Below are 456,747 nucleotides of genomic sequence, written 5' to 3'. Positions count from 1 at the left end.
CCTCGCACCCTATTTTGTGTAAAGACTCCATTCCATTCTCCCAGTTCCTCCATCTCTGTCACATATGAGACCACTTTCAACAAGGGAGCCTCCAAAATGTCCACCTTCTTCCTCAACCGAGGATTCCCCAGTACCATATTCAATAGGGCCCTCAGCTGGGTCTGACCCATCTGCTGCACTTCCACTCTCATCCCCCCTTCCCTCCCGCAGCAGCAATCGGGTTCCCCTTGTCCTTACCTACCATCCCAGCAGCATCTAGGGGCAGCACGGTGGCACAGGGGCGGCACGGTGGCACGGTGGTTAGCACTGCTGCCTCACAGCGCCAGGGATCTGGGTTCAATTCCCGCCTCAGGCGACTGACTGTGTGGAGTTTGCACGTTCTCCCCGTGTCTGCGTGGGTTTCCTCTGGGTGCTCCGGTTTCCTCCCACAGTCCAAAGATGTGCGGGTCAGGTGAATTGGCCATGCTAAAATTGCCCGTTGTGTTAGGTAAGGGGTATATGTAGGGGTGTGGGTGGGTTGCGCTTCGTCGGGTCGGTGTGGACTTGTTGGGCCGAAGGGCCTCTTTCCACACTGTAAGTAATCTAATCTAATCCACATCCAGAATTTCCTCCCCCTCCAGCGAGATCCCATCTCCAGATACATTCCCCTCCCCTCTCTTATCCGTCTTCTGCAAGGACCATTCCCTCTAGGATACCTTGATCCACTCTTCCTTCACTCCCAATATCTCCCCAAAGCACCATTGCACCTTCCTCTGCAACTGCCAAAGGTGTAACACCTGCCCATTTACCTCCTCCATGCTCAGTATCCAAGGACCCAAACACACCTTCCAGGTGAAGTAGCACTTTACCTGCACTTCTCACAATCTAGTCTACTGCATTCGCTGCTCACGATGTGATCTCCTCTGTACTGGAGAAATGAAGCGTAGACTGGTGATGGCTACACAGAACATCTATGTTCTGCCGACAAAAAAGACCCTGAGCTTCCCTGAACACCCTACTCTGTTCCCTGGCCAACCTCTCTGTCTCAGGCTTGCTGCAGTGTCCAGTGAAGCTCACACAAGCTGGAAGAACAGCACCTCATTTTCCACTTGGGGACCCTGCAGCCCTCCAGGCTCAATATCAAGTTCAATAATTTTAGGGCCTGAACTCCTCCAAGGCCTAGCTCCCTACCACACACACTATCCTTGTTAGCTCATAGTTGAGAGTGTTGTGCTGGAAAAGCACAGCAGGTCAGGCAGCATCCAAGGAGCAGAAGAATAAGCCCTTCATTAGGAATAGCTCATTGTCTGTCATTACCCACCACTTATTGTTATCCACTAATAGTCCCTAGACTGTTCAGTCTCCCGGCCAGATCATTATCGACTCCTTTGTATGTCCAACTGTTCTTCTCTTTCTTTGGTTCTATTCCTACTTGTCATTACTCTTTACCCCCTCCCTTCTACCCTACCTTCTGCATATAAATTCACATTTCATAGCTACCATCTGTTCTGAGGAAGGGTCATCAGACCCAAAACATTAACTTTAATGTCTCTTCACAGATGCTGCCAGATCTGCTGAACTTTACCAGCCACTTCTGTTTGAGCTTCTGCTTTAAGCATACAGTTCTTTTGGTTTTTATATGGTAGGTTTGCGCTGATACTGTCAGGTTTGTGGGGGTGGGGGTGGGGGGTGGGGTTAAGGCACAGACATGGGGCTTGGGTGAGGTTGGGCTGGGTGGGATGGAGTTACTTGGGATTTGGGATGAGGAGAGTTGGTTTCAGACAGGGAATGGAACTGCTGGAATTGAAGTGGGAATCAGGAGAGGGTACAGTGGGGTTGGGACAACAAAGCAGGAAGTTTGGGTAGAGTTTGGGGTGGGAGGAGTTGAGATGGGGGATGGATAATTCAATTGGGCAGGATTTGGGGCAGTTGCTTGGTAATGAGCATTGAACAAGTGGACAGACAGTTTTGTGTCACTGAGTTTACTGTCCTTTGCTCACACCCAAACTGAAGGCACTCAGATTCTGCCTCCAACATTCAGACCTCAGCTGGGAGAAAGGACTGCATTGACATGGGCACTGCCATTGCCTCAATAGTCAAGATGAAAAATCAATGAACTTTTTTCATGAGGCAAATGTTTTTAGCTGAGAGGCTTTCAAACTCATATCCTATGCAATTTGTTTTTTAAATACACAAATATTCTGAGAATAGGAATACAGAATCAGAAAGAGACCATTCCAAAGAACAAAGAAAAATAGCACAAAAACAGGCCCTTCGGCCCTCCAAGCTTGCAGGAACACATTCTGTCCTTCCATACTAAAACTGTCTTCACTTACAGTATCTGTATCCCTCGATTCCCTTCCTATTCATGTATTCCTCCAGGTGCTTCTTGAGTGATGCTATTCCATCTGCTTCCAACATCTCTTTTGGCAATATGTTCCAGCTACTCACCACATCTTATGCAAAAAATGTGGCTCGCACATCTCCTTTAAACCTCCCTCCTCACACCTAGAATCTGTTTCCACTCCCCGCCCCCCCCCCACCGAGTAATTGACCACTCCACCCTGGGAAAAAGCCTCATACTTTCCACTCTATCCATGCCATTCACAATCTTATAAACTTCTATTTGTTCACCCTGAACCTCCTGCACTCCAGTGAAAACAAATCCAGCCTATCCCACCTTTCTTCATAGCTAAAACCACCCAAACCAGGCAACATCCTGGTAAACCTTTTGTGTACCCTTCCCAAAGCATCCACATCCTTCTGGTAGTGTAGTAACCAGAACTGCATGCAATATTCCAAGTGTGGCCTAACTAAAGTTCTATAAAACTGCAGCATAACTTGACTATCATTGTACTCAATGCCCTTTCCAACGAAGGCAAGCATGCCATAGGCCTTTTTATACTCCCATATTGACCTGTAATGCCACCTCCAGTGATCTGCAGGCCTGCACACCCAGATCCCCCTGCATATCAATACTCTCAAGAGCTCTGCCAATTACTGTATAATCTCCAACCATATTTGACCTTCCAAAATGCATCTCCTCACATTTGTCTGCATTAAACTGCTTTTGCTATTTTTCTGCCCATGCCTCCAACTGATTCTTGGTAGTGTAGATGAGCAGAGAGATTTTGGTGTCCAAGTACATAGGTTCTTGAAAGTTGCCACCCAGGTTGATAGGGTTGTTGAGAAGGCATATAATGTGTTAGTTCTTATTGGTAGATGGATTGAGTTTCAGAGCCATGAAGTCATGCTGCAGCTGTACAAAACTCTGGTGCGGCCATATTTGGAGTATTGTGGACAGTTCTGGTCACCACATTATAAAAAGGATGTGGAAGCTTTGGAAAGAGTTCAGAGGAGATTTACTAGGATGTTGCCTAATATGGAAGGAAGGAAGGTCTTACGAGGAAAGGCTGAGGGACTTGAGGCAGTTTCATTAGAGAGAAGAAGGTTGAGAGGTGACTTAGGAGGGCATGGTGACTCAGTGGTTAGCACTGCTAGCTTACAGCACCAGGGACCCGGGTTTGATTCCTGCCTCGGTCAATTGTCTGTGTGGAGTTTGCTCGTTCTCCTCATGCCTGTGTGAGCTTTCTCTGGGTGCTCAGGTTTCTTCCCACAATCCAAGGATGTGCAGGTCAGGTGAATTGGTCATGCTAAATTGCTTATAGTGTTAGGTGTGTTAGTCAGGGGTAAATATAGCATTCGGGAATGGGTCTGGGTGTGCTACTCTTGGGAGGGTCAGTGCGGACTTGTTGGGCCGAAGGATCTGTTTTCAGACTGTAGGGAATCTACTCTTAATTGATAGGGTAGACAGTGGGAGCCTTTTTCCTTGGATGGAGGTGGCTAGTATGAGGGAACATAGCTTTAAATTGACAGGCAATAGATATAGGACAGATGGCAGAAGTAGTTTTTTTACTCAGAGAGTAGTAGGGGCATGAAATGCATTGCTCGCAACAGTAGTAGACTCGCCAACTTTAAGGGCATTTAAATGGTCGTTGATAAGCATATGGATGAGATTAGAATAGTGTAGGTTAGATCAGTTTCAGATTGGTTTCACAGGTCAGCGCAACATCAAGGTGTATACTGCATTGTAATGTTCTATGTTTTATGATCTATTACTGCTGTATGCTTTGGCAATCATCCTCACGATCTGGAACTCCAACAATTTTTTGTATTGTCTGCAAGCTTACTAATTGGACCAGTTTTGTTTTCCTCCAAATCATTTATGTAGAACACAAACAGCAGAGGTCCCAGCACTGATCCCTGTGGAACACCACGAGTCACAATCCTCCATCCTTCCACCACTACCTCTTGTGACGAAGCCAGTTCTGTACCCATCTTGCCAGCTCACCCTGATACCACGTGACTTCACCTTTTGTACCAGTCTGCCATGAGGGTCCTTGTCAAAGGCTTTACTGTAAACATGTAAACAACATCAGCCACTTTTCCCTCATCAATCATCTTCATCACCTTCACCAGAGCTGTTCTATCGTTCAGTTGATTTGATCTTGGTGCGATTTGCACTAACAAATTCCACTTAGTAGCAATTGACCCCTTTGCAAAGGAATGGCACAGCAATAACAATCTGGGAAAGTGTAATGATTAGATTAGATTCCCTACAGTGTGGAAACAGGCCCTTCGGCCCAACCAGTCCATACCGACCCTCCGAAGAGTAACCCATCCAGTCCCATTTCCCTCTGACTAATGCACCTATCACTATGGGCAAGTTAGCATGGCCAATTCACCTGACCTGCACATCTTTGTACTGTGGGAGGAAACCGGAACACAGACACGGGGAGAATGTGCAATCTCCACACAGACAGTCGCCCAAGCTGGAATTGAACCTGGGACCGTGAGGCAGCAGTGCTAACCTGCCACTCACAGTGGTCAGCCAGGAGGCAAGAGTCTTCAGTACCCACTCCCAGTCTGTTGCCTTGATTGCAGAAAGTGGACAAAGAGCTAAAGTTTGTACGAGGAGGATAAAGAAGAGAGGAAATTTTATTTAACTGTCAGAGAACCTTATCAGAGGGACATACGTGGATCAGGAAGGATATTACACAGCACAGATCAGAGCCTGGAAGAAGGAAATGAGCTTTTCCAACAGCAGCTTGTTTCAGTGTTTTCTCCCAGTGAGTGCTGAGGCAGTTCCATTGGAAAGGAAACTGATGAGTGGTTGTGGAAGCAGGTGGAAGCTGGCTCAGAGATAATCCTGGAAAAGGAAAGGGGCTTCTTGAAGGGCCAGTGACTCACACAGATCTGTCCCTCATTGGCTGGATAATAATGACATCATCCATAATGACTGCCTCAAACACACTGCCCCCATCATTTCTATTCACTTTTCAACCTCCTACTTCTTGATGGGTATGGCCATATAGTAGAGAAGATTAGAGTAATACAGCATGGAAACAGGCTCTTCAACCCAAACTGATCTGTGCCAACCATAATGTCCACTCAGCTAGTTGCAATTGCCTGCAATTGGTCCATATCCCTCTAAACCCGTTCCATCCATGTACCTGTCTGAATGTTTTTTAAATGTTGCTATTGTACCTGCCTGAACCACTTTCTTTGGCAGCCCATTCCACATAAACATCATTCCCTGCATGAAGAAGTTGCCCCTCAGGTCCTTCTTAAATCACTCCCCTGTCACCTTACAGCTATGCCCTCTCGTTTTCAATTCCCCATTCCTAGGAAAAAGACATGTGCTGGTTAGGTGGGATCCTGAGGTTGGAAACTCCACAGCACCATGGATATGTTTGCACTGGAGACAGCACAGAGGAGATTCACTGGGATGGAAAGTCTCAGTTATGAGGACAGCTTGGATAGACTGTGTTTGTTTTCCTTGGAACAAAGGAGGCTGAGGGTGATCTGATTGAGGTTTACAAAATAATGAGAGGTATAGACAGAGTAGATTGTGGGGTCCCTTCCCCAAGGCAGACATGTTAAAAACCAGAGGGCATAAGTTTATGGGAAGTTAAGGTAAATGTAACTTGGTGTTTGTTGATCAGCGTAGACATGGTGGACTGAAGGTTCTGTTTGAATGCTGTATGACTCTGTGAATCTATGACCATGGTTCAAAGCTCAGCTGAGTAGATATCAAGAAAAGTGTCTGTGAAGCTGTTAGATTACTATCCAACACCACCTTTCTTTATCCAGTCTGGGTCTCTATGCGACTCCAGTCCCACCACAATGCACTGGCCTGACCTGACCCTCTGCTGTAACCGAATGAGACATTTGTTTTCTGTGAAGCTGCCAGAGAGGATTCACTATCTCAGAGCAACGAGTGAAGGGCACCAATGTTCTGTACATCCAGTGATGCCCATATCCTGAGATAACAGTAGAATGAACAGAGGCCAGTCTGTGCAGTGACCTCTTCCCCATTCTCCCCCCGCTGCCCAGTGAATGAGAAGAGACAATTCTCAGGTGGAACAGACCTCCCCCATGCCCTTTTTCCAATGGCCTCTGTCTCATCCTCTCCAACCCAAATGATTCCATTCTAGACCAGATCTGCACAACGCCAGGCTCAGGTTAGGACTAGGGTTAGGGTTAGCATTAAGGTTGGAGTTAGCGTCAGGGTTAGGGTTAGGGCTAGGACTAGGTTTAGGGTTAGGGTTAGGGTTACCATTAGCGTCAGGGTTAGGATTAGGGTTAGGGTTAGGGCTAGGACTAGGGTTAGGGTTAGTGACTGCCACATGGTCCATCCATCTCTTCTCTCCCCCAGTTTCCTGGTGAATAATAAGTTGGGGCTCTGGAATTTTACTCTATATCTGTTTTACGTAAGGGAATAAATTCAAATCACTTCAGGTTTACAGTAACATAGAATTGTTAAAGCAAAACAAAAGGTACTTTCAATCCATCATGCCTGTGCGAGGTCTGAATCAGTATTTCAATACATTGTCTTGCCTCTCACCCTAACATCGCTCATGGTTCCTTTTCAAATACAGTCAACAGCTTTCAAGAAGGAATTGGATATAGTTCTTGGGAGTAAAGGGATAAAAGGGAATGGGGAAAAGCTGGAACTGGATATTCAGTTAGATGAACAGCCACATCATATTGAATATTGGAGCAGGCTGGAAGGGCTGAATGGCCTACTCCTGTTCTGATTTCCTATGTTTCTATCTTTCTAATACCTTGTTTGATTGCCTCAATTGAACTGGTCTCCCCCTGCAGTATTTGGCAGTGCATTTCAAACTCTAACCACTTACTGCATGGAAAAGGTTTTCCTCATGTTGTTTTTATCAATGTCTTTAAATTTTTGCCCTTTCAATCTTGGTCCTTTCATAAGTGTTAGAAATCACATGACACCAGGTTATACCGTCCAACAGTCCTGCCCCACTGTATTCAGCCTTACAGTTTCCCAACCCCACACCACCCTTTTCTATATCCTACCCAAAGTTCATAAACCTGACTGCCCCTGCTTCTGCCTGCTCCTGCCCCACAGAACTCATCTCCTCTCATCGTGACTCTGTCTCTCCCCTTTGATCCAGGAAGACCCTATCTATGTTCGGGACACAACTTGTGCCCTCCACCTTCTCCATGACTTATGATTCCCTGGCCCGCAACTCCTCATCTTCACCATGGACATCCAGTCTCTCTACACCTGTACCCCCATGAGGAGGGCCTCAAGGCTCCCTGTTTCTTCCTCTCCTACAGACCCAGCCAGACTCCCTCCACCCAACACTCTCATCCACTTGGTGGAACTGGTCCTCACCCTTAATAACTTTTCCTTTCAATTCTCCCATTTCTTACAGACCAGTGGCTATGGGAACCCATGTGGATCTGAGCTATGCCTGCTTCTTCAGAGGAGATGTGGAACAGTTCCTCCCCTGCAGTCACACCCGCATCATCCTTCACCTAGCCAGGGAACGAAACGTTTGCAGCAAAAACTTCCAGCTCGGCGAGCAGAACCACAACAACGGATACCCGAGCTACAAATCTTCAATCAGATTTTAAACACTTACGGGCGAGAAACGCTGAAACAAGCCAGGAGATGGGAATCCTGCGCTAACCGCCTCAGCGCAACATATGAACAACTCCGGTTCCTCCACGAATGCAGAAAAAATCAAATCCTTCCACAATGTGTCAAGTACAGACCTCCAGTAAATAACCCACAAGCCAGGGAAACAGCCAAGAAGAACGGATTCAGGATGGTCCAGGTAATGATCACAGACGCTCACAACCGACTGCACAGATACAAGCAAGAAATTGCGCGCCAAAAGTCGTTAATTTCAAAAACCACTAATCAGGAATGGACCCGGACCATAGAACAGGCTATCACTATAGGACAGAACAGGACAACACTCCACAAAAAAACAGCACTAAGAGAAAAAATGGACAAACTAACACACAAAAAGGAGGACACTACAACACACAACTGGATTAAAAACCTCTCCCACAGACAGCTCACAGACATGGAAAGAACTATACTGGCCAAGGGACTCAAATACAACCACAGGGATGCCAACACAGCAGACTTCCTAGCAGCACTAGAAAGCACACTCAGGAACAATGGACTGACAGAAGAGACACAACAAACAGTGAGACAAACGGTAGTACCCATGATGATAAGAAAACGACAAACACATAACCTCAACACCAAGGAGAGGGAAGCACTGAAAGCACTGAAAAATGACAAAAACATAATCATACTACCGGCAGATAAAGGCAGAATGACGGTCATCCTAGATAAATCAGACTACATCAATAAAGCACAACAACTACTCGCAGACACCAACACCTACCAAATGAAGGATTCTGACCCCACACCACAACTCACCAATAGAATAAACAACACACTAAGGAATCTACAGAAAAACGGACAGATAACCAAAGCGGACCAGCAAAGAATGAAACCTGAAAGCAACAACATCCCCAGATTCTATGGACTACCCAAAGTACACAAACCAGACATCCCACTCAGACCCATAGTATCACTACCAGGGACACCAGCATACAAACTGGCCAAAGAACTACAACAAAAACTGAAACACCTAGTCAGCGGATCCAAACACTCCATACAATCAACACAGGAATTCTTGGACGTCATCAGGAATACACACATAGACAAAGAAGAAACCATGGTATCATTTGACGTGACGGCACTGTTCACTTCAATTGACAAAACCCTAGCCAGAGAAACAATAGCCAACCTACTGGACATACATAACAGAACACAGGAGGCCGAACCTATCAACAAGGACGGCATACTTAAACTACTGGACCTGTGCCTCACCACACACTTTACGTTCAACAATCAGATATACGAACAAATCAACGGAACACCCATGGGATCACCAATCTCGGGACTCATAGCAGAGGCAGTTATGCAAAGGTTAGAACATACAGCCATACCACAAATCCAACCCAAACTCGGGATCAGATATGTTGATGACACCTTTGTAATCATCAAAAACACAGATATAGAAAAAACACACCGGATCATCAACGCCACACTCACAGGAATCCGATTCACACGAGAAGAGGAAAAGGATAGCCAACTCCCATTCCTAGACGTGTTAGTAGAGAGAACACCCAACGGAGAATTCACCACAAGGGTACACAGGAAACCAACACACACAGACCAAGTCTTAAACTATGAAAGTAACCACCCCAACACACACAAACGAAGCTGCATCAGGACACTATTCAAAAGGGCCACAACACACTGCAGTACACCAGAACTGCGAAAAGAGGAAGAGGAACATCTATACAAGGTATTCGCCAAAAACGGATACCCACGCAACTTTATCACCAGATGCCTAAGAGATAGACCGAGGAACGAGGACATGCCACAACCAAAAGGACTAGCCACTCTACCATACGTCAGGAGCGTCTCAGAACTGACAGCCAGACTACTGCGACCCTTAGGACTCATAACAGCACACAAGCCAACATCCACGCTCAGACAACAACTCACTAGAACAAAGGACCCAATACCCAGCATGAGCCAAACTAACGTAGTTTACAAAATACCATGCAAGGACTGCACAAAACACTATATAGGACAAACAGGAAGACAGCTAACAATCCGCATCCATGAACATCAGCTAGCCACAAAACGACACGACCAGCTATCTCTAGTAGCCATACACTCAGACAACCAGCAACATGAATTTGACTGGGAAAACACCACTATCATAGGACAAGCCAGACAGAGAACAGCCAGAGAATTCCTAGAAGCATGGCATTCATCCCCAAACTCCATCAACAGACACATTGACCTGGACACCATATACAAACCACTACAGCTGAAACTGACACCCGGAAACGGCAAGAACATCCATCAACAGACGCATCGACCTGGACCCCACATACAAATCACTGCAGCTGAAACTGACACCCGGAAGCGGCAAGAACAAACCAATACAAATACCGGAAGAAACATCAAAGCAGCGCTTCACACGAGGCTCCAACAGCACTGATGATGTTCCCTAGCCAGGGAACGAAACGTTTGCAGCAAAAACTTCCAGCTCGGCGAGCAGAACCACAACAACGGATACCCGAGCTACAAATCTTCAATCAGATTTTAAATCCTTCACCTTTTCCTCCATTACATCGATGACTGTATAGGCACTGCCTCATGCTCCCATGAGGAGCTCAAACATTTCATCAACTTCACCCACACCTTTCACCCTGACCTTAAGTTCACCTGGACCATCTTTGACCTTTCGCCCCTTCCTGGACCTGCTCGTTTCTATCTCTGTCAACTGACTCAGCACTGACATCTATTTCAAACTCACCAACTCCCACAGCTGTCTCAACTACACTTCCTCCCACCACCTCCCTCCTGCAAAGATGCAATCCCATACTCCCAATTCCTCCGCCTCTGCCGAATCTGCTCCCAAGATGAGTGATTTCACTCCAGGATATCCCAGATGTCCTCCTACTTCAAGGACTGTAATTTTCTCTTCCCCATGATTAACAATGCCCTCAACAGCTTCTCCTCCATTTTCCATACCTCTGCCCTCCAACCCCATTCCCCCCAACCACAACAAGGATAGAGGCCGTCATCCTCACATTACAACCAAATAATCCCACCACTACAATGATATTTACCTCCCCACTCCTATCCGCTTTCAGCAGAGTCTGTTCCCTCTGCGACTCCCTCGTCAGGTCCACACTCCCCACCAACCTCTCCTCCACAGCTGGTACCTTTCCCGGCAGTCATAGATGTTGCAACACCTGCCCCACACCTCCCCGAGACCTCTGTCCAAGGCTCCAAAGAATCATCCCAAATTCAGCAGGGATTCACCTTCATTTCCTTTAACCTGGTATATTGCATCTGTTGATGTCAGTGTAGTCTCCTCTACATCGGGGAGACTGAATGAAAACTTGGGGACTGGTTCAGGGAACATCTGTGGTCTGTACGTTCCAATCAACCTCACTTTCCAGTTGCCAGACATTTCAGCTCCCTCTCCCATTCCCCTGATGTCATGTCTATCCTGCGCCTCCACCACATGCAAACTGGAGGAAGAACACCTCATCTTCCCTTCAGGAGTTTACAACCATTAGGCCTTAACATAGAATTCATCAGCTTTCAAATTTCCCCAACTCCCGCCTCATTCCTCACCACCCCCTTGACCTGACCCAACCTGTCCACCTTCCTTCCCACCTATCTTGCTCCACCCTTCCCACTGATCCCCAATCACAATCATCACCTATCACCATCTCACCTACCCTTCCCCGGCCCCACCCCCTCCCTATTTATTTCTCAGCCCCCTTCCCCCTCCCCAGTCCTGATGAAAGGTTCTGACCTGAAATGTCAACTCTCCTGCTCCTCTGATGCTGCTTGACCTGCTGTGCTTTTTCCAGTTCCATACTTTATCGAAACCAACAGGACTTTCACAAGTGGGAAGAGATTTTACCCTGTCCATCACATCATGATCTTTAACACCTCAATTAATCTGATTTTAACCCTCTAATCTCCAAGGAAAACAATCCCAGTTTCTCCAACCTCCCTCACAGTGGGAAGGGAGAGAGCTTAACTCAAAAAGCTCCAAACTTTACAGGAAAAACACAAACTCCGGAAATAGCTGACTCAGACAATGTCAGAACAGACAGGAAAAGTACACTGTGAGATATAAAAGCTGAACCAGGCCATATAGCACCATCAGGTCTTCCAGCCATACAATGAGATCTTAGCTGCTCTGTTAAACCTCAACTCTCCCCTCCTGCCTTTTCCCCATAACCTTTGATTCCCTTACAGATTAAAAATTGATCTCAGCCTTGAATATATTTAATGACCCAACATTGACAGCCCTCTGTGATAAAGAATTCTACAAATTTACTCCCCTTGAGAGAAGAGATTCTTTCCCATCTATGCCTTAAACGAGGTGACCCTCATTCGGACATGTTGCCCTCTGGTCCTAGACTCCCCGACAAGGGGAAGCAACCTTTCCACATCAAGTCCACTAAGGATCTCTCATTCTTCTAAACTCCAATGAGTACAGGCCCAACCTACTCAAATCTCCTCCTAACACAGTCTATCTACACCCAGAATCAGCTTAACAAACTTTCTCTGGACTGCCTCCAATGTCAGTATACCTTTCCTTAGATAAAGGACCCAAAACAGTTCACTGTATTCCAGCTGTGGTCTGACTAGTGCCTTGCATATTAAGGCCTCCTAATTTTGAACTAAATAACAACATTCCATTTGCCTTCTCTATTACCCATTGAACTCCCAAATTGTCCAGTGCTGCAGCTTGCTGCAATCTTTCTCCTTTTAAATATTCGGTTCTTCAATTCTTCCTGTCAAAGTACATGACCTCATATTTTCCCACATTGTATCCATCTGTCGTGTTTTTGCCCACTTGCTTAACCTGTCTATGTCCCTCTGCAGACTCTCTGGGTGATCCTCATCAATTACCTTCCCACTGGTTTTGTGCCATTTGCAAACTTGTCTACATTCATTTACCACATCCAAGTCATTAATATATATTTTCAATCGTTTTAGCCCCAGCTCTGATCCTTGTGGCTCACCACTAGTTACAGGTTACCATTTTGAAATAACCCCCATGAGCTTAGCCATTAATTAGCCAACATTCTATCCATATGGATATATTACCCCCAACACTAGGGGCTCCTGACTTACTAATTCATAACATCAATCCTACTTGTTACCTCATCAAAGAATTCTAATAAATTTGTCAGGAATGATATTTCCTTCATGGAAAATGCTCTGCTGATGCATCATTTGTAACAGACTATTTCACATTTTCTCAATAGCACACGTTAAGCTAACTGGCCTAAAGTCACCTGTTCTTTGTCTCCTCCTATTTTGAATAGTGGTGTTACACAACCGCACTTTTCCAATCTTCTCAGACTTTTCCAGAATCTAAGGATTCTTGAAAAATTACTACTGAGAGAATGTCTGTACTGAAGGAGTGCTGCACTGTCAGAAGGTCAGTGCTGAGTGAGTGTTGCACTGTCGGAGGATCAGTACTGAGGGAGTGCCGCACAATCAGAGGATCAGTACTGACGGAGCACCACACTGTTTGATGGTCAGCACTGATGGAGTGTGATTACTGTGAGCTAAAGCAAAAGAGACTCCTTTAGGATTTTGTAATGTATTCATGCCTTTTGCACAAACTTATTCTTCAGCTAAGTAGAAAAGCTGGTTATCAACTAATCTGCTATGCACAATTAAACTATAGACCATTAATCCCAAACACACATTGTTACACAGATGTGATAACAAAGGCAACATTGTGCAGATATCATCGATTTGAAAAAAATATATGTGAATGAGGACCATTGCCCTTGTGTCAAGAGTTCGAATTTTCGGTTTCTTCAAATTCCTGTCAATAAGATCTGATTGTTGAAATTTACAGAGTGATGAAAAATCTTCAGACTAGTTTTCATATTCAGATTGGAACGAGTTAGGAGTCCTGATATTTGGAACTTCATCAGGTTTGCAAACAAATTCATTAAGAGAAAAGTGAGACTTTATCTTGTTTTTCTTTAAGGGTTATTTTGTACTGAGAAAGGGATGGTTTGTGTTACCCTATTACAAGTTAACCCGATATGTTGTTGCTTGGCAAAAAACAGCATAGGAGTCTTCCAAGTTTGTTTGTCCAGTAATTAAAGGCTGTAACATACCAATATCAAAGCTTTCCCTGTTTAAAGCTTTTATTGGAGCTTTTCTCCCTAAAAACACTTGCTTTCCCAGTAAACTGTTAATACTTCACAATTCTCTTTGAGCTTTTGATTTTTTTCCAGAATGTCATTGAAGTCTCTTCAACCTAGAAATGGCCAAATTGTTCAAAGTTCCAATTTCTTATAGTCCACGAATATATATAGATTTCTAACATAACTCCACTCTTGGGAAATGAAACATCATTTCCAAATGTGTTTATTACAATATGCACAGCATATATAACAAAACTCCAGAAAATTACATCTTTACAATAAGATGTATGCAATATTTTACAAACTTTTCTTTACTGTCCAAACTATTCCATCATCATCATATTCTTAATTGTACACCTATTATTGTTTAATCTTTCCTAGACATATGAAGAATTCTTGTCATATAAAGTTGAATTTTCTTCCCAAGTGTTGCTGTATATTAATACATTATCTAAGTAAACCATATTATTCTGTATAGTCAGTGTGATACAGTTCATAAATCTTTATAATGTAGTTAGAACATTGTTAATTCTGAATGGCATGATTCGATATTGATCCAACCCAGTTGGTGTGACAAGATCTGATATGTTTTTAGCTCTTGTCAATAGTACTTGCCAGTACCCCTTCAATAATCAATCTTAGCAAGGAAAGAACACTGTCAATCAACACAATCCTCAAATTGTGGAATTTTTATGAAATTATTTTATTGATTGAATTTACTTTTCTGCATTATGCAGAATCAGTTTGACCTGTCAGGTTTAGGAACTAATTGTACTGGAGAATTCCAACTGCTTTGTCTCGTTTCAGTCATGTGATTTAATAGCATGGATTGATTCTTTATTCTAACCTGAGCTTGTTTCTCTGGGCTTCAGCTATGAGAATGATATTATTGTGCTGATTCCCATATATTCACATCACATCTGGCTAAGGTTGAACACCTTGTTTATCTCTGCAGGTAATCTTTTATTGAATTCCACAAGGAACCTTACTCGATATTTCCTTTGTGCTTCCCCTAAATATGAAAATGTAGTGTCAAGCTGATACAGTTCTTCAATATTAGCTACTTGGATAGTGGGAGGTTCACTTTGTGAATCATACACATCACCAACCTCATTCCAAACTGTCTTCATCCTCCTGCAACTGGAGAATCTATCAAATAATTCACTTTACCAAACCTTTTAATTACCTTGTCTGGACCACTCTATCTCATTTTCGGAGTTTCACCCTGTAATGACATTAACATATTAAGAACCTATTTGTAATATCCTAGTTATAATGTGCTTGTCTACTCATACCTTTACCTCTACCTGTACAGTTTTTAAAAATGTTCCTGTACTACTTAGCATGTTTCTGTGAATGTCTAGAAATGTTAAAGATCAATTTTCCTGCCTTCAAAACTTTTTCTTGATCAATTTTAATAGTTCTTGTATCTCATGACTTGTCTCAAGTATCTGTCTTACAGGTAGAATGTAAGGAATTTATATTCCCATCCCTTGCCATTTAGAAGCATTTGCATGACCATTTCCTAGTTATTAAGAATGAATATACAGTCTTCACTTGCCATTCAGAGACATTTGCATCATCATCACCTATTCAGAATCAATTAGAACATTGCGAATAAAATTCTGACTGCACCCTATAGTTACAAAAAAAAATGATTTGCAACAGATCAGGTCATTAAGGGCTAGAACATAGAACATACAGCACAGAACAGGCCCTTCGGCCCTCAATGTTGCGCCGACCTGTGAACTATTCTCAGCTTGTGCCCCTACATTATCCCATCATCATCCATGTGCTTATCCAAAGATTATTTAAATCTCCCTAATGTGGCTGAGTTAACTACACACCCTTACCACTCTCTGAGTAAAGAACCTGCCTGGCATCTGTCTTAAATCTATCACCCCTCAATTTGTAGCTATGCCCCCTCATACAAACTGATGTCATCATCCTATGAAAAAACTTTCACTGTCTACCCTATCTAATCCTCTGATCATCTTGTATGGCTCTATCAAATCCCCTCTTAGCCTTCTTCTTTCCAATGAGAACAGACCCAAGTCTCTCAGCTTTTTCTCATAAAACCTTCCCTCCAGGCCAGGCAACATCCTGGTAAATCTCCTCTGCACCTTTTCCAATGTTTCCACATCCTTCCCGAAATATGACGACCAGAACTGTACACAATATTCCAAGTGTGGTCGCACTAGCGTTTTGTATAGTAGCAGCAAGATATTGCGGCTCTGAAACTTAATCCCTGTTCCAATGAAACCTAACACACCATATGCCTTTTTAACTGCACTGTCAACGTGGGTGACAACTTTCAGGGATCTATGTACATGGACTCCAAGATCCCTCTGCACATCCACACTACCATTGACCCAGTCTTTCCATTGACCCAGGACTCTGCCTTCCTGTTATTCTTCCCAAAGTGAATCATGTCATAATTTGGTTGCATTGATCTCCATTTGCCACCCCTCAGCCCAATTCTGCAGTTTATCCAAGTCCCCCTGCAATCTGTAACATTCTTCCAAACTGTCCACTACTCCACTGACTTTAGTGTTATCTGCAAATTTACTAACCCATCCACCTAAGTTATTTATAAAAATGACAAACAGCAGTGGTCCCAAAACAGATCTTTGTGGTACACCACTAGTAACCCGACTCCAGGCTGAGTATTTTCCATCAACCACCACTTGCTGCCTTCTTTCAGAAAGCCAGTTTCTAATCCAAACTACTAAATCACCCTTCATCCCATGCCTCTGCATTTTCTCCGACAACTTATCATGTGAAACCTTATCAAAGGCTTTACTAAAGTCCATGTATACCATGTCAATTGCCCTACCTTCATCTACATGTTAGGTCACCTTCTCAAAAAACTCAATGAAGTTTATGAAACACGACCTGCTCTTGGCAAAACCATGTTGACTATCTGAAATAAAATTGTTGCTTGCGAGGTGATTATAAATCTTATCTCTCATAATCCTTTCCAAAACCTTTCCCACAACAGAAGTAAGGCTCATTGGTCTATAATTACCTGGGTCAACTCTACTGTCCTTCTTGAACAAGGGCACAACATTTGCAATCCTCCAGTCCCTGGTACCAAACCTTTGGGCAATAACGACTCAAAGATCAAGGCCAAAGGCTCTGCTATCTCCTCCCTAGCTTCCTAGAGAATCCTCAGATAAATCCCATCCGGCCCAGGGGACTTGTCTACTTTCACTCCTCCTTGAATTAATACCACCTGTTCGATCCTTTCTAGGCTAATATCTCGTATCTCATTCGTTTCCTTTACAATATTCTCCTTTTCCTGGGTGAAAACCGATGAGAAATATTCATTTAGCACCTCTCCGACATCCACAGAGCCCACACTCAACTTCTGACTTCCATCTTTGACTGGCCCTATTCCTTCCTGATGAAGAGCTTATGCCCAAAACGTCGAATTTCCATTCCTTGGATGCTGCCTGACCTGCTGCGCTTTAACCAGCAACACATTTTCAGCCCTATTCCTACCCTCATTATCCTTTTATTCCTCACATACCTATAGAAAGCTTTAGGGTTCTCCTTTATTCTATTTGCTAAAGACTGCTCATGTCCTCTCTTTGCTCTTCGTAACTCTCTCTTTAAATCCTTCCTAGCTGATCTGTAACTCTCCATTGTCTCATCTGTACCATCTTGCCTCATCAACACGTAAGCCGCCTCCTTCTTCTGCTTAACAAGAGATGCAATTTCTGTTGTAAACAGTGGTTCCCTTACCTTTAGGTGGCACGGTGGCTCAGTGGTTAGCACTGCTGCCTCACAGCGCCAGGGACCCAGGTTCAATTCCTGCCTCAGGCAACTGTCTGTGTGAAGTTTGCACATTCTCCCCGTGTCTGCGTGGGTTTCCTCTGGGTGAATTGGCTATGCTAGCTTGCCTGTAGTGTTAGGTGTCGGGGAATGGGTCTGGATGGGTTACTCTTCAGAGGTTCATTATTGACTTGTTGGGCCAAAGGACCTGTTTCCAGACTGTAGAGAATCTAATCTAATTGTATCACTTCCTCCCTGCCTGACAGGGACATACCTATCAAGGACACACAATATTTGTTCCTTAAACCAGCTCCACATTTCCATTGTCTGCATCCCCTGCATTTTGCTTCCTCATTCTATGCATCCTAATTCTTACCTAATCACATTATAATTGCCCTTGCCCCATCGATAACTCTTGACCTGTGGCATGTACCTATCCCTTTCCATCGCTAAACTAAAATGTAACTGAATTATGGTCACTCTGTCCAAAGTGTTCACCTACAACTAAATCAAACACCTGGCCTGGTTCATTACCAAGCACCAGATCCAGTGTGGCCTCCCCTCTTGTCGGCCCTTCGACATACTGTGTCAGGAAACCCTCCTGTACACACGGACAAAAACTGATCCATCCGACGTACTAGAGTTATAGCATTTTCAGTCGATGTTGGGCATGTTAAAGACCCCATAATGACCACCCTATTCCTTTCACTCCTACCCAGAATAATTTTGCCAATCCTCTCTTCCACCTCCCTGGAACTCTGCAGAAGCCTTTCAAAAACTCTAAGCAGTGTGACCTCTCCTCTCCTGTTTCTAACCTCAGCCAACATTACCTCAGTAGATGAGTCCTCGTCAAAAATTCTTTCAGTCACTGTTATACTATCCCTGACAAACAAGGTCACACCTCCCCCTCTTTTACCACCTTGTCTGATCTTAATGAAAGATCTAAATCCCGGAACTTGCAACATTCATTCCTCACCCTGTTCTATTCATGTCTCCGAAATGGCCACAACATCGAAGTCCCAGGTACCTATCCGTGCTGCAAGCTCACCTGCCTTATTTCGGATACTTCTGGCGTTGAAGTAGACACACTTCAAACCAGCTTGCTGTCTGCCAGCACATTCCTGTGACCGTGAAATCCTGTCACAGTCCTTCTACTCTCATTCTCCTGTGCACTGCAACGACACCTCAGGTTCCCAACCCCCTGCTGAGCTGGTTTAAACCCACCCGAATAGGACCAGCAAATTTCCCACCCAGGATATTAGTACCCCTCTAGTTCAAGTGAAGACCGTCCTGTTTGTACAGGTCCCACCTTCCCCAGAATGAGCCCCAATTATCCAAGTACCTGAAACCCCCCCTCCTGCACCATCCTTGCAGCCATGTGTTCAGCTGATATCTCTCCCTATTCCTTGCCTCGCTATCACGTTGGCATGGGTAACAAACCAGAGATAACAACTGTTTCTTCTAGCTCTCAGCTTCCACCCTCGCTCCCCGAAATCCTGCCTTACATCCCTATCCCTCTTTCTGTGTCTTTGGTACCTACATGGACAATGACTTGAGGCTGGTCACCCTCTCCCTTCAGGACCCCAAAGACACGATCCGAGACATCACGGACCCTGGCACCTGGGAGGGAACACACCAACCATGAGTCTCATTCATTCCTAACAAATCTCCTATCTGACCCTCTAAGTCCTCAGTGACTAACACTCTCCTCCTTTCCCTCCTTCCCTTCTGTGCAACAGGGACAGGCTCTGTGCCAGAGACCTGGGCCCAATTACATACCCCTGGTAAGTTGTCCCCTCCAATAGTATCCAAAATGGTACATATGTTTTTGCAAGGTTTGCAATGGTATATGTGTTTTTCAGAGGAACGACCACAGGGGATCCCTGCACTGACTGTTTTATCCCCCTTCTAACAGTCACCCAGCTTTCTTCGTGCTAGGAGTAACTACTTCCCTGTAACTCTTATCTATCACAGCCTCTGCCTCCTGAATGATCTGAAGTTCATCCAGCTCCCGCTCCAGTTCCAGTTCCCTCACACGGTCTTGCTGGAGCGAGAGTTGGGTGCACTTCCTGCAGATATATTGGATGGGACTCTAATGACAGCCCTGACCTCAAACATCATGCAGGAGAAACATTGCTCTCCCTACACTGCTATCCCTGCTAGTCCCCTTATCACACAAAAAAAGAGGATGATTTACATTATATTGTTTCTGGAGATGATCAGGTCACTGCATTGTGTCTTCAGTGGCATGTGACTGTGAGGGAGTGGCTTGGGGGTTGTCTTGTGGGCATTACTGACTGTGGTGTAAAGATTGTAAAGCATTGTGAAGAGTGTTAAGAGTTTCTCCACAGCTTGTACTGCACTTGCTTAATAAAATTTGTTTGTTCCTCACGGAAGTTGGCGTATTGCAGTTGCATCAATTGTATAAGAATCTCAAGAAAAAAGAACCTAACACTATGTTCTATGTAAAAGTTAAAGGTTTTATCAAAGTACACAAAGTCCCCATTTACCTGTCTGATAGACTCAGGCGAACAGAAAACATAGACTAGGTTTATGTACTTAACAAAAACCACTGTTTATTACAAATAGATTTTAGTTATAAGTAAACAATTTTGAACTATTGATGTATAATTCAATTACATAAAACTCTAATCTCCCCTACACACGCACACACACACACACACATGAACACCACATGGGTGCTATGGCAAAGGGACAGACTGGGAAAGCAGGTCACTGGTCCCTGATCCCAGTGCAGCTGTAGCACAGGCTATTACCTGACAATGTTGAAAATTGACTAAGTATGTCCTATACACAAAAAGTATTTCAAGTCTAACTTGGCCACTTACCACTCCATTCATCATGTGGAAGATGATGGAAGGTGTCATTAACAGTGCTATCAAGCAGCACATGCTCAGCAATAAGGTCTGAACTGGGGATATTTGCTGAAGATTGCACAATATTCAACACTTCAGATGAAGTGGTCATATCCCAAAGGATTATAAATTTGCTGTCTCATCAGAGATGATTGGTGATGATTAGCTGGTGCAGGAATTGAGTCCATGCTGTTGGCATTACTCTGTATCACAAACAGCCATCCAGCCAACTGAGCTCAGGCAAAGCCCTCCTCAGATACTGAAGCAGTCCATGTTCCAGTTCAGCAATGTCCAGACTTGGGCTGACAAGTGGCAAGTAACATTTGCACCACACAAATGTCAGATAATGACCATCTCCAATAAGACAATCCAACCACCACACTTGCCATTCAATGGCATTACCATCACTGAAACCCCTACTATCAACATCCATGGGTTACTGTTGACCAGAAACTCAAGTGGACTTGCCACATAAACACAGGGGCTACACGAGCACATCAGAGGATATGAAAACTGCAATGAGTAACTCACTGTGATTCCTCAAAACTTGTCCACCATCTACAGGTCACAAGTCAGCAGTTGATGGAATACTCCCCATGTGTCTGGATAAGTTCAGCTCCAACAACTCAAGAAGCTTGACACCATTCAGGACAAACCATCCTGCTTGATTGACATCACATCCACAAACATTTACTCCCTACACCAACAACACAGAGTAACAGAAATGTGCTCTGTCTACAAGATTCACTGCAGAAATTCACCAAAGCACCTTAGACTGCACCTTCCAACATGACCATTTCCATCTAGAAGGACAAGAGCAGCAGATACACAGGAACACTACGCACTGCAAGTTCTCCTCCAAGCCAAAAATCACACAACACCAGGTTATAGTCCAACAGGTTTAATTGGAAGTATACTAGCCATCGGAGCGACGCTCCTTCATCAGGTGATAGTGGAGGGCTCAATCGTAACACAGAATTTATAGCAAAAATTTGCAGTGTGATGTAACTGAAATTATACATTGAAAAATTGATTGTCTGTTAAGCCTTTCACCTGTTAGAATACAGTGATAGTTTTTCTTCTTTTATGTGTAAATCACAAAACCTTTTTTTTTAAAAAAGTTGCATTCTCAGGTTAGCAGTTAACAATGGTGATAGCAAGACAATATGTTGAAGGTGTTGGCCCCCTGTGTTCTGTCTGTGCCATGGTGTTTAGATTGATTCTAATCTAAAAAGTGAGATAACAGAGTTTTACATAACTTCATGCAGTTTTTGAGCTCAGAGTTCTACATGAATATATGTAGTTTTTGAGCAAAGTGCAATGTAACTCTGCAAGTACAAATTCACCCCACACAATATATGTGTGTATGTGGGTCTTTGTCTGTTTGTCTGTATGTATGTGTGTGTCTGTCTGGGTTGGGGGTTGTGAGTGTGAGAAAGTGTATGTGTGTGTGCGTAGTGAGTGCAGAGTGTCTTAAGTCTGTGAGGGGGTGCATGTGAGAGTGTGGTAGTGTGTGTGTCTGTAAGGGTGTGTGTGGGTGTCTGTGTGTCCCCACGCGTAATGGTGGTATCTATGTCCACATTCTGACACATTTGCAGCGCTTACCGTGACAGGGTTGCAAGACGTGTCAGAGTGTGGACATAGTGACCACCATTATGCATGGGAACACTCCCACCTTGTACATGGCAGGTACTCATGTGACTCAGCCAACGTTGTCTTACTTATATGTTACAGGCAAGGATGCCCGGAGGCATGGTACATTGGGGAAACCGAGCAAAGGCTATGACAACGGATGAATGGGCACAGCACAATGATCAACAGACAGGAGGGTTCCCTCCCAGTTGGGGAACACTTCAGTGGTCAAAGACATTCAGCCTCGGACCTTCGGGTGACCATCCTCCAAGGTGGACTTCGGGACAGGCAGCAGAGGAAAGTGGCCGAGCAGAGGCTGATAGCTAAGTTCGGTACCCATAGGGAGGGCCTCAACCGGGACCCTGGGCTCATGTCACATTACACGTGACCACCGTTGCACTGTATACACACACAGATACTCCTTCACTCACTCACACACACACACACACACACCCCACCCCAGACAGACACACACACAGACAGACAAAGACCCACATGTACACATGTATTTTGTGGGGTGAATTTGTACTTGCAGAGTTACATTGAACTTTGCTCAAAAACTGCATGAATTTATGTAAAACTCCATTATCTCACTTTTTAGATTAGAATCAATCTAAACATCATGGCATAGACAGAACACAGGGGGCCAACACCTTCAACATATTCTGGATCAGTTGGAAGAGCACAGCAGTTCAGGCAGCATCCTGGGGCTTTTGCCCGAAACGTCAATTTCACTGCTCGTTGGATGCTGCATGAACTGCTGTGCTCTTCCAGCACCACTGATCCAGAATCTGGTTTCCTGCATCTGCAGTCATTGTTTTTACCTTCAACATATTGTCTAGCTATCACCATTGTTAACAGCTAACCCGAGAATGCAACTTTTTAAAAAAAAGGTTTTGTGATTTACACATGAAAGAAGTGAAACTATCACTGTATTCTAACAGATGAAAGGCTTAACAGACAATCAATTTTTCACTGTATAATTTCAGTTACATCACACTGCAAATTTTTGCTATAAATTCTGTGTTACGATTGAGCCCTCCACTATCACCTGATGAAGGAGTGTCGCTCCGAAAGCTAGTGTGCTTCCAATTAAACCTGTTGGACTATAACCTGGTGTTGTGTAATTTTTAACTTTGTACACCCCAGTCCGACACCGGCATCTCCAAGCCCTCAAAGCCACACTAACTTGGAGATATATCATCATTCCTTTCATCTAACTGAGTCAAAATGCTGGAATTCCCTCTCTAAGGACATTGTGACTCTATCTACAGCAGATGGATTGCAGTGGTTCAGGAAGGTAGCTCACCACCACCTTCTCCAGGGCAATTAAGGATGGGCAGGAAATGCTGCCTCAGCTGGTGATGCTCACATCCCAATAATGAGTAAAAAAACCTCTAGGACAGGTACAGCACAGGGTTCCCTCCACCAGTGTCTCCATGAGACGCTCCCAGGGCAGGGCGAGTAGTGCCCAACCCTCACTGTATCCATGATCTCTGATTTCAGGGTCTGTTCTCCCCACCCACCCTGCCCTCTGGATTTGGGAGATATTGTTAGGCAGAGTGGGAGGTCTTGTTTTGACCAACCTCTTTTGGTCAGTAACTCAGTGCCATGAAAGATTCTTGGATCAGATCTCTGCTTGAACAGAGGGAATAAAGTTCCAAAGGAGGAGGTGAAGAGAACTTTTGTTTAAGTAGGATTGATTCTGATTTGTTCAGGATTGTGTCAGAGATACTAGAGATTAAACACACATTGAAACCTCTCCAGTAGTGACGTATCTAACTTCAATATTTCCTGACTCTATAAGACCCTGCCTAAAGGATTTAAATGTTGCTGCACTAACACTTTACAGATACCATAGTGGTAGCTACCAGTGTCAGAGCTCAGATGCTGTGGAATCTATCAAGGAGTTATTCCTCCACAGTAGCTGTCACTATCCTGTCCTCAACTGCCAAGCTGCAGACTCAGACTGGGGACCACCAGCAGCTGGACTCCTCTTGTCCCATCCAGCACAGTCTCTCTCATTCCTAAACTGATCATCTAGTTCTAGTTCTTCCCCACAAGGAGAAGTTTCTGCCCTGTCCACCCTTTCCAGTTCCCTTCAGGATTTTAGATGTTTCAATGTCATTACATCACATTCTTCTGAATTCCAATGATTTACAGACCCAGCCTGTCTGACATTTCCCTTCATCCCAGGAATAAGTCAAGGGAACCTACTCTGAACAATTTCTAAAACAAGGGGACCAATGTTCTCCAGATGTTGGCTTCTCTTTAGGAGAGTACAGCCACAATGGGCTGAACAGCCTCCCTCTTTGGTGGGGTCTCACTAACCCTCCTGTACAGCTGCAATGAAACGTTCCAGTTTTTATATTCCATTCTCCTTTGAATACTCAGCGACATTATCTTTGCCTTCCCAAAAGCCACTCCTCATTAAATGTATTTCAAGGTCAGTTTATGTTGTTCTCCTTGGTCATGTTCATGACTCTTACCATTGACTTGTGAGCTCATTCATAATTTAACTGATGTGACATTCGATGTGACTTGCAATGGTTAATAATGCTACAATGCTTTATCTGATCCACATTGTACACCAACTGGTAATTTTGGATGTAGGTTTGCTCACTGAGCTGGAAGGTTCATTTTCAGATGTTTCATCACCATTCTAGGTAACATCTTCAGTGACGGAGTACTGCTGGTGTTTCCTGCTTTCTTGCATGGTATTTTGTAAATGACATTAGTTTTGCTTGTTGTCTGTATAGGGTCTTTCAAGTTCATTACCTGCTGTTTTAGTGTGTTGGTGGGTTTCTGGGCTACCATGATGTCAAGGGATCTGAGTAGTCTGGCAGTCATTGTTACAAGAACTGTAACAAACACTACATTGGACAAACAGACAGAAAACTAGCAACCAGGATACATGAACATCAACTAGCCACAAAACAACATGACCCTCTCTCACTACTATCCTTACATCCAGATAAGGAAGGACACCACTTCAACTGGGACAACACATCCACCCTAGGGCAAGCCAAATAGAGACATGCATGAAAATTCCTAGAAGCATGGCAGTCCACCTGGAACTCTATCAACAAACACATTGACTTGGACCCCATTTACCACCCCTGAGAAAAAGAACAGGGAATGACATCACTATAGGAAATGATGTCATCACAGGAAATGACATCACAAACCCAAGGAAAACCAAACATATAAATAGAAAGCAGGAAACACCAACAGTGATCTGTCTGGCAGCTCACTGAAGGTGTTACCTAGTATGGTGACGAAACATCTGAAAATGAACCTTCCAGCTCAGCGAGCAAACTTACATCCAAAACCTCAACCTGAGCTAGAAATCTTCTCAAAATTTGCCAACTGGTAACTCTGTAACTAACTGCCAATCACCAACTGATCTCTACAATTTATTGACAATTTTTATCCTGGAATTCATCCCAGGTCACAGGTCTATCTATTACTTTGTCCAAACTTTAAACTTTTTTTTCAAAAAAACATACACAGCCTTAATAATTGCTGTCAACACCCAGCAATTTAAAGACAGATTCTGAAAGTGTGGCACTGGAAAAGCATAGTTGGTTAGGCAGCACCTGAGGACCAGGAGAGTCAATGTTTCAGGCATTAATCCTTCATCAGGTAGGGCTTATGCCGAAAACGTCAACTCTCCTGCTCCTCGGATGCTGCCTGACCTGCTGTGATTTTCCAGCGCCACATGTTTCATCTCTGAACTCGAGTATCTGCAGTCCTCACTTTCTCTTCAAAGACAGATTTTGTCAATTTGCTTTCTAATCCATTTCATCAGGTAAAGAGCCAAAACCCGCAGCAGTTTATAACCTGATGTGGTCATAACGCCACATTTGCAGGATATAGCAATCACCTTCAATTGGCCACTTGTTGTGTGTGAGTGTGTGAGAGAGGGACAACATGAGTGTGAGTGCGTGGGCCTGATTATGCATCTGAATGAATGATTGCGAATGGATGGTTGAGAGAGAGTCGGAATGAATTTGTATGAGTGAATTTGCATGTGAGAGTGTATTCTGGGTAATGAGTGTGGACATGTGTATGACTGAGACAGAGTCTGCGTTCCAGTGTGTGCATTAATGAGTGTGAGAATGTGCTGACACACACAGATACGCACTGTCCACCATTCCATGTGAGTTTTACAATCAGGAAGTTGAACTTCATTGTATAAGGATAGACATATCAGGAGAGGAACCATATGATCAGTGATGACAGAGCAGCGATGAAAAGGGGGCTGTCTAACCGACAATCTGATCCAGTGCTTTTTGACTGATTGCAGTATTTCCCACTCCAGCCCTTGTAGCATTGACAGACAAATTTTGATTTCAGTCGGCGCTTGTCCATGAAACTTAATCTGCCTTTGGTGTAGACCCTGAACGTGCCACGATCAGTCCTTGCGATAATCTTAAAGGATCTTTTATTCAGATGGAGGTAACTGTTTTCCTGAGGATGCTTGCGGTAACATCGGCCATGTTTGCTGCATAGATACTGGCTGCAGGTCTGGGCAGCGATAGTGACATTTACAACATACGGTCCCAGGGTACTCTTGATGTAATCCTTCACATGCTGGCAATTTACCTGCACAGGCACAGAGAGAGAGGGAGAGGCAGAGAAATTGGAAGGTTTAATAGGTGAAGCCAAGGCACCAGTAACCATAGTAATATTAGCATAAGGAGGAGACCACTGAGCCCCTCAAACAAGATCCACTTTGGGCAAGTTGAAGTTATTCCTAGTTCATAACCCGATTTCAATAGCTCCCTGTACTAAAACATTCATGGTTTTAATAAATCACAGAATCATTAGGAGACTACATGGACAATCCTGACTGCACTGGCTTGCCATTTCACTGAGTGCTAAAGCTCCACCTCCTCCTGGTATTCCTGAACATTGCTCATTTATGTAACACCCTCATTCCTGTTTGAAAGTTTCAATTGTATCTGTCTTTACCACACTTTGCTTTCTTAACTGCCAACTGAACCTGTCTGTTAACCTGAAGAGAATCTTGAACTAGAACTCTGAAGTCTCTTCATGTTTTGGATTTCAAAGCCTTTCCACGTTTAAAAAATAGTTTATACCTCTATTCTTCCCACTGAACTGCATAATCTCATTCTTTCTCACATTGTAGTCCATCTGCCACTTCTTTGCCAATTCTCTTAGCCTGTCCAAATCCTTCTGCAGACTCACCTCTTCCTCAACACTACCTGTCCCTCCATTTATCTTTGTGTTACTGCTAACTTAGCAACAATGCCCTCAATTCCGTCATCCAGATCGTTAACGTGAATAGTTATGGCCCCAACACTGACCCCTACAGAACTTTATTAGGGTCCTGCTACCATCCTGAAAAAGACCCCTTTGTGCCCACTCTCTGCCAGTCAGCCAATCCTGTATCCATGGCAGTATCTTGCACTTAATACACGGAGTCATACTTTTGTAGCAGCCTCTTATGTCATATCTTGTTAAAGGCTTTCTGGAATCCAAATAAATCATGTCCATCGTCTCTCCCTTGTCTAAATTGCTTGTTACACCCTCAAAAAACTCTAACAGATTTGTCAGGCATTATGTTCCTTTGACAAAGCAGTGTTGAGAAAGTGCAGCAGGCCAGGCAGGATCTGCTCCTTGGATGCTGCCTGGTCTGCTGGACTTTTCCAGCACCATATGTTTCAACTCTGGTCTCCAGCATCTGCAGTCCTCACTTTCTCCAAAGCAGTGTTGACTCCACGCTTTTTAGCTAGGAAGACCTAAAAAAAAGAGTTACGAAGAGCCAGGAGGGGACATGAGAAGTCCTTGACAGATAGAGTCAAGGAAAACCCTAAAGATTTCTATAAATTTATCAGGAATGAAAGAATGGCAAGAGTAAGATTAGGGTCAATCAAGGACAGTAGTGGGACATTGTGAGTGTAGTCAGTGGAGAGTGGGGAAGCACTAAATGAATATTTTGCGTCAGTATTCACACTAGAAAAAGACAATGTTGTTGAGGAGAACACTGAGATGCAGGCTACTAGATTAAGATGGAGGTTCACAAGGAGGAGGTGTGAGCAATTCTGGAAAATGTGAAAATAGATAAGTCCCCTCGACTGGGTGGGATTTATCCTAGGATTCTTTAGAAGCCAAGGAGGAGATTGCAGAGCCTTTGGCTTTGATCTTTATATTGTTATTGTCTACAGGAATAGTGCCAGAAGACTGGAGGATAGCAAATGTTGTCCCTTTGTTCAAGAAGGGGAGTAAAGACAACCCTGGTAATTATAGACATTGAGTCTTACTTCGGTTGTGGGTAAAGTGTTGGAAAAGGTTACAAGAGATAGGATTTATAATCATCTAGAAAGGAATAAGTTGATGAGGGATAGTCAACATGGTTTTGTGAAGGGTAGGTCATGCCCCACAAACCTTATTAGTTCTTTGAGAAGGTGACCAAACAGGTAGATGAGGGTAAAGCAGTTGATGTGTTGAATATGGATTTCAGTAATGCAATTGATAAAGTTCCCCATGGTAGGCTATTGTACAAAATACAGAGTCATGGGATTGAGGGTTGACTTAGTGGTTTGGATCAGAAATTGGCTAGCTGAAAGAAGGCAGAGGGTTGTGGTTGATGGGAAATTTTCATTCTAGAGTTCAGTTATGAGTGGTGTATCACAAGGATCTGTTTTGCATCCACTGCTGTTTGTCATTTTTATAAACGTTCCTGATGAAGGGCTTATGCTCGAAACGTCGAATTCCCTATTCCTGAGATGCTGCCTGGCCTGCTGTGCTTTGACCAGCAACACATTTTCAGCTGTGATCTCCAGCATCGGCAGACCTCATTTTTTACTCGAACATTTTTATAAACGACCTGGATGAGGGTACAGAAGCGTGGGTTAGTAAATTTGCGAATGGCACTGAGGTTGGTGGAGTTGTGGATAGTTCAGAAGGATGTTGTAGGTTGTAAAGGGACATTGATAAGCTGCAGAGCTGGGCTGAGAGATGGTAAATGGAGTTTAATGCGGAAAAGTGTGAAGAAGTGTGAAGAATACAGAGTACTGGGCTAATGGTAAGATTCTTGGTACTGGAGATAAGCAGAGAGATCTCAGTGTCCATGTACGGTATATAGATCCTTGAAAGTTGCCACCCAGGTTGATATAGTTGTTAAGGCATACGGTGTGTTAGCTTTTAATTGTAGAGGGATTGAGTTTCAGAACCATGAGGTCAGCTATAGCTGTACAGAACTCTGGTGCAGCCACACTTGGAGTATTGTGTACAGTTCTGTTCACTGCATTATAAGGAAGGATGTGGAAGCTTTGGAAAGGGTTCAGAGGAGATTTACTAGAAAGTTGTCTGGTCTGGAGGGAAGGTTTACGAAGAAAGGCTGAGGGACTTGAGGCTGTTTTTGTTGGGAAGAAAATGTTTGAGAGGTGACTTAATTGAGGCACATAAGATATTCAGAGGATTAGATAGGGTGGACAGTAAGAGCCTTTTTCCTCAGATGGAGATGGCTAGCACGAGGGAACATAGCTTTAAATTGAGGAGTAATAGAAATAGGATAGATGTCAGAGGTAGTTTCTTTACTCAGAGGGTGGTAGGGGCATGGAATGCCCTGCCTGCAACAGTAGTAGATGCTGCAAGTTTAAGGGCTTTTAAATGGTCATTGGATAAACATATGGAATAGTGTAGGTTCGATAGGCTTCTGATTGTTTTCACAGGTCAGCGTAACATCGAGAACCGAAGGGCCTAAACAGCACTGTAATGTTCTATGCACTATGTTAATTGGGGGTGTTAAATTAGCCATTTTGCAGTCGTTGGGAACCGTCCCTGACTCCAGAGATTCATGAAAGATCAACACTAATACCTCTGCAATCTCCTCAGCTATCTACATCAGAATGCTGGGATAGAGTCCATCTGGTCCAGGAGCTTTATCCACCTTCAGACATTTAAACTTCCCCAATAATAGTCATTGTGTCATAGAGGTCTACAGCATAGTAAGAATGCCTTTTGACCCATCATCTCCATACTGATCAAAAACAATCACCAAACTATTCTAACCCCATTTTCTAAAACTTGGCCCATAGTGTTCTTTGCCTTGGCATCACAAGTGTTCAACTAAACACTTCATCAATGTTCTGAGGGATTCTGCCTCTCCCACCCTTACAGGCAGTGAGTTCCATATTCCCACAATCCTCTGGGTGAAAAGGTTTTTCCTCACACTCCACTAAATCTCTTGCTCCTTACTTTCTCAGCTTTCCAGATCTATCCTCAGATCTGAAGTGTCTCATCCCTGAAGTATTCTCGTCAGCCTCTCCTCCACTTCCTTCCAAAAGAGCAACACCTTGAACTGGATAAAACTCCAGCTGAGTCTAAGATGCTTTCCCAATCAGCCAGTTCAGAGATTTTATTACATACCTCTGGAGCAGATGAGACTTGACATGGAGCCTCCTGGCTCAGAGGTAGGAACTGTATCACTACATCACTCTGTACTTGTGTCTTATACAAGTTCAAAATAACCTCCTTGCTCCTGTACTTTGTACAGCTATTAATGAAGCTTACAATATTCTCTCAACCTCTCCTTTCACCTGTAATAAATAGTGCATACATACTCCTAGATCCTTCTGTTCCCGCACTTCCTTTAATGCTGTTCCTATTTTTTAATACTCTTTTTCCATGTACTAAAATGAATCCTACAGCAAGTAACTGACTTCCTGACTCCCCATAGCCCGTCCACCATTGACAAGGCACAAGTCGGGAGTGTGCCTGGATGGCTGCAGCTCCAATAACACTCAAAAAGCTCAACACCATCTCGGATAAAGGAACTGGTTTGATTGACACCACATCCAGAAGCAATCATTTCCTCCACCACTGACATTCAGTAGCAGTAGTATTTATACAATACACTGCAGAGATTCACCAAAGCTCCTGAGACAGCACCTTCCAAGTCCTTGACCACTTCCAACTAGAAGGACAAGGGCAGTAGACAGATGGGAACACCGCCCCCTGCAAGTTTCTCTCCAAGCCAGTCATCATCTTGACTTGGAAATATATCACCATTCCTTCAGTGTCAAAGTGTCAATACTGAGGGAGTGTTACACTATCAAAGGGTTCAGTTCTGAGGGAGTGCCACATAGTCAAAGGGTCAGTACTGAGGGACTGTGGTACTGTCAATGGTTCTGGAACAGTTAATGTTGGAGATTATGTAGAGGATTAGGTTATTCTGGGTGGTTAATCAAAACTTTTAACGTAAGAGCCCAATGGAGACAAATTTGTCATGCCTGACCCCTGGTAGTCTTAGTAATTATGTTTAGCAGCCAATACAAATTCTACCTATTGCTATCATGCAATATACTCTACCTTTTATTTGAAACAAGTGTTTCTTCTTGTTAAGCTCACTGGTGGCTCATTCATTTCCATTGATAACCAAACAGGCCCGTTAGATCCAGTCTGGAGAAGATGATGGGTGGTTAGCTGGTCACATTTGGCTCCATGAAGTGAAAGGTGATTAATATATTATATGTCTGGGTTTAGATTTTAATTAGAGGCTAATGGATGTGGGTCAGTTCTGTGGAGGTACTTCTTAAGCAGATCAGGAAGTCATTAGGACAATGACCTAAGTGCATTATTTCCAAGAAACTGTGTGACTGCATTCAAGTGCTGTATAACACTTTAGTTCGACCACACTTAGAGTATTCTGTGCAGTTCTGGTTGTCACTCTATTGGAAGGGTGTGAAGGCTTTGGCAAGGGTGAAGAGGTTTATCAGGATGTTGTATGGATTGGAGTGTATTGGAGTGTATAAGGAGAGATTGGACAAACTTGGATTGTTTTCACTAGAGCATGGAGGCTGACAGGTGACCTGATAAAATGAGGGACATGGATAGGGTGAACAGTCAGTCTTTTTTCCCCAGGTGGAAATGTCAACTACTAGAGGGTATCAGTTTTAAGGTGAGATGGGAAAAGTTTAAAGGAGATGTGTGATGCAAGTGTTTTTACACAAAGTGTAATGGACACCTGGAATGTGCTGTTGGGAGGTAGTAGAAGCAGATACAATCACAATGTTTAAAACATTTAGACCCAGACATGAATAGGTGGGGAACAGAGGGATACATGTGAGGTGGGGTAGTTTAGACTGACATCATGGTCAGCACAGACATGGTGGTCTGAAGGGCCTGTTCCTGTGCTGTACTATTTAATGTTCTATGTTCCAAGTGTCTGTGACAATCCTGTTGTCTAAGGCGACTAATTGAGTCTACAGAAAGCCATTAAATTTTACTTTGATTTCAGAGCAAAATGTTCAATGTCACTTTAGAAGAACCAGGAGTTCAGTTCAGAAGAGAGGATAGTTTCTGCTCATGGGAGTATTGTATTTCAGTTCAGTGGAACCATTTGCCCTTTTGCCAAAGTGTCAAAAGAAAAGAAGCTGCAAAGAATCAGGTCAGTAATAATTGAAGGAGTTGAGATAAGGAGGAGTAAAATTTCTCTGGATTGAGCTTCTGTGAAAAGGTAGTAATGGGAAACAGGTTGAAGCTTTGTACTGCTTTTTTTTGCAGAAAAAAGACGTCTTTTCAAAGGTATTTGTTTGAAATCATTAGGATATTTTGCAAAAAAAATGTTTTTCTTGTGAAAAGTCCTGATGAATGTAAGATATTTTCAGCAATATTCAAGTTTTGCTGTTTGCATTCAGAACTCACTGATTAGTTTGCACTTATAGAGCTTGTTTTTTTAAGATTTTATTTCTTAAAGTACATCTACCTCATATGAACATGCTGCAATGGCTAACTACCATGCTAACCAACTGTAAACATTACATATTTGATCTGGCAAGCCAGATTTCTTTCTCCGATCTGACCCATTCAGTATGACAATCAATAAATCATAGAATCCCCACAATGTGGGAAGGAGTCATTCAGCCCATCTGGTTTGTACTGACTGTCCAAAATGTATCCCTCCAGGACTACCCATATCCTATCCAATGGGACGGCACGGTGGCTCAGTGGTTAGCATTGCTGCCTCACAGCGCCAGGGACCTGGGTTCAATTCCCACCTCAGGTAACTGTCAGTGTGGAGTTTGCACATTCTCCCTGTGTCTGTGTGGGTTTCTTATGAGTGCTCCGGTTTCCTCCCACAGTCCAAAGATGTGCAGTTTAGGTGAATTGGCCATGCTAAATTGCCCGTAGTGTTAGGTGCATTAGTCAGGGATTGGGTCTGGGTGGGTTGCTGTTCGGATGGTTGGTATGGACTGGTTGGGCCGAAAGGCCTATTTCCACACTGTAGTGAATCTAATTTATCCTTGTAACCCTGCATTTTCCATTGCTAATACACCTAGCCTGCACATCTTTTGACTATGGGAGTAAACTAGAACACCTGGCAGAAACTCTCAGACACAGGGAAAACATGCAAACTCCACACAGAAAGTCATCTGAGGGCGAAATCAAACCTGGGTCCCTGGCCTGGTCGGGCAGCAGTACTAACAGGATTGGGACACAGAGCATATGTGAGACAGCATTACATCCCAATGTTGGCCTCCTGTTGCTTCAACATAATTCACAGACTTATTCCTCTTTCACTAACCAATGGGAACAAGCTTTCATCATTTACCTTTCAAAACCTTTCACAATCCTGGAGAAGTTTTACTGATTGCAACAAACAGCAGGTGTCCCTCTCCCAGCTCCTGTCACTGGTGGGTTTCACACTGGCAAATAGATTTTTACAGCTCAATGTTGGTGAATGTTAACATGAAACAGCATGGTTCTGCCTTACCTTGGTGCGAGAAAATTCAATACTTCCCCACAGAATGACTCCACTTGCTCCCAGGGCTGCACTTTCCCCAATGCTGTACATTAAATCTATCTGAAACACAAAGGGAGGCAATGAATATGTATTTGATTCTAGCTACCTCACTTCAGAGGGAGGGACTTGTGAGGTAACAGCCATTTCTGTGCCTCCTACTGGACTGGTTTAATGATTTTATACACACGGATTTACAAACATGCCCTTCCTCAGCTTGGGCTTTATTAATCAACAAACTTTGCTATGGACAAAACCTCGAGATACCCATTGAAGGAGAGCAGTGCAAATCACCCAAATTAAAGCAAGACCTTTGGTAAATGCAGGTGGTGGTTCAAAAAAAATACTACATTTGATGCCCTTTGTGAGGCTGGGAGTTCACTGTGCTGTGATTCAAATTTTCAATTGTTTTCTGTCTTAGTGAAGGATGACACAGCACAGGAGTGAGAACGGCTCTTAGTTCAGAAAGTTAAGGAGTAGAAAAGTAAAATCACCAGGAATAGAGATTAGGAATAAAAAGTGTTAGAGATTCTGGTAGGAGCCTCTAACATTATTTATATATTATTGACCAAAATACTATTAAACAAAATGGATTGGAACTTGTAATAAAGGCAATGTAATGATTTGGAGAGTCATCTGGACTGTTCGAAAATTCCTTCATAGGATGTGGCCATCACTGGCAAATCTTGGCTGTCCTTAATTGCACATGAACTGTGTGCCTCACTCAGCCATCTTAAGGGGCAATTAGGAGTCACCCACGTAGCTGAGAGTCTGGATGGGTTGGACTGAAGGGTCTGTTTCCATGCTAGGAGAAAGTGAGGACTGCAGATGCTGGAGATCAGAGCTTAAAAATGTGTTGCTAGAAAAGCGCAGCAGGTCAGGCAGCATCAAAGGAACAGGAGAATTGATGTTTCGGGCATAAGCCCTTCTTCTGTTTCCATGCTGTACATCTCTATGACTAGGTCAGACTGGGTAAAGATGGCAGATTTTCTTCCCTGAAAGATATTAGTGATCCAGATGGGTTTTTCCGACAATTGAAGACATTTTTATGGTCATCATCACTGAGAACAATAACAGTAACAGCAAAATGGATTAATATTTAAATGGTGAAAAATTGCAGAATGCTGCTGTGCAGAGGGATCTGGGTGTCCTTGTGCATGAGTCACAAAAGGTTGGTTTGCAGGTGTAGTTGGTAGCTGAAAATGTGTTGCTGGTTAAAGCACAGCAGGCTAGGCAGCATCCAAGGAACAGGAAATTCGACGTTTCGGGACAGAGAAAGGCTCTGGCCCGAAACATCGAATTTCCTGTTCCTTGGATGCTGCCTAACCTGCTGTGCTTTAACCAGCAACACATTTTCAGCTCTGATCTCCAGCACCTGCAGACCTCACTTTTTACTAGGTGTAGTTGATAATTAAGAAGGCAAATGGAATATTGTCCTTCATTGCTAGATGGCTGGAATTTAAAACAGGAAGGTTATGCTGCAGCTGTATAAGGTGCTAGTGAGTTCCCATATAGAGTACTATGTACAGTGTGGTCTTCTTACTTGAGAAAGGATATACTGGCACTAGAGGTAGTGCAGGGGAGGTTCACCAAGTTAATTCTGGAGTTGAGAGGGTTGGCTTATGAGGAGAGATTAAGGGGACTGGGACAACACTCATTGGAATTTACAAAAATTGAGCATATTATAGAAACATATAAAATTATGAAGGAAATAGTTAAAATAGAAGCAGGGCGGTTGTTTCCACTAGTGGGTGAAACTAGAACTAGGGGACATAGCCTCAAAATAAGGGGGAGCAGATTTAGGGTTGAGCTGAGGAGGAACTTCTTCACCTAAAGGATTGTGAATCTGTGGAATACCCTGCCCAGTGAAGCAGTTGAGGCTACCTCAGTAAATACTTTTAAGACAAAGATAAATTTTTGAACAGTGAAGGAATGAGCAGTTATGATGAGAGGATGGGTAAGTGGAGCTGAGCCCACGAAAAGATCAGCCATAATGTTATTGAATAATGCAGCATGCTTGATGGGCTGGATGGCCTACTTTCCTCCTATTTCCTATGTTCACAGCAGGTAACGGCTGTCTGGTGGTGTTTTTTGAAGTCGCGGGTATAGTCCAGTTAGTGTTTTTTAACAGTTAAAATTTAAAGTTTTTTTAAGCGCCTAGCGGACCCGGAAGCTGGTGTCGCGCTAGGTTACCTGGGAAGGGTTTTTTTCTTATATAAGCGCGCAGGTGAGGAACCCGAGGCACTACAGGGGTAGAGCCTCCCGCCCGCCCTCCTCCTCTAACCTAATAATAAGACCCGTTGTGGTAAGCAGGTAAGTGCTGCATTTTGCTTGTTTGTTTCTTTAGATCTAGTTTTTAAAAGTTGACCTTTTAGAGGGATGGCAGCGAAGGCAGTGCAATGTTCCTCTTGCAACATGTATGAGGTGAGGGAAGCCATTAGCGTCCCTGCTGATTACACTTGCAAGAAGTGCACCCATCTCCAGCTCCTCCAAGACCGTGTTAGGGAACTGGAGCTGGAGTTGGATGAACTCCGGATCATTCGGGAGGCAGAGGTGGTCATAGATCAGAGCTTTAGGGAAGTAGTTACTCCAAAAGTTATAGAGAGATGGGTGACAGGGAGGGGGAGTGGGAGGAAGCAGCCAGTGCAGGGACCTCCTGCGGTCATTCCCCTCAAGAACAAGTATACCGTTTTGGATACTTGTGGGGGGGATGACTTACCATGGGTAAGCAACGAGGTTCAGGCCTCTGGCACGGAGCCTGGCCCCATTGCTCAGAAGGGAAGGGTGGAGACAGGTAGAGCAATAGTTCTTGGGGACTCAATAGTGAGGGGCACAGATAGGCGGTTTTGTGGGGGCGACAGAGACTCACAATTGGTATGTTGCCTCCCAGGTGCAAGGGTACGTGATGTCTCTGATCGTGTTTTCCGGGTCCTTAAGGGGGAGGGAGAGCAGCCCCAGATCGTGGTCCACGTTGGCACCAACGACATAGGTAGGAAGAGGGGTGAGGATGTCAGGCAGGCTTTCAGGGAGCTAGGTTGGAAGCTCAGAGCTAGAACGAACAGAGTTGTTATCTCTGGTTTGTTACCCGTGCCACGTGATAGAGAGTCGAGGAATAGGGAGAGAGAGCAGTTAAATGCGTGGCTACAGGGATGGTGCAGGAGGGAGAGATTCCGGTTTCTGGACAACTGGGGCTCTTTCTGGGGAAGGTGGGACCTCTATAAACAGGATGGTCTACACCTGAACCTGAGGGGCACCAGTATCCTTGGGGGGAGGTTTGCTAGTGCTCTTTGGGGGGGGGGGTTTAAACTAACTCTGCAGGGGCATGGGAACCTGGACTGTAGCTTTATGGTACAGGACCTTGAGTGTAGGGAGGTTAGGAACAAGGCATTGATCTCGAAGGAGGGTGCCTGTAAACAGAAAGGTGGCTTGAAGTGTGTATACTTCAATGCCAGAAGTATATGAAATAAGGTAGGTGAACTTGCAGCGTGAGTTGGTACCTGGGACTTCGATGTTGTGGCTATTACGGAGACATGGGTAGAACAGGGGCAGGAATGGCTGTTGCAGGTTCCAGGGTTTAAATGTTTTAGCAGGGTCAGAGATGGGGGTAAAAGAGGGGGTGGTGTGGCATTGCTTGTCAAGGATAGTATTACAGCAGTGGAAAGGACGATGGAGGAAGATTTGCCATATGAGGTAGTTTGGGCTGAGGTTAGAAATAGGAAAGGTGAGGTCACCCTGTTAGGAGTTTTATACAGGCCTCCTAATAGTCCTAGAGAAGTAGAGGAAAGTATTGCGAGGATGATTCAGGAGAAGAGTGAAAGTAGCAGGGTGGTTGTTATGGGGGACTTTAACTTCCCAGATATTGACTGGGAAAGCTATAGCTCAAGTTCGTTAGATGGGTCGGTGTTTGTCCAATGTGTGCAGGAGGGTTTCCTGACACAATATGTAGACAGGCCAACAAGAGGTGAGGCCATACTGGATTTGGTTCTAGGTAATGAACCAGGCCAGGTGTTAGACTTGGAGGTAGGTGAGCACTTCGGGGACAGTGACCACAACTCGGTGACTTTTACTTTAGTGATGGAGAGGGATAAGTGTACACTGCAGGGCAAGAGTTATAGCTGGGGGCAGGGAAATTATGATGCTGTGTGGCATGACTTAGGATGCGTGGATTGGAAAAATAGGCTTCAAGGGAAGAACACAAATGATATGTGGAGCTTGTTCAAGGAACAGCTATTGGGTGTCCTTGATAAGTATGTACCAGTCAGGCAGGGAGTAAAGGGTCTTGTGAGGGAGCCGTGGTTTAATAAGGAATTGGAATCCCTTGTGAAAGGGAAGAGGGCGGCCTATGTAAAGATGAGGTGTGAAGGTTCAGTTGGGGCGATTGAGAGTTATAAGGTAGCCAGGAAGGATCTAAAGAGAGAGCTAAGAGCAGCGAGAAGGGGACATGAAAAGTCCTTAGTTGGTAGGATTAGGGAAAACCCAAAGGCTTTCTATAGGTATGTCAGGAATAAAAGGATGACTAGGGTAGGTATCGGTCCAGTCAAGGATAGTAGTGGGAAGTTGTGCGTGGAGGCGGAGGAGATTGGAGAGACACTAAATCAATACTTTTCGTCAGTATTCACTCAGGAACAGGACACTATTGCTGATGTGAATATTGAGTCACAAGTGATTAGAATGGATGGCCTTGAGGTAAGTAGGGAAGAGGTCTGGGGAATACTGGAAAGGATGAAAATAGATAAGTCCCCTGGGTCTGATGGCATTTATCCTAGGATCCTCTGGGAAGCTAGGGAGGAGATAGCTGAGCCATTGGCCTTGATTTTTATGTCGTCATTGTCTACAGGAATAGTGCCAGAAGACTGGAGGATAGCGAATGTGGTCCCCTTGTTCAAGGAGGGGAGTAGGGATAGCCCGAGTAACTATAGGCCAGTGAGTCTCACTTCTGTTGTGGGCAAAGTCATAGAGAGAATTGTAAGGGATAGGATTTATGAACATCTGGATAGGAATAATGTGATCAAGGATAGTCAGCATGGTTTTGTGAAGGGCAGGTCGTGCCTCACAAACCTTATTGAGTTCTTTGAGAAGGTGACTAAGGAGGTGGATGAGGGTAAAGCAGTAGATGTGGTGTATATGGATTTTAGCAAGGCGTTCGATAAGGTACCCCATGGTAGGCTAATGCAAAAACTACGGAGGTATGGCATTGAGGGTGCATTAGAGGTTTGGATTAGGAATTGGCTGGCTGGAAGAAGACAGAGGGTAGTAGTTGATGGAATAGGTTCATCCTGGAGTGCAGTTACTAGCGGTGTTCCACAAGGGTCTGTTTTGGGACCATTGCTGTTTGTCATCTTTATAAATGATCTAGAGGAGGGGCTTAAAAGCTGGGTGAGCAAGTTTGCGGATGACATGAAAGTCGGTGGAGTTGTGGACAGCAAAGAAGGATGTGGCAGGTTACAGCGGGATATAGATAAGTTGCAGAGCTGGGCAGAAAGGTGGCAAATGGAGTTCAATGTAGCTAAGTGTGAAGTCATTCACTTTGGTAGGAGTAACAAGAAGATGGATTACTGGGCTAATGGTAGGCTACTTGGTAGTGTGCATGAGCAGAGGGATCTTGGTGTCCATGTACACAGATCTCTGAAAGTTGCCACCCAGGTAAATAGTGCTGTGAAGAAGGCATATGGTGTACTGGGCTTTATTGGTAGAGGAATTGAGTTCCAGAATCCTGAGGTCATGTTGCAGTTGTATAAGACTCTGGTGTGGCCTCATCTGGAGTATTGTGTGCAGTTTTGGTCGCCATACTATAGGAAGGATGTGGAGGCATTGGAACGAGTGCAGAGGAGGTTTACCAGGATGTTGCCTGGCATGGTAGGAAGATCTTATGAGGAAAGGCTGAGGCACTTGGGGCTGTTCTCATTGGAGAAAAGAAGGTTTAGTGGAGATTTGATGGAGGTGTACAAGATGACTAGGGGTTTAGATAGGGTAGACACTGAGAACCTTTTTCTGTTAATGGAGTCAGCTGTTACTAGGGGACACAGCTTTAAATTAAGGGGTGGTAGGTATAGGACGGATGTTAGGGGTAGATTCTTTACTCAGCGGGTTGTGATTTCATGGAATGCCCTGCCAGTAACAGCGGTGAACTCTCCTTCTTTATGGGCATTTAAGCGGGCATTGGATAAGCATATAGAGGTTATTGGGCTAGTGTAGGTTAGGTAGACTTTGGTCGGCGCAACATCGAGGGCCGAAGGGCCTGTATGCGCTGTATTTTTCTATGTTCTATGTTCTTATGTTCTTATTCCAGGTTTAATTCAATTTAGATTCCATCGTCTGCTGTGATGGGTGCACCAATCAAACTGACCAAAGTGGCGTGGAAGAACGAGAGAAAAAGGGCTATTGTGGCACAGTGGTATTGTCCCAACCTCTAGGCTAGTGGCCCAGGAGACCTGAGGGTGGGAGTGAGGGGGCCAAGTGTCATAACACATCTGAATAGCTTGTTTAAAAGTATCTACAACTGAACAGTGACATACAGCAGCCATTAGCAGGAATCTCACATGAAACAGCTACATGGGGATGAGGAGAGATCACTGGTTGATTGGGTAAATAGCTATTAAAGAAACAGTGGGAAACATTAAAGAAACAACAGAATCACAACAACGAGCACCCGAGCTACAAATCTTCTCACAAACCATTAAAGAAACAATTCAAGATTATTATCAAAAATACATTCCATTTAAAAAAGTCAAAACTCAATGCGAAAATCCCATTCATGGCTTGCTTGAACAATTAAAAATATTTATGGATTAAAAGAAGAGATTTATAATGTTGCAAAGAACAGGAGACAGCCTGAAGATCGGGAGGGGTTCAGAGTTGGCAAATGGCCAATATAAACTGATAAAAATAGAATGAAAGCAAATTATTCAGAAGTATGGAAACAGACTATAGGAGCTTTTCTTTAAATATATAGAAAGATAGTCAGTAATTAGCATGAACATTGGTCTTTTAGAAAGAGAGATGGGCTGTCCTGGGAGCTGGGTAAAAACAATGACTGCAGATGCTGGAAATCAGATTTTGGAGTAGAGTGGTGCTGGAAAAGCGCAGCAGTTCAGGCAGCATCTGAGAAGCAGTAAAATCGACGTTTTGGGCAAAAGCCCTTCATCAGGAATACAGGCAGAGTGCCTGAAGGGTGGAGAGATAAATCCTGATGTCCTGGGAGCTGGGATAATAACAGAAATATTGAACAGAGATGAATCTTATATTTTCAAAAGGGGGATGTTATGGAGTTATGTTATGTGTTAACACAAATAGAGGAATGGCTAATTAATAGACAGCAGAGAGTTGGGATAAAGGAGACATTTTCAAGATAGTAACCTGTGCCAGAAGGATCAGAGCTGGGGCCACATTTATTTACAATATATATTAATGAGGAAAGTGAATGTCCTGCAGCCAAGTTTGCTGATCAATAAATGGGAAGGCTGATGATGAGGATGACAGAGTCTGCAGAGGGATATAGACAGATTAAATGAGTAGGTTATACACTTTGAAAGGAAGAAGAGGAGCAGAATATTATTTAAATGAGGAAGATGGCAGAAATCTATAAACAGGGAATTGGGAGCCTTCATCCATAGATGGCAAAGAGCTAACATTCACGCTCAGTGAGTAATAGGGAAGACAAATGGAATGTCGGCCTTTATGTGAAAGGAAATGGAATATAAAAGTAGAGAGCACTTGTTCACATTAGACAAGATACCAGTCAGATCATAGCTGGAATACTGTGAGCTGTTTTGGGCACCTTATCTAGGGAAAGAGATACTGGTATTGGAGTACAGTCCAGAGAAGGTTAACTCAGCTGATCCCAGGTATGGAAGGACTCTTTGATGAGAGGCTGAGTAGATTAGAAGAATGAATGACAAAATCATTGAAGTATACAAGATTCTTAGAGGAATTAACAGGGTAGATGTGGAGAGGTTGCTTCCATTGTGGGAGAGTCTAGACCCAGAAGACATCATCTCAGAATAAAGAGCTGTATATTGAAGACAGAGATGAAGAGGAATTTCTTCTCTCAGAGGGGAATGAATCTGAGGAATTCTTTATGACAGAGGGTATTGAGGCTGGATCATTAAGAATACTTAATGCTGAAATAGGCAGATTTTTAATCAGTAAAGGAATCAAGGGTTATGAGTAATAGACAGGAGAGTAGAGTTGAGGATGATCAGATCAACCTTGATTTCATTGAATGGTAGTGCAGACTTGATGGGCTGAATGGCCTATTTAAACTTCTATTTTTAGAGGGTTTTTTATTTGGCTAAATGTAAGTTGTCAGGTTTTCACCATGAGGTTTAACAAGATTTCTCAGCCTTTTTTACCAAAATTATCTCAGTAATTACCCATCCTGACCTGCCTGCATCCCCAAAGTTCATTTCCAGCACCAACTTTACCACTTGTTGTTTCCGAAACTACTATTCTGAAACTGCCTTGCTTGGGCAAAGACATTTCCAGAAGTTGTAGGAGAAGGGAAGGATTCTGCTGTGATTGTCTGACAGGGACCTGAAGGTTCTGGTGGACAGAGCGTGAAAAGGAAAGGAGCCCTCTCCTCTCCTGGAGGACTAGCAGAAGAGGCCATGCCATCTCACCCTGCATCCTAGTCCAAGGCAACCTCCTGGGTCAGTGTGGTCTTCATGATGTGGAGGAATGGTCAGCAATGCTACCCAGCCCGAGTTCTGCCAGAACCACTCAGCTCCTGATCTTGTTATAGTCTTTGTTCAAATATGAATTCCAGAGGTGAAGTGAGGTGTTGACTTTCAGTTCCTTAAGTTTCTCAATACTTTTACATCTGATATTAATTACTTCAGATTCCTGACTCTCATTAGCCCCTCGGTTACTCTCCCTTTCCAAGTCTAACTTGTCCCTTCCACTATGAAGATGGACACACTGGATGGAAGCTTATCAGGCTCTGACCGATATGGATGATGGTGAGACTTGTGACAGAATAGGACAAGACATCCAGCAAGACTCACCTCGACACTGTTTGGGTGGTGTAAAGGAACAAAGAGATACAAACACACTGACCACTAAAGCATTGGATGCTGCATCCAGAAGGACAGAATAGAAATTTTGAGAAGTTATATAAAACCTGTACTGACCCCAGTTAGAGCACATCTATGAGCACTTCAGGCAGTCTGGTCACCATCTTATTAAAAAGAATCTAGAGGCACTGATGAGGCTCAGGGAAGGTTTATGAGGATGATGCCAGAAAGATCAAGGAAGGATTGACCAGCTGGGTCTGTTTTCTCATGGGAAAAGGCTGAGGGTAATCTAATGGAGATCTTTAAAATGATGAAAGGTTTTGATTGTGTGGATACAGAGTGGATGTTTCCTCTTGTGGGGAAGAACAGAACAAAGGGCCACTAGTAACAGAGAGTCACAGAGATCAGTAATTCAGGAGAAATGCCATTAACCGGACAGCAGTAAGAATGTGGAATTCCCCCTGACAGAGAATGGGAAAGCAATGAGTGTTTTAATGTTCCTCTGCGTCTCTGTCATTATCTGATGTAATTGAGAAAGACTTATCATTGCATTTTGAAAATTATGGCATGATCAGTCAGAGTTAGCATGGTTTTCAGAAAGGAAAATTATATTTGACAAATGTATCCAGTGTTTTTTCAGTATTAAACTATATGTATTTAAAGGAAACCAGCAGATGCAATATACTTGGATTTTTGAGAGGCATTTGATATAGTTAATGAACAAGGTAAACACCTCCTCCCTCACCTCTATCCAAGGCCCTAAAGGAGCCTTCCACATACATCAAAGTTTTACCTGCACATCCACTAATATCATTTATTGTATCCGTTGCTCCCGATGCGGTCTCCTCTACATTGGGGAGACTGGAGCCTCCTAGCAGAGCGCTTTAGGGAACATCTCCGAGATACTCACACCAATCAACCACACCGCCCCGTCGCCCAATATTTCAACTCCCCCTCCCACTCTGCCGAGGACATGGAGGTCTTGGGCCTCCTTCACTGCCGCTCCCTCACCACCAGACACCTGGAGGAAGAACGCCTCATCTTCCGCCTCGTAACACTCCAACCCCAGGGCATCAACGTGGACTTCAACAATTTCCTTATTTCCCCTTCCCCCACCTCATCCTAGTTCCAAACTTCCAGCTCAGCACTGTCCCCATGACTTGTCCGGACTTGTCTGACCTGCTAAACTCCTTTTCCACCTATCCACTCCACCTTCTCCTCCCTGACCTATCACCTTCACCTCCTCACCCATTGTACTCTATGCTACTCTCTCCCCACCCCACCCTCCTCTAGCTTATCTCTCCACGCTTCAGTCTCTCTGCCTTTATTCCTGATGAAGGGCTTCTGCCCGAAACATCGATTTCGCTGCTCGTTGGATGCTGCCTGAACTGCTGTGCTCTTCCAGCACCACTGATCCAGAATCTGGTTAATGAACAAGACAAGTGCTCTTGTTTCATAATAGATTATGATGGATTAGTAAATGGACAAGAAGCAGATAGGAGGGATAAATAGGTAGGTTGTGATTAGTGAGTGTTTGAGGATCGGTGTTGAGACCTCCGTTATTTTCAATCCGTATGTCTGGTTTAGACAGAGACAAAGAGTACTGTATCCAGGTTTTCTGATGATACAAAGCTAGGTGGCAGTGCAAGCTGTAAAGAGACAAAAAGGCAGCAAAGAGACATTGACAGGTTAAATGAGTAAACTGTAACGAGAAGAACTGTGAGTTGTTCACTTTGTTTGTAAGATGAGAAAAATAGAGTATATTTTTAAAAACTCATTAATATTGATGTTCAAGGATAGTTGGGTGTGCTGTTACAAGCACAAAGTCCTTTATAGCAAGGGGTTTGTTGTACAAGGATAAAAAAAAAGTTCTTCTACAATTGTATAGTGTTTTGATGAGACTACACTCAGGTGCAGTTTTGGTCTCCACCTTTAAGAAAGGATGTAGGTCTATATTTACAGAACTTAGGAACAGGAATAGACCAATCAGCTTGTTAGGCTGCTCTGCCATTCAAAAATGTCATGGCATCAATGCCTTTTACCGACCCCATCCCCATACCCCTGTACACCACTGTCAGAAATCTATTCATCTCTACTTTAAATAAACTTAGACTCAGCTTCCATAGCCATCTGTGGTAGAGAATTCCAAAAATTCACAACACCCTGAGTAAAATAATTCCCTCTCTTCTCAATCCTAAATTACTACCCTATTTTTAAATTGTGTCCCTGAACTGGACTCCCCATCCAGGGGAAATATCTGACCTGCATCTTCCCTGCTCTATCTCTTTAAATAAGCTATAGATTTTATTGAAATCCCCTGTCATTCTTCAAAACTCAAGACAATACAACCCCACTTTGCCTTATCTTGCCTGCAACAATCCCGCTATCCCAGGAACAAATCTGGGGAACTTACATTGCACTCTCTCTTTGGCAATAGTATTTTTCCTGAGATAAGGACCCAAGCTGCATGCATTACTCCAGGTGCTGTCTGAACAAACTCCTGTAAAAATGAAGCAAGACTTCACTATTCCTATACTAAAATCCTCCTGTGATAAAGGCAAACATTCCATTAGCCTTCTTAATAGCTTACTGCAACTGTACGTTCGCCTTCAGTGATTGATTGACAAGGACACTCAGGTTCCTTTCTACACTTTCTAACCTCTTACTATTTAAGAAATACGGTGCCCATCTGTTTGTCCTGCCAGAGTGGAGATATCTTTCACATTATAATATATCTGACATGTTTTTGCCCACTGACTGCTCTCCAAATTGTCCTGAAAATGTTTCACATCTCCCCCACAACATACATTTCCACTTGGCTTTGTATCATTCACAAATTTGGACACATTACATTTGGTTCCCACTTCCAAATCATTGATAAATTTTGTCAACAGCTGGGGCCGAAGTACTGATCCTGTGGTATCCCACTAGTCTCAGTCTGCCAAACTGAAAATAGCTCATCTATTACTCTTCTCTGTTTTCTGACTCTTAGTCAATCATTAATCCATGCCTGTAGATTGCCTCCTAAACTACATGCTTCTATTTTATTAACCATCCTCCTGTGAGGGATATTATCAAAGGTTTATGAAAATCCAACATACTACATCTATTGACCATCTTTATTGGTTAGTTTTTGTGAGTAACACCGTAAAACATAACTCCCACACGTTTGTCAAATAACAGTTCCATTCACATATTCATGCTGAGTATTTGGCAACTTCTCTCTGTTTATGCCTTTAGATTATTGAGCTTGATGTGAATGCTGAACACACTAACATAAGGTGTCCTTGACTTTGTTTTTTGATGTTATTTTGCATTTGAGATGTTATTTGATGCTCAGATTTGTTTTTTCCTGCTTCCTAGGCTCCTTCACAACTTTTCTATTGACTGTTGCCATCTTAACTCCTGTCCAATTTGGGTTACCCCATTAGGTTTCCATCCACTTAAACTTATTTAAACCAACCCCAACATCATTAGTATCTGGGAGCACACCAGTCCCAGTCCTGTTAGCCTGTCACCTGTTCACCTTGTATAGGTCCCACCTGCACCAGACCTGTACCCAATGCCTCAGAAATCTCATGCCCACTCTCCAGCTCTCCAGCCATGTGCTCAATTGATCAATCCCCTTGTTCTTAAAGTGCTGTCAGTGATCCTCAGATTATTGCTCTTGATATCTTGCTTTTAAATTTCCTTCCTACCTCCCTGACTTCTACATATGGGACCTCATCTCTCTTCTTATCTACCAATGTGGACCATAACTCCAAGCTGCTCCCCCTTACACAGCAGGGTGCCCTGCAGCCTCCCCATGACATCCTTGGCCCTGGCACTGTGTTGGGGAAGGGTATGTTTACTGCCACAGAAAAGCCTGTCTGATGTAAGACTCTGTTCTTTTTGAAGCAATGAGGGGAATACTTTGAGACAGAGTGGCACCAAGAGCCTTTAAGTTAAAGAACATCTTAAACAAAGTATTGGTTTGGCTATGGTATGTTACAAAGTTGGAAGTGCAGGACAGTGGAAATATCCAGAACCTGTGAAATTACCATATCTACTTCCCCCCTGGTATATCTCTCACACACTGTCTCCCTTCCATTCTATCCCTTTCCCCTCACCCCAGCCCCCGTGGGCTAAAAGATAGAAAATCCAAGAAAGCTTAAAAGAAAGAATTCTAATAAGAACTATGTCCACCATTCAAACTATCAAACTGAATAACAACATTACTGTCTAGACAGCTGTGTGACATGGTTTTCAAAATCAAAAAAATCTGAAAGAGACTCTTTAACCCCTAATCACCCCCTGACTTGATCTTCAGAATGTTGTCTATTTTTTCCGCCATAATATGTGCCAAACTGTCTGTCTTTTGTCGATCATATTTGTGGTTGAGTGTGTGTCATTGTGGTTTTAAAGGGGTATACTTTAATCTGTACAGTAGTAGATTAAAATTCTTTAATCTGTGTAGTAGTAGATTAAAATTCTTTGTTTCATTGCCATTTGTTAAGTGGTATGTTATAATAAATATAATTGTTTTGTGTAAAATGATGAAACCTGGTGTGAATTGCATTAGTCCTGAACAGTCAGGGAACTGGATCACCTTGACACATCTTTCGGATTTCCGTGGTGGTCCGGGAACAGTAATGCCAATAATTGGTCTGGAAAAGAGAATAGTGGCAGGTAGGGAAATTACTGTCGGAAACATGAAGTCAGTGCAACAGCAAAGTGGCACAAAACAATAAAAGACTTTAATCCCAAAGCCATGCGTCAGGAAGTATCTGGGAAGCAAAAACTTTAAAGCAGAAGATTTTGAGTAAAGGAAGGAAAATAAATGGAAATACTCCCCAGATCAGTCGAGTGGAGCAGCCAATCAAGATGGTAGCTCCAGGAATGAGTTTGCCATTACCACAGGCATTCAGAGAACTGAGGGTCCCCAACAAAGCGAGTTCTGGAAGTGGAACAAATCTCAGCAATTTACAACAACAGCAAACTTGCAGGCAAAAGAGCGACATGTTTTCATGTAATGTCGGTCTAATAGCTGCTGTTCTTATCAGGCAAATGTGAAACAAAGTATTATAAAATGCGAGACTTTAATCAAAGCATCCAACATTTACTTTAAACCAAAAATAAATTTAATCATAGATGAGGTAATGTGTCATCAATGATCTCAGCATTGGGAGAATTAATTGAGATGTTTTAAACAGATCTATTAACAAGATATTGTAGGTGTGAAGATTAGAAGGATGAATTATTGTGAGATCACACTGCATTTGGTAAAAGAAATTAAAAATTGCCATATTTCCATCAATGGACTTAACATTGAACAAGAAATCCATGATGAATAGAGATTAAGGCCCAAGTTGAGACAATTCTTTGAGGAAACACTAGAGCTCCTTCTCAGAGATCTGGACGTACAGACCCCAGGATGGTGCCATCATCTTCTCAAAAGCTGACCAAAATAGCAAAAGGATAAGAATAGATGAGATTGACCAGATAAGGTTGTTCATGATGGGGGTCAAAGCAGAGCCACAAGTGCAGTGAGTTCCCAGCAAGGAGGAACTGAGTGCTATCAATGTGGGAGATGGGGACTCTACACGAATTACTACAAAGCAGCAACACCTTTTATCACCACAGAAACAGGAAAGTCAATACCATCAGAAAGTGTCCAGATAATTTGAAACCATACCGAAGAGAAAGTCCAAGCAAATAGAATAAATAACAAAATCCATCTTCCTGGTTAAGATTAAAGAGAGTTAATGGAAATTATGGACCATCAACTTAAAGGTACAAGGGTTTGAAACAGAATTTAAACTTAATGCAGAGTAGCTGTAATGATAATGGCTAGCATTTACAGTGGGTGAAGTGTGTGAATGTGAATATAAATGTTGGTACATGGGATATCGATGTTGTGGCCATTTTGGAGACATGGATAGAGCAGGGACAGAATGGTTGTTGCAGGTTCCGGGATTTAGATGTTTCAGTAAGAACAGTGAAGATGATTAAAAAAGGGGAGGTGTGGCATTGTTAGTCAAGGACAGTATTATGGTGGCAGAAAGGACATTTGAGGACTCGTCTACTGAGGTAGTTTGGGCTGAGGTTAGAAACAAGAAAGGAGAGGTCGTCCTGTTGGGAGTTTTCTGTAGGCCTCCGAACAGTTTCAGAGATGTAGAGGAAAGGATTGCAAAGATAATTCTGGATGCGAATGAGAGAGAGATCACAGTGTCCATGTACATAGATCCCTGAAGATTTCCACCTAGGTTGACAGAGTTGTTAAGAAGGCATACAGTATGTTAGCTTTTATTGGTAGAGGGATTGAGTTTCAGAACCATGAGATCATGGTGCAGCTGTACAAAACTCTGGTGTGGCCACATTTGGAGTATTGTGTACAGTTCTGGTCACCATGTTATAGAAAGGATGTGGAAGCTTTGGAAATGGTTCAGAGGAGATTTACTAGGATGTTGCCTAATATGAAGGGAAGGTCTTATGAGGAAAGACTGAGGGACTTGAGGCTGTGTTCGTTAGAGAGAAGAAGATTGGGATGTCACTTAATTGAGACATAAGATAATCAGAGTGTGAGATAGTGTAGACAGTAAGAGCCTTTTTCCTCGGATAGTGATGGCTAGCATGAGGGGACATGGCTTTAAACTGAAGGGTGATAGATATAGGACAGATGTCAGAGGTAGTTTCGTTACTCAGAGTAGTAGGGGCATGGAATGCTCTGGCTGCAACAGTAGTAGGCTCACCAACTTTAAGGATATTTAAATGGTCATTGGATAAACATCTGGATGAAAATGGATAGTGTAGGTCAAATGGGCTTCAGGTAGATTCGAGTAAAAAGTGAGGTCTGCAAATGCTGGAGATCAGAGCTGAAAATGTGTTGCTGGTTAAAGCGCAGCAGGTCAGGCAGCATCCAAGGAACAGGAAATTCGACGTTTCAGGCACAAGGGCTTTAGCCGAAATGTCGAATTTCCTGTTCCTTGGATGCTGCCTGACCTGCTGCGCTTTAATCAGCAACACATTTTCAGTTCAGATAGATTCCACAGGTTGGTACAACATGGAGTGCTGAAGGGCCTGTACTGCGCTGTAATGTTCTATGTTCTAAGATTCCAAATTCTTTATTGAATTATGCTCAGGAGATTTTGTCAGACATCCCCTTAACTATTCAGGCAGTATTATTTTAATCATCTACCATTTGGAATCTCCTTTGGCACCATGGATATTTAGGAGATTGATGTCAAGACTTTGAAACAAAAACAAGGAACTATTTTTCACCTGGACAATATCTAGTGACTGTACAGACAGAACGGAAACATGACAGTGGGTCAGGGAAAGTTAAGGGAACTATAAATACTTATAATTATAATTAGATGCTAATTCAAGAACAATTACATTTTAAGAACACATGTTTATGAAGAGAAGGAACCAGTGTGTGTATCCAAGGAAGACAAGACCCATGAGTAAATTTCCATCACCGCAGCACCTTCCAAACCCACATCCAGTACCGTTGCTTGTTGTTTTTTTTAAACTCTATCTGTCCATCTACCCAATCATTTAATACCCTCTTGTAACCTAAGATCTTCCTCTTCACCTTAGACTGAAAGAATCTATCAATCTTCGTCTGGAACATACTGAATGAATACACCTTTACTTCCCTCTTGGGCACAGATCCCAAAGCCTCCACACTCTCTGAGTGAAGGAATTCCTCTTCCTCTTGGTTCTAAAGGGCTTCCCTTACTCTGAATCCCCTACCTCCCCAGCAAGAGGAAACATTCTTCCTGCATTTGCCCAGTCACACCTTATTTTTATTTTTCAATAAAATCACCTCTCAATCTTCTAAATACCAGAGAATATAGGCAGCTTCCTCAACCTCTCTCCATACGATAGTCCTGCATTCCAGGGATCCGTTTGGTGAAACTTCACTGCACTCCTTCTATGGAAAGCTAATCTTTCCTTAGGTAGAGAGATCAAAGCTGTACAAAAGGTATGGTCTCACTCAGGCTGTATATAACCGCAATCAGATAGCCTTACGCTGATCCTCAAACTCTTCTCTAATAAAGGTCACATACCATTCGCTTTATTCACTTGCTATAGCTGCACGTTAAATTTCATTGGCACATCAAGTTCCTTTGAAGTTTAACACTTTCCAGCCTATCACTGTCAGACAGCCTTATGTTTCTTCAACTCTGTTAATTATTAATTGAGAAATTGAACCATTTTCATAGAATCATACAGCCCTTTGTACCATCAAGTCTATATCAACATTTGTTGTATTTTCCAGCATCCACCTACCTGTGTCATTGGGTTGAAGGTGTAAGCATAGTGTGATCGAGAGTACACAAACACAGGTGGGGCATACGCTGAGTCCACTGTCAATGACACACGCATGGCCTCTTGCACCCGTGCTCTCACAAACTGCCTTCCTTGTTCCGAAGATTTTAAGATTTCCTCCATGTAGATAGAGGGATATAAAGCATTGCTTTTGGACCAGAGCCACTGCAGCTGATCATTGCGTCCAAACTCAATATTAGGGCAGCGCCCATTGTAACTGGAGAAGTTGTCATTGTAATGGTAATTGTAACAGTCCGGGAACAGGTAGTAACCCCATAATGCCTGGGGCCTCATTGACTGACCCACCCTCAGAGTTTGAGTCATGAACTTGTTTGCTGCTGTGTCAAACTCCGACTGCGCCTGTTTCAGAACTCGAGCAGGAGACCAGTCAGGGTGCCTGGCTCGAACCAGCTCCTCCGACTTCTCACGGTAGATGGCTTTACTGCCCCAGTTGCGGACCCACTGGGGTCTCCACTCCTCCCAGTCAATGACTGCCAGACCCTTGTATTGTTTGGAGGGCAAATACTTCTCAATGTCAGCCTGCATCTTTCTCATGTGTTCATTTAGGCTAGTGTTCTGGGGACAGCCTCCATTCACCACGTGACTGTTTTTATAGTAAGGATATTTGCCCAACTGATAGGTATAAAATATTGTGATAGTCCCGCCCATAAAAACTTCATTCTCATTGGTCACTATATTAAAGTCATTCAGGTGGAGATCAACACCACGATGAGTCCTGCATTTTTCTGTCGGAATGTTCCAAATGACCAGAAAGGGCTTGTTCTCCATAATAGGGGGCATGGTTTGTTTGATGGGGTGACCCTGGGCTCCACGCAGGATCAGGAGCAGGTAGAGTGCTGTGCTGAAGGTAAGGAGACTGGCAGCAGTCGAAGACGGGCTGCCCTGGCGACAATGATAACCTGCTTCATACCAGCTAATGTCCATCGGTCACTTGTCCAACCTGTGACAACCATCAAAGTTGTTAGTTTGTATCTAGGCAACAAGCAACTGGTGACTAGTAATGAAGTAATAAACTGTGATTCACAAATCTTATGTTACCATGGTTACATATTGTGGAGCTCTGAACAGCAGCATTTTCACTGCACAAGGTCTTAAGAGATTTCATCATTACAATGAAAATTAAAAATTTAAACATTAGAAGGATTGAATGTTAGAGAGAAACATTGACCAATCAGCTCCAAGACAAGCATTACTCTAGCAACATCAACCAATAGGCCTCGAGTTCCCAAACCTTTGAAAAATTCTTCAAGATGACCATTTGTCTTGACTTATTTTTCTTGAGTAAGTTTCCCAAAAGCTTTACAGGAGCAGAAATGGAACAGCGATGGGGTCAGAGCAGAGATGGAGCAAGGACAGAATGGAGATGGAGTGAAGACAGCTCAGTGACAGAGCAGTGATCCAGTGGAGACAGAGTAGGGATGAAACAGAGACAAAGAGGGTTGGGGAGTCTGATTGAAGAAACAATGCAGAAAGAGGAGAGCAGAGGAGCAATGGAGCAGTGATGGAGTCTACGTGGAGATAAAACAGGTGGACCAGAGCCAGGTCAAAGACAATAAAAAATCCAACAGCAACAGATCAGAGATGGAGTGGAGTCAGATTGGAGACATTTTAGAGACAGAGCACAGACAGATTGGGGATGGGATGCAGACAAAACCAAGATGCAATGGTGACAGAATTGAGATAAATTGAACACAATGAAAACAGAATGGAGTTGGAGTTTGCAATGGAGTCAGAGTGCAGAATGAGCAAAGACAGAATAAACATTTTGGGCAGAGGGTGGTGCATGTATAGAATGAGCTGCCAGAGGAAGTGATAGAGGCTGGAACAATTACAACATTTAAAAGGCACCTGGATAGGTACATGAATTAGAAGGGTTTGGAGGGATATGGGACAAAGTTTGGGAGAAGATTTGTAGCTCGGGTGCTCGTTGTTGTGGTTCTGTTCGCCGAGCTGGGAGTTTGTGTTGCAAACGTTTCGTCCCCTGTCTAGGTGACATCCTCAGTGCTTGGGAGTCTCCTGTGAAGCGCTTCTGTGATCTTTCCTCTGGCATTTATAGTGGTTTGTCTCTGCTGCTTCCGGTTGTCAGTTCCAGCTGTCCGCTGCAGTGGCCGGTATATTGGGTCCAGGTCGATGTGCTTATCGATTGAATCTGTGGATGAGTGCTATGCCTCTAGGAATTCCCTGGCTGTTCTCTGTTTGGCTTGTCCTATAATAGTAGTGTTGTCCCAGTTGAACTCATGTTGCTTGTCATCTGCGTGTGTGGCCACTAAGGATAGCTGGTCGTGTCGTTTCGTGGCTAGTTGGTGTTCATGGATGCACACAAACCAACAGCCATTCTCAGACAACAACTCACCAGAACGAAGGACCCGATACCCAGCATGAGCAAAACCAATGTAGTGTACAAACTCCCATGCAAGGACTGCACAAAACACTACACAGGACAAACAAGAAGACAGCTAACGATCCACATCCATGAACACCAACTAGCCACGAAATGACACGACCAGCTATCCTTAGTAGCCACACATGCAGATGACAAGCACCATGAATTCGATTGGGACAACACTACTATTATAGGACAAGCCAAACAGAGAACAGCCAGGGAATTCCTAGAGGCATGGCACTCATCCACAGATTCAATCAATAAGCACATCGACCTGGACCCAATATACCGGCCACTGCAACGGACAGCTGGAACTGACAACCGGAAGTGGCAGGTACAAATCACTATAAATGCCGGAGGAAACATCACAGAAGCGCTTCACAGGAGACTCCCAAGCACTGAGAATGTCACCTAGACAGGGGACAAAATGTCTGCAACATAAATTCCCAGCTTGGCGAACAGAACCATACTGTTTAAATTTTACAATGGGTTCTTTTCAGGCAGTGAGTTCCAGACGCCTGCCATTCTCCGACTGAAACATATTTCTCTTCAACCTTCTCTTTGCCTTCTACCTCTTCCTTAAATCTATACCCCCTGGTTACTGACCTCTCTACAAATGGAAAAAGTGCCTTCCTATCCACTCTGTCCACGCCCAGCACAATCACATACACCTCTATCAGATCCTTACTCGTCACTGCTCAAAGGAAAACAACCCCAACCTATCCATCTTTCCTCATAACTCAAAGCCTCCAGCTCAGGCAACATCCACTGCATCCTCTCCAGTGCAATTTTACATCCTTCCTGTAATGTAGTGACCAGAAATGCACCCCGTTCACACTAAGACAGATCAGAGACAGAGCTGACATTTCAGTCTGGTGGAAGGCAGAGATTTTCTGAGAACATTAAATACCCAGATCTACTTGGCCTGGAAACTGAATGGGAAATATGCAGATCCATGGAAAACAATACAGATACAGGGAATATTAATAATATACAACTGGTCTTTCTCCCTCCAAAAACAGACCAGACAGATTACAATAATCGAAGTGCATCTCTTCATCCCATTGAGAAGCTCTAGCCCCAATCTGAGGTGGATCACAACTTCCTTTAAACCCAACCTCAGGCAGACCAATCTTTGTATGAAACGATAAATTCCACTGCCCTGTTCATACCTTCATTCCCAGTAAAATTCCTGAAACACCAACATCTTCAATATTGGCTGCGATGAGTTTAAAGGCCCAATTTCCTATCAGGAAGAATTCAGCTCCCCCCTCCCCCTGCTGCCCTGCTCAACACCAGCATGAGATCCAGGCAAAGTCCCTGCATCCTCTGTCTCACCGCCAGCTGCAAACATGTGGCTCATTTTTCGGAGAATGTCCTTCAGGACAAATGACAGCCTCAATTTTCCATCACTATCCCTCAGTCCATCACACCTAGTGTCAGACTTGAGCCTGCTGAGGTGGTGGAGCTGATACATAGATTGTTAACACTGGGGGGGGGGAACCAACACCAGCTAAACACTCAGACCCAGCAACAACCTGAACCTGTCTGCATTCCTAAACAAGAAAAGCAACAACTTTGATAGGGAATGAAATACAGCTGCTTCCACCCCCACCCTCCCCACAGCCGCCCCCCTCCACCCCAATTCATTGAGCGGGGGAGGGGGAGGGTAAAATAGGTGAGGCAAGGATCTGTGGCAGGGATTGGTGAGAGGTAGGTGAGTGACGGGTGAGGATCCATAGGAGGGTGGGAGTGGGTCAAATGTTGGGGGGGAGGCGGTGGAGGCAATAATATTTGAGAGGAGAACCTGGGAAATGGACATAAAATGGAACTGCTTCAGTTTGCTGAATTGTTTAACAACTGCATTCAATTTTCAAACTTTCCTTATTTATGTCCATCCCAGATTGGAATCATTTCCTGTCCCGAGCTCTGCTGCAAATCTCCAGGTCATTGTCCTTTCACTGTCCACCCACTGACCACCCATTGACTGCTCACTGACCGCTCACTGTCTACCCACTGACCACTCACTGTCTAACTACTCACTGACCACCCACTGTTTACCCACTAACCACCCACTGTCTACCGACTGATCACTCACTGACCACCCACTGTCCACCCACTGACCACCCACTGTCTACCACTGACCACCCACTGACCACCCACCTTCTTCTCACCGACCACCCACTTACTATTCATTGACCACCTACTGACCACCCACTGTCTACCCATTGGCCATCCACTTACTACTCACTGACCACCCATTGACCATCCATTGACTAGGTAAAAACAATGACTGCAGATGCTGGAAACCAGATTCTGGATCAGTGGTGCTGGAAGAGCACAGCAGTTCAGGCAGCATCCAAAGTGCAGCGAAATCGACGTTTCGGGCAAAAGCCCTTCATCAGGAATAAAGGCAGAGAGCCTGAAGTATGGAGAGATAAGCTAGAGGAGGGTGAGGTGGGGAGAAAGTAGCATAGAGTATAATAGGTGAGTGGGGGAGGGGATGAAGGTGATAGGTCAGGGAGGAGAGGGTGGAGTGGATAGATGGAAAAGAAGATAGGCAGGTAGGACAAGTCCGGACAAGTCATGGGGACAGTGCTGAGCTGGAAGTTTGGAACTAGGGTGAGGTGGGGGAAGGGGAAATGAGGAAACTGTTGAAGTCCACATTGATGCCCCGGGGTTGAAGTGTTCTGAGGCGGAAGATGAGGCGTTCTTCCTCCAGGCGTCTGGTAGTGAAGGAGCGGTGGTGAAGGAGGCCCAGGATCTCCATGTCCTCGGCAGAGTGGGAGGGGGTGTTGAAATGTTGGGCCACGGGGCGGTGTGGTTGATTGGTGCGGGTGTCCCGGAGATGTTCCCTAAAGCGCTCTGCTAGGAATCGCCCAGTCTCCCCAATGTAGAGGAGACCGCATCGGGAGCAACAGATACAATAAATGATTTTAGTAGATGTGCAGGTAAAACTTTCATGAATGTGGAAGGCTCCTTTAGGGCCTTGCATAGAGGTGAGGGAGGAGGTGTGGGCACAGGTTTTACAGTTCCTGCGGTGGCAGGGGAAGGTGCCAGGATGGGAGGGTGGGTTGTAGGGGGGCGTGGACCTGACCAGATAGTCACAGAGGGAACGGTCTTTGCAGGAGATGGAAACGGATGGGGAGGGAAATATATCCCTGGTGGTGGGGTCTGTTTGGACGTGGCGGAAATGTCAGCGGATGATTTGGTTTATGCGAAGGTTTGTAGGGTGGAAGGTGAGCACCAGGGGCATTCTGTCCTTGTTACGGTTGGAGGGGTGGGGTCTGAGGGCGGGGGTGCGGGATGTGGATGAGATGTGTTGGAGGGCATCTTTAACCACGTGGGAAGGGAAATTGTGGTCTCTAAAGAAGGAGGCCATCTGGTGTGTTCTATGGTGGAACTGGTCCTCCTGGGAGTAGATACGGCGGAGGCGGAGAAATTGGGAATACGGGATGGCATTTTTGCAAGAGATAGGGTGGGAAGAGGTGTAATCCAGGTAGCTGTGGGAGTCGGTGGGTTTGTAAAAAATGTCAGTGTCAAGTCGGTCGTCATTGATGGAGATTGAGAGGTCCAGGAAGGGGAGGGAGGTGTCAGAAATGGTCCAGATAAATTTAAGATCAGGGTGGAATCTGTTGGTGAAGTTGATGAATTGCTCAACATCCTCGCGGGAGCACGAGGTGGCGCCAATGCAGTCATCAATCTAGCGGAGGAAGAGGTGGGGAGTGGTGCCAGTGTAATTACAGAAGATCAAACTGTTCTACGTAGCCAACAAAGAGGCAGGCATAGCTGGGGCCCATACGTGTGCCCATGGCTACCCCTTTGGTCTGGAGGAAGTGGGAGAATTCGAAGGAGAAATTGTTAAGGGCGAAGATCAGTTCGGCCAAACGAATGAGAGCATCGGTGGAAGGGGTTTGTTAGGGACAACTGGAGAGGAAAAAACGGAGGGCTTGGAGGCCCTGGTCATAGCGGATGGAGGTGTAGAGGGATTGGATATCCATGGTGAAGATGAGGCGTTGGAGGCCGGGGAAACGGAAGTCTTGGAGGAGGTGGAGGGCGTGGGTGGTGTCTCGAATGTATGTGGGGAGCTCCTGGACTAGGGAGGATAGGACAGTGTCGAGGTAGGTAGAGATGAGTTCAATGGGGCAGGAGCATGCTGAGACAATGGGTTGGCTGGAGTGGTCAGGCTTGTGGATCTTGGGAAGGAGGTAGAACCTGGCAGTGTGGTGTTCCCGGACTATGAGGTTGGAAGCTGTGGGTGGGAGATCGCCTGAGGTGATGAGGTTCTGTTTGGTCTGGGAGATGATGGTTTGGTGTTGGGGGGGTAGGGTCATGGTCAGGGGGCAAATAGGAAGAGGTGTCCTCGAGTTGGCGTCTAGCTTCAGCAGTGTAGAGGTCAGTGCGCCAGACTACCACTGCTTCCCCTTTATCTGCTGGCTTAATGGTAAGGTTGGGATTGGAGCAGAGGGATTGGAGGGCTGCGCGTTGTGAGGGTGAGAGGTTGGAGTGGGGGAGATGGGTAGACAGGTTGAGGCGGTTAATTTCCTGGCGGCTGTTGGAAATGAAGAGGTATCCCCAGCCACCCACCGACCATTCACTGAGCACCCCCTAGCTACTCCCCAGCTCCTAAACACCCAACTACGCACCCACCCACACACCCATTATCCAGCCACCCACTGACCACCACCACCTTACCCAGCCAACTATTCACCCACCTAGAAATATGAAAAGAGCCTCTTGACAGTCCAAATGGAAAACAATCGAAATGAAACAATTATTTAGTTCTTGCTTGAGGTCTCTGAATGAAGGGACAGCCTCGTGTCTCTAAGCCAGCAGCGGTGAAATCCACTCACAGAGAGTGATTGTGAGATGGAGTTTCTGTGTATGGCACACTCTCAGGATTAATGGATTACAGTCCAATACCGGAAACAAGACCAACTTTGGTTCTCTACAACACACGACTCTGACATTTAGAAATTAAAGTTAGGAAAGTTGGTAAATGATCGGATAAAAGCTCTTTGTTCTCACATGCCCAGATATTTCCCCGTCAGCTTCAAATCCAGTTTTAATCTTTGCAAAGACTGTTTAAAATGGCAATGTCCAAGCACGAGGCTGTCAGAGCCCAGAGCCCAGATTAGATGGATGACACCAGCCCAGGGACAAGAGTGTGGCCTTGTCCTCAGTATCTTTGGCTTAGGAAGAAGTTTTTAAAGATCTCAATCAGGAGTCCAACGGAGAGGCTATTATGAAGTACAAACTTTTCAAACAATGAAAAGAATAGGAGAACTCAGACTGGAAGGAACAATGTGCAGGGTTACAAGGAAAAAGCAGGAGAATGGCACAAAGTCAGGATGCTCTTTCAGAGAGGGTGCAGCAGAATGATGGACTAAATAGCCTATCAGCTGCATTGTAACAATTCTGTATGCAACATTTCAGCCCTTCAACTTGCTCCACCTTTCTATACGATCACTGGAGTATCTCCTCCCACAACCCCTGCCCTCTCCTCATACCCTTTGGTGACAGGATGGGCCCCATATAGATTAACTCCCTAAACTCACTACATCAGCATATAGTTAGGGCAAGAGTAAGGAATAGCAATGTCTGAGGGGAGCTAGGACAAAGAAAATGTAATAAAGTCTAATTTAGATTTAGAAAGCATTTATGTGAATGCACAAAGTGTGGTAAATAAAGTCGGTGAGTTCCTAGTACAGATTGCTACATGATAAATCTATAACAGAAATGTGGCTCAAAGAAAAGCAGGACTGGGTGTTAGATATTCCTGGACATAAGGAAAGTTTTGAAGCTGAGGAAAATTGTCTTTTGTTCATTTATGGATGTGGGTTTGCTGGCTGGGACACAATTAATTGTTCATCCCTTGAGAAGGCAGTGGGAGGGATGACAATATATTTCCAAGTCAGGTTGGTGAGTGGCTTGGACAGGAATTTGCAGGTGATGGTGTTCCATGTATCTGCTGCCATTTCTTCAAGACGGAAGTGATTGTGGGTTTGGAAAGTGCTGTCAGACACGAGAGAAATTTATTCATCCAGAGAGTGGTGAGCCTGTGGAGTTCTTTGTCATAGAAAGCAGTTGAGGACAAAACATTGAATGTTTTCAAGAAGGTTTTAGATATAGGACAAAAGGGACCAAAGGGAATGGGAGAAAATGGGAAAAGAGTACTGAGTTGGATAATCAGCCAATTAATTGAATGGCAGAGCAGGCTTGAAGGGATGAATGGCCTACTTCTGCTTCTATTTTCTAGATTTCTATCTAAGCCTTTATGAGTTACTGCAGTGCATTTTGTAGATAGTACAAACTGCTGCTGCTGATGTATTGATGGTGGAGGGAGTGTATTGATGGTGGAGGGAGTGTAAGCTTATAGTTATGGTACCAAACAAGTGGCTGCTTTGTCCTAAAAGGTGTCAAGCTTCTTGAGTGTCATTGGAGCTGCACCCATCCAGGCAAATGAGGAATATTCCATCACACTCCTGAGTCAAGCTTTGTAGATGGTGGATAGGCTTTGGGGAGTCAGGGGGTGAGTTACTGACCCTGCAGTATTCCTAGCCTCTGACCTGCTCTTGTAGCCGCTGTGTTTACATGATGGCCCAATTTACAAGGATGTTGCCTGGTATGGAAGGTGCTAGCTATGAAGAGAGGTTGAGTAGGTTAGGATTGTTTTCATTAGAAAAAAAGGAGATTGAGGGGGGACCTGATTGAGGTTTACAAAATCATGAAGGGTATAGACAGGGTGGGTAGAGATAAGCGTTTTCCCAGGGTGAGGGATTCAATAATGAGAGGTCACACGTTCAAGGTGAGAGGTGAAAAGTTTAAAGGGGGATACATGTGGGAAGTACTTTACACAGAGGGTGTTAGGTGCCTGAAAAACGTTACCAGCAGAGGTAGTAGAGGCAGGCACGGTAGATTCATTTAAGATGCATCTGGACAGATGCATGAGTAGGTGGGCAGCAGAGGGATACAGATGCTTAGGAATTGGGCAATAGGTTTAGACAGCTGGGAGGGCCGGAGGCCTGTTCCTGGGCTGTACATTTTCTTTGTTCTTTCTCCTTTGTTCTAATTCAGTTCATGGTCAATAATAATCCCCAGGATGTTGAAATTGGGGAATTTAGTGATGGCAATGTGATTGTATGTCAAGAGATGATGGTTAAATTGTCATTTGAGATGATCATTACCTGGCACTTGATAGCATGTTCAATAACTCCTTCCATTTCTTTGCTGATGATACAGAGTAGATTGAGTGGATAATTGGTTGAATTGAATCTGTTGCACCTAATGTGGTCTTCTCTGCATTGGGGAGACAGGATGCCAACTTGCAGATCATTTAAGAGAACATCACTGGGATGCCCACACCAATCAACCCCATCGCCCATAGCTGAGCACTTCAACTCCCCCTCCCATTCCACCAAGGACTTATGGGTCCTGGATCTCCACCATTGCCAAAACCTAACCATCCAACATCTGGGGGAAGAATGCCTCATCTTCTGCCTTGGGACCCTGCAACCAGATAGGATTAATGTGTAATTTCACCAGTTTCCTCATTTCCCTCCCCCCAGCTTATCTCAGTCCCAGGCCTCCAACTCAGCACTGCCCTCTTGATCTTTCCCATCTATCACTCCACCCTCCTCTCCAACCTATCACTTCTCCCCCACCTTCATCTACCTATTGCATTCTGAGCTACCTTCCCCCCAGACCTACTGTCCTCCCATTTATCTCTCAGCCCCTCAGTCCACAAGCCTCATTCTGATGAAGGGCTTAAACCCGAAAGGTTGATTCTCCTGTTCCTCAGATGTGCTTTTCCAACACCACACTCTTGACTCTGAGTTGGATGTGTACTGGCCTTTTGAGGACAGGACATATTTGGGCAATTGTCAGGTAGTTTCTAGTGCTGTAGCTACAATAAGAAAGAATGTGAAGTGGCAGTATTGATTAAGGTGTTGAGTACGAGAGAGAGAGAGAGGATGTCACACACACGTCAAAGACAGGATCTACTTCATTCAAGCTCAGATACAATTGATATACCATTAAACTAACTAATGGGAAAGATCAAGAGAAGCATTGGCAGGGAACTTACAGAGATATGGATAACATGGAGAGTAGTTTGCTAGTAATTTGTTAGCATGGCTGGGGTATTGAATGAATACTTTGTATCAGTCTTCACCGAGGAAGAAGGGGTTATCAAAGTCATAATTAAAGAGAAGGAATTGAGAAGCTGCATCATTGCAAAATCGATAAACCCGTTATTGGAAAGACTGGCTGTGCTTAAATTTGGAAATCACTAGGATGAGTGGAGATGAATCCAAGGATACGAAGAGACCGATGCAAGGAAAATATAGAAAATCTGGTTGTAATCTGCCAATCCTTTTTATGCTCAGGATTTGTAAACAGGAAACTTTCGGCTGGTTAGTTGGGTATCTGTTTTGGAAAAGGTGTTAGAATCAATCATTAAGAAAGTTATAAGCTGGGCATTTAGAAAAACTCAAGATAATTGGGAGGAGTCAGCATGATTTTGCATAAAGGTAATGTTTAAACAATTTTGGAATTCTTTGAAGGAGTAGCATGCATAATGGATAAAGAGGAGACTTACATGTACTGTTCTAGGACTTTCTGAGGGTGTTTGACTTAGTGTCACATAAAATTATGCTGTGCAAAGCTAATGATTAATGCCATATTAGTTTAGGTAGTAAAGTCACTGTGGTCCCAGTGTACCAGAGGGCTGCTCTCTCATTACAGAGATTGAGAGAAAAAGGCAACTGGTGGTGGTTTAACCTGAGGGTTGCCATGCCTCAGGTGAGGGGAGAAGTTAGGAAGGATTAGTGTCATGTAGCCCCAGCCAGTGTGGGAATTGAACCTGTGCTGTTGGCATCATTCTGCATCACTGGTAGAAAACAAAGATAAATGGGTCTTTGTCAGATTATATAGATGCAGTTTGTGGATTTCTACAGGGGTCAGTTCCGAGACCTCAGCTTTTTGTAACTTAGATCAATGACTTAGATGAAGAGAACAAAGGCATGGTCACTAACATTCATGATGGTAGGATAGGAAAGAATGTTATAAATAGATAGGTAGGAAAGAATGTTATAAAGAAGACATAAAGCAGTTGCAGATAGATATAAATAAGTATAATATAGTGAAACATAAATTTGTTTACTTTGACAGGAAGAATAAAAGAGCAGAATATTACTTAAATGGAGATCGACAGCTATGGCAACAAACTAAGAAAGACTTGAATTAAGGAGGAATGAAAGCAAAATACTGCAGAGGCTGGAAATATGAAACAACCATAAAAATGCTGGAGAAACTCAGCAGGTCTGGCAGCATCTGTGGAAACAGAAACAAGGTTAATGTTTGGAGACCAGAATAAAAGTAAAGATGCTGTGCTTCAGTTATAATATGCACTGGTGAAAGGATTAGTGAAATCCTGAGTGCAGTTTTGGTCTTTTTTAGGGAAGTTTGTAAATTAATTGAAGATGTTCAGAAACATGTTTACTAGATTCAAAAACAGAGATTCCTGGAAATGCTCAGCAGGTCTGGCAGCATCTGTGGAGAGAAATCAGAGTTAATGTTTCGGGTGCAGAACCCAGAGGAAGAATCACTGGAGCTGAAACGTTAATTCTGATTTCCCTCTGCAGATGCTGCTAGACCTGCTGAGCTTTTCTAGCAACTTCTGTATTTCGTTCAGATTTTGAACATCCAAAGTATCTCACTTTTGTAGAGCACATTAATATCTGGAATCGGCAGATTGGTTAATAAGTATCAGGCTTGTTTACACAGGAGAACAGGTTGCACTCACTCTCACTGAGGGACGGGCCACACACACACTGACTCTCAATGTGGCACAGTATAGAGCAAGCTTCCATGTATCTAACCCTGTGCTGTCCCTGTCCTGGGAGTGTTTGATGGGGGACAGTGTAGAGGGAACTTTACTCTGTATCTAACCCCGTGCTATCCCTGTCCCTGGGAGTGTTTGATGGGGAAGGTGTAATTTCTTAGTTTTAAATAGGAGAGGAATTTCCTGTGACCCAGCACAAACAGAACTGGGCGATAGTGAGGACTGCAGATGCTGGAGGAGTCCGAGTTTTTCACTTCATGGACTGAGTTTGTTCGAATTGTTTTTGAATCTTAATCACGAACAAGCTCTGAGCTGCTTCTTTTCGGGGAAGAATGTCTCACTCAATCAGTGGTGCTACCTCTTGCTGGGAGTTATCCAATATTTCAAAAACCCGATGTCTAAATTCCCAAACTCTCCATCTCCCGGTCTCCCTGTTACCTGGCACTCGGTATCAGCTTCTGCTGTGGCTCATGTCTCAGTGCAAACCCCTCCCCACACTCCTGTCTGACTCTGTACCACTCTTTATCAATTATCACCCAGCTTCTTTCTCTCTCCGTCCCAGTGTTTTTCTCGTTTTCAGTGCTTCCCCCCTCATTCACTCTTTCCCAGTCTCTCTCTCTCTCTCTCTCCCACAAAACCTCTGTTCCACTCTCTGTGTCTGTGTCTGGTGTATATTTTCAGCCTCTCTCCTCTCCAGTCCCCGGTCCCCACACACTCCTCTCTGTAGTCACTTTCTGATGGTGAAATCATTCTGTCCTGATTCCCAAAGGATACCCTCCCTCACCTCTCCCCACCCCGGTTTTCCCTGTTCCATTGCCACATTTCCTCAGGAACAGCTTCCTGACTCCTATCTCCCCCAGGAGAGGTTTCCATAAAGCCAAAAGACATTGAGTCCACCCAGAAAATGGTCCAATCCAGTTTCATATTAAAATGAGGAGGCAGTGACCCCTGGGATTGGGGGGTGGGGCTCACAGGATGACTGGACCATCCTTAGGGGTAGGAGGATAAAGGAACGGGTAACATAGTCAGGGGTCAGAGTTGTGTTTAAAGGGTTAAGGTTGGAGGCAGGAGTAATTGTTTCTCAATAAACTGCATTGATTCCACAGCCTAATACACCAGCCCCTCCCTATCCGGTTAGGAAATTTCCAAAAAACAGTCAGGTCCAGTTACACCCACTTATTAATTTGTCTGAAAATAATTTCAGTCTGGATTTAAATAGATTTAAAATCTCTCTGTGTCTTTGAACATGGGTCTGCCAATAAACTATTCTCAGTCAAAGATAATACTTGGCACCAGAGCCACCAAAGGTCGGACAGGTTGGACCGAAGGGTCTGTTTCGGACCTGTACATCTCTATGATTCTCTAATTAGCAGCACAATTTCAGATTTACTAACCATCATCGAGGATTTAATATTGACCATAGACAATCGGGAGAATATCCCAATCTTCAAAGCACTGTTTTGGGATCTTTCCTTTTTTTTCTTGGGATGTGGGCATTTGCAGGTCCAGCCAATCCCTAATTACCTTTGAGAAGATGGTGATAAGCTACTTTCTTAAACACTACAGACCCTGGATTGAAACTGGACAATACCATGAGGGAGGGAATTCCAGGAGTTTGACGCAGTGCCACTAAAGGAATGGCAATATATTTCCAAGTCAGGATGGTGAGTGACTCGGAGGGGAACTTACAGGGAGTGGTGTTCCCATGTATCTGTTGCCTTGGTCCTTCTAGAAGGTAGTGGTCATGGGTTTAGAAGTGCTGTATAAGGATCTTTGGTGAATTTCTGTAGTGCATCTTGTAGATGGTACACACTGCTGCTAATTAGTGTTGGTGGTGGAGGAAGTGGATGCTTGTGGGTGCGGTGCCAATCAAGCAGCTGCTTTGTCCTGGATGATATCATTCTTCTCGAGTGTTGTTGGAGCTGCCCCCACCCAGGGCAAGTGGACAGTATCCCATTACACTCCTGACTTGTGCCTAGCTGTTGATGGGCGGGCTTTTTCAGGGAGTCAGGAGGTGAGTTTGTACAGTTTCCTAGCCTCTGGCCTGTTCTTGTAGCCACAATGTTTATTTTGCTATGTCTGTTCAGTTCCTGCTCATCAAAAGGCTGATGGCAGGAGAAAGTGAGGACTGCAGATGCTGGAGGTCAGATTCGAGAGTGTGGTGCTGGAAAAGCACAGCAGGTCAGGCAGGATCTGAGGAGCAGGAGAATCAACGTTTTGGGCATAAGCCATTCATCAGGAATGAGGCTTGTGGGTCAGAGCTGAGAGATAAATCAGGATGATGGCAGTGAAGGGATTGATCAATGATATTTCCATTGTATGTCAAGGGGAGATAGATCATCTTTATCTGATACATATGTTGATTCTTCATATCCATTGTCATTTACCAGCCCGAGCCTGGATATTGTCCAGAGTTTATTGCATTTGGACATGGACTACTTCAATATCTGAGGAGTCAAGAATGATTCTGAACATTGCAATCATTAGTGAACTTTACCCCTTCTGGCCTTATAATGGAGGAAAGGTCATTGATGAAGCACCTGAAAATGGCTGAGTGTAGGACACTAGCCTGAGGAATTTTGGGGGCTCATGTGGACACTGGTTATGTCATTACCTCTGAGCATGGAGACTGGGTTCAAGTCCCACCTGCTTCAGAGGAGTGTAATAACTTCGCTGAACAGGTCAATTAGAAAATATCTACCCTGAGAAATTCTTGTAAGAATTGACCTGGAGTCAGTTTCACACACAGTCAGAAAGACAGGTTATCTGATAAAGCAGCACTCTTCAGGTACACAACTGAGAGTGTCAGTTCAGAGATATTCTTTGGAGTGATCTTTGAAATCATGATGTTGTGAGAGAAAGGTAAGTAACATTGACAATGTAATGAGGTAGAGGATAAGTACTGATGGAGTGCTGCACTGTAGGAGAGGCAGTACTGGGGGAGTGCCATACTGCTAGAGGGTCATTACCAAGGGAGTACCACACTGTCAGAGGGTCAGTACTGAGGGAGTGCAGCACTGTCAGAGGGTCAGTACCGAGGGAGTGCAGCACTGTCAGAGGGTCAGTACTGAAAGAATGCCACATCATCAGAGGGTCAGTACTGAGGGAGTTCTGTGCTGTTGGAGGGTCAGTACTGAGGGTGTGCTACACTGTCGGAGGGTCAGTGCTGAGGCAGTGCCGCACTGTCGGAGGGTTGGTGCTGAGGGAGATTTAAGAAATGTATTCATTTTTGTGGCTTGTGGGTGTCGCTGGCTGTCCAGCATTTATTACCCTTGAGAAGGTGGGGGAGAGATGCCTTCTTAAACCACTGCAGTCCACCTACTGTGGGTTGACCCACAATGCCCTTAGGAAGGAATTCCAGGATTTTGACCCTGCAATAGTGAAGGAATGGTGATATATTTCCAAGGAGAAAGTGAGGTCTGCAGATGCTGGAGATCAGAGCTGAAAACGTGTTGCTGGATAAGCGCAGCAGGTCAGGCAGCATCCAAGGAACAGGAGATTCGACATTTCGGGCATAAGCCCTTCTTCAGGTCTTCATTCCTGATGAAGGGCTTATGCCCGAAACATCGAATCTCCTGTTCCTTGGATGCTGCCTGACCTACTGCGCTTTTCCAGCAACACATTTTCAGCTCTGATATATTTCCAAGCCAGGACAGTGAGTGACTTGGAGGGGAAACTCACAGGTGGTAGTGTTCCCATATATCTGCTGCCATTGTTCTTCTAGATGGAAGTGGTCATGGGTTTGGAAGGTGCTGTCTAAGAATCTTTGGTGAATTTCTTCATTGCATCTTGTAGATAGTACATGCTGCTGCTACTGAGGTGTTGGAGGGAGTAGATGCTTGTGGATGTAGTGCTAATCAAGCAGGCTGCTTTGTCCTGGATGGTGTCGAGCTTCTTGAGTATTATTGGGAGCTGTAATCATCCAGGCAAATGGGGAGTATTCCATCACACTCCTGACTTGTGCCTTGTAGATGGTGGACAGGAGGAGGTTAGTTACTCACTGCAGTATTCCTAGCCTCTAACTTGCTCTTGTAGCCACTGTGTTTATGTGGTGAGTACAGTTAAATTTCTGATCAATGATGACTTCCAGGATGTTGATACTAGAGGATTCAGTGATGGTAACACAATTGAATGTCAAGGGGTGGTGGTTAGATTGTCTCTTGTTGGCGTTGGTCGTAACATGGCATTTGTGTGAAGCAAATGTTATTTGCCACCTGTCAGCCCAAACCCGGATATTGTCCAGATCTCGTTGCATTTGAACATGTCTTGCTTCAGTGTCTGAAGAGTTGCAAATAGTGCTGAACATTATGCAATCATCAGTGATCATCCCCACTTCTGACCTTATGGAGGGAAGGTCATTGATGAAGTAGCCGAAAATGATTGGGCTGAGGACACTAACCTGAAGAACTCCTGCAAAGATGTCCTGGAGCTGAGATAACTTACCTCTAACAACCACAACCATCTTCCTATGTGTCAGGTATGACTCCAACCACTGGAGAGTTTGGCCCTGATACCCATTGATTCCAGTTTTGCCTGGGCTCCTTGATGCCACATTCGTTTGAATGCAGTCAAAGGCTGTCACTCTCACCTCCCCTGGAATTCAGCTCTTTTGTCCATGTTTGAACCGAGGCTGTATTGACCCTGGTGAAACTCAGACTGGACATCACTGCCATGTTATTGCTGAGCAGGTGCTGCTTGATAGCCCTGTTGATGACAACTTTCATCACCTTACTGATGATTGAGAGTGAACTGATGGGGCAGTAATTGGTCAGGTTAGATTTAGATTGGATTCCCTCCAGTATGGGGCCCAACAAGTCTACACTGACCCTCTGAAGAGTAACCCACCCAGACCATTCCCCTACCCTATATTTACTCCTGACTAATGCACCTAACACTATGGTCAATTTAGTATGGCCAATTCACCTGGACCGTGAGAGGAAACCAGAGCACCTGGAGGAAATCCACACAGACGTGGGGAGAATGTGCAAACTCCACAAAGACAGTTACCTGAGGCTGAACTTGAATCCAGGTCCCTGGTGCTGTGAGGCAGCAGTGCTAACCACTGAGCCACCGTGCTGCTCTGTCCTGCATTTTTATGTACAGTACATCCTTGGGCAGATGCTAGTGTTGTAACTGTACTGGAACAGTTTGGTGAAGGGAGTGGCAAGTTTTGGAGAACAAGTCTTTAGTATTAATGCAGCAATGTTTTCAGGGTCCATAGCTTTTGCAGTATCCAGTGCCTCCGAGCATTTCTTGATATCACCTGAATGTGGAGTTGACTGAAGACTGGTATCTGTAATGCTGGAGGCCACTGGATGATGCCAGTGCTGAGGGAGTGCTGCACTGTCCGAGGGTCAGTATTGAGGGAGTGCTGCACTGTCCGAAGGTCAGTGCTGAGGGAGTACTGCACTGTCCGAAGGTCAGTACTGAGGGAGTGCTGCACTGTCCGAGGGTCAGTACTGAGGGAGTGCTGCACTGTCAGAGGGTCAGTGCTGAGGGAGTACTGCACTGTCCGAAGGTCAGTACTGAGGGAGTGCTGCACTGTCCGAGGGTCAGTACTGAGGGAGTGCCGCACTGTCCGAGGGTCAGTACTGAGGGAGTGCTGAAATGTCCAAGGGTCAGTACTGAGGGAGTGCTGAAATGTCCAAGGGTCAGTGCTGAGGGAGTACTGCACTGTCCGAAGGTCAGTACTGAGGGAGTGCTGCACTGTCCGAGGGTCAGTGCTGAGGGAGTACTGCACTGTCCGAAGGTCAGTACTGAGGGAGTGCTGCACTGTCCGAGGGTCAGTACTGAGGGAGTGCTGCACTGTCCGAGGGTCAGTACTGAGGAAGTGCTGAAATGTCCAAGGGTCAGTGCTGAGGGAGTACTGCACTGTCCGAGGGTCAGTACTGAAGGAGTGCTGCACTGTCAGAGGGTCAGTGCTGAGGGAGTGCTGCACTGTCAGACGGTCAGTGGTAAGGGCGTGCTGCCCTGTCCGAGGGTCAGTACTGAAGGGAGTGCTGCACTGTCCGAGAGTCAGTGCTGAGGGAGTACTGCACTGTCCAAGGGTCAATTCTGAGGGAGTGCTGCACTGTCGGAGGGTCAGTGCTGAGGGAGTGCTGCACTGTCAGAGGATCATAGGGTCAGTGCTGAGGGAGTGCACACTGTCATAGGGTCAGTGCTGAGGGAGTGCCACACTGCCAGAGGGTCAGTGCTGAGGGAGTGCCGCACTGTCAGAGGGTCAGTGCTGAGGGAGTGCCGCACTGTCAGAGGGTCAGTGCTGAGGGAGTGCTGCACTGTCAGACGGTCAGTGGTAAGGGCGTGCTGCCCTGTCCGAGGGTCAATACTGAGGGAGTGTCGCACTGTCCGAGGGTCAGTACTAAGGGAGTGCTGCACTGTCCGAGGGTCAGTGCTGAGGGAGTGCTGCACTGTCGGAGGGTCAGTGCTGAGGGAGTGCTGCACTGTCAGAGGATCATAGGGTCAGTGCTGAGGGAGTGCACACTGTCATAGGGTCAGTGCTGAGGGAGTGCCACACTGCCAGAGGGTCAGTGCTGAGGGAGTGCCGCACTGTCAGAGGGTCAGTGCTGAGGGAGTGCCGCACTGTCGGAGGGTCAGTGCTGAGGGAGTGCCGCACTGTCAGAGGGTGAGTGAGTTTTGAATGTGATCTGTGATGTCTCTCTCTGTGGGTCTAGGTTGTCAGATTCCCTGAGCGCAGTGGATTACGAGGCGATCTCCGGGATCCGGTAATTGAGCGATGATCTTACCTGGTCCCGAGCATCTTGTTGCTGCTCTCGGGCCGCTCTCTCTCTGGGACATAGGGGTTCTCTCTGGTCCCTCACAGAGCTGTGTCGCCTTTGGCCAGGTTGTCCCGGGTGGGAGGTGGTGGGGTGTTTCCTGGTCCCGGGACTCAGGACTCCCCGTGTGGGACTCACATCCGCACGGAGCCGGTTCGAGGGGCGGCAGAAACTCGGAGTTGCCCCAAATACAGAGAAAGAGAAACAGACAGAGCGAAGGGATGAGAGAGGGAGGGAGGAGAGAAAGAGAGAGAGGGAATGAGAGAGACAGAGAGGGAGGGAGAGAGAGCGCACGAGAGAGAATGAGTGAGTGAGACAGACAGAGGTGTAGAGGGGGAGTGAGAGTCAGAGAGAGTTCCCGGCTCCAGGCGCTGCTGAGTCCCGGCAGTAACTCCCGAAGCAGAGAGTTCCCAAATCTCCGCTCCGCTCCAGGATGGTCGCCCCCACTCCCGGAACTTGGCAGCCCCCTCGGGGGCAGTGACTATCCTGGGAATTCAGCCCGTCCGCAGTTCCCCTACTAGCCACCTGTCTGTCAGTCAGAGCCGCTCTGAGAGCGGCAGCAGCTGTTCCACCATCTGCCTGTGGGAGAAGGGCTTTGTGTGGAAATGAGTGACTGAAATGTGAGCTGGCTGCTTCTCCCAGAGACCCTGGAGAATGAGGAGGGAGCCGGCGGAATAAAGAAACTGCATCATAATTCCCTTCTGCACAGGAACCCTCTGAACACAGGAGCCACTCTGAGGGACATGCCCCCAACCAGCCCCCAGCTCCGCCCTGACACCCCTCCTCCCCCAACCCCAGTACAACAATCCTGGGGGCTTCTGCTGGAGCCTGGGTGTGGGATTATCTTGGCGACCATCACTGCAGGAGGACTCCTGCTTTGTGTGGGTCACACTATAAGTAGTCTCAAAATGCAGTTCATGTGTATTCTGGGAATCTGTCTGCGTGACCCAGCACAACAGTGAGAGTCAGTGTGTGTGAGACTGTATCCCAGTGAGAGTTAGTGTGTGGGGGACTGTATCCCAGTGAGAGTCAGTGTGTGTGACACTGTACCTCAGTGAGAGTCAGTGTGTGTGTGGGACTGTACCCTGGTGAGACTTGGTGTATATGGGACTGTAGGGTAAAAATTGAGGTCTGCAGATGCTGGAGATCACAGCTGAAAATGTGTTGCTGGTTAAAGCACAGCAGGTTAGGCAGCATCCAAGGACCAGGACATTCGACATTTCGGGCATAAGCCCTTCATCAGGGCTGTATGGGACTGTATCCCAGTGAGAGACAGTGTGTGTGTGGGACTGTATCCCAGTGAGAGTCAGTGTTTGTGGGACTGTACCCCAGTGAAAGTCAGTGTGTGTGTGGGACTGTACACCACGGAGTCAGTGTGTGTGGGACTGTATCCCAGTGAGAGTTAGTGTTTGTGGGAATGTACCCAGTCAGAGTTTGTGTGTGTGTGGGACTGTACCCCAGTGAGAGTCAGTGTGTGTTTGGGAATGTACCACAGTGAGAGTCAGTGTGTGTGTGGGACTGTACCCCACTGAGAGTCAGTGTATGTGGGACTATACCCCAGTGAGAGTCAGTGTGTGTGTCGTACTGTACCCCAGTGAGAGTCAGTATATGTGGACTGTACCCCAGTGAGAGTCAGAGTGTGTTGGACTTATCCCAGTTAGAGTCAGTGTGTGTGTGGGACTGTACCCCACTGAGAGTCAGTGTATGTGGGACTATACCCCAGTGAGAGTCAGCATGTGTGAGACTGCACCCCGGTGAGGGTTAGTCTGTGTGGGACTGTCCCCCAGTGAGAGTCAGTGTGTGTGTGTGTTTGTGTGTGTGTTGCCGGGTGGGGGGAGGTGTCTGTACACCCAGTGAGAATCAGTGTGTGTGGGATTGTACTCCAGTGAAAGTCCATGTGTGTGTGAGACTGTATCCCAATGAGAGTCAGTGTGTATGGGACTGCACCTGGTGAGAGTTAGTCTGTATGGAACTATATCCCAGTGAGAGTCAGTGTGTGTATGTGGGGGTCTGTACACCCAGTGATAGTCTGTGTTTGTGGGACTGTACCCTGGTGAGAGTTAGTGTGTGTGGGACTGTGCACCAGTGAGAGTCAGTGTGTGTGTGGGACTGTACCCTGGTGAGAGTTAGTATGTGTGGGACTGTACCCTGATGAGAATTAGTGTGTGTGGGACTGTATCCCTGTAAGAGTCAGTGTGTGTGGGAGTCTGTACACCCAGTGAGAGTCAGTGTTTGTGGGACTGTACCCTAGTGAGAGTTAGTGTGTGCGGGACTGTATCCCAGTGAGCGTCAGTGTGTGTGAGACTGTACCCTGGTGAGAGTTGGTGTATGTGGGACTATATCCCAGTGAGAGTCAGTGTGTGTTGGTCTGTTCTCAAAAGTTGCTCTGCAAATCACAAATTTATTTTATTTCTTCCAAGAGAAGATACTTTATTCAAAACACAAATTTATAATATCATTGTTTGGACATATGTAAATGTTTTTGGAATATAATCAGTTAGGCTAATAGAATGTTGGCCCTTAATTCAAGCAAGTATAAGTGTAGGGAAGTCTTACTCCAACTGTGCAAGGTGCTGGGAAAACCATATCGGAGTATTGTATGCCCTTATTTAAGGAAAGTTATTATTTCATTGGAGGCAGTTCATAGAGAAGGTTCACTGGGATGATCCTATGATGGAGGGATTATCTTATGAGTAAAAGGTTAAACAGGTTGGGACTCCACTCCCTGGACCTTAGAAGAATGAGAGGTGATCTCATTGAAACATTTTGGATTCTTAAGCAGCTTGGCAGAGTAAGTGCTGAGAGGATGGTTCCCTTCATGGAACGGTCAAGAACCAAAGAGCGTGGTCTCAGAATAAAGGGACACAAATTTAAGGGTGAGATGAGGAGGAATTTCTTCTTTCAGAGGGTTGTATGCCTTTGGAACACCCTGCTACAGAGAATTGTGGGGTCAGAGTCCTTGTGTGTATTTAAGGCTAAGAACAATAGATTCTTGATCAGTTTTTTAAAAAATTCACTCACAGGATGAGAGCGATGCTAGCTAGACCTACATTTATTGCCCATCCCTAATTGCCCAGAGGGTAGTTAAGAGTCAACCACATTGCTGTGGGTCTAGAGTCACATATAGACGGGACTGCGTTCGGACAGCAGTTTCCTTCCCCAAAGGACATTAATGAACCAGATGAGTTTTTCCAACAATGGTCATCATCAGACTCTTAATTTCAGATTTTATTGAATTCAAATTCCACCATCTGCCAGGACAGGATTTGAACCCAGGTCCTCAGAACATTACCTGGGCCTCTGGATTAATAGTCTAATGATAATATCTCTCAGCCATTGCTTCCCTTTAAGTCCTCTTGGGGAATCAAGAATTATGGGGAAAAGCAGGAAAGTTGATGTGGGGAATGTTGGATCAGCCATGAAGAAGGGTTACATTGACTTCTCCACCTCCTGATGCTGCCTGGCTCGCTATGTTCTTCCAGCTTCCTGCTTGTCTACCTTGGATTCCAGCATCTGCAGTTTTTTTGGCTCCAAATGATCCTATTGAATGGCAGAGCAGGCTCGAGGGGCCGAATGGCCTTCTCCTGTTCCTATTTATTATGGTCTTACGATGTCTCTGTACTATGTTCCCAGCTCCAAGTTGTACATAACCTGAGAATCAATCACATAGACTGGCAGATAAAAGAGCTCTGTCATTGTAACTAGTCACTAATCCAGAGATCAAACACATTATTGCCAGCAAAAGCAACACCTGTACATCCCCTCAGCTCCAAAGCATCTGTAACTCTGTAATTACTGCTTGTTCAAACAGTTGTTCAGATGATGCCTGGTGTTGGTATCAAATTTTCAATACTGTAACCACTTTTTCAAACACTGATTTTTAAAATCAGTTATATCTCATTTCAGTCCCAAGTTTTAAAAACACGAAATAAAAATAAACAGTCTTTACACCAGATTAATACTTTTTAATTTACAAGGAACAAGGCACTTGGCTGGTGTCACTGAATCTTCAACACTTTCAGAGGAAGGTTACATTACCTGGTGTTGTAGCTGCAAACAATGGTTTTGAACACAGACAGGACAATAGCTACAGGGACCTCAATGCCACCCATGTTTGTGAATTGAAATCCCACTTGAAGGCCTCATCATCACAAGTGGAGGGTTTTAAAAGGGAAGTCTGAATCCACACCACTGTTTACAACAAAAGAGAATTCAGCCTGTCATAACTGATTCACAAAGAAATCCTGGCGTGGCAAGTGACTGGCTGCATACCAATAAAAAACGTAACTGTTACTTGGCTAAAATAACCTTAACTTGTACTCTGCAGTTTTTTGTTCCCAATCTAGACTTATTTGTGTGCTATTTTCTAGAAGGAGAAGGATAGATTGCCATTGATGCATTTTTAAAATAATCTTTGATCTCTGATTATGTAAGTTTTTTTGCTGTAAGCTAATTCTTTATTTGTTACCTGAGGTATTTGGCTTCTTATTTTTGGTATTGAGCTAATTACAGTCTAATATATTCACTTACATATAAAATCAGTAATATCATCTCCGTTTTTTAAATGATAACTCTGCTGTGAACAGTGGAGGAGGGAAAGAAGGAAATAAGTCAGCTCACCCTCTAACAGTAAGGTCACATCTAGCCCTTGCTGTATGTAGTCATAGAGTCAATGAGTAATCCAGCAGGGAAACAGGCCTTCAGCTCAAACTGTTCCATGCTGACCATAGTGCCCACTCAGCTAGTTCCAATTACCAGCATTTGGTCCATATCCCTCGAAACCCTTCCCATCCATGTACCTATCCAAATGTTTTTTAAATGTTGCTATTGTACCCGCCTCAAACACTTTCTCTGCCAGCCCATTCCATATACGCACCACTCTGCATGAAGAAGTTGCCCCTCAGGTCCTTCTTAAATCTTTCATTATCACCTTAAACCTATGTTCTCTAGTTTTCAATTCCCCATCCTTGGGAAAAAGGATATATGCATTCATCCCATCTATGCCCCTCACGATTTTATACACCTCAATAAAACCACCTCTCATTCTCCTACGTTCCAAGAAATAAATTCCTATCCTGGCCAATCTTTTCCTGTAACTCAGGCATACTAGTCCTGGCAACATCCTTGTAAATCTTCTTTGCACCCTTTCCAGTTTAATCATATCTTTCCTATAACAGGGTGACCCAAACTATACACAATACTCGAAGTGCGGTCTCATCAATGACTTATACAACCATAACAGAACATTCCAACTCCTATACTCAGTGCCTTGACCAATGAAGGCCAGCATGCCAAATACCTCCTTCACTCTGTCTATCTGTGACACTGCTTTCAAAGAACTATGTACCTGTACTCCTAGGTCCCTCTGTTCCACATCATTCCTCAGGACTTTACCATTTACTGTATAGGTCCTAGTTTGGTTTGATTTTCCAAAGTTCCATACCTCATATTTATTCATATTTAATTGTATTTACCAATCCTCAGCTGATTAAGATATCTCTGTAATTTTTGATAACCTTCCTCGCTATCAATGATACCTCTTAATTTTGTATCATCTGCAAACTTGCTAATCACACGTTGTACCTTCACATCCAGATCATTTATGTAAAGAACAACAACAAAAGTTCCAGCACTGACCCGTGTGGCACACCATAGTCACAGGTCTCCAGTCTGAGAAACAGCCTACCATAGTCACAGGTCTCCAGTCTGAGAAACAGCCTGCCATAGTCACAGGCCTCCAGTCTGAGAAACAGCCTTCCATAGTCACAGGCCTCCAGTCTGAGAAACAGCCTACCATAGTCACAGGCCTCCAGTCTGAGAAACAGCCTTCCATAGTCACAGGTCTCCAGTCTGAGAAACAGCCTACCATAGTCACAGGCCTCCAGTCTGAGAAACAGCCTACCATAGTCACAGGCCTCCAGTCTGAGAAACAGCCTACCATAGTCACAGGCCTCCAGTCTGAGAAACAGCCTACCATAGTCACAGGCCTCCAGTCTGAGAAACAGCCTACCATAGTCACAGGCCTCCAGTCTGAGAAACAGCCTACCATAGTCACAGGTCTCCAGTCTGAGAAACAGCCTACCATAGTCACAGGCCTCCAGTCTGAGAAACAGCCTACCATAGTCACAGGCCTCCAGTCTGAGAAACAGCCTACCATAGTCACAGGCCTCCAGTCTGAGAAACAGCCTTCCATAGTCACAGGCCTCCAGTCTGAGAAACAGCCTTCAACCACCACCTTCTGCTTCCTACCATTGAGCCAATTTTGAAACCATTTAGCTAGCTCTCCCTGGATCCAATGCAAGCTAATCATCATGATTCCTGACCTTCCCCTCTCTGAGACTGAGCGTACTGTCCTTGGCAAAGAACTCAGCTTCATACCCTTACTCCCCCCACCTTCATGAATTTCGGGCTCATCATGAAATTGGACTGTTTTTCTGCAGCCTCCCTCACTGCGCACACTTTTCCAGCAGGAATCCCCCTCCCTGTTCCACTGATCCCTTCGTCCACCTCCAGTACTCACCATCCACTTGGACCCCTTCCTCTAGCCTCTTACTTGGCCTTGATCTTTTCATGAAAACTGCTCCTCTCACCCACTCTAACCTGTCACCTTCTGAAATTGCTGCCCTTCGTGCTCTCAGGTCCAACCTGAACTTTGTTATCACACCCACTGACAAAGGTGGTACTGTTGTGATCTGGTGCACTGATCTTTACCTTGCAGGGACTCAACACCAACTCTTGGACACTTCTTCCTTCCAATTTCCTGGACCATGATCCCACATCTGAATTTTGAGCCATTGTTGCCAGGACTGTCACTGACCTCAATACCTCTGGAGATCTTCTCTCCCACTGTCTCCAACCTTATAGTCTCTCAACCCCAGACAGTCCACTTCTATCTCCTTTGCAAAATCCACAAACCAGACTGTCAGAGTAGACACATCGTATCAGCCTGCAGCTGCCCCTCCGAGCTCATTTCCTCCTCCATTGACTCCTTTATCTCTCCACTTGTCAATTAATTGATTGATTGATTTATTGTCACATGTAACAAAGTATGAGCAGTACAGGCAGATCATAGTAAGCAAGCATTAATATATTAAAAGACTCAAACAGAGGCATGCAGGTTACAGCATGAGCAGGTTCAGCATTATTTGAGGATAGAGTAACCATTTAGGGTGAAGGGCTTATGCCCGAAACATTGACTCTCCTTCTCCTCTGATGCTGCCTAGCCTGCTGTGTTTTTCCAGGGCCACACTTTTCAACACTGACTCTCCAGCATCTGCAGTCCTCACTTTCCCCCAGACCATTCACCAGTCTAATAATGGCTGGGAAGAAGCTGTTCCTCCAACCCGTTGGTGCATGTATTCAGGCTCCAGTATCTTCTGCCTGTTGGAAGAGATTGTAGGAGATCATTACTGGAGTGCAATGGGTCCTTGATGATGTTGGCAGTCTTTCCACGGCAGCGAGCTGTGTAAATGGAATCTATGGATGGAAGATAAAAACAAGGACAGCACAGGCTGGAAACCAGAGTCTAGATTAGAGTGGTGCTCGGAAACGCACAGCAGGTCGGGCAGCATCCGAGGAGCAGGAGAATTGTATCGAGGTAGGTAGAAATGAGTTCGGTGGGGTAGGAGCAGGCTGAGACAATGTGTCGGCCAGGGTGGTCAGGCTTGTGGATCTTGGGAAGGAGGTAGAACCGGGCAGTGCGGGGTTCCCGGACTATGAGGTTGGAAGCTGTGGGTGGGAGATCTCCTGAGGTGATGAGGTTCTGTATGGTCTGGGAGATGATGGTTTGGTGATGGGGGATGGGATCATGGTCGAGGGGGCGGTAGGAGGAGGTGTCTTCGAGTTGGCGCCTGGCTTCAGTGTTGTAGAGGTCAGTGCGCCAGACTACCACTGCACCCCCTTTGTCCGCTGGTTTGATGGTGAGGTCGGGATTGGACCAGAGGGATTGGAGGGCAGTGCGTTCTGAGGGTGAGAGGTTGGAGTGGGGGTGGGGGTGGGGGTGGTGTAGACAGGTTGAGGTGGTTAATGTCCCGGCGGCAGTTGGAAATGAAGAGGTCAAAGGCAGGTAATAGGCCAACATGGGGCGTCCCGGTGGATGGAGTGTGTTGGAGGCAGGTAAAGGGGTCCTCGGAAGGTGGGCCGGAATCCTGATTGTGAAAGTAAGCTCGGAGGCGGAGGGGGCGGAAGAAGTGTTCGATGTCACAATGCGTATTAAATTCATTGATGTGTGGACGGAGGGGGATAAAGGCAAGGCCTTTGCTGAGGACTGATCGTTCATCCTCAGTGAGAGGATCCACTTGCGTCCACATGGGTGCAAGTTATGCCTGCCTCTTTATGGAATATGTGGAACAATCCTTGGTTCTGTCCTACTCTGGTCCCTGCCCACAACTCTTTCTTTCAGTACATTAACAACTGTTTCAGTGCCACTTCATGCTCCCAACTGGATCTTGAAAAAAATGTTAATTTTGCCTCCAATTTCCACCCCTCTATAACTTTTACATGGTCCATTTCCAACAGTTCCCTTCCTTTACTTGACCTCTCCATCTCCATTTTTAGGAATAAACTGTCCAATGCCATCTATTTCAAATCCACTGACTCCTATAGCTCCCTTCACTACAGCTCATCATACCCCATGTCCTGGAAGGACTCCATTCCATTCTCCCAGTTCCTTCATCTATGTCATACGTGTTTGGATAATGCCATCTTCCAAAACAGCGCTGCTGCTAAGACTTGCTTCTTCCATGAGCATGGTTTCTCATCCACTGTAATTGATAGGGCCCTTAACTGCATCTGACCTATCACCCATGCTTCTGTGTTTGCTAATTTCCCTCACTCACAACAGTGTGATTGGGTGCCCCTTGTTCTCACTTTTTATCCCACCAGCCACTGCATTCAAAGGATCATCCTCCACTGTTTCAGACAACTCCAGCAGAATGTCACCATGAAACACGTCTTCCCCTCACTCCTCTGTTTGCATTTCACAGGGATCATTCACTCCTGGACACCTAATCCATGTCTCAATGAGCACCAACACCTCTCTCCCCTTCCCATGTAACTGCAGAAGGTGCAACAACTGCCCCTTCACTGCTCCCCACCCAAAATTCTAAGCAGTCTTTCCAGGTGAAGCAGCATTTCACCTGTACCACCTCCAATCTGGTCTATTGCTTTCGTTGCACCCAATGTGGCCTACTCTACACTGGAAAGCCAAATGCAGCACACCTCTGGTACATGACCCCAACCTTGCCATAGCTGGTCATTTTATAAACAGCATGCCCACTTGTCTGTCCTTGGCATGTGGCAATGCTCTAGCAAATCTCATCTTCAGACTAGGCACTTTAAACCTTCTGGACATAAAATTTAGTTCAACACCTTCAGTTTGTGAACTCACTGCCATTTCTTCTCTTTCTTTTAGCTTTACTTGCTGTATTCTCTGTCACCATGTCCTCTTTCCCCTCCCCCACTCCAATGAGACCATCTGTTCTTTCTAGTTTGACTGTTGTACACACCATTGTTCTGTCATTCCTACATTCCAATCATCAAATCTGAACTATCAATACCCTTTCTCCCCAATGCTCCACACCCACCTTCCTCTCCCACTATTGCATGTTAGCTCTGAAGAAGAGTCATCTAGACTCAAAACGTTAGCTTGCTCTCTCTCCACTGTTGCTGCCTGATCCACTGTGATCGCTGGCATTTTTTATTTTCAGGTTTAGCACTTTCCTGATATTCACCTTTGTGATATTCTTTCAACAGAAGATCTTTAGTTACTAATACTGATGACTGAATAATTCAGACACATACAGTATACATTAAAATTCCTTTTAAACAAAAGCACAAAGAACAGGAGTAGAAATAGACCATTCAACTTTGTTATTCAATACAGTCATGTCTTCAACTCCACTTTCCCACTCACTCCCACTAGCCATTGATTCCCCGTGAGACCAAAGTTTTGTCTAACCAAACATGAAAAATATATAACGGTGAAGTTTCCATATTCCTCTCTGGCAAAGAATTCCAAAGAACTACCACCCTCTGAGCAAAGAAATGCCTGGGATTAGATTAGATTCCCTACAGTGTGGAAACAGGCCCTTTGGCCCAACCAGTAACCCACCCAGACCCATTCCACCATATTTACCCCTGTCTAACGTACCTAACACTATGGGCAGTTTAATATGGCCAATTCATCTAACTTGCACATCTTTGGACTGTGGGAGGAAACTGGACCACCCGGAGGAAACCTATGCAGACACAGGGAGAATGTGCAAACTCCACACAGATAGTTGCCCAAGGCAGGAATCAAACCCAGGTTCCTGGCATTGTGAGGCAGCAGTGCTAACCACTGAGCCACTGTGTGTGTCCTCAACTAATTCTTAAATTACCTGCCTCTGACTCTGAGACTGTGCACTGTGTTCTAGATTCCCTGGCAGGAGGATCAACCTTGCAGTATTGAATCTGTCAAGCCCCTACAGAATCTTACGTTTTAAAGAGATTATCTTTTATTCTTCTAAACTTGAGAGATATTTAGTAATAACATAGGCAAGGGGTCATTTTGGGAGTTTGGGACACTGTGTAGTTGGGATACCAGATAAATGCTAGCCCAACACCAATTTATTCAGCAGCTTACCTTATCTTGTCCCTTCACCCTTCACTACATTGGCTGATGCTACATAACACATAATAAGATTAGCCAAGATCTTCAAAAGCAATTCCTCCAATTTACAAAATCAGAAAAGGGATGGACCTGGAAGTGTTTGATGGGGACAATGTAGAGGAAGCTTCACTTTCAATATATCTTCAGCTTAAAAGAGTAGATGGAACTTTACATCTAACCTTTTAGTATACATGTCCTGGAGTGTTTGATGGGGACTGTATCAAAGGAGCTTTACTTCCTGTTTAAAAGAGTAGAGGGAGTATTACTTTATGTTTATAAGAGTAAGAAACATTTTTGTTGCTCAGTGTAACTCTAACTGAATACAAATTGAACCTTCTGAGGTTTTAGTTTTGGAAGATAGAAATTGTTGATATGAGTTCAGAAATCTTATTCACTATTAAACTTTGAACTATCTTTTGTCCTGAAAAAGTGTCACTTACTTTGATGGTGCTGTGTATTGCTAGCATTTATCTGGTATCCCAACTACCCAGTGTCCTAAACTCCCATTAACCCAGTGTTCCTAAATTCTCAATCATTTAATAATCTTATTTCTCAAAATCCCAAACAGCTAATAATGCAGTATCCCTTACTTACGGTGGCCCTGCCCTTGACACTCAATACCTGTTTTTGGAGCCTGGGCTGCAAGACTGTGTCTTATTTGTGTTTCTTCCTCTGTTCCACTGTATCTTGTTGTCTCTGCATCTCTCTCTCAATCCTTCAGTGGCTGTCATTGTTCCCATCTTTATCCCATCTTTATTTCATTTCCAATCTCTTTCTTTCTGCCAGTATCTCTCTTTTTCTCTGTTCCAGTCACTCCCCCTCTTCTTGTCTCAGGAGCTCCCTAGGCCTTGAGCTCTATCTGTTCCAGTGCCCATCTCTGTTCTAGTTTCTCTCCCTTGCTCTCGGTCGCTGTGCTTCTCTGTGCCTTTGTGTCTCCCTTGCTCTTCTAGGGGACCTCTCTTTCATTATATTCCAATGACTCCCTCTCTGTTCCAATTTCCTTCTCTGTGCTACTTGATTCTTTTTCTCTCTCACTATCCCAGCAGCATCGCCCTCTTTGTTCCAATGTCCCTTTTCCATCCAGTTTCTCTCTCAAATTTAGTCTTTCACTGACTTGCTCACTCTATCCCACTGCCGATCTCTGTCTCTGTTTAGTGCCTCCCCTCGCTCTCTCTCTCTATTTTTCTGCCTCTCTACTCTTCTCTTCCAGGCCCCACACACTCCTTCTCTCTGTAGTCACTTTCTGATGGTGAACCATTCTGTCCTGATTCCTAAAGGATGCCCTCCCTCACATTTCCTGATCCACCCCGGTTTTCCCTGTTCCATTGCCACATTTCCTCAGGGGCAGCTTCCTGACTCCTATCTCCCCCAGGAGAGATTTCCATAAAGCCAAGACATTGAGTTCACCCAGAAAATGGTCCAATCCAGTTTCATATTAAAATGAGGAGGCAGTGACCCCTGGGTTTTGGGGTCACAGGATGACAGGGCCAGGAGGATAAAGGAACGGGCAGGGGGCAGAGTTGTGTTTAAAGGGTTAAGGTTGGAGGCAGGAGCAATTGTTTCTAAATAAACTGCATTGATTCCACAGCCTAATACACCAGCCCCTCCCTATCCGATTAGGAAATTTTCAAAACAGTCAGGTCCAGTTACACCCACTTATTAATTTGTCTGAAAATAATTTCAGTCTGGATTTAAATAGATTTGAAATCTCTCTATATCTTTGAACATGTGTCTGCCAATAAATTATTCTCAGTCAAGGATAAGACTGGGAATGGGAACCATCAAACAGCACACAGCACAATTAAGAGCACAATTTCAGATTTATTGATCTTCAGTAAGGGTATACTATTGACCACAAGAACATCCCAGTCTTCAAGGCACTGCTTTGGGGTCTTTCCTTTTAATTAGATTAGATTACTTACAGTGTGTGGAAACAGGCCCTTCGGCACAACAAGTACACACCGACCCGCCAAAGCGCAACCCACCCATAGCCCTACATTTACCCCTTCATCTAACAGTATGGGCAATTTAGCATGGCCAATTCACCTGACCTGCACATCTTTGGACTGTGGGAGGAAACTCCACACAGTCAGTCGCCTGAGGCGGGAATTGAACACGGGTCCCTGACGCTGTGAGGCGGCAATGCTCACCACTGTGCTACCGTACTGCCATTCTTTCTTGGGATGTGGGCTTCAGCTGGTTCAGCAATTAGATTAGATTACTTACAGTGTGGAAACAGGCCCTTCGGCCCAACAAGTCCACACTGACCCGCCGAAGCACACCAACCCAGACCCATTCCCCTACGTTTAGCCCTTCACCTAATACTAAAGGAAATTTAGCATGGCCAATTCACCGAACCTGCACATACTTGGACTGTGAAGGAAACCGGAGCACCCAGAGGAAACCCTCGCAGACACGGGGAGAACGTGCAAACTCCACACAGTCAGTCGCCTGAGTCGGGAATTGAACCCGGGTCTCTGGCGCTGTGAGGCACCAGTGCTAACCACTGTGCCACTCACACCTAAATGCCCTGGAGAAGGTGGTAGCCATTTTGAATTTCTGCAGTTCATTTGGTGTAGGTACAACTACAATGACCTTAGGGTGAGAGTTCCAGGATTTTGACCCAGCGGCAGTGAAGGAACGGCGGTATATTTCCAAATCTGGATAGTGAGGGGCTTGGAGGGGAACTTGCAGAGGGTGGTGTTCCCATGTATCTGCTGCAGCAAACACAGAGGATGGTGGAGAAATTCAGCATGTCTGGCATCAACTGTTAGGAGATAAGCATAATTAACGTTTTAACTCAGGTCTATCTATCTATCTGCTGCCCTTGTTAATATTTTATAGAATCAGTCCAGTCCTGTTCAGCTCTTCACTGGGCATCTCCCTAACTTTAGGGTAGGGAAAACTGGAGGTGAAATAAACTTAATTCTGGAGCGCAGAAGCATTTAAAATATTAAGTGCCGATTCGATGGGCAGAAGAGCCTTTTGCACAGTGAAATTTGCAGTTTCTGATTTGTCACTTGTACTTTTCCAAGTTTGAATGGAACAGATTAAGCAATGAGTATTATGAACTGTTTGAAATGTGCCTGTTCCTCTGGCTTGTTCCACATTCCTGATTTATGCTCAGCCTCAAGATTCCCTTGAGCTCCATCAGCAGCTGCTTCGCGAATGGCCGCAGTGCTGTTTTTAAAGTAGGGGCCTTTCCCTGGCGCGAGGCCTGCCGGGATAGCGCCGCCGCCATTGCCCCTCTCGCAAACCGTACGTCGGGAAGGTCAGGCGGCCAGGGGGAGATCTTATTGCCGGCCTGGCAGTCGGTGGGAGCGGAGTGAGCGCAGACCCGAGTCTGGGGGAGTCTCGGACGGACCCCGGCATTCTGCTCTGACACGACTCCTGGGAAAAGCAAAAGTCTCCCGGGTTCCAGCACCGCCTTAGAAACACCGGAATGAGATCGATTCGAATCGGAGAACACACGGGCCCATGTCGACATTGATGTCGGGGAACTATTCTATGGAATCACTGAATTGTTATCGTATAGAAGGAGGCAATGAAGTCCATCGTTTTTTCTGGAGGGTCGATTCACCAAATATCTCTCGGGGCAAACTCCTAGTGTCCTTTTTCTGAAAATCTCATTGAACTTTCACCACCTCCCCCTCCCCCATCCCCCGCCACCTGCGACGCTTTCACAGGATTTTCCTGACGTCACCATTGCTTGTTTGGCGAATTGGCTTAGAGTTCTGTACTTGGTTTTTGGATTCCAGATTGGCTTTCGGCCTGTCCACCATGTCCAGATCCCCAGTGATTTTGTGCAGCTCTGTCAAATCTCATCTCAACCTTCCTTTCTCTGAAGAGAACTGTCTCATGCTTCTCCGATCTTTCTCCATAACTAGCATTATTGAGAGTCATCTTTAATGTGTCCGTTGGTTACAATCCATTCAGTCATTGCCTTTCTGCTCTGTCATGACTCGCCAGCATCTGTGATAGTTTTTGCATTATTGCTTTTACAAGTTAATGTTTATTTTGTCTTATCCTTTTAGTTTTCCATGCCATTTGCTTTTGGAAAGAATAGCTCTTGCAGTTTAGAATTAATAATTTTTGTTTAACTCCTTCCACTGACCTTGTTATTTTATTCATTCGAGGTCCCCAGCATCACAGTCTTTAACCAATCCAATTCACTCCATGTGATACCAACCTGACAACATTCTGGAAGTAGTGTTGAAGACTTGATCTCCAGAACTAGCTCTGCCCCTAGCAAAGCAGACACTGACATTTATCCAACAATGTTAAAACTGTCCAGATACATCAGGCATGCAAAAAGCAAAATTTAATCCAGCCAACTACCACCCTCATCAGCCTGAAATAATTCCACAGAGGCCAGTGTCCATCACCAAGTCACTCTTTATTTACACAAGAACAGTCCTTGACTTTAGTATTGCCTCAGTCTGGGTCAGCTATCAGAGTGTCAGTATCTTTGACACTCCCCTTTTTACCTGTCAGCCAGAGCTCCCTGATGATAAACAGCCCCACTCAGGGAACTCATATTCTTTGATGTCTAGATGGCTGACCTCATTATAATCACTACATCCCTCCCCCTGAATCTGAGGACACAGGCAGGTCCTTTTTCTTGGAGAGCCTGGGGTCTTTTAGCACTGGGTCAGGCTCCTTTGACTCAGTATCTGATATGGGTGGTGTGTCATGCCCAAGAGCTTGTCTCTTGCATCAGGAGTGCCTCAGGACAATTTCACTCTTCTTCCTGTTGCTACATCCATCATGTCTATCTCTGACTCTGACTCTGAAGACTCATTAATACTTGCTGGAGGGAGAGCCCATTGGTTCTGACAATGTCAAATTTTACTCATGCTAATATTTTGCTAACCATTTGTGAATTTGCAGCTTTCATATAGTCCATGTGCTTGTTCAGGCCCATTGCATCTACCTGAACTTTTTATGTCACTGATGCTGACCTTATATTGACCATGCCTTTCACCATGAGTCTTACACCAAACTTCAGCCCCTGTAACAAATTGTCTCCCTCACTTGGTGGAATCTTGAGGTTAGCATTGGCATTTGTGATGCAATTTCACCATCCACTCCATGGTCCAGGAAGATCAGATTTAACCTGGTGCAAAGTCTTCTACCCACTAGCAACTCTGGCAGTTGCATGTGGGGTGATCCTATAATCAAATAGGCACCTTGCAGCTTAGTATCTAGTGAGGCTGGACTATTCCTTCAAGCCATTATCTGTGACTAACACTTTCAGGACTCCACATGTTGAAAAAGATGCATGCAGTTTCTCAATCATTGTATATGTGTTTGAGGAATGGACCCTATGCAGATCCAACCACTTTGATTGGATATCTGCAATGACTCAAAACATTAAACCCATTAAAGAACATGCACAGTCAATGTGTTTACCCAATGATTTCCATGAATGTGGGAAGCTGCTGGAGGGCATTTGTGTCTTTGTTAGTGGGCACTGTCCCACTAATTCAGCTTTGTCTACATCAAACCCTGGCCTCAAACGTAACTTCTCATCAACATTTTCATTTTGGAAACCCCTGGATGGCCTGGTGGAGCTCAGCCAGTATTTGGCAGTGACCTTTCCTCAAGACAATCACTCTTGCTCACCATAAAAAATATATTGTCCTCTATTGTGAGCTGGTCTCTCCAGGTCCAAAAAAGGTTTCAGTTATAGCTGTGACGGCCATTTGTTTTCCTGCATCAATTGTTTAATCTTGACAGGACTGGATCAATGCATGTCCAAAGTCTGATATTGTCAGCTGTGACTGGGAGCATGTCCAGAAAATTTAATATCATTGCAGACACTTCCTTTGGGGGTATCATGAGTGATGTACCTGCTAATGGGGAGCAGCTCAATGCATCCGCATTCACTACTCCGCCTGCAGGACAATGTTCTAGCTTGTAATTATAAGCACTTAGTATTACAGCCCACTGCTGAATGTGGCCCCAAAGCTATGGGTGGCACTGCTTTGTCTTCTTTCAGCAGACCAAGCAGGAGTTTGTGGTCTGTGATTATCACAAATTTTCATTCTTAAAGGTATTAATGAAACTTCCTGACTCCAAATATCCTTCTTTCTCTATTTGGGCGTCTTTACACTCTACATCAGCCTAAGTCCTAATGCATATGCTATTGGGCGTTCCTCTCCATTGGGCCATCTATGAGCTAATACCACCCAAATGACAGTCTTGTTAATTGGTATAAGCCTATGGGTATTAAATTGTAGCAAACTTCTGGGAAACCTCACCTAAATACAATTGGAAGTAAGCATAGCTCATATCCAGCTTTGTGAAGGTCATGCTGCAGTTGTACAAAACTCTGGTGTGACCACATTTGGAGTATTGTGTACAGTTCTGGTCACTGCGTTATAGGAAAGATGTGGAAGCTTTGGAAAAGGTTCAGAAGGGCTTATGAGGAAAGGCTGAGGGACTTGAGGCTGTTTTTGTTAGAGAGAAGAAGGTTGAGAGGTGACTTAATTGAGACATATAAGACAATCAGAGGGTTAGATAGGGTGGAAAGTGAGAGCCTTTTCCCTGGGTGGTGATGGCTAGCATGAGGGGACAAAGCTATAAATTGAGGGGTGATAGATATAGGACAGATGTCAAGGTAGTTTCATTACTCAGAGAGTAGTAGGGATGTGGAATGCACTGCCTGCAACAATAGTAGACTCACCAACTTAAGGGAATTTAAATGGTCATTCGATAAACATATGGATGAAAATGGAATAGTGTAGGATAGATAGGCTTCAGATTCGTTCCACAGGTTGGCACAACATCGAGGGCCGAAGGGCCTGTACTGTGCTGTAATATTCTATGTTCTGTGTTCTAAAATTGGTTCCATCGATGCTGCCCTTTCTGCAAACTGGACTGTTTTGATGATTCCTTCATATTGTCATAGAATCACTTTCCAGCCTTCTAATTTCTGCCTCTGCCTTTGTCCGTGCGGCAAACGGCACTGGGCAGGCCTTACAGAATCAAGAAATTCCTGCCTGGTCAACATGCAAGGTGGCCTTGGCTCCTCTGATAGTGCCTAGACCTTCCTGGAGGATTTCTGGGTATTTAATTAGGACTTCACTCAGGCAGCCATTTTCTGAGATAAATATGTTGAGCTAATCAATATGATTCTTTCTCAACCAATTTTGCCCCATCAAGCTTGAGCCCAAGTCTTTTACAACAATCACTGGTAACTGAATCAGTTGCTTTTCATAGGAGACTGGATCTGAAGTTGTACCCTGAATCTGTAGAGTTAATGTTATAATGGTTCTCCATCTAGTTGAGGTCTTCCGCAAACATAGGGCATGGAGTTCAGAATGAATTTTGATAAAAACTGGTTCTACATTCACTGAAACAGCTGCGTTAATATTGATGTCCATCAGAACATGACGACCATCTAAGCAGACCTTTATTTTGATTGATTTTGATGTTGTTAAGCAATTTAAGTGTTCCAAACCCGAGGAAGGTGGCCTTTCCAGAGCATGAACTCTCCTGGATTCCAGCCTATGAGTTATCTTAGTCTGCATATCAGCAGCAACTACAATGGCTTGTGTTGATGGGGTTGATGTGAGGGGAACTTTATTTTCAATTCAAATTAATAGGAGTTTTCCTGAATTTTGACCCCTCATTGTCCCAGTCCTGGAAGTCTTTGATTGGGATGGAGCTGATGGGGTTTTACCTTAAGTTTGAACAAGTAGAGGATGCTTTACTCCATATTTAGACTTCCTGTTATCCCAATTCCAGAAGTGTATAATGGTGATGGAGTTGAGAATTTTATTTTTATTTTAAGGAGTTGAAGGAACTTTTCGAGTTCAAAAGAGTGAAGGGACCTTTTCTTGGGACATTGTGTTGAGGTTGTACAGGATTTGGTGAGGCCTGTGTACTTTTGGAGTTCTGTGTAGTTCTGGTCACCCTGTTTTAGGAAGGATATTATTAAATTGGAGAGGGTTTAGAAAAGATTTACAAGGATGTTGCTGGGACTGGAGGATTTGAGTTATAAGGATAGGCTGGGACTTTTTTCCCTGGAGTATAGGAGGTTGAGGGGTGATCTTATAGAGGATTATAAAAATCATGAAGGGCATAGACACATAAGAAGAGGAAGATTTAAAAAGGACCTAAGGGACAACCTGTTTTACACAGAGGGTGGTTTGTATGTGGAATGTACTGCCGAGGAAGTAGTAGATGCAGATTCAGTTACAACATTTAAAATACATTTGGATAGGTACATAAATAGGCTTAAAGGGATATGGGCCAAATGCAGGCAAGAGGCACCAGTTTAATTTGGGAAATTTGGTCAGCATGGACTAGTTGGACTGAAGGGTCTGTTTCCATGCTCTAAGACTCTATGACTCACTGGCCAGGATCCTTAAAATTGTTTTAACTGTTTGGCCAAGTCTTGGCCTTGTTTTGGGGTTTTGCTGTGGATCATCCTAGAGTCCCTAGATCATCCTAGATCAGGGTATGTCCTGAGTGAGGCTATGTAATTGCCTGCAATCAAATGGTGTTTCCCAAGCTCAGTCAGACTGGCTAGTGTGTCCATTGCCATTGGAATACCCTGTAACCCAAATGCTCCACTTGTTGCTTCTGTTTGAAGTTCAGTTGGCATAGATACAGCGAGAAGAGAAAGATTTAAAAAGGACCTGAGGGACAACTTGTTTTGTTGGTGTTTTTGTGTAGTTACATTAATTCAACATTGATTCCACATACCAAATGGCTTCTAAACACCTCATTAAGGGTTAAACCAAAGTCACAGGCTTCTGCCAGTCGTCTTAACCTAATCAAAAATCCTGATATGGATTCCCGGTTCTCAAGTTGCTGAGTAAGAACTGTAGCAGCTCAGAATTAGAGGAGGCTTGGGGTTGTAATATTTCTTAACCGTGTCTGTCAATTCTTGATAGGATTTAGCATGTGGTACCTCTGGGAAAATTAGACTCCTTATAACAGAAAAAGTTGTGGCTCCACAGGCTGTCAGGGGAATTGCCTATTGATTTTCATCTGCCATAATGTCATTTGCCTGGGGAAAAAAAAAGCATTCTCTCCACAAGCTGGGCCCAGTTCTTGGTGGAAGGAATGAATGAGTCAAGCTTCCCAAACAAAGGCATGAATGCTTACCCCACCTCAAAATGATTCTTGCTAGCAGGTTTCTTCAGGATCGTGCTTTACTCTTGTTACCACTGAAATGACTCCACAGAGGCCAGTGTCCTGTCAACAAGTCACCCTTTATTTACACATGAACTGTCCTTGACTGTAGTATTGCCTCAGTCCAAGTCAGCTCTCAGAGTGGCAGTGTCTCTGATACTCTTTTTTTTAGGAAGAAAGGAAACACCAGAGTGGCCAGTGACAAACAGTGCCCTTCTCATCAAAGGGCAATGCTGTGTGATCAAACAGTGAAGGGGAGGGACACCTTTTTTTGTAACCAAACAGACAATCTATACATCCTGAGGACCAGCATTGACAAGTAACTGAACTGAGATTAGAGTGGTACTGGAAAAGTACAGCAGATCAGGCAGCATCTGAGGAGCAGGAAAATCGACGTTTCGGGCAGGAGCCCTTCATCAGGAATGAAGCTGGGAAGCTCTGGGATGGAGAGATAAATGGGATGGGAACTGCTCAGCCGCCATTAACTACGAGGCCAGTAGCGCCACCATCCCCACGGTGACCAATGACATCACTTCCACTCCCATAGCGGTTGCTTCCACAGCCATGTCTGCCCCTAATGATTTCACATGCACCACACGTGATGTCACTTCCACCCCTCACATCATTGCTGACGTCACATGTTCTGCAACTTCCGTGCCCCCTACTGCCATCGTTGTCATCACTTCCGGCCCCACCAATGCCACTCACCTGCATACTGCCGACACACTCCCCATAGGTCCCACTGTCACCATCCTCCCGCACCCCCAAACTCTGAGGGGAACATCACCCCTGCTAATGACTCCACCCCCATTCCCCCTACCTCTACTCTCACTCCAGTTACAGGCTCTGCCCCCACTCCTAGCTCCATACCGATACCAGGTCCTAGCTCCCAGCCCTGCCGAGTTTTCACCGTTCCCCCTGACCTCCCCCTCACTGAGGACAAACGATCAGTCCTCAGCTAAGGCCTTACTTTCATCCCCCTCCTTCCACCCATCAATGAATTTAATACGCACCATGACATCGAACACTTCTTCCGCTGCCTCCACCTCTGAGCTTACTTTCACAATCAGGATTCCCGCCCACCTTCCAAGGACCCTTCCCCTCACCTCTAACACACTCCATCCACCTGGACACCCCGTGCTGGCCTATTACCTGCCCTCGATCTCTTCATTCCCAACTGCTGCCGGGACATTAACCGCCTCAACCTCTCTACCCCCTCCCCCACTCCAACCTCTCACCCTCACAACGCACTGCCCTCCACTCCCTCTGCTCCAATCCCAACCTCACCATCAAACCAGCGGACAAAGGGGGTGCAGCGATAATTTGGCACACTGACCTCTACACTGCTGAATCCAGGCGCCAACTCGAAGGCACCTCCTCTACCGCCCCCTTGGCTACCCACCCCCATCACTAAACCATCATTTCCCAGACCATACAGAACCTCATCACCTCAGGAGATCTCCCATCCACAGCTTCCAACCTCGTAGTCCAGGAACCCCGCGCTGCCCGGTTCTACCTCCTTCCCAAGATCCACAAGCCTGACCACCCCGGCCGATCCAATGTCTCAGCCTGCTCCTGCCCCATCAAACTCACCTCCACCTACCTCAATACTGTCATATTCCCTCTAGTCCAGGAAATCCCCGCATACATTCAAGACACCATCCATGCACTCCATCTCCTCCAAGACTTCTGTTTCCCTGGCCCCCAATGCCTCATCTTTACCATGGACACCCAATCCCTCTACACCTCCATCTGCCTTGACCAGGGCCTCCAAGCCCTGTTTCTTCTTCTCCCAACATCCCCAAAAGTACCCTTCCACTGACAATCTCATTTTCTTGGCTGAACTGGTCCTCACCCTTAACAATTTCTCCTTTGAATCCTCCCACTTTCTCCAAATAGGGGTAGCCGTGGGCACCTGTATGTGCCCCAGCTATGCCTGTCTCTTTGTTGGCTACGTAGAACAGTTGATCTTCTGTAGTTACACAGGCACCACTCTCCACCTCTTCCTCCGCTACATTGATGACTCCATCAGCGCCACTTCGTGCTCCCGTGCGGAGGTTGTGCAGTTCATCAACTTCACCAAAACGTTCCACCTCGACCTTAAATTCACCTGGACCATCTCTGACACCTCCCTCCCCTTCCTGGACCTCTCCATCTCCATCAATGACAACAGTCCCCTCCCATTTATCTCTCCACACTGGAGGGTCCCAGCCTCATTCCTGATGAAGGGCTCCTGCCCGAAACATCGATTTTCCTGCTCCTCCGATGCTGCCTGACCTGCTGTGCTTTTCTGGCACCACTCTAATCTTGACTCTGATCTCTAGCATCTGCAGTACCCACTTTTGCCTAAGTAACTGAACTGAACTAGCCAAATAAATATGGTCGCAACAACAGTAAGTCAAAGGCTAGGAATGCTGCAGCAAGCAACTCACTTTCAGGCTGCACAAAACTTTTCTGCCATCTACAAACAGAGGTCAGGAGTGTGATGGAATACTCCCAACATGCCTGGATGGGGGTATTTCCAACAACACTCAAGAAGCTCGACACCATCCAGGACAAAGTAACCCACTTCATTGGCACTACTTTCAAAACATCCACTTCCTCGAACACCGATGCTCAGTAACAGCAATGTTTTTTGAGATTGGTCAGCGGGTGCAGAGAGTGGATGAAGCAGAGCCTGCTGGGAAGGTAAGTGATTGCTTTTGAAGTGGGTGAGATCTAAACCCAAGACCCTACACCATAGGGCAGGCTTCACACCCACCTCCTCCAACTTTAATAACAGTCTGTAAACTTGTTATGTTTTTCAGGTTTTCTCTTTTTTCTTCTCTTCCTTGTTTAGCCCGGTGTTGGCTTTCAGATTAGCGGGGTAGGAATGTTAGGGCATTTGCATGTTCCTCCTGCATAATGTGGCAGGTGAGGGACACGGCACATATCTCTGCCGACCACATCTATGGGAAGTGCATCCAACCCCAGCTCCTCGAAAACCGAGTTAGGGAACTGGAGCTGGAGCTGGATGAACTGTGGATCATCCGGGAGGCTGAGGGGGAAATTGAGAGGATGTACAGGGAGGTGGTCACTCCCCAGACACAGGGTAAGGACAGCTGGGTTACAGTCAGGGGGAGGAAAAGGCATCAACAGACAGAGCAGGGATCCCCTGTGGCAGTTCCCTTCAGCAATAAGTATACCATTCTGGACACTGCTGGTGGGGACAGCCTACCGGGGAAAGCCATAGTTGTCAGGTCTCTGGCACTGAGGCTCAGAAGGGAAGGGGGGAGAATAGAAAAGCGCTAGTGGTAGGGGTCTCAATAGCTAGATGAATTGACAGGAGTTATTGTGGAGACAGTGAGGTCTGCAGATGCTGGAGATCAGAGTTGAGAGTGTGGTGCTGGCAAAGCACAGCAGGTCAGGCAGCATCCAAGGAGCAGGAAAATCAATGTTTTGGGCTGGAGCCCTTCATCAGGAATGAGGCTGGGAGCCTCGGGGGGGAGAGATAAATGGGAGAGGGGATGTGGCTGGGGAAAAGGTACCTGAGAGTGTAATAGGTGGATGGAGGTGGGGATAAAGGTGATAGGTCAGAGAGGAGGGTGGAGTGGATAGGTGGGAAGGAAGGTTGACAGGCCATGAGGACATGTCACAAGGGCGGTGCTGAGGTGGCAGGTTGGAACTGGGGTAAGGTGGGGGGAGGGGAAATGAGGAACCTGTGAAATCCACATTGATGCCCTGGGGTTGAAGTGTTCCGAGGTGGAAGATGAGGCGTTCTTCCTCCAGGCATTGGGTGGTGAGGGAGCGGCGGTGAAGGAGGCCCAGAACCTGCATGTCCTCGGCAGAGTGGGAAGGGGAGTTGAAATGTTCAACCATGGAGCGATGGGGTTGGTTGGTACGGGTGTCCCGGAGATGTTCTCTAAAGCACTCTGCGAGAAAGCGTCCAGTCTCCCCAATGTAGAGGAGACCACATTGGAAGAAACAGATTTAATATTGACATGTGTGGATGTGCAGATGAAACTTTGATGGATATGGAAGGCTTCTTTGGGTCCTTGTATGGAGGTGAGGGAGGAGGTGTGGGCACAAGTTTTGCAATTCCTACGTTGGCAAGGCAATGTGCCAGGAGGGGAGGGTGGCTTGTTAGGGAGTGTGGACCTGATCAGGTGGTCGCGAAGGGAACGGACTTTGCAGAAAGCAGATAGGATGGGGAGGAAAATATATCCCGTGTGGTGGGGTCCATTTGTAGGTGGCGGAAATGTCAATGGATGATGTGATTTATGCAGAGTTGGGTGGAAGGTGAGGACCGGTGGCTTCTGTCCTTGTTGCGGTTGGAGGGGCACAAATGTCCTGGATGGGAGATGTGCTCGAGTGGTTTGGAAGGGTTTAAACTAGTTTGTGATGGGGGTGGGAATCAGAGCTACACACCTGAGGGTGGGAGATTAGTTGTAGATGGAGCAGAGACAGGATATAATGAATCTATCGGGAAAGTTTTTCATATGATGGAACTAAGGTCAAAGTGTGTCTCATTTAACGCAAAGAGTGTCAGAAATAAGAGTGATGAACTTAGAGCATGGATCAGTACTTGGGGCTATGATGTTGTGGCCATAACGGAGACATGAGTTTCACAGGGGCAGGAATGGTTGCTAGATGTTCCAGGGTTTAGAACATTTAAAAAGAACAGGGAGATGGGAGAAAAAGAGGAGGGGGTGTAACATTGTTAATCAGCGAGTGCATCACAGCTACAGGAACGAAGGTTGTTGAGGAAGGTTTGTCGGCTGAGTCAGTATGGGTGGGAGTTAGGTACAGTAAGGGAACAGCCATCGCATTGGGGGTTTTCTACAGACCACCTAATAGTAGTAGGGAGACTGAAGAACTCATAGGCTGGCAGATTTTGGAAAAATGCAAATATAGCAGGGTTATTGTTATGGGTGATTTCAACTTGCCCAATATTGACTGGAACCTGCTTAGTGCAGGTGGTTTGGATGGAGCTGTTTTTGTCAGGTGTGTTCAGGAGGGTTTCCTTACTCAGTATGGAGACAGGCCGATAAGGGGAGAGGCCATTTTGGATTTGGTGCTCGGCAACGAGCCAGGACAGGTGTCAGATCTCGCGGTGGGAGAACACTTTGGTGAAAGTGACCACAACTGCCTCACATTTACCATAGCCTTGGAGAGGGAAAGGAGCGGTTACCGAGGGAAGATATTTAATTGGGGAAAAGGAAATTATGACGCTATCAGACAGAAGTTGGGAAGTACAGACTGGGAGCAATTGTTCCACAGAAAGGGCACAGCAGACATGTGGAGTTTGTTTAAGGAGCAGTTGTTGCGAGTGATGCATAAATTTGTTCTTCTGAGACAGACAAGAAGGGATAAGATTAAGGAACCTTGGATGATGAGAACAGATGAGTTTCTCATCAAAGAAATCAAGAAGCTTATGTAAGGTGGAGGAAGCAAGGATCAAGCACAGCTTTAGAGGATTACAGGCTTACTAGGAAGGAGCTCAGAAATGGACTGAGGAGAGCCAGGAGGGGACACAAGAAAAGCTTGGCAGGAAGGATTAGGTAGAGCCCAAAGGCATTTTACTCATACGTGAGGAATAAGAGAATGATCAGAGAGAAGGTAGGGCTGATCAGGGATAATGTAGGGAACTTGTGCGTGGAGTCTGAGTAAATAGGCAAAGCCCTAAATGAGTTTTTTCTTCAATTTTCACTAAGGAAAGGGACCTTGTTGTGAATGAGAACTTTGAAGAGCTGGAAAACAGGCTTGAACAAATCGAGGTTGAGGAAGTTGATGTGCTGGAAATTTTGGTACACATTAAGATTGATCTTTGTGAATAGTGACCACAATTCTGTAAGTTTTAGAATACTTGTAGACAAAGATGAGAGTGGTCCTAAGGGACGAGTGCTAAACTGGGCCAAGGCGAATTATATCAAAATTAGGCAGGAGCTGGGAAATGTGGATTGGATACAGCTATTTGAAGGGAAGTCCACATTTGATACATGGGAGGCTTTCAAAGATAGGATGAAGATTGTGCAGGATAGGTATGTCTCTTTGAAAACAAGGGACAGGAAAGTCAAGATTTGTGAACTGTGAATGACAGGAGAAACCGTGTGACAAGCCAAGAGGGAAAAGTACATACGGTTCAGGCAGCTAAGAACAGAACGGGCCCTGGAGGAATATTGGGGGAGTAGGATCAATTGTAAACGAGGAATAAAACGGGCTAAAAAGGGTCATGAAATAACTTTAGTGAGCAGAATTAAGGAGAATCCCAAGGTCTTTTATTCTTATATAAGAAGCAAAAGGGTAACTAGAGAAAGGGTTGGTCCACTAAAGGATAATGAAGGAAGGCTGTGTGTCGAACCTGAGAAAATGGGTGAGGAACAGAAGGTGAAGAATGCTGAGATTAGAGATAGACATTTATTTACTCTTGATCACATTGACATAAGGAGGGAGGATGTGTTGGGTAGGCTAAAGATGGCCAAATCCCCAGGACTGGATGAGATCTATCCCAAGTTGCTGAGGGAGCCAAGAGAGGAAATAGCTGGAGCCCTGACAGATATCTTTGTGGAAACTTAAGCACAGGTAACTACAGACCAGTGAGCCTGATGTCAGTGGTGGGAAAGTTGCTGGAGAAGGTACTGAGAAATAAAATCTATTTATATTTGGAAAAGAATGGGCTTATCAGTCTTGGGTAGTGCGGGGGAGATTGTGCCTTACCAACTTAATAGAGTTCTTTGAGGAAGTGACCAAGTTGATAGATGAAGGAAGGGCTGTAGTTATCACATACATGGTCTTTACATATAGGGTGGTAGGTGCCTGGAATGCATTGCCATTAGAAGTAGTAGAGGCAGGCACGGCAGATTCATTTAAGTTACATTTGGACAGATGCATGAGTAGGTGGGGAACAGAGGGATACAGATGCTTAGGAATTGAACGATAGGTTTAGACAGTGGATTTGGATCGGCTCAGGCTTGGAGGGCTGAAGGGCCTGTTCCTGGGCTGTAAATTGTCCTTGTTCTTTGTCATTTGATAAGTTCCCAGGGCCAGCCCAGATTTATCCTAGTTTGCTCTGGGAAGCGAGAAAGGAGGTTGCTTAGCCACTGGTGAAGATCTTTGCCTCCTCACTCTCCACGGGAGTCGTACCGGAGGATTAGAGGAAGGCAAATGCTGTTCCTCTTTTCAAGAAGGGGAATATGGAAATCCCTGGCAATTACAGACCAGTCAGTCTTACATCTGTGGTCAGCAAGGTTTTGGAAAGAATTCTGAGGAATAGGATTTATGACTATTTGGAAAAGCACAGTGTGATTAAAGGCAGTCAGCATGGCTTTGTGAGGGGCAGGTCATGCCTCACAAATCTTATTGAGTTCTTTGAGGAGGTGACGAGCCAGGTTGACGACGGTAGAGCAGTGGATGTGGTGTATATGGATTTCAGCAAGGCATTTGATAAGGTTCCCCATGGTAGGCTCATTCATAAAGTCAGGAAGTATGGGATACAAGGAGATTTGGTTATCTGGATTCAGAATTGGTTGGCTGACAGAAGGCAGAGAGTGGTTGTAGATGGAAAGTATTCTGCCTGGAGGTCAGTGTTGAGTGGGGTCCTGCAGGGCTCTTTTCTTGGGCCTCTGCTCTTTGTAGCTTTTATAAATGACTGGATGAGGAGGTTGAGGGGTGGGTTAGTAAATTTGCAGTCGGCACAAAGATTGGAGGTACCACTGATAGTATCGTGGGCTATTGCAGGCTGCAGTGCGACACAGGATGCAGAGCTGGGCTGAGAAATGGCAGATGGAGTTCAACCTGGATAAATGTGAAGTAATGCATTTTGGAAGGTCAAACTCGAATGCTGAATATAGGATTAAAGACAGGATTCTTGGCAGTGTGGAGGAACAGAGGGATCTGGGTGTTCAAGAGCATAGATCCCTCAAAGTTGCCACCCAAGTGGATAGGATTGTTAAGAAAGCATATGGTGTTTTGGCTTTCATTAACAGGGGGATCGAGTTTAAGAGCCGCAAGGTTTTGCTGCAGTTCTACAAGTCCCTGGTGAGACCACACTTGGAATATTGTATCCAGCCCTGGTCGCCCTACTATAGGAAAGATACAGAGGCTTTGGAGAGGGTGCAAAGAAGGTTTACCAGGATGCTGCCTGGACTGGAGGGCTTGTCTTATGAAAAGAGGTTTACTGAGCTTGGACGTTTCTCTCTGGAGAGGAGGAAAAGAGGTGACCTGATCGGGGCATACAAGGTAATGAGGGGCATGGATAGAGTTGATAGCCAGAGACATTTCCCTGGGTCAGGATTGACTGGTATGAGGGGTCATAGTTTTAAGATATTAGGAGGAAGGTATAAAGGAGACATCAGAGGTAGGTTCTTTATGCAGAGAGTTGTGAATGTATGGAATGGGTTGCTAGCGGTGGTGGTGGAACCAGAATCATTAGAGACATTTTAGCGACTGCTGGACATGAACATGGTTAGCAGTGAGTTGAGGGGAGCGTAGGTTAAGTTATTTTATTTTAGATTAGGATTGATCCTCGGCACAACATCGAGGGCTGAAGGGCCTGTACTGTGCTGTACATTTCTATGTTCTATATTCTATGCACCATCTATGGGATGCACCGCAGGAATTTTGATTTCTTAAACAGTGCCTTCCAAAGTTACAATCACTTCTAAACAGAAGGACAAGGGTAGCAGGTATATGGGAACACCAGCAAGTTATCCTCCAAGCCACTCACTATCCTGATTTGGAAATATATCACCATTCCTTCAGTGTTACTGGGTAAACAGCCTGGAGCTCACCCACTAATGGCATTGTGTGTCAACCGACAGCATATGGACCACAACGGTTCAAGAAGGCAGCTCACAGGGCAATCAGGGATGGGTGATAAATGCTGAGCCAGCCAGCGATGCCCATGTCCCGTGAATAACTTTTTAAAAATTCATTTATTGGATGAGGGTGTCACTGGATAGGCCAACATTTATTGTCCATTCCTTATTGGCTAGATGCGGTTAAGTGTCAAACACGTTGCTGTGGGTCTAGAGTCAGGTATAGGCCAGACCAGGTAAGGCTGGCAGCTTCCTTCCCGAAAGGATGTCAGTGAGCCAGATGGGTTTTACACAATTGATAATGGATTCATAGTCATCATTCATCTCTCAATTCCAGAATTTTATTGAATTCAAATTCCACCGTCTGCCATGGCAGGATTCAAACCCAGGTCCCCAGATTCTGCATTAACAGTCCCCTTCGCCCTTGGAGTTGAATCCTGGAGGAAAGGCAGACATGAGCAGCATGTGAGAAGCAAGCCTTGGAACAGTGCCCCAGCAGTGAGTCTCAGGGCAGTGTGAGGACAGTGAGTCTTGGGGCAGTGTGAGGGCAGTCAGTCTCGGGGCAGTGTGAGGACAGTGAGTCTGGGGGCAGTGTGAGGACAGTGAGTCTCGGGGCAGTGTGAGGGCAGTGAGTCTCGGGGCAGTGTGAGGGCAGTCAGTCTCGGGGCAGTGTGAGGACAGTGAGTCTGGGGGCAGTGTGAGGACAGTGAGTCTCGGGGCAGTGTGAGGGCAGTGAGTCTCGGGGCAGTGTGAGGGCAGTGAGTCTCGGGGCAGTGTGAGGACAGTGAGTCTGGGGGCAGTGCGAGGACATTGAGTCTTGGGGCAGTGTGAGGGCAGTGAGTCTCGGGGCAGTGTGAGGGCAGTGAGTCTCGGGGCAGTGTGAGGACATTGAGTCTCGGGGCAGTGTGAGGGCAATGAGTCTTGGGGCAGTGAGTCTCGGGGCAGTGTGGGGTCATTGAGTCTCGGGGCAGTGTGAGGGCAGTGAGTCTCGGGGCAGTGTGAGGGCAGTGAGTCTCGGGGCAGTGTGGGGACAGTGAGTCTCGGGGCAGTGTGGGGACAGTGAGTCTCGGGGCAGTGTGGGGACAGTCAGTCTCGGGGCAGTGTGAGGGCAGTGAGTCTCGGGGCAGTGTGGGGACAGTGAGTCTCGGGGCAGTGTGGGGACAGTCAGTCTCGGGGCAGTGTGGGGACAGTCAGTCTCGGAGCAGTGTGAGGACATTGAGTCTCGGGGCAGTGAGTCTCGGGGCAGTCAGTCTCGGGGCAGTATGAGGACAGTGAGTCTCGGGGCAGTGTGAGGACATTGAGTCTCGGGGCAGTGAGTCTCGGGGCAGTGTGAGGGCAATGAGTCTCGGGGCAGTGAGTCTCGGGGCAGTGAGTCTCGGGGCAGTGAGTCTTGGGGCAGTGTGAGGACAGTGAGTCTCGGGTCAGTGTGAGGGCAATGAGTCTCGGGGCAGTGTGAGGACAGTGAGTCTTGGGGCAGTGTGAGGGCAGTGAGTCTTGGGGCAGTGAGTCTCAGGGCAGTGTGAGGACAGTGAGTCTCGGGGCAGTGAGTCTTGGGGCAGTGTGAGGACAGTGAGTCTCGGGGCAGTGTGAGGGCAGTGAGTCTCGGGTCAATGTGAGGACAGTGAGTCTCGGGGCAGTGTGAGTACAGTGAGTCTCGGGACAGTGTGAGGGCAGTGAGTCTGGGGGCAGTGTGGGGACAGTGAGTCTGGGGGCAGTGTGAGGGCAGTGAGTCTCGGGGCAGTGTGAGGACAGGGAGTCTCGGGGCAGTGTGGGGACAGTGAGTCTGGGGGCAGTGTGAGGGCAGTGAGTCTGGGGGCAGTGTGGGGACAATGAGTCTCGGGGCAGTGTGAGGACAGTGAGTCTCGGGGCAGTGTGAGGACAGTGAGTCTCGGGGCAGTGTGGGGACAGTGAGTCTGGGGGCAGTGTGAGGGCAGTGAGTCTGGGGGCAGTGTGGGGACAATGAGTCTCGGGGCAGTGTGAGGACAGTGAGTCTCGGGGCAGTGTGGGGACAATGAGTCTCGGGGCAGTGTGAGGGCAGTGAGTCTCGGGGCAGTGTGAGGACAGTGAGTCTCGGGGCAGTGTGGGGACAATGAGTCTCGGGGCAGTGTGGGGACAGTGAGTCTGGGGGCAGTGTGAGGGCAGTGAGTCTGGGGGCAGTGTGGGGACAATGATTCTCGGGGCAGTGTGAGGACAGTGAGTCTCGGGGCAGTGTGAGGACAGTGAGTCTCGGGGCAGTGAGTCTCGGGGCAGTGTGAGGACAGTGAGTCTCGGGGCAGTGTGAGGACAGTGAGTCTCGGGGCAGTGTGGGGACAATGAGTCTCGGGGCAGTGTGAGGACAGTGAGTCTCGGGGCAGTGTGGGGACAGTGAGTCTCGGGCAGTGTGGGGACAGTGAGTCTCGGGGCAGTGAGTCTCGGGGCAGTGTGGGGACAGTGAGTCTCGGGGCAGTGTGAGGACAGTGAGTCTCGGGGCAGTGTGAGGACAGTGAGTCTCGGGGCAGTGTGGGGACAATGAGTCTCGGGGCAGTGTGAGGACAGTGAGTCTCGGGGCAGTGGGTCTCGGGGCAGTGTGGGGACAATGAGTCTCGGGGCAGTGTGAGGACAGTGAGTCTCGGGGCAGTGGGTCTCGGGGCAGTGTGAGGGCAGTGGTCTCGGGGCAGTGTGAGGACAATGAGTCTCGGGGCAGTGTGGGGACAGTGAGTCTCGGGGCAGTGTGAGGGCAGTGAGTCTCGGGGCAGTGTGGGGACAATGAGTCTCGGGGCAGTGTGAGGACAGTGAGTCTCGGGGCAGTGAGTCTCGGGGCAGTGTGAGGACAGTGAGTCTCGGGGCAGTGAGTCTCGGGGCAGTGAGTCTCGGGGCACTGTGAGGGCAGTGAGTCTCGGGGCAGTGTGGGGACAATGAGTCTCGGGGCAGTGTGGGGACAGTGAGTCTGGGGGCAGTGTGAGGACAGTGAGTCTCGGGGCAGTGTGAGGACAGTGAGTCTCGGGGCAGTGTGGGGACAGTGAGTCTTGGGGCAGTGAGTCTCGGGGCAGTGTGGGGACAGTGAGTCTCGGGGCAGTGAGTCTCGGGGCAGTGTGGGGACAGTGAGTCTCGGGGCAGTGTGAGGGCAGTGAGTCTCGGGGCAGTGTGAGGACAGTGAGTTTCGGGGCAGTGTGGGGACAGTGAGTCTTGGGGCAGTGAGTCTCGGGGCATTGTGGGGACAGTGAGTCTCGGGGCAGTGTGAGGGCAGTGAGTCTCGGGGAAGTGTGGGGACAGTGATTCTCGGGGCAGTGAGTCTTGGGGCAGTGTGAGGACAGTGTGTCTCGGGGCATTGTGAGGACAGTGAGTCTGGGGGCAGTGTGAGGACAGTGAGTCTGGGGGCAGTGTGAGGACAGTGAGTCTCGGGGCAGTGTGAGGGCAGTGAGTCTCGGGGCAGTGTGGGGACAGTGAGTCTCGGGGTAGTGTGAGGACAGTGAGTCTCGGGGTAGTGTGAGGACAGTGAGTCTCGGGGCAGTGTGAGGACAGTGAGTCTCGGGTCAGTGTGAGGGCAGTGAGTCTCGGGGCAGTGTGGGGACAGTGAGTCTCGGGGCAGTGAGTCTCGGGGCAGTGTGAGGACAGGAAGTTCTTGGGGCATATGTGCAAGAAGAGAGACCTGGCAGAGATCTGCACGAGGGAGGAAGTCCTAGAACTTACCATGGAGCAGCTGAGTGTTGGTACGGATGGACTGGAAGCTTGGATCGCAGCGGGGACAGTTACTGGACTGAGGTCTGGCACAGGTGGTCAGAGTATATGTGGAAACCTGGCACAAAGCTGCTGCAATGTAATGTTTATTTGAAATTATTTTATCTTACTGTAATGACAATCTTTTAACAATGTCTTATTTCGAACTTATTTGTTAAACTCTGTAAAGTAATGCAACTACTTTTTATTACTCCTCTGTATGAAAGATTTGTACCTAGGTACTTATACCTAAGATGTTGCCATATGAGGCAACATTGTAAAAGCTTTTCACTGTGCTTCTACAGTGGAGTACATGTGACAATAATAGTCATTCTAATAATGGCACCAGGCCATCACCACCCTGATTAACAGATTTCTTCATTTCTGACTTTATGATGAGGGGAGCTCATCAATGAAGCAGCTGAAGATGGCTGTGCCAAGGAAATTGTTGTAAATATTGTATCTATTTAATTTTCTGTATTTTTGATTGTGTACTGAAATGTGAAAAGAATTAATTTTAAAATCCAAGGGTTATTGAAGGACTTGCTGCACAACGAATGCCATTCTGAAGGGATTGACGATGGCCTGTATTCCCTCTGCAGATTAGAGTCATTAGGTGGTTGTTTATGACTAGAGCACACAATGGGCTAAAGGAAGCTTTCCTGTGTTGTAAATCACTATGAGCATATTACCATTAAAAAGCAAGTTAACAAACTCATTGTGTGTGGTGTTTACACTGTTGCTTTATTCAAACAATGGGAGAAGCTGTTTGAGGTGGGCCAGCACCAGGTGATGCGTACAAAGTGAGATTTGGCTGTGAACATGTTGCTGAATGGTTTGTGGAGTTGTCGATGACAAAGACCGTTAGCCTGACAACAACATTTTGTTTATTGCGGAAATGGGCAGCACGGTGGCTCAGTGGTTAGCACTGCTGTCTCACAGCACCAGGGTCCCAGGTTTGATTCCAGCCTCGGGTGACTGTCTGTGTGATGTTTGCACATTCTCCCCATGTCTGTGTTGGTTTCCTCCCACAGTCCAAAGATGTGCAGGTCAGATGAATTGGCTCTGCTAAATTGTCCCATAGTTTTCGGTGCATTTGGCAGAAGGAAAAGGGTCAATGTGGGCCAAAGGGCCTGTTTCTACATTGTAGGAAATCTAATCTAATTTAATTTAAACTGTCTGATTGGTTCCTGAATAGTTGAACAGCTTGTGAAATTGAATGATTTTGACAGAAATCTGTGGACTTGGCAGATGATGTGTCTTTCTCCAGTAAAATATCTAAAGCTTAGATAAAGCCAATTTATCTTCGCTCACCAGTTGGTAAACTGTAACTTTGAATGAGTAACTAAGAGACTTTGCAGTGAATGGATCAACTGTTTATGCTTTCTGTAGAGAAGTGAAAAGAATCTGGAGAAGACAGACTGATAAACTGAAACTCCTGGCAGGTAAAAAGATTAGTATTTCAGTGTACCCTGTGAACTGGGGCCATTGAACTGCTTCCCAGATTTTATTTTCCCTCAACGCATAACATCGATGTCTGTCGTTGTTTGTATGTACGTGCGCAGTGATAGATTTAGAAAAGAGTTAGAGTTTTAACTAGTATGGTTTTAAGTCGACAGTTCATAATTATTAACCTGTGGTGCAATGGTACTGAACCGACATTAGCTCTAAGGCCTTATTTAGAAGTGGAATGTGAGGATGACCCTATACCACTCCAAGAAAGATAAAGAAATGGGGTTTAGTCGAGGGTGGAAATGAAGCACAGATTGTGGAATGGAGATAGTTTGACACCTCAGAAGATAGGAAGTTGTGAGAGCAGGAGTAACAGGTGCCTTGCCACTTTTGGAATGTGTGAAAAACAAGGTGTTTGTCTAAAACGGACCATTTTGAAATTCGGGTAATGTACTGCCTCCGAGACTTACAATGTGTAAATATCTGATGAATCCTCTTTGAGTTAGAGTGTAACCTTGGAATATTTACTGGGCTAGACTCTTCCAAACCTGGTTCAGTAAATAATCATTGACCCGTACCTTGGGGATCCTGAGTTTATTTTGTTAAATAGTCTAATACAACTGTTGTAAGTTTGGACTTGTGTCAGAATGAACAGTTGAATGTGTTTCGTGTTTGGAAGTTCACGGTATCCCTTTTGCTTCAATTCCCCCCTTCCTCCTTGTCCCATCTATTGAGTTATTCCCTGATATCTCTGCTCCACCCCATCACCAATAGAGCAGTCCCAAATCTTTCCTGCTGCTCATCCTCGCACCTTGTACATGGTCCTGTCGCCCCTCCCCTAAATCTGCTCTTCCCAGTCTCCCCATCAGTTCCCTCTGGCTACAGATTGTAAAATTGCCTCAAACCGAAAAGCTGAACTTTCTAAATTGCTCAATTGAATCTGAATTAAACTCTGTGCTCTTCCTGCCCTCTGCTGGCAGAACTATTAGACAGCACCTTTAGCCATTACAGACATTTCACACATCAGCAGGAATATCACAAATGTATCATTCTGGATTAGTGGTGTTGGAAGAGCACAGCAGTTCAGGCAGCATCCAACGAGCAGTGAAATCGACGTTTCAGGCAAAAGCCCTTCATCAGGAATAAAGGCAGTGAGCTGGAAGCGTGGAGAGATAAGCTAGAGGAGGGTGAGGTGGGGTCCGACACCCCTACTGCCGTGTCTGCCACCACTTCCGCCCCCACCAGCGCCACACACCTGCAGTCTGCTGACACGCCCCCCCCACAGACCCCACTGTCACTATCCCCACCCCCCAGATCCCTGAGGGGCACATTACCCCTGCTCATGACTCCACCCCCATTCCCCCCCACCATCACACCCACTCCAGGTACTGGCTCCGCCCCCGCTCCCAGCTCACACACCAGATCCCAGCTCCCAGCCCTGCCGAGTTTTCACCATCCCTCCAGACCTCCCCCTCACTGAGGATGAACGATCAGTCCTCAGCAAAGGACTCACCTTCATCCCCCTCTGCCCACGCATCAATGAATTTAATACACGCCGTGACGTCGAACAATTCTTCCGTCGCCTCCGCCTCCGAGCTTACTTTCACAATCAGGATTCCCGCCCACCTTCCGAGGACCCCTTCGCCCACCTCCAACACACTGCATCCACCTGGACACCTCGCGCTGGCCTATTACCTGCCCTTGTCCTCTTCATTTCCAACTGCCGCCGGGACATTAACCGCCTCAACCTGTCTACCCACCTCCCCCACTCTAACCTCTCACCCTCACAACGCACGGCTCTCCAATCCCTCTGCTCCAATCCCAACCTCACCATTAAGCCAGCGGATAAAGGGGGCGCAGTGGTAGTCTGGTGCACTGACCTCTACACCGCTGAAGCAAACGCCAACTCGAGGACACCTCTTCCTACTACCCCCTCGACTATGACCCCACCCCCCATCACCAAACCATCATCTCCCAGACCATACAGAACCTCATCACCTCAGGAGATCTCCCACCCACAGCTTCCAACCTCATAGTCCGGGAACACCACACTGCCCGTTTCTACCTCCTTCCCAAGATCCACAAGCCTGACCACCCTGGCCGACCCATTGTCTAAGCATGCTCCTGCCCCACTGAACTCATCTCTACCTACCTCGACACTGTCCTATCCTCCCTAGTCCAGGAACTCCCCACATACGTTCGAGACACCACCCACGCCCTCCACCTCCTCCAAGACTTCCGTTTCCCCGGCCCACAACGCCTCATCTTCATCAAGGATATCCAATCCCTCTACACCTCCATCCGCCATGACCAGGGCCTCCAAGCCCTCCGTTTTTTCCTCTCCAGACGTCCCCAACAGTACCCTTCCACTGACACTCTCATTCGTTTGGCCGAACTGGTCCTCACCCTTAACAATTTCTCCTTTGAATCCTCCCACTTTCTCCAGACCATAGGTGTAGCCATGGGCACACGTATGGGCCCCAGCTATGCCTGTCTCTTTGTTGGCTACATAGAACAGTTGATCTTCCATAATTACACCGGCACCACTCCCCACCTCTTCCTCCGCTACATTGATGACTGCATTGGCGCCACCTCGTGCTCCCACGAGGAGGTTGAGCAATTCATCAACTTCACCAACACATTCCACCCTGACCTTAAATTTACCTGGACCATCTCTGACCCCTCCCTCCCCTTCCTGGACCTCTCCATCTCCATTAATGATGACCGACTTGACACTGACATTTTTTACAAAGCAACCAACTCCCACAGCTACCTGGATTACACCTCTTCCCACCCTATCTCTTGCAAAAATGCCATCCCGTATTCCCAATTCCTCCGCCTCCACCATATCAGCTCCCAGGAGGACCAGTTCCACCATAGAACACACCAGATGGCCTCCTTCTTTAGAGACCGCAATTTCCCTTCCCACATGGTTAAAGATGCCCTCCAACACATCTCGTCCACATCCCGCACCTCCGCCCTCAGACCACACCCCTCCAACCGTAACAAGGACAGAACGCCCCTGGTGCTCACCTTCCACCCTACCAACCTTCACGTAAACCAAATCATCCGCCGACATTTCCGCCACCTCCAAAAAGACCCCACCACCAGGGATATATTTCCCTCCCCACCCCTTTCCGCCTTCCGCAAAGACCGTTCCCTCCGTGACTACCTGGTCAGGTCCACGCCCCCCTACGACCCACCCTCCCATCCCTGGCACTTTCCCCTGCCACCGCAGGAACTGTAAAACCTGTGCCCATACCTCCTCCCTCACCTCTATCCAAGGCCCTAAAGGAGCCTTCCACATCCATCAAAGTTTTACCTGCACATCCACTAATATCATTTATTGTATCCATTGCTCCTGATGCGGTCTCCTCTACATTGGGGAGACTGGGCGCCTCCTAGCAGAGCGCTTTAGGAAACATCTCCGAGTTACCCGCACCAATCAGCCACACTGCCCCGTGGCCCAACATTTCAACTCCCCCTCCCACTCTGCCGAGGACATGGAGGTCCTGGGCCTCCTTCACCGCTGCTCCCTCACCACCCGACACCTGGAGGAAGAACGTCTCAGCTTCCGCCTCGGAACACTTCAACCCCAGGGCATCGATGTGGACTTCAACAGTTTCCTCATTTCCTCTTCCCCCACCTCATTCTAGTTTCAAACTTCCAGTTCAGCACTGTCCCCATGACTTGTCCGGACTTGTCCGACCTGCCTATCTTCTCTTCCACCTATCCACTCCACCCTCTCCTCCCTGACCTATCTCCTTCATCTCCTCCCCCACTCACCCATTGTACTCTATGCTACTCTCTCCCCACCCCCACCCTCCTCTAGCTTATCTCTCCATGCTTCCAGCTCACTGCCTTTATTCCTGATGAAGGGCTTTTGCCCGAAACGCCGATTTTGCTGCTCGTTGGATGCTGCCTGAACTGCTATGCTCTTCCAGCACCACTAATCCAGAATCTGGTTTCCAGCATCTGCAATCAGTGTTTTTAACAAATGCATCATGGCCCAGCAAGAATATACCCAAGCTGACCATCAACCCGTCAAGATCATGTGGACAAAATGGCTCTAGTACATCTCATATTTAACATCAATACAAAGTTTGGCCTGTTTTCCAACACCATTGATGAAAGACACATTATCCCGGAAAAATGCCGATCATACTTTTTCAACATTTTTACTTAGTTAATGGTTTCCATTTCTTTTCCTTCTCCTTCTAAGAGAAAACTGAAACTTACTTCCGAATTCAAATCCTGATTCTTTTGAACTAAAACTTTAAGCCCCAGAACAAAAACAAAATACTGTGGATACTGGAGATCTGAAATTAAGAATAAACACAAAGTACTGGTGAAACAGTATCATCTGTTGAGAGAGAAACAGATAAAACACTTTAAGTTCAATTTGGGGACATAAGAAGCCATTGGCGGGTAGGATCAAGGAAAACTCTAAAGATTAGGGCCAATCAAGGACAGGAGTGGGAAGTTGTCCATAGAGTCAAGGGAGAGAGAGGAAGCGCTAAATGAATATTTTTGTCAGTATTCACACTGGAAACAGACAATGTTGTCAAGAAAAATACTGAGGTACAGGCTAATAGACTAGATGGGATTGTGTTTCAGAAGGAGGTGGGTATTGGCAATTCTGAAAAATGTGAAAATAGATAAGTCCCCTGGGCTGGATGGGAATTATCCTAGGGTTCTCTGAGAAGGCCAGGGAGGAGATTGCAGAATCTTTGATTTTGATTTTTATGTCATTATTGTCTATAGGAATAGTGCCAGAAGACTGGAGGTAGCAAATGTTGTCCCCTTGTTCAAGAAAGGGATTAGAGACAACCCTGGTAATTATAAGCCAGTGAATCTTACTTTGATTGTGGGTAAAGTGTTGGAAAGGTTATAAGAGATAGGATTTATAATAATTTAGAGAAGAATAAGTTGATTAGGGATAGTCAACACAGTTCCGTGAAGGGTAGGTCATGCCTCACAAACCTTATTAAGTTCTTTGAGAAGGTAACCAAGCAAGTGGATGAGAGTAAAGTGGTTGATGTGGTGTAAATGGCTTTCTGTAAGGCGTTTGATAAGGTTCCCCACGGTAGGCTATTGCACAAACTACGGACACATGGGATTGCGGGTGATTTGTCGGTTTGGATCGGAAATTGGCTAGCTGAAAGAAGAGAGGGTAATGGTTGATGGGAAATGTTCATTCTGGAGTTCGGTTACTAGTGGTGTACTGCAAGGATCTGCTTTTGGGCTACTGCTGTTTGTCATTTTTATAAATGACCTAAATGAGGGCATAGAAGGATGGATTCATAAATTTGCTGATGACACTAAGGTAGGCATAGTTGTGGATAGTGCTGAAGGATGTTGCAGGCTACAGAGAGAGATAGATAGACTGCAGAACTGGGCTGAGAGGTGACAAATGGAGTTTAATGTGGAAAAGTGTAAAGTGATTCATTTTGGAAGAACGGACAGGAACACAGTCTACTGGGCTAATGGTAAGATTCTTGGTAGTGTAGATGAGCAGAGAGATCTTGGTGTCCATGTACATAGATCCCTGAAAGTTGCCTCACAGGTTGATAGGGTTGTTAAGAAGGTGTACGGTGTGTTAGCTTTTATTGGTAGAGGGATTGAGTTTCAGAACCAAGAGGTTCTGCTGCAGTATAGAAACTCTGGTGTGGCCACACTTTGAGTATTGCATATAGTTCTGGTCACTCCATTATAGGAAGGATGTGGAAGCCTTGAAAAGGGTTCAGAAGAGATTAACTGGAATGTTGCCTAGTATGGAGGGAAAGTTTTATGAGGAAAGGCTGAGAGACTTGAGGCTGTTTTTATTTGAGAGAAGAAGGTTGAGAGATGACTTAATTGAGACATATAAGATAATCAGAGGTTTGGATAGGTAGACAGTGAGAGTTTTTTTCCTCAGATGATGATGGCTAGTACAAGGCAACATAGCTTTAAATTGAAATGTGATAGATGCAGGAGGATTTGCACAGGATAGGAGAGTGGGTTTAAAAAAAAACAGATGGAATACAATGTTGGAAAGTGTGTCATGCACTTTGGTAAGAAGAGTAGAAGCATAGACTATTTCATGAATGGGGAGAAAGTTCAGAAATCTGAAGTGCATAGACTTGGGAGTTATTCTTCAGGATTGTCTCAGGGTAAATTTGCAGGTTGGGTCAGTCGTTAGGAAACCAAATGCAATAATGGAAGTTATTTTGAGAGGACTTGAATATAAAAACAAGAATGTACTTCTGAGGCATTATAAGTCTCTGTTCAGGCCACATTTGGAGTATTGTGTGCAGTATTGGGCTCCAAATCTCAGAAACAATGCCCTGGCCCTGGAGAAATTCAGAGAAGGTTCACGAGAATGGTCTCAGAAATGAAAAGCTTTACATATGAAGAATGTTTGAGGACTCTGAGTTATACCCAATGGAGTTTAGAAGATGCGGGGGTCTTTAATTGAAACTTACAGAATACTGGCTTGCCTGTACAGAATAGATGTTGGGAAGATGTTTCCATTGGTTGGAGAGATTGGGACCCGAGAAACTTCTTCAGTCATAGAGCAATGAGTTTATGGATTTCACAGCCACAGAAGGCTGTGGAGGCTAGATCATTGAGTACGTTTAAGGTGGAGATAGATAAGTTCTTAATTGTCAATGGCTGAGGATCTTGGGATTGTATTCATTAGAGTTTAGAAGGTTGAGGGGAGATCTAATAGAAACTTAGAAGATATAAAAGAGACCTGAGGGGCAACTTTTTCACACAGAGGGTGATACGTGTATGGAATGGGCTGCCAGAGGAAGCTGGTACAATTGCAACATTTAAAAGGCATCTGGATGTTATATGAATAGGATTTGGAGGGATATGGGCCAGGTGCTGGCAGGTGGGACTAGGTTGGTTTGGGATATCTGGTCGGCATGGACGAGTTGGACCGAAGGGTCTGTTTCTGTGTTGTACACCTCTATGACTCTATGCATGGCTTAGAAAGGGTGGACGCTGGGAAGTTGTTTCTGTTAGATGGGGAGACTAGGACCCATGGGCACAGCCTTAGAATTAGAGGGAGTAAATTTAGAATGAAAATGAGGAGACATTTCTTCAGCCAGAGGGTGGTGGGCCTGTGGAATTCATTGCCATGGAGTGCAGTGGAGGCTGGGACGCTAAATGTCTTCAAGGCCGAGACTGATAAATTCTTAATCTCGCAAGGAATTAAGAGATATGGGGAAATTGCAGGTAAGTGAAGTTGAAATGCCCATCAGCCATGATTAAATGGCAGAGTGGACTCAATTTGCTGAGTGGCCTTACTTCCACTCCTATGTCTATTGGTCTGAGGGAATCAAGGGTTACAAGGAGAAAGCGGGAGAATGGTATGAGAAACTTATCAGCCACGATTGAATGGCAGAACAGACTTGATGGGTTGAATGTTCTAATTTCTGCTCCTTTGTCTTCTGGTCTAAAACACTATTTAACATACCACTCTCCAAAAAAAAAACAAATTAAAAGTATTCTTAAGAGGCATTTTTATTTTCTATCAAAAGTTTCTTCTTAATGCTTTTTGATAGTATGTCAACAAGAAAGATAGATTTATTTTAAATATGCATTGATTTTTATAACAACAATATCTTAGACAAGTCAGTTTTGACCACTCCCTTTCTTTTTGTTTGCTCTTGTCACTACAGTACTGTCCTTGCTAGCCAAACAAATGATTTTTACATTTTGTGGCTGTAATATTAAACTCCAATGAAAGAATCTTAATTTTTCATCACAAAAATCTCTCCAAAATGTTAAAAGAACAGTCTCTTCAGAGTTGTTGGATCTGTAAATTTCAGACTTTTACATAGAACATAGAACATAGAAGGATACAGCGCAGTACAGGCCCTTCGGCCCTCGATGTTGCGCCGACCGAGTCCTACCTAACCTATACTAGCCCAATAACTTCCAAATGCCTATCCAATGCCCGCTTAAATGAACATAAAGAAGGAGAGTTCACCACTGATACGGGCAGGGCATTCCATGAACTCACAACCCGCTGTGTGAAGAATCTACCCCTAACATCTGTCCTATACCTACCACCCCTTAATTTAAAGCTATGTCCCCTAGTAACACCTGACTCCATTAGCGGTAAAAGGTTCTTAGTATCTACCCTATCTAAACCCTTAATCATCTTATACACTTCTATCAGATCTCCCCTAAACCTTCTCTTCTCCAATGAGAACAGCCCCAAGTGCCTCAGCCTTTCCTCATAAGATTTTCCTACCATTCCAGGCAACATCCTGGTAAACCTCCTCTGCACTCGTTCTAAAGCTTCCACATCCTTCCTATAGTATGGCGACCAAAACTGCACACAATACTCCAGATGAGGCCTCACCAGAGTCTTATACAACTGCAACATGACCTCAGGACTCCGGAACTCAATTCCTCTGCCAATAAAGCCCAGTACACCATATGCCTTCCTCACAGCACTATTTACCTGGGTGGCAACTTTCAGAGATCTGTGTACATAGACACCAAGATCCCTCTGCTCATCCACACTACCAAGTAGCCTACCATTAGCCCAGTAATCCATCATCTTGTTATTCCTACCAAAGTGAACGACTTCGCACTTAGCTACATTGAATTCCATTTGCCACATTTCCGCCCAGCTCTGCAACTTATCTATATCCCGCTGTAACCTACCACTTCCTTCCTCACTATCCACAACTCCACCGACTTTCGTGTCATCCGCAAACTTGCTTACCCAGCTTTCAAGTCCTTCCTCTAGATCATTTATAAAGATAACAAAAAGCAATGGTCCCAAAACAGATCCTTGTGGTACACCGCTAGTAACTGCGCTCCAAGATGAACATAATCCATCAACTACTACCCTCTGTCTCCTTCCAGCCAGCCAATTCCTAATCCAAACCTCTAATGTATCCTCAATGCCATACCTCCGAAGTTTTAGCATTAGCCTACCATGGGGAACCTTATCGAACGCCTTACTAAAATCCATATACACAACATCTACTGCTTTACCCTCATCCACTTCCATAGTCACCTTCTCAAAGAACTCAATAAGGTTTGTGAGGCACGACCTGCCCTTCACAAAACCATGCTGGCTATCCCTGATCACGTTATTCCTACCCAGATGTTCATAAATCTTATCCCTTACCATTCTCTCTAAGACTTTGCCCACCACTGAAGTCAGACTCACTGGCCTATAGTTACTAGGGCTATCCCTACTCCCTTTCTTGAACAATGGGACCACATTCGCTATCCTCCAGTCCTCTGGTACTATTCCCGTTGACAATGACGACATAAAAATCCAGGCCAATGGCTCTGCTATCTCCTCCCTAGCTTCCCATAGGATCCTGGGGTAAATGCCATCAGGCCCAGGAGACTTATCTATATTCATCCTTTCCAATATTCCCAAAACCTCTTCCCTGCAGAGTCAACACTAGACTCAATGTCTCTGATTCCACTGTCAAATATTTCTGACCAGTATTCAGTTTCAAAGAAAAGTAATTGACTGGCTGTTCAATCCCTATCATTTCAACTTGCAGTAAAACAGCCCATAAAAGTCTAGTTGGCATCAACAGCCAGTTTGAATAATTTCTCATAATTTAATGCAGCTAAAACCATTGTGATTGTCAGCAAAACTTTCAACTTATTAACAGTATTCTGACATTCTTTTGTACATTTATATTTCTTGCCTTGCTTCAACATATTTGTCAAAACAACCACTACAGCACTGAAATTTAGAATAACTTTCAGAAAAAATCCATTCATGCCACCCTCCAATGATCCTGTACAACTCCAGTGGACAGTGCAGATGCAAAGATCATCACCAAAAGTGCAGCAATCTCTTCCCTTGCTTCCTCTAATACCCTTGTGTATATGCCATCCGGCCCAGGGGCTTTATCTATCCTTACGTTTTTCAAACTTTTCAGCACATCCTCCTTCCTAATATGTTCTACTGTATCAATCTGTTTCACGCTGTCCTCAGAAACGTCATGGTCCTTCTCAGTAATGAATACTGAAGCAAAGTATTCATGAAGGACCTACCCCACTTCCTCTGACTCCAGGCGCAAGTTCCCTCCACTATTCCTGATCAGCTCTACCCTCACTATGGCCTTCTTCTTGCTCCTCACGTAAGGGTAGAACACCTTGGGGTTTTCTTTAATCCTACCCGCTAAAGCTTTTTCTTTCCCTTCTAGCACTCCTTAGTCCATTCTTCAGTTCCTTCCTGGCTACCTTGTAACCCTCTAGAGCCCTGTCTGATCCTTGTCTCTTCAATCTTAAGTAAGTTTCCTTCTTCCTCTTGACTAGATGTTCCACATCCCTTGTCACACAAGGTTCTTTCAACCTACCATCCCTTCCTTGCCTCAGTGGGACTAACCTGTCCAGAGGTTGTCCAATTTGATTGTAGTTTTTGGTAAAAAAAACTAGAAACAGAGAAACTAGGAGAAGTAGGCCATTCAGTCCTTTAATCTTGCTTCACCATTCAATATGGTCATAGCTGACTCTCTGTCTGCCATATTCCCACTTTACCCCTTTACCCTTGATGCCTTTAAAATCTGAAAATGTATCCATCTCCTTCTTGAATACATTCATAGACTTGTCCTCCACAGCCTTCTGTGGCAGGGAGTTCTACAGGTTTACTATTAGTGGGCGGCACGGTGGCACAGTGGTTAGCACTGCTGCCTCATAGCGCCTGTAGACCCGGGTTCAATTCCCGACTCAGGCGACTGACTGTGTGGAGTTTGCACGTTCTCCCCGTGTCTGCGTGGGTTTCCTCCGGGTGCTCCGGTTTCCTCCCACAGTCACAAAGATGTGCGGGTCAGGTGAATTGGCCATGCTAAATTGCCCGTCGTGTTAGGTAAGGGGTAAATGTAGGGGTATGGGTGGGTTGCGCTTCGGCGGGTCGGTGTGGACTTGTTGGGCCGAAGGGCCTGTTTCCACACTGTAAGTCTAATCTAATCTAATCTATTCTTTGAGTATGTCCAGCCCTGTTAGAAGTTTGTTGTGGTTCTGCTCGCCGAGCTGGAAGTTTTTGCTGCAAACATTTCGTTCCCTGGCTAGGGAACATCATCAGTGCTGTTGGAGCTTCGTGTGAAGCGCTGCTTTGATGTTTCTTCCGGTATTTAATACCGGAAGAAACATCAAAGCAGCGCTTCAGACGAGGCTCCAACAGCACTGATGATGTTCCCTAGCCAGGGAACGAAACGTTTGCAGCAAAAACTTCCAGCTCGGCGAGCAGAACCACAACAACGGATACCCGAGCTACAAATCTTCAATCAGATTTTAAACTGTTAGAAGTTTATATGTTTCATTCAGATCCCCTCTCACCCTTCTAAACTCTGCCATGTGTGTGGGACCCATACCCCAGTGAGAGTCTGTGTGTGTGGGACTGTACCCCAGTGAGAGTCAGCATGTACAGAGCTATACCCCAGAGAGAGTCAGTGTGTGGGTGTGTGTGTGTGTGCGCGCGTCCGCGTGTGTGTTGGGAGCCATACCCCAGTGAGAGTCAGTGTGTGGGACTATAGTGAACACAGGCCTAGTCAAACCAATCTCTTCTCACACAACAGCTCTACCATCTCCAGTATCAGCAAAGGAACCTCTGATGCACTCCCTCTATGGCAAGTATATCCTTTCTTTGGTAGAGAGACCAAAACTGCACACAATACTGCAGGTTTGGTCATTTAGTTGAGGCAACTGAGAGAGATGTATCCAAATTTTCAAAGTTAGCAGAAAATGTGAGATGTGAGGAGGACAGAAACAGATTGCAAAGAGGTATAGACAGAGTAAGCAAGTGGGCAACAAGGTGTCAGATGGAATACATTGTGAGCAATGAAAAAGGAGTCTTACAGACTCTGAGAAATATGAATATTCAGGGGAATCAGAGTGTTTTTGTCCAGGAATTATTGAAAATTTATTGCAGATTCAGTAAAGAATTAAAACAACAAACCGAAAGTGTGCGAGAGAGAGAAACAGAGTTAATACAACTGGGTGAAGATTTGAGGGGCCAAGTAAACTTCTAATCTTCCTATTTATGAGATATGAGGAAATTCAATCAGATCAGAAATGAGATTAAGTCTGAACCATTCTCTCTGTTATGGCTATTTGAATTACCAACATCCTTGAACTTCGACTACAAATTATTTCATTAAAGGATTGTGATGTGATGTGACCTGGGGATTGGTTCTTTAAGGTTGATGGTTGGGCCATTCTAGGGTCTGCAGTGATTGGTTGATTCTCAATTATTTTCAGTTGTTCATTGTGAGGGTATTTGATAAATGAATTGAGGGCACAGCTGTGGTTGAGTTTGCAAAGATGAAAATTGCACTTGTGAAAACATTGTGTCGTTATGGTACATAGATTTTTAATTTCTGTAGTTTAGTTATTTATGTGGGCTACAGAAAAAAGTTCTTCCTATGATCTAGTGAATGAATTAAAACTTTTCTCCACTACTTATTTTCCAATGTGAGACCTGGTCCTTGTTCTGTAGTTTAGGGTGTATTTCTGAGGTTTGGGAAGAGGGAGGCTGGGGACTGTTGCCAAAAGAGGATTTGGCATTGGGGCTGATGGTGTTTGAAGGTGCTGTGGTAGTAGTTACCTAGGGCTGGATTTGTAAAGCTTTTGGTTCTGATTGATTGTTTGTTTGATGTTTCTCTTGCAGTGGCTAGTTGGACTGATTCGACAAACCCTTCACAGCCTGATGACATTCTGAATCCTGAAACTCCAAATCGAAATATCCTGAGCCCTATCACCCCAAAGCGTAACATCACTGATCGCTGCTACTATGTCATTGATTCTACCCCCAGATCAGCTCAGGAGAGGAGGAAAGGAAGATCCCATCGGAGCAAAATCTCAAAATCTGACATTGGAACTCCTTGTAACTTCCAGTGAGATTCTCAAACACTCTATCTTAACATAACTTGGAGGTGCTGGTGTTGGACTGGGGTGGGCAATGTTAAAAATAACACAATAATAGGTTATAGGCCAACAGGTTCATTTAGAAGCAGTAGCTTTTGAAGTGCTGCTTCATCATCAAATTAGAGCACAACTACCTGATGAAGGAGCAGCACTCTGAAAGCTAGCACTTCCAAATAAACCTGTTGGACTATAACCTGGTGTTGTGATTTTTAACGATCTAACATAACTCAACAGGTGGAGTGGGGGAGGGAATTTAGAGGAAGGGGGTTTAACAATGTGTTTAAAGTCTGAGGTAAGGTGGCCTGCAGGAGGTGAGATGGGGTAGTGCTGGTTCTGGTGCTCATGAAATGAGTCATGGGTGAGGGAGGAGATATGGGTGGGTGTTTAGAGTTGGAGATGTGGTGGCTGTAAGGTGCAAATCAGTGGACTGTTGCTTTTAGCTGAGATTGTCAGAGAGCACAGAAACAGACTCTTTGGTCCAAGCTGAACATAATTGAATTGAATTTATTGTTGTGTACTGAGTCACAGTGAAAAGCTTTATCTTGTGAGCAATACAAGCAGATCACTTATCTAAGTAGATTAAATATGTAAATAATAAGTAAATAGTAGCAAAAACAAACTCAGGGATAGGCTAATGTTAAGAATTTGAGTCCATTCAGTATTCTAATAAAATGGTAGAGTAGAAACAGTTGTGAAACCAGCAGGTGCATGTTCAGGCTTCTGTACCTTCTCCCTGATGGTAGAGGTTGTTTGAAAAATATTGCTGGGATGGGATGGATCTTTGAGAACGCTGGCGACCCCCTCCTTGACAACGGGCCTTGTAGGTAGATTGTGTAAATGTGAGGTTGGCTTTTGATTGTCTGGGCCAAATTCACCACTCTCTGTAACTATCTCTGACCTTGGATGGTACAGTTGCCATAGCAGGTCGTGATAAATCCAGACAGAATGTTGTTGATAACTCATAAAAGTTGGTAAGGGTATTCACCGTCATGCCAAACTTCCTCTTCTGCCTGAGGAAGAGACATTGGTTACAAAGGTCCAACAACGTGCCCACATGAGTCCAAGAAAGCTTGTTACGGATGACCACTCCCAGGAGCTTGACACACTCCACTCTGGTGTTAATATGTAGGGGAGGCATGAATAATATCCTGCTGAAAGTCAATAATGAGTTACTTGGTTTTGCTGGTATTGAGTGAGGTTGTTCTCAGTACATCATTTTTCCACGGCTTCCATCTCCCATCTGTAGTTTTTCATCGTCACCTGAGAATTGACGGACTATGGTAGTGTCATCAGGGCACTTGTAAATGGCATTAGTCTGGTATTTGACAAGGCAGTCATGGGTATACAATCAGTATGGGGCTGTGTACATAACCTGGGGAGCCTCCAGTATTGAGTGTCAGTGACTATGAAATATTGTCCCCAACCTTCAATGTGGCCTGTGGGTCAGGAAACTGAGGATCCAGTTGCAGAGAATGGGCCTTAGTCAGAGATGACTAAGTTTAATCAGTCTCAAGGGGATAATAGTTTTGACTACAGTTCAGCCTTCAATGAGTAGGATTCTTGTGTAGCTGTTTCTTGGTGTCAAGATGTTCTAGGCAGGAGTAAAGGGCAAGTGATATGGCATCTGTTGGTCCGATAGGCAAATTGGAGTGTGTCAAGAGTAGTGGGGAGGCTGGAGTTGATTAATGCCATGACCAGCCTTTCAAAGCACTTCATGACCACTGAAGTTAGGGTCACTGGGCGGCAGTCGGTGAAACATGCAGCATGAGCCACCTTAGGCACAGGGATGATGTTGGCCCTCTAGAAACTGGCAGGGAGATATTGAAGATGTCAGAAGACCTCTGCCAGTTGATCTGTGCATGTTGAGTGCACAGCGTGGTTCTGTCTGGTCCCACTGCTTTCCTTGGAGTTACACGAAGGAAAACTTGATCTGACCTCAAGTGACTGTTGGGATAGGTTCATCAGACTTCGTCATAGAGATGTACAGCATGGAAACAGACCCTTTGGTCCAACCTGTCCATGCCGACCGGATATCTCAACCCAATCTAGTCTCACCTACCAGCACCCAGCCCATATCCCTCAACTCTTCCTATTCATATACCCATCCAAATCCCACTTAAATGTTGCAATTGTACCAGCCTCCATCACATCCTCTGGCAGCTCATTCCATACACGTACCACCCTCTATGGAAAAAGTTGTCTGTTGGGTCTCTCTTATATTCTCTTCTCCCTCCCTTCCCCCACCACCCTAAACCTATGTTCTAGCTCTGGACTCGCTGACCCCAGGGAAAAGACTTTGTCTATTTACCCTATCCATAAGTGTTGCCTCTCAGCTGAAATTCTGCTCAAAGTGAGCACAGAAGACATTGAAATTCTCTGGGAAGGATATGTCATCGTCTGTTATCTTGCACTGTCTCTAGTTGCTAACTGCTATCTTGCAAGCTAAACTAGTCCCACCTGTCTGCTTCTGGCCCATATGCCTCCTAACCTTTCCTATTCATGTACCTGTCCAAATGTTTTTAATCATAAGTGTACCTGCATCCATCACTTCCTCAGGATATTCATTCCATACTTGAACCACTTTCTCTATAAAACAAACGAGTCTCTGTCATTGTTGAATGTGGCTATGGTGTCAGTGGGATTGTTTTGTGGTAGAAGGGGGTAATGGATAGGATGAATGAGAGATTGGCGAACACTTTCAGAACAGAAGAATCTGGATGACTTGGCACGTGAATTTTGTGTAGTCAGCAGGTGCAACATGTAATTAGGAAGACAAATAAAGTTGTCTTATGTATTGAAAAGAGAATGAATAAATAAGGCTGGGGGAGGGGGGGAGAATTTCCTGCTAAGGGAGAAACTACAGTTAGAGCCCATCTCCAAATGCGACATCACCCATTTTAAGATGGAGAATTTTTGAGTGAATTATCTCCCGAAACCAGTAGAAATGAGTCACTAAAATAGCAGACAAAAGTGAGGACTGCAGATGCTGGAAAAGCACAGCAGGTCAGGCAGCATCAGAGGAGCAGGAAAATTGATGTTTCAGGCAAATGCCCTTCACCAGGAATACAGCTCCTTTCCTGATGAAGGACTTTTGCCTGAAATGACTATTTTCCTGCTCCTAATGCTGTCTGACCTGCTGTGCTTTTCCAGCACCACTCATTAAAATATAATCCAGGTTGGTTTGATTTTTTTTATTATTGACAAGGAAGTAGAGTTATGGGGCGGGTAGAAGTGTGCAGTTGAAGCCTCCATCATATAAGACTCAAGGAGCAGAATGGCTGTCTTGCTCCTCCTGTTCTTGTCTGATGGGGAGTATTGGTGGGTGAGGGGAGGGGGGTAGTAGTGGGTGATGAAGCTGCTGGGGTTCAGGGTTGCAGGTTGATCATGTTTCCACTGCTGATGAATTTATCTCTGCCCTCTTCAGGCATGTTGGCCATGTGGCGTGGAACCCTGAAACGGGACTTGATGTAAGTGCAGTCTCTCCTTGAAATTGTTGCCATTTGGGGATGTGGGAGGTTTGGAAAGTGGAGCAGCCATGGGAGGGGGCAGTCTGGCTGGGAATGATTGCAGGTAGGGCATGTGTTGTGGGATGGGATGGAAGTGTTTTTACTGGGTTGGAGGGGGAGAAGTGGCTGAAAGAAGGTGTGGAGGGAAGGGTTTGGTGGTGGGAGTGGGGAATATTGGGTGGGGGGATTTGGGATGGAGTGGGAGAGGCTGGATAGGGGTGGGGTGTGGGAGTTGGGATAGAGTGGGTGGGGGGATTTTGGATTGACTGAGGTTGGGGATGGACCAGGAGAAATTGGTTGATCACTATTGCCTTCGTGTGAAGGTGTCTGGCCCAGGTTTGGAGGTGTTCCGAGAGGTGGGAATAAGTGACACCCATCTGGAGGGTGATGAAACCCCAAGGCGGAAACTCACTGTTCCAAGGGACAAAGGAATTCCTCCTGTGAGGGATGAAACAAACCAGAAAGGTACTGGACTTGGTTTGGGGAGGGAGAGGGGTTGGATTAGCATCAGGTTGGAAGTGGGGTGGGGTGGAGGAGGAATGACCGGGCTTCAGCAGGGTTTCTTTATAGTAAGGTAACCCCTAATTGGCCTAATTGCTGTTGACTTGGCTGCCCACCAAACTTGCTGACATTGTAGAGTCATAATCAAACATCATGGAAACAGACCCTTTGGTCCAACGAGTCCATGCTCACCATAATCCCAATTTAAACTAGTCCCACCTGCCAGCATTTGGCCCTAACCTTTCCTATTCACACTTGTTCGGTTGTCTTTTAAATTTTGGAACTGTACCTATGTCGCTCATTCCACATTGAACAAACCTCTGGAAAACATAGTCCCTTTAAATCTTTCTCCTCATGTTAAAAATCTGCCCCCTTGTTTTAAAGTCCTCCTACCCCATGGAAAAGACCTAAGCTATTCACCTTATACTCTTTTTGATTTTATAAACCTCTATAAGGTCACTCCTCTGCCTCTTTCACTCCAGTGGAGAAAGTCCCAGCCCATCCTTAAACTCAAACCCTCCATTCCCAGCAACATCATGGTAAATATTTTTTCTAAACACTTTCCAATTCAATAATGCCCTCCCTATCCAGAAAATGGTTTCCCATGACCTCTAAAAATGGGATGTCAGAGTCCTCTTCCACCAACCACAAACCCAATGTAACTGACAGCGTGGGGCCTCTGTGAATATGATGATCTCCCTCCAGGTCTTGAGGCTGGAAGCAACTGGGTGGACTTTTGACAAATTGAGTATGTTATGGGTGGGAGGTGAGTGAAAGTGGACAGTTACAGATGGTGGGTTTGTAAGAGGCAGAACACTGACTCTTTTTCTCTCTCATCCCCCAGCAGATCCTTCACAACCTACTTTCAGAGCTAGCTGTATGCTGATCCCTCCTGGAGATGGAACAGATCCTCTTACCCTTCCTGCTCAAACAAGAGGCCAACAAGCCTGCACTCCATCTAGGGAACTCAGTCCCTCTCCACCGCAGCCTGGAGCTCCTGTTGAACTCCATCAGGATGTTGGAGGCTCTTCTCCTTTACCCCTAGCATTAACCTTCACCTACTCATTCTGTGCCCCAGTTGCCCCACCCCCTCCACCTCCTGTATTTCACTGTGCTGCCTCGCTCCCTTTCTCTCCACCTCCATCAAACAATCCTCTGCCTGAAGATAACATACAGAGCTCTCTCCTAAATCCAATGGAAACAGAGCAGTCTCAGGGAGCTGTCAATGATTGGAGCCTGTTGCTGAATCAGATACGACAAGGATGTGTTTTAAAGCCGGTAAGTCCAGGAATGAGGAGTCTGCCAAATCTAGATATTTTTCACTCATGGGTTCTGTTGGCTGGGCCAGCATTTATTGCCTAGTTACTCCTTGAGAAGGTGGGGGTGAGCTGCTGCCTTGACCTGCAGCAGTCCATGTGGTGTAGGTAGACCATAAGGTCCTTGGGGAGGGAATTCCAGGATTTTGATCCAGCAACACTGAAGGAGTAGCGATATATTTCCAAGTCAGGATGAGTGGCTTGAAGGGGAACTTGTAGTGGGTGGTGTTCCCATGTATCTGTTGCTCTTGTCTTTCTAGATGGAAGTGATTGTAGGCTTGGAAGGTACTGTCTGAGGATATTTGAATTTCTGCATTGCATCTTGTAGATAGCAGCAGTGTACTAAACCTCAGTGGTTGAGGAAATGGATTGTTTTCTCCTGTTTGGTGTCAAGCTGCTTGTGTTGGGGCTGTACCCATCCAGGCAAGTGAGGAATATTCCATCATATTCACCTAACTTGTTCCTTGTAGATGGTGGACAGACTTTGGGGAGGTAAGTGAGTAACTCTATGCTGAGTTTGCTGCCAATGATGGGACTTGATATTGATGAGACTTTTTCTGGGATTCTCACTCAGATCAGAAGAAAGAAGTGTAATAAATATAGTTTTGTAGTGGTGAACAGAAGAGCTTTATTGCCACTTGCCCAGAGGCTTCCTGCTCCTTACTGTGAACTTCTTGAGCTATAGACTCAACAGCATTTCTCCCTGGAAGTAGCAGAAAGTACTGGTGTATCCCAGCTCATTCAAGTACCAACAAATAAAGGTGTACAAAGGCAGTTGGCTAAAATGAACTGGGGAAGCTAGGTGAAATGGTGCATAGTAGAAATTTCATACTTGCAACAAAAATGGCTCCCATTGACTATAACCTAGAAGGATGCTGTACTTGTAATGAAAGTATGACAAATTGAAAGGAAAGTACAATGTTGCAAAGATTTCTCCAGAAGAGAAACCAGTGAAAGAATGATTTTAAAAATCAAGGAGTAAACCAGCATGTGTACAATCTGACCAGTGTTTCTCAAGTGTATTGAGGAAGAGTAGCTGAAGTATGCATTCATTTCTGGAATTTGTTTCATAAGGAATTCTATTGGAAAATAAATAGACTTGAAAATTCAAATGGAAGCAAAAGCAAGTGACAGGGTAGTTGCTGAAAAAATACTTTCTGTTCCAGGACGACTCGTGTAGGAAGCAGGTTTTAAACCCAAGATGCTCCATTCACAGTTCAGATTTTTTTCTGAAGCTTAATATTTGTGGAGGTGCTGGTGTTGGACTGGGGTGGACAAAGACAAAAATCACAATCACAAACCTGTTGGACTATAACCTGGTGTTCAGATTTTAACTTGGTTAATAGTTGGAATTCTCTTTTATCAAGAAAAATGGAGACTGGGCCATTGTTCAACTCAGTTTTGAATGTGGAGTTTTGATCTACAGAACAGCTGAAGTTACTGGGACTAAGACAGCACTGATGCTGAAGACTGAAAATATTTAAAGGCATCAGTTGCTGGGATTTGGGAATTGGGCAGAGCAGCAGGAATAATTTGGGGATTGAGATGTGAGGGAGCAAAGATTGGAGTCAACTATCTAACATTGTTTGTTTGAGAGTTTCTGAAGAGGAAGATCCTGGAGTAGTCCTCTCCTGTAATAGTGGTACCTTCTGTTGGAGTTGAATTTGGGATAAATGTTCACTTTCTTAACCACCACCAAACCCAGTCTATCACCTGCCTGATTTTAATTACACTTAGCATTGGAATTATTGACAAATGATCATGTAGAAACAGAACCAGTAAATTCGAACTGAGTTGGTGAATTTTGATTTGACTTTATTATAATATGTACTGTGATAGTGAAAAGTGTAGTTTTGTGCTATCCACATGAATCTATACCATAAACCAGTACATCTGAGTAATGGAGCAAAATGCAAAAATAGTGTGCAGAGAAAGATAAACTCTAATGAGGTCTGTTCAAAAGTCTAAGTGGGGTAGAAGCTAGTTTTGAATCTGTTGGTATGTTTTCAAACTTCTACCTTCTGTCCAGTGAAAGAGTATAACTGGGGTGGGAGGGGTCTTGATGATCTTAGCTGCTTTCCTGAAGCAGCAGGGAGTATAAATGGAGTCAATGGAAGGTAAGCAGGTTTTCCTGAGGGACTGGGCAGTGTTCACAACTCTCCATAACTTCTTGTCTTGGGCAGAGCAGTTGTTGTACCAAGCTGTGATGTATCCAGATTGCTTTCTGTAGTACATCTATACAAATTGGTAAGAGTCATTGTGGACATGACTAAGGAAGTAAAGCATTTGTGTACTTTCTACTGTATGTTGATGTGGGTGGACCAGGATAGATTGATGATAATTACTCCAGGAACTTGACATTTTTGACCCTCTCCACCTCTCTCAATTGATACATATGGGTCTGTCCTTCATTCCACTTCTGGAAGTGCATGACCAGCTCCTTCATTTTGCTGACATTGAGGGAGAGCTTATCTTTACACTATGCCATGAAGCTCTCCCTTTCCTCTATACTCTCTTCATTGTATTTAAGATCTGACCCATTATAGTGATATCTTCAGCAAATTTCTAAATTGAGCTAGAGCAGAATTTGGCCACAGTCATGTGTATAAGAGTATAGTATGGGATGGAGTATGCAACCTCGTGGAGCACTGGTGTTGAGTATTGTGGAGGTGGTGTTGCAAATCCTCAAATTGTGGTCTGTGGATCTATTGTAGAGTGGGGAGGTGCTAGGTCTGAGTTTGGAAATTTTAATTTGTTTGGAATTATGGTGTTGAAGGCCAGGCCAAAGTTAATTAATAGGAGTCTGTACATGTCCTTGTTATCCAGATGTTTCGGGAATGTATAGGGCCAATGAGATCATCTGTCATGAAGCTATTGTGACAGGTGAATTGTAGTGGATCAAAGCATTCTGGGAGGTTTGAGTTGGTGTACATGACTAACCTCTCAAACCACTCCATAATGACAAATTTGAGCTAGATGTCGGCTGGTAGTCACTGAGGCATGCTGCCTGATTTTTCTTTGCAGTGGGATGATAGTGGTCAGGAAGCAGATGGGAACCTCTGGACAGAGGAAGGAGAGGTTAGAGATGTCTGAATACTCCTGCCAGAATTTGGTCTGCACAGAATTTGATCTGATAACTATTCAATGTAGGAATGATGAAACAATCTGAACTTGAACTATCTTCCAGGTAACTGACTGTGTGGATCCCAAACCCATCCCTGCTGCTGAGCCTGATGGGATTGCCAGCGCCCTTATGAAAGTCTTGCAGAAGAGAAATCGTGTCATTCATTCTTCAAGTGAGCCACAATTTCTCAATGTTCACTCTGCTGCTCACAGCCACAGCCCCCCTCCCAAACTGTTAAACATTAGGGAAACTTAACATTTTCAGACAATTTTTTATTTGCTCCACCATTTCATCCTGCCAACTATCGGTTGTTCCCAGGAGGTGGTATAATGGGTTTAGAGGAGCTGTGATAGTGAGCACCATCAAAACTGCATTCCCTCTTTGGAGCAGCAGTGTTGAAGATTGAACTTCCATTGAGGTCTGGTTAAAAGTCAATACATTCAGTTTAAATGAACTTTCTGCAGGTGGTAATTTTTTTGCTCTCCTTTCAGGAGAATTGAAGGAAATTATAATATTCTTGGGATAGGCAACATCTATCTTTATGTACAATGCAGTAACCTAGAGCCAGAGTACAGTTAGCAAGAGAACTGATCTATCTTGGGATGCCAACAAAAGTTTGGTTTGGGGGCATTGTGGGGTTGAGAAGAGCAGTAAAGGAGTATTGGTGCCAGGGATGGGGAACAAATTCTTGCTATTAAATGCCCTGGAGAAGATGGTGGTGAGCTGTTGCAGAGTTGAAGTGTAGGGGCACAGTACTATTCAGGAAAGTCAAGATATTTGACCCAGTGACACTGAAGGAAGAGTGATATAACTTTCTATGGTGTAACAATATCTGCATCAAGAACCAGACAGTGAGGTTGGAAGGGATGTGTGTTTTGGGAAGGTGCACATGTAGATGGAAATTTGATATTGTTTTTTCCAGATGATTTTGAAGATGAAGATGATGATGAATGGGATGATTAAATTCTTCACCTCCAAGTTGAGATCATTTTGGAATCAGCACCATCCTAGAAGTGTCGTCATTTCTTAATTGGTCCAATTTTATTTGTGGGTTTTATGCATTTCCTAATGGTTGTTTTGTTTCATATTTCTAATAAACCTCTCTTGATCTGCCCTATGCCAAGACTGAAGAACATGTTTGAATGGATATATTCAAAACTTGAGGGTTGGTTTTTTTTAAAAACAAGAAATTTCTCATCTGAATTGTGAAACTTTAATCTGTCACTGAACATCCTTATAGCAAATTGTGCTCACCTTGGAGCACTCCTCTATACTTGATCAAATACCGTGTATTGGGCTCGTTTTGGAGACATTTCTGGATTTTTGAACTGATCTTGTGACCTTGAATGCACTTTAATTTGTTCCTGGTCTTAAGAGAGGAACTTTTTTGTTTGAATGTATTTTTGTAAATAAAGTCCTTATGAATCTGAACTGACCAACTGATTGTTATCTGTAGCCAGTAATAAGCCAGTGTACAAAGCTACATACTGGTGGGAATGGATTCCACTAGACTAGCCCTTGCCTTGTGTATGGATAGAGAGCTTTGCATTTCTGAATCTCCATCGCTGTAAGATTTGTTTGGATTCATGGGGGAGAGAATGACCTCTATTAATGCTAGACTTAATCCAGAGAAAGTGAGGACTGCAGATGATGGAGATTGAGTCAAAAAGTGTGGTGCTAGAAAAGCACAGCAAGCCAGCAGCATCTGAGGAGCAGAAGTCAATGATTTTGTCCAATGACTAGCTTATGCCCAAAATGTTGATGCTGCCTGACCTGCTGTACCTTTCCAGTGCCATACTATTTGACTATCGATCCAGGTAATGTTCTAGCATTCTAATGTTCAATCATCACTAGATGCTTAATTCCAGATTTTTACTAATTTTAAAATGTCATCTGTGATGGTCTGATTTGAATCCAGGTCCCCAGAACATTAATGTAGATCTCTGGATGACTAGTCCAGTGATCACCACTACAGCACAAATAAAGTTTCAAAATCCTTAATTGTTCAGAGTATTTGGTGTTGACAGACATCAGTGATTTTAATGCCTATTTTCTGACAAAGTTCACTTGGAGAATTTTCATGTGCTCTAGCTGTTAGACTTGGTTAAGACAAACTTCTGGAGAAACATTGCAGGTTCAGCATAATCTGTGCAGAATAACATGATTTGGAGATGCCAGGGTACAGTGCCAGTACAATGTTAAAAATCACAACACCAGGTTATGTTCCAATAGGTTTCTTTGGAAGCACTAGCTCCTTCATCAGGTCATCAACCACCTGATGAAGGAACAGCACTCTGAAAGCTAGTGCTTTCAAATAAACCTGTTGGACTATAATGTGGTTTTGTGATTTTTCTGTTTGCAGAAAATAGTTTATTTTTAGAGTCCAGTATTTCTTCAATGTTAAGGCTATTTCTCTGGATCCTACCACAGCTGCTGAATGTCTCCAGCATTTTGTTTTTGTCTTGGATCTCTAGCACCGGCAATAATTTGGTTTATTTCATGGGACTGAGGTGTTTTATCAGCCTTGCTTTTTACTCTTAATCATCCAAATTCTACTACTTGGCCAGACTAGTATTGACTTAATAGAGAAAAGCCTTTTGCCCTAAACTTACCTCGGTGTGCCTGAAGAGGTTCTCTAATAACAACTTAAACTATTTTTGTTCAGGTATGTTATTGTACACTGGTGAAGCAGGTGCAACCTGAACCCAGGTCTCCTCGACTAAGGGTAGGATGCAACTTCTGCACCACAATAGGGTCTCCACAAACGGAACTTAAGTAATTCACTAAATTGCTTCAGTTTCATCAATGTGTTAATTAAAATATTTGCATAATTCAGAATTGAGGATTGCTACAGGTGATCTTCAGCATGAGGGTTTGCAGGATACTTTTTGATTAGCTATGGAGTAAGGTTAGGTACCATCTTCCTTAATAATATGATAGGGTTAAATATCTGGTAACTTTTAAAGTTTGAAAATAAAAATCTAATGGGTAAAAGTTTTAGACAACTTTTGGTTTGGTATTTGGCATTTTACAGGATGCAGGATGCTGGATTTAGAATGGGACGTTGTGTATAGGTTTCTGACCAGGTGGTGGTTTTTGGGTGTATGTTTCTAGACACTGGTGTAGGCCCATATTAGGGGCTGTAGGACGCACTTGGGTAATGTTCTTGATTATGGAGGCTGGTTCAGTATGTTGACTATTCGAGTAAATCTTACCTAGTGCTAAGCTGTGTACGATGGGTCTGGGTTGGAGTCTGTGGTGGCAAAGTTGATTGATTGCCTGATGTGTTTTTCACATTAGGATCCACCTTTTAGCTGAAGGTTCTAATTCAACGCAGTTTTTCAGCTTCGTTTTTACTACTGCTAGGAAGGATGGAAGTGAGAATTAATAAACTTTAGTTCCGAATCTGCAAATTTACAAAATGTAAACAGATCTGCTCCCAGTCTGAGGAACCGAGCTGTTGCACTGGGATAGACTTGAGGCAGAATGAAGCCTGGACAGGGTGGACTATACAAAACCAGAGGCTGGGCACTGGCCGGAGGGAGCCGGGCTAAGGGCTGAATGGCCATGGGACAGAGTGGGGTATTGCCGGGTTGGCTGGGATGGTCTGGGGCGGGACAAGGGGCGGAGCGGGTTCCCGGGATGGGGCGGGTTCCCGCTGCCGTCACTTGTTTTCCGCCGCTCGGCACCGCCCGGGCTCGGGGAGTGGGAGTCGGAGCCGCCGTTACGGCCCCAGGTAAGAGGCTGGGACCCAGGCTTCGTGGGTGGGGGCAAGCTCCCATCCCGTGAGCAGGAGCAAGGGGAGAGAGTGTGAGAGTATCCACGGTCGAGGAGACTCTAGTGAACCGACCCCAAGAACACACCGCCTCTCCCCAGCCCCCAACACACACACTCTCACAGGGGTAAGGGTCTCAGAGACACACACACACACACACACACACTCTCTCTCACTGGGGTAAGGGTCTCAGACACACACACACACACACTCTCACAGGGGTAAGGGTCTCAGACACAAACACACACACACTCTCTCTCTCTCACTGGAGTAAGGGTCTCAGACACACACATGTATACACACACACACATTCACTGGGGTAAGGGTCTCACTCACACAAACATGCGCACTGTCACTGGGGTAAGGGTCTCAGACACACTCACTCTTTGGGGTAAGGGTCTCTCACATGCACCGACTCCCACTGGGTTAAGGGTCTCTCTCACACACACACACACACTCTATCTCTCTCGCACTCTCATTGGGTTAAGGGTCTCTCTCACACACACAGATTCACTGGGATAAGGTCTCTCACACACTGACTCTCACTGGGGTAAGGGTCACATGCGCACACGCACTCACTGGGTTAAAAATCTCACAACACCAGGTTATAGTCCAACAGGTTTAATTGGAAGCACGAGCTTTTGGAGCGCCGCTCCTTCATCAGGTGGTCTCTCACCCACACACTGACTCACTGGGCTATGGGTCTCACACACACTGACTCTCACTGGGATAAGGGACTCTCACACTGACTCTCACTGGGGTAAGGGGGACACACACACACACACACACACACACACACACACACACTAACTCTCACTGGGATAAGTGTCTCACGCACACAGGCACTGACTCTCATTGGGTAAGGGTCACACATACAGGCACTGACTCTCACTGGGATAAAGGTCGGTCACACACACACGGGCACTGACTCTCACTGGGGTAAGGGACTGTCAGACGCACACTCATTGGGGTAAGGGACACACATTGACTCTCGCTAAGATACGGGTCTCTCTCTCTCTCTCACACACACACACACACACACACACACACACACACACACACACACACACTCTGAGGTAAGGGTCTTTCTCTTTTGCACACATTGACTCACTGGCGTATGGACCCTCACCCCCACCCCCACCCCTGATTCTCAGGGGTATCGGTCCTATTTGTATTGACTCTCACTGGGATACAGTTTAGTTTGGTTTTGGCTGCAAGGTCTGGTTTTCTGGGGATTGTTTTCAGCATATGTCAGTGATCTGTCTGAGGGCAGTGAATGTCAGACTTCGCTTTGTTTTCAACTGAAGAACTGTAATAAGTTGTGGTTGTTCAGTGACTAATTTTAATACTGCAGTAACCTTTCAGTGGTTCTGTTGATTATGAATTTTGTCAAATAGAAACAAAAAGTGCTGGCGACACTTATTTCTGGCTGCATCTTTGGTGAAGGAAAATTGGGTATATTTGAGTCTGATGTTACTCTTCTTTACAACACTTTTAATGTAGTTCTGAAGAAGTAATTGAATTCATTGTTAACTCTGTTTTTTTTGGTGCTGAGGTCCTCCAACACTGTTTTATTTCAGACTTCCAACATCTGCAGTATTCCACCTTTGATTGAATTGTCTCAGTCTGTGTTTATGTAAATCGATTTGTGACATGGTCATCCAATTATGAGCCTGTTTGGGATGTCCTTTGAGTTTCATGGAAGTGAATTGGAAGTTGTTCAATTGATTGGAAGCAGTATGTTTCCAGGGGACATTGGTGTTGCTGGCAGGCTGCCCTGTAGGTGTGAGTGAGCTGCTGCCTTGAACCACTGCCATTCATTAGGTGCAAGGGGACCCACAATGCCCTCAGGGAAAACTTCCGGGATTTTGATCCAGCAATCGTAAAGGAACTGCAATATATTTCTGAGTCAGGGTGGTGAGTGGCTTGACAGGGAACTTGAATATGATGCTGTTCCCATCTGCTGCCCTTATCCTTCTAGTTGGAAGTGGTCGTGGGTTTGGAAACTGCACTCTGAGGATCTTTGGTGCATTTCTGCAGTGCATCTTGTAGATAGTACACACTGCTGCTACTGGGTGGCAATAGTGCTTGCGAATGTGATGCCACTCAAATTGGCTGCTTTGCCCTGGGTGATGTCAAGCATCTTGAGTGTTGTTTGAGCTGCACTCATCCAGACAAGTGGGGAGTATTCCATCACACCTCTGCCTTGTGTCTTATAGATGGTAGACAGGCTTTTGACAGTCTGGAGGTGAGTTACTTCCTGCAGGATTCTTAGCCTCTGACCTGCTCTGCAGCCACTGTGTTCTTGTGGATAGTCTAGTTGAGTTTGTGGTCAGTTGTCACCACCACCTACCCCCCACCTGAAGTTTGTTGATAATGGAGGGGGGGGGGGGGGGGGAAGATTCAGTCATGGTAATGCCACTAAGTGTCAATAAGAGATGTTTTCATGCTCACATGTAGATGATGGTCATTGACTGTCACTTTTGTGTGATTTGAATATTAGTTGCCATTTAACTGAAGCATGAATGTTGATGTTGGGAGACAGCTCACCTGGGTTCTTACTCAGTGGTGGTGAAGACTCAAGCAGGCAAATGACCTTCTCCTGTTGCTGGGTGTGTACATTAAACTGATTTGTCTTTGGGATTTGATTTGATTGTCAGCTGGGTCCTATCATGTGGTCAGTTTTGAAACCTTAAATAAAAGTTTATTTGTCAAAAAATCCCATGAGCAAATTTTGTTAGAACTGAATACCCACACTACAACAGGTGGCTTATACCAGTGCAAGTTAAACTGCCAGGAACTGTTTTGAGCTGAGTCACTCTAGAGATTTGGGTGTTTGCAAACAGTGGGATTTGTTGTTGTTCCTGGTCCCTCTGAGTATGTTCATTACTGTTCTGAAGCTGCCTGATTATTGGGGAGATTTCAGACTCTTCCTCATTAGTTGGTTTGTGTTGTCCTGTTATTACTGACCTTTTACAACCTCCTAGATTTGATAAAATGGGTCAAAAGGCTTCTGTGTGGTTCTGGCAACATAAAATGTCCACAGCAATTGCTACAACAGAAGCAAACACAACTTTTGATCTGTTTCTTTTTGTTCCTTATGGTTTCTGTGTTTAATGACAGTAAAAATGTGTTGGAGAACTGAGAATTCACTTGGATGCGTCAGTCCATTTGATCTGTTAAGAAAGTAAAAAATGCTTATCTTTCAACAAAGCCATGGTTAACATTGTATGATATTTATCTGAAAGAATACTACAGATGCTGGGAATCTGAAATAAAAACAAAATGCAGGAATTGCAGAGGGTCAGATAGCTTCAGTAAGAGAAATGAAGAATCAGTTCATGTTTAATCAAATTTCAGATGGATGAGCCATAAATGCATGGTATAGCTTCCTTTTTGCTGATGACCTGTCACCAAGGATTGTTGCCATTGGTTCCCTTCCTTTTTATAGAACATAGAACATTACAACACAGTACAGGCCCTTCGGCCCTCGATGTTGTGCCGACCTGTGAAACCAATCTGAAGCCCATCTAACCTACGCTATTCTATTCTCCTCCATATCCTCTCCTTGAACCGGCTCTTCCTTTAAAGCTCAGCTATTGTTCTGTTACAGTTCCTCCTGTTCTCATCCCTTCCCGTTCCCACTAAATTTTACTTGCCTCTGTTTTGGAATCTGTAGCGTCAGCTCTCCTTCGCTCTTTCGACGATGATAAAATGCAAAGTGGGAATCTGTTGTGAGGATGATGTGAAGAGGCTTCAGGAGGAGTGGGACATGGGCAGATGTAATATAATGTGGAAAACTGTGCGGCTGTCCTCTTTGGTTGGAGGTACAGATGCACAGAGTATTTTTTAAATGGTGAGAGGTTGGAAAGTGTACAAAAGGTGTCCTTGTGGATAAGTCACTGAAGGCTAACGTACAGGTGCAGCAATCTATTAGGAGGGGTAATAGAATGTTCGCCTTTATCCCATGAGGATTTGAGTACAGGAGTAGTGAATTCTTGCTTCAATTGGGAATGGTTGGACAAGCCAGGACTTTTTCCTCTAGCGTGTAGGAGACTGAGGGAGGATGTTATAGAAGCAGATAAGATCATGAGAGGCATAGATAGTGTGAATGCACTCAGTCTTTTTCCCAGGGTTGGGGAATTGAGGACAAGAGGGCCTGGGTTTAAGGTTCGAGGGGAAAGAAATAAAAGGGAACTGGAGGGGCACTTTTTCACACAGACGGTGGTACGCATATGGAATGAACTGCCAGCGGTACATTTAAAAGGCATTTGGACAAATACATGGATAGGAAAGGTTTAGAACGATATGGACCAAGTGCAGGGAAATGGGGTTGGTGTGGATGGACATTTTGGTCAGCACGGACCACATTGGGCCAAAGGGCCTGTCTCTCTGCTGTAGGACTCTGTGACTCTAAGTGTACAGGAGCTTGGTTAGACTGCACCTGGAGTACTGTGTGCAGTTTTGGGTCCTTTCCTCAGGAAAGATGACATTGCCATAGAGAGACTGCAATAAAGATTCAACTGACTGGTTCCTGGGATGGTAGGGGTGTCCTCTGGAGAGAGGTTGGGGCAAGCAGGGTCTGGATTCTCTCGAATTTTGAAGAGTGAGAGATGATCTCATTGAAACATAAAAGATATTTTAAGGGAACGACAGGGTGGATGCAGCTAGGAGGGTTCTCTGGTTGGGGAATTCAAAATAAAAATAAGACAGAAGACTCTTGGGTTTGCAAAAAGGAGTTTTTATTTATACAGATGGTTGTGAATCTTTTGGAATTCTGTGCCACAGAGCGCTGTGCAAACTCAGTCTTTGAACATGTGTACTACAGAGGCTGATAAATATGTGATTTCCAGTGACGTACAGACTGACGGGCATGGGATGGGAAAAAGGCATTAAAGCCTTCAATCAGCCATGATAGTATTGAATGCCAGACAGGCATGATGGGCTGAATGGCCCACTGTTTCTATTTTCTTTTTTTCCCCTTCCTACCTCCACTTCATCCTTTCCCTGGCCTACACTCAGATGTGGTGCCACACACCCAGCATGTGGAACTGAAACCAAGGAGACACAGATTGGAAACACAAGCCCTCATTTCTCCATGAAATGTGTCACTGAGCTACTTCTTGTGCCAGTGCTGGGATTGCAGAGAAGGTGTGTTCAATATGGGAGGGACATGGGTTGGGGATTCAAAGAATTATTGTTGCAAGGAAGCTGTTGGATTCACTGTGTACATGTTTTGTCGGTCCCTGCTTGTTTTGAACAGGAGCTCGGGAATCCTCCATCTTGTCTGTCCCATGCTTGTTTTTTCAATGTTACAAAATCAGTAAGCTATGCTGTTGCTATTTGTGGGAGCGTGCTGTGCAGGTTCATTGTTGTACTTCCTACTTTACAGCAGTAACGGCACCACACAGATACTTCATGTGCTGTACAACACTCTAGGATGTGCGGTCGTCCTGAAAGGCTAGAGGAATGCAAATTCTTCGTGACTAGTCAAAAGCTTCTAATATGATGAGCATCTGCACTACCCCCCCCCCCCCCCCCCCCCCCAACCAAAAGGGTCTTTAAAGTGATGAAAGGGGTTGGAAAGGATAGGCATCAAAAATCAACTGTATTCATATGCCACCTTTAACCTAGTAAAGCATCAAGTCTGTTTCAGAAATTGCATTTTATAGAAATGTTTCAAACATAACCTTCCCCTTTGCTGTATAAAGATGGTGTTAGAGCAGGTTGCTGCGAGCTTGACCTCTGAGGTAGATTTGGAGGGGATTGTTGTAGGGTCAGTGAGATGCTTTGGAGGAGTAGGTGGGGGAGGGAATGGATTCCTGGGATTATGGGCCAGGCAGATGAAGGTATGTCTGCCAAGTCTGAGGGAGTTAAACTCGAGAATGTTAAGTGTCCAGAATTAGAATGCAGATGCATCAGTGTGAGGGGTGACGATGGAGGAGAAACAGATCACAACAGTCGAAAGGTTACCAATCTCTTTGCTTTTATTATTATCTTACTTTAATATTAAATTGCTTGATGCTTTTCCACCACCATCTCCTTAGGATCTCAGTTGCTTCTCTTTCAAACTTTTATATTTGCGTGAGGGGTCAGACAAAGACCTCTGTTTAATAGCTTTTCTGGCGATAATGCACTCCCTCACCGCTGACCCTCCGACAATACGGTGCTGTCTCAGTGCTGACCCTCTGATAATGTGGCACGTTCATATCCAATGAAGGATGGGCTGGTGTTTGAGGTGGCCCACAGGAGATTTCCAAGGATGGTCCTAAGGATGAAGGGCTTATCATATGAGGAGTGGTTGAGGACTCTGGGTCTGTATTTAATGGAGTTGAGAAGGATGAGAGGGGAACCTGATTGAAACTTAGAGTACTGAGATTCCTGGATTGAGTGAATGTGGAGAAGATGCTTCCACTAGTTGGGGAGACTTGGACCTAAGGGCATATCCTCAGACTGAAGGGATGACTCTTTAGAACTGAGATGAGGAATTTCTTTAGCCAGAGGTTGGTGACTCTGGGGAACTCATTGCTACGGAGTGTATTTAAGACTGTGATTGATAGGTTCTTGATTAGTAATGGGTATGGGGAGAAGGCAGGAGAACGACTTTGAAAAACATGTCAGCCATGATCAAATGGTGGAGCAAGAGTGATGGGCCGAATGGCCTAATTCTGCATTTGCGTTTTATGGTCTGTCAGTACTGACCTACTGATGGTACTGACCTTCTGACTGTACTGAGGAGCACCATTGTGTCATCCTTGATAATTCTGGATTTACATTTTGACTGAAAAATCTGTCTGGTGCTTTGTTTTCTTTTGGAGATATTTGAAACTCTGGTTGATATGTCTGTATTTCTATATTGAAATAAAGCAAACTGCTGTGAGTTATGATTGAAATTTCTTTATCATTCATCAGAAAGGACACTGATATTAATGGCATTATGTTCACTGTTTCCTCTTGGTGTTATGGGTTTAAGTTTGTCTCCTTTTTGTTAAAACAATATTATTTCCTGACTCTGATAGGTCTGCAAGAGATTTCATGTTCATCTGTTGTATTAGGTTACAGAGGAGATCAAATATCTTAAGTATACAGATAAGAAACAAGAGTAGGCCAATTGGCCCCTCGAATCTAGTCCCCCATTCAATAATATCATGGCTGACCTGAATTGAACATAAACTCTCCATTGCTGTACTGTATATGCCCAATAATCTTTAATCACTGTAGTAATCGAGAATCTAAAAATATTTAAAGACTCTGTATCTAATGTCTTTTGAGGAAGGGAATTCTAAAGACATGAACAATGTTCCTGAGAGGAAAAAAATGTTTCCTCACCCCTTTTTAAATGGATCCTCCCTTACTTTAAACTATGACATTCCCCTCCGTCCCATTCGAGATTGTCCCTCAAGAGGAACTGTCCTTTCCGCATCCACCTGGTCAAGCCCCCTCAGGATCTTGAGTTTCAGTTGAGTCACCTCTACCTGATTTTAACTTCAGAAGAATACAGAGCCAGCCTGTCTCACCTTTCATCATAAGGTAATCTACTCATTCTAGGCATTAGCCTGGTAAACCTTCTCTGAATTGCTTACAATGTATTAACATCCTTCTGTAAATGCAGTGACCAGCACTGTACATTGTGCTTCAGAATTGAATAGGATTTATTGTCACATGTATCAAGGCACAGTGAAAAGCTTTGTCTTGCAAACAATACAGGCAGATCACATAGTTAGGTAGCATAGATCTGTAAATAATAGGTAAACAGCGGCAAAAACAAAAACACAGGTACAGGCGAATGTTAGGAGTTTGTGAGTCCATTCAGTATTCTAACAACAGTAGGGTAGAAACAGTTATGAAACCGGCTGGTGCGTGTGTTCAGGCTTCTGTACCTTCTCCCCGATGGTAGAGGTTGTAGAAAAGCATTGCCAGGGTGGGATGGATCTTTGAGAATGCTGGCGGCCTTTCCTTGATGGATTCTATAGATGGGAGGTTGGCCTTTGTGATTGTCTGGGCCGAGTTCCCCACTCTTTGTAACAGTGTCCGATCTTGAATGGTACAGTTGCCACCGTACCAGGTAGTGATACATCTTGGCTGCCTGATGAAGGAGACATTGTTGGGTCTTTGTACCAGTGTATCCACATGAAGAGTCCAAGAAAGCTTGTTGTGGATGACCACTCCCAGGTGCTTGACTCTCTCCACTCTTTCCACCGCTGTTAATGCGCAGGGGGGCATGAGTAACATTCGACTAAAAGTCAGTAATGAATTCCTTGGTTTTGCCAGCATTGAGAGCTTGGTTGTTCTCGGTGCACCATTTTTCCAGGTCTTCCACCTCCCATCTGTAGTCTGTTTCTTCGCCATCTGAGATTCAACTGACTATGATGGTGTCATCAGCGAGCTTGTAAATGGCATTAGTTTGGTATTTGGCGACATAGTCATGGGTATAAAGTGAGTACAGTATGGGGTTGAGTGAGGGGATCCAATGTTGAGTATTAGTGAGGATAAAATCCTTCCCCCAATCTTCACTGATTGCGGGCTGTGGGTCAGGAAACTGAAGATCCATTTGCAGAGACTAGGGCTAAGTCTGAGATCACTAAGTTTAATAACCAGTCTTGAGGGGATAATACTGTTGAAGGTTGAACTGTAATCAATGAGTATGATTCTTACGTAGCTAATTCTTGGTGTCAATATGTTCTAAGGAGTAGTGAAGGGCAAGTGATATTGCATCTGACATGGTCTATTGGTCTGAGAGACAGTGATGTGTGTCATATACAGTAATGTCAGACAGCATAGAAGGTTAAATCAAAGAACAAGCTTAAAGTCTAATGCCTTAATACGCAGAACATTCGCAATAAAGTAGATGAACTATAGACAGATGTAAACAAGTACGATATAATTGGGATTATGGAGACATAGCTGCAGGGTGACCAAGGATGGGAACTGAATGTCCCAATGTATTTAGGAAGGACAGGTAAAAGATGATGGAGTGGCATTGCTGGTTAAAGAGAAAATTAACATAATAATGAGAAAGGATATTAGCTCTGACAATGTGGAGTCTGTATGGATAAAGTTGAGAAATACCAAGGGGCAAAAAACATGAGTGAGTGTCATATATAGACCCTCAAACTGCAGTGGTAATGTTGGGAATGGCATTGAACAGGAAATTGGAGATGCATGTGATAAGAGAATATCGGCAATCCAGGATGATTAGAAGCTTCACAAAGATTGATCAAATCAAATTAGCCACAGTGCCAGAGAAGAGGAATTCCTGGAGTGTAAAGGGGATGGTTTTCTTGACCAATATGTCTTGACCAACCACAGAGCAGGCCATCTTAGACTGGGTACTGTGAAATGAGAAGGGAATCATTGCCAATCTAGCTGCGCAAGACCCCTTGGGGATGAGCGACCATAACATGATGGAATTTTTATCAAGATGGAGAGTGAGGAAGTTGATTTGGAGACTAGGGTGCTAAATCTTAATAAAGGAAGCTATGAAGACATGAGGCATGAGTTAGCTTTGATGGATTAGGGAAAGTTATTTTAAGGAATGACAGCAAACATTCGAGGAACGCATGGGGGAACTACAACAACTGCTTATTCCTGTCCGGCAAAATGGGTAAGAGGGTCAATCCATGGATTACAAAGGAAGTTGGAGAGAGTATCTGATTCAAGGAAGAAGCATACAGATTGGCCAAGAAAAATAATTGTTCTGAGGATTGGGAGCAGTTTAGAATTCAGCAAAGAGGGACTATGGGATTGATTAAGAAGATGAAAATGCATTATGAAAGTAAGCTTGCAGGGAACATAAAGACACATGAGGAGAAGATGGTAAAAAGGGGGAGGTGTGGTATTCTTAGTCAAGGACAGTATTATGTTGGTAGAAAGGACGTTTGAGGACTTGTCTACTGAGGTGGTACGGACTGAGGTTAGAAACAGGAAAGAAGAGGTCACCCCATTGAGTGTTTTCTATAGGCCTCCGAATTGTTACAGAGCTTTAAAGGAAAGGATAGCAAAGATAATTCTGGATAGGAGTGAGAGTGACTTTTAACTTTCCAAATATTGACTGGGAATACTATAGTTTGAGTACTTAAGATGGATCTGCTTTGCCCAATGTATGTGGATGGTTTCCTTGGGAAGTATGTAATCAAGCCAACAAGAGGCAAGGCCACATTGGATTTGATACTAGGTAATGAACCTGGCCAGGTCTTAGATTGGAAGGTAGGTGAGAACTTTGGTAATAATGACTACAATTTGGTTATATTTACTTTAGCGATAGAAAGGGATAGATATATAAGGCAGGCAAGAGTTATTGATGGGGGAAAGGCAATGATGATGCAATTAGGCAAGATTTAAGATGCATAGGATGGGGATGGAAACTGCAGGGGATGGGCACAATTTAAATGTGGACCTTATTCAAGGACATGCAGTAGTTGTTCCTTGATAAGTATGTACCTGTCAGGCAGGGAGGAAGTGGTCGAGCGAGGGAGCTGTAGGTTACTAAAGAAGTTGAATCTCTTGTCAAGAGGAAGAAGAAGGCTAATGTTAGGATGAGATGTGAACGCTCAGTTAGGACGCTTGACAGTCACAAGTTAACCAGGAAAGACCTAAAGAGAGAGCTAAGAAGAGCCAGGAGGGGGCATGAGAAATTGTTGGCAGATAGAATAAGGAAAACCCTAAAGCTTTCTATAGGTATATCAGGAATAAGAGAATAACTAGAGAAAGATTAGGGCCAATTGAGGATCATTGTGGGAAGTTGTGCGTGGAGTCCGTGGAGATGGGGAAGCGCTAAATGAATATTTAGTATTCGCACTGGAATAAGTCAATGTTGTCGAGAATACTGAGATACAGGCTGCTAGACTAGACGGGATTGAGGTTCACAAGGAGGAGATGTTAGCAATTCTGGAAAATGTGAAAATAGATAAGTCCCCTGGGCCGGATGGGATTTATCCTAGGATTCTCTGGGAAGCCAGGAAGAAGATTGCTGAGCCCTTAGCTTTTATCTTTATATCATCATGGTCTCCAGGAATAATGCCAGAAGAGTGGAGGATAGCAAATGTATTTCCCTTGTTCAAGAACCATTGGCGACAACCCTGGTAATTATAGAGCAGTGAGCCTTACTTCGGTTATGAGCAAAGTGTTGGAAAAGGTTATAAGAAATAGGATATATAATCATCTAGAGAGGAATATGTTGATTAGTGATAATAAACACAGTTTTGTAAAGGGTACATCATGCCTCACAAACCTTATTGAGTTCTTTGAGATAGTAACCAAACAGTTGGATGAGGGTAACATGGTTGATGTGGTTTATATGGATTTCAGTAAGGCATTTGATAAGGTTCCCCACGGTTGGCTATTGCACAAAATACAGAGGAGAAAGTGAGGACTGCAGATGCTGGAGATCAGAGCTGAAAATGTGTTGCTGGAAAAGCGCAGCAGGTCTGGCAGCATCCAAGGAGCAGGAGAATTGATGTTTCGGGCATTAGCCCTTCTTCAGGAATGAGGAGGGCTTATGCCCGAAACGTCGATTCTCCTGCTCCTTGGATGCTGCCAGACCTGCTGCGCTTTAACCAGCAATACATTTTCAGTACAAAATACAGAGGCATGGGATGAAGGGTGGTTTGTCAGTTTGGATCAGAAATTGGCTAGCTGAAAGAAGACAGAGGGTGGTGGTTGATGGAAAATGTTCATCCTGGAGTTCAGTTACGAGTGGTGTACTAATTAACAAACAACTATTTACAACTCCTTTCTGTAACCTATCTTTTACTTTCCCTTCTACAATACTAGTCCAATAAAACCCCAATTAAGATTTACCAAAAAAATTCAAATTTCAAAACCAGGCTGCTGTTGAATCTTCTTTTTGTATCTTGCTCTGTCGTCTTTTCTTCTTAGGGATTCTGTTTCACAAGTCATTGATAGATAAAGGTACCTTTAAGAGAGCTATTCTGCGGGCAGTCTGCATATGTTGGTAACTTGGTAGTTCTCCCCCAACTGTTCAATTTGTTTAATATTTATACCCCAAAGCATCAGATCGTTTCATTGATTTCAATATTGTCAAAATACCAAATTCAAACTTGATTGGAATTTAGTATCTTGGGGCTTAATTTAAACTGTTTGGCTGAATTTGAATGTGTTTTTGTCTCATAGAAACCCAGGTGCTGCTAGCTGCTGGATCAAATGTTACAATGTAAATTCTCCTGTACTCTATGAGCTCCTTTAAGCCCTTCAACTCTCTTAAAGGTACAGTACCCCTACACGGGCGGCACGGTGGCACAGTGGTTAGCACTGCTGCCTCACAGCGCCAGGGACCTGGGTTCAATTCCCGCCTCAGGCGACTGACTGTGTGGAGTTTGCACGTTCTCCCCGTGTCTGCGTGGGTTTCCTCCGGGTGCTCCGGTTTCCTCCCACAGTCAAAAGATGTGCAGGTCAGGTGAATTGGCTATGCTAAAGTGCCCGTAGTGTTAGGTAAGGGGTATATGTAAGGGTATGGGTGGGTTGCGCTTCGGCGGGTCGGTGTGGACTTGTTGGGCCGAAGGGCCTGTTTCCACACTGTAAGTAATCTAATCTAATCTAATCTAATCTACATCTTCATAACAAGCGGGACACGGATAATCTGCAGAGCTGGGCTGAGAGGTGGCAAATGGAGTTTAGTGTGGAAAAGTATGAGGTGATTCACTTTGGAAGGAGCAACAGGAGTAAAGAATACTGGGCTAATGGTAAGATTCCTGGTAGTGTAGATGAGCAGAAAGATTTCAGTGTCCAGGTACATAGATCCCTGAACGCTACCACCCAGATTGATAGGGTTGTGAAGAAGGCATATGGTGTGTTCACATTTATTGATAGAGGGATTGCGTTTTAGAGCCACAAAGAAATGCTGCAGCTGTACAAAACTCTGGTGCAGCTGCACTTGGAGTATTGCGAACGGTTCTGGTCACCATGTTATAGGAAAGATGTGGAAGCATTGGAAAGGGTTCAGAGGTGATTTACTAGGATGTTGCCTGGTATGATGGAAGGCCTTATGAGGAAAAGCTGAGGGACTTGAGGTTGTTTTCATTCAAGAGAAGAAGGTTGAGAGGTGACTTAATTGAGACATCTAAGATAATCAGAGGAATAGATAGTGTGGACAGCGAGAGCCTTTTTCCTTGCATGGTGGTGGCTAAACTGAGGGGGCATAGTTATAAATTGAGGGATGATAGATATGGGACAGATATCAGAGAGTAGTAGGGGCATGGAATGCCCTGCTTGCAACAGTAGTAGACTTGCCGAATGTAAGGCCATTTAATTGGTCATTGGACAAATATATGGATGAAAATGGAATATTGTAGGATAGATAGGCTTCAGATTGGTTCCACAGGTCGGTGCAATATCGAGGGTGGAAAGGCCAGTAGTGCACTGTAATGTTCTATGTTCTATAAGAGTTCCTCTAGGTATGTAACGAGAAAGAGACGAGTGAAGGCAAATGTAGGTTTCCTACAGACAGAAATGGGGGAATGTATAATAGGGGCAAAGAAATGGCCGAGCAACTGAATCCATATTTTGATTCTGTCTCCACAAAAGAGGACATAAATCCAATACCAGAAATGTTGGAGAATGCAAAATTTAGTGAGAGAGAAAAACTGAGGGAGATCAATGTTAGTAGAGAAATGGTGCTGGGAAAATTAAGGGGATTGAATGCAGATAATTCCCCAGAGTCTGATAATCTACATTCCAGAGTACCTAAAGAAGTAGCTCTCGAAATAGTTAATGCATTGATGGTCATCTTCCAGGATTCTGTAGACTCTCGAACATTCCCTGCAGATTGGAGAGTAGTGAATGGCGTTCCAATATTCAAAAAGGGAGGTTGAGAGAAACTATTAAACGTAACATCGGCAGTGGGGAATATTCTTGAATCTGTTATCAAGGACTTTATAGCAAAGCATTTAGAAAGCATTGGTGGGATCAGACTGAGTCAGCATGGACTTATGAAGGGGAAATCATGCTTGACAAATCTGTTGGAATTCTATGAAAATGTAACTAGTTGAGTTGGCAAGGGAGTACCAGTCGATGTGGTATATTTGGACTTTCAGCAAGCATTTACAAGAGATTATTGTGCAAGATTAAAGCACATGGGATTGGGGGAAGTGTATTGAGATGGATAGAAAACTGGCTGGTAGAGAGGAAACCGAGCAGGCATTAATCACCTTTTTCAAATTGGCAGGCAGTAATTAGTGGGGCTCTGTGGGGATCGGTACTGGGACCCCAGCTATTCACAACATGTATTAATGATTTGCATAAGAGAATAAAACGTAGCATCTCAATGTTTGCAGATGATACAAGTTGGGAGTGAGGGTGAACTGTGATGAGGATACAGAGATCCTTCAGTGTGATCTGAACAGGTGGGATGAATGGGTTTATCAATGGCAGATGCAGAATAATTTGAATAAATGTGAGGTTATTTACTTTGGAAGCTAAAGCAAGAAGGCAGATTCCTACCTGAACGGCTGTAAATTGGGACAGGGGATAGTTTTCAGTTTCACCTGGAGCAATGTATAAGATGTTTGTTTTTCCTAAATTCCACTCTTTATGATTATAGATAAAGGTCTTAAATTTAAATATGAACTGGAACCCCTTCATCTTTTTAATATTAGTATTTAAGCCTGTATTATTACAAAACTTTTGTTCTGTTTTCAGATTCCCAACAATACCTTAAGAACCACTTAAGAAAAGCCAATGAAGCACAGTGGTGTTTAATTCTCCTAATTCTAACTGTATACCCCAATTGTTATCCTTGAGTGTGCTAATAAGGGGATTCATTGCAATATTGAATAGAGTGGGTGATAATGAGTCTCCCTGTTTTATTCTTCTCACTACCTTAATTTTACTTGTCCTACACTTGTAACCCTCTGTGTGCGTGCGGTTATTAGAAAATGAATTTATTATTAATTTGACAAACTCCAGTGGGAGGGATAACCCAGTGGGACATGGGTGTTCTTGTGTACCAGTTGTTGAAGGTAAGAATGCAGGTGTAGCAGGCGATAAAGAAGATAAGTGGTCTGTTGGCCTTCATTGCAAGAGGTTTCGAGTACAGGAGCAGGGATGTGTTGTTGTTATACAGGGCCTTGGTGTAGAATATTGTGTGTAGTTTTGGTCTCCTTTTCTGAGGAAGGATGCTCTTGCTCTTGTAGGAGTGCAGCAAAGGTTTACCCAGCTGATTCCAGGGATGATATATGCGATGACATTCCTGATGAAGGGCCTTTGCCTGAAACGTCGATTTTACTGCTCCTCGGATGCTGCCTGAACTGCTCTTCCAGCACCACTAATCCAGAATATGAGAAGAGATTGACTGACTAGGTTAGGATTGTTTTCGCTGGAGTTCAGATGAACGAGGGACACCTCATAGAGACTTATGGAAGAAACCCAACAGATCATCAGACAGACAGTAGCACCAACATGAAGCAGGAAGAAAGAAAGGAACACCCTCAACACACAGGAAAGGGAAGCCCTAGAAGGACTCAGAAAAGACAGAAATATTGTAATCCTACTGTCAGACAAAGGGCGCATGACCTTCATCCTAAACAGAAGACAGTACATTGAAAAGGCGAACTCACTACCTACAGGAGGCAATGGACCCAACTGCACAGCTAGAAAACCGCATCACAGCAGCACTGACAAAACTCTACAAATCAAGCGAAATTAACTAGACAGATCTCCAAAGAATGAATCCTGATGGATCCAATACATCCTGTTTCTACGGATTACCCAAGGTACACAACCCAGGGGCCCTCCTCAGACCCATAGTCTCACTCCGACATACAGACTAGCAAAGGAACTCTATCGAAAACTGAAACACCGAGTGGAAGACTCATGCCACTCCATCCACTCCATTGAAGAGTTCTTGAACATCATCAAAAACACCAAGAAAGAGGATGAAGTCATGGTCTCCTTCGACGTAACAGTCCTATTCACATCAATTAATGTCAGCCTGGCCAAAGAAACACTGACTGCACTATGAGATGAACCAAGGACACTAACATCAGAGAGCGCTAACTCCAGCAGCAAAGACAACATCCTCAAGCTGGTAGACCACTGCCTCACTACCCACTTCACCTTCAATGACAAAACCTACAAATAAATCAACGGGACACCCATGGGATCATCAATATCAGGATTCTTAGCAGAAGCAGTCATGCAGAGACTAGAGCGAACAGACCTCCCACGTTCTAACCCAAGCTTTGAGTCTACTATGTGGATGACACCTTTGAATCATGAAATGGAACAAATTAGAGGAAACCTACAATATCATTAACAATATCCTTACTGGCATAAATTTCACCAGAGTGGAAGAGAACAACAACAGACTCCCCTTCCTAGATGTCACATTGGAACGAACAGTCAATGGAGAACTGCAGACCAGCATCTACAGGAAAGCAGCGTACACAGAGTAGATACTTACCTACAGGACCAATCATCCCAACGCACACAAACAGAGCTACATCAGGACATTATTTAAATGGCTAAAACATACTGCAGCACCCAGGAGCTAAAAGCTGCTGAAGAAAAATACCTATACAGTTTTTGGAAGTAGGTTTGCTCGCTGAGCTGGAAGATTCATTTCCAGATGTCTTGTCACCCTACTAGGTAACATGTTCAGTGGGCCTCAGGCGAAGCACTGCTGAAAAGTCCTGCTTTCTATTTATATTTTTGGGTTTCTTTGGGTTGGTGATGTCATTTCCTGTGGTGATGTTATTTCCTGTGGTGAAGTCGCCTCCAGTTTCTTTTCTCAGGGGTGGTAGATGGGGTCTAACTTGATGTGTTTGTTGATAGAGTTCCGGTTGGAATGCCATACTTCTAGGAATTCTTGTGCCCACAAACCCACCAACACACTAAAACAATAGCTTGAAAGACCCTATGCAGACAACAAGCAAAACTAATGTCATTTACAAAATACCGTGCAAGGACTGTAACAAACACTACATTGGACAAACAGGCAGAAAACTAGCCACCAGGATACATGAACACCAACTAACCACAAAAAGACATAACCCTCTCTCACCAGTATCCTTACATACTGATGAGGAAGGACAACATATCCATCCTAGGACAAGCCAAACAGAGACATGCGCGAGAATTCTGACTGCACAAAACACTACATAGGACAAACAGGAAGACAGCTAACAACCCGCATCCATGAATACCAACTAGCCACGAAACGACATGACCAGCTATCCCTAGTAGCCATACACTCAGATGACAAACAACACGAATTCGATTGGGACAACACCACTATTATAGGGCAGGTCAAACAGAGAACAGCCAGGGAATTCCTAGAGGCATGGCACTCATCCACAAATTCTATCAACAGACACATCGACCTAGACCCTATATACCGGCCACTGCAGCGGACAGCAACTGACAACCGGAAGCGGCAGATTCAAACCAGTATAAATGCTGGAGGAATCAGCACAGAAGCGCTTCACAGGAGGCTCCCAAGCACTGAGGATGTCACCTAGAAAGGGGACGAAACGTCTGCAACACAAATTCCCAGCTCGGCGAACAGAACCACAACAACGAGCACCCGAGCTACAAATCTTCTCAAAAACTTTTTATCACTAGTGTCCTTACACACAGATGAAGAAGGACACCACTTTGACTGGGACAACACATCCATCCTGGGACAGGCTAAACAGAGACATGCACAGGAATTCCTAGAGGTCTGGCATTTAAACCAGAACTCTATCAATAAACACATCGATTTGGACCCCATTTACCAACCTCTGAGAAAAAGAATTGGAAATGATATCATCCACCTTAACAGACCAAGACACACAAATAGAAAGCAGGACAGAACACCAATGCTTCATCGGAGGCTCATTGATGATGTTAGGAGAAAGTGAGGACTGCAGATGCTGGAGATCAGAGCAGAAAAGTGCATTGCTGGAAAAGCGCAGCAGGTCAGGCAGCGTCAAAGGAGCAGGAGAATTGACGTTTTGGGCATAAGCCCTCCTCATTCCTGAAGAAGGGGTTATGCCTGAAACGTCGATTTTCCTGCTCCTTTGATGCTGCCTGACCTCACTGATGATGTTACCTAGCATGGTGACAAAACATCTGAGAACATACCTACCAGCTCAGTGAGCAAACTTATGCCTGAAACTTAACCTGAGCTACAGATCTTCTCAAAAATCTCAAACTTATAAAATTCTAACAGGACTAGACAGTGTAGATGCACAGTCTGAAGATTCAGGGTGGACCATTTAGGATGGAGATGAGACATTTCTTCACCCAAAGTGTGGGGAGCCTGTGGAATTCATTACCACAGGAAGTAGTTGATATCGAAACATTGAATGTATTCAAGAGGTGGCTAGATATAGCACTTGGGGTGAAAGGGATCAAAGATTATGGGGAGAAAACAGGTTTAGGCTATTGAGTTGGATGATCAGCCACGATTGTGATGAATGACGGAGCAGGCTTGAAGGGCTGAATGGCCTCCTCTTGATCCTCCCTTGTATGTTTCTATGTTTAACCCAAACTGATTAGTTACATGTGCTAACATATAAAAAACCACAACCCGCTCAGAGATGGCCAGTTCAGGGATGATATTGTTGAATATCTAGTCAGATAATTCAATTAAATATGCATTAGAATCCAAAATTGGAGCAGGGAGGAAATTAATGGAGACATCAACTGCCTCTGATTTGTCAGAGAATTAAATTTCGTAATGACTGAAGGCATTTTCTCTCTCCGGCATAAACCTGGCTCCTGAACCGCAACAGTTTCAGCCAGAAACTGCTCACAGCCGGGGTTCAGGTGTGATGAAGCTGAACTCCGGATGTGAAATCCTCCACATCACCAAGACCTTCTGCTTTCACCTCTCAATGTAATTTGTACAAAATCTGCTGCACATCTTCGAATTGATTGATATAGAAACATTAAAAAAAACCTGGAGTAGGCCACTCGGCCCTTTGAGTCTGCTTCATCCTTCATCATGTAACCACGGCTGGTGATCGACCTCCATCCCCTGTCCCTGCTTTCTCCCATAACCTTTGATCTCATTGGCTCTGAAAACTAGATCAATCTCCTACTTGAAAATATTCAATGTTTTGGCTTGAGACTGCTTTCTGTAGCGAATTCTCTGCAGAGAATTCCACAGGCTCCCTAGTGTCTGAATGAAGACATTTCTCCTCATCTCAGTCCTAAATGGCTTCCCCCATGTCCTTAGACAATGATTCCTGGTTCTGGACTCCCCACTCATGAGGAACATCCTTCCTGTCTCGTCTTGCATCATCTAATAGATCCACCCCCACTTTCTTCTGAACTCCATCGACTGTAATCCTGACTGTTTCAAACTCTTTTGACATTCCAGGAATCATTCTGGTGAACGTTTGTTGGGCTCCGTCCATAGGCAGAACAACCTTCCTCAGATTAGGAGACCAAAACTGCACACAATACGTAAGGTGTGGCCTCACCAAGACCATGTGTGAGATGGTTGGGGGGGGGGGAGAGAGAAGAGGAGGGAGGGAGGGGTTGGAGCAGCGCAGTGGCTCAGTGGCTAGTACTGTTGCCTCACATGACTAGGCACCTGGGTTGCGCTTCGGGCGATTGTCTGTGTGGAGTTTGCACATTCTTCCTGTGTCTACGTGGGTTTCCTCCAGTACTCCAGTTAGATGTACAGATTAGGTGAATTATGCTAAATTGCTGATAGTGTTCAGCGATGTGTAGGTTAGGTGCATTAGTCTGGGGTAAATGTAGAGTGGTAGGGAAATGGGGTCTGGGTGGGTAACTCTTTGGAGGATCCGTGTGGACTCGTTGGGCCGATGGGCCTGTTTCCACACTGTAGGAATTCTATGATTCTGATGGAGGCCTTATGCCCGAAATGTCGATTCTCCTGCTCCTTGGTTGCTGCTTGGCCTGCTGTGCTTTTCCAGCACTACACTCTCGACTATAGGAGTTGGGAGGTCATGTTGCAACTGTACAGGACATTGGTTAAGCCACTTTTAAAATATTGCATGCAATTCTGGTCTCCTTCCTATTGGAAAGATGTTGTGACACTTGAAAGGGTTCAAGAAAGATTTACAAGGGTGTTACCAGGGTTGGAGGATTTCAGCTATAGGGAGAGGTTGAATATGCTGGCGCTGTTTGCCCTGGAGTGTTGGAGGTTGAGGGGTGACCTTATAGACGTTTATAAAATATGTGGGGCATGGATAGGATAAATAGAGAAAGTTTTTTTCCTGGGGTGGGGGAGTCCAGAACTAGAGGGCATAGGTTTAGGGTGAGAGGGGAACATTATAAAAGGGACCTAAGGGGGACCTTTTTCACGTAGAGGATGGTGCATGTATGGAATGAGCTGCCGGAGGAAGTGGTGGAGGCTGGTACAAAGACATCTGGATATCTGGTCATCATGGACGAGTTGGACTGAAGGGTCTGTTTCTGTAAATCTCTATTACTCTATGACACTATGACTCTGTGTCTTTGGACTGTGTGAGGAAATTGCAGCACCTGAAGGAAACCCACGCAGACATGGGGAGAGTGAGAAAATTCCACATAGTCAGTCACCCAAGGGCAAAAGCCCTTCATCAGGAATTCTGAGGGTGACTGACTGTGTGGAATTCATGATGAAGGGCTTTTGTCTGAAACGTCGATTTTCCTGCTCCTCGGATGCTGTATGAACTGCTGTGCTTTTCCAGCACCACTCTAATCTCCTCTCACCCGAGGGTGGAACTGAATCCAAGGATGTTGAACTTGTACAAGACACTTGTTAGATGTCAGCTGGAGTACTATGTACAGTTTGGGTACAAATTCTAGGAAAGATGTGACTGTATTGGAGAGGGAGTGCAGAAGTGATTTACAAGAATGAGGAACTTCAATTATGAGGATTTTGTAACAGATTAACATTTTTCCTACCACTGACCTCAAACTTACTGGTTTATAATTCCCTGTTTTCTCCCTACCATCCCTTTTAAATAGTAGCTTTACATTAACCACACTCCAATTTCTAGGAACTGTTCCTGCATCTATAGAATTTTGGAAGGTAAAATCACAGTATACACGGGGCCACTTTTTTTAAGTACGCTGGGTTGTAGATAAAGCTCTTCTGCTTCTGACTGTAAGGGACCAATATTTATCTTCACTAATCATTTTCATTTCATGTACCTATAGAAACATTTATAATTGTTTGAATGTTCCCTGCAAGCTTTTATTTGTGCTTTAGTTTCCCCCTTAAAATCAGTCCCTTTTCCCTCTTGTTGAATTCAGAATTCCTTCCAATCCTCAGGACTGCTGCTTTTTTGTTGTTTTAAGTTCTATGTTCCTTCCTTTGGTCTAATACTATCCCTAATTTTCCTTGTTAGCCATGGTTGGGCCACTTTTCTTGTTTTATCTTTGTGCCAGACAGGAATGAATAATTGTTGAAATTCATCCATACACTTTTAAATGTTTGCCGTTGTCTATCCACTTCATCTCTTTATGTAACATGTGCCAATTTATCATAGTCAGCTGGTGCCTCATGCCATCATAATTACCACTACTTAGATTCAGGACCCTACTCTCAGAATCAACTCTCCATCTTAATGAAGAGTTCTATTACATTGTGGTCACTGTCTTCCCTAAGGGTTGCTCACAGCCAGGTTCCTTATACCACCCATTGCCCCCTGGTTGCCCAGTACCCCAGTAGTCTGGAGCTCCCAATTAACCAGTGCTTCGATGTTTAATAGTTCTCAACCGAGTTTTGAAATCCTTCCATGACCTTATCCTTAATTCTCCTTCAGCCCTAAGGCACATTAACAAAGGTTTCCATGGGCTAGATTGAAAACTGTTCCATCACATTAGCTGCTGTAGTGCATGTTGTATGACTAATAACAGAGTCATTGCCAGTGTACCTGTATAGAGCTAGCTCATTAATGAATTGGTATAAGTTTCCAGTTGGGACCATTGCTTTATTTTCCTTTAATTTATTTGGATCAGAATACTAGTGCAACTTTTCACAAATTTGCCAATAGAATTGAGCTCACAGATAAGGGTTAAAGGCAATTGGCAAAATATTGAGTATTCATGAAAATGCTTTTACATTGTGATCTGGAGCGCGCTACCTGAAAGGTCAGTGGAAACCGGCTCAATGGAAATTTCGAAAGGGAACTAGAGAAATACTCAAAAAATATTTGTGAAGCTTAGAAGGAGCAGGGAAGGTGGGATTAAGTTGATATGTTTTTCAAAGAGCTAGTACAGGTGTTTTGGACTGAATGATCTCCTGTCATTCAGAATTCCTCAGATTCTGAGAGAACATTTCCATTTGGAAAGTATTAAGTATAATCTGAAGGATTTCTGGATTATTGGAATCTTTTGGAGTTTTTCTGATGCTGTAAGGAATAAGTAACCTTTAAACTTTCTATTTGAAGTTGTATGAACTAGAAGCTGGCTGGAGTGGTCTCTCAGGGGAAATGTGGGCAGGATGTTTCCTCCTTTGGGAAAAATCTAGAACTATGAGCCACTTTGGCATCGCTCAAATAGCATTGAGAAATGTTTGTCTCTAAAAGTCATGAGTCTTTAGAACTCTCTTCCTGAAAAGGTGGTAGAGGCAGAGTATTTGAATATTTTTCAGGCAGAGATGGATTGATTCTTGATAAGCAAAGAGGCAGTGAAAGTTTATTGGGGGTAGTCGAAAATGTGTTGCTGGAAAAGCGCAGCAGGTCAGGCAGCATCCAAGGAACAGGAAATTCGACGTTTCAGGCATAAGCCTTTCATCAGGAATAAGGAAAGTGTGTCTGGCAAGCTAAGATAAAAGATAGGGAGGAGGGACTTGGGGGAGGGGCGTTGGAGATGTGATAGGTGGAAGGAGGTCAAGGTGAGGGCGATAGGCCGGAGTGGGGTGGGAGCGGAGAGGTCAGGAAGAAGATTGCAGGTTAGGAGGGCGGTGCTGAGTTCGAGGGAATCGACTGAGACAAGGTGGTGGGGGGGGGAAATGAAACTGGAGAAATCTGAGTTCATCCCTTGTGGTTGGAGAGTTCCCAGACGGAAGATGAGGCGCTCTTCCTCCAACCGTCGTGTTGTTATGTTCTGGCGATGGAGGAGTCCAAGGACCTGCATGTCCTTGGTCCCCCAGACGTGATCGACGATGCCCTCCACCGCATCTCCTCCACTTCCCGCTCCTCCGCCACCGCAGATTACCCCCAGAACCCCACTGGTTCTCACCTACCACCCCACCAACCTCCATATACAGTGTATCATCCGCCGTAATTTCCGCCATCTCCAAACGGACCCCACCACCAGGGATATATTTCCCTCCCCTCCCCTATCAGCGTTACGAAAAGACTACTCCCTCTGTGACTCCCTCGTCAGGTCCACACCCCCCACCAACCCAACCTCCACTCCCGGCACCTTCCCCTGCAACCACAGGAAATGCAAAACTTGCACCCACACCTCCTCCTTACTTCTCTCCAAGGCCCCAAGGGATCCTTCCATATCCGCCACAAGTTCACCTGTACCTCCACACACATCATCTATTGCATCCGCTGCACCCGATGTGGCCTCCTCTATATTGGGGAGACGGGTCGCCTACTTGTGGAACGCTTCAGGGAACACCTCTGGGACGCCCGGACCAACCAACCCAACCACCCCGTGGCTCAACACTTTAACTCCCCCTCCCACTCCACCGAGGACATGCAGGTCCTTGGACTCCTCCATCGCCAGAACATAACAACACGATGGTTGGAGGAAGAGCGCCTCATCTTCCGCCTGGGAACCCTCCAACCATAAGGGATGAACTCAGATTTCTCCAGTTTCATTTCCCCCCCCCACCACCTTGTCTCAGTCGATTTCTTCGAACTCAGCACCGCCCTCCTAACCTGCAATCTTCTTCCTGACCTCTCCGCCCCCACCCCACTCCAGCCTATCACCCTCACCTTGACCTCCTTCCACCTTCACATCTCCATCGCCCCTCCCCCAAGTCCCTCCTCCCTACCTTTTATCTTAGCCTGCTGGACACACTTTCCTCATTCCTGATGAAAGGCTCATGCCCGAAACATCGAATTTCCTGTTCCTTGGATGCTGCCTGACCTGCTGCGCTTTTCCAGCAACACATTTTCAGCTCTGATCTCCAGCATCTGCAGACCTCACTTTTTCCTCGTTTATTGGGGGTAGGCAGGATTGTGCATTTGAGATTACAGTCAGATCAGCCATGATTACATTGAATAGGGGAGGAGGTTCGAGGGTTTGGTGGCGTGCTTACGCCTAATTCATAAACTCGATACTCAAGCTTAACTTTTTAACTTTGTTTCCTTTATTTTTCTGCCTTGGTCCAAGATTCTGTACCTTGGTATCTTTGTACCTAAGATGGTGCCATAAGTGGCGACTTGTAAACTTTTCACTGCACTCACGTGATTACGTGTGACGGTAATCTATTTCAATTCAATACCTACTTCTGCCTTTTTATTTGTTTATTCTGTTTACTGTGGTGCGCCCTGATTTACGTTACCAGGTCTGCCAAATTCTTTTGGAAATTACCTTGACCGAATCCCACTGTTTTTCCTTCATCTCTCTGCCCTCCTATAAATAGCTTAATTTAACTGTTTATGACCACGAATTGAGTATTTCTACAATCCTACTAGGAATGTAACATGGAGGATACTCTGCTAATGTGTTTATCTTGCTCCTTTTGAATTGGTCTTTTTTGGTTTTTTGAAAATATGGGTACCGTCTGGGTTAGATTTCCATTTGTGGTTCAATGGAGGATGTGTGATTGTAAAAGACGAGTTATAAGTGAGGTCTGCAGATGCTGGAGATCAGAGCTGAAAATGTGTTGCTGGTTAAAGCACAGCAGGTTAGGCAGCATCCAAGGAACAGGAAATTCGACGTTTCGGGCCAGAGCCCTTTGTAAACCCTGAGCTGCTGTCAAGATGGGTCCAAGAAACCATCAGGATGTTTGTGCAGAGGCAATAGTACAATCATGGTAAAAGGCCGGAAGAAGATTGCAGATAATTTCTTCTAAAAGCTGATGTACTTGTACAGTTACACTGTCCCTACACCTTCCAGTGAGTACAGCTCACTGTGCCGAATGAGCTATTATTGGAATGTGCCTTCCAGGACAGTTACCACTGGATCTGTTGCATTTATTTTGGTTTCATCTGGATTAGATGCTGGTTGTAGTGAACGTAAAGGATATAAATCCAGCTGATCTTAGTGGGTCCCCTCAACCAAGAGCCTGATGTATTAACTTTGTTTCTGTTTCTCAGCAGATGCTGCCTGATCCACTGAGTATTTGCAGCATTTTCTGGTTTTCCTTTGTATTTTGCCTTTTTAGCATCAAATGTTGATTTGTGTTTTCAAGCATGGCACTAAAAGATGATACACTTGATTGTACCCAGTGTAGTAGCCTTGTTGTTTTGTATATATAAACATTAAACTAGGTATCATTCCTGCTGCAGTCTGTTCAAAGCTGTCTCTAGCAAGAATTGTATTTATATGACAGAAGTACTTGTGTAGTATACAAAGCCTGTTTGGAATCTGATTACCTGGTTAATGGTAGACATGCACAAGCCATTGAAGGTGGCAGGACAGGTTGAGCTAACAGTTCATAAAGTATATATTGTCTTGGGTTCATCAGTTGTGACATAGCATACAGAGCAGAGAGGAACTGTGAGCTTTGTGTTTGTCTCTATAGATGTTTCCAGACCTGCTGAATGTCTCCAGCAGTTTGTTTTTCCTTCATAAGACATTCATTTGACCTTGGTGTGAATATTGAAAGGCATTGGAGAAAGGTCAGAAATTATTTCATGAGAATAGTTCCAAGAATGAGGAGCTAGTGTTCTGAGGGTGAATTGGAGGATTTGGGAATGTTTTTCTTGAGGAAGGGAAAGTTAAGAGGGAGACTTGTTTGAAGTTTTTCAACTCGTGAGAGGTCTGGACAGAGGAGGTGGGGAGCAATTATTCCATTGGTGGAAGAGTTGAGCACCAGAGGACATAGCTTTAAGATGAATGGAATAGAAGCAGTGATGATATGAGGAATGTTTCATAATACAATACAGTGCAGAACAGGCACTTCAGCCCTCGATGTTGCACCAACCTGTAAACTATTTTAAGCTCATCCCCCTACATGATCCTATTCATCATCCATATGCTTATCCAAAGATTGTTTAAATCTCCCTAATGTGGCTGAGTTAACTCCATTGGCAGGCAGGGCATTCCACGCCTTTACCACTCTCTGAGTGAAGAACCTGCCTCTGACATCTGTCTTAAATCTATCACTCTTCAATTTGTAGTTATGCTCTCTAGTACAAGCTGACGATATCATCCTATGAAAAAGTCTACCTTGTCTAATCCTCTGATCATCTTGTATATCTCTATCAAATCCCCCCTTAGCCGCCGCCTTTCCAATGAGAACTGACCCAAGTCTCTCAGCCTTTCCTCATAAGACCCTCCCTCCAGACCAGGCAACATCCTGGTAAATCTCCTCTGCACCTTTTCCAATGTTTCCACATCCTTCCTGTAATGGGGCGACCAGAACTGTACACAATATTCCAAGTGTGGCCGCGCTAGCATTTTGTATAGTTGCAGGATGATCGAATCTGGAAAGCACTGCCAGAGAATATGGTGGAGGCAGGGTCAACTGAGACATTAAAAAAGGATGGGAAAGCACCTGATTAGGGAAAATTTGCAGCGTTGTGGAAAAGGGAAGAGAAGAGGATTTGATAAGTTGCTCTGGCAGAGAACTGATATGAACTTGATGGATTGATTAATTTCCTGCTGTGCTGTAACAATTTTTCTGATTTTTTTTCTCTCTGTTACATAATGTATACCAGCTTAAAACACAGCCTTTTCTTTTGATGGGTATGACTTTTCAGAACTGCTGTTTACAAGGCCTCAAAGCTAAAGCCTCGTTTAAAAGTGGTAATTTAACACCTAATGCTGGTCATTCTGCAAGGGCTGGTCCTAAAATAGCAGTTCGGGAGCTTTTAAATGTCAGGAGACATCCTTGCACAACCGGTGATGTAACCAGGAGTCCTTGATCCTGCTGCAGACATACCCTCACTTTGCAGGAATCTACATTTCATGTTTTCACGATAGTTTTTACAGTTTCTTGTCCCTTGAAGAAGAGGAGTGGGCATGTAAGTGAAGGAGCACTTTACACTTTGGGTATTCAGTGCAAATTCAGATTTTGCCAAATATAATTCAATTCTGAAATGTGTAAACTTGAATCGTCACAAGTGTCAATAATCTTCCAGAGAAGAACATTTCCTACTTTCTACTGGAATCAACTTTGCAATACTGCTTCCCATCACTTCTCTCTGTCAGATATGTTGTTATATAGTGAGGGAAAGCTGCACGTTTATTTGAAGATTTCTGTCCTGCAGATGTGATTTTTTTTTTATTCTGAGAGCCAGATACGTAAACACTGAGAGTGGGGCCATCCTAGCTGAGGATTCCTAAAGCTGAAACACTTGCTCTTTTCAGCAAAAACCCTGGTTTGGAAGCAGGGTTCCAGGTATCATGACTGTGAGTGGAGGAATGCGTTGATGATTGAGTCCCACTACTCCATCAGCTACTCCAATAACGTAAATGTATTGATTAATTCACTGACATAGCCACCTCTCTTTTGTACTACAATCCAAAACAAATAAAACGTCCTCTAGACTTTGTTAATGAACTGAAAATAATCTGATTACAATAAACAAACTTATTCTTAACCAATAGTTGCAATTTGCTTTAAGATGTAATTTGGAATTAAAACTATATCCCCTTCACCTCACACTTAGACAACACAAAAAGATAAGCCACTGCAGAGATGATGAACCAGAATTAATAATGTCGCCTTTCTCATTAGACTGGAAACATTCTGCTGCAGAATGCTCTCCTGAACATGCTGTCAGAACTTGTTCACCTTTCTTCCGGTTACACTACTACTGCACCAGGCTATATTTGGATAATTAAAGCCCCCCATTATGATTCTCTGTAATAGACTACACCAAAGTAATGTAATTGCATTTCATTGTTTGATTAGATTCCCTACAGTTTGGAAACACGCCCTTCGGCCCAACAACTTAACACCACCCTCCGAAGAGCAACCCACCCAGACCCATTCCCCTAACTAATGCACCTAGTCCTACGGGCAATTTAGTGTGGCCAATTCACCTAACTTGCATGTCTTTGGACTGTGGGAGGAAACCGGAACACCCAGAGGAAACCCACACAGACACAGGGAGAGCTTGCAAACTTCACACAGACAGTTGTCCGAGGCGGGAATTGAACCTGGGTCTCTGGCACTGAGGCAGCAGTGCTAACCACTGAGCCACTGTGCCACCCCAGTTCTTTGGCTATAAGCAAATTGATTCTGTTCTTGACCCCACTGGGACCTTTGCTTCCTTTCCTAAACACCTTGTATTCAACATTTAACATGGAGTCATTCTCTTCACTTAGCCAGATCTGTTATAGTTACTGTATCGTATTTCTATTTGGTAATCTGAACCTGCAAATTACCAATCTTATTTATCACACATATATGCAGTAATCCTGATTTAGGTTCGATACTTGCAATGTGGAAACAGGCCCTTTGGCCCAACAAGTCCACACCGACCTGCCGAAGCGCAACCCACCCAGACCCCTACATTTACCCCTTACCTAACACTACGGGCAATTTAGCATGGTCAATTCACCTGGCCCGCACATCTTTGGACTGTGGGAGGAAACCGGAGCACCCGGAGGAAACCCACGCAGACACGGGGAGAACGTGCAAACTCCACACAGTCAGTCGCCTGAGGTGGGAATTGAACCCGGATCTCAGGTGCTATGAGGCAGAAGTGCTAACCACTGTGCCACCCACTAATTTAGGTTTTATTATTTTCTCCCTCACTCTGACACCACCTCTTAACTTAGAAGTCTCCATCCTCGTGCTATCTGTCTCTCCCAGTATTCTCTGCACCTTGACATTTCTCCTTATTCCCACATTCCTACCGAGTGTGAGCCCTTCCAATGGCACCAACAAAATGCCCTGCAAGGACCTCAGACCCAGCTCTGTTCAGGTGTAATTCACCTGCCCTATACAGGAGCCACCTTTCCCAGACTGGAACAGAGGACAGTGTTTGTGCTGTGAAGTTGAGTCCTGAAAGCTGTAAAATGCCAAGTAAAAATGAGGTGCTATATAGATGAGAGTCATAAACTACCCTCTTTCGTCATTTATCAGAACTGGTCTCTTGTATCACCTGCAAGTTACTTTTAGTCTACCTGGTTACTTTCACTCCCCTGCTGCCTGTGCACACTCTCACTGAGCATGTTTATGACACTCTATTCATACAGCTGTCAGCCTCGCAGTGTCCCAGCCAAAGTCAAACCTGAAACCTGGAGCTCAAAACTTTAACCTAATGGTATCCAGGACTTGGGCAACCTGCTGGAGATCCCGTGTAGCACAGGATGTGCACTGTTAAGGTGGGAACAGCCCTGCTCTTCCTTGACATAATAATTAACCTTGCTACTGCTGAAAATCTTTACCACTTACAATCTGGCTTACAGCAATAAGTAAAACCTTATTTATACTGGTGATCTGGGTTTATATTAAAACACTTCACAGGTCCTAATAAACTTTATTTAATGTATGATCCTATCAGGTACTCTCTCCTTATATGTTTGAAATGAATATTTTTGTGATTTATATATACTCGGTCTCCAAACAGCAACACCTTTGAACAAATGACCTTATATAAGGCTTTCATATGACACCAAACCTTGCTTTCTGTTTCGAATGTGGCTTTGATTCTCCACAAGCTGCAGCACAGCCCCAGAGTTCAATGTACTCTCAATCTCATGCATGACCTTTGAAACTGTCTGTGATGTCCTCTGGCTGATTGTTCCTTTTGTCTCGAATTGGTGACTGCCCTGGGTCATCTTTAACAAGTGTTTACGGTTCAAGTCGCTTTGCCTCAGTATTTGAGCTGGAGGCTGAACTCCAAACGCGGCAACACATTAAGGAGGGGAAATGTTACCTGGGTATTCTGTCCCAAGAGGGGCAGGCACAGCCTTCTGGTTTGGTCAGTGGTCATGGACAATCAGATATGATTAAGGGAGGGAGATTAGGGCCCTGCAGGACAGTTGTCAATCAGGTTTAAGGTTCTTCCTTGTTTGGATGAGAGGAAGGGTTATGGGATGCATGAGCTAAATACCATGACACTGTGGTACAGGAAGCTATTTGGGGGGGTGGGGGGGGGATCAAAAGAAATGTAGGGAAATCGGGAACAGTTTAGTCAAGGTGACATTGTTTTCTGCAGCAGACAGTGTGGATCCGGGCACTTTGTTGTCTGCCTGCGCCAAGGTTCATGACATCTCTCAGGGCTGGAGAGGAACTTGCTATGTGAGGATAAGGTTCCAGTCATTGTGGCCCATGTGTGTATGAATGACACCAAAAGAGGCGTTGTTTACAGAATATGGGGAGCTTGGCACCCAACTGAAGACCAGAACCTCAAGGATATTAACCTCTAGTTTATTAACTAAGTTGTGCACAATTTAGTAGACGGCACGTAAAACTAATGAAGTGAATACTTGCCTCAAAGGTGACTGTGGGGGAAATGGGTTCTAGATCTTGTGTCCCTGGCACCAGTAATGGGGAAAATGGGATTTGTACTGTCAGGATGGCCTGCACCTTACCATGCTGGGGCCAGTGTTCCGATAACAAACCAAGAGGCAGAGTCAAGGTAGGAGAACAACATAGTAAAATGGGAAATAATGGTCAGAGAATAGCAAGAAAAGACAGAGCAAATAAAATTAAAAATACCATTAAAACCATGTGTTATAGAAATAACAAAAAGACAAAAACTAAGGTTCTGAATACATGGGGGTAATTCATATCAGAATAGATGAATTGGCCAACAATTGGGTCCTGAATATTGAGAGGAATGTGACCTTGAAGAAGAATAGAAAGCTAAGTAAAGGTGGAGGGATAGCACTGTTAATCAAGGATGGCGTGAGTGTGGTAGTTAGAGATGGCCTTGGTTCAGATGATCAGAAAGGAGCATAATTTTGGGTGGGAGGTGAAGGATACCATGGGAAAGAAGTCACTAGTGACAGTGGACCATAACTATCCCCCACCCCAACAATAACCACAATGTGACAAAAAATACGCAAAGTGAAATAGTTGGTACTTGTAATAAAGTAATGGCAATAATCATGGGTGATTGGCGTTTGACGTGCTTGCCTTTATTGATCAGAGCATTGAATACAAGAGTCAGGATGTCATGTTACTGTTTTATAAAATTTTTGTTAGGCCACACTTAGAATATTGCATTCAGTTCTGGTCGCCACATTCCAGGAAGGATGTGCAGGCTTTGGAGAGGGTGCAGAAGAGGTTTACCAAGATGCTGCCTGGGTTAGAGAGTAGGAGCTATAAGGAGAGACTTGGGTGGCGCGGTGGCACGTGGTTAGCACTGCGGCCTCACAGCGTCAGAGACCCGGATTCAATTCTCACCTCGGGCAACTGTCTGTGTGGAGTTTGCACATTCTCCCCGTGTCTGCGTGGGCTTCCTCCGGGTGCTCTGATTTCCTCCCACAGTCCAAAGATATGCAGGTTAGGTGAATTGGCCACGCTAAATTGCCTGTAGTGTTAGGTGAATGGGGTAAATGTAGGGGAATGGGTCTGGGTGGGTTGCTGTTCAGAGGGTCGGTGTGGACTTGTTGGGCTGAAGGGCCTGTTTCTGCACTGTAAGTAATCTGAACTCAGGTTGTTTTCTCTGGAGCGATGAAGGCTGAGGGGAGACTTGATAGAAGTTTATAAAATTATGAAAAGGAGACATAGAGTTGATGGTCAGAATCTTTCTCCCAAAGTTGAAATGTTTAGAACAAAGGAGTACACATTTCAGGTGAAAGGGAGAAAATTCAAATGAGATGCGAGGGGCAAGTTTTTTGCCCAGAGTGGTATGAGTCTGGAATGGGCAGCCAGGGGTGGTATGAGTCTGGAATAGGCAGCCAGGGGTGGTGGGGGAGGCAGGTACGATAGGGGTGTATAAGAGCCTTTTAGGTCAGCACATGAATATGCAAGAAATGTAGAGATATGGAACAAGGGCAAGCAGAAGGGATTAGTTTAATTTGGCGTCATGTTCAGCTCAACATTGTGGGCCGAAGGGCCCGCTCCTATGCTGTAAAGTTCGATGTTCTACTTATGTTCTATGACTTTTAATTTATGTCTAAACTGGAAAACTCCAGTTGGCAGTATTAGCCTGAGGGAGGGGTTTGTAGAATGCATTTGGGAAAGTTTCTTATACAAGCAGGTTTTGGAACTGCCCGAGCAGGTTTTATTAGACTTGGTTTTCTGAATTGTGGCAAAATAGTCAATGACCTCGAACGCACTCCTGGGTAGCAGTGACGACAGTACAATTGAATTTTACATCTAGTTTGAAAAGGAAGATGATTGAGTCTAAGATTAATATTTTAAATTTAAATAAGGGCAACTATATGGAAGATTGAAAATTATAGGCCAATTAGCCTAATCTCGGTTTTGGTAAAATTCTAGAATCCATCATTAAGGATGAGGTTTCTAAATTCTTAGAAGAGCAGAGTCTGATTAGAACAAGTCAACATGGATTTAGTAAGGGGAGGTCGTGTCTGACAAATCTGTTGGAATTCTTTGAAGAGGTGACAAGTAGGTTAGACCAGGGAAACCCAGTGGATGCGGTCTATCTAGACTTCCAACAGGCCTTTGATAAGGTGCCACACGGGAGGCTGCTGAGCAAGGTGAGGGCCCATGGCGTTCGAGGTGAGCTGCTGGTATGGATTAAGGATTGGCTGTCTGACAGAAGGCAGAGAGTTGGGATAAAAGGTTCTTTTTCGGAATGGCAGCCGGCGACAAGCGGTGTCCCACAGGGTTCAGTGTTGGGGCCGCAGCTGTTCACATGATATATTAATGATCTGGGGCATTCTAGCAAAGTTTGCCGATGATACGAAGTTAGGTGGACAGGCAGGTAGTACTGAGGAAGTGGGGAGGCTACAGAAGGATCTAGACAGTTTGGGAGAGTGGTCCAGGAAATGGCTGATAGAATTTAACGTGAGCAAATGCGAGGTCTTGCACTTTGCAAAAAAGAATAAAAGCATAGACTACTTTCTAAATGGTGAGAAAATTCGTAAAGCCAAAGTACAAAGGGATCTGGGAGTGCTAGTCGAGGATTCTCTAAAGGTAAACATGCAGGTTGAATCCGTGATTAGGAAAGCGAATGCAATGTTGTCATTTATCTCAAGAGGGTTGGAATATAAAAGCACCGTTGTGCTACTGAGACTTTATAAAGTTCTGGTTAGGCTCCATTTGGAGTACTGTGTCCAGTTTTGGTCCCCACACCTCAGGAAGGACATACTGGCGCTGGGGCGTGTCCAGCAGAGATTCACACGGATGATCCCTGGAATGGTAGGTCTAACATAAGAGGAATGGCTGAGGATCCTGGGATTGTATTCATTGGAGTTTAGAAGATTAAGGGGAGATTTAATAGAAACTTACAAGGTAATACATGACTTGGAAAGGGTGGATGCTAGGAAATTGTTTCCGTTAGGCGAGGAGACTAGGACCTGTGGACACAACCTTAGAATTAGAGGGGGTAAATTCAGAACAGAATTGCGGAGACATTCCTTCAGCCAGAGAGTGGTGGGCCTGTGGAATTCATTGCCGCGGAGTGCAGTGGAGGCCGGGACGCTAAATGTCTTCAAGGCAGAGATTGATGAATTCTTGATGTCACAAGGAATTAAGGGCTACGGGGAGAATGCTGGTAAGTGGAGTTGAAATGCCCATCAGCCATGATTGAATGGCGGAGTGGGCTCGATGGGCCGAATGGCCTTACTTCTACTCCTATGTCTTATGGTCTTGTATTGGTCTGAAGTGAACTGACAAACTAGGATAGGGGATAGATCCATGCAGAAGTAGTGGCAGACAAAGGAATATTTTCAAGAATACTCAACATATTTTTACTGTAAAAAAAACTTCTTAGGGGAGGAACTACAATGTGTGGTTAGTTAAAGAATTTGAGGTAAGCATCAAACTTAATATAAAACAGTTAATGTTGCAAAAATGAGTGACAGGTCAGATGAGAAAGAATGACAGAGAATGACTAAAAGGTTATTCAGGAAGATGAATTCACGTTGTGAGGAGCTAGGTAGAAATGTAGAAATGGATAGCAAGAGTTCCTACGGTATTTATAAAGAGAAAGAGTAAGTAAAGTGAGTATTGGTCCTCGAGAGAGACAGCTGGGGAGTTAATAGCAAATAATAAGGAAACGGCAGATGAAATTAACAAATATTTTGAAGGAATGTCAATATGGTGGAGATAGTTCAGAGGAGGTTTTGGTTAGATTCCCTACAGTGTGGAAACAGGCCCTTCGGCCCAACAACTCCACACCAACCCTCCGAAGAGTAATCCACCCAGACCCATTTCCCTCTGACTAATGCACCTAACACTATGGGCAATTTAGCATGGCCAATTCACCTGACCTGCACAGCTTTGGACTGTGGGAGGAAACCGGAGCACCCAGAGGAAACCCACGCAGACACGGGGAGAATGTGCAAACTCCACACAGGCAGTTGCCCGAGGCTGGAATTGAACCTGGGACCCTGGTGCTGTGAGCCAGCAGCGCTAACCACTGAGATTTATACTGGAATAAGTGAGTTGTCTTATGAGGAAAGATTGGATAGACTAGGTTTGTTTCCAATGGGCTTTAAAAAGAATGAGAGGTAATTTGATTGACTGATTAACAAGGTGAATATAGAAAGAATACAACTCCTTGTGGGTCAATCCAGACTAGGGGTCACTGCTTTAAAATTGGGTGTTGCCTTTTAGGCCAGAGATGAGGACCAACTTTTTTTCTGAGGGTTATGTGATTTTGAAATCTTTGCCTGAAAAGGCAGTGGACAGGGCTCATTAAATATTTTTAAGGCAGGGGTAGATAGATTTGTGTTAGACAGGGAATAATGGGTTACTTAGAAGGATTGGAATTCAACACACAAACAGATCTTTTGGATCTTACTGAATGCCAGTGCAGTATTGGGCTGAATGGTCCATCTCTGCTCTAAGTAATTTGTTTCTTTTGCTCCCTCATGTTGACACTTGGATCATCATGATCGCGATGGCTGTTTGGCACTACCTTTGTGAAGTCATCAGTGGGGTGGAAGGTTGTTTTCATGGTCTTGTCAGACAGCAGTCAAAGGACATAAACTTAAGGAAGTCACAATGAGTGAGACTGAGAGGGTGTGATTGGATTGGGTGAAATATGGAGGGGGAGCCAGTGTAGCCTTGATAGGTTGAATGGCTCCTTTTTACAGTATAACATTTTGCTATTCAAGACACATTTTAAGATTACATTCAATGTTCCCTTTGCTTTCTGTGTGAAGTTTCCATTGTTATATATTCAAATTGATGAGTAGGTTTGAGATTGTGAAGCTGCTGTCATAGGCACTGATGTTAACGATGCTATGTTACTTGACAAGTAGAAGACAATAACATCATGGTAATTGCTAAGTGACACCTTCAGTGTGAGTTCTGAACATTCACTCTGTAAAAATTGCTCTGCAGTGTTTCAGAGATGTTGAACTGAGTAGCGTGCACAGTTAGTCAGCAAATCTGATAAAAAATTCAATCAATCAATGTAACTATGAAAGATCTAAAAGAGACACTGCTTCTGTTACAATTAGGAATCATCTGAAACTGTCCATGGCAAAACCAAAGATTTCACATTGAAAAGGAACAAGCAACTGCAGCCTCCAAAACCTGAGAAATGGAAGGGTGGGTTAGAGGTGACAAATAAAGTGAAATATAATAGTATTGGTCAAACAAAACTGAGTGGATATTCACAAGAATCAGGAGCATCTCTAAGAGCCTGTCAGAACACAAACAGAAGAAATAGGACTAGCAGTGATCATTTGACCCTACAAGCCTGCTCTGTCATGCAGTGACTTGTCATCAGCCTCACCTTCACTTTCCTACTCACTGCGCAAATCCCTTGATTCTCTGAAAGGACAAGAACCTTTCTGCTTTGAATACAGGAACAGAGGATTGGGCCATTCAGCATCTGCCATTCTAGAATCATAGAATCCCTACAGTGTCGAAGCAGGCCATTTGGCCCATTGAGTCCACAATGACCCTCCAAACAGTATCCCACCCAGACCTACTCCCAACCTTGTAATCTGACATTTCTCATGGCCGATCCACCTAACTTGCATATCTTTGCATTGTGGGAGGAAACCGGAGCACCGAGACGACTCCTCCTCAGGCACAGGGAAAATGAGCAAACTCCACAAAGACAGTTGCCCAAGGCTGGAATCAAACCTGGGTTGCTGGCACTGTAAGGCAGCAGTGCTAACCACTGAATTCTAGATCATGGCAGATCATCCACCTTAATGCCAATTTTCCTGTGTTATCTCTATATCTCTTGATGTCATTAATCTCCAGCAATCTATTGTTTTCTGTCTCAAACCTGCCAAAAGACTGATCCCCCACAGCCAACTGGGGTAGAGAATTCCAAAGATCCACCACCATCTGAATGAAGAAATTCCTCACCTCAATCTTAAGTGTATCTTGAGTTTACATGCCTTGATTCTTGAGTCACCAGTCAGGGAAAGCTTCCAACTGCATTCACCCCTCATGCCCATTTAAGAATTTCATAGATGTCAACCAGATCAGCTCATTCTTCTAAACTCTAGAGAAAGTGAGGACTGCAGATGCTGGAGACCAGAGTTGAAAAATGTGGTGCTGGAAAAACACAGCAGGCCAGGCAGCATCCGAGGAGCAGGAGAATCGACGTTTCAGGCATAAGCCCTTCTTCAGGAATGAGGCTGGTGTGCCAAGCGGGCTGAGATAAAGGGTAGGGGGGGAGGGAATACGATAGGTGGAAGGAGGTGAGGGTGAAGGTGATAGGCCAGAGAGGGGGTGGAGGCGGAGAGGTCGGGAAGAAGATTGCAGGTCAAGAGGGCGGTGCTGAATCCGGGGGTTGGGACTGAGATAAGGTGGGGGGAGGGGAAATGAGGAAGCTGGAGAAATCTACATCTATCCCGTGTGGTTGGACGGTTCCTAGGCGGAAGATGAGGCGCTCTTCCTCCAGACGTCGTGTGATCAGGGTCTGGTTATGGAGGAGGCCAAGGATCTGCATGTCCTTGGTGGAGTGGGAGGGGGAGTTAAAGTGTTCAGCCACGGGGCAGTTGGGTTGTTTGGTCCGGGTGTCCCAGAGGTGTTCCCTGAAATGTTCCGCAAGGCGGCCTGTCTCCCCAATGTAGAGGAGATCACATCGGGTGCAACGGATACAGTAAATGATGTGTATGGAGGGGCAGGTGAATTTGCGATGGATAAGGAAGGATCCATTGGGGCCTTGGAGGGAGGTGTGGGTGCAAGTTTTGCACTTCTTGCGGTTGCAGGGGAAGGTGCCGGGAGTGGAGGTTGGGTTGGTGGAGTGTGTGGACTTGACGAGGGAGTCGTGGAGGGAGTGGTCTCTCCGGAATGCTGATAGGGGTGGGGAGGGAAATATATCCCTGGTGGTGGGGTCTGTTTGGAGGTGGCGGAAATGATGGAGGTTGGTGGGGTGGAAGGTGAGGACCAGTGGGGTTCTGTCCTGGTGGTGATTGGAGGGGTGGGGTTCAAGGGTGGAGGTGCGGAAAGTGGAGAAGATGCAGTGGAGAGACGGGCCGTCTACTTACGGAATGTTTCAGGGACACCTCTGGGACACCCGCACCAACCAACCCAACCACCCCGTGGTTGAACACTTTAACTCCCCCTCCCACTCCACCAAGGACAAGCAGGTCCTTGGCCTCCTCCATCACCAGACCCTGATCACACGACGTCTGGAGGAAGAGCGCCTCATCTTCCGCCTAGGAACCCTCCAACCACACGGGATGAATGTAGATTTCTCCAGCTTCCTCATTTCCCCTTCCCCCCACCCCCCCACCTTATCTCAGTCCCAACGCTCAGACTCAGCATCGCCCTCTTGACCTGCAATCTTCTTCCCGACCTCTCTGCCCCACCCCCTCTCCGGCCTATCACCCTCACCCTCACCCTCACCTCCTTCCACCTATTGTATTCCCAGCGCCCCTCCTCCTTTATCTCAGCCCACTTGGCACACCAGCCTCATTCCTGAAGAAGGGCTTATGCCCAAAACGTCGATTCTCCTGCTCCTCGGATGCTGCCTGGCCTGCTGTGTTTTTCCAGCACCACATTTTTCAACTAAACTCTAGAAAATACTGGCCCAGTTTCTTTATCCTCTCCTCATTCAACATTCCTGTCAACCCAGGGATTAGTCTGATGAACCTTTGTACCAATTCTTAGATATTTGTCCTTGGATAAAGAATACGGAGCACCTACAATGCTCTGGGTCAGATAATTCCAAATGCCACCCTTTGAGTGAAGACATTTCTCCTTAAGTTCATCTGAAATAATCACCCTTTATGCTGAGACTGTGCCCCATGTCCTAAGTTCCCCAGCTCAGTCAAAACAACCTCCCCACGTCAACCCTGAAAACCCCTTCAGAAACTCCGTGCCTCTGGCAGCATTTGTGCTGAGAGAAATAAAGCTAATGCTTTGAATACGAGATGACTGTACTCTCTTTCCACAAGATGCTGTTAGACCTGCTGAGTTTCTCCAGAACTTTGTTTTTCAGATTTCCAGCATCCACAGATGAATACTTTTCAGAATCTTTGTTTCACTGAGATCACCATTCACTTATCTTAACTCTAGAGAATATCGGCCCGGTTTACTTTGCATGTTATCATAGGGTAAACCCCTCTACTGAATCTTCTGTAGACCACTCTACTGAACCTTCACTGCATTGCCTCCAATTCAAGGATATTGTTAAATATGGAGATCAAATCCTCTTGTGATAATTGGCCAATATGCCATTTATCTTTCTAATAATAAACAAAATAAGAAATTGCTGGCGAAACTCAGCAGATCTGGCACTATCAATGGAGAGAAGTTAGAGTTAATGTTTTGGGTCAACTGACCCATTCCTGAGTTCTGTTTTTGTTTCTGATTTACAGCATCCACAGTTCTTTTAGTTTTTATTTTGCCTTTCTAATTTCTCACTGTATCTGTATGTGAACTTTGTATTCCTTGCACATAGAGTCATAGAGTCCCACAACATGGAGCCAGGCCCTTCAGCCCAAACTGGTCCATGCCAACCAAAATGTCCATCCACGTTAACCCCATTCACCTGCACTTGGCTCATATCCTTCTGTTCCTTTCCTATCCGTGTATTTATCCAAATGCCTTTCGAATGTTGTTAATGTACCTGCCTCAACCACTTCTGCTGGCAGCTCATTCCATATGTGTACCACCCTCTGGTTCCCTTTATTCTTTCCCCTCTCATCTTAAACTGCTGGTCTCTAGTCCTTGATTCCCCAACCCTGGAAAAAGACTGAGTGCATTCATCTTATCCATGCCTCTCATGGTCTTGTCTACTTGTATATGATCCCCCCCCTCAGTCTCTTGTACTCTAAAGAAAAAAATCCTAACTTGTCCAACCTCTCCGTTTAACTCAGACCCTTGAGTCCTGGCAATATTCTTGTAAATGTCTTCTGCATTCTTTTCCAGTTTAATAACATCCTTCCTATAGCAAGGTGACCAAATCTGAATGCAATACTCCAAGTGTGGCCTCACCAATGTCCTGTACAGCTGCAACATAACTCTTATATTCCCAACTTCTATACTCAATGCCCTGACTGATGAAGGCCAGTGTGCCAAAAGCTGCTTTCACTGCCCTCTCTACCTGTGACTCCACTTTGAGAGAACCATGCACCTGAACTCCAAGATCCACGTGTCCCACTACATTCTTTAAAACCCTACCATTCACCATGAAGCTCCTAATTTGATTTTACTTTTCAAAATGCAAAACCTCACACTTATCTGTATTAAACTCCATTGCTGTTTCTCGGCCTACTTCCCCAGCTGATCAATGTCCTGCTGCAATTTCTGATAATTTTCCTCACTGTCCATATATAGCCTATGTTAGTGTCATCAGCAAATTTACTAATCATTCCTTGTACATTACCATCCAAATCAGTGATAACAATAACAAACAGCAATGGGCCCAGCACTGATCCGAGGCACTCCACTAGTCACAGGTCTCCAGTCTGAAATGCATCCTTCCACTATTACCCTCTGCTTCCTACCAAATATTTATCTAATTTGTCCGGTCTCCCTGGATTCCATGTGATCTTCAAAAGCAGCCTACCATGTGGAATATTAACAAAGGTCTGACTGGAATCCACACAGATTACATCTACTGCCATACCCTCATCAACATTCATGCTTACTTCATCAAAGAGCTCTAAGAAATTTGTGAAGCATGATCTGATTAGGTTCCCTACAGTGTGGAAACAGGCCATTTGGCCCAACAAGTCCACACTGACCCTCTGAAGAGTAACCCACCCTGACCCAATTCCCTCTGACTAATGCACCTAACACTGTGAGCAATTTAGCATGGCCAATTCTCCTGACTGGTACATCTTTGGATTGTGGGAGGAAATCCACGCAGACACAAGGCGAATGTGCAAACTCCACACAGACAGTCTCCCGAGGCTGGAATCGAACCTGGGTCCCTGGTGCTGTGAGGTAGCAGTGCTAATCACTGGGCCACCGTGCCACAAATCAAACCCTGTCTTTCCAAATGCATGTATGGAGAAGTCCCTCTGAATATTAATATTTACAAGCTTCATGATTTTTTTTAATAAAGAAAGAATGCTTTAGTGTCAATTACAAAGTGAATAATCTCACTCTTTCCATTTAATATTCCATCTGCCAATTTGTTACACATTCATGTTACCTGTCGATATCTCTGTAAGCTCTTGGTGACCCCCTCACAGCTGACATGCCCACCTAGCTTTGTATCACTAGCGCAAAGGTGAATATATTTGTACTCATAGTTTGCTTTTGGTCCATTAGCAAGCGCTCTATCAGTCCTGATACGAGACCTCCCAACTCCATCAGCCCTTGTCTTATGCTTTGTGTTGCACCTTATCAAAAGTCTTGTGGAAATCCAAGTCTGCAAGACTCTTGTGGCATAGTAATAGAATCCCTGTCTTTGGGCCAGGAGGCGCGGGTTCAAGTTCCACCTGTTTTAGAGTTATATAATAACATTGCTGAGTAGAAAATATCTTCTCTATCTGCCATTGCTTGTTAAATACCTGACTAGTTTATATCCTCAAGAAGCACTGATAAATTAGTCAGGCAATTTCCCCTTCTTAAAGCAGTGGTGACTCGGTTTTTATAAGTACATTGTTGGCCAGGGAAGAGAGGGACCGTCCAAGTGGATCTGGGGAGGGACCAAGGAACTGAGGACCAGTCTGGGTCCTGTAGAAGGAGCTGAGATTAGGGCTGAAGCTGAATTGATGACTTAGCTCTAAAGAAGAGAAGTTGTTTCAATCTCCACAAATGGTGTCAGACCTGCTGACTTTCTCAAGCATTATCTGTTTTGATTATTCTTTTGTTCTGTTTTGATTATTGGTGGTTCCTGCTTTGCTTATTCCTGAAGAAGGGCTTTTGCCCAAAACGCCGATTTTACTGCTCCTTGGATGCTGCCTGAACTGCTGTGCTCTTCCAGCACCACTAATCCCGAATCTAGTTTGCTTATGTCAGTGGAAAGGGAAGAACACACGCTATGTTCCTGCACTGGCTAGAATAGTGGGACAACGTATGAAGATAGAATTGTGAAAGATTTGTGGAATGCAGAAGAGGGTGGAGGAGGAGGAAGAGCATTGAGAGAAATGCTGCTGTGCATTGTTTGATTCAAAGGTGGAATGTTTCTCTGTGCAGTTTGGAAATGTTTCATTCTTGCAGTCAGACTCGGTTAAACCTGTTTTCCCTGTGTCCTTGTCACAGCCTCAGACAGCACTTTACAGTCAGAGCCCTACTTTCAATTTAAGGTCGGGTTCACTAGGAGGTTGCCTGGATTGGAATATATTACTTTTAAGGAGGTGTTAGACAAACTTTGATTGTTTTTGCGAGAGTGTCGAAAGCTAACGGGTGACCTGATAGAAATACATGACATTCTGAGAGGCACGGATAGTTGGAGTCTCTTTCCCAGGGTGGAAATGACAAATACTAGGGTAGTATATGTTTAGGATGAATTAGGGGGAAAGTTTGAAGGAGATATGCGAGGCATGGGTTTTACATAGGGTGGTAGGTGCCTGGTAGCTGCCAGGGGAGGTGGTAGAGATAGAAATGATAGCAACGTTTAGCTTGTCCTATGATACAAGACTAATGTAATTTACAGGATTGCATGCAAAGCCTGCACGAAACACTGTATAGGACAAACAGTTAGACAACTAGCAATCCTCATCCACGAACACCAACTAGCTACTAAACGCCGTGACCAGCTGTCTCTAGTAGCCACACACACACATGACAGGGACCACAACTTCAACTGGGACAATACAACGATCATTGGACAAATCAAACCGAGGACTGCCAGAAAAATCCTAGAAGCATGGCACTCATCCATGGAGTCTATTAATAAGCACATAGACCTGGACCCAATATACCGGCCACTACATCGAACAATCAGAACTGGCAACTGGAAGCAGCAGGAATGGAACCAAATAAATTCCGAAGTCACAGTACAGCAGCGCTTCACAGGAGGCTCCAAAGCCCTGATGATGTTACAGAGACAGGGGACAAAAAGTCTGCAAATCAACTTCCCAACTCGGCAAACAAACCCACAAGCAGCACCCGAGCTACTAACCTTAAATAATCAACTAATATTGCTAAAAGTTAATCTCTAAAAGCCTTAAAATGAAATACCTACTTTTGTAACATTAACATGAATGTTTATGGAAAATACAATAAGTTAATAGCTTGGGCGATAACTGCGATGAGATTATAATGTGTTTGTTAGTTTTCCATCAATCAGTGAGACTGACATTTTATTCTCACTGGTTGTTACCAGAAGCCATTTCTAGCTGATGTTATGTAAACTGCGAATTCCTGACCCTGTTCTTCAATCAATTCAGGAGATTGAAGGAATTTCCTTCAAGAGGAAGATGGGAAAGTGATCTCACTATCACATAACTCAAGTTATCTGTGGTCTGTTTATCTTTAATTCATTAGTTCTGTCGATCTACACTTGTACCCCATTAAGCAATGAACACAATTCTCCATTTTCAAATCCATCTCTCATCTCGCTTCCTCCCCAACCTTCCGAGTTCTTTGTGCTCCTTCAGTCTTGGCCTGTTGAACATTCCCGAGGCTGTGCCGCCTGGGCCCCAAGCTTTGGAATTCCCTCCCCAAGCCTTTTCCTCTTTTGTTACATTTTTTGTCCAAGCTGTGTTAATCTGGACTAATACCCTGTTGTGTGACTCAGTACTATATTGAGCTCAATCAAAACTTGTACTCTAGCAGGTTGTGGACACTAATTCTCGCATTACCAAGTTACTCTGCAGCAGCCTGTGGTTTAAACACCTGATGCAATTACTTTGGTTTTATTTACCTGGCATTGTGGAAAGTGTGCAGCTAGTTTGGAAAACCTGGGATACAAATACTATTTAAAACATCGTCAGAAAACCAGGTAATTGGACTTGTGAAAATGCTGCTTATAATCAAGAATGACATTTAAGTATGGGGTTAGTCATGGGTTAATTTAGCACTATTGGAAATTAAGGGAGGGTCAGATTCACGCAATTAATCATGATTTCAAAACAAGGAAGAACAATTGGGTATGAAATCCTGAGGAAACAGGAAGTGCAAAGGAGAGGACATCTGATTCTGTATCAGTGAAACAAAGACAAGGTGGTGACAGAGAGATACTGTTAGTTTGCGGTAAGAATGTTTGTCAGGAGCTGAGTTTATTCAATGTGTGACATGATGATCCATACAGAGGAACAGGAAACACTGAACAGTTTCTAATGGCAATGGTCACATAGAATGTACAACAGTACAGCACAGGAGGAGACTCATCAGCCCACCATGTCAGTACTGACCGTAATGCTATTCTAAACTAATCTATCTGCCTGCACATAGTCCATATCCTATTCCCTGTCTGTTTGTGTGTCAGTTTAAATGCCTCTTAACCATCTACTCTCTGTCTGCTGTGGACAAGCCAATCTTGTGTCCAACTTACCAACTCACTGTGGATCCCATGTGAATCAATCTTCTGGACCAGGTTACCATGAAGGACCTTGTCAGATGCTTTAGTGAAGTCCATGAGAACAACATCCACTGCCTTACCCTCATCAATCATCTTTGTCACTTCCTCATTAAACGCAATTAAATTTGTGAGACAAGGCCTCCCCGCACAAAGCCACACTGGCTGCTAAGTCCCTGCTAAGTCCATTCTTCTCCAAATATGAATAAATCCTGTCCCTAAGAAGCAGTTCAGAGCTTGAAGATTCATTTCCAGACGTTTCGTTACCCTACTAGGTAATATCTTCAGTGGGCCTCCAGGCGAAGCACTGCTGATAATTCCTGCTTTCTATTTATATCTTTGGGTTGGTGATGTCATTTCCTGTGGTGGAGTCATTTCCTGTTCTTTTTCTCAGGGGGTGGGGTCTAACTCAATGGTGGATATACCGGGAGGCAGGACTGGAGTGATATCAGGTTAGCCCTTCCACTAGCACATCCAAAACCTGAGTGAAGTAGTTTATCCCAACTGTGTACAACTGATGTTAATATGATGGAGGAACAAATTACTGCAGATGCTGGAATCTGTACTGAAAACAACAAACGCTGGAAATCAGAGTGGGTCAGGCAGCATCCATTGAGAGTGGGCAAGCTAATGTTTCAAGTCTAGATGACTCGTCATCCTTCTCAAAACGTTACCTTGCTCTCTCTCCATTAATATAGAAACAAAAAAACATAAAGGATAGGAGCAGGAGGAGGCCATTTTGCTGATCATTCAACTCAATAGCCTAATCCTGCTTTCTCCCCATAACCTTTGATACCATTCACCCCAAGTGCTGTGTCTAGTCGTCTGTTGAATACATGTATCAACTATTCCTGTGCCAATGAACTCCACAGGCTCATCACTCTTTGAGTGAAGGAATATCTTCTCATTCCATCTTAAATGGTCCACCCAGTATCCTCAGACTCTATGACCCCTGATTTTGGACACATTCCCCATTGAGAACATTCTCTCTGTGCCTACCCTATCTAGTCATAGAGATGTACAGCACGGAAATAGACCCTTCGGTCCAAGCCGACCAGATATCTTAACCTAATCTAGTCCCATTTACCAGCATTAAGCCCATATCCCTCTAAACCCTTCCTATTCATATACCTATCCAGAGGCCTTTTAGCTGTTGTAATTGTACTAACCTCCACCATTTCCTCTGGCAGCTCATTCCATACACGTACCACCCTCTGTGTGAAAATGTTGCCCCTTAGGTCCCTTTTAAATTTTTTCCTTCTCACCCTAAACCTATGCCCTGTAGTTCTGGATTTCCCAGGGAAAAGACCTTGTTTATTTACCCTATCCATTCCCCTCATGATTTTATAAACCTCTATAAGGTCACCCCTCAGTCAGAGATGTGCCCAGAAAACCGCCCCAGCCTGTTCAGCCCCTCCCTATAGCTCAAATCCTCCGACCCTGGCAACATCTTTGTAAATCTTTTCTGAACCCTTTCAAGTTTCACAACATCCTTCTTATACAAGAGAGACCAGAATTAAATGCACTATTCCAAAACTACAGGAAAACAGACGGATTCTAACCTCACACATTTCCTGCATTGTCTGAGCTAAGATGCTCCTTTTTTTAATATAACCTTAAGCTACCTCAGGAACGTGACTTGAAAGAAGTTCTGAGATTTACATATTAATGGATCAAATCCTGCATCTCCATTCTAAGTGATTAAAGAATTCATAGCAATCTAGGTTTGTTCAATACATCGCATCAGTGTATGACACGTTGATCTTTTGCTATAAATTCTGTGTCCAATGATTCTGCCCCACTAGCTACCTGATAAAGGAGCAGCGTTCTGAAAGCTTGTACTTCCAAATAAACTATTGGACTATAAACTGGTGCTGTGTAATTTTTAACTTTGAAGTATGGAGGCACAGAAGGGCACTGTGTGGTCATGCTTTGTTTCCAGGATCCTCCAATCATTTGCGTTGTTCAGATTTTGCATGTGGGGCATGGCAGTGTTTCTTATAATTCTTCTTTACTCTGCACTATTCTGAGATAAGCATCTGAAAAAGTGAAATTAAAATCTCCAGGGAGCAGGCAGAGCAGCAGAACTAGCTGACCTGCGCTTGCACAGAGCCCAGATGGCGTGATGGGCTGAATAGCTCGCTACATTGAACAGTATTGTAATGTCATGGCTTCACACTTCAGTTCTTAGCATATCCCTTATTCGTTGCTACCAAAATGTCTGCATCCTGTAATCACAGTCAATTGAGACCAAACTGAAACACGACGCACCAAGCTGCAAAGCCCATTTTCCTCTTCTCCAGCTGCACAACTTCTGGAAGCGAAATGTCCTGCAGCAATGTGACAATCAAGGAGGGAAAACAGACAGGTGTCCAGTTAAATCAACTGTCAGAGACTCTGCGACCAAACAGTCGATTGTGACCTAGTGTTGGAGATCATGACTGTAGATTTGGTTTTGTTAAATCTTGCTGTAAGACTTTCTTCTGAAGGGTTCTCAGCCATTCAGCTCTTCCTGCAGCTGACTGACTGACTGCATGAGCAGGATTCCTAAAATATGTTGGAAAAACCCATCAGATCTCCACAGAGCTGCTGGCGAGGTGCTGCAGTGAAATAGAATATGTGCTTTTTGCCTCTGTGTGTTGGAAAATGAATCCTAGATTTAGGTTTAGACTAAGTGTCACATATTTATAAAAATCATGAAAAGTGTTTTTTGTGTTTTACACAAAAGTGTCGCCATGTTGTAGCATCATCTTGAAACACTGAATATAGTGTAAGATTTTACTGCAATAGAGTTCACCGTTCTCTCTTTTTCTTCTTACCCTCCGCTGCTGATCCAATTGCTGTTTGCTATTGGCTAGGGTCTCAGTAATGGGCTCCGGGGATTCGGTTACAGATCTGCCTCCCCCACTGCCGTGCTACCCCAACCTCTGTAACTGAGCTGCAGCCATGGTCCTGGTCTTATCCCTCCTGTTCCCCCTCCTCCAGGCGCTGCTGCTGGTCGTTGGCTGCCAGAGTCCTGTCTCTGGGCTCCTACACCGATGATGCTGCAGCCTCTGTGAGTACCATGCCTGAGACAGAACTGGCCATGGGCTTGTAGTTGCATGGGGCCTAATCTCAATGTGTCCACACTGGAGCCTGGGCTCAAAAATTGCTGTACTTGTGGAAAACCGAGGAAAGACCACAAACTGTAATGTTAATTGAAAATTATGTGAGAAGGTGTGGATGCAGCTGACTGCAATTCAGGGTGCTGTCTCCATAGTATCCAGGAGCAGCTGAGCCCGGGCTCATGAGCCAAAAGCTGCTGACTCTGTCACCACCATCTTGAAATCCTCCGACTCTCTGGTAGGTTTGTTGTTGGAATCCTCTAATTAAATGAATTACTATGAGAGAGGAAAATCACTTACTTGTCTGACACATGGATCTTGTTTTAAATACGATGTAGATAGTTGTTATCGTGCAATAAAAGTTAATGATTAACTTAATTAGTATTAACTTATGTTACATTAATATGATGGACATTGTTACAGAAACTAAAGGCGGTTAGTGTCTCACCTGTAGAGTCCTGCTGCACGGAGACAGGCTCTTTGTCCCAAACTGGTCCATGCCGACCAAAATGTCCATAAAAGCTAATCCCATTTTCCTGCACTTGGCCCATATACTTCTAAATCTTTCCTATCCACTGGCAGCTCATTCCATATGCGAACCATCCTCAGTGTAAAAAACGTTGCCCCTCAGGTTCCCTATTATTCTTTCCCTTCTAACTTTAGGTTAATGCTGATGCTCTGTAGTCCTCGATTCACCAACCCTGAGAAAAGACTGAGTGCATTCATCCTATCCATGCATCCTGTGATCTTACACACCTCTATAAGGTCCCCCCCTCAATCTCCTACGCTGTAAAGGGAAAAATCCAATTTGTCCAACCTCTCCTTATAACTCAGACCCTTGAGTCCTGGCAACATCCTCTCGGATCTGAAGCTGTTTCTTCTCTATGACATTAACATAGCGCTGGAAGACACTCCCCAGTCTTAACCCTTTCATTCCTTTACATACTTCTACAATATGCATTATCTAAATTTGATGGTTAATTGTAAAGTTTTTGTATTTAAAACATTAGTGAATTTTTCCATTATATTTCAAAAGCCCAGGGAGAGGCTGCACAGGCTGGAGCTGTTTTTTCTGGAGCGTCGGGGGCTGAGGGGTGGTATTAGAGATTTACAAAATTATGAGGGGCATGCATAGGATAAATAGGCAAAGTCTTTTCCCTGGGGTGGGTGAGTCCAGAACGAGAGGGCATAGGTTTAGGGTGAGAGGGGAAAGATATAAAAGGGACCTAAGAGGCAAATTTTTCACACAGAGGATGGTATGTGTATGGAATGAGCTGCCAGAGGATGTGGTGGAGGCTGGTACAATTGCAATATTTAACAGGCATTTGGATGGATATATGAATAGGAAGGGTTTGGAGGGATATGGGCCGGGTGCTGGCAGGTGGGACTAGATTGGGGTGGGATATCTGGTTGGCATGGACGGGTTGGACCGAAGGGTCTGTTTCCATGCTGTACATCTCTATGACATAAGTAATTAGTAGGCTAAGATTTGATTTACTTATTTCATTGAGATAAAACCATAAATTGAGCTGTTGTTTTCACTAGAAACAGGAGCTCCTTTATTGTAAGCGAACGGAGCTGATGAATTGGAGTATTTTGCAAAAATAAATAATGAGCAAAAGCAAACCTTTAAACTGGCAGATTCTTAACCAAGCAACCCTTCCATACCTCTTTATTTGACTAAATTTACCTGATAGAAAGAAATTTAAAAATAGACATTAGCTACCAATCTTCTTGTCTACTGATATTACTTTTGGTGTTTTTACCCTCTTCCTAGGCCACTGACCTGCTTTATCATCAGGACCATCCATTCTTTAATTAATCGCTCAGATGTTACAAGTACTAAATATGTGGAAAGCGATGGAAAAACCTCATGGGATTAAACTCTTCCAGTTTAGATTGCTGATTGTGATGATTTCTCCTGTGTTTAATTCACTTTCTCAACTTACACTTTTTGATTCCTTGGCCTGATTCTGAACTTTAAAGGCCTCTGACTTCCTTTGGTGGGAAGGGAAGCTTTGGACGTTTGCAAATTCCACAACAATAATAATAATAATAAATCGGGAGCTAGTGTAGCACAAGTTTAGTGATGCTGAGCAGCATTTGGTATGGTTAGAATATCCACCTCATCTTGTTGAACACACACTCCTAGATCCCTATTTTGAACATTAATTGTTGTGTTTAAATGTCACTCCCCCCAACCTCTCCAGGATCAAACTCTGCACTCCAAGCTCTCTCTTTATCTGATGAGCACTTTTATGTACTGTATTTCCTTATCTCATCACTAACATCAGCATGGGTCCTCCCAACAAACTCTGCTTTTCTCCTGCACTTGTCCTTCCCTCTGTCCAGGTTTTTAATTATCGTTATTCATGCCTGCTTATTTATCAGCATGGACTGTTCTTGACACATTTAGAGACTTCTGTGAATGCAAATTGTTATGAACAGATGTTGAAGTTTGTAAAATTGCTATTTTGGAAAGATAAATAATGAGAGTTGGTTTTCCAATGTTTTGTAAACTGATAATTGGAGACAGAAACTCAGTGGGCCAGAATGTTAGAATATGTTATAAAAAGTTTATTTCTTTGATGTTCTACATTTGAAGTTGAGACAGTAACTCAATCAGATCTTGGATGGTATTTGGAAAGAAGCACTTGAAATGCATTAGACAATGAGATTGGTGTGGACAGTTTCAGTTGTACTATCACAGAATCTTTCACAGAATGGCCTTTGATTATCCAGTAATTCAGACAATCCTTTGTGTACAGTCACGAGTTGAGAGTTGTCTTTGTGATTGATTGACTGCCCACTTATTGTATGATGAATATACCCAACGATTTAAATAAGTTTTTAAAATAAGAAACTTTTACAAGCCTTGAGCTATTTTCATGCAAAATACATTTATTTCTTTGCACATGGATAGCTAGAATATGGGGAGCAAGGAAACTTAGTGATACAACTGACTATATGGTGTTCCTTTATTTTCAGGTTAAGTATTAATCTGTAGTTGTTATCCCTATGGTTAACCTTTGAAACAGTTTAACCTCCTCATCAATTCCTTGTTTAAAATTGATAAATAAATGGGCTGGACTGTTTGTGTACATTTTTATCACATGGCCCCACCTGGTGGGATAAGATGGTGTCTCTCCCAGCTCTCTAAAAAAGACTTTCAGTGACCTGCATGTTCTCACGGCGACCAGCAGGCTAAGTTTAAAATCGGTAATAGCCGAGGGAGGTTTCATGTTGAATCTGGGAATAATCCAGCCTGTTCTGTTGACTAGGACATGAGCTCCAATGATATATCCAGCGTTTGCTGACTGCAGGAAAAATAGCTGTGCTAGAGAACTCTGTGAGTATGAGATAACAACTAAGTCCGCTTCGTCACTGATTGTAGGGTGATGGGACAATCGAATAAAAATTTTACTTCTGTCTTTTGAAAATGGTTGAGCTTTTCTAAATTTGTCAGTTAGCATATTAGCAGTGACCACAGTTTATCCAAAGTTTTCTAATCTGAGGAACAAGAACAAAAGTAGAGAATTGGGAATGTTTGTAAAGTGGAGATATGTTTTGGTCTTTATGCTATGATCCTGGTGGAGCTAAATTTAGCTTTTCAAAGGGAGTTGCTGGCAGTTATTAGTTATGAGCACAAAGTTGACTACTGTGACCAGTTTCACTTTCAGAAATGGCCTCAAGTACTGAAAAGGAAGAAGAAAGAGTTGCATTTACATAACACCTTAATATTTCCCACTCAACAATTGCAACTAACATCAAATGGACTGTGCCGTGTGTGGTCTGTGGGTCAACACTAATCATGGAGTCAGTTGAGAGGGTCAGTGCTGTGGGAGTGCCGCACTGTTGGAGGGTCAGTGCTGAGGGAGTGCCGCACTGTCGGAGGGTCAGAACTGAGAGAGTGGGCACTGTCAGAGGGTCAGTGCTGAGGAAGCGCTGCACGGTTGGAGGGTCAGTGCTGAGGGAGTGCTGCACTGTCGGAGGGTCAGCGCTGATGGAGTGCTGCACTGTCGGACGGTCAGTGCTGAGGGAGTGCCGCGCAGTCAGAGGGTCAGCGCTGAGGGAGTGCCGCACTGTTGGAGGGTTAGTACTGAGGGAGTGCTGCACTGTCGGAGGGTCAGCGCTGAGGGAGTGCTGCACTGTCAAAGGGTCAGTGCTGAGGGGGTGCTGCACTGTCAGAGGGTCAGTATTTATAAGACCATAAGACCATAAGATATTGGAGTGGAAGTAAGGCCATTTGGCCCATCGAGTCCACTCCGCCATTCAATCATGGCTGATGGGCATTTCAACTCCACTTACCCGCATTCTCCCCGTAGCCCTTAATTCCTCGTGACATCAAGAATCTATCAATCTCTGAATATTTGTCACTTCTTTGGCTGTGCGGTGTTCTGCAATGTCCTGAGATTGGGAAAGCTGCTATTGAAGTATGATTTTGCAGTTCCCTTTTTACACAAATTCCTTTGAAATGCAAAGACTGTTCTGCCATCAGACACATTTGCAGTTTCTGATTGTGCCCTAACAAATTCTCAAAAGTGAAACATGATTGAAACTATTGACAAACCATGAGGTATGGAAAATCTCAATGGAATTTGTCAAAAATAAATTGAAAATCCTACTTGTGGACATTCACAGGTAGTGAAAAGATTATTGGCTGAAGTGCATTAATATTCCTTCATAGGAAGAGGGCATCACTGGCTGGGCCAGCATTTATGCATGTCCCTAGTTGCCCCCCCCTTTGAGAAGTTGGTGGTGAGCTGCCTTCTTGAACTGCTGCAGTCAACAAGCTCTAGATAGATCCACAATGCCCTTGGGGGAGGGAATTTCTAGAATTTGACCCATTGACAGTAAAGGAATGGTGGCATGTTTCCAAGTCAGGATGGTGAATGGCTCGGTTATGAACTTGCAGAGGGTGGTGTTCCACATATTTGCTGCTCTTACACTCTGAGACGGAAGTGGTCATGGGTTTCAACGGTGCTGTCTGAGGATCTTTGGTAAATTTCTGCAATGCATCTTGTCGATGCTTTTGTCTGTTGTCCTTTGATTTGAGGATGAGGTCAATCTTTTAACTCGAGATGCTACCATGAGTTTCCATGTGATTGAATAGACTGATTCTCAAGTACCAAATCTTTGAGCATGTGAGATGCACTCAGATCTGAGGAGTAGGATTTGCTTCCTTTTCTTCTCCTGCCGTATGCCTTATCATTAACATATTCAATCCCATAGAGTGATGCAGCTTGATGGATAAGTTGATGCTATTTCGAACAATTGTATCAAATCCAATTCTGGTCTTAAAGATCATAAAAATCAAATGAATTTTCGTGTGTTTCTGGGAGATGCTCTGAGTGTCATTACCTTTCCTTACTGGAAACAACACCTGTTTGAGACAGAGTACACACTGCAGTGACCTCACTGATGGTGAAGGTAGGGGAAAGGGTTAATGCAATTCTTTAAATAAAGAGAGTTTACAACAGCATCAGGAAGTGATGTAAGGTCACATGCCTAGGTGCTAGTAATTTCTCACAGTTTAATGGCAGAGGTGAAGTTTTTATCTACATATATTTAGAGGCAGAGTCACTGAGCATAGCGTCAGTTTGTTGAAAAGGAGAGTAATTAATGGGAAAATTAAATAGTATTTACCAACCTCTTTTCTGGAACCAAGCAGAAGGGGTTGGCGGGTCTGAGTGTTTAAGGTGATTGTCCTGATGGCGTTGGCTGTGAGCAGTTGAAGATGCAATTGTCTGCTAAAATCAAGGGTATTTTATCACCTTCTGACTTTTTGTCTCTAGGTTGTGGACTGACTCTGAGAAGTCAGGAGGTGAATGACTTCCCCAAAACTTCCAGTGTGTGACCTGACCTTGCAGCCAATATCTCTATATAAAAAGAAACATTTTCTACAATATTTAGGCCTCCTGTTATGAGAATTCTGAATTTGAAACACTTCACCACCTGCAGAATGATGACTGAATTTTTTAAAAATATGAGCAAGAGACTTTTTTTGTCCTAATGGTAGTTGAAATTCTCGGTGACTGGTCTCTGTGTGCGAGTCTCTATATTTTCATATCATCTCTCTGTGCGACTATGGCCCAATAGATTAGTTATTCAATGTCATGATTTAAGTAGCTAAAAATAAAGAAGGTAGATTAGTCATTGGTGAATCTGGAATGATGCTCGACTGAGAGCAGACCTCCCTCCCCGCCTCTGTGATGATGGCTAAAGAATCCATGTATTTTAGAATCACAAATAAATAATTTCTGTTTGTGTTCCAATCCCAATCATTACAGGTGACTCCACACTAGTCCAGGCAAATCACAGCTTCAGACTCCTGAATGTTGGGGTACTTTTGCCCAGCTCTGTGTAGCCATGTATTTTGGAAAGAGTAAACAAAATCTCCTAGGAATTATTCCAAGCTGATGTTCGTTTGCATCAACAACACTGACAAGCTTATTTTTGGAAGAAAAGGTCACAGGGTCTTAAGGAATAGTTTCTGGGTCATCTGTACCATCTGCCAATTTAGTTGAGCTCTTTTTGTACAACAGTTGTTTCTTCTGCAGCTGGTACCATCACTAGAGCCTTTATGCAGTCACAGCTAATTATGTACTTCCGTAGTGTAGAGTCATACAAGTGACTGTGGCAGCCAGTTTTCAGGCACTGTTACAAAGACATGGAATATTTATTGCCTGTCCCTAGTTGCCCTTGAGAAGATGGTGGTGAGCCATTATCTTGAATTACTGCAGTCATGTGCTAAAGGTAGATGCACAATGCCCTAAGGAAGGAATTTCTGGTGAATATTTGTGGTGCATTTTGTAGATAATACACACTGCTGCTCTTGAGTATCAGTGATGAAGGGCATGGATACTTGTGGAGGTGCACCCATCCAGAGCTTTGGGCAGTATTCCCTTACACTCCTGACCTATGCCTTGTAGATGGTAAACAGGTTCTGGGGAGTCAGGAGGTGAGTTACTCAATGCAGTATTCCTAGCCTCTGACCCACTGTTGTAGCCACTGTATTTATATGGTGAGTTGAGTTTCTGGTCAATGGTACACCTAAGGACGTTGATAGTGAGGCATTCAGTGATAGTAACATCATTGAATGTCAAGGGGTGGTGGTTAAATTGTCTGTTATGGTCAATGGTTTTTGCCTGGCATTTGTGTGGAATAAATGTCGCTTGCCACTTGTCACACCAAGCCTGCAAATTGCTCAGGTTTTGTTGCACTTGAAAATGGGCTGCTTCAGTATCTGAGGGGTTTTGAATGATGCTGAACATCATGTAATCATCAGCAGACATCCCCTTGTTTAACATTATGATGGAGGGAAGGCCATTGATGAAGCAGCTGAAGATGGGAACCCTGAGGTACTTCTGCAGAGATGTCCTGGAGCTGAAATGACTGACCTCCAACAACCACGACTATAGGTATGGCTCCAACCAGTGGAAAGTTGGCCCCTGATTCCAAATGATTCTTGCTTTGCTTGGGTTCCTTGATGTCACACTCTGTTGAATACAGTCTTTATGTTAAGGGTTGACACTGTCACCTCAGCTGTTTATAAAAGTCAACTGATGTTTTGGAAAATAAGAGCTAAAACTTATCCCTAATTTAGATTAGATTCACTACAGATTAGATTGCCTACTGTGTGGAAACAGGCCCTTCAGCCCAACAAGTCCACACTGACCCTCCAAAGAGTAATCCATCCAGACCCATTTCCCTCTGGCTGATGTACCTCACACTATGGCAATTTAGCACAGCCAATTCACCTGACTGTGGGAGGAAACTGGAGCACCCGGAGGAAATCCACGTAAACACAGGGAGAACATGCAAACTCCACACAGTTACCCAAGGCTGGAATCGAACCTGGGATCCTGGTGCTGAGAGGCAGCAGTGCTAACCACTGAGCCACTGTGCTGCCCCAAGAGGGTGACTTAAAAGTCAGCATGGACTCAGACTCTTAACATTTGCTTTTACCTGTGTTTTTATTTTTGCTGCTGTTTATCTATTATTTACTTATTGTTTGCATGACAAAGCTTTCGGTGCATGTGGTAAAAAATTCAATTCAATTCAATTCTGTTCAGCCACGTTGCTGTGGGTCTGGAGTAACTTGTAGGCCAGACCAGATGGGTTTTCCTGACATTCAGCAAATAGTTTCATGGTCATCATTATACTCTTGAGTTTGAATTTATTGAATTCAAATTCCACCATCTGCATTGGCAGGATTCAGGCCCGGGCCCCGCTAGGCCATCACCTCCCCTAACCAAATCATAGATTCTCTCTATCGTGAAATCAAGACATTCAGCTCATTGAGTCTACACTGATTCTCTGCAGAGCGTTCCACCCAAATCAATCCCTACCATATCTCTGCATTAACCATGGCTAATCCACATACCTGCAATCTCTGGGCAATTTTCCATGGTCAACCATCTATCCCAGTTCTTTGGACTGTGGGAGGAAACCCATGCAGACACATGGAGCATGTGCAAACTCCACATCATTCGAGGGTGGAATCGAGCCCAGGTCCCTGGCACTGAGGCAGCAATGTTCACCACTGAGTCCCTTGCTAACCTGTTTTAAAATGTTGGAATTTTGAATTGAAGAAACCTGAAGAGTCTTTGCTATTATCGAGTAACAGTCTCTTGGAAGAGGTGCTGCATGGTTTTTTTTTGGTGAACAGGTAGATGCAGCAGTTGCTGGGGAGATTTACCAGGAAAGGAGGTCTCTCCCTCACTCAGTCTAGTCCTCACTTTCTTTCTCTGTTCAGTGAAGTATTTGTGAATTTTGAGAGTTTCAAATACCAAAGTTCCTAACTGTTTCCCAGCTGAGTCTAAAATCTGGGCTAAAGATCTTCCAAAACTCTACACAGACAGTGATCATGTCTGCACAAAATTAAATAATTCAACCTATCCTTTTCCCTGCACCTTGGGCAGGGGGCAGGGCTGTGTGTTCCTTCCTTGCGGGTTTCCCCCCCAAACAATAATGTAGAACTATACAGCCTGTGGAGCTATACCACGTTGTTCTGCCTGTGGCTCAGTATGGGGATATTTGGGTAAAAGGGGGATATTGTTTGAGTTTGTAACCTACTGTAAGAATACATTTTGTCTTTATTAAGTCCATTATTTTTCAGAAACCTGAAAATATCTGTCCTAGTTAACAGTAATAATGAGACTAATTGATTAGATTTGTTATTGTCACATGTACCAAGATACAGTGAAATGGGTAAAGGTGGATAATTTCCCAGGGCCTGATCAAGTGTACCCGAGAACTCTGGGAAGCTAGGGAAGTGACTGCTGGGCCTTTTGCTGAGATATTTGTATCATCAATAGTCACAGGTGAGGTGGGGGAAGACTGGAGGTTGGCAAATGTGGTGCCACTGTTTAAGAAGGGTGGTAAAGACAAGCCAGGGAACTATAGACCGGTGAGCCTGACCTTGGTGGTGGGCAAGTTGTTGGAGGGAATCCTGAGGGACAGGATGTACATGTATTTGGAAAGGCAAGGACTGATTCGGGATAGTTCCATGGCCTTGTGCATGGAAAATCATGTCTCCCACACTTGATTGAGTTTTTTGAAGAAGTAACAAAGAAGATTGATGAGGGCAGAGCAGTAGATGTGATCTATATGGACTTCAGTAAGGTGTTCAACAAGGTTCCCCATGGGAGACTGGTGTGCAAGGTTAGGTCTCGCAGAATAAAGGGAGAACTAGCCATTTGGATACCGAACTGGCTCAAAGGTAGAAGACAGAGGGTGTTGGTGGAAGGTTGTTTTTCAGACTGGAGGCCTGTGACCAGTGGAGTACCACAAGGATTGGTGCTGGGTCCTCTATTTTTTGTCATTTACATAAATGATTTGGATGTGAGCGTAACAGAAAATGGGTGAAATTCTCAATGATCACTTTGCATCATTGTTCACTGAGGAGAGGCACATGATGAATGTTGAGATTAGAGATAGAAGTTTGTTTACTCTATCACATTGACATAAGGAGGGAGGATGCGTTGGGTAGGCTAAAGGATATTAAGGTGGACAAATCCCCAGGATCAGATCGGATCTATCCCAGGTTGCTGAGGGAGATGAGAGAGGAAATACCCGGGGCCCTGGCAGTTATCTTTATGGCATCCTTAAGCATAGGTGAAGTGCCAGAGGACTGGAGAGTTGCTAATGTTGTCCCCCTGTACAACAAGGGTAGTTGGGATATTCCAGGTAACTACAGACCAGTGAGCCTGACATCACTGGTGGAATCGTTGCTGGAGAAAGTACTGAGGGATAAAATCTATTTATATTTGGAAAAGAATGGACTTGTCAGTAATAGGCAACATGGTTTTGTGCGGGGGGGGGATCGTGCCATACCAACTTAATAGAGTTCTTTGAGGAAATGACCACGTTGTTAAATGAAGGAAGGGCTCTTGATGTCATATACATGGACTTTAGTAAGGTGTTTGATAAGGTTCCCCATGGTAAACTAATGGAGAAAGTGAAGTCACATGGTGTGCAGGGTGTTCGAGCTTAGGTGGATAAAGAACTGGTTGAGCAACAGGAGACAGAGAGTAGTAGTTGAAGGGAGTTTCTCGAAATGGGGAAAGGTGACCATTGGTGTTCCACAGGGGTCAGTGCTGGGGCCACTGTTGTTTGTAATATACATTAATGATCTGGAAGAGGGCACTGTTGGTATGACCAGCAAGTTTGCAGATGACACAAAGATTGGTGGAGTAGCAGAAAGCATAGGGGACTGTCAAAGAATACAGGAGAATATAGGTAGATTGGAGAGTTGGGTGGAAAAGTGGCAGATGCAGTTCAATCCAGACAAATGTGAGGTGATGCATTTTGGAAGATCTAATTCTAGAGCAAATTATACTGTAAATGGAAGAGCCTTGGGAAAAGTTGATGAGCAGAGAGATCTGGGAGTGTAGGTCCATTGTACCCTGAAGGTTGCTGCACAGGTGGATAGAGTGGTCAAGAAGGCATATATATGGGGTATCGAGTATAAGAGCTAGCAGGTCGTGTTAAAATTTTACAAGACTTTGGTTCGGCTGCATTTGGAATACTGTGTACAGTTCTGGTCGCCACATTACCAAAAGGATGTGGACGCTTTGGAGAGGGTGCAGAGAAGGTTTATGAAGGTGTTGCCTGGTATGGAAGGTGTTAGCTGTAAAGAGAGGTTGAGTAGGTTAGAGTTGTTTTCGTTTGAAAAAAGGAGATTGAGGGGAGACCCGATTGAGATCTGCAAAGTCATGAAGGGTACAGACCGGGTGGATCGAGATAAGCTTTTTCCCAGGGTGAGGGATTCAATAACAAGTGGGTGGCATGGTGGCTCAGTGGTTAGCACTGCTGCCTCACAACACCAGGGATCCGGGTTCAATTCCTGTCTCAGGTAACTGTCTGTGTGGAGTTTGCACGTTCTCCCTGTGTCTGCGTGGGTTTCCTCCGGGTGCTCCGGTTTCCTCCAACAATCCAAAATGTGCAGGTTAGGTGAATTGGCCATGCTAAATTGCCCGTAGTGTTAGGTGCAGGGGTAAATGTAGGGTAATAGGTCTGGGTGGGTTGCTCTTCGGTGGGTCAGTGTGGACTTGTTGGGCCGAAGGGCCTGTTTCCACACTGTAGGTAATCTAATAAGAACGAGAGGTCATACGTTCAAGGTGAGAAGTGAAAAGTTTAAGGGGGATACACGTGGAAAATACTTCACTGAGGGTGGTAGATGCCTGGAATTTATTACCAGCAGAGGTAGTAGAGGCAGGCACAGTAGATTCATTTAAGATGTGTCTGGACAGATGCATGAGTAGGTGGGGAGCAGAGGGATACAGACGCTTAGGAATTGGGTGATTTGGATTTGAATTAGACAGTGGATTTGGATCGGCTCAGGCTTGGAGGGCCAAGGGGCCTGTTCCTGGGCTATAAATTTTTTTTTGTTCTTTGTTGTATTGCAGCAACAGAGAAAGAGCAACTCTAATATGAGAGATTAATTCATAAGTCTGAGAAAGCAGGGAAGAAGCTGTTCTTTTTGGATAATTGGATTATTGGTGATTGGATGAGACATTTGTACATTTGTTACAGTTCATAGAGTAGTGGGATTTGATTTCCCCCCAATGTGCTCCTTCCATTGGTGAGAATAACAGTAAGATTCTAACAAGATAAACAATAGTTATTCTTTCTCTTTCAGTTGTTGGTTGAGAGTGAAATTTTAGCTTGGAAATCAGTAGCAATCCATATGTGAGCTTTGAATATCACCATGGGATCTTCACTGATACTCGGGAACAATAAAAAGGTAGATGGGTTACAGTCAGGGGACGGAACTGGAGCTGGCAGACAGTGCAGGGATCCCCTGTGGCCATTCCCTTCAATAACAGATATACTGTTTTGGATACTGTTGGGGGACGACCTACTAGGGGTAAGCGATGGGGCACAGGTCTCTGCCACAGAGTCTGTCCTGGTTGCTCAGAAAGGAAAAAGGGAAAAGGAGCAGAGCATTAGTCATTGGGACTTCATAGTCAGGGGGACAGATAGGAGGTTCTGTGGGAATGAGAGAGACTCACAGCTGGTGTGTTGTCTCTCAGGTGTCAGGGTTTGTGATGCCTCCGATCATATTTTCGGGATCCTTGAGGGGGAGGGGGAGCAGGTCGTGGTGCACGTAGGTACTAACAACACAAGTAGGAAAAGGGATGGGGATTTAAGGCAGAGGATTTAAGGATTTAAGGGAGTTCGGGTGGAAGCTTAGTGCTAGAACAAACAGAGTTGTTATCTCTGGCTTGTTGCCCATGCCACATGCGAGGCGAGGAATAGGGAGAGAGAGAGAGAGAGGAGTTGAACACATGGCTACGGGGATGGTGCAGGAGGGAGGGATTCGGGTTCCTGGATAATTGGGGCTCATTCCAGTGTAGGTGGGAACTTTACAAACAGGATGATCTACACCTGAACCAGAGAAGTACCAGCATCTTTGGGTGGGGTGCAATTTGCCAATGATATTCAGGTGGGTTTAAACTAATTCAATAGGGGGATGGGAACCTAAATTGAGATTGAGGGTAGTGAGGTCAGAAATATGGTTTCAAGGTTGCAAGAGTTCACTGGCAAGCAGGAAGGTGTGTCTACTTCAATGCCAGGAGCGTTTGGAATAAGGTGGAGGAACTTGCAGCATGGGTTGGTACCTGGGATTTCGATGTTGTGGCCATTTCGGAGACATGGATAGAGCAGGTACAGGAATTGTTGTTGCAGCTTCTGAGATTTAGATGTATCAGTAAGGACAGACAAGATAGTAAAAGAGGGGGAGGTGTGATATTGTTAGTCAAGGACAGTATTACAGTAGCAGAAATGGCGTTTGAGGACTCATCTACTGAGGTAATATAAACAGAGGTTAAAAACAGGAAAGGAGAGGACAACTTGCTGGGAATTTTCGATAGGCCTCTGAATAGTTCCAGCGATGTAGAGGAAAGGATAGCAAAGATAATTTTGGATATGAGCGAGAGTAACAGGGTAATTGTTATGGGGGACTTTAACTTTCCAAATATTGACTGGAAACACTATAGTTCGAGTATTTTAGATGGGTCAGTTTTTGCCCAATGTTTGCAGGAGGGTTTCCTGACACAGTAAGTAGACAAGCCAACAAAGGGCAAGATCACATTGATTAGATTCCCAACAGTGTGGAAACAGGCCCTTCAGCCCCACAAGTCCACACCGATCCTCTGAAGAGTAACCCACCCAGACCCGTTTCCCTCTGACTAATGCACCTAACACTATGGGCAATTTAGCATGGCCAAGTTACCTGACCTGCACATCTTCGGACTGTGGGAGGAAACTGGAGCACCCGGAGGAAACCCACGCAGACACAGGGAGAATGTGCAAACTCCACACAGACAGTCTCCTGAGTCTGGAATCGAACCTGGGTCCCTGGTGCTGTGAGGCAGCAGTGCTAGTCACTGAGCCACCATGCTGCCCCGTGAATTTGGTTTGAGACCCCATGGCTGAGCATGGGTTGCATTCTCATTGTTCTAGCTTTCTGCTTCCTTGAAGTAATGTCGCTTGTGACTGAAGTGACCAATGGTGGAGTGACAGTCCCAGTTGCAGATGTCACTTCTGTATGTGGTCATTGATCTGCTAAAGCTGCTGCCCTGCTCCTTCCTGGTGCCTCTTATCTGCTGCAGCTTATTTTCCCTTGTTTTGAGGTGTTGGTTAAAGGTACTTCTCCATCTTGTGTGGTCAGCTGCAAGCCTTTCTCAGGAGCCTGTAACGATATCAAGCGCCTTCATGTCCCTCAAGCAGACGTCCTTGTAGTGCGGCTGGGGACACCCAGTGCATCTCTTCCCAAATGCGAGCTCTCTATACAGGATGTCCTTTGGGCTGTGGCTGTCCTCCATGCGGTGGACATGGCCCAGCCAGCGCAGTCTCCACTACCTGACCAGAATGTCCATGCTGGGACGCCAACGCTCTGTCTTACCAGAGTACGGCCGATACTCCTCAAGTGGAAGGTGTTCAGTCTTGTCTCCTGTCTGACGTGTGTGCTAATGATATTTGTTGTAGACTGACATTTTTGTCTTCACTGTCAGCTTGGGTATTGTCCATACTCGTGAGGTGAGCAAGAGTTGAGGCTGCTTTTCCAATCCTCTTGTTGATCTCAGTGTCCAAGGAGAGGTTGTCAGTGATGGTAGAACCAAGCTACGTAAACTGATGGACGACACTGAGTTTGTAGTTATTGATAGTGATGACTGGCAGTGCCTCTGTGTCCTGTCCCAGGACACTCCTCATCTTCAGACTGATAGTCAGCCTGAACTCCTTGTAAACGTGGGAGAGGCGATCTATCAGTAATTGGAGTTCCTGCTGGGTGTGTCTTGTAACTGCAGCGTCATCAGCAAACAGCATGTCCCTGCTGAGTTCTGCATGTACTTTTGTCTTGGCTCTGAGGCGGGTCAGGTTGAAGAGCCTGCGTCTGTTCGAGGTTGCAGGTAAATCTCCTCCGTTGCGGTGCCAAAGGCATGTTTGAGGAGCACAGCAAAAAAAGTCTCAAAGAGTGTGGGAGCAAGGACGCCACTGCGGATGTCGAAGGGCTCAGAAGTCCAGCCATTGAACTGCACTGTCCCCTTTTATGTTACTGTGGAAGGGTTTGATCATGCTCAGCAGTTTCGGTGAGCACCCTGTCTTCAGGAGAACCTTGAAAAGGCCGTTTCTGCTGACCAGGTTGAACGCCTAGGTGAGGTGAATGAAAGCGACATACAGGGACATTTTCTGTTGCCTGCATTTCTCCTGCAGTTGGCGAAGGGAAAAGATCACGTCTACTGTTGACCTTTTAACTCAGAAGTTGCACGGTGACGCTGGGTATACATGTTCTGCCAGTTTCTGCAGGCGAATCAAGATGACCTGAGCAACGGTTTTGCCAACATTGTTGAAGAGAGAGATGCCTCTGTAGTTGTTGCAGTCTCTTCTCTCGCCCTTGTTCTTGTAGAGGGCAATGATCTTGGCATCCCTCATGGCCTATGGTATAGGTCCTTCTTGCCAGCACTAGCAGAGGACTTCATGCAATGGGAGCAGTAAGCTAGTCTTGCAGCACTCGCTCAGGTCAGGAGGAATCCCATCGCTACCCAGGGCCTTACCTGAGGCTGGGCTGTCAATGGCCTTACTGAGCTTTTCTACTGATGACTCTGTGTCTAGCTACTCCATGATCTGCAAGCACATGATAGCATCAAGCAATGAAGTGGACACAGTCTGCTCTCTGGAGGAGAGATCAGAGTAGTGTTCAACCCAGCTCTCCATCTGCTGGTCTTTGTCTGTGATTACTTCCCCAGTACAGGATTTGTTGGGGGTGTGGGGGCTGTCTTGCTCTGAGCTGGTCCTAATGGCTTCTTGATGCCTTCATACGTTCCCCATTAAAGCGGCTGTCTGAATTTCCTCACTTAGCTATGTCCAGTACTCATTAGCTCAATGCCTGGCAGCCCTGAGAATCTGTAGGCTCTTCCCACTAGCTGACCGCTTGTAGTCAGCTAGGGTGACATGCTTGGCTTCAATGATGGGAGTCATCTTGATAGCCTTAGCCTCAAACCAGTTGCGTGTCTTGCAGGTCTTCCCAAAGATAGCCAGGGACGTGTGGTGTAAGGTATCCTGCAAGGTTTCCCATTTCTGTGGCAGAGTGTCTGTGTTGCGAGGCGTGGAGTTCTTTCTCAAAAGCCTCTGAGAACTGTTGCATAAGGTCTGGCTGGGACATCTTGCTGACATTGATGTGAGGGTTCCCTTAGTGCGATGGAATCTTAGGTTGTAGCCTGATCTTGCACACAGTAAGGAGTGGTCTGTGTCACAGTCCGCACTATGGTAAGAGCACGCAAGAATGTGTTTGATGTGGCATGTCTAACTGGGATCAGATTGAGTTGGTGCCAATACTTAGGGTGCGGGTGTCTCCAGGAAACCTTGTGCTGAGGCTTTGTCTGGAAGTAAGAGTTGGTGATGCACAAATCATGGTAAGTGCACAGCCTGAGCAGTTGCCGTCCTTTCTCATACATTTTGCCCACACCAAAGTCCCAAAGGCAGGATGCCCACGAGTCGTGGTCTGTACCCACTCTGGCGTTGAAGTCGCCCAGAAAAACATATTGCTCCTTCTGAGGGATGCTGCTAATGAGGGGTGCAAGATTGTTGTAGAACTCATCCTTTGTGTCTGGCATAGAGGACAGTGTTGGGGCATACATGCTGTCAAGGGTGACTGGGCCTGCGGTGATGTTGAGGTGAAGAGTCATGGGTCACACTGAACCATTGCTGCCTGGTTCTAATATGTTCATCAGGCTGTTCTTTACTGCGAAGCTGACTCCGTGCTCTCTGGGCTCATCAGAGTCCTTCCCCAGCCAGTAAAACATGTAGTCCTTTGTCAGTGAGCCTGCCTCTGCTAGCCTTGTTTCCTGGAGGGCAGCTATGTCCACGGTGAGCTCGTTATTTATGACAGCTGGTTTCCTCGAGTCGCTGATGTCCTGGAGGTTTTCTGAGAGGCTGGTTTTAGAGTCATAGAGATGTACAGCATGGAACAGACCCTTTCGGTCCAACCCGTCCGTGCCGACCAGATATCCCAACCCAATCTAGTCCCACCTGCCAGCACCCGGCCCATATCCCTCCAAACCCTTCCTATTCATATATCCATCCAAATGCCTCTTTAATGTTGTAATTGTACCAGCCTCCACCACATCATCCCCTGGCAGCACATTCCATACACGTACCACCCTCTGCGTGAAAGAGTTGTCCCTTAGGTCTCTTTTATATCTTTCCCCTCTCACCCTAAACCTATGCCCTCTAGTTCTGGACTCCCTGACCCCAGGGAAAAGACTTTGCCTATTTACCCTATCCATGCCCCTCATAATTTTGTAAACCTCTATAAGATCACCCCTCAGCCTCTCCCTGTAGCTCCGATCCTCCAACCCTGGCAACATCCTTGTAAATCTTTTCTGAACCCTTTCAAGTTTCACAACAGCTACTGCGTGTCCTTGATAAGTGTGTACCTGTCAGGCAGGGAGGAAGTAGTCAAATCAGGGAGCCTTGTTTTACTAATGAAGTTGAATCTCTTGTCAAAAGGAAGAAGAAGGCTTATGTTTGGGTGAGATGTGATGGTTCAGTTAGGGCACTTGAGAGTTACAGGTTAGTCTGGAAAGATCTAAAGAGATAGCTAAGTAGAGCCAGGAGGGGACAGGAGAAGTCATTGGCAGTAGGATTGAGGAAAATCCTAATGCTTTCTATAGATATATCAGGAATAAAAGAATAACTAGAGAAAGATTAGGGCCAATCAAGGATCGTAGTGGTGAAGATCTGGACCCCAGTGGGGTGTCTCAGTTCAGCGATCGGTCAATAAACACTTGCAATCAGTCTGGTCCTTTATGACCTCACTCTTTATTTCTTCATATGGTCGGGCAAAAACCGAGATTATACACTATCGTTTTCCTCAGAGGAGCAGTACACATAGCTTAAAACAAAATCATTTTTATACTTAAAGAAAGGTACAGGCCATGATCACATAGTACATTCAGACAATTACCAGTCAACACACGATACTGCTTTATTTGACAGTTACTTGATCCAATGATATTTCCTGAGAACCAACTTTGTTTTTCAACACTCAGGCCCGGTCAGTTTGGATGGCCAGTAATATCTTATCTTCTCTAGTTATTTCTATGCTGTAAAGGGAGCATTGTCTGCTAATCTCGATTGAAGCAGATTGTGGTGAGTCAATTATGCAGCTTTAACAGAATTGTCAATTTGCAGCCTAGAAGCCATTTTGTCATGTTATTTGCATCAAGAAGCCATTTTATTGCTGCTTAAGTTATTAAGAACATCTGTTAAGCGGTTGTTCCAGACAACAACTAGTTACCTCCAGCCTGCATTCAGGTTTCAAATCCCCAGTGGGGAGTTATGCGTGGAGTCAGAGGAGATGGGGGAAGCACTAAATGGTAGGCTATTGCACAAAATACGGAGGCATGGGATTGAGGGTGATTTAGTGAAAGAAGACAGAAGGTGGTGGTTGATGGGAAATACTCATCCTGGAGTTCAGTTAATAGTGGGGTACTGTAAGGAGGGCACTTGAGAGTTACAGGTTAGTCTGGAAAGACTGAAAGAGACCTCACAGCGCCAGAGGACCCGGGTTCAGTTCTCGCCTCAGGTGGGAGTGGAGTTTGCACATTCTCCCCGTGTCTGCGTGGGTTTCCTCCAGGTGCTCCGGTTTCCTCCCACAGTCCAAAAATGTGCAAGTTAGGTGAATTGGCCATGCTAAATTGCCTGGAGTGTTGGGGGCAGGGCTAAATGTAGGGGAATGGGTCTGGGTGGGTTGTGCTTCGGCGGGTCGGTGTGGACTTGTTGGGCTGAAGGGCCTGTTTCCACACTGTAAGTAATCTAAAAAAAAAGAGAGCTAAGAAGAGCCAGGAGGGGACATGAGAAGGCATTGGCATCTGTTTTGGGGCCCCTGTTGTTTGTCATTTTTATAAATGACCTGGATGAGGGCAGAGAAGGATGGGTTAGTAAATCTGTGGATGACACTAAAGTCAGTGGAGTTGTGGATAGTGCTCAACGATTTTGTAGGTTACAGAGAGACATAGATAAGCTGCAGAGCTGGGCTGAAAGTGGCTTATGGAGTTTAATGAGGGAAAAGTGTGAGGTGATTCACTTTGGTCGGAGTAACCAGAATGCAAAATACTGGGCTAATGGTAAGATTCTTGATTTGGAGGTGCCAGTGTTGGACCAGGATGTGCACAGTTTAAAATCACACAACACTAGATTATAGTCCAACAGGTTTATTTGGAAGCACTAACTTTTGGAGCACTGCTCCTTCAACTGTATTGTGTACAGTTCTGGTCACCGCATTATAGGAAAGATGTGGAGGCTTTGGAGAGGGTTCAGAGGAGATTTACTCAGATGCTGCCTGGTATGGAGGGAAGGGCTTATGAGGAAAGGCTGAGGGACTTGAGGCTGTTTTTGTTAGAGAGAAGAAGGTTGAGAGGTGACTTAATTGAGACATATAAGATAATCAGAGGGTTAGATAGGGTGGACAGTGAGAGCCTTTTTCCTCAGATGGTGATGGCTAGCATGAAAGGACATAGCTTTAAATTGTGTGATGGTAGATATAGGACAGGTGTCAGAGGTAGTTTCTTTACTCAGAGTAGTAGGGGCATGAAATGCAGTGCCTGCAAAAGTAGTAGACTCATCATGTTTAAGGGCATTTAAATGGTCATTGGCATATGGATGAAAATGGAATAGGAGATAAGGGCTTCAGATTGGCTCCACAGGTTGGCGCAACATTGAGGGCAAAGGGCCTGGAATGTTCTATGTTCTGTGTTCAGTTTGGGTTCCAATATCCAGGCCTGGGCTGACAAGCGGCAAGTAACATTTACACCACACAAATAACAGACAATCTAACTACTGCCCTTTGACATTCATTGGCAACACCATCACTGAATCTCCCACGAACAACATCCTTGGGGTTACCATTGACCAGAAATATAATTGGATTCCACATATCAAAACAGTGGCTACAAGAGCAGCTCAGAAGCTTGGAATACTGCAACAAGTAGCACACCTCCTGACTCCTGATTCCTGTCCACCATCTATGAGGCACCAGTTGGAGTGTGATGGAATATGCCTCACTTGCTGGTAGGCAAACACTTCCAGCAACCCTTGAAGCCTGACTCTATCCAAGACAAAACAGCCTGCTTGGCTGACCGCTCATCCACTCCCTCCACCATCGATGCTGAAGAGACTGCGGAAATTCATCAACACTCCTGACCTTCAAAATGCATGACAACTTTTATCCAGATACATGCATGTTCCTCTCCAAACCACTCACCATTCTGACTTGGAAATATATTACTGTTTTTTTCAGTGTCACTGGGTCAAAATCCTGGAATTCTCTCCCTCAGGCCATTGTGGGTCTATCTACAGCATATGGACTGCAGCAGTTCAAGGAGGAAGTTCACCCCCATCTTTTCAAGGGGCAACTAGGGATGGGCCTTCATCTGCCAGGCAATTACCTGACATGTTGGCTGAGCTTATGTGTTCATATGTCTGACCAGGATGCTGTTTTGCAATTTCTATATATCCCTTCTCATCCCTCACCTGTTTATACTTTCTCAAGCCACACTCTCGTCTTTTTCTCATTCTGTCTGTCAGTGTGGTGATTGTTTATTCCCTTCTTGCTGAAAAGGATTCTTTTTAACCATTGGGGAATAAAGAACAACCTTCAAATTTGAAGTTGCTAAGGCATAACATGTTCACACAAGTTTTAAAAAGTAGGAAGGTGGCATTGAAAATATTAATCAGCTGATGTTTAATATTTCATGCTGCTAATAAGCCATTCATCATACTGTGTGCAGGAATACACACCTCATCCCACTGGGTTGAGAAATTTCTAGTCTTTCCTGATGATCAACCCTGAGTAAGCTTCAAGCGGATCGTCAATGCTGAACTGAAAAGGTGAGTGTTCTGTTGCCTCAGAAGGGGAATACAAAGCATTTGGTCGAAATTCCTTGCTTTGATTGAAGCAGCTGATACCCCCAAGGCTCCCAACCTCATTCCTGATGAAGGGCTTTTGTCCGAAATGTTGATTTTCCGGCTCCTCGGATGTTGTTTGGCATGCTGTGCTTTTCCAGTACCACGCTCTTGATTTTAATCGCCAGCATCTGCCATACTCACTTTTGCCTGAAGCAGCTGATCCCCTGATTTGGGGCAGTGTGATCCCCTGATTTGGGGCAGTGTGATCCCCTGATTTGGGGCAGTGTGATCTGTTGATTTTGATTTCTTTTTTTAAAACAGTGACGTTGCTTAAATGATGTGACTGCCAGTGGCCCCTGTGAAATAAAGCTCCATTATGATTTGCACTTGATTTTTGTCTTACCCACTGTCTCTTTCTCCATTTCCAAAGAGAATCAAAAAATGTTAAAGTCAGAATGTTGTTTTCGTCACAAAACTTTAATGTACAAGCTCAAGTTGCACAAACATTTTATCAGTTGTAATATTGGCACAGCATTAGATGAGGATGCTAGAATTACTTACAGAATTAGTATACTGACTCAGAGGCAACCAAGGGTGTACCAGAACAGCTCAACATTTGATTGAGTGCGATTGATGCTCAGTGGAATTTATATCTAAAATTCTGCGGCCCCTCAACCCAGGCAACAGCTGTGGAGGTGGTCATTCTCCCTTCCTCTGAGCCAGGTTCCGGTCTCACCTGCTCCAGAGACGTCTAAATATCTCTAAACAGCTTGATTTAAAAAGTGTTTAAGGTCATTTTGAGGGGGGGGGGGAGTTGCAAAGTCCTTGATGATATGAGAGTGTTGTGATGCTTTCCTTTATTGGTCAGTGTATGAGTACAGGAGTTGGGAGGTCATGTTGCAGCTGTACAGGACATTGGTTAGGTCACTGTTGGAATATTGTGTGCAATTCTGGTCTCCTTCCTATCGGAAAGATGTTGTGAAACTTGAAAGGGTTCAGAAAGATTTAAAAGGATATTGCCAGGGTTGGAGAATTTGAGCTACAGGGAGAGGTTGAATAGGCTAGGCCTGTTTTCCCTGGAGTGGCGGAGTCCAAAACTAGAGGACATAGGTTTAGGGTGAGAGGGGGAATATATAAAAGGGACCTAAGCGGCAACGTTTTCACCCAGAGGGTGGTGTGTGTATGGAATGAGCTGCCAGAGGATGTGGTGGAGGCTGGTACAATTGCAACATTTAACTGGCATTTGGATGGGTATATGAATAGGAAGGGTTTAGAGGGATATGGGCCGGGTGCTGGCAGGTGGGACTAGATTGGGTTGGGATATCTGGTTGGCATGGACGAGTTGGACCGAAGGGTCTGCTTCCACGCTGTACATCTGTGACACTATAAGTGTATGTCAGCCAGAAAGCTAAAAAATGGAAGATTGGGCAGTGGTCCAGCTGAAAGTGCAGCTAATACTCCGGTAATTCTCAGGCTTTATTGATTATTAAATGGGACTGTAGTGCTTCTGTTTATATATTTTTTATGAGGAGTGACTATTTAAAAATTGTTTTTAAAAATATCTAGAAGTAGGAGATGTTGAGCTGAACCTCCAGCAGGGGCCAGTGCACCATATGAATGAAGCAGTAAGTCGATTATAGTCCAGTCAGTGACTGAGTAGGCTGCTCAATTGCTCCGTCGGTCATTGAATACTTTGCCCAATCAGGCACATATTATGAAAAGAACAGCTGTGTCTTTTGAGCATTGTGTCACAGTGGTAGTGTCCCCGTCTCGTAGCCCGGTGTCTTTGGTTCAAGTCTGACCTGCTCCAGAAATCACTAATGAATTGATTAAAAATAAGGAGCTGGGATCTTTAGCGTTGTAATTTGTTATTTGAGCAATTTGGTAAATGTGTGATTTGCTAGTAAGTTTTCAGGCTGAACAAAAAAGCTGGGTTTTCCTGTGGTTTGGTTGTGGGAAAGAAAAGAGCTGGGGAGTGTGGTGGGGAGTGGGTTGGTTGTTGGTGTTTGTGGGAGGAAGGATCCAGGAGGTGAAGTTAGTGTGTATGTGAAACAAATTTGCAATAAACACTTCGCATGGTTTTGCATTTCCACAGTTATAGGTCTGTGGAACATCAGTAAGATGGTAAAGACAGTTGTGGTTCTGCTCGCCGAGCTGGAAGTTTTTGCTGCAAACGTTTCGTTCCCTGGCTAGGGAACATCATCAGTGCTGTTGGAGCCTCGTGTGAAGCGCTGCTTTGATGTTTCTTCCGGTATTTATATTGGTTTGTTCTTGCCGCTTCCGGGTGTCAGTTTCAGCTGTAGTGGTTTGTATATGGTGTCCAGGTCAATGTGTCTGTTGATGGAGTTTGGGGATGAATGCCATGCTTCTAGGAATTCTCTGGCTGTTCTCTGTCTGGCTTGTCCTATGATAGTGGTGTTTTCCCAGTCAAATTCATGTTGCTGGTTGTCTGAGTGTATGGCTACTAGAGATAGCTGGTCGTGTCGTTTTGTGGCTAGCTGATGTTCATTTTAAACACATCAGATTTTAAATGGTAAAGACAGCTATGGGTTGGGTGAGGGATTGAATACACAAGCAGAAGGGTAATGCTGGGACTGGTTAATACACAGCTAGAGTTTTTTCTGCAGTTGTGATCACCATGTTACAGGAAGGAGATAGTTGTCTTGGAGAGTGTGCAGAGGAGATTTATCAGGAATGCTGTAAAAGTTTGAAAATTGCACCGATATGGAAAGATTGAGTAGGTTGGGGTGATTGTCCTTGGAATAGGGGAGACAGAGGGCTGACCTAATCGAGGTTTGGAAAATACTGAGGAGCTTCGATAATGCGTACGGGGAAACCTGTTTCCTCCTGGCAGGGAGACCAGTAACCACCAGGCACTGATTTACAGGATTAGTGGAAGAATTAGAGGAGATGTGAGGAAAGCCAGTTTCACCCAGAGGATGGTATGTGTGTGGAATTCTTTGCCCCTTTTGGTATTTGAAGGGGAAACTCTAACTCATTAAGAGGAACCTGGATTAGCTCCTGACATGTTGAAACTAGCAAGAGTCTGAACCAGGGCTGGGAAGCGGAATGAGAATGAGTGGCTAGTTTATTCAACTAGCACAGACTTGATGGGCTGAATGGTCTTATTGTGTGCTGTAACTTTTCTGTGGGGATTGGGAGTAGTGTATTAAGATGTTTGGCACACAGGAACTGAAGGGTAGGAATGAATGGCAGGCAGGGACTAGTGAAGTACCGTAGGGGTCAGTGCGAAGATTCCAGTTATTCATATGTTAATGATGAGGGAACTAAATGTAATATCCCCACATTTTCAGATGAGACAAAGCTGGGAGGGAGGGTGAGCTGTAAGGAGGATGCAGAGATGTTTCAGTGTGATGGGGACAGGTGGAGATTAGTGGGTTAATGTATGGCAGATGCAGTTTAATGTGGATCAATGTGAGGTTAGCCAGTTTGGGAGCCAAAACGGGAAGGCAGATTATTATTTGAATAGCTGTAGATTGAGAGACAGGAATGATCAATGAGACCTGGGTGTCCTTGTGTACCAGTCGTTGAAGGTCAGCATTGCAGGTGTAGCAGGTGGTGAAAAAGGAAAACGGCACATTAGCCTACATTGCATGAGAATTGGTGTACTGGAGCAGGGATGTCTTTCTGCAATTATACAGAGCCTTGGTCAGACCACAAGGAAGAGGGACATCTGGCTGTAGAGGGAGTGCAGCGAAGATTTATCAAAATGATTCCTGAGATGGTGGAATGAGGTATGAGGAGTGATTGAGTCTTTCCTTTAATTTATTCATTCGTGGGTGTTGCTGGCTGGCCCAGCATTTTATTGCCTGTCCCTAGCTGCCTTTGAGAAGGTGGAGTGAGCTGTCTTCTCAAACCGCTACAGTCCATTCGCTGTGAGTTGACCCATAATGCCATTAGGGAGGGAATTCTAAGATTTTGACCCAGCAATAGTGAAGGAACATTTCCAAGTCAGGATGGTAAAGTGGCTTGCAGGGGAACTTGAAGGGAGGGCTTCTGCTCGAAACATCAACTTTCCTGCTTCTCGGATGCTGCCTGGCCAGCTGTGCTTTTTTCAACACCACACTTCTTGACAGTTGAGTTCATGGTCAAAGATAATCCTCAGGGTGTGGCCACAGGATTCAGTGACGGTAACACCATTCAATGTGAAGGGATGATGGTTAGATTGATACATATTGGTGGTGGTCATAGCCTGGCATTTGTGTGGCATGAATGTTACTTGCCACTTGTTGGACCAAGCCTGGAAATCGCCCAGATCTTGTTGCATTTGGACATAAACTGCTTCAGTTGTGAATGATGCTGAATGGTGACCAATCATCAGCAAACATTCACACTTCTGGTCTTATGATGGAGGGAAGGTCATTGGTGAAGCAGCTGAAGATGGTTGGCTCTAGGACACTAACCTGAGGAACTCCTGTAGAGATGTCCTGGAGCTGAGATGACTGACCTTCAACAACCACAACTCTCCCCATATGTCAGGTTTGATTCCAACCAGTAGAGGGTCAGGCACCCTTACCCATTGATTCCAGTTTTGCCAAGGCTCCTCGATGCCACACTCTGTCAAATGCAGCTTTGGGACAGTCGAGGGCTGTCACTCTCATCCACCTCTGGAATTCAGCTCTTTTGTCCATGTTTGGACTAAGGGTGTAACGAGGTCAGGAGCTGAGTGGTTAGGATTGTATTTGTGAGAGTTCAAAAGAATGAGGGCAGATATCATAGAAACCTATAAACTTCTAACAGAACTAGACAAGGAAAACTTTTGTTTTCAAGAAGAAGTTAAATATAACTCTTGTGACTAAAGGGCCCAAGAGACATGGGGAGAGGATGGGATTGGAGCAGTGAGTTCAATGATCAGCTATGGTCATGGTGAATGGGAGAACAGGCTCCAGGGTTGAATGACTTTCTGCTGTTCCTGTTTTTTATATTTCTCTACTCTTTACTCAAGAGAATGGGCAGAACCATAAACCTCTTTATTTATATAGCATTTATATTGTACCTTTCAAACCTCGCAACATCCCACTACTTTTACAACCAATGAAGTCCATTTAAAATAAAAACAGAAGGTGCTAGAAATGTTCAACAGCTCTGGCAGCTTCTGCAGAAAGAGAGAGACACCATGTTAGATTTTCATTTTGATAATCTTTCATTTATCAGATTGAGCGGAACCCCTTGTGCTGGTTAGTGTATGATGAGATAGAGTGGTCAGAACAGTGGCTTTACTTAATGAAATATCTGGTTGGAGTCATACCTGGCACACAGGAAGATGGTCATGGTTATTTGAGATCAAATATTTCAGCTCTTGAACACCTCTGCAGGAGATCCCCAGGGTAATGGCTGCAACCCCTGCTTTAAGCTATAGCTGTGCAAATAGTGCTCACAAGCGGTATCCAGTTACCTGCTTTCTAATCATGCAACAATCTTTGCAATTCCTTGTTTTGAAACAATTCTTGTCATTTCAATCACAGTTAAAAATACACAAAAGTAAAAATATATCGTCTTTATATTCAACTGAAACTCTATCCTTCTGAAGGACAGTCTCTGGATGTGAAATATTGACTGTGTGCTTTCTCTCTACAAATGTTGCCAGACCTGTTGGGTTTTTTTCCAGAAATTTTTGTTTTTGTCTGCAGACATTTAGCTGAGTTTCTGGTTGAACAGTCCAGCATTAATACCACTAGACCATCACCTCTCCTGACAGATTGTGCGCTGTGGAGGCATCCCAGTTGTCACAAAGTCAGCCCCTTTTTTTCTAAAAGCTGTTCCTTGGCTCAAGAAGACTCAGAGGGGCAATAAACCTGACCGGACTCCAATCAGACTGCTATGGGACAGACATGAGAAGGATATTGAGAGGGCTATTGTTTATATGTAAACAGATGAGACTTCAGGCCAAAGTGGTCATGCTTTAGAAGTGGGAGAAAGTGAGGACTGAAGATGCTGGAGATCAGAGCTGAAAAATGCATTGCTGGAAAAGCGCAGCAGGTCAGGCAGCATCCAAGGAGCAGGAGAATCGACGTTTCGGGCATAAGCCCTTCTTCAGGAATGAGGAAGGTGTGCCAAGCAGGAAGTGACCTGTATAAAGAGAGGGGAGTGGTCAGCTCTTTAGCGAGCTGAGCTGAGCAGTATTAGTTCAGTTTTGAACTGGGAAGTTCAACTGGGAGCTGTGTGGAAGCTCTCTCTCCTTTCTGCTCTTCAACTTCAACCTATAAGCGTGTGTTCCATTTATACTGGCTTTTTAAAGGGAGTTGCTTACTGGGACTGTTTTGTGTATTCGGAATAGCATAATTAAACCTTGTTGGATAGGTGGAGTTCTGTAGGAGTTCTTTATTCTGTTCTTTTTTTATGTTTTAAAATCTAGTAGTCAACCTAGCTATCTTACTCAGGGTAATTTTCACTGAATACTTACTGAAACAAATTGCAAAGTTATGGTCTAGGGCTGCCTGCTTAAGAATGTTTTGAGTGGTCTGGCCTAGTCCATAACACAGTGCAATCAATGCAGTGCCTGCCCGATGAAGATAGTGAAGATTTAATGCTCCCTATGATTGGTTTTACCTCTCCTGGGGTCAGAAACCTTGATTGTCGATTACAGTTTAATCTTTGACACCATCAGATGTGACATTATTGCAGCATTTGAAGGAAATATTTCCCGAAAGCATGAAGTTGTTGATTTCCTTTATTCACTTGTGGGATATGGGCATCTCTGGTTGGGCCAATATTTATTGTCCATCCATAATTGCCCTTGAGAATGTGGTGGCGAACTGCCTCCTTGCACTATGCTGCAGCCTATTGCTGTAAGGAGGCTTCTAAAGCCCTTCGGAAGGGAGTTGCTGTACTTTAACCCAGCGACACCGAAAGAGCAGCAATGTATATTTCCATGTTGGGATAGTGAGTGACTCGGAGGGGAACATGGTGTTCCCATGTATCTACTGCCCTTGTCCTTCTACATTGAAGCAGTCTTGGGTTTGGAAAATGCTGTCTGAGGATCTTTTGAAGTTCTGTGGTACATCTTGTAGACGGCATACACCACTACTACTGAATGTTGGTGGAGGGATGGATGTTTGTGGATGTGGTGCTAATCAAGTGGCTGCTTTGTCCTGGATGATGTCCAGGTGTTTGGAGCTGCACCCATTCAGGCAAGTGGAAAATATTCCATCACACTCCTGACTTGTGCCTTGTAGATGGTGGACAGACACTGGTGAGTCAGGAGATGAGTTACTTGCTGCAGTATTCCTTGTCTCTGACCTGCTCTTGTAGCCACTGTTTATGTGGTGAGTCCATTTGAGTTTCTGGTCAATGGTACTCTCCAGGGTGTTGGTAGAGGGAGAATTGTGATAGTAATACCATTGAATGTCAAAGGGCAGAGCAAAGATGTTTAGCTACAAAAATACCCAAATGAAGGAGCTAAGTTTTGTTGACAGTGTAGATGCTCGGATTGTTCTCTTGAGCAGAGAAGGTTAAGGAGGAAATTTGATAAAGATGCTAAAAATCATTAAGGGTTTTGAGGACGTACATAAGCAGAGACATTCAATTGTTTAAAGGTTGGCAATGAGATGGCAGAGATTGAAAATAATTAGCAACAGACCTAGAGCTGGTTGGTTAATACCAAAGGAATGTTGAATCATTATAATTTCTGGCTAGTCTATAGTAAGATTGCAGAGCATTGAATTGTGTGGCAAAAGGCTGTTGTAATCCACTTCATATCCAATCTCCAAAATCACTCACTCCATTTCAACCAGTAAGATACTTTACAAAGTAAAGAACAATACCATTTTCAGGAATCTAGCCATCTTTTTGAAGACGTTATCTTTGTATACTAGATCTTTAGAAACTTTCATTATTGTTTGACAATTGTACAAGTTGTGTTCCAATTGATGTCAAGGCTATTCAAGTGGATTTGTTTCCATCATTCATGGTGGTTATCGGATTCTAATATTTCTTTCAGTCCACAAAACCGATCCCATGAATGCAGATGAGCAGATTTGGATACAAAACCCGGGACAAGAACTTCTGTTGATTGGAAGAAGTGATGACGACTCAGCGAGGATTCGGGAGTAGTCAGAGGAGGTTCTGTTATTTATTCCAGGAAGCTCTTTAAAACGCCTGTTATTCCCTTAGTCCTGTTACATGGAGCCTTGGTTTGAATTGAAAAATGATGACCAATAGAGGTAAGTGACCCAACCTTACTTCAACTTATCCATTGAAATGTCAACTTTCCTGTTCAATTTATTGGAGTTCACAACAACAAGACATTGAGACAGATGCGCACCTCGCCTCCCACACCATTGCTGCCCTGCTCTGTGTTCAATGGATGTAGTTGGTGAGGAGAATGGAATCACACAGGGTTGGAGAAAGTAAGAAGACTGTGAAAATGACTGAAAAATGCTGGCTGTTTTAGGGAAGTAAGAGGTTTTCCTCTTTGCTGGAATATTATGAAGGAATTTTGCCAAAGTTGCAGGCAGTAGGGAGTTAGCATGTACCCAATGTTGCCCCATGAGTCTCAACAGCTTCCATGAACTTGGGGTTTCTGTCTGAGTAAACTATCATGGTAAAGTGTTAGACTGCTCCTTTAAAAAATGTTTCATCTAATAAATGTCTTCCCTTTCTAGTTTGGTTGAGTTGTGGAGTTCACTTTGCAAATACAGTAGCTCAAGGACCTTCTTAACTGGAATTTGTTCTTACCATTATGAAGATTCTGCTCCATTTCTGGATGAATGGTATATTTGAATGGCACCTCCCATGTGATAGGTACTCCTACACAAACTCTTCATCAATTTCCCTCTTGAGTCTGAAGAGTATGACCATACCTGCACTTTGGGAATTCTGAAACCTGTGGCTGTGTTAATATAAAGGTGGACTGAACCATTTAATCCTGGTCTGTCTCCCCCAGCCCCTCGGCAGCTATATCCCTAGCTCTGTTACAAAGCTGCAGCTTGATGGCTTGTGTAACAGGCCATTTTAGAGTGAAGCACTTGACTTTGAGTCTTGAAATGTCCTTCTTCACATGGCATATTGTCTGAGCTTAATCCTGAAATCTCCAAATACAAAGCTCACTCTCCTGAAAATCTGAGCTGATCTCTCCCTTTCATCACTTCCTTAACTTGGGGACACTGAGGATGACTATAACTTCAACCCTCTGCTAACCATTGCGGAAGGTGAGGGAAGGAACCAGTTAGTGACATCTGCTCACTACTACTCTGATTACCTCCCATTAGTTCAGAAACTTGTTGAAACTGAGTCTTCAGCCAATTCAATTCCCTCCACCTGATATCAATAAATAGTTAGAAACACTGGATACTGCAAAAGGTATGGCCCTGACAATATTTCACTAATGATAGTGGAGACTTGTGCTCTAGAACCTCCTACTCCCCTAACCAAGCCGCTCCAATATAGTTACAACATTGGCATCTACCCAACAATGTGGAAATGTTCAATATCCAGTCAGCTACCAGTCCCTGAGGCTAACAGCATCTTGGTGCCCAATCACCAATGGTATTCTTAAACTTCTCCAGGTTAATTACTGCTCTGTCTTTCCAGGCCAATTCCTGGAATTTTCTTTACTCATAGAATGTGGGTGTTGCTGGTTAGATCAACATTTATTGCCCATCCCTAATTGTTCAGAGAACAACTATGAGTCAACCACATTTCTGTGAATCTGGAGTTCCATGTAGACCAGACCAAGTAAGGATGGCAGTATCCTTTCCTAAAGGACATTAGTGACTCAGATCTTTTCTAACAATTAGCAAACAGTTTCATGATCAACATTAGAATCTTAATTCTAGATGTTTATTGAATTCAAATTCCACCATCTGCCAGGGTGAAATTCAAACTCAGATTCCAGAATGTTTTGCTAGGTCTTGGGATTAACAGTCCAGTGAAAATACCACTACTTTCCCCTTAAGAATTGCAGTTCAAAGTTCAATTCTCAACTCCAATTCAGGTTCCAAACCATAGTGATAGCCTGACCACTTGTTCTGTCATGTTTCTACACTTGTCTCAATGCATTGTCTTGTCATGTTATATTCATTATGGATAATGTATCATTGAACCTTCACAATCTGGAAATTATTAGATTAGATTAGATTCCCTACCGTGTGGAAACAGACCCTTCAGCCCCACAAGTCCTCAGAAGAGAAACCCATCCATTTCCCACTGACTAATGCACATAACACTATGGACAATTTAGTATGGCCAATTCACCGGGCCTGCATATTTTTGAAAGGAAACCCACACAGACACTGGGAGAATGTGCAAACTCCACACAGACAGTCGCCTGAGGCTGGAATTGAACCTGGGACCCTGGTGCTGTGAGGCAGCAGTGCTAACCACTGAGCCACCATGCCACCTCAAATGTGTCACAAGATTTTCTGTTGCTTGATCCTTTTATAAATTTGTTTGGTCCGTTTGTGGATTCCAGTTTGAAAACTCAAGAATTCATACAAAGGGGATCAAAAATATTCCTGAAATGCATGGATTGAAATCGAGGTAATATTTTGAGGTTGTGTGTTCTTTCTCCATCTGTGAATGAAAGTCATTTCCAAAAAAACAATCTCCACTTAGTGTGGTTTTTACTGATTTTCTGACCTCATTGACTTGAGAATAAATGATTTTAAAATGAATTGTTATGGGAAGGCTCTGCAGAGAGAGCGAGCGTGTGTGTGTGAGAGAGAGAGAGAGAGAGAGAGACATGTTTGTATTGCATAAGTAATTCAGAAGTTTCGACATTTGGAATTGCAGCATTGCGCAGTCACTACAATTTCTCTGAAACATGTTCTAACAATAATCAAAAACACTTTCAGCAACTTTTAAAACCCCATATGGGCTAGCTTAAAGTTCTTTCAATTAAAATGTTTAAATAAATTTGGATGTGGGTATCGTTGGCTAGACCAGCATCAGAGGTGAGAGTGTGGTGCTGGAAAAGCACAGCCAGTCAGGCAGCATCTAAGGAGCAGGAGGATCAACGGTTCCAACATAAGCCCTTCATCAGGAAAGAGGCTTGTGGGCTAAGGGATAAAGGGGAGGGATTGTGGATCTGGGGCAGAAGGTAGTTAAGAGAGATAAGTAGATGAAGGTGAAGGTGATAGGTTGGAGAGGAAAGTGGAGCAGATAGATGGAGAGGAAGATGGGCAAGTCAAGAGGGCAGTGCTGAAACTGGTGAAATCCACATTGACACTGTATGGTTGGAGGGTGCTAAGACAGAAGATGAGGCATTCTTCCTCCAGGTGGTGGGTAGTAAAGGTTTGGTAATGGAGGAAGCCCAGGACTTGCATGTCTTTGTGGGAAGGGGAGCTAAAGCGTTCAGCCATGCGGCAGTGGGGTTGTTTCATTCGTGTGTCCCGGAGATGTTCTCTGCGATCCGCAGTTGGTGTCCTGTCTCCCCAATGTAGAGGATACTGCATCGAGAGCAATAGAAACACTAGATATCGTGTGTCGGTGTGCAGGTAAATCTCTGATGGATGTAGAAGGCTCCTTTGGGGCCTTGGATGTAGTTGAGGGAGATGTGGGTGCAGGTTTGCACTTCTTGTGGTCACAGGGGAAGGTGCTGGAAGTAGAGGGTTGTTTAGGGGTGGGGGGGGTGGGGGGTGGAGGAGAGTGTCATGGACCTGGCAAGAGAGTTGTGGAGGGAATGGTCTTTATGGAACGCAGATAGGGGTGGGGAGGGAAAAATATCACAGGTGCTGGGGTCTATTTGTTGGTGGTGGAAATGGCGGAGGATGATGCAATGTATCCAGAGGTCAGTGGGGTGGAAGGTGAAGACCAGGAGGTCTGTCCTTGTTACAGTTAGAGGCGTCAGATTCAATGGTGGAGGTACGGGATATGGAAGAGATTCTGGAGGGCATCATCAACCATTTTGGGGGGGTGGGGGCGGAAGTTGTGGTCTTTGAAGGAGGAAGCCATCTGGTATGGGCTGTGATGGAATTGGTCCACCTGGGAGCAGATGGGGTTGAGGAGAGGGGTAGCATTTTTTTACAGGAGGCAGGATGGGAGGTGGTGTAGTCCAGGTAGCTGTGCAAGTCGATCGGTTTGTAGATGTCATTGTTGAGTAGGTCACTGTTGATGGAGATGGGGAGGTCCAGGAAGGGGAGGGAGGGGTCTGAGATAGTCCAGCATTTATCGCCCTTCCTTAGTTGCCTTTGAGAAGATGGGGGCGAGCCGTCTTGAACCGCTGCTGTCCATGTGATGTAGGTAGACCCACTTAAAGATGGAATTCCAGGTTTTTGACCCAGCAACAGTGCAGAAACAATGATCTATTACTAAGTCAGGATGGTGAGTGGCTTGGAGGGGAACTTGCAGGGATTGGCATTCTCCTGTAATTGCTGCCCTTGTCCTTCTAGGTGGAAGTGGTCGTGGGGTTTTGAAGGTACTATCTAAGATCTTTGGTGAATTACTGCAGTTCATCTTTTAGATGGTACACATTGCTGTTACTGAGCATAAGTGGTGGAGGGAGTGGATATTTGTGGATATGGTTTCAAACAAGTGAGCTGCTTTGTCAAACTCTTGTGTTATCAGAGCTGCCCTCATCCTGGCAATGGGGGAGTATTCTATCACACGCCTGACTTGTGCCTTCTGGACAGATTTGGGCAGTCTGGATCGAGAGTGTGGTGCTGGAAAAGCACAGCAGGTCAGGCAGCATCCAAGGAGCAAAAGAATCAATGTTTTGAGCAAAAGGCCTTCTTCAGTTTGATTCCTAAAATGTTGGTTCTCCTGCTCCTCTGATGCTGCCTGACCTTCTGTGCTTTTCCAGCACTACACTCTCAACTCTGATCTCCAGCATCTGCAGTTCTCACTTTCTCCTTTTGGGAAGTCAGTAGATGAGTTACTCACTGGAGAATTCCCAACTACTGACTTCACTTATCACAGGGTGATGTCTCAATTGTGTTTGATTCTATGAGCCATTTCCTGCGAAGTATGTTGTTTTACAGTAATGTTGTCAATCTATCCCAAAGTTATGTTAAAATTATTGAGTTTTACTTTGGGCCTGTAGTGGTCTCATGAGCATTGATCTTTAAAGGGTTAATCATAGAATTCCTGTAGTGCTGAAAGTGGCTATTCGGCCCATCTAGTTTGCACTGACCCTCCAAACTGTATTGAACACAGAACCCGCCACCCTATCCCTGTAACCCTGCATTTCCCATGACTAATCCATCTAGCCTGCATATGTTTGGGTTGTGCGAGGAAATCCACGCAGACATGCGGATGTGCAAACTCTGCACTGACATTCACTGGAGGGTGGAATTGAACATGGGTTTCTAATCCTGTGAGGTAGCAGTGCTAACCACTGAGCTTTGTGCCTGTTAATTTTGTTCAATGTAGTTATTATTAGATTAGATTACGTACAGTGTGGAAACAGGCCCTTCGGCCCAACAAGTCCACACCGACCCGCCGAAGCGCAACCCACCCAGACCCCTACATTTACCCCTTCACTTAACACTATGAACAATTTAGCATGGCCAATTTACCCGTCCTCTCTGTGGGAGGAAACCAGAGCACCCGGAGGAAACCCACGCAGACATGGGGAGAATGTGCAAACTCCACACAGTCAGTCGCCTGAGGCGGGAATTGAACCCGGGTCTCTGGCGCTGAGAGGCAGCAGTGCTAACCACTGTGCCACCCATAATTGATGGAAATACTTATGGCCCATTGTCTCGCTTTGTAGCAGCATGCTTGGAGCATGAGAAATCAGTTGATCATTGACAATTACAGAAAAACTCAGGTCTGGCACCATCTCTGGAGAGAAATCAGAGTTAACGTTTTGGTTCCCTTTTTCAGGCTGATGGTAACTGGGAAAATGTTGGTATTAGTGCAGAAGATGAGATTAGACTTACAGTGTGGAAACAGGCCCTTCGGCCCAACAAGTCCACACCGACCCGCCGAAGCGCAACCCACCCATACTCCTACATTTACCCCTTACCTAACACTACGGGCAATTTAGCCTGGCCAATTCACCTGACCCGCACATCTTTGGACTGTGGGAGGAAACCGGAGCACCCGGAGGAAACCCACGCAGACACAGGGAGAACGTGCAAACTCCACACAGTCAGTCACCTGAGTCGGGAATTGAACCCGGGTCTACAGGCGCTGTGAGGCAGCAGTGCTAACCACTGTGCCACCGTGCTGCCCATAATGAGGAGGCGGGGATTGTGAGGAATAAATGATCGGTGGAGATAGAACCCAAAGAGAGAGAAAAACAGTTGAACAGACAAAGGAGTAGGTAAAGGTCAGCCTGGGAGAATGAATAGATGCTAATGGGGCTATTAGTGAAAGACAATGGATTGTGTATGGTAGCAGCCCACGTGATGACGAGGCCTGATATGTGAGGTTGGGATAAGGGTGTGGGAGAAGGTACTCAGACCCTAAAGTTGTTGAACTGTATTTTAAGTCCAGAAGGCTGTAGAGTTTCCAAACGGAAAATGAAGTGCTGTTCTTCCAACTTGTACTAAGCTTCATTGGAGCACTGCAGTAAGCCCAAGACAGAGATGTTGACCAGGGAACAGGGTGTTGTGTTGAAGCAGCAGGCACCTGGAAGCTCAGGGATGTTTTTGTGGATGGAACGAAGATGTTCTGTGAAGCAGTCACCCAGTCTACATGTGGTTTCCCCAGTGTAGAGGAAACCACAGTGTGAGCAGTGAATACAGGAGACTAGACTGAATGAAGTGCAGTTGATCATCGCTTTGTTTTGGTTGCTTTTTGCTGTGCATCTACGTTGACAGATGCCTTGAGGAGTTGAGAGGTGGGTTGGGCTTTTCAGTTTTTCAGACAACTCTGCCACCCCAGTCCAACACCAGCATCTCCAAATCATGACTGCCATCTCCTGGCAGTCACAATAATCTGACTAGATATGATTCATGTCTGAGTTTTTTGCTTTCTTTACATTGTGTGGAAATTGGAAATAAGTTCCTCAACCAGATAGGAGTTTATTAAAATGCTCAGAATGGGAGTTTTTAAAAACATGGCTAATTTATTTCACCTCCAGCTTGAAAACTGCGGGCTGTTTACTACAGTTACAGTATAGGAGGAGGTTGCATTGTCTATACTTGCCCTGTAAAGGAACTCTGTCTTTTCCCTGTAATCCCACAAGTTTGCATCTTTCAGAAGATTAACTATTTTCCTTTTAAAGGCCTTGACTGCAGCATCAGGTAGAAGATTCCAGACCCTGACTGCATGGCGGGCTAAACAGTTATACCTTGAATTGCTGTTCCTCTCTTCACCTCGATCCACCCAGGAATGGGAGCAACTTGTTCCTATCCAGTGAAAGACAATGGATTGTGTATGGTAGCAGCCCACGTGCTGACAAGGCCTGATCTGTCAATCAAATCTCCCCTCAACCTCTACATCTGAGAGGAACATTCCCAGCTGCTTCAGTCTTCCCTCAGAATGGAACCACTTCCTTTCTGAGGCTCTGGAATTGTCCCTGCACCAGGGGGGTTTCTGCAGGGGTGGGAAGATTCTACTGGATTTGTCTGGGGGTGTATTTGGGGGGTGGAATTTAACCCTGATAAATGTGAGGTGAGCACTTTGGAAGAAGGAACAAGAGAACAAGAGGCTGTTTGTCCACTGATCCCTAAAGGCAGCATATGAGTCACTTACCTTTATCAGCCATTGTATTGATTATAAAAAGGCAGATTATGTTGGAGTTGTACAACATTTAGTTAGGCCACAGCTGGAGTACTGTGTGCAGTTCTGGTTCCTGTGGTATGGGAAAGATGTAATTGTTACTGGATGGATGCAGAGGAGATCCACGAGGATGTTATCTGCGATGGAGCAGTTTAACTATGAAGAGACACACTTTCTGGCGTGCTAGACACACTTTCCTCATTCCTGAAGAAGGGCTCATGCCCGAAATGTCGATTTGCTTGTTCCTTGGATGCTGCCTGACCTGCTGCGCTTTTCCAGCAACACATTTTCAGCTCTGATCTCTAGCATCTGCAGTCCTCACTTTCTCCCCTAACTATGAAGAGAGGCTGGATAAGCTCAGGTTGTTTGTTTCAGGGTCAATAAGGGATCTAATTTTAAAGTTAATGTCAGGAGGTTTAGAGGTTAAGGAAAACACTGAAGTTCCATCTTGATTAACTTCTAGATTGAAAGAAAAACATACAACATGACAAAGGTTAGTGTTAAGACACAGGATTGTGCAAGTTTTAAAACTAGCAAAAGTCGAGCAACAGCAAAGGGAGAAAATAATCTTTTTGCCAGATTGTGTTCCCTAGTGGGAGACTAAAGGGCACAATCTCAGAACAAGGGGTCATGCATTTAAGATGGAAATGAGAAGGACCTCCTTCTCTCAGAGGCTCTGTACGGTGACTCAGTGGCTAGCACTCAGCCTCACAATGTCAGGGATCCGGGTTTGATTCCACCCTCAGGTGACTGTCTGTGTGGAGTTTGCACATTCTCGTTGTGTCTGTGTGAGTTTTCTCCGGGTGCTCCGGTTTCCTCCCACTGTTTAAAGATGTGCAAGTTAGATAGACTGGTCGTGCTAAATTGTCTCAGTGTCTAGGAATGTGTAGGCTAGGTGGGTTAGCCATGGTTAATGTAAGGTTACGGGGTTAGGGAAGGGGGCTAAGTCTGGTGGGATGCTTTTTGGGATGGGTGGGGGTTCAGTGTGGACTCTATGCAGTGTAATGATTCTATAGTTGTGAATCTGTAGAATTCTTTATCGCAGAGGGTTGTTGTGACTGGATCATTGAGCAAATTGAAGGCTGTAAGGGGCTCGAAGGTAATGGGAAACAACAAGAACGTGGAGTCCAGGGTTATCAGATCATCTTTGGTGAAGCAAATTAAATGGCTGATTGAGGCAGCATGGTGGCTCGGTGGTTAGCACTGCTGCCACACAGTGCCAGGGACCCAGGTTCAATTCCACCCTTGGGCAACTGTTTATGAAAACTTTACACATTCTCTCCATGTCTGCATGGGTTTCCTCTGGTTTTATCATACAGTCTAAAGATGGGCAGGGTTTAAGTTCAAGGCAGACTAGAAATGAAGCAAAACGGAAGGATTACTTAGGACATATTACTAGAGATGATGGAAATCATGAGGATAAGAAAATTAACATTAAGGTGCTTTACCTGAATGCTTGTAATATTCGTAACAAAGTAGATGACATAGAGTCATAGAGATGTACAGCATGGAAACAGACCCTTCGGTCCAATCCGTCCATGCCAACCAGATATCCCAACACAATCTAGTCCCACCTGCCAGCACCTGGCCCATATCCCTCCAAACCCTTCCTATTCATATACTCATCCAAATGCCTCTTAAATGTTGCAATTGTACCAGCCTCCACCACATCCTCTGTCGAAGACTGTGGTGCTGGGAAAACACAGCAGGCCAGGCAGCATCCGAGGAGCAGGAGAATCGACGTTTCGGGCATAAGCCCTTCTTCAGGAATGATTCCTGAAGAAGGGCTTGTGCTTGAAACGTCAATTCTCCTGCTCCTCGGATGCTGCCTGGCCTGCTGTGTTTTTCCAGCACCACATTTTTCAACTCTGGTCTCCAGCATCTGCAGTCCTCACTTTCTCCACCACATTCTCTGGCAGCTCATTCCATACACGTATTATCTTCTGCGTGAAAAAGTTGCCCCTTAGGTCTCTTTTATATCTTTCCCCTCTCACCCTAAACCTATGCCCTCTAGTTCTGAACTCCCTGACCCCAGGGAGAAGACTTGCCTATTTATCCTACCCATGCCCTTCATAATTTTGTAAACCTGTATAAAGTCACCCCTCAGCCTCCGACGCTCCGGGAAAACAGCCCCAGCCTGTTCAGCCTTTCCCTGTAGCTCAGATCCTCCAACCCTGGCAACATCCTTGTAAATCTTTTCTGAACCCTTTCACGTTTCGCAACATCTTTTCGATAGGAAGGAGACCAGAATTGCACGCAATATTCCAACAGTGACCTAACCAATGTCCTGTACAGCCGCAACATGACCTCCCAACTCCTGTACTCAATACTCTGACCAATAAAGGAAAGCATACCAAACACCTTCTTCACTACCCTACCTCCCTGCGACTCCGCTTTCAAGGAGCTATGAACCTGCACTCCAAAGTCTCTTTGTTCAACAACATTCCCGAGGACCTTACCATTAAGTGTATAGGTCCTGCTAAGATTTGTTTTCCCAAAATGCAGCACCTCGCATTTATCTGAATTAAACTCCATCTGCCACTTCTCAGCCCATTGGCCCATCTGGTCCAGATCCTGTTGTAATCTGAGGAACCCTCTTCTCTGTCCACTACACCTCCACTTTTAACAGCACAAATCATCGTGAATGATTATGATGTGGTCAGCATCACAGAGACATGGTTACAGGGGGGTCAGGACTGGCAGTTAAACATCCAAGGATTTACAACTTATCAAAAAGACAGGGAGGTGGGTAGAGGAGGCAGGGTTGCCTTATTAGTTATGAATGAAATTAAATCTATGGCACTGAATGACACAGATTCCACATCATCTGACCCTGTGTGGGTGGAGTTGAGGAACCACAAAGGTTAAAAAAAACCATAATGGGAGTTATGTACAGACCTCCCAGCAGTGGTCAGGAGCAGCGGTGCAAGATGTACCAGGAAATGGATGTAGGTTTGCTCGCTGAGCTGAAAGGTTCATTTCCCGACGTTTCGTTATGCTTCAGTGGGCCTCGGGCGAAGCAATGCTGAAAATTCCTGCTTTCCATTTATATGTTTGAGTTTCTTTAGGTTGGTGATGTCATTTTTTGTGGTAATGTTATTTCCTGTGGTGAAGTCACTTCCTGTTCCTTTTCTCAGGGGTGGTAGCTGGGGTTTAACTTGATGTATTTGTTGATAGAATTCCGTATGGAATGCCTTGCTTCTAGGAATTCACATGCGTGTCGTTTTTGGCTTGTCCAGGGAATAGCTAGGGCATGTCAGAAAGACAAGGTCATGGTATTCATGGGTGACTTCAATATGCAGGTGGACTGGGTGAATAATGTGGCCGTTGGATCCAAAGAAAAGGTATTCATGGAATGCTTACAGGATGGCTTTTTGGAACAGTTTGCGATGAAGCCCAAAAGGGAGCAGGCTATTCTGGACTTAGTGCTATGTGACGAGCCATACTTTATAAAAGATTTTAAACGCAGGGAACACTTGGGAGGCAGCGATCATAATATCGTAGAGTTGAGTCTGCAGTTTGAAAGAGAGAAGGCAAAATCGGATATAATGGTGTTCTAGTTAAATAAAGGTAATTACAGGGGCATGAGAGAGGAACTGACAAAAATCGACTGGAAGCAGAGCCGAGTGGGGAAGACAATAGAGCAACAATGGCAGGGGTTTCTGGGTGTAGTTGAGGTTACAGTACAGAGGTTCATCCCAAAGAAAAGAAAGATTATCCGGGTGTTGGGAGTGGGAGGTGGGAGGTGGGGGGTGGGGGGTAGATTGGACAGTCATGGCTGACAAAACAAATCAGGAAATATATCGTAGAAAAAGAGAGATCCTATAAAGTGGCCAAGAGCAGTGGGAGATCAGAAGATTGGGAAGACTCAAAAACACAGAGGATAACAAAGAGAGAAATAAGGAAGGATAGGATCAAATATGAAGGTAGGCTAGTCAGTAATATTAGACATGATAGTAAAAGTTTCTTTCAATACATAAGAAACAAACGAGAGGCAAATACACAAATTGGGCTGCTCCAAATGCAGGAAGGCTAGTGATGGGAGGTAAGGAAATAGCTGAAGAAGTTAATAAGTACTTTGTGTCAGTCTTCACAGTGGAAGACAGGAGTAATATCCCAACAGTTAAGGAGAGTTGGGGGCAGAGTTGAGTGTGGCAGCCATTACAAAACAGAAAATGCTAGAAAAGCTAAAATGTCTAAAAATTGATTAATCTCCTGGCCCTGATGGGCTACATCCTAGAGTTCTGAGAGAGGTGGCTGAAGAAATAACGAAGGTGCTGACTATGATCTGTCAAAACTCACAGGAGTCTGGGAAAGTCCCAGATGATTGGAAAATTGCTGTTGTAACCCCCTTGTTCAAGAAAGGATCAAGACAAAATATGGAAAATTATAGGCAGGTTAGCCTAACCTCGGTTATGGTAAAATTCTAGAATCCATCGTTAAGGATGAGATTTCTAAATTCTTGAAAGTGCAGGGTCAGATTAGAAAACTCAGCATGGATTTAGTAAGGGGAGGTCATGCCTGACAAACCTGTTAAATGCTTTGAAGAGGTAACACGTAGGTTAGACCAGGGAAACCCAGTGGATGTTATCTACCTAGACTTCCAAAAGGCCTTTGATAAGGTGCCTCATGGGAGGCTGCTGAGCAAGGTGAGGGCCCATGGTATTCGAGGTGAGCTACTGGCATGGATTGAGGATTGGCTGTTTGACAGAAGAAAGAGAGTTGGGATAAAAGGTTCTCTTTTGGAATGGCAACTAGTGACAAGTGGGATCCGGCAGAATTCAGTGTTGGGGTCGCAGCTGTTCATATTATATATTAATGATCGGAATGAAGGGACTGGGAGCAAATTGTTCTCCGATGATACAACATTAGGCAGACAGGCAGGTAATTCTGAGGAGGTGGGGAGGCTACAGAAAGATTTAGACAGTTGAGGAGAGTGGTCCAGGAAATGGCTGATGAAATTCAACGTGGGAAAATGCTAGGTCTTGCATTTTAGAAAAAAGAACACAGGCATGGACTATTTTCTAAATGGTGAGGAAGTTCATAAACCCAAAGTACAAGGGGATCTGGGAGTGCTAGTCCAGGATTCTCTGAAGGTTGACTTGCAGGTTGAGTCCGTGGTTAAAAAAGCAAATGCAGTGTTGTCATTTATCTCAAGAGGGTTGGAATGTAAAAGCAGCGATGTACTACTGAGACTTTATAAAGCTCTAGTTAGGCCCCATTTGGAGTGCTGTGTCCAGTTTTGGTCCCCACACCTCAGGAAGGACATATTGGCACTGAAGCGTGTCCAGCAGAGATTCACACGGATGATCCTTGGAATGGTCAGCCTAACAATTGATGAACGGCTGAGGATCCTGTGATTGTAGTCATTAGATTTTAGAAGGTTGAGGGGAGATCTAATAGAAACTTACAAGATAATACATGGCTTAGAAAGGGTGGACACTGGGAAATTGTTTCCATCATGTGGGGATACTAGGACCTGTGGTCACAGCCTTAGAATTAGAGAGGGTCAATTTAAGATGGAAATGAGGAGACATTTCTTCAGCCAGAGAGTGGTGGGCCTGTGGAATTCACTGGAGGAGAAAGTGAGGACTGCAGATGCTGGAGATCAGAGCTGAAAATGTGTTGCTGGAAAAGCGCAGCAGGTCAGGCAGCATCCAAGGAACAGGTCATTCGACATTTCGGGCATAAGCCCTTCTTCAGGAATTTTCAGAAAACATTCCTGAAGAAGGTCTTCTGCCCGAAACGTCGAATCTCCTGTTCCTTGGATGCTGCCTGACCTGCTGCGCTTTTCCAGCAACACATTTTCAGCTCTGTGGAATTCAGTGCCATGGGGCGCAGAGGAGGCCGGGACGTTAAATGTCTTCAAGGCAGAGATTGATAAATTCTTAATCTCACAAAGAATTGAGGGACACGGGGAGAGTGTGGGTAAGTGGTGTTAAAATGCCCATCAGCCATGATTGAATGGCGGAATGGACTCGATGGGCCGAAATGATCTGATTTCCATTCCTATGTATTATGGTTTTATGGAAATGCAGAGTTATAAGGTAGGGGTGTGGGTACGGGTTGGATGCCCTTCGGAGGGTTGGTGTTGCCTCGATAGGCCAAGTAGCCTGCTTCCACACTGTAGGGACTCTCAGCCTCCTATATGTTACAGTCTGATAGTAACTACTGTGTTCAGTGGGAAAGTCCAGTCACTGTCAGTAAGAAGGGTTTTGACTAGATTCCTGTTCTGTGCTGAATCATACAGCGCAGCAACAAGACGTTTTTGCTCAGCTTGTCCAAGCAGACTGGGTTTCCCAAACTGAACAAGTCCTGCATATAGTTCATGTCACTGTAAATCTTCCCAATCCATCTACCTGTTCAAATGTCTTTTATATATTGTAATTGTATCTGCCTTTACCACTTCCTCTTGCAGTTCAGTTCATACATGCACCACCCTTTGTGTGGAAAAAGTTGCCCCGTAAGTCCCTTTTAAATCTTTCTGCTCTCACCTTAAACCTATGCCCTCTAGTTTTGGACTCCCCGACCCTTGGAAAAAGACTTTGACCATTTACCTTATCTATGGTCCTCATCATTATATAAACCTCTAAAGGCAACCCATTAAACTCCTACGCTCCAAGGAAAAAAAGTCCCAGTCTTTCCCTCTACCTCAAAACCTTCCAGTCTTGGTGGCAATCTTGTAAATAATGGTAAGACTCCTTTGGTACAGTTCAGTCGAAATAAGATTTTAGAACCCAACTACTTTCTGATTGAATCTGCTCTGGCTTTAGGACCTTGGGCAAATGAGGAGAAATCTCGTGGGACCTTCCTTCTCTTTGCAACAGTCACTGCTCTGGTATTGATAAAATTAGGAGGTGATGCTCTTGTGGTCAAATTGCCAGTCATTACTGTGAAGATTCTCAAATGTAAAATGGTCAGTAGATCAAATTGGTCAGAGGGGCTGAATGGTAACCACTAAACCATACTGCAGCAAGTTATGTGGTTTTTAAGTAGGGAGAAATCAGCGTCAATTTATTTGAAGACTTTCCTATAAAGTGTAGACCGTTTATCATGTTAAAAGTGCTACATAAATGCAAATTTGTTTTAAAGAAACGTTGCAGTGGTGGTGGTAGTGGTGTTTGGGGGGGGGGTATTGGGCAAGGGAACAGACTGATCAGTTCTCTCTTGATAATAAAGAAAACAAAAGCTGTGATATCTCTATGGAGACATGATTTCGAGATGCCAATGTTGAACTGGGGTGGACAAAGTTAGAAATCCCCCAACACCAGGCTATAGTTCAACAGGTTTATTTGGAAGCACTAGCTTTTGGACTCCACAACTACCTGATGAAGGAGTAGCACTCCAAAAGCTAGTGCTTCCAAATAAACCAACTATTCAAATATTGGCTGGGACCACTACAGTATGAGTACTATCGATGGTCCAGTGTGTGCAGGAGGGCTTTCTGACACAGTATGTAGACAGGCCTACAAGGGGCGAAGCCACTTTAGATTTAGTACTGGGTAATGAGCCTGGCCAGGTGTTAGATTTGGAAGTAGGTGAGCACTTTGGAGACAGCGATCACAATTCTGTCAGGTTTACTTTAGTGATGGAAAGGGATAGGAGTATTCCACCGAGCAAGAGTTACAGCTGGGGGAAGGGAAATTACGATGCAATCAGGAAAGATTTTGGAAGCATAGAATGGGGAAGGAAACTGCAGGGGATGAGCACATTAAAAATGTGGAGTTATTCAAGGAAAAGCTCCTGTGTGTCCTAGATAAGTATGTACCTGTCAGGCAGGGAGGAAGATATAGAACGCGTGAGCTGTGGTTTACTAAGGAAGTGGAATCTCTGGTCAAGAAGAAGAAGGCTTATGTTAGGACAAAATGTGAAAACTCAGTTAAGGCGCTTGAGGGTTACAAGGAAGTCAGGAAAGACCTAAAAAGAGAGCTCTGAAGAGCCAGGAGGAGACATGAGAAGTTGTTGGTGGATAGGATCAGGGTTAACCCTAAGGCATTCCACAGGTATGTCAGGAATAAAAGAATGCTGAGAGTTAAATTAGGGCCAATCAAGGATAGTAGTGGGAAGTTGTGTGTGGAGTCAGAGGAGATAGGGGAAGCACTAAATAAATATTTTTCGACAGCGTTCACTATAGAAAATGTAAACGTTGGTGAGGAAGATACAGAGATACTTGCAACTAGACTAGAAGAGATTGAGGTTCACAAGGAAGAGGAATTAGTAATACTGCAGAGTATGAAAATAGACAAGACAGGGCTGGTTGGGATCTATCCTAAGATCCTCTGGGAAGCAAGGGAAGAGATTGCTGAGCCTTTGGCATTGACCTTCAAATCATCATTGTCTACAGGAATAGTGCCTGAGGACTGGAGGATAGCAAATGTGGTTCCCTTGTTCAAAAAGGGTAGTAGAGACAACCCTGGTAATTACAGACCAGTGAGGCTCACTTCAGTTGTTGGTAAAGTGTTGGAAAAGGTTATGAGAGATAGGATTTATAACCATCTAGAAAAGAATAATCTGATCAGGGACAGTCAGCACGGTTTTGTGAAGGGTAGGTCGCGCCTAACAAATCTTATTGACTTTTTTGACAAAGTGACCAAACAGGTAGATGAGAGTAAACTGGTTGATGTGTTTATGGATTTCAGCAAGGCGTTCGATAAGGTTCCCCACAATAGGCTATTATACAAAATGCGGGGGAATGGGATTGTGTGAGACATAGCAGTTTGGATCAGTAATTGGCTTGCTGAAAGAAAACAGAGGGTTGTAGTTGATGGAACATGTTCATCTTGGTGTCCAGTTACTAGCGGCGTATCGCAAGGGTCGGTGTTGGGTCCACTGCTGTTCGTCATTTTTATAAATGACCTGGATGAGGCCTTAGAAGGGTGGGTTAATAAATTTGCGAACGACACTAAGGTTGGTGGAGTTGTGGATAGTGATGAAGGATGTAGTAGGTTGCAGAGAGACATAGATAGGATGCAGAGCTGGGCTAAGAGGTGGCAAATGAAGTTTAATGTGGACAAGTGTTAGATGATATACTTTGGCCGGAGTAATCAGAATGCAAAGTACTGGGCTAATGGTAAGATTCTTGGGAGTGCAGATGAACAGAGAGATTTCGGTGTCCATGTACACAGATCCCTGAAAGTTGCCACCCAGATTGACAGGGTTGTTAAGAAGGCATACAGTGTCTTGGCCTTTATTAATAGAGGGATTGAGTTCCGGAACCAGGAAGTTATGCTGCAGCTTTACAAAGGTCTGGTACGGCTACACTTGGGAGTATTGTGTACAGTTCTGGTCACCACATTATAAGAAGGATGTGGAAGCTTTGGAAAGGGTGCAGAGGAGATTTACTAGGATGTTGCCTGGTATGGAAGGAATGTCTTACGAGGAAAGGCTGAGGGCCTTGAGGCTGTTCTCGTTAGAGAGAAGGAGGTTGAGAGGTGACTTAATAGAGACATACAAGATAATCAGAGGGTTAGAAAGGGTGGACAGGGAGAGCCGTTTTGCAAGTATGGGAACGGCAAACACGAAGAGACACAACTTTAAAGTGAGGGGAGATAGGTGTAAGACAGATGTCAGAGGTAGTTTCTTTACTCAGAGAGTAGTAAGGGTATGGAATACTTTGCCTGCAACGGTAATAGATTCGCCAAGTTTGAGTGCATTCAAGTCGTCATTGGACAGACAAATGGACATGCATGGAATAGTGTAGGTGGGATGGGCTTCAGATTAGTATGACAGGGTAGCGCAACATCGAGGGCCGAAGGGCCTGTACTGCGCTGTAATGTTCTATAAACCTGTTGGACTATAACCTGGTGTTGTGTGACTTTTAACTCTATGGAGACAGAGATATTAACCTGAAACCTTGACTCTTCCTATCCCAGGATATTTCCTGACCTGTGGAATATTGTCGAGAGTGTGGCGCTGGAAAAGGAATCCTGATGAAGTGCTTATGCCCAAACTGTCGATTCTCCTGCTCCTCAGATGCTGCCTCAGCGGCTGTGCTTTTCTAGCACCACACTCTCAACTCTGATCCCCAGCATCTGCAGTCCTCACTTTCTCCCGGGGAATATTGCTAACTTATTACAGTTCTTATTTCCAGTATCATCTTATTTTGCATCCACCAGTTGGAGTTGTGTGTGATGTAAACCTCATGATATTTCCAACTCCATGACACTGACTGACGCAGTCCCCTTATTCCCCCATCACCACCTCCATGTTTCTGGATGTTTGAAGATTCCAGAGCCTGAAGCCAGGACTGTTCTGAAGCTCTCCTCATTCTCCACAAGTTCTGCCACATGTTTCCTGGTCCTTCCACTGGTCAGCCCATCTTCATGCCCTAAGCCTTGCTTTCTGAAACCCTCCCCCATACACATACTCATGAAGATTTGCCTAAGTTTGCTCCATGCCACACCTTCATCCTCGGGGAGAATTGTTCTTTCTGTAATTGCTTTGACTCCAGCTTCTCGCACATTGTTGCCACTTTTCTTTCTAAAACTGGTCACTGATTCTCCTCCATCCTACTCTGAGACTGCTGCCTCCGAAGAAGGGTTACACCTGAAACATTGACTTCTCCACCTCCTGATGCTGCCTGCCTTGCTGTGTTCCCCCAGCCTCCTGCCTGTCCCTCCTGATGCTGCCTGCCTTGCTGTGTTCCCCCAGCCTCCTGCCTGTCCCTCCTGATGCTGCCTGCCTTGCTGTGTTCCCCCAGCCTCCTGCCTGTCCCTCCTGATGCTGCCTGCCTTGCTGCGTTCCCCCAGCCTTCTGCCTGTCCCTCCTGATTCTGTTTACCTTAGACCATAAGACATAGGAATAGAAGTAAGGCCATTTGGCCCATCGAGTCCACTCCGCCATTCAATCATGGCTGATGGACATTTCAACTCCACTTACCCGCATTCTCCCCGTAGCCCTTAATTCCTTGTGACATCAAGAATTTATCAATCTCTGCCTTGAAGACATTTAGCGTCCCGGCCTCCACTGCACTCTGCGGCAATGAATTCCACAGACTCCCCACTCTCTGGCTGAAGAAATGTCTCCGCAGTTCTGTTCTGAATTGACCCCCTCTAATTCTAAGGCTGTGCCCACGGGTCCTAGTCTCCTCGCCTAACGGAAACAACTTCCTAGCGTCCACCCTTTCCAAGCCATGTATTATCTTGTAAGTTTCTATTAAATCTCCCCTTAATCTTCTAAACTCCAATGAATACAATCCCAGGATCCTCAGCCATTCCTCATATGTTAGACCAACCATTCCAGGGATCATCCGTGTGAATCTCTGCTGGACACGCACCAGTGCCAGTATGTCCTTCCTGAGGTGTGGGGACCAAAACTGGACACAGTACTCCAAATGGGGCCTAACCAGAGCTTTATAAAGTCTCAGTAGCACAACGGTGCTTTTATATTCCAACCCTCTTGAGATAAATGACAACATTGCATTCGCTTTCTTAATCACGGACCCAACCTGCATGTTTACCTTTAGAGAATCCTCGACAAGCACTTCCAGATCCCTTTGTGCTTTGGCTTTATGAATTTTCTCACCGTTTAGAAAGTACTCTATGCTTTTATTCTTTTTTCCAAAGTGCAAGACCTCGCATTTGCTCACGTTGAATTCCATCAGCCATTTCCTGGACCACTCTCCCAAACTGTCTAGATCCTTCTGCAGCCTTCCCACTTCCTCAGTACTACCTGCCTGTCCACCTAACTTCATATCATCTGCAAACTTCGCTAGAATGCCCCAGTCCCTTCATCCAGATCATTAATATAGAACGTGAACAGCTGTGCCCCAACACTGAAACCTGTGGGATACCGCTTGTCACTGGCTGCCATTCCGAATAAGAACCTTTTATCCCAACTCTCTGCCTTCTGTCAGACAGCCAATCCTCAATCCATACCAGTAGCTCACCTTGAACACCATGGGCCCTCACCTTGCTCAGCAGCCTCCCGTGTGGCACCTTATCAAAAGCCTAGAAATCTAGATAGACCGCATCCACTGGGTTTCCCTGGTCTAACCTACTTGTCACCTCTTCAAAGAATTCCAACAGGTTTGTCAGACACGACCTCCCCTTACTAAATCCATGTTGACTTGTTCTAATCAGACTCTGCTCTTCCAAGAATTTAGAAACTTCATCCTTAATGATGGATTCTAGAATTTTACCAACAACCGAGGTTAGGCTAATTGGCCTATAATTTTCCATGTTTTGTCTTGATCCTTTCTTGAACAAGGGGGTTACAACAGCAATCTTCCAATCATCCGGGACTTTCCCTGACTCCAGTGACTTTTGAAAAATCTCAACCAATGCCTCTGCTATTTCTTCAGCCACCTCTCTCGAAACTCTCAGAACCTTGCTGTGTTCCTCCAGACTCCTGCCTGTCTCCCCCCTGATGCTGCCTGGCTTGCTGTGTTCCTCCAGCCCCCTGCCTGTCCCTCTTGATGCTGCCTGGCTTGCTGTGTTCTCCCAGCTTCCTGCCTGTCCCTCCTGATGCTGCCTGGCTTGCTGTGTTCTCCCAGCCCCCTGCCTGTCCATCTTGATGCTGCCTGGCTTGCTGTGTTCTCCCAGCCTCCTGCCTGTCCCTCCTGATGATGCCTGCCTTCCTGTGTTCCCCCAGCTTCCTGCCTGTCCCTCCTGATGCTGCCTGGCTTGCTGTGTTCCCCCAGCTTCCTGCCTGTCCCTCCTGATGCTGCCTGCCTTGCTGTGTTCTTCCAGCCTCCTGCCTGTCCCTCCTGATGCTGCCTGCCTTGCTGTGTTCCCCCAGCCTCCTGCCTGTCCCTCCTGATGCTGCCTGCCTTGCTGTGTTCCCCCAGCCTCCTGCCTGTCCCTCCTGATGCTGCCTGCCTTGCTGTGTTCCCCCAGCCTCCTGCCTGTCCCTCCTGATGCTGCCTGCCTTGCTGTGTTCCCCCAGCCTCCTGCCTGTCTAACTTTGGATTCCAGTGTCTGCAGTAAATTTTTGCCTCCATAAACTCATTCCCCTGTTCACCTTTAAAAAGAAAAGCACTTTCCTTTCAAAAGTCTTCCTTCTTAGTTTGTCTGTCTGTTTCTATCACTGTGTTTTTGTGAATTGGTTTGGACTATTCCGAGTGAAATGAGTGCTGTTGTTTTAACAGAGCTGAGTGAGAGATGGTGTTGACTGGACTGGTTCATTTCGAAACTTCAGGCTTTATTCCTGATGAAGGGCTTTTGCCCGAAATGTCGATTTTACTGCTCCTGGGATGCTACCTGAACTGCTGTGCTCTTCCAGCACCACTGTTTCCAGCAGCTGCAGTCAGTGTTTTTACCTAGTTTCGAAGGTTCTGTGCTGTCTTGGTTTCTTTCGGCTGCTCTGCTCGGTGTCTGTTGGTAACTTGCTCAGAGTTCAGTAACATCTGTTATTCTGCAGTATGTTTCCTGTCGTGAGCAGGCTGATTGGTGCTCGCGTTGTAACACCTCCAGCAGTTGGCTGTTTTGACATGAACATGACTTTCCCACGTGAGAGATCAACTGGGATCCTGCAACGTGGAATGAACCGGCAATGATGCAACATTCAGAAAAACTTACCCAGTGAGCATTTGCCAAGAAATAATTCAGGGAACAAATACATATGAGATTATGTGTAAAAATGTAACTTTCTGTGTAATTAGATTTTAAAATAAACACCAATCTGAACAGAAGTGCAGATAATATTCGAAGAAGTAGAGAATTTAAGAGAAAGGAAATTGCCAGAACAGAGTGGTTAAAGTTCTATGGCAGCTGTGTTTATTTAAGCTCGCTATAAAATATTAGCTTGACTTTGCTGACGTAGACTTTGGATTGTACATTTTGACCTTTATAATCTGAGTGCTAGTGATTTAGGATATTTGTGGTAGTTTGCAGTTTGGTTTCACGTGACATGATCATTGCTATTGCTTAGTGCTCAATAAATGGCTGCAAACAGGGAAGAGGGAGCAACCTAGACAGCAAGGCAGGTCGTTGACAAACCACATCGATGGCAGTGTGGATTTAAATTTGCAGCTAGACAAAGGAACGAGGGCTAACATGGCAAATTCGCTTCTAGAACTCACTCAAAATCCTCTAAAGAAGATTTGGATGCCTTCTAAAAATGGCCTCTGTGAGATGCACACTTCACAAAGGAAGGGTAGGTATGGAGCCTGGCAAAGGGGCGCACACCAATTCTCAACCGTTTTGTGACTGGGTTGTTTGAAGGTTCTGGTCCTGGGAGTGGCTGATGGTACAACACTGCTTTAAAAGTCTTGTTGCTCCATTGAGTCTGCAGTGCTGTGATGCCAGTGAATGTGCTCAGACAGCCTGCTGCCTGGAGACAGATTTAGCCTCAGCCTTTTCTTAGTGTTTGCATAACTTTATAAGGATCCTGCAATAAAATTGCTGAGTTAACATGGGTTACAGTACACGATGGGTCAGAAACTGCAATTTTTTGCAACCAGCTGCAAAGGTACTGCTTACATGTTGAGCTATAGATTAAGCTATAGCTGTTGCTTCTGTGCGCTTGAGTAGAAATTAAGGTCTGAAGCTGATTTATGTGTTAAATGTCAAACTTGTCTGTGAATGAGTAAGATGCAGTGGTTCGCATTAAAACTGATAATCATGCACAATATGTGTAAGCAGTTCTAGGTATAGTATTTGCATTAGTGGACTAATTCAAGGTAGAATAAATATCTGAAATAAACTTTCATTTCCTTGGTAGCTTTGTAAATATTAAGGTGAGTCATGCAGTGATTGTGGTTGCTGCTGTGTGATGCTTCCTGTGATCACTTTCTGATTTTTTTTAATGTGAGTGACTTGTACTGAGCATATGTTGGATCATTATGACCGACTTGCTTCACCTTTAGTTTTCACAAAGGAAATGGATAATGTGGATTTTCCAGTAAAAGAGAAGAGGAAGGTGATGTATTGAAAAGATTATTTCTTAAGTTGCGAACTCCCCTAATTCAAGTAGAATTCCTGTTGAGTGACTCCAAGAGATAAAGGTGAAGTTGGCCAAGGCATTTGTCATTATCTTTCGATCCTCATTGGATGCAGCAATAGTACCTTATGGTTCAAAGTTTGCTAAAGGTCTCCCACGATTCAATAGGATGTGAAGGTTACACCATGAAATTGCAGATTAGTCACTTCATGATCCATTGTGATGAAATATTGAAAGCCGTTGTCAGAGATAAGATAAACTTTCATTTGGAAAAACACAAGTGAATCAGGAAGTAGTTTTTTGATTGTTTAGCTACAGCCATAGAGATGTACAGCATGGATACAGACCCTTCTAGCTGAAAATGTGTTGCTGGTTAAAGCAAAGCAGGTTAGGCAGCATCCTACAGACCCTTCTATCCAACTTGTCCATGCTGACCAGATATCTGAGAGAAATCTAGTCCCATTTGCCAGCAGTTGGCCCATATTCTTTTTAAACCCTTCCTATTCATGTACCCAATCCAGATGTCTTTTAATTGTACTAGCCTCTACTCCATCATCTGGCAACTTATTCTGTACATGCACCACCCTGAGTGAAAAAATTGCTCCTTGGGTCCCTTTTTAAATCTTTCCCCCCTCTCACCTTGAACTTATTCTCTCTAGTTTTTGACTCTCCCACTCTAGGGGAAAAGACTTTGTCTATTTACCCTATCCATGCCCCTCATGATTTTGGGCATAAGCCCTTCATCAGGAATGAGGAGAGTGTGCCAAGCAGGCTAAGATAAAAGGTAGGGAGGAGGGACTTGGGGGAGGGGCGATGGAGATGTGATAGGTGAAAGGAGGTCAAGGTGAGGGTGATAGGCCGGAATGGGTTGGGGGCGGAGAGGTTAGGAAGAAGATTGCAAGTTAGCAGGGCGGTGCTGAGTTGAGGGAACTGACTGAGACAAGGTGGAGGGAGGGGAAATGAGTAAACTGGAGAAATCTGAGTTCATTCCTTGCGGTTGGAGAGTTCCCAGGCAGAAGATGAGGCGCTCTTCCTCCAGCCGTCGTGTTGTTATGTTCTGCCGGTGGAGGAGTCCAAGGACCTGCATGTCCTCGGTGGAGTGGGAGGGAGAGTTAAACTGTTGAGCCACGGGGTGGTTGGGTTGGTTGGTCTGGGCGTCCCAGAGGTGTTCTCTGAAGCGTTCCACAAGTAAGCGGCCCGTCTCCCCAATATAGAGGAGGCCACATCGGGTGCAGCGGATGCAATAGATGATGTGTGTGGAGGTACAGGTGAATTTGTGGCGGATATGGAAGGATCCCTTGGGGCCTTGGAGGGAAGTGAGGGAGGAGGTGTGGGGCGCAAGTTTTACATTTCCTGCGGTTGCAGGGGAAGGTGCCGGGAGTGGAGGTTGGGTTGGTGGGGGGTGTGGACCTGACGAGGGAGTCACGAAGGGAGTGGTCTTTGCGGAACGCTGATAGGGGAGGGGAGGGAAATATATCCCTGGTGGTGGGGTCCGTTTGGAGGTGGCGGAAATGACGGCAGATGATACGTTGTATACGGAGGTTGGTGGGGTGGTAGGTGAGAACCAGTGGGGTTCTGTCTTGGTGACGGTTGGAGGAGCGGGGCTCAAGGGCGGAGGAGCGGGAAGTGGAGGAGATCACGTCTGGGGGGAATCTGCGGTCCTTGAAGAAGGAGGCCATCTGGGCTGTGCGGTGTTGGAACTGTCCTCCTGGGAGCAGATGCGGCGGAGACGAAGGAATTGGGAATATGGGATGGAGTTTTTACAGGGGGCAGGGTGGGAGGAGGTGTAGTCCAGGTATCTGTGGGAGTCAGTCGGTTTATAGTAGATGTCTGTGTTGAGTCGGTCGCCCGAGATAGAAATGGAAAGGTCTAGGAAGGGGAGGGAGGAGTCTGAGACAGTCCAGGTGAATTTGAGGTCGGGATGGAAGGTGTTAGTAAAGTTGATGAACTGTTAAACCTCCTCGTGGGAGCACGAGGCAGCGCCGATACAGTCATCGATGTAGCGGAGGAAAAGGTGGGTGGTGCCAGTGTGGTTGCGGAAGATGGACTGTTCCACATTTTTGGAGGAAGTGGGAGGATTGAAAAGAGAAGTTATTCAGGATGAGGACCAGTTCAGTCAGTCGAAGGAGGGTGTCAGTGGAAGGGTACTGGTTGGTGCGGCGGGAAAGGAAGAAGCGGAGGGCCTCAAAGCATACCAAACTTCGCCTTCACTATCCTATCTATCTGTGACTCCACTTTCTAGGAGCTATGAACCTGTACTCCAAGGTCTCTTTGTTCAGTAACTTAATTTTTGATTCATTTGAATTATTGGTGAGTTAATAGAGAACATTGGTAGTGCAGTAGATGCTATATATACGGACTTGTGGATAGCTTTTGATAAAACATGGGGAGATTGATTAAAAAGATAGAAGTCCACAAAGGTATTTATAAATACAATTCGGTAACGTGGGCAGAGGGTGGTAGGTGGTTTACAGAACAGGTGGTGGTTTGTGCTAATATTCCTCAAGGGTCAGTTTTAAGTCCAATAATTTTTGCAATTTTTATTTTAAGAAAACCTTGAGCTGGGTGTAAGGAGCTAAAAGTTGGGAAAGTAACATTGTGATGAGAATAATACCGGAATCAGGAGAGTGAACATACACGAAAGAAGCAGAGTGTGTGTAGCGAGAGAGTGCAAACTGAAGGGGCATGGGCTGCTGCAGACACACATCCTTAAAGATGACGGCAGGAAGTGATGAAGTAATTAGCGACACAGAAACATTACTTGGGCCCATAAGACATCGAATAATAAAAGCAGAGAGGTCATACTGAAACTTTATGAATTATTGAATAGGCCTCAGTCACATGCTAGGGAAAGTGCAGAGGCCTCGGTAAGAGTTTCCGAGGGATGAGAGACTGAGTTAGGAATAGATCAGCTCCTAGACAGCAGGCAAGGAGGAGCCAGGGACAGTTAGCAACACCAATAGCGGAGAGAGGGATGAAGGAGGAGGAGAGATGGGAGGGAATGTGGAAGGATTGAGGTGAAAGTGGAGGGGAAGAGGGAGGGAGTAGACGGGTGATACCAGGTAAAGGCAGCAAGGAAAAAAACTGACACTATAGGAAAGTCAAGGATTGATTGGTTGTTGAGTCACTGCTGTAAGGAATGTCTTTCAACTCCAGTCATTTTGAAAAACACAAATTTCTGAATGAATTTATAGGCACAACAGGGCAGAGGGAGCTGATTGTTGAGTAAGAGTAAAGAATTTCTATTTTCTACTAATTTCCAGTTTTTAGTTAACACTGCATGAGTAAGTTGGAATTAAGTTCAAGTTAATAAAATGACAGTAAATAAAATAACTTTGAAGTGAAAGTATGGCAGAGCAGCTCAGCAAAGCAGAATGTCTGTCCTCAGGCATGAGAAGAGTTGTTGACATGTCACATGACCTGGACGAGCCCTCATGTAGTCATATCACTGGCTGCACAGGTCATGGTATAACAGAGACAGCAGCAACTTGGGTATAAGATTGACTGAGGAACATGAAGCAATGGCCAGTGGATGTTTGTTTGGAATGGAATTGCCCAGGGGTCTGTATTGGTATTCTTAGAACATAGAACATAGAAGGATACAGCGCAGTACAGGCCCTTCGGCCCTCGATGTTGCGCCGACCGAATCCTACCTAACCTATACTAGCCCAATAACTTCCAAATGCCTATCCAATGCCCGCTTAAATGACCATAAAGAAGGAGAGTTCACCACTGATACGGGCAGGGCATTCCATGAACTCACAACCCGTTGTGTGAAGAATCTACCCCTAACATCTGTCCTATACCTACCACCCCTTAATTTAAAGCTATGTCCCCTAGTAACACCTGACTCCATTAGCGGTAAAAGGTTCTTAGTATCTACCCTATCTAAACCCCTAATCATCTTATACACTTCTATCAGATCTCCCCTAAACCTTCTCTTCTCCAATGAGAACAGCCCCAAGTGCCTCAGCCTTTCCTCATAAGATTTTCCTACCATTCCAGGCAACATCCTGGTAAACCTCCTCTGCACTCGTTCTAAAGCTTCCACATCCTTCCTATAGTATGGCGACCAAAACTGCACACAATACTCCAGATGAGGCCGCACCAGAGTCTTATACAACTGCAACATGACCTCAGGACTCCGGAACTCAATTCCTCTGCCAATAAAGCCCAGTACACCATATGCCTTCCTCACAGCACTATTTACCTGGGTGGCAACTTTCAGAGATCTGTGTACATGGACACCAAGATCCCTCTGCTCATCCACACTACCAAGTAGCCTACCATTAGCCCAGTAATCCATCATCTTGTTATTCCTACCAAAGTGAACGACTTCGCACTTAGCTACATTGAATTCCATTTGCCACATTTCCGCCCAGCTCTGCAACTTATCTATATCCCGCTGTAACCTACCACTTCCTTCCTCACTATCCACAACTCCACCGACTTTTGTGTCATTACTCCACCGACTTTTGTGTCATTCCTGATTTTGTGTGTGTGTGTGTGTATAAATATTTATTATTATAATGCTCTGAATCTTGGTGTGCTGGCAACAGTTTCAAAATTTGTAGATCTCCAGAAAATGTTGGAGAATTGCAAACTGAGGAGTGTAGAATTTCAAAAGCACATTGGTCAAGTGTATGGATAGGTGGCAGATGAAGTTCTGAATGCTGAGAAGTGTGATGTGATGCATTTTAGTTTCAAAAAAAGACAACAAAGACCAGAATAAAATGAATGGGGTATTCTAGAGTGTGCAGAAGCAGGGAGATCTGAATATAAATGTGTGTAAGTCATTAAAGGTGGCAGGAAAGGCAGAGAGAGCTGCTTGCAAGGTATGCAGTATTCTAAATTTTGTTTACAGAGACAGAAGAGCAGGGAGGTTATAGTGAACTTTAATAAGACACAGGTTAGACCTTAGCTGAAGTATTGTGTAATGCTGAGAACTGTACCCAATAGGAATGCTCTGAATTGAGTACTGAAGAGGCTTGTGAGAATGCTCCAAGGAGTTAGATCCTTCAGCTTTGAGAAAAGATTAAAGAAGTTGGAATTGTTTTCCTTGGAAACCTGATAGAAGTTCTCAATGTACGAGGGGCCTGGACAGAATGGATACAGAGAAACCATTCCTACTCGTAAATGGATTGAGAATCAAAAGGTGCAGTTTTAGTGTTTTGCAACAGAAGCAAATGCAAGACCATAAAATGTAGGAGCAGAAATTAGGCCATTCAGCTCATCATGTCTGTTCTTTCATTCAATCATGGCTTTTGAGTTTCTCAACCAGATTCTCCCAGTTTCTCCACATAACCTTGGTCTCCTTGACAATCAAGGACCTATCCATATCTGTCTTAATTATACTCAATCACCTGGCTTCCACATCCTCCTGTGGTAATGAATTCCATGAATTCACCACTCTCTGGCTGGAGAAGTTTCTCCTTAGCTCTACTATAAAGAGCTTTCCCTTTACTCAAGGCTGTACCCTTGGGTCCTAGTCTCTCCTACCAATGGAAACATCTTCCCAATGTCTACACTGTCCAGGCCATTCAGTATTCTGTAAGGTTCAATTAATTCTCTCTCTGTCCGTCCTCTTCCACCCCCCCCCCCCCCCCCAATCCTTCTAAACTCCTATGGTTCAATACTCAGGAGTCCTGAAATGTTAAGCCTTTCACTTCTGGGACCATTCTCGTGAACCTCCTCTGGACTGCTCCAGGGCCAGTACATCCTTCCTGGGGTATTGGCCCAAAATTGTTCACAATCCTCTTAACTGTGGTCTGACCAGAGCTTTATAAAGCCTCAGCAGTAAATCCCTGTTTTTATATTCTAGTCCTCTCAAAATAAATGCTAACATTGTATTTGCCTTCCTAACTACTGACTCAACCTACAAGTTTACCTTGAGAATCCTGGTGTAGGACTCCCAAATCTCTTTGCACTTCAGATTTCTGAATTTTCTTCCCATATAGGAAATAGTCTGTGCCTGTATTCATCCTACCAAAATGCATGACCTTACACTTTCCCACATTGTACTCCATCTGCCACTTCTTTGCCCACTCTCCAGCCTGTCCCGATCCTTCTGCAGCCTCCCTGCCACCTTGATACTACTAGTTCCTCTACCTATCTGCAAGCTTAGCCAGAATGCCTTTAGATCATTAATGTATAAAATGAAATGTCATGGTTCCAACAATGACCCTTGTGGAACACCACTAATCACTGGCTTCCAACCTGAGAATGACCCTTTCGTCTCCACTCTCTGCTTTCTGCAAGGCAAGAAAGCTATTTCAGCTTGGCGAGTGGTTAGGATCTGGAATGCACTACCTGGAAATGTGGTGGAGACATGTATGACTCAGGCATTCAAGAGGGAATTCTATGAATATTTAAATAGAAATAAGGCGACAGGGAAAAGGCAGAAGAGAGATGAGGTTAAAATGCTCAAAGCTGGTGCACACATCATGGCCCTCTTCTGTGATGCTGAGAGTTTGGAAACGTTCAGTGTGTTCTTTGTGGAATGGTGCAGTTGAGCTCATGAAACACTTTCCTGTGGGATGGGAGAATACAAGAAGAGGAATGATTAATTCTTGCCCAAGGGTCAGTGACCTGAGGTGGTAAATTTAAAATCATCAGCGAAAGATCGAGAAGGAAAGGGAGGAGAAATGTTTTTGTTCTGAGGTAGTTGTGTTCTGGAATTCCTGAAATAAATAAAAAGACTTGCATTTATAAAGGCAATCTTCATTGTCACTGCATAATTGCAAACATTTTACAGCCTTAGAATTGTACAGGACAACAAAAACCCTTTGGCCCACTGAGTCAGCACTGACAAAAATCTACACCAGCCATACTTGTCTGCATGAGGCCCATAGCCTTAACTGTTATGACATTTCACGTATTCATCCAAGTACTTTTTAAAGGTTGTGAGGTTTTTCACTTTAACTCCTGTGTGTGTGTGTGTGAAATTAAAGTTTTCTCTTCCATCTTTTAGAGATGTTTTTATGATTTGTGAATTTTCTTACACAGAAATGTTTTAGAGGATTTTGTGTCTGGTGTAACCATAAATATTTTTTATAGGATCCCTACCGTATGGAAACAGGCCATTTGGCCCAACAATTTCACACTGACCCTCCAAAGAGTAACCCACTCAGACCCATTCTCTGACCCTATTACTCTACATTTGCCCCTGACTAAGGTACCTAACCTATGAGTGGAATGGTTGATTTTGAGAGAAATGGTGGAAGAACTCAGCTGATTGGAAGTATGAGACGGGGGCATTGTACTCAATGTAATTGCGAATTGTAGCAGAGATTCTTGTTCTGTAAATAAAGTAATGTTCTGCAAATTCCTTTTGAAATCCACTCACTGGGAGACACGTGATTGTCCTGTTTGAAGGAATGCTTGTTGGTCAGGTTATGAAAGAACTTCTTTGAATCATGGCCTTCAATCTCTTTATGTGCAACTGAGAACATAACACTGATTCATGTTATCAACCCATCCTAAATCAACCTCTTCCAGACTGCGGCACTCCCCCAGCACGGACCCCCCCCAACTGTCCGGCACTCCCTTGGCCCGGACCCCCTCCTCCCCCGACAATGCGGCACTCCCCCAGCACGGACCCCTCCTCCCCCGACAGTCTGGCACTCCCCCAGCACTGTTGGGATTTCCTTTCCTGAAGGCAATATCGACTGCCTTTTCTCTCAAGAATTTGGTTTTACACCAGGAGATTACTGGCATCTATCCAACAATGTGGAAAATTGCCCGTGTGTGTCCTGTATATAAAAAGCAGGACAAATCCAACCTGGCCAATTACCACTCCATCAGTCTCCATCGAACTTCAGCAAAGCGATGGAAAGGGTCATCGACAGTGTTATCAAGCAGCACGTACTCAGCAATAATCTGCTCAGTGATATCTAGTTCGGGTTCTGCCAGGGCCACTCAGCTCCTGATCTCATTACAGCCACAGTGTTGTGAAGTGGCAGGAGGAAAGGAGGAGCTGAATATTATTTAAATGAGGAAAGATTACAAAAGCTAAAGGACAGGGGGTTTAGAGTCTTTGTTAGAGTCCTTAATTTCAAAAAACGAGCATGGGGTTTCATTGGGTAATGAGGAAGTCGAATGGAATGTTAGCTAATATTTGAATTGAGTTTATTGTCATGTGTACTGAGGCACAGTGAAAAGCTTTGTCTTGCGAACAATACAGGGTAGATCACAGAGTTAAATAGCATGTTTACCTATTATTTAGGTATCTAACAGCAAAAACAAAAAACACAGGTAAGGGGCGAATGTTTAAGAGTTTGTGAGTCCATTCAGTATTCTAGCAACAGTAGGGTAGAAACTGTTTTGAAACCGGCTGGTGCGTGTGATCAGGCTTCTGTACCTTCTCCCCGATGGTAGAGGTTGTAGAAAAACATTACCAGGGTGGGATGGATCTTTGAGAATGCTGGTGGCCTTTTCTTGACAGTGGGCCTGGTAGATGGATTCTGTAGATGGGAGGTTGGTCTTTGTGATTGTCTGGGCCGAGTTCCCCACTCTCTCTAACCGTCTTCGATCTTGAATGGTACAGTTGCCATACCAGGTAGTGATACATCCAGACAGAATGTTCTCGATGGCGCACCTATAAAAGTTGAAAAGGGTATTCACCATCATACCGACTTTTCTCAGCTGTCTGAAGAAGAAGAGATGTTGCTGGGCCCTGGTAACCAGTGCATCCACATGAAGAGCCCAAGAAAGCTTGTTGTGGATGACCACTCCCAAGAGGTTGACACTCCCCACTCGTTCCACCTCTGTGCTGTTAATGTATAGGGGGGTATGAGAAACATCCCGCCGAAAGGCAATAATGAGTTCTTTGATTTTGCTGACATTGAGAACTAGGTTGTTATTCCAAAGGGAATAGAGTATAAAAGTGGGAAGATTATGCTAAAGCTATATGGGGCAGTGGACAGACCACAGCTGGGATATTGAACCATTTTGGTTTCCTTGGCAGTTGGGAACATTCACTTAGCTGATCCTGGGTATGGAGGGCTTGTGTTGTGAGGAGAGGTTGACTATATTCAGTGGAGTTTAGAAGAATGAGAAGCATTATTATTGAAATGTAAGATGCTTAGGGGATTAGAGAACAAGATGTGGAGAGGTTTTTTCCCTTTGTGGGAGACTCTTTAGGAACAAAGGGAATAATCTAAGATTAGGAGGAATTTCTTCTCTGAGCGTGGTGAATCTGGGGAATTTTTTACCCCACACAGCTGTTGAGGTTGAGTTGTTAAGTATATTCTAGGCTTATAGGGAAAAGCAGGAAAGTGGAGTTTAGATCGGCCAAGTTCTTATGGTGGAACTGACTCAATGGGTTGAATCGCCTAATACATCTCAGTCTTATTATTTAAACATCTATAAAGGACTGAACTCCTGAATGTGGATAAGAGTGTCTGCAGTTAACAGGGAAATACCATTTGAGTGTGGTATCAAAATGAGAGTCAATGGGAATCAGTCTGACAGCTCTCTTTCCTGGTAGGTCTAACTCAATAACAAAAGGGAGATGATTGTGGTTAGAGCCATAGATGTGGAACATCAAAGAAGGTCCTTCAGCCCATTGCCTCTGAGCTGGTCAAAGACACCACAAAACTATTCCAATCCCATTTTCCAGCACTTGGCTTGTAGCCTTGTATGCTTTGACATTGCAAGTGCACGTCTAAATACTTTCATGGTGAGGGTTTCTGCTTCTACCACCCCTTACAGGCAGTGAGTTCCTGATTTTCAACACCCTCTCGGTGAAGAATTTTTCTCACATCTGAGTCCTAGAGTCCTACAGCACGGGGACAGGCCCTTTGGCCCAAACCGGTCCATGCTGATCAAAATGTCCATCCACACCAACCCCATTTCCCTGAACATGACCCATATCCTTTAAAATCTTTTCTGTCCATTTATTTATTTGTCAAAATACCTTTTAAATGTTGTTAATGTAACCGCCTCAACTATTTTTGCTGGTAACTCCTTCCATATGTGTACAACCCTCTGTTTTTTCAAACAAAAAGCCCTTCGGGTTCCTATTTATTGTTTCCCCTCTAACCTTAAAACTGGTGCCCTCTAGTCCTCGATTCCCCAACCCTGGGAAAAAGCCTGAGTGCATTCACCTTATCCATGCCTGTCATAACCTAATGTACTTCTATGTCCTCCTCTTCCTTACTTAAATTGATCTGTCCAAGGGGAAAAGTTTATTTCTGTCAACTCTAACTATATCGTTCGTAATTTTACTCCACTCAATTATGTTCCCTATTTTTGAAGGTCAGTCATCTCAGCTCCAGGACATCTCTGCAGGAGTTCCTCAGGGGAGTGTCCTCGGCACAACCATCTTCAGCTGCTTCATCAATGACCTTCCCTCCGTCATAAGGGGGTGTTCGCCAATGATTGTATGATATACAACACCATTCACAATCCTCAGATACTGAAGCAGTCTGTCCAAATGCAGCAAGACCCAGATAATATCTAGGCTTAGGCTGACAAGTGGCAAGTAATACAGAAGTGAGCTGAAAATGTGTTGCTGGAAAAGCGCAGCAGGTCAGGCAGCATCCAAGGAACAGGAAATTCGACGTTTCGGGCATAAGCCCTTCATCCTGAAGAAGGACTTCTTCAGGATGAAGAGCTTATGCCCGAAACGTCGAATTTCCTGTTCCTTGGATGCTGCCTGACCTGCTGCGCTTTTCCAGCAACACATTTTCAGCTCTGATCTGCAGCCCTCACTTTCTCCTTGAAGAGTAATACAGAAGTGCCAAGTAATGATCATCTCCAATAAGAGACAATCTAACTATCGCCCCTTCACATTTAGTATCATTAGTATCATTGCATTTGCTGGTACAGACCTGGTAGACCAAAGGGCCTCTTTTTGTACTGAATGATGTTAATCGTTTGTGTCAAGATTCTGGGATTTTCCATTGACCACAGTGGTTATAAGAGATGTTACTAATGTCCCTTGGATAGCACCTTCCAAACCCACAATCACTTTTATCTAAAAGGACAAGGGCAGCAGAAAAATGGGCACTCCACCTGCAAGTTCCCTTTCAAGCCACTCACATCCCGGTTTGGAAACGTATCGCTGTCGCTTCACTTTCACTGAGTCAAAATCCTGGAAATTCCTCCTTAACAACACTGAAGTTTTGAATATACTAAATGGGCTAGAGGTTCAAGAAGTCAGCTGACCACCACCTCAAGGGCAACTACGGACAGGCAATAAATATTGGCCCAATCAGTGACATCCACATTTCATGTGGGAATTTTTAAAAAAAGAGCTGAGTTAATTTAGTTGATACCTACCATCCTGGTACTCATGTCACACAATTGTAGATTTGTTACTGAACAAAACGTGATGTAGATGTTGATGAAATAATTTCTTTGTGGTTTCCTAGTGTTAATTCAGTCCAGTATTCTGTTAACAAATGGTCATTTGTGCAGAGACCTTACAACATGCGTTCAGCAGTCTTTCTGAGTTCCCTTTGTGCTGTTTGTAGAGGATTTTAAATAGCCTGTGGTTCTGAATGGAGAACCCTCGCAAATGCCAGCCAATAACCATCCTCCAACAAGAGGCAATCTAACTACAGTCTTTTAACATTCAATGGTATTACCATTACTGAATTCCCCACTGTCAACATTTAGGTAATGGTAATAATAGACCAAAAACTGACAGTTTTATAAATACAGTGGCTACAAGAGCAGGCCAGAGGCTAGAAATACAGCAGCGAGTAATTCACTTCCTAATTCTCAGACACCTGTCCACTATCTACAAGTCCAAAATCAGGAGTGTGATGGAATACTCCCCACTTTGTCTGGAAGGGTGCCTCAAGAAGCTTGACATTATCCAGGGCAAAGCAGCCATTTGATTGGCATCACATCCACTCCCTCCACCACCAGCGCTCAGCAACCGTGTGAACTATCTACAAGATGCACTGCAGAAATTCACCAAAGATCCTCAGGCAGCACCTTCCAAACCTCTACCACTTCCATCTAGAAGGACAAGGGCAGCATATAGATGGAAACACCACCCCCTCCAAGCCACTCACCATCCCAACTTGGGGAAAATAGTACTGTTCCTTCACTGCTGCAGAGTCAAAAACCTGGTTCTCTGTTGCTAAGGCATTGTGGGTCTACCTACAGCAAGTAGACTGCAGTGGTTCAAGGAGGTAGCTCAAGATCCTTGAATGAATAAGGAAAAAATGGCAACCCCTCTTTTTTTTAAAACAGAGACTCCTTAGTCCTAGATTTTGCCTGAATGGTATCATCCCTGACACAGCTGATGGGGAAAGGCTGATCTGAATCTGACATGTTTGTCCGTCACTTGGGAGTCCTGGCACTTGCTGTTATACCACATTGTCCTGGTGCCTCAGAAGCAGACATGTCTATCTGGTTTGCCAAGTGCTTAAGCTGTCAGGTGTCCGAGTGGTTGCTGCTTCGTGTCAGCTGTGTAGGTTTGACACGGAACCCGGATCCAACTGTCAGCTTGTGTACCTGTTGACCCGTTCCAGAGTTACTGATACCTGTGTTGTCACATGTACCCTTTAAATAGAACAAGCTGTGCAGCGCTGGCCAATCTCCTTCAGTAAGCTGCTTTAATTTTTCACTGGAGTCAGCAAGTCTCTAGTTTAGTTTAATTTGAAATGACCTGACCCACAACTCACTGCAAATTCAGTCATCACCCTCCTGACTAACTCGTGGTAGCTTCATGAGGAACTGTGGCCTTCACCTCTCGCCTGCTAATTGTATTGACTAATCAGTTAGGGTCATGGTCATCCTTGGGTCGTCTCAACAACAGTTTTTTTGACTGCTGCTTGCCCCACAATACAAGCCCTCTTACTGCTGGATCGCTGTCTGGAGCACGCACACAAACTGAGAAAGACCATACAAGCTGCTGAACTGTTTCCCTGTGCTCTTGGAGACAGGGGAATTGAACCTTATGCTGGACACAGGTTTAGGATACAAAGCTTCTTGCTCTGTGCCTCCATGTTAGGTGCTGATTGCTGACTTAAACAGTTCTTATTTAACGGAGCGCAGTTAGTAATTTAATTAGAAATTGTAGTCTGACTTGCTGTAAATTTTAAATATCATTTTCTGTAAATGTTTCAAACAAAAGAGGATTCAACTTTACAACTGAAATTTTGTTCTGAATCTTAATGAAAGAGATTTATAGACTGTTTCAAATTATTTCTTGCCTTGTTTAGAAATAACTTCATTATCTTCAAGCAATCAAATTGTCATTTGAATTCTCCTTTAAATTATTCAAACTCAATCTCTCTTTTCTGTGACCAAGCTGAACATCTGCAGCAGGAGTCAGTGAGGGATAGGGTGAGGGGGTCAGTGAGGAATGGGATACAGGGTGGGGTGGCGTCAGTGAGGAAGGGGATGTAGGATTGGGGGTCAGCGAGGGGCAGGGGGATCAGTAAGGAAGGAGACACTTTCAGGTAAATTGTAGATTGTATAGGGAGTTATGTCAGTCTTGCATGACTTCAGTTCAGATTTTGAAGGCAGCTAATTCACATCTCCCACATCATCATCATGAAGCAGTTGCAAGATTGTGATAGAGTGCCTTAGTCTTGGAAATTCTGGAGAACAATGTGCAGAACCTTGCGGTCAGATTAATGAGTCAGTAAAGAGTTCCTTGTGCATTCTGCACTGTCTCATGCTGTACTGAGGCGAAGTGTCAAGCTACTGGTGGAATGTTTGGAAATAGATTGGATTTAAAATGGTTATTCTGTGTGCATTTTGACAAAAATTGTACACTCTCTCTTTTCATTACAGTATGGATCCCACACCTTACAAACTCCCCCTCACTCATTGTCATGGTGGGTCTCCCAGCTCGAGGGAAAACGTACATATCAAAAAAACTCACTCGATATTTCAACTGGATTGGGGTTCCCACGAAAGGTAGGTTCCTTAGTGCTGTAGTTAAGGTCAGTGTTGTATATGTTAACCTGCCATAAAGGTACGTAGGCAGTAATGTCGACCAATACTAACAGCTAAACAAGATTAGAACTTTATAAAGGACTGGGAGCGTTAAATTATTTCATAAAATAAACCTACAGAATATACTGGGTCATTGCAGGAAGCTCTGCCATTGAGTTACTTTCAGATGAACGAGTTGTTAAGCAAACTAAAGTAAAAAATTATGGATGCTAGAATTCTGAAATTAAACAGAAATTACTGGATATTCTGCTTGTCTATTCTACATACCAAAGTGGAAAGCCTCACAAATCCTGTCTTCCCACATTACACTGCATCTGCCAAAGGTTGGTCCGCTCACTTCACCTTGCAATGTGCTTTCCTGCCTATTCTGAGTTCAGCAGCAAATTTGGTGATAAGACAGTTCTTGGCTCCATCTACATCACAGATTATAACTAGTTCAGGCTCCAGTATCATCCCTGTGATTTCTCACTGTTTATAATTTGCCAGTTTCAAAATGGCCCTTTTATCCTGATTGGTTATTTTCTGTTAGCCAGCCATCTATCCAGACCAATCTTTTACCCCAACACCATAAGCTCTTTATTAGAATAAAATAGTATCCCTACGGTGGGGAAACAAGTCTACAGCCACTCTCTGAAGAACAACACACCTAGACTCACCACCATCCCCATAATCCTGTTTTTCCCATGGCTAACCCACCTAACCTACATATCCCTGGACACTACAGGTAATTTAGCACAGCCAGCCCACCAAACTTGCATCTTTGGACTGTGGGAGGAAACTGGAGTAGCTGGAAGAGACCCATGCAGACACAGGGAGAATGTTCAAACTCCACAGTCACCTGAGGGTGGAATCGAAACCTGGCACTGTGAGGCAGCAGTGCTAACCACTGACCCACCGTGCCGCCCCAGAAGATTACTTTGTATGTGGCACTTGTATCAAATGCCTTTTGGAGATTAGTGTACCATGTCACTTGTTTTCCCTTTATCTACCTGCTTGTTCCATCCTCGTAGAACTCTGAAATTCACTTTCACCAAACCATGTTGATTCTGCTTGATTGTGTTATGATTCTCCAAGTACCCTGCTATAAGATGCTTGATAATGGAATCATTGCTTGGTCATACAACACTTGCGTATTGCTGAAGAAGACAAATTCTATTTAAGCTTTTTTGTCTGGCACTCATCAGGACAATTCGCAAAAATAGCAATTCAAAGGAAAAATGATCATCTATCCTTCATTGGAGGGTGCTGATTGGTTGGCGAGCTTCACTTGCTAACAAGACCCACATGGCAGGGATTCTTATAATCAAAATGGAGGATTGAGGTCATGTTGTAAAATTCAATATTGATTCCCAGAGGCCGTAAATGCCTTAAGTGTAAAATTTGATGTTGTACAGACCCATTGTCTCTTTCTCACAACTGCCATTTACGACTATTTCATGTCTTTATTCCTTTTCCCACCCATTACCCTCATCATCTGATCCATTTGCACCCCACTCCCCTGTTGTTGACAGCATCAAAACCAGTTCCAAAGAAATCATTGCCAGACTCAAAATGTTATTTCTATTTCTGTCTCACAGATACTGCCCGGGTTGCTGAGTTTATCTTGCACTTTCTATGTTTGCATCTGATTTTTCACCTTTCACAGTCGTTTGCTTTTTATGCCTATTTTATATTCTATCCCCCCTTGCAATAAGTGACATTTTATTTATCCCCATAATCACTTGCTGCACCTGTATATGAACTTTTTCTGATTCATGCATCAGGGCATACAGTTTCTGTGCCTTTGGTCCCTTCATCAAACTGTGTGTATGCAAATTGGAAAGAGTTGAGTTTCCCAGCTCTCTAGACCATGGACAGAGTATGAATTGTTTAATATCTGTCACTCAATATCATTTCTCATCTTACTGTCAGAATATTATTTTCTGGTCCATTAGGGATGTGCTCCCTTTGTATTTAAATTTCAGTTTAACTGTATATTCTGGGACTGCTAACTTCACAGTATCACACATTTAGATGTTAAGAACAGCAAGTTTTGTGATGTTTCACAGTGAAAAGAGTTAGTGTTGATATTTGTGATGTATCACCGAGCACTGACCTCTTATGTTAGTAAATGTAGAAATGGATAACTGTCTTCCATTCACAGCATTTAATGTTGGGCAGTATCGCCGTGACCTGGTGAAAACCTACAAATCTTTCGAATTTTTCCTTCCTGACAATGAAGAAGGATTGCAAATCCGAAGGTAAGACTCAGTGGGAAGACAGTCATTTTATGTTGTGTTGTCTGCTGTTTATCAGCTTGATTATTGAATTGTCTGGTGTCTTTCTATTTGTAGACAATGTGCATCAACAGCGATGAAAGATGTGAAGAAATATCTCGATGAAGAAGGGGGTCAGGTGGCGGTAAGTGACAAAGGCACGGAATCTTGTGGCTGTTTGAGTTTCTTGGGCAGTGCATCATGGGCCATGGTCTGCCTTCTATATGGACCAGTGTTTATACAGGCTGTCCCCCAGTGTTGAGGAGATCACATCGAGAGCAACGGACAGAATAGATGACGTATGTGGGAGTGCAGGTAAACGTCTGTGGGATGCGAAAGGAATTTTTGGGCTTTGGATGGAGATGAGGGGGGAGGTGTGGACGCAGATTTTGCACTTCTTACTGTGGCAGAGCAAGATGCCGGGAGTTGAGGGTGGGTTGGTTGGGGGGTGGTGCGGAACGAACAAAGGAGTCACGGAGAGAATGGTCTCTCTGGAACACAGGGACATATACCCCTGGTGATGGGGTCTGTTTGTAGAAGGCAGAGATAGTGGAGGATGATGTGATATATCTGGAGATAGGTGGAGTGAAAGGCGAAGACCAGGGAGGTTCTGTCCTTGTTGCAATTGGAGGGGTGGGGTTGAAGGGCAGAGGTGTGGGAAGTGAATGAGATGCGCAGGAGGGTATCGTCGACCATGTGGGAGAGAAAATTGTGGTCTTTTGAAGGAGGAAACCATCTTGGATGTTCTGTGATGGAATTGACCATTCTGGAAGCAGATGTGGTGGAGGAATTGGGAATGAGGGATAATGTTTTTACAGGAGTCAGGGTAGGAGGTGGTGTAGTCCAGGATGATGGACAAGCTTTGGGGAATCCGAGTGAGTTACTTGCTGCAGGATACCCAGCCTCTGAACTTCTCTTGTAGCCACTGTGTTTATGTGGCACATCCAGCTGTATTTCTGGTGAATGGTAACTCCCAGAATGTTGATTGGAAAGCCCAGGATCATTGGTTCGTGGTGTCCTAACTGAGAATTTTGTGACAATGAATAGCTTTGATAGAATAATCAAAGCAGAAGGCATGGATTTTTTTTCTCTCAATAACCAAAGGGTCATGTATTTCTCTTCAATAACCAGAGGATCATGGATTAGAAATTCTTGGTAAATAATCTAAAGGATAGGTGAGGACACATTTTCATTTTGACATTTGCAGGACATGAAATAGTCACTCAATTTCTGGAACCTGACCCCATGAATAATCTTTGAGTGATGTTGACAAGATCTCAAGGAAGAGGAATTTATGAAGTTGACCACATAAAGCAGGCATGGGGTACTAAATGTGTTGCCTCTTTCAAAGAGACATCATCAGCTCAATTTATTCATTTATTAAGTTTGTTTCATGAATCCAAATCACTGGAGATGTGATCATCACCTTGTTTGATGAATTTAAGGTGATTAGTCAGTCCCTCAGTCTGTCGAGGGAGCTTCCTCATTGTTTCTGAATCTCCGCAAATGGTTTGTACTGGAGCCTCAGGGGAGATGTTCACTGCACAGGGGCCATGGCCAGTCTGGAGCCTGTTTAGCAGAGAGTGTCCTCAGTGTGGGGGCTCAAAATCCCTGCTCCCCCACCACCTTACCACCCTGTATTCCTCCTGCACAAGTACTCCACGCTCTCCCAACCCAGTACATACCATCATCCTTTCTAACCTACCTGAATCACTCCACACTGTACACCCCCTAGTATGCTCCCCACTGACTGCAGCCCCCTCCCCGAACCTCATACCACCCACCCCCTGCTGCCTTTTGTGCATTTTCTGAAATGCCTTCTGTTAATTTCCTGCCAGGTCTTCGATGCCACGAACACGACACGAGAACGGAGAGACACCATCCTAAACTTCGCTGAGCAGAATGGGTACAAGGTAAGTTTGCAGTCAAAGCTGGGTCCATGCTGTGACTTGCAGGTGCTGTTGTTTCCAGTTGTGAAGCTATAAACCCATGCAAGACAATAGCTGGTAGCAATTGCTGTACTCTTTCAAACATTGTTGTTGCTCTGGCCCTGAATCCTCTATAATCAGCACAATGACCACATTGCCCAACAGAGTGATGTGGTGAACTCTCTTCCTGTGTTTCTGCAGTGATCGTGACAGGGCCACTTCCCTCCCAGTTACGGAGTTCCCGCCCACATGATGCATTTGTCTTTTCCATTGTGTTAGTCATGTCCTTGCACAAATCCAGCCAAAGCCCCCTCAGTCCTGTCCCCTTCCATCTTCGTCTCCTAACTTTCGTTTTGTACATTCTTGTATTTGACCATTTTTCTACTTCGTTTGAATTGAATTAGATTTAGTGTCACACGTACTCACCTGAGCACAGCGAAAAATTTACAGGTCGCCATTTACGATGCCACCAAGGTACAGATTCTTAGCTCATTAATGTCCTTCCGGGAGGGAAATCTGTGCTTATTACCTGCTCTGGCCTATATATGACTCCAGACCCGCAGAATGTGTTGACCCTTAACTGCCCTCTGGGTAATTTGGGATGGGCAATAAATGCTGGCCTAACCAGTGCCACCCATAGTCCTGTGGAAAAATATTAAATCAGAATGTCTGCTGCTACAATCGCAGTATCTTTAAAAGTGTAGAAAATAGCAGAACAAAATATTCATAGTGTGCAGGATTAGACTGGCTGAGAAACTAACGGGTGTGTGGAGTGAGGAGGAGAATGGGATATTAAAGGGTGCAGGGAGTGATAGCAAAAATGGATTTAGTATTTTTTTATGGAACCATAGAAATAATTCATCACAGAAGGGGCTCATATATCTATGCCAACCCTAAGATACCCAGCTTTAATCTAAACATTTGCGGAAGATGATCGGTTTGAATGTAGCATTTGATCGAGGAACCCAAAATGAAGTTGTTGCACTTTAGTTGAGTTTCTGGAAGTGAAATGATTAAAGTTTATGAAATTGATTTCCACCTTCCCTTCTGATCACTGATTCTCTGATCCACTTTGATCTAAGGTGTTTTTCGTTGAGTCGGTCTGTGAAGATCCAGAAGTTATTGAGACAAACATTGTGGTAAGTTAGATATTGATGGCTGTGGGTAGACTATTTTCTATGTTACTGAGCGAGGAGTAAGATGACTTTTTGAAGATACCCTGCACCTGGGCATTGAACATTCTTTGTGTCAGCTCCTGTATCTGGTGGGCTGTAAAGTGCTTAGTGTTTGTATGTTGAAAGTGTAATATAGGAACAGCAGTAGGCCATTTAGTCACTCAAGCCTGCTCAATCTTCATTAAGATCATGGCTGATCTATAACCTAACTCAGTCCACTTGCCTTGGATCTATATCCCTTGATAGACATTTTTTTTTAATAATAAGCAAGGCTATCTCCGATTTTAAATTTAACAATTGAATTAGTATTGATTGCTGTTGAGGTTGAGATTTCCAAATCTGCACTACAGTGTGGAAGTGCTTTCAAATATCTATCCCGAATGATCTGGCCCTAATTCTCAGCCCATGTCTCTAGTTCTAAGATCTTCAACCAGTGAAAATTGTGTATCTTTACCCTGCTAATGTCCTGAAAACCTTGATTATCTCACTCCTTAACTTTATAAATTCTAGAGAATAAAAATGTTATTTACGTAGCCTCTCCTCATACCTGGACTTTCAGGGGTTTTGTTATCATCCTTGTAAACCTGTGATGAACTCCATTCAAGGTCAAACCATCCTTCCAAAGATATGATGCTCACATCTGCTCACTGTACTCTAAATGAGATCTGTGGCGCTGGTAAAGCACAGCAGGTCATGCAGCATCCGAGGAGCAGGAGAAACAACAGTTTTGGGCATAAGCCTTTCATCAGGAATGAGGCTTGTGGGCTGAAGGGCTGACAGATAAATGTGAGGAGGGTGGGGTTGGGGGGGGGTTGGGGGGGAGGTAGCTGAGGAAGCGATAGGTGGATGAAGGTGAGGAACATGGTGATAAGTTAGGGAGGTGGAGCAGATGGATGGGAAAGATGATGGACAGGTCAGGAGGGCGGTGCCGAGTTGGAGGCTTGGGACTGGGATAATGTGGTGGGGGAAGGGAAATGAGGAAGCTGTTGAAATCCATATTGATCCTGTGTGATTGCAGTGTCACAAAGCGGAATACGAGGCCTTTTTAGTCCAGGCCTTGGGTGGTAATGGTTTGGCGGTGGAAGAGGCCCAAGATCTGTATAGCCTTGACAGAGTGGGAGGGGGAGTTGAAGTGTTCAGCCATGGATTGATTGGGTTGGTGTGTGTGGGTGTCCCAGAGGTGTTCTTTGAAATGATCTGCAAGAAGGCGTCCTGTCTCCCCAATGTAGAGGAGACCACATTGGCCGCAACAAATACAGTCGATGGCATTGGTAGAAGTACAGGTAAGTTTCTGTCAAAGGATTCTTTTGGGGACCCTGCCTGACGAAGGGCTAATGCCCTCCTCCTCGGATGCTGCCTGACTTGCTGTGCTTTTCCAGCACCACACTCTCAACTCTGATCTCCAACATCTGCAGTCCTCATTTTCTCTAAATGGGATCTAACTAGGGTTTTGTATAAGGTCTGTATCCCTAAACTCCAGTCCTCCAGATATAAAGGCCAGGATTCCTTTAACTTTCTTGACTCTTTTCTGCACCTGTTTGTGGAATTTTATGCACCTGAAACTCCAAATCTCATTGGATATCCATTACATTGAACTTTGTAAAAACTGAAAGAACTGCAGGTGCTGTAAATCAAAGAAAAACAAGTTGCTGGAAAAGCTCAGCAGGTCCGGCAGCATCTGCGGAGAGAAATCCGTTAATGTTTCCGGTCTGGTGACCCTTCCTCAGAATGGAAGGTCAATGGACTCAAAACATTATCTCTGGTTTCTCTTTACAGATGCTGTTAGACCTGCTGAGCATTTCCAGCAACTTCTGTACATTTTTTGTATTTCACTTTGCGTCTTCTAAAAAAAAAAGTTCCTCTACTAAGTTTCAGTCTGAAATGAATAATCTCGCACTTGCTTATATTAAAATCCATCTGCCACATTCACCTAATCTATCAACATCCCGTTGCTGTCATTGGTTTTAAAATAGTGATGGAAAAGGATAGACCAGATCTAAAAGTTGAAGTTCTAAATTGGAGGAAGGCCAACTTTGAAAGTTCTTGCCTAATACTGTCAAAAGCTGATCGAACACAGATGTTCACAGGTAAAGGAACGGCTGGAAAATGGGAAGCCTTCAGAAATTAGATAATGAGAGTCCAGGGAAAGTATATTCCTGTCAGGGTGAAAGGAAAGGCTGGTAGGTATAGGGAATGCTGGATGACTAAAGAAATTGTGGGTTTGGTTAAGAAAAAGAAGGAAGCATATATAAGGTATACAAAGTGAAAAATCACACAACACCAGGTTATAGTCCAACAGGTTTAATTGGAAGCACACTAGCTTTCGGAGCTCCGAAAGCTAGTGTGCTTCCAATTAAACCTGTTGGACTATAACCTGGTGTTGTGTGATTTTTAACTTTCTACACCCCAGTCCAACACCGGCATCTCCAAATTATGTCAGGTATAGACATGATAGATCGAGTGAATCCTTAGAGTATGAAGGCAGTAGGCATGTACTTCAGAGAGAAATCAGGAGGGCAAAAAGGAGAGATGAAATCGCTTTAGAAAATAGAGTTAAAGAGAATCCAAAGGGTTTTTACAAATTCATTAAGGACAAAAGGGTACCTCGAGAGGGATTAGGGCCCCTCAAAAGTCAGCAAGGTGGCCTTTGAGTGGAGCCGCAGGAGATGGGGCAGATACTAAATGAGTATTTTGCATCATGGAAAAGAATATGGAAGCTATAGAATATAGGGAAATAATTGGTGACATGTTGAAAATGCACGTATTACAGAGGATGAGGATGAGGATGTCTTGAAATGCATAAGAGTGGATAAATTCCCAGGACATGATCAAGTGTACTCCAGAACTCGGTGGGAAGTTAGAGAAGTGATTGCTGGGCCTCTTGCTGAGACATTTGTATCATCGATAGTCACAGGTGAGGTGCCGCAAGACTGGAGGTTGGCTAATGTGGTGCCACTGTTTTAAGAAGGGCAGTAAAGACAAGCCAGGGAACTATCGACCAGTGAGCCTGACCTCGGCGGTGGGTAAGTTGTTGGAGGGAATCCTGAGGGACAGGATGTACATGTATTTGGAAAGGCAAGGACTGATTAGGGATAGTCAACATGGCTTTGTGCATGGGAAATCATGATTCACAAACTTGATTGAGTTTTTTTGATAAAACAACAAAGAAAATTGAGGGCAGAGCGGTAGATGTGATCTATATGGACTTCAACAAGGTTCCCCAAGGGAGACTGATCAGCAAGGTTAGGTCTTGCGGAATAAAGGGAGAATTAGCCATTTGGATACAGAACTGGCTCAAAGGTAGAAGACAGAGGGTGGTGGTGGAGGGTTGTTTTTCAGACTGGAGGCCTGTGACCAGTGGAGTGCCACAAGGATCGATGCTAGGTCCTCTACTTTTTATCATTTACACAAATGATTTGGATGTGAGCATAAGAGGTACAGTTAGTAAGTTTGCAGATGACACCAAAATTGGAGGTGTAGTGGACAGCGAAGAAGGTTACCTCAGATTACAACAGGATCTTGACCAGACGGGCCAATGGGCTGAGAAGTGGCAGATGGAGTTTAATTCAGATAAATGCAAGGTGCTGCATTTAGGAAAACAAATCTTAGTAGGACTTATAAACTTAATGGTAAGGTCCTAGGGAGTATTGCTGAACAAAGAGACCTTGGAGTGCAGGTTCATAGTTCCTTGAAAGTAGAGTTGCAGGTAGATAGGATAGTGAAGAAGGCGTTTGGTATGCTTTCTTTCATTGGTCAGAGTATGGAGTACAGGAGTTGGGAGGTCATGTGGCTGTACAGGACATTGGTGAGGCCACTGTTGGAATATTGCGTGCAATTCTAGTCTTCCTATTGGAAAGATGTTGTGAAACTTGAAAGATTTGAGAAGATTTACAAGGATGTTGCCAGGGTTGGAGGGTTTGAGCTACAGGGAAAGGCTGAACGGGTTGGGGCTGTTTTTCTCTGGAGCACCAGAGGCTGAGGGGTAACCTTATAGAGGTTTATAAAATCCTGAGGGGCATGGATAGGATAAATAGACAAAGTCTTTTCCCTGGGGTTGGGGGGAGTCTAGAACAAGAGAGCATAAGTTTAGGGTGAGAAAGGAAAGATATAAAAGGGACCTAAGGGACAACTTCATGCAGAGGGTGGTGCGTGTGTGGAATGAGCTGCCAGAGGGAGTGGTAGAGGCTGGTACAATTGCAACATTTAAAAAGCATCTGAATAGGAAGGGTTTGGAGGGATATGGGCCGGTTGCTGGCAGGTGGGACTAGATTTGGTTGGGATATCTGGTCGACATGGACGGGTTGGACCGAAGGGTCTGTCTCCATGCTGTACATCTCTATGGCTCTATTTACACTCAATCACGTCAGTAATCCATGCTGAATCTGGAGGTGACAAAGTAGGCCTGAGTAGCAATGTGGGAATACTGTGTACTGATGAAGGACTTATGCCCGAAACGTCGAATTCCCTGCTCCTTGGATGCTGCCTGACCTGCTGCGCTTTAACCAGCAACACATTTTTCAATACTGTGTACTGGCAATTAATTTTCAGAGATTTCCCTACACAGCCAGGGTCACTGTTTAGCTTGGGGGGAGGAGGGTGTGACACGGTGTGGAAGGGGTCAACAGAGTGGATATTGTTAATTTAATGTATCTGAAGCACATTGATTATTTTTACACTTTACTCATTGTAGCAAGTGAAACTGGGCAGCCCAGACTACCGTGACTGTAACAATGATGAAGCAATATCTGACTTCCTGAAAAGGATAGAGTGTTATGAAAGCACTTACCAAACTCTGGATGAAGTATCCGATCGGTATGTCAGCGTCTGTGTATATCCTCATCTGAGAATACAAAGGCGCCCTTTAACATCCCACTCAGTCTAATCTCGCTCTCCGTGCATCTTTTGCATGTTTGTCCACCTGGTGTTTCACTCTTTGCTGCTGTCCTGTCTGTGGATGCCTTTGCTGTATTGCCATTTGCCTGAGTATATTTTGCTGTTTTATTGGGAAATATTTGATAATCTGATATACTGTGTAACATTTTTATTTAGCTACAAGTAGTTTTCCTATTGAATTACATGAATCAAGTGAAGGGGACAGATACGCTAATGTAACTGTTTTTACAAGAAACATTGTTGGTAGCAGCTTTTGTAACAAAATTCAGTCATTTGCAGCCTGGCACAGTTGGTAGTGCATTGACCTGCAACTGACTTGCCTTGTGCATGCTGTGCTGCAGTGCATTAGAAGTTGCATGGGTGTTCGATTATGACCCACTTGCTACACGTGGCATGATCTTTAATGCAAAAAAAAATGCCATTTAGCCCAACTTGATCATACTGGTGTTTTTGCTGAACACAAATCTTTTCTCATCCTTTCAGTATTTCTCCTCCTGTTCTCGCTCATTTGTCTTCCTTCCCCTTCTCTGTGCTGAAGCTATTCACTTGGACCACTCCCTGTACAAGAAAGTGCCCCGCTGTCCTCACTGTCTGAATGAAGACATTTCTACTCCGTGCCCAATTGGATTGATTAGTGTCAGATAATAGTGTCTTTTACTTATTCACTACATGTGAGCGCCACTGACTAGACCAGCAGTTATTGTCCATCGCTAATTACCAAGGGGATGAAAGATTCATGGAGTTACGCAGGATTGTAGATTTGAGATTAAAGTCTGATTAGCCATGGTCTTATTGAATGACAGTTGGCTCGAAGGGCTGAGTGGCCTACAGTTGTCCCTTGTTTTCATTTGTTTGTCATTTAATTTCCATTAGCTGCTGTGGTGGGATTTGAACCATAAGACTATCATGTATAGGAGCAGAATTAGGGCATTCGCCATATCGAAAAGCGCAGCAGAAACACATTTTTCAGCTCTGATCTCCAGCATCTGCAGTCCTCACTTTCTACCATTCGACATATCGAGTTTGCTCTACCATTTGATCAGGGCCGATATACTTCTGAGCCCATCCTCCTGTCTTCTCTCCATTATCCTTGATTCCCTGACTAATCAAGAACCCAACTAACTCTGTCTTAAATACACTCTACGACGTGATCCTAACCTTAACAGCCTGCTGTAGCAGTGAGTTCCACAGATTAATCCTAAGAATTATTCTGGGCATCTGGACTGCGAGGTCACCACAACGCCATCATCTCCCCAAAAATGGTAACTTGGTGCAGCACAAGCCAAGGTGTGATATTTGAATCTTGACTTGCAGATCAGAAAATGCCACTATTGACCAGGGTAATGAATAATACTGCTGTAGCTGAGACCTAACAATAATTTATAATACTTTAGCATAACTGCCTTCCTTTGCTTTTTATGCCTTTGTTAATAAAGCCAAGAATCCTGTGTATTATTTGCAGCTTTTTCATCCTGTTACTTCTAGGTCCCTGTGTTCCTTCATCCCCTTTATTACATTCACTTTCTATTTAAATATTTCTAACAATTTGTATTGCCTGCCCTCCATCTTCCCAATGCGGTTGGTGTCTGCCTTTCATTTCGTCAAGCTATGTTCCCCTGACAATTGTTCTTGCCCTCCTCACAACCTGAAACTGTTCAGCAGCAAACATGTGTACTTATATAACATTTTTTAATGTAGTAGATTATTATACTCGACAGAGGCATTATGAGATAAAGTATGACAAGAGGAGCTGTTAGAGCAGATGAATGAAGAATTGGTCCAAAAGGTTGGTTTGTGTTTGAAGTCCTGTGCAGGGTATTTTTAATCGGCCTGCCCAGGGATGTTATAACACATCTGGAGCAGGTGGAACTCAAATCTGGTGGTCCTAGCTCAGAGCTAGAGACACTATTTCCACACCACAAGAACCCTTTGACACCTGTGCAGGCTTTGAAATGGTCCCCATGTGGACCCAGATTTAGGCCAAAAAGAACCATGGTCCTAAAGCTGATTCAGCAACACAGCTTTCAGCCAATCAGAAACCACTCTCACCATCCACTTCCTGTTCCTAAAGAAATTATACATTGCCCTGTCTCTCTCCCTCCATGTAATTCCATGCCAACACAGTGAGTGCTCGTTTACCTGAATTTGAGTTTGTGAGAGAGTTTCTGTATTTGTCCGAGTGGTTTACTTATTAGTATTTTTCTTTTGACTTAAAGGGATCTTTCCTTTATTAAAATCATTGATGTTGGAAGACGGTACCTTGTCAATCACGTACTTGATCATATACAAAGCAAAATTGTTTACTACCTCATGAACATCCACATAACCCCTCGCTCCATCTACCTCTGCCGCCATGGTGAAAGTGACCTGAATCTGAAGGGCAGGATTGGTGGTGACTCGGGGCTTTCTTCCCGAGGCAAACTGGTGAGTTCAAACTGTGATATATTCCCACAATTGGCAAAGTGTTTCCGTCTGTCACCCAGGATTCTCTAGATCACATCTCATAAGAAATGCTTGTTAAGTACTTATTTGAACAAATACATTGTCTACAGGTCTTCAGTCTGAATTTGCTGAAATTTTCTGCAATACTGGATGCTGTAGTTTGCTGGTCTGTCTTAATCCACATCTGAAAATCCAATGTCTGTTCTATTTCTGCTTTTCATGGTGACACACAATATTGTTCACTGATATTGAGTACCGCTGTTTACTGGGGATCTGAGAATCCTGAATATGGCTTCAGTGCATGTTAACCTGCCTGGGTCTGCTCCTGTCACTGCTCTGATCAACTTGGGAGGGTTTGTGTCCATGTTCTATAAACAGTTCTGGATATAAGTTTGCTCGCTGAGCTGACAGGTTTGTTTTCAGATGTTTTGTCACCATGCTGGGTAACATCAGTGAGCTTCCCATGACACTTCACCGGAGGCTCACTGATCATGTTACCTATTATGGTGACGAAACGTCTAAAAACAAACCTGTCAGCTCCGAGATCAAACTTGCATCAAGAACCTCAATCTGAGCTACAAATCTTCTCCAAACTCACTATAAACAGTTATTTGAAGGAAGCCACAGGATTGTGTGAATGAAATGTACATTTTCTTTCAGTTCTTTTTCTTTTGTACATCTCATCAAAACCATTGCCCACTCCCTAAAGCTGGGCTGTGAACTTCTCCAGGGTCTTTAAGAACTATTTGTCCCTTCCCACTCAGTGAGCATTGTCCATGGTCAGGGACTCAGTTTAATTCAGTTCTGTCCCCATAACAGAACATAGTGGACTATCAATAAACAGGAAGCTGATTCCTTGCTGCAGGCCCCTTTCACATTGCAGTTGGAGGTTGGTGGAGCTCCATTACTGTCAGATTACATCATGATCAAAGCAAGGCCATTGCTGAGTTACATGGTTCAGCTACTTACTTGAGCCATTGGGAAGCCACCAGATGGTACTTTATGGAGACAATGGTTGTCTTTTGTACATTCACAGGACGTGGGAATTTAGGCTAGGCTAATATACGTAGTGGCGTGGCATGGTGGCTCAGTGGTTAGACTGTTGTCTCTCAGCACCAAGGACCCGGGTTCAATTCCAGCCTCAGGCAACTGTATGTGTGGAGTTTGCACATTCTGCCCGTGTCTGTGTGGGTTTCCTCCCACAGTCCAAAGGTATGCAGGTTAGATGGGTTGTCCATAGTGTCCAGGGAAATGCAGGCTAGGTGACTTAGCCATGGGAAATGCAGGGATACAGGGATCGCCTATGGGGTTGGGTCTGGGTGGGGTGCTCTTAGTGAGTTGGTGTTGACTTGATGGGCTGAATAGCCTGATTCCACACTGTAGGGAATTCTGTGATTGCCTGGATCTGTTTGCCCCTTGAGAAGGTGATTGATGTGCCACCTTGAACAGCTGTGGTCCATTTGGACTCATTGGATGGAGACCATGTCAGATTGCTGCAGGTGGTACTACACCCAGGATCACCAAAGGATTTTTGCCAAGGAGGGAGGATTGCAGAAGGAGGGGTGTCATAGTATAAGGGTGTTTGGTTGGTTCTGTGACCATCCTGCTGTCCGAAAGGATTTGTTGGGATCCTTGCACAACGCTTTTGGGGCATTGATCATCTGCTGAACAATAGCAGTTGGCATTGGGGGCAGATTCTCTGTCCACAAGGTAGGAAGGTAGTGGGATCCAGGCAGATCACCTACTCCAGAAGAGGCTGTTCAGGAAGATAGTGGTGACAGGCCATGTCTCTGTAGCTATTACTGTAATTGATATCAGATGAAATCGATGCCTTCTTTCTAAATTCTTTGCTGTCTTTGCTAGTTTGCCAAATCATTAGGAAAATTTATACAGGAGCAAAACATCAGGGACTTGAAGGTTTGGACAAGTCAGATGAAAAGGACGATCCAGACTGCGGAAGCCTTGAAGGTGCCTTATGAGCAGTGGAAAATATTGAATGAAATTGATGCGGTGAGTTCATTTTGAGCTACATTTTCTTGTAGCCAGTCATTTGAGAGCTGCAGTAGCTCTCTCCCATTTCATTGTGGCAAAGATTAAGGCACCACTTCTGAAAAAGATGATAGAGATAATGCTATTAGGGCAGCTCAATCTAGACTGAGAGTATTGACTCAAAATTGCCAGAGCTAATAGTTACAGCATTTAACTGGAAATGAAACCAGTTCAGAATAAAATATTAACACTTTCCCTTTTATACAATAAAAATTAAATTGGAAAAAAAAGTCTGTGAACAATTAATTAATTGGTCAAACTGAGAGTCACAATGTGGTTTGTCAGGGAAGAATGTCACTGAGGTTCCTGGGATTTGGGAGGTGGATTGTTACCAATGTTTTTTGGATTTTGCGGAGATGCATTTTAGTCTCCATTCAAGCCTCATCAGTTGTGAAATATTTTTCCAGGGGGTCTGTGAGGAGTTGATGTACGAGGAGATTCAGATGAACTATCCAGCTGAATTTGCACTAAGAGATCAAGACAAATACAGATATCGCTATCCAAAGGGTGAGGTAGGTAACAGAAGCTGATCCTTTGTGTGGTGTCAAAGCCAGAGAGGATGCATTCGAGGAGCATTGAATACAATGACTTTGTTCAGAAACCTAATGATAGGCATATTGATTTCAGGTTCCATAGGAGATATTTCCAAGTTCATTTTTATTCTATGCTAATGGTTTTAACAAGCTATTTCACCTATCTCTTGTTGGCAAACTTCAGGCTTCCAATTGTAATATTAAAATCGTTGTTTTATTAGAAACCAGGAGCAGGAGTAGGCCACTCAGCCCTTTGAGTCTATCCTGCTATTAAGCAGGAACAGTACTGATCTGCTATCACAAACCATACAGAACATACAACATTACAGCACAGTACAGGCCCTTCAGCCCTCGGTCTGAAGCCCATCTATCCTACACTATTCCATTTTCATCCATATGCCTATCCAATGACCTTTTTAAATGCCCTCAAAGTTGACATGTCTGTTACTGTTGCAGACAGTGCGTTCCATGCTCCTACTACTCTGAGTAAAGAAATTACTTCTGACATCCGAGCTATATCTGTCATCCCACAATTTAAAGCTATATCCCCTTGTGCTAGCCATCACCATTCGAGGAAAAAGGCTCTCACCCTATCAATCCCTCTAATTATCTTGTATGTCTCAATTAAGTCACCTCTCAACCTTCTCTGTAACGAAAACAGCCTCAAGTCCCTCCGCCTTTCCTCGTAAAGGCTTCCCTTCATATCTTAGAACCCTTTCCAAAGTTTCCACATCCATCCCTATAATGAGGTGACCAGAACTGTACGCAATACTCCAAGTGCGGTCGCACCAGTGTTTTGTACAGCTGCAGCATGATCTCATGGTTGTGAAACCCAATCCCTAACACACTGTATGCCTTCTTAACGACCCTGTCAACCTGGGTGGCAACGTTCAGTGATCAAGGTCCTTGGCCACCAAGATCTCTCTGCTTATGTACAGTACCAAGAATCTTACCATTAGCCCAGTACTCTGCATTCTTGTTACTCCTTCCAAAGTGAATCACCTCTCTCTTTTCCACATTAAACTCCATTTGCCACCTCTCAGCCCAGCTCTGCAGCTTATCTATGTCTCTCTGTAGATTACAACATCCTTTGTCACTATCCACAACTCTGCCAGACTTTGTATCATCTGCAAATTTACTAACTTATCCTTCTCTGCCCTCATCCAGGTCATTTATAAAAATGACAACAGTGGACCCAAAACAGATCCTTGTGGTACCCCGCTAATAACGGAACTCCAGGATGAATATTTCCCATCAAGCACCATGCTCTGTCTTCTTTCAGCTAGCCAATTTCTGATCCAAACCGCTAAATCCCCCTCAATCCCATGCCTTTGCATTTTGTGCAGTAGGCTACTGTGGAGAACCTTATCAAATGCTTTACTGAAATCCATATACACCACATCAACTGCTTTACCCTCATCCACCTGTTTGGTCACTTTCTCAAGGTGCTCAATAAGGTTTGTGAGGCATGACCTACCCTTCACAAAATAGTGCTGACTATCCCTAATCAACTTATTCCTTTCAAGATGCTCAGAAATCCTATTTCTTATTCCCTTTCCAACACTTTACCCACATCCGAAGTAAAGTTCACAGGTCTATAATTTCCAGGGTTGTCTCTACTCCCCTTCTTGATCAAGGGAACAAAATTTGCTATCCTCCACTCTTCTGGCACTCATCCTGTAGACAATGATGACATAAAGATCAAAGCCAAAGGCTCAGCAATCTCCTCCCTGGCTTCCCACAGAATACTAGGATAAATCCCATCCAACCCAGGGGACTTATCTATTTTTACACTTTCCAGAATTGCTAACACCTCCTCCTTATGCACCTCAATCCCATCTAGTCTAGTTGCTTGTATCTCAGTATTCTCCTCCACCATGTTGTCTTTTTCTAGTGTGAATACTGACAAAAAGTATTCATTTAATACTTCCCCTATCTCTTCTGATTCCATGCGCAACCTCCTACTACTATGCTTGATTGACCTTAACCTTAATCTTAATCCAGTCATTCTTGTATTCCTGATATACCTATAGAAAGCCTTAGGAATTTCCTTGATCCTATCCACTAATGACTTCTCATGTCCCCCCCGGCTCTTCTTAGTTCTCTCTTTAGATCTTTCCAGGCTAACTTATAACTCTCAAACGCCTTAACTGATCCTTCACATCTCATCTGAATATAAGCTGCCTTCTTCCTCTTGACAATAGATTCAACTTCCTTAGTAAATTACGCTCCCCCACTCGACAGCTTTCTCCCTGCCTGACTAGTGCTTGCTTATCTCGGACATGCAGTAGATGTTCCTTGAATAAGCTCCACATTTCCACTGTGCCCATCCTCTGCAGTTTCCTTCCCATGCCAGGCATCCTAAATCTTGCCTTAATACATCGTAATTGCCTTTTCCCTCAGTTGCCCTGCGGTATATATCTATCCCTTTCCATCACTAAAGTAAACATAACATAACCGAACTGTGGTCACTATCACCAAAGTGCTCACCTATCTCCAAATCTAACACTTGGCTGGGTTCATTACCCATACCAAATCTAATGTGGCCTCTTCCCTTGTTGGCCTGTCTACATATTGTGCCAGGAAACCCTCCTGCACACATTGGACAAAACCTGATCCATCTAAAGTACTTGAAATATAGTATCCCCAGTCAATATTTGGAAAGTTAAAGTCCCCAGTAACAGCTACCTTGTCACTCGTGCTCCTACCCAGAATTATCTTTGCTATCCTATCCTCTACATCTCTGGAACTATTTGGAGGCCTATAGAAAAGTTCCAATAGGTAATCTTTCCTGTTTCTAATCTCAGCCCATGCTACCTCAGTAGATGAGTCCTCAAATGTCCTTTCTGCAATTGTAATACTGTCCTTGACTAATAATACCAAACCACCCCCTCTTTTACCATTTTCTCTGTTCTTACTGAAATGTCTAAATCCCAGAACCTGCAATAACCATTCCTGTCCCTGTTCTACCCATATCTCTGAAATGGCCACAACATCGAAATCCCAGGTACCAACCCACGCTGCAAGTTCACCCACCTTCCGAATGCTCCTAGTGTTGAAGTAGCTGAAAATGTGTTGCTGGTTAAAGCACAGCAGGTCAGGCAGCATCAAGGAACAGGAAATTCAACATTTCGGGCATAAGCCCTTCATCAGGAAAGGGCTTATGCCCGAAACGTCGAATTTCCTGTTCCTTGGATGCTGCCTGACCTGCGCTTTAACCAACAACACATTTTCAGCTCTGATCTCCAGCATCAGCAGACCTCACTTTTTCCTAGTGTTGAAGTAGACCCACTTCAAATCAACTTCTTGCTTGCCGGTGCTGCTTGTAATCTTGTTATCCCAGCTGTTTCCATGCTGCTTGGCACCTGTAGCTTTTCAAATCTATCTGTCTTCAATATGTTCAGTGATGGCCAAGTGCTATTGTTGCTAGAGCTGGGGTTTGAATCCTGTTGCAGGATAGTTGGATTTGAATTTAATAAAGAACCTGGAATTAGAGTCTAATGATGACCATGAAGCCATTGCCAATTATCAGGGGAAATCCCATCTGGTTCACTAATATCCTTCAGGAAAAGAAATCTGCCATCCTCAACTAGTCTGGCCTACATGTGACTCTAAACATTCAACAATGTGGTTGAATCTCAGTTGCTGTCTGAAATGGCGCAGCAAGGCATTCAGTCGTTCCAATTACTCCAAAGGCAACTGGGGACAGGCAATAAATGCTGGTCAGCCAGCAACACCCACATCCTACAAATGAATTAAAAACAAACTCCAATCCTCCTGTGATGAAAGCCAGTATGCCATCCACCTCCCTAAATGTTTGCTTGCACCTGCCTGTTTGCTTTCATTGACTGTGCAAGGATACCTAGATCCCTTTGTATATCCACATAGCACAACTTATCACTATTTAAATAATACTCTTCCTTTCTATTTATTATACCAACGTCTATAACTTCACATGTAGCCACTTTGTACTGCATCTGCTATGTGTATGCCCACATATTTGTCTAAATCACCTTGAAGTCTTTTTATATCCTCCTCACAAAACCACCTAGTTTTGTGTCAGCAGCAAACTTGGAAATGTAACAAAAACAGAAATTACTGGAAAAGCTCAGCAGGTCAGCATCTGTGTGGAGAAATCAAAGTTAACATTTTGGGTCGAGTGAACTGCGTTCTGAACCATGAGTTCTGAGGAAGGGTCACTGGACCCAAAATGATAACTCTGATTTCTCTCCACGGATGCTGCCAGACCTGCTGAGTTTTTCCAGCAGTTTCTGTTTGTTGTTTCTGATTTCCAACATCTGTGATTCTTTTGGCATTTATTTGGAAAATGTTGTAATTGTTTTCCTCGTCCAGATCATTAATATATATTGTGAATAGCTGGAGTCCAAACACTGATCCCAGCAGTATCCGCTAGTCACTAGCTGCCATTCTGTCAGTCATCAATTTATTCCCACTCTCTGCCTCCTGCCTATCTACTGTTTATTGGTCAATGCTCAGATATTACTCCTGATACCATGTGCTTTGTTTTCTACACACTAATATTGGTTGGTCGGGCTCCTCAGGACCAGGGAAACAGGGGTTGGAGGGAAACTGGGAACTGTATGTCCTGGAAGGCAATGACATTGTGGTATTGTGAGGCTATTAATCCAGAAACTTAGCTAATGTTCTGGGGACCTGGGTTTGAATCCTGTCACAGCAAATAGTTGGATTTGAATTTGATATAGAATCTGGAATTAGAGTCTCATGATGACGATGAATCCATTGTTGATTGTCAGGGGAAATCCCATCTGGTTCACTAATGTCCTTTTAGACATGGAAACTGCCATTCTAATCTGATCTGGCCAACAGCAATGTGGTTGACTCTTAACTGCCCTCTGGGCATTCAGGGACGGGCAATAAATGTTGGCCTAGACAGAGATGTCCATATCCCATGAATGAGTTTGAAAAATAAAATCATTTTGAAAACCTCAAGGCCGGAAATCACAGAATTGTTACAATGCAGAAGGAGGCTATTTGGCCCATCTCTGCACTGTAAGATAAACATTTCTTCTATCCTAATCACAGGCTTCAGCCCTGCAGGACATAACTCTACTGATCAATGACTTCAATTACCTCCACATCCCACCCTTCCTCTCCGCTCTCCCCCATTACCTCCTTCATGCCTCTGAATTCTGAACCTAACCAATTCTGAAGAAGAATCCTGTTAAACTCCCTCGTTAATTCTGCTCTCTTTCTCCACAGATGATGTTAGACCTGCTGAGTTTGTCCAGCAATTGGGGTTCTTGTTTTAGATTTCCAGCACCTGCAGTATTTTATTTGTTTCCGTGTAAACAGGTTATTTTGTAGTTCCTTTACTTTCCCCACAGTAACAATCCTTCAGAAAGATGTTACCTACTTTCTATAAAGCAGCTTCTAACATCCTGATGTTGAGAGACCATGTCAAAGTTAAAGCTTTCCTTTTTTTTTGGGTGGGTCCAATTGAAGTGAATGTTGACCGTTCAGTCTGCTATGGAAATACCCCGACAGCTTGTTGACGGTAGTATCAAACTCATTGCAAACAGCTTCTTTCTGCTGACTCAGCACAGGAGAGCTTTGCAGTGAGTTTACTATTAGCTTAATAGATTGAATCATGTAGGTCAGGGGTAGAGTAAACTTGTTAATTAGACAGGGAGCATGAGAGTGCTGAGAAATAGGAATGCTTGAGCAAGAATTCAGGCAGAAAAATACATTTTTGAGATTCTTCCAGGCCATTAGAACTGCATCTGTGTGTAAGCAAAGCTCGGTAATTGGTGAAAATCACTTGAATCTTGTTGAAACATATATGTACAAGCTGAGGGAGAGTCTGTCAGAGCTGTCTCCTTCAGCAAACAAGCTGCAATTTTCTTTAATTAGCCAATTTTCACTTAACTGTCAAACGTCATGAGTTCATCTCATTTTGGAAGATTTTGGCTGTCTGGATTTTTTTTTAATCAGGTTGTTTGGATGTATCCAGACACCCCTTCTGTGCAGGTGGAACTTGAACTCAGAACCTCTGGCCCATAGGGAGAGTCATAACCACAAGACCTTCCAGAGATTGTGTGCAGTTGAAAATCGGGGGCCATTCTGATTTGGCAATGTCTAGCATCAGATAAACAGCAGGGTTTGATTATGTTGTGGGCCAGAATTAGGTTGTACTGAGAATTACTCATTCATGGGATGTGTACGTCGCTGGTTCAGCCTGCATTTATTCCCCATTCCTAGTTGTCCCAGAGGGCAGTTAAGAGTCAACCATGTTGTGGGTCTGGTTGGGGTCATGTAGTCCAGGTGAAGCAGCAGTTACTATCCCGAAACAGCAGTAGTGAATCAGCTGGGTTTTCTCCCCAAGTATCGATAATTGGTTTCATTTGTACTTGAATTGAGTTTATTGTCATGTACCATGGCACAGTGAAAAGCTTTGTCTTGCGAGCAATACAGATAGATCACAGAGTTAAATAGCATAGATAGTAAATAATAGGTGATCAGTGGCAAAAATAAAAAATACAGGTACAAGCGAATGCTAAGAGCTTGAGTCCATTCAGTATTCTAACAACCGTAGAGTAGAAGCTGTTTTGAAACCGGCTGGTGCGTGTGTTCAGGCTTCTGTACCTTCTCAATGGTAGAGGTTGTAGAAAAGCATTGCCAGGGTGGGATGGATCTTTGAGAATGCTGGCAGCCTTTCCTTGACAGTGGGCCTGGTAGGTGGATTCTGTAGATGGGAGGTTGGCCTTTGTGATTGTCTGGGCCAAGTTCCCCACTCTAACAGTCTCTGATCTCGAATGGTACAGTTACCGTACTAGGTAGCGATATATTCAGACAGAATGTTCTCGATGGCGCACCTATAAAAGTTGGCAAGGGTATTCTCCATCCTGCCGAATTTTCTCAGCTGCCTGAAGAAGAGACGTTGTTGGGCCTTTACAACCAGTGCATCCACACGAAGAGTTCAAGAAAGCTTGTTGTGGATGACCACCCCAAGGAGCTTGACACTCTCCACTCGTTCCATCTCTGTGCTGTAGGGGGGACATGAGTAACATCCTGCCAAAAGTCAGTAATGAGTTCCTTGGTTTTGCCAGCATTGAGAGCTAGGTGGTTCTCAGTGCATCATTTTTCCAGGTTGTCCACCTCCCATCTGTAGTCTGTTTTGTCGCCATCTGAGATTCGTGTGATTAGTGAACTTGTAAATGGCATTAGTCTGGTATTTGGCGATGTATTCATGGTCATCATTACATCTTTAATTGCAGATGTTTTATTTATTGAGTTCACATTTCACAATCTGCCACAGGGATTTGAACCTAGATCCCAAGAATATTACTTGTTTGTAGGATAGTACCACACGATGCTGTTAGAGAACAACATCTGACATGGACCTGCCCTGGGAGTGTTTGATGGGGATAGTGTAGAGGAAGCTTTACTCTGTGCCTAACCCCTTGCTCTGTCAGGAAGTGTGGTGCAGGCACATTTAATTGAGGCATTCAAGAGGACATTGTATGTTTATTTGGATGGAAATAGTATGCAGAGATGTGGGGAAAAGATAGGAGATTGGTGCAGACACGATGGACTGAAAGGTCTCCTTTAGCATCATAACAATTTTGTGATGCTACAAACTGTTGAGTCATCTTATGTGACTACTTATAAAACTGACAGCTTGGACTTTCTCAGCCTGTAAAAGCTCTACGTTTCTAACCATGGCCTTTTGACCTGGAAACTGAGCATGCTAACAGGGAGAGAAATAACCTTGCATCTAATCCCATTCAGGTTCCTTTGCACTGCCCTAAAAACTTGTAATTTCTAGTTTCCGAAACTGAAATCAATCCTTGTTTGTTCTGAATTGAAAACTCACTGTAATGGCCTTCAATTTTCACTCCCCATTATAATCCAACAGATTATGGATAATTTCCCATAACTTGCCCCAAGGGAACAAAGTCAATGCCTTCTGCACAAAGCTCAAGTAGGTCATTGCTCAAGAAAATACTTCACATAAATAACTAACACCCACATGTTGTGACTTTGAAAAATAAATATTGCATCTTCCATCACAGTGAATAAAGAAGCAGTGGTCTTTACACACAGAGTGGTGGGTGCATGGAATGCACTGCCAGCCGTGGTAGTAGAGTCGGATACGTTAGAGACATTTAAATGTCTCTTGGATAGACACATGGATGATGGTAAAATGTGGGTTAATTTGATCTTCGAGTAGAATAATAAGTTGGCACAACATAGAGGACCGAAGGGCCTGTACTGTGCTGTACTATGTTCTAGTCCAACCTTTGACCCTTGGGGAACACCACTGTCTACCACGCCTGCTGTTGGTAAAATTATCGAGTAGGGTAATTTTTCGAAATAGTTTCTTAAAATCCATATGAGCAACCTCCACATGCTTTCCTTTATCACCTTCTGTGTTTCTTCTTCATCTAATGATCCAGTTGAGAATCTGGAGATTCTGAAGCTCCGCTACTCCTGGGACACCAGAAGAGTTGGTGATTTAATGAAAGCCTGCCCATTTCCTGATTTACCTGTCTGTTTGAATCAGGTGAACAGAAATCATTGACAAGTTCCTGGACTGAACAATAACTGCTTTTATTACAAATGAATAAATTCTAATCACAAGTAACCAAGCTATGAATGATCAATAGATGGCTCAACTGGTTAAAACTTTAAACTTTCTAAAATCTGGACACCGACAAAACATTGGAAAAATAAAGTGGGGTACACAGTTCAATAACACCAGCTCACAGAGTTCACCGCGATTTTTCTATTGGATTGTCAGGTCTTTCTGTTGTTGAATTCCTTTCTGTGGAGCTTTTCAGTTCTTCACACGAGACACACAGGGCAATTGGCACACTCACTATAAAGTCTGTTAGCTACCACTTAAAGGCACTAGCTTAAAGCAGCTGGTGGGAGAAAGTAACTGGATTTCTGCAGGGAGAGAGTGACACATATCCCTTCCCAGCAGTCCAAAGACTTCTCCCAGCATTGTTCACACCCAAAAGCTTTTCAGCTACCAAGAACCCAGTCCGAGTTCTGAGACTGATGACCTTTAACATCCTCAACTGATCACAACTGCATCACATTGATCATCAGTGACTTGCTGCCAGCCAGATCTCACTGTTCACCCCTGCCCTAGTGCCGTACCATCTACTCACACCTTCCCCACTGCTTGAATAAAGCAGTAACACAAATTGAGTTTCAGTAACGTGTTTGTAAAATGTACAGCAATTTCTTCCACAATCCTTGGTTTCAAAACAGTCTTTTACCCAAATCAGTCCACAGTCAAAAATACAGTGTGTAAAATGAAATGGGTCTTTACAACCAGAGAATTCCACTAGACTAATCAAACTTGTCACTTTGGCAAGTTGGAAGAGAGAGCCAGACTAGGGTGCAAACCCCAGCAGGAGAAAGTGTTTCAGAAGAGGCAGAAGGCAAGGAAAAGTAATGGGTTTACTTCATGGGATGGCACTCTGTGCAGTGCTGAAGTTTGTGTAATAACTTTCCTGTCAAAGCCATTACTCATTGCTGGCCCTTGAACACACAAATCTAGATGGGTTAATGAATATTGGAGGTGGAGCCTTCACCCATAGTTTTAACAGTAGTTTCTGATGATCTACTTCTGAGGTGTGAATCTCTGAAATCCTGAGGCTGGAGTTTGGCTGGAACTTGTGTTTAGCTGTCACTGACACCTGCTCTTTATCTTTCAGTCATATGAAGATCTGGTTCAGCGCCTGGAGCCAGTGATCATGGAGCTAGAAAGACAAGAAAATGTTTTGGTCATCTGTCACCAGGCTGTCATGCGTTGTTTGCTGGCCTACTTCCTCGACAAGACAGCAGGTAACAGCAACGTGAAGTTGTTACTGCCATATTTGGTTTGGGGTTTCCCTGCAGTGAGGCTGCTTGCCGACAGTTGTCACATTCAGCTTCATCTGTTGGCAATTTGCTTAGCAACAAAGCAAAGTTCAGATTCTGTTTTCCTAAACTTTGTTGCTTATTAACCTTTTGTGAAGGCCTTCCTTTCAGTCATGTATGTTTCAAGGCTGTCCTGGTGACCTGCGACTGTGTGATAATCTCCTGCTTCCAGCTTTGACTCTTTCATGTGCAGGTGACTAACAAAAGAAAATGGTGCAAACGTGGATGAATAGTTTGGCTTGTGCTTCCTTTGCTTGACCCTTGAAAGCATTCACTTGTTACTTTTTTAGGAACAAAATAAAGGAATGGGGACACCCTGGATCCAAGCAGGACAGAGGAAGGTGTAAAAGTGGAGGTGGTGTGGCATTATTAATAAAGGAGTTAGTTCCTACAGTAAGCAGGAATAATATCTTGGAGGTGTCATCAAATGAGGCTTTGTGGGTAAAACCTAGGAAGAGAAAGGGGGCAGTCACACTGTTAGGAATGCTTTATATGGCCCCAAACAGTCAGTGAGCAATAGAGGAGCAAATATGTAAACAATTTGAAGTGTGTTTAAAAAAGAAAGTCCAAGGATTTCAACCATATCCCATTATTAATTGGGATAATCATAGTGTAAAGGGTTGAGAGGGAGAAATTTCTTAATGTATACAAGAGAGCTTTTTATATCAGGATGCAGATGGTGCGACAAGGGACAGTGCAGTGATGGACTGGGTTCTGGGGATTGTGGCTGAGAGGTGTTTTGCACTGACGGTGGGGACCATTTTAGTGATACATCACCCATACATTTTCAGTTCTGTTATGGAAAAGGGGAAACGTGGTCTGTAAAAACGGTTTTGGATTGGGCAAAGGCAAATTTTATTAAAAGATGGCAGGATCTAGCCAAAGTAGACTTGAACAGCTGTTTGAGGGTAAATCTACAGTAGAACAGTGGGAGATGTTTTAAAAAAAAATTACTTGGTAGAGTATGGGCTTAATGTATTCCCTTTTAATGTGAAATATCAGAGCAACAAGCACAGGAGACCTGGATGTCTAGGAATACTTGGGACTGAATACAAAGGAAAGGAGAGACAAGTACAAAGGGAGCAAATCAACAGAGGCTCCAGAGGGGGATAGATAGTAACTAGGACAACTGAAGAAAGTGATTCAGAGGGCAGAGAGGGAGATGAGAAAACTGCTGGTGGGTAAGATTAGGGAGAAGCCCAGTATATTCTATAAGTATGTGAAAAGGATGAGGTTAAGCAAGGAAAGAGTAGGGCAAACAGGGCAGTGTGTGTGTGGAGCTGGAGGACATTGATAAAGTGTTAAGCTGTTCGCATCTGTCTTTACTCTGGAGAAAGAGGATGTACGTACAGATAGACTGAGGTTTTAGTGATTTTGGCAGATTTAGAAGTGGACAAATCTCTCGGTGCGGATGAGTTCAATCCCAGGTTGCTGAGGGAGGCAATCAGTGGATCTGACTCAAATTTTTAATTCTTCTTTGCTCACAGGGATGGTGCCAAAGGACTGGAGGGCAGCTAACTGAAAATGTACGGGTGTTGTAACATCGCTCCACTTTTCAAGGGCTGTGGATTGTTTGACCATTACAGAAAGCAGTTAAGAATCAACTGCATTGCTGTTGATCTGAAGTCACATGTAAGACAGGCTGGGCACCAACAGCAGATTTCACAGTCAGTATTAGACTTCTAAATCCAGGTTTTGTGTTTTAAATTGAAATCTCACAAGCTCCAATGGGGGATTTAACCCTGGGTCCCCAGAGCATTGCCTGGTTCCCTGGATTATTGATCCAGTGAACATACAACAGTGCCAGCGCCTCCTCTTAGCCCTCTACTTCCAGCTCTCTTGCCACGAATCATCATCTAATGAAGATGCTAACTCTTTAAAAGTACATCTTGCTGATGAGTGCATTCATAACGTGAAATTCCAAATGACTTGTCTGATTTTCACACACAATGCAATACAAATGTTTGGCATTTTGAGGTCTCAAGGTCAACACAGCAGAGGGACAGGATTATCACCCTGAACCTGTTTGACCAAATGCCTTGTTTAATAATGGCTGCAAATTCATATCTCCATTGGATCAGCCGCTCAGCCTGAAGAGACAGCCTTGCTGGAAAGCAAACTGGAAAAAGCCATTGGCTGGATGAGAGTGGGGCCACCGACCTGACTGGGGATATTTGTAGCAGAGTTTGTCTTCACTGTCGTCCCTGTATGTACAGGCCTTGATCTGGGAGGCAGCTGCTGTTACCGAGACCAGAAGGGGAAGCCATGGCTGGGACCAAAGAGAAGAGCAGTGGAGAGTTGCCTCTTAGCCCTCAGTTGGGGTGTGGGAAGGGGATGAAGTGGGGGGAAAAGGGAGGCTGTAGTGGGGCTGGAGAGAAACAGATCTTTAAGGGGGTGGAGAGGTGTGGGGATTATTGGCCTGGGGAGAGATAAGGAAGCCTGAAAAAGGTTTGACAGGGATAAGGAAGAATAGTTACAAGGGAAATTGAGAAAGATGGGGAAGGTTGCAGGGAGGCCAGAAGAGAGGGGAAGGGAGAATGAGTGAAGAGGTTACAAAGATCGCAGTTTCATACCTGCCAGAATGGAACATTTAGCAAACAAGGCATCAGTAAAAAGTGAAATCACCCAGATAATGAATTACTGTATCTGCACCTTAAGGTTTTATACGTTCAGGAGCAACTGTATGGGAAATATCCAAGTGTTAATTGTTAGAGTTAAAACTGATATCAAGTACATTAGTGCTGTAAAAAGAGTAATATTCTGCCAAATTAAAATATTCTAGCTTTTTGAATATGCAACAGCGATACATTAACTGTGACCTTACCAATCTCTGAAAAATTTGTTTCAGTTGATGGCTTTTTTTTTGTAGAAGTGTGTCAGTTCTTTTTTTAAAAAAAAACACGATTTACAAATTTTGTCAATATCAAAGTATCTGAGAAATCATGTGCTGCAGCTTTCAACTGAATGAAGTAGAAAGTGAGGACTGCAGGTTCTGGAGATCGGAGTCGAGAGTGTGGTGCTAGAAAAGCACAACAGGAACTGATGAAGGGCTTATGCCCGACGCGTCGATTCTCCTGCTTCTCGGATGCTGCCCGACCTGCTGTGCTTTTCTAGCAACACACTCTCAACCCCACTTTCGACTAAATGTAATCAATAATTATTGAGTAAGTTCTTGAATTGTGCTCCTGTGTGAGGCCTAATACTCCCTACAGCAACACCGGTACAGAAAGTAATGTTATCATAAAATAGTAAATACAGTAAGTGGCAGTTCCTTAGGCACATTGACATACAGAGGAACCTTAAATATGTAGCTCTCTGAAAGTGACAGCACAAATGGATAAGTTGGTAAAGAAACATATGGCACTTGCCTTCATTGGTTTGAACGTAGAGTTTTGGCATAAGTCGGTAAATCATGTCGCAATTATATAAGACTTAAAGGTCACACTTGGAGTACAGAGGAACCTTGATTATCTGGCATTTGATTATCCAGACAAGATTGCAAGGTCCCAAAGCTTGGCTAAACTGTTATCTGGCATTCAATTACCCGAACAAAATACTCTCCGCCCATGTTGTTTGTATAATCAAGGTTCCTTGTATTGTGTGCAGTTCTGGTTGCCACAGTGTAGGCTGGATGTGAGGCTTTGTAGGGAATGTTGAAGAGGTTTACCAGGATGTTGCCTGGAGTGCAGCGTAATAGCTATAAGGAGAGACTGAACAAAATTGGATTTCTAGGTAAAAACACTGACTGCAGATTCTGGGTTAGTGGTGCTGGAAGAGCACAGCATTTCAGGCAGCATCCAAGGAGCAGGAAAATCTGACGTTTCAGGCAAAAGCCCTCCAGGAATAAAGGCAGAGAGCCTGAAGCGTGGAGAGATAAGCTAGAGGAGGGTGGGGTTGGGGTGAAAGTAGCATAGAGTACAGTAGGTGAGTGGGGGAGGGGATGAACCTTCCAACCCTACCAACCTTCGCATAAACCAAATCATCCTCCGACATTTCCACCACCTCCAAAATGACCCCACCACCAGGGATATATTTCCCTCCCCACCCCTTTCTGCCTTCCACATAGACCGTTCCCTCCGTGACTACCTGGTCAGGTCCACACCCCCCTACAACCCACCCTCCCATCCTGGCACCACAGGAACTGCAAAACCTGTACACACACCTCCTCCCTCCCCTCTAGCCAAGGCCCTAAAGGAGCCTTCCACATCCATCAAAGTTTTACCTGCACATCCACTAATATCATTTATTGTATCTGTTGCTCCCGATGCGGTCTCCTCTACATTGGGGAGACTGGACGTTTCCTCGCAGAGTGCTTTAGGGAACATCTCCGGGACACCCGCACCAATCAACCACACCGCCCCGTGGCCCAACATTTCAACTCCCCCTCCCACTCTGCCGAGGACATGGAAGTCCTGAACCTCCTCCACCGCTGCTGTCTCACCACCAGATGCCTGGAGGAAGAACGCCTCATCTTCTGCCTCGGAACACTTCAACCCCAGGGCATCAATGTGGACTTCACCTCAGTTTCCTCATTTCCCCTTCCCCCTTATCCTAGTTCCAAACTTCCAGCTCAGCACTGTCCCCATGACTTGTCCGGACTTGTCCTACCTGCCTATCTCCTTTTCCACCTATCCACTCCGCCCTCTCCTCCCAGACCTATCACCTTCATCCCCTCCTCCACTGATCTATTGTACTCTATGCTACTTTCTCCCCACTCCCACCCTCCTCTAGCTTATCTCTCCACGCTCTCTGCCTTTATTCCTGATGAAGGGCTTTTTTCCCGAAACGTCAATTTCGCTGCTCCTCGGATGCTGCCTGAACTGTTGTGTTCTTCCAGCACCACTAATCCAGAATTGGATTTCTATAGAGTATTGGAGGCTGAGGGGTGACCTAATAGATGTGCATAAAATTCTGAAAGGCATGGATTGTTGGAGTCTCTTTCCCAGAGTGGAAGTGACAAATATTAAGGGGCATAAGTTTAAGGTGAGAAAGGGGAAAAGTTTAAAGGAGATGTGCAGGGGAAGTTTTTTATTACAGAGGTGGTGATAGGTGCCTGCAACACACTGATGGAGCGGTAGTAGAAGCAGGCACAATAACAATCTTTTAAGAGGCATTTAGACAGAGACCTAAACAGGCAGATAATAGAGGGATATGCACCACGTGCAAACAAATGGAATTGATTTAGAATGACATTGTGATCAGCACAGACGAGGTGGACAAAGGGCCTGGCCCTGTGGTGTACTGGTCTAAAAGAGTTAACACAAATAAAGCCATAGGTCTTGAAAGCCATATAGAAATGAGGAAATTGATTTGTAGAACAAGGGCTATTTAGTTGATCCCTTGTTTACCACAATGATTTTTAATTGTAGTGTTTTTGATTTTCTTTCCAGAGGAACTCCCATACCTGAAGTGCCCACTGCACACTGTCTTAAAGTTGACTCCAGTGGCATATGGTAAGTGGGTTCAGCCTGTGATAAGGTTTTACAAAAGTATCAATGAATATCGCTTTCCAGCTGTGACAAGGGGAGTACACTGATGATCAACTCCCACTCTCTCGAGCTGTCCCAGAAGTATAAATAGCCAATTGAATACCAAGATGCTTATACTTACCAGTTATACTTTTACTGGTATCTAGGATAAATAAAAGCCACCCACCAGGTATCCTAGGTAAACACTAAACTTATTTGTTCTGAAGAAACGTAACATTTATCAAGTGACAAAATGGGTTATTAAAGACTACAATATCAAATTAAATTATATTCCTTTTAAATGGAAACCCACCCAATCTCTCACAAGACAGGATGTACAGTCCTTTAGAGTTATTATGGGCGGGGAGAAACCAGCAAGAAATAAAATCTTGTGGATCCAGAGAGAGTCTGAAAGACCAGGATGAAATATGTTTCTTGTTTCTGTCACATTGCTGCTGACCACAGGGCAATGGAAGATCCTCAAATTAGTCTTTGAGCACTGTCTTTTTTTTACACCTAGAGAGGGAGGTCAAAAATAATACTTCCTAGCAAAGCTCTCCACAACTGTCAGTGTTTTTCCATTACCCAGGATCGAGAGAGAGATAACGAGATCTGTCTCTGCTGCAAACTTAGTGAAGGTCTATTTTCACCTGCACCATTCCCTTAGAAGCTAACCATGCCTTAGAAACAGTCCAGAAGCTGTGATAAGTACTGCTTGTCGAATGTTGCTTTCAATGGTTAGGAGTAGAAGTAGGTCATTAAGCCCATCAGGTCTCTCCATAATTTAATGCAGTCATAGATGATCAAACCCATCAATGCATTTTACCCACCCTCTTAACCCTTTAAGTTATTGATAATCAAATATGTAATTTCTTAAAAATCGCTAATGTAATGACCTCTTCTTTAAACATACTCAGAGTCCTGAACTTGCACAGTCCTTTGCGGTAGAGAATTTTAAAGATTCACAAACCTTTGAATAATAGAAAATTTTTTCATTTCGAAACTAAGTGGCAACCCACTTGTTTTTAAATTGTGCCCCTGGTTCTAGACTATCAACCAGGAGAAACATCTTACCTATAGCTAGCCCGTCTATCCCTTTAATTATTTTGTTAATTTCAATGAGATGACCTCTCATGACCTGCTCTAGCCATGTGTAATATCATTATCCAAACAGATTAAAAAATATCTACTACACCCACCAATTCACTTTCCATGAATTTTGTTAGTAATATCTTCAAAGAAAATCTCTGACAAGTTTATCAAGCACTATTTCCCATTCACAATTCCATGCTGACTGTACCCAACAGAATTTTTATCCGTGTGCATTAATCACATTATCTTCCTGATAGATTCTAGTATTTCCCTTCTCCTGATGTAAGGCTGATACTTTCCTGTTTTTCTTTGCTCCTTTTTTTAAATAATGGGGTAACATCTGCATGTTTCCAATCTGCAAGAATTATTCCTGAATCTATGGTAGTTTGGAAGATTCTCGATGCATTACCTCCTGTAGTTACATCCTTCAACTCTGTAATTTCTCCAATCCAACCTTCTTACTAACACTAATTTCTTTCAACTTTTCTTCAATATGGGAAGGTGATGGTGTAACGGTAATGTCACTGGGTTAACAGTCCTGAGTTCTAGGGATGTGGGTTTGAATCCGACCATGGTGAATGATGAAATTTGAATTAAATAAAATCCCGAATAAAAAAACTAGCCAAATGGCAACCAAGTAATCAGTGACAATTGTTGGGGAAAAACCTATCTTTAGGGAAGGAAACAGCTGCCCTCACCTGGCCTAGCCTACATGTAATGTAACTCCTGTCCAACAGCAATGTGGTTAACACTTAACTTGCCTTCTGGGCAATTAGCGATGAGCTATAAATGCTGCCTAGCCAGGATTGCCCACAACCTGTGAATGATTTAAAAACAATTCTGCAGATGTGGTCTCACCAAGGCCAGGTATAATTGCAGTAAGATATCCCTCCTTCTGAGCTCAAATCCTTTGCAGTGAAGGCTAATGTACCATTTGCCTTCCTCGTTGCTTGCTGCATCTGCCTGTCTGTGTTCATTGTCTGGTGCACAAGTATACCCAGATCCCTTTGTACTGACACACTTCCGAATATATCACATTTAAGTAATATGCTGCTTCCTGTTTTTCCTACCAAAGTGTTTAGCTTCACATTTGGCATGTTGTAGTTCATCTGCCATGTGTTTGCCCATTCACTCAACATTACTAAATCACCCTCTCAATTCACAATCCCACCCAGTTTTGTGTCATTCAGCCAACTTGGAAATATTGCAATTGACTCCCTCATCCAGTTCATTGTAGACCATAAGACATAGGAGTGGAAGTAAGGCCATTCGGCCCATCGAGCCCACTCCGTCACTCAATCATGGCTGATGGGACATTTCAACTCCACTTACCCGCATTCTCCCCGTAGCCCTTAATTCCTTGTGACATCAAGAATTTATCAATCTCTGCCTTGAAGACATTTAGTGTCCCGGCCTCCACTGCACTCTGCTGCAATGAATTCCACAGGCCCACCACACTCTGGCTGAAGAAATGTCTCCGCATTTCTGTTCTGAATTTACCCCCTCTAATTCTCAGGCTGTGTCTATGGGTCCTAGTCTCCTCGCCTAATGGAAACAATTTCCTAGCGTCCACCCTTTCCAAGCCATGTATTATCTTGTAAATATAAATATGAGTAGCTGAGGGCTCAGCATTAATCACTGTGGTACCCACGAGACATTGCCTGCTGCTCAGAAAAAAACCCATTTCTCCCCATTCAGTTTCCCGTCTGTCAACTAATTCCCAATCCATGCCAATATATTATCTCATCTTTCATCTGTTAATTTTTCCCACTAACCTCTTATGAGGGACCTGATCAAATGCCTCCTGAAAATCAAAATACACCACATCCACTGGTCTTCCCTTACCTATTTTACCAATTACTTCCTGGGAAAAAAAACTCAATTTGTCTTTGTCTTTCTTAATGCTCTGTTAGAAGAAAGTGAGGACTGCAGATGCTGGAGATCAGAGCTGAAAACGTGTTGCTGGAAAAGCGCAGCAGGTCAGGCAGCATCCAAGGAACAGGAGAATCAACGTTTCGGGCATGAGTCCGAAGAAGGGCTCATGTCCGAAACGTCGATTCTCCTGCTCCTTGGATGCTGCCTGACCAGGTGCACTTTCAATGCTATGCTAGCCTTGTCCAATTTTGATAATGCTTTCCAAATGTTCTGTTATCATGTCTAGACTCTAACATTTTCCCCACTACTGATGTTAGATAACCTGGCTTAGAATTCTATTTTCTTTTTATGGCTCTCCCTTTTTAAATCGCGGAATTGTTTGCCACCCTTTGATCTGTAGGAACTGCTCCAGGGTTTATAGGATTTTGGAAGATGGCCACCAATGCAGCCAATATTTCCAGAGCCACTTCCTCAAGAACTCTGGGATGTGGATTGCCAGGACCTGGGGATTTATCAGCCTTTTAACCCCATTAACTTCCTTAGCACCATTTTCTTGCTAATACTGATTTCCTTCAATTTCTCCCTTTTCACTATATCCTTGCATCCTGAACATTTTTGGAAGTTATTTATGATCTCATCGTGAGGACAGAGCCAATGTAGTTGCTCAGTTTCTTTATTCCCCATTATAATTTCCCTATTTTTTTTGACTGTGAGGGGCTTACATTTGTACTTACTAATATTTTCAGAGTTTCGCTGTTTGCTAGTGCAGTTTAGAGGGTTCAAAGTAGAATGGCAAATTTATCCTCGTGTAGCCTCTGCTTTTTTAAAATCCAATTATCTTGAATCTGTGTCTCGATCATTCCGCCTTTAAGAACCGTTTCTCTCCACTTTAATTTTGAACACCACAATCAAATCTCCTTCACGACCTTGTATTCTTCAAGGCGACCAGTCCCAATTTATCTAGAAAGCTGAAGTACCTTATTTTTGGAACAATTCTTGTGAATCTATTCAGCACAGACCTTTCATATCCTTCCTATGGTGTGTAATAGCAGGGCAAGATGGACTAAATGGCCAGTCGTTTACTTCTCTTAAATCCCATTCTTAACTTAGTGTTAGAAATGTTCCTGTCTGGTTTGGTTGAGTATAACTGAATCACCAATATATATATATATAAGACATATTGCATAATTCTTATGGCATAGTTGTTAATCTTTGAAAAATTGCAGATGCATCTTTGTTTTCCCAATGGTATGACTCTGCCTTGTGTAAAGACCATATCATTTTGTTCACTTTAGCTTTGGACTGTGGGCCAAAGATTAGGAGGCTGTACAGGACATTGGTTAGGCCCCTTCTGGAATATTACATTCAATTCTGATCTCCTTCCTATTGGAAAGATGTTGTGAAACTTGAAAGGGTTCAGAAAAGATTTACAAAGATGTTGCCAGGGTCGGAGGATTTGAGCTATAGGGAGGGGCTGAACAGGCTGGGGCGGTTTTCTGGGCACATCTCTGACTGAGGGGTGACCTTATAGAGGTTTATAAAATCATGAGAGGCATGGATAGGGTAAATAGACAAAGTCTTTTCCCTGGGGTCGGGGAGTCCAGAACTAGAGGGCATAGGTTTAGGGTGAGAGGGGAAAGATATAAAAGAGAGCTTTGGGGCAACTTTTTCACACAGAGGGCAGTACGTGTATGGAATGAGCTGCCAGAGGATGTGGTGGAGGCTGGTACAATTGCAATATTTAAAAGGCATCTGGATGGGTATATGAATAGGAAGGGTTTGGAGGGATATGGGTCAGGTGAGGACAGGTGGGACTAGATTGGGTTGGGATATTTGGTTGACATGGGCAAGTTGGACTGAGGGGTCTGGTTCCATGCTACACATATCATTGACTCTAGACTGTTTCTTATCAAGGAGACTATATAAAGATATGTTTTGTAAATCTTGTTTACTGGATAACATTGTGAATTATGTACATAATGCTGCCTTTTCCTGTCTGTCTCTTTTTTTTCTCTCTCCTGGGTGGAGAAGGAACAGAAAATCTCCTGGTAAATGTTCTCACTCACCATTTTCCTTTAAACATATCTCTACAAATTCCCTCGTTGAAAGGAAAAAAAGAGGAAAATCCCACTCAGAGGCATGGAAAAGCTCAGTCATCCACAAGTAAATATAAGGTGGAGAATCTGTATCAGCAGCCTTGTGTCTTCAGTAAAGAGTCTAGGAATCAAAAAGTATCAAAACAACTCATTAATGCCTGTGATTTGGACTGGGGCCAGAATTCTGCTTCTCTTTCTTTTATTTTCCTTTCCCACCTGATAATAGCTGCTGCTTCTCTTTGTGTCTGTCTGTGTCGGCGTTTTAAAAAAAGGTAGAGTTTAAAGTTACAGCACTATAAGTTAGTAAATCCTACTTCTTTCTTGCCACTGGTTAAAAATGATTACAACAATCATTATTTTCTTATTAGTGGAAAAACCTGATGTGCATATTTTTTTAGCCTGAATTAGACCGTTAGGTAAAATTGGGAAACTTGGTGTGTCATGACCCACTTGGGAAAGTGCATTATTCTCAAGCCCCATTGACTCTTGGGATTGCTGCAAACATCCAGTGATTTTAATCAAAGCCCAAGTCCCTGTTTTACGATCAGTAAACCACTGACCAGGTTCCTGTACTTAACTAGAACTGTTACTCATGACAAATGAGTACATTTTAATCACAGGTAAAGAGCTATGAACAATCCAAGTATTAATTAAATCTCTAACTGGATATGAAACCCTCAGCACACATGTTGACAGACACAGAAGCAAACGAAAAATAACTGGAGGAAAAGTAAACTTGTAAAATGCAATTCAACAAAGTCAATCGCAGGCTTCAACAATGTTTTTTTTTCCTTCTCAAGATCTTTTTTGTTTTCCAATGTTGTTCTTTCCAGATTCTTTACTGAGATACAAGGAATATTTTACATTGTTGCCTCTCACTGTGAAACTTAGCAATTAGTTAACAGCAAATGGTGGGAGAGAATAACTGACTGGTCTCCATGCTTGAGTTACTTCACAGTGAGACATAGGTTCTGTTTTTCCAAGTCTGGAAACCGTTCTGCCTCTTTATCAGTTATACGTAATTGTGCACAGACACCTGCCAGAACCCAATCAGATTTGTCATCAGGGTGAGCGCCTTTTAGTTTGTAAACCTGCAGATACCATTCAGCTACCCATTGCTGGCTGAACCTCTGCCTGTGCACACCCCTCCACGCCAAGTTGTCTTATCTCTTCGCTCACCACTGCTTGCAAAGGTTGATTGAATTGGCAAGAAAGTTTGAAATATACTTGCATTGGCTAAGAAGGTAGAAATGATTAAAAGACTAGCACAGACTTTAATAACACAGGAAAGGTCAGGTACTTTGGTTAGTGACACGTAGGAATTTGTTCCTATTGAGTTGCAGTTAAAGCAGTTTGAATGGGAGGAAAAATTAAAGCAGCTTGAAATAGAAACAGCAATTAAGTGGGATGTGGAACGGGAGATGGAATTGAGTGGGATGTGGAACGGGAGGTGGAATTATAGAACATAGAACATAGAAAAATACAGTGCAGTACAGGCCCTTCGGCCCTCAATGTTGCGCGACCGAATCCTACCTAACCTACACTAGCCCAATAACCTCCAAATGCCTATCCAATGCCCGCTTAAATGACCATAAAGAGGGAGAGTTCACCACTGCTACTGGCAGGGCATTCCATAAACTCACAACCCGCTGTGTAAAGAATCTACCCCTAACATCTGTCCTATACCTACCACCCCTTAATTTAAAGCTGTGTCCCCTTGTAATAGCTGACTCCATTAGCGGTAAAAGGTTCTCAGTGTCTACCCTATCTAAACCCCTAATCATCTTGTACACCTCTATCAAATCTCCTCTAAACCTTCTTTTCTCCAATGAGAACAGCCCCAAGTGCCTCAGTCTTTCCTCATACGATTTTCCTACCATACCAGGCAACATCCTGGTAAACCTCCTCTGCACTCGTTCCAATGCCTCCACATCCTTCCTATAGTATGGCGACCAAAACTGCACACAATACTCCAGGAACGGGAGATGGAATTGAAAATGAATGAAATGAGAATGATAGAATGAGAGAGAGAAAGAAACAGCATTGAACTTTGTAATGATGTAGTTAGAAAAGAGACCTCAGAGGTTAAAAGATATCTTTGGCAAGGAACATGCTGGTTATAATCAAGTCCACTATTGAACTGTCTCAGCTGATAAACACCCTATCAAAATTTGAAGAAAAGGCGGTGTAGGCCTTGTTTACATTTAACAAAGCAGCAAGTCAAATGAATCGCCAAAAGGAAATCTGGACACTGTTCATGCAAAGTAAACTGACAGGCAAAGCACAGGAAATCTGTGTGACTTTAGCTACAACTATGGGACTGAAGGTATACACTGCTGCTGAGGGCAGGAGAAGTGAATAAGGTAAAGATGATTGTTTTGAAAGGTTTTTGTCCAAAGGGAAGATAACAGCAAATGATGCATCCAAGCTCATAACTATAGTAAGGGATACAGAGGTTACTTAAATTATCTTGCAGAAAAAGGGTGTCATGGTGGCACAGTGGTTAGCACTGCTGCCTCACAGTGCCAGAGACCTGGGTTCAATTCCCGCCTCAGGCGACTGATTGTGTGGAGTTTGCACGTTCTCCCTGTGTCTGCGTGGGTTTCCTCCCACAGTCCAAAAATGTGCAGGTTAGGTGGATTGGCCATCCTAAATTGCCCATAGTGTTAGGCGAAGGGGTAAATGTAGGGATATGGGTGGGTTGTGCTTCGGCGGGTCGGTGGGACTTGTTGGGCCAAAGGGCCTGTTTCCACACTATAAGTAATCTAAAGGATTTAGTTTTCCCTCCAAAGTGCTGATAAATGGAGAGTATATTTCTGTTGCAGTGTACAGCATCCAATTAGAATATGACTTGTCTGAATAAGTGTCAGTCAGGTTAGTTAAAAAATTACTTGTGGGTGGAATTGATTTACTCCTGGGGAATGATTTGGGAGGACAGTTTCAGCTTCAACTATAATCATGGAAAGTCCAATTGAAGCTAAGGAGGCCACAGTTGCAGGTAAAGATTTTGGGTATTTTTCCATCATAGGTAGTGACCAGAGCAGTGGCTAAACAAAGTCCATTGGAGGTTACAATAATACAGCAAGCAGATTTTTGGCTGGCTGAAACTCTGTTTCAGAACAAGGATAATTCAAAAGAAGTGTTTGGCATATCTTTGCTAATGGAGGCTCAGGAAGCAGGTTTAAAGTTACCTAAATTAAAACGGCAGCCCACGCTGCAGCTGAGGATGAAGGTGTTCAAGGGCGTTATTTTTACTAAAAGAGTTCTGATGAGGAAGTGGAGATATATCACAGACCACAAATTTTAGGTGATGGAAAACTTTGTGATAAAGGAATTAAAGCACAATCCCTTGTTTGTTTCAATTTCTGATCAGTAGTAACCCCGAAGGTAGTGGGAGATAGTGTTGATAGCGAGGGATCCAGTAACAGTAACACCAGTGAGGGGCAATATTGTAAACTTTTCACTATACTCCTTTACTTGAATAAACATGACAATAAACCTAATTCTGATTTGAAAAAGATTCACTTTTGGTGGAGATGGTCGTTGCCTGATATTTATGTGTTGGAATTTGATTGTTTCTTTCTACTTATCAGTCAAAGTCCGAATGTTCTTTTGTAATATTCATTGGGACGTTTCTATGTGTGGGACACGTTACATCAGACGGATGGCAGAAACAAGCCATTGGAAACAACATTACCATTGATTATGCTTCGCTTGAGCCTCCACTCCTCTTTCCTCCTGTGAATGCAGGAATGTGGGACACATAATCCTGTCGTAAGGAAAAAAACTGTGGACAAAACAAAGTCTGCTTAATGAAGAGGCACGCAGTTGTAACTGCTGTTGAATTGTTCTGACTGCCTGGATGCGTTCACTTCAACACTGTTATAAAGTGAATATATTTTGGGGTTTTTTTTAATCTACTTGTGGCATTGCTCTAAGTCTTAAATTCTTGGAAGGAATGGATAAGTTTTTTGTCAAAAGAAATTATTCTTCAAAGAGAAAGCAAAGCATTATATTGAGAGCTATTTGACTTTTAGATTTTCATGGAAAGGAGATGTTGAGGAGCTACTGAGTCATGCTCAAAAGAAATATTTTGGGTAACACCTACAAACTTGAGAAAAAACCTGGGCCACATGTTGGAGCATTTGCACTGATGGAGCAACCTCCACAATCAGGAACTAAACAATTTTGTCAGGAAAGTGAAAGTACAAAATTCCAACATTCCAATCACCTGTTGCATCCTCCACTGTGAACTTCTTGTCGCCAAAACAATGCCACCAGCGTTAGCTGTAGGATTAGAACAAGTCACAAAATTAGTGAATTGCATTAAATCACTGATTGAAATCACATTTGCTCACTATTTGTGTGCAGACAGGGAGGACTGAGCATCAGAATTTCCTGTTACACACCGAGGTGCAATAGTTATCACGAGGGAATGTTCTCTTTTGTGTTCATGAGCTCCAGAAGAACTGACAGAGTTTTCAACACTTTTATATCAGAGTTGCATTATAAAGTGATCCTATCTGATGATTACTGCTGGGCTAAGCTGCCATATCTCTCAGGGCATTTTCAGCATCTGAATGAGCTGAATACTAAAATGCAGGGAACATCCAAACACTCCTGAGCATTAGAGATCAGCTCAAGCCTGGGTCAAAACTGGGCATTTGGCCATTCACGATGTTTCCATTAGCTTTAGTATCAGCAACAGAAGCAGTGTCAAGATCCACAGCCTCATATTCAAACATCTTAAAGCATTGCAAGTACAGTTCACGTTCTACTTTGCCTTCACTAATATGGAAGACTCTTATTAGATGTGTGATCCGTTTAGTTCATGGTCTTTAGATTCATCACAAAAACTGCTTTTTTTTTAAAAAAGGGAATGTGCAGAGCTACAGAGAGATTGCACAATGAAGCTCCAGTTTGGTGCTGTGCCTTTATGTTTTGGATGAATGTGGTACGTGGCTATCCAACAATCCGTGATCATGCTATTGTTGTACTCTTACAATGTGACAACATACTTCAGTGAGTGCGCATTTTCAACGCTGGCATACATGAAAAAAGGGAGAGTGCACTATCAATAGAGTGAGATTTGCAGGTGGCCTCATGTCAATTCTTCCCCAGATCAAGCAACTCTGTGCAGATTAGCAGACCAGGTTGATTTTGAAAATGTGTTAAAGCCAGTATATTTATTCTAGTTAATTTGAAACATTAGTGCTTTTGATTCTTCTTTAGCTTGTTTGTATGCACTTTGTTGCACGCCTCACAATTCAGGTAATAGCAATAGTAAATGTAAGTCAATATGACATTTTTGAGCAATCAGTTCAGACGAAACAAGTTAGTAAGATGGAAGTGTTTGTCTTGTTTGAAGTGTGCCTCGATACTAAGAGGGCTGGAGACCACTCATAGGCACAGTGTTGCTTTTTCCTGAGACAGTGAGAGAGTTCAGACAGAATCGAACTGGTGAGTTTCTGAGCTGAAGGACAACAACAGCATTTTGTTTGGCTTCTAGGCAATTGACCAATGCCTGTAAATAGGGTCAATAAAGCAGAAATCTCTAGCCTGTAAATTAAAAGCAGCTAAGTCTCTCTCTTCTGCCTGAGTGGAGAAATAACAGAAACTTTCCTGGTAGCTATTCTTATTCATTAGTTTTCTCTGTAAAAATCCCCTGTTGAAAGGAAAAAGGGGAAAACCACTTTGAGGCACAGAAAGGATAAATCCTCCACCAGTGAAAGATAAACTGACAATCAGTGTATTAGCCATAACCTTGTGTCCGCAGCAAAAACTCAGAAGGAAACTGAAAGAAAATAATCTTCTGTGATCCGGTCTGGTGCGAGAAGTGTGCTTCTGTTCCTTACCTCACCCATATTTGTACTTTATTTGTTTGTGTGTGCGCGCATTTTTAACAGGATAGAGTTTAAGTTATAGAGTTATATGTTAGCAACCTTTTCCTTTCTTGTCATTGGTTAAAAATAGTTTGATTACAGTATATAATGATTTTCTGGTTAATGGAATTCTTCTAACCTGAATTAGGCAGTTAGGTAACATTGCGTAACTTGGTGGATGAATTAAATTTTCATAGTCATAGATGTCCAGCATGGAAACAGATCCTTTGGTACAACTCATCCTTGCCAACTGGATATCCTAACCTAATCTAGTCCCATTTGCCAGCACTTGGTCCATATCCCTTTAAACACTTTTTTATTCATATACCCATCCAAATGCCTTTTAAATGCTGTAATTATGCCTGCATCCACCACTTCCTCTGACAGCTCATTTCCAAACACTCACCACCCTCTGTTTGAAAAAGTTGCCTGTTAGGTCCCTTTTACATCTTTCACCTCTCACCCTAAACCTATGCCCTCTCGTTCTGGACTCCCCTTCCCCAGGGAAACAACCTTGTCTATTTATCCTCTCCATGCACCTCATGGTTTTATAAACCTCTATAAGGTCACCCCTCAGACTTGAAAGCTCCAGGGAAAATAGCCTCAGCCTTTTCAGCCTCTCCCTACAGCTCCAATCCTCCAACCTTGGCAACATCCTTTAAAATCTTTTCTGAATTCTTTTAAGTTTCACAACATCTTCCTGATAGGAAGAAGACCAGAATTGTACACAATATTCCAGAAGTGGCTTAACCAATGTCCTGCACAGCTGTAACGTGACCTCCCAACTCCTATACTCCATAGTTTGTGAAAAGATTTGTAGCTCGGGTGCTCGTTGTTGTGGTTCTGTTCGCTGAGCTGGGAATTTGTGTTGCAGATGTTTCGTCCCATGTCTAGGTCCCATCCTCAGTGCTTGGGAGCCTCCTGTGAAGCGCTTCTGTGATGTTTCCTCCGGCATTTATAGTGATTTGTACCTGCTGCTCCCGGTTGTCAGTTCTTGCTGTCCGCTGCAGTGGCCGGTATATTGGGTCCAGGTCAATGTGCTTATTGATTTGAATCTGTGGATGAGAGCTATGCCTCTAGGAATTCCCTGGCTGTTCTCTGTTTGGCTTGTCCTATAATAGTAGCGTTGTCCCAGTCGAATTCATGTTGCTTGTCATCTGCGTGTGAGGCTGCTAAGGATAGCTGGTCGTGTCGTTTCGTGGCTCGTTGGTGTTCATGGATGCGGGTTGTTAGCTGTCTTCCTGTTTGTCCTATGTAGTGTTTTGTACAGTCCTTGCGTGGGATTTTGTACACTACTGGTGTGTTGTTGTCTGAAAGTGGCTGTTGGTTTGTGTGCATCCATGAACACCAACTAGCCACGAAACGACACGACCAGCATTCCTTAGTAGCCACACATGCAGATGACAAGCAACATGAATTCGACTGGGACAACACTCCTATTATAGGACAAGCCAAACAGAGAACAGCCAGAGAATTCCTAGAGGCATGGCACTCATCCACAGATTCGATCAATAAGCACATCGACCTGGACCCAATATACCGGCCACTGCAGCAGACAGCTGGAACTGACAACCGGAAGCGGCAGGTACAAATCACTATAAATGCCGGAGGAAACATCACAGAAGCGCTTTACAGGAGGCTCCCAAGCACTGAGAATGTCACCTAGACAGGGGACGAAACGTCTGCAACGCAAACTCCTATACTCCATGCTCTGACCAATAAAGGAAAGTATACCAAACATTGGTGATGATTCTTGGTATGGTGGGGCTTGATTTACTACCCCAGGGAGTTATGAGAACTATAAAGTGAGAATTGGGAAAACTGTTTGTCTTATCCTGTCAATAGAGTCCTCGATTTGTGGAGTTGGATATAAATTGGCTTTTGTTAAGCATAGACAACTATGGTAACAAAAGTAAACCGTTTTCCGATAAGCTCATGAGAGCTTCTGTTAATATTGATGCTTTAAATGAGAATTGATGTTGTTTGCATGTTTTTTTCTCTCTTTAGGATGTAAAGTTGAATCTATTTTCCTGAATATTGAAGCTGTCAACACACACAGAGAAAAGCCTGAGGTAAGTTGGAAAACCCGATCAAATTATTTCATCAGAAGTGCTCCAGTTGGTTTAGTAAATGTTACTGCCCTGTTGTCGATGGTGGAAGATGGTATGGTTGGGTTTGATGTTTTGTGTTAGGTATGTGTATGGGTATGGGTTGGGTTTGATGCCAAACTCTGATTTTTGCTCTTGTTCTTTCCTCTTTTCTCAGTAATTTGCTTTCATTTGTTTACAGGATGTAGGTGTCACTGACTGGGCCAGCATTTATTGCCTATCTCTAATTGCCCCTTCAAAAGGTTGTGGTGAACTGCTTTCTTCACCCACTGCAATCTTTTTGGGGTGTAGGAACACCCTCCGTATTGCCAGGGAGGGAACTCAGGATTTTGACCTAGCAACACTGAAGGAAAGTTGATATATTTTCAAGTCAGGGTGGGTGAGTGGCATAGAGAGGAACTTTCAGGGTGTAGTGTTCCATATAGCTGCTGCCCATGTCCTTCTAGGTGGCAGTGATTGTGGATTTGAAGGTGCTGTTGGAAGAACCTTGATGAATTTCTGAAGTGCATCTTGTAGATGGTACATACTGCTGTGACTGCACTAAGACGTATTCAGGTAGCTAGCACAGTGTGGTACAGACCACAGATGATAAGCTAATAGCTTACAGTGGGTCTGATATCTCTTGCATTGATGTTCTCCTTCTTAAATGTCAATATGGCTCCTCGAGATGGACACCTGAAGCCTTTAACATTGTTGAAGCAGCTGTTCCAGCTATTGCTTTACCAGCTTGCACAGACCTGTGTATTATTGTAGGCTGTGAGGTGACAATCCATCAGGTCCACAACAGAGATTCCAGACTTCAACATCGAGTCAATCCATGACCTGTAATTGGCCTCTATCCCGGACCAGTTTCTTGCAACTAGCAACTTTAAAGGCAATGCTTTACCATCTGAAAGATGACATACAACCCATCTCATGCTTTGTCTGTGTTTGCGATTTTCAAGCAAACATAATGATTTCTCAAAAGATATTGTGTTGCTGTATCCAAACTTATGACATCATAATGAACAACAGTCATGTCCTTTGAAGAAATAGATGACATATCCAAATTGAATTCTATCAACCACCCATTCACACAGGGTGATGACTTAGACAATGGAGATGTCATTCCAGACCACAACCGGGCACCTCCATCATGTTGCACCATCATCTATTACAATACTAAAGAGTGAAGTCACACAGCCAAGTCAGAATGGTTGTAAATGGACTGTTGTATTGTACATGTACCAAGTCGTTATCTGAATGTGTAGAGGTAATGTATCAATGCATACCCTTGTAGATGTTTATTGATAAAAAGTTGGCATTCTTTAAAGGAGAAAATGGGATGTTCCATATTGCATAGAGTGTAGAAAGGCAGTGAACCTTTAAGACAGTTAAATGTCATCATATTATGTGATGTTTTCGTACATATCATTGGTAGTTGATGCATTGCATCAGCAACAATAGAACTCAGTCTGTGTATGAAATTGTATAACAGTGTAAACACGACTGTTAATAAACTTCAAGCTATCTGTCTCAACAAGAACCTAGTCTTCATGGTATGTGGTACATGAGCTAACAATAGAGAAGTGCTCAGACCACATCAAACTGGCAGTGATGTTTTTCCCAAGACAATATCCTAAGGGCACTTAGGAAACTTCAGAATATTCAAGCAGAGTCATCATGGCCTTGTGAAAGGGAAATCATGTATGTCCAGTTTAAGTTTGTGAAAAATAAATGTTTTTTAAATTCATTGAATGTGGGCATCGTTGGCTGAGCCAACATTTACTGCCCGTCCCTAGTTGCCCTTGAGAAGGTGGTGGTGAGTTGCCTTCTTGAGCCACTGCAGTCATGTGCTGTGGGTAGATCCACAACGTCTTTGGGGGAGTGGGAGTTCTTGGATTTTGACCCAGCAGCACTGAAGGTACAGAGATATATTTCCAAATCCGGATGGTGTGTGACTGGGTGGGGAACTTGCAGGAATTGATGTTCCTGTGTATTTACTGCCCTTGTCCTTCCACTTGGAAGTGGTCATGGGTTTGGAAGATGCTACCTGAGGAGCCTTAGTGAATTTCTGCAATGCACCTTGTAGATGGTGCATCCTGCTGCTACTGAGCATCGATGGTGGAGGTAGTGGGTGCTTATGAATGTAGCACAGATTAAATAGGCTGCTCTGTCCTGGATGGTCAAGTGTCTTGAGCATTGTTGATGCACTCATCCAGGCAATGGGAAGTATCCCATCACATTCCTGACTTTTGCCTGGTAGATGGTGGATAGCTTTAAGGAGTCAGGAGGTGAGCTATAGCAAAATTTGGCAGGAGCTGGGGAATGTAGATTGGGAGCAGCTGTTTGAAGATGAATCCACATTTGATTAGAGGGCAGGACAGGCATGTCCCTATGAAAATGAGGGATAGTAATGGCAAGATTAGGGAACCATGGATGACAGGTGAAATTGAGAGACTAGTTAAAAGTAAAAAGGATGCATACATAAGGTCTAGATGACTGAAAACAGACAAAGCTTTGGAAGAATATCAGGAAAGTAGGACCAATCTGAAATTTGGAATAAAGAGGACTAAAAGGAGTCATGAAATATCTTTACCAAAATGGGTTCAGGAAAATCCCAAAGCCTTTTATTCGTATGTGAGGAGCAAGAGGGTAACTAGAGAAAGGATTGGCCCACTCGAGGACAAAAGGAGGAAAGTTATGCATGGAGAACAGAAAATGAGTGAGATTTTTAATCAGTACTTTGCATTGGTATACACAGAGGTGAGGGATATAACAGATGTTGAGGTTAGGGATAAATGTTTGATTACTCTAGGTCAAGTCTGAAGGAGGAAGCGTTGGGTATTCTAAAAGGCATTAAGGTGGACAAGCCCCTAGATCCAGATGGGATCTATCCCAGGTTACTGAGGGAAGCGAGAGAGGTAATAGTTGGGGCCTTTACAGGTATCTTTGCAGCATCCTTGAACACAGGTGAGGCTCCGGAGGACTGGAGAATTACTTATGTTGTCCCCTTGTTTAAGAAGGGTAGCATGGAAAATCTAGGTAATTATTGACCAGTGAGCCTGACGCCAGTGGGAGGGAAGCCACTGGAGAAGATACTGAGGGCTTGGATCAATTTACAATCGGAAGAAAATGGGCTTATCAGTGATAGGAACATGGTTTTGTGCAGGGAAGATTATGCCTTACCAACTTAATAAAATTCTTTGAGGAAATGACAAAGTTAATTTGAGGGAAGAACTGTAGATGTCATATACATGGACTTCAGTAAGGTATTTTATAAGGCTCCCCATGGTAGGCTGGTGGAGAAAGTGAAGGTGCATGACGTTCAGGGTGCACTAGCTCGATGCATAAAGAACTGACGGGCAACAGGAGACAGAGCCGTAGTTGAAGGGAGTTTCTCAAAATGGAGAACTATGACCAATGGTGTCCCACAGGGATCCGTGCTGGGACCACTGTTGTTTGTGATATACATAAATGACCTGGAGGAAGGTATAGGTGGTCTGATTAGCAAGTCTGCAGATGATACTAAGATTGGTGGATTTGCAGGCAGTGAAGGGGACTGTCAGAGAATACAGCAGAATATGGATAGACTGGAGAGTTGGGCGGAGAAGTGGCAGATGGAGTTCAGTCTGGATAAATACAAGTTGATGCATTTTGAAAGATCTAGTTCAAGAGCGAACTTTACAGCAAATGGAAAAGTTCTGGGGAAAATTGATGTTCAGAGAGATCTGGGTGTTCAGGTCCATTGTACCCTGAATGACAATGCAGATTGATGGAGTGGTCAAAAAGGCATGCAGCATACTTTTTTGCATCGACAGGGTACTGAGTACAAGAGTTGGCACGTCATGTTACAGTTTTATAGGATGTTGGTTCGGCCGGATTTGCAATACTATGTACAGTTCTGGTCGCCACATTACCAGAGGGTGCCGAGGAGGTTCACCAGGATGTTGCCTGGTAGGGAGGGCACTAGCCATGAAGAGAGAATGAGTAGGTAAAGATTATTTTCATTATAATGACTGAAATTGAGGGGGGGGGGGGAACCTGATTTTGAGGTCTACAAAATCATGCAAGGTTTAGACATGGTGGATAGCAAGGAGTTTTTTCCCCCAGAGTGGGGACTCGATTAATGGAGGTGATGAGTTCAAGGTGAAAGAGGAACTGTTTAAGGGAGATACACATGGTTTGTCCTTTATGCAGAGAGTAGTGGGTGCCTGAACGTATTGCCAGCGGATGTGATAGAGTTGGGCACAATAGTGTTGTTTAAGACACATTTAGACAGATACATGAATGGACAGGGGGCAAAAGGTTACTGATCCTTAGAAAATGGGTCAAAGGTTTAGATAGAGGATCTGGATCGGGGCAGGATTGGAAAGGCCTGTGTGGTAAGACTACCTTTTAGAATGTTACATTCTATTTATCAGTCAAAATCTGATTATTTTTTAATACTCATTTAGCCTTTTCTTTACATGACATCAGGCATGTGGCAGAAACAGGGCACTGGCTATTCCATCGCAATTATGCTTCACTTGATATTCCTCCCATCTTTCCTAACATTGCAACCCTCTGTCCCTGTGACCCTCATTGTCTAGTTTCTCCTTTAAATATATTGATTCTCTGTCCTGTGAGAGTTCCATATTCTCACTGCTCTCCGGTTAAGGGCATTTCACCTGAATTCCTGATCTCTCAGTAATTCTCTTTTACTGATGGCGTCTTATTCTGCACTTCCCCACAAGAGGAAATATTCTCTCTGTATCCTCGTGATCAAAATCTTTTAAAGATCTCCATTAGATTGCCCTCAGTCTTTTCCCGTGAGAAAACAGACCCAGCTGGTCAATCCTTCCTTGATGTTTCTGGCATCGTCCTCATAAACCTTCCCTGACCCTCACCAGTGCCTCTAGATCCTTTTTAATAAGATGGTGACCAGACTACCTAAAGTGTTCGTAAAATGTGCTCTAACCAAGGATCAGTGCAGGTTTAATATAACTTCTTGAATTTTCTATCCTGTCCTTCTAGATGCAGCTTGTGATCGTGGTCAATGTATTTGTATCTCAGATCTCTTTTGCTCTTTTACTCTGTCATCCACTCCACTCAATTTGGCGTCATGTCAAATTTAGAAATTGTATTTTGGAGTCCAAAATCAAAGTAGTTGAAAATTGTAGACAGCCATGGCCCCACCACTGAGCCTTACCTAACACCACTTCCCAAGCTCTCTCACTCTGAATAACTCCCCTTTACTCCCACATGCTGTTTTCTGTCTTGATAGTTATAGAGTCACAGAGATGTACAGCATGGGTACAGACCCTTCAGTCCAACCTGTTCATGCTGACCAGATATTCCAACCCAATCTAGTCCCACCTGCCAGCACCCGGCCCATATCCCTCCAAACCCTTCCAATTCATATATCCATCCAAATGCCTCTTAGATGTTGCAATTGTACCAGCCTCCATCACATCCTCCCGCAGCTCATTTCATACACATAGCACTCTCTGCGTGAAAAGTTGCCCCGAAGGTCTCTTTTATACCTTTTCCCTCTCGCCCTAAACCTATGTCCTCTAGTTCTGGAGTCCCCGACCCCAGGCCCTATCCATGCCCCTCATAATTTTGTAAACCTCTATAAGGTCACCCCTCAGACTCCGATGCTCCAAGGAAAACAGCCCCAGCCTGTTCAGCCTCTCCCTGTAACTCAAATCCTCCAACCCTGGCAACATCCTTGTAAATCTTTTCTGAACCCTTTCAAGTTTCACAACATCTTTCCGATAGGAAAGAGAACAGAATTGCACGCAATATTCCAACAGTGGCCTGACCAATGTCCTGTACAGCCACGACATGACCTCCCAACTCCTGTACTCAATACTCTGACCAATAAAGGAAAGCATACCAAACGCCGCCTTCACTATCCTATCTACTGCAACTCCACTTTCAAGGAGCTATGAACCTGCACTCCAAGGTCTCTTTGTTCAGCAACATTCCCTCGGACCTTACCATTAAGTATATAAGTCCTGCTAAGATTTGCTTTCCTAAAATACAGCATCTCAGTTTTATCTGAATTAAACTCCATCTGCCACTTCTGAGCCTATTGGCCTATCTGGTCCAGATCCTGTTGTAATCTGAGGTAACCTTCTTCGCTGTCCACTGCACCTCCAATTTTGGTGTTATCTGTAAACTTACTAACTGTACCTCTTATGCTCGCATCCAAACCATTTATATAAATGACAAAAAGTAGAGGACCCAGCACCGATCCTCCACTGGTCCCAGACTTCCAGTCTGAAAAACAATCCTCCACCACCATCCCCTGTCTTCGACCTTTGAGCCAGTTCTGTATCCAAATGGCCAGATCTCCCTGAATTCCATGAGATCTAACCTTGCTAACCAGTCTCCCATGGGGACCCTTGTCGAATGCCTTACTGAAGTCCATATAGATCACATCTACTGCTCTGCCCTCATCAATCTTCTTTGTTACTTCGTCAAAAAACTCAATGAAGTTTGTGAGACATGATTTTCCACGCACAAAGCCATATTGACTATCCCCAATCAGTCCTTGCCTTTCCAAATACATGTACATCCTGTCCCTCGGGATTCTCTCCAACAACTTGCCCACCACCGTGGTCAGGCTCACCGGTTTATAGTTCTCTAGCTTGTCTTTACCGCCCTTCTTAAACAGTGGCACCACGTTTGCCAACCTCCAGTCTTCTGGCACCATGATACAAATATCACAGCAAGAGGCCCAGCAATAACTTCTCTAGCTTCCCACCAATTTCTAGAATACACCAGATCAGGTCCTGGGGATTTATCCACCTTTTATGCATCAAGGCATCCAGCACTTCCTCCTCTGTAATCTGGGCATTTTGCAAGGTGTCACCATCTATTTCCCTACAGTCTATATCTTCCATATCCTTTTCCACAGTAAATACTGATGCAAAATATTCATTTAATATCTTCCCCCATTTTCTGTGGCTCCACACAAAGGCCGCCTTGCTGATCTTTGAGGGGGCCCTATTCTCTCCCTATTTACCCTTTTTTGTGCTTAATGTATTTGTAAAAACCCTTTGGATTCTCCTTAGGTCTATTTGCCAAAGCTATCTCATGTCTCCTTGTTGTCCTCCTGATTTCCCTCTTAAATGTACACCTACTTCCTTTATACTCTAAGGATTCACTCGATTTATCCTGTCTATACCTTATATATACTTCCTTCTTTTTCTTAACCAAACCCTCAATTTCTTTAGTCATCCAGCATTCCCTATACCTACCAGCCTTTCCTTTCACCCTGACAGGAATATACTTTCTCTGGATTCTTGTTATCTCATTTCTGAAGGCTTCCCATTTTCCAGCCGTCCCTTTACCTGTGAACATCTGCCTCCAATCAGCTTTCGAAAGTTCTTGCCTAATACTGTCAAAATTGGCCTTTCTCCAATTTAGAACTTCAACTTTTAGATCTGGTCTATCCTTTTCCATCACTATTTTAAATCTAATAGAATTATGGTCGCTGGCCCCAAAGTGCTCCCCCACTGACACCTCAGTCACCTGCCCTGCCTTATTTCCCAAGAGTAGATCAAGTTTTGCACCTTCTGTAGTAGGTACATCCACATCCTGAATCAGAAAATTTTCCTCTGCATCTAATGCCTTAACACTATTGGCAGTCTCAGTCTATGTTTGGAAAGTTTAAAAACCCCTCCCATAACCACCCTATTATTCTCACAGATAGCTGAGATCTCCTTACCAGTTTGTTTCTCAATTTCTCTCTGACTATTAGAGGATCTGTAATACAATCCCTTTCTTATTTCTCAGTTCCACCCAAATAACTTCCCTGGATGTATTTCTAGGAATATCCTCCCTCAGCACAGCTGTAATGCTATCCCTTATCAAAAACGCCACTCCCCCTCCTCTCTTGCCTCCCTTCTCCCTTTCTATCCTTCCTATAGTATTTTTAACCTGGAACATTAAGCTGCCAGTCCTGCCCATAACTTTAAAGTTATAGAAGAACCCATGACATTAGTTGATGAAAAGCAAGATCTGCTGGGATCCTGATCAGCATTCCTTTCTTCCTTCCTAAGTTTTGAGGAAGGATCACTGGACCCAAAACATTAACTCTGATTTCTCTCCACAGATGCTGCCAGATCTGCTGAGCTTTTCCAGCAATCTCTGTTTTGTTTCTAATTTCCAGCACTGCAGTTCTTTTGGGTTTTTTTACTTTAGTATTCCTTCCTTAATCAACTCCCCCAAAATTACATTTCTTATTTATTTCCTATCTGTTAGATCCTACTGAAGATGTACAGGCACTGCATTATTTCTGAATCTAACACCACTTCCCTTCTCTTAAGCCATTGGTTGTAAAGTACTAAATGTGAGGTTTCCTCTTATTACAAAATCAGCATTGCCGTTCTACAGGAAGGATGTTGTCTGTGTATAGTACTGGTTGCCCTTCTATAGGAAGGATACTATTAAAACTTGAAAGATTGCAGAAAATATTTATAAGGATGTTGCCAGAGCTGTAGGGTTTGAGCTATAAGGAAAGGCTGAATAGGCTGGAGCTATTTTCCCTGGTGCATTGGAGGCTGTGGGGTGACCTTATAGAGGTTTGTAAAATCATGGGGGGCATAGATAGACCAGGTCTTTTTCATAGGGTGGGAAACTAGGTTTCTAGGTTTCCAAAACTGGAGAGTATAGTTTAAGGTGAGAAGGAGAAGATTTAAAAGGGACCTGAAAGGTAACCTTTTCACACATAGGGTGATGCATGTATGGAACAAGGTGCTACAGGAGGTGATGGAAACTGGTACAATTGTAGCATTTAAAAGGCATCTGGATGGTTACGTGAATAGGAAGGGTTTTCGAGGGTTATGGGCCAATTGCTGCAATGTCAGATTGGGAAGTCTGGTCAGCGTGGATGAGTTGGACCAAAGGTCTGTTTCCATGCTTTATAACTCTGACTGTATAAAACAGATTATTTTGCTTTTTCTTCATGTGGGTGTGAGCAGTACCTATTGCCCTTGACCTGAGTCTGTCATTTAGTCTTGGGGACAGTTAAGAGTCAACCACACTCCTGTGGGTCTGGAGTCGCTTGTGGGCCAGACCTGATAAGTATGGCAGATTTCTTTCACGGATAAGTATTGCGATGGGTTTTCTACAACAATCCAAGGTTGGACATGCTAGGACTTTTTTCATGATATTTTCAGGGTCCCTATCACGGAGACTAGCCCTTAATTCCAGACTTAGTGTAAGATTAGATTAGATTACTTACAGTGTGGAAACAGGCCCTTCGGCCCAACAAGTCCACACCGACCCGCCGAAGCGCAACCCACCCATTCCCCTACATTTACCCCTTACCTAACACTACGGGCAATTTAGCATGGCCAATTCACCTGACCTGCCCATCTTTGGACTTTGGGAGGAAACCGGAGCACCCGGAGAAAACCCACGCAGACACGGGGAGAACGTGCAAACTCCACACAGTCAGTCGCCTGAGGCAGGAACTGAACCCAGGTCTCTGACGCTGTGAGGCAGCAGTGCTAACCACTGTGCCACCGTGCCGCCCAGGCTGAACAGGCTGACGTCACTTTGCCAGGGCTTTCATCTTGGCCTCTGGATTATTATTCCAGTAACATCAGTACTAATCCACATGTCCTCCTAATGCAGACAAGGCATACCTGCTGATGCCGCATACAAACCTCAGCTCGGCCTTTTCCATCTAACTCATTGACATACACTTATTCCCTTTTGCCTTGTGTTTATCTAGCTTCTTAAATGTTCCTCTTTGCTTTGACCACTTCTGGCGGTAATGAGCTTCCATGCTCTTGAAGCAATTAGGGTGTGTCTAGTTAAAGTAAATGCTTGATTTTCCCACATCCCATGAATAAATGTTAAAAATTCTCAACAATCTGCATAAAGTTGTTTTTTCCTGAATTTGGTGTTAGTGGCTATTTGATAATGATGTCCCCAATTCTGATGAAAGGTCATCTCAACCCAGTCTTAACCCTCTGATTCTCTCTCCACTGATGCTATCAAACCTATTGTTGACATCTGCACAATTTGGCATTTGTCATGGACTCTTCTTCCCAATCCAAAGCCCATTGACAGTAAAGTTGTGAATGATCACAAACCAAGTGAAGGTTCCCTCACCTTTCACAATTCATTAAGCAAAAAATGCGAATGAGCCACTTTTGTGTAATTGTGAGCATTGAGAGTATGGCTGTAGGAGTACAATATGAGGCCAGTGGTGATTTAACGGGGAGTCTCTCACTGCTCAAAACCAACTGGCTGATGGGACAATGACTAACTGCACAGCCTCTGGCACCAAGTCCCTCAATCCTCAGTTTCTGAATCACCCACAACTCAAAAATATCTACTTTCGATCACCACTCCCATCTCCAACCCCCTCCCCTCCAATAGTCCTCCCTTCCCCATCACTCCCTCACCCCCCAAAACCCCTCTACCCAGTTACAACACCTCAACTGCCACCCCATCATTTCCGCTGCAAATGTGTTGCTGGTCAAAGCACAGCAGGTTAGGCAGCATCTCAGGAATAGAGAATTCGACGTTTCGAGCATAAGCCCTTCATCAGGAATAAGAGAGAGAGAGCCAAGCAGGCTGAGATAAAAGGTAGGGAGGAGGGACTAGGGGGAGGGGCGATGGAGGTGGGATAGGTGGAAGGAGGTCAAGGTGAGGGTGATAGGCCGGAGTGGGGTGGGGGCGGAGAGGTCAGGAAGAGGATTGCAGGTTAGGAGGGCGGTGCTGAGTTGAGGGAACCGACTGAGACAAGGTGGGGGGAGGGGAAATGAGGAAGCTGGAGAAATCTGAATTCATACCTTGTGGTTGGAGGGTTCCCAGGCGGAAGATGAGGCGCTCCTCCTCCAGCCGTCGTGTAGTTGTGTTCTGCCGGTGGAGGAGTCCAAGGACCTGCATGTCCTCGGTGGAGTGGGAGGGGGAGTTAAAGTGTTGAGCCACGGGGTGATGGGGTTGGTTGGTTCGGGCGGCCCAGAGGTGTTCTCTGAAGCGTTCCGCAAGTAAGCGGCCTGTCTCACCAATATAGAGGAGGCCACATCGGGTGCAGCGGATGCAATAGATGATGTGTGTGGAGGTACAGGTGAACTTGTGGCGGATATGGAAGGATCCCTTGGGGCCTTGGAGGGAAGTGAGTGTGGAGGTGTGGGCGCAAGTTTTACATTTCCTGCGGTTGCAGGGGAAGGTGCCGGGGGTGGAGGTTGGGTTGGTGGGGGGTGTGGATCTGATAAGGGAGTCACGAAGGGAGTGGTCCTTGCGGAACGCTGATAGGGGAGGGGAGGGAAATATATCCTTGGTGGTGGGGTCCGTTTGGAGGTGGCGGAAATGGCGGCGGATAATACGTTGTATGCGCAGGTTGGTGGGGTGGTAGGTGAGAACCAGTGGGGTTCTGTCTTGGTGGCGGTTAGAGGAGCGGGGCTCAAGGGCGGAGGAGCGGGAAGTGGAGGAGATGCGGTGGAGGGCATCGTCGATCACGTCTGGGGGGAATCTGCGGTCCTTGAAGAAGGAGGCCATCTGGGTTGTGCGGTGTTGAACCTGCGCATACAACGTATTATCCGCCGCCATTTCCGCCACCTCCAAACGGACCCCACCACCAAGGATATATTTCCCTCCCCTCCCCTATCAGCGTTCCGCAAGGACCACTCCCTTCGTGACTCCCTTGTCAGATCCACACCCCCCACCAACCCAACCTCCACCCCCGGCACCTTCCCCTGCAACCGCAGGAAATGTAAAACTTGCGCCCACACCTCCACACTCACTTCCCTCCAAGGCCCCAAGGGATCCTTCCATATCCGCCACAAGTTCACCTGTACCTCCACACACATCATCTATTGCATCCGCTGCACCCGATGTGGCCTCCTCTATATTGGTGAGACAGGCCGCTTACTTGCGGAACGCTTCAGAGAACACCTCTGGGCCGCCCGAACCAACCAACCCAATCACCCCGTGGCTCAACACTTTAACTCCCCCTCCCACTCCACCGAGGACATGCAGGTCCTTGGACTCCTCCACCGGCAGAACACAACTACACGACGGCTGGAGGAGGAGCGCCTCATCTTCCGCCTGGGAACCCTCCAACCACAAGGTATGAATTCAGATTTCTCCAGCTTCCTCATTTCCCCTCCCCCCACCTTGTCTCAGTCGGTTCCCTCAACTCAGCACCGCCCTCCTAACCTGCAATCCTCTTCCTGACCTCTCCGCCCCCACCCCACTCCGGCCTATCACCCTCACCTTGACCTCCTTCCACCTATCCCACCTCCATCGCCCCTCCCCCTAGTCCCTCCTCCCTACCTTTTATCTCAGCCTGCTTGGCTCTCTCTCTCTTATTCCTGATGAAGGGCTTATGCTCGAAACGTCGAATTCTCTATTCCTGAGATGCTGCCTAACCTGCTGTGCTTTGACCAGCAACACATTTGCAGCTGTGATCTCCAGCATCTGCAGACCTCATTTTTTACCCCATCATTTCCCCCACCCTCAACACTCAACTTTTCTCATGCTGGTGATTTGGTTTCAGAGATTGCAGCAGGATCTTGATCAGCTGGAGAAATGGGCCAAGAAATGGCAAATGGTTTTAATACAGATGAGTTGTCGCATTTTGGAGTCAAATCAAGATAGGAGTTTTGTGGTGAATGGTAGGGCCTTAAGGAGTGTAGTAAAACAGCTTAAAGTCCCAACAGGTTTATTTGGAAGCCTGAGTTTTCGGAGCGCTGCTCTTTCATCAGGTGGTTGTGGAGCAGGTCCTGCTACTCTGCTTTCTGCTGAAGGAGCTGCACTCCACAAGCTACTGCTTCCAAATCAACCTGTTGTCTGATTTTTAACTTTGTCCTCCCCAGTCCAATACCGGCTTCTCCACATTGTGAAAGAGGGACCTCGGTTTTAGGTGCACAATTCTGAAAGGGGAGTAAGGGCAGTGGAGAAGGCTTTTGCCATGCTGGCCTTCACCAGTTGGGGCAGAGAGTATAGAAGTTGGGAAGTTATGTTGCAGTTACACAGGACTTTGAGGCTACACTTGGAGTATTGTATTCCGATTTGATCACCCTGTTATAGGAAGTTTGTTATTAAACTGGAAACACTGAAGAAGGAATTTACAACGATGTTGCCAGGACTCGACGTATGAGTGGTAGGGAGAGGTTGGACCATATAGAACATTACAGCGCAGTACAGGCCCTTCGGCCCTCGATGTGGTGCCAGCCTATCATACCAATTTGAAGCCCATCTAACCTACACTATTCCATGCACGTCCATATGCTTATCCAATGATGACCTAAATGTACTTAAAGTTGGTGAATCTGCTATCGTTGTAGGCAAAGCATTCCATACCCTTACTACTCTCTGAGTAAAGAAACTACCTTTGATATCTGTTCTGTATCTATCACCCCTCAATTCAAAGCTATGTCCCCTTGTGCTCGCCGTCACCATACTGGAAAAAGGCTCTCCCTGTCCACCCTATCTAATCCTCTGATTATCTTATATGTCTCTATTAAGTCACCTCTCAACCTTCTTCTTTCTAACGAAAATAGCCTCAAGTCCCTCAGCCTTTCCTCGTAAGACCTTCCCTCCATACCAGGCGACATCCTAGTAAATCTCCTCTGCACCTTTTCCAAAGCATCCGCATCCTTATAATGCGGTGACCAGAACTGTATACAATACTCCCAAGTGCGGCCGCACCAGAGTTTTGTACAGCTGTAGCATAACCTCATGGTTCCAGAACTCGATCCCTGTATTAATATAAGCTAAAACACTGTATGCCTTCTTAACAACCCTGTCAACCTGGGTGGCAATTTTCAAGGATCTGTGTACATGGACACCGAGATCTCTCTGCTCAGGGTGTAGGTTTGCTCGCTGAGCTGTAGCTTTGATACCCAGACGTTTCATTACCTGGCTAGGTAACATCATCAGTGGCGACCTCCAAGTGAAGCGAAGCTGTTGTCTCCTGCTTTCTATTTATATCTTTCTCCTGGATGGGGTTCCTGGGGTTTTGGTGATGGAACCACACAGCTCAGCGAGCAAACCTACACCCTAAACTTCAACCTGAACTACAAACCTTGCATCTCTTTGCTCATCTACACTACCAAGAATCTTACCATTAGCCCAGTACTTTGCATTCCGGTTACTCCGACCAAAGGAAATCACCTCACGCTTGTCCGCATTAAACTCCATTTGCTACCTCTCAGCCCAGCTCTGCAGCTTATCTATGTCTCTCTGTAACCTACAACATCCTTCGTCACTATCCACAACTCCACTGACCTTAGTGTCATCTGCAAATTTACTAACCCACCCTTCTACGCCCTCATCCAGGTCGTTTATAAAAATGACGAACAGCAGTGGACCCAACACTGACCCTTGTGGTACACCACTAGCAACTGGACTCCAGGATGATCATTCCCCATCAACCACCACCCTCTGTCTTCTTTCAGTAAGCCAATTACTGGTCCAAGCTGCTATATCTCCCACAATCCCATTCCTCCACATTTTGTACAATAGCCTACTTTGGGGAACCTTATTGAACGCCTTGCTAAAATCCATATACACCACACCAACCGGTTAACTCTCATCTACCTGTTTGGCCACCTTCTCATAGAACTCAATACGGTTTGTGAGACATGAACTCAAACTACAGTTTTGGTTCCCATCCCCCTGCTGGATTAGTTTAGACCCACCCCAATAGCCTTAGCGAATTTCCCCCCCCCAGGATATTGGTACCTCTTTGGTTCAGATGAAAGCCATCCTGCTTGTAAAGTTCCACCTACCCCAGAAAGAGCCTCAATTATCCAAGAATCCAAAACCCTCCCTCCTGCACCATCCCTGTAGCCACGTGTTCAACTCCTCTCTCTCCTTATTCCTCGCCTCACTAGCAAGTGGCACGGGCAACAAACCAGAGACGACAACTCTGTTCGTCTAGCTCTAAGCTTCCATCCTAGCTCCCTAAGTTTCTGCCTTAAATCCCCATCTCTCCTCCTACCTCTGTCGTTGGTGCCTATGTGGACAAGCTAGGGCTGTTTTCTTTAGAGCGTAGAAGACTGAGGGGGGAATCTTATAGAAGTGTATAAGATCATGAGAGGCATGGATAGGGTGAATGCACTCAGTCTTTTTCCCAGGGTTAGGAACTGGAGGAGCTGAAAATGTGTTGCTGGAAAAGCGCAGCAGGTCAGGCAGCATCCAAGGAGTAGGAGAATTGACGTTTTGGGCATGAGCCCTTCTTCAGGAAGGGCTCTTGCCTGAAGCGTTGACGCTCCTGCTCCTTGGATGCTGCCTGACCTGCTGCGCTTTTCCAGCAACACATTTTCAGCTCTGATCTCCAGCATCTGCAGTCCTCACTTTCTCCTAGGAATGGGAGGAGTAGAGGGCATCAGTTTAAGGTTAGAGAGGAAAGAGTAAAAGGGAACCTGAGGGGCAAATTTTTACACAGAGAGTGTTAGGAGTATGGGATGAGCTGCCAGTGGAAGTGGTTAAAGTGGGTACATTAACAACATTTAATAGATATTTGGACATATACGTGGATAGGAAAGGTTTAGACGGATAAGGGGTTAGCATGGATGGACATTTTGGCCGGCATAGACTAGATCGGTCTGATGGGCTCATCTCCATGTTGGAGAACTCTATGTACTCCTCAGTTCTGACACTCTGCACCCCTCTCCAACTTGTGTCCTGTCCCCCCCTACACATCCCCTCCTCCCTAACCACAAATCCCTCTCGTAGTCTTTCATTCCCAACAACTTCCTCTGTTATTACCCCTTCTCCTGTCGTCACGGACCTTACGAATCCTGCTTTTTGTTTATTGGGATGTGGGTAAGTCTGGAATGGAGCTGGAAGGTTTTGCGGTTTTGCACTTGGAGCATGTTGTTAACTGCATTTGTATTGTACTTCAGTCTGTGCTGCTGGTTTGGTTTACTCTTCACCCTTTCTGTTTTATTGTCATGCAGAATGTAGACATTTCAAGACCTCCTGAGGAAGCCCTTCTAACCGTCCCTGCTCACCAATGAGACTTGCTGCCTCTCCTTTCACCACTGCAGCCCTAACTGGGGGACAGCCCTCAGCTTCTAACCTCATGATGCAACTTGAGATTTTATTTCAAATCCTTAAATAATACTGGAAAGAAATGTTTTTACATATGGCTGTTCTATGAATTGTTTGTACATTAAATGCTACAGTACGCAAGATATTTGGGGTAACAGTGCAATGAAATTTTGATTGAAGATTATCAAATCCAGTTTTAACCAGTCCTGCACCGATCTGCCTGACCCAAGTGGAGTGTAACCGATGTCTGCAAACTCAATAACTTTCCGTAGATCTGTGATTGTACATGTATTCATCATCTATTGGGCTGTTTTACTGAGAGTTTACACTATGTTCTTTCAAAGCTACAATACTTTATAGTGACTGATCAGCATGAGAAAGTGAGCAGCCACCATTTGGGGAAACATTAAGAATTTCAAAACTGTTTACATGTATTAACTCTTCTTGCATTTGACATGTTTGTTTTAACCTGGTATTGAGATTAATTTCACCTCATCCCTACTGTAAAAGCAGTGTAGCTAAGTATGTGACTCAAAGCTGGATAATGAAATGTACTTGATCTAATTTAAGAGGATACTTACTATGCAGATGGTAAGTGGTAACTCATTATTGTGAAGTGAATCCTAGCAAGTGAAATGTAGTCTTAAATGGGCAGGGACTAAGTTAGTGAAATACCTTTTCTACAGTATAGCTGGCATTGATTCAGAAGAAGTTGCTTCAAAGTGATTGATTACTGTGTAAATTTGCTCTCGTTTCAGATCGGCAATGTTTTAAGTTTCACTGAGCAATCTTGCTTGGAATAAATAATTTTAATTATGTAAAAGTTACAGAGATGTATAGAATGTTCAAACTGCAAATGATCAGAAAATAGTTAAGAATTTTTATTTATCATTGTACTGGTTTCTAAATCTGTGTTGCTTCACTTTAAAGGTGATTTTAATTACATTTTGTAGCAGATAAATGTAAATTCTTTGTATCTAATACATTCTTGACTGTTCTGTAGTCGTGTTAATGTGCATTTTAATCTGTCTATTTAACTGAATATGTGCCACTGAATAGTAACCTCCTGTAAATATTACATGGACATCAGAGCTGAAAATGTGTTGGTGGAAAAGCGCAGCAGGTCAGGCAGCATCCAAGGAGCAGGAGAATGAAGAAGGGCTCATGCCCGAAACATTGATTCTCCTGCTCCTTGGATGCTGCCTGACTTGCTGCGCTTTTCCAGCAACACATTTTCAGCTGTAAATATTACATCCCAATCTCACTGAATCATTCATCTACAACTCCTCTGCTAGCAACTGGCTCCATTGTATAGAGTCCTAGAAGTAAGTTAGTACTACTGCATTCAGCATTTATTGAGAGCTTCAGTCTGTTGCTGTTTGATCTCTTGCAATCCAGGTGAGTGGAAATGGGAGTGTACTGTATAACAACTGGCAGATGATCTACTCCTTATCATATGGCAGTTTCAGGGAGTTTTCTGTGCACAATTTAGCTGGTGCTCCTTTTCCATTACAACGTTGACTAACATGAAGCACTTTGGAACTGCCTGACGCGATGAAAGATGCTTTAAAAATGATTGAATAATCAGTGATCAAACTCAGTCCATTAGTTTAACACACCTGAACATGAGGAGAGGATGCTACACCCCAGGTACAAGACTTGCAATTAACTGGTTCCTCCACTCACCTTTAATCTAGAAACTGCAGATCCCAGTCTGCCTGGTGGGGAAATGTTTAGACATAATAACCTAGGACAAAATTAATTAGCATCTGGAGAAGTGAGGGTTGCTAGGTGAAGTAAGCAATGCATTGAGCTCTTTGATGGAGAACATTGATAGACAAACAGGAAGTGCTGGAGAAACTCACCAAATCATGCAGCGTCGGTGAAGAGAGAAGCAGAATTAATGTTTGGATTCAATAACTTTTTCCGAACTCTGAAGAAGAGTCCTGTTGGGCAATACCTGCTTAGTTTCTCCAGTAATTTGTATTTTGGATTTTTAAAGGACCTTTGACAGTGTATTAGTGTAGACTTGTAAACAAAATGTATTCCGATAGGATTTAAAGGTCAATGGCAGCACAAATACAAAACTGACAAAGTGACAAAAAGAGCAACAGACAAACCTTCAATGATATAGAGTTAGGTTATCACTGAGACACCAGTGTGAGAGACAACTGCAGGATCTGTTTAGGCTCATGGCCCTTTACAAAGGACACAGATCATGGATTATATATAATCAATAAGTTAGAGCACATCAAAACTCTCATAAACATGCTACAAAAGAACTATGTGGAGATGAAACGATGCACTTCTCAGTTCTCAATTCATCATTTCATTACCTTTGTTATAATGTTCTCTTCAGTTTGCCCATTATTTGTGTCACTGTAACACGAATGTTAAATTAACACATTGAAGGTCATCATGGGTGTGATTGAGTGAGATTTAAATCCCAACAGCCTTCCTATCCGAAAAGACATTTTTCCTTTCTACCTCTTATTTAACAATTTATCCCAGCACAAAACTGTTCCAACTCATTGGGCAGGATGTTTCATGATGTTGATAGAAGTCTGGCCCATTAGTGGAGTTATGTGCCACCTCCTTAACAATGGCTTGTTGTAACAACTGGCCAGTATCAGGTCTTGCCTGGCATCCTGCCATCTCAACATTAACCAGTTCTCCAACATATGCCCAATGCACTGTGACCAATAACTCCAAAGGTTACAGACCAGTCAGTCGAACAGAAAATAAATCAGACCTGACAGCGCTCAGCACCAGGGCCTGAAGATTATTGATAGATACTGGCCGCAGCTGACTGAGGCTAGGAAAGGTGTCCCTGGCTCTATAGATAGGGCAAACAAAATCACTCGGAAGATCTCTCCCTTCCCTGTACTGGGTGCCCTGATCAGCTACTGAGTGCCTGTGATTGAGGGGCCCCTACTCCCACCCACCCTAACCTCCAACCAGTGCCCTCCCCACCCCCACAGAAAAGAAAAAAACAATCTGGACATCCGAAAGGATCCTGCCTGGGTTCTCGTGAGGTGACTCCCCATCTGCCTGTGGTTGAGTATTTGCAATGCCAGGGTGAGGCCTTTGTGTTAATCTTCATTGTTTAGAAAGAGTCATAGAGATGTACAGCATGGAAACAGACCCTTCAGTCCAACCCGTCCATGCCAACCTGATATCCCAACCCAATCTAGTCCCACCTGCCAGCACCCAGCCCATATCCCTCCAAACTCTTCCTATTCATATACCCATCCAAATGTCGCAATTGTACCAGCCTCTGCCACTTCCTCTGGCAGCTCATTCCATACACACACCACCCTCTATGTGAAAAAGTTGCCCCGAAGGTCTCTTTTATATCTTTCCCCTCTCAACCTAAACCTATGCCTTCACGTTCTGGACTTCCTGACCCCAGGGAAAAGACTTTGCCTATTTACCCTATCTATGCCCCTCATAATTTTGTAAACTTCTATGAAGTCACTCCTCAGCCTCCAACACTCCAGGGGAAACAGCCCCAGCTTGTTCAGCCTCTCCCTGTAGCTCAAATCCTCCAACCCTGGCAACATCCTTGTAAATCTTTTCTGAACCCTTTCAAGTTTCACAACATCTTTCTGATCGGTAGGAGACCAGAATTGCATGCAATATTCCAACAGTGGCCTAATCAATGTCCTGTACAGCCGCAACATGATCTCCCAACTCCTGTACTCAATACTCTGACCAATAAAGGAAAGCATACCAAAAGCCGCCTTCACTACCCTATCTACCTGTGACTCCACTTTCAAGAAGCTATGACCTGCACTTCAAGGTCTCTTTGTTCAGCAACACTCCCAGGACCTTACCATTAAGTGAATAAGTCCTGCTAAGATTTGCTTTCCCAAAATGCAGCACCTCGCTTTTTTGTCTCCGATTTTGAGGAAGAGAGCAGGGTGTCTATCCTCTGTCCTGATTACATTTTCCCCACAATCTCCAATTCCAAATGCAAGGACAAGGTGCTGACATTAAATTCTGGCTAGTCTGTGTAGGTCCCACAACTAACCCAGCATATTGAGGTATCTGGGTGATAATTAGTTCCCATAAGTTGGCTGATTTAGATGAGAGGGAGACCTTGGTGTAATGTTCACCGGGGGTCAGTTTTAGGAATAATTTCTTTGATATGCATGAATGATTCTGGCGTGGATTCACTCCCACGAGCTTGTCGATTGCCCGTCAACCAGATAGTTGTAATCAGATTATTGTACTTTGGTTTGTGCCATTGTGACCAGTTAAAGACACTAACCTACTACCTGCCACAGCTGAATGCACTCAGTGCACACAGCCAAGGGCTATACCATCTGCAGGCATCATTACTCACTGTTTAAACAAAGCAGCAGTGTAAACATCGTATATAATGAGTTTCATTATTTAGTTTCAAAAATGCAGTATTCCTTGCAAAATCTTTGATTCATAAAGCATTCTTTTTCCCATTTTAGTTCACACTGAAGCATACAGGGAATCGATGGTATGGTCATTACAAGGGAAAAATGTTTTGTGCAGTGAGTGTTGAGATTCTGAAATGTATAGCCGGAGTGTGGTAGAAGTGGGTTTAACTGAGGTTTGCAAAAGGTAATAGTGCCATTGAGGAAAAAACGAATTGCTGGGCTACAGGATCAAGGTAAGGCACAGGCTCCAGGTGAATTACTTTTACTGACCGGCCAACGGAGGCAATGGCCTGCTTCTGTTCTACACCCATTATACAATTCCATGTAAAAGGCACAGTGATTAACAAGCTCATCATAACAGATCCCTTTGGAAATAATAATCATAATATTTATTTTCCTATTAAATTTGAGTCAAAATTCAAATCCAAAGCAAGAATCACAATTCAGTAAATAGTTGCTGGGTTGAATAGAAATTGGATATTGTGGATAAGAGAGAAATGTTATCGCAGCTTTCGGTCTTGTACTTATCAGGACCAATGCAAGAATACCAAATTTCAGAAAGTGCAACAAAATATCCTACAGGGTAAAAGGATGTCATTGGCTGAAACTTTTCCACAGAGACAGGAACAGGGAGCCAAAGGCTCTAAAGCTCACAGCTAATTCAAAAAGGACCGAAGGCTTCAGCCCATTCATTTATTTGCAGAAATGTTATCCCTGAGTATCAATGTGGATCTCCTACACAATGAAGTCCACTAGTTAACTTATGTTGATTGCCAGTTGAGCACTCATGATGGTGCTGCACTCCTTCGCTGACCCTTTGACCTTGCAGCACTTTCTCAGTACTGATTCATCGATAGTGCCTTACTCCTTCGCTGACCCTCCAATAATGAGGCACTTCCTCGGCACTGACCCTCTGATAGTGCGGCACTTCCTCAGTACTGACCCTCCGACATTGCAACACTCCCTCAGCACTGACCCTCCGACAGTGCGGCACTCCCTCAGCACTGACCCTCCGACGGTGCGGCAGTCCCTCAGCATTGACTCTCTGACAGTGTGGCACTCCCTCAGTGCAGACCCTCCGACAGTGTGGCACTGCCTCCGCACTGACTCTCCGAAACTGTGACACTCCCTCAGCTCTGACCCTCTGACAGTGCGGCATTCCCTCAGTGCAGACCCTCCGACAGTGCAGCATTCCCTCAATGCAGACCCTCCGACAGTGTGGCACTCCCTCCGCACTGACTCTCCGAAACTGCGGCACTCCCTCATCACTGACCAACAGTGTGTCACTCTCTCAGCACCGATTCTCTGACAGTGCGGCACTCCCTCAGCACTGACCCTTTGACAGTGCAGCACTCCCTCGATACAGACCCTCCTACAGTGCACCACTCCCTCAGTGCTAAGCCACTGACAGTGCGGCACTCCCTCAGTACCAACCCTCCGATAATGTGCCACTCCCATAGTACTGTCCCTCCAAACAGTGCAACATTCCCTCAACACTGACCCTCCGACAGTGCGGCACTCCCTTCGTACTGACCCTCCGACAGTGTGGCACTCCCTCAGCACTGACCCTCTGACAGTGCGGCACTCCCTCAGCACTGACCCCCTCCAACAGTGCTGCACTCCCTCGGCACTGATGCTCTGACAGTGTGGCACTTCCTCGGCACTGACCTGGTGCCAGTGCATTGTGTGCCCTGGGCTTCTTATGTGGGTTACAATACCTCTGCAACATCAACTGATGCCTCCTAATCCTGTCTTGTCCATTTATTGTTTTTGATTCAGAATGTTAATGTGAATCGGAGTTCAGAGGATGCCCTGAAAACTGTCCCGGCTCAATATCCAGCTGGTCGTTCTGATCAAGATTGAAACAGATACTTCCTATGATTGGACAGCATGGGGACCTGCTATCACAGCACAATCCACTTCATCCTTCAGGGACTGATGCACTTGATCAACGATCACGAAGTGAAGTTACCTACATATGTCTTTGGCGATATTTAACCAGCTCTCGCAACAGCTTCTCTATTTAACTGCTGCCTGAACTGTGATGCTTTCGGCCTGGTTTGTACATTAGTCTTGTGTGACAGCAATGCTTGGGTCTTTATTCGTGCTGTTATTTCTGTTTGTTTTTTTCTTCACACTGAGATGGAAGTGACACCCTCTAACATTTCAGGTTTTGAATTCAGGACCTTAAATATGAAATGTATTTTAGCACAGGCTCCCTATTATTTAATTGAGTGCAGCACTGAGTTGTTAGCTGGGTATAGACCAGAGTTGTTAGATGGGACTTGACCTGGGCTTCCTAGCTCAGATGTTGGGACAGATTCTGAGGCTTTTACACATGGTCCAGAGACCTGAACCCAGAATCCAGCCTGAACTCCCACTGCAGTACCGAGGGAATCCTGCTCTGTCAGACAGTCAGCACTGAAGGAGTGCCGCACTGTCAGAATGTCAGCACCTAGGGAGTGCAATCATGTGGAGTCTCCATTGAAGGATAAAATGTTCCTCCCATGTGTCATGATGTTTAAGTAGCTTCTTGTCTCATCCAGGTGTATTTTATGGGATCTTGCTGTGCTCAAATTGATTGCAATCTTTTCTAACAATAATGACACTGCATAATATTCATTGGTTGTAATGAACTTGTGACAGGTGCTATATAAAAGAAAGTTTTTTTGTTATTGAAGTTTTAATAAAGTGAATATGAAGCATCAGCTGTTTTAGAGAAAGTGAGGACTGCAGATGGTGGGGATCAGAGCTGAAAATGTGTTGCTGGAAAAGCGCAGCAGGTCAGGCAGCATCCAAGGAGAAGGAGAATCGATGTTTCGGTCATAAGCCCTTCTTCAGGAATGAGGAGGGTGTGCCAGGCAGGCTAAGATAAAAGGTAGGGAGGAGGGACGTTGGGAAAGCGATAGGTGGAAGGAGGTCAAGGTGAGGGTGATAGGCCGGAGTGGGGGTGGGGTTGGAGAGGTCAGGAAGAAGATTGCAGGTTAGGAGGGTGGTACTGAATTCGAGGGAATCGACTGAGACAAGATGGGGGGAGCGGAAATGAGGAAACTGGAGAAATCTGAGTTCATCCCTTGTGGTTGGAGGGTTCCTAAGTGGAAGATGAGGCGCTCTTCCTCCAACCATCGTGTTTTTATGGTCTGGCGATGAAAGAGTCCAAGGACCTGCATGTCCTTGGCGGAGTGGGAGGGGAAGTTAAAGTGTTCAGTCACAGGGCGGTTGGGTTGGTTGGTCCGGGTGTCCCAGAGGTGTTCTCTGAAACGTTCCACAAGTAGGCGGCCTGTCTCCCCAATATAGAGGAGGCCACATCGGGTGCAGCGGATGCAGTAAATGATGGGTGTGGAGGTGCAGGTGAATTTGTGGTGGATATGGAAGGATCCCTTGGGGCCTTGGAGGGAAGTAAGGGAGGAGGTGTGGGCGCAAGTTTTGCATTTCTTGCGGTTGCAGGGGAAGGTGCCAGGAGTGGAGGTTGGGTTGGTGGGGGGTGTGATGAGGAAGTCATAGAGGGAGCGGTCTTTTTGGAACGCTGATAGGGGAGGGGAGGGAAATATATACGGGGTGTCCAGGTGGATGGGCTGTGTTGGAGGTGGGAGAAGGGGTCGTCAGAGGGTGAGCGAGAATCCTTCATCGGATATGTAGAACAGTCCATCTTCCGCAGCTACACTGGCACCACTCCCCACCTTTTCCTCCGCTACATCGATGACTGTATCGGCGCTGCCTCGTGCTCCCTCGAAGAGGTTGAACAGTTCAGCCACTTTACCAACACCTTCCATCCCGACCTCAAATTTACCTGGACCATCTCAGACTCCTCCCTCCCCTTCCTAGACCTCTCCATTTCTATCTCGGACAACCAACTCAACACAGACATTTATTATAAACCAACTGACTCCCACAGTGACCTAGATTACACCTCCTCCCACCCCGCCATCCCATATTCCCAATTCCTTTGCCTCTGCCGCATCTGCTCCCGGGAAGACCAATTCCAATACCGAACAACCCAGATAGCCTCCTTCTTCAAAGACCGCAATTTCCCCTCAGACATGGTTGATGATGCCCTCCACCGCATCTCCTCCACTTCCCGCTCCTCCGCCCTTGAACCCCGCCCCTCCAACCGCCACCAAGACAGAACCCCACTGGTCCTCACCTACCACCCCACCAACCTCCGTAATACAGCGTATCATCCGCTGTCATTTCCACCACCTCCAAACGGACCCCACCCCCAGGGATATATTTCCCTCCCCTCCCCTATCAGCGTTCCGAAAAGACCACTCCCTTTGCGACTCTCTTGTCAGGTCCACACCCCCTACCAACCCAATGTCCACTCCCGGCACCATCCCCTGCAACCGCAAGAAGTGCAAACCTTGCGTCCACACCTCCTCCCTTACTTCCCTCCAAGGCCCCAAGGGATCCTTCCATATCCACCACAAATTCACCTGCACCTCCACACACATCATTTACTGCATCCACTGCACCCGATGTGGCCTCCTCTATCTTGGGGAGACAGGCCGCCTACTTGTGGAACGTTTCAGAGAACACCTCTGGGACACCCGGACCAACCAACCCAACCACCCCGTGGCTGAACACTTTAACTCCCCTCCCACTCCACCAAGGACATGCAGGTCCTTGGCCTCCTCCATCCCCAGACCATGGCAACACGACGCCTGGAGGAAGAGCGCCTCATCTTCCACTTAGGAACCCTCCAACCACAAGGGATGAATGCAGCTTTCTCCAGCTTCCTCATTTCCCCTCCCTCCCCACCTTATCTCAATCCCAACCCTCGAACTCAGCACCGCCTTCCTGACCTGCGATCTTCTTCCCGACCTCTCCGCCCCCAACCCCTCTCCGGCCTATCACCCTCACCTTAACCTCCTTCCATCTATAGCATTCCCAACACCCCTCCAAGTCCCTCCTCCCTATCTTTTATCTTAGCCTGCTTGGCACACCCTCTTCATTCCTGAAGAAGGGCTTATGCCCGAAACGTCGATTCTCCTGCTCCTTTGATGCTGCCTGACCTACTGCACTTCTCCAGCAACACATTTTTCAGCATCAGCCGTTTTGCCTGACTTCAGTTCGGAGAGTTCTTAGCCAAGACAAATTGCGCTCCTCTTTGTTTGCTGACCTGGGAATGACAGAATGCCCTCTATTCCTCAGTTTGGCCATCTCTCAATAGTAATGATAAGGAAAAGAACAGGACAATAGACTCTGTGTTCCTGAATATTATGGAACCATTCAGTTCTATGCCTTGTGGAGTACAGTGAGTTTTCTGTGTGTGTGATAGAGAACCTGAATTCATTTAGGAGTTGCCACTGAATTGCAAGAAAATAATCTATTCCAAATCCACTCTTGAGACTACTTTGGCAGAAGGAGGGGAATCTCGGAATTAAAGACCAGTGCAATCCCCACCCCTCTTCCCCCGACATAACATACTGTATAATATCCATATTGACTATGCTAGATACTAATTTGTGCATGTTAAATAAAGATATATTTTTTAAATGCTGGTTTTATGAATGAATTGATGCTACATACATCAGTTCAAAGAAGACCAATTTTGTGAAGTATTAGTGCAGTGTTTTGGTCTGAGGCTTGAGGAAGTTCACGTACTGGGGAAACTATATACATCGTGGGGCGGACGATAAGGGCCCTCAAAATGGAGACTCCATCATCTAATGTCACTCGAATTGAAAGGTGCCATCATAAAAACCCTGTTCATCAAATACCCCATGAGTGTATAGGGGCTTTGATCAAGGCATGACATGTGGTTCTGAATTTGTCATGATCTTAACTGGAATAACAACTGGGAGAGAGAATTTGAGGCCAATGCTAGACATTTTCTTTCCCCCCATTTCTAATTGTCCTTAAACTGATTTCACTACTTTCTGAAAGGGCTGAGGGGGACAGAGTCAACCACATTGAGGCGGGGTGGGGAGGTTCCTACCTGGTTTAGCGGGGAGAGAGAGAGAGAGAGAGAGATCGATCTCATCATTTATGCAGCCTCAGATTTATCCCCATACTGTAAACACAAGATATTCACCTACCTGAGAATCAATCTGACATTTGCTGTCATGCTGATAATTTCTAGCATTCAACTAATCCTGATTGATTGGTTTGTGTAATGTTCAAAACCAATCAAAGATCACTGGAAGATTACTGCATGTTTTGAAAGCAAGTAACTGACCTTCATTCTAAGTAACATTTATATAACTGCTAAATCTAGCAGTAGTTCAAAAGAGTAGTTTGCAGACAAGCTGGAGCTAAGGAGTTGTGTACAGATAGAACTGTGGTGGGTTGAAATAGCTCATGGTACTGTAGACTAGTGACCTGTAATCAATAACAGACCTTCTGACTACCAGTAACCATGTGAATGGTTCTCTGGTGACTGAGCAACGTGGGGCTATGACTAGGATAGAGAGAAGTCATCTGATCCCGACCAGCTAAGGACCTTCTCTGATTTCTTTTCAATCCTGAGGAAAACCAGGGGCGGCACGGTGGCACAGTGGTTAGCACTGCTGCCTCACAGCGCCAGGGACCTGGGTTCAATTCCCACCTCAGGCGACTGACTGTGTGGAGTTTGCACGTTCTCCCCGTGTCTGCGTGGGTTTCCTCCGGGTGCTCCGGTTTTCTCCCACAGTCCAAAAGATGTGCGGGTCAGGTGAATTGGCTATGCTAAATTGCCCGTAGTGTTAGGTAAGGGGTATATGTAGGGGTAGCGGTGGGTTGCGCTTCGGCGGGTCGGTGTGGACTTGTTGGGCCGAAGGGCCTGTTTCCACACTGTAAGTAATCTGAATCTGAAAACCAGTCCATCCTTCTTTCAGCAATTACTATAAGTTGTGACTCATATTTTGGCAATCTTTTGGAACAGGAATCACTGAACTGATTGCCCAGGCTTTCTCTACATCTATAAACAGATCCACAAATGTGCACGGAAGGAGGAATTTATAAGGGAATTAAAGTTTTACCAAAACAGAGAAAAACAACAGCATAGGAACAGGCCCTTTAGCTCTCCAAGCCGATGCTACCGCATTTTGTCCTTCCACATTAAAAGTCTTCTCATTTGAAAGAGGAAGGCTTAGAGGGGAATTTGATAGAGACATAAGGAGACACTAAGGGCAGGAGTAGGCCATCTGGCCCTTCTAGCCTGCTCCACCATTCAATAAGATCATAGCGAATATTTTCGTGGCCTCAGCTCCACTTACCCACCCTCTCAACATAACCTTTGATTCCTTATTATTCAAAAATAATCTCTTAGCTTCACTAAGTGTTTTTGAAGCTATGTCAACTACTTCACTTGGCAGGAAATCCCTTCGATTCACAACCCTCTGGGTGAAGAAGCTTCTTCTCAATTCAGTCCTAAATCACTCTCCCTAATCTTGAGGCTGTGCCCTCTTGTCCTAGTTTCACCTGCCAGTGGAAACACTATCTCTATGTCTATCTTATCTATTCCCCTCATAGTCTTGTGTGTTTCTGTAAGATCTCCCCTCATTCTTCTAAATTCTAGTGAGTATAATCCCAGTTTATTCAGTCTCTCTTCAGAAGATCAACTGCAGAATCAACCTAGTGACCCTCCTCTGCACCCTCTCAAGGAGCAGTATATTCTATTCTTTCTCAGAGAACAAAACTGCATGTAGTACTCCAGCTGTGGCCTCACCAGTACCCTACACAGCTGTAGCATAACCTCCCTCCTTTTAAATATAATCCTTTTAGCAATGAAGAACAAAATTCCATTTGCCTTTATAATTACCTGTTACACCTGCAGACCTTTTTACTGTTACTCCCATCAAATTGGATGACTTCACATTTATTAACATTGTATTCCATCTGCCAGACCTTTACCCACTCACTTAAACTATGCTCCTCTGCACAGTTTCAGTCCTCTACACACTTTGCTCTGCCACTCATCTTAGTGTCATCTGCAAACTTTAACACTGCACATAGTCCTCAACTCCAACGTTTTGTCAAATTCCTTTTGGAAAGCTAGGTACACCACCGGGGCCCCGCCTTCCACCATACTTGAAATGTCTTCACAGAATTCCGGTAATTAGTTAAGCACAACCTACACTTCAGACCGAGACATGAGGGGTCACATAAAAATAAGAGAGAGAGAAACAAGGGGGCGCCACCTGCTCAAGAGGGCGGGTGTGCGAGAACGGGAAAAGAGGGGATGCACACACCCACTTTTCTTACTCTTGCGCGCACGTGAATGATAGAATAGGGAGTGGGGGTGTGAGTGAGGACAGTGTGAGAGAGAGAGAGAGAGCATCTGTGAGGCACCTGTAGCGAGACATGAGCCCAAGGTCCTGATTGAGACCATTCCCACAGGGTCCGAACTTTGCTGTCAACTTCTGCTCAGCCACTAAGTGTTGTTGCTTGGCCTGAAGTCTGCCTTGAAGGATGGTCACCCGAAGGTCCAAGGCCGATCATCTTGGATTGCTGAAGTGTTCCCCAACTGTACTGTGCTGTAATGTTCTATGCAGCCACAATGTTCATTGTCATCTTCGTTCTGTTTTATTACTCTAACGCACTTTGTATGGTATGATCTGCCTGTACTGCATGCAAAACTTTTCATTGTACCGAGGTACATATGTCAATAATAAATCAAATCAAATTTTAAAAAGCCTGTGTTGTGTCCAGGGATGTGCAGGTTATGTGGTTTAGCCACAGGAAATGCAAGATTACAGGGATAGTATGGGGTGGTTGGGTGGAATGGTTTTTGGAGGGTCAGTGTGGATCAAATGAACCAAATGGCTTGCTTCCACACTGGAGGAATTTGATGCTGGTAATTTTCAGGCAATCTGAATATTAAGAGTTGAAGAGCCATGAGGTTTTGCTGCAGCTCTACAAGTCCCTGGTGAGACCACACTTGGAATAGTGTGTCCAGGTCTAGTCACTCTACTATAGGAAAGATAGAGGCTTTGGAGAGGGTGCAAAGAAGGTTTACCAGGATGCTGCCTGGACTGGAGGGCTTGCCTTCTGAAGAAAGGTTGAATAAGTTCGGACTTTCTCTCTGGAGAGAAGGAGGAAGAGAGGAGACATAATTGAGGTGTACAAGATAATGAGAGGAATAGATAGAGTCAATAGCCAGAGACTTTTCCCCAGGGCAGGATTGAAGATATTAGGAGGAAGGTATAGGGGATATGTCAGAGGTAGGTTCTTTACGCAGAGAGTTGTGAAAGTATGGAACGCGTTGCCAGCTGTGGTGGTGGAAGCTGAGTCATTGGGGACATTTAAATGACTGTTAGACATGCACATGGATAGTAGTGAGTTGAGTGAATAGTGCGTGTATTAAGTTAATATATTTCACATTAGGATTAACCTCTGCACAACATTGTGGGCCAAAGGGCTTGTTTTATGAAAGATTGTGGAATTTAATTCAATAGCAATAAAAAAATGTATGGTGGCTCCGTGGGTAGCAATGCTGCCTCAATGCCAGGGACCTGGGTTCAATTCCAGCCTCAGGCAATTGGAGTGGACGCATTCTCCCCACCTCTACAAGAGTTCCCCCTGATTGCTTTGGTTTATTCCCACAGTCCAAAGATGTGCAGATTAGGTGGATTGGCCACAGGAAATTGCTCATGTCCAGGGATGTGCAAGCTAGATGGGTTAATACATGGTAAGTGCAGGATTACAGGGCTAGGGTAGGGGTAGGGGCAGGGGCTCTGTCTGGGAGGGGCAGACTCAATGGGCCAAATAGCCTCGTCCTGCATTATAGGAATTCTATGATGTTACTGTGAATAAAAACCTAGAATCAAGAGTTGATCGACTGAAAGCGTGACCAATTGTTGGGAAAATCCATTTGGGTCATTACTGCCCTTTAGGGAACGAAATCTGCCATGCCATCCTTACGTGGTCTGACCAATATCTAACTCCAGAGCGACAGCAATGTTTCTGACCTTTAACTGCACTCTGGGGCAAATAGGGATGGCCAATAAATGCTGGTGTAGTCAGCAACACCCTCAGCCTGTGAATGAATCAGAAAATAATTTATTTCTCCCTTTGGTCAAAGGGGGACGATCCCAGTGTGCCCAATCTCCAGAAACAAAACTCTCCAGCCTAGGCAACATGCTGGTAAATATCCTTTCCAGTGCAACCACATCCCTCCTGCATAGTGGGTTCCAAAACTGTGCACCATACTCAATAACTAGGGCCTTGCCAACATTTTAGACAGTTCCTGCATCACCTCCCTGCTTGGAAACCCTCATCCCCATGAATTAATCCAGTCTCTCAGCCCATCCTGTCCCCAGATATAACTCCCAGTTTAGACACAGGTAGACAGTAGGATAAACGTTTTGCTTTGTCCTCTACAAGGTGCATGTTTTGCAGGGAGTATTTTAAATCTTTGAGGGTGATCACTATGAAGAAACAACAGAGAACAGACTTCTTGGTAAGTTTAAAATCAGAAGAGAAGATAAATATTTATTCACATAATCCCCAGAAAGGTAAATGCAATGAAAACAAACAATGCCTGACCCCCCCCCCCCCCCGACACTTTCAGACACACACAAGGAAGGATTAATTCTGGAAAGGAAGCATGCACTTAGATTATTGACCAAATATCAAGATCAGAATTTTAAAGAACTTTAAGATAACAGCACTACAGCTTAATGGGTTCTGGCTCACGGTTATTTGGAGATAAATTGTGGTTGGAAAAATTATGGTTATTCTCTGAAATTTTGCCTCCACAAAGCTGAGCTGAAATTTTCAGATAATGACAATTGATTCACTTTCTGGCTGGGAAGTTAGGTATTCTTTCCTCCATGCTGTTGGGATCTAGACTGAATGGTCCCTCATTGGTCCCTGGAATTATAAAGTCTTATCTGAAGTTAGCTACTTGTATAGACCAAACAATTGAACAAAATGAGAAGCCATTGCTACATGTGGGAATTAATTGTGGCCATTTACAACTTGCCTTTAAAGTTTGCAGACACCGAGTTTGGGCAAGCATTTGTTTTGAGTTTATGTACAGGCTGAGACAGTACGAACTGTAAATCACAAGTGATTTTGTATCTAGAATGCCTTTCAAGGCAAGAGGGATGACTCCACCCATATACAGGTATATTTACATTTTCTTTGACTTCCAGAGACAGGAATTGGTTCTTGCATTCAGAATCAAGGTCACCAGACCTTTGGTGGTTATCTTTGTAACAGCACATTATAAATTAAACAAAGTTAATGTTGATATTAATTTCATACCTTAAAAGGTATGAATAAGACACCTTCACTGAACAAGACATTTTCATGTTCCCTTAAGTTTAAAGGCAGACTTGGAAACAAAAAACATTTACAGCAGCCAAAAAAGTCATTCATCCCATTAAGTCTGTGCAGGCAGAGAATGACCCACCCAACCTAATCCCAGTGGGTACAGCGATTTCCAGAGACTTTTAAAAAAAAAACACAATGAAGTCTTCTGCCTCAAGTCACCCATCGATATTCCAAATCCAACATTCTGGCTGAAAGGACTCTTCTCAACTCCTCCACTAATCTTTCCACTAATTAATTGAAATTTCTGCTTTCCAAGTATCTCATATATGATAAAGACCATCTTTTCCCATGTCTAACACTATCCAATCCCATAGCTCCTACTCCAATCTCTAGATTACCTGTACCCCACAAGCTCGCACTCTGCTCACTCAGACTTCTTATCACCTCCAATTAGAACTCCATTGCTGCATGATTGGTGTCTGTGTCCTACTCAGGGGGTGGAGCCCCAGATGGCAGCTCACCACCACCTTCAAGTGCAACTAGAGATGGGCAACAAATGCTAGCCAGCCAGCAATGCCCAAATCCACAAAATAAAAACACTGAGAATCAGCTAGAGGCACTGGATACTGAAAAGGCTACAGGTTCTGATGACATTTCAATAACTGTACTGAAGCCCTGTGCTCCAGAATGTGTGCACCTCAAACCAAGTACAGTTACAACACTGGCATCTCCCGGACAGTGCACTAAATTGAATGTCAGAATGACTGTTCTTGATAGCAAGGAGCCAGAGTAAAACAGGCATCAATGGGAATGAGAGAGAAAAGTCTCCGCTAGTTGGACTCCCATCTAGCATGAAGGATCTGCTCTTGTAGCTGGCTGTATTTATATGACTGGTCTCGTTGGGAGTTTCTAATAATCCCTAGGGAGTTGATTAGATTAGATTCCCTACAGTATGGAAACAGGCCCCTCTGTGCAACAAGTCCTCACCAACCATCTGAAGAGTAACCCACCCAGACCCATTCCTATATTTATCCCTGACTAATACACCTAACACTATGGGCAATTTAGCATGGTCAATTCATCTGACCAGCACGTTTCGATTGTGGGAAGAAAGTGGAGCATGCAGAGGAAACCCACACAGACACAGGGAGAATGTGCAAACTCCACCCAGACAGTTGCCCAAGGCCGGAATCGAACCTGGGACCCTGGCACTGAGAGGAAGCAGTGCTAGCCACTCAACCTTGCACCCCCCCCTAAAAAGTGGTTGAGAGAGTGACTGATTTAGTAATGATGCTGGTGATGCCAATGAATGGCAAGGGGTAGTGGTTAGATTCTCTCCTGTAGGAAGTGGTCACTGCTTCGCATGTGGGGCAAATGTTACCTGTCACTTGTCAGCCCCACCCTCAATATGGTCCAAGTCTTCCTTCAGTATCTGAGGAGTTGCGAATGGTGCTGAACATTTGCTGCTGATTGCACAATGTCCCAACTTCTGACCTATGGAGGAAAGGTCAGTTGAACTGATGATGATCCTTTGTTTTGCTCGGGATCCTTTAAGCCACACCTGATCAAAGTGTCGAGAGCTGTCACTCTCACCTCACCTCACCTCTGAAAATCAGCTTTTTTGTTTATGTTTGAACCAAGGCTATAATGTGGTCAGAAGCTGAATGGCCCTGGCAGAACCCATATTGGGTGTCATTGAGAATCCAACCTCCTGCTGTTCAGTCTCAATACTTTTTAGTATCCCTCCTGTGTCAACCCACTCTCTTCCCATACCCAGCATTTGTCTGAGGAGGAGCTCTTCAGAATCACCTTTTGGAGGCTCTGTTTAGAATGATCTGAATTTTACTCATGTCGCTAACACCTTTCTGTTCAATTCTTGCTGATTTTGTTGGAATGTTCTAAGGAGTGAACACTGCTTTATAAAAGTGAACTAATCATGACCAACCAACCAACCATCTGACTGGTTGGCCGATTGATTCCAGACAAAGGGCTGATTACATTCCACTCCATCCTTCTGAACTCCCAGGGCATGTTACACAGTTGGCACTAAGCCTTCTGCATCAGTCTAGAACCAAACATTGACCTTCATTTGACCAGTGGGAAAAAGCACATCTCAGATTTTTACCACCATAAAGACCTGGATAATTCCCAAGCTTGGGCTGATTAGGAATGACATTGGCTATACAAAGGTGCCAGGAAATTACCATCTCCAACAAACCACCACATTGTCTTTTTTGAACTTGCTGTGCACAAAACTGCTTCCTTCGTTTTCATTGTTTAATCAAGTGGCTGCACTTCAAAACTACAGATCGGTGGGAGGTTTATAAAAACAGTGACTACAAGGACAGGTCAGAGGTTAGGAACCCTGTAACTCACCTCCTATCGCCCCAAAGCCTCTCTGAAATCTACAAGGTGCAAGTCAAGAATGAGATGGAATACTCCCCACGAGCCTGGTGCATTCCACCAAGAGTCAAGGAACTTGACACCATCCAGAACAAAGCAGCCACTCAATTGGTACAACATCCCCTCCCTCCCCCACCGATGCTCAGTAGCAGCAGTGTGCACTATCTACAAGATACACTGCAGGAATTCACCAAAGATCCTCAGACAACACCTTCCAAACAAAAGCCACTTCTATCTTACCCAGAAGGACAATGGCAGCAGATACATGGGAACACCATCCTTCTAAAGTCCCCCCTAAGCCACTCACCATCCTGACTTGGAAATATAATTGGTGTTACTTCAATGTCCCTGGGTCAGAATCCTGGAATTCCTTGCCTAAGGGCATTGTGGGTCTACCTACAGCACATGGACTGCAGCGCTTCAAGGAGGCAGCTCAGTCCCACCTTCCCAAGGAGGGGAGCTAGAGATGGGCAATAAATGCTGGGCCCAGCCAGCGATATTCACATCCCATGAATGATTTTGAAAACTGTCCTAAACATGCACTTTCACCCTTTCACCAGGTCTGTCTCACAGTAAATAGAAACACTGTTCAGAGCTGATGAAAAGAAAGTATAATTTGAAGGTGACATTTACAGTAATGTACACTTTAATCAGAGATAATAATATGAAGATGAGTTTAAAAACACTGATGACCATTCTTTGCTTCACTATTCTCAGAAAAGCTTTACAATAAACTCAACTGCATGTCGCCTGGCAACCAGAGACCATGCCCAGACACCACCCCCACCCCACTGGCTGAAGGTGGAGCCAGGGATGGCCACTCTAACACCCAAAGATTGGGCAACCTCAGAATCACTCATAGCCACAACAGGAACAGGTGGATTAAATAAAAACCAAAACACAAAGTCCCAACTCCCATCCCTGGCGTCCAATCAAATCAGATGAAATGCAGGAGAGTGATTGGAGGGCTCGTCGTTTCTCAATTATTTGATCAGATGCTCCATGTTGGGGTTAATGAAGGAAAATCCATGGAACGCAGACTGATCCATGGAGTCAATCAAATTCTTGTCACCCTGAGACAGGCGTGGCTTCTCACTCAGAAACTCTCTGTCAAAGTTGCTGTAGTCACCAGGAGATTTCTGAAAATACACAAACAGAAATGTGAGAGAGCGGGGTGAGGGAGGAGGAGGAGAGGGAGCGGGGGGGGGGGAGGGGAGAGGAGGAGAGGGAGCGGGGGGGGGGGGGGGAGGGGAGAGGAGGAGAGGGAGCGGGGGGGGGGGGGAAGAGGAGAGGAGGAGAGGGAGCGGCGGGGGGGGGGGGGGAGGAGGAGAGGGAGCGGCGGGGGGAGGAGGAGAGGGAGCGGCGGGGGGGGGAGGAGGAGAGGGAGCGGCGGGGGGGGGGAGGAGGAGAGGGAGCGGCGGGGGGGGGGGAGGAGGAGAGGGAGCGGGGGGGGGGAGGAGGAGAGGGAGCAGCGGGGGGGGGGAGGAGGAGAGGGAGCGGCGGGGGGGGAGGAGGAGAGGGAGCGGCGGGGGGGGAGGAGGAGAGGGAGCGGCGGGGGGGGGGGGAGGAGGAGAGGGAGCGGCGGGGGGGGGGGGAGGAGGAGAGGGAGCGGCGGGGGGGGGAGGAGGAGAGGGAGCGGCGGGGGGGGAGGAGGAGAGGGAGCAGCGGGGGGGGGGAGGAGGAGAGGGAGCAGCGGGGGGGAGGAGGAGAGGGAGAGGAGGAGAGGGAGCGGCGGGGGGGGAGAGGAGGAGAGGGAGCGGCGGGGGGGGGGGGGAGAGGAGGAGAGGGAGCGGCGGGGGGGGGAGAGGAGGAGAGGGAGCGGCGGGGGGGGGGGGGAGAGGAGGAGAGGGAGCGGCGGGGGGGGAGGAGGAGAGGGAGCGGCGGGGGGGGGGGAAGGAGGAGGAGAGGGAGCGGCGGGGGGGAGGAGGAGGAGAGGGCGCGGCGGGGGGGAGGAGGAGAGGGAGCGGCGGGGGGGGGGGGGGGAGAGGAGGAGAGGGAGCGGCGGGGGGGGGGAGAGGAGGAGAGGGAGCGGCGGGGGGGGGGGGGGGAAGAGGAGGAGAGGGAGCGGCGGGGGGGGAGGAGGAGAGGGAGCGGCGGGGGGGGGGAAGGAGGAGGAGAGGGAGCGGCGGGGGGGAGGAGGAGGAGAGGGCGCGGCGGGGGGGAGGAGGAGAGGGCGCGGCGGGGGGGGAGGAGGAGAGGGCGCGGCGGGGGGGGAGGAGGAGAGGGCGCGGCGGGGGGGGAGGAGGAGAGGGCGCGGCGGGGGGGGGAGGAGGAGAGGGCGCGGCGGGGGGGAGGAGGAGAGGGCGCGGCGGGGGGGGAGAAGAGGGCGAGGGGGGGGAGGAGAGAAGAGGGCGAGGGGGGGAGAGAAGAGGGCGAGGGGGGGGAGAGAAGAGGGCGGGGGGGAAGAAGAGGGCGAGGGGGGAGAAGAGGGCGAGGGGGGGGGGAAGAAGAGGGCGAGGGGGGGGAAGGGGGCGGGGGAAGGGTGTCGGGGGGAGAGGGGAAAGGAGAAGGGTGGGGTTGGGTTGGGTTGAGGGGAGAAGGGTGGGGTGGGGTTGAGCAGGGAAGGGAGGAGAGGAGGTTTGAGGGGAAGATGTGAGAGAGGGGACAGCAGGGACGTGAGGGGCGAGGGAGGGAGGGAGGGAGGTGGGATCAAATACAAAAAAAAAGGAGGGGGTAGCAGGCCATAAGAGGTAGAAGCAGAGTTAGGCCAAATCAACCCACTGCATCTGCTCTGACATTCAAATCAAGGCAGGTCTTTTTTTTTTTAAAATCCCATTCTGCTGCCTCCTCCCCATAACCTCCGATTCTCTTGCAATCACAAACCTGTCTGAAGTACACTCAAATGATTTGCCCTCCACAGCCCTCTGTGGCAATGAGTTCCACAGATTCCCTACCCTCTGGCTGAAGAAATTCCTCCTCGTCACAGTTCTTAAAGGGTCATCCCTTCACTCTGAGGATGTGCCCTAGGTCCTCGTCTCTCTACAGTGAAAACATCATCTCCATTTTCAATCTACCCAGAAGTGGGTGGCACGGTGGCACAGTGGTTAGCACTGCTGCCTCACAGCGCCAGAGACCCGGGTTCAATTCCCGCCTCAGGCGACTGACTGTGTGGAGTTTGCACATTCTCCCCGTGTCTGTGCAGGTTTCCTCCGGGTGCTCCGCTTTCCTCCCACAGTCCAAAGATGTGCGGGTCAGGTGAATTGGCCATGCTAAATTGCCCGTAGTGTTGGGTAAGGGGCAAATGTAGGGGTATGGGTGGGTTGCGCTTCGGCGGGTCGGTGTGGACTTGTTGGGCCGAAGGGCCTGTTTCCACACTAAGTAATCTAATGTCTCAAAATGCTGTACATTTCATCAAGATTCCCCCCACCCATCCTTCTAAACTACATAGAGTACAAACCCAGGGTCCTTAACCACCCCCCATATTTTGAGCCCTTCATCCCCCAGGATCATTCTTGTTAAACTTCTCCGGACCCTCTTTAATACCAGCACATCCTTCCTTAGATAAAGACCCCAAAACTGCTCACAACATTCTAAATGTGGTCTGACCAGAGCCTTATACAGCTTCAGAACATCCCTGCTCTTGTATTCCAGCCCTCTTGAAATAAATGCTGATGTTGCATTTGTCTCCAAACTGCCAATGGGATCTGCATGTTAACCTTTAGAGAATACTAAACTAGGAATCTTAAGTCCCATTGTGCTTCAGAGTTCTGAAGTCTTTCCCCCTTTAGAAATTAGTCTTACACCTCTTCTTCCTTTCAAAATGAATAACTTGAATTCCATCTGCCGTTTCTTTGCCCATTCTCCTAGCCTGTTCAAGTCCTTCTGCAGACTCCCCTCTTCCTCAATACTACCTGTCCATCCACCTATCTGTGTGTCATCTGCTAACTTAGCAACAGTGCCCTGAATTCCTTCATCCAGATTATTAACGTATAACATGAATAGTTGTAGTCCCAACACTGACCCCTCAGAACTCCACTAGTCACTGCCATCCCGAAAAAGACCCTTTTATGCCCACCTGCTGAGTTCCACCAGTCAGCCAATCCTCTCTCCATGCCGGTTATTTGCCCCTAATACCAAGGGCTTTACCTTCTGTAGCAGTGTCCTGTGCAGCACCTTGTCAAAGGCTTTCTGGAAATCCAAATAAGTCATGTCCACTAACTTATTTGTTACCTCAACGAATCAGCCCTGGCCAGTTCTTCCCTCTGTTCTTTGTCAATTCCTCAATTGTAATACCGTCCCACATGATTTAATCATCTTCGTCTCGAACTGCAAGATGAATTCTATCATATAATGGTCACTACCTTCTAGAGGTTCCTTCACCTTCAGCTCCCTAATCAAGTCTGTCTCGTTACACATCACCAAATCTAGAATGGTTTGTTCCCTGGTGGAATCTACCACATGTTGCTCTAAACAAAAACAAAACTCAAACATTCCATGAATTCCTTTGCTTAGGATTTGCTGCCAGCCGGACTTTCCCAGTCCACTTGCATATTGAAGTTCCTGTGGTAATTGTAATAGTGCCTTTCTTACGCCTATTCTATCCCCGGATTTATTTTCTTGCCACACCCTGATTACTGCTAGGAGGCCTGTACATAACATTCATCATTGTCTTTTTTCCCTTTGTGGTTGCTCAACTCTACCCACACAGATTTAACAAGAGTGAGAGGAAGAAACAGGGGTGGTGTGGTGGGTGTGGTTGGGGGGGGGGGGGGGGGCGGGCAAGAGGAGGAGGGGAATCTCACCACTTTGGGTTTGAATGGAGGATCAATTGCCCTTTTCTCCAATGCTGTCCAGTTCACTGTTTTGAAAAAGTTATGTAGTTTGATGTTTCCTACAATGCCAAGTCTCTTTGTTGGATCTCTTTCAAAGAGCTGAAATAAGAAACAAAGTGTATGTGATATCTGTAGCAACAAATTGTAATAATCTACTTCCAGACCTTTAGCAAATAACAAACATAATACAAAGTCCCAAGGAGCTTGAATGGTTCAGTGGTAGTGTCTGTCTCTGGGCCAGGAGGTGCTGGTTCACTTACCTATAAAGCACCACACAGATGTGCAAGACACCATAGCCTGAATTGAATTAAAAGTAAGTTTTGGTTGGGAATCCCAGGCAGCTCAAGACATGGAGCTGCAGGAGGGGCTGTAATTAAAAGCAAAGATTTTGGAGGGCTGGAAAGCTGGACATCAGGGAGATATGGAGCAGGGATTTTTTTTTTAAAAAGCCAACACATTTAAAACCACTGGTGTTGAGCCATACAGTAAATAACATGGCAAAACAAAAGGCAAAAGTGAAGACTGCAGATGCTGGAGATTGGAGTCAAGATTAGAACGATGTTGGAAAAGCACAGCAGGTCAGACAGCATCCAAACAGCAGGAAGATAGACGTATCATTCCTGATGAAGGGCTCCTGCCTGAAACGTCTATATTCCTGCACCTCGGACGCTGCCTGACATGCTGTGCTTTTCCTGCACCACTCTAATCATGGCAAGACAACAGCCCATTCCCCAGCCCCACCAATCCTGGGGATTGAACGGATTGCTGGGTTTACACCTGTCTAATTTCTCACTGATTTTAGATACCAAGTAATCTCGAGGAAGAGTTAAGCAAAGATTGCAATGAATACAGTCAGTTTTTCAATGCTCCAGATACAAGGTATCACAACATCACAAATGGAACAGTGTACACACACACACACACACACACAGTCTCCAGACTGAATGATTCAGAATGGATCATAAGAAGTAGGAGCAGGAGTAGGCCATCTGGCCCTTCGAGCCTGCTCTAACATTCAATAAGATCAGGATTAATCTTCTTGTGGCCTCAGCTCCACTTACCTGCCCCCTCACTGTAATTCTCAATTCCTTTATTGTTTAAAAAAGGATCAATCTTAGCTTTAAAAATGTTACTGAAGTAGTGTCAACTACTTCTCTGGGCAAGGAGTTCCATAGATTTACAATCCTCTGGGTGAAGTTCCTTCTCAATTCAGTCCTAAACCTGCTCCCTCTAATTTTGAGGCTATGTCCTCTTGTCCTAGTTTTACCTGCCAGTGGAAAGATCCTCTTGACTTCTATCTTATCTATTTCCTTCATAATTTTACATGTTTCTATTAAAAAGTCCTCCCTCATTCTTCTCAATTCCAATGAATATAATCCCAGTCTACTCATAAGTCAACCCCCTCAACTCCGGAATCAACCTAGTGTACTTCCCCTGCACCCCCTCTAGTGTCAGTACATCAAGTAAGGAGACCAAAACTGCACGCAGTACTGCAGGTGTGGCCTCACCAGCACCACGTACAGCTGTAACATAACCTCGCTGGTTTTCAATTGGACTTGATCAGAGCAGGATGACATCATCAATCCTTCAATTAACTGTTCATCAGAGAAACGACTGAATGCTCCTGCCATAAAGGCAGTTACATACCTTTTCCAGGATGTCCTTGGATTCCCTTGTGATCCAACGAGGATAGTGAGGAGTGTCCACCCGGATTGACTCAAACAGCTCATCCTCATCATCACCATGGAACGGTGACTGACCAATCAGCATCTCATATAGAAGCACCCCAAACGACCACCAATCAACCGAGAAAGTATACTTCTGGCCCAGTAAGATCTAACAGCAAAGGAGACATCACAGAGAGGGATCAAGATTCTGAGAGAGTGAAGCATGGAGAGATTGGGAAGGGAACTAGGGAGGAAGGCAGCCTGGGCCCATAGAGCCCAGCACAAGGTACATGAGGGAGTGAACACTAGAGCGAGTCAGAAATTACAAGACACAGGACAATTGTCACAAGTAACAGCAGGACAGATCCCAAGAGCAACAATGTTTCTCCTGCTCTCTCAGGGAATCCCCGGGAATGAAGCAGACAGCTACTGGACTGACTCTCAGCACGGTGAAAGTACTGACCTCTGGTGCAATATAATCTGGCGTTCCACAGAAAGTGGTAGCTCTGTTCTCTCCAAACACATTCTCCTTGCACATCCCAAAGTCAGCGATTTTGATATGTCCATCCTTGTCTAACATCACATTGTCCAGTTTGAGATCCCTGCAATAAAAGACAGTGTTAAACTGGGAAGTTATTTTGTAGTTTTTAAATTATAACAATAATTTATGGAAAATGTGAGATTACTAACCTAGACACTAAGAAATGAAAAACAATAGAACATAGAACATAGAACAATACAGCACAGAACAGGCCCTTCGGCCCACGATGTTGTGCCGAACATCTATCCTACATTAAGCACCCATCCATGTACCTATCCAATTGCCGCTTAAAGGTCGTCAATGATTCTGACTCTACCACTGCCACGGGCAGCGCATTCCATGCCCCCACCACTCTCTGGGTAAAGAACCCACCCTGACATCTCCCCTATACCTTCCACCCTTCACCTTAAATTTATGTCCCCTTGTAATACTCTGTTGTACCCGGGGAAAAAGTTTCTGACTGTCTACTCTATCTATTCCTCTGATCATCTTATAAACCTCTATCAAGTCACCCCTCATCCTTCGCCGTTCCAACGAGAAAAGGCAGAGAACTCTCAACCTATCCTCGTACGACCTATTCTCCATTCCAGGCAACATCCTGGTAAATCTTCTCTGCACCCTCTCCAAAGCTTCCACATCTTTCCTAAAGTGAGGCAACCAGAACTGCACACAGTACTCCAAATGTGGCCTAACCAAAGTCCTGTAAAGCTGCAACATCACTTCACGACTCTTGAATTCAATCCCTCTGCTAATGAACGCTAATACACCATAGGCCTTCTTACAAGCTCTATCCACCTGAGTGGCAACTTTCAAAGATCTATGTACATAGACCCCAAGATCCCTCTGTTCCTCCACCTGACTAAGAACTCTACCGTTAACCCTGTATTCCGCATTCTTATTTGTTCTTCCAAAATGGACAACCTCACACTTGGCAGGATTGAACTCCATCTGCCACTCCTCAGCCCAGCTCTGCATCATATCTAAGTCCCTTTGCAGCCAACAACAGCCCTCCTTATTGTCCACAACTCCACCAATCTTCGTATCATCTGCAAATTTACTGACCCACCCTTCGACTCCCTCATCCAAGTCATTAATAAAAATTACAAACAGCAGAGGACCCAGAACGGATCCCTGCGGAACTCCACTTGTAACTGGGCTCCAGGCTGAATATTTACCATCTACCACCACTCTCTGACTTCGACCGGTTAGCCAGTTTTCAATCCAATTGGCCAAGTTTCCCTCTATCCCATGCCTCCTGACTTTCCGCATAAGCCTACCATGGGGAACCTTATCAAATGCCTTACTAAAATCCATGTACACTACATCCACTGCTCTACCCTCATCCACATGCTTGGTCACCTCCTCAAAGAATTCAATAAGACTTGTAAGGCAAGACCTACCCTTCACAAATCCATGCTGGCTGTCCCTAATCAAGCAGTGTCTTTCCAGATACTCATAAATCCTATCCCTCAGTACCCTTTCCATTACTTTGCCTACCACAGAAGTAAGACTAACTGGCCTGTAATTCCCGGGGTTATCCCTATTCCCTTTTTTGAACAGGGGCACAACATTCGCTACTCTCCAGTCCCCTGGTACCACCCCCGTTGACAGTGAAGACAAAAAGATCATTGCCAACGGTACTGCAATTTCCTCTCTTGCTTCCCACATAATCCTAGGATATATCCCGTCAGGCCCGGGGGACTTGTCTATCCTCAAGTTGTTCAAAATGTCCAACACATCTTCCTTCCTAACAAGTATCTCTTCTAGCTTACCAGTCCGTTTCACACTCTCCTCTTCAACAATACGGTCCCTCTCGTTCGTAAATACTGAAGGAAAGTACTTGTTCAAGACCTCTCCTATCTCTTCCGACTCAATACACAATCTCCCACTACTGTCCTTGGTCGGACCTACCCTTGTTCTCGTCATTCTCATGTTTCTCACATACGCATAAAATGCCTTGGGGTTATACTTGATCCTATCCGTCAAGGATTTTTCATGCCCTCTCTTAGCTCTCCTAATCCCTTTCTTCAGGTCCCTTCTGGCTATCCTGTATCCCTCCACTGCTCTGTCTGAACCCTGTTTCCTCAACCTTATGTAAGCCTCCTTCTTCCTCTTTACTAGACATTCAACCTCCCTCGTCAACCAAGGCTCCCTCACACGACCATTTCTTTCCTGCCTGATAGGTACATACATATCAAGGATGCGTCGTATCTGCTCCTTGAAAAAGTTCCACATTTCCACCACATCCTTCCCTGACAGCCTATGCTTCCAACTTATGCTCCTCAAATCCTGTCTTACAGCATCGTAATTTCCCTTCCCCCAATTGTAAAATCTATCCTGTTGTGCGCACCCTATCTCTCTCCATAACCAAGGTGAAAGTCACAGAATTGTGGTCACCCTCACCAAAATGTTCACCCACTAACAAGCCCATCACTTGTGATTTTTGTGAAAATTTGTGAAGATTACTTAGACAAATGTATTCAAGAACAACAGGTACCCAATAAGCACAACCCATCGATTCTTACACAACAAACCTAAACAAGATGACAACAAGCCCAGAGACACTACCATATATTAAAGACATCTTGGAGATGACGACCAGACTACTTCGGCTCCTTGGCATTATAGTAATTCAAACCTACCAACACACTAAAACAGCTGTTGATGAATTTAAAAAAGGACCCTGCACCAACAAGCAGCAGAACGAATGTCATACACAAAATACCCTGCAAGGACTGCAACAAACATTACATCGGACAGACGGGCAGGAAACTAGTCACCAGAATACATGAGCACTAACTCGCCACCAATAGACATGATCAACTACCACTGGTATCCATACACACAGACGAAGAGGGACACCAGTTTGACAGGGACAGTACATCCTTCCTGGGACATGCTAAACAAAGACATGCCCTGGAATTCCGAGAGGCCTGGCATTCAAACCAGAACTCCATTAACAAACATATTGATTTGGACTCCATTTACCAAACTCTCAGAAAAAGAACCGGAAGTGATATCACCCACCACAACAGACCAAGACACACAAATAGCAAGCAATAGAACACCAGCGCTTTACTGATGTTACCAAGCATGGTGACGAAACATCTGAGAACAAATCTTCTAGCTCAGTGAGCAAACATACAACCTAAACACAATATTTTAAACAGCCATGAAAATTAAGTTTTGACATTCTGACAGGATTGGATTGTATAGATCACACTTCTTTAGTTTACTCTGTATTTGGAGTGTGGACCAAAGTTGGAAAAGGACTGCTTTAAACCAAGGAAACTGTGGAAGGTGTTGCTACACAAGGCACTGAGCCCACTGTGAATTGTATTCCAATTGCTTTTTTGTTCAAACAGTGTGGAAGGAAATATCTAGGACAGCCCAGCACTGTGGGTGTGTGCAGAGAAAGATTGCTGACTGAGGTCAGAGTTGTCCAAACTAACACCAGCAGAAACAGGAAAACGTCAACCTATCAACAGAATAGAAAGAAATTATAAAGGACTTGCTCCTCCAATCATGGACAGGTTCTCTCTCAATGCAGCTGATAGGTTTACATCCAGGTACAGGGAGGTTAGAGTAACAAAATGCGGGGAGTGGACAGGGGGCAAAATTCTGGAGGCCAATTTTGCTCCCACCCTGCCTCCTGTAAAAATGCTATCCCTTATCCGCAATTCCTCCATCTCTGCTGCATCTGCTCCCAGGCAGACCAACTCCACTACAGAACATTCCAGATGGCTTCTTCTTCAAAGACTGTAAATTTCCCCTCCCACACGGTCAACAATGCCCTTTGGCACATCTCCTCCACTTCCTGCATCTCTGCCCTTGAACACCCCCCCTCTCCAATCGCAATAAAGACAGAACCCTCCTGGTCCTCATCTTCTATCCCACCAACTTCCAGATACATCGCATCATCCTCTGCCATTTCTGTCACCTACAAACAGACCCCACCACCAGGGATGAATTTCCCTCCCCACCCCTATTTGCATTCCAGAGAGACCACTGCCTCCATGATTCCCTTGTTAGGTCCACGCCTCCCACCAAACTACCCTCCAACTTCAACACCTTGTCCCACACGTCTCTGTCCAAGGCACCACAAGGATCCTTCCACATCTGACAGATCATTTACTGTGTCTGTTACTCTCGATGTGGTCTCCTCTACATCAGGGAGACAGGACGCCAACTTGCAGAACATTTCAGATACTCCTCTGGGACACCCGCACCAACCAACCCCACTGCCCTGTGGCCGAACACCAACTCCCCCCTCCGCCAAGGACATGAAAGCCCTTGGCCTCCTCCATCACCAAACCCTAACCACCTGACGCATGGAGGAAGAACACCTTCATCTTCCACCATGGGACTCTCCAACCACGCAGGACCAGTGTGGATTTCACCAGATTCCACATTTCCTCCTCCCTCCCCCTCCTCATCTTCATCTATCTATTGCATTCCTAGCTACCTTACCCATAGCCCCACACCACCCCCATTTATCTCTCAGCCCTCTTCAGCCACCCCTCATTTCTGATGAAGGGCTTATGCTCGAAGCATCGACTCTCCGGCTCCTCAGATACTGCCTGACCTGCTGTGCCTTTCCAGCACCACACTCTTCGACTCTGATCTCCAGCATCTGCAGTCCTCACTTTCCCCAAGTGTCTGTGACTGGGCACCAAGGCCAGGTACCAGCCACTCTTCAGTTATTCTGGGACAAGTAGTGGAGAGCTGCTTTTTTTTGCTGTTGAGTTTATGACAAGGTTTAGGAAGGGAATAGGGGTGTTATAAGGGGGAGCTCCAGGATTTTAACCTAGCGACAGTAAAGACACAGCAATATATTTCCAAGTCTGGCTTGGAGAGGAACTTGCAGTATCCCACGTATCTGCTGCCCTGGTCCTTCTAGGTAGGTCAAGGGTTTGGAAGGTGCTGTCCGAGGGCCTTTGGTGAATTGCTGCCGAGTGATACCACTACATTTCTTCTCCCCACCCTCCTTGTATCTAAATTCATCGGAAATGCATTTGGCAGATAAAACTATCAACTTTTAGATCCCTAAAATCTGCCCTTTTCCAGGCTGTGATCTTAATCCTGGATTGATTTTTAGTGCTAATTTCCAAATGCTCCCCCTTTCTGATGTTCTGCACTTGGCCTTTTTAAAAATTAATTCATGGAATGAGGGGGCCACTGGCCAGGACAGCAATTACTGCCCATCCCTAATTGCCCAGAGGACAACTGAGAATCAACCACATTGCTGTGGGTCTGAAGTCATATTAGCCAAACCAGCTGAGGATGTAGGCTTTCCTCCCTGAAGGACATTAGTAAACCAGATGGGTTTTCCCAACAATCTACAATGGATTCATAGTCACCATTAGACTCTTGGAACGTAGGAATTATGAGCGGGAGTAGGTAATTCAGCTTTTCATCAGAAACACATCTATTACTTTCTTGAAGCCAGTGATTGATTCTACATCCACTGCACAAAGACGAAAGTGGGGACTGCAGATGCTGGAAATTAGAGTCGGGAGTGTGGTACTAGTAAAGCACAGCAGGCCAGGCAGCATCAGAGGAGCAGGAAAATCGACATTACAGGCAAAAGCCCTTAATCAGGAATAAGGATTTTTTGCCTGATACATCAATTTTCCTGCTCCTTGGATGCTGCCTGACGTGCTGTGCTTTTCCAGCACCACACACTGCCTCCACTGCAATCTGGGGTAGTGAGTTCCTCAGAGGATTTCTCCCTATCTCAGTTCTGAACCTACCTCCACTCACTCTATGCCCTCATGAGAGACTCTCACAAGAGGGAACATCTGTTCAACAACTACCTTATCAATTCCTTTTAGCATTTTATATACCTCAGTCAGATCCTCCCTCACTCTTCTGAATTCCAGTGAGTATAAGCCCAAGTTCTTCGTATGGCAGCCTTTTCATCCCTGGAATCAACCTGGTAACTAACTCAATTCCAGATTAGTCAAAAGGAGAGGTTGGACAAACTTGGATTGTTTTCGCTAGGGTATCAGAGGCCGAGGGGGTGACCAGGTAGAATTTAATAAAGTTATGAAGGGCATGGATAGGGTGATAGTCAGAGTCTTTTCCCCAGGGTGGCAATGCCAGATAATAGGGGGCATAAGTTTAAAGCGAGAGGGGAAGTTTGAAAGGAGATGCGACAGGCAGGTTTTAGCTTTAAAACACAGGCATTTAGAAGACATACAAACAGACAGGGAATAGAGAAATATGGACCATGTGCAGACGTGACTTAGTTTAGAATGACATCATGGCTGGCACAGATATGGTGGGCTGAAGGGTCTGTTCCTGTGCTGTACTGTTCTGTTCTATCTTGTGTTTATGCAGTTTATTGAATTCAAATTCTTCCATTTGCCATAGCAGGATTCGAACCCAACCCCCAGAACATCTCCTGGCTCTCTGGATTGACAGACTAGTGATAAAACTACTAGGCCATCACCTGACTCCTTTCTTAGAACCAGATCCAGCACAGCTCCCTCCCTGGTAGGACTGGAAATATACTGTTCCAGTGTTCATGGACACATTGCAGAATTTCTCTCCTTCTTTGGCCCACACACTACCTTTTTCCCAATCTATTCTGAGTAACTGAATTCATTAACCATCACAACTCTACTTGTCCTGCAGATTTCTGTAATCTACCTACAAATGCTCTTCTACTTCCTTCACCTATATAATAAATATCCAACAAGGTCAACACTCCCTTCCTGTTTCTCTCCTCCAACTATATAGATTTTAATTAAGGAACTACATCGGGTTCAGGCTAAAAGGTATTATCTCTGACCAAGATTACTGCACTTCTTCCCTTTTTACCCATTCCGTTTCTACTAAAAGCCTTATAACCTGGCATGTTAAATATCCATCATGAAGGGCTTGCCAGACCTGCTGTGCTTTTCCAGCACCACACTCTCGTCTCTAATCTCCAGCATCTGCAGTCGTCAGTTTCGCCACGTTAGGGTTAGGGTTCTATAGGTATGTCAAGAACAAAAGGATGACTAGGGTAGGAATAGGTCCCCTCAAGGATAGTAGTGGGAGGTTGCGTGTGGAGGCTGAAGAAATTGGGGAGACACTGAATGAATACTTTTCATCAGTATTCACTCAGGAACAGGACATTGTTGCCGATGTGAATATTGAGTCACAATTAATTAGAATGGATGGCTTTGAGATATGTAGGGAAGAGGTGTTGGAAATTCTGGAAAGGGTGAAAATAGATAAGTCCCCTGGGCCTGATGGCATTTATCCTAGGATTCTCTGGGAAGCAAGGGAGGAGATTGCAGAGCCATTGGCCTTGATTTTTATGTCCTCGTTGTCTACAGGATTAGTGCCAGAAGACTGGAGGATAGCAAATGTGGTTCCCTTGTTCAAGAAGGGGAGTAGGGATAACTCTAGTAACCATAGGCCGGTGAGTCTTACCTCTGTTGTGGGCAAAGTCTTAGAGAGAATTGTAAGGGATAGGATTTATGAACATCTGGATAGGAATAATGTGATCAAGGATAGTCAGCATGGTTTTGTGAAGGGCAGGTCGTGCCTCACAAACCTTATTGAATTCTTTGAGAAGGTGAATAAGGAGGTGGACGAGGGTAAAGCGGTAGATGTGGTGTATATGGATTTTAGTAAGGCATTTGATAAGGTTCCCCATGGTAGGCTACTGCAAAAAAGAGAGGTATGGCATTGAGGGTGCGTTGGAGGTTTGGATTAGGAATTGGCTGGCTGGAGGAAGACAAAGGGTAGTAGTTGATGGTCAAGGTTTATCTTGGAGTGCAGTTACCAGCTGTGTTCTGCAAGGATCTGTTTTGGGACCATTGCTGTTTGTCATTTTTATAAATGGCCTGGAGGAGGGGCTTGAAGGCTGGGTGAGCAAGTTTGCGGATGATACGAAAGTTGGTGGAGTTGTTGACAGTGAGGAAGGATGTGGCAGGTTACAGCGGGATATAGATAAGCTGCAGAGCTGGGCAGAAAGGTGGCAAATGGAGTTCAATGTCGCTAAGTGTGAAGTGATTCACTTTGGTAAGAGTAACAAGAAGATGGAGTACTAGGCTAACAGTCAGATACTTGGTAGTGTGGATGAGCAGAGGGATCTTGGTGTCCATGTACACAGATCTCTGAAAGTTGCCACCCAGGTAGATAGTGCTGTGAAGAAGGCATATGGTATACTGGCTTTTATTGGTAGAGGAATTGAGTTCCGGAGTCCTGAGGTCATGTTCCAGTTGTATAAGACTCTGGTGCGGCCGCATCTGGGAGTATTGAGTGCAGTTTTGGTCGCCATACTATAGGAAGGATGTGGAGGCACTGGAACGGGTGCAGAGGAGGTTTACCAGGATGTTGCCTGGTATGGTAGGAAGATCGTATGAGGAAAGGCTGAGGCACTTGGGGCTGTTTTCATTGGAGAAAAGAAGGTTTAGGGGTGACTTGATAGAAGTGTACAAGATGATTAGGGGTTTAGATAGGGTTGACCATGAGAACCTTTTTCCACGTATGGAGTCAGATATTACGAGAGGGCATAACTTTAAATTGAGGGGTGGTAGGTACAGGACAGATGTTAGGGGTAAAATTCTTTACTCAGCGAGTCGTGAGTTCATGGAATGCCCTGCCAGTAGCAGTGGTGGACTCTCCCTCTTTATGGGCATTTAAACGGGCATTGGATAGGCATATGGAGGAAAGTGGTTGAAAACGTGTTGCTGGTTAAAGCACAGCAGGTTAGGCAGCATCCAAGGAATAGGAAATTCGACGTTTCGAGCATAAGCCCTTCATCAGGAATGAGGAGAGGGTGCCAGGCAGGCTAAGATAAAAGGTAGGGAGGAGGGACTTGGGGGAGGGGCAATGGAGATGTGATAGGTGGAAGGAGGTCAAGGTGAGGGTGATAGGCCAGAGTGGGGTGGGGGCGGAGAGGTCAGGAAGAAGATTGCAGGTTAGGAGGGCGGTGCTGAGTTGAGGGCACCGACTGAGACAAGGTGGGGGGAGGGGAAATGAGGAAACTGGAGAAATCGGAGTTCATCCCTTGTGGTTGGAGGGTTCCCAGGCGGAAGATGAGGCGCTCTTCCTCCAACCGTCGTGTTGTTATGTTCTGCCGGTGGAGGAGTCCAAGGACCTGCATGTCCTCGGTGGAGTGGGAGGGAGAGTTAAAGTGTTGAGCCACGGGGTGGTTGGGTTGGTTGGTCCGGGCGTCCCTGAGGTGTTCTCTGAAGCGTTCCGAAAGTAAGCGGCCCGTCTCCCCAATATAGAGGAGGCCACATCGGGTGCAGCGGATGCAATAGATGATGTGTATGGAGGTACAGGTGAACTTGTGGCGGATATGGAAGGATCCCTTGGGGCCTTGGAGGGAAGTGAGGGAGGAGGTGTGGGCGCAAGTTTTACATTTCCTGCGGTTGCAGGGGAAGGTGCCGGGAGTGGAGGTTGGGTTGTTGGGGGGTGTGGACCTGACGAGGGAGTCACGAAGGGAGTGGTCTTTGCGGAACGCTGATAGGGGAGGGGAGGGAAATATATCCCTGGTGGTGGGGTCCGTTTGGAGGTGGCGGAAATGACGGCGGATGATACGTTGTATACGGAGGTTGATGGGGTGGTAGGTGAGAACCAGTGGGGTTCTGTCTTGGTGGCGGTTGGAGGAGCGGGGCTCAAGGGCGGAGGAGCGGGAAGTGGAGGAGATGCGGTGGAGGGCATCGTCGATCACGTTTGGGGGGAATCTGCGGTCCTTGAAGGAGGAGGCCATCTGGGCTGTGCGGTGTTGGAACTGGTCCTCCTGGGAGCAGATGCGGCGGAGACGAAGGAATTGGGAATATGGGATGGAGTTTTTACAGGGGGCAGGGTGGGAGGAGGTGTAGTCCAGGTAGCTGTGGGAGTCAGTCGGTTTGTAGCAGATGTCTGTGTTGAATCGGTCGCCTGAGATAGAAATGGAAAGGTCTAGGAAGGGGAGGGAGGAGTCTGAGACAGTCCAGGTGAATTTGAGGTCGGGATGGAAGGTGTTAGTAAAGTTGATGAACTGTTCAACCTCCTTGTGGGAGCACGAGGCAGCGCCGATACAGTCATCGATGTAGCGGAGGAAAAGGTGGGGGGTGGTGCCAGTGTACCAGTATCTCCAGCATCTGCAGACCTCATTTTTTATATGGAGGAAAGTGGGCTAGTGTAGGTTAGGTGGGTTTGGATCAGCGCAACATTGCCTGTACTGCGCTGTATTTTTCTATGTTCTATGTTAAATCTCCTGTCTTGTTCAGGCTTGAGACACCTTTGTGTCAATGCTATCTCGTGTCTCTGTCTCGAGCAACTTCAACTTCAAATTCACCAGTTTTATTCATTCTATTCCATGCATTTGCATGTGCGCAATTTAACCCTGCCTTTCACTTCCTTGCCAATTAGAAGGCTACGCTTTCTTTGTTCACTCCAGCCTTCCCTCACTTCCTTTTCCCTGTTCTCCATCTTCTCTCCTTTGCCCTTTGGTACTTCTAAAACTAGGCCCATTAGTCAAACCACATCCTCTGATGTACAAGTTTAAATCCACTCCCACTACACTAGTTATTCTCTCTGCAATGACATTAGTTCTGTTTCTGCTCAGGAAAAGCCTAGCTTCTTCTTTTCCCAAAAGTGATCCAAATGTTTCCAAAAATCTAAATCTCTCCTCAGGCCATGCATTTACCTCCCTGACCTGCCTTTGCCTAAATGGTGAAGCTCATCATGCAGGTAGTATTTCTCAGGATTACTGCCCTCAGGATCCTGTGTTTCACTTATTTCTCAGCTCCTGAAACTGAATTTGGCAGAAGAAACAAATGTGATGTGATATGAGAAAATCCTTTTTCACACATCGAGTCGTTAGGGTTAGGAATGCACTGCCTGGAAATGTGCTCGAGGCAGGTTTAACTGAGACTTTGAGAGTGACATACATAAATGATAAATAGAGATGAATGAATTATGTACAGGGTCACAAAATATCAGGGGATGGGCTCAGAGCTGGCACAGACAGAATGGGCCAAATGATTCCGCCTGTGTTATAACTATTCTGAGATTCTGAAGGGCATGGGTGATGGTTCCCGTAGTGAATGAGCAGAAGCAGCTGCTTTGTTGGGCAATGCTAACATCTGTGTCTGCTGCCCTGTCTCCTCAGCACTTTCTCCTTGGTTGAGCATTTCATTCTTGGTGCAACCCTCTCACTTTTCCATTAAAGTCCTTATTCTCAATTGGCCAAACCACAAACAGAGACTCTCACCAAAACATCTTCACTGCTTCCATCTGTTTCTGTAACTTTACAAACATCAACTTCCAGCTCATTCCTGTTCTGAGTTCACTGTCCTTAGCCTGATTTCTGCTCTTGCTCGGAGCTTCCCCAGCCCATGCGGTGGCAGCTAGCCTCTTCAGCCTCCCATCTCGCTTGGATCTAACCCTTTTCCATTGTTGATCACAGATGGTGCCATCTTTGTTAACTTTAATATCACAATCCACTTCCCCTCCAAAGCCTTCCTTCTGGAAGAACAAAACGTTATTCCCGATTTACTGGCAATGACCTTTCAAGATCCCAATCTTAGGTCCCCCATTCCCAACAACATTGTTACAAATATGATCTGCTCAATCTTACTCTAATCTCCACCATTAACGTCCCTTTAAGATCTCCCCAGCCATTACAACCCTCAGCTCCAGGAACTCACCGAACCATCACTGCCAGATTGACTGGACAAATACAGTCAGAACCGATTTTGCTCATCTAATGTTGTTCTATACTCCAAGATGCATTCATCCTTGTCTTCCCTATCCATACTTATGTGAGGACGAGGTACTGAGTAAGAACTTGTCATGAAGATCAGGAGCACCCAGTTATCTGCCTCTGTCATATCTAGGCCTATGGTCAAACTTCCTGTCATTACCCCTACCTTAGCCATGGAATTGTATCTTCCTCCAGTTTCTCACCACCTATAGGGACAGCATGGTGATTCAGTGGTCAACACTGTTGCCTCACAGTGCCAGGGACTCGGGTTCATTTCCACCTCGGGCAACTGTGTGTGGAGTTTGCACATTCTTCCTGTGTCCACGTGGGTTTCCTCCCACAATCTAAAGATGCACAGGTCAGGTGAATTGGCCATGCTAAATTGCCCATAGTGATAAGTGCATTAGTCAGGGATAAATATAGGGTAGAGGAATGGGTCTGGGTGGGCTACTCTTCGAAGGGTCGGTGTGAACTTGTTGGGCCGAAGGGCCTGTTTCTATACGAGAACGAGGGTAGGTCCGATCAAGGACAGTAGTGGGAGACTGTGTATTGAGTCGGAAAAGATAGGAGAGGTCTTGAATAAGTACTTTTCTTCAGTATTTAGAAATAAGAGGGACCGTATTGTTGAAGAGGAGTGTATGAAACAGACTGGTAAGCTAGACGAGATACGTGTTAGGAAGGAAGATGTGTTGGACATTTTGAAAAACTTGAGGATAGACAAGTCCCCCGGGCCTGACGGGATATATCCTAGGATTATGTGGGAACCAAGAGAGGAAATTGCAGAGCCGTTGGCAATGATCTTTTCGTCTTCACTGTCAACAGGGGTGGTACCAGGGGACTGGAGAGTGGCAAATGTTGTGCCCCTGTTCAAAAAAGGGAATAGGGAAAACCCTGGGAATTACTGACCAGTTAGTCTTACTTCGGTGGTAGGCAAAGTAATGGAAAGAGTACATGGGATAGGATTTATGAGTATCTGGGAAGACACTGTTTGATTAGGGACATCCAGCACGGATTTGTGAGGGGTAGGTCTTGCCTTACGAGTCTTATTGAATTCTTTGAGGAGGTGAACAAGCATGTGGATGAAGGTAGAGCAGTGGATGTAATGTACATGGATTTTAGTAAGGCATTTGATAAGGTTCCCCATGGTAGGCTTATGCGGAAAGTCAGGAGGCATGGGATAGTGAGAAATTTGGCCAGTTGGATAGAGAACTGGCTAACCGGTCAAAGTCAGAGAGTGGTGGTAGATGGTAAATATTCAGCCTAGAGCCCAGTTACAAGTGGAGTTCCGCAGGGATCAGTTCTGGCTCCCCTGCTGTTTGTAATTTTTATTAGTGACTTGGAAGAGGGAGTCGAAGGGTGGGTCAGTAAATTTGCAGATGATACGAAGATTAGTGGAGTTGTGGATAGTGAGGAGGGCTGTTGTCAGCTGCAAAGGGACTTAGATATGATGCAGAGCTGGGCTGAGGAGTGGCAGATGGAATTCAACCCTGTCAACTGAGGTCGTCCATTTTGGAAGGACAAATAAGAATGAGGAATACAGGGTAAACGGTAGGGTTCTTAGTAAGATGGAGGAGCAGAGGGATCTTGGGATCTATGTTTGAAAGTTGCCACTCAGGTGGATAGAGCTTGTCAGAAGGAGTATGGTGTATGAGTGTTCATTAGCAGAGGGATTGAATTCAAGAATCGTGAGGAGATGTTGCAGCTGTACAGGACCTTGGTAAGGCCACATTTGGAGTACTGTGTGCAGTTCTGGTCGCCTCACTTCAGGAAAGATGTGGAAGCTTTGGAGAGGGTGCAGAGGAGATTCACCAGGATGTTGCCTGGAATGGAGAATAGGTCGTACGAGGATAGGTTGAGTGTGCTAGGCCTTTTCTCATTGGAACGGTGAAGGATGAGGGGTGACTTGATAGAGGTTTATAAGATGATCAGGGGAATAGATAGAGTAGACAGTCAGAGACCTTTTCCCCAGGTACAACAATGTGTTACAAGGGGACATAAATTTAAGGTGAAGGGTGGAAGGTATAGGGGGGATGATCAGGGGTACCCAGAGAGTGGTGGGGGCATGGAATGCGCTGCCTGTGGGAGTGGCAGAGTCAGAATCATTGGTGACCTTTAAGCGGAAATTGGATAGGTACACGGATAGGTGCTTAAGCTAGGACAAAAGTTCGGCACAACATCGTGGGCCGAAGGGCCTGTTCTGTGCTGTATTGTCCTATACTGAAGGGAATAGGGTCTCCCCTCATGACTTCTGAGCTCACTAGGTCCACAAGACCCATTTCCTCCACTCTCAACCCAACTTGCAATTACCTGAAAAGGGATCCCACTGTCTCTGTCCAACTGTATGATGACAGAGCGTGCAGTATCCTGTAACTCTCAGAATGATCCTCATACTCACCGATAAATAATCCCCTTTGAGTGCAGGAATTGCAATCCGCAGATTATCTCAGCTCCATAAAACCTGTTGAATCAGAAGCAAACCATTTTGTTACATATGCCATCCATCAAACACTTTACAACAGATTCTACAAGATCCACTCACCATTTACACAGTGAAGCTTAGCTCTATCTTTGTTCTTTGGGTACTCATACCCTTGAGTAAAAGCTTTTGAAGTATTGCAGCCCCAATTAGTAATCATACCAACAAAGACTGATCTCAGTGTAACCTGGAATGTTGATCCTAAGTTTTACAGTTTGTGATTTGACTACTATGGAGATCAGTAACTGAACACATTCACAAGAGGTTGCCAATGTACTTTCAACAAAAGAACTCAAGTTTATTACATAAAAGAGGGGGAAAAAAAACATAAGAATTTTAAAAGATCTACCATAACCAGCAAAAGTCTCAACTTTTTCCCACCAATATTCTGAACAGACATTGAACCACAGTGAAGTATTAGTCCAATCTTTACTTCTTAATTGCTTATTTGGTGTGTTTTCCGTAAGACAGATTAACTCTGACTTTTTTCACTTAACTCAAAAGGAAACATTAGTTATCTTGAAGATACCAGATATTTCACCTTCTTTACAGAACATGCTCTTGGCCTCGCCATCTATGTCTTACTGAGTCAAAAACACTCACTATGTAAATTGTCTAGTCCTTTACGTGCCTTCTTAGAAATGCCATTTCGGTCCAATACTTTTAAAGAATCAGAACTTTTCTGTTTTGATTCTTTAAGAATAAAATTGCTATCTTCAAAGAGTGAAACGCCAAAATTTCATTTTCTTCGAGAGCCCAAGTTCCCAAACAACACATAATACAAACTTTTAGAGAGGTCAAACAGAGCTGACTTCGAATAAAAACAAAGTCCAGACTGACTGGAGTGCAAGTTCAGGAAAACGCCTGGCCAATAGGTACTGGATACTCGAGCCATGCCTCACCCTGGTGCATTCAATTCTCAAGATGGAGGACTTTGATAGCACCTCCATCTCCTACAAGCACCTCATTCTTCTTGGGAAACCAGAGATGGGTAGTGAAGGTGTCTTTTCCATAACATACATTCTAGGGAGTTTCTATTGAGAGTCTGGCACTTTGACATTTCACATCCAAGAACACAACACAGCGTTTGAAATCATCGTATCAGAATGGTAACATCAATCTGGGAGTCTTCACTAATCTCACGGCAATGGGACATTTAAAAAACCTCAGCTGCAGACATCTAGCTCCAGACAAACTGATTAAAGGAAGCTGAACTGTAGAGGGGAATTCTTTCCTACAGCAGCTTTCACCTCTCTAAGAGAGCCTGATGCACTTTACAATAACTATCATGTAGGAAACATGGCAGACAATTCACACGCAGTCAGCTCCCACGTGTTACTGATCAGAATTCTGTTTTGTGTTTGATTGAGGGGTCAATATTGGGCAGAACAGGAGGGTAAACTGCTCCTCTCAAAACTGCTTCAGGATGGGCGTGGTTTTGAAACTCAGGGTGAACAAGATGAGGAGAGGAGAGTGGGGTGGAATAGTTTAGCTCAATACTCGAAGACCCCCACCACTACCAAGGTTAGGTGGAGGATTGACTTACATCGCACGGTACAGATCGAAACGTCCTTTTTCCTGAATGTGGAACATCAGGTCACCACCATTCAAATATTCCATGACAAAGAATAGATGCTCCTGTCCGTGAAAGTAAAACATTAACTTTCAGATTTTGAATTCAGAGTGCAATTCAATTTTCTCACAATCTACAATCCATCATCAACTCAATCATCAGAATAAATCTGTTCAACAGTCCCATGAATCCCAACTCAGTCTCCATACCTACCAGAACCACCCACTAACACCAGCATCAATTCCAGAGCCAGAAACCATTTAGCCCATCAGGGATAGCCTGATTATCTACCCGCTACCCTACTGTTGCAAATTTAAGTAATTGTAGGTTGGGAGGCAGGAAGTTTGAATTTGGTGTTTGTAAAATGCTAGGGGAATAAAGCATTGTGGGGTCCCTCTAAAAGATGGCGCTTTTTCTGAGCCTAGAAATTAGAATGGATGCCTGAGAACCGCAGCTTGAGTTTGCAAGTACACAGAGAGCGCCCGAACAGAAATATTTGTATCGAATGGATGTATAGTTAGCAGGCCAAGCAGTTGTTTTTACCAAGACAACAGACTTTTGAATTTAGCCAGTCAATTTGAATCAAGCACTTTAGATACCTAAAAGCCTATTAAACTAAATCTGATGGTTTTGACAGCATAGGACCAACCCAAGTGTGAGAAATATTGATATGTCATTAAGGGTATAAAGGGGGCAATTGGACAAATACCCCAGAGCTAGCTGCTATCCCACAGAACTAATGGCCATCAGCTCTCAAGAGTTGCTGGCTTGCACACAGTCATCCATATATTCAAGAAAGCACCATTTAAATAACAACAATACCAATGATGGAGAAGGGACAACACATTCTAGAAGTGCTGGCTGTAATTTTGACAGACTAAATTCTGGGTTTTTTTGTATATAAGTGGGAGTTTTATTTATTGGAACAGCTTACCACTAGAATCTGGTTTTACTTGGGAATAGTTATTAGCTAGAAGGGATTTATTCAGTTTTTAATAATTTGTTCACTGCTAGATAAATAAATTGTTACTTATTGATTTTGGAATGTCAGGGATTTATTTTAGATAACCACTAGAAGATGGGATTTATCCCAGGTTGCTGAGGGAATAGAGAAAGGAAATAGTTGGGGTCCTGACAGTTATCTTTGTAGCATTCTTAAACACAGGTGAAGTACCAGAGGACTGAAGAGTTGCTAATGTTGCCCCCCTCCACGTTCAAAACAGGTAGTAGGGACATTCCAGACCAGTGAGCCCGACATCGGTGGTGGGAAAGTTGCTGGAGAAGGTACTGAGGGATAAGGATATACTTATATTTAGGAAAGAATGGGCTTATCAGTGAGAGGCAACATGGGTTTTGTGTGGGGGAGATCGTGCCTCACCAACTTAAGAGTTCTTTGAGGAAGTGACCAAGTTGATAAATGAAGGAAAGGCTGTAGATGTCACATCCATGGACTTTAGTAAAGTATTTGATAAGGTTCCCCATGGTAAACTAATGGAGAAAGTGAAGTCACATGGTGTGCAGGGTGTTCTAGCTCAGTGGATAAAGAACTGGTTGAGCAACAGGAAGCAGAGAGTAGTAGTTGAAGGGAGTTTCTTGAAATGGAGAAAGGTGACCAGTGGTGTTCCACAGGGGTCAGTGCTGGGGCCACTGTTGTTTGTGATATACATAAATGATCTGGAAGAGGGCACTGTTGGTATGATCAGTAAGTTTGCAGAGGACACAGAATGGTGGAGTAGCAGGAAGCATAGGGGTCTGTCAAAAGGATACAGGAGAATATAGACAGACTGCAGAGTTGGGCAGAGAAGTGGCAGATGGAGTTCAATCCATGCAAGTGTGAGGAGATGCATTTTGGAAAGTCTAATTTGAGAGCGTACTATACTATAAATGGAAGCGCCTTGGGGAAAAGTTGATGAGCAGAGATCTGGGAGTTCAGGTCCATTGTACCCTGAAGGTGACTGCACAGGTGGATAGAGTAGTCAAGACGACATATATTCAATACCCCATTTCCTTCATCAAATGGGGTATTGAGTATAAGAGCTGGCAGGTCATGTTAACAGTGTACAGGACTTTGGTTTGGCCGCATTTAGAATACAGTGTACAGTTCTAGTCGCCACATTACCAAAAGGTTTGCCAGCTGGTGTGCCATAAGGATTGGTGCTGGGTCCATTGTTGTTTGTCATTTTTATAAACAATTTGGATGAGAATATAGGAAGCCTGGTTAATAAGTTTGCAAATGACACCTAAATTGGTGGTATAGTGGGCAGGGAAGGTTATCGAAGATTGCAAACAGATTTTGATCGATTAGGTCTGTGGACTGAGGAATTGCAGAGGGAGTTCAATTCAGATAAATGAGGAATTGCATTTTAGTGAGGGAAACCAGGGCAGGACTTGCATATATAGTAGTAGGGCCCTGGAGACTTATGGAAGACAGACCAGTACATCGTTCCTTGAAAGTGGCTTTACAAGTAGATAGGGTGGTGAAGGCAGTGTTTGGTCCACTTGCCTTCACTGCTGAGATCTTTCAGTACGGAGTTGGGACATCATGTTACAGCTGCACAAGATATTGGTGAGGCCACATTTGGGGTACTATGTACAATTTTGGTCATCCTGCTATAGAAAGGATGTTATGAAAGTGGAAAGGGTGCAAAAAGGGTGAAGGGTGACACTATAGAAGGTAATAAAATCATGAGGGGCATAGGTAAGATGACTAGCAACGGTCTTTTCTCCAGAGTAGGGAGTTCAAACCAGAGGGCATAGGTTTAAATGTGAGGGGAGAAAAGATTTAAAAGTGACCTGAGGGGCAACATTTTCATACAGAGGATGATGTGAACGTACAATGAGACGACATAGGTCAAGCAAGTGGTCAAGACAAACATAATTGCAACCTTTGAAAGGCATTTAGGCAGGTACATGGATAGGAAAAGTTTAGAGTGATATGAACCAAATGCAGGGAAATAGGTCTGGTCTAGTTTAGGAAACATGGTCAGCATCGACAAGTTGAGCTGTAGGGTCTATTTCCATGTTCTATGACTCTAGAGGTGTCCAGTTTACTGTACAATTATTGACCAACACCACAGGATGGAGCCATTCAGCTCCACAAACTTATTTCCCAGATCTTTTCTCTTTAAATATTCTTGTGATACAGTGACAATCTATTTCCTCTCTGCAGTGAGCCTGATAGCAAGGTTTTGATAATGGATTTCTCTCGGGTTGTGATTATTTGTTACCTTGGTCTGAAAGGTTGAGTACAGGTGGGTGAGGAATGGGTTGTCCCAGGCCAGAGCCAGAACCCGTTTCTCCACCATCGTGCATTCCACATCATCATCCATTAGGACTACGTCCTTCTTCAGTGCTTTCACAGCAAAGAACTCACCCTTTCCCTTCAACTCTGCGAGTAACACCTGTCAACAAAACAAGCACCTGGTAAATCACTAAAAATATACTAACCTGCAGTGAACACAGGAATTACCAAACATACCGTGCACATAATCTATCAAACCATTCACTTTGCACTTTGGTACGAGTTGATATTTCAAATTTTGATCAACATTTTCTTGAGCTTTTACCTCTGATGTTTTGAAATATCCAAATTCTTTTAACTTTCCAATTCAGAGCAATCAAATGTTCACAGCAAACCCAGGTTCACTTCCATCCAGAAGGACGAGGGCAGCAGATACACGGGAACACTACCCACTGCAAGTTCCCTTCCAAGCCACTCATCATCCTGACTTGGAAATATATTGCCGTACCTTCACTGTCGCTGGGTCAAAATCCTGGAATTCCCTCCCGAACAGCATTGTGGGTCCAACTACAGCACATGAACTGCAACAGTTCAAGAAGGCAGCTCATTACCACCTTCTCATGGGACAAAGAGAGACAGGCAATAAATGGGTGTCACTGGCTGGGCCCAGCATATCCCACAATCAAAAAAAATGCTTAAGAACTTTGAGAATTGGGCAATTTGATCGGATCCGCCAGGAGCAGCAGCCTCCTTGCGAGAGGACAGGTGATGATGGACTCCTTCTGACTACATGCTGTGGCACGGAGACCAACAAACTGGACAGTTGAGGCTCATCATAAAGTTGTGCTCAGTTAACCTTGTCTCTACTTCTGAGGGACAGCTGGACATCAGGGGAGTTCCAGAGAGACTTCAGTGTCACCACTAGTTTTCCCCAGAGTTGCTGGAACTTAAACTGAACCCCATTCCAAGGACAGCAGGCAGAGAATAAAGGAGAAAGATCCACCCTCATGTGAGAGGTACCAATCTTCTCTCAAAGACAGATATAAACCAGGATTCTGCTGGAGTCAGACTCACTTTCCCGAAGCTTCCTTTTCCCAGCACTTTGTGGAGAGTGAAGTTCTCAATGGTCAGTTTCCTCATGGAATTGGGACGAAGGCTGGGTCCTCGCTGCGGTGGTTTCGGTGAACTGTCTTCCCACAACTTGCCATATTGGTGGCTGTCTGTTGATGGGAAAAGGGTCAGGCTGTAAGTGTTGGGTTAAGGCAAGTTCAACAAACTGGGCGTTTCATAGCTCGCATGATGCACATTAGCAATCGAGTAAGATCAATAAATGGATGCATGTGGGCGTCTTAGGCCTCCTGAATCACAGATTGGGAATTACAAGATTATGACAGCCCAGGGAGCCACATCACATCTGCACTGGTTCCCACATGAGCATCAGTGACTTCCTCTGACATCTCCATATACCCTGCTACTACTCATGAATGGACAGTTAAACAGGATAAATTACTGTCAAGGGCAGTGCCATCAGGCAGAATGTGATTCTGGACAGAAATGCCAACCCCCAATCCCCACTTCCCACCCCTCCGTCACTCCCCTTTGTATGGAGTGACTTTGAACACATTACTAAGCCTAGCAGGTATAGCTCAGACAGCAAGTCTACACCCATTATTTCTGCAGTTAGCAAGATGGACTTCATCGATTCAGATTCTCAATCCACTGTAAAGGCCTCCGTTCAATCAACTGAGGACAGACCCCAAAATTGCGAGGGTTGGGATGATTATGAATATATTCCCCATAGCCGACATATCTAAGACTAGAGAGCGTAAATTTATAGTGGAGGAAGTGGTTTTAAGGAAACCGGAGAAAGAATATTTTCATCCACATGGGGGTAGAAATATGAAACATGTTGCCTGACAGGGTGGTGCAGGCAGGTACTCTTGAAACATTTAAAATGCTGGGGCATAGTTGACTATGGACCAAGTGCAGGTAAATGGCATTAATGTAATTTGGTGTTTATTGGTCAGCATACACACAGTGGGCCTAAACGGCCTGTTTGTATGCTGTATGACCAGATGCTGATCATGCCAGGAACACATATCACATTAAATAATAATTCTTACAAACTCAACATCACATCACACCTTGCTTCCATCACGTAGACAAACTTAACACTCATTGGACAACTTACTTCTGTGGTTTTTATGCAAATCACCCCATCTCACAATCCTCTCCAACTGCCATCTCTCCAATATCCAGTTTCTGTTACACTCTCAGGACTGGTAAACGCAGAAAGTGGCCGTTCAGCCCACCATGCCTGTACTGACAGGTTCCACTTTGTAAGTGTAGCTAATCACATCCAAACAGTTTCTGATTGGACCATTGTCCAACTTTCTCCAAAGGCCTGGCTAAGCTCTGCCTGATGTAGCTACAACACTGGCACCTACCTGACAACATGAATAAATGTCCAACTACATCCCTGTATAAAAAGCAGGACAAGTTGTTGAAAAAAAAATGGTGGTTTGGTACGGATACCATGGATTCAGGCTGGAGCTCTGGGAACATGAAGACATCCCAGCACAGAAACTGATGAAACTGGAAGCCAATATAATAAGACAAGGGATCCAGTTATTAAAACTTCAGAGGAGGAACTAACATCCTTACCTGCTCTGACCTACATGTAACTCCTAACCTCAGGATATAGTTCACTCTTAATAGCTCTCTGAAAGGCCAAGTCAGTTTCAAGAGCAATTAGGGACCTTCATAGTGACACCTGCATCCCATGAATCAGTTTTTTAAAAAAAGATCAGGCTAATTACCACTCCTCATCCTACCATGGATGATCACCATCTTGAGCAGAAAGACTGTCGATGGTGTAACAAGCAGCATTTACATAGCAACAAGCTGCTCACACTCACTCAGTTGAAGTCCACCAGAATACTCCACTCCTGACCTCATTACAGCCTTCAGCCATGCACGGACAAATGAGTTAAGCCGGTGTGTGATATCAGGAGCTCTAGCAAAAACTGCAGCCAATGGGAATCAAGGGGCAATGTCTATCATTGACAAAAAACAAATCAGAAGTGTGATGGAATACTCCCCAACTGCCTGGATAGGCACAGTACCAACATTCAAGAAGCTTGACACCATCCAAGTCAAAGCAGCCTGCTTGATTGGCACCACATCCACTCCCTCCTTTACCTAAGCTCAGTAGCAGCAGTATGTACCATCTACAAGATGGGTGCAGAAATTCATCAGAGATTCTTAGACAGCATCTTCCAAACCCATGACCACTTCTGTCTGGAAGGACATGGGCAGAAGATGCATGGGAACACCACTTTAGATTAGATTAAATTACTTACAGTGTGGAAACAGGCCCTTCGGCACAACAAGTCCACACCGACTCGCCAAAGCGCAACCCACCAGACCCATTCCCCTACATTTACCCCTGCCATTAACACTACGGGCAATTCACCTAACCTGCACATCTTTGGACTGTGGGAAGAAACCAGAGCACTTGGAGGAAACCCACACAGCCACAGGGAGAATGTGCAAACTCCACACAGTCAGTCCTCTGAGGTGGGAATTGAACCCGAGTCTCTGGTGCTGTGAGGCAGTAGTGCTAACCACTGTGCCACCGTGCCGCCCACTTTCTGCAAGTTCCCCTCAAAACCACTCACCATTTTTTTTTGGGAAGAATATTGCTAATCTTTCGGTGTCCCTAGGTGAAAATTTTGGAATTCCTTCCCTATTAGCGTTGTGGGAGCCCCTACACCTTTGAGATTAATAAATGCCAGTCTAACCAGTGCTGCCAAGATCCTGCAAATGAATGAAGCAGCAAAATCTCTTGACCACACCATCCTCCTCTAAATCCCTTGCTGATCATTGGAGTTCGTCCTGGATCTATCATCTGCTCCTGTCCCCTCAACACAATACCTGTTAGATGAGTTAATTTCCAACTCGATCACCCACTACTGCCACGGAGTTGTCAAATTAATTATCTGAGTAACTTCATCCTTGCATACACTCAAACAAACAGTCCACCCTTTTGAAAATCTTAGAAAATATTTCCCATTCTGGCTAAATCAGCAACAGGATAGAGAACTCATGGCTGCTACAATTCCCCCTAAATCCAGCAGGAGTCAGTCACGAACCACACTTTTCAGCTGCACCAATGAGTATCCCAAAGTCACAGCTCCAGCTCCTGACTCACACTCGAACATGCATTAGAAGGTAATGGTGTCCACACAGGTACCTGTGCTGTCCATGTTTGGAGTTCCAACTCCACCAGTGTTGTTGAAAGGCTGATAAATTCCAATATTTGAATTGTCGGGCAGACCACTATCAGATCTCCGAGTAGATGATTTCTGAGAGAAGAATGAAAACTATTTTAGAATTTTGAATAGTATTACACTCAACCAAATGTGAGAAACTACTGGAAAAGCTGATATTGTCCTCCAGTGAAAGTGAAAAGGAATGTTGAACAGGAAGTTTTAATCAATTAAATAAAAAGAAAGTGTTTTCAGTAGCAGGGAATTAGGAAACCCAGAGGGATATGGATTTAGAAATCTGGTAGGAGACTAGAGATGGTTATAAAGGACAAGGAACAGACTGGGGCCATTCAGCCCCTTATGCCTGCTCTGCCGTTTAATAAGATCGGGGGGATCAGAGCGTAACATCAAATCCACAAACTTGCCCCTCCCTTGCTTAACAAGAATCTATTCAACTGTTTTAAAAATATTCTAAGACTCTGCTTCCAACACTATTCAGGAAGAGGGTTCCGAAGACACTCAACCCTCAGACAAAAAGAAATTACCTCATCCACAGTTCAAATGAATGCACCCTGATTTTTAAACAGTGATGATGAAAAGAGGATAATTTTGTCTAGAAGGAGAGAGTATGGAAAATGTGGAGGCACTGACTTTAACTTACCAAATTCTTGAGTTGCAATAATTCTGCCAGAGAACTGGAACATTTTCAATATTACATCCTTAATTAAATACACTAAGGTTAAACCCAACTACCAGAGGACAGTTTAAACTCAATGGTTAACCACAGAAGGTTTCTAGAAAAAGGAATTTGGGACAAACATTTATGAGGCAGGTGCAGATTAATTAAGAAAAACCAACATGGATTTCTTAGAGACAAACCGTAAGAAATGAATTTCCCAGAATTATTTTTGAGGAGAATTTTTTAAAAACAAAAAACATTTTATGATTTATGTTGATGGTGGTATTGCAGTACAGGACAATATATTTAATTCCAAAAGACATTGGATAAGTGCTGCACAACGGCTTATAAGCAAAGTTATGAAAGTTGCTGAGTAAGAGGAAATAAAGTCATGATCAGTGATCAGGTGGGAAGAGGTTTGTAGGGCAGTTCCTTCAGGACCTTCACCTTTTCTTAATATATATGACCTTGTCCTTGGTGTATAGGCTCAAAATATACCGACTGTACAACTTTTGAAATCACTGTGGACCATAATGAGAATGGAGTCGAATTTCCTAAGTGTACCAGGTGTGTGGAATGGGCAGACACATGGCAGATTAAACTTAGTGCAGAGAATTGTGAAGTTATTCACTTTGGTCAAAAGTGAGCATGGAAGAACACCACAAAACTCAGGAGACAATTTTAAAGGGGGAGCAGAGAAATGTGGGTGGAAATGTGCATGAGATTTTAAAATAGATTTGAGAGCTGGTTAATAAAGTACATTTTTATTGTATTTGTTCACAGGACATGGACACCACTGTCTCGGTTAGTATTTATTGGTAATCCTGAAATTACAGGGAGAAGGCAGTGTGGAATAACACTAGGTCAATCACTCCTTCAAAGAGCCAGAACAGACAATGGGCTGAATGGCCTCAGCCACCATGGTCACCATTTTGCGATTCTATAATTACACAGCAAGTTATGGTCTGGAACACTGCTCGGAAGGCTGGAGACAGCAGGTTCAATGAGGCTTCAAATTTGAAGGACTGTAGGAAAAGCAAGAGGAGTGGGATAAATTTCAATAACTCTTTGCAAAGAGTTGTCGCAGGCAAGCTGGGTGAAGGCATCATTGATGTCTCTTTTGAACTAAACATCTAAGTAGCTCAAACAAATAAACAGTCTGTCACATATGTTGAAGATTGCATCTCCCCACATAATCCTTTCTGCGATTGTTCATTCTATAATTTCTGTTGCTGCAATTAGTATGAATAGAAAATCTAAATTTTGCTTTAAAAACTTTAAAAATTCGCAGCTAACCAAAACCACATACCCAGATCCCCAGCAACTGGGTTTGACTTACCAGGCTAATCTGGTTCAGTGCCTCAGCCATGAGTTTCTGGTTGATCCCACAAAGATTGGCAACTTTGGATTGACATTTGTGGTGCACATTCATCAGACATTCTATAACCAGAAGAGAAAGAGCAGCTGTTAGAACGGACACCCCCAAATGATATCTGCTGAGCTCTGGGGGCAGGTGAGAGACTCACCTTCACATTTGAGTCCTTGTTTGACCAGCCCCCATAACAAGCTCCCACAGTGATCACAGAATGTCGGGCTCATGTAGTTATTCACTTTAAACCTGTGTGGAACATCAATGTTGAAACGCTCCTTCTGGAACTAAAGAACAAAGCGTTAGAATGACAGCACTCATCTTCAGATAGATAATATTGCATAAACACAGACATTATCATCATGGTGAATTCTCATAAAACCTCTAGTTTATGAAAAGCCTCAGGGAAGGAGATTGGCCTTTTTAACCTGGTCAGAGTGAGGTGGAACTCCAGATCCTCCTGTTCCCCCCCTACCACCCCCAAAGTATGGCTGATAATAAATTGCCTTCTGTCATTACTCTCTTGTGGGCATTTTAGGGATGGACAATAAATAAGGCTGTAGAATGACAAAAGGACAGCCAATGAGAAGGCAAGAGGAAGGCAACTTCATGCAGGGCTCGGAGTTCTACTAAACTTACCACAGTGTCCCTGCTGTTGGTGGCTGTGCCTGTACAACGACCAATGATTTTATCGATACATTTCTTGTGGATTGCAGCATTACATTCTGCAAGGAAGTGAGAAAGGGGATTAGAGACCAAATGAGAGTGTATACAACAAGATCTGCCAGTTAGTCAATGTTGGGGGTGGGGCGATACTCACGTCGACACTGGTAGCCCTGTTTGTTCAGGCCCCTGTGGAGGAGAGTCAATACTGAGCAAACTGCAGCAACACCAAGACAATATTCAGCACAAAACAAATGTAAAACCCTAGCCCATGGTTCAGCTAGGGTGCAGTGGGTAACAGCTCCAGGAGTGTGCACCCAGGAACCAGTTAAATGGTCCAAGTAGCCACATTACAGATACAGAGTCAGTAAAACAGAGAATCCAAAGGCCATGATTGCGACACACATTCTCAATTCAGAGGCTTGGGCCCAGAAACTGGATCTGCAGAACGGAATCTGAAAACACTGCACCCTAGGAACAGAACAGTTGCACATTGACCACTCAGGGTGACCACATATTCCCCTGATCCAGGCCATTCCCAGACCCCTGTTCCCTTCAGTCACCAAACCCCTTTGCCTTCATATCCCAGTCACTCCACCCAGCCTCGGATAATAGGCCTTGCTGATCTCCATCAACCTCATCCAGTGGAGCTGAATTACAGTCGGAGTGGCTCTGTCCCATCATCCTTACCAGACAAAATCCCGACACACCGAGCAGAAGGTAGGCTGCCGGAAGAAGGTAGCAGTGAACTCATGGTTCTTGATGTAGTGGATTTTTGCCTGTTTGATTGCTCCTCGGCGCCGGTTCAGAGTCACTGCCCCATCCTCCTCCCTCACAGACTGATGACAATCTGTCAACACAAACAACAGCTCAGGCTCTGACGAGCAATGGGTGTATTGGTTTTAATTTACCATAATTCCCTACATCCTGGAAAGGTCTACCAAAATGGAAAATCCTGAAATGAGTTCTCTAGTCAAGGATAAATATATAATACAGCTCAATAATCTACCAAAGAGAAATGCTAAAATCTTTTATTACAGAGGTCACAGCATGCTACTTAAAAATATCTTAATGCAATCAGGCAGAGAGGAACAGAATAGAAGTAGGAATTTTGCTGCAGGTGTACATGGGGTTCATGGATGTATATCTGAATACAGTCTAAAGAGGTAGTCTCTTCATTTCACTTCCCTCAGGGTTAGGGGGGTCCAAAACCAGAGGGCATAGGTTGAAGGTGAGAGGGGAAAGATTTAAAAGGCCTCGGAGGTATGATATTTTCACTCGGATGGGGTGCATGTATGGAAAAATCTGCAAGAGGAGAAGGCGGATACAATTACAACATTTAAAAGGTAGATGAATAGGAAGGGTTTGGAGAGATGTAGGCTAAATGCTGGCAAATATGACGAGGTCAGTTTGGGATAACTGGTTGGCGAGGAAGAGTAGGACCATAGAGTCCGTTTCTGTGCTGTACATTTCTATGATTCTACAACAGTGGCTCAGTGGTTAGCACTGCTGCCTCATAGCGTCAGGGACCCAGGCTTGATTCCAGCCTTGGGTGACCGTCAGTGTGGTGTTTGCACATTCTCCCCATGTCTGCGTGGGTTTCCTCAGGGTGCTCTGGTTTCCTCCCACAGTCCAAAGATGTGCAAGTTAGGTGGATTGGCCATGCTAAATTGCCCCATAGTGTGCAGGGATGTGTTGGTTAAATATATTCGCCTTGGGAAATACAGGGTGATAGGATAGTGGTATGGGTCTGTGTAGGATATTCTTTGAAGGGTCATTGTGGACCTGTTGGGCCGAATGGCCTGTTTCCACACCATAGGTGTGCTATGGAAAATAATGTAATCTCATAATCAGTTCAGAGAACACTCTCTGATGACTTTTGATGAAGAGGCTTACTTCATGAAAGGTCAGACTAGCTATGCCATTGGAATTTAGAAAAGTAAAACATGTTGAAACAAGATGATCCAAAAAGGATTGGGAGTTTTGGGAGGGGTGGGGGACATACTGAAAGGATTGCTTCCCCTGTGAAAGAGATATGAACCATGAACAATTTAAACATTAAAGGCAGAGGTAAGATGTTTTTCCCCTCATTAGATGGTTAGTTTGTGGAACTCTCTACTCAGAGAGCAGCAGGCGCAGGGTCATTGAACATCTGATAGGCTGAGTTAGACAGATTCTTGACAGACAAGGGAGTCAGAAGGGGGAAGATGCATTGGAAATGGATGTTGGTCCATAAATTGGGTCATGAAATTGCCTAATAATAAAATCCAATGGTTCACTCATACCATTAACCTTTCCCCAGTGAATAGGGTTGCGGGTCAGGAGTGGTTCAGACAGGAAGGAAAAGTTGCATTACAGCTTTTAGATTATTCCAATTAGAAAAGCCAGGATGCAGATCATGATGGTGGATCTTAAATGTAATAAATGTGCTGGTTTGTTACACTACACAGTCTCTATGTTTGTGCACACCTACATGCTCATCTTAAGGGTGAGCTCAAATGACTTGTTCCTGATCATTAACCAGCTCTGCCACTTGAGAAAGTTGTGCACAGAGCCCCTCAATGCCTCTCCACGACAATCAAATTTTCAGAAAAGTCCCATTGCCCAAACTCTCCTAATCAGCTTAACCCCGTGTGCTTGGAGGGAGGGAGCCATTTTACACAAGACAACATTGGGCATTTAATAGTTAAGTCAACAGGGACTCAGGAAGCCAGTCATTCAGGTTTTACAACCTATTACCTTCATCTGAAGGCAGTTGTTACCACAGCAACAAGGTATTTTGGGGGGGGGGGGGGGGGAGAAGGTGTGGCTGATTGTAAATATGATGACAGGTTTCCCATCTCTGATCAGATCTTTCTTTCAGCACCTTTCTATTCACCTCCAATCATCCGGCACCTCGGGATTAACTAGGCCCAGCAATGAACAAAAAAGCATCACTGCCCTAAATTCCACACATTCCAAAAACCTTGTGCTAGTGTCAATGTATAAAGGAACAGCACAGGGCTAGATACAGAGTAAAGCGCTCTCTACATTGTCCCCCATAAAACACTCCCAGGACAGAGACAGCATGGGGTTAGATACAGAGTAAAGCTCCCTCTACTTTTTGTAAAAAATTAGAAAGCAAATGTTGCTTGACTCTTTAAAATTGAATTTGAACTCCGTCTACTCTTTAAAAGAGAAAGTAAAGCTTTCTCTACACCATCCCCACGACAGGTAAAACAGAGGGTTAGATAGAGTAAAGCTCTTTCTCCACAGTTCCCATCAAACTTGCCCAGGGCAGGGTTCTGGCCACAACCATGCAGTCTAGATTAGAGTGGTGCTGGAAAAGCACAGCAATTCAGGCAGCATCCGAGAAGCAGTAAAATCGACGTTTTGGGCAAAAGCCCTTCATCAGGAATCGTCACAAACATGCAGTTGTACGGTCATCAAACCAATGATGTGGAAATGCTGGTGTTGGATTGGGGTGGACAAAAGTTAAAAATCACACAGCACCAGGTTATAGTCCAACAGGTTTATTTGAAAGCACTAGCTTTCAGAGTGCTGCTCCTTCATCAGGTGGCTGGGGAACAGGCCCCTAAGACACGGAATTTATAGCAAAGGATTAGTGTCATGCAGCTGAAACATTATATTGAACAAACCTAGATTGCTGTCAATCTTTCATCTTTTAGAACCGGTTGCAGGTTTCGGTTCATTATGTAAATCCCAGAACTTCTTTCAAGTCACATTCTTGAGATAACATAAGGTTTTATAATAAAAAAAAGTGACATCTCAGCTCAGACAATGCATTAAAAGGTGTGAGGTTAGAGTCAGTCTGTATCATAATCTTGAGTCAGACTGGTTCTATTTCTAAAGTAGAATTTATAAATTAGTACATTGATTGACTGCCTGCAAATTGTGCATTTTTTGAGCAAAATTGAGTGGATCTCCAAACATAATTCTGCAAATATAAATTCACAGCATAGACCTAAATGTCTGCACGCACGCGAGTGTGATAGGGTAGAAGCCTGTGAGAGGGGGTGTGTGGGTGAGTGTGGAGTGTGTGCGCGCACGCACTGGTGTGTATGAGAGACAGCATGTGTGTATGAGAGAGGGTCTGCATGTGAGAGTGAGTTTGTAAGAGTGTACGGTGTAGTGGGGTCACCTGTAATGTGACATGAACCCAAGGTCCCAATTGAGGGTATTGAATTTGGCTATCTGCCTCTGCTCACCCACTTTGTGTTGTTGCATATCCCAAAGTACACCTTGGAGAATGGTCACCCGAAGATCCGAGACAGAATGTTCCAGACCATAGAACATAGAAAGATACAGCGCAGTACAGGCCCTTCGGCCCTCGATGTTGCGCCGACCGAATCCTACCTAACCTACACTAGCCCAATAACTTCCAAATGCCTATCCAATGCCTGCTTAAATGACCATAAAGGAGGAGAGTTCACCACTGCTACTGGCAGGGCATTCCATGAACTCACAACCCGCTGTGTAAAGAATCTACCCCTAACATCTGTCCTATACCTACCACCCCTTAATTTAAAGCTGTGTCCCCTAGTAACACCTGACTCCATTAGCGGTAAAAGGTTCTCAGTGTCGACCCTATCTAAACCCCTAATCATCTTATACACCTCTATCAAATCTCCCCTAAACCTTCTCTTCTCCAATGAGAACAGCCCCAAGTGCCTCAGCCTTTCCTCATAAGATTTTCCTACCATTCCAGGCAACATCCTGGTAAACCTCCTCTGCACTCGTTCCAATGCCTCCACATCCTTCCTATAGTATGGCGACCAAAACTGCACACAATACTCCAGTTGAGGCCGCACCAGAGTCTTGCGGCACCACAGTTGCAACATGACCTCAGGACTCCGGAACTCAATTCCTCTACCAATAAAGCCCAGTACACCATATGCCTTCCTCACAGCACTATTTACCTCAAGTGCTCCCAGACTGGGAGAGAACAGCTCTGTCTGGAGATTGTTGTGTGGTGTGGTGTGGTGTCCATTCATCCATTGTTGTACCATCTGCCCAGTCTTGCTAGTGTACCATGCCTCAGGACATCTTTGCCTGCAGCATAAGAGATAAGACAACGTTGGCAGAGTCACTTGAGTAACTGCTGCATACATGTGGGTGGAGACCTCATGTGTAATGGTCGTATCCATGTTAACACTGACACGTCTTGCAGTGATTGCCATGACAGGGTTGTACAGTGTTGTGGTTGGTTTTGTTCTGAAGGCTGGGCAGTTTGCTGCAAACAATGGTCTGTTTAAAAAGGTGAGAAGTGGAGGCATAGGGAAGGTCTTAGCAAGGTGCTGATCCTTGTCGATAGTGTGTTACAGGCTGTGAAGAACATGGCTTAGTTTTTCCGCACCTGGGAACTACTGGACAATGAAAGGGTACCCTATCATTTGCATTCCATGTCAGTCTCCTAAGGAGGTCATTTCAGTTTCTCGCTGTAGCATGTCGGAACTGGTGATTGATGAGTTGAGCATTGTACCCAGTTCTTGAGGGTATTTTGGAGCATCTTTAGGGGTAAGTTATGTGCCTCTTCATCCAAACAGATGCGTCAGGCTTGCCCGTGGGAGAGAGTTGTTTTGATAGGTTTCAGGTGGAAGCTGGAGAAGTGTAGCATCATCAGGTTATCCGTGGGTTTGCGGTGGAGTGACATACTGGAGATGCAAGTGTCCAAAAATGAGACAAACCCTAAATAGTAGTCCATGGTAAGTCTAACGGTGGAATGAAACTTGATATCATTGCATATTTTTTTCAGTGACTCCTCATCATGGGTCCAGAGGAAGAAAATATCATCAATACATCTGGCTTATATTGTTGGTTGGAGGTTCTGTGCAGCAAAGAAGTCTTGTTCGAACTTGTGCACAAAACGGATGACATATTGGAGCACAAATTTGGTCTTCATGGCTGTTCAATGTGTCTGGATAAAGAACTGGTTGTCAAAAGGTGAAAACATTGTGGACGAGGATGAAGTAGATGAGTTGTAGGATGTTGCTCGGACACTGGCAGTTGTTGGTATCGAACACGGAGACTGTCGCAGCGATACTATCATTGTGGGGGATGCTGAAACATCCATTTTGACGAGGAATGTTCCTGGTTCGACTGGTCCATGGATGCTGAGTTTCTGTAAGAAATCTGAAGTATTGTGACCTAAGCTGGGAGTCCTCAGTACACGTGGGTTTCAAGATGCCTTCAACATAGCCAGACAAGTTCTGACATAGGGTCCCATTGCCTGATACAATGGGATGTCCAGGCATATTGGCTTTGGGTATCTCCAGAAGATAGTAAAAGTTCTGTACAGAAGTAATACATGGGAGGAAAGTGCATAGGGAACTCTGAAGGACTAGATCTAAAAAGTCTTGATCAATGTGATTAATTCACTGGTGTGTTCTTTGTTGGATCAGCCATTTAGTTGCCTGTAGTGTTCCTGGTTGTTCAGTTGTCAGTACATTTCCTTGCAGTAGTCTGCTCTGTTCTGAACGATGATGGTCCCTCCTTTATCTGATAACAATGTTGTGATTGCTTTTGAAGACCATGGTTGGCACTGCGTTGTGATTGGATGATGTTTTGCTCTACCTTGTGGGTGCATCTGATGAATCTGGCATTTACACATTTCCTGACTGTGTCAAGCCCAGGGCAGCAGCCCTCCGGAGGGGTCCAAAATTGATTCCTCCCTTGGTCTCTCCTCTATGGATCTTGGACGACTGTACCGGTTCACCGGTTGGCTCATTGGGAACGCAGCTGACATCTTGGAAGAATTCGCAGTTTCTTTCATCTAATGAATTTCTTCATGTCTGCCGCAAGACTAATGGGGTCCATTTTGGTGCTGGGACAGAAATTGAGCTCTCAGCTCTTCTGGTTGAAGGGTGTGGTCCGATAAGTTGATGATCTATTAACGTCTTCAACTGTGGTGCCAGGGAGGCTTAGGTACTGCTGGTGGTGTTGCCAAATTTCTCCAGCTTATTGTTTTTGGTGTGCATGTATATGGTGCAGTTCTGTCACCTTATCTGCTTGGCAGTATCACAAAACTGTGCTGCTGTGTTGAGTGCAAGCTGAGTGTGTAGACTCTGTCTTGATTTCAAGGTTATGGCACCTGCGGTATGATTGAGGAATTCGAGAGGTGCGGCCAATCAAATGTGCATTAGTGGAACAAGGCGTGCTGTCATTGCTAACACCAAACCAACCTCTTAGCCAAAAGGTGGTCGACAGACATGGGCACAAGTGGGGAGGTTGATGACTGAAACATGCCAGCACAGTCATCCCAAGAGTAAATTAATGTTCTAGAAATCAGAAATTTAGGATTTTAATGTGTGGTAATGGAGCAGTAGAGAAAGTCATTTACACTCTCCAGGTGACTAGCACAGGAAGAACGCGCAGGGAAATGGTGCAGAAAGAGCCATCGAGATGTACAACACAGAAACAGACCCTTTAGTTCAACTCGTCCATGCCGACCAGATATCCTAAATTAAACTAATCTAGTCCCATTTGCCAGCATTTGGCCCATATCAGTCTAAACCCTTCCTATTCATGTACCCATCCAGATGCGTTATCATTGTATCAGCCTGTACCACTTCCTCTCTCAGCTCATTCCAGACACGCACCACCCTCTGCATGAAAAGTTGAACTTTAGGTCCCTTTTAAATCTTTCCCCTCTCAGCCTAAGGCTTACGCAGTCGAGTTTTGGACCCCATATTCTGGGGGAAAAGACCTTGGCTATTCATCCTAACCTGTAGATCGTTCACAAAAAAAAATCACTGAAAACATCTCTTTAAACTGTCTTGCATAACCTTGCTGTCTAACAATGGTGCTCATTGATGGGGTTTGCCACTGTTTGCCTACTATTTACTTAACTATGCTATTTAACACTGTGATTTGCCTGTATTGATTGCAAGACAAAGCTTTAAACTGTGCCTTGGTACATGTGACAATAAATTCAATTTAAATTAATCAGTGATTCACCCTGCAACACTGTGATTAATATTGCCAAGTAGGCGGAAGTGGGGACAGCAAATGCTAGAGATTAGAGTCAAGATTGAGTGGTGCTGGAAAATCATACCAGGTTAGGCAGCATCTCAGGAGCAGGAATATCGACATTTCAGGCAAAAACCCTACATCAGGAATGCAGCTGGGAGTCTCGGGGGTTGAAGAGATAATGGGAGGAGGTAGTTGACAGTACAATAGGCGGATGGAGGCGCTGTTAAAGATGATAGGTTGGAGAAGAGGGTGGAGCAGATAGGTGGAAAGGAAGATTGACCGGTGGGACAAGTCATGACAACGGTGCTGAGGTGGAAGGCTGGAACTGGGATAAGGTGGGGGTAGGGGAATGAGTTAACTGGTGGTGTCTACATTGATCCTATGGGGTTGGAGGGTCCCAAGAGAGAAGATGATGTGTCTTTCCTCCAGGCATCGGGTGATGAGGGAGTGGCAATGGAGGTGGCCCACGACCTGCATGTCCTCAGCAGAGTTGGGGGGGGGGGGGGGGTAGTTGAAATGTTCAGCCACAGGGCAGTGGGGTTGATTGGAGCGGGTATCCCACAGACGTTCTCTGAAATGCTGTGCAAGAAGGCATCCGGACTCCCCAATGCAGAGGAGACCGCATCGGGAGCAACGGATACAATAACGTGTGGAAATGCAGGTGAAACTTTGGATATGGAAGGCTCCTTTGGAGCCTTGGATGGAGGGGAGAGGTGTGGGCGCAGGTTTTGTAATTCCTGTGGTGGCAGAGGAAGGTGCCAGGAGTGGACAGTGAATTGTAGAGGGGTGTGGACCTGACCAGATGGTCTCGGAGGGAACAGTCTTTGCAGAAAGAAGATAGGGGTGGGAAGGGAAAAATATTCTTAGTAGTGGAGTCCATTTGTGCATGGTGGAAATGTCAGTGGATGATACAATTTATGTGGCGGTTGGTGGGCTGGAAGGTGAGGACCAGGGGAGTTCTGTCTTTGTTGCGGTTGGAGCGGTGGGTGTGAAGGCAGAGGTGCGGGACATGGATGAAATGCATTGCAGGGCATCTTCACGTGGGAGGGGAAATTGTGATCTTTAAAGGAGGCGGCCATCTGGTGTGTTCTGTGCTGGAAATAGTCGTCCTGGGAGCTGATGCGGTAAAGGCAGAGGTATTTGGGAATACGGGGTAGCATTTTTGCAGGAGGTAGGATGGGAAGAGGTGTAATCCAGGTAGCTGTAGGAGTCAGTGAGTTTGTAGAAAATGTCAGTGTTGAGTCAGTCATCCTTGTTGGAGATGGAGAGGTCCAGGAAGGGGAGGGAGGTGTCAGAGATGGTCCAGGTAAATTTAAGGTGGAATTGATGAACTATTCAATCTCCTCGCGGGAGCACGCGGTGGCATCGATGCAGTCATCAATGTAGCGAAGGAAGAGGTGGGAGTGGTGCTGGCGTAACTACAGAAGATAGACTGTTCCACGTAGCCGACAAAGAGATAGGCAAAGCTGGGGCCCATGTGGGTGCCCATGGCTACCCTTTCATCTGGAAGAAGTGGGAGGATTCGAAGGAGAAATTGTTAAGAGTAAGGATCAGTTCAGCCAAAGAAATGAGATTGTCAGTGGAAGAGTGCTGGTAGGGAGGTCGGGAGAGGATGGAAACGGAGGGTTTGGAGGCCCAGGTCATGGCAGATAGAGGTATAGAGAGACTGAATATCCATGGTGAAGATGAAGCCTTGGGAGCCAGGGAAATGGAAGTCTTGGAGGAGGTGGAGGGTGTGGGTGGTATCCCGAATGCATGTGGAGAGTTCCTGGACGGCATCAAGGTAAGTGGAGATGAGTTTGGTGGTGCAGGAGCAGGCTGAGACAATGGGTCGGCCGGGTGGTCAGGCTTGTGGATCTTGGGTAGGAGGTAGAACCAGACAGTGAGGCATTCCCAAACTATGAGGTTGGAAGCTATGGGTGGGAGATCCCCTGAGGTGATGAGGTATGTACGAGTTGGGAGATGATGATTTGGGGGGTGGGGGGGATGAGGTCATGGCTGAGGGGGCAGTCGGTGGAGGTGTCTTCGAGTTGGCAACTATTTTCGGTGGTGTAAAGGTCAGTGCAACAAACTACCACTGCAGCCCCCACTTATCCACTGTTTTGATGGGGAGTTTGGGTTTGGAGTGGAGGGAGTGGAGGGCTGCATGTTGTGAGGGTGAATGGTTGGAGTAGTTAACATCTTGGCAGCAATTGGAAATAAAGAGGTTGATAGTGGGTAATAGGCCAGCACGGGGTGTCCAGGTGGATGGGGTGCATTGGAGTGGCCCTCAGAAGGTGGCTGGGAGTCTTGATGAAAAAAATAGGCTGAGGCAGAGACGACGGAATGGCTTTTGGCAGAAATGTCAATTTTCCTGCTCCTCCGATGCTGCCTGACTTGCTGTGCTTTTTCAGCACCATCCTCATCTTAACATTGCCAAGTGTCCACCTACTGCTCTTTCACATATTCCAAACACTAACCAGTCGGAGCTGAAGAAATTTCCAACTGTCCAGCACAGAGCATGAAAACAACTTTTTACACACTCCAACTCCAAAACACAATGAACAAAATTCTTCCTCAACCTCTCCTGAAAGACAAGAACATGGAAAGAAACAATTGATGAGGAAACATTCACATAGGGGAATGATTTCTGTAGAATCTCACCTGAATCCTCCAGGAACAGCTGTACTGCCATTAGTACCTTCCCTTGTGGCTGCAAGTCCAACTGCAGAGTGAGACATAGATAGACAGTGAATGTTACAAACTGCCCTCAGTCAGGGCTTGGTGAATGGGCTATAACTGCATACACTGTTTGTTATTACAGGGCCAGAAGTCTCTCATAATCCTGCCTGGATGAGAGTGATGCCACACTGAGGGTCAGTGCCAAGGGAAGGTACAAACCTGAGAGTCAGGCTTTCAACTGATGCACTAAACCAAACCTTGACCTCCTTGTTGACTTGGAGACAGCAAGGTATTTTTGGAACTAAGGATTCCTTGATGTTGTGGTCAACTTTGCTCCTCCTCAAGAGCAGAGCAACTGGCCATTCATCTGCTTAGGCAATAGGATCGTGCTGTGTACAATCCACTGTCATACCTGCCTTTAAAACAATCACAGCTAAAACTAAAAAACAACTATAATACTTTACTGGAGAAAGTGAGGACTGCAGATGCTGGAGATCAGAGCTGAAAATGTGTTGCTGGAAAAGCGCAGCAGGTCAGGCAGCATCCAAGGAGCAGGAGAATCAATGTTTCAGGCATGAGCCCTTCTTCAGGAACTAAGATTCCTGAAGGGCTCATGCCCCAAACGTCGACTACTTTCTTACAGGCAGCTTATCTATATCCCGCTGTAACCTGCCACATCCTTGTCACTGTCAACAACTCCACCGACTTTCATATCATCCGCAAACTTGCTCACCCAACCTTCTAGCCCCTCCTCCAGGCCATTTATAAAAATGATCAACAGCAATGGTCCCAAAACAGATCCTTGCAGAACACCGCTAGTAACTGCACTCCAAGATGAACCTTTACCATCAACTACTACCTTCTGTCTTCTTCCAGCCAGTCAATTCCTAATCCAAACATCCAACTCACCCTCAATGCCATACCTCCGTATTTTTTGCAGTAGCCTACCATGGGGAACCTTATCAAACGCCTTACTAAAATCCATATACAGCACATCTACTGCTTTACCCTCATCCACCTCCTTAGTCACCTTCTCAAAGAATTCAATAAGGTTTGTGAGGCACGACCTGCCCTTCACAAAACCATGCTGACTATCCTTGATCACATTATTCCTATCCAGATGTTTATAAATCCTATCCCTTACAATTCTCTCTAAGACTTTGCCCACAACAGAGGTAAGACTCACCGGCCTATAGTTACTAGGGTTATCCCTACTCCCCTTCTTGAACAAGGGAACCACATTTGCTATCCTCCAGTCTTCTGGCACTAATCCTGTAGACAACGAGGACATAAAAATCAAGGCCAATGGCTCTGCAATTTCCTCCCTTGCTTCCCAGAGAATCCTAGGATAAATGCCATCAGGCCCAGGGGACTTACCTATATTCACCCTTTCCAGAATTTCCAACACCTCTTCCCTACATATCTCAAAGCCATCCATTCTAATTAATTGTGATTCAATATTCACATCGCAACAGTGTCCTTTTCCTGAGTGAATACTGACGAAAAGTATTCATTCAGTGTCTCCCCAATTTCTTCAGCCTCCACACGCAACTTCCCACTACTATCCTTGACTAGACCTATTCCTACCCTAGTTATCCTTTTATTCCTGACATACCGATAGAAAGCCTTTGGGTTTTCCCTAATCCTACCAACCAAGGACTTTTCATGTCCCCTCCTTGCTGCTCTTAGCTCTCTTCAGATCCTTCCTGGCTACCTTATAACTCTCAATCGCCCCAATTGAACCTTCACGCCTCATCTTTACATAGGCCGCCCTCTTCCCTTTAACAAGAGATTCCAATTCCTTATTAAACCATGGCTCCCTCACACGATCTTTTCCTCCCTGCCTGACAGGTACATACTTATCAAGGACACTCAGTAGTTACTCCTTGAACAAGCTCCACATATCAATTGCACCCTTCCCTTGAAGCAGACTTTTCCATCTGCAATATGACCTCATGGTTCCGAAACTCAATCCCTCTACTAGATTAGATTAGATTCCCGACAGCGTGGAAGTCCACACTGACCCTCCAGAGAATAACCCACCTAGACCCAATCCCCTACTCCCTATCACTATGGGCAATTTAGCATGGCCAATTCACCTGAATTGCACATCTTTGGACTGTGGGAGGAAACTAGAGCACCCAGAGGAAACGAACGCTGGAATCAAACCTGGGTCCCTGGCACTGCGAGGCAGCAGTGCTAACCACTGAGCCACTGTGCCACACTAATAAAAGCTAATACACTCTATGCCTTCTTAATAACTCCATAAACCTGGGTGGCAACTTTCAGGGATTTATGTACAAGGACACAGACCTCTGCTCATCGACACTACCAAGAATCTCATCATTAGCCCAGTACTCTATTTCTGTTGCTCCTTCCAAAATGAATCACCTCGCACTTTTCCATATTAAATTCTATTTGCCACCTCTCAGCCCAGTTCTGCAGTCTATCTATGTCCCTCTGTAACCTGCAACATCCTTCCACACTGTCCACAACCCCTCCAACCTTAGTGTCATCTGCAAATTTACTAATCCATCCTTACACACCTTCATCGTGGCCCCAAAACAGATCTTTGCGGTACCCCACTAGTAACTGAACTCCAGGACAAATATTTCCCATCAACCACCACCTTCTGTTTTCTTTCAACAAGCCAATTTCCGATCCAAACCACGAAATCACCCTCAATCCCATGCCTCCGTATTTTGTGCAATAGCCTACCGTGGGGAACCTTATCAAATACCTTACTGAAATCCATATACACCACGTCAACCACTTTACCCTCATTCACTTGTTTCATTACCCTTTTAAAGAACTCAACAAGGTTTGTGAGGCATGACTTAACCTTCACAAAACCGTGTTGACTATCCCCAATCAACTTATTTCTCTCCAAATGATTAGAAATCCTCTCTTAACCTTTCCCAACACTTTACCCACAACCGAAGTAAGGCTCACTGGTCTATAATTACCAGGGTTGTCTCTACTCCCTTTCTTGAACAAAGGGACAACATTTGCTATCCTCCAGTCTTCTGGCACTATTCCTGTAGACAATGACAACATAAAGATCAAAGCCAAAGGCTCTGCAATATCCTCCCGGACTTCCCAGAGAATCCTAGGATAATTCCTATCTGGCCCAGGGGACTTACAGAATTGCTAACACCTCCTCCTTGTGAATTTCAATTCCATTTAGTCTAGTAGCCTGTATCTCAGTATTCTCCTTAACAACATAGTGTTTACACTGGAATAGACAGATGCACTGCCCCTATCTCCTGATTCTACGCACAACTTCCCACTACTATCCTTGATTGGACTGATCTTCCTCTAGTCATTCTTTTATTCCTGATATACCTACAGAAAGCTTTGGGGCTTACCTTGATCCTACCTGCCAACAACTGCTCATGTCCCCTCCTGGCTCTTCTTAGCTCTCTCTTTAGGTCTTTCCTTGCTAATGTAACTCTTAAGCGCCCTAACCCAGCCATCACGTCTCATCCTAAAATAATTGTTCTTCCGCTTGACAAGAGTTTCAACTTCTTGAGTAAACCACGGCTCCCTCGCTCGACCACTTCCTCCCTGCCCAATAAGCTTGTAAATATCAAGGACCCGCAGTAGCTGTTCCTTGAATAAGCTCCACGTTTCAATTGTACCTATACCCTGCAGTTTCCTTCCCCACCCTATGCACCCTAAATCTTGCCTCATTGCATCATAATTGCCTTTTGCCCAGCAATAACTCTTGCCCTGCGGTATATACCAATTCATTTCCATCACTAAAGTAAACATAAGCGAATTGTGGTCACTATCACTGAAGTGCTCAGCTACCTCCAAATCTAACACCTGGCCAGGTTCCATTACCTAGTATCAAATCCAACGTGGCCTTGCCTCTTGTTGGCCTGTCTATATACTGTGTCTGGAAACCATCCTGTTGACATTGGACAAAAACTGACCCATCTAAAAGTACTTGAACTATAGTGTTTGCAATCAATATTTGGAAAGTTAAAAGTCCCCATAACAACTACCCTGTTGCTCTCGCTCCTATCAAGAATCATCTTTGCTATCTTTTCCTCTACATCTCAAACTCTTTGGATGCTGACAGAAAACTCCCAACAGGGTAACCTCTCCTCTCCTGTTTCTAACCTCAGCCCATACTTGCTCAGTAGACAAGTCCTCAAACATCCTTTCTGCAACTGGAATACTGTCCTCGACTAACAATGCCACACCTACTCTTTTACTATCCTCTCTGTTCTTACTGAAACATCTTAATCCCAAAACCTGCAATGACTATTCCTGACCCTGCTCTATCCATGTCTCTGAAATGGCCACAACAAAGTCCCAGGTACCAACCCATGTTGCAAGTTTACCTATCTTATTCCAGATGTTCCTGGCATTGAAGTAGACACGCTTCAAACCACCTTCCTGCTTGGCAGTGAACTCTTGCTACCTTGAAACCTCATTTCTGATCTCATTATTCACAACCTCCTGGACACCGGAACTACAATTTAGGGTCCCATCACCCCGCTGAATTAGTTTAAACCCTCCTGAATAGCATTAGCAAGTTTCCCTCCAGGATATTGGTACCCCTCTGGTTCAGATGTAGACCATTCTGTTTGTAGATGTTCCATCTACCCCAGAATGAGCCCCGGTTATCAGAGTAACCAAAACCCTCCCTCCTGCATTATCCCTGTAGCCACATGTTCAACTCCTCTCTCTCCCTAGTCTGCCTTGCTAACATGTGGCACAGGCAATAAACCAGAGATAAAATCTGCTTTTTCTCTTTCTTATTAATATAAATGCCTGGTCCATATACTCTCCACGCACAAAGCTCATTAACCCTCACTTACCCAGAACTCAGCCTTGCCACTGCCTTTCTTACAACGTTCTGCAAGGACTGAAACCCCAACAGTGATCTCAGACAGGGGTTCCTCTGCACTCTTCATCAGCACAATCTGGATCACACGTCCCTCGTAAATATGAGCATCAAAGGAAGATTGCCAGTCAGGATACATCGTCGGCTTCTTCTGAACCAGCGTCTTCCCACGTTCTGCTCAAAAACAAAGGAACAGCTCAGCAAAAAGAGACAAGCAGCAAAGAATAGGAACTGACCAAACAACTACAAATCAACTCATGGTTCACCTGCCTTACAGTATTAGAATTAAAAATATTAAATTGTTAGAGAACTCTGTTCACACTCACTTCCATCTGTAGTCACAACACAGCTCGACAGCATGGAGGCAGAAAGGAAATGGGTGACTGCCAGGCAGTCTAAGACAAATGGGCAGGAAACCCCTGGGGTCTCACTCACAAGCAAGTTTGCCATTTTGGACTTTGAGGAGGGCACTAATTACTCAGGAGTGAAGTCAGAGGCACATTTGAGGCACAGCGAGTGGCTGACAGGAATAAGAAAGGAGGAGTGATATTGATGGGGGAAATTTGTTATGAGATGGGTGTTTCTAGCTATCAACTAACTCCAGGATGATGTGTGGCCTCCCTGATGCCAGGGTCAAGGATATCACAGAGTGGCTCCAGGACATTCCTCTGAGAGATGGTGAACAACCAGAGGTGGTGGTCCATGTTGGTATCAATGACATGGTTAGGAAGGAGATGAGGTCTTGCAATCAGAATTCAGGGAACTAGGTAAAAAGTTAGCAAGCAAGACCCCAAATATAGCAATGGCCAGATTATTCCATGTGCCACAAAGTACAGAGATAGAAGGATAAGGCAGGAAACAGTGTGGCTGGAAAGATGGTGTAGGACATAGGGCTTTAAATTCCTAAGACAGGATCAGAACATAAGTAGTTGTTCAAGGTCTGTAGCTCTGGTGCCATGGTTGTGGGCATGTTTCCTGAGCTGGGAAGTTGATTTGCAGATATTTTGTCCCCTGTCTAGTGACATCTTCAGTGCTTTTGAGCCTCCTGTGAAGCGTTGCTATACTGTATCTTATGGAATTTATTTAGTTCTGTTTTGGTTGCTTCTGACTGTTGGTTCCGGCTGTTCAGCATAGTGACTGGTACATTGGGTCTAGGTCTATGTGCTTGTTGATGGAGGCAGTGGATGAGTACTATGCTTCTAGGAATTCTCTGGCTGTCCTCTGTTTAGCTTGTCCTATGATCATTGTGTTGTCTCAGTCAAAACTGAACCAAAATTCCCGAAGACACAGTAGAGCAGCGCATCACAAGAAATTCCAAAGCACTGAAGATGTCATCTAGATAGGGGACGAAACATTTGCAAATCAACTTCCCAGTTCAACAAACATACCCACAATCACAATAAGTAGTAATTTTTAAAGAAGAGTCATACTGGACTTGAAACATTAACACTGATTCTCTCTGAACAGATGCTCCCAGAGCTGCTGCATTCCTCAGTATCATACAGAAAAGCTCTTCAACCCATTAGGTCTGTACGGTCAAAAAAAGTGCCAGCAACTACAATAGTCCTACTTTTCAGCCCTTGGCCCATAGCCTTCAGTGTTTGATGTTTCAAGTGCTCACTCATATACATTTTAAAATGTTGGAGGTTTCCTGCCTCAATGCCCCTCCCAGGCAGTGCACTGCTGACCTCCACCATGTTCTGGGTGAAAACAAAAAAGGGGTTTTCCTCAAATCCCCTCAAAACCTCCTGCCCACTTGTTATTGAACTTTCAACTAGGGAACAGTTGCTTTGTATCCACGCCTCTCGGTCTTATACACCTCTATCAAGTCCTTAACTTTCTCTCCTCCAAAGAAAACAATCCAAGCTTATCCAGCCTCTCTCCATAGTTAAACTACTCCATTTCAGGCACATCCTGGTGAATCTCCTTTGCTCTCCCTCCAGTACAATCATATTCTTCTTACAGTTCGGAAAAGAAAACTGCACAGTGCTCTAGCAGTGACCCAACCAGAGTCCCGTAAGACTCCATCATAATCTCCCTGCTCTTATAATCTATGCAATGACTGATAAGGCAAGTATCCTGTAAGTTTTCTGAGCCTTCCTATTAACCTGCCCTGCCACCTTCAGGAACCTGTGGGCAAGCTCCTCAAGTTCCCTCTGAGCTTCCTTGTGTCCAGCCATTCGTCAAATACTCCATTGTATCATACTTACCAGGGCTAAATTCCACAGCCACTGACCTGCTCAATCAATTATTGCTTCCGGTAACCTAACACCTTCTTCCTCACTGTCAACCACATGATCAATCCTTGTTTCATTAGCAAACTTAATTATCGCCCCCTAACATCACAACAAGGATTTGAGCTACAGGGAGAGGCTGAATAGGCTGGGGCTATTTTCCTTGGAGTAGGAAGCTGAGGGGTGATCTTAGAGGTTTATGAACTCATGGAGAGGTAAGAATAGGGCGAATAGCCAAGTTCTTTTCCACAGAGTAGGGGAGTCCAAAATTAGAAGGCATAGGTTTAAGGTGAGAGGGGAAAGATATAAAAAGGGACCTCAGGGGCAACCTTTTCACACAGAGGGTGATGCGTGTATGGAATGAGCTGCCAGAGGAAGTGATTGACGCTGGTACAATTACGTTTAAAAGGCACCTGGATGGGGTATATGAATAGGGAGGAAGGGTTTAGAGGGATATGGGCCAAATGCTGGCAGAGAGGACTAAGTTAATTGAGGATATCAGCTTGGCATGGACACATTAGACCAAAAGGTCTATATAACTGTATACCACGCCAACTCCCGACATATCCATAAACAATAGAGAAGAGAATATCACAAACAATAATAGATCCACTGATCCCTGTGGTATACCACTACACACTCGGCTCCAGTCAGACAAACAACCTCCTAGCACCACTTAGTCTCCTGTCACAAAGTCAATTTTGGATTCAACTTGCCAAGTTACCGTGGATCCCATTTGTTTTTACCTTCTTTATTGCTTCAGTCTTCATGGTGGAAGACATAAGTAACATCCTAAAAATTCAAGAGAGTTGGGAGGCAGAGGGGAGTATGGTGGCCATCACCAAGGAGATATTAGAAAAATTGAAAAAGGTCTGAAGTTGGATAAGTCACCTGGACCAGACAGACCACACCGAGTTCTAGAGGAGATAGCTGATGAAATAGTGGAGGGGTTAGCAATGATCTCTCAGAAATCACTGGAGTCAGGGAGGGTGGCAGACGACTGAAAAATCAGCAATGCTAAAGGAGAGAGTAAGGCAAAAGATGGGAAATTACAGAGCGATTAGCCTGACCTCTGTTGTTGGCAAGATTTGAGTCCATTGTGAAGGATGAGATTTCTGAATACTTGGAAGTATATGATAAAATAGGGCAAAGTCAGTATTGCTTCATAAAGGGGAGGTCATGCCTGATAAATCTATTAGAATTCTTTGAGGTGGTAATAGGCAGATTAGACCAAAGACAGCCAATGAATGTTATCTACCTAGAGTTCCAGGAGGTCTTCGATAAGATGCTGCACTGGAGGCTACATAGTACGAGTATGGATACAGGCTTGGCTGTGATGCAGCAAGCAGAGAGTAGAGATAAAAGGGTCTTTCTTGGGATGGTATCTAGTGACTAGTGGTGTTCACAAGGATCAGTGTTTGGGCCTCAACATTTCATTTCATACATTAACGATCAAGATGAAGGAACTGAGGGTGTTCTGGCTAAGTTTGCCAATGATACAAAGACAGGTAGAGGGACAGGTAGCAGGGTGGCTGCAGAAGGATTTGGACAGGTTAGAAGAGCAGGCAAAGAAGTGTTAGATGGAATACGATGTGGGAAAGTGTGAGGACATGTACTTTGGTAGTAACAATAGAAGCATAGACAATTTCCTAAATGGGGAGAAAATTCAGAAATCTGAAGTGCAAAGGAACTTGGGAGTCCTACTGCAGGATTCGCTCAAGATAAACTTACAGATAGTTAGGAAGGCAAATACAATATTGACATTTATTTTGAGAGGACTAGAATAGGAAAGCAGGGATATACTTCGGAGGCTTTATAAAAAGCTCAGGTCAGACCACACTTACACTATTGTGAGCAATTTTGGGTCCCATACTGCAGGAAGGACATACTGGCCCGAGACAGAGTTCAAAGGAGGTTCACGAGAATGGCCCCAGGAATGAAAGGCTTAACATAGAATATTTGAGGATTCTGGTTTTACACTCGAGAGGAGAAAGTGAGGACTGTGGATGCTGGAGATCAGAGTCAACGGGTGTGGTGCCGGAAAATTACAAGTCAGACAGCAGACCGCAATTTCCCCTCTCATGAGGTCGATGATGCCCTCTAGCACATCTCCACTTCCCGCATTTCCACACGAACCCCACGTCCGGCACCTTCCCCTGCCACTGCAAGAAGTACAAAATCTGCGCCCACATCTCGCCCTCACTTTCGCCCAAGGCCCCAAAGGATCTTTCCACATCAGACAAATTTACCTGTATCTCCACCAATGTCATCTACAGTAAATGTTGCACCTGATGTGGTGTCCTCTACATCAGGGAGACAGTACGTCAACTTGTGGACCGTTTCAGAGAACATCTCTGGTACACCTGCACCAACAATCACCCCGTGGCTAAACACCAACTCCCTCTCCCACTCCACCAAGGACATGTAGGTTACTGGGCCTCCTCCAGCACCAAACTCTAACCACCTGACGCCTGGAGGAAGAATACCTCATCTTCCACCTTGGTACCCTGCAACCAGATGGAATTAGTGTGGATTTCACCAGTTTCCTCATTTCCCTTCCAAGCCTACCCCAGTCCCAAGCCTCCAATTCAGTACCACCCTCTTGGCTTGTCCACCATCTTTCCCATCTATCCATTCCATCCTCCTCTCCGACCTATCACCTTCTCCCCAAACTTCAACTACCAATTGCATTTTCAGCTATCTTCACCCCTGCCCCACTCCCACCACCCTCCCAGCCCACAAGACTCATTCCTGATTAAGGGCTAATGCTCAAAACGTTGATTCGCCTGCTCCTCCCATGCAGCTTGACCTGCTGTGCTTTTCCAGCACCACATGCTTCAACTTTATACTCAATAGAGTTTAGAAGGATATGGGAGGATCTGATTGAAACTTATAATACTGAATGGCCTGGACAGAGTGAACATTGGGAAGATGTTTCCATTGACAAGAGAGACTAGGACTTGAGGGCAAAGCCTTAGAGTAAAGGGAAGACCCTTTAGAACAGAGATAAAGGAGAAACTGCTTCAGCCAGAGACTGGTGAATCCATGGGATTCATTGCCACAGCCTTCAGAGGCAGCCAGGCCACTGAGTATATTTAAGAGAGAGATAGATGGGATTGTCAAGGGGTTCAAAAGGTTACAGGTTGAAAGTGGGAGAATGGGATTGAGAAACCTGTCAGCCACAATTGAATGGCAGAGCAGACATGATGGGCCTAGGTTCCGCTCCTAAGTCTTATGGTCTTATTATCAGTTTCCCATGTGGGACTATGTCAAAGGCCTTGCTGAAATTCATATTGGAGAAAGTGAGGACTGCAGATGCTGGAGATCAGAGTCAAAAACAAAAAGTGTGGTGCTGGAAAAGCACAGCAGGTCAGGCAGCATCCAAGGAGCAGGAGAGTTGACGATTCAAACACAAGCTCTTCAGAAAATGTGAGAGCCCCCCCAAAGAGGACAGAGATAAATGGGAGGGGGTGGGGCTGGGGTAAGGGTAGCTGGGAATGCGATAGGTAGATGAAGGTGAAGGGTGATGATGATAGGTCAGAGCAGAGGGTGGAGTGGATAGCTGGGAAGGAAGATGGACAGGTAGGGCCACGATGAGCTGAATCTATGATAAAAGGTTGGGCGAGGGGAAAATGGGGAACCTGGTGAAATCCACATTGATCCCATGCAATTGGAGGGTCCCAAAGGCTGAAGATGAGGTGTTCCTCCTCCAAGCGTCAGGAGGCTCAGATTTGGAGTGGAGGTGGCCCAGGACTTACATGTCCTTGGTGGAGTGGAAGGGGGAGTTGAAGTGGTCAGCCACAAGTCGGTGGGGTTGTTTAATGTGTGTCCCAGAGATGTTCTCCAAAACGTTCCACAAGTTGGTGTCCTGTCTCCCCACTGTAGAGGAGACCACATCGAAACCAAATGACACATTCGATGGTGTGTGTGGAGGTGCGAGAAAATCTCAGTGAAATTCCTTCCACATCCAAAAAATTTTCCTGCATCGCCATGCGCCATCTACTGTGTCCGCTGCTCTCAATGCGGTCTCCTCTACATTTGAGGAGGCAAGATGCCAACTTGCACAATTTTTTAGGGAACATCTCTGGGGACACACACTAAACAACCCCCCGCCCTGTGGCCAAACACTTCAACCCCTCCTCCCACTCCGCCAAGAACATGCAAGCACTGGGCCTCCTCCACTGCCAAATTCTAGCCACCTGACATCTTCTACCTTGGGCCCTCCAATCACACAGGATCAATATCAAATTTCACCAATTTCCTCATCTCCCCTCCCCCACCTTATCCCAGATCCAACCTTCCAACTCACTGCCCTCTTGAACTGTCCATCTTCCTTTCTACCTATCCGCATCACCTCCCCCACCTTCATTTATCTATCACATTTCTTGGGGGGGGGAGTGGAGAAGGGAAGTGAGGAAACTGGAGAAATCTGAGTTTGCCCCTTGTGGTTGGAGGGTTCCTAGGCAGAAGATGAGGCGCTCTTCCTCCAGCCGTCGTGTTGCTATGGTCTGGTGATGGAGGAGTCCAAGGACCTGCATGTCAGAAAGCTTTTGATAAAGTCCCACATAGGAGGTTAGTGAGTATACTTAGGGCGCATGGTATTGGGGGCAAAGTACTAGATTGGATTGAAAATTGGTTGGCTGATAGGAAACAAAGGGTAGTGATAAACGGCTCCATTTCAGAATGGCAGGCAGTGACCGGTGGGGTACCACAGGGATCCGTGCTGGGACCGCAGCTTTTTACAATATATGTTAATGATATAGAAGATCGTATCAGCAATAACATTAGCAAATTTGCTGATGATACAAAGCTGGGTGGCAGGGTGAAATGTGAGGAGGATGTTAGGAGATTACAGGGTGACCTGGACAAGTTAGGTGAGTGGGCAGATGTATGGCAGATGCAGTTTAATGTGGATAAATGTATGGTTATCCATTTTGGTGGCAAGAACAGGAAGGCAGATTACTACCTAAATGGAATCAATTTAGGTAAAGGGGCAGTACAAAGAGATCTGGGTGTTCTTGTACACCAGTCAATGAAGGAAAGCATGCAGGTACAGCAGGTAGTGAAGAAGGCTAATAGCATACTGGCCTTCATAACAAGAGGAATTGAGTATAGAAGCAAAGAGGTGCTTCTGCAGCTGTACAGGAGTGGAGCTGTGGAGTACTGTGTGCAGTTCTGGTCTCCAAATTTGAGGAAAGACGTTCTGGCTATTGAGGGAGTGAAGCGTAGGTTCACGAGGTCAATTCCTGGAATGGAGGGATTACTTTACACTGAAAGACTGAAGCGACTGGGCTTGTATACCCTTGAGTTTAGAAGACTGAGAGGGGATCTGATTGAGACATATAAGATTATGAAAGGATTGGACACACTGGCAGCAGGAAACATGTTCCGCTGATGGGTGAGTGCCGAACCAGAGGACACAGCTTAAAAATACGGGGTAGACCATTTAGGACAGAGATGAGGAGAAACTTCTTCACCCAGAGTGTGTGGCTGTGTGGAATGCTCTGCCCCAGAGGGCAGTGGAGGCCCAGTCTCTGGATTCATTTAAGAAAGAGTTGGATAGAGCTCTCAAGGATAGTGGGATCAGAGTTATGGAGATAAGGCAGGAAGCGGATACTGATTAGGAATGATCATATTGAATGGCGGTGCAGGCTCAAGGGGCTGAATGGCCTACTCCTGCACCTATTGTCTATTGTCCTTGGTGGAGTGGGAGGGGGAGTTGAACTGTTGAGCCACGGGATGGTTGGGTTGGTTGGTCCGGGTGTCCCAGAGGTTTCTAGATTTAGCACTACCACCCTTCTTGTAATATTGAATCATATTAGCTATTGGCCAATCCTCTAGCCCTTCCCCAGTGGCCAGAGATTAATAAAAACCTGGGTCACAGCCTTAGGACTTTCTCCTTCATCTCCCACAACATCCTGGGATACAACTCATTTGGACTTGGGGGTTTGTCCACTTCTAAATCTGCCAAAACCTCCAATACCTCATTTCTTATATTAATCTGCTCAAGAACCTCAGTCTATTGTCTCCTCGTATTCTGTATTTACGTCCTCTTTCTCCAGAGTAAAGACAGATGCGAAGTACTCTTAACGCTTTACCAATGTCCTCCAACTCCACGCATAGATTTTCCCCTTTGCTCCTAATGGGCCCTACCTTTTCCCTCATTAACTTCCGCCCTTTCATATATTTTAGGTAGAACCCCAAGATATTCTAATCATGCCCACCAGCAGTTTTCTCATGCTCCCTACACGCTCTCTGAATTGCTTCCTTCAGTCTCCTCCTCTTCCCCCCTTCTCCCACCCCCAATATCTATCATCTATCCTCCTCTAGGGCCTCTGTTGTTTTGCTCCCTTTGTACCTGCTATTACATGTCTTTCTCCTTTTGGATCCGGTCCTGAATATTCTTAGACATCCAAGTTCCCTGGGCTTGTTGCTCTGTTGTTTTACATAAAAAGGGAACATGCTGGGACCATATTCCCCCGTACCTTTTTTGAACAGCTCCCACTGTTCCTCTTTAGTTTTATCCTCAAGGAGATGCTCCCGGTCAACTTCCCCACTTTACTAATTTTAATACAATCTGTCTTACCCCAATCCAAAACTTTTTTTGTAGACCATCCGTTTTATAAAAAAATTTAAAACGTACAGTGTTATGGTTGCCACCATAAAATGCTCCCCCACAGTCAGTTCAAACGTGACTGGCTTCATTCCCCAGAATTAGATCCAGCACTGCACCATACCTTGTCAATCTACACATTAAAAAACCCTTTTTTGTATACTTTTTGTCAATGTAATTTTTCCCCCTGAATCTTTTATACTATACCAAACAACATTGGAGCAGTTGAAACCCCCTTATTAATTACTCTCTTGCTATTTTCACATGCTTTAGTGAATTGACTGCATATCTACTCCTCATTTGCCTGATTATTTAGAGTTTATATTACACTCTCAGTAGTGTGACTGCCAATTTTTATTCTTAAGTCCTACCCACAAAGCTTCCCTTTGATGACCCCTCCAAGGTATCATCCTTCCTGATTGCTGTAGCCGTCTGGCTGATTAATGATGCAACACCATCCCTAATGACTTTCAGTGTTTCTTTCAGATTTCTAGCATCTGCAGTACTTTATGTTTGAGTCAGTATTTGGGACCCTTGCTTTTCCTGACACACATTAATGATTCGGATTTCGTTGTGCAGGGGACAATTTCAAAATTTGCAGATGACAAAGCTGGGAAGAACTGTAAATTGTCAGGATGATAATATGGAATTCCAGAAAGACACTAACAAGTCAGTGGAATGGAGAAATAAGGGACAGATGAGGTTTAATGCGAGAAATTGGAACTAGAACAAAGACCAATACAGCACAGGAACAGGCTCTTCGGCCCTCCAAGCCTGTGCCTTTCCATAAGAAAACTGTCCTCACTGGATCCGAATCCCTCTATTCCCTTCCTATTCGTGTATCAGTTCAAGTGCTTCTTGAAACTGCTATTTTGTCTGCTTCCACCACCTCTCTGGCAGCACGTTCCAAGAACTCACCTCCCTTTGAGAGAAACACCCATCTCACACATCTTTTAAATTTCTCCCCCTTGCACCTTGAACTGGTGCCCCCTATTAATTACCATCCCCCACCTCTCCGCCCGCACCGCCCCCCCCCCCCCCCCACTCCACCCACCTCCCAACCCTGGGAAAAAACCTCACTGTATCCATACTATTCACAATCATATAAACTTCTAATCAGTATGGCCCTCAACCGCCTGTGTTTCAGAAAAAAAACCCAGCATACCAGGCAACATCTTGGTAAGTCTTGTCCGTACCCTTCCCAAAGCATCCACATCTTTCTGGTAATGTGGCAACCAAAACTATACTTAGTATTCCAACTGTGACCTAGAGTTTTATAAAGCTGCAGGATAATTTGTCTATCCTTATACTCAATGCCCCATCCAATGAAGGTACAGGCCTTTTTTAAATTTAAAAACGACCTTATCTACCTGTGCCACCACCTTCAGGGATCTGTACACCAATACTCCCAAGGGTTCCGCCATTCATTGCATAATTTTCACCTATACTTGATTTTCCAAAATGCATCGCCTCACATTTGTACATATTAAACTCCATATGCTATTTTTCTGTCCATGCCTCCAACTTATCTATATCCTACGGTTTTCTCTGACAATCCTCCTCAGCATTATAGGGAGGATGTGGAAGCACTGGAAAAGGACGCAGAGGAGACTTACCAGGATGTTGCCTCTATGGAGGGAAGGTCTTATGGAGGAAAGGCTGAGGGACTTGAGGCAGTTTTCATTAGAGAGAAGGTTGAGAGGTGACTTAAGAGACACAAGATGATCAGAGGACTAGATAAGGTGGACAGCGAGAGCCTTTTTCCTCTGATGGTGAAGACTAGCATGAGGTGACAAAGCTTTAAATTGAGGGGTGATAGGTATAGGACAGATGTCAGAGGCAGGTTCTTTACTCAGAGTATAAGGTTATGGAATGCCCTGCCTGCAACAGTAGTAGACTCACCAACTTTCAGGGCATTTAAATGGTCATTGGATAAATATATGGATGATAATGGAATAGCGTCAGTTAGATGAGCTTCAGCTTGGTTTCGCAGGTCAGTGCAACATCAAGGGCTGAAAGGCCTGTACTGCACTGTAATGTTCGATGTTATAGCTGCAAGTCCACTAATCTTTGTATCATCTGCAAACTTAGACCAGCTAGGTTTTCCTCCAATCCATTTATGTAGATCACAAACAGCATGGGCTGCACGGTGGCACAGTGGTTAGCACTGCTGCCTCACAGCGCCTGAGACCCGGGTTCAATTCCTGACTCAGGCGACTGACTGTGTGGAGTTTGCACATTCTCCCCGTGTCTGCGTGGGTTTCCTCCGGGTGCTCCGGTTTCCTCCCACAGTCCAAAGATGTGCGGGTCAGGTGAATTGGCCATGCTAAATTGCCCGTAGTGTTAGGTAAGGGGTAAATGTAGGGGTATGGGTGGGTTGCGCTGCGCTTCGATGGGTCAGTGTGGACTTGTTGGGCCAAAGGGCCTGTTTCCACACTAAGTAATCTAATCTAATCTAAGATCCTAGCACTGATCCCTGTCGAATGCCACTAGTCACACTCCTCCATTCCGAAAAGCATTCTTCCACTGCTATCTTTGGTCTATGACTAAGCCAGTTCTGAATCCATCTTGTCAGCTCACCCCAATACCATGTTACTTTGCCTTTTGTACCAGTCTGCCATGAGGGACCTTGTCAAAGGCTTTACTGAAGTCCACGTAAACAACATCAACCGCTTTTCCATCAAATCATCTACATCACCTCCTCAAAAAACTATCAAGTTATGAGGACCTCCCCCAACAAAACCATGCTGTCTATCACTAATAAGTCTATTTGTTTCTAAATGCAATAGATTTTATCCTGCAGAAACTTTGCCAATAATTTCCCTACCACTGACATGAGACTCATAGGCCTGTCATTTCCTGGATTATCTTTGCTATCCTTCTGAAACAATGGGACAACTTTGGCTATTCTCCAGTCCTCAGGGACATCACCTGTGGCCAAGGGGGATACAAAGTTGTCGGTCAATGCTCCAGCAATTTGTTCTCTTGCCTCCCTCAATATTCTGAAATAGATCTCTTCAGAACCCAGGGACTTATCTACAAAGACTGTTTGCCTTGGAAAGAAGGCAGCTGAGAGGAGATCTGATAGAGGGTTCAAAATCTTGAGCAGTCTGGAAAGAGTAGATAGGAGAAACTGTTTCTGCATGTAAGAGGAACAAGAACGAGGAGACATTAATCAATTTGAAAAGAATACAACATCGCAAAAAGTTAGGGCATGGAACGAACTGCCTGGACATATGGTGGAGGCAGGTTGAATTGAGGTATTCAGGAGAGTATTGGATGATTGATTTTAATCCAAATGAAGTGCAAGGGCTTTTGGGGTGGAGGGTGGCGGGGGTGGAGGTGTTGGTGGGGGTGGGGGTGGGGTGGGGGGGGGGGGGGGGGGGGGGGGGGGAAAGAGGAGAAATGGGTAGGAGAATGTGAGAAGCAAGACGCTGTCCTGGGTCATGATGCTCATATGATGAGCCAATACAAGCCAAACAGGCTGAATGATCCCCTTGGACTATAATGTCAGTCTGTCCGTCCGTCAGTATCTGGCCACATCCCTATCTGTTGGGAATACATAAAGTTATATTTCAGGACTATCTGAAATGAAAAATTGTTTTATCACTTGACTTTTTAGAAATTAAAGCGCATCAAGATGGATAAATCCCCAAGCCCGATCAAGTCCAGAAGACCATAAGACATAGGAGTGGAAGTAAGGCCATTCAGCCCATCGAGTCCACTCCGCCATTCAATCATGGCTGATAGGCATTTCAACTCCACTTACCCGCATTCTCCTCGTAGCCCTTAAATTCTTGATGTCACAAGGAATTATCAATCTCTGCCTTGAAGACATTTAGCGACCCGGTCTCCACTGCACTCCGCGGCAATGAATTCCACAGGCCCACCACTCTGTGGCTGAAGAAATGTCTCCGTATTTCTGTTCTGAATTGACCCCCTCTAATTCTAAGGCTGTGCCCACGGGTCCTAGCCTCTTCGCCTAACAGAAACAATTTCATAGCTTCCACCCTTTCCAAGCCATGTATTACCTTGTAAGTTTCTATTAGATCTCCCCTTAATCTTCTAAACTCCAATGAATACAATCCCAGGATCCTCAGCCATTCCTTGTATGTTAGACCTACCATTCCAGGGATCATCCGTATGAATCTCCACTGGACACGCTCCAGTGCCAGTATGTCCTTCCTGAGGTGTGGGGACCAAAACTGGACACAGTACTCCAAATGGGGCCTAACCAGAGCTTTATAAAGTCTCAGTAGCACATCGCTGCTTTTATATTCCAACCCTCAAGATAAATGACAACATTGCATTCGCTTTCTTAATCACGGACTCAACCTGCATGTTTACCTTTAGAGAATCCTCGACTAGCACTCCCAGATCCCTTTGTACTTTGGCTTTACTAATTTTCTCACCGTTTAGAAAGTAGTCCATGCTTGTATTCTTTTTTTCCCCAAAGTGCAAGACCTCTCATTTGCTCACATTGAATTCCATCAGCCATTTCCTGGACCACTCTCCCAAACTGTCTAGATCCTTCTGCAGCCTCCCCACTTCCTCAGTACTACCTACCTGTCCACCTAACTTTGTATCATCGGCAAACTTCACTAGAATGCCCCCAGTCCCTTCATCCAGATCATTAATATAGAACGTGAACAGCTGCGGCCCCAACACTGAACCCTGTGGGACACCGCTTGTCGCTGGCTGCCATTCCGAAAAAGAACCTTTTATCCCAACTCTCTGCCTTCTGTCAGACAGCCAATCCTCAATCCATACCAGTAGCTCACCTCAAACACCATGGGCCCTCACCTTGCTCAGCAGCCTCCCGTGTGGCACCTTATCAAAGGCCTTTTGTAAGTCTAGATAGGCCACATCCACTGGGTTTCCCTGGTCTAACCTACTTGTTACCTCTTCAAAGAATTCCAACAGGTTTGTCAGGCACAACTTCCCCTTACTAAATCCATGTTGACTTGTTCTAATCCAACTCTGCTCTTCCAAGAATTTAGAAACCTCATCCTTAATGATGGATTCTAGAATTTTACCAACATCCGAGGTTAGTCTAATTGGCCTATAATTTTCCATCTTTTGTCTTGATTCTTTCTTGAACAAGGGGGTTAACAACAGCGATTTTCCAATCATCCGGGACTGTCCCTGACTCCAGTGACTTTTGAAAGATCTCAACCAACGCCTCCACTATTTCCTCAGCCACCTCCCTCAGAACTCTAGGATGTAGCCCATCGGGGCCAGGAGATTTATCAATTTTAAGACCTTTTAGCTTTTCTAGCACTTTCTCTTTTGTATTGGCAACCATACTCAACTCAGCCTCCGACTCCCTTTAATTGTAGGGATATTACTCATGTCTTCCACTGTGAAGACTGACGCAAAGTACTTGTTAAATTCTCCTGCGATTTCCTCATCTCCCACCACTAGGCTTTCAGCATCAGTTTGAAGTGGCCCAATGTCTACTTTTGCCTGTCGTTTGTTTCTTATGTATTGAAAGAAACTTTTACTATCATTTCTAATATTACTGGCTAGCCTATCTTCATATTTGATCCTCTCCTTCCTTATTTCTCTCCTTGTTATCCTGTTTGTTTTTGTAGCCTTCCCAATCTTCTGATTTCCCAGTGCTCTTGGCCACTTTACAGGATCTCTCTTTTTCTTTAATATATTTCCTGACTTCCTTTGTCAGCCATGGCTGTCTAATCCCTCCCCGGATAATCTTTCTTTTCTTGGGGATGAACCTCTGTACAGTGTCGAAAGTGTGTTGCTGGAAAAGCGCTGCTGAAAATGTGTTGCTGGTCAAAGCACAGCAGGCCAGGCAGCATCTCAGGAATAGGGAATTCGACGTTTCGAGCATAAGCCCTTCATCAGGAATGAGAGAGAGTAGCCAAGCAGGCTAAGATAAAAGGTAGGGAGGAGGGACTTGGGGGAGGGGCGATGGAGGTGGGATAGGTGGAAGGTGGTCAAGGTGGTCAAGGTGAGGGTGATAGGCCGGAGTGGGGTGGGGGCGGAGAGGTCAGGAAGGAGATTGCAGGTTAGGAGGGCAGCAGGTCAGGCAGCATCCAAGGAACAGGAAATTCGACGTTTCGGACATAAGCACTTCATCAGGAATCATTCCTGATGAAGGGCTTATGCCCGAAACGTCGAATTTCCTGTTCCTTGGATGCTGCCTGACCTGCTGCGCTTTTCCAGCAACACATTTTCAGCTCTGATCTCCAGCATCTGCAGACCTCACTTTCTCCTCTGTATAGTGTCCTCAAATTATACCCACAAACTCCTGCCATTTTTGCTCTACTGTCTTCCCCGCTAGGCTCTGCTTCCTGTCTATTTTTGTCAGTTCCTCTCTCATGCCCTTATAATTACCTTTATTTAACTGTAACACCATTACATCCGATTTTGCCTTCTCTCTTTCAAAATGCAGACTGAACTCTACCATATTATGATCGCTGCTTCCTAAGTGTTCCCTTACTTTAAGATTTTTTATAAAGTCTGGTTCATTACATAGCACTAGGTTCAGAATAGCCTGCTCCCTTGTGGGCTCCATGACAAGCTGTTCCAAAAAGCCATCCTGTAAGCATTCCATGAATTCCCTTACTTTGGATCCACTGGCAACATTATTCACCCAGTCCACCTGCATATTGAAGTCTCCCATGATCACCGTGACCTTGCCTTTTTGACATGCCTTCTCTATTTCCCGGTACATGTTGCGCCTCTGGTCCTGACCATTGTTAGGAAGTCTGTACATAACTCCCATTATGGTCTTTCCTCGGATGTTGTGGGAAGCTAGGGAAGAAATTGCAGAGGTCCTTGCAGAGATTTTTATTTCATCTTCAGCGCAGGTGAAGTTCCGGAAGACTGTACAGTTTAAAGTCTGGTTGAAGATTTGTAGCTCGGGTGTACATTGTTGTGGTTCTGTTCGCCGAGCTGGAAGTTTTTGCTGCAAACGTTTCGTTCCCTGGCTAGGGAACATCATCAGTGCTATTGGAGCCTCCCGTGAAGCGCTGCTTTGATGTTTCTTCCGGTATTTATAGTGGTTTGTTCTTGCCACTTTCGGGTGTCAGTTTCAGCTGTAGTGGTTTGTATATGGGGTCCAGGTCCAGGTCATCCACAAACTCCATTAACAGATACATAGACCTGGACCCCATATACAAACCACTACAGCTGAAACTGACACCCGGAAACGGCAAGAACATCAGGTCGATGTGTCTGTTGATGGATGTTCTTGCCGTTTCCGGGTGTCAGTTTCAGCTGTAGTGGTTTGTATATGGGGTCCAGGTCTATGTATCTGTTAATGGAGTTTGTGGATGACCTGGACCTGGACCCCATATACAAACCACTACAACTGAAACTGACACCCGGAAACGGCAAGAACATCCATCAACAGACACGTCAACCTGGACCCCACATACAAACTACTACAGCTGAAACTGACACCCAGAAGCGGCAAGAACAAACCACTATAAATACCAGAAGAAACATCAAAGCAGCGCTTCACAGGAGACTCCAATAGCACTGATGATGTTCCCTAGCCAGGGAACGAAACGTTTGCAGCAAAAACTTCCAGCTCGGCGAACAGAACCACAACAGACTGTAGAGTGGTTAATATTGTTCGATTGTTTAAGAAAGGTTACAAAGATAAGCCAGGGAACTACAGGCCAGTGAGCCTGACATCAAGTTGCTGGAGAGGATGCTAAAGGACAGGATCAGCCAAGGTCTGATTGGGGATAGTCAGCATGGATTTGGGCACAGGGAGTCGGGCACAGGAAGTCATGTCTGATAAATTTTTGAAAAACACAAATAGGTAAAAAGAGGATAGTTTAGGGTAGGACAGGGGATGTTATCAACATAGACTTTAGTAAGGCCTTGAAAAGTTCCTGAACAACAGGCTAATTATGAAGGTTAGTTTTCATGGGATCCAGAGACAGCTAGCTAATTGGCTTGATGATAGGACGCAGAGGGTGATAGTTGAAGGTTGCTTCTTAGACTGGAGGCCTGTGACTAGTGGTGTGCCACAAGGGTTGGTGCTGGGACGCTTGTTATTTGATATTTACATAAATGATCTGAATGTGAATGTACTACACATGATTATTAATTTTGTATAATCTGCAAACTTAAGAGGTATCATTGACAGCAAGGAAGATTATCAAAACTTAGAGGGATCTTGAAAAGATGGGGAAGTGGGCCGAGGATTGGCAAATGCAATTCAATACAGATAAGAGTAGGGTGCAGCCCCACTTTGGAAAGTCAAACCATGATAGGATTTATACAGTAAATGTTAAGGTCCTGGGGAGTGCTGTAGAACAGAGGGACCTAGGAGAACAAGGACAGTTCTGGATGTAGGTTTGCTCGCTGAGATCGAAGGTTGGGTTTCAGATGTTTCGTCAACATACTAGGTAACATCAGTAAGCCTCCGGATGAAGCACTGGTTATTTAGCTTATAGGCTTCCTTGGGCTGGTGACATCATTTCCGAGGTAATGTCATTTCCTGTTCTTTTTCCTCAGGGGTGGCAAATGGGATCCAAGTCAACATGTTTGTTGATAGAGTTCCAGTTGGAATGCGGTGCTTCTTGGAATTCTCGCGGGTGTCTATTTGACTTGTCCTAGGATGGATGTGTTGTCCCAGTCATACAGTAAGAGATGTACAGCATGGAAACAGACTCTTCTGTCCAACCCGTCCATGTTGACCAGATATCCCAACTTAATCTAGTCCCACCTGCCAGCACCCAGCTCATATCCCTCCAAACTCTTCCTATTCATATACCCATCCAAATGCCTCTTATATATTGCAATTGTACCAGCCTCCACCACATCCTCTGGCAGCTCATTCCATACACGTACCACCCTCTGCGTGAAAACATTGCCCATTAGGTCTCTTTTATATCTTTCCCCTCTCACCCTAAATCTATGCCTTCAAGTTCTGGACCCCCCCCCACCCCAGAGAAAAGACTTTGTCTGTTTATCCTATCCATGCCCCTCAACTTTGTAAACCTCTATTAGGTCACCTCTCAGCCTCCGACACTCCAGGGAAAACAGCCCCAGCCTGTTCAGCCTCTCCCTTTAGCTCAAATCCTCCAACCCTGGCAACATCCTTGTAAATCTTTTCTGAACCTTTTCAAGTTTCACAACATCTTTCCAATAGGACAGAGACCAGAAAATCGCACGCAATATTCCAATAGTGGCCTAACCAATGTCCTGTGCAGCTGCAACATGACCTCCCAACTCCTGTACTCAACACTCTGACCAATAAAGGAAAGCATACCAAACACCTTCACTATCCTATCTACTTGTAACTCCACTTTCAAGGAGCCATGAACCTGCACTCCAAGGTCTCTTTGTTCAGCAACACTCCCCAGGACTTTACCATGAAGTGTGTAAGTCCTGCTAAGATTTGCTTTCCCAAAATGCAGCACCTCGCATTTAGTTGAATTAAACTCCATTTGCTACTTCTCAGCCCATTGGCCCATCTGGTCCAGATCCTGTTGTAATCTTAGGTAACCTTCTTCGCTGTCCACTACACCTCCAATTTGGTGTCATCTGCAAATTTACTAACTGTACCTCTTATGCTCGCATCCAAATCATTTATGACGAAAAGTAGAGGACGCAGCACCGATCCTTGTGGCACTCCACTGGTCACAGGCCTCCAGTCTGAAAAACAACCCTCCACCACCACCCTCTGTCTTCTGCCTTTGAGCCAGTTCTGTATCCAAATGGCTAGTTCTCCCTGTATTCCAAGAGATCTAACCTTGCTAAGCAGCCTCCCATGGGGAACCTTGTCGAATGCCTTACTGAAGTCCATATAGATCACACCTACCGCTCTGCCCTCATCAATCCTCTTTGATATTTCTGAAAATAAACTAGTCAAAGTGGCACCCTTCTTCATCTGTATGCAAACATAGTAGTGAGAGTGTAGATCAGGTCTTTTTGCGGCTAGTTGAAGTTCATCTATCCTGTTGGCTAGTTTTCTGTCAGTTTGTTACAGTTCTTGCAAGGCATTTTGTAAATGAAATTAGTTTTGCTTGTTGTCTGTATAGGGTCCTTCAAGTTAATTAGCTGCTGTATTAGTGTGTTGGTGGGTTTGTGGGCTACCATGAGGCCAAAAGGTCTAAGTAGTTTGGAAGTCATTTCGGAGAGTCTTTGATGGAGGTAGGAGTGGCTAGGGTTTTGTCTGCTTGTTTGGGTTTGTTGCTGAGAAAAATCAGCAGACTATGTTCGTTGGGTACCTGTTCCTTTTGAATACAATGTATAAGTAATTTTCCTTTGCTATTCATAGTTCCTCTGTGCTGCAGTGTGTAGTGGCTTATCGAAACAATGTTCTAATGCAGCTTCATTTGTGGATGTTGGGAAGATTGCTTCTGCAGTTCAGTATTTGGACCTTTGTGTTGTTTTCCTGTAGACACTGGTTTGAAGTTCCCCATTGGCTGTTCACTCTACTATGCCATCTAGGAATGGCAATTTGTTGTTGTTTTCCTCCTCTTTAGTGAACCCAGTAAGGGTATTATTGATGGTCTTGAAGGTTTCCTCTAATTTGTTTCATTTAATGATGACAAAGGTGTCATCCACGTAGCAAACCCAAAGTTTGGGTTGGATGGTTGGCAGAGCTGCTTGTTTAAGTCTCTGCGTCAGTGCCTCTGCTAAGAACCCTGATATTGAAAATCCCATGGGTGTTTTTGAGTTTGTCTGTAGGTTGTTGCTGTTGAAGGTGAAGTGTGAGATAAGGCATAGGTCCACTAGCTTGGTGATACTGTCCTTGCTGATGAAGTCAGTGTTTGGTGTAGGTGTCTTTGGTTCTTCTTATAGCGTAGTCAGTGTTTCCTTGGCCAGGATGATGTTGATGGAGGTGAACAGAGAATTCCTAGAAGCATGATATTCCAACCAGTATTGTAAAAGTCAACAAACACATTGACTTGGATTCTGTTTACCACCCCCACCACCCCCCACTCCCCGAAAAAAAAACAGGAAATGAAATCACCAACCCATGGAAACCTAAACACAAACAAAAAGCAGGCCATACCATCAGTGCTTTATCCAGAGGCTCACTGATGTTACCTCGTATGAAACCGAACCTTCTAGCTCAGTGAGCAAACCTACATCCAGAACCTCAATCTGAGCTACAACTTAAAACTTGTTAAGGACATAGTTCTTTGAAAATGACATCACAGGTTGTCAGAGTGCTGAAGGCAGCATTTGGCATGTTGATTTTTGTCTGTCGAGGCACTGAGTGTAGAAGTTGGAACATTATGTTATAATTGTATAAATAATTGGTGAGGCTTCATTTGAAATATTGTGTACAGTCTTGGTCATCCTGTTATAGGAGAAACTTAAACTGGAAAGCGTGTATAGAAGGACACTACCAGGACTGGTAGGCGTGAGTTACAGATAGGGATGTGTTCATTGGGACATAGGAGAATGAGGGGTGTCCTTATTGAGGTGGATAAAAATTATGAGGGATATAAATAGGATGAATGCATATAGTCTTTTATCCCAGGGATGGGGAATTGGAAACAAAAGAGCAGGGGTTTAAGTTAAGAGGGGAAAGATTTAAAAAGGACCTGAGGGGCAATTTCTTCACACAGAGTGGTGCGTATATGGAATGGGCTGGCAGAGAACAGGCAGGTACAACTGCAACATTTTAAAAACATTTGGGTAGGTGCATGGATGGGAAGGGATGAGGGGGATATGGACCAAATGCAAGTAATTGGAACTAGCTGAGTGGGCACCATGGTCAGCATGGACCAGTTTGGGCCAAAGGGCCTGATAACGTGCTGTATTACTCTATGACTCGAAGCTAGAAGCTGCATGCGGTTTTTACTGAAAAGACTTTGAAAGTTTTGCATAGTTGCTTCTCCAACAAGAAATGGAGTTTATGACCTTCACACCTGTTTTCCCATTGAGAGAGGGGATTAGGTGCCCTAATGTTAATGCTGGTCTAGCAACTCTCTCCAAAATTAGTTCTGCTCTACAGACCAAGGATCAGAGTAAAGAAGACATGCTAGAGAACACAAGACTCCCTGGAAATCAATCTCAGCAGAAGCTGCTGGGAACTGGAGACTTTTCAAATACCAATTCCTCCTGTACAGGTGAAAGATCGGGCTGTCATGTTCTGAAGAATCAAACATACACCATTAACTCTTCAGCTTCATCAACAGGAAAAGACAACATTAGAAGTCATCACATTCTATCCCTGGCCTAAAATGAGTCATTTTTACCCAAGAATAAAAGAATCCATCACTTCTGCAGAAACTGGAATTTTTGAATTTTACGTTTATGTCTAGGTGTGGAATTAAAGCAATACAGTTTTAATTCCAGATTACACTTTAATCAGCATTTGCCAGTTGCTTTAAGAATAAGCTGCAATTACAAAAATCAGATTATTTTGGATTCATTAAAAGAAGCCTGGGGGACCTTGCTCATGTTCTGGATCAAGTACAAAAGAGAAGCAACTGGCCATTTTGGTGATTGAATTACGACATTTACACACAGGCAGCTGGTGGAGCAGTGGGACTTCAGCACATTCCTCCGGTCACAGTAATATCATTGAGAACAAACTACTTAAAAGCAGAAGTAGGCCATTCAGCTCTTCGAGCTTTTTAATCAGTTTCCATTTCAACTATCACCTTCCTATTTACCCCTGTTACCGAAAAAAAAGGGACCTATATCCACAACTATCCACACCTTAAAAATATTCAATGAGCCCACCGAGTTCCAAAGCTGCGCACACAAAATGCATTTGCATCTGCCTTGAAAAGGTTACTCCAAATTTTTAAGTAGTGTCTGATCGTTCTCTTTCTGCCAAAAAACAGTTTTTCCAATTTATTTTTAACTATTGTGATTACTCAGCCATCGTTCTTTCGATCTTGTGATATTCTTGACAGTCACTAACCTCCACTCCCTACTTTGTCTTCACACTGTAATTACTAAATCACACTCAACTGGGAGTGTCTCACATTAGAGGTCAGCAACTTCCCTTTAAACCCACAAACAATTCGAGAAGCCCAAGACCATGGCTGCTGCTTAGTTCAATTCCCAATGATGCAACCTAATAGGAGTAGAAGAAAATAGGAGATATTTAGACCTTTGATTCTGATCCACCTTTCATTATGATCAAGACTTCGGATTAGAGAGTTAGACTCCCCAGTCACCAGGAACATCCTTCCTATGTTTACCTAGTCTAGTCCCAGTCAGAATTTTATAGGTTTCTATAAAGAACCCCTCATTCTTCTAAACTTCAGAGAATATAGTCCAAACCACTGCAGTCTGTCTTTATACACCAGTTCTGCCATCCCAGGAGTCAGTCCAATGAACCTGACTGCACTCCCACCAATGTCAAAACATCCTTCCTCAGAAGGAAAGCAAAATCTGCAAATTATACTCCAGCTGTGGTCTCACCAAGATACTACGTAATTGCAGCAAGGCATCCCTGCTCTTGTACAGGAATCCTCTCACTACGAAGGCTAAATTACCATTTACCTTCTTCACTACATGCTATACCTACTTGTTTTGGTGTCTGATAGGAGAGGACACCTAGATCTCATTGCACTCCCCTTTCCTAAACTATTGCCATTTAGATAATAATCCGCCTTCCCGCTCACTCAGCCTAAATCACTTAAACATCTCTGCTTACTCCTCACAGATCATCTTCCCACTCAGCTCGGAGTCCTCTGAAAATGTGGAGATATTACATACAGATCCCTCATTTAAATTATTAATAATCCATGTGACATTGCTTGTCAGGAAGTATTCTGATCAGATCAGAATATGCACATCTAGTTCTCACAGTCCCCCACCTGATATGGCAGGAATGGGTTGGCATTACCCTGCCCCCTCTAGAAGAGGCAGGGACTCCCTGCTAACTCCCCAGACTGTAGTGAAGGAGGGGGATCCCTTTCCTTGAAGCTCAGAGCTATACCCTTCTTACCTGTTGTCAAGGCTTCCTTCACCTTTACAGCAACGAACGGTGGAAGAGGGTCTGCTGAATTCACCATGGAACCCACCTCATAGGAATTAAACGAGAGGCGAAGAAATGGAGCCATGACTCAAATGGAGGAGAATCTGGGTAGCAAGGAAAAACAAAGTTCAAATCATGCAAACTCAAAATGTTCTTAAGATCAAAGCTTTAATGACAATCAATCTCAAGGATTTACAGACTATTCAGGAAGTTATACCGAAGGCAGAATCCATACATTTACAAACACTGGTATTTCTGTGGAAACTGAGTCAGGGACCTGATTCAGAAAACAAAACAGAAACAAACACCAGAACCATATCCGAGTGTTATAGAGTGACAGACACTACTCTCCAGTACTTTACCCCAGAGTTATACAGTTACAGACCTCACACTGACTTCTAGCAGAAGAACATAGTCATTTTAAAACATTCAGCTTTTCTCCCCCCCCCCCCCCAAACATTTCCGTGGCCTCATTGACCTGTCTTTCAAGTCTCCTCTGGTCCTATAATCCTCCAGGAGCTCTGCGTTCATTGAAGTTTAGATTATTGCCACCCAGTTGTAAACAGTCCAGTTGCTTTGGTCCTTAACTGTAAACTCCAATGTTTTCTCTCATCCAATTTAAGTTGATGGTTAAAATAAATACCATTGACCAACATTTTGGTGCATTACCACATCCTGACAGCTCAGTCTCAAACTTGGCTCAATAAGCCTACTGTTAAAAAAAAAAATCCCAGGGCATTATGTAAATGCAAGTATTGTTGTATGTAGTGAAGTTGGGTCTGGCTCTAACCAATGAACCCCTGCAACATCATTACCTCACCCCTTTGCCCCAAAATGGGCACTGTACTTGCTCTTTGCTGGTGGGTTTCAGGCAGGAACAGGAAGCATGCTGTGTGTCAGCATTGACACAGACATGGAATTTCACAGAATCCCAGTGATGAAACATTGCAACACAGTATGGTCACTGCAGCAGCCAGGAGGGCTTCAGCTGAGAATCAGGAAACTGTCAAAGGCACTAGTTTCCCTAACTGAAAGACTCATTCACAAATGTAACATATGTATCCCATTTCTGTTTGGCAAAAGCCCTGTAACTGATGGCTAATAAACAGTATAGGTGGAATGAACACAATGTAATGCAGAATGTGGTTCAAGGGGAGGTAAGAGATAGTTTTGGGTGGAGAGCATATTGATCACATTTTCTGACTGCATGGAGGTGATGGACAGCACCTCAAGCATTTACTTCAGCCCTCATTATTGAAGCAAACAAACTGGCATCATGGAGTTCAGAGGTGTATGCTTTTAATGAGAACTCTAAATAAACAAAGTTGTAAAAAGTTCCAGTGAGGCCACAGCTGGAGCACGCTGTATAACCCTGGTTGCCACTGTAGGGAGGATGGGGATTGCAGTGGAGGGGGTGCAAAAGGAGATTCACCAGGAAATTACCTGGATGGAGCATTTCAGTGAAGAGAAACTGGATGAACTCAGGTTTCTTTATCTGTGGAGCAGAGAAAGCTGAGGGGAGGTGTCTAAGGTTGAGGGACATGGATAGGTAGATAGGAAACACTATTCCCTTTGGTCAAAGGGATTAATAACATGGGGCCAGATTATTCAAGGTGAAAGGCAGAAGGTTGAGAGAGAATTTGGAGGGAAACCTCTGGAACGTAGGGAGGGTAATTGAAGGAAACCTCAACACTTAAAAAGGTATTGGGTAAGCACTCGAAATATCTTAACATCCAATGCTGTGGGCCAAGTGCAGGAAATGAGACTAGTGTAGAAAGGTCAGCACAGCGTTTTATAGGTTGAAGGGCCTCTTCTGTGCAGTATTACCTTGTGTTTCAGTAAAAGTGTGGAAAGACAGACTCCAGTTCACCCCTTCTTCAGCTGAACCAGATCAACTTGTGGGACAGAGGGTGGAACAGGAAAGAAACAGAAAAACGTGTTGAGTGTGGGCAGGAATAATCTCCATTTCAGCATTCTCATTCACACACTCCGTTTCACTGGCATTTGGTGGCAGGCCTCATACTTGCCCCAACAGCTCTTCTCCCTCCATGACAGAGCCCCTCCTCAATCCCTCACAAACCCCGTTCCTCACCTTCAAGTATTACATGTTGCAATAACTGTCAAGGTAACAGGGAGGATTTAAGAAGTTGATTGTACAATCTGAAGGAATCAACTTGTGATTGAAGATACTCAAACGTAGGTAACAACAAAAACAGAAATTTTGCAAAGCAACTCAAACTGAGCAGCTAGAAAACCCTTCAAAAACCAAAGTATCGAACTGTCATCCCAAATTCAGAAATACCTCTCTGCATAATCCTGACCCATGATCCCCCACCCCAAACAACAATATAGAAATCATCCCGCACCCCCTGACACTGAACTGTCCAGTCCTCCCACAGCAATGAGTCATAATCCAGTTTCGATAAAAAGGAAAGCGGAGCCTTCCCACTCTCATTGAGGAGAGAATACAGACGGATCAGACAGCATTCCAAAACAACAGACTGAACAACGTGTTCACACTGTCCCCCCCTCAATCACTCCCAGGTCAGGGACAGCAATACCATGGGGTTAGATGGTTTGAAGGATGTTTCCAATTTCAACAGCTGCTTCAAGGAAAGTTTGCAATTTTCACAGGGGTCCACCTCCTAGCCATAGAGGTAGACAGAGGTCACTCCTCACTCCTGTTTGCAAAGGAACATTGAAGCAGTTTTCGAAGCTGTGAGAAGCCAAGGGTGTTTAATAACAGGGTAAAAAGTGAGGTCTGCAGATCGATTCCTGATGAAGGGCTCTGGCCCGAAACGTCGAATTTCCTGTTCCTTGGATGCTGCCTGACCTGCTGTGCTTTAACCAGCAACACATTTTCAGCTGTTTAATAACAGGCGCAATGCCTGGGAGTCAGTGAGCTCAAGTTCAAATGGAAATGGCTCAATTTTGAGATCCAGAAAAAGTTGGAGAACATAGACCTCATGTCCACCCGTGTCAGGGGGCCATGGTTCACATCCTACACGAGGCTGAAGTGCAAAATTCATGCACATCCTCTTACTGCAGGATTGACACAATTGGGGTGTGAGCATAAAAGGTTACAGCAAGACCAGTGTCCTCTCTGGTGGATGTTGAAAAGCACAAACATACACAATACATTGAAGATGAACAGTAGCATTCACTCTGGATGATGATTTGCTGGTACAGATTTAATGTTGTTTTGATGGTACAGGCACAGTGGGCCATAGGGACTCTACTGTAGTATTCTATTAACAATCTTCAGCCAGAGGTCACGAGTGAGTGCTCCATCTCAGCCTCCTCCAGTAATCCCAGATTCACAGATACCAGTCTTCAGCCAATTTGATTCACTGAGTGATAACAAGAAATGGCTGGATGCACTGGATACTGCAAAGGCTATGGACCTTGAATACATTCCAGCAATAACATACCATAAGAATAGAAATTAGGCCATTCAGCCCATTGAATCTGCTCTGCCACACAATCATGCTGATTAGTTTCTCAACCTCATTCTCCTGCTTTTTCCCAGTAACTTTTGACAATCAAGAACTTATTTATCTCTTTTTAAGGTATTCAATTACCTGACCTCCACACCCTTCTGTGGTAATTCACCTCTTTAGTTAAAGCTTATCGTTAGCTCCATTCTAAAAAGGTCTTTCAGCTGTGCCCTTGGGTCTTTGTCTCTCCTGTCAATGGAATCATTTTCCCAACATCCACTTTGTCTAGGCCATTCAGTATCCTGTAAGTTTCAGTCATACTTCATCCTTCTAAACTCAGAGTACAGACCCAGAGTTCTCAAATATTTCTCTTAATACTGAAGACTTGCTCCAGATCTTGTACAATAACATTGGCATCTACCTGACAATGTGGAAAATTGCCCAGGTATGTCCTGTACACAACAAGCAGGACAAATCATAAAAAAGGTCACAAGTGGGGATGTTCACCAAAGAATGACAATGTTCAGCATCATTTGTGGCAGTGCATGTTCAAATGCAACAAGATCTGGACAATGTCCAGATTTGGATCGACAGGTGGCAAGTCACTTTTATTTTTAAATTCATTCACAGGATGAGGGTATTTCTAGCTGGGCCAGCATTTATTGCCCATCCCCAATTGCCCAGAGAGCAGTTAACAGTCAACCACAGTGGCCTTCATGTGACTCCAGTCGGCCAAGGATGGCAGTTTCCTTCCTTGTTGGACATTACTGAACCAGATGGGAGTTTTCTCTCCCAACAATCAACAATGATCAGGATTAGACTCCTTCTTGCAGACTTTTATTGCATTCAAATTCCACTATCTTCCATGACAGGATTCAAACTCAGGACCCCAGAATATTCCCTGTGTCTCAGGATCAACTGTCTAGTGATAATACCACTAAGCCAGCACCTCCCCACACAAATGCCAGGCAATGACTATTGCCAACAAAAAACACAATCTAACCATCACCCCTTGACATTTACTGACATCGTCATCACTAAACCCCCACTAACAACATACTGAGGGTTACCACAGACCAGAAACCGGAGTAAAAATCCCAACATCTGCAGACACTGGAAATCAGAAAAAAAAAACAAATTGCTGGAAAAACTCATTGGGTCTGACAGCATCTGTGGAGAGAAAAAGTTAACATATCAGGTCCAATGACCCTTCTTCAGAAGATTTGTTTTTGTTTCAGACCAGAAAGTGAACTTGACCTATTACATTAGTATAGAGGCTAGGAATATTGCAGAGAGTAACTCACTTCCTAAGTCCAAAAAGCTTGTGCACCATCTACAAGGCACAAGTCAAGAGTGTGATGGAATACTCTCCATTTGCCTGGAGGTGTGTAGCTCCAGTAATGCTCAAGGAGCTTGACACTATCCAGGACAAAGCAGCCTGCTTGATTGGCACCCCATCCATAAGCATCCACTCCCTCCACTACCAACACGCAGTAGCAGCCGGGTGTGCTGTCTACAAGTTGCTCTGCAGAAATTCACCAAAGATCCTCAGACAGTAACTTCCAAACCCACAGCCACTTCCATCTAGAAGGACAAGGCAACTGATCCATGAGAACACCCTCTCCCTGCAAGTACCCCTCTGAGCCACTCACCATCCTGACTTGCAAATAGATCACTGTTCCTTCACTGTCGCTGAGTCAAAATCCTGGAATTCCCTCCCTAACAGCATTGTGGGTCAACCGACAGCACAGATTGCAGCAGCTCACCACAACCTTCTCAAGGGGCAGTCAATAAGTGTTGCTCCAGCCAGCAATGCCCTTAATGAATGAAGAAAAACTCAATTCCTCTGGGATGTTACACCGGAGGATATAATTTCACAGAATTCACAATGGCTTAGATTTCCAGAGCTATTTAATGTCAATCTGCATCAGTTTTTATGTGAATCTGGGCACAGCTGGCCTCTGGTTGCTTTAAGCTCTCTATCACAGCCTAGACCTTCAAAAGGCAACCAAACAACTCAGTTACCACCTGGCTACCAGCTAACATGACAAAACTAAGACTGCTGCTTCCTGTCCTAGCTACCAACTGGATAATTAAGTCTCATATTCAGAAAAGACAAGGCACCAGCTTAGTTTTGAATTCATTGATAAATAGTTCAAAAATTGAATCAAATTAAGCCAAATAATGGAAAGATGGGTTCAGTTGCATGGAAAGTTTTTTTGGGGTGGTGGTTCTCAGGGGAAGTTAAGATTCCAGATCAAGTAATAGAACAGAGTATGGAAAGGATCTGAAATCTAACTTCAGGCACAGCAGATCGGGGGATAATTATGAAAAGGGGCGCAGTCAATGCAGGACAGAGGGTGTTGTAGTTAAATGCACACAGTATACAAAACAAGGTAAATGAGGCCATAGCTCAGATGGAAATTGGCATGTATAATGTTGTGGATATCAAAAATGTGACTGCAAGGGGATCAGGACTGGGAGCTTAAGATTCAGGCATACTCATCCTATTGAGAGGGCAGCAGATAGGCAGAGGGAACAGGGTTGCTTTGATAGTGAGAAATAAAATTAGATTGATAGCAAGTGGTCAAAGACAGAATCTGTTGGGGGGTGGGGGGTGGGGGGAGAAAAGAGTTGAGGAACCTCAAAAAAGGAAAGAGATAGATCCTAATTGGAGTGGTGTCTAGACTTCTGAGCAGCAGTCAGGATGTAAAGAAGAAAATAAATCAGGAAATGAATAGGCAGTGTTACAATCATTGGGAGAACTTCAACATACAGGTGGACTAGAAAGACAAAAAAAATCAGGCTGGTAGCAGAACTTGAAAGAAAAGGAATTCAAAATATCTTCAAGATGGCTTTTTTACAGCAGTTTGTTGCAGAGCCCACTTGGAAACAGGCACTTCTAGATTTGGTGATGTGTGAGGAGACAGACTTGATTAGGGAGCTTAAAGATGAAGAAACCCCTAGGGAAGCAGTGACCATAGTAAGATAGGATTCACCTTATAATGTCAGAGGGAGAAGACCGAATCAAATGTAAAAGGTATTACAATGGACTAAAGGGAACGACAACGACAAAAGGAAGAACTGCCAGAGTTCATTGTGTCATAGATGTACAGTACAGAAACAGACCAGTCAGTCAAACTCACCCATGTCAACCAGATATCCTCAGAAATCTAGTCCCATTTTTCAGCATTTGACCCATATCCGTTTACAACATTTAAAAAGCCAGCTGGATGGAGATGATGATTAGGAAGAATTTAATCATACCAGCCTCCATAACTTCTGGCAGCTCATTCTACAGATGCACCACGCTCTATGCGAAGAAGTTGCCCCTTTAAAGTCTCTTTTATACCTTTACCCTGAAACCTATGTCCTCTAGTTTTATACTCCCCCACCCCAGGGAAAAGACCTTGTCTATTTACCCTATGTATGCCCCTCATGATCTTATAAACCTCTGTAAGGTCACGCCTCAGCCTCTGACATTCCATGGACAATAGCCCCAGCCTACTCAGTCTCTCTATAATTCAAACCAATAAAAAAAGGGTTTGAGGTGGCACGGTGACTCAGTGGTTAGCACTGCTGCCTCACAGCACAAGGGATCTGGGGTTCAATACTAGCCTCAGGCGACCGTCTGTGTGGAGTTTTCACATTCGCCCAGTGTCTGCTTGGGTTTCCTCCCACAATCCAAAGTTGTGCAGGTTAGGCGAATTGGCCGTGCTAAATTGCCCAGTGTTCAGGGACGTTTAGGTTAGGTGCATTAGTCAGGGGTAAATACATAAAATAGGATAGGGGAATGGGTCTGGCTGGGTTAATCTTCAGTGTGGACCTGTTGGCCGAAAGGTCTGTTTCCACACTGTAGGGATGCTTTGATTTATTTCTAACCTGAGCAACATCCTTGCAAATCTTTTGAATCTTTTCAAGATTCACAACATCCTTCCCATAGCAGAGAGACCAAAATTGCACACAACACTCCAAACTAATGTCCAGCACAGCCGCAGCATGACCTCCCAACTCCTACACCCAATGCTCTGACCAATAAAGGCAAGCATACCAAAACGCCTTTTCACTATCCTGTCTACCTACAACTCCACTTTCAAGGAATTATGAGCCTGCACTCCAAGGTGTCTTTGCTCAGCAACACTCCCAGGACATTACCATAAGTGCATAAATATTGTCCTGATTTGCCTTTACAAATTTATCCACACATTTATCTAAACTCCATGTACTATTCCCCAGCCCATTGGGCCATTTAATAAAGATCCATCACACCTCCAACTTACTAACCATAATTATGTTTACATCCAAATCATTTAGAAAAATGAAGAAAAGCAGCAGGCCTAGCACTGACCCTTGTGACACACAGCTGGTCACAAGCCTCCAGTCTGAAGAGCAACCCTCCACCACCTTCCTCTCTTGTATCTTCCAGCCATTTCTGTATCCAAATGGCTAGTTCTCCCTGTATTCCATGTAATATAACCTTTCTAACCAGTCTAGACCATAAGACTATAAGACATGAGGAACCTTGTCAAGTACCTTACAGAAGTCCATATTGATCACAGCCACTGCTCTGCCCTCATCAATCCTCCGTTATTTCAAATAACTCAATCACTTTGGCAAGAAGGGAAGAGGGTGAAGCAGCAATGGCAGGTGTCTGACCTGCTGCGCTTTTCCAGCCATACATTTTCAGCTCTGATCTCCAGCATCTGCAGTCCTCACTTTCTCCACAGAGATGAGTGTGGTGGCTGTCACTAGGGGCGTGCTGGTGAAGCTGAAGAAGTGAAAAGGTGGATCAGTCTTCTAGACCAGATGAACTACACTCTAGCGTTCTGAATGGAGATAGCTGAGGAGATTGTAAAGGCATTAGTGGCGATCTTTCAGGGATCACTGAGATCAGGGAGGGTCTAACAGAACCAGAACATGTATCATGCAATACCCCTGTTTAAGTATGAGAGGGAGACAGTAGACAGGAAAATGGTTGGCTCAACCTGTGCCATACAGTCAGAGATGTACAGCATGGAAACAGACCCTTATGTCTGATTCATACATGCTGACCAAATATCCTAAAATTAATCTCGTCCCATTTCCCTTTAACTGCTGTGTGGAGTTTGCACATTCTACCAGTGTCTGCGTGGGTTTCCTCCGGGTGTTCCGGTTTCCTCCCACAGTCCAAAAATGTGCAGGTTAGGTGAATTGGCCATGCTAAATTATCCGTAGTGTTAGGTGAAGGGGTAAATGTAGAGGAATGGGTCTGGTGGGCTGCTCTTCGGAGGGTCGATGTGGACTTGTTGGGCTGAAGGGACTGTTTCCACACTAAGTAATCTAATATACCCATCCAGATGTCTTTTAAAATGTTGTAAATGTTGTAATTGTATCAGCCTCCAACACTTCCTCTGGCAGTTCATTCCATACACGCTCACTCTCTGCGTGAAAATGTTGTCCCTTAGTCCTTTTAAAATCTTTCCCCTCTCACCTTAAAAACTATGCCCTGTACTCCCCCAACCCAAGGGGGAAGACTTGTCTACCTACCATAGCCATGCCAGTCATGATTTTATAAACCTTTATAAAGATCAACCTCCAACACTCCAGGGAAAACAGCCTCTTCCTATAGCTCAAACCCTCCAACCCTGGCAACATCCTTGTAAGATTTTCTGAACCTTTTCAAGTTTCAGAACATCCTTCCTGTAGCAGGGAGACTAGAATTGCATGCAATATTCTAAAAGTGGCCTAACCAATGTCTTGTACAGCCACAGCCAAGTGACCTCCCAACTCCTATACTCTAACCAATAATTTAAGCATACTAAATGCCTTCTTCACTATCCTATCTACCTGCAACTCCATTTTCAAACTATGAACCTGCATTCCAATGTCTTTGTTCAGCACACCCCAGAATCTTACCATTCAATGTACAAGTCCTGCCCTGATTTGCCTTTCCAAAATGCAGCGCCTCACATTTACCTAAATTAAACTCCATCGGCCACTCCTCAACCCATAGCTGCATCTGATCAAGATCCCGTTGTACTCTGAGGTAACCTTCTTCACTGCCCACTACACTTCCAATTTTGGAGTTGCATTGGTACGATTTTACAGTCACAGGCCTCTGAAAGATTAATCATCCAGAAGAAATTCAGAATAAGATTGCAGAATGCTTGGAAGTGCATGGTAAAATAGGGTCAAGTCAGCACGGCTTTTTCAAGAGGAGGTCATGCCTGACAAATCTATTAAAATTCTTGGAGGAAATAATAAGCAAAATTAGACAAATGAGAGCCAGTGGAAGTGCTCTCCTTTGACAAGATGCCACATTGGAGGCTGTGAAATAAGAGCCCATGGTGTTAGGGTTAACACACTGGCATGGATAGAGGGTTAGATGACAGGCAGAACATAAATAGCAGGAATAAAGGGGTCTTTTTCAGGATGACTGACTAGTGGAATTCTACAGGTGTCTGTGCTAGGATCACAACTGTTGACATTACACATTAAATGATCGGTATGAAGGAATTGAGGGCATTGTTGACAAGTGTGCAGAAGACAGGTAGGTGGAAGGACAGGTAGGGTTGAGGAAGCAGGAAGGCTGCAAAAGGAAATGGATAAGCAAGGAGAGTGGGCAAAGAAGTGACAGATGGAATAAAATGTGAAAAGTGCAAGGTTACACATCTTGGTGGGAAGATTAGAGGTGTAGACTATTTTCTACAGTCAGAAAGGATTTGGACATCTGAAGCAGAAAAAGGACTGGAGCATCCTCAGGCAGGATTCTCTTAAGCTTAACACACAGGCTCATTGCATTTACTGCTTAACTGCCAATGTTAGCGTTTATTTCAAGAGGGATAGAAGACAAGAGCAGAAATGTACTACTGAGACTGTGTAAGTTCTGGTTATACTACATTTGGAATGTTGTGAACAGTTTTGGAACACCTATCTAAGGATGGATATGCTGGTATCAGAGGGGTCCTAAGGTGGCTTACAGGGATGAAGGGCTTGTCACTTAGGAGCAGCTCAGGACTCTGGGTCTGTACTCAATGGAGTTTAGAAGGATAAGGATGGAATCTGATTGAAACTTACAGAATACCGAGAGGCTTGGATAGAAAAGATGTGGAGATGTTTCCACTAGTAAAAGAGTCGAGAACTCTGGGGCATAGCCTCAGAGTGGAGGGATGACCCTTTAGAATGGAGATGAGTGGATTTTCTTCAGCTAGAGGTTGGTGAAGCTGTGGAACTCATTGCTGCAGAGGGGGGAGAGGCCAAGTCACTGAGTGTATTTTAGACAGAGATTAGGAAACGGATCAAGGGTTATGGGGTGACGGGAGAATAGCACTGGAGAAACATATCAGCCTGATCTAATGCTATTGGACCATTTTCGCTAGGCTGTTAATCTAGGGTTCCAGGTAATGTTCTGTGGACCAGGGTTCAAATCCCACCATGGCAAATGGTACAATTTGAACTCAGTAAAATCTGGAAGTAAAAGTCCAATGATGACCATGAAACATTGTTGGAAAAACCCATCTGTTTCATTAATGTCCGTTAGGGAAAGTATCTGCCATCCTTACCTAGTCTGGCCTACATGCAACTCCAGACCCACAACAACATGATTAACTCTTCTTAAATGCCCTCTGGGCAATCAGGGATGGGCAATAAACGCTGGCTGGCCAATGACATCCTCATCCCGTGAAAGAATAAAAAGTGGTGAACAAATGGCCTAATTCTGGTGTTGTGGAATTTAAAAAAGGAAGAAGAAATGCTAGATAAAAGCAGAAAATTGCATGCCAGACAACTCACAGAAGAAACATCTTGAAATAATTTTATATTGTTATTAAACAATATTCAAAAGGAGGCACCCTGATTAATATTACAATGTGTAGAATGTAAATCACATTTTTTAATTCACCACAGGTTGCAGGTATCTCTGGCTAGACCAACATTTATTGCCCATCCCTAATTACCCAAAGGGCAGTTAGGAGTCAACCATATTGCTGTGGGTCTGGAGTCAGATATGGGTGAGACCTGGTAAGGATGACAGTTTCCTTCCCTAAAGGATATTAGTGAACCAGATGGGTTTTTTCCAACAACTGAATGTTTTCATGGTCATTATTACAGCCTTAATTCCAGATTATTTTTATTGAATTCAAATGCCACCACCTCTCCCCAGAACATTAGTCTATTATTCCAGAAATTCAGGTAGTGTTAATATCACTACCCCATCACAAAAACACAGCCTCCACCTGACTCACAAAGTGAAATCCCAGGCAATTGGCCAGACCTTCAAGTAAAACTAGTTTCAAAGCAGGCCGCACAGTGGCTCACTGGTTAGCACTGCAGCTTCACAGCGTCAAGGACTTGGGTTCGATTCCAGCCTCAGGTGATTGTGTCATGTTTGTACATGCTCCCAGTGTCTGCATGGGTTTCCTCCCACAGTCCAAAGATGTGCAGGTCAGGTGAATTGGCCATGCTAAGTTGCCTATAGTGTTTTAGAGATGTGTAGGGTAGGTGCATTAGTCAGGGGAAACAAAATAAATAGGGTAGAGGAATGGGTCTGGGTGGGATACTCTTTGGAGGATCGATGTGGACTTGTTGGGCTGAATGGCCTGTTGCCACACTGTCGGGATTCTACGAAAAACATTGGTTATCGATTGAGCTGGAGAGACATGGCATAGCTTGCCGTGTACAGGGCAAGGCAGAATAGAACAGCATCATGTGTGTGACCTGTAACTCACTCAGCCTCCCAGAATGGATTAGATTAGATTACTTACAGTGTAGAAACAGGCCCTTTGGCCCAACGAGTCCACACCGACCCTCCGAAGTGCAACCCACCCAGACCCATGCCCCTACATTTACCCCTTCACCTAACACTATGGGCAATTTAGCATGGCCAATTCACCTAACCTGCACATTTTGTTTTGGATTGTAGGAGGAAACCAGAGCAGGAACAGGAACAGAATTATCTTCCAGTGACCCCTGCTGCCACCATGTACAGTTAACCACAGATGACAAGGGAAATTAAGTTACATTACAAAGGAGGCAGCTCAATGTTTCCCAAAAAAGTATAAGACTGGGGATTGGGAGCATTTTATAATTCAGCAAAAGACAATCAATCAAGAAACTAAAAAGAAAGGGAGAGTAGATCTTAAACATTAAAAATAAACTATGAAAGTCTTTTCCTTTCTACATACTGAGAAAAGCTAACAAAGGCAAATGCAGATCTATTATCAGTAGAGGCAAGAGAATTTATCATGCAAAACAGCAGAGAAATCTAATAATTATTTTGTGTTTATCTTTATTGAGTAAGAGACTATATATCAGCCAGTGAGAAAAAAAAGTTGAAAGTAGTGTTAGTTAAGAGGTTGTGTTGGAGAAATGAAATGGGACTGAAAATTGACAGATCCCTGGAACCCAATAATCTACCCAGTGAGAGCTAAACTAGGTGACTATACAGTTAATAAACGAATTGGTGACCATTGAAAATGCGGATTCTAGAACAGTGACTACAGATTGAAAAGTTCCAAACAAAATCCAACATTTAAAATGAGAGTGACAGGGCGAGGGCTTAGACGTCTGGAATTGGGGAATCTGGAACCTATTATAAAAGGTCTGTTAATTGAACACTTAGAAAATAATGAACTGAATTGGGCAGAACGGAGCTGGATTCGTGAAGGGGGAAATCACGTTTGACAACCATGAGCAAGAGGCTTTTTGAGCGTGACACAAGGGGAACCAATGCAGGAGAACCACTGGAGAACATGCCGAGGATTTTCAATAATAAGAACAGACCATATAGGATAAAGGTGCAGTGTACTGATATGGGATAAAGGTGCAGTGTACTGATATGGGATAAAGGTGCAGTGTACTGATATGAACTGAAAACTGGTTAACACAGAAAGCAGAGTAGCAATAAATGGATCATTCAGTTACAGACTGCAACTGATGGACATGACTGACAGGATGCACAGCCAGGCTGAGAAGTGGCAGACAGAGTTCAACCTGGGAAAGTATGAAGTAATTCATTTTGGAAGGTCAAGTTTTAATGCAGATTACTGGAATAAAGGCAGGATTCTTGCCAGTATGAAGACAAAACAGGATCTTGTGGTCCAAGTGTGTAGATCCCTCAAAGTTGCCATCCAAATTGATAGCTTTCTTAAGGCACACGGTGTTTTGGCTTAAATTAGCAGAGGGATTGAGTTTAAGAGCTGCAAGGTTATGCTGCAGTTCTATAGAGCCTTAGTTAGACTACACTTGGAATATTGTGTCCAGTTCTGGTCACTTTCATATAGGAAGGAATATGGAAGTTTTAGAGAATTTGCAGAGGAGATTTACCAGGATGCTTCGTGGACTGGAGGGTGTGTCTTTTGAAGAAACGTTGAGGGAGCTAAGGCTTTTCTCATTGGAGCAAAGAAGCATGAGAGGGGACTTAAATAGAGGTGTTCAAGATGATGAGAGGCATCAATAGAGTGATAGCCAAAGGATTTGCTTTTTTCCCAGGGCAGAAATGGTTATCACGAGGGGGCATAATTTTAAGGTGATTGGAGGAAGGTTTAGGGGAGATGTCAGAGGTAGATTCTTTACATAGGAGTAGTGGGTGCATGGAATGGTAGTTGAATCAGTTACATGAGGAGAAAGTGAGGACTGCAGATGCTGGAGATCAGAGTTGAACAGTGTGGTGCTGGAAAAGCACAGCTGGTCAGGCAGCATCCGACAAGCAGGACAGTCGACGTTTCGAGCATAAAGCTTGATTTTTTTAAAGCAGAGTTGTAACAAATGGAAGAAGGCTCGATCCTGTAAAGGGACCAAAGGATTTTGGGTTATTAGTCCAGAACTTTGAAGGCAATTCCCCAGGATAAAGTAGCTGCTCTTTTTAAATAAGCTAATAGGGTTGGAAGATTCATCTGAAGCTGTAGAATTTAAAAGTCAGGACATAATGATGAGCATTTATAGAACTCGAGACCTATTAGGGCAACTTCCTTTATTAGTCAGAGTATTGAGTACAGGAGTTGGGACGTCATGTTGCTGAGGTCAACATTGGTTAGGCCACTGTTGGAATATTGCATGCAATTCTGGTCTCCTTTCTATCAGAAAGATGTTGTGAAACTTGAAAGGGTTCAGAAAGACTTACAAGGATGTTGCCAGGCTTGGAGGATTTGAGGTACAGGGAGAGGTTGAACAGGCTAGGACTGTTTTCCCTGAAGCATCAGAGGTGAGGGGTGACCTTATAGAGGTTTACAAAACCATGACAGGCATATATAGGATAAATAGACAGTCTTTTTGCCTGGGGTGAGGAAGTCCAGAACTAGAGGGCATAGGTTTAGGGTGAGAGGGGAAAGATATAAAATAGACATAAGGGGCAACGTCTTCACACAGAGTGGTACGTGTATGGAATAAGCTGCCAGAGAAAGTGGCGGAGGCTGGTACAATTGCAACATTTAAAAGGCATCTGAGTGGGTATATGAATAGGAAGGGTTTGGAGGGATATGGGCTGGGTTGGAGGGATACGGGCTGGGTTTGGGGGGGGGGGGGGGGGGTGGAGTCCAAAACTAGAGGGCATAGATTTAGGATGAGGGGGGAAAGAGATAAAAGAGACCTAAGGGGCAACTTTATCTTGCAGGTGCTGGCAGGTGGGACTAGATTGGGTTGGGATATCTCATCCATATTGACCAAAGCATCTGTTTCCATGCTGTACATTTCTATACCTCTTCAAAGAGCTTATGCTCAAAACATCGACTTTCCTGCTCATTGGATACTGCCCGACCAGCTGTGCTTTTCCAGCACCACACTGAGTCAGATACATTAGGGACATTTATCATGCAGAGGGTGGTATGCGTAGGGAATGAGTTGCCAGTGGTGGAGACTAGTGGGGGTGGGTTGGGGGGGCAGGGTGCATAGAAAATTCCCACTTTCTGAATTCCACTCAATGACTCAGTAGACAAACCCTCCTCAACAACCTCCCTTCCTGCAGCTGTCTTACTATCCCTTGTTAGCAATGCCACTCCCCCACCCTCCCTATTCCCTTTTGAACCATCTAAACCCTGGAACATGCAACAACCATTCCTATCCCTGTAATGTCCAAGTCTCCGTAATGGCCATAACATCATAGCTCCAAGTACAAGACAAATGGTGTGTTAACCTTCAGTACGAGGAATTTATTTTGAGAGCAACAGGTGTCTTGCTTCAATTGCATTGAACTTTGATGGACATGAAAAATAGGAGCCGAAATAGACAATTCAATCCCTTGATCCACCATTCAACAAGATCACAGCCAATCTGATTGTTACCGGGGGGTGGTGTGGAATGGCAATCAATCTCCTGCCCAACAAGAACCTTCCAATCTCTGCCTTAATACAATTTAATAACCTCCCTCTATCACTATCTTTGGAACTTTGCTTGTCACACAACTCAAAGGAAAAAAGGTGACAACTAATTTTAAAAACAGTGCTCCCTTATTCTGGACTGATCCACAAAAAGGAAATATCCTTTCCACATTCACCTTGCCAAGACCATTTCGATTCTGAAACACTGCAATCCAGTCACTCCTCGCTCTAACTCCAGTATAAACAAGCTCAGTTGGTACAATCTTGCCTCACAAGACAGCCACTCATTCCAAGCCTCAATCTTGAGGACCCTTCTGAACCGTCCATAATTCATTAACTTTGCTCAGTCATTCCTCCCCTCACTCCGAGATCTGACCAAGAATTCAAAATCCACATCAGCCTCCCTCATTAACTCTACAGAGACAAACGCAGCACCACCTAAAATCTCAAAATCCCCTTCCTCCTCATGCTCTCAGTGCAGGTGACTCCATGTACACAGCTTTCCCATTTTCCTGAACGGTGGGAGGAGGAAGCGATGCTGAAAGAAACTGTACTGCTACAGCACAACCAGTAACCTCCTGGCTAGAATTACATAGGAAGCAGCTTTTCAGTGTCAGTATCCGATCTCAGAATGGTTCCAACAGACACTGCACCCCAATACAAATGAACTGCACCTCTCACCCAACACCCATATTATCACAGCCCAACCCAGTGCCAGGTTTCACCACAGAACTACATTATCACACACTCCATTACACCATCTCTGCACAGTTCTACCCTGCCCCATTCACCTCCCCATCTACAACCAGAATTCTGCCCTTATGTCCCAAATCTTCAGTCCCAGCAAGCCAACCTCTCTTTGTCTCACCCCTACACCCCAAAACCCTGATTCTGATCACCCCCTCCCTACATCACAATAAACACACTCATGGCTGCTTCAATCAGCCATTAGCTCAGTGTTTGAAATAAAGAGAAGCTTTATTCTGCAGAGGGTTTTGATAAAAAAAAAGGTGATTTCAATGACAGAATCACCCAGAGAACAAAGAAATTCTAGTTTAACGAGTTTTGGAAATTCATTGAAAAGCTGCAAATTGAATTGATATAAATATCAGGGCCCTCCCCTCGCCCACACACTGCCTTAGCTCAGACATTGACAAGAGATACACACATAGCTCAGAGACTAATCCGAACCCAGGGTTTTGGCAGGGGGAAATACAGGATAGTGCAAGAGTGACTGGTCGTGGGGAGGCAGGGGGGAAATTTGCAGCACAAAGGGACTTGGGAATCTCAGTTCAGGATTCTCTTAGGGTTAACACACAGGTTCAGTAGGTAGTTAGGAAGGTAAATGCAATGTCAGGATTCATTTCAAGAGGGTTAGAATACATAAGCAGGAATGTGCTCCTGAGGCTGTATATGGAACACTGAGGAGAAAGTGAGGACTGCAGATGCTGGAGATCAGAGCTGAAAGTGTGTTGCTGGAAAAGCGCAGCAGGTCAGGCAGCATCCAAGGAGCAGGAGAATTTACGTTTCGGGCATGAGCCCTTCTTCAGGAAACTTCAGGATTCCTGAAGAAGGGCTCATGCCCAAAACGTCGACTCTCCTGCTCCTTGGATGCTGCCTGACCTGCTGCGCTTTTCCAGCAACACATTTTCAGATATGGAACACTGAGCGCATTTCTGGGCCCCGAATCTAAAAGGGTGGATGCGCTGGCCTTGAAGGGGGTCCAGGGGAGGCTTACAAGAATGATCCTAGGTATGAAGGGCTTGTCACATAAGGAGCAGTTGAGAACTCTGGGTCTGTACTTGGAATTTAGAAGAATTGGAGGAGGTGGAGGTGGTGGTGGGTGGGTGGAGAAGAGGAGGTAAATAGAGGTGGTGAGGGGAATGGGGAAAGGACAGAGGGAAAATGAGGTTTGGGGAGGTGAAGGGAGCAAAAATATGAGGTGGGGGTGGGAAAGAAGAGCAGAAGAGAACAGATTAAGACTTACAGGAGACAGAGACCTAGATATACAGTGGGCGTGGAGAAGATGTTTCCACTAGTAGGAGAGACTAGGACCCAAAGGCACAGCCTCAGACTGAAGAACCAAGATAGGGGAGAAACCTCTTCAGCCGGAGGGTAGTGAACCTGTGGAACTCACTGCCACTGAAGGCTGTTGAAGCCAGTCATTGAGAGTATTTAAGACAGAGGTAGACAGGCTCTTGATTAATAAGGGGATCAAGGATTATTTGGGGGGTGGGGGGAGAAGGGGCATGGGAATGGGATTAAGAAACATATCGCCATGATCAAGTGGCAAAGCAGACGCAAATGGGCCAAACTGGAAACACACAACAGATAAAGGAATCAGTGACATAGCGCACACTGCACCCCTTACCCCTCTATCTACACCCACACCATGCCCCACCAGATCCACCTCCACATTATGCCCCTTGACAACAACCAAACACTCCCATCACATAACACCCCCACCCCGACTCACCCCACATTCCCCAGTGTTTCATCCCCATACCTCACTCCCCCTCCTGTGCAACCCACACCATTGATTAATCTTGACTGGTTTTCTCCATTCTGTCTGTTTTTTTGCTTAAATGTACTGACAGTTCATTGTTCCATTCAGTCACTGCTGAAAAACTCCAATTACACAAACACCTCCCTGAATAAAACGCAAGTTTTAACATCGAACACCTTCCTCCTCAGTCACAAACAGGGAGCTCTGCAGCCGGTAACTCTGGTTCAAGATATTTCCTCTGCTTTTTCCTCCAAATTATCCAGGCTTTTTAATATATTGAGCTTAAATTCAACATACACTAAATACTTCACTGAGTGGCCACACTGTCTTAGGTCACCTCAACACATCCTTCCATCAGATTCATTCAAGTTTCACCATAAGCCTTAACATTCTGTTATCAGCTGATTTGAGATTGTCTGTGAGGCTGCAATTAGGAACTTCCAACTGCTCATTAAAAACAAAACTTGAACCAGTGAATGGGTAATGTACAGACCAAGACTAGCAACAAAACTGGCAGAAATTATCCAGCAGCTCTCAGATTATTGAGGGACCAGGGAACAGAAAAGGATCAAAATTAGTCAGTTTCTTTTTAACTCGTTGCCTCAGTCAGGTCAAATTTCTAGGATTTAATTCTTTCTGGACTTTTAAAAATATCCATCTCTGAGCAAGACTGCTAACTTAATGGATTTTACCTGAAGGTACTTGATATAGACGGCAGGGGTCAGTCAGTCAAACTCACTTCACCCTCCCGTGTTCCCATTTCACAACCAGCAGCTCATCTCATTTCTGTCTGGATTGTCTTTTAATGAATGAGTTTTGAATTATAAGCTGTTAAATCCTTCAGCCTTTACTCACCCACTCTCACCGTGGCTATGGCAGCTCAGTTCTGCTAAAAACTGAAGCTCACTCACCTGCAGTCTCACCTGCACAGGAGAACCTACCGTCCTAGGATAGGAATTCAATGTGAAAAGCTGCTCACTCAGATTCTGCATCCAAACATTCCAACGACTCCCAAATTCCTGACGTCAAATTCTGTTTGAGCTGCTGCCCCCTGGCAGTTAGCTCAGTCACAACAACCCTCAATAGCAAAAGTTGCCAACACCAACATGAAGCATTACCACTGCCCACAGACAGCGCAACAGAGCTATCACCCCCTACCAAATAGAGCTCCCTCTCCCACCCGTTGCACCCGATAAAGTGCCCTCACATCCTCCCACTAACAGAGCACCCATTCTTCCAAGCTAACCACCCTTTACTCTCTACCTTCAAAAGCAGGGTACCACCACAATCACCGACAGTCTCTCTGTCCCTCCACTGCTGAGCAGGGAGGACACTGGAGTGTGGCAGGTTGGCAATATGCAATCAGCCACCACAAGGCTTATACAAGGAGGGAGGTTGAGGTGCACCCATTCCTCTGGAAACAACAGGCTCAGGTAAGAGTGGGCAGGCCAGTCTGGCTGTGTGGAGCTGTCTACAAGGCAATGGGATCAAACTCTTTACAACAGAAACTGGATCAACAGGTTTCATCTGTATGAGAAGAGCCAGTGCCACAATGAGTCAGAGATCAGGAGTCAGTACAGTCCAGACAGCACAATCCTTCCTGGATGAGATGCCCCCATGCTATTGCAACATGAACCACAGGACTGCATCTTCCATTGGTCAATGCAACCAACTATTCCACAACAGGGAGCTCACACTCAACACCTCAAAGATCTTCTAAAATAAAACTGTCAGCCACATTACCATTCAACCACTCTTTACCAGCTATAACAGCTTGTTATAGAGTCAGAGATGTACAGCATGGAAACAGACCCTTCGGTCCAACCTGTCCACGCCGACCAGCTATCCCAACCCAATCTAGTCCCACCTGCCAGCACCCAGCCCTTACCCCTCCAAACCCATCTTATTCATATACCCATCCAAATGCCTTTTAAATATTGCAATTGTACCAGCCTCCACCACATCATCTGGCAGCTCATCCCACACACATAGCACCCTCTGTGTGAAAAAGTTGCCCCTTAGGTCCCTTTTATATCTTTCCCCTCTCACCCTAAACCTCTGCCCTCTAGTTCTGGACTCCCCCACCCCAGGGAAAAGACTTTGTCTATTTACCCTATCCATGCCCCTCAGTTTTGTAAACCTCTATAAGGTCACCCCTCATCCTCCGACGCTCCAGGGAAAACAGCCCCAGCTTGTTCAGCCTCTCCTCATAGCTCAAATCCTCCAACCCTGGCAACATCCTTGTAAATCTTTTCTGAACTTGAATGCGGAAGAATGGGATTGTGGGATATATAGCAGTTTGGATCAGTAATTGCCTTGCTGAAAGAAGAGAGAGGGGGAGGTGGTTGATGGGAAATGCTCATCCTGGAGTTTAATTCCCAGTGGTGTACCACAAGGGTCAGTGTTGGGTCCACTGCTGTTCGTCATTTTTATAAATGAGCTGGATGAGGGCGTAGAAGGGTGAGTTAGTAAATTTGCAGCTGACACTAAGGTCAGTGGAGTTGTGGATAGTGACAAAGGATGTTGTAGGTTTCAGAGAGACATAGATATGCTGCAGAACTGGGCTGAGAGGTGGCAAATGGAGTTTAATGCGGACAAGTGTGAGTGATTCACTTTGGTCGGAGTAACTGGAATGCAAAGTACTGGGCTAATGGTAAGATTCTTGATAGTGTAGATGAGCAGAGAGATCTCGGCGTCCAGGTACACAGATCCTTGAAAGTCACCACCCAGGTTGACATGGTTGTTAAGGCGGCTTACTGTGTTTTAGCTTTTATTGGTAGTTCCGAAACCATGAGGTTATGCTACAGCTGTACAAAACTCTGGTGCGGCCGCACTTGGAGTATTGTGTACAGTTCTGGTCACCGCATTATAGGAAGGATGTGGAAGCTTTGGAAAGGATGCAGGGGAGATTTACTAGGATGTTGCCTGGTATGGAGGGAAGGTCTTATGAGGAAAGGCTGAGAGACGTGAGGGTGTTTTCATTAGTGAGAAGAAGGTTGAGAGGTGGCTTAATAGAGACATATAAGATAATCAGAGGGTTAGATAGGGTGGACAGGGAGAGCCTTGTTCCAAGTATGGTGACAGCGAGCACGAGGGGGCACAGCATTAAATTGAGGGATGATAGATATAGGACAGATGTCAGAGGTAGTTTCTTTACTCAGAGTAGTAAGGGTATGGAATGCTTTGCCTGCAACATTAGTAGATTCACCAACTTTAAGTACATTTAAGTCGTCATTGGACAAGCCTATGGACATACATGAAATAGTATAGGTTAGAGGAGCTTCAGATTGGAATTACAGGACGGCGCAACATCGAGGGCCAAAGGGCCTGTACTTGGCTGTATTGTTGTGTGTCCTATGAACCCTTTCAAGTTTCACAACATCTTTCCGACAAGAAGACGACCAGAATTGCACACAATATTCCAACAGTGGCCTAACCAATGTCCTGTATTGGATGGAAGGAAGATTATCCAACACAAATCACAGATGTGTCATTTCTGCCCAGGTTTGAACCAGAATCTTTTTCTCCGAATCTGTTACTGATGGGATACTGGGAGATGCTGAAAGCTAATCTTATCATTCCCAAGGTTTGCAGTCTGAGTGCAGCCAGGGGTGATAGCTGTTTACTATTTAAAACATGCTAAAAACTAAAGTGCTTTGACATCATGCATTTGTTAAAATATATTGGAAAGATTTTGATTTTTAAAATGGTTCAGAATTGAACATTTGAAATAAGCAACAAACTTCCTCCAGTGGTCCCCAGCATCACAGATACAAGTGTTTAGCCAATTCAATTCACTCTACGTGATATCAAGGAACAGTTAGAAGTACTGGATACTGCAAAGACTATGGGCCCTGACAACATTTCAGCATCAGTCCTGTAGATTTGTGCTCCAGAACTTACACTCCCCTCGCCAAGCTGTTCAACAGTTCTAGCAGCTACAATACTGACATCTATCCAATGATGTGGAAAATTATCCAGTTATGTCATGTCCTGTACATAAAAAGGAGGCAAACTCCAACACGGCCAATTACTGCCCCATCAGTCTACTCTCGATCATCGCTAAAAAGTGATGGAAGGTGTCAATGATGCTATTAAACAGCACCTGCTCGGCAATAACCTGTTCAGTGATGCCCAGTTTAGGTTCTGCCAGGGCCACTCAGCTCCTGACCTCATTACAGTCTTGGTTCAAAAGTGAACAAAAGAGTTGATTGCCAGCTCTTTGGCACCAAGACCCCATTGAACGGAGTGTGGCATCAAGAAGCTCTAGTAAAACTGGCAATGATTATCAGGGGCAAACTCTCCACTTTTTATAGTTCATAGCAATGCCCAAGTCCAAACCATTTTCAGCTGCTTCATTAAAGACTTCTACTCCATCATAAGGTCAGACTAAGTATGTTCGCTGGTGACTGCACAATATTCAGCATCACTCATGATACCTCAGATACTGAAGAGGTCCATGTTCAAATGCAGCAAGACCCAGACAATATCCAAACATGGGCTGAAAATGGCAAGTAGCATTTGTGTGATAAATGCCAGACACTGAATCTCCAATAAGATTAATCTAACCATCACCTCTTGGCATTCAATGGTGTTTGGACACTGCTGGGGTGGAAGCGACCTACCAGGGGAAAGCCATAGTGGCCACATCTCTGAACATAAAACATTACAGTGCAGTGCAGGCCCTTCGGTCCTCAATGTTGCACTGACCTGTGAAACCAAGTCTAAAGCCCATCTAACCTATAACTATTCAGTTAACATCCATGTTTATCCAATGACCATTTAAATGCCTTTAATGGTGGCGAATCTCTCTGACATCTGTCCTATATCCATCATCCCTTGTGCTAGCCAGCAGAGGAAAAAGGCTCTCCCTGTCCACCCTATCTAATCCTCTCATCGCGTATGCCTAAGTCACTTTTTAACCTTCGAATGAAAACAGCAACAAGTTCCTCACCCTTCCCTCCATACCAGGCAACATCCTAATAAATCTGCTCTGCATCCTTCCCTATAATGCGGTGACCAGAACCATACACAATACTCCAAGTGCAGCTGCACTAGAGTTTTATACAGCTGCAACATGACCTCATGGCTCCAAATCTCAATCCCTCTACCAGTAAAAGCTAACTTACTGTACACCTTCTTAACAACCCTAATCAACCTGGGTGGCAACTTTCAGGGATCTATGCACATGGATACCAAGTTCTCTCTGCTCATCCACACTACCAAGAATCTTACCATTAGCCCATTACTCCCATTTCTCCTTCCAATGTGAATTACCTCACACTTTTCCCACATTAAACTCCATTTTCCACCTGTCAGCCCAACTCGGAGGCTTATCTATGCCCCTTTAACCTGCAACATCCTTCCACATGAACCACAACGCCACCAACTTTAGTGTCATCTGCAAGTTTACTAATGCACCCTTCACTGCCCTCATCCAGGGTCATTTATAAAAATGACCAACAGCAGTGGCCAAAACAGATCCTTGCAGTATACCACTAGTAACTGAACTCCAGGATTAACATTTCTCATCAACCACCACCCTCTCTTCTTTCAGCTAGCCATTTTCTGATCCAAACTGCAAAATCACCCTCAATCCTATGCCTCTATTTTCTGCATAGCCTGCCATGGGGAACCTTCTCAAATACCTTACTGAAATCCACATACACCACATCAACCACTTTACCCTCATCTACCTGTTTGGTCACCTTCTCAAAAGCACTCAATAAGGCTCTGATGCACGACCTACCATCCACAAAATCATGTTGACTATCTCTAATCAAAATTATCTGGCACAGATGATCTGTGCATCTGGCACCGAGCCTGCCCTGTGGCTCAGAAGGGAAGGGGGAGAATAGAAAAGTGCTAGTGGTAGGAGATTCAATAGTTAGCCAAATGGACAGGAGATTCTGTGGTCACCAACAGGTCTCCCAGAAGGTATGTTGCCTCCCAAGTGCCAGAGTCTGGCATGTCTCTATCATAAAGGCTACAAGAACGTAAGCTTGCTTGCTGAGCTGGAAGGTTCATTTTCTGACGTTTCATCACCGTACTAGGTGACATCAGTGAGCCTCCACTGAAGCAATGGTGTTAGTAACCCACTTTCTATTTGTGTGGGTAGGTGTCATTTCCTGTTCTTTTTCTCAACCGGTGGTGGGCATGTCACTAATACCAGTACTTCACCAGAGGCTCACTGATGTTGCAACCTAATATGGGTGACGAAACATCTGAAAACAAACCTTCCAACTCAGCAGACATCCAGAACCTTAACCTGAGCTACAAACCTTCTCCAAACTCATGAATCTACAAAATTCTGAATGGGGAGGGTGAGCAGCCAGAAGTTGTGGTGTACATTGGGACCAATGACAGAGCCAGGAAGAGGGATAAGGATTTTAAAAAGTAATTTCAGGAAGTTAGGTTGGAAGTTAAAAAGCAGGATAAGCAGAGTAGTAATCTCAGGATTATTACCAGTGCCACGTGCTAGGTGAGGAGGGGAACAGGGAGCGAATGCAGCTAAACACGTGGCTACAGGGCTTATGCAGGAGGGAGGGCTTCAGATACGTGGATCATTGGGGTATCTTCTGGAGAAGGTGGGACCTGTAAACAAAGGATGAGTTGCACATGAACTGGGGCGACACCAATGTCCTGGGCAGATTTGCTATTGCACTTTGGGAGGGTCAAAACAAGGTTGGCAAGGGGATGGGAACCAGAGTTACAGATCAGAGGAGAGGGTAGATGTTGAACTGGCAGAAATAGAATGCATAGAGTTTGTCAGGAAGGAGACACAGTTAATAGGGCAGAGGGATGGGTTAAGTGTGTTTGCTTCAATATAAGGAGTATCAGGAATATGAGTGATGAACTTTAGAGCATGAATCAGTACTTGGAACTACAGTGCTGTGGCCATAACGGAGACATGGATTTCACAGGGGCAGGAATGGTTGCTGGATGTCCCAGGGTTTAAATCTGTTCTTTTTAAAAGTGTGTGTGTGTGTGTGTGTGTGTGTGTGTTGGGAGGGGGTGGGGGGGGTAAAAAGGAGTGTAACATTGTTAATTAGAGAGTGCATCACAGCTGCAGAAAAGGTTCTTGAGGAAGGTTTGTCGACTGAGTATGTGTGAAAGTCAGTAATAGGAAAGGAGTAGTCCCTTTGAGTGTTTTCTATAGACTTCCCCCCAATAGCAGCAGAGAAATGGAAGAACAGATTAGACAGCAGACCTTGGAAAGATGCAGATATAACAGTTGTTGTTATAGGTGACTTCAACTTCCCCCAATATTGATTGGAGCCAATTGTCAGGTGTCCAGAAGGGATTCCTGTAGATAGGCTGACTAGGGGGAGGCCATATTGGATTTGGCGTTAGGCAACAGGTTGGGCCAGGTGTCAAATCTCGGTGGGAGAGCATTTCGGTGACTGTGACCACAACTGCCTCACCTTTATCATAGCCATAAAAAGGGATAGGAACAGATGGTATGGGAAGGTATTTAATTGGGGAAGGGGAAATTATACTGCTATTAGACAGGAACTGTGGAGTATAATTTGGGAACAATTGTTCTACGGGAAAGGCACAACAGAAATGTGTTGGCTGTTTAAGGAGCACTTGTTGAGAGTGTGTTGGATAACTTTGTCTCACTGGGGACAGGCAAGGAATGGTAAGGTGAAGGAGCTTTGGATGGCAAGAGAGCAGGAGCTTCTCATCAATAGCAAGCTTAAGGTTGAGGAGACAAGAATCAGACAGGGCTTGAGGGTAACAACATAACCGGGAAGGAACTCAAAAATGGACTGAGGACAGCTGGGGGAGGAAAATCACAAGAAATGCTTAGCGGGAAGGATTAGGGAAAACCCAAAAGGCATCCTACACTTACATGAGGATGATCATAAGGAGGGGAGGGTTGATGAGGCATAGTGGAGGGAACTTGTGCCTGGAGTCTGAATTGGCAGAGAAGGCCCTAAATGAGTATATACTAATGAGAGGGACCTTGTTGAAAGTGAGAACACCATTATCCAGGTTGATAGGCTTGAACAGATTGATATTAAGGAAGTAGATGTGCTGGAAATTCTGGGAAGCATCAAGATGGAGAAACATCTGTGCTAAGCAAGGTACTAGAAAGGATTCCGAGAGGTAGGATTTATGAATATTTGGAAAGCAGTTTGATTAAAGATAGTCAGCATGGCTTTGAGAGGGCAGGTCATGCCATACAAGCCTTGAACTCTGAAGACATAACGAGACAAGTTGACAAAGGTTGGGCAGTGGATGTAGTGTACAGTACAACCTCGATTATCTGATCAATTATTCAAATTTCCAATTATCCAAACAAGATCTCAAGGACCCGTTAAAATGGCTTAGGCAACTTAGCATTTAGTTACCAGTTAATCGGCATTAGAGTGTGCATTACCGGATAACTGAGAAATGTTCGATACCCGGCACTCAAATTATCGCTTGTTAACAATCAGATTGATTATCCAAACAATCAATCAATTATCCAAACAAAATACTCCCCACTCACCTCATTCTACTGTGTATGGATTTCAGGAAGGCATTTGATAAGGTTCCCCACAGTAGGCTTATTCAGAAAGTTAAGAGGTATGAGATACAGGGAAATTTGGCTGTCTGAAAGAAGACAGTGAGTGGTAGTGAATGGAAAGTATTCCACCTGGAGGTCAGTGAATAGTGGTGTCCCACAGGAATCTGTTCTTGGGCCTCTGCTCTTTGTAGTTTTTATAATTGACTTGGATGAAGAAGTGGCAGGTTGGGTTGTACGTTTGCCGATGACACAAAGGTCAGTGGTTTTGTAGATAGTGCTGAGGACTGTTGCTGGCTACAACGGACATTGACAGGATGCTAAGCTGAGAAGTGGCAGATGGGAGTTTAACCTGGCCAAATGCGAAGTGATTCATTTTGGAAGGTCAAATTTGAATGCTGAATACAGGGTTAAAGACAGGATTCTTGGCAGTGAGAAAGAACAGCAGGATCTTGGGCTCCATGTAAATAGATCCCTCAAAGTTGCCATCCAAGTTGATGGGGTTGTTAAGAAGGTGCATTTGTGTTGACTTTCATTAGCAGGGGGATTGAGTTTAAGAGCTGCGAGGTTTTGCTGTAACACTACAAAACCCTGGTTAGATCATACTTGGAAACTTTTGTCCAGTTCTGGTCACCCCATTATAGGAAGGACGTAGATGCTTTAGAGGAGGCGCAGGGGGATTTACCAGGATGCTGCCTGGATTGGATGGCTTCTCTTATGAAGAGCGAGGTTGAGTGAACTAGGTCTTTTCACACTAGACAGAAGAAGAAAGAAGAGAGGTGACTTGACAGAAGTGAACAAGGTAATGAGAGGCATCGATAGAGTAGATAGCCAGAGACTTTTTCCCACGGCAGAAATGTCTATCATGAGGGGGTCATAATTTTAAGGTGATTGGAGAAAGATGTAGGGGAGATGTCAGAGGTAGGTTCTTTATGCAGAGAGTGGTGGGTGTGTGGAATGCACTGCTAGCAGCGGTAGCAGAGTCAGAGACATTAAGGACATTTAAGCGACTCCTGGACAAGCACATGGACAGTGATAAATGCTCGACACAACATCACGGGCTGAAAGGCTTGTAATGTTCTACGTTCTATCACTGAATTCCCCACTATCAACATCCTTGGTGTTACCATTGACCATAAACTGATATGGACCAGCCATATAAATACAGTGGCTGCAAGATGTATGCATTTAAGTTGACAGGAGGAAAGTTCAAAGGAGATGGGTGAGGCAAGTTTTTTTTAAAAAAGAACACAGTGGTAGGAGTCTAGAACACACTGCTGGGTGGGGGGTGGGGGTGCCAGACACATTGTGGGGCGAAGGGCCCGATCCTGTGCTGTACAGTACAGTTCTATGTTTTAAAGTCTGGTCAGAGGCTGGGAAAACTGCAGCGAGTAACTCACCTCCCAAAACCTGCCCATCTGCAAGGCACAAATCAGAAATGTGATGGAATAATCCCTACTTCCCGGGTGGTGGTGGGGGGGGGGGGGGGGGGGGGGGGGAGCTCCAAGCAGCTTGACACCATCCAGGAAAAAGGATCCCACTTGATGGGCACCACATCCACTCTCTCCACCACCACCACTCAGTCACAGTGGTGTATACTAAGTGCAAGAGACACTGCAGAAATTTACAAAGTGATCCTTAGGCAACAGGGATTTTTCAAATCTATGACCACTTCCATCTAGAAGGACAAGGGCAGCAGATACATGGGAACACCACCACCTTAAAGTTCCACTCCAAGCCATTCACCATCTTGCCTTAAAATAGATTGCCATTCCTTCACTGTCACTGGGTCAAAAACCTGGAATTCTCTCCCAAAGGGCTTTGTGGGTCTACCTATAGCAGGTGGACTACAGCGGTTCAAGAAGGCAGCTCACCACCACCTTCTCAAGGGGCAACTGGGAACAGGCAATAAATGCTGGGCCCAGCCAGTGACACCCATGCCTTGTGAGTGAATCAGAAATCAAACAAATATCACTCCCAATGGCATTAGTCTATTCAAAAATGGACTCATGGGGTTTGCAGATTTCTATAATTTTACTTTGTACGACATATACCTAGAAAGTGAGCTTCTTATGGAGACATACCTTAAAACTTTATTAGCAACACACTCACACAGTGACTGTATCCAGGACTTGCACAGTCTGGGTTCTGTGTTGACTGATTGTATGTGATAACAATACATACAGCTGAATGTGAGAATGCACAGCATTGATACCATGACAGAGAGAGTGACTGAACCAAGGCAGGCATCTTTATGCTACAGCTTTATACTGTATGATGCCATGTAATTATCTGGAATCCATGCCATAATACAATGTACATTTTCCTAATTTATAGAATTTATGTAGAAACTGAATTACCAAGAAACATTGCTCAAGCCAATCCTGCTGTAACAGGGAACCAAAGCCAGCTGTACAACTCAGAGATGATAGTATCTACAGCTGCCATGTAACAGAGACAGAGCAGGAACAAAGTGTGTAACTGATCCATCTCAGGTGCAGGGAGAATAACCTTGAAAAAGGACTCTGACAAATTGGGACCATCATTAATTTACATTATTGTCCTTGGTTCAAATTGATCAAACTAGATGCATCCAGGATAATAACCCACAGAACACAAGTTCAAACTTCAGCAGGACGGTTTGAATTCAACTTGTCAAAGATCTGGAGGTAAAAAATATACTCAAGTTACCACAAAACTTACTTTGTTGGAAAAACACACCAGTTCATGAATGACCTTTAGAGAAGGAAACTCACTCATCTTACCAGATCTGGACCTTTGGAACTCCAGACCACCTAGATAATTAATGACTCTTAATTGCCCCTTCAAGTCCTTTCAGAGTTCATTGAAAGTCTGTATGTACACGATTAATCCCACACCCCTGTAAATTTCTCCATTGTGTTTGATCCGATCTCCTTTCGCTGCCCAGATAGCAGTATTTTCCTGGACATAACTTCCTGTTAAAAAAAAATAATCTCCCCAGGCTTTATGGCAATTACCCTACATCTGATTGCCAACTCTCCTAGCACTGGGAACAGTTTCTCTCCACCTATATAACCAACCCTCTCAGGATTTTAACATCTTTATTAAATCCACTCAACTGCCTCTGCTCTAAAGAGAGCAAAACCAGATTTCCAAACTCTCAACCAAACTAAACACCCTCATCTGTAATACTATTTCTGTGAAATTTCCCGTACCTTCTCCAAGGGCAGAAATCCTTCCTGGTGTGCAGTGACTAGACAAGTCCCACTGAAGTCTAAACAGTATTTCATGACTCCTTGCTTATATACTGCATTTTAATGAAAAAGTCAAGGACTCCATATAACCTTCTCAACTGGTGTTCTGTGCATACATCCTGAATGTCTGTTTTTAAACTCCCTTTCCAATACCGATCTTCTCAGGGCAAATAACAGTTTGCAATAAATGTTCGTGAGGCCAAAGACACACACATCAAGCAGGTCTTTGTTTCAAATCAGACTATACTAGTATAAGAAGTACACTTGCAAAGGTCCGTGGCTGATGCAATGTTACACAAATAAGATGAAGTGTATCATTCGTGATGTACAAGTAACACATACTCATTCAGCTCCAAGAAACAACTCAAGGCAGGAGAGGCACCAGACCCTACAAGGTCCCCTCCAAGCCACACACTACCCGGACTTGGAAATATATTGCTTGCTGTTCTTTTACCATCACTGGGTCAAAATCCTAGAGCTCCCTAACAACAGTGTCCCTACCTGAGTCCCTTGGCCCTACTAGTGTCCCTACCTCCCTGTGATTGCAGCAGTTCAAACAGCAGCTCACCACCATCTTCTTAAGTGCAACTTGGGACAGGTAGTAAATGCTGGCCCAGCCAGTGATAGCCACCTGAACTTTTTTTTTAAAAAAGCCACAAAGACTTCAGAAACTGCCTCAGACTCAAAACACCCAAAGGACAGCAGTAATTACAAAACCAGGGAACTTAAAACTACAACCAAGCAATAGGTCACATGTCACAAGAGAAGGTAATCAAACTGTACACAGCTCTGTAAAAGTGAACCTTAATTTGAATGCCCAACAGCTGAATTATAGACTGAGAAATCAGGAGAACAGTAACAGCAGAAATTTCTACGGGGTGATGATGAGCTTTATTAGTGGTGAGAAAAAGGTACATTACCTGATATCAAAGTGAACCAGGTGATAGCATGGGAGGGAGGCAAAGCAAACCAACATTAGGGTCCACATGACCCAATGACATTAACTGCCTTTGAAAGCTGGAGTGTAAGGTATGCAGCAGATCTTAAAGTGAGTTGCCAAACTTAGTGTGCTTTGAGTGCTCACATGAAAGACTTCACATTCACACACTAGTGAAGTAAATATTTAAACAAGGAACACCTTATTGAAGGCCAACTTTCACCTAGCTTAAAAACATTTAAATTTGCAACAATATGAACTGTTCAGAAACAGTGGAGGATGACAGTTCTGAATAAACAAGATAATGTGACGTTGAAGAGACAGGGGCATGCTCTTGAAGGGGAAATAACAGAGTTCAATTGGTTAGAGCAGAGATGTAAAAAAAGTGCAAGACAACACAATTTGGATATTCAACCGACCCCCAAATGACAGTGGGAAACTTAATCAGAGTTATAATTAGGTAATCAATGTTAGAGAAAAGGGCGAGCTGGCGAATATATTTCTGCATTGTATTAAGGTGGATTTCCTTAATCAGTATATTCAGATTGATTAGAAAGGCTGGATTGTTGAATGACCTAGAGGGTGATCACTGATAATGAGGAGAAATTGAGGACTGCAAATGCTGGAGTATATCAGAGCTGAAAAATGTGTAGCTGGAAAAGCGCAGCAGGTCAGGCAGCATCCAAGGAGCAGGAGAATCGACGTTTCGGGCATGAGCCCTTCTTCAGGAACAAAATGTCGAATCTCCTGCTCCTTGGATGCTGCCTGACCTGCTGCGCTTTTCCAGCTACACATTTTTCAGCTCTGATATACTCCAGCATTTGCAGTCATCAGAGCTGAAAAATGTGTAGCTGGAAAAGCGCAGCAGGTCAGGCAGCATCCAAGGAGCGGGAGATTCGACATTTCGTTCCTGAAGAAGGGCTCATGCCCGAAACGTCGATTCTCCTGCTCCTTGGATGCTGCCTGACCTGCTGTGCTTTTCCAGCAACATATTTTTCAGCTCTGATCACTGCTAATGTCAACCTTGTGAACGATGGAAAGCAGCAATAAAAGTTTTAAATGTAGAATTTAAAGCACAAGAGACCCAATTCCAATGTGACGAGGGGGAATTCAGTCAGGATGCAATGGAACCAGAAACAGACAGGAAAATCCGCATTGGAACAATGGATTATTCTTAAGGAAGAGATTCTTCAGGCAGAAGTTTAATATAATCCAGCAAGACAAAAGATGAGGAAGCCAAAAACAGGGTTCCCTGGATGACAAGGGAGAGAAATCATAAAGCAAAAGCATGACACATGTCAAATGACTTGAAGTCAAATGCAATAGGTTAATAAGAGAGATGAAGAGAAAAATAAAACTGACAAAGAAAATATGGCAATGGAATGGCAGTCAACAATAATGAAAACAAAAATTTTTCAACAGCATTTAAATTGTAAAGAGAAGAGTTGTAAACAGATCAGATGTGGAATGAACCAGGTTGATGACAGAGAGGATGGTATGTGCTTAGAAGCAAACAGCACAGAAACATGGAAAAGAGGAGCCACTGTAGGGCATTCAGCCCTTGGAGCCTGCTCAGACATTCATTATGGTCTAAATCAATAACCTGTTCTTGCTTTCCTCCATATCCTTTGATCCCTTCAGTTCTAAGTACTATATTCAGCGCTTAAAATCATAAAATGTTTTGTCCTTGACTACTTTCTTTTGTAGTGAATTCCACTCAGAGTAAAGGAATTTCTCCTCACCTCCATCTAAGGATAGGGGGTAAACCATTTAGAACCCTTGGTTCTAGACTTCCCCACCATTGGGGGTATCTTTTTTGCATTTACCTTGTCTAGTCCTGTTAGAATCTGAGCTTTCAATGAGGGTCACACCCCACTTCATCCTTCTGAATTCCAGAAAATACAATTCTAACTGATTCAACCTCTTTTCATGTGTCAGCTCTGCCAGCCCAGGAAGCAGTCTGGTAGACCTTTGCTGCACTCTTTCTACAACAGTACTAGAATATTGTAATGAACATACATCTGTGTATTTACTAAGAACATGGAATCTGCCAATATCAGCAGAATAAGGCCCTCTTGTGGTGCAGTGGTAGTGACCCTAACGCTGAACCGTGAGGCCCTGGTTCAGGTCCCACTTGCTCCAAAAAGTGTATAATGACATCCCTGAATAGGTCGATTAGAAACTGATACTCAGTAGCTGCAGTGTGTACTATCTACAAGACACACTGCAGAAATTCAGCAAAAATCCTTAGACAGCATCTTACAAACAAACAATGGCCACTTCCATCAAGAAGGACAAGGGCAACAGATACATAGGAACATCACCACCTGCAAGTTCCCCTCCAAACCACTCATCTTGACTTGCTGTTCCTTCGGTGTTGCTGTTAAAATCCTGGAATTCCCTAAGGGAATTATGAGTATACCTACATGGACCGCAGTGGTTCAAGGTGGTAGTTTATCAGCACCTTCTCAACAGCAACTCGGGACAGGCAATAAATGCTGGCCCAACCAGTGATGCCCACATCATGTAAATGATTAAAATAAAGATGCAAGGTCGGGGGAAGAAAAGGAAGAACTTTCGTACACAGCGAGTGGTAATAACCTGGAACATATTGCCCAGGAGTGGAAGTAGAAATGATCAATGATGGGCATTTGACAGACCATAGGAAGCAAGCAAATGAACAAACTCACTGGCCTACAGAGAACAGCCGAGAATCAATGGCTTCATTGTACTTTCTGTGCCAAAGTGACTACGAAACTTAATGGGTTCAACCAAATGGTTGTGAATAACATGAAATGAACAGTTACAAAAGGATCAAAACACAATATCATCATGGTTAAATCTTGGATCAAGACATGGAAGATGATTAGTATTAATAAAACTGATGGAATAGAAACTTTTAGCTGAATTATTGAGAATATATTCTCAGATTAAAGGATAAACATTTCAGGGCAGATAGCAATCTTAGGAAGAAGCAACAAGACATGTCAATATAGTGAATTAAAATTCAACTCTAAAGAAAATCAGGGAGATACAAGTAGCTGGAGAAAGCCATTCAGCCCCTCCAGCCCCCACCACCATTCAGTAAGATCGTTGATGATTTGAGTGTGCCTTTACAATCACTTTGCTGCTTGTCCACATGACCTTCGAGTCAATTGTAGATGCAAATTTTAAATGTATTCCAGGTTGAGATGGACGATGGGCAGTGCTCACTAGGGAACGGAATCCCACAGTCTAAGGATCCTCACAAAAGAGAAAAATTCCTCCTTATCTTAAATTTGGGACTCCTTACTTCTAAACGGTGTCCCTGGGTTCTAGTCTCTAAATATCCTCTCAGGTTCCATCCTGTCAAGGGAGAGGCATTTGGAGCTATGGAAGGATGTTACAGTTACTGCAACAGATGTGAATAGGACTAGAGGTCATTGACCTACAATATAAATTCTGTTCTTCAGTTTGGAAAGCTGATCAAAAGTTTGATAAATAAGGTAGGCTTTAAGGAATTTTAAACAGACCTTTATGAATCAGGGAAAATTGCAACATTGTGTCTAAACTGCCAAGAATCAACTATCCAATTCAATTCTATTTTCCAACTTTTGATTTGTATCAATGTGGGTTCAGAGCATATTCCAGAACTTTGTAAATGCAGTGAGCTTTTCTGTGTTGAACACCCATTCAGGACCCTCACTACCTTCTGGGTTAAACAGAGTAAATCATGTTAGAGACAGAAAAGTTCAGGGAGGGAACTTCAAAGCTTAGGGCCAAGGCAGCCAAAGGCATGCCCACAACACAAAGTGATTTAACAAGACAGAGATCGTTGAGGGACATGGGATTAGAAGAGATTACAAAGAAGAGAGGGAAGGACATGGCTTGGAATTTTAAAATGAAAACATTGCTTAAACAGGAACCAATTTAGGTCAAGGAGCAGAAGAGTAAGAGGTGAACAAGACTTGATACAAGTTAAGACAGTGGCGTCAGAATTTTAAATGAACTTGTGGTGGAGATGTTATGGAAAATGAAGGCACGCAACCAAGAGGAATTCTGAATTGAGTAATTATAGGTAACAAGGGAAAGAAAAGGAGTTTCAGGACCAGATGAGGTAAGGAAAAGGGACAGTGTTGGTGGATATAGGAAGCATTAGTGATGACATGTATTTATACAAATTTGGAACATTATCTCAGGGTCAAAAATTCAACAAAGGTTGTGCAAGGTTTAGCATCAGAGAGTTGCTAAGGAGAGGGATAGAGTTGGCAATTTAAAGGAATGGATTTGTAGTCAGGGCTGAAGACAATGGCTTCTTACCACTCAAGATTTAACTAGAAGAAATTTCTGCTCATACAGTTTGGGTAAGGACTAGCAGTCATTGATGACTTGGAGCCAAGAGTAGAGGGGCTGCAGCTGAGGTAGAGCTTGGTGTTAGCAATATGTAACTCATGAATTTAATGTCTTAAAATGAAAAGACTGAATTTAGACAATGTCACTGAGGGGCAATGTGAAGCTTGAAATAAGAGGGGTTGATGATCAACCCTTGAGGGACACCAGAGTTAATGGTGGGGGAGAGCAAAGTGAAGCTATTGTAAGAAATTCTGTCTATGGTTAGACAAATGAATAAATGGGACAACAGCACAACAGAAAGACCTGACAGATGTAATCTTATGCATAAGTGCAAAGACCTATATATTTTGGAGGAGAAAGAGGAATGAAGGGCATTGCAGTTTGGGGTCATGCACACAACTCTGAAAATGATTTTGGATAGAGTTATGAAAAAAGGTAACAATTCAGTTTTTATAAACAGGGGACTATAACAGATTTTTAAGTAAATACTGTTTTACCAACAGTTTTGGGAGTCCCATTACAGGAAGCACGTTAAAAGGCAGTGGCAGCATTATGCAGGTTAAAGAAACTAGTGAATTATAATTAGGAGGAGACTGCGTCGGAGAACTGGAACTCTTCCTGGTCAAGGCCAAGATGATCTTAAAAGTTATGAAGGGTTTGGTAAAGCAAATACAGTCACATCACGGTTGGACGGGAGGCCACTTAGAAGGTGGTTTCGATTTTAAAAAAAATTAATGCTGAGCTGGTACGAGGAGAGATTTAGAGAAACTGTGGCAAAAGTTGCTGGAGTTTTTCTAAGTTTTGTCGCAGACGGTGTAAGATAAGGAGGGCGTGAGACAGTGAGGGAGGGAGCCGGGGGGGGTGTGCGGGTCAGACAGGGAGGGAGCCGGGGGCGGGGGGGTGCGGGTCAGACAGGGAGGGAGCCGGGGGGGGGGGGGGTGCGGGTCAGACAGGGAGGGAGCCGGGGGGGGGGGTGTGCGGGTCAGACAGGGAGGGAGCCGGGAGGGAGCCGGGGGGGGGGGGTGCGGGTCAGACAGGGAGGGAGCCGGGGGGGTGTGCGGGTCAGACAGGGAGGGAGCCGGGGGGGGGGGGGGGGACGAGCTGGAGTGGGTGTAAAGGCGCTCACCTCCCGGCGCTGGGCGCGACTCCGCTGTCGGAGCAGCTGCAGTCTCTCGGGTGCGGTCCGATGGGGGTCCGGGAGCCGGGGGAAGGCTCACTCTGGGCCGGTCACACACGGGACACTCGGTCGGTCTCGGGCCGGCTCCGCCTCCGCCGCTTTTTCAGGAAGTGGCAGCCGTGACGTCACCCAGGTACAAAACAGCCCGCCCAAAATTTACCCGGTTCCCGCCCCCACCCGGGTAAATACCCCATACCCGGGTAAATACCCCATACCCGGGTAAATACCCCATACCCGGGTAAATACCCCCCACCCGGGTAAATACCCCATACCCGGGTAAATACCCCATACCCGGGTAAATACACCCCACCCGGGTAAATACCCCATACCCGGGTAAATACCCCCCACCCGGGTAAATACCCCATACCCGGGTAAATACCCCATACCCGGGTAAATACCCCCACCCGGGTAAATACCTCATACCCGGGTAAATACCCCCACCCGGGTAAATGCCCCCCACCCGGATAAATACCCCCACCCGGGTAAATACCTCATACCCGGGTAAATAACCCCCACCCGGGTAAATACCCCCATACCCGGGTAAATACCCCATACCCGGGTAAATACCCCATACACGGGTAAATACCCCCACCCGGGTAAATACCCCACACCCGGGTAAATACCCCCACACCCGGATAAATACCCCCACACCCGGGTAAATAGCCCCCACCCGGGTAAATATCCCATACCCGGGTAAATAACCCATGTATAAGACTCTGGTGAGGCCTCATCTGGAGTATTGTGTGCAGTTTTGGTCGCCATACTATAGGAAGGATGTGGAAGCTTTAGAACGAGTGCAGAGGAGGTTTACCAGGATGTTGCCTGGAATGGTAGGAAGATCGTATGAGGAAAGGCTGAGGCACTTGGGGCTGTTCTCATTGGAGAAGAGAAGGTTTAGGGGAGATCTGATAGAAGTGTATAAGATGATTAGGGGTTTAGATAGGGTAGATACTAAGAACCTTTTACCGCTAATGGAGTCAGGTGTTACTAGGGGACATAGCTTTAAATTAAGGGGTGGTAGGTATAGGACAGATGTTAGGGGTAGATTCTTCACACAGCGGGTTGTGAGTTCATGGAATGCCCTGCCCGTATCAGTGGTGAACTCTCCTTCTTTATGTTCATTTAAGCGGGCATTGGATAGGCATTTGGAAGTTATTGGGCTAGTATAGGTTAGGTAGGACTCGGTCGGCGCAACATCGAGGGCCGAAGGGCCTGTACTGCGCTGTATCCTTCTATGTTCTATGTTCTACCCGGGTAAATACCCCCATACCCGGGTAAATACCCCATACCCAGGTAAATACGCCCCACCCGGATAAATACCTCATACCCGGGTAAATACCCCGCACCCGGGTAAATATCCCATACCCGGGTAAATAACCCCCACCCGGGTAAATACCCCATACCCGGATAAATACCCCGCACCCGGGTAAATATCCCCACCCGGGTAAATACCCCCACCCGGATAAATACCCCGCACCCGGGTAAATATACCCACCCGGGTAAATACCCCCCACCCGGATAAATACCCCCATACCCGGGTAAATAACCCCCACCCGGGTAAATAACCCCCACCCGGGTAAATACCCCCATACCCGGGTAAATACCCCCACCCGGGTAAATACCCCCATACCCGGGTAAATACCCCCACCCGAGTAAATACCCCCCACCCGGATAAATACCCCCACCCGAGTAAATACCCCCACCCGGATAAATACCCCCATACCCGGGTAAATATACCCACCCGGGTAAATACCCCCCACCCAGATAAATACCCCCATACCCGGGTAAATAACCCCCACCCGGGTAAATAACCCCCACCCGGGTAAATACCCCCATACCCGGGTAAATACCCCCACCCAGGTAAATACCCCCATACCCGGGTAAATACCCCCACCCGAGTAAATACCCCCCACCCGGATAAATACCCCCACCCGGGTAAATACCCCATACCCGGGTAAATACCTCCCACCCGGGTAAATACCCCCACCCGGATAAATACCCCATACCCGGGTAAATACCCCCATATTCGGGTAAATACCCCACCCGGGTAAATACCCCCACCCGGGTAAATACCCCCACACCCGGGTAAATACCCCATACCCGGTTAAATACCCCCCACCTGGATAAATACCCCCATCTGGATAAATACCCCCACCCGGGTAAATACCCCACACTCGGGTAAATACACCCCAACCGGGTAAATACCACGCACCCGGTTAAATACCCCCCAACCGGTTAAATACCCCCCCACCCGGGTAAATACCCCCCACCCAGGTAAATAGCCCCAACCAGGTAAATACCCCCCACCCGGGTAAATACCCCATACCCAGGTAAATACCCCATACCCGGGTAAATACCCCCACCCGGTTAAATACCCGCACCTGTGTAAATACCCATCAACCGGGTAAATGCCCCATACCTGGGTAAATAGCCCATAACCAGGTAAATACCCCCACCCGGTTTCCGCCCCCAACAGGGTAAATATCCCCCCAAATGGGTAAATACCCGCACCCTGGTAAATACTCCCACACGGGTAAATACCCAGTACCCGGGTAAATACCTTCCACCTGGGTAAATACCCCATATCCGGATAAATACCTGCCACCCGGGTAGTAGTTTTCCAGGTAAATACCCGCACCCAGGTAAATAACCCCACCCGGGTAAATACCCTCACACGAGTAAATACCCCATACCCGGGTAAATAGCCCGCAACCAGATAAATACCTGCCACCTGGGAAAATACCCCCACCCGGGTAAATACCCCATACCCGGTAAATATCCCACATCTGGATAAATACCTCCCACCTGGGTAAATACCGCAAACATGGGTAAATTACCCACACCCAGGTAAATATCCCACACCCGGGTAAATACCCCCACCTGGGTAAATACCCCGAACATAGGTAATTACCCCCAACTCAGGTAAATACCACAAACCTGGGTAAAAGCCCCACCTGGGTAAATACCCTCACCCAGGTAAATACTCCGCACCTGGGGTAAATACCCTATACCCGGGTATATAATCCGCACCTGTGTAAATACTTCACACCTGGGTAAATACCTGCACCTGGGTAAATATCCACATCCGGGTAAATACCCCCACCCGGGTAAATATCCTAAACCTGGGTAAATACTCAACACCCGGGTGAATACCCCCACCTGAGGAAAATACCCCACACCCGGGTAAATAGCACCCATCTGGGTAAATACCCCCACCTGGGTAAATGCCCAACATCTGGGTAAATACCCCCCTCCTGGGTAAATACTCCACACCCGGGTAAATATCCCACACCTGGGGTAAATACAAACACCCAATTAAACACCCCACACCTGGGTAAATACCCCACACCTGGGTAAATACCCTACACCCGGGTAAATACCTCGCATCCTGTAAATACCCCCAACCTGGTAAATGCCCCCACCCATGTAAATATCCCCACCTGGGGTAAATACACCCTACCCGGGTAAATACGCCACACACGGGTAAATAACACGCACCCCGGGTTAATACCCCATACCTGGGTAAATACCCCCACCTGGATAAATACCCGACACCCTGGTAAATACCCCCACCCAGGGTAAATGCCCCCACCTGGGTAAATACCCCGCACACAGATAAATAACCCCCACTAGGGTAAATACTCCACACTCTGGTAAATACCCTCTTCTGGATAAACACCCCACACCTGGGAAAATACCGAACACCCGAATAAATATACCCACCTGAGGAAAATACCCCCACCTGGGTAAATACTCCCACCCGGGTAAATACCCTACATCTGGGTAAATACCCCGCACCAGGGTAAATATCCCGCATCCTGTAATTTCCCCCCACCCTGGTAAATATCCCCAACCAGATAAATACCCTATGCCCAGTGTAAATACCCCCACCCAGGTAAATACCCCACACATGGGTAATTACCCCACACCCGGGGTTAATACCCACACCCGGTGTAAATACCCAACACCCAGGTAAATACCCCGCACCTGGGTAAATACCCCACACCTGGGTAAATACCCAACACACGAATAAATACCCCCACCCAGGGTAAATACACACACAGGTAAATACCCCGCACTGGGTATATTACTCCCACCTGGGTTAATACCCCACACCCGGGTAAATACCCTGCACCTGGGGTAAATAGCCCCACCCAGGTAAATACCCCACACCTGGGTAAATACCCCCACCTGGGTAAATACCCCCCACCCAGGTAAATAACCCAATCCCAGGGTAAATACCCCACACCCGGGGTTAACACCCAGCACGGGGTAAATACCCCACTCCTGGGGTAAATGCCCCACACCTGGGTAAATACCCCACACCCGGGTACATACCCCACACCCAGGGTTAATACCCTGCACCCACGTAAATGCCCCACACCCCGGTAAATACCCCATATCTGGGGTTAATACCCCGCACCTGGGTAAATAGCCCACACCCGGGCTTAATACCCCACACCAGGGTAAATACCCTATACCCAGGTAAATACCCCAATCCAGGTAAATATCCCGCATCCAGATAAATACCTCACACCTGTGGTTAATACCCCACACCTGGGTAAATACCCCACACCCGGGTAAATACCCCACACCTGGGTAAATACCCCACAACCGGGGCTAATAATAGACAATAGGTGCAGGAGTTGGCCCTTCTGCCCCTCGAGCCCGCATCACCCTTCAATATGATCATGGCTGATCATCCTTAATCAGTATCCTGTTCTTGCCTTATCTCCATAACCCTTGATTCCACTATCCTTGAGAGCTGATTGCAACTCTTTCTTAAATGAATCCAGAGACTGGACCTCCACTGCCCTCTGGGGCAGAGCATTCCACACAGCCACCACTCTCTGGGTGAAGAAGTTTCTCCTCATCTCTGTCCTAAATGGTCTACCCCGTATTTTTAAACTGCGTCCTCTGGTTCGGCACTTGCCCATCAGCAGAAACATGTTTCCTGCCTCCAGAGTGTCTAATCCTTTAATAATCTTATACGTCTCAATCAGATCCCCTCTCAGTCTTCTAAACTCAAGGGTATACAAGCCCAGTTGCTCCAGTCTTTCAGTGTAAGGTAATCCCGCCATTCCAGGAATTGACCACGTGAACCTACGCTGCACTCCCTCAATAGCCAGAATGTCTTTCCTCAAATTTGGAGACCAGAACTGCACACAGTACTCCAGGTGTGGTCTCACCAGGGCCCTGTACAGCTTCAGAAGAACCTCTTTGCTTCTATACTCAATCCTTCTTGTTATGAAGGCCAGCATGCTATTAGCCTTCTTCACTACCTGCTGTACCTACATTGACTGGTGTACAAGAACACCCAGATCTCTTTGTACTGCCCCTTTACCTAAATTGATTCCATTTAGGTAGTAATTTGCCTTCCTGTTCTTGCCACCAAAGTGGATAACCACACATTTATCCACATTAAACTGCATCTGCCATGCATCTGCCCACTCACCTAACTTGTCCAGGTCACCCTGTAATCTCCTAACATCTTCACACATTTCACCCTGTCACCCAGCTTAGTATCATCAGCAAATTTGCTAATGTTATTACTAATACCATCTTCTATATCATTAACATATATTGTAAAAAGCTGCGGTCCCAGCACTGATCCCTGCGGTACTCCACTGGTCACTGCCTGCCATTCCAAAATGGAGCCGTTTATCACAACTCTTTGTTTCCTGTCAGCCAACCAACTTTCAATCCAAGTTAGTACTTTGCCCCCAATACCATATGCCCTAAGTTTGCTCACTAACCTCCTGTGTGGGACTTTATCAAAAGCTTTCTGAAAGTCCAGGTACACACTATATCTACTGGATCTCCCTCATTCATCTTCAGAGTTACATCCTCAAAAAATTCCAGAAGATTAGTCAAGCATGATTTTCCCTTCATAAATCCATGCTGACTCTGACCTATCCTGTTACTGCTATCCAGATGTGTCGTAATTTCATCCTTTATAATAGACTCCAGCATCTTTCCTACCACTGAGGTCAGACTAACTGGTCTATAATTTCCTGTTTTCTCTCTCCCACCTTTCTTAAAAAGTGGTATAACATTAGCCACCCTCCAATCAGCAGGAACTGATCCCGAATCTATCGAACTCTGGAAAATAATCACCAACGCATCCACGATTTCTCGAGCCACCTCCTTCAGTACCCTGGGATGTAGACCATCAGGCCCGGGGACTTATCAACCTTCAGACCAACAGTCTCTCCAACACCAATTCCTGGCAAATATAAATTCCCTTCAGTTCGGGTCCTTCAGTCACTGTTACCTCAGGGAGATTGCTTGTGTCTTCCCCAGTGAACACAGATCTGAAGTACCAAATCAATTCTTCTGCCATTTCTTTCTTCCCTGTAATATATTCCCCTGTTTCTGCCTTCAAGGGCCCAATTTTAGCCTTAACCATTTTTTTGCCTTTCACATACCTAAAAAAACTTTTACTATCCTCCTTTATATTATTGGCCAGTTTACCTTCGTACCTCATTTTTTCTCAGCATAATTCCTTTTTAGATTAGGTTACAGTGTGGAAACAGGCCCTTCGGCCCAACAAGTCCACACCGACCCGCCACCCACCCATATCCCTACATTTACCCCTTACCTAACACTACGGGCAATTTAGCATGGCCAATTCACCTGACCTGCACACCTTTGGACTGTGGGACGAAACCGGAGCACCCGGAGGAAACCCACGCAGACACAGGGAGAACGTGCAAACTCCACACAGTCAGTCACCTGAGTCGGGAATTGAACCCGCGTCTCAGGCACTGTGAGACAGCGGTGCTAACCACTGTGCCACTGTGCCGTTTCCTTCTGACTAATCCTCTGTTGTTCTTTAAAATACCCCACACCCGAGTAAATACCCACATCCGGGGTTAATACCCCACACCAGGTAAATACCCCGCACCTGAGTAAATACCCCACACCTGGGGTTAATACCCCACACCTGAGTAAATACTGCACAGTGAGGTAAATACCTCACACCCAGATAAATACCCCGCAATTGGGTAAATACCACACCCCAGGTAAATACCCCACATCTGGGTAAATACTCCACACCCAGGTAAATACCTGACAGTGGGGTAAATCCCCACACCAGGGTAAATGTGCCACACCTGGGCAAATACCCCACACCCGGGTAAATACTGCACAGTGATAGACAAGTAGAGAAGTGCCTTGGCCGGATGGGATTTAAGACCATAAGAAATAGGAGCGGAAGTAAGGCCATTCGACCCATTGAGTCCACTCCGTCATTCAATCATGGCTGATGGGTGGCATGGTGGCACAGTGGTTAGCACCGCTGCCTCGCAGCACCAGAGACCCAGGTTCAATTCCCGCCTTAGGCGATTGACGGTGTGGAGTTTGTACATTCTCCCCGTATCTGCGTGGGTTTCCTCCCACAGTCCAAAAATGTGCAGGTTAGGTGAATTGGCCGTGCTAAATTGCCATAGTGTTAGGTGAAGGGGTAAATGTAGGGGAATGGGTCTGGGTGGGTTGCGCTTCGGCGGGTTGGTGTGGACTTGTTGAGCTGAAGGGCCTGTTTCCACACTGTACGTAATCTAATCTACTCTTACCGCACTCTGCCCGTATCCCTTAATTCCTTGTGAGATTAAGAATTTATCAATCTCTGCCTTGAAGACATTTAACATCCTGGCCTCCACTGCACTCCGTGGCAGTGAATTCCACAGGCCCACCACACACTGGCTGAAGAAATGTCTCCTCATTTCCATCCTAAATTGACCCCCTCTAATTCTAGGGCCGTGCCCACAAGTTCTAGTATCCCCGCCTGACGAACATAAATTCCCAGCGTCTGCCCTTTCTAAGTCATGCATTATTTTGTAAGTTTCTATTAGATCTCCCCTCAACCTTCTGAACTCTAATGAATACAATCCCAGTATCCTCAGCCGTTCATCGTATGTTAGACCTAACATTCTAGGGATCATCCGTGTGAATCTCTGCTGGACATGCTCCAGTGCCAGTATGTCCTTCCTGAGGTGTGGGGACCAAAACTGGACACCGTATTCCAAATGGGGCCTAATTAGAGCTTTATAAAGTCTTAGTAGAACCTCCACAGCTTTTACATTCCAACCCTCTTGAATTTACCCGCGGATTCTCTGAGAAGCTACGGAAGAGATAGCGGAGTCTTTGGCTAAAACTTTGAGTTGTCATATGCCCTTGTTCAAGAAGGGTAGTAGAGATGACTCAGCTAATTATAGACCAGTGAGCCTTACTTCTGTTGTAGGAAAGGTTTTGGAAAGGATTATAAGAGGTAGGATTTATAATCATCTAGCAAGCAACCATTTGATTTCAGATAGTCAACGTGGTTTCGTCAGGGCAAGTCGTGTCTCACGAACCTCATTAAGTTTTTTGAGAAGGTGACCAAGCATGTAGATGAGGGTAGGGCAGTTGGTGTGGTGTACATGGACTTCAGTAAAGTCTTTAATAAGGTTCCACATGGTAGACTGTTGGAGAAAATGCAGAGGCATGGGATTGAGGGTGATTTAGCAGTTTGGATTAGAAACTAGCTTTCTGAAAGAAGGCAGCGAGTGGTGGTTGATGGAAAATATTCAGCCTGGAGTCCAGTTACTAGTGGTGTGCCATAAGGATCTGTTTTGGGACCACTGATGTTTGTCATTTTTATAAATGACTTAGACGCAGGCATAGATGGATGGATTAGTAAATTTGCAGGTGACACTAAAGTCAGTGGAGTGTGAAAGACTGTTGCAGGTTGCAGGGGGACTTGGATAAACTGCAGAATTGGGCTGAGAGGTGGCAAATGGAGTTTAATGCAACTAAATGTGAAGTGATGCACTTTGGGAAGAATAACAGGAAGGCAGAGTACTGGGTCAGTGGAAAGTTTCTTGGTAGTGTGGATGTGCAGAGGGATCTTGGAGTCCACGTACATAGATCGCAGAAAGTTGCCACCCAGGTTGATAGGAGAAAGTGAGGACTGCAGATGCTGGAGATCAGAGGTGAAAATGTGTTGCTGGAAAAGCGTAGCAGGTCAGGCAGCATCTAAGGAGCAGGAGAATCGACGTTTCGGGCATGAGCCCTTCTTCGGGTTCATGCCCGAAACATCGATTCTCCTGCTCCTTGGATGCTGCCTGACCGCTGCGCTTTTCCAGCAACACATTTTCAACCCTGGTTGACAGTGCTGTTAAGCAGTCAAGCAGCCACACCTGGAATATTGTGTACAGTTCTGGTCGCTCCATTACAGGAATGATGTGGAAGCATTGGAAAAGGTACAGAGGAGATTTACCAGGATGTTCCCTGGTCTGGAGGGAAAGTCTTATGAGGAAAGGCTGAAAGACTTGGGTCTGTTCTCATTGGAGAGAAGAAGGCTAAGAAGGGATTTGATAGAGACATACAAGATGATCAGAGGATTAGATAGGGTAGACAGTGAAAGTCTTTTTCCTAGGATGATGACGTCAGCTTGTATGAGAGGGCATAGCTACAAATTGAGGGGTGATAGATTTAAGACAGATGTCAGAGGCAGGTTCTTTACTCAGAGAGTGGTAAGGGCATGGAATGCCCTACCTGCCAATGTAGTCAACTCAGCCACATTAGGGAGATTTAAATAATCCTTAGATAAGCACATGGATGATGATGGGATGAGCTTAGAATAGTTCACAGATCAGCGCAACTTGGAGGGCTGAAGGGCATGTTCTGCGCTGTCCAAGTTCTAAATACCCCATAGCACATCTCCAGTATCAGCAGTGCTCACTTTTTCCTCATTGTCTGACACTTGTCTGGCAGAAATGTTACTTGCCACTTTTCAGCTGAGTTCTGGATATTGTCCAGACCTGAATGGTTGCAGATCCAATACCTTTAAGAAGCTTGATGCCATCCGGGCCGAAGCAGTTATTTGAATGGCACCACATTCACACACATTCACTTCCTCCGTCATCAATGCACAGTGCTACACTGTGTACTATCTATAAGATGTACTGCAGAAATTCAACACACAGCTCCTTCCAAACCCATGACCACTTTGGTCTAGAAGGACAAGGCTTCTAGATAAATGAGAATACCACCCCCTGCAAGTTCCCCTCCAAGCAACTCACCATCCTTACTTGGAAATGTATCGCCGTTCCTCCACTATCACTGAGTTAAAATCCTGGAACTCCCTCTCTATCAGCATTGTGGCTGTACAGGAAGGGTTACTGAACTCAAAACATTATCTCTGATTTCTCTCCACAGATGCTGCCCAAGATACTGAGCTATTCCACCAATTTGTATATTCGTTTCTGATTTACAACACTTGCAGTTCTTTCTGTTCCAATCAAATGTTTGGTTAAACTGTTCTAATGGAGGTTGAAGACAGAACTCACATGATATAGGTTTATTTAAAATCACAAGCTTTCAGGGCACTGCTCCTTCATTACTTGAAGTGTAACAGAGGTTAATACTGGTGCAACTGTATTAGTGATTGCAGAACCAGCCTTTAACAAAATTTGTCTTGAACTCCAAACCTTAAATTTGGGTAAGACCTTGGCTAGACTGAGAACCTATACTGGGGAACCTATACAGATTAAGGATACGACTTAGTCTGATTTCATATGGGAAACCGGTGGTTCAGTTATCACTGATTGTAGTAAATGGATCAGGCCCAAGCTTGATGGGGCAAAATTGGTTGAGAAAGATTCAACCTAATTGGCTCAATCATTTTTGATTAGAAAATGGATGCCTGAGTAAAGTCCTAATTAATTCTCCGGTCATTTTTCAGGAAGGTCTAGGGGCTATCAAAGCAGTCAAGGCCACCTTACATGTTGACCAAGAAGCACCTTACATGTTGACCAGGATTCTGCAAGGCCCACCCAGTGCAATTTGCCTTGGGGCAACAGTAGAGGCAGAAATCAGAAGATTGGAAAGCGAAGGAAACCAGTGCAGTTTGTGGAATGGGCAGCATCAGTCGTACCAATTGTGAAACCTGACAGGTCGGTTCACTCTTGTGCAGATTTTTAAAAAATGGTAAACTGCTTCTCACAGCTGGGTAAATACCCAATCTCTTGCCTAGAGGACTTATACACAAAGTTGTCAGAGGACTGTCCTTCATAAAGCTGGACATAAGCCATGCATACTTATAATTGCAGTTAGATGAGGATTCCCAGAAGTCTATTACAATTAATACCCACAAGGATTTGTAACAATATACAAGACTGCCTTTTGGGGTATCGTCAGCCTGTGCCATTTTACAATGGACAATGCAGAACATTTTACACGATCCACCACAGGTCACTATTTATCTGGAACATGTGCAAATAACAGGGAAGACAAATAAGGAATACTTAGGGAACTTGGACATAGTCATAAGATGTGTCTCCAAGATGGACGTATGCCTTAGATGGGAAAAATGTGTGTTCCAAGCACACTAGGTGACTGATTTGAGCTACAGAGTCGACAAGGTTACACCTATTGGAAGATAAAGTGAGGGTGATCAAAGGTGCCCAGCTTCCATGTCTACACCAGAGCTTAGGTCTTTCCTTAGATTGGTGAATTATTACAGAAAGTTCATAGATCATCTGGACTCCGTTCTAGCACCTTTACATCTGCTATGAAGAAGGAAAGCCTTAGAAATGATCTCATAGCCAAGACGTAACTTTTAGGGAAGTGAAGAAGCAGCTATCATCGTCTAAGGTGTTGGCACACTATGATTCCAAGTGAATCTGGTGTTCACCTACAATGTCTTCCCTTACACTATCAGGTTCACACATGACCCAATGGAGAGGAATGTCCAAAGATGTATGCTTCCTGGACTTTGGCTAATGCAGAGCACAAATGCACCCAGATAGAAAAATAAGGTTTGGCAGTCATCTTTGGTGTGAGACATTTCTATTGAAACCTTTATGGACATAAATTTGTAATAGTAACAGATCACAAACACCTGCTTGTATTGTTCAAGAGGACAAAGCCGTATCACCCATAGCTTCAGATCAAATTCAACAGTGGGCTCTCATTCTAAGTGTGTTCAATTACAAGTTGGAACACCATCTGGAGGCCAAGTAGCAAATACGGATGGTTTGAGCCATTTCCAACTGGCAGATACACCAATGGTAGTGCTGCCACTCAGAGAGGCCCTCCCTCCATCTAGCTTTAAAGCAACCTCGGGGTCTGAGATGGACACAACGGATGTCACAGCCTTGACACCTTTACCACCTGAAGACAAGGATGTAATTCTTCTGAGATGCTCCAGGCATGAGAAGCTGGGCTACAGTCAGGTACATGCTGCCCATACCTGAGGCTGAGTTGGAGTAACCGGACCTGGTGCAAAAACACCCCAGGAGAGGCTACAAGAAAAGCAACAGGCCTACGTCCCCAAACTTAGAGGGGGAGGAATGTAATGATTGTAACAAGGTCAGCCAGGTGGACTTCATAGAATATGAGTTCCCTGATTGTGACTATTAATCTGGCCCAATTAGAGAGCTCTAGCTGACAGATATAAACAGGAGTGTCAGAGATTCTGTTCAGTATGAGAGCTGGCTTTGAGGGAGCTGAATCAGCGTCAAGTACTATACACATGTAAATAAAGGGTGACTTCATGATGGGATACCAACCTCTGTGGAGCTGTTTCACTGTGGACCCAGGTTCACATCCCACCATGGCAAAATTGGAGTTAAAAGTCCATTAATGACCATGTAACCCCCACTGTCAATTGTTAAAAACCAATCTGGTTCACTAATGAGAGCTGCCATCCTTATCCATTCTGGCCTACATGTGATTCCAGATCCACTGCAATGCAGAGCAAGAAACCATCAGTATAAGACAATCATCAAGAAATCTCCTTAGCCAGAGAGTAGTGAGAACGTGGAACACTGTCACACAAAGAGTGGGTGAGGAATGAGTGCCAGTGCATTTAAGGGAAAACTAGACAATGAAGGAGAAATGAATACAGGGTTACAGTGATAGATTTAGAAGCAAAATACATAAACATGGACTGCTTAGTCTGTATTCCCTCTCTCTGTGCCATCTAGGTAATCCTGTGATATTTTCACCTGTCTATCATTGGGTGGGGATGGCTTCACAGCCTACTCCTTATAATCTTTCCAATTGGAAGATGACTAGGAGCAGTTTCCAGTTGATTTCCCTTGATCTTTCATTCTCAGGGACCTGAGACAGTTTGCAAATCCTCGGCTCTGATCAGCAGACTCAATGCAGGCCTGAGATGGGCCCGAGCCTCCATTAGTTCCATTATATATCTTTAATCAAATATGCAAGGCTCTCTGTTCTGCTTCTACATTAGAGTCTTACTGGAGGAAGTATATTACCACAGAGCTTAGTCAGCAGGCTTTGTGGTTATTGCATTAAGAATTTTTCTGTTCTATTTTTTATTTTTAAATTTCTCTTTCTCAATCATCCTTTTACTCTTTCTCTATAACCGAATCAGCTAATACAGAGGAGGCTGCCTGAAAAACTGAGCCAATCCGTTTCACTCTCCAGCTCTTAAACCAGAGGTCAGCACAATTCTCCTCTTCAAGGTTTCTCCAATTCCTCTTTTGAAAGTTAAGATGGAATCTGCTTCCACTATCCAGGAGGCTGGAGGAACACAGCAAGCCAGGCAGCATCAGGAGGTGGAGAAGTCAACGTTTCAGGTGTAACCCTTCTTCAGAACTGAGGATGGGGGTGAGGGGAGCTACAGATAAAGGAGGGGATGGGGAAGATTTTGGGTAGGGAGGGGGTGGAGTGGGATGTAGTGATAGGTGAACACAGGTAGAGGGGTACAGATTACTTGGTCGATGGGAGGAATAAATCCAGTTGGTGTCTGGAAGGAAAGGTCAGTAAGTGGAATGGAAGGGAGGAGGAGGGGCTGGAGAGGGAGCTGGGGAATGGGAAGGGAGGTTATTTGAAATTGGAGAACTCAATGTTGGGTCCTCCAGGCTGAGGCTGCCCAGACTGAAAATGATGTATTGTTCCTCCAATTTGTGGTCTGATTCACAAATGGAGGAGGCTGAGGATAGTCATGTTAGAGATCTCCAGTTTACAACTTTTCCAAGTTTAGTGTTAGCTGAAAACTTTGAAATTGTCCCCTGCTCACCAAGATCCAGATCATTTTCAGGAAAAGCAAAGGCTCTAAAACTGATCACTGAGGAACTTCACTTCAAACCTTTCTCTAACCTGAAAAATATTATTGATCGTTACTCTCAGCTTTCTATCATACAGTCAATTTTGTATCCATGCTGCTATTGTCCCTTTTCTACCATGACCTTCAACTTGCTTCACAAGACAGTTGTGTGGCACTGTATCAACCGCCTGCTGGAAATCCACATCACCAGTGTTACTCATTGCTCCTTTCTAGTATCTCTTCAAAAATCTCTAGCAAGTTAGTTAAATTGGATCAGAATCTAATTATTGACCAGAGTTTACCACTTGTTTTAAGAGTTAGTTTTATTTATAATAAATGGGTAATTTAGAATTTCATTAAAGAAGCCTTTAGGTCTGGATTGTCTGGCCGCTTTGGTGTAATGAAAGCAAAGTCCTCCAGATGCTGGAAGTCTGAATCTGCGTAGAGAATATGGGAGAAACTCAGCCAGTTTGCAGCATTATGGAGAGAAACAGAGTTAATGTTTCAACTCCAGTATGACATACAGCTGAGTTTCTCCTGCATTTTCTGTTTTTATTGGCTATTTTAGTAAGTGAATCAATGGTGTGATTGGTGGGGTTTTAGGCATTGATTATAAGCTCATTCCACTTGTCACAGTCACAATAGCTCCCTTTTTACTTTCAAATCTAAAGTTTGCTGTATTAATTCCCAGATGTGTGGCTGCGAGTCCCTGATACCAGCTGGAGTTGCTTAGTCCATGTGTTGTGCTACTCAAGGTGTGCTATTCAGAGGAGTCCTCTGTTAGAAATCCCTAGGTGAGGAAGTTCCTCTTTGTTGATGTCACAGAATTTAGACATACCATGTGACAAAACAGAGCACTGTTTCTGAAAATCAATAAAGATTGAACATCACATTGTAATGATCATGTTTTGTTATTTTTCAATTTTTTTGATTGTGGACTGAAGTGGGAAAAGCACTATTTTAAAAACCAAGGATTGTTGAAAGATTTCTGCATTTGTTACCATCAAACTTCAGCCAGAAATGCAAAGTGGATAATCCAATTCGGTCTCCTCCAGTGGTCCCTAGCATTATATATTCCAAATTTCAGCCAATTCAATTCGTACCATGTGATATCAAGAAATGGTTGGAGACACTGGATACTGCAAAGTCTATGGTCCCTGATGATATATGGTATGAAGACTTCTGCTCCAGAACTTGCCCCACCCCTAGCCAAGCTCATCCAGTACAGTTCCAATATTGGCATCGACTTACTAATGTGGAAAATTGCCCAGGTATGTCCTGTACATGAACAGCAGGTCAAATCCAACTCACCAAATACTTCCCCATCGGTCTACTCTTGATCATTAGTAAAGTGATGGAAGGTGTCATCAACAGTGCTATCAAGCAGCACCTGCTCAGCAATAACCTGCTCAGTGATGCCCAGTTTGTGCATTGCCAGGGCCACTCAGCTCCTGACTTCATCACAGTCTTAGTTCAAACATGGACAAAAGAGCTGAATTCCAGAGGGGAGTTGAGAGGGACAGCCCTCGACATCAATGTAGCATTTGATCGAGTATGGCTTCAAGGAGCTCTAACAAAATGGAATCAATGGATATCAGGGGAAAACTCTTCATTGGTTGGAGTCATAACTAGCACATAGGAAGTTGGTTGTGGCTATTAGATGTCAGGTGTCTCAGCTCCAGAACGTTTCTGTAGGAGTTCTTCAGGTAGTGTCCTAGGACTAACCTAGGTTCCACGCTCCTACTAGTCAGAGAGGAGTAGGGGTGTGGAATGTACTGCCTGCAACAATAGTAGACACGCCAACTTCAAGGGCATTCAAGTGATCATTGGATAGGCATATGGATGAGAATGGAATAGTGTGGTTTAGATGGGATTCTGATTGGTTTTATAGGTCGGTACAACATCGAAGGTCGAAGGGCCTGTTCTGCAGTTTAATGTTATGTTCATCTTCAGCTGCTTCATCAATGACCTTCCTTCTATCATATGGTCAGATGTGTGGATATTCACTGATGATTGCACAATGGTCAGTACCATTCACATCTCCTCAGATACTAAAATAGTGCATGTTCAAAGAAGCAGGACCTCATCCAGGACAAAGCAGCTCACTTGACTGACACTACCTCCAGAAACAATTTGAGCTATAGGGAGAGGTTGAATAGGCTGGGGCGATTTTCCTGGGAGTGTTGGAGGCTGCGGGGTAACATTATAGAAGCTTTTAAAATCATGAGGGATGCATAGACAGATTGAATAGACAAGGTATCTTCCTCAGTGTAGTGGAGTCCAAAACTAGAGGGCATAGGTTTAAGATAAGAGGGGAAAGATATAAACGGGACTTAAGAATCAACTTTATCACACAGAGGGTGGTACGTGTATGGAACAAGCTGCCAGAGAAAGGCATCTGAATGGGTATATGGTTAGGAATGGTTTACAGGATATGGGCCAAATCTGGCAAATGGGACTAGATTAATTTAGGATAGCTAGTTGGACGAGTTGGACCAAAGCACCAAAGATGCTGTACATCTCTATGACTCTATGAATAACTTACCTCCTGATTCCTCAAAGCCTTTCTGTCATCTACAAAGCACAACTCAGGAATGTGATGGAATACTTCCATTTATCTGAATGGGTGCAGCTCCAAGAACACTCAAGAAGCTTTACACCATCTGGAACAAAGCAGCAGACTGGATTGGCATCAAATCCACAACCACACTCTTCCTCCATCACCGATGCTCGGTATAGCAGTGTGTACTATTGACAAGACGCACCGTAGAAATTCACCAGGGATCCTTAGACAGTACCTTGCAAACCCACAACCACTTCCATCTAGAAGGAGGACAAGGGCAGCAGATACATGGAAACACCACCACCTGAAAGTTCCCCTCCAAGGCACTTGCCATCCCAACTTGGAAGTATATCTTCCTTCTTTCACTGTCACTGAGTCAAAGTCCTGGAATTCCCTCCCTATGGGCATCTTGGGTTTACTTACAGCAGATGGACTGCTACAGTTCACCACCACCTTCTCAAGGGCAACAAGGATGGACAATAATTGCTGGACTGCCCCCATCCTGTGAGTGAATACAAAAGTAGCCTGACACTCATTGTGAGTGCTTTTACACTGCCGTTATTTTAAGCAGTGAGGGAGATTACTAAAGACAAGATGGAGCCAGGGTGTGTGTACGAAAGGAGATTTGGTCAGCAACAAATAGCTAATTGGTCTGTGATCCACTGACCAGTTATTAATGACAAAGGCTTCCTGCCTACGAACAACAATGTCATTGACAACCTGGTAGCTGAACAGTTTGAGGGTGTCAATGTTTTGGCAAAAACCATGAGACATCTGGGGGAAAAGGACCTTTTTTTTGTCAGTAGTAAAATATGCACAAGGAACAAGAATAGGTCACTCAATCCTTCAAGCCAGCTTCACCATTCGATAAGATTACGGCTGATCTGATTTTAATCTCAACTCCATATTCCTGCATTTCGCCAGAATCTTTCATGCTCTTGATCATCAAGAATCTATCTCTCTCTGCCTTAAAAGTATTTAAAGATTCTGTACCCACTGCCTTTTGAGAAAAGGATTTCCAAAGACTCACAACCATCTGCAACAAAAAACTGTTTTCTCATAAGGTGATCTTTTATTTCTAAACAGTGGTCCCCTCATTCTAGAATGTTCCACAAGTGGAAGCATCCTTTCAACGTCCACCCGGACAAAACACTTAATGTCTCGTAAGTTCTAATTAGGCCTCCTTCCTATCAGAAAGATGTTGTGAAACTTGAAAGGGTTCAGAAAAGATTTACAAGGATGTTGCCAGGGTTGGAGGATCTGAGCTACAGGGAGAGGCTGAACAGGCTGGAGCTGTTTTCCCTGGAGCGTCGGAGGCTGAGGGGTGACCTTATAGAGATTTATAAAATCATGAGAGGCATGGATAGGGTAAATAGACAAAGTGTTTTATCAGGGATGGAAGAGTCCTGAACTAGAGGGCATAGGTTTAGGGTGAGAGGGGAAAGATATAAAAGAGACCTAAGGAGCAACTTTTTCATGCAGGGAGTGGTACACTTATGGAATGAGCTGCCAAAGGAAGTGGTGGAGGCTAGTACAATTACAACATTTGAAAGGCAAGGGTTTGGAGGGATATGGGCTAGGTGCTGGCATGTGGGACTAGATTAGGTTGGGATATCTGATCGGCATGGATGAAATGGAACTGAAGGGTCTGTTTCCGTGTTGTACACCTCTATGATTCTGTAACTGTTCGAAACTCTAGCAGATACAGGCCTGGCCTGTCCAGCCTTTCCTAGAAAGGCAATCTGCTCATTCTAGGTATAAGTCTAGTAAACCTTCTCTGAAATGCTTCCAATGTATTAACATCCTTCCCTAAGTATGGTGACCAGTCCTATATACAGTACTGCGATGTAGTCTCATCAATGACCTGTACAACTGAAGCACAATCTCCCTACTCTTGTAACAAAAACAGAGATTGCCGGCAAAGCTCAGCAGGTCTGGCAGCATCTGTGCAGAAAAATCAAAGTTAACATTTTGGGTCCAGTGACCCGTCCTCAGAACTGATGGTAACGGGGAAAATTTGAGAATTGCAGGTAAAGTGCTGCTGGAAGGTATGTTTGGGACCTTGGATACTGAGGAGGGAGGAGGTAAATGGGCAGAAGATAGGGTGAGGGAGGGGGTAAGAAGTAAATAATAGGTAGGGATAGAGCCTAGAGAGAGAAGAACAATTGGACAGACAAAGGAGTCGATAACAATCTGGCTGGGAGGGTGAATAGCTGTTAATGGAGACTGTTAGTAGCTAACAATCATAGAATTCCTACAGTGTGGAAACAGGGCCTTTGGTCCAACAAGTCCACACTGACCTTCTGAAGTGTAGTCCCACCCAAACCCATTACTGTACGTTTATCCCTGACTAAGGCACTTAACCTACACATCCCTGAACACTATGGACAATTTAGCAAGGCCAATTCACCTAACCTGCATATCTTTGGATTGTGTGAGGAAACCAGAGCATCCAGCAGAAGCCCATGCAGACACAGGGAGAATGTGTAAACTCCACACTCGCCCAAGGCTGGAATCAAACCCAGGTTAAAAGCAAATTACTGCAGATGCTGGAATCTGAAACCAAAAGAGAAAATGCTGGAAAATCTCAGCAGGTCTGGCAGCATCTGTAAGGAGAGAAAAGAGCTGATGTTTCGAGGCTAACTGACCCTTTGTCAAACCCAGGTCCCTGGGATTGTGAGGCAGCAGTGATAACCAGTGAGCCACTGTGCCACCCAAATAGGTAGTATGTAATGGCAGACTATGAGTTAACAAGGCCTAGTGCATGTGGTAGGGGTCTAGGAAAGTTCAGGCCCTAAAATTATTGAACTTGATATTGAGTCCGGAGAGCAGCAGGGTCCCCACATGGAAAATGAGGTGTTGTTCTTCCAGCTTGCACTGAGCTTCTCTGGAGCACTGCAGCAAGCCTGAGACAGAGATGTTGGCCAGGGAACAGGGAGGAGTGTTAAAGTGGCAGACAACTGGAAGCTCAGAGTTTTTCTTTTGCCAGCAGAATGTGGATGTTCTATGAAGCAGTCACCCAGTCTACGCTTCATTTTCCCCAGTGTAGAGGAGACCGCATTGGGAGCGGCAATTTGAGAATTGCAGGTAAAGTGCTGCTGGAAGGTATGTTTGGGACCTTGGATACTGAGGAGGGAGGAGGTAAATGGGCAGGTATTATACCTTCAATGTTGCAGGGGAAGGTACTGTGGGGCTGTTGGGGGATGTTGGCAGTGAAGGAAAGTGGGCCACGGTGTCCCGGAGGGAACGGTCCCTGTGGGAGGGGAGGAGAATATGTGTCTGGAGGTGGCATCTTGCTGGAGGTGGCAGAAATGGCAGCTGATGATCTTCTGGATGCAGATGCTGGTAGGATGATAGGTATGGACAAAAGGAACTCTATTGCTGTTGCGGGTGGGAAGAGAAGGGGTGAGAGCGGAAGTGTGGGAGATGGATTGGACCCAGTTGAAGGCCTGTCAACAATGGAGCTGGGGAATTCTTGTTTGAGGAAGAAGGTGGACATTTTGGAGGATCCCTTGTCAAAGTTGTCTTCATCAGAACATATGCAATGGAGATGGAGGAACTAGGAGAATGGAATGGAGTCTGTACAGGAAACAGTGTGCGAAGATGTATTGTCCAGGTAGCTGAGGGAATCAATGGGTTTGTCATGGACTTAGTGGCCAGTCTATCCCAGAAATAGAAATGGAGATACAAGGAAGGGAAGGAAGAAGTTAGAGATAGATCATGTGAAAGTGAGGGCAGGGTAGAAATTGATGAACTTTTCCAATTCTCTACTCTTGTATTCAATTCCCCTCACAATAAGCCAGAATATTCTATTAGCTTACTGCACTAAGCTAATAAATATATCAATCAAAAGTGTGGTGCTGGAAAAGCACAGCAGGTCAGGCAGCATCCGAAGAGCAGGAACATTGACATTTCGGGCAAAAGCCCTTCATCAGGAATGAGCCCAACACATCAATTCTTCTGCTCCTCGGATGCTACCTGACCTGCTGTGCTTTTCTAGCACCACACTCTCAACTTTGATCTCCAGCATCTGCAGTCCTCATTTTCTCCTATGTCACAAAACTAGTCCCTTTTTTGCTAAAACCCTTTCCTTGGCTCAAGGAGACTCTGTCCTTGATTTTTTCAGAGGGGTAATAAACTGGACCAGACTCCAATCAGTCTGGTTTGGTACAGAGATGAAAAGGATTTGGAGAGGCCTTTTGTTTATATGTAAATAGGTGAGACTTCAGGCCAAAATGGTCGTGTTTTAGAAGTGACCTGTATAATGAAAGGGGAGTGGTCAGCTCTCTAGCTGAGCTGAGCAGTTTTAGTGAACTGGGAAGTTCAACCAGGAGCTGTGTGGAAACTCTCTGTCTTTTATGCCCTTCACCTTCAACCTGTAAGCATATGTTCCATTTATTACTGGTTTTAAAGAGAGTTTGCTTATTGGGACAGCATAATTAAGTCTAGTTGGATAGGTTAAGTTCTGTAGAGATTCTTTATTCTGTTCTTTGTGTTTCATTGTGTAATTTATGAATACATTTTTGTCTGTTTTAAAATCTAGTTGTCAATCTAGCTACCTTAATCCAGGTAATTTTCACTGTACTGAAAATGTGTTGCTGGAAAAGCGCAGCAGGTCAGGCAGCATCCAAGGAACAGGAAATTCGACATTTATGCCCGAAACATCGATTCTCCTGCTTCTTGAATGCTGCCTGACCTGCTGCGCTTTTCCAGCAACACATTTTCAGCTCTGATCTCCAGCATCTGCAGTCCTCACTTTCTCCTCAAAAATTTTCACTGTAAACTTCCCGAAACAAATTGCCAAGATATGGTGTTGGGTTGCCTGCTTAAGAATGTTTTGAGTGGTCTGGCTTAGTCCATAACACCTAATAAATATCTCAAGCCTAATGATGCTTTATTTCCTGTTTCCAGTTGCTGTAAGTTGTGCCTTTTGATTGATAAATCAGTGGCATGCTAAGTGTGAACCAGTCACCCTGTGAGCCCAGCAAGTAAGTCAAAGTCCTTGGACCATAAGACCATAAGAAATCGGAGCAGAATTAGGCCATTTGGCAATCAAGTCTGCTCCACCATTTAATCATTGCTGATATATTTCTCAACCCCGTTCTCCCTTATTAATCAAGAATCTATCTATCTCTGTCTTAAATAAATTTAATGACTTGGCTCCACAGTCCACTATGGTGAAGAGTTGCACAGATTAACCAGAAAAAAGATTGAGGTGCAGCATTCTAGTGAGTAGGCCATTCAACCCTTTGACTCTGCTCTACTATTTGATGCAATCATGGTTGATCATTCAACTCAGTCCCCTGTTCCTGACTTCTCCCCATAACCCATGACCTCTTTAGCCCTAAAAACTACATCTAATTCTTTCTTGAAAACATTTAATGGGGAGAGTCTTCAGGGTGCTCCATAAAGTGAGTTCTAAGTGTACTCAATCATGAGGTACAGAAAACTAGTATGCAGGTACAAGACATAATAAAGAAAGCGGAATGGAATGTTGGCTTTTATATCTAAAGGAATAGAATATGCAGGAAGTATTGTTCCAACTGGGCAAGGCATTGGTGAGACTGCACCTGGAGTATTGTGTACAGTTTTGGTTCCTTATTTGAGGAAATATGTAGTGGCATTGGACACAACTCAGAGGAGATTCACGAGATTGATTCCAGAAATCAGGGGCTTGTTGTATGAAGAGAGACTGAACAGTTTAGGCCTACACTCTCTGGACTTTAGAAGAATGAGAGGAGATCAAGTTAATGAATTCAAGATGATAAAAGGTATGGATAAAATAGATATGGAGTGGATGCGTTCTCTTGTGGGGCATTCCAGGTTGAGAGGTCATAGTCTTAGAATAAGGGGTAGCAACGTTAAACAGAATTGAGGAGAAACTTTTTCTCCTAAAGGTTGTAAATCTGTGGAATTTGCTACCCCAAAGTGTGGTGGATGCTGGGACAGTGAGTGAATTTAAGAAGTTAGACGGATTTTTAATTGGTAATGGGTTGAAAGGGTATGGAGAGAAGGCAGGAAAATGGGGGTGAAGAGCATATCAGCCATGATCAAATGGACTGAGTGGCCTAATTCTATTCCTGTACCTTATGAACTTATAAATTTTAATGCTTTGCCGTCAACTGCTTTCTGTGGCAGAGAATTCCACAGGCCCCCCACTGTCTGGGTGAAGACATTTTACCCCATTTAATCCTAAATGGCCTACCCCATATCCTTAAATTGTAACCCTGACTTTGTACCCTCCAGTCATTGGGAACATCCTTCCTGTGATTATCCGATCTAACCCGTGTAAGAACTTTATAGGTTTCAATGTGATCCTCCCTCATTCTACTGAATCTAGTGAATGTAGCCCTAACTGGACCAGTCTCTCTTCATTTGTAATGATCAGCAAAAGTAAACTCTTAGTAAACTCTGCGGACAGAATCATTGAACCACCTTCCCAGTTTTCCCAGGCACCCAAAACACTGACATTTTGTTTCTTTTTGATGTCTGAGTCAATGGGGTGGAATGCAGTTTGAACAGTGTTAGAGTTTTAACTAATAGACGGATCATAGATTTTGAATCTACTTGTAAGATTCTTGTTAAGTTCAGAAATCTGGCCCGTGCTTTTTGTCAACCTGGGTGTGAACAACGGGGAAAGCGGGGAATTCTGCATCTTTCTTGAAATGATTAACTTTTTAAAATTTGATTTGAATTATTATTGTCACATGGACCTTGATACAGTTGAAAAGTTTTGTTTTGCGTGATTACAGGAAAATCACACTGTCCAATGTGCAGAAGGGTAATTAGAATAGAGTGAGAAATACAATGTTACAGCTGCAGTGAAGGTGCACAAACAGCCCTGTCAATATTAAATTTAAAATTTCAGAGGTCCATTCAGAAATCTAATAACAGGAGAGAATAAATTGTTCTTGAATCTGTTGGTATCTGTGTTTAATCTTTTGTATCTTCTACCCAATGGAAGAGGTTGGAAAAAAATAATTGACTGATTGATTGTTGTCACATGTACTGAGACGCAGTGGAAAGTGTTGTTTGTCTGCTATAAGGCAGACCATATCATACAAAGTGCATCAATGTAGCAGAACAAAGTGCAGAGTACAGCCGCAGAGGAGGTGTAGAGAGACAGAGGTCAGAATTAACCTTTGAGAGTTCCTTTCAAAAGTCTGATAACAGCGGGAAAGATGTTGTCCTTGAATCTATTCGTATGTATAACTTATAGCTGATGGAAGAGGGTGGAAGAGAGTATAGCCAGGGTGGGAGGCATCTCTGATTATGTTGGCTGCTTCACTGATGCAGCAGGAAGTATAGGTCTAGATAGAATACTTTCTATGTTACATCTATTGGAATTGATACTAGTATTTGTGGACATGCTGAATTTCCTTATCCTCATGAGGAAGTAGAGCGTCAAAGTGGCAGCAGGACAGATTGTTGGTCATCATCACTCCTGGGAACTTAATGCTCTTAACCATCTCCAGCTCAGCACCATTGATGTGGACATGGGTATGGCTTCCACCTTGCTTCCTGTAGTCAATGACCATCTCTTTTGTTTTGGTGACGTTGAGAGGGAGATTGTTATCTTTACACGATCCCAACAAGCATTCTGTCTCTTTCCTGTATTCTGTCTTTGATGAGGATTCCAGAAATAGTGGGACTTGATTTTTCGTGCACTGCCCCAGAGAGCTGGAACAACATTCATATTTGCTTTGTTTTTTTCTTAAATACTTTAAGGCTGCCCTATTTTTTTTCCCCAAAAATAAAATGATGGATTGAATAAGCCTTTCTAAGGTGAAGGCTAACCTTCGTTATGATTAATGAGAATATTCTGACATTCAGAAAGTTCTTTCCCAACTCTGCTGTTTTTAATTCAGGGAATGAAACTTGCAAGTGTCGGGTGTATCTGTTGAAAAATGTGGTGCAGGAAAAACACAGCATGCCAGGCAGCATCCGAGGAGCAGGAGAATCGATGTTTTGGGCATAAGCCCTTCTTCAGGAATGAATGGGGATGCAGTGAGAGACCCCCCACTACTCCTCTACCCTGAAGCTCTTCAGACCACCCTCACCCTCCCCTCCTTCCACCTATCGTATTCCCAGTGCCCCTCCCCCAAATCCCCTCCCCCCCTACCTTTTATCTCAGCCTGCTTGGCACACCAGCCTCATTCCTGAAGAAGGGTTTATGCCCGAAACATCGATTCTCCTGCTCCTTGGATGCTGCCTGGCCTGCTGTGTTTTTCCAGCACCACATTTTTCGACTCTGGTGTCCAGTATCTGCAGTCCTCACTTTCTCCTCGGGTGTATTTGTATAAGGAAACTCCACAGGCAGGTGCAAGAAACAATTTGGGAGGCAAATGACATGTAGGCATTCAAGAAGATTGGGGTAGAAGAATAAAGAAATCATACCACGATTATACAGAGTTTTGGTAATATAACGTGGAAAAATCAGTGTAGTTTTGCTCTTCATATTCGTTATGGAAAGAACAAAAAACAACGAAAATTTACAGCCCAGGAACAGGCTCTTTGGCTCTCCAAGCCTGAGCCGATCCAAATCCACTATCTAAACATATCGCTCAATTCCAAAGCATCTGTATCCCTCTGCTCCTACTGGGCCTGCCTCTACCATCTTTGCTGGCAACGCAGCCAGGCATCTACCACCCTCTGTGTAAAGTACTTTCCAAATGTATCCCCCTTAAACGTTTCACCTCTCACCTTGAACACATGACTCTCATTGTTGAATCCCTCAACCTGAGAAAAAAGGATAAGGATTGTGCAGAAGTGAAGTGTCTAAATTGGGAGAAGGCCAATCTCAGTAACATTCGACAGGATCTGGAAAATATAGACTGGAACAGCTACTTGCAGGTCAGTCTACATTTAGGAAGTGGGAGTCTTTTAAAAGTAGTACAGTCAGATTTCAGGGCCAGCATGTTACTGTAAGACTGAAGGGCAAGTGCAGCAGGTCTGGGGAACGCTGGATGTCAAGTTATATCAAGAGTTTGATAAAGAAAAAGAAGCAAGCATATGTTAGATACAGAGCATTAAAGACAGGGGACGCCCTTCAAAAGTATAGACAGTGTCGGGGGGGGGGCTTAAGAAAGAAATTAGGAGGGCAAAGAGGGGCCATGAAATATATTCTGAAATATAGACCCAACATAAACTTAGGGAATGGCTCACCAAGGAGACCGAACAGGAACTTAGGGAACAGCGCACCAAGAAGACCGAACGTAAACTTAGGGAACAATTCACTGAGCATCTCAGCCAGGTCTTCAGGGGCTACCAGACCTCCCAGTCATTGCCTATTTCAATTCCCCTTCCCACTCCTTTTCTGACATGACCATCCTTGGCCTCCTCCATGGTCAAAATGAACCACAGCTCAAATTGAAGGAATAACAACTCATCTTCCTCCTGGGAAGCCTACAGCCCAGGAGACTCAACATTGAGTTCTCCAATTTCGAATAACCTCTCTTCCCAATGCCCAACTCCCTTCCCAGCCCCCCCCCGCCATCGCTTCTACTCCTCCTTGCCACCAATTGGATTCACTGACCAACCAGGTCATATCCTTGACCTGTCTTGACCTATGCCACTTCATCATCCTGCCCCCCACCCACCACCCACTTTGTCTGCAGCTCACCCTACACCCACCCCCAGTCCTGAAGAAGGGTTATACCTGAAATGTTGACTTCTCCACCTCCTGATGCAGCCTGGCCTGCTATGTGCTTTCAGCCTCCTGCCTGTCGATTTTGGATTCCAGCATCTGCAATTTATTTTGTCTCTCACAAAACACATTTAGCAATTAGGATTAAGGAAAACTGCAAAGCTTTTTCTAAGCATATTAAGAGTAAAAGGATTACCAAGGAAAGAGTAGAACCTATTAGAGACCGAAAGGGCAACCTGTGCATAGAGCCAGAGATCTGGCTGAGATCTTAAATGAATATTTCTCACAGCTGGAGATTTCATTGAGATGGTGAGGTTCAAAAAAATATTAAGAGGAGGAGGTTTTAGGTGTTTCAGTGTGCATAAACATTCATAAATTCCCAGGGCCTGATGAAATGTATAACAGGTTGCTACAGGAGACAAGGGAAGAGATTACTTGGGACTGTGTATGGAGGTATTTAATGCTTCGCTGGCCACAGGTGCAGTGCCAGATGACTGGAGAATAGCTAATGTGGTTCCTTTGATCAAGAAGGCTGGCAGTGATAATCCAGACAATTATAGAGCAGTTAGTCTGACATCAGTGATTGGGAAATTATTGGAAACAATTCTGAGTGCCAGGATTAATCAAATCTTGGAAAATCAGGGATTGTTCAGGAATAATTAGCAAAGATTTATTAGAGGGACCTTGTCAAACGCTTTACTGAAGTCCATATAGATCATGTCCACTGCTCTGCATCATCAATCCTCTTTGTTACTTCTTCAAAAACCTCAATCAAGTTAGTGAGACACAATTTCCCACACACAAAGCCATTTTGACTATCCCCAATCAATCCATGCATTTTCAAATATGTGTAAATCCTGTTCCTCAGGATTCATTCCGACAACTTGCCCACTACTGATATCAGGCTCACTGGTCTTGCCTGGCTTTTCCTTACCACCTTTCTTCAGTAGCGACACCACGTTAGCCAACCTCCAGTCTGCCAGAACCTTCCTTGTGACTATCAATGTTACAAATATCTCAGCAAGGGCCCCAGCAATCATTTCCTATCTTCCCACAGAATTCCAGGGTACACCTGATCAGGTCCTGAGGACTTATCCATCTTTATGCGTTTTAAGATGTCCAGCACCTCCTCCTCTGTAATATGGATATTTTTCAAGATGTCACTATTTATTTCCCCATGTTCTCTACTCTCCATATCCTTCTCCACAGTAAACACTGGTGCAAAATATTTGTTTAGTATCTCCCCCATCTCCTGCAGTTTCACACATAGACGGTTTGTTGTTATTTAAGGGACCTGTTCTCTCCCTAGTTACCCTTTTGTCCTTAATGTATTGTAGAATCACTTTGGATTTTCCTTAAACCTAATTGCTAAAGTTATCTTATGTCCTCTTTTTGCCCTCCTGATTTCCCTTTTAAGTATATTGCTACCACCTTTATATTCTTCAAGGCATTCACTCAATCTCGCTGTCTATACCTGACATATCTTTCTACTTATTCTTAACCAATGCCTCAATTTCTGTAGGTCATCCAGCATTCCCTACACCTAGCAGCCTTATCCTACCCTAACAGGAACATATTGTCTCTGGAGTCTTGTTACCTAATTTCGAAAGGCTTCCCATTTTCCAGCTATCCCTTTACCTGTGAACAGCCTCCCCTAGTCAATTTTTGAAAGTTCTTGCCTAATATCTCCAAAATTGACCTTTCTGCAATTAAGAACTTTAAGTTTTAGATCCAATCTATCCTTTTTCATCACTATTTTAAAACCAATAGAATTATGATCACTGGCACCAAAGTGCTGCCCCACTGACTCCTCAGTCACCTGCCCTGCCTTATCATATCAGGTTGCAGGGTTTGATTGGAGTAGTTTGTTTGCAGGCAAAGGGACCTCTAGCAAGTGGGAAGCCTTTAAAAGTGAGATAGCTAGAGTTCAAGGTCTTTATGTTTCTGTGAAGGTGAAGGGCAAGTTTGACAGGAATAAGGAACCCTGGATGATAAGAGATATTGATGCTTTGACCAGAAAAAAGGAGGAGGCGTGACTCATGTACAGGCATCTGGGATTGAGGGAATCCCTGGAGGTATAAAGGGAATACAAGAGTTCACTGAAGAAGGAAATAAGGAGAGCGAAATGGGGGCATGAGACAGCCTTGGCTGAGAAGATTAGGATGAATCAGAAGAGGTAGTTTAAGTATATTGAAGGAAAAAGAATAACTAGAGAGAGAATTGGGCCCCTCAAAGACCAAAGTAGAAATGTATGTGTAAAGCTGCAGGATGAGTGAGGTTCTCAAAGAATATTTCTCCTCTATGTTTACCATGGAGAAAGACATGAAGACTTGGATAGGTTAGTGGTGATATATTAGGGACAGTCCATATCACAGTAAAGGTGGTTTTTAATGTATTAGAATATATGAAGGTGGATAAATCTCCTGGTCCTGACCAGATATATCCAAGAACACTACAAAAGGCTAGAGAAGAGATTGTGGGGGCCCTGGCTGATATTTTTACATCATCGTATCCATGGGTGAGGTCCCAGAAAACAGGAGGATAGTGAATGTTGTGCCATTACTCAAGAAAGGCTGCAAAGAAAAGCCTATGAACTACAGACCAGTAAGTCTACCATCTGTGCTGGGTAAGTTACTTAAGAAGGCTCTGAGGGATAAGATATATAATCATTTGGAAAGACAGGGTTTGATTAGAAGTAGCCGGCACAACTTTGTGAGTGGGAGATCATGCCTCACAAATTTGTTAGAGTTCTTTGCTGAAGTGACCAGGAAGGTTGATGAGAGCAGGGCAGTAGACGTAATTCATATGGATTTCAATAAGGCCTTTGATAAGGTTCCACATGATAGGCATCTCTGGAAGGTTAGTTTGCATGGAATCCGGGATAACCTGGCAAATTGGATAGAAAATTGGCTTGATGGTAGGAAGCAGAGGGTAATAATGGAAGGATGCTTGTTGCTGGAGGCCTGTGACTAGTGGAATGCTGGGCCCATTGCTGTTGTTATCTATATCAATGATTTGCATTAGAATGTACAAGACATAATAAGTAAGTTTGCTGATGACACTAAAATAGTGGTATCGTGGACAGTGAGAAAGGGAAGAGAAATGGCCAATGGAGTTTAATATAGATAAGTATGAGGTATTGCATTTTGGAAAGTCAAGTTAGGTGTTCCATGGTGAATGGTAGGGCCTTAAGGAGTGCAGTGGAACAGAGGGATCTTGGAGTTTTCTGAAAGTGGAGTCATGTGTAGACAGG

The 456,747-nt window shown here is 44.7% G+C and overlaps 3 protein-coding genes across 6 annotated transcripts; 1 reads left to right on the top strand and 2 right to left on the bottom strand.

Annotated features, from left to right (window-relative positions):
• Positions 1-26,600: 26,600 nt before the first annotated feature.
• Positions 26,601-52,433, bottom strand: LOC132822442 (hyaluronidase-4-like). Its single transcript, XM_060835820.1, has 3 exons — positions 51,450-52,433; positions 34,135-34,224; positions 26,601-26,996 (listed from the first exon to the last, which is right to left on the bottom strand). Exons 1-3 carry the CDS (start codon positions 52,431-52,433, stop codon positions 26,601-26,603), a joined length of 1,470 nt encoding a protein of 489 aa, XP_060691803.1.
• A 76,804-nt stretch (positions 52,434-129,237) lies between these two features.
• On the top strand, positions 129,238-302,553 carry LOC132822201 (6-phosphofructo-2-kinase/fructose-2,6-bisphosphatase 4-like). 4 transcript variants are annotated; one of them, XM_060835275.1, is made up of 15 exons: positions 129,250-129,336; positions 205,380-205,602; positions 241,688-241,813; positions 243,996-244,092; positions 244,186-244,252; positions 245,946-246,020; positions 247,118-247,174; positions 251,901-252,022; positions 254,320-254,527; positions 256,409-256,555; positions 257,002-257,106; positions 266,838-266,967; positions 272,433-272,495; positions 285,463-285,527; positions 301,463-302,553. In XM_060835275.1, exons 2-15 carry the CDS (start codon positions 205,587-205,589, stop codon positions 301,520-301,522), a joined length of 1,338 nt encoding a protein of 445 aa, XP_060691258.1. In that variant the 5' UTR covers positions 129,250-129,336; positions 205,380-205,586; the 3' UTR covers positions 301,523-302,553. The 4 variants fall into 4 exon arrangements, with proteins under 4 accessions (XP_060691256.1, XP_060691258.1, XP_060691257.1 ...); XM_060835274.1 differs by lacking the exon at positions 129,250-129,336 and adding an exon at positions 179,763-179,852; XM_060835273.1 differs by lacking the exon at positions 205,380-205,602 and having other exon boundaries at positions 129,238-129,336.
• Positions 302,554-320,161: 17,608 nt separating this feature from the next.
• LOC132822200 (protein kinase C delta type-like) lies at positions 320,162-427,318 on the bottom strand. The gene is made up of 18 exons (XM_060835270.1): positions 427,176-427,318; positions 390,770-390,903; positions 367,988-368,187; positions 363,138-363,198; positions 353,214-353,373; positions 352,681-352,712; positions 352,500-352,585; positions 352,018-352,147; positions 351,831-351,931; positions 349,797-349,908; positions 346,616-346,761; positions 345,528-345,701; positions 342,274-342,365; positions 340,647-340,709; positions 326,476-326,614; positions 325,993-326,181; positions 324,316-324,444; positions 320,162-320,712 (listed from the first exon to the last, which is right to left on the bottom strand). The coding sequence occupies exons 2-18, from the start codon at positions 390,882-390,884 to the stop codon at positions 320,557-320,559; spliced, it is 2,085 nt and encodes a 694-aa protein (XP_060691253.1). The 5' UTR covers positions 390,885-390,903; positions 427,176-427,318; the 3' UTR covers positions 320,162-320,556.
• Positions 427,319-456,747: the final 29,429 nt, after the last annotated feature.

This window comes from Hemiscyllium ocellatum, chromosome 14, assembly GCF_020745735.1.
Source record: "Hemiscyllium ocellatum isolate sHemOce1 chromosome 14, sHemOce1.pat.X.cur, whole genome shotgun sequence".
In the NCBI taxonomy this organism is placed as follows: domain Eukaryota; kingdom Metazoa; phylum Chordata; class Chondrichthyes; order Orectolobiformes; family Hemiscylliidae; genus Hemiscyllium; species Hemiscyllium ocellatum.
The sequence above is the reverse complement of the archived record's forward strand: the minus strand, read 5'-3'. Positions and strand labels throughout refer to the sequence as shown.

Bases quoted from the DNA above. Each gene is read 5' to 3' on its own strand.
- LOC132822200 (XM_060835270.1), bottom strand. From the start codon at position 390,884: ATGGCTCCATTTCTTCGCCTCTCGTTTAATTCCTATGAGGTGGGTTCC. The intron at 345,702-346,615 runs GTGAGTCTGACT...TTTTGTTGACAG, and splicing joins GAAAAGGAAGCTTCGGGAAA to GTGTTACTCGCAGAGTTGAA. The intron at 326,182-326,475 runs GTCAGTACTTTC...CTTTGCTGTTAG, and splicing joins CAGATTATATTGCACCAGAG to ATCTTACTGGGCCAGAAGTA.
- LOC132822442 (XM_060835820.1), bottom strand. From the start codon at position 52,433: ATGGACATTAGCTGGTATGAAGCAGGTTATCATTGTCGCCAGGGCAGC. The intron at 34,225-51,449 runs GTAGGTGGATGC...TTTGTGTTTCAG, and splicing joins CCTTCAACCCAATGACACAG to ATAGATTTAATGTACAGCAT. The intron at 26,997-34,134 runs GTAAGGCAGAAC...GTGCCTGTGCAG, and splicing joins TTGAATTTTCTCGCACCAAG to GTAAATTGCCAGCATGTGAA.
- LOC132822201 (XM_060835271.1), top strand. From the start codon at position 227,044: ATGGCAAATTCGCTTCTAGAACTCACTCAAAATCCTCTAAAGAAGATT. The intron at 241,814-243,995 runs GTAGGTTCCTTA...TTCCATTCACAG, and splicing joins GATTGGGGTTCCCACGAAAG to CATTTAATGTTGGGCAGTAT. The intron at 244,093-244,185 runs GTAAGACTCAGT...TTCTATTTGTAG, and splicing joins GAAGGATTGCAAATCCGAAG to ACAATGTGCATCAACAGCGA.